Raw genomic sequence first — 531,274 nt, 5'->3', positions numbered from 1 at the left:
AATAATATACCCAGTGATATAAAGCTTTGACTTGGGTACTAAAAAATAAAAATAAAAACACATTTCTTTTAATCCTCCTGTTTTGTTTAATAATAAACTAAGTTTTTCAAGTCTAGCCCAAACCATGAGTCAAAGAAATCATAGAAAAAGACATGTTGTGAGGCAATGCTGTAGTCCAAGTCATTGTAAGTTATTGTCTGTTTTATTCCAAGCACTGTGCTACACACTATTTGCTTTCATATTTGTACTGGTTTCAAACTGCTCTGGACTCTTAGAAGCAACAGACCTATAAAAATAGAATGTATGGCTGTTATTTCTTAAGAATCTTTTGTTGGTGTGCCTTCAGCTGCTAAAAAGAACAAAAGAAAGAAAGAAAATCTATGAAACCAGGAATTCTTTGAGACAGAAATATCTCCATCTTTCTTCCTGACTCAAAGTAGCATAAATCACATTGAAAGAGCTAATATTTTCTAGTTTAAAAAAATGCCAGGTTTTTTCTCTTCATTCCATTTGTCAATTAAAAGAATGCTTCTGACAAAATTTTCGTAGTGAAAAAATACATATCTGAAGATCACAACCTGAATCTGACATTTACCATGGTAATTTGTACACAGAAAAAGCTCAGTGAATGTTTGTGGAATTTGGTCTTGGCTTTGGCCTTGACCTGAATGTAAACTATGGAGTGAGGCACCTCCCTTTCTTCCCCTTCTGTAAAAGGAGTGGGATATTATCATGCATACACTTTTGGAAAGATTGCATGAAAGTCATTACAGTTTTGTAGCTTTTTTAGCTTCTTGGAAGACAAAGGATGGTAAGGATTCTGTTTTTTGAAAGCAAAGGTTGTTTGCATAGCTTCTGAGTGACCCATTGCTTGCACTCTTCAGGTTTATTTACTTTCTGTTTTGTTGCTCTGGAACAGGAGGAAACAGACTGCCGGGTAGAAGTCCCAGCAGCAGGCTGCCGATGCTTTTAATAAGAAAGCTATTTTTATAAACTGAATTTTAGTGACAAAACAATGTGGGGATGCTGTGCCCTGCAGTGTGGTCTGTACTGTTAAAAATCTGTGGATAAATGACTCTCAAACTGGGGAACCTTAGAGGTGTAAAGACCTCAAAATCTTTCTCATCGCCAACGCTGCAGTAGCATTTTGCCAGCTTCAGAGAATGATGCAAATCTGAGCCACTATTAATATTGTTCTTATTCCATCTTGAGCCTCAGTGCTGGGCTCTTGTGAGAGAACTTGCTGGTACACTGGCAATATCATCTCAACACAACCCTGATTGTATTGCTTTAAAAAGTGTGATGAACTGGGAGATTGGGATTGACATATATACACTAATATGTATAAAATGGATAACTAATAAGAACCTGCTGTATAAAAATTAAATTAAATTAAATTTAAAAATTAAAATAAAAATGTCCATTTTCCCACAAAAAAATAAAAATAAAAAGTAAGGTGAGGGGAATTCCCTGGCAGTCCAGTGGTTGGGACTCCGCACTCACACTGCCCAGGGCCCAGGTTCAGTCCCTGGTTGGGGAACTAAGATCTCACAAGCTGTGTGGCACAGCCAAAAAAAAAAAAAAAAACACAAAAATAAAAAGTAAGGTGTCCACCTTGACGGACACTCTAAAGAGCGAATGGTTCAGAGAAGTGAGCCTTCCTCTTCACAAAAAGTATAAAAAGTCTCTTTTTATTTTCCCTAGAGAAGGCAATGAGAGGTAAATTTCCCATTGTTGTTCATGTTTTTTATGGTGGCTTTCTTTAATGTTCCCCTGGCATTCAATGTCATGGCCCCAGGCCAGAAATTTTAATGGTAAAAAGGTCCTATGCAGTCATGGCTGGGAGTAGAAAGAGAGGTGAATTTTCCAGTTTATCACAGGAAAAGCACACACATTCATTTGTAAATGAATTTATTAAAAAAGGTATATCCTTAGACCACCAGCATGAGGATAAAACCGGGGGTAAATAAATGGCACAAGCATTGTGATGCCTAAACCCCTCAACTTTCTTCCCTCTTGCAAAAGTGTGAGTGAACGGAACTTGGGGTTTGGAGGTTTTGACAGTTAATTTTCTGTGTCTACTTGGCTGGGCCACAGTGCCAGATGTTTGGTCAAACATTATTCTGGATGTTTCTGTGAAAGTGTTTTTTGGGATTGGATAAACATTTGAATCGGTGGATTTTGAGTAAAGCAGGTTATCCTCATGGTATCAATGGGCCTCATCTGATCAGTTGATGGCTTTAACAGAGCAAAGGCTGGCCTCCCCTAAGCAAGGGGGAATTCTGCAAGGGACAGCCTTAGACTTGACCTGACATATCTCGGCATCGATGATATGGGCCTGTGGAGTTGCCACGACTGGCCGACGCTTGGCCAAGTATTGATTTAGACTCTTCTGGGGCCACTTAGGGGATGAACCCCTGGGTATGGTGTATGGCCCATCTGATTCCAGTTTTCTGCTCTGGTACTTATTCATGTTATTTTATCATACCACATTATTTTATTATTAATGACTAAAGATAGGTGGATTTTTTTTTAATCCATCATTTTGTTTATCAACTGCCATATTGACGACTATAGTTGAGTCACCATTTCTGATACTTTCGTATTTTACCTAGTACGTTTCAGTTTTGTTTCAGTAAACAGATAGCAGTCTGGCAGTCACTGCAGCGCGCTTCGACCCCACCTTCAAAATGTATTCCATACTCCATCACCTCCTCCCTCCCTAGTCCAAGCCGTCAGGCTCCCCGAGCCTCCAGGTCAGCCAGCTCAGCAGTGACCCCCAAACCAGCCTTCCTGCTTCTCCTCTTGCCCCCAGCCGTCGGGTCCCTACACAGAGGCGCAGAAGAGAGCCCTTGAAGAGTAAATCAAGCCACACCATTCACTGCCCAAAACTCTCCAGTGGTTCCCCACCTGACCCGGGTGAGATCTCACATCCTCTCACAGCCTTTGTGCCTCCTACTTCCGCCTGCCTCTCTGTCCTGCCCACCCTGCTTCCCTCCCTGGCTTCTCCCAGAGCTGGGTCAGCTGTTCCTTGGACAGGCTGAGCGCAGCCCTTTCTTAGGGCCTTTGCCTTCACCCTTCCTCCGCCTGGACTACGGTTGCTCAAGCACTGGCCCACTTGTTTCCTTTATCTCCTCCAGGTTTCTACTTCCTTCTATATTTAAAAACACACCTCCCCCAGAGCCTCTATATCCTGCTTTATTTTCCTTCACAGGACTTACCATCATCCATATCATATTATTTTTAAGAAACTTTATCATCCGTCTCTCCCACTGCAAAAGCAGTGCTGTGGACTGAAAAAAAAATGCACGTGAGAGTTGCAAGTTAAGTTTTATTTGGGGCAAAATGAGGGCTGTAGCCCAGGAGATAGCATCTCAGATAGCTCTGAGGAACTGCTCCAAAGAGGTGGAGGGGAGGTCAGTATTGTTTCTGACTTTAGTGAATAAGGGCACGTGCATCAAGCACACATTTTGGCAGAGGCTTGCTGCTAGTCAGGAGGAACAGATGTCACTGTTAACGATTAGTGCTTTTCTAGATGAGAGGAAATACAAGAATTTGGGCTCATAAAATCTTCTCTTGAAAACATCTAACTATCAGAAGGCCTGTTCTGCCGGTTTTCCCGGAGCACAGAGGGCCTTGTTCCTGATCTCTGCCCTAAACTGTCAGGCTGTGTTGAAGGTCAGCAGCTACAGTGGCCAGTGACCTCATCCTCGTAGAGGCAGATGGCAAGTGCCAATTTTTAGCTGACACCATGAAAGTAGGGACTTTCTCTTAACTATTGCTGTATCCTCCACCCCTAGAACAGAACCTGGCACATAGTAGGTGCTTTGTAAATATCTGTTGAATAAAAGGTGAAAGAAAGACCACAAAGTCTACCTGAATAAGGCTGAAGAAACATGATTTACATAAATTCTAGATTTCACAAAATCTGCACATGTGGATCAAGCAGGGACAGATTCAAGTACAGCACATTTTCTGAACCCCTGAGGGAGAGCAGAGGGTAGTTTTACAGTTGAGGAAGGCTTCTGCAGTGAGCACACAAGAAACCAAGCGACCCCATGCACTTTCCCACTTTACCTTATGAAAAAAACACCTCTGTTTGATCCTTGCTATGGTTCCAAAAAAGGATTTGAAGCCAGAGCTGCAAATGATCTTCCTTTTCTCCTTGAAGCTCCCACACTTCCAAAAGAAAATGTTTAAAGTGTTTTTTGCTCATAAACTTTTTTTTCTTTCAGGTTTGAAGGCAGATAGCAGGCATTATCCAAGACTTATCGCATCAGTTACTTTAATAGTTTGAATACAATGCCACATTATCCTCCAGCACTTGAAGAGAGTGGATCCTTTCAAAATAACCCCTGAGGACTCAAGTATTCAGCAGGCAGGCAAAAATTAGAGCTGCTTTTGGTGTTAGTTCAAGGCTGCCCAGCTAACTTGTTGCACCATTCAGGAACGCAAATCCTAGGTGAAAGACATGCACAGTACCGTCTAGTCTTTAATAACTCTACCTGACCCTAATTAGGGTGCTTGGTTTAATGCAAATGACTCTGAACCACAGTTTAGGCTTAACTTCCTTTTCCTGCTCAGCCTTTCACCAGCTTTATGAGTTTGATGAGTGATGTAACCTTCCAGTGTAAGTTTCCTCATATTAAGGGGGGTGGAGGGGGGAACTAAAGTTTGAATGAGGCCTTCTAAATCTAATATTTTCCATTCCGCCCCCCCCCCCCATTTCTCTCCTCTTCTTATCATCTAGGCTGAGGCATCTAAAGAGCTCTTCTGATCCCCTTCAAATTCCAGCCCCACCCTCCTTAAGGAAAGCATTAACACGATATTCACCTTAACTACTTAGGAGTCCATTAGCGGAAGGAGCGCTAATGCTACTTCAAAGATGAAGCAGTGAATTTCCTTTTGGAAAACAGAGAAAGAGAAATGAAATTCAACCAGGGACTCACTCACAACTTAGAGCCAAGACCCACTCTCATCCTTTCCACCATTTCCCTACCTGGGTACTGAAGGTGATGCTAGTGGCAAACACCTGCACCTTCCAGCCATGGGGAAGCAAGAGTGACTCCATCCCTTTTCTCCTGCCTATAAACCACAATACGCCTCTCTCCCATGGAGGGAGAATTGAAAGGAAATAGCTCATTTCTTTATTCATGTTATGTTTCTTTTCAATCTCAACTTCACATGCAGACCTTTTGCGCCACAGTTGAATTTCTAGAAGTATATTCTAGGAAAACGAGACAATCACACAAATATGTATGTACAAAGATGTTCATCACAGGACCGTACGGGGTCAATTAAACCAGCCAAGGCTCGTGTGTATAATAAAACATAATACAGACATGAAAAATGAGTGTTGTACATTTATATTTGTTGGCATGGAAAGCATTTTAAAAATATCATATATACCACAATCCTGTCTTCGTAAAAACAATACATGTATGTATGCCTAAAGAAGGAATCAGGTACCAAAGTGTTGTGTTCATGGTACCATTTGGAGTACTTTCATTTTCTACTTTATATCTTTCTATATATCATGTAATGTCTATTACAATGTGCATCTATTAATTTATTAATTTAGAAAAATGTTTTTCATGGATAATACTTGCACGAGGTACAAAATTTAAAGGACACAAGAGTAAAACAATCAGAATTAAGGCTCCCTGCCTCTTACAATCCCTTCCAGAAGGCAATTACTGTTTCCTCTTATCTTCTTTAATCTTCTGAGATAGTCTACACTTTTCCATATCTGAAAAACAATAATACTGGTTCCATTTTGAAAAAATAATTTCAGGAAAATTAAAATTAAGTCTTTGAACTTGAAATCAAGGACCCAAAGTAGTAATATAACGACTTGGATTTTCTTCTTTGTTTTGCAATAGAGCAGTGGACAGGAAATATTGAATATATTTCCCAACTCTGGGGTATGGAATAGGCCTTCTTTGTTATGCTGCATTTATTTAAGTATGTGTCTCTCCCTCATAAGACTATACATATACATTTTTTTGAGGACAGAATTGGTGTCATGCAATTTTTGTGTCCTCCACAGCACCTATGTACAATAAAATAAATTAAAATAATATTTATACTACATCAAGATTTTATGTTATAAGGTTTTATTAATACTAGAGATTATCATGACTGCTAAATAATAATTTGTATACAGCAAGCAAGAAATATATCACTCCTTAAGAGCTAAATAAATGCATATGGTCTGAAACAAGATCTGACAGTTTGATCTGGAGTGGCAGTGTTGACAAATACTTCCATGGTACTCACTCTGTGCCAAGTGTCGTTCTAAGCACTTGACAGGTATTAACTCATTTAATCTTCTTAACAATCCTGGGGAAAATTTACCCTATTTTACAAGGATAAGGAAAACAAGGCATAGAAGGAATTAAATAACTCACCCAAGATGGTCACGTGGGCTCTGGGGAGGTGTTGCTTATGTTAGTAAGCCAGTACTTTTCACCTAAGCCTCTTAAAGTATTTTATAGCAGACAAATAGAAATAAAACCGTGCTTCAATACAGCACTTAACGTTGTTGTTTGTTGTAATGCCTAAAATAAACATCTTCATATCACAATGGAGCTGACAGCCCTGAATCTCTGCCTCTTGCTCTACAGCATCTAGACCACACTCCTTCACCTGTAAGAGTAAGAGTTGCCTCATTTACAGGGGACAGACCACAGTCCAAGAAACTGAAAGGAAATAGGACGAAGGCTTGCCATTTAATGAGGTGTTCGTTGAGTATTCAAAGAACATTAACAGGAATCAAGTAGAAAGTTACTGGATAGCGAGGTCATTGTATCAATGCCAGGGTCTGTGGTCTCAAATTTAGGTGAGTTGAATTTAGTCCTTTCCAAGCTTGTGGTTTTTATTAAAACTTAACCACATCCAGCATTTGATGTAAACTGCAGACAGACACTGTAAATAATTAACAGAAAAACCTAAGCTGGACCTTTTTTTTTTTCCAGGATGCTGAGAGCAGTCAAGGTACCGAGTGTCCTAAATTCAACAGACAATTCAAGCAACGTGATGACAGAAACAGGAATCCTTGGGTCATCTAACAAAATATCTTATAAAGAGGAAAGGAAAGGTGTGAATTATCATCATTACCAAAACACGGTCCTTGGGCCAGCATCACTGGCACGGCTTCATAGCTGAGTAGACAGATGCTCAGGGTCCCACCCCCGAAACCTCCTGAATTCAAATCCGCAGTTTATCAAGACCCCCAGATGGTTCAAATGCACCACTACAGTTTGAGACACACTGATCTAGTTTAATTCCATTATTTTTCAGATGAAAAAACTGAGTGCTACCAAGGAGCCAAACTCAAAGGCTCCTGCTCCATAGAGACAAGATTAAAATGCAAATGGGAAAATATAAAGGGACTAATACAAAATAGTTTTACTCACGGAGTTCTAAACTGACCACTGTGCATATTAATATTTTTTGTGGTTATAAGTGGGAATTAGAGGTGATGTTGAAATAGGAGGTAACTTCAGCTTTTCTGTAACCAGTTGAACCCCGTAATCAATATACTCCTAGCCACCCTTATCTCTACAAATGGGATAAAATGTCTTGGGCAAAATGTATTTCCTTAGTGAGGGCAATTTTCCTAGCATCAGTTTTTTTCCCCAGTCTTCAGGTACAACTGCAAAAAAAAAAAATTTTTTTTAAGCTGTTTTCTCCATGATATGATAATTACTGCCATATTTTAAATGTAACCCTCTTCTAAAAATATAAATGTGAAATGCAACATCTTAGCTGTACACTATGATTATCAAACATTTCCCTTGCTCAACTGATTTTCCAAACAGTATCAAATCAGCTAGGTATTTATTAGAATTTTTTTCTCTTTTCCTTTTGGAGGACAGAAGCGTTTATATTTTCATCCATGGGAGAGATAAAGCAATTATAGGTTATTTAAACATGGTTGGTCCCAATTCTAACTTCTTGGGAGGGGTTCATGATTAATTAGTATTTAGGAGCAGATTGAAGATTGAAATAGCTCCCTGAATGCTTAGAGATAAGTAATTAGGTACAACAGTTTATCTGAAAAATGCGACACTTGTTAGTGTTTAACAAAGCTGAACAGAATAATAGTTGTTGACCTGTGTCTTAGTCAATTCAGCCTGTTATAACAAAAATACCACAGACTGGGTGGCTTAAACATTGATTTCTGGACAGTTCTGGAGGCTGGAAGTCCAAGATCAGGGTCTGATGAGGGCCCACTTTGCACCTTCTCACCGTGTCCTTACACCACCCAGCGTGAGAGCAAGCTAATCCCATTCATGAAACTCTACCCTCATGACCGAGTCACTTCCCAAAGGCCCCGTCTACTCCGGGGAGTAGAATTTCAACCTGTGAATTTTGGGGGTGACACAAACATTCAGTTCATAACAACATCCAGCTCTAGTCGCCTGAATTCATACCCACGTTGCGTTAAGAGAATTTGGTTGGGTTTGTCCATATCACGTAATAGATTGTTATCCGTCTCTTTTCTCAGCACGTTTCCTTCTGCATAAAAGATTCACCTGGGATATTTTCAGCTCTTACTGTGTACCCAGCAATGTAGTGGGTGCTTCCACTTACATTATCACACTGACTGTTCAGTCCGTGTTTACCTCTTAAATTGACCATGAGTTTCAAGATTCTAAAAACAATGATCCTCATCTGGGATTTATTCCAAAGAAATTTTTTTTTCCTCACTCAAGTGACTTATTATTTGAGAATTCCTGATGGTCTATGGCTAAAGACTGGTCAGCACTACTGGAAAAAAATGGAAGACCAGAGACACTTCCAGGAACCCACGGTCCCTTCAGACCACCGTATCCCTAGTGGTTCACTATGCATGTATTTTTGCAGAGGATGGTGGATGCCGTGTAGGAAATTACCGTCAGAGCTGGAATTTTCATTCCGGAGCCAACCTCTCAAGGTTGTCTTCAGAAAGAATATTTTGGCTTCAGTTATTTGTCCTTGACAAAATGAAACATGATATTTCGCAAGACTTTGCAAAAGTTGGATGCCTTCTGCACCAAATGGGCTGTGTACTGACCAGAAAAACCAAGCCATTTTTTTGAGGGAGAGTTATCAAGCACAAAGTGAAGTTCCATTTAAACTGAAGTTACATAGACAAACATTCATGGCATGTTCCTCTCTTATCCCCCGAAACCCAAGGCAGGGAGACTAGGAAGCAAAAAGTGATGGAGAGAGGAATTCAACCTACATCCCAGCTCTTCAGGATTACCCAGCTTTTTGGGTCTATAAGGAAGGGTGGAAAGGGTTTTCTGAGTCAAAAATGAAGCATCAATTATGGTATGTCAAGAGGCACGAGGAAAACATGAGTCCTCGAAAGGTTTGGGGGGATTACTAGAAGGCTTACATTTAGGTTATAATTTGACTGATCTATCTCATTTTATTCAGTCTTATGGATGATATTTGATTTAGAGTTTTTACAACATGAATCTTAGTAGTCTTGCTGATGACACGGTGCTTAATTCCCTGAAGGCTTCACCTTTTTAATATATCTTTCATCACTGTATTATAGTCTGCCCGGTGATAGACATCTTTCTGAAGATAATTATATGCCTCTGGTATTTTTTTTATTCTTCAGTAACTTCCCCAGTGTTTGAAATCTACAGTCTTTGCTCTTTTATCTCATATGGCAGAGTATTTTTCCTCATGAAGAATTCTTTCATAAAAAGACCTTAAAGTTCTTTACAGATATTAATTCTCTCACCAGGAATTTACCTATTTTGCCTCCTTGGGAAACTGAGGCAGAAAGCAAAGTGACATATTGAAATCATGTAAAGACTTAGCGCCAGAGCTTGAATGATTATCCAGGGGATAAATTCTCACTGTTGTCTTCAGAAAGAAATTGTATTCCAAACTTGATATAAATAATGGGGATCAAAAAAATCAAATCATGAAGTAGAAGAGACCTGCAAAATTTCACTTCACTGACATGCAAACCTGCAGAGAAACTTATTCTTAATGAAGATTTAGCCGCTAAGGCTTACAGTGAAACTCATATTACCAAGATTTTATTACCGTGCACATACATACACACACCCAGCAGGATTTTTAGTACCCTACTATGAAGTGTTATTTGAAATCATTAAAACTAAACTGCACCTGTCAAAATAAATCAACCAATACATTTAGTGATTCGGAATCCATGACTCTATCTTTTCTATACATTCATTAATTCTTAATATTCTTTCCCATCATTAGAGTTTCATTTTCAAGTACGCCTGTCCTATAAAAATAGTGTGTTAAAACGAAATTGGGTATTTAATGTCCAATTCCGTCTGTGGATTCATCTGGGTTGAGCTTTGTCACACAGTATGTGCTTACCGTGCTGCTATAGGGTTTTCCTCCTATAAAATGTTTTACAGCTTTACACTGTAAAAGTCAATCCAGCTGACAGATCTTGGCTGTTGCCTTTATGTATGTCTGTGTGATTTAACATGTTTCTGATTAACAATGGAGCTTCCTGATGCTGTCAAAATAAGTAAAGTACGAAATGCCTTTCTAGAAATGCCTATTTTTAAAAGAGAGATTAAATAAACAAGCCATTCCTGCTGGTAAAATAATTGATTATGTTGCTGACTATTTAATATTATGTTTAGCCAGAACTCCGTGGGGACAGTTTATTACATCAGCATAAACAAAGGGAGACCTGAAGGGGGCACACAGTACTCCATGAGGGAAGCAAATGAAAGGAGGCCACAGATATTTGTGTTTGAAAAGGACGGAACAAATGCTTTCCTTGCTGAGGTCACCAACAGATTGCATGAAAACACACACACACAGACTCCAGTGCGGCCAGCTCACCAGCACCATACTGAAAAAGGGACCTACGTGTTTTATAAATAACCCTAACAACCTCTAACGATGTATGCAATTAAGAAAATGGTTTGCTTGATAAAGTTTAGAATCCTGACTTTAGCAGGTAGGAACCTGGCTGGTTTCAGTCTTCATTTTGCTTCATTCAAGGCCCAGTTTTGTTTCTACTTTCTGGCTACCCTTGGGAAAAATCTATGAACCTATTTTCCATGGACTCCTTGAGTAGGGGTGTCAGGAAGAGAAACTGATCCAGTCTCCAAGCCTCCCTTGATGAGTTAGGCATCAAATATATTATTAGAAAACACGGAGCTAGCCACTAAATGGTGTCATGATTATATCTGCATGATCTGGGATGGCTCTATAATTTTTTGAGAGTGTGCTTTCATTTTGGGATTAGGAAAGGTTTGTTTCTCCTGCTATGGTGGATTTTGAGAGAAAGAAGGAAGTGTTAAGAATCTACTGTGTCCTCTTTTTCTATTTGTGAAAGCTGGGAGTTTTACAAGCATTCTTTTCTTGAATTTTCCCCCAAACCATGTGAGGTGGTTATGATCTGCTTATTTACAGTGAAAGAAACCGAGACAGAGTGAGGTTTAGAATTCACTCGAGGCCACACAGCTAGTGAAAGGCAATGTCTTTGATGGCAAAGCCCAGGGTGTTTCTTGAGCAGGGAAGGTGCCTCTGTGCCCAATACTGCCTTTCCAGGTCCCTGGGGGAGAAGAAGGTAAGAGAGGAGGCTGAATGTCCCCGAGCCCAACAATGGCCAGAGCCAATCAGCCTGCTGAGCTTTCCTCCTGCCATCAAACCATCCCCTCAACACTCTGTTCAGATTATTATCTAATATTTATTGACAGCACCAACACCATCCCAACTTCTCCCATTTTCAGGGATTAAAGCTGGCTGAATAAAAGTGTCAAGAGACTTGTCTCACTTTAAGGGCCTACGTTTATTAACTTGAAAATGGAAGTATGGGTTTAAAGGTTGGGGGAATAATAATAGTGGGTGTAGAGATGGGTATTATTTGTTTCTCTTTTTCAGATATTCCACGTGTAGCTTTTTAATTTAAGGATAAACGAAAGTCAGACCTTTTTTCCCTATTCCTTATTGCTAGTGTATTTTGGTTCATTACATATTTGCCAATATAGGTGTTTATGTCCTTAAACTATAACTCATAGTAGCTCCCGCCATGCGTGTGATCACATCCATATGACTCCCTTTCTCAGCACCCACCATGGCCCCAAACATACATGAAGAGTTGATTAGGTGGAGACCGTGGGCCAGAATTATCATAGAAGATTCAACTAGTATATCTTGTTATCTGTGCTCCATGGGGCATAGTCTTAAAAGCATGCATTTTGGCATAAGAGAGGCTTGTATTTATAGGTCAACTAAGTAATTACTTTGTCAAACACATGACTTCAAGATTCAGATTCTGGCTTCAAAACTAGCTCTGTTGCCTTGCACTTCATTTTTTTTAACTCTGAGCTTTGGTTTCCTTATCTATAAAATAAGGAGAGTATTTCCCACCTTACTGAGTTGAGAAGGTGTCATCCAGGTCATGATTTCCAGGCTGAGAGAGAGCAGGCAGCAGTGGGACCTGCAGGGCAGCTCCTGGTTAGGAGAGGTAGAGCAGGCGGGCTGGAGTGTGAGACATGAGGAGGGAGGAAGGTAAAATCAGAAGTAGGATTTAGGATGAGGGAAGGCTGGGGTGAAAAATGTGAGAAGAGCTAACTGTAGCTGGGAAGACAACAGCACAGGTCAAATCCACGTGGGTGAGGCATGCTCCAAAAGATGGGCCTAAGTAGAGAAACAAGGATAGACCAGGTATGACATTGCTAGGACTAGTGCAGTAGCTTAAAGGAAGGTAGCAGATGAGGCAGTGGGAGAATTAAATGAGATAATGTGAAGGGTTCTGGCCTGGAGTTTTATAGCAGACTCCTAGTTCTTCCTTCCATTTTTTCCTTCCCCTTTTCCTTCTCTTTCCACTTCCTATGAAAGGGAGAGGCTCAACTGCTCAAAAAACTGCTAAAAACCCACCTGACCTCCTGCAGCACTTTCAAATGATGAGTCATTACTTCAGTGATATTTCTAAAGAGTGGTGCTCTCAATCCAAACACTGCCAGATGTGCCTTCTACTCAAAATGATGATGTTCATTTGTGCACATTTTGAATTTTTTTTAAGTGATCTGATCTATAGTGATTTATTCAGATAGAAATCAAAGTTCAGTTAACTTTTTTGACTCAGAAAGCCTAGCTTTTAAGGAGATGAATATTTAAATGATTTTAAATCCCTACTACATTTTCCAAAGCTCAACTTATATCATGAAAAAACAGAATTAACTCGTATGATCGAAGTTAACCCAAACGGTATTTTTTTTTTGCCTTATTTTGGACTTACATGCAGTCATTGACATTAACATCACGCTAAAGACCTTCTGCCATTAATCCATCCCCTCCTTCCTCTAGCACCATAAACTACCCAAGACTAAAGAGTGTTTCTCTTAGAAGGTCGCACCAAGTTTCTTTAATTTAACCATCAATAAGCATTTCTCATTTGGATGAGCCTCTTCTGTTGCTTCAGGCAACAGGATACCCAGGGGACAGCCTAACCTATCACTGGGAGGGGCTCGGGAATGCCGGTAGAGGTAGGAAATGGCCAGATGTTTATGGCATGGACTCCAATTCCTTCCAAACCCAAACACATACCTCCAAGGCATTGGAGATGGGCAGCCCAAGTTCCAAGGCCACTTCTAAAACATATTAGCAACTTACTTCATTTAGCTAGTTTTCCCATTTTGTAGCATGGGGATAACAATGACAACTATACAGAATTTCGTAAGGATTAATTAAGACAGCACATAAAAGCGCCCGTCACGTAATAGTCACCTAAAAAGTAGTGAGTGCAGACGTAATAGCTATTATTTATGAAGCATTTAATACACTCCAGGCACGGAAATAAGTATTTTATGGGCATTACCCTTTTTGTTCCTCTCAACAACCGTAAGAACTAAGCATTATTATTCTCATTTTATTGGCAAGGAGATGAAAGTATAGAGCATTTACCTGACTTATTCAGGGTCCCGTAGACGGTAAGCGGAGAATGCCAGTTCCTGTTTGTATAAGCCCACTACATTTTAATTAAATACATCAGGAGTTAACCCCCAGGGAACCATGAGATTTGGAAATGATTTAGAGCTTCATAGAGAAAGCTGCCATACGACTATGATTAATGAAAGAGTACGTTAATAAAAGAGTAAAAAAAGAGCGAGGTGACATTAACTTGAATTATAAAAGTCAGTGGGTACAAATGAACTTATTTACAAAACAGAAACAGACTCACAGACGCAGAGAACAAACTTATAGTTACCAAAGGGAAAGGGCGGGGTGGCGGATAAACTAGGAGTTTGGGAATAACAGATACACACCACTATATATAGAATAGATAACAAGGATTTATTATATAGCACAGGGAACTATAGTCAATATCTTGTAATAGCCTATAAGGTAAAAGAATCAAAAAATATATATGTGTATATATATATAACTGAATCATTTGGCTGTACACCTGAAAACTAACTCAATATTGCAAATCAACTATACTTCAATAAAAAAATTTTAAGAGAAAAAAAAAGCCAGAGAGACTTTTCAGCATCTATTTTTTTAGAGTTTATAAATTCCAATTTCAATAAACTTCATTTAAGTATCAAAATAATGATGAGTATAATGGGATCAAACCAGAGGAAGGTCGAGATGGTTTGGAGAGAAGGGACTAGTCCATGGGAGAAATACCAGGACATAATTTGGGGCTTGTAATCTCTATTCGGATTATGACATAACCATTGACGATCATGCAAAAACAGCTATTATTTGCATGCGGTGCTGGATTTCAATCTCCCACTAAATTTTTAGTGGTTGTTGTCAGCTTGTTTCTAGAGAAATTCTGCTTAATGATGAGAGTGACAAGGCAGGTGTTTTGTGTGCATTTTTTGAAGGAGAGATTGTTCAAGCTCATTGAAAGGGTCCTGTGACGATTGCAGACTAAGAGGGAGACATCTTAGCGAATAGAAGAGGGAAAACTTCCTATAAAAATGTGAAGTTTAATGAGTTGAAAGTGGAATAAGTGTGAGGAAAGGCAGCCCAAGCTAAGGAATTAGAGAGAGTGTTTCGCTTGTCTGGGTGTTGGAGGGTGTTGAGTATTATTGTTAATTGCATTCCTGTAATGTCCTGGCTACAGGGGCCTAATGTCCACTTTAAGCCCATTTCGAGCTCCAGCAATTGAAAGATAATAAGAGGAAAATTAGTAATGAATCCTTTTTACTATCTGCTGTAAATGGGCTCCATTGAAACAGTCTGTGTTTAGACTGGTAATAAAAATGAGTGATGAAGGCAGACATTTAACTTGGGAATTGGTTCAAGCAAGCAACATATTTTCTATTTCAAAAAAAAGAAGAAAACACCTCACAAATGATTTAGGTTATGGAGAAATTCCTTGCTTGGAAACTTTCTGCAACGACTGTGCAGTTTTTATAAGGCTTGGCAAGGTGTATGTGGTTTTTTTTTTCTTTCTGTGTCTTGAAACATTGGCAAGGACTATAGCAGTAGCTAAAGAACTTTATTTGTTAATTTGTCAGTATGTAGACCTTTGTTTCTCCACTGGGCAAACACAGGAGCATTAGGAAGGATGACATTCATAAAACACGTGCCACAACTTAGGGACCAAGGACCCTGCTAACATGGAGATCTGTTATTCAAATACTCCAACTAGAGCCTTACCTAGACCCTGAAATCATTAATCCAAAAAAAAAAGTATCATTTCTTCATCTCGTTTACACTCTCCCTAAAAGAAAATAAATCTGATTTATTATTTTCTTACCCATCACAGTGTAAGAGTCTGAAAAATGGAATTGCTCATTTTTGGAGAACTAATGTCCCTAATGCCCTGAACACAGTCCTTACAGCAGCAGCCCAGCAAGGTGGGGACTTTTATCCTCCTCTTAGGGATCAGAAAATTAAGGCTCAGAGAATATGTCCACTAATAAGTAACGGAGCCTGGAATTCAGCGCTAAGTTGGACGAACTCTGGAGGCCCACATTCTTTCCACTGCACTGCTGCCCAAGGTTGGATAATGCATGGCAGTCACTTAACTAGAAAAGACAATGATAATAGAGACCACACCTCTAGGCGTGCGTTGTGTAGCTATCCAAGCAACAGCGTGTGCGCACGTGTGCACACACACACACACACATGCACAGAGCCCTCGGCCTTTTCTTGGCTCTCTCTTCTTTTTATTTAATTTAATTTAATTTTTTTATTAATTTTTAATGGGGTAGAGTTGCTTTACAATGTTGTGTTAGTTTCCGCTGTACTGCAAAGTGAATCAGCTATACATATACATTTATCCCCTCTTGTTTGGATTTCCTTCCCATTTAGGTCACCACAGAGCACTGAGTAGAGTTCCCTGTACTACGCGGTAGGGTCTCACTAGTTACTTATTTTATATATAGTATCAACAATGTATATATGTCAATCCCAATCTCCCAATTCATCCCACCCCCCTGCCCCCCTTGGTATCCTTATGTTTGTTCTCTTGGCCCTCTCTTCTGAAGCAAGTTCCCTGGCTTGCTTTTGCCATGGAAAGCATCCTCAGCAATTTTTGAAGAAAATGTGATTAGGAAGATGGGGAAGAATGAGTAAGATGGGACAAAGATGAAATTAGAACAGAGACTGGGAACAAGAAAGCGTAGGGGCCCACTCTCCTTGGCCCCTTGCCATGAAATGATCCATTAGGTGTTCACCAGTGTAATTTACAAAGCTTTCAGGCCACTGAGTCAAGCTGCACTTCCCCACTGGTCTTTGTCACAGGGAAATAATGGAGGTGATGGCATGGAAGAAAAATGATTCTTTTGCCAGTCTCATGTTAAGATCATGTACAACATCTCCTCAGATCACTTGGGCTTCTGGGAACACTTAGCAACTGCTAGGAGACACAGGATTGCTATAGGGTATTCTGTTCAAGGTTTGCATTATTTCTGAGACTGAAGAAGCAGGTAGTACTTAGTTAAAATGAATAGTTAAAAAAATGGATTCCCACTTCTAAGCAAAAATCAAAACAAGATCAAAAAACCCTCACTGGCCAATGTTTTGTAATAATTGTAAATGGAAAGTAAGTTTTAAAAATTGTATTTAAAAAAAGTACCCACCCAACAGGAAAAAAAAATCCACACTGTTTCAGGCATCTGAGCACTTGGGTGTGTTAGAACCCAAGGGATCCGAAGTCACTCAATTATTTCCTCCAGGCTGAGTATGGCTTTCTTGCACTCTGAAAATGGCACTCGGTCCAGGAATCCCTGTAACGTGTGAAACATGAATATGCCATAAACTGGACAGGAAATGTAACCACATGTGGGGACAATCAAATAGCCCACTTTACCCAAACAGTAAGCCTGCAACGAGCTGATCCAGAAAGATGAGAGTGGGAGTCAGAAGCATCGGTGTAAAACCCAAACACTTGACCTGGTCTTCACCTGGCTCCCTACCAATCAAAAGGAGAGCCCAGGGACACCTCATTCCACCTCATAAGCATAGTCAGCGCCACATTGGGGACCGCCCCACATTCCTGCTGGTTGGAATCAGCACCTTGCTCCAGTAACTTCTGTGATTGTACTACCCATCCAATGCTACTCACGGGTCTCCGGGCCCAGGGGCTGACAGTAGCTCCATCGATCAGATTCTCTAAAAGAAACCTAGCTTTGGTTTTGCACTTGTGTGTTCTGCGTCCCTATTGGACGTCCTTCCCAATGGAGCTTTCCTTGAACTACTCAACTGGTTTGCAGACCAGGGCTGCGCCTGGGTTTAGGTGGTGACCAAGGAGAGGCTGTGGGGAGTGAGAAGGGAAGAGCTGAGGGTACCGAGTGATGGGGAGTCGGAGGTTCACAACTTGTTGCGGGAAATGTAACAAGTCAAAACGGTGAGTATCAGGCTGGAGAGGAGTTGGTGCCTTGATGCACAAGCAGAGGAAGTACTCAGGGCCCAACTGTGCTCTTCTTTTTTTTTTTTTTTTAATTTTTATTTTTTGGCCACACCACATGGCATGTGGGATCTTAGTTCCCCCACCAGGGATTGAACCCACGCCCCCTGCACTGGAAGCACAGAGCATTAACCACTGGACCACCAGGGAAGTCCCCCAACTCTGGCTGTAGACAGCCATGTCTGCTGGGGCACCATCCATACACTAGGCGTGTCCCAAGGCTTCAAAGTTCACCATTCATTTCCCCTGCATAACCCGAGGGAGAATTTAGTATTAAAGTACCCTCTTCAACAAACAGTCAAATGATTCCTAAGTGAGATGTTCAAAGGCCGAGTACCAGTGGGTCGGGCAAACTATTTGCAAGCTTAACAATCCATAGACCCAAGTCCTCAGCTGGCTTGGAGCCTTCAGCTACTTCTACACCACGGTGGTGAAAAGGACAGGTAGAGAACCAGAGTCCTCAATTTGGAGACCTCTCCATCGCAGAAAAAGGATATATTTTTAATGTTTTATAAATGATTATGCACCTTGTAACCCAAGATATAAAATTGTTTTCCTTCCCATCCTTACTTTAAATTCTTATACTCATAATTTGCATTGCATCTCTCTTTTTATCTTCCTTTGAATTCTTATTTTTGTTGTATTTTGTTGTCTTTCCTTGTTCTATTCCTCGATAAAACCTGTCATAACACTGGGCTGGGTTATGGAGATACTCACGTTTCCACAATCGCCAGTGTGTCCTTGCAACTCAATGTCACTTTTTAAGTAGCCAGGAGCCAGGATTTAGACTCTAGATTCTAAAGGTCTGGTCTCCAAAATTTTGTACTGCATCATACCCCTACCTGTAAAAAAACTAAATAAAAAATAACTGGGCCTAAACTCTTTACTAAATGTGTAATTATTAATTTATAGAATATCATCATGCACTAATACAGTACTATTACTAATATAATTCTAATAATATATTACTATCTACTAATATATTAATTAGATACAGTATAAACCACCAAAAAGGGGGGAGAAGAATTTAAAGGATGAGAGGAAAATAAACTTACTTATTTTCCTCTTAAAGGATGAGAGGAAAATAAACTTAGAAGTTCTCAATTTTCTTCCCATGCACTATTCAACTGTCTCCATCACCCCCTTTTTGGGGACCATTGATCTAGTGAAGAGGAAAGATAACTTGATAAAAACACTTGTGATGAAAAAAGTGGCTTTTTTTTTCAACTGTGTTTATTGCAAATAAATAAAGAATGCAAGAAAACAGAACTGCTCCCTAAGAAGCCAGCTGCAACATTTCTATCCTAAAATAGCCCTGCAAGGTGGCTACCAGTTCATTTTTCTTGGGCAGAGGAAACAGGCTTGGTTTACACCAGTTTTGTCCTCAGAGGCTTCTCTGGGATGGGGCTGGACTGTGGTTGCTCTGCCCCCGCCGTTTCTAAGGAGATCCTGCCAGTGCTTGGATACAGACCCCATCCCTCCCTTTTCCCCCATTTGTCTCTGCCTAATTGAACTCCCTTTGGCACAGTCCTGTTTCACCTACTGATGAATAGTCTTTCGCTTTCTAGTTTTAGAGCTAAACGAAGCCCTGGAAGGAACCACTGTTTATCTTAACTATGTCCCCTGTGCAGAGACTAGTGCGCCCGGCGATCGATGTGGTTTCTCAGCAAATTAGCAGAGTTCAGCAGTTATTTGCTGGAACATCAGAAAGCCAGATACTGAAGGGCTTTTGCCCAGAGTCACTGGGGAACCTCATTTGAAGGTGTAAGAAAAAGAACTTAAGCTTTACTCTAGCTTCTTGCTAAAGTTTGGAAGCTCTAAATAATAGCCGGAGTGAACTCATCGGGTAAATACCCCTTCACCTAGATGACTGAGACAAATTTAGCACAAAATAGGTATATACATCTATATATCCATTGGTAACATAGGGAACCAGAAACGTGTTGAATGCATGTCTCTGAGCTTATATATACCCCCAGAAAACGAAGTAGCCAAAGTTTAGAGAGCCAAGATATCCTTCGACAATGAAAACCCAGCCTCAGATTTATAGGAGCAAAGTCTACAAACTGGGTTGGGCCTCTCTGGGGAAGTAAATTAGCATTTGGATTGTTGTACAAAAATAAAAATTTTTTAAAGTATAAATGAAGAATGTGCTCCTTCCATTTATTTTGTGTTGTCCTTTAAAAAAAAAAAATTGTAAAGGGATAAGCAACCTTAGCCATCAGCCAACATTTCACAAATGAAGCCCAGAGAGGAAGAGTCACTTACTTTGGGTTACATGCCAGTTAGTAGCAAAGTGAAGACAACAGAACCCAGAATCCTGATTCTGAGACCAGTGGCCTTTGATTTCTAAAATGCTGTTACAGTTCATGCAAGACAAGAGATCCTTGTTTCTCCTGGAATGACAGCTCAGCCCCCCGCAAAAGGAAAATTTGTTTATTTTTTTTTCAAAACCTTTATGATGGACGAGGAGCTCTGAATTCAGGTCAGCAAAGTTGGTCATTACCTGGCCAACTGAAGAAGGAGATTTGTTAAATCTATCAGCATTTTAACATTATCAATAGATTCTGCAAACTTGCGTATCTCCCACATACTGTCCAAAAAAATCATTGTTTCGAGACTTCCCTGGTGGCGCAGTGGTTAAGAATCCGCCTGCGATTGCAGGGGACATGTGTTCGATCCCTGGTCCAGGAAGATCCCACATGCCGCGGAGCAACTAAGCCCGTGTGCCACAACTACTGAAGCCCGTGAGCCTAGAGCCCATGCTCTGCAACAAGAGAAGCCACCGCAATAAGAAGCCTGCACACCGCAATGAAGAGTAGCCCCTGCTCGCCGCAACTAGAGAAAGCCCACGCGCAGCAACGAAGACACAACACAGCCAAAAATAAATAAATTAAAAATTCATAAAAAAAAAGTCATCGTTTCATGTGTTCATTCATTTGCACATTGCTTCTCCTGTGTGCAAGACTCTGCAATGGACTCTGAGAATATTCGAGAATATGACGTGGTCTATGACACAATATCCATGTAAGTCAGTAATAAGCATTGTTAAATGCCCTATTTCATAGCATAGTGATAACTTCCTTCCTTTATTTTATAAAAATAACTATGGTCCTTGATTTTTAAGAATTCAAATAATAATATGGTTTAAAATGAAAAATAAACCCTTCAGACTCTTAGTCCCACTCCTTAACAATTCCTTGTGTACCTTTTGCATGTTGCCCTGTAGACACACATCCATAGATCTTCTTATTTATATATACAAATGGGAACATATAAATCATATTATTCTATAACTTGATTTTTTACCCTTGGCAATATACCTTGACAATCTTTCTGTATCAGCACACACAGCTCTACTAATTTCCTTCTAGCTACAAAATATTCCACTGAGATGATAAGTTGTAAATTTTGAGCCAGGACCCTACTGTGAATATTAAGGTTATTTTCAGTTTTCCCTCTTGAAAACAATACAGCAATGGTTCCACTTTTGCATATATCCTTATGTGCATTTTTCAGTGTATTTATAGAATAAATTCTTAGAACTGAAATTGTTGGGTCAAAGGATGTATTAATTTTCTAATTTTGTTAGATATCACCAAAAAACACTCGAAGATAACACAAAGCGAACACATCTAAGGATGCTGTGCTAATTTATACCCCGTCCACAGTGTGTATGAGTGCTGGTTTCCCAGACCCTTGCTAGCACCTAATTCTGTCAAGGTGATGAGCAAAAATAGTGTCTCAGTCCAATTTGCAGTTCTTAATTTTCAGTGAGTGTGAGCATATTTTTGGGAGGATACTCTATTTAGGATGATTTTTATGTTAGCTACCTACCTTTTCCATTTTTAAAAAATATATATTTATTTATTTTAAAATCTCAATATTTTTTGAAGTCATCTTTGTCTTATGTGTTGCAAGTATTTCTTTCTGAGTTTGTCATCTCAGTCTTTGGTATATTTTACTACACTGAAGTTGAAGAGATATATAGAATATATGTATACATAGATATATATGTATCTCATATATATGAGAGAGAGAGTAAATCATTTTCCTTCTGACTTGTGAGATCCTGAGGTTTGGATCCTGCTTTTAAAGGACTTTCTCCACTCCAAATTTTAAAATAAATTAGCCTCCATTTTCTTTTAGTGATTTTATGGTTTTACTTTTAAAAATTCAAATGTTTGACCCTGACTTCCACTTCAGGTTAGAATGTAGAAAGACATGAAAGACATTTGTTCACATGGTAACACCAAGAGAAACCCAGACATATAAAAATCATACTCTCCCAAGGGGCTAACAAAGATCGCGGGGGTAGAGGAAAGCTTAATGAAATGGATTTCAGAGAAACGAGCTGCTTCTTGGCAAGGGAGAGTCAGGACAGCCTCTGCTCATAAGGGAGAGCTTCTGGAATAAGTACGGCAGGGCCGTCCTAGAGAGACTTTGCAGGGAGGAGAAGAAATTAGCTGAGATTCAGATGATCGTGGTGGCCAGAGAGGTGAACCAGAATATGAAAGAGTCCCAAGTGCAAAAGCAAATTGGCCCAACTGACTCTCACATTCTGACCCTTACCCTCAAACTTTGACAAGAAACAATCAGTGAAGAAAGAGCTAACATTCAGAGGCAACTCACAAAGACCCTGGCATTCACACAGTGTTTGGATTCCAGGACTCTGCTGAATTGAATCCAAAGTAAATGAAAAATATTTAAAAGGGAAGCCCATTGGCTCAAATATGGAAAACTTCAAAAAGACAGCAGTTGTGTGGGAGCTGAGGGTTGGTCTAAGCATAGGTCATCTCAATCTAATTAAAACTTCAGCCCAGACCCAGTCAATTAGACTCTAGAAGGAATCTAAATAATTAGCCCTTCACCCTGTCAACAGAAGAAAAGGGCTTGCATTCTCTGAGAAATAAAATCAAAATATTATTATACTTCAGTTTTCATTGTCTTTGAATACACATATCTTAGATACAGTAAAAAAAAAATTATGAGGCATGTAAACAAGCAGGAAACACTGACCAGTAACCAAGAGAAAACATAGTCAATATATGCAGACCTGCAGTTAACCCCAGTTATTGGAATTAGTGTCAAGAATTTAAAAACCATTATAAGCATTTTTAAGAATTTACAGAAAAAGGTGAATATAATGGGTAAGAGATAGGGGTATTTCATGAGAGCAAAGAGATTTCTAAAAAAGGACAAAATGGAAATTCTAGGACTCTAAAATGGATGCCTAAGATTAAACATTCACTAGATGACATTAACAGCAGTTTGAAACTTCAAAAGAAAACGTGTGAACTTGAACACAGGTTGATAGAAATTATCCAGGTAAGTCAGAGATTGAAAAGAGATTTTTTAAAAAATGAAGTGTCAACAATAAGAATGATAACTGACTTCTCATTAGAAACAACGCAAGTCAGAAGACAATGAAGTGATAACATTAAAGTGCTAAAAACCAGACAAACAAACAAACAAAAAAACAAAACCACTCTCAAAACCTGGAATTCTATATAAAGTGAAACTATCTTTCAGAGGCAGTAGATGGCAGTAGAGCAAACCAGATTTAGAAGAAACAAAGTCACAAGTGTGGCCATAATAAGTAGAGAGTGACAGATGTCCAGGTCTGAGGACACAAAAAGCTGTCTGGTCCCCAGAGTTCTTGTCACTGATGCTGTTACTGTGTCCTAACTGATAAAAAGCCATTGTTCTTTTTTCCTTTGCATAGTGGCTATCCAGTCATTGATGTAATTTCCTGATTCTTCTTTTTCTTTCCTTTTTAATAAGTCATCATCTGAAGTAAGAGAAAGTCTCTATTCCTTGCAAACTGAAAGAGGAAAATTAACATAATTCCTTGAGACAATATGGTTTCTCATCTAAGTTTTTGGTACATTTCACAAACATTTTATGTGAAAGCAGAGGGAAGAACCCAGCCTGGCAGAGGAAAAGAGCACAGGGCCACTTCCCAGGGCCCCAGATTCTTTCTAGGCAACTGCTTCCTTATCTTTCAATTAAAATTATGTAAATTTTCACAAACTCTCTTTAGAGAGAATGCAAAGAGAATGAAATACTACCCATTGGTTTACAAAAAAAAAAAAAATCAAAGAGAACAGATTGTTGGCTTTGATGAGCCAGTCCAAATTTTTAATGAAGATTGTAAACAAGTATCTGGTGGAAAGTCTGCATATAACTATCAGAAGAGGAACAGGAAAGAATTTTTCACTGGTTTGTGCATTCTAAGCCAAAATGAGTTTATGGGAGTCTTTTCTAAATTACCATAATTATAATAAACCGTCCCCTGGTAGTTATAACTTAGCAGTGTGTTTTATCTACAGCTTGTATGCAACAAATAGCAGTTTAGCTACTATTGGGAATACTTATTGTAGGAAAAATTACCCACCAGTCCCTCCACTGGGGTGGGATGTCACCAGTTATTTTTAGGGCAGTGTTTTTTTTTTGTTTTTTTTTTGTTTTTTTAATGTTTGGATTCCATCCTCTGCCAAGAGCTGGTCCAAAAATGGACATTCTTTCTTTGTCTCTTAAACCTTCATTTTACATACACTTGGAAGGTCTCCTTAGTAGTAACTTAATGAAGGAGTCAGCAGAATTAATAACAGTCGGTATTCACAACCTCCTATCAGCAATTTCTAGAGCTAATCAAAGATTCTAGTTCAGAATCCTTCTAAAAAGCCTGACTGCTCTTTGGGGGCTTGTTAATGCAAAGCTTCCGGAAGGGGGTTTTGTTGTCAGTACATGATCACTCTAGGTGTGTCAATGTATCAGGAAGGTTTTACAACAAATATAGTAATCTGACTCAAATGGCTTAAACGATAAGGACATTTATTATTCCATATAACAAGAAGTCCAAAGCTGTGGTAGCTCACTTCTTTGGATCTGTCTTGGCTCTTCTTCCTCTGTATCAGGCCGGCACCTCTCAAGGTTGCAAGGTAGATAAAGCTTTCCTGGGCAATACATTCTGACACAGCAGCATCCTGAAGAGCCTTTATCACCTGCCTGGACCTAAATTAATCACCAGCAAGGCAAATTGGGCTTATGGCGGCAAACTAGAATCTGCCATCGGGAGCTAGGAATGGACCAGCCTCTCCTAAAATGCTTGGCTGTGTAGGGGAGAGTATATTCCTCAAACAAATTCTAGGCTCTCTTAGGAAAGAGGAAGAATGAATGGATGTTACTCACTTAGGGGATTCTGCACAAGTTATATTTTTCAATTGCTGGTGTTATTGCTCTTCAACCACAGATTACTGTTTCTTCTGTGTCCTTATTATTAATTTAATTTGTTGTGGATTGTTTTGCTAAGCCTCCAATGTGTAGTGATGCATATTTTGATAAACAATGTTTTGGACTAGAGTTTTCCTGTAACTAAACTTAAAGATGTGATTTGGCTACTCAGCCATAAAAAAGAATGAAATAATGCCATTTGTAGCGACATGGATGAACCTAGAGATTATCATACTAAGTGAAGTAAGACAGAGAAAGACAAATATCATATGATATCACTTATATGTGGGATCTAGAATATGACACAAAGGAACTTATTTGCGAAACAGAAACAGAATCACAGACATAGAGAACAAACTTATGGTTACCAAAGGGGAAAGGGGGTGGGGGAGGGATAAATTAGGAGTTTTGGATTAGCAGATACAAACTACTATATATAAAATAGATAAACAACAAGGTCCTACTGTACAGCACAGGGAACTAAATCCAATATTCTGTAATAAACCATATGAAAAAGAATATATATTTATAGTAAAAACTGAATCACTTTGCTGTACACCAGAAACTAATACAACATTGTAAATCAACTATACTTTACTAAAAAAAATAAAATGAAAGATGTGATTTGTGAACCAAGAATAAATTATCCACATCCTATTGCCAAAACAGAGGTAAATCCATCATGCTCACACTGATCCCCCTAACTTGCTTCTCCAATGACCTTTGTTGCCACCAGAGTTTTTCCTATGAAGAAAGAGGGAAAAGTGAGTGATGTGTGCTATGGGCTATGTTATTCTGCCTAAGTGGGCCCTGCTCGGAAAGGTTTGAGGATCTCTGCTTTGGATAGGAATTCCCTGCTAGCTTTTCTCCATGTTTCTTGGTCATAGTGAGGTAAGGAGAGAGAGCCTGTCCCTCAGTATCATATCTGCTTTCCTCAGTCGCAGGGCCTGCGGACTCAACTTCTCCCCAGTCGTCTCCTGCATCTGGAATTGGCAGACACAAAATCATGATATTCAGTTGACTTTCTCTGCTTCTTTTATAAAGTGAAAAGGTCAAGGCTCAGGAACTAAAAACACAACTATTCTGAATGGAGTAATTCCAAGTTAATTGCTACTATCATTAGGCATTAAATTAAAATACTGGCACCTAAACAGTATATGCTGCAAAGCTCAGGCCTTCACCACATCTCACGTAGATGATCCCACCTGCTTCTGACTTGATCTCTCTGACTCTCCCAATTCATCTTGCTCACTGTTCGAGAGGGAGCTTGCAAAAACGCAAATCCAGTCATGTCATCTCCCTGTTTAAAATCCTTAAAATAATTTCTACAAATGTCTTAGTCCATGGAGGCTGCTATAAGAGAATACCATAGATTTGGGAGCTAATCATTATAGACTTTTACTTCTCCTAGTTCTTGAGGCTGGAAGACCAAGATCAAGGCTCCAACAGACTCTGAGTCTGGGGAGAACCCTCTTCCTGGTTCATAGATGGCGTCTTCTCACTGTGTCCTCACCTGGAGGAAGGGGTGAAGGAGCTCTCTCTGTCCTCTTATAAGGACACTAATTCCATCATGAGGGCTCCACCCTCATGACCTCATCACCTCCCAAAAGCCCCACCTCCTGACACCATCACAACGGGGGTTAGAATTTCAACATATGATTTTGACGGCAGAGACACAAACACACAGTCCACTAGAAAAGATAAGTGGGCACATATGACCACTCATGTTCTGGCCTCTGCCTTTCTTCCCAGCCTCCTCTCTTGCCCCATTGCCCAGGCAATCCCTCAGCACTGCAGTTGACAACACCCTTCTCACTGTGTCTGGAACCTACTGTGTGCCTCCAGCCTTTGCACTTGTAGTCCTTCTGCCTGGAAGATCCTTTCTCCCTTGTCTTCTGTTACATGCCCATTTGTTCTCCAATATTCAATCCAAATGCAGCATTCCCTTTAAAATCCTGCCTTCACTCTACTGGAAAAATTAGTTCCCTATCTTTGATGTATGAGCAGTGTTTGTTTAAGACTGTGGACTTCAGAGACAAACTATTAAGGTTCAAATTAAAGTTTCACCTTTTACTGGTTGTGTGGCCTTATCAAGAATTATGTAGAATTTGAGATTTTATTCTATTTACAAGCTATCAAGCTTTCCTGATAGTGTCTCACAGATGCTGGTAGAAGACAGGAGACTCCAGGGTCAGAGGCAAAGGACTTTGTTGTGACAAAAGTCGTAGATTGAGCTTCATGTTAGCTTGTGTTGGTGCCCCTTGACCCCCAAGTCCCATGGTGGTAATGTCAAGGGCCCATTTGGATGCCTGCTGAAATGCCACTCAGTCAATCTCTGGAGAATTTAATGAAGAATGAAACAAATTAATGAAGAATGAAAAAGTTACTGAAGATGTTTAATATGGTTTCCCATATCTGATAGGAAAATCACTCAGTATTTTTTTCTGAAATAAACTGGGCTCTAAATGCATAACTAACTGTTCCTATTATAATGTCAAATTCTTTTAGCTGAGTTTCCTGGAATTACGCTCCTTCGCCGACTGCCTTGTCTGTGTTAACATTGCTGAAAAAAGACTTCCCTGTTGCTTGGCACTGTGCACTGTTTTGTTAGCTAGAAAAATGTAGCCTTTTAATCGGCATGTGGTTTACTGGTCTCTGGTGTGTAATAAATAGCCAAAGCCCCTCTCACCCTAGAAACGTTAGCACTGAGAAAGGCATACAGCTTTGCGGGTGAGGCCAGACTGACTTCAGGGCTGTGCTCTCCTCGTGTTTCTCAATAGGCCCTGTGTTGTTTCTACTGTCACAGCCCATAGGACAGGGATGGAACCCCTGCTGCTGCCAGCATCCCCTCACCTCTGACGACACACACGGGCCTGGCTGCCCCATGGGATGAACACACTTCCTCTCTGAGGGGAGAGCAAGATAATAAAAAGATGGCACGACTGAAAGGGTCAAGTTCAACACACACAGGTGTATGTATATCCAGGGTCATTCAACAAGTACAGAACATTCCAGAGTGGGTGTTCTAGTCCTGGTTCTAACCCCACCTGGCACTGTTCTATATTTACTAGTCAGGGCTCTCCAGGGAAGCAGAACCAATAATATATGAAACAGAACCAATATATATGAAGAGATGTATTATGAAGAATTGACCCACACCATGATGGAGGCTGAGAAGTCCCACCATCTGCGTTCAGCAAGCTGGAGCCCTGGAGAGTCAGTGCTGTAGTACCAGTCTGAGTCCAAAGGCCTGAGATGCAGGGAGCCAAGGATGTAAGCCCCAGTCCAAGGGCAGGAGAAGATCAATGTCCCAGCTCAGCAGGTAGGCAGGAAGCAAAAGGGGCCAATTTTCTTCCTCCACCTTTTTGCTCTATTCAGGCCCTCAGCGGATTGGATGAGGCTCCTCCTGCATAGGGGAGGGTGATCTTCTTTACCCTTTACTGAGTCCACTGATTCAAATGTTAATCTCAATCAGAAACACCCTTCTAGACACACCAGAAATCATGTGTAATCTGGGCGCCCCATGGCCCAGTCAGATGACACATAAAATTAACCATCATAAATGTGAATAGTTTTTTAATGTGTGTGTGTGTGTATATATATACACATATATAATCAATGTAAAAATATAGATTCTTTATATATATATATATTTATATATATATAAACAGCTATTTAGCTTAAACAATCATAGAATATTATAAGTATAAAGGACTTTATTCTTTTTTTTTAATAAATTTATTTATTTAATTTATTTATTTGGCTGCGTTGGATCTTCGTTGCTGCGCAGGGGCTTTCTCTAGTTGCGGTGAGCGGGGGCTACTCTTCGTTGCAGTGCGTGGGCTTCTCACTGTGGTGGCTTCTCTTGTTGCAGAGCACCGGTTCTAGGCACACGGGCTTCAGTAGTTGTGGCACGTGGGCTCAGTAGTTGTGGCTTGCGGGCTCTAGAACGCAGGCTCAGTAACTGTGGCTCACGGGCCTAGTTGCTCCGCAGCACATGGGATCTTCCCGGACCAGGACTCGAACCTGTGTCCCCTGCATTGGCAGGCGGATTCTTAACCACTGAGCCACCAGGGAAGTCCCAGGACATTATTCTTTTTCAGATCAAGAGGCTAATATGTCCAAAGTCACATACCTTGTCCAAAGCAGGTGCAAAATGAGCTCCTGTTCTGTCTTCCAGTCTAAGGCACTGGCCACACTAGACCTCGGTTTCTCTTCTGTGCCTCTAAGTACTATGACATAGAATTATTTGTATCTGAAATAGTCCGTATAAAGAAGTCAGGGTCATTTTCTAAAAAGCGTAGAGCATCCAATAAGCACCAGATATTTAGAGAACTCTCATGGGTTCAGCAAGGAAACAAGACTCACTTTCGAGCCTTGCAAGATGCTCACCAGCTCTGCAGGAAGACGGGGTTTCCAAAATCCTGTACGGTTCAGTGCGGACCACATGGCTGAGTTTGGGAAAATGAATCACATGCAGAAGCGACCTCCTCCCCTGCCAGGCGGGGCCACCAGACATCCTTGCCACCTTCCATGACCTTGCTCTTCCCTGTCTGCTTGCCAGGAGGAAGCGCCACTGAGATGGGGGAACTGCACCGTGGACGCTGCCCAGGAGACCTGCTGATCCTGTAAAGGATGTACATGAGCAAAAAGGGAAATCGCATGGTGTTAAAGCACTGGGATTTTCAAGCCGTCTGCCCCAGAGGTGTCTCAGACCCCGTCACTGTCCCACCCTCACCCCCTGAGTCCACCCAAGAGGTCCCCTGCAGCCTCAGTCTGGAGCATCCATACTCAAGGAGCCAGTCTCTCTCTACCCAAGGGCTTTCTTTGGGCGCAAGCGTTGCTTGTCCTGCATAAAGAACAGGTAAGAAGTGCTAGAGAGTTAATGCCTTGAGAGCAACCCTTAGCCAATAAGGGCTGGAAGTTGATGGATAGAAATCTCAGCCTTCTTGCTTCCTGGGGAGAAAACTGTAATGTACATTCTACCTAGACTCTCAGACGTCTCAGGAGGGCTGAGCCCCAGGTGCCCGCAGTGTAACCTTCTCACTATCGCATCCTTTTTAGTTTTCCTTCCTTTGCATCTTCCTTTCCCACCCCCAGTATAGAAAATTTGGAAAACACAGAAAAGCCTCAAGAGGTAAATGAAATGCCTCCATTATCCCATGGTTGCTTTTAAAATTTAGGTGTACAGACAGAGAAAGATAAATATCGTATGATATTGTTTATATGTAGAATCTTAAAAAAAGGGTACAAATGAACTTATCTACAAAACAGAAATAGAGTCACAGATGTAGAAAACAAAATATGGTTACCAAGGGGGAACTAGGGGTGGGGGATAAGTTGGGAGATGGGGGTTGACATATACACACTACTATATATAAAATAGATAACTAATAAGGACCTACTGTATAGCACAGGGAACTCTACTCAATACTCCATAATGACCTATATGGGAAAAGAATCTAAAAAAGAGTGGATATATGTATATGTATAACTGATTCACTTTTCTGTATAGCAGAAACTAACACAACATTGTAAATCAACTGTACTCAATTAATACAATTAATAAAAATTCATTTAAAAAAACAAAAGGGCTTCCCTGGTGGCGCAGTGGTTGAGAATCTGCCTGCCAATGCAGGGGACACTGGTTCGAGCCCTGGTCCAGGAAGATCCCACATGCCGCAGAGCAACTAAGCCTGTGCGCCACAACTACTGAGCCTGAGCTCTAGAGCCCGCGAGCCACAACTACTGAGCCCGCGAGCCACAACTACTGAAGCCCACGCGCCTAGAGCCCATGCTCCTCAACTAGAGAAGCCACCGCAATGAGAAGCCCGCGCACCGCAACCAAGAGTAGCCCCTGCTCGCCGCAACTAGAGAAAGCTCGCGCGCAGCAGAGAAGACCCAACGCAGCCAAAAATAAATAAATTAATTAAAAACAAAAAATAAAATAAAATAAAATTTGGGCTATAGCCTTTTGGTACTTTCTTCTCTGCAGATACATTTGAACAAAATGGGATCCCATTGTATAAATAGCATTGTAACTTGATCTTCTCATGTACTGAAAACCAGATGTGTAGCCTTCCACGGTACTCCAGGTATATTTTAGGAAGTGGATTAACTCCATCAGTCTGTAGATTCAAACTGTGCCAGTATTGTAATTTAGCCTCTCCCAGGCCCACCTGATATACGAAAGTAAAAATGCCCAAAGATCAGGAAGAATTCAAATTTACTTAGCACACTCCGTGAGATCAGAGATTTTCTTTTTTCCATGTTGTTATCTCTGGAGTCTATAATAATGCCTGGCACAATACACTTTCAATAAAATACCTGCTAAATAAAGAAACGAATAAACAGAGTATCTGACACCACCTTAGTGACTGGATTAGGCCTACTGTACAGTCAGTTATGGAGCAAAAATCAGTGTTTAATAACCAGCGTCTTGAGCAGTTGGTTTCTGGGATGATTGCTTATTGCATTTGATCTACTTTATTCCTTTATTCCTATGTCAGACTCTTCTTGTATCAACACCTGCTTTTCTATAACAACCTAACACACCAGAAGAGGAGTGAGGTTTCCCACGGGCGAGACACCCCTCATTCCTGTTGCGAGAACTTTCCCTTTACTACAATATTGCATCCTTGTAAATCATTCACACGATGCTGCATTTATTGAGAAAATGCTTGAGGGCATTTTACAATCCATAACCTAGATTTTATGTCTGTTGCCAATTTGCGATCTTCAATAATGTGGCTGCATTCCTGCCGTTCAACAGGGGCCACAGACCCATTGTCGAAGAGCTTATGGCCAAAAGTGTCACTGACATTTAATATCCTGAAATCATCAGAGGCCCTGAAAACAGAGCCCCAGGCAGGCTTTTAGTTTTTTCCCTTGAGCCAGATAGGATCTTCATGATTTATAGTAACATTCCTTTTAACGTTCAGCTCGTAGAGTTTTGAGAAGTGTTGCATAGACTTGGAGACCATCTCTAGGTCCAGTTTCATGCTATTGTCACCATTCCAGCTATTGGTGATTTCAGATGTCACCTGGCTGAGTAACACTGAAAACCTTACTCTGAATGGTACTTTTGTTGTAGTGGCAGACTGGTTCCCCAGGTGCTGTATTCCACACCAGCAGTGACTTTCGAACCCTCAACACCCCTCCAGGCTGAGGGAGACACAGACCCATAGGCTGGTTCAACCCCCATGCAAGCCCGCCTGTGTTACAAGGTGTGGTCTCATTTTAGGTGGTATTCGCCTTTTCCTTCCCTGAAAAAAATAGCTTCTTGCCATAGAATGGTGATGACCCCCAGAGAATGACAGAGGGGAATCGTTTAGAAGGACAGTGCATCAGTGGCCTTGTTAGTAACGCCATCCCCATTACATCCAGCTGTCACGGGGCCTTAACGTCATGGACACCCTTTCAACGTGAATTAAATGGAACCAAAGAGAATAAGCCATTGTTGGATGTCTCTTCATGACTGGCTTGCATAGGTGCAGGGGAGAGCGTGGAGGAAGGTGAACAGAGAGAGCTCAGTGGGCTGAGACTCCACCAAACACTGAGCCTTGCTGCGCTCAGTGATGAGTAAGTTCCCTCATTTATGCAGTAAAGTGGCCAGATTAGGTCATTGCTGAAGAATTGCCAAGTTCTACAACTGTTGGAGGCGCCTAAACGCAGAAATATATTTGACATAGACGTTTAAAGATTAGGAAAGATAGGGGAAAGGTCAGTCTTTAATACTGCATTTCATCAAAAAATCCTTACATCACAATTTGGAGTAAATTGCTGACATGGATGAAATGCCAGAAAGATAATGAATGATTTCCAGTATAACAAAAAATGGAATTACATTTTAAAATTAGTTACGGTGTGTTCCTCTACAAAGACTAATGGAGAAAAGTTCTATCTGAACATCTCAGTGAGAGAGTTTTAGGTGGATGTGACTGTGGGTAGTAGCATGTAACATGTAGTATGGGAACACAGAGCAACACGGAAATGCCCTCATACTCTGCCAGGCGTCCCAGCATCCTGGCTAGGTCTCTAAGCTAAGAGTCAGTAGGACCACAGCAGAGTTTTTGTCTTTACAAAGGACTTTAAAAGTGGTAATCAACCTCTTTGCCTAAAACTCGCCGAAGAGAATGAAAAACCAATGTGAAAAGTACACTCTAGGGATTTCCCTGGTGGTCCAGTGGTTAAGGCTCCACGCTTCCACTGCAGGGGGCCCAGGTTCGATCCCTGGTCAGGGAACTAAGATCCCACATGCCGCGCGGCACAGCCAAAAAAAAGTACACTCTAAGTTTTGCAGATCCTGATATAAAAGTAAGAGGATGGTCTGGGAGAGCCGGAGACCTGGATAAATCCCCCAACAAATATTTATTCAGCATCTATTAGGTGCCAGGGACTATAAGAAGCTCTGTGTCAAAGAACTAAGGAAAAGTGTTCACAGTTCAGAGTCTGAGACTGACAAACAACCGAAATGCACCACGTTGCCATAAGTGGGAGAGAGGTCAGCAGGGGCTGCTCTGCTAGATTATGGGTTTGGGGGATTTTCACAGAAATTATTCCGTGGAAAGTGACCACCAGGCTGCAAAGGACAAAGGGGGGGGTGGTGAAGGTAGGGCTAAGTGCTGGCCTTTAGTTTCCAGGTAGAGAGAACTATAAATGAAGAAGCCCAGAGGGGAGGCAGGACATCCCCCAACTCACGTGCAACTTTGGGCAAATTTTACCACACCCCTGGGCCTCAGTTTTCTCACCTGTAAAATGAGTTGAAGAAATAAGATGATCACTTTTAGATGTGAATTTATACAAAATTCTAACACATATTCTGTATGTCCTTCCTTTTAATAACTAATTCATTAGAATGGTTTTGCTCTCATTCAACATATGACCATTTGCAGCGCTTACTTTAAAAATTAAAATTAGAATTGATATAAAGAAAGACTTAGTGGGAGGGATTGGGAATTGAGGACCTACATAAAACAACAAACAAATCTGAAGTTATTTATCAGAGTGTAGCACTTGTTGTTTATATAAGGAAATTACATTTTTAAAACTTTGTTTAACTTTATACAACCAGGGCTTCTTGCCAAATAATCAGCCAAAAAACCTTGGTAAAGCGACTCTGGGGGGAAAAAAAAGCCTTATTCCAAGCACATTCTGATACAAATTAGAAAATGTTATGTAGTGGGTTATCTGTTGGGTGGAGGGTTTTGCACTTCAATCTTTGGAAGATACAACCTTGACTTGGAAAAAAAAAATCTGGGAAATGTATCAAAGAGGCAGTGAAAAGAAGCAAAAACCACCAAAGTGGAAACTTCACTGTGGGACTCAAGACTGGGGGAGTGGGGCAGATTTGTCCCATTTCTTTGGGATGATTCCTCAACGTCTCATTTCCACGTTTTACATCTCTTTTTCCCCCTCCCCCATCACAAGCCTTTCCATAGGATTCAGAAGTAGGCACAGCCCGAGAAGAAGAGTCGAACATGTAGAAATCAGGGATAGAGAGGGTTGATGACAAAAATGGAAGAGTGTAAAGGAGAATTGAGTAGAAAGGGCAATTTGGAAAAAGGAGCAGCAACCCCAGAATACTGAAAACAAGACCACAAATAATGTGGGCTTCATGGTTTTTAAATATGTTTTGTTTTGGTTTTTTTTCCTAAAAATAGAACAGAGGTGTGGATATGAGTGCCAGGGATGGAGTCTAGAGCCATCAACAGAAGAATGGGTAAAGAATATGTGGTGTATATATACAATGAAATATTACTCAGCCATCACAAAGAATGAAATCATGCCATTTGGGACAACATGGATGGACCCAGAGGGTATTATGCTCAGTGAAATAAGTCAGACAGAGAAAGACAAATGCTGTATGATTTCACTTATATGTGGAATCTAAAAACAACAACAACAACAAAAAACCAAATGAACACACGTAACCAAACAGAAACAGAGTTATAGATACAGAGAACAAACAGGTGGTTGCCCGAAGGGAGGGGGGCTGGTGGAGGAAAGAAATAGGTGAGGGAGATGAAAAGGTACAGACTTCCAGTTACAAAATAAATGAGTCAAGGGGATGAAAGGCACAGTGTGGGGAATTTAAAAAAAAATAAAAAGGAAAGAAATAGAGCAGAGCAGAGGTGTGGCTAGGAGTGCCAGGGATGGAATCTAGGCACCAACGTGGCAGGCACACTTCTCCTTGGATCTCACCCCCTGGGCTGGGGGGAATCTGTATTTCCAGAGCGCTGAGTTGTACCAGATGGCATTTTTATTCTTGGGCTTGAAGGGCTTTTATAGGAAGGGTGCAAGTTGATCTTTAGGGTTCAAGAACTGCAAATTTTAAGGTTTCACTCAGTGGGGTCTCTTGGGAAGGTGCACCATCCTTTACTCTTTACTGTATATATAGACATGCGCTTTTATTTCCCCTGAGGTCTCAGGAGAAGAGTGGGAGGAGGGGATTTGCTGGACCCAGAACGTCATGTACACACATGATACCCCTGCTTCCTCAGACCACATTCTGAGGCTTTATCAGAACCTGCCTTCTTTTCGATGGGAATTAAACATCATATCTTGTCCTCACTTACACAGCCTTGTTCAGCAAGGTGTTAAGTCTCAGTTAGTGAATTAAAAACACTTGAAACTCCTGGATATACACCCAGGTGCCCTGTATGCCTTCCTAATCTTTACTTTGAAGGACTTTCCTTGCCTGAAGCTCTTGACCTAATACCTAAGGAAGTAGCAGATAGTATGGATTTGGAGCACATTATTCCCTGGGGGTCAAGTTCTTACCCTTGATCCCCTGCAAAGGAATTTCATACATGTGAATTGTCCTCATCTTATTCCACATGGCGAAAAGTGCTAAAAAAGTGCCTGTCTAGCATGAGAGGTGCGTATATCGTCAATTTCAACTTTCACGTTTCATGACTGGCCATAGTTAGAGTCAGTTTAGGTATTTAAACCGAAATAGTTAAATCCTTTCTTTCTGGGTCTGTTTTCCTTGTGGCCAAATGAGGAAGAACATTTGGGCTTCTTGCTGGTAAAATCCTGTGGTCATTTTTCAGTCCCAGGCCAGTTTCTTGTGAATGAGTTCTTTTCTTTATTTCCAAAGGACCGGGTGATTTCGCAGGCTGCCTGTCCCCTTCCAGAATACCCACCGCTAATGGAGTCATCGTCTGCCCAGCTCAATCCTCTTGTGCTTTGCTCTTTCTAACGAGCTCAGAGCTAAATGCTCAGACCTTATTGTTTTAAACCCCCTCTGCTCATTACTGTAGAGAAAGAGACAAGGGCAGCTGAAGTAACAAACGTGCAGCAGCTACAAAAGCGCCAAAACCTCGAAAATTATTTACATTGGTATTCACAGTTTCAAGAAACAAAACATACTCTTACCTTTCCCGATGAACTTGTTCTATTCGTTATTGCACTTTTCACGAATTCTGGTTGTGAACTGCTGCGTTGATTTCACAGCCCCACTGATGGTTCGAATCCTACAGCTCGAAAGTGTGGTTCTACCAGCTCCTGCTTTCCTAAAATGACACCGGAAGATGTCATGTCCTCCTAATTCCTTGATGCTCAAGGGTTGATGTAGTTACTGCAGCTATCTTCACTGGACCATTGGGCTCTTCCTCTGAGAACACCCCTCTCCAGCTCTAGACTGGAAGAAACTCTTTGGTAGATGAATAGATGGGATACAGGAGGCCACCCAAACATTACCTAGGCTCACGTGGAGTAGATGACATCCCCAAAAGAACAGCATATGATTACATTCTCATGCGGGAGGCCCATTACCCCAAAGATGAAAAGTAATTTCACTGTACTTCATCATACCAACATCGAGAATCTGATTGATACCTGACTGCGGCTGGGGAAAAATCCTGTGGTCATTGAACTGGTGAAGTTATCTGGCCTTCTGGTGCCATGCTCCATCCTAGAGATGTAAGCAGCCCAGAAAAGTGCATAGATAGTGAATGTCCCCAAATCCAACTAATTCACTGCTCAGTACTCTGACTAGACATGTCAGAGTCACCTGCCTGACACTTGCTAAGCAGGCAGGTACATATTAGAGACATTAGTTCAGAATTCAAGGCTGTCAAAGGATTCAAGGATGCATCCGTGAACTGAAAGATTGTCCAGATGGCAATATTCCCCAAATTGATCTTCAGATTCAACTCAGTCTCTATCAAAATATAAGCCACCTTTCTTCTACAGAAATTGACAAACTGATCCTAATACAAGGGGCCCCAAATAACCAAAACAATCTCGAGAAAAGAACAAAGTGGGAGGACTCACACTTCACAATTGCACAACTTGCTACAAAAAACAGTGATCAAGATGGTGTGATGTTGCCATAAGAATGAATATACAGGTCAGTGAGTCCAAAAATAAACCCTTGCATTATCAGGCAGTTGATTTTCAGTAAGTGTGCCAAGACAATTCAATGGGGAAAGAGTAGCCTTTTCAACAAATGGTGCTGGGACAATGGGACATCCACATACAAAGGGATGAATTTGAGCCTCTGCCTCCCACCATACATAAAAATTAATTCAAAAACGATCAAGGACCTAAGTGTAAGGGCTAAAACCATAAAACTCTTAAAAGGATACATAGGCAAACATCTTCCTGACCTGGGATGATGCAATAGTTCCTTCCCCCCAGAAACAGTATGTCTGACCTTAAAAGCTCCTGCTTTGTACAGCTCGGAAGATCTGTTCCACAGTCAGTGAATCGTTACTCTTGTTACAGTTCGAGCTCCAAGTGCCAGCTTTGAAATGCAGCTAACGGTGCAGCTGAATGCTTGCATGCCTGCTTAGATGGTACACGAGCACACGCGCGCACACACATACACACACACACACACACACACAAACGTTGTTCATTGCCACTCACAAAGCCCAGATCAGTCTCTTCCAAGTTTGGGCTCCTAGAAAAAAAAATCCTGTACATGCTTCAGTTTAGGAAGGGGAAGAAGTTCATTACCAGGAAGGGCAATTTCCCAGGGTGAGCCAGGAACAGCATAGTCAGGCTGGTCTTGAAACTGTTTTAAATATAGCCTGGAGGATTTTCTACCTTCATAAACAGAAATGAAACTGGGTTTCAAGAACCACAGAACTACCAAGACCAGATGGCACGAATGTTCTGATCCTCTCTTCAGAGACTCTGAAAGAGAAAGAAGAAAGAGAATCCTTCCCAAGGAAGTATGTGCAGCTGTGGAGGAGCAGTGGGGGGCTTTCCCCGAGCCGCAAAGTCATCACAGCCGTGCAGCATCTGTTGGGGGTGAGGACTGAAAAAGCCCATTTTCTGGATTTTTAAGCAGTTACCATGGTTGCAGTAGCAGCCATCCTAAAACAGCATTAGAGAGCTCTCAACACAATCCTAGCTACAACATTTGCTGGAATGTGCTGCAAAATATTATATGAATGAACTAAAATGTGTGGCGCGTTTGCTGTGTACCAGACACTGTTCCAAGAATGTTACCTGTATTAACTCATGTAAATCCTTACGACCGGGATCCATTTTACCAAAAAATGTAAATTGAGACCCAAAGAAGTTAAGTAATGTACCCAATTCACAGAGTTGCTCACTAGGGTTTGGTTTCCGGCCATCTGACTCCAGAGTCTGGGTGTTTAACCTTCCTTCTCTGTTGCCAAACAGCCCAAATAAAACTGCAAAATGAAATTGTCCACCCCTGGGTGTTTTCGTTTCCTGTACTGTTGTCACAAGTTATCACAAATTCAGTGGCTTAAAACAACACCAATTTATTGTCTTACAGTTTGGGAGGTCAGAAGTCAGAAATGGGTCTTCTGGACCAAAGTAAAAATGTCAGCAGGGCTGCATCCCTTCTGAGGGCTCCAGGGGAGAGTTTTGTCCTAACCTTTTCCAGCTTCTGGAGGCTTCCTGCATTCCTTGGCTTGTGGCCCCTTCCTCCATCTTCAAAATACATCACTCGCTTCAATCTCTGCTTTTGTTGTCACATCTCCTTTCACCCTGTGTCCCCTGCCTTCTCCTTTCAAGGACCCTGGGATTGCATTGAGTCCACTGGATAATCCCTTGCCTTCCTACACCCCCTACACCTCCCACCGCCTCTCCACCACGTCCATCGCTCCCTCCGTGGAAATCGGCATCCTTCTTACTATTTATCACAAACTGTCTCACACGAAGAAATTAATTCTGCATTTGTTTAAGCACTCCTATTGGATAGGAAGAGGCCTGAAGGCAAGCATCTCGGCACCCCAGGACCCCTAATATGCTCCGCCAATGGTTAAGTGAGATGGAATGCCTTTTAAATACTGTAGGCTTCGACTAGGCAGCAAAATATTAAAACCCCAAATCTCAGTTGCAGCCACATCAGAGCAGTGTGTCTTAGGGACACTTTTCAGCCAACACAACCAGGAGCAAGCCGTGCCCTGGCTCCTCTGAGCCTAATGAGCCACGAGCTCTACTGGGTGCTAAAGCGCTACAAGAAAAATAACTGTGGACTCTACCTTCAGAGCAACAGGTTAAAACTCTTGATTTATGACTCTTGGCAGGAACAACTGGCCCTAGGCCCCGGGGATAGCATAGTAGCAGCCGGCCAGCCCGTTGGTGATCCACCAACCCAACCCACCCCCCCGGTGAGGACAAAGCTCTGGGTTCTCCCACTGATCTGGATTTGTATAACGGGAGATGATCAGAAACTCCAGAGGTTAACTGTGAAGATGAGGGGCACCTCTCGGGAATAACTGTGAGTTAAATAAACGCCTTGCTATTTTGCCTTTGAACCTTGACTCCCCCGTCTCCTGCCCAGGGTAGATTCCTGCCAAGTGTCTAGAGCCTTCCTGCTGATCCCAGCTGTTTCTTCCTAGAGGCCGCCTGGCAACCATTCAAATCTTGGATTCTTTTCTTTTAAAGGCCACTAGTCTCCCTCCTTCTCTCGGGGCTTGGAAGGGGACTGGACAGCATATCCTGATACAAGTACCCACGCTAAAGTGTCCGTGGCTAAATGCATTCCCCTCCAAGGGCCACTTGCGTCTTAAATGCTGGCTTCTGGGCACTGTCTTAACACACAGAAGTGAATCTTTAATGGATATTTATTTTCTAGGAAGAATGGGGTGGAAGTGGGGAGCTTTCAGCATCTCTTAAAAATTCACTTCGAGATAAACGTTCTTACAAAGTAAGGTCATTCTTGCTGGCAAACTGAGATTTGTGTTGGGAGAGATATAGGGGGCTGTTACCAAGCTGATCTTCAGGGCATATGAGCAGTTATAGGCTTGGGGGCCAACAGACAAGTGAGGGAGTTGGAGGGAAATGTGTGTTTTTAAACAAGAATATAGTTAGTTTGTAAGAGAAAGGGTCTTGTCCTAACTACTAGAGCATTTAAAAATTCTCCTTCCCTTCTAAAATTGTACATTTTCTTAGTGTTTTTTGGATCACTAACTGTAACAGATATATAAATGTTTAGAAAACTTACCAGAATGGAAATGCAAAATGGTACACTCACTTTTGGACGTTGCAGCTTCTTGTAAAACAACATATTCTTATCATAAGATCCAGCAATCACACTCCTTGGTATTTAGCCAAATGACGTGAAAACTGTGTCCACACAAAAAGCTGCACAGGGTTGTTTATAGCAGCTTTATTTATAATGGCCAAAGCTTGGAAGCAACCAAGATGTCCTTCAACACATGAATGGAGAAATATACTGTGGTGCAACAGACAATGGGCTATTATACTGAGCTAAAAAGAAATGAGTTATAAAGCCATGAAAGGACATGGAGGAAACTTAAATACATATTATTAAGTGAAAGAAGCCAATCTGAAAAGGCTACCTACGCACTGTATGATTCCAAACATATGATGTTCTGGAAAAGGCAAAACTATGGAGATGGTAAAAAGATCAGTGGTTGCCAGGTGGGGTGATGGTGGGAGGGATGAATAAGTGGAGCACAGAGAACTTTTAGGGCAGTAAAACTACCACGTGTGAGACAACAGCAAGTGAACCCTTGGACCTAATGCAAACTATGAACTTTGGGTGATTAGGACTTGTCAATGTAGGTTCATCAATTGTAACGAATGCATCATCTGATAGGGGATGTTGATAATGGGGAGGCTGTGGAGGGGTGCAAAGAGGATATGGAAAATCTCTGTATCTTCCTCTCAATTTTGCTGTGAACCTAGACCTGCTCTTAAAAAAAAAAAAAAGAAATCTTAGAAGAAAAAAAACCTTCCCAGTATTGATATTTTTCCTATAGATTACACATGTTCTTAAATGTTCACTGCCCACATTCCCCAAGTAGAACCGTAGTGAATTTTAGGGCAAAAGGACTCCTTGCCTTGAGATTCTCAGAATATTACCCACCACAATATTGCTGTCTGCCAGGTTATAAAGTAGTCTCCCATTAATATGGGTGATTATCTTTTCATAAGGATTAATTTAGGATCCTAAGCTCTTTTTATTCATTTAAATTTTGTGTGCCCTTACTGTATTTATTTTCTTTATTAAAATGTATATATTTTCCTTAATACTTATATTATACTACTTTATTATAGAAAAGTTAGAAAAGAGAAATCTTAAAAAAGAAAAGTCTTCCATTATTCCACCACCAGGGATTCTTCCAGTAATTTTTTCTATGCACATTTATTTTAAAAAATCAGGATTATACCATATTTAGCACACTCTTTTTTACATTCAGTAGAGTTTGTATGTCTTTTTACATCACTAAATATTCTTCTGTGTAATAGACGTGCCAAGTCCATCTGTAGAGACCCCACCCTCTCCACCCAATTTAGGACTGGAAAAGGTGACCTTAGGGGCCTCATGATCACACGTCATAATACCTCTTCACTCACTCCACGGCCAGTGTCCCCCTACTCCACATCACACACACTCACACGCGCACACACACACACACACACTCCCTCTCTATCTCTGTCTCTCCCCTGATGGGGCCAATCAGATTCTCTCTCCCAGTAATTTGGAATCAGGCTGTGAAAGTCTGGTCTGTTATAATGACCAGGATGGAGGTCTTTGTACTGAATAGTCCTGTGAGTTGGCTGGGACTGGTGAAATCAAGATAAAATGCTACCTGCAAACAGAAGTTATGCAGAGATATCATGAGTAAAGCAAGCGACCTGATCTACAAATAGAAGCAGGGTAACAGCGTGATCCATAGAGAGGCAGGGATGGGAGACCACAGGTATCTATGGGTGAAAAGGTGAGTAGTCTTGATACCTGATTTCTGCTTCCAGCTCCTATGTGACCTGGTGAGTTTATTTCCTTAAGTGTTCATAAGTTTATTTTGACCTTTCAATATTTTACCTTCTTACTTTACTTATTAAGTGAATTTCAACTGAAAGGCATTGACTAAGACAATCTATAATGTCCTTTCTAATAACTGCATAGTTTTCTCTTGTATAAAAAAATCATAATTCAAGTAGTTCCTTGTTGGTTATATATTAATTTGCTTCCTTTTCTTAACTATTCTAAAGATCACTAAAGTAAATATCATTGCAGCTAGATCTTTGCAAATATTTCCTTAGGGTGCATTATTAGATGAGGAATGATGGGTTAAAGGAAATGAATATCATTCCCAGTAGTGGTATGTATGAAAATTCCTGTTTTCTGCATCTTTACCGATACTAAGTTGACAATTGAAAAAAGAAGCCATTCTGCCAATGAAATTAGCTAAAAATACTGTCTCGCAGTATTAATTTCCGTTTCTTTGATGGCTGGAGTTGCACATACTTCCATATATTTATTGCTCAATCACTCTTCTTCCATTATGAAATGCTCATTCATGCCTTTTACTCATTTTCTTTTATTTACTTGTTTATTTGTGTCTTCTTGATTTGTGAGTATTCTCTCTTTTTAAAATTAAGAAGTTAAATTTTGATTCTCACATACTTTAAGGTTACCTTCCCCTCATTAATTATTTGCCTCCTAATATATAAGATATTTTGATATACATTAAAATATATTAGTATAGTCTATACAAATTTGTATGATCTATACTATATTTGTGTAGTAATATTTTCCCTTATGGTTTATTCTTTCAATGTCACAACTAGAAAGGAGTTCACCTACCTAAGATTATGTACTTATATACTTTCATTTTTAACTGGGCACGTTGAAAAAAAAAAAATGAAACACCCTGGCACTTGGAAATCAAATACCTAAATAACATAAAATGGAGACACAAAGCAACATATATATACTGAAAGACAAAATCCATTACTAAACTGTTTTTAAATTTTAGGCTGACTGAAAGTTACCAATTATGAACCCATTCTTTCTCTAGGAAACAAAGCAGGAGTTTCATCTCAGATTAAATTTATTTAAAAATATTTCCAGGGCTTCCCTGGTGGCGCAGTGGTTGAGAATCTGCCTGCCGGTGCAGGGGACACGGGTTCGAGCCCTGGTCTGGGAAGATCCCACATGCCGCGGAGCAACTAGGCCCGTGAGCCACAACTACTGAGCCTGCTCCAGCCTGTGCTCTGCAACGAGAGGCCACGGTGGTGAGAGGCCCGCGCACCGCGATGAAGAGTGGCCCCTGCTTGCCACAACCAGAGAAAGCCCTCGCATAGAAACGAAGACCCAACACAGGCAAAAAAATAAAATAAATAAATAAAATTTTAAAATCCAGCCATTAAAAAAAAAAAAAAAGGACTTTCGTTACTTAAAAAATAGGAAAAAGTAATTAAAAAAAAAAATTTTCCATCCCGGTTACGTTCATCTGCATTATTTAAGTCCTTAAAAATTACTAGGGATAAAATGAGATAAGAAAATATTAAGTAACTCAGGTGGCAAAGACTTCTATCTATTCCTCTCTTTCCCGTGGATAAAACTGCACGGAGGCAATGATGAGAAAATTCACTCTAGACCTCTAAATGCATATCACCCCATCCTTCGTGTGGTGGAATAAGAATAGTTATCATCTGAATGTGAAATGCTGTCATCTAGTGGACTGCAGACTTCATCATCGACCTGGTTCCTATTCAGAAATGTCCCTGGAGAGTCTTAAATTGGTGGCCACAGAAGTCTGCAGCCTATAATTCACATGATTATTTTATTATTATTATTATTTTGGTCTTGTGCCAGAGAAAGAAGTAAAACAATGCATTGGGAGTTACAGTAATGGAGATATAGCAGGGACCAGGGAGGGGAGAGCTGGGGGAGGAGAGTAAAAGGGGAGGTTGAAACCCATACTGTCAAGGGTACATTGCAAACTAGCTGTTGTGAGGTGTTCTGTTCCTGAAGTAGAGATTATTACCCCATTTTACAGATGAGGAAACAGAAGTTCAGAGAGGTCTAGCGACTTCAGGTGGTCACACAGCCAATGAGTGAAGGAGCTAGGATGGTGGAAGTAATAGGAATAAGTGAAGAGGGTCAAAGTCTAGCATCAAGTGGGTGATGGGGACCAGCTTTTTAATTGACGGATGGCCTGTGGGTCTCATATCAGTCATCAGGGGCAGTGTCCAGATGGGCAAAGTTTAGAACTGAGCACTGAATGCTGTCAATTCGAGCATAAAAATACACGTCTTAGTAAGAGTGGCCTATGTATACATAGGCCACCGGCATGTGGGATCTTAGTTCTCCGACCAGGGATCGGATCTGTGCCCCCTGCAGTGGAAGTCCGGAGTCTTAACCTCTGGACCACCAGGGGAGTCCCGCCAGGCCCTATATTAACCCTTTGCTTCAGAGTCAGAAGTGCTTGCTAATTGATTTTGTGTAAGAATTCGGGCAACTGTGTTGCAATTCTGTGCCCTGGTTATGCAATAAGACCCAAACCCAGCCAGGATATTCCCCTACTGAAAACGGAGAGATATGCCTTCTCAATAATGTACATATGCTTTAAAGGAAGGCTGTGCGTCCCTGCCTACATCGTAGAGCTGCATGAAAATGCTGTCTGCAGCCTCAGCTGATTCTATTCAAAGAGTGTGCTCTGCTTTTCTCCTAAATAAAAGCATTTCCAGGAATACGAAGCACATCTCTTTTTTTGGAGACTTCCTCTTGGCAGGACCAGTACGGTTGATTTATAAATTGCACGCAGGTGTGCAAAATAGATCACGGTTCGCTGATAGGAGCCCACTTGCTACACCTCCTGCATGATCAGATGCGCCCTTAATTAGCAGCACATCGCTTCTGCAGACGTTGTTAGTTCCGGCCGCTGGGGCGGCTGCGCTGGATCCAAGGGGCATTAGCCGTCCTCCCCTTGGAAAAGGGGACACGAGCTCCTTAGTTTTGCAGATGCTGTAGTCAAAGCACGACCTCCCTGTTTAATTTTTTACTGATTCATATTTGAAAGAGGTCCCTCTGCCTCTGGGTTAGGCCATTTTCACTGGTGATGTAATTTGCCTTTTTTTTTTTTTGCTCTCAGATGCTATTGGAATAAAATCTTTACAGGAGAGATGAGATGCCTCCTGGACATTCCTCTCCCAGAATCTGATGCTAGAATGCAGCTGAGTGAAATGAGTGTCGCTGCCCCTAACAGACACTGAAAAGGAGAAATTCTTTGGCTTTGCAGACTAATTACTTTGTGTGGACTGGAAGTGTGTGTGTTTGTGTGTGTGTGTGTCCCAATATGTTGAGTACATTATTTGGATCTTTGGATCACACTGACTACATGAAACTTAAAAACCACACTGGCGCTCCGCAGAGGCTCATGGTGTCCCTCCCTCAACTCTCCTGGCGGGGTGCCTCATGACTTCATGAACAACGGAGATGAAGTTTAGGGAAGGAGCAGAGAGGGCAGGAGACTCTGGTACACAGAGCATCGCTCATTGGCTCACTTACCCACGTCTGCCCTATTCTTTTCTTTTTTTAATTTTTATTGGAGTATAGTTGATTTACAATGTTGTGTTAGTTTCAGGTGTTCAGCAAAGTGAATCAGTTATACATATACACATTTCCACTCTGTTTTTAGATCCTTTTCCCGTATAGGCCATCACAGAGTATTGAGTAGAGTTCCCTGTGCTATACAGTAGGTCCTATTATTAGATATCTATTTTATATATAGTACTGTGTATATGTCAATCCCAATCTCCCAATTTATCCCTCCTTCTCATTACCCATCCCCCGTAACCATAACTTTTCTTTTTTACATCTGTGACTCTACTTCTGTTTTGTAAATAAGTTCATTTGTACCATTTTTTTAGATTGCACGTATATCATATGATATTTGTCTTTCTCTGTCTGACTTACTTCATTTAGTATGACAATCTCTAGGTGCAAACTTGTTGCTGCAAAAGGCATTTTTTTTCTTTTTTATGGCTGAGTAATAGTCCATTGTATATATATACCACATCTTCTTTATCCATTCCTCTGTTGATGGACATTTAGGTTGTTTCCATGTATTGGCTATTGTAAATAGAGCTGCAGTGAACATTGGGGTGCATGTATCTTTTTGAATTATGGTTTTCTCTGGATATATGCCCAGGAGTGGGATTGCTGGGTCATATGGTAGCTCTGTTTTTAGTTTTTTAAGGAACCTCCGTACTGTTCTCCATAGTGGTTGTACCAATTTACTTTCCCACCAACAGTTCCCTTTTCTCCCCACCCTGTCCAGCATTTATTGTTTGTAGATTTTTTTGATGATGGCCATTCTGACCGGTGTGAGGTAGTTTTGATTTGTAGTTTTGATTTGCATTTCTCTAATAATTAGTGATGTGCCCTAGTCTTTCCCTCTCGACTCCAACCCACACTGGGATTGTAGACTATTTGTGTTGAAAATCCACGGAATTGGACTGCCTTTCCTCTTTCATGCTCCTGGAAGCAGAACACTGTAGCCCAAGGCCATTATAACTTAACAATAAGAAGTTGTGATGGTTGGTTTTACACATCCACTTGACTGGGTGAAGGGATGCCCAGATTTCTGGGTGTGTCTGTGAGGGTGTTTCCTGAAGAGATTAGCGTTTGAATGGGTGGACTCAGTAAAGAAAACCACCCTCCCCTAGGCGGGGCACATCTAATCCACTGAGGGCCTGAGGAGAACAAAGTGGTGGAAGAAGGTTTGTTCTCTTGCAGGAGCTGCAATATCCATCCTCACCTGCCCTGAGACATGGGTGCTCCTGGTTCTCAGGCCTTCGGACTTGGACTGAACAACACCCCCTCGCTGTCAGGGGTCTCCAGCTCACAGATGGCAGATGGGGGTCATCTCGGTAACTGCGTGAGCAGATTCCTTGCAGTAAATCTCCTCAACTGTATCAATTTCTACAAATCTCAACTATCTATTTCTTTTCTATTTTTCCTAAATTTATTTATTTTTGGCTGCCTTGGGTCTTCTTTGCTGCTCGCAGGCTTTCTCTAGTTGCGGCGAGCGGGGGCTACTCTTTGTTGCGGTTCGCAGGCTTCTCATTGCGGTGGCTTCTCTTGTTGCGGAGCACAGGCTCTAGGCGCGCGGGCTTCAGTAGTTGTGGCTCGTGAGCTCTAGAGCTCAAGCTCTGTAGTTGTGGCGCACGGGCTTAGTTGCTCCGCGGCATGTGGGATCTTCCCCGACCAGGGCTCGAACCTGTGTCCCCTGCATTGGCAGGTGGATTCTTAACCACTGCGCCACCAAGGAAGTCCTCAACTATCTATTTCTATATCTAGCCATATCAGTAGTTATACCTATACTTTTATCTATCTAGATGAGGAGTACATAGATATATATAAATATAGATAAATAATAAATATATAAGTAGATATAAAGGTAGAGCTAGAGCTGTAGACATAGACATAGGTGCCCTATTGGTGCTGTCTCTCTCAGGGACCCTGACTAATACACAGATGAAAGTCAGAAGGCAACCTCAATTGGTTGGACACAGGACCACCCACGATGGTAGGACAGATGAAGTGGATTTTCCGTGGTACCCACAGCTCACGAGGATCAGAGCCTGGGCGAGGCGGCTGGTTTTTGGGCTCCCCTGTCCAGTGATCTCTGTCCAGCACCACCCTGCTCCCTCCACAAGGCTCAGCTTCCCAAGTCCCTTCTCAGAGGACTTTTTGGCAATGTTTGGAGATATTTTTCATTTTCACAGCTTTGGGAGTGCTAGTGGCATCTGGTGGGTGGAGACCAGGGATGCTGCTAACATCCTACAGTGCACGGGACAGCCCCCCAAGAACACAGAATTATCCTGCTCCACACTGTAGGGTAGACGGAAGTAGAAATAAAATGGTGTACACATTAAACTCAATGTTACCTCAACACAAAATAAATCTAAAAACAACTGTAACTGCATCGGTTTGCTCTATGTTATAATGGGCTTACGTCTCTGAAAGTCTACTGGGCAGCTTTTTTGTAGTTTCCATTTCATTAGTACTGCACAGAGAGTGTGTCTTATTTTTTCTTATCACTGTTAGTTTCTTGCCATCTCGCCAGAAACTCACAGCAGAGGAGGAAAAAGAAAACAAAATTCAGTTCTCATACTGAGTGAAGTAAGTCAGACAGAGAAAAACAAACATCATACGATATCGCTTATATGTGGAATCTAAAAAAATGGTACAAATGAGCTTATTTACAAAACAGAAGTAGAGTCACAAATGTAGAAAACAAACTTATGGTTACCAGGGGGGGCTAATGACATAATGACAAGGAGGGTTACACTGGGAGATTGGGATTGACATATACACACTACTATATATAAAATAGATAACTAATAAGGACCTATTGTAGAGCACAGAGAACTCTACTCAATTCTCTGTAATGGCCTATACGGGAAAAGAAGTTTTAAAAGTGTGGATATATGTATATGTATTATATAACTGATTCACTTTGCTGTACAGCAGAAACTACCACAACATTTTAAATCAACTATACTCCAATAAAAGTTTTTTAAAAAAGGAACCAAAACTCAGAAAGCTGAAGATGAAGATGAGTAGATGAAATGGAACTCAGCTACTGCTGACCCCAAATCTGAATTTTAGAGAACACTGCTCTGATATTTTTCCCTCACCATCATCTATCCCTTGAGAGCACTAAGTTAAAAATGAACCAGTCTTACTGTACAGCACAGGGAGCTATATTCAATGTCCTGGGATAAACCATAATGGAAAGGAATATAAAAAAGAATGTATATATGTATAACTGAGTCAATTTGCTGTACAGCAGAAATTAACTTTGTAAATCAACTGTACTTCAATAAAAAGAAAAAAAAAAACCAGTCTGAAATCTGGCTCTTGTTTTGTGTATTTTAAAATATAGAGATACAGACATGTTCTTTCAGAGTTTCAGTCTTTTAACCACAAGGAGAATCCATTTCAGTAAATGTCTGTAAACAGGGCAATTGTGGACCAGAATCTGTTAATGGGCAAAGCCAGATTTTTCCATCCAGTCTCTTCTTTTAACTGATAAATCTCCCCAGAGCGGAAACCAGAGCCACAAAATGTCACAACAGGGAGTAAAACACCGTGGGCACTTAGTGACTCAGAAGTGATTCTGCCTCAGCCCTAGAGCGCAGCAGCTCTGGCTAGAGCCGTGTGGCTGGGAGATTTTCATTAATTGTATGGGGCCCCAGGATGTGTTTTGCAAGGTCTTTGGCAGGGCCTGCCTTCCTGTTTATCTGCCTCAGCGTGCTCTCCCAGAACATACAATTCGAAGCACAAGTGGATGTCTCATACAATTCAAAGTCAGAAAACACCAGAATATTTTAAATTGGGCTGAAAATAAAAAGACAGCAGCTCTGGAAGATGTGTTTCCCCTAGCTCCTTTCCTTTGAAGGCTGCAATGAAGCACGTTTATAGGAGAACTTGTCCTTGCCATCTAAGAAAAGAGGGGATATGAACCCAATTATTTGGTGGTCAACTTCACCCCTAAGGTAAATGAAACTGCAAAGCTGTCTTTTACCAGATGCCCAGGCACTGACAGAAAACTGCACTACCAGAGTTTCGTATCCATTCCCTTGGGGCATGATTTAAACCAAGAAATCTGTCATCAGGAGACAAGTGGGGAACCACTCCAGGGATGGCTCAAAAATGATGGTGAAGGGTTTTTGTCTCCCTCTCAACCCTGTAAAATTAAGTGAAACTGATCTCTGATTGATTATTAAACACTTTGCATTAAATGGCTGGGGGATATTCTGCTCATTAAATCCATGACTCTCAGCAGAGCTATTTCTGCCAGATTTTATCACGGCGGGGGGTGGCGGGGGGCGGGTGTGGCAGATAATGAGAAGGAAGTAATAGTGTCAAGTTGGCAAAACTCCAGAGGAAGTTAAAAAAAACTTCTGTTAGTAACATCACCTGCAAAATGAATGCCATTCTTTTTGAGATTAAGGAACCAGGTGAACAAATGTAAGTCAGCACCTTTCCTATGGAAAGCAGTTACTCACTATGGCGTGTAGAAGAAAAAGTCCAAAGGAATTTTTTCCTTCTTTTTGGAAGAGGCATACATATAGGACAAAATGTCTCATTCACTTCATATGGATTCTTTGACGTATTAATGCTAATTCAGGTTAATGTGTTTCTCTTTATTTTGCTCACCAATTATAATTGTCTCTGGCATCGTTTGTTTGTGCCTTTTTAAAAGATTTTGCACAGCAGTGCCTATACCATGATAGCTAATATAAACGAGGGTTCCTTGGTTTCCTACAGAACACTTGATGGGGCTCAGCAGTGTGGGTATAAGAGTTATTATGATGCCTTTACTTACTAGATGTGTTTTCTTTCCATTCACATGGTTTTTATTTTTTCCCCCACTTTACTTGAAATCACATCGTCCTCTATCTATCTGGGGATAAAAGATGATTACCTTTTTGTTCAGAATCCACTAAACTAATACAGTTATTCTCTTTGTTGCTAAGCAACGGAGCTGGGTTACCCAGAAGAATCTCACTCCACTGTCAGATCCCTGTTCCCTTTTTGATAAGTGACCAAGGAGAGAGTTTGCTGACGGGAAGAAAGAGCTTGTCACCTAGAGATTTGAGGAATCAAAAAAAAATGAACTGTCCCAAGTGTCGCAAAAAAGCTTTTATCTTAGATAAACAAATTATGGTGTATTCATACCGTGGGATACTCTTCAGTAATAACAAGAAAGGGCCACTGATGCACAAAACATGAATGCACGTTACACGCGTCTGAGAGAACGCCAGACACAAGAGTATGTACTATGTGTATTTCATTTTGTGTCTGTGAAACCCTAGAAGAGACGAATCTAATCTAAAGTGACAGAAAGTGGGCAGTGGTTACCTGGAGCTTCAGGTAGGAGTTGTCTGAGATGGAGCACAGGGAACTTTTAGGCATGATGGAAATGCCCCACTATCTGTATCTTGATTGCAGTGGAAGTTGCACAGATGCAAATTGAAATGAAGTTTAAATGGGTGTATTTTATTGTATGTATATGCTACCTCAACAAAGATGCTGTAGCTATTAGCATCCTAGTTATTAAACTTAGATTTAGTTGTGTGATTTTTAAGACTAGGAATATCTTTTTCTATTGAGAGTCATTCTTTTACAAGGGAAAGAAATTCATGTCATGTAAGGAAAGTGCAACTTAATTTTTAAAAAAGAGTTTTTGCTTAATTTTTTTAAAAAAAGAATGTTTACTTGAGAAGTATTGTAATTAATATTTCTCCCCTGGCTTCTTTTTTCCCTTTCCTTTTTGTTTTTTTTAAAGTTATACATGTAAATAATTTAAAGAATCTCCTGCTCCACAGAAACAATGACTTTCAACTGTTTCTCTTGGAATTAATTTTGCATTTCCAGTAAAATGTACTGCTTCTTCTCGATTTCTGTTTTATTGGTTTCTCACTCTAGAAATTTAGTATTTCAGTTATTTTCCCTCTCTCTCTCTCTCACACACACCCACACACCCACACCCACACACACTTCCAGTCTCTCATCTTCCTGATGCGGTTATAGCATAATGTTGTTTAACGTTGGAGTTTAGCTTATTGTGACCATGTGAATGCCATTCATTCCTGAGACAGATGGTAAACTATGATTATTTTTCCTTTCCTGCACACTTTTTTGTTTTCCCTGGAGTACGATGGGGATGGTTTTTTGGCTGGGTTGGTTTGCTCCCGTGAGGATTGGTGACCTCCAGGCTCCCCGCACAGCTGTAATCATGGACCCTCCTCCCTCTGTACCCGGTGTGTCCCCTTCACCCCTCACTGGATCCCCTGTTCTCATGTCTCTGTAATGCTCTTCAAAAGGGTAAGTGACAGGTCTGCTTGACCTGAAACATTTTTAATCTGCCCTCATATACAAATGATTGCTTCTCTGCGCATAAACAACTAGATGGAAATTCATTCCCTTTCTGAAATTTGAAGCTACTTCTCTAATTTCAGTTTCTAGTGTTGTTTTGTGAGGTCCATGCCAGTCTGATCCATGTTGCTATAGGAAACCGTTTTCTTTCTCTGAAAGATTCTCACAAAATCTTCTTTCTATTGTCCCTGGGTTCTGAGACTTCACAGTGAGGGGTGATTGTGTGGGTCCATTTTCACCTATTGTGCTAAGGGCTCAATGGTCCCTTTCAATCTGGCAACTTATTCCCTTATGTTCTGGAAACTCTGAATTGTTCCTCTGATGATTTTTTTCCTTCCTATTAGTTGTGTGTTTGGATACCCCAGACCCATCTTCAATTGTCTTATCTTTTCATTCCTATGTTCTATTGCTTTGTGCATTTTCTCAGTTTTATCTTCCAACATTTCTATGGAGTTGTTTGTTGCAGTCATATTGTGATTTCCAAGGGTTGCTTCCAAAGGTGTGATAGTCTTTTATTCCTCTGCATATATTAATAAATGTTTCTTAAAATTTTGTTCTCCCTATATGGTCACCTTCAAGTTTCTGTTTTCTGCATGTTTTGGTCTCTGTCTTAGTCTGTTAGGGATGCTATAATAAAAATACCATAGACTAGGTGGTTTATAAACAACACACATGTATTTCTCATAGTTCTGGAGGCTAGAAGTCCAAGATCAAGGTGCCAGCAGATTTGGTGTCTGGCATGAACCTCTTCTTGATTCATAGATGACCACCCTCTCACTGAATAGGCTTCATCCTCAAACAGAAGAAGGGGTGAGGGAGCTCTCTGGGGTCCTTCTATAAGGGCACTAATCTTATTCATGGGGGCTCAACCCTCATGACCTCATTACCTCCCAAAGGCCCCACCTCCAAATTCATGGGGGTTAAGTTTCAACATATGAATTTGGGGGGATGATGAGCATTAAGCCTATTGCAGTCTCTCTCTTTTACAATGAAGGCTTCCACAGATGTCTGGTGATCCTTTGTGATCCGCGCATAGTTAAGGCTAGAGCATTAAAAGGCAGATTGGATGCTCTCTGTACGTAGATGGGGTCTGTTATGCACAGCCCTCACTTTCCAGTCTTCTGTCAGGTGGGGAGGAAGAACAGCTCAAGGACCCAACTGCTTCTTGCACGGACTTTCACCTAATCCTCCTGTTTTCAACACCACTTCCAACACTATTCTAAGGGTTATCAATGCAGCAAATTCCTGAGCCTCCCGGGGTCCTGCTTCTTGGCTTCTATTAATGCAGGCTTGGAATTTACCTTTCTTAGATCTGTACTTCTTCCTACCAAAGAGATACCTTCCATTTCCCGCTTGCAAATCTCCGCCCACCCCCATTGCCTCTCCTTTTCTTTTCCTTATCTATGTGAGTTCACATTTCATGATGACTGTTTTTTTGATAGCCTCCTTTGGGTTGCTGTGTGAAGTTTTAGGAGAGAATAAAGATGCATGCGTGAGATTCACCTGCCATCTTTAACTAGAGAAAATAATTTTTAGAAAGGGTTTTAATTTTATATTTTGGATCAGCAATAGAACAAAAGGAGTTAGAAAAATATACTTGTGGAGACAAAGTAGATATGGAAAAATACACAGAGAAAAGGTTGACCAAGCAAGACACACAACAGAGAGGGACAGTGAGATCAATGAAAAGACACAGACAAGTATGAGATAGCAGCTGGTGGGATGCTATTGCTGTTCAAATAATGTCCAAGTTCTGTGACAGAGGACATCAGGGGCAGGGGTTTTTTTTATGTAATCGACTCTAGCCATTGAACAAAGGCCATGGCAGGATGGTTGCCTGTTACATGTAAGGACTCTGGACTTAAGCCTTTAATGCAACTGGGCTTATCTCCTAATAGGTTAACTATTCCCTCTCCCACATCCTTGCACCTTGTAACCAAAAGGAAGAGACCCTGCCGGTTACAGAGAAGGCGAAGTTCTGTGCACACAGGGCACACAAGACCCAAGGTGACCCTGCTATCTTTGGACTGAAGAATCTCTCAGCCACAAGATAGTTTAGTCTAAATATTACTTATAAGAATGAAATCTCCCCCAAACAACTAAAATATCCAACATTGGAGGGACAATTTACAAAATGTTATATTTTTGCACTTCACACATTTATCTCTAAACTTAAAAACAAACCTGCAAGATTGTTACTTGCATCGCCATCTTACAAATGACAAAACTGAGGCTCAAAGAGGTGATGTGATTCGCCCAAAGTCATTTAAATTTAATTCCCAAGCCAAGTACTTATTTCCCTATATCATGCTGCAAGAGAGGCAAGACGTCCTTTTCAGAACTCCTCTTCTAGGACTATGTGTTTTTGTTTCTTGAGCTGATTTAAACTCAGCAGAAATGTCTTAATTATTACAAACCAGGGAAGCAAGAAATTGCAAGTTTCTAAAGCTTCACCAGCCATAGAGAAGCATTTCAAACAGGCGAAGGGGCAGATACTTAGAAAACCATTGAGCTACTGACACTGTCAGAATTTCCAGGGCTGTGAGTTAAAGAGGAAAACAGCACAAATCTATTGGCAGGCGGCCAACGGTTCTGTATGCCCTCACAGCACTAGATTTTCAGAACTCTGTGCCCTTGACTGATGGAAACCCTGCAGAATACCTTCTAAGTATCATTATTTTGAAACTTGAGAGGACCACAGAAAAATTCTGAAGGCTCTTTCTCAAGCAAAGTTTCGAGATACTACAGAAAACATAAGCCCTCAAATGTGGGGATTTTCCATTTAAAAAGTACAGTATGTAGCAACTTGTGGCACTTAAAAAAACCCCAGCAAAACAGCTGTTCCTTTGGCTGTTTCCTAACTGGGGCTCAGTGGAAGAGATTAGTCTTCACAGGCTTACTTTGAAATCAATCTACACATGAACCGAGACCAAAATCAGAGAGACCACGGAAGCCTTGGTCATTATCCTTCCGTGTCTCTGCAGCAATTGTGCTACAGTGTTTTCTGCACACCATGCAAGCAAGTGTTTGAAGGAGAGCCCTCACTTTGCAAAAGATGAAAAGAATCAGCCGTCCTTTGCCAAGTTATCTGCGTTATCGGTGACAAGCCTGAAATGAAGATTTCACAGCTTTATTTCATCACAATTCTAAAAATAATTCACACTGAAATGTAAACTACTGAAAATGCATTAAGATGCCACCCTCTCTTGGGCATTTACTTTTAAACTGCAGGCAAGGGAGGGAACCTTAAGGCAAAGACATAAGCTTGTCCCTGCAGAATTTCAGGTAGGAGGGTAAAGCAGAATCTTGGAGCCAGAAAGGACCTGAGAGATGATCACCCCCCTTTTCCTCATTTATAGAGACCTTGGGCATAAAGACGTAGGTGACTTGCTGGTGTTAGAAGTCGAACTCCCCGACACCCCAGTTCTGGGTTTCATCCACTTTGCCAGTTTCTTACTCTCTGTGGAAGGCAGGGTTGGCTTTGTGACAGAGGGACCCATGGATCCGCAGGATTGGATGGCTGACATCAGATCTGCTCAGGGCAAACTCTCAAATCATCTCGGGTTTTATCATGTCGGTGAGGTAGGGATGGGGTGGTGACAACTCTTAGAGAGAAATCCAACACAGAAACGTTTTCTGAAGACCACAGTCTTCCACCCAATCTTGCCCAAGGTGGTAAATAAGGAAGGTCTTTCTGAAGTAGCGTTTTGGCTGTAAGGACCTTGACCTGTGGGCACAAGAAAACCCTTCTCTGCAGCCTCAGTGCTATTATTCATTTTATTTTCAATCATGATTTCAAATAACCTCTAAATGTTTAGTGTGTAGATCGTTTGAAGTGTGATTAGTGTCGGAAGTGCGCTCTCTACAATAAAGAGGTTTATACACGCCTGTTTTCTTTTTGGAAAAGGCTTAGTTTAATATACAGACGTCTTAACAACAAACCTGCATCTACGCAGATGACCCCACAATTGCCTGTTTCTCTTCTTTGGCTCTCTTTCACTCTCTTTTCTTTTATATTCTTTTTCCTGACTTAGGTATGCATTATTGTTGCTTAGTATAACAAGGACCCACCAAATAATTATGACTAAGTATTCTCTTGGGGGATTCAAAATTTTGAAAAGACAGCCAAAAGAGTTGATTCATTTGCAGAAAGATGGCATTTTAGGGAAGTTATAGAAAAAGTGTCAGCAACCATACTTTGCTCAAAGCTTGAAATTTAAAGCAGGGAAATGTTGTCATGATAGTAATCCAAGTAGAATTAAATTTCTAACAACCAGGGTGGATCCCGGGGAGAGGAAAAGCTGAAAAGTTCACAAACACAATGTACCATAGGAAATACCTTTGTGTACACCTCCTCCTTTTGTTGAGTTGGCATCCCTGGTCCCTTACCTGCGCATTTCAGCAGGTGAAGGACCAGGAACTAGGAGACTGGAGAGAAAGGGCCAGTTTTGCTAACACAACACAGATTCTACCGATTGGGTGGCCCTCAGAGTGAATTTGCACTGAACCAGGAAAGAGATGGAAACCCCAAGAGAAAAAGACTCACTTGGTCTCTTTGCAATATTGCCGTGGGCTCTGCTTACCGTCCAGGTATCAGGGCCTCGGTTAACATTTTAAGAGCAGGTTTCAGTTCTATTTTCCTCTGCTCCTAAGGAGGAGAAAGGGAGACGAAAGAGACAAAAATTCAGGAGCAGGAGGATATGAGCAAATATTCCTGGCATCCCTCCTTCTCGAGTGGGTCCCGGGAGCCAAGGAAAAACACACAGCCTTTCCGGAGTCCTATAATGTTGGATGAGTTGTGTTGTCTCACAAATTGTAGGCCATACCCTTGAGAACAAGGTACATGGAGGCACTTAACATAGGGCTTGGCACTGGTACATGTTCTAGAAGTTTTTGTTAAATTTTGATCCAATCTGAGTGTCTAGAGCCCGCTGTGTGCTCTATTGTGAGAACGGACTTTCATAAGGTACAATTTCTAGGGATAATTAGGGAGTCAGGCACTGTGGGTGGGGCAGGAGGAGGGAGGGGGGATTGAGAATTCAGGAGGCAACACAGCTCTGAAGATAGAATGACAAGGGAGCAAAGACTGCCAGTTATTACCGATACCCATCCATTCTCCCGCCTCAAAGAACAAACCTCTATACATCACATACACAGGCACTGAACATTGCATTTCTTGGCCTCCTTTGCAGTTGAAAGTGGCCGTGTGACTAAGCTGTGGTCAGTAAGATGTAAGTGAAAACATGGAGTGGGAAGTTTTCTTAAAAGGCATAGACTCCTGGGAAGAGTCCTTTTGATGTTTCTGCTATACATCTTTCTCTTTTCTTCTTTGAGGGTGTGATAGCTGGAGCTCCAGCAGCTATTTTGGACCATGAGGTGGCCTTGGAAATGAAAGCCATGCATGCACTGAAAATGTCAGAGTGGAAAGATCAGAGCGTGAGTCCCCAAAGACCACCTTGGCAGCCTGGGACTGCCCATCTGCAGAGTTCTGTGACAGAGGAGCAAACTTCTACCTTGCTGAAACAACTGTTATTTTGTGGTTTCTGTTATGTGCAACCAAACCTAATGTTAACAAACCAGGAAATCTATTTTCTTTCATCCTCCAAGTGACCTCAAATGGATGGGAATGGCTTACCATTAACAGTTACCTACATCAAGTATAGTGACAGTTTTTATATCATTCAATGAGTGAAGATAACTTCGTTTTAGGATTTATTTGATTAAAACAGTCATTTTTTTTTTCACTCATGCCTTTCTAGTTTGCTATCAGATTTCCAAGAAAGGGAAAGAAGTCAACCTGCTCTCTGTGCACAAGAGGTTTCCTGAAACACCACCAGCCAAGAATAATGCAGGATCACAAAAACCCTCTACATTTCTCCCACAGTAGTTCGAGAAATCCCAAGAGGAAGGTCTCACATTTGCTCACAGCGAGGTCCTTTGCCTAATCACACTTTCCCCTTCCTGTTTTCCATCCCCCCGAAACTGCCTGGAAGGAGTGAATTTGCTTCTGACAAGCCTGGGGTCCCAGCCAGCTCCCCCTCTGTCCAGGTCACTGTTTCTCCATGCTCTGATTGGGTCCAAATGTGTCCTTTATATCTTCCCACACATTTGCTCCAACAAGAAGGTCTGGTGCTTTCAATATCTTAAGTAGCTTTATAGCAATTTTATTGAAGGAGTTCTTTCACTATGTACTTGTTTTTTCATCACAGACCCATTTCCCTAGAATCCAGCTGGATTGCAAGGCCCTGTGGGGAGGTTTATATCTTATTATTCTTCACATTCCTCACACCTCTCATAGTGTCTTAGTCTGTGCAGAGCTGCTATAACAAAAATACCATTGACTGGGTGGCTTATAAACAACAAACATTTATTTCTCACAGTTCTGGAGGCTGCAAGTCCAAGATCAAGACACAGGCAGATTCGGAGGGGTGTTTGATGAGGACCTGCTTCTTGGTTCATGGAAGGCGTCTTCTCACTGTGTCCTCACATGGCAGAAGGGGTGAGGGGCTCTCTGGGGCCTCTTTATAAGGACACTAATCCCATCATGGGGGCTCCATCCTCATGACCTCATCACCTCTTAATACCGTCACCTTGGGGGTTAAGATTTCAACATACGAGTTTGAGGGGGTGTAGGTCACAAACATTCAGACCATAGCACATGGTGCTCGATACCTGGAAGGTATTTATTACAGTTTTTGAGTGAATGAGGGCTTCAGTGGCCAATAACACAAATCCATTTATTCTCACTTCTAACCCTAAACAACCATCCTGGAACCAAACTCAGCTCTCGCATGTCCCAGCTCTCGTCCTTAATGGCAAGTTCTTCCCTGGAGACTCTTTTTCACCCCTGAATATCAAAAGGATTTATCTTAGGTTCTCAGGTTGTGACCCTTGCCGCACACAACACTGGATGTCTGGAGGGGCCAGGGGAGAAGAGATAGTCTTTTGCCTCCGTGACCCCGATACGTTCAATGGATCATCCAATGCGTTCCTACTTCTTTAGGTCCTTACTAATGGGCTCAACCTAGCAAATGTAAGGGTCGGCATTTAACTGTGGAAACACGTGCCTAAAGCATCCCAAATCCCCAATGCCCGACTTTTCTCTGCCCCTATACGTCCACATTCCTCTGTGGATAGAAAAAAGGAAGAGGCACAATAAAATGGTAGCATCACGATACCCGCTTGGGACTGGGCAGACAGAGTACGAGAAGACAACTTTGAGGTGCTTGGGCTAGACTCCCTCGTGGGACAACTTTTCGGTGTTGGGGGGGGGTTAGTTAATCCCTTAGAAGCGCACAGCAGGAGAGTACAAGATGGACACAGAACTGAGCTCCTGAATCCAGATGTAGGAAAGAGGACGGGTTACTATCTGTTCACTTCCTGTTGCAGAGCCACTGGGCTGTCCAAGTACAAAGGGCAGAGGCGTTAGCCCATTAGAAATCTACTGCAAGTTCTTCCTGAGGAAGGTGGGAGGTGGGGAGTTGCTGTGTTGCAGAATTCTCCAGAGCGCGGGGTGGGGGACGGCAGTCACGGTGGGGACCCAGGGCCAACAGAACAGGGAAACTGGCTTAGGAAGCGCCTCCAACACCAGCCTCCTTCGGAGTTTCCCTGCATGACAACACTCTCCATCCCGTTAAATCACAATGGGATGGACATCCGTCCTGTTTCCTTATCATATACCCAGCAGAGAACACGTTGTCTGACATGTGTTAGGAACCCAATACAGATTTGTTGAGCAAATAAATGAATACACTCACAATGAAATTGCTGATCGGTGTGGCTTTAAAGCAAATCATTGGGAACATTGCAAGACGTTAATATAGACCAGATGCAGCACAAGAAGCTTTGGTATATAAATGGGCACGTGCTTCTCTCAGGCCTAAGGATTTTGAGAAGCCAAGTAAGAAACCTTACTTATAGTTAATAAGTAAGTGCTATAAGGGCTTATAGCACTGACCTTTATGTCCTGTTCAGCCATAGATTATAAAACTTACAGGGGCTCATGCACAGCCCCAACGATGTTCAGAATCTCTTTTTCTCTCTCTCCTTCCAAGCCGGCACCTTGCTCTAGTGGAGAGACTAGGAGCTGAGACGCCTGACTTCCAGGTGAGGTTCTGACAGCATTTTGTGTGAGTGTGAGTACGTGTGTGCGGTAACCTGGGTCCAGTGACTTTCTCTCTCTACACCTCAGTGATGGGATAAGGGACAGAGTAAGTCCTGCTTGGCTTAACTCACAAGTTTGTGTAGCTATTGAACGGAGGAATTCGTGTGAAAAACACTTTTAAAAACCCAGAGTCTAAGAGGCGATGCATTATTCCCATTTTCTAGCTTTTTCTGTTTTCCTCCCATTTCTCATGTCCTTAACTCACATGCCTTCTTCTACTTTTCCAGTGGTCTTATCTTTTTCGGTTGTGTTTACGCGGGTTTGTCCTCTTCCTAAAAATGCTGGAAAACTCCTTCTGACCTGTGAGCTCCATTTGATTTTGTCTTTTCATAAAACTGAGCAAAGGACTTCTTCCAAAACATAAGCTCAAGAGATTGGATATACTTCCCTGGGCTTTACCCTAAGTAGGACCTTATTGTTTATCCATTCTAAATGTAACAGTTTGTATCTCTTAACCCCAAACTCCCAGTCTATCCCTCTCCCTCCCTCCTCCCCTTTGGAAAAGAATATAAAAAAAAGAATGTATATATGTGTATAACTGAGTCACTTTTCTGTACCGCAGAAATTAGCAAAACACTGTAAGTCGACTATACTTCAATAATAAAACAAACATAAGCTCAAAACACTGGTGGTGCTGAGCAAGACTCTGATTAAATTGGCTGGAGGCCTGTGCTTGGGGCATAAAGCGACAGACAGGCTGTTTGTCTGAACTCAGGGAGCCCAACAAAGTAACAGTATTCTCCAGAGTTCACAGCTTGGACATAATTATGTTCTCAGCTCTATGAGGAAACTCCCCTATGTTTTAAGCAAAGTTCGCTCCCTTGACTTCCCCATTTCTCCAATTTCCTTTCCAAATGATACTTGAGTAAGGACAATTTACTCAGTGGGAACTTCTGTATCCAGAGAAAAGAAGCTAAAGCTCTAGATTCCAAACCGTACCAAAGTAGAACATACACACATTGGGTCGACAGAGTTTTTCTCAGGACCCAGAATTTCATTTTTGGCCAAAAATAGAACAATAGTTTGAATAAGGAGAGGACTTTATCCAGCCAAGCATCTCAGTGCCATGAATGACTCACAGCTCAGAGAAAAGACGAAAGTACTGAGAAAGCCTTTCTCCCCGGTGTTCCCATGTTTGATATTCCCCAGAACAACAAGAAACAATTGCTACACCAAACATTTAGCAAAAAATTACTACATCAAATATTTAGCAAGTCAACCTTCGTTATATCATTTAACCCTCAAAAAAAAAAAAACCCCACAACACAACACATCAATATTATTATTAACATCACTTGACCAAGCAAGAAACTGAAATTCAGAGATTAATAATGTGCAGAGGGTCACCAAATAGAAGCGGCAGAGCTGGAATTTTTTTTTTTTTTTTCCAGAGCTGGAATTTTAACTAGGTTTTCTGGTTTGTTTTATTTTCTTTGCAACTAATTTATACATTTATTTTGGTTTTGAGGACCACAGGAGTAAGAAGTTGATGCTGTTCATACTTCAGTAATATTATCATTTAAATGATATCAATGGATAATGGGATTCCTAAGCATTTTTCCTGCAGAGGCTTTGTGAAGCTACCTTGGATTGTTCACACCAGTGGTTCAAGTCCAATGTCATGAGGTAGCGGATGATTTGAGCGGCTCCAGGTCACTGAGCTAAGCTTGGGGATATCAGGGCTTCCACACATCCTGCCTAGTCTATTAAGTTGATAGTGATGATATGGTCAGAGTGGGTTTAAACATGCTGTTTTCCAATTTTAAATGTAATTTATAGATATTGTAGACATTTCTTAAAAATAATAGAAAGTTCAGAATATAACAGAAAAAAACTCCCTTATAATTGCTACAAAGCATAGTTTATGGAATGTTGGAAGATTTGTGCTCGGTTTCCTTCCAGCCTTCCTTTCTAAGTCCATAATTGGCATCGTGTTTTGTATGCCAGAAAAGTGCCACTTTGTTCATTTAATATCATATTCTTTATCCCCATGTCACTAAAAATTATGTAGAAAATTTTTATGCCTTTCAATGTGTCATGACTTGCCATAATTTGTTGAATGATCCTCCCTGTAATAGGACATTTAGATTATTTCCTTTTTAAAAAAAGTCATAAATAACCGTGGCTTTTTCTGGGTTTTGGTTTTTGGTTGTTTTGATTAGTACACCATCCACAGAGCGGAACGGCGGGGATAGAGGGAGGGAACATTTTAAAGCACTGACAATGCAATACGTTGCCAGCTGTGCAAAAAGGCTGGATCGATTTGCACTCAGTAAGGTGGACACTCTCTTTGTGGGGTCCCAGGTCTCTCAAACATTTGGGGATTCCCCCCTGCAGCCTTCTAGGGGTTCCCACTACCATGTCCATGATATCTTGTTCCTTCACTTCACAGAGCCTGTTCCCTGTCTGAACAAGTGACAGAGCTGCAGAAGGATGTCCCAGATCCCTTTCAGTAATCTGTGTCTGCACACCCTAAGCACAGGCATGGGGCTCTTGGGGCTCAGGGGTCACCCTCACACACCTCCTGGCCCCCATTGTCCCATGCACATGGCGTGTCTGGGCCCTGGGATCTGAGTGGCTCCCTCTCCTGCACACTTGTCTCCCACACACCAGTCTCCCACGCAGGTGGATGGCAGTGGGGGGCATTTTGCAAAACAGCCAACCTCAAAGACCCTCCTCCTGGCTAAGCCCCTCTCTTCACAGCCTTCCCTATGATCCCACCTTGCAGCTGCAACAATGGGGCGCTTTTGGACCGTCTGGGGTCCCCTTACAAGCTCTCCTGCCTGTGGGCACCTCCAGCACCTTGATGTATAAGTAGAGAGTTCTGGTTTACTTCCTTGGGAAACCTGGTACTTTAAACCCAAACACAGAAAAGTGGTCTGAGAGTTTATTCTGAGTCCCACTCAGACTTGGGATGTTTGCAAACATGTTCCCAAGTGGTAGGGAGCTCTTGGTCAGGTTTGCATTAGGATTAGGGAGACGGTGGGATGGCATCAGTGTGGACAGTGTAGGGGGTACTACTTAGCAAGTTTCCTTTGGATCAAACAATGAAGAACGTGTGGATGGTGAGAACCCGCTTGGACTTGCAGGAGTCCAGCAACAGAAGGAGTTAAACCAGAAGCTTCTCCTTGTCAAGGATTTTGAGTTCACCAGCTGGTTTTTGATGTGAACTACAAAGGACCACAGACTCACGGTCTCTGGGTCAGTCCCGATTCGAAGGGGGATGATTTCCTCTTTAGAGAGGAGAGCTTTCCAGTTTGACCAGGATGAATAGATCTGATTACACTTGTTGTTGCGAGTGTTCACATCTCTTGTTCTTAGTCCTGTGATTTTCTAGGTCAATGATATGATGTCCCAAATTGTGAATAAAAGCCAGCTTTTTAAAAAAAAAGGGACTGAATGCCTATGGCTTAATATACACTGTTCTACTGAATTATGATTATTGAGTCCATTTGAGAGGATGAGAAAAGTCGGGAAGTGATTTTTGTTCTTTAGAGGCTGAATATATGGCAAATTATCGATCAGACCTCAGTCAAGTCTTTGCAAGATTAGCTTTGTCTTAATGTCTGAAATGGAAGGAAATGTTATTGATGCAATGATTAGAAGTTAACTCTCATTTCTTCTATTTCTTCGGGGTAGGGGAGAGAAAGCTGGATTCCACGGCCCTGAAAGCAGGGCCTGGTAATGAGGCAAAAGCAAGAGGCTATAAATACTCGGGCTGACAGAGCAGCAGATGGTTGGGTTGTACGCGGATGGTGGGGAGGGAAACGTGCTAAGTGGGATTGGCATATGTTTCCTCAAGTCTTTGACCTGCTTGTTTCTCTGAAGACTTTATTAAAGGCTTGAAAAAATTGATGTGAAAGTTGTGATAGCAAAGGAAAGTTGGAAAAGAAAATGGGAAAAAAAAAAAAAGAGATTCCCTGAGGCATGAGACTCTCTCTCCCCATGTGATTGATTTGTATTATAAGTAATCATTTTATCCATCCTGAAAGATGTCAAAGCACCACCCCCAATTTCCCTTCCCCCTCCGCCTGGCCACTACCCCACTGGCCCTAGACTGCAAAGCAGAAAACCAAGAGAGCAGTTGGGCTGTAGGCCTGAGGGCAGGCGCAGAGCTGGTTTGCACCCATAGGAACTTCCTGTTGGCTCTCATCTTGGGACCATCCACGCGGGTATTCGTTGGGCAGCCCAGCCCCGAGGTGAGAACGGCCCTCCGGTTCTGAGCCCTCTATTCAATGAAGTAATACAGTTCCAAAGCGTGATACCAGTTTTGCTCATCTTAGACCAAGACGGGTTTCTGTTTAGCTCGAATCAGTATTTCCTTTGACTGAGACATTACCCATTGGCCTTATTTATTTTATTTAAAAAAATTTTTATTTTATATTGGCACACAGTAGATTAACAATGTTGTGTTAGTTTCCATTGACCTCATTTATGATTTACCCTTGGTTCATTATATTGTCTACTCCCTGAGGGCAGGACCCTCCTTCTTCCCTGCACTTAGCATCGGGCTTCTAGCTTGAGCAAGAATATGCTCCTTCATCATCCAACTGCGTTGTTTGTGTCTCACTAGATTACAAATTCCCTGATGGTACAAGTCACGTCTTCTCTTGTTTTAATGCTCCAGGGCAGCTGGCAAGGCGTCCTGGGCCTTACATTCCACTAAACGTGGAATCTGATAGTCTGTGGAGGGCAGAAGACATTCACTTCTCTCCACAAGGGAAAAAAGGATGGAAAACGGGTAGCTGTGGGTCCACCTGTACCTGCCAGATATACCAGGACCGGGGTGCAGAGGGTCTGACTGTGCAGCCAGTGTCCATCTAGCTGTAAGGTGTAGATGGAGGAAGCCTAATACTTGTATTCATGATCCTGGTGCCGTATGGAAATAAGAATCCCACATCCTACACTCAGAGTCCTGGGGCCAGTGGGGCAAGTCAGTATCATTGGAGTCCACAGGGGGTCACATTCTGGTATGAGGCAGTGAGGGGAGGGACCCAGAGGTGTGCCAAGGTCCCCATCTTCTTTCTCCAGGCCACTTGCCCACTGCTTGGAGGTGCGGTCCTACCTAGAAGAGCTGTGCTTTGGACTGGCCACTGGTGTATTGCTTCCTAAACTGGGTCTCTGCCGCCCCACTAGCAACATCCCAGGCCTCCTGTTGGTAGCTCTTGGCTGCTAATGGTCTGTGACTCGTTTGCATATTTGTTTGCCATAGAGTCTTAGATTTAGTGGTGATGTAAGGACTTCAGAGAAGGTGAACCAGTTAAACCTGGCAATTAGAGAAATTTATTTGAGCTGCCAAATAGAAACTATAAGTACAAAAATATTTTGAAACAAACAAAAATGAAAATAAACACACTAACATTTACAGGATGCAGCAAAAGCAAGACTGAGGGAATTTAAAGCAATAAATGCCTATATTAAAAAAGAAGAAAGATATCAAATAAACAACCTGACTTTGTACCTCAAGGCAATAGAAAAAGAACAAACCAAGCCCTAAATTAGCAGAAGGAAGTAAATAATAAAGAGTAGAGTTGAAATAAATGAAACAGAGAATTTTAAAAGTTTAAAAAATCAATGAAACTAAGACTTGTGGGGTTTTTTTGGTAAAGATAAACAAGATTGACAAATCTTTAGCTAAACCAACTAAGAAGAAAGGAGAAGATTCAAATAAATAAAAGCATAAAGGAAAGAAGAAACATTACAACTGATATCATAGAAATAAAACAAATCATAAGAGACTAATATGAAAAATTATATGCCAACAAACTAGGTAACTTAGAAGAAATGGATACATTTATAAAAATATATAACCTACCAGGAATGAATTATTAAGAAATAGAAAATCTGAATAGACCAATAAAGAATGAAGAGACTGAATCAGTAATCAAAAACCTCCCAACAAAGAAAAGCCCAGGACCAGATGGCTTCACTGATGAATTCTACCAAATATCTTAAGTAGAATTAATGCCAGTCTTTCTCAAACTCTTCCCCAAAATGAAAGAGAATGGAACATTTCCCAAACTCATTTTATGAGGCCAGCATTACCTTGATATCAAAGCCAGACAAAACACAAGAAAACTACAGACCAATATTCCAGATGAACATAAGTATATAAAGAACTCATACAACTCAGCAAGAAAACAAAGAATATGATTTGAAAAATAAGCAGAGGAACTGAATAGACATTTTTCCAAAGAAGACATACACATGGCCAACAGGTACATGAAAAGGCTCAGCATCATTGATCATTAGGGAAATGGAAAATCAAGGGGTATTTCAATTGCATTGGAGGAATGGCTTCAGTAAGTAAAATTTTTCAAGAAGTCACTGATACATAACTTCTTTCTTTTAAAAAAAAATCCATTGCCCTGAGCCTATGTAACTCAGGAAAAGTGTATTTAACCTCACAAGGGTGGATGGGACACTTGGAAGATTTGTTTTCCTTGCTTGCAAGGAGAATTGGCTCTCTGATCTTTGCTTCGCAGTTACCACCTTCCCTTCCTTCCCTCCACACCACCCCCTCCCTCCCCCCCTTTTCTTCTTGTCCGCATCTGCCATCCAGGTGCAAGCACGCAAGGCTGTAGAAGTCTGAGTGAATAGCATCACTCCTCCGAACCTTCCAAAGAGGCTCGTCTTCCCCTTGCAGTGTTTCTCAAACAATAAAGAGAAGTTTCACTCCTCAGGAAGACCAGCCTGGCTGGAGTTTTATCCTTCCTGAAACTGATGAGGCATATGCTTCTCTGAGCGCATCTACGATCAAACTTTTCCTCTGGAGTCATTATCTGCTTTCTTATAATGTATCGCGGAAGAGGAAGTCTTCGCTCGGCAAGATCCTTCACCACTAAAGAAAGTTTACATGTACACTCATTCCAGATGTATGTCTGGACATACAGTACATGCTTGTCAAACAAGAAAGTACAATATTCATGATTGTTGTAAACTCCTATTGTTTCTGGTTTGGATTTTTTGTTGTTGTTTCCTTTTTGTGTTCATTTTTTGTGAAAGGTGTAAGGTGTGTGTCTAGATTCTTTTTTTTTTTTTTTTTTTTTGCATGTGGGTGTCCAGTTGTTTGACACCGTTTGTTGAAAAGACACTAGTCTTTTCTAGTAAGGTTTTTTTTTTCAATAACGTTTTCTGGACAACTGCTTCTAGGTTGGACAGGAGCCTACCACCAAGCACAGTTGAGGAAATCTGTTTTCTGCAGTTGAGGCTAAATTTATTGGGCAGAGTCCAATTAGATGATCTCTGATATTCTGGGCCAGTCCTGGGATTAAAATCTAGAGCAGTGATTGATTAAAACCTTAGAAATGCTTACGATCATCTGGCACACATTGCTCCGGGCCCTGCCTCCATGTCTCCCTCTTCTCCATGTGTCCAAGTCCTATGCCACCTGCTCGCAGCTCCAGACTTCAGCTACTTCTAGGCTCCTAGCACAATTCTTGTCTTTATGACTCATGTGGTATTGGGCTGTTTCATGATAGGAAAGAACCAAAGACCCGAAGGTATAAACTCCTGAAAAGACCACTCTCTCCCCCTCCTCAACTATGCTTCTTTGTAGCAGGAACAATATCATTAACTCTTTGTATTGCATACAGCTCAGGGTATAGCCCAGAAGCGAATGCATTATTTAATAAATGCTCGTTAGTTATTTGATTGACTGGGAATGTCCTTGTGAAAAAGGAGGAGTAAGTGACTCTCGACCTGTGAAAGAATGTATACAAACCTGATCTTAAAAACCACAAAGGAAACCATGACTTTATCAAAGGTCTTTTACTGGACGATACAGCCCTTTGCAAATGCTGACTGTGCAACTAGAAGGCTGTCAAATAAAAATGCATTTGCTGCAATATATACAGTGTGTGAGTTTGTGTGTGTATTTACACACGTATACATGTATATGTGTGTCTGTGTGTATATACCAGGAAATTATTAATCCTCCTTGCAATTCTTCATGTTTTCCTGTTCTGCGGTCATGACTTATAAATTAGTGCAATTATCAAAGTTAATATGTTAACATTTAAATATTCTCTTACTGGGGACCATTCATTCATTTGTGAATATTTAATAAGTTTGGTAGAGAATAGTGAACAAGACTGGCCTGGACCCCATTCTCAAGACCTATTTAAAGGATGCTGCTAATATAAAAATGTACTTGAAATGATTATCTCTTCAGAAAGCATGTCCAACAATTAAAAGCAAATGGTTTTCCCTCTTCTCCATTGTTGGTTGGGTGTTAAGCATATCCCTGGACTGTTCGATACAATGTCTTGTTTCTTACTGCAGATAAACACACTGCTTTTCAAACATCATGTTGTTGTAGCCTTAGAGATCTCCAGCTTCAACAATGTAAGTTGTTTTTTTTCCCCATGTAGCCAGGAACTGGATCAATAAAGTAAAAGCATAATGACTTTCCCTGCTTTATTTTAGTATGTTATCTGATACTATTTGCTTTCTTAGTCTTAGTCAATATTGTTGTCTCCCAGGAGGTGCAGATGTTATCTCTTCACTCAACCCATTTTTCCACCATCCTAAATAAAAAGCCAGCCTGGACAAAGGATACTGACTGTGCTGGTAATTTCTTAAGTGATTCTCAAGCAAATGATAGTGCAGCCTAATTTCTATCCTCATCATTTCCTTTGCTATGACTGTGAGCCCCAGTGGCCATACCTTTCACCTTGAGCCCCCAGCTGCCTTAATGATGAGGACTCTGTTGTGCGATGGGGCAGCGCTCGGCCACATCGCTCAGCTGAGGCCCTGCACACAGCTCTGACCGCTCAGCGACACATTTCAAAGCTCAGGCACGATAAATGTGCTGCCTTATGCAACAGGAGGAAAGAAAGGCATTCTTCCGCCACAGCCCGGTTTTCTCAGGACGTAGGAAGTTTATGACATTGTGGAGGCACCATACATCCCCCCTCCTTGCTTCTTAAACCTGCTTTTTACTTCTTTTCCTCCCTCCTGAGTGCTTCAAGGGCTCCTTTCAAGTGGTTAAGAGTCTCAAAGACAAATTTTGGAGCTGCCCGGTATGATTGAGAAAATGAGATTCCTCATAGAATAATTACATTCAGATCCCCCTTTTCCTCTGGCTTCTAAGCTTAATTCGATTTATGGGGGCATTTCTCCTTCCATACTGGACTTTCACACCAACTGTGACAATGGTACCCAAGAAAGCTGGTCAGTGACTCCTCATCAACAATGTGAAAAATTGTTTCCCAAGAAGCATCAGCAGTATTTTCCTATAAATTCACCTCATGCTGTGACCGTGGTCCTTGTCTGGGCTCTCATTTTATACACAGGTAAACGGAGGCACAAAAAAATAAAGTTTTTTTAAAAATTTTTATTAAAATATAGATTCCTTTCCATTGTAGGTTATTACAAGTTATTGAGTCTAGTTTCCTGTGCTCTACAGCAGGACCTTGTTGTTTATCTATTTTATATATAGTAGTCTGTATCTGTTAATCTCAAACTCCTAATTTATTCCTCCCCCATTTTCCCCTTTCGTAGCTATAAGTTTGTTTTCTATGTGTGTGAGTCTATTTCTGTTTTGTAAATAAGTTCATTTGTATCATATTTTAGATTCCACATATAAGTGATATCATATGATATTGGTTTTTCTCTTTCTGACTTACTTCACCCTGTATGGCAATCTCTAGGTCTATCCATGTTGCTGCAAACGGCATTATTTCACTCTTTTTTATGGCTGAGTAATATTCCATTGTGTATATGTGCCACATCTTCTTTATCCATTCATCTGTTGATGGATATTTAGGTTGCTTCCATGTCCTGGCTATTGTAAATAGTGCTGCAATGAACACTGGGGTGCATGTATCTTTTCAAATTATAGTTTTCTCTGGATATATGCCCAGGAATGGGATATACCCAGATCATATGGTAGTTGCTGGATCATATGGTAGTTCTATTTTTAGTTTTTTAAGGAACCTCCATACTGTTCTCCATAATGGTTGTACCAATTTACATTCCCACCAACAGTGTAGGAGGACTCGCTTTTTCTCCACACCCTCTCCAGAATTTATTATTTGTAGACCTTTTGATGATGGCCACTCTGACCTGTGTGAGGTTATACCTCACTGAAGTTTTGATTTGCAAGAAATGGAGTTTTTGAAAGCCATAGACTTAGTACCCAGAAGGCACTGTCCCTGGACCGGGTCCAGCATGGCTGTGAAAACAAGACAGAAAGTGGAGGCTTCTCTAGATTCGAATCCCAGCTCTGACGTTGAGTCACTGGGTGACCTTGAGCACATAATTTTGTCTTATTTTCCTCATCGATATAAAGGAAGAGGTTGAATTAGAGGCACAGGACTCTAGGATGATAACATGCCCTGATTTCTGGTTTCATTTCACAGTAGGATGAAAGGCAAATGTTTAAATGTATTTACAATTGGCAACTTAGGTGCACAATGGAATAAAATACTTTTTTCATTACATTATAATTTGCAACAGGGGAAAATATGTAGGCTGAGGAGATTTGTAAGGAGAACTGTGTGGCAGTCACCAATAAACTATAGCTCTTAAAAGCTTTGTAGAGGGACTACACTGGCGGTCCAGCTTTTAAGACTTCGCCTTCCAATGCAGGAGGTGCGGGTTCAATCCCTGGTCGGAGAGCTAAGATCCCACATGCCTCAGGGCCAAAAAACCAAAACATAAAACAGAAGCAGTATTGTAACAAATTCAATAAAGACTTTAGAAAAATGGTCCACATTAAAAAAAAAGCCTTATCTACCAGATCATCATCTTTCCTGCCTTTCCCATTTGAGAAATTTTACACTCCTTTACTTGTCTCGTTGAAGTGAAATAAGGGATGAAGAGGGTCGTTTTCTGAAGTTCCATTTTTTTTTAGAACCAGTGGTTCCTGACTTTCAAGCTGCTTTTTCCAAAACATTAAGCATAAAGTGTTAAATTTGGAGCTGCTTTCTTTTCTCTTCAATGTTTTTGAGATAGACACTCACTCATTCGTTCTGCTTTGAATATCAAATTATTTCATCCACCCAAAGATGAAAATTCTGCACACAGGTCCTAGAATAAATATATTACATTAAATACATTTTGTTTTGCATGAAATCTTACCTCTTCTTATTTGTAGTCAACTCCTGATATATTTTAAACAACAGAACGAAATATAGATTCCTTTGCTGCCTTCTTTCTGGATATTTCTAGATTAGCATTTCTTAACCTGGAGAGCATGGATCCCACCTAAGGAGCTTTCCCTTCTGGATGGTATAAAATGGTTTTGAATCCTCTAAATAGAGTTTAAAAGACTTCAAGTGTCTGTCTATACTTGTAAGCTTTTTTAACCTTGGGGAAAATGTCAAAGTTTTCATCCCGTTTTCAAGGGAAACCATAATTTCAAAAGGGTAAGAATCACTGCTCTAGGTATTAATTTAAAGGATTTGACTTGTTCACAATATCGGACTTTTTTTTTTTTTCCACTTTCTTAGCTGATAGTAGCTAGATTACTTGAGTTAAACTAAGGTCTTCATTTGAACTAGTGAGTGCCTAGGTTTTAAAAAATACTCAAATTTCTGAACTGTCAACTTTGTAGATCAGAACTTCTACCAGTCTGTAGATGTCTATGTACTCCCGTCCTGAGCATCTCTTTGTGACCTGTTCGGTACAAAGTTAACATGCTACATTTCTTGGTCTTAAGAAAATCCTTTTGTAAAATGAATTTATACAAGATTGTGCATATCCTGGAACTGACAATCTTTTTAAAATTGCATGTCTTAGGAATAAAGACGCAGACATAGAGAATGGACTTGAGGACACGGGGAGGGGGAGGGGTAAGATGAGATGAAGTGAGACAGTGGCATGGACATATATACACTACCAAATGTAAAATAGATAGGTAGTGGGAAGCAGCCGCATAGCACAGAGAGATCAGCTCAGTGCTTTGTGTCCACCTAGAGGGGTGGGATAGGGAGGGTGGGAGGGAGACGCAAAAGGGAGGGAGACGCAAAAGGGAGGGAGACGCAAAAGGGAGGGAGACGCAAAAGGGAGGGGATATGGGGATATATGTATATGTAGAGCTGATTCACTTTGTTATACAGCAGAAACTAACACGCCATTGTAAAGCAATTATACTCCAATAAAGATGTTAAAAAAAAATTGCATGTCTTTTGGGAAGATGGTTATAGGTTTTTTCTTTCTCTCTTTACCAAGCAAACAAACAAAAAAATGTTATAAACGCTGTTTTCTAGATCTACAGTTGAGCTACCAAATCAGATCACCTTAGTGCAATTTTACACCCCCTTTTCCTTCCCCCTTCCCCCTTCCTGTCCACCAGTTTTGAATTTTGACTGAGGTTAAGTGTATAAAATGTCTCCTGGAAAAATATTGGCAGAAATTGAGTAAATACAGAGATTGAGTACATCTGACCTGTATAATATAATGCAATTTATAGTATATGCCAGGAAGTTTCCTCTTTTCTCCCCCACTATCTGCAAAATGAATCACGTTAATATAGCTGCAGTAGTCACTTTGAACTGTACCCATTTAAATGGACTCCAAGTGCATACAGCCATCTAAAGTAACAAATCCACAAGAAAAAATCAAGATATTCCTGTAGAAACGATATTGGTAGAAAGTTCAATTCCATTTAATTCGTGTATTTGCTGGTCACCTCCTGAATGACCAACACTGGGGGAAATACCAAGGAAGTAAATGTGAGGGTCTGACCCCATGGAGTGTTCTGTCTCATTAAGCAGGTGGGCTTTGCATCTTTGAAACAGCAAGGAAGCCACATGTGGAATAGAGTCCGGTTTAAAGCACGTGCTCATTCAAATGTATGGATACCAAGGGGTGGGGGGGTGGGAAGAATTACGAGATTGGGATTGACATATATACACTGTTGATACTATGTATAAAATAGATAACTGATGAGAACCTACTGTATAGCACAGGGAACTCTACTCGATGCTCTGTGGTGACCTAAATGGGAAGCAAACCCAAAAAAGAGGGGATATATGTCTACGTATAACTGATTCACTTTGCTGTACAGTAGAAACTAACACACCATTGTAAAGCAACTGTACTCCAATAAATTTTTTTAAAAATCTACAGGAAGTTGGAAGAGGGCTGAGTTGGAGGCACTGAAACAGTCAAAGACAGAATTCTAAAGATATACTTGGATGGAGCCCAGGAGGTGGAGAAAACATTTGAAACTGGGGCAGTAATATAACAAAGGCTCTCCCGTCCCGGAAACAGGGAGAGGATTTACAGGTCGGGCTGAAGTTGGCCCGGAAGAGAGTGGAAAACGCAGGGTGAGGGGATGAACCTGGGGCTGCTGGCGGCAAGGGTTGAGTCTGGGCCTTGCTGATACCCTGGCTGCTGGAGAAAGAAGGGGTGAAGAGGACGGACTCCCAGCAAGAGGGAAGAATCCCCTTAACTTTGGGCACCTCCAGGGTCAGTCAGTACCTATGGCACCAAGGACACACCAAAGGTTTGGACAGATGCAGTAACAGAGAGAGTAAAAGAGAGGATTGGGTAATGAGAAAGGGAAGAGGAAGAGAAAAATGTGAATGGATTCATTTCTCTAGATATCTACCTGTGACCAGGGCTTGATAAGGTCAACCTAAACTGGTGGCATTACTGTTTCATGAAATGCTTTAGTGGGTAAGGTGATATGCCCATGTAATAAACAAAACTCCTCAGAGGTGTTTTGATCCTCCTAAACCAGTTTCTTTCCTGGGATCAAGCATTCCTTGACACAGATGAACAACTTCACTCACCCCTAGTCGTTTAGGAAGTGACCAATAAATACATGAATTAAACCGAACTGAAGTTTCCATCAATATAGTTTATGAAGGATGACCTTGATTTTTTTCCATGCGGATTCCTTAACTTAGATCCCACTATATGCTTGGAACCCATTTAAGATGGGATGGTCCAACCACCTCACACCCATTAGGGTGGCTACTATCAAAAAACCAGAAATTAACGAGAATTGGTAAGGATATGGAGACACTGGAATCCTTGTGCACCATTGGGAAAATGTAAAATGGTTACAGCCATTGTGGAAAATAGTTTGGTGGTTCCTCAAAATATTAAAAATAGAACTACCACGTGATCCTGCAACTCTATTTCTAGATATAAAGCCAAAAGAATTGAAAGCAAGGTCTTTTTCTTTCCTGATACTCATTAATTTTTTTAATTGAAGTACAGTTGATTTACAATGTTGCGTTAATTTCTGCCTTACAGCAAACTGATTCAGTTATACATATACACACATTCTATTTTTATATTCTTTTCCATTATGGTTTATCACAGGATATTGAATATGAAAGCAAGGTCTTGAGCAGATATTTGTGCACATTATTCACAATAGGCAAAAGATGGAAGCAACCCAGACGTCCCTCAACAGATAAATGGATGAACAAAATGTGGTCTATCTATACAATGGAATATTATTCAGCCTTAGAAAGGAAAGAAATTCTGATACATCCTACAACATGGATGAATCTTGAGGACACGATGCTAAGTGAAATAAGACAGCCACAAAAAGACAAAAACAAATGCTGCATGATTCCATTTCTATGCGGTACCTAGCGCAGTCAATTTCAGAGACTGAAAGTAGCATGGTGGTTGCCAGGGGCTGGGGGGAGGGAGGTGGGGAGTTATGTTTTTACAGGGACAGAGTTTCAGTTTTGCAAGATGAAAACATTCTTGAGAAGGATAGTAGTGATGACTGTACATTATGAATGTACTTAATGCCACTGAGCTGTACACCTAAAAAAGGTTAAGATGGTAAATTTCATGTTATGTGTATTTTACACAATAAAAGAAATTGAAAGAAAAAAAAAAAGTCTGGTCTAAAATGACTAATGTTGCCTGAGGCTCCACCCAGTGGAAGGCCCCCCCCCTGCAGCCTCTCAGGGACTGATCCCTGGGCCAGCAGCTCCTAAGATGCCCTATTAAGCAGTTAATTATTTCTCTTTGATACTGGCTTTTTCATCTTTTAATACAGCAGTTTTACTGTCTCTGATAATTATTCTGTCTCGATAACTCTTTTAAATCTAATGAGGCGTGGCCAGCTCTGCTTAACAAGGCCACACGTCATTAGCTTCTTGTCTCTGTGTCATCCTGTCACCCTCAATCACTACATGACCAGCCAGGCACTAACTGGTCACTTGTCATTGGCAAAAGAGTGTGAAGTGACCTGCTGTCAGGTCAGTTAGCAGTGGTGCTGAATAAACTTCCAGGACCACACGCAATCCTGCCTTTTATCCCCCCAGCACAATCCAGGTTGAGGGAACCTGGTTGAGGGATAAATCCGCTTTCCACTAACCCAACAATAAGATCTTTAGGGAGGGTCCTCTGCTTTCTCATCCTCTGCTCCCAGGAATTCTCATGTTTTGTCTCAAAAGCCCCCGAAAGAAGCAGGGAGAAGTAATGCTTGAGCACGGGCTTTAGTCAAAAGACGCTGAGTCAGTCTTGCTGAGCTATTCACCAACTGTGTGGCTTCGGGCCAACCACTTAACCTCTCTGGCCCGAGTTCCTTTCCCGAACAACAGACTTCTGAGGGTTGTCTCAAAAGTTAAAGGAGTTCATTGCTACCTATATTGCCAAGCCACATGAGCCTGGAAGAAAAAGTAAGATAGTTCCCTTCAGTCTACTTTTGAAATGAGTTAGGGTATAAATTCATATGGAGTCAAGATGGCATCAAAAATTTATTTCTTTAGGTTTTCTTTCTCCCCCGTACCGATCTTCTGTTGCATCACTCCCAAATCATTTGGGGGTGGGAGAGTAGGGGTCTATTTATTTATTTGCTTCCAAGTTCATTCTGAGTCTGCTTCTATAAATGAACTTCAGTGGCGAGATCACAGGGAAGGCTTTCCATCTTGTCGGGGTTATTGCTCTGATCTCAAAATGAATCTCAAACACACTTCTTGAATAGAAGGTCGGTTTTCATCTGGGCACACAGATTTCTCTTATTTTCGGAAGACACAAAATCAAGTCATTTGTCACAGGTAGTATCCAGGTTATCATCTTAGGAACTTGATCAGTTTATAATAAACATAACAAACTACGTCTCCATGCTTCCAAGTCTGGAAAGACAATTGCACTGTTATCCCCAAAAATCCCTTCTTAGCCCAAAGCAGAAGACCATGGGGACCAGGTGCCGAGTCAAGGTCGACCACAGTGGCTGTTCACGTGGCCACGGGGACTGCTGGCTCCCAGGATGCTCAGGACCACCCCCCCCCCCCAACCCACAAGACCCTGTTCCCTCACTGTTGCTTAGAGTCCCAGCATTGCCGCCGGGGTGCTTCCTTCTGGTCTGTGCCAACCACCTGGAAGTTTCTTTTTCTCACAAAGGAATAGAGTGAGAGATTTGGGAGACTTGGGTCCCCGTGAGTTAGTGACCCTGTTCTAGGGTAACAGGGCCCCTCTGCTCTGGACCCACAACTTTACATGGAAACTGCAGAGCCTTCACTCGGTTTTTGATTTCCTCGTGATTTTGCCATTTTGTCCCCAGAACACTCACCTGAAAGAGAGCTGGGCTGGCTCAAAGGCAAAGGAGGGGAGCTGGTCCCCGAGAGTCCTGTCTGCCTTAGGCCGTGAGCTCCCTGGGGACAGGGCCACATCTTCCCTAGGCTCCTTATGTCCACGGTGCTCAGCACAGCACCTTGCATGGAATCACACCCAGCAAGTATTCCTTGAGTGAATGAATGAGTAATGAATGGGTGCCTGCCTGGTAGCCCCTCCCCCAACCTTGCAGACTTGGACCCACTTCTACAGCCATCAGGTCCTCCATCAGGGACATTCCTCAGAGTATTGAGTGATGAGTGACCCTCGTTCCTTCACTTCGAGTGAGGTTTCCATTCCTCTAGCAGCTGGTTACGAGGGCAACCTCAACTTACCTAGTCAACTGTCTTCTCAAATTCATACGTTCACTCATTAATCCACTCTTTCTTTCAACATAACTAACTGAGCACCTGCCAAGTGCCAGGCACTGTTCTTTTTTTAAAACATAATATATTTGCACAACTCAAAGTCCAAAATTAGATAAGAAAGATATAAACTAAGTTTCCCCATACAAAAGCACTGTTAATTTTTTTTTTAATTTATAAGCAGGGGATGTATGTATATGTACAGCTGATTCACTTTGTTATAAAGCAGAAACTAACACACCATTGTAAAGCAATTATACTCCAATAAAGATGTTAAAAAATAAAATAAAATTTATAAGCAAATGGAAATATATAAATCTTAGTTCCTGAGTTAAGAAGCACCCTTTAGATACTGTTTTGTACCTGGATCTCTCTATATCTACGCATAGATGTCTTCCCAATATTTTTTGTAGCTGTATAGTATTCCATTACCATAAGTGCCATGGTTTATTCAGCTTGTTTTCTATTGCGGGGCATGGGTTGTTTCTAATCTTCTGTTATTGTAACACAAACACTGTCACAGTGCACTTTTGTGCACGTGTTATTACACAAGTGCATCTGTAGAATAAATGTCCAGAGGTGGGGTTGCTGGATCACAGAGTACATGCGTTTGCATTTTGGGGAGGTCAGATTCCCTTCAAATAGGGGTTTGCCATTCTGCAGCCCCACCAGCAACTGTGGGGTCCAGGCTCTGTCCCGAGGAATGGGGTTGCAGTGGGACGAAGACAGACAGGAGCTCAGCTCTTACGGAGCTTACATTCCAGTGCGAGCAGCCTGCAGACAACCTTCACGTACAAATAACCAAGAGAATTGCAAATTGTGATACAATGCCGTGAGGACAATAAAACAGGGTTCTGAGGTGGAGACTTATGCAGGCTGGTGAGTGAGGGGTGAGCGGTGCTAGATGAGGGGTTCATGGAAGGTCTCCGAGGAGATGACACTTCATCCAAGACCTGAATGAGGAGGCAGCCATGAGATCAGAGGAAGAACATTCCAGAACATCTGAGGGGACAACATGAGAAGGTGTTTAGGCTCCTTCTGGAAAACCGTCCCTGCCCACCTCACCCATAGGTAGACCAACACGCCACAAGGTGAAGTTCAGGGATTCCTGTTACCCACTAATCAAGGGCTGTTGAATTGAGTTGTTTGAAATATTTCCAATCCCAAGAGTGTGTAAAACTAGGTGAGATGGAGAAAAGGCAGGTTCACTTTGCTGCTTAGAATCAGATCTTTCTGTTGTTCACACGTAAGATATTTCTCATGATTTTTCAGTTTCCAGAATCTAGTAGATAATACACTTTTTTTAAATTGTGCTTTAAAAAATATGACAAAATTTACCACTTTAACCATTTTTAAGGGTGCAGTTTGGCGGTGTCAGGTATATTCACATTGTTGTAGGGTCTTAAATTTTTTAACTAAAAAAATAAATAAATAATAAGCCTAGGCTGTGAAAAAGGTTGAAACAAGAGAAAAATCACTAGAATTTGCAGCAGAGTTATATGAGTGCCTGTGATTTCAAAGTTCAAGGGAAACTAAAAGAGGAAACATCACTTATGGATGAGAATGAAATTGAGGGTCTTTGACGTCTGGAAATGTCCTTTCCCTAAAAGATTTTGATCGCAACAATAGCCTCAACTCTTTCTCACAGCCCTCTCCCATCTAGGTTAGAAAATTGCTGCGTTTTTCCAGCTCCCACAAGGCACTGTCATGCTTGGTAATGAATCGCATCTTTTACTCAGCAGTAGAAAATAATTAGTGCCAGGTGGTAAATGACTGGATCAAATCAGTCAGCATCAGGCAGGTCAGAGGTCTCTCAGCGGCTCACCTGCTCACCTTTATACCATGGAGAGAGGATGTACCTATAGATGATCCAAAGAATGTAGCTCTACTTCAAAGAAATGAAATGGGAAATCTATTAATAGTGGAAAAAATACAGCTGTGAGTGTCATCTTCGGCCGTGAGAAAATCCACTGTCCTTTCTTCCTCTTATGCTTAATTCCTTGGACTCAGGATGCCACATGACAATCATCCACTAGATGGCGCCATCCATCTGTTTAATCTGTCAGTGCGCAGCCCTTCCACTGGGTTGAATCCAATTTTGAGACTCGAAAGCTAGAGGGCAAGATTTCCTCAGAAATGACTTATCAATTAAAAAGAAAGTAAACTAAAGACCGCTTTGAATATAAAATGCCTACAAGGGTCCCAGTCTCCTAGCTGCAAGGCTCAGTTTGCCGCAAGGAAGCAACTGACGCGAGGGGGTTTTGTAACAAAGCCTGGGTGATGCCTTTCTGGAGGTGGATAGAAGGCATCAAGGAAAGAAGATAAGATTCCATGGAACACCATTTCTAAGTTTCAACAAATTTTGTGGCTACCTGGAAAATGCATCCTAGACCTGTGTGCTTCATTTCACCTGACTGCCCACCAGGGCAAGAGGGTTTGGGTTCCCTCCTCCCGTGAGCCCGGGCTATCATCTGGAAGTCATCAAGCCACTTTGGGAAACATTTGATGTCACTTCTGTGAATGGCGCTCAAGTTTCCAGGCCCTTCCCTGGGTTTGAGCTCCAAGGGCACATTGGCAAGAGGAAGAGAACATTTCCACACGGGGGTGTCCTGGCAGCTCCAACCACAGGGTGGGCTGGGCCTTCTATCCGGTCCCTGGCCTTGACCTCAGCTGCCCCGGCTCTTTCCACGCTTTTCTTCTGACTCCCTCTGTCCCCTTCCCCTCTTATCAGTCTCTTGTTTTTTTGTGACCTCCGACCAAAACAGTCTGCCACTTTCTTTTCTTTTTTCCTTTTGAAAGTTTCATCACAATTTTTTTTTATTATTATTAAAAACTAGGATCTGATTATTTCAGATTCACAAAGAACTGGACGTGTCCTTGGTGGGCTATGATTTACCACACCCTTCGGTGCCCAGGACCACCCCTCCACCTGGCAGTGGGGGCAGGGGGCAGGGAGGCTGGGGAGGGGTGGTCCTCCCTGTACTAGACCATCAGGCTGATGAGATGCAGGGTGACAGCTCTCCCCAGACCACCCCAGGGTGCGTCCACTTGCATTAACGTCAACATTGGGACGCTGATGCCTCGTAGCTCCTCAGGAAGGCGCCTCAGACGTGCTCCGGGAGGAATTCAGGCAAACAGGCCGCCCACCCCCATTCTGTGTGGCCTCACACACATTGCCGCTCCCTCTGCCCTCTCCTCAGCTCTCCCACTCCACCCCCTCACCTCCATCTATCTGAAGTGCCTTTATGGTAATTGTGACATTCATTGGGCAGACATGGCCTGAGTTTTCTTTTTTTTTTTTTTTTTAAACATCTTTATTGAAGTATAATTGCTTTACAATGGTGTGTTAGTTTCTGCTTTATAACAAAGTGAATCAGTTATACATATACATATGTTCCCATATCTCTTCCCTCTTGCATCTCCCTCCCTCCCACCCTCCCTATCCCACCCCTCTAGGTGGTCACAAAGCACTGAGCTGATCTCCCTGTGCTATGCGGCTGCTTCCCACTAGCTATCTATTTTACATTTGGTAGTGTCTATATGTCCATGACACTCTCTCACCCTGACACATCTCACCCCTCCCCCTCCCCATATCCTCAAGTCCATTCTCTAGTAGGTCTGTGTCTTTATTCCCATCTTGCCACTAGGTTCTTCATGACCTTTTTTTTTTTTTCCCTTAGATTCCATATATATGTGTTAGCATACTGTATTTGTTTTTCTCTTTCTGACTTACTTCACTCTGTATGACAGACTCTAACTCCATCCACCTCATTACAAATACCTCCATTTCATTTCTTTTTATGGCTGAGTAATATTCCATTGTATATATGTGCCACATCTTCTTTATCCATTCATCCGATGATGGACACTTAGGTTGCTTCCATGTCCTGACTATTGTAAATAGAGCTGCAGTGAACATTGTGGTACATGACTCTTTTTGAATTATGGTTTTCTCAGGGTATATGCCCAGTAGTGGGATTGCTGGGTCGTATGGTAGTTCTATTTTTAGTTTTTTAAGGAACCTCCATACTGTTCTCCATAGTGGCTGTATCAATTTACATTCCCACCAACAGTGCAAGACGGTTCCCTTTTCTCCACACCCTCTCCAGCATTTATTGTTTCTAGATTTTTTGATGATGGCCATTCTGACCGGTGTGAGATGATACCTCATTGTAATTTTGATTTGCATTTCTCTAATGATTAATGATGTTGAGCATTCTTTCATGTGTCTGTTGGCAATCTGTATAAGCACTCATCTAGGGTGCTTTCCAAAAGTGATTTTATTTTTTAAGTTGAATAAGGGAGGGTGTGGGGAAGTGAGGGTGAGGTTTCCAGCCTCAGTAGCATCACTGGAAGCGTTCATTGACTGTGTTCATTTTATTTAACCAAAAAGATGAGAGAGAGAGGGATGATTGATAGATTAGATGGATGGATAGATTATGGACACATAGATAGATCTATAGACAGATAGATGATAATGATGATGAAGATAGATAGATAGATATGATGGATGGATAGATAGGTGATAGATAAGTGGAGGATGGATAAATAAACTTTATACTCCACTTTATTTTTCATAGCTACAAAGGTAATCCAAAGAAAAGGCACAGATAATTTATTAGTTAACTTCACAGAGAAATCCTAATAACATATTTTTGGTAAAACGAGCTATAGAGCCTCCTCTGGTTTGCTACAGGGATGTTGCAGTGTTGGGATGGCCGTGAGCTCCGTCCATGGAGAAGGTGGGCAGCTGTTGGGAAGCAGGAGGGCTTTTCTCCGTAGCAACAAAGCAGAGTTAAGAATTCAGAAGCAGAAGAATAAATAGAGCGTTTATCCTGCCTTTGATGGCAGAGGTCCTAGGACGCTTCCAAGGGATGCAGTGTGTGTCTCCACCGCAAAGAGCCCTTGGGGTACGGGCTAATGTCCTCCTGTGAGATCTATTCTTTGACCCAAGCGTGCTCTGTAGGTGGACTCTTGGAAGAAGAGAGGAGACTTTGATGGGAGGGCTTTACTGGTAGAGTTCTGGCCGTTTGGTTCATAAATGAAAGTATTCAACTTGAGGTCACATTAGAAAATGCTCTGGGACTTTCCTGGTTAAGAATCCCCCTGCCAATGCAGGCAACACGGGTTCGAGCCCTGGTCCAGGAAGATCCCACATGCCACGGAGCAGCTAAGCCCATGCGCTACAACTACTGAGCCTGCGCTCTAGAGGCCGCAAGCCACAACTACTGAGCCTGCGTGCTGCAACTGTTGAAGCCCACGCACCTAGAGCCCGTGCGCTGCAACAAGAGAAGCCACCGCAATGAGAAGCCCGTGCACCGCAACCAAGAGTAGCCCCCGCTCGCCGCAACTAGAGAAAAGCTCACGCGCCGCAACGAAGACGCAATGCAGCCATAAATAAATAAATAAATAAAGGTATTATTATTTTTTAAAAGGCTCTTGTCAATTTCTCTAGCGGTCTTAGACACATCCTGGGACTTATGCATCCCTCAAGTCTGCATAAGTGCTCTGAAGAAGCCACTTTAAAAATAACAATGATTAATTAAGACCAGGTCCAGCCAGTCCTTCTGCTTTTTAAAAGGATCCTCCAAACAACAGTTTGTTGTTTTATGGATTGGTGTACATACAATGGGCTCACTTGATTACAATGCCACATGCTTCGAATATTTTTACTGAAACTGATCAGGCCCCAGGGAGATGCTCAGTGATGGGGGAGGTTATGCAAATGCCCCCCCAGGGGAGAAATGGAGATCACTTCAAAGGTTTTGGTCTTGTGATTAATAACAATAAGAAAAAGGACTTCACACAGTTACAGGGTAGGTTCAGGTCTTTGTTCTTTATGTCCTTGTTTACAACTTTTCCTACCTCCGTGAATCTGAAAATATTGTGGTGGAATTCTGATTTTTCTTTTGCCTTCTCTTCTAGTGGAACATTTTAAGGAACCAAAGGAAGAAAGACACGCTTGAGAATCTGGTCAGTTTTGACCACTTTTCATGTGTATCTAAAGAAGATGAAAGTTTCCAGTTTCCAGAGCATTTTCCTCAATGATAACTTGTAATCATATTACTTTTTTCTCCTGGATATTCCAAGCATGACTCATTTGGGGGGTATTTTTTCTTAGTTTATATAATAACCTCTAACACGAAATATGTTGTTATTCCTTTTACCTACCACACATGGAAGTCAAATGAGATAAACCTAATATTTACCAAAAAAGCATAAAATTATCTCAGAAATACATTTGACTTTAACTTCATTTTATTTTTAAAAGGCCTTGGTTGGGTATATGGATGTTTTCCAGATTTTTAGTTTATCCAACTGTCCTACCAATTTGTCTGAGGATGTTTCTTAAACTCTCCATAATTTCCTCATTTTGCAAAAATAAAATGGATGACTTATCATCAGAGTTATTGTGAATGTAAATAAAATATTAATATCATAATTTAATTCTTCCATTGAAGTAATTGGGACAAACATCATAATGTATAAAGAACTGTAATATATTTATATTTGATGCCCATCTCATTCATTTCTAAATGTTTGCCCATATGAATAACGTAGAATCAAATGCATTTGCAAAGGTATGATATAGAACAGTACAGGGTAAACTATAATGGTATAATAAAATGATGAGATTTAAAGAAACCTATTTCTCGGTTCTATGATACCTGAAAGCAAATAATAAGAGCCTTTTTCATGCATGTCACCATCTCCCTATAACATCTTGTAGAACAAGACCCTAATCTCTGTGCGCATACAGAGTTCTCTAAAACGTGCCATTGTCTTTGCAACCATAATTATTGAATCTTGTCTACAAATAAATATGTATAATATATCTAATTGTCACTAATTGCTATACAGCTGAAAATGGGCTCTGGCTAGCAGTTAGCCATGCTGAGGGAATCTAGGATGGATATTCAGTCTGTCTGAGCAAGCACAGCATTTTTTTGGCAAGAAAACCTGATGTCATGTTGATGGGCTCCTCCTTTTTTCTTCCATCCTTATTTCTTTGCCTGATAGCATTTCATATTAAATGAACACGTCTTTGGGAAAACAGCTCAATTCATTTTCACTGGATATGCCGCACTGCATTTTGCCTTTGATCTGTGAAAACGGATTGGTCAGTTTCTTTGAAAATTGTTGGCTAGATGGTGGTTGTAGGAAATGAGACAGGGTAGCATGATAGCACTTGATTTGACAGGTATTGCTTGGTACCTATCACTGCCCACGAGACCCTGTGCTGGGGGTAGGCCGTACAGAAGTTCATTACTTTCTGCCCTTTGCTCGTGGCTTTGTGAGAAACACAGACATCTGGTTCTCCTGCCCTGTTAGACGCTGGGTCCCATCCTTTTCTGTTCGTCCCTAAGTGCAATCAATGACTCAGCCCTCTTCCCTTTTTAAATGCATTCATTCATTCATTTGTTCTTTCGACACATCTCTACCTCATCCCTCCACATGCCAGGCACCGCGCTGGGTACCAGGAATAGAAGGAATTGCAAAAGCAGCCCTGATTCTTGTTCTTGAAGCTCACACCTCATTGGGGGAGAAAGATGTCCGTCAAAGAATCGTCCTGAGCACATGTAACGTTGTAGGGTGGGCAGTGCTGTGAAGGGGAAGGGCAGTGGGTGCTGTGAGTCATGTGAGCATAAGGGTGATAGGGGGGCACTGGGCTGGGATCCGAAGGTGGAGGAGGGACTGAGAAGCGGGTGGTGTGACCAGAGCGGAGAACACAGGATGGGAGAGGAGAGCAGAGTTTGTGCAAGACCAGAGGAGAAAGGGGCCAAACCATGGCCGGGCTGGTAGGAATCATTCTGGATGGGGCGGTGACTCACTCAGGCTTGGATTTTGTAAGGATGTCTCTGGCTGCTGTGCAGTGAACACCCTGATGCACGCCTTGCTGGAGGTTATAACCCCAAAGGATTCGTGATGGATGAGTGATTGTGAAAGGGTTCTCGTGCCTTGGTGCCCAGTGAAAGGCACTGTGTTGTGTGCACTTCCTCACCAATCAAAGGGGTCAGAATTTGCTGGACTGGTCTTTGTAATTCATTTTCCAGAAATAGACAAATAGCCCTGGGAATGAAGTTAGTTCCAGTGGAACAGTAAAAAACAATACGGATTTTATTCATTCTTTTATTCATTATCTGTTCTAAGAACCTGTGAAAACATGGCAGAAGAAAATAATATAGTGGCTTCCTGCACTCCTTATTACCTTGAAAACTATTCTCTCCACAAGGGCAGAGACCAAGTTTCTGTTGCCTGGAAAGAATGGTGCTCATGTTTTATAGCCAAAGAACTGTGGGAAAAGACTGGATCGCGTCAATAAAATGGGATTGCCATACAGAACTGGCCGCCAATATAAAGCCTTAGTATTTTTTTTTTAAGCCAATGAAAGAGAAGCCATGTTTCCCACTGGGGGGACCCGTGTATGGGTCTTTTTTGATGGGCAAAGCCTACGAGTGTGGGTATAGCTTGAATTTTTTTGGATTTACACGTTTAAAAGGAGTTTTCATTAGGAAATAGATGGCCGGGTGATTAAGAACTGTGGCGGTGAAGCCATGTGTCTCTGAGCCCTGGAGTCTCAGCTCTGGTCACATCCCTTAGCCTGGGAGAGCCTGCGTCCTCTCATCTTTAAGGTGCAGATTAGAAAATGTACTTCACTGGATTGTTAGGAGGCTTAAAGGAGAAAACGCCTCACGAAAAGCACGAGGTCTGGCACGCGGTAGGCCCTCCATGGATGCCGGTGAGTCTTACTTTGAATTGGAGAGGATCCACCGGAATTTCTTCAAGTCTTTGTAACTTTCTAGAAGGCCACTTTAACAGCCCGTAAAACCAGTGTGACAAAGAGTGAGTGGGTATCAGTTGAGTTCAGGGAGGCCACCACAAATTAGCCAATCCCCAGTCAGGGATAGAGCTGGAAGTACCGTCTGAAAAGTGCTCCCTTCATGGGGAATAAAATTAAAAATAGATTCATCTCAGTGCAAATCTTATCACAAAGAAGGACCAAGCTGACTTAGGGGGAGTAGTAGGGTGCAAGGCATGCCTTGTGCTGGTATGGACACAGCCGAATTCGTGGAGTCCCAGCTGAAACCGCATGTGGCTTTCCCACAATGACTGCACGGCAGCTCCATGGTGGCCCGTTTCTGTGCTGTGACTTTGGGAGGAGTTCCTGGAAACTCAGCCTAGAGCTTCTTCAATTTCTTCAGTCCCACTGAGGATCCTGGGAGTCACGTAATGCCCGGTAATAAATCCTTCTCTGCTTAAGCTCACCAGAATGGACTGTTCTCTTTGCCAGGGAACCCTGATCAGTGTGGAAACTCCTGAAACTCCTATTGTTAACTGAACACAGGAGTTGCAGGGATCCCACAAAAACCTTCTGTGAGGACCCACACTGCGGGGGAAAAAAGCTGAAGCTTTGAGCAAACAGAAAGTTGACGCCAGTGTCTCTTTCTCTGTTGCAAAGATTAAATCCTCCAGAGCTGGATTGCATCTGTCACTCATTGTACTCTCCAACACCAGTGGGAATAATCCCGACATTCCACTAACCAGGGCACTAATTTCACTCCAGCCCACATGCAGCATTGCATTCCCACAGAAGCACCTAAGACAAAATTCGCTGGGTAATTAAGCAAAGAGGAAAGGAAACAGGAGATGCTAAACCCACACTCGTAGGCTCTCCATGCCAACCTTAGCATTGCTCTCCAATGCCAACTTTCTGCTGTTCTGGGAAGGGCTGTCTTCTCACAGTGGGCACTGAACATTTCTCTCTCCTTCTGGCTTCTGCCATCCTGCCATCTTTCAACGTTCAGCCACATCACCTCCCATGCCTTTCCTGGCTACTCTGGTTCACAATATCCTCTCCCTCCTCTGAACTTTTACTCTCTATATCACTGGCAGAACCCTTCGTATACTTGCTTCTATTATGAGTTGACTTCCTTGTGTGTATGTTTACCTCTCGACTAGATACGAACACTTTGGCATCTCTTACACTGCTGAACACAGAGCAGGCATGCAATAAATGGTTCTTGATTAGATTATACATTCATTACATCATGTAAAATTAGTCTCCATGGGTTACATACCAACATGTAAGAAGAAAGCTGCAGCCCCATGACCTATTTAAAAATCTGACATCTCATTTGAGTGCTGCGTTGTCCTTCGAAAACAAGAAAATAAATGTCAGATTTGTCTTCTTGCTTCTCTGATCTTCCTGCAATCCTGGCTTTGTACTTCTGAAGATGGGAAGAATTGGATGTTTCATGATTGCTTGGAATTAAGCATGAAAAGCACTAGCCATGTAACTCTGGGGTGGTAAAAAAAAGAAAGAAGCTGGGAAGGGTCAGAATTAATGGAATCTGGGGCGGGGGCACTCCTCACTGACTCCCTTTGTGCAGGAGGAGAGCAGATGGCCGGAGGATGGAAGAAATGACTATTTCAACTTGCTCCCAAAACTGGGAGTGGGTGGGAATAAAGTCACTGTCAGGTCAAGTTCATGCTGGTTGGACTTAGGGAAGTCAGTGATGGTGAGCCTTGACATTCATCTGTTTAGAAGGAGTTTAAAAGTCCTTTCAACAAAATCATCCAGCTCTACCTAATGTTACACTTACGAACTTTCACAGGTAATTTCCATTGACTTATTGAGGCTTAGTTTTCTCTACCGATGGGGGGCTATGCATCTTTCTTAATCTGAAAGCCCAATGGGGAGAGAATATGTATTTGTTCTCCTCCCATCTCTTTGCTTAATAACACTGCTCCCAGCTGTCTTCTGTTCTTGGCAGAGGGGGCAGGGCGGAACCACCCTCCTTGGGACTTGGAGGCTATGTCCTGATTAGAAGTGAGAAACAGACCATGGGCCGTGCTTCGCAGGGTGGGCACCCTGGAGGCAAGAAGGAGAAGGACTGGGGGCCTGGGACGAGCTGTAGCCAGAACGAGCTGTACAGGAATGGAACGATCACATCACTTAGCCAAGAGTGGATCATCCAAAATTCAGCCCTTCTTTGTTTAGAATATAATATGCTGCTTTCATGTCAAGTTCCACTTTTCCAGTTATGTTCTACCTGTTTAATTCTACAGTTTCTCTGTATTTGCCTAAAGCACATGTCAATTTGTGGCAGGGAAATTTGCCCTGGAAGCACATTAGTTTCAAGGATGGTGCAAGTTTGTACCAGGTTTCCATTCACAGATAACAGATGTTTTTTTTTCTCCATCCTTAGTTGACAACTAACAACTATGTGATTGATTAAAAGGTGAGAAAATGTTTATTCTAATATGCTAGGCAACCATTTCACTCCCTCCCTATTTTTAAAGCAAAGATTGAGGTTCAAGGAGAAGCCTCATTTTGTTTTTTTGCACTTTTGAGGATAGACGCCTGAGGGCAGAGACAGTTGTTCTCTTAGGAATAAACCCCATGGAGTGTCCTACAACACTGTGCAAATAGAGTATGCATGGGTGGCTGGTGGTGAGCACTCAATAAGATCATGTACAAAGAACAGGATGAAAGTCTGACATAAATTCTCCTCCTTATGTAAGAATAAAACTATATATTATATTCCAATGAAGGATGAACTGAAGCAAGTCATGGGTCTTTTTTCTTTGTTTCCTGTGACTGTCTCTATAGATATGGCCCTTGGGGTAGCAGTCATTCATCATCCAAAGGACATGGAGACTTAATTCCTCCCTAAAATGAGATTGATTCTGAATGTGGCTGGTCCTTTGCCATCATGTTTTAGACACACATCCAGCCGGCCATGGAGGCGGGCGTGGGGGATGCTATCTGTTCTGTTGCCATGACACCAGGCAGTGTTTCCATAACACAGCCTTCCCACTTTCTGGGCAAGCCAACTTGGACCGTTTGCCCTGCATGATGCTCGTCAGGCTGGAAAGGGATCGAGGGCCCTTGGGGATTGCTATTCTGATTTGTGTGTGTGAAAGTTTAACTGCGGCTCGAGCCAGGCATGTACATAGGCACAGGCTCAAGAGCGAAAGGGGGTGATCCCGGAGGAAGACACGGAGTTGCTTGGAAGGTATTAAATGAACACACTGTCTCTGCTTTCCTTTCCTGTGCAGGGCGAGCTGAGTGTCTCAGCTGCAGGGGTTTGCATGTCCGTGAGATCCGGGTAGCTGCAGAGGGCAGAGAAAACAAAAGGTGAGGAGGGGCAGTGAGCTAATGACAAGGGGGACATGCAATGGCGAACTTCTGCAGCTTCAAGATTTTTGTTCTACAAAAGAACAAAAAGGAATTCGGGAATGTAATTTAAACTTGAGTTTAAGGAGAGCTTTTTGTTTCTGGGAGGTGGCAAAACACCCTCCATCTGGGGCTTGTATATGTCACTGAGAGGACGGATCCCCTCCTGTCATAAACGGAGCATGGTGAGTGTGGCTTGGAGTCTACATTGGGCTCAGATCGTACTTAAATAAGCAATTTCATTGGAGTAGCAAGTATCCAGGGAACAAAAGTCACTAACTGCGTTTACTCAGGATCAGAAAAAAGACTTGACTTGGGCCGAGAGGTGTCCTCCTGCTGGTGACTCTGCAAGGGACGTCTATGAAGACGGTCAGGCCGCTGTCACGGGCAGGCATCCCCTTCTCAGCGTGCCAGGGTGACCTTTTCCCCAAGTTGGCCCCATCTCACCATTCCTCCCTCAGTCCTGGTTGACTCCGTCATCCATCCAATGGAGAGGAAATCTGAATATTTTTGTCCAAGCTCTCCCATCTGGTAAAGTATGAAATAATTATATATCTGCTTTTCTTATCTTCCCAATTAGACAGCAAGTTCCTTGAGGACCGACTTCTCTTTTACCCATGTTTGCACTCCTACTAACACGTTTGTATTTACGTAATAAGCACGTGGTAAATATCTGTTTACATCGTGTAAGTCAAATAGCTTAATGCTTTCAGTATCAACTCCTAGGCAATGGTACCATTTCCAAATCCCTTGCCTTACCAGGAATTTTTTGGTGACCATATAGATGATTTTTTCCCCCATAGTACCTGACTCTTCTTATTTTGGGCTGTGTTGGGTCTTCGTTGCTGTGCAAGGGCTTTCTCTAGTTTCAGCGAGCGGGGGCTACTCTTTGTTGCAGTGTGCGGGCTTCTCATTGCGGTGGCTTTTTTAGGCGCACAGGCTTCAGTAGTTGTGGCACGAGGACTCAGTAGTTGTGGCTCGTGGGCTCTAGAGAGCAGGCTCAGTAGTTGTGGCGCACGGGCTTAGTTGCTCCGTGGCATGTGGGATCTTCCCAGACCAGGGCTCGAACCCGTGTCCCCTGCACTGGCAGGCGGATTCTTAACCACTGTGCCACCAGGGAAGTCTCTCTACACGTGTCTTTACATTGGATATTTTATGCACAACAGTGTGGTAAACACATTATTTCACTGAAATCTCCCTGTCTTGGTTCATGCATATAACTCACGCTCCTAGAAACATCTTTTTTTTTTGTAAGAACACACAACATGGGATCTACTCTCAACAGATTTTTAGTGCACAATACAGTTTTGTTAACAGTGTACAGTGTTGTACAGCACAGTCTTAGAAGTTATTCATCTTGTGTACCCATTGGCAACAACCATTCTACTATCTGCTTCTATTTTATTTTTTAAAAATATGGAATGTTTCATGAATTTGCATGTCATCCTTGCACAGGGGCCATGCTAATCTTCTCTGTATCGTTCCAGCTTTAGTATATGTGCTGCCGAAGAGAGCACTATTTTAATTTCCTCATAGAAGTGGGATCATGCAGTAGTTGTCCTTCTGTGACTGGCTTATTTCACTTAGAATAATGTTCTCAAGCTTCATCCGTACTGTCAAAAATTAGAGGATTTTATTTTCTTTTTTTAAGGCTGAGTAATAGTCCATTGTATGTGTACATCACATTTTCTTTATTCATTCATTCATCAGTGGACACTTAGGTTGCTTCCATGTCTTGGCTATTGTGAACAATGCTGCAGTGAACATAGGAGAGCGTATCTCTCTCTGAGATCTGGAATTTAATTCCTGTGGATATGCATCCAGAATTGGAATTCTGGGTCATACGGTAGTTCTAGTTCCAATTTTTTGAGGAACCTCCATACTGTTTTCCATAAAGACTGCACTATATTGCATTCCCACTAGCAGTGTGCAAGGGTTCCAAATTCTCCACATCCTCACCAATACTTGTTGTCTTTCGTTGCAGCTGCTGTTTTGATAATAGTCATCCTAACATGTATGAGGTGATATCTCACTGTGGTTTTAAGTTGCTTTTGACGGTAGTAGATTGGGTTAGTAGTTTGACTCTGGCCACTTATCTGCTCTGATGAGGTCCCCTATATAAAGGGCCTGACATACTGCCCAGTGTACAGGGGATCTGTAAATGCTGATACCTTTCCTTTCCCTGCTATGAAGAACTTAGCAACAAGCGTGGGCAGAAAGTAGAGCCTGGAGCTTTGTGCTGGCTCTGACTCTGCTGCCTTGCTTAGGTGACCATCAGGAAATCATGTGCTAGTTTCCTTCATCTGCTAAGAGGGAGTGATGGCTGGTTTTGCACAGGAATAAGATGCTTTATTTAACACACTTTGTGATCCCAGAAGAAAAGAGTGCTCAAGACCCCACATTACTTCTCTATTGTTAATAACAAAATAAACGTGTGTCTGGTACAGGGACCCACACTTAGCAAATAAGCAGTAAAATGACCAAGTGAATGAACAGACAAAGCACCCAAACTATCAGTGTAGTGACATGTCATTTTTTGGCCATCTGGCTTCTATGGGCAGAAACCCAACTTTTGGCGAATTCGCTTTGAGTGGTGTCTCCCATGGGGAAGTGCCGGAGGGCTTTATTTCTCAGGCCCACATTTCCACAAGCTGAATAGGAACGCTCTGTACTCCCTCTCTCATTTTTCTTTCTCCCCAGGCATCTCCCAAGAGGAGCTTGTTGGGAAGACAGAGTCTTAGGAGAGGATTTAGCCTTGGTCCTTTTTGCTTTTTCAAGTTCAAGTTCTGCAGTCCTGATTTTCAGAGGGAAATAGAAATGGGAGGTAGGGCTGATGGAGAAGGAAGAGGTTTGGACCTCATGACTCACAGTGTGGTCCAAGGACATGGCCTAGGCCTCCCTTGGGGGCTGTTGGAAAACGGAGGATCTCAGGTTCATCCCCCTCCCCACTCAACACCAGGATCTACAGCTCAGCAAGTTCTCCAGGTGATTTGTAAGTGGTTAATGCTGGAGAAGAAAGGTTAGAAAAGCCCACACAGCCATCTTCAGAACTGTGAAAGAAATCTGTATTTGGCCGAGTCAGGAACAGTTTCAGCACCAAGGAAGACAGAGAATTCCAGATATAAGAGAGCAGTTCTACAGCAAACATTCCATCCTAGAAGCTTCTGGGTTCCTTTAGTTGCAAATCTCCAACAGATTAACCATCTATCCGGCCCTGGCAGGGGCAGGGGCATGTGGGCAGGAAAAGAAGAAAAGGAGAAAGATGAAACCATTTTCCCATTAATTTTAAAGTGATGCATATCTATTACAAAATTTTATTTTATTTTATTTTATTTTAGCCGCAAGGCATGTGGAATCTTAGTTCCCTGACCAGGGACCCAACCCGTGCCCCCTGCATTGGAAGCACGGAGTCTTAACGGGACTGCCAGGGAAGTCCCTATTACAAAATTTTAAACACTACCTAAGACCATTAAAGAAATGGACTTTAGAACTGCCTTCTTCCAAGATTGTATTAATCATATAAAATTGGGACTTCCCTGGTGGCACAGTGATTAAGAATCGCCTGCCATTGCAGAGGACATGGGTTAGAGCCCTGGTCCAGGAAGATCCCACATGCCGTGGAGCAACGAAGCCCATGCGCCACAACTACTGAGCCTGCATGCCACAACTACTGAAGCTCGAGTGCCTAGAGCCCGTGCTCCGCAACAAGAGAAACCACAGCAATGAGAAGCCTGCGCACCATAAGGAAGAGTAGCCCCCGCTCGCCACAACTAGAGAGAGCCCGCGCGCAGCAACGAAGACCCAACGTAACCAAAAAAAAAAAATCATATAAAATTGATCAAGAGCACAAACTCTGGAACCAAGCTGCCAGGAACCAGCTCCAGAGCTTACCAGCTGTGTGATCTCCGGCAAATTAATTAACTTGTCTGTGCCTCAGTTTCTGTTGCTGTAAAACAGAGACAATAGCAGAGTTGCTGTGAGGATTCAGTTTTGTTACGTGTAAAGCTCTTCAAACCATGCCTGCACAGAAGTGTTCGTGCTAATGACTTTTCACATTTAAAACTTAGATCCCTTTGGCCTTTTAGTGTAAGGAGTGGGTAAGAAATTAAGGAATTCATTTTTCCCCTAAAGGTTCGCCAGTCATCCAAACATCATTTAGGGAGTGATCTCTCTTTCCACGTGTCTTATGGGTGGAACGGTGTCTCCCAAAAAGAGAGATTGCGGTCCTACTTCCAGTCCCTCAGAATGTGACCTTCTATGGAAATAGGGTCCTTGAAGAAGTAATTAGTTAAAAGGAGGTCATATTGCCCCTTGATTTCAGACTTTTAGCCTCCAGAACTGTGAGACATTAAATTTCTGTTGTTTCAAGTCAAGCATTTACGGTATTTTGTTACAGCAACCCTAGGAAGCAAATACAGTCTTTGGGACCTGTAGTTGTGGAAAGAGAAGTTATGGCAGCTGTGACAGCAGAGTCAGAGCAGGAGGAGGCCTCTTTCCACCCTGGACCCCTCCAGGACTCACGAGCATCTGACAGAAACACCTTTGGGGACTTCCCTGGCGGTCCAGTGGTCAAGCCTCCGCGCTTCCAATGCAGGCGGTGCAGGTTCGATCCCTAGTCGGGGAACTAAGATTCCACATGCCATGCAGTGCAGCCAAAACATAAAAAACAAAACAAAAACAAAAACAAGAACACCTTGAAGACCAGCACAGCTTCCTTTCCAGGCATGTTCTGGCTCCGTGTCCTCGGGACTAGGATTCCAAATAACCTAGATCACTCCCACCACCCCTCAGCCAGCTCCCAACATAAGTAAAAAGAAGAACACAAAAGTTCAAGTGCTTTTATGGATTTCCATGCTTCTTAAATATTTAGTAGGAAATATGTATTAATTTTGCTGTAACTAGCAAAAAAAACTTTGTCTAAAAAAAAAAACAAAGAAGATGAGGTCATATTGGAATAGGGCGGGCCCCTTAATCCAGTATATCTGGTGTCCTTAGAAGAAGATGAAAAGATGGAAACACAGTGAGAAGACAGAAGCAGAGATTGGAGGAATGGTGCCACAAACCAAGGAAACCTGGGCTGCCAGAGGCTGGAAGAGGTGAGGAAGGATGCTCCCCTAGGGCTTTCAGAGAGAGCATGGCCTCTGACACCTTGATCTCAGACTCCAGCCTCCAGAACTGTGAGACAATACATTTCTGCTGTTTGAAGCCACCCAGTTTGTGGTACTTCGTTATGGTGGCCCTGGGAAGGTAAAACAACATATAATGGACACACTTTTGTTCTTTTGACCTGGTGGCTTCTTCCTGTGCCTTCATGAGATGTTTTGATAATCTGCAAATCTCAGAAGAAAGCGATCCTGAACATTTCCATGTTTGCCAATAGTTTTTGAGATAAAATTCGACATCTTGATATCCAAGAGGGCAAATCAGTAACTATTATCGGCCGTCGTGAATATTCTCATACTTTTCTGAAAGTCTGAGCCTCCCTGTCAGCCCCACTGTTCACTTCTGGGCCCCCGACATGGAGATTTCCACTGTGACACCTCAAATAGAGTTTAACGTCTCGGCCACCATGTCTCCTTGTATTAAGTGAGGAAGGTTTACAAAGCTTAGCAGGGTGCTGTTGATGATTCATAAAGTCCATCCACACGTTGCACTAAAGACTGTATTTGTGCAAAATAAATCTTCCTTCCTTGGTTTATGACGATGTTAATTGCTTCTTAAGGACTGTTGGTGGAATTGGAGAGAGAATGCCAATGCCAGGTTCTATTTCACTTAAGTAAAGAAAATCAGATTAAAATAAAGAATGACACTCCAGGAACTATGAGGTTTCCTGGGGGAGCGAATGACTGTCCACAGGGTCTTAGCCTGAGACCCCCTCTGTGGCATAAATAGGGATGCATTTCATAGCAGCTAAGCGTCAGGAAATATGCTTTTAATTATCACTTAAGATGTAACCTGTCAGAGGTCTTAGTATCACTTGTTTTTAATGAGAATTGATTTTCAGATTGCATTACCCAGAAAGCCTAGGATAATGGAAACCCCTGGTTCTTTCCTGAGACCTTTAGTCATCACATGTTTCTTTGTCAATCTCGCCGGCATCGGCAGCCACCAGACATCCGATCTGCCCACATGTGGCCCCGGCAGAGGGGCCGGCTTGTTAGCCTTCAAGTGATTCTGATGAATGAGATTCTACAAAGCTGAGCCTGGCTCATGAGTATCGCTGCAAAGCAGGAGCCCCAGGGAAAACTAAAGAGGGGTTGAATTTTTCACTGTGGTCCACAGGCCGGCCTTGTCGATGCAAGGATGCAGTGCAGAAACAATGTGTTGATAGGAGAAGCATCCATCTGAGCCATGCCCACCTCTGGCTAGACCTTTCACTGGTTTCCTAACCTTTTCTGAAATGGCCAAACAAGTCCTGGAAAGGCACGCCTGGTGCGGATGTGCACAAAGGCAGCGAGAAGAAGGAAAAGATGTCTGGTTGTCCAAGTTTTTCCCAACTTAAGTCATTCCCATACCATATAGCACCTTCCTGTTTTTCTTGCCATAAACTGGTACTGCCTTTACAATGATTTACTTAATATTTTACCTTAAGCTGACTTGGTAAACTTTGTAAGTTTACTTTGCAAAGAACACTAAAATCGGTACTGAAAACACGTTAATCTTACTGGTTTGGAAATAAAATTTTTCAGTTATAGATGGATATTGTTGCCTGCTGTTGGTTTTGCCTGTGGTGGTTGCCTTTGCTAACAAGGTTATTTCTTTGCTAACAAGGATATTTGAGAGGTGTTAAAGGCATAGTAACATGATCTGGGACCTTGTCTTTTTCCTTGTCAGAATCAGAAAGATGGAAAGAGAATTGGACGGGGAATAACTTTCTCACTCTTCGATACCATATAATTGTTTTTTTATGTATAAAACCTAAAAGAATGGTGGTATGTGTCCCTTTATTTGGGAAATGATGATAGAATCCATGCATGATTACGTGCAGACCAGGTTGGAAGGTGATGTAGAGGGAAATTGGAGGAAGACGGAAAGAAAGGAGACAAAGAAGCAAGAGCAAGCAGGCTCTTGCTTCTCTCCACTATGCGAGAAACATAGTTTTGAAAAACAAAAATGATCGGAGTTAAAATCAGCCCTACTCTCAGTCCCTCTATGTTCTTTCGTCCGTTCCGTGTGTATTATTTGCCTCCCGTGTATCAGCCATGAGGACAAGAATCCCTGTCCTCGGGGGGTTGTTTAGTTCCACAGAAAACAGAGAGGTGCGTGGAGAGCTGTAGGGTCTGCTAGGAAGTCGCCTGAGTCAGATTCTGGAGTACCAGCAGCAGCAAAGGGGAGAAAGTGGTTACCACGTCGTCACCCTGATGGAGGAGTCTAAGACCTTGGGAAATGGAAAGTAATGGGAGAAAGTGGTTACCGCGCTGTCACCCTGATGGAAGATTCTAAGACCTTGGGAAATGGAAAGTCATCACAATCAAACCAGCACATTTAGGAAAATAGAACACAGTGTCCCACTGCTTAGGCCCCCTGACTTTCTGGGCCAGGGGACAAGTATTTTTCCCTGCTTCACTATGTTTTGCTGACTATAAAAGAGGAATATCGGCGCTGGACGCCAGGTGGCACTGGTCATTAAAGTTCCAAGGCCCGGAAGTAGAGATGTCTCAGTTAGAAGTTAAGCTTTGAATTCACCAAAAATTTCACTTGTTGGCCTGATGTGATCCCGTGGGTGCCCCCAGGGTGGGTATTAGCCAGTGGTTACCACTGGGTTCATCCTATCCTTCCAGGTGACTCTCCCCAAGCCACGGCCTGGGCTGGGCAGTCCCTCCTGAACTTGCTGACCATGGTGTTTGTGAAGGTGGCCACCAACCATGGGAAGAATTCGGGTGACATTTCTGACAGTTTTGTGGGTTGGTGTTCATGGGAGTGGTGAGGTTTGGAGCCAGGATGACGATTAGATCTGGCCACCTCTTGGCTATTCAAGCACTGATTATAGGGATTCAACCTGCCACTCACGTTTGAGCCATTTCTCTGGTCCTCCAGGGGAACATAAACCAGTCCATTTAATGCATTTTGAAGCAGTTTTGACCAAACACATATTAGGGCAGAAAAGAAACCTCAGTAGAGTTCCCTTGAGCCTGGGAGGATTTTGTAGATTTCATGACTTATCTCTGTGATTTCCATTGCCATGAAAAATTGAGAGTTGCCTCTACTTGATTTCGATTCACTGTCCCCAAAGCATCATTCCTTCCTTTGCCATATATAATTGTGAACTATATGCTTAATGATAATTTTCCTTCACGTTTCCTGACAATGGGGAGAAGTACAAGTTGGCCCCAAGTGTGTGGAAGCTGCCCAAACTGTGTTCACGTCTCTGTGGGAGAAGCCAGGTCACCGTGATGATCATTTCCTATGAGCAAGAAGCTGTTCTTGGCCGAGACATACTTAGAGCTCTGATCGCTGCAGAACGTACCTTCCTCCCCTCTTAACTAATGGGGTCAGACCTTAATAGTGATACTAACTTGTAGGGCTCTTAAAACATTTATTGCCACACTAGTGGTCTCCATCCAAGGTTAAGGAAACCTAGTGGACCCTGTACATAGGACCTGCCTAAAGGTTTTCTAGCTTTGGTGGATAAGACAGGGATCCAAGCCTCCTCATTCCTCCCCGAAGGCTTTCTTCCCATGGTTAGTTGCCTAGACTGCTGTCAGCTCACCTGTTCAATCAATGACATGAATCTAGGAATGTAGAGACTGAGTTATAACCACATGCTATGGACTGAATTGTGTCCGCACAGAATTTACATGTTGAAGCCCTCACCTCCAATGTGACTGAAGTCACATTGAAGTTTTATTTGAAGTAAAGAAGGAATTAAGGTTAAATGAGATCATAAGGGTGGAGCCCTGATTTGATAGGATTAGTGTCCTTATAAGGGGAGGCATCAGAGAGATCGCCTTTTCTCTCCTCCATATGAAGACACAGCAAGAAGGTGGCCATCTGCAAGCCAGGCAGTGGGTCCTCACCAGGGACCACATTGGCTGGCACCTTGATCTTGGACTTCCAGCCTCCATAACTGTGAGAATAAATATCTGTTGGTTAAGCCACCCAGTCTGTGGTATTTTGTTATGGTGGCCAGAGCTGACAAAGACACCATACAACAAAGGAAGTCTCAGCGCTGTGTATGAGAAATAAGTAGGGGTTCACGGAGGCATTAAAACTCCAATTTTAAGAACAAAACCGAGACAGGGGTTCAGTGTCGTCATTTATACAATAGAAAGAGTGCGGTCAGGCGGCCCCAACGGTGCAGGTGGCAGGGGTCCTATCCATTCCACTCTTGTCAATTACAGTACATGTCAGACCGGATTGGTTTCAGCCTTGTAGATTAGTAGACAAAGGGTCAGCTCAGTCCTATCGCTGCATCTTGTTTTTTCCCGCCGGCAGTAGTAGCCTTTGGAACAATGTGTGGGGATAAAGTGTCTGCCACAGAATTCAGGGCAGGAGTGCAGCATTCATTCCCATCCTTGGAGAGGCACCTTCTAACTCTCTCTCTGGCATATAGTCCAGGGAATCACACACTTTTCACTCCCAGCAGAGCAGAGAGATAGAAACAAGATGAGGTTTCCTCCACCCCCACGATTGGCACCTTCCCCCAAATCCCGCGAGTCTCATGGCACCAGGCAGACTCATGGCATCAGATGCCAAGTAAACAGAAAAAGATCACTTGGGAGCGAGCTGGCCACTCCTTGGATAAACCCAAGTCTTTGTTGCCTTATTCAGAAAGGCTAGTTCGGAACTGGTATCCTAATTACCTAGAGGCATGCGTGATGATTCAAGGCAGGTTGCTTAGTAGAGAAGCTCAGTGGCTTGGCTATTTATTGGATACATAACTATCGCTTTTGAATACTTAGTATATGCCAGATACAGCCCCAGATTCTCTCCATGCATCAGCCCCTTGATTCTTCTCAACCACTGGGAGGCAGTCACTAAGATCTTCTGCATTTTACACGGGAGGAAACTGATGCTTTAGAGGCATTCGTGGACCTTTCCAAGGCCACGTGGTCAGTTACAGCGCAGGGAGGACCAGATCCTTTACTGCTCACTGAGTGCTCTTCTCCATTTGTCACTTGTCTTTCTTGAGGGTCAGATAGACATTCATTGGAGAGGGACAGGAGTCCTTCTGCCTTTGTCACAAGCAGAAAATCCAATAATACAGGACTATGGGGAACCAATCTTTTTCTCAATTTTTTCTCAATTTTAAAGATCCTGAATCTCACTTTGGAGAATACATGTTCCTGCTGTTTACTGGCATGGCTTACCTAAACTGTCAGAAGAGGTGTTTTATTCCTTGTAGATAATCTCCTGGAAATAGGTCTCTTTTGAAAACATTTTCCCCCCAAAAGGACCCCAAAAAGATTTTAAAAATCAAAAAGAAATTGATTCTTTGTGGTCTTCTCATTTTCCAAGGTGTTCTTTTTTAACAGTGAATGTGTATTATTTGCAATCAGATAACAATTGTGCTTTGTTTGTCATTGAAAATAGAGGGCTTTCAGCCCAACTGCTAGTGGGAGCACAGAGGGGCATTTTGCACTGTGTTCTCTCAAATCTCTCTTTCTCTCTCTCTCTCTCTCTCCCCCCCACCCCACCCCTCCCCTTGGAGAGCTTGCTTCATGGAATGTTCCTTTCAAAGTTCTTCCAACGAGGAGGCTAATGCAATGTCTTCTAGTGAAAGAACAAAGCACTTTCACACACATTATCTCTTGCCAACTACTCACAAGTGAAGCAAAGTCCTTCTCAACAGTTGGTAGCTTAAAATAATGGACTAGAAAGCTGAATATCTTTGCAATAATTGTAGAAGTAATTTTGGAGTATCTACTACTCAACTCACAGAACCACATCAACCAAGTACCTTCCTCTTTCTTTGAAAAAAATGATGTAAAATTGTTGAAGGAGTGGTCTGAACGGTGGTCCATTTTGATGATTTTGAATTATGACAAATACTAGTCATTTTAAATGGTTTTTGTCTTCCAGGTTTAGCTTCTTGCCATGAGAGAGGTCAAGTGTCCTGGGTTTGTAGATGGGAAAGGGAGGTGACGGACACAGTGTCTGCCTTGGGGCAAAGAAGCCGATCATGTGATCAGTCACGTGATCACCCGAGTGTGTCAATCCCAGCATGCCTTCAGGTCAGAAATTAAATATATGTATATACATATTTAATTTATATATATGCTGTATGGCTTATGTATAAACACTTGGGTGACTTATGAAGAAACATGGGAGCAGATGTAAAGGATTCATATGGAGAATAAGAGGAGAAGAAGGAGGAGGAGGAGGGGGAGGAGAGGCAGTGGGGGAGGTGGAAGGGGGGGAGGAGGAGGACGACGGGGAGGAAAAGAAAAGAGAAGAGAGAGGAGTTACCCTAACCCATCCTACAGAGAAGCAAGGTATTTCTTTTGAAAATTAAAAAAAAAATTTCTGGCTCTGTATTCCATTTGTACTTTTTCTCTTTGCCTCCTGTCTCTCAAGAATCTTTTTGTCGGTACACGACCCTCTTCTTAAGGATCAAGGCCCCCGCTTTGAGGGACCTGGGGTCCCCTCTCACTCGCAGATGTTCACCGCCAATTGGCCAAGCTAAACCATGAGTCACAGACATCCTAGGAGTGTGTGAACCTCTGGGCCCTGCCCCATTGTCACCCAGCTGAGCCGCTGACTGGGAGCCAGAACATCCTGGTGCCTGCCTGGGATTTCCCATGGTCATGGGCTTGGCCTTGATGCCCAGCTGGTCTTCCCACTTCACTTTGGAGCCCCTGAGGGTTTTGTTCTTCAGGTCGGAAAGTAAAGGACTCGGGGGTTTTTAAAAAAATTGTGGTAAAGTACATAGAACATAAAATCTACCACTTTAACCATATTTTGTATGTTATTCTTTTAATGTAGTTAGATTCTCTTAGCCAACGTTGAAGAGTTTTGCATCCATGTTCCTAAAAGTTTTGTCTATAATTTCCTCTCATTAAGCATTTTGTCAGGCTTTTCTATCAATGTTGCACTCACTTTTCTCCCCCACTTTTTTTTACTGCGGCAAAACCCACATAGCACTTTGGGTGACAGTGATTTGTCGGTGAGGGTTCATCGATTGTAACAAACGTCCCACTCCGGCGGAGGATGCTGATGGTGGGCAAGGCGGCGGCGTGGGGGGCAGCGAGTCTGTGGGAAATCTGGGTACCTTCTCTCTACTTTGCTGTGAACCTAAAATGGCTCTAAAACTAGTCTATTTTTAAAAGTACCATGAAATTTACCATCTTAATCACTTTTAAGTGTACAATTCCATGGCACCGAGGACATTCACATTGTTGTGAAGTCGTAACTTTTTCCTCTGGCAAATGGGAAACTGTATCCATTAAACAGCAATCCCCCCCCTCCCCCCCCCTCCCCCAGCGCCCGGTAACCACCATGCTACTTCCTCCTTCTATGATTTTGACCATTTTCCATAGCTCGTATAAGTGGACTCAAACAGTATTTGTCTTTTTGTGGCTGGTTTATTTCACTGAGCATAATGCCCTCCAGGTTCATCCATGTTGTAGCCTGTGTCAGGATGCCCTTTTTAAAGGCTGAATCTTATTCTGCTATATGGATGGACCACATTTTGCTCATCCAGTCATCCACTGATGGACACTTGGGTTGCTTGCATCTCTTGTTTATTGTAAATAATGCTTCAACGTACAAATATCTTTTCTAGTCCCGTTTTGACCATTTTTTAAACACTCTCTCAGCAAATTTCAATTATATGATACAGTGTTATCAGCTATAGGCACCATGTTATACATGAGACCCTCAGACTTTATTCATCTTATAGTTCAAAGTTTGTACCCCTATATCAACCCTTCCATATCCTCCCCCAGCGCGCCTGCCACCGCAGCCCCTGGCAACCACTTTTCTACTTTCTGTTTCTATGAAATCTTTTTTTTTGGTCTTTCTTTGTGTGGCTTATTCCACTTAGCATAATGCCCTCCAGGTTCATCCACGTTGTTGCAACTACAAGATTTCCTTCTTGTTCAAGGCTGAATAGTATTCCTGTGTGTGTGTGTGTGTGTGTGTATGTATGTATGTACCACATTTTCTTTATCCATTCCCCCAAAGACAAACACGTAGGGCCTTTCCATACCTTGGCTCTTGGCTTTTGTGAATAATATGAACATGGGGGGGGGGTGCAGATATCTCTTTGAGATCATAATTTCATTTCCTTCAGATGTATACCCAGAGGTGCGGTTTCTGGATCACATGGTAGTTCAATGTTTGACCACTTTTTAAATGTATAATTCAGTGGCATTAGGTACATTCACACTGTCGTGCACAGAGGCTGAGGTTTTTGGGATCCAGCACACAAGTTTGGGCTCCACCCAGCAGGGAGGCCACCCCAATCTCCAGGAGCCACGGCGTGGTTTTTAGGCGGGCTTCTCACTGTCCTCCGTCCCCAGCCTCTGGTCACCACCACTGCGGTTTCATCGCAGCCCTCCTGGACTCGAGCCCTCCTGCTGCCCCCCTCCCTCTCCCCCTCGCCCCTGCCTGGGGCCCAGCAGCAGGGTCCCTCTGGCCACGCACCTTCCCCTGCAGACCCCATTATGTCAGCAGACCAGTGCTGTCAGCCTGACCTGAGCACAGTCAGACTCTCGCTGACCCCCTGGTGATGCAGAAAGCCCCCTCCCTGGGCTCCCAGCAGACCATCTCCCCCACCCCTCCCCGACCCTTCGCTCTCCACGTGATGCTAAAGTTTCCGGGCCTGGAGGGGAGCAGGCTGGGTGAGGGGAAAGTGCCTCGGGGTTTATCAGGGTTCATCTGACCGTCTAGCAGCAGGCGCCGGGCTGCCAGCATCCCCGACACTTGGATTTCAACCATTTTCTCCACTTGACACCTCTCCGCCCCCTCCCCTCCACACATAATAAGCCCCATTCTTCCCCAGCAGCGGCGCCCGGACCGCCCGTGTTGGGACCGCAGGTTCTGCTGAAGCCACCCGGCTCTTCTCCCCTTTCCCGCCGTCCATTCAGCGGAAACCCTAGCTGCCCAGGCAGAGGGGCGCCCAGGCGCTGGCTTCTGCCAGGGGTGATAACGCAGGCCCGGCTGCCCAGACTGTGTGGTCATCGGCAGGTCACCAGGTCTCAGCTTCCACCGTGACCCCAGAAGCCAGAAAGAGTAGGCTTGCCTCTCCTGAACTTGCAGGGAGGGCTTGGGAACTGCTTTAGTCTAAATGTGAAAGTCCTGCAGAGGGAAGGAATTGAAGAGCTGGTGGGAGAAAACGACGACAACAATTCTAAGTATTGTGCCTAGAATGAGGCTCTGCTCCCTTAAAGGGACAGTCAGTTGGGAGCAGACCAGGGTAATGAGGGTCACTTAAGGACCCATCCTGGGTGAATCAGGCTGAAGTCATAGCACAAGGTACTCAGGCTTGACTGCAGTTTGCCACCTGAATACGGCAGCAAGAGCGCTTCTGCTTTGGAGAGCTTTAGTAAGAAATTAACCTGAGAGCTAGTTTTTTTTTTTTTCATATTTTAGACGTCCTATTTTGTCAGGTGCTCAGAAGTGCCTGTGACGCCAAAGATGTTAAACATAAAGGTGTTGTGATCTAGCAGGGTCATTCTGTACATTCTCTTCTGCAGCTTGGTTTTTCATTTCATGCATGTTACACAGCTCTCTGTATTTCACATTATATAATACATAGCTAGTTTTAATAGCTATAAACTGTGGTATTAATGTGCCCTTAATGACTGTCTTCTGATGACCATTTAGGCCATTTCTTTTTTTTTTTTTCCAAGTTGATTCATTTACTATTATTATTTTTTAAAAATTTTTATTGAAATAGTTGATTTACAATGTTGTATTAGTTTCAGGTGTACAGCAAAGTGATTCAGTTATATATACATATATATAAATATATTTTTTTTTTAGTTTCTCTTTCATTATAGGTTATTACAAGATATTGAGTATAGTTCCCTGTGCTATACAGTAGGTCCTTGTTGGTTATCTGTTTTATATATAGTAGTGTGTACATTTTAATCATTTAAGCCATTTCGTAGTGTCTATGTGTTTGTTTTTATTATTATTAGAAAGTGGCAAGTAACATCCTGTACATGTTGCTTTGTGAATTTATGTGAGTTTATGAAATAAATTCATAAAAGTAAAACAAAAGAAAAAAACCAGAGGTTGTGAACTGTCAAACTACCTTTCGGCTGCCTAATGATTGGGGAGTTGCATCCTTACTTCTCCCGGCCCCTCCCGCATTCACTCTTCCTCCAAACAACAAGACTGCGGTGCCTGGAGCGGAAACGGAGCAAGCAGATCAGAGGTGATAGGACCTAAACTCCCTTGTGGGTCTCAGGCCCTGGGGCTAGGGTACCCCAGACAAACGGCAGGGAAGAAAGAGGGAGCAGGGGGCAGAAAGTGCACCCCCCTGCATGGGTGCAGAAGCCAGGGGTGTGCCAGCAGGACCTCAGTAGAATCTCAGAATCTCACCGGTTCTAAATATGGGCAGGTCGTCCTTCAATTTTGCGTGGCTCATGTGATCTGCGGTGACAAAGGATGTGCACACGAGGTTGGCAGGGACCCAGGAGACCTTCTTTTCAAGTATTTTACCTTCAGGCAGTGGGAGCCCTCCCAGCACCTCCCATCCTCCTGTTCTCCAGCCTCTGGGAACTAAGCCTCCTTGGCCTGTGGACCCTGATCTTGGTCTGTGTCGGCTCTTTGCTTTCTTCCTGCCCGCCAGGTCTGCTTATCGCCTCCGTGGAAACTAGGGCACATCGCCCTAGCACGGCGCTGAGTGCCTGACAGAGAAAAAGGAAAGTTCCTGGTGCCTCCACCTCCTCAGCCTGAGTCTCTCTCTGCCTGGTGCGGCCAGAGGCTCATTAATCACATCAAGAGCTGCATTGCCTGTGCCTCTCCCAAGGAAGACAAGTGACATTTAAAAGCCACCAGATGTGCACGTGAGTTCTGTCTCCATTTCTGTGTATTTAACCGGGTAGGGGGTTGGGACCCCCTTCTCCAGCGGGCTCTCCTCGCCCCAGCTCCCCAGATGTGTTTCTGTGTCCTTTGCACGGAGGGTGATTTGTTTCACGAAGCTACCGACTGGGAGATGTTTCCTAGGATGATGTCGTGAAGGAAGAGGGAGAAAGATGAACTTGCAGCAGTCCTGTGTCTCCAGCCCGCAGAATTCCCTGCCCACTTCGAGCCCAGACCAGTGGCAAAAAGCAGTCCAACATTCAGAGACACGCAAGAGAGCCCCCTTCCCCAGCCTTACTTCTTCGCCCTGTGATGCTCAGCTGATACACACAGGTGGGATCCTGGATCCGGTGTCCAGCAATCATGGCCATCACTGTGGAAGCTGCTCCTATTTTGTCCAAAGCATGCCAGGGTCATGAGAAGAGCAGAGTCCCTGCCTCCAGGCTAAGCCAGATGTCAGCTCTGTGATGAGGGCTGGTCATTCCATCTCCCTGAAATTTTAGTTCTTCTATACAATTTATTTTCCTTTCCTTTATAGTGTTTTTATTACAAATAAATAAGTTATTATATAAAATACTCCTAGACGTTTTCCCCCCTATCCTTACCCGTTCTGTAGGACCCAGATCAAATACCAGTACCTCTTCCAGTCAGGCTGAAAGCAGTCTCTTCCTTTTTAAACCCCTTCCCACCCGCGTTTTTTTTTTAAATTAATTAATTAATTAATTAATTAATTATTGGCTGTGTTGGGTCTTCGTTTCTGTGCGAGGGCTTTCTCTAGTTGTGGCGAGCGGGGGCCACTCTTCATCGCGGTGCGCGGGCCTCTCACCGTCGCGGCCTCTCCTGTTGCGGAGCACAAGCTCCAGACGCGCAGGCTCAGCAGTTGTGGCTCATGGGCCCAGCTGCTCCGCGGCATGTGGGATCTTCCCAGACCAGGGCTCGAACCCGTGTCCCCTGCATTGGCAGGCAGACTCCCAACCACTGTGCCACCAGGGAAGCCCCCACCCACGTTTTTTTTCTGAACTTTTTAAGGGCACACTGCTGTCTCTGTTTATAAGTAATTACACACAACAGTATCTCCAGGATGGGCTAGGGAGGGCCCTCTATCCCCTCCACGTGGTTAGCACCCACTCCCTATTAGTCGAATGAATGAATAAGTGAATGTACTTGTTTTGAAGCATTTTCTCTTCTGGGAAATTTGCATTGAACAATTCAAAATGTTCCTGTCCTTCAATGGTATACAAAGTTTTATCCTATGTTTTCATCACAAGGTCTCAAAGTGTTATTTAGTTTTCCAGGCCGATGAAGAGATCAAAAGGATATGTAGTTGCCTCCAAGTTAGACAGGAGAACTTTTAGTTTCTAGAATACTCCTGGACTCTAGCCTTCTTCAAAAGCAAATACACTTCACGTTGGAGCTGAGCCTTCAGACATACTGTTTCTGCATTCCCCTGGAAAGGTCTGTTTCTTTTGTAACATTCTGTAACACTTAGAGAGCTTATGTTACCTTCATGGAGGAAAGAGCCTAGTGATTGAACAGACTTCCAGTAGGAAACGTCCCAGTGATTGAACAGACTTCCAGTAGGAAACGTCCCAGATGGAATAACAGTGCAGGTCTCCCATATAGACATTCATTCACGCTCAGGTATCTGCAGTATTGTATTTTCTACATCGCCTCTATACATTTCAAATAAAATTTATTCATTTCAAAAAAGCACACTAAAATGTATTTACAATGCATTTCATACTTGTAGTACAATGAAGTGATTTAATTGACACATCAATAAACTTAGGACCTGTGATTTTCTTCTTATATAACCAGAAATTCCCAGTGAGCAGTCAGGACATCAGCCATTCTCTTACACAAACACAGCTGTTGTTTTGAGAAAATAATATGATTAACAGAGAATTTTCAGGAAGAACTCTGTGTCAATAAAAATTAATTTTGAGTTGGCCTAGGAAATGTACCCAACACACACACACACACACACACACACACAATTTCCACCTTTATATGCAACAATAACAATTTTAAAAGATTGTGCTAGAACTTCTTCCTTTCCTCCCAGATCCCAAATCCCTCTAATATAAATACAGAGACTTTGAAGATGGAAAGTTTGCTTTTATTCCCGAGTTTGAGGTGATGCCAGAATAATGGAAGGGAAGTGTCCTCAAGTCCACGCAGAGCCAGATGCTGAGACCGTGAAGTGGGTGAGATTGCGAGGTGGAAGGAGTGGAGAGTATAAAGGACCAGTATGGGGGCTTCCCCGGCAGTCCCATGGTTAGGTCCGCGCTTCCACTGCAGGGGGCATGGGTTCTAACCCTGGTTGGGGAACTAAGATCCTGCAAGCCACGTGGCGTGGCCAAAAAAAAAATTTTTTTAAAAAGGACCAGTATGACCTTGGGGGATGTCCACAGGTTGGTAGGAGGAAAGACATGCAGGAAAGGAGACTAGGAAAAAAAAATTCTAATCTCATAAGAGAAGCAAAGGGATCCAACATTTCAAAAAAGAGGAAGAGGGCTTCCCTGGTGGCGCAGTGGTTGAGAATCTGCCTGTCAATGCAGGGGACACGGGTTCGAGCCCTGGACTGGGAAGATCCCACATGCTGCGGAGCAACTGGGCCCGTGAGCCACAACTACTGAGCCTGCGCGTCTGGAGCCTGTGCTCCGCAACAAGAGAGGCCACGATAGTGAGAGGCCCGCGCACCACGATGAGGAGTGGCCCCCGCTCGCCGCAAGTAGAGAAAGCCCTCGCACAGAAACGAAGACCCAACACAGCCAAAAATAAATTCATAAAAAAAAAAAAAAGAGGACGAGGCCAAAATTGTCATGTAGTAGGGGCTGGAGACACTCATCGCTGGAACTGGATGTCAGAAATGGTAATGTGACATCTGAGACACAGTTTGATGAACGTGGTAAAGACAGAAGATGAATTTGATGACTTAAGCAACTGACTAGGAGGTAAAAAAAAGTGAGGGTTCAAACACCGACCACTAGCACAAGCCTGACACTGAAATAAAAGAGAAGATGGAAGCCCCCAGGGGCCTGGCCAGGGATAAGCACTTCAGCCTGGAGGAGACTTTTGGAAGGGTGTCCGAGTCTATGGACATACCACCCTGAACGCGCGCGATCTCGTCTGGAAGGGTATCCAAAACCAAGAGGGAAGAACCTCTGGGGAGTAAGAGTCTGGAGATTCTAGAAAGGAGTCATTGAGGCAACTGCCCAGATGGAGTGAGAAGGATAGAGCCTGGAAGAAGGTGGACCGTTATACCTCGAAGGCAGCAGGACGAAGATGCTATGAGACAGAGTAAGCGAGGGAGCTCCTTCTGCAGTTTTCTCAGCACAAGAGGAGGCAAGTTGCTGGGGAAAGCTGCGGAGTGAGGTGGTCTAGAAAGCTGAAGCAGGAGGCGGGAGCCATGGAGGCCAATGCACTTCAAGGAAAACAGATTTAAGTTTTGCTAAATGCCAGGAGGAGCCCTGCTGGTTGAATGGACCCATTGTGGCACTCTGTGACTTTCCCAATGCATTCTCCGTACGTGGGGACAAGAGTGAAGGATGCGGGGCTGGAGACAGACCCAGGCAAGGGTCCAGGGAGACAGGAACCTGCAGATTCACTGAGTGTCATCCACTGTGGGTTCTCAGTAACCCCCGAATCTACAGGGCACAGATCAAAACTGATTGAAACTGAATGGAGTAAGACGATGGCTTCAATTCCTAAGCTGTTCCCAGCTGCTTAACCTTACAGAAGAAATATTTCACGTGGGTCCCTCTGTATATGCACTTCTTCCTTGCAGCTGAATACTCTCCATCTTTGGAATGTTTTCCCCACCTCCTTCCTCCCTTCAGCTGGGCCTCTGCAGAGTTCTCTTGCAGGATTTCTCACACTCTGTTCCAATCTTTGCATATCTCCTGCTCTAAACTGTGGACTCCATGGAGGCAGGAACTTTGTTTTCCTCTGAATCCCCGAGCCTTGAACACTGGATCTCAGAATAGACTGGAGTCATTGACTGAATCACTTTGCATTTATTACTTAGGACGTTCAGGACATATCTTCATGTGCAGGCAGAAGATAAAGATCATGGGATCTGAGCACATTACCTTGTCTAGTCCCTTTATTAGAGACGAAGAAGCCAAAGCCTGAAGAGGTGGACTTCATGCCCTTGAGATGAGGAGTTGGCTAGTTTTCTCTTTAACACAACCTCCCAGTGATGTCTCTCTCACTCCTGCTCCAGGTCTGCTTTGGTTCTAATTCAGGATCTAACATCTAAGCAAGATCTGGCCTGACCACAGGAACTGGAGAGAGAGATGCCAGAATCACAATCGAGAGAAATGCCCTGTGCCAACGGAAGAAGTACCGAGCAAGGTGATGGTCAGTGTGGGCAAACAAGTGACCCAAGAAGAAGGTGAGAGAAGCTTTGGGATGCCCGAGTCCCCAGAAAATAAGGGACTGAGGTTTAAGGCACTTCTCTACAAATTTGACAGTTTTATAAAAGGTCAGAAATGGATGCTGTGCATTGGCTGTTCCACACAGTAATGTGTTGGGGTTTTTTTTTTTTTTAGCTTTATTGCTGGCTCTGTCACTTTATTTTTTTTTCAATTAATTTTTATTGGAGTATAGGTGCTTTACAATGTGTTAGTTTCTACTGTACAGCAAAGTGAATCAGCTATACGTATATATATATCCCCCCCCCCTTTTTTTTTTTTGGATTTCCTTCCCATTTAGGTCACCACAAAGCACTGAGTAGAGTTCCCTGAGCCATACAGCAGGTTCCCAGTAATGTGTTGTTTTAACATGATTCTTCCAATATTACTCACTTGCTCCATTTACATATATTTCTATGGAATTCAGAAATTCCTACAAACAAGCAGTGCAGTTAGAATCAACAAGTTTTATGCTCTCTAGCCATTTTCCCTCAAAACAAATATACCAGTGTATTGTTTGTTTTTAGATGTCATTCTCTTACAAATTTTTGTTGAAGGAAAATGTCTGTTGAAGGTGAACTATCTTGTGCCCTACTTATTATTTTAAACTGACTAAGATAAATATTTAAAGTCACAGTTCTAAGTATTTGCTTAGCTGTGTTATTTTATTTGCTGTTTATTTTAGTTGGAACATGTGTGAATGGTTCCAAGAGTCCAGATTTAATAACAACATTGTTTGTATACATTCTGAGTAGCTTGAAGAAAAGAAAAGGAATTTGTATCTTGAATGATTCAGCATCTTAGTCAGCTCAGGCTGCTATATCAAGAATACCACAGACTGTGTGGCTTACACAACAAACATTGATTTCTCACAGTTCTGGAGGCTGGGAAATCCAAGATCAAGGTGCCAGTTGACTTGGTGTCTAATGAGAGCCCACTTCCTGATTTTAGAAGGCATTCTTCTCATGTTCACAGGGTGGAGAATAGAAAAATCATCTCTCTCAGGTCTCTTATAAGGGCACTAATCCCATCACAAGGACTCCACCCTCATGACCGAATTACCTCCCAAAGGCCCCACCTCCTAATGCCATCACCTTGGGAGTTCAGTTTGGGCTTTCAGCATATGAATTCGGGGGGACACAAACATTAATGTCCATAGCATTCAGCACAGCCAACACATACATTTAAAGAAAGGAATCCTGTCCCTAATTCACCTGTGAGGACACATGATTCAATTAAAGACCTAATGTTATGTCACACAGAAACAGAGGTGCTCTCTCCCATTCCCAGAGCCCTGCATCACACTGCCCGGCTGTGAGGGAGGGTCAGGATGGGTTATTCTCCCAACACCCGCTCCCTCCATCCTGAACTAGTAAACCACTGAAAAGGCAAATGGAAGAAGATAAAGCACCTAGCATGAGTGGGTAGAGAACGTTCAGCCCATTTTATTTGGGCAATGTGAAACTTTACATTAGGAGACCCATAAAGACGACCCATTGAGATGCCTCTCTTTTTCGGATGAGGGAGTGGATTAGGGTCCCAGGGGTGGAGACTTGCTGAAGAGCCCAGCCAGTCAACTTGTTAGGACCCATTAACATTAGCGATGATGTAACTTGAGGTTTATCCCCTCTAATTGCAACGTACTTCTCAACCTCATTCGACTGCTCATTTCGTATCCCCGACCCCGCCTTATTTATAAATGCTCAAGGAAAATAAACGACTACCCATACAGTGACATCGTGTCAAAACTAACCAATGAGCTCTGGAGGCTCAGTCTGGCCCTGCTCTAAGTCTTTTATATGATGTGGGGGAAGTCACCCAACTGCACTCTGACTCCGTTTTCCCACCTGAGAAGAGAATCCCTCCTTGCCGCTGCATTTACTTGAAAAGACCTTGCTATTCACAACACGCGAGGCCAATCAAAAATATGACATTTATCAATCAACTTAAAAAAAAAAAACTGAAGTATGACTTTGGGGTGGAGTTTGGAGCCCACAGATCTCACAGCCTTTGGGTAAAACAGAAAATGCCCTGATACATACCTTTTGCAAAAAAATAAAAAATAAAAAAGATATACAATTGAAAAGGAGGAGAAAGAAAAGTAGGATGAGTCTAAAGTAAAAACACTAAAATAAAAGCTCATCCCTAATACTTTTAAAAATGTGCATTTTTTTTTTCTGAATAGGAGAGTAAGGGACGGTCACCCCGTTGGAATATCTGGTCCTGCAGTAACAGCCTCCTGTCTGCAGCTTTGAGGCCTCACCTGGAACACAGATCCCGGCTCCAGGCGCTAACACAGCGGGCTGGCGTCGTGGCTGCAGGGATTTCTGCCCAGCTGGGCCCGAGGTCTATGTAACAGGAAAGTCCCCGCAGATCCTGCCCAGGTCCCGGCCAGCCCAGCTCTGGCTCCTCCTTTCCCTCTGAAATAGGGAAGCAGCTGTCAGCAGCCTGGGCCTGTGCATTCACACTGCTGGCATGAAAACAGGTAGCCGAGTTGAGTCAAAAATAACACAGCTGCCGGCCCTGGTCTGGTGGGTTCCCAAGGTGGAGAGAGACGGAGACTCCGAGACACAACCGGTCCCACCCCCCTACCCCCGCCCCCGATGGCCCTGGCACTAACTTAAACTCCTGCAGCCACCTGGTGCACAAAACCATGTGGATGTCATTTTGCTGCTCGAATGTTTCCCATTCGAACATGGGAAGGGAAGGGCAAAGGCGGTAAACAATTTTCTTAGCTCTGATTTCTCTCCTAGTGCTAAGTCTGCTTCCACATGGCATGAAAGTTCTAGAGTCACTCCCTACTGGAAGAAACGTTCCATGAAGCCAGCACAAAAGCTTTTATTTAATTCGGTCTCACGTCAAAATATTCCATTTCTCTGACCCAAACCTTCCTTTCCCTGCTGTTTGGCTCCAGTGCCCCCCGTGTCCATCTGTGTCCCGACCGCAGTGAGGATCAGCCTTACTGAACCTCCGCGGTCCAGCAAAAAGCCGGGCAGGAGGGGGAGAGAGGAGGTCTCAAGACCACCATCAACCTCCCTTCCCCTTGATAATGTGACGGGCTTCACAGGTTCCACAATGAGGAGGGTGACAGTCATTGACTTTTGACACCACCCCGACCCCTGATTTTAACCTCTCCCTGATGGAATCAGATTTGTCCAAAGCCCCTTGCTCACGCTGACTTCCTGGCCTAGCATGTCTGGGATGAGCGAGGGCTCCTTAGATCTGTAAGCACGTCCGCACTTCCTGCTGAGAACATGCAGTTTGGTTCCTGTAGGTCGGCTCTGTGCTGCCAATGCCTCCCCATCCCAGTTCTGCAAGAGCCTAACTTATCACCTCCTGGGGGACCGAGAGCAAATCAGGTCGGAATCAGGACCAAGGCTGAAGAGCCAAGTGAAAGATTCATCACGCAGCTGGCCGACGCTCCAGCACTGAGACAGGCCAGTGAAATACACCCACGTGGGCTGCCCTGTTTATTAGAAGCGCTTAGCTTTCTGGAATAAATAGGAGAATCTCCAACAGCAAAGTTAAGTGATTTACAAAGCCCGTTAGAAAAATACTGGTATCTGGGATGCGGAGTCTCTATTTTGAGTCAATTTTTAAAAAACGAAAACAAATTTTCAAGGGCAAGACATCACAGTAGAAGAAAATTCTCTCCTAAGAAAAGACCGAATGGTTTACAGTGATCAAATCTATGTGCTATTTGCATGACTCGTGGCCTGGGCCCAAGGAGAGGTTCCCCTGAGGCAGAGGTTGGCCGCACATCCGGAGAACGCAGCGGACGAGGAGGAGAGATGCCGATGCATTAGTATAAGGCAAAAAGCAGAGTGCCCAAACCTGGCCATTTCCACAGAGAAAACAGACTTGATGGCCACCTTCCTTCATCAGAGTCACCTTGTGGTAGGCTGTGAGATGGACAAGCCAGCTGGTATAAGATAGAGACTTGCTTTTAACTGTGACTGGTCCCTTTGGTGCCACCACCTTTCTCTACTGGAAATGGGGGAGGGGGAGGGGGAGGGGGAGGGGGAGGGGAGGAGCAGGAAATCCCACTCTTGCTTCAACATCCTGACCCCACCCTTTGCTCAAGCAGAGGGTAGACCTCCCCGCCACCAGGGGTGAGCCATGGGCGGCGGCTACCTGCCAAGCGACAAGAACCACACCACGGGGTCCCCGAAGACGTTTCCCTGTCACACATTCTTGCCTTACGGCTGCTGGCGTCAGAGTCCCCGGGATGTGCGCAGGCCAAAGGTGGTCTCGGAGTCAAAAGGATGGGCCGCCAGGTAGTCTTTATACCCCCCGTCAATCAGGTTGGCGGCGTTGTTCCGGGCAAACCAGCAGTCTACCTGCTCTTCCCCGTTGTAGATTTTCCTCTGCTTCCACACCACTGGGACCTGGTGTCCTTTTACCTCGAGGACGGCCTCAGACCTCTCGCCTGCCTCGGGGACGGAAGGATGGGCAGGGTTCTTGCCGAGCCCGGTGAGTCTGGCCTCCTGGTTCAGGAATTGACCTGAGAGGACAAAAGAGACATCAGGTCTAGGTCAAGTGCGAGCAACGTGGCTGAACAAAATCTAACTTCAATTCGGGCACCGATGACCAGCAAATGCACGGGTGTGACCCAGAGGAAGGGGGTACATGACATCAGAGCAGTGACTGTGGTCCTCGGCTGGAGTCTCCCAGAGGTGCTCCACCTTTTCCAGTGTCCGGGGAGGGTGTGGAGAGGAGAGACCTGAGTGTATTGGTAGTGGCCCCCACTTCTGGAAGCTACCACGGGAAGGATGCCCAACCCACAAACAGAGATGCCCAGTCTCCTACTGAGGTGGGAAGATGAGATGGGGGCAAATAACGAGGGAAGAAGGGTCCGGTCTTCCCCTCTCTCCTCCCTCTGGAGGACCCCTTCCATATGTGCACTTAGTGGGTGTGCACTGGGCGGAAGGTGTGGAAAGCAGGGTCAGAATCCTCCAGGTCGAGTGAGGGCATCGCCAAGGCCGAAGGGACAGCAGTCTGCGTCTGGGAGAGGAGCTTCCCAGGCAAGCTGCACAGAGACGCGTCCAGCTCAAGTGCCAGGAAATCCTGCTTTCTAAACCGAGCCCTGGCAGTGGCTCCCTCTTTACTTGTGGGAAAAACGCCCACATGAAATTGCACGTGGAGGGAAGCCAGGCAGAGTGGGCTGCCCGAGGCTCCCAGCCACGGAGGTGCCGCCCGGGGAGGGGCCATGCCTCTCCCGCCTGGTGCTGGGCCATGGGATGTGTTTGCATCCTCACCCTGAGAGTAAAGAACCAGACTTGGGGAGAAGGACTCCTCATTTCTTTGCTCCCTTTCCCCAAAGGCCTGTGCGAATTAGTTTATAAAGCCCATTCCTATTCTAGAAAAGTGTCAGGAAGCAAGAAGTATACTTTTCACACTAATTCGAAAAGATATGTGCACCCCAATGTTCACAGCTGCATTGTTTACACTTGCCAAGATACAGAAGCAACCTAAGTGTCCATCAACTGACCAGTGGATAAAGAAGATGTGGTACACAATGGAATATTACTCAGCCATGAAAAAGAATGAAATTTTGCCATTTGCAGCAACACGGATGGACTTGGAGGGCATTATGCTAAGGGAAATAAGTCAAATTATTATGTCAGAGAAATTAGAAGTCAGAGAAAGACAAATACTGTATGATATCACTTATATGTGAAATCTAAAAAATACAACTAGTGAATATAACAAAAAAAAAGCAGAATCACAGACATAGAGAACAAACTAGTGGTTACCAGGGGGGAAGGGGGAAGGGACAAGAGAGGGTTGGGGGGGTGGGAGGCACAAACTATTGGTATAAGACAGGCTCAAGGATGTGTTGTACAACACGGGGAATATGGCCAATATTTTGTAGTAACTGTATATGGAGTGTAACCTTTAAAAATTGTATTAAAAAAAAGCAAAAAGAAAAATTGGCCATGTGCCAAAAAAAAGAAGAAAAAAGAAATAGACTTTTCATGAGCTACATAAAGACCACATTCCTGTGGAAACTCTCAACCAAGTAAAGATACGGGCAGCATCTGCTTCGTTTTGGGAAACCGAATTCTGTGCTGTGAGCCAGCGTGGAGAGCAGCCACCTACCTAACAGGCCATGGCAGTTGCCAGAAAGGCCTTGGCCGTTGGCGACGTAGAAGCCCAGGTGGTTTCGCTGGTAGGCGGCTGGCTTTTTGTAGAGATGGAGGAGGATGACGAAGGCCACGTTGCCCTGGATGGCGACGGTGACCTTGGCATTGGCAGACACCGACACCTCCAGCCCCTGGCTCCCCACGGCCGCGCTCTGGTTGCAGGGGAGGACCAGCCTGTTCCCACCATCCACGATGACTCTGGTGGGCGTGATCTCCAGGTAGGACCTCTCGGGCTTGTTGACGAGGATGGTGATGGTGCGGAAGTAAGTGCGCTGTTTCTTGTGGCCGTTTGGGGGAGCGGGGGCCCCGATCAACTCTCCGTTCACCGTCACGCCTTGAAGGCGGGGGCGGGGAAGAGAGCAGTGGTTAGAAAAACTACCCCCACTTTCACGAGAGGGCTTCTCATCAGAATTTCCTTCCTCTCTTGTACCTCTAGAACAAAGAACCTCCGCTCACATGTAGGGACCACTCAGTGCCCACTGAATGAAGGAAGGAAGGAACGAATGCATGAAGGTATGAGTGATTTTTGACCAATGTCCTGGGTAGGAGAAGCTGATGTAGGTTTGGGTGAAAATATCATAAAAAGGGGGTTGACATATACACGCTACTATATATAAAATAGATAACTAATAAGAACCTGCTGTATAGCACAGGGAACTCTACTCAATACTCTGTAATGACCTATATGGGAAAAGAGTCTAAAAAAAGAGTGGATATATGTATGTGCATAACTGATTCACTTTGCTGTACACCTGAAACCAACACAACATTGTAAATCAACTATATGCCAATAAAAATTTAAAAGTGAAAAAAAATAAGTAAATAAAAAATTTTTAAAAGGGGGTTGACGTGTTTGTCTGCTTTCATTTCAGTGTCTGGTTATAGCTCCCAAAACCCTCGTGTGGCCCCTGACACAGTATTTTCTTACCCATCAGTTTCCACTACTCCTGATTTGGAGACCCTGGGACACCACTGAGCAGTGGGGTAGAATGCGAAGATTAGGATTTTTTTTTTCACTCCCCAAACTCAAGTCCTTTCACTTTCTAGGCAGAACTCACCAGAGTCCGCATGATCGGAGACCAGCCTCAGGATGTGCCCGGGCTGTCCATCGATGTTGAAACAGACTGTGAGGTTGCTAAAAGGGAAATCGACAACAAAATGGGGGTCTCCATCCGCTGCCAGAACAGGATGAGAACGGGAGAGAAAAAGAAAGAAAAGACATTTATTGGGCACCTTCTCTGTGTAAGCACTCTTTTTCTATTTTCTCATGAGTTATTGACTTAACCCTGTCAACAATGGATCCTCCGTGTCTACACGAGGAAGGTGACGTGATGCACCAGTTACGCAGTCAGTTCGTGGAAAGTAAATATTTGAATGCAGGTCCCCTAAATTCAAATATGATGCTCCTGTCACCACACTGCAGTCAAACATAGACAACTGAACTTTAGAGGGAAGCGGGGCATCACCCCACACTCCCCATGACTACTGAGCCCACATTCTTCAATTCCCTGTGTGGCTTCCGCTAATCACTTCCTTCCCCTTTGCCCTCCCCAGTGAAGAGATGTGGATGAGAACTTCCTGTCCTGTGACCAGAGTGCCTTGGCCCTTGAGTCATTCACAGCGCCAGATGGACACAGCCCTTGCATGAGTAGTAATGACCAAGCCCAGTTTAGGGCTGGTGACAAGTAAAGGACACACAGTCAACGGGAGGTCAGGTGGTGCATCCAGCGATGACCGTGGCAATCCCTCCTCTGGGTCCTACTGACTTTACTGCTGTCAAATTTGTGTCCGCAGATAAGACCACAAAGTTTGGCTGGCCCCTTTTCCTTACCCATCCTCCTCATTTTCACCTCTGCTAAAGATGAACAGTCTTCCCTCTTACTGTACAGACAAAATATTTCCCAAGAGTCTATGTCAATTCTCTTTTCTCGTGAGATTGGAGGGTTAGTTTCTCTCTAATTTATACACCAAACACAATGTGTTCCTGAATTCCTCTCTACTTTACGTGTACATGTATGTATACGCATTTGTATATGGTGGGGGGTTATGGACCAGGAGTTCAGTGTTTTCAAGCTACAAGCCAATTAATGTTCTTGGTGGAACTGCTGAAAAACCCTCTCTGTCCCCAGCGTGACTCAGAAGGGCCTTTGGAAGAATCTGGTTCATCTCACTGTAAAGTGCCTCAAGCACCCAGTGAATGGCAACTTAATAAAGAAATACAAGGTACTGGTCTTTTGTAGATGAAAAAATAACACCCATTAAAGATAAAAGTCCATATTTTTGGCACTCTGTGGGTACAAATATAACTACGTGACAGTTCTCTGAGAGTTTCTTGTGCTCACACCATATTATTTCTACTCAAATCTTCCAAATCCCTTTATAAGGAAAGATGCTGCCTGCTCCAAAAAAGAGAGGAGAGGTCTGGAAGTCATTACTCCATGCTGCATCCAAGAGGAAAGTTTTCCTGGATTCCATAAAGCATGTGTGTTCAAAGGAACGACACGTTACCCACTGGAGACCATGTGTTTCCTCTCCCCAGAGCTAATCTCCAGGTTGTCCCGGGCTATGTGAACCTGCACGCCCAGCACATCGGCAGCAAGGCAATAAGAAAAACTTACAAAGGCAGATGTGTACATTTGAAGAATAAAACCCAGCCTTTTGTCCTTATTCCATCCAGATTTTTATTATAATCCCAGGAATATGGCCAAGGGAAATTTTAGGGTATTGTTATCTGTTCTTCCCTTCTAAAGCCAAGGATTATGAAAATAATAAAATAATAATGTTTAAAAACCTTGCATTGTCACAGATATTTGTAACACCAGAAGCTAGAAGCAAGCATACTTCAGATCTCTAAAAACAAACGTCTTTCCAGCTCAGTCATGCTGAATGTGTAGCTCTGTCCATCCACCCTTCTATCAGGGCTCCTGCCAGGCTCCTCAGGACTGTGTTACCCATGGGGTTTATGTGATGGTTTAATGATGATCCTGGTTTTGAGAACTGCCCCACGCTGCCAGTTTGCACTAAATAAATATGGGTCCTCACATCTCGTCCTAGGAGCTCATGTTCTAACTGGCTTCGGGAAATTCCTGGTCAGCCGCTTCCTAAACATTTCAACTCTCAAATCACACACCAGCACATTCTTTCCTTTACCTGAGGTTTTGGAGACTTTAATCCTTGGGTTGTATGGTTTCTTGAGAGCAGGTCCTAGAGAGGAGAAGGAAGAGATCCACCACCATTACTCATTAAAGAGGAGGAAGTGAGAGGTACAGAGGGCTGAGAGGAGTCAAATACAGCTTTCAGATACGTTTGTGACAATTTAAACACATCTCTTTTAAAGGAGGCTCTTGGCCTCGCAACACAAAGTGAAGGTGTAAATGAGGAGGCATAACTATTTTATTCCTCTATAAATTAGATAATATTTTTCTTGTCTGTGATTTCTGTGTATATAATAGGAGAAAATATTCTATCATTCTTAAGGTATAGTTATGGGGGGAGGGGGGAAAGCAAAGTTGTTTAATGGGGACAGAGTTCCAGGTTTGCAAGATGAAAAAGTTCTGGAGATCTGTTTCACAACGATGGGAAGATACTTGACACTACTGAACTACACACTTAAAAATGGTTACGATATAGAGAACAGACTGGTGGTTGCCAAGGGGGAGGGTGTTGGGGGAGGGATGGAGTGGGAGGTTGAGGTTAGCAGATGTAAACTTGTATATATAGAATGGATAAACAACAAAGCCCTACTGTATAGCACAGAGAACTATATTCAGTATTCTCTGATAAACCATAATGGGAAAGAATATTAAAAAAAAGAATATAACTGAATCACTTTTCTGTACAGCAGAAATTAATGCAACACTGTAAAGCAAGTATACTTCAGTTAAAAAAAAAGAATGGAAAAAAGGGTTATGATGGTAAATGTTACGTTATGTGTTTTTTGCAAAATAGCAATTTAGAACAACCAAAAATATACAAGAATGTAAAAGAAAAAGATAATGCGACAATCCAGGTCTATAGCCATGTGCGTAAGTACAATTCACAAAGCAGCAGGCAAAAATAAACACTCAATTAAAGAATAACCTAAAAGTAAATTACTTTCTGTCAATAAAATAAAATTAATATCTTATTTCAAATTGTCTATATTAAGATTATGCTCCTCTTAACTGATTTTTGCCCCCCAGAAAATGAAGATCACAGTATCTCAATGTTTTTTAAGCTCCCCCTTCTCCAACTGGTCCCTGGTCAGCCAGACACAGACAGAATCAGGCCGACCACGACGGAGGGGCAACATATCAGTCTGAATGGCTGCTTTGAGGAGGCTTAAATTGTCACAGACACTCAAAAAAATCATAAAATTAAAACTAAAAAATCATCTTCAGGGAAATCCTATGTCTAACAAGCCTTTTGAGCAATCAGTCAGTTATTCCCTCATCTGTGTTCTTGGCCCTCTGAGTCTCGTGTCATTTGAGTTTGCTCTCTCCTGAAGCTGTTGAGATTTGAGTTGCTGACACTGAATCAAGATGTTACTCAAAAAGCCATCTTCCCTGGATGTGGCACGGATCTTGTAGCGTGACGTAACAACATCATGCAACTTACTTTTCATCCTTTTCATTAGAACGAATATTGTACTAGTTTTGCCAAGACAAGTTCCACTCTTTCTAAAGAGGCAACATATTATTTTTCACCCCTACATCAGGTCTGAACTTTTCAATAAATTTCTAGTTCTACACTCCTCATGGGAAAGGGTATCTCACATGTGTAGAACACTTATTATATACCAAGGCCTCTACACATTTAATCCTTGCAACAACCTTTCAGGGAAGATATTACTATCTACATTTTACAGGTGAGGGAATGGAAGCTCAGAGAGGTTCAGAAACCTGCCCCAAGCCACACAGCTGGCTAGGAGGAGCCGTGAGCTGAAACTCTGTCTGGATCCTAACCGTGTGCTCTCCCTACCATGCCCAGGTGATTCTCAGGGTTGAGAATATGAGCATCAAATGAGGCCCAGGGTTAATGTCAGTTCCCTCACCTTAGGACGTGTGAACCTGACAGGAAGTTAAGAAAAATGTCACACATAAAAAAGTGCTGTTTTCCATAAGCAGATATTACTGAGAATATAACTCTCTGCTTTGGTTGAATTACTTTTCCTGTCCTTTTCCCATTCTTGGTGCTACTAATTTCCCCTGACAAATGGCACTGAGACAGATAATAAAAATTTCTGTTTAAACTCTAGATTCTCTTAAGAATCCAGAACTTAGTTCCTCCTATATAATAATATTTATAATAAAATAAAATTTTATTAATTTTATTTAATTGTAAACAAAATCATTAAAATTTTAAAAATAAAACTTTAATTTATAAAATTATAAGTAAAATTAACAAAATATGAGTAAATAAAATACATAATAAAATTTCATTTTATTTTCTCTATAAAATAAAATAATATTTTATTTTCCCAGGAAAATAAAATCAAGCATATGCATAAAACGACATAATTGAAGTACTTAAAATATAGAAAGGCATTTAAAAATGAGTATTTGTTTACTTGTCTGTTCATTCCTGTGCCTCCAATAATGCCTGGTTCACGGGAGGCACTCAATATTGATGATTTATCGATAGACTGATTTTACTTTCTCGAATTTCTCTCTAGAGATCCATGGTTTATAACAACACAAACACAAGCTAAGCCACTCTCTGAAGGCTAGGAGCTGCAGGTAGAGAACATTGTTTATAGGAATTATAATACGAGAAAGTAAGACAGACGACCTTGGCCTGAGAAGGAGCCAGAAGGGCCATCCTGAGAGTGCCCTTACCTGGATGCAGGTGGGTGCCCCTCAGGCTCTGCATCACCGTTTCCGGCCCCGTGGCCGCAGGCGTGCCGTAGGCGTCCTCCGGGGTCTCTGTCCGCGGTGCTGACTTGAGCGTCATGGAGGTGAATGGAGTGAGGAAGCGATGGTTCACGGCCAGAGCCTGTACCTCCTGCCTCAGCTGCTCTCTCTCCGGCTCCTCAACACTCTGCAGCCAGGAACTCAGCAGCTCCTTCAGGGTCAGGTAGCTCCAGAGACGCTCCAGGTGGTTGGGGTCCTCCTGGCCACCCGCCTTGGGCCTGGGGCTCCCCGGGACGTCGTTCCCCATCCTCCAGGGCTCCACAGGCACGTCATTCTTGAGTACGACAAACTTCTTACTGTTGCTGGCCGTGACCTCCACGTGCAAGCGGTCCATCTCCCTGTCCACCAGCTTCCCCGCGATGATGATCTCCGAGCCATTGAAGTAGTTGGGGAACAGGGTCCTGGTGGCATGCTCTACCAAGCCGGGTGGATAATCCACGCGGATGTCCGAGAGGAGCGGGGTCCTGATCTCATCGTAGAACCTGGAGAGGGGGAACAGAGAGGGAGAATCGGGGCCTGCACTAGCTACAGGCAGGTCACGTCCTAGAGGAAATCACAGGCTGTCTCGGGGGGGCGGATCTGATCTTAGAAGCAACCAAGTCCAACATTCCAACCAGCAGAACATCTCAGACAGGAGGCCGTGCAGCCGTAGCTTGAACACCACTGGTGACGGAGAACTCACTATCTCACAAGCTCCCTCGCCGTTTGCCAGACTTAAATTCTGGTTTCCTCTTCACCCCAGAACATAACACAGTCAGCGACCACTTTCAACTGGCCATTGTGCTTCAACATGAAAACACGATCATTGTAACTAGCACGCAACGTGGCGCTGACGCTACCTATCCCACCTCCCTCTCAGGGTGGAATTAGAGTAAATACAGGCATAAATTGTTTTATTGCACTTCAAAGACCTAGCATTTTTTCGCAATATGAAGGTTTGTGGCAATCCTGCATTGTCAGATGGTAGTTAGCATTTTTTAGCAATAACGTATTTTTCAATTAAGGTATGTACATGACACTATTGCATGCTCAATAGGCTACAGTGTGATGTAAACCTAACTTTTATGTGCACTGTTAAAGCAATCCACCTGTGCGACTCGCTTTATTGCAATGTTTGCTTTATCGCTGTGGTCTGGAACTGACCTGCAGTATCTCTGAGGTGCGTCTTGAGATGAGGAAGTGCTTTGAAGTGTCAGGAAGACAGTTATAACCATAAGAGCTAATGGAACACCTAACCTGTGAAAGCCGTCCTGCCAATACTTCACGTAGGTTTTCTCCTTAAATTCTATCATCTGACCAGAATCCTCATTTTACAGTTGGGGAGACCGAGGCACAGACAGTCTTAAAGCCTCAAGTCACAAGGCAGGACCAGAATGTGAACCCAGATCCACCCAGTTTCAAGGCCCATGGCGATGTCTCCCATGAAAGGAGTGATGATCAGACTTGGGGTCTGTCCTCACGTCCGAGCCTCCCGCTGAGCCTGCCCCCCGCCCCGAGGACACAGACAGACCCACGGACCCGATGAGCTGGGCGCGGGCGTCGTGGTCCTCGTGGACGTGCCGTGTGAGCCCACAGTTCTCCAGGGACAGCTTCTCCAGCAGCCTGAAGTCCACATCGGCCCCGATGCCCACGGTGAAGATGCAGACCCGGCCCCGGGCGGCCTCCCTGGTGTTGTTGAGGATCTTCAGGGTGTGCGTCTCCCCGGCGGTGGGCTTCCCGTCTGTCAGGAAGACGAGCAGGGACACACTGCGGTCCTCGATGTCGTTGTGGGCCACGAAGTCGTTGAGAAGCCTGATGCCCCTCTGCAGGGCCCCGTTAATATCCGTGCCTGCGGGACATAGAACAGGACACCTGAGGAGCCTCGCCACTTCCTTTACCTGGACACACCTTCTCAGGCCCCTCACGGGCACCTGCAGGAGTGACGCGTGGGGAAAGCAGCCACCTGCATTCATGGGGTGACTCCATGTCACAAAGACTGCTAGAAACTTGGCAAATGACTAGGAATGGCAGAGAATTATATAACCTTGTCCTGAAGGTGTCTGATGGCACCTCAGCTTAGGCATCTCCACTCCTTTAGCGTGAACGGTTTCTACCTCCTTTTTGGAGAACCGCTTTGGAAAGGGAAGGAGGGTGTTGGGTGCAGGAATTCAGAGAAAGAAAGCATCCCAGAGGGAAGGGAACGACACAGAATGAGGAGGTGGGGATGTGGAGACCCTCGTGGTGACCTCACTGGTGTCCTGGGGCTGGAGGATGCTGATTAAAGAACTCACTCATTTTTTTTTTATTGCTGTCGTTGTCTTTCCTGCTTCCTGTCCCTTCAGGATCACCCCTGCTTGTTAGGACCCCACCAAGCGAAGGCTTTCAAGTTTACACCTCCTACCCCTGCCGTTTCTCATTCAGACACGCTTGTCATTGCAGCTCTGATTAAAGTCAGGGGACAGTGTCTGTGGAAGGTGCTGGACAGGTATTTTGCTTGGGGGATGGAGAGACGGATGGTTGGTGGAAGTCAAAACTGCCAACTAACGTAAGGTTTCTGGATTAGCTAAGAATTTCATTCAACTCTGCTGCTGCTGTTCTACCATCGCCAAGAAAAACTGAGAGTTCTTACTGCAGCCGTGAATACTTACTTCCTTTTTCTGACTCCACTGGGGTTTTTTTTTAATGGCCTTATTGACATACCAAAAATTTCACGCATTTTGGTCGCTAGGGATTTTCTTCTTTTTTTGCCGAGCTGCATGGGTATGCAGGATCTTAGTTCCCGGACCAGAGATCCATCCCATGCCCCCTGCAGAGGAAGTGCGGATTCTTAACCACTGGACCACCAGGGACGTCCCAAAAATTTCACCCATTGTAAGTACACAATTAATGATTTTTAGTAAATTTATGAAGTTGTGTACCCATCACCACAATCCATCCCCCTTACTGGAGTGATTTTTATCTCCCTGCAAAATGTACCATATTTGAGTGAACCAGATAATTTTCCCCACTGCTTTACATCCTCCAGAATTTCTGGCTAAAGTATATATGACTATGACTGTGCAAACACATTGATAATTCGTTCTAAGAAGTACACATGGCCTGAACGTAAGGGAAAGTTACAGCTGAAACAGTATTTAACATTTCTTTGGGTTCACTCACTTGCCTCTCTGAATACCCAGCCCAGTTTCACGCTGCCTCTGGATATGTGGGCATGAACCAAAAGGCAGGTGTTTTTTTTCTCTTTAACCTAGAACGTAACAATGATGCCGAATCTCTCACTGCATTTTAAACCCCAGGAGAGCCCAGGCAAAGGATGCACTTAGCTTTTCTTACCCGAGACACCAAAGCACAGCACGGCTTGGCATTGAACATCCGTTAAGTTGGGGCATCTCCCACACACTTAACAACGGGGGGGCTTTCTCCCCAGGGAGCTGCCCCAACCATTCCGCCGAGAGCTCCCCCAGGGTCATCAAAGGACCCAAGTGCACCAGCAAGAGGGACCACTTGGGTAAAATGGCCATATCTGACACCTAGAGAGGACTTCCTATGTGCAGCCACTGTTCTAAGTACTTTAAATATTTTAACTCATCTCATCCTAATAACAAGTCCATTATTATCCTTGCTTTACAGATGAGGAAACTGAAGTATAGAGAAGTTAAATGACTCATCGCTGGTAGAGCTGGATTCTGGCTTCAGAATCTATGCTCATCTCCTGAAATGACACTTTTCTGAGAGAAGTAGATTAATTTTCTGTTCACCTGCAGAGGTTGGGACAATGAAGTACCAAGAAAAAATAAAGGAAACCAATAAGGTTTCTATGGTTTAGATTCCAAAATACACACAACTGGTTTCTAAAGCTTTATCTCCACCTCCCACACACAAAGGATTCTCATAGTAAGCAGTACCATTAATATAATTTAAATAATTTTAATGCATATTCTTTGAGTATGCACTGTAGTTCGGGAGCTATGACAGGAAACAGGGGCTAAACAAAGATGAAGGAGAGTTTCTTCCCTCAAAGACTTGACCATCTTGTCAACTTCCTGCTGTAGATTATCACTATAATATTAAATCTAACCTTTCATTTCTCCTATCAACCAGTAAAACAGTAACTAGATCGTGTTGTTGTCGAGACTGGTAGGAAATCCCATTTGTAAATCGAAATTCCATCCAAACAAGATCAAGTTCCAAATGAAGTTCATTTGGAAACCAGAACTTTGCCTTGGATGGAAAATAACAAATATATGAGCGATGAGAAACTCAGAAGGAAGAGGATGGACAGAAATGGGTGTTTTCTATGTTTCCAGGTATCCAAAGCAGAATTATCTGAGACACCCAGGAGATGGTGTCTCTACAGGGGCCTTTAAGAAAGGTGTCAAAGGGTCAGGTTCAGGTCCAATAAACACTCCAGTACTGAGCACCTGCCATGCATCCACTGTCCTAGTGATGGATGTAACAGCAGAAGTCAGCTCTGTGTCCAGGGTCGAAGGAACTCACATCCAGCACGGTTGGTAACACACTCTTCTGACTCTCTAACCTTAGAGTCCTTTACGGCCTTTTCCCGCATCTGTGTACTTACCTCATCACGACCCCCCAGCCAAGTGTGCAAAACCTGAGTCCTCCCCTTTCCACCCAGAGCACCGCCCAGGCCACCTGGGGTCCAAGAGGACTAACGGCTCAGGAGGGCAGCTTCACCTGCTGCTTCCCAAGGTGCTCATATTCAAACACACAAAACACTGAATCATCCATGTGGCTTTCATTCCCCACCCCAAAAAACAATTTACAAAAAGAGCTGCATTGTTTGGGATCCGTGAGATAAACCAGGAAAGGCTCCAAAACCTATCAGGTATTTCCCCCCCACTAACTTACTTGACCATCTTAGTTTGGGGCCTGGAAGAGGAGAAACAAGCTCCTGGGAAAGCTCTCCCCCTGTTATCTCCTTTCCTGTGATCAGCGTCAGCTTTCAAATCCTCATCTCTGGGCAGAAAGTTAGCTACTCACGTATCCCGTCGAGGCGAATGGGCAAAGCAGGATGCGCGTTTACCTCCGGTCGGTGACATGTGGTGAATGTAGACTTTGCCATCTCTGATATTGTTGGGAGTAACTGACACCAAATGGTCCTTCCACACTTTGACCCGGTTGGAAAATCCAATGATATTGAAACGGTCCTGGGGTCGGAGGTCATGCAGAATCGTGAAAAGGGCATCTTTGGTCTAGGCAAACACAAAAGCAAAACCAGTCACGTCTGAGTGCATGAGTCCACGCGTCCCCTGGCTTGGAAACTGCACACCGGGGACAATCCCAGGGTTAAAATTAAGTGCCTGCTACGTAAAGGGACTCGGATAAATGTCAAGGAACTTTGTCACCTAGCTGGAAAAAAAAACAGCATTAATATGTTACAATTTTATATAAGGCATGAATGGGTGTTTCATATATGAACCATCACATCTGCTGGAATCCACGGTGCATCAAGCCTCTGTATCTTTCACCACTGCTATTCTCTAGACCTGGAATGTTCTTCCTTACTGCCTCATGCCTCTGTTTCATCTGACAAGCCCCTCGTCATTCAAAACCCAGCTAACATGCTATATTCTCTATTTGCAACATTTTCTAGCTCCTCTAAAGACAGCGCACATCTTCTCTCCTTTAGGCTAGCACTGTCCTCAACATACTCACATAGAAAAGTGCGTATTACCCGTCATGACTCTAGTCTGCTTCATGCCTCTTTCCCTTCCTCCAGTGTCAGCTCTCTGAAGGCAGGTGCATCTCTTTTCTTATCACCCAGAGCAGAGGAGAACTCCTGACACATAGGAGGCGCTAGAGAGAAGTTCAGAGGATGAACGAATGCATGGACACTTATGAGTTATAGATGAAGGGTACGAATAATAAATACCACTGGAATTTAAAAGAGAATGAAGCACTGCAGGCTGGAGTGATGTGAGAAGGCGTCACAGAGAAGGGGGAATTGAGGATGAGACTCAAAGGAACTGGGTAACTTGAGAGACGAGGGAGGGCATCCCGAAAAGAAGCAAAGGAGGTCAGAGAGACGGCTGGAGGAAAGCAGAGAGGTGACACAGGTGAGTTCCGGAGATGCTGAGCGAATGAAAAGTGTGCAGGTAAGTCAGACGTGACTTGTGGAAAGAGGAAAGAAACCATCGGAAACTGAAAACAGAAAAGCTCCAGGACTGCAAACGAAGCAACCAACAAGGGATTAATCTCCACAATATACAAACAGCTCATGCAGCTCTATATCAAAAAACAAACAACCCAATCAAAAAATGGGCAGAAGATCTAAATAGACATTTCTCCAAAGAAGACATACAAATGGCCAAAAAGCACATGAAAAGATTCTCAACATCACTAATTATCAGAGAAATGCAAATCAAAACTACAATGAGGTATCACCTCACACCAGTCAGAATGGCCATCGTCAAAAAATCTACAAACAATAAATGCTGGAGAGGGTATGGACAAGAGGGAACCCTCTTACACTGTTGGTAGGAATGTAAATTGGTACAAGCACTATGGAGAACAGTACGGAGGTTCCTTAAAAAACTAAAAATAGAGTGAACATGTGATCCTGCAATCCCACTCCCGGGCATATATCTGGAGAAAACCATAATTCGAAAAGATACACACACCCCAATGTTCACTGCAGTGCAATTTACAATAACAAAGACATAGAAGCAACCTAAATGTCCATCAACAGAGGAATGGAGAAAGAAGGTGCGGTACATATATACAATAGACTACTACTCAGCCATAAAAAAGAATGAAATGATGCCATTTGCGGCAACATGGATGGACCTAGAGACTGTCATACTGAGTGAAGTAAGTCAGACAACTATCATATGATATTGCTTATATGTGGAATCTAAAAAAAGGGTACAAATGAACTTACCTACAAAAAAGAAAAGTTACAGATGTAGAAAACAAACTTATGGTTACCAAGGGGGAAAAGGGGGGAAGTGATAAATTAGGAGATTGGGATTAACATATACACACTATTATATATAAAATAGACAACTAATAAGGACCTACTGTATAGCACAGGGAACTCTACTCAATACTCTGTAATAACCTATATGGGAAAAGAATCTGAAAAAGAATAGATACATGTGTACGTATAACTGATTCACTTTGCTGTACACCTAAAACTAACACAACATTGTAAATCAACTATACACCAATAAAAATTTTTTTAAAAAAAGAAAAAAGAAAAGCTCCAGGAGCCTGGACAAGAGTTTCTAAAACAATCAACTCGATATTGTGAGCAAGCACTGCCTTCTCTAAACAGCATTATTGCTAGACATTGAAAGAGATGCGGCATATGAGGTATGAGGTAGGGGATGCTCATTACATAATTGCCATAGCAACGACCTTTGCCACCTTTCACAGGGGTGAAGAGCACTTCACTGTAAGGGCAGGAGGGCTGGGGTTCACCCTGGATCCATCACTTACTACCTGTGTGGCCCTGACAGATAAAGACAAAGAAATACTATATGATATCACTTACACATGGAATCTAAAAACAGAACAAAACCCAACCTCATAGAAAAAGCGATCAGACTTGTGGTTACCAGAGGCACCAGGTGGGGGCTGAGGGAATTGGATAAAGGTGGTCAAAAGGTCCAGACTTCCAGTTACGAGATAAATAAGTCCTAGGGATGTAACGTACAACGTGACGACTACACTTAACACTGCTGTGCGGTATATTTAAAAGTTGTTATGAGAGAAAATCTTAAGAGTTACCATCACAAGGAAAAAAAACCATTTTTGATCTATATGAGATGAGGGATGTTCACTAAACCTATTTTGGTAATCATTTCACAATAAGTCAAACCATTATGCTGTACACCTACACATACACAGTGCTGAATATCAACTGTATCTCAATACAACTGGGGGGAAAAGATTAAATGACAAAAAATTAATGGCCCCACCCTCTGAGATCCTCTCTCAGCACACACATCTATTTTGCACTTATCATACTGCATTATCATTATTTCCTCAAGCCCTTTCCCACCTCAGGACCTCTGCACCTGCTGTTCCCTGTGTCTGGAATGCTCTTCCCTACAGTCTGCATGACCGCTGGCCCCTCCTCATCCTTTAGTTCTGGGTTCACTCGTTTCTCTGTCCTCTCAAGCCCGGCACCCTGTTCTCTGCCTCACAGCGTCGATAGAGAGCATGTCATTACATATTTGTGCATTTACTTGACTGTCCAACTCAGCTCCATGCCTCCGAGTGCAGGAGCTTTCTCTGTTGCATCACTCCTGTGTCATACCCAGCTGCGCCTGGCCACATGGCAGAGTCTTGATACATTTTTCCAGAAAAAAGTGAATGGTGAATAAACTGTCCATCTGTCATGCTAGACTCCACAAAACAGCTGTCCCCTTGCTCCTTCTCACCCTCCCAATACAACAGTTGGCACATTGTGGGCTGTCAGTATGTCAGTAAATATCTGCTGAATGAGTAATTGAGACAGAAGGAAGGAGAGAGAGAGAGAGAGAGGGAATTCTATGGCATGAATACAAAGGAAGTAAGAGAGACACAGCCCCCATCCTTGAAAAGCTAAGACAGGGAACACTGAGAAGGATGATGTGCAGGGAACAGAGCTGAATGATGGATAGCATTAAAGCAAAAATAAATAGATCAGATCATGACAATAAACAGATGTGGGTGTAGTGCCCTGAGCACTGATGCTGACGGAATTCCCGGAAGCTTGCCTCACCTTGACCCCTCATCCTTCCTTCCACTCAGAGCCAACACAACCCCAGCATGAGCAAAGATGGGCTCGGCGTCATTCTCAGTCCAAGAGTCTAGACCTCTGGGAAGTCTGAAGGTCCACAACTGGGAGGTGACAGATGGGACCACAGCAAGCGGTGGCCATCCCTGAGACGACACAGTTTGGAGCCTGACACTAAGGCAGGCACTTGGAAATGTTCCCGCTGCTGGGGCTCAGAGCTGGCTGGGCACCCCAGGGTGCAGGCTGGACCTGGGGAAACTTGTTAGAAGGCTGCCATTTGTTTAGCTGCTGGCATCCTTAGGGAACCTTAAATAGCGTGCTAAAGCCCTCGAGAGGGGCTGGCCTGGCTCCTTTGCTGATTTTTTCCCCATCATGATGGATGCTCTGCTTTAGGAATAGTCCTTCGAGCCTCTCCACCCTCCTCCCCTGAGCTCAGCAACGACGGGTTTCTTATGACCTTGTAAGGCCACAGCTGTAACTTATCCTCATGTGCACCAGGGCAGGCAGACCCATGGGCTCCCAGTGGCTCTATTTCCAATTGCCTTAGAACCTTTGGTCTCCAAGTCCTCATCCCAAGAGACCTGGGCAGAAGCTGCCTGGAGCCACCACCATCCGTTAACCCTTTCCGAGCTCCGACCGTCTCCTTAGATGGCGGGTGGCCTGGGGAGCTCTGCATTCTGTAGAAGGCTGAACAGGCAGGAGGAAGGTAAGGGTCCAGATAGAAGAGTAAATGTGAGAGGGCTTCAGCTGATAATTCTGCACCCTGCGTTTATACGCTGAAGATGAACAGAAACCTGGTCAGACTTTTTCCAAGAGTACAGCCCAGAAAACAGGGTAAGCACATTCCAGAAAAATCAGAGAAAGCCCAGAAAGGCAGAGAATGTACAATCCAAGCTGGTTTGAAGGCCTGAGCTACCCTGAAGGCATCAATTGATCAGATCCACTCCCTGTGGGTCCCAGAGGGCAATCTGCAAAGACCAGTCTGTACATGTAACGAGAAGGGCTCCTTATGACATTCCAGGTTGTGTTTGGACTGAAGAAAGATACAAAAGGTACACAGATACAACGAATAGAGGAAAAACTTCTTATTATTCAGATAGTAAAGAAGCACCTTGGCCTGGAAGGAGCATTTAGACAAGATTCCTTTTAATCTGAGCCACGTAGAATCACAGAGAACAGGGATGAGTCCCTGCTTGAAACTATTCCATGGTGAGGAATCCTTCTTCTTCTTTTTTTTTTCTAAATTTACTTATTTATTTTTTATTTTTGGCTGTGTTGGGTCTTCGTTGCTGTGAGTTGCGGTGAGCAGGGGCTACTCTTTGTTGCAGTGCGCGGGCTTCTCATTGTGGTGGCTTCTCTTGTGCTGGAGCACAGGCTCTAGGCGCGGGGGCATGTGGGATCTTCCAGGACCAGGGCTTGAACCCATGTCCCCTGCACTGGCAGACGGATTCTTAACCACTGCGCCACCAGGGAAGCCCGGAATCCTTCTTCTTATAGGTACTTTCCTTGGGTGGAAAGGAGGGGAAAGAAGTATTTCCTTTGAAAACTGTCTTAGACGTTAATTCCAGTGCTGCCTTTGGTTTATTATTCAGTAAGCCTTTTCGTCTCTGTCCATTTAAATTCTTTCAGGAACAAGGCGCATGTGAATAAATAAAGACAAGCTCTCGGTTTCAGATTCTCTATTCGTTCAACATGGTTGGTGATGGTCCCTCTTGCTCTAGTGGGTCTTCAGGAAGCGGAACTCTGTAGGCTTCCCTGATGGTGTCTGTGGAAAGGCGCAGGGCTGGGCCCCGGGAGGTACAGCCCCCTTTTCACCCCTCACTCACGCTGCCCTTCACAAGGGCTGCTCCCCGGGAAGGGAGTGTCTGCGGGCAGCTCTGTCCTGCGGGCTCTGGGCCCTGTATTAAGCCGTCCTACAGACAAGGGATGGCCCTTCCTTCCCCCTCCCTGCAAAACTGAGCCTGAGCAGCTGGAGGCTCTCGGCACAGCCTTGGGGGGGGGGTGAGCACCCCCTGCGCAAACCACTGTGCCGTGGACAACTCTTAGACCTCCCCCAGGAGACAAGCATCGTGCAATCACGCCCTCAGGCTGACCCATCAGTGGAGCCCATGGAAAACCCAGCTGTCCGCCCATTCCATCGAGGTGCCCGCTGACGCAGCTTTCCTCAGACACTTCTGTGTCCCCGCCAAACCACACTCACCAGCGACTAACTCTGACACAAAAGGCTTCTGTACCACAGACCCTGGGTTGTGACATCATAGAGGAAATCCAAGTTCAAGGGTACTAGATACTAGCCACGCCATGCTTTCAGCAGAACGGCCTTGCTGCGCCCCGAACCAGTCCTATCACTTGCCTTGCTCTAAAATGTCTACCGAGGAGCTGACCTTTTCTCTTTCCTGGGTCCACACACTCCTTCTGGATGAACCCGAGAGAAAAGCATCTATGATTTTTCTCATCGAAAACAAAAGAAATCTAAGACCTTCTAAAAGTCTTGCTTGAGCCATGAACGAGAATCATGATCAGCAGATACATACCCTGAAAACAGCCCTAAGTTTCTGAGAGGTAATATTGGGGAGTGGAGTACACCAAACAGGAACTGGGCACAGGTGGGCCTTCTCCCTTCCCAGGTGGGTGGAGATAAGCGACACGGGTGGGGACCAGAGGGAAGTGTGTGCAACTCATCCTCCTGTGAGCTGCAGTCCCTCCTGATGCCAGCAGGGGGACCCCTCTGTGCCCAGGACTGGCCATGGAGTCCTTCCAATGGAAGGACAGACAGAAACAAAAAATAGTCTGTTATCCCATCAAAGTTTGCAACATTAGGTGCTCCCTGCAACCTCAAACCACCTGTCCAAGCCGGCACTGAGGAGGACAGAGACGCCCACCATCCCGGCCTCTCTCTGTGCCCTCCGCAGGCATCCACCCCACGTCACCCTGGAGTCAAGGTCACGGCTAAGAACAGAGCAGCCGCAACAAGCCAGCTGGATGCTGTCAGTCCCTGGGTAGCAGTTATGCTTCAGCGGCAGTATTCCAAGACCGTGGCATTTCACACGGATTCTGCAAAAGGCAGCACAACCTTACATGGACATGCTACAGCTCTTTCAATGATTTGAAGGGAAGTTTTCCGAAATTGTATCGAGACTGACCCACCAAGTAATTAGGTTTTTTAAAAAAAAATCCCAATTTTAGGAGCAAGGCAATAAATTGAGTGAGAAAGACCATTTCTCCATCATATATTTGTGTCTATATCATTGTTACACTTTCCAAAGAATCTAGCAACAGATTGGTTTCAGAGAAGAACCTGAAATATTAAAAATGTTACCCCACTGATGACAGTATAGGCACAGTTCAAGAGGTTATGTAAATTCATAAAGGAAAACAGTGATAACACAAAGTCTGGTGCCCTCCTGTCTCCTCTCTGCCGTAAATAGCTCCTGAAATGGAACACATTATATAATTTGTATTAAAAATAAAAACTTTAAACTGTAATAAAAGAAACATAAACCATCAAAAGGTGTCTCTGTCCAATATGAGGAATCTTGCTGAAAGAAACTAAAACTATTTTTCTCCTGGCCAAAGTGTTCCTTTTAGAGAAAGAGCAGAAACTCAGAAGCTTTCTTTATATAATTTGAAAATTGGGGATAGAAGTCATCATATTTTCCAATATTTTAAAACAGTTTAGTAAGTGCTAAATATTAACTTGAAATTTCACCTAGAAGTAAATGGAGAAAACCATTTCTTCGGTCTCTACATTGTCTGCACTATTATGAAGAGCATATTTTCAAAATTAAGCAAAATCATAAGGCTCCCGTATTTAAAAATACATTATTTTAAGCTATTTTAATTTCGTTTACTGTTTGAATTCTAATTTCAAATGCTCTTTCAATGCAATACTGTGCTAAATTATGTTATAACTCTGGTTCTTATTACCCAATCTGTGTAAAAATGTTAAATGGTTGTTCCTTCACAGCAAGAGAAAAGCACTGTTGTAGTAAAAGTTCAGATCTAAATTCCAGTATTACTTCAGGACTGGTTCCAAAAGAGAATAGTTGTAAACAACTAAATTCTGGCTAAATAAAAAAAGTCTGAATAGGTTTAGATATTAGAGCATCTTTTGCAATATAAACATAACTATATTTCATGAGTCTTTGTGTTTGGATAACATTATTCTAACTTGAGAAGCAAACTCTCATATGAATGCTCTGGATAACATTACAATCCATCACCTAATGTTTTGACTTTGCTTTGACAAATGTATCAGGTATTTACCTAATAATGTCATGGTACATTTTTCTAAAAAGCTCTTTGCCAATAACATTTCTTTGATTCTTTACGATGTAGTAAGCACATCTATTTCTCGTGCTTGATGTAGAAATAACTCAAGACTCAAAAGAGATAATATTTTTCACTTCTCTTCACATGGAAGGTTAGTAGTTATCACGATTTGCTCACATGGCTGATCCCATCCCTCTTACTCTGGCCAAGAATATAACCTCACCACTTTTATCCAGGTGGTCATAGGCTCCAGGTGTTCATTCACAGGTATGGCTTCCTGCTCAAACAGGAAGTAGATAAGAGGATGCTAACCAAGGAAAGTTCACCTAAGTTTACAGATCTTTGTAAATGGACTCCTTCACCCACGTTCTGACACACCTACTGACTAAGAGGATTGAGTTCTTGGTCCCCAGTGCCAGGTCTAGATTCTAGTTTATATTGCCCAACGGCATGCTTGGATTCTGGAGCCCTACCCGTTTCAGTCTACAGATTTTTGCGGTGTCTGACTCTCTGACCACCCCTTGACCCATCCAACTTTCCCTTCGGTATGAGTTCTCATGATTTCTGTGTCCCTGGCATAGGTCAGGGACACAGAAATGACCTAGGCTACTCGCTTTAAATACCCAGAAATGTGCCCTGACGAACATCAAGAACATAACAGAAGGATGTGGGGAGGCTGTGAAAAAGCCACAGTCAGTGAGAAACAGTGGAACAGTTATGAAAGAAGTATACACAGCACATCAGCACATGAGGATCGTACACACAAGGAAATCGAGGAAGTGGAGTCACCCTCCAGCAGGGTGGGAGAGTGGCGGTGTCCCTCTGTCTGTCACCACTCTGCCCCTTGGTGTCCCTTCCATGCTGAGAATCTGCGGTGTCCTCTGCTTGCTCAGCTGTGCACCTGAGGACTTGTGACAATATCTCTGCCTCTCCAATCAGAATGGTTTTCAAGTTATCTAATCCAAAATATTACCACAACCTTACGGCTATAACTTATTCACTCTTGTCTCGTAGCTTTCTTCATGTTTTTCCCCAACCAAGAATTCACTCCGTCCTTTCCTGCCATCTTCAAGGACTAGCTCCTAGGTCACCTCCATCATTAGTCTTTTGTCAAGTACCTCAAGCCCTTTCCTTTCTACCAAATTCTTTCCACTATCTAGAATACATGGCACGTTGGATTTGATTAACACCTGATTATCTATATTTCTTTTCCCCAGCAGAATTCTAAGGTCTTTCATTAAAGTGACTTAAATAGGATGCTTTTCTTTTTTTTTTTTAATTGAAGTATACTTGATGTATAACATATAAATTACAGATGTACAATAAAGTGATTCACAATTTTTAAAGGTTATACTCCATTTATAGTTATTATAAAATATTGGCTATATTTGTGTTATACAATACATCCTTTTAGCTTATTTTATACCTAACAGTTTGTACCTCTTACTCCCCTACCCCTATCTTGCCCCGCCCCCCTTCCCTTTCCCCACTGGTAACCTCTAGTTTGTTCTCTACCTCTGTGAGTCTGCTTCTTTTTTGCCATGTTCACTAGTCTGTTGTATTTTTCAGATTCCACGTATAAGTGATATCATACAGTGTCTGTCTTCCTCTGGTGCTTTTCCTCTATATACTCTTCCTCTCGCCTCCGTGTTTTTGCACGTTATCTCTCTCTCCCTCTCCCTTCTCATCCCATCCCTGGATTAACTTCTGAAAGACTCAACTATCCCCTCCCCTGGGAAGCATTCATTATCCCCTACTCCACCCCTCAAAAAAACTGATCAGTACCCCCATCGTGCCGTGACTGGACCCTCCATGTACCTCTATCACAGGGAGCACTTGGCATACAATTTTCTACATGACTTTTCTTCTCTGGACCGCTTGGGAGAAAAGGATCTGTCTTATTTATCTTTGTATCCCCATGCCTCGTACCTCTCCCATAGCACATAATCCACATGTATTTCATTCTTGGAGAATCTGAAGTCTGGAGTCAAAGCCAAGACGCCATCCTGAGGGAGAGTGGGGTCCTAAGCAAGAGAACGAGGTGGCTGTGATGCCAGACCTGGGCAGGTCTTAGGAACTGTACCCCCTTTGCAGCTTCCATCAGCCAACCAAGCGGATGTAATCCAGGAATAACAATGCTTTCTGACACTCTGATCATCATTCCACGTTTGCTATCTCATTTAATCCTCTTTGACTTACAGCATTTATCTCGTTGTTACTTGTAGCATAAGTTTCCTATCTAGCCCCTTACAGAGAAGGTCTGCTGATCGCAATCTCCACTGGAAAGACGTAAGTGCAAGGTCAGGATGCCAGGAAGGGGAAGCTAGGCTTTGGGTTATGCAAAGACCATGCTTTCAGATGCTGAGCACAAGGCCCGCACTCTGAACAGATAATGCAAGAGTACTCGAAGCTCTGTATTGTTCATGTTTCCTTCCTACGACAGCCACATAGCACCTTCATTCAGAGATCCTCAAAACTTTTTAAACATGACCTCATTTAGCTCAATCTTAACTGCCTCAACAAACTTTTTAAATGGGTGCCTCCAATTTATTTAAAATTATCTATATGACCTTTGTTGAAGAGCAAGTTTTTTTTTTTGAAACAAAAAAATTCAAGTTTTCATTGGTGGCCCAAGGTAAAAATATTTTGCCCTCTGCCCATCATTTATTTCCTCATATTCTGAGTCTGAACCAAAAGACACCAGTTTCCCCCACTGCCTTCTGTTCACGGCCCTGAGTCCCAGACCTCCATTTTGCAATGTATTTCTGAGTCATGCATCTGTTAGTGGCACTGTCTGGGCAAGGGCAGCTCAGGAGATGAGGATAAATGCCATCAACTGAAATAGTATTCGTAGACACACCAATTAGCCGTCACCCTAGATCAGGGGTCAGCCAACCATGGCCTGGGGGCCGAATCCAGGCTGCTACTTCTTTTTAATAAGTACAGTTTTATGGGAAGATGACAAGCCCATTTCTTTGCACGTTGCAACAGCTGCCTTTGCGCTACAACAGCAGAGTTCAGTCATTACGACAGAGACCATCCAGCCTGTAAAGCTTAAGATATTCACTGGTCTGTTACTTTTAGAAAAAGTTTGCTGACCCCTGTCCTAGAAAACTGGAAAGAGGGAAACTGGACATTGTGTTATTAACTGGAGTCATGCTTTCAGAGGCTAACCACAAGGCCTGCAGCCTGAAAAAGTAAGGCAGGAGGACCCAAACCTTATACTGTCCATTTTTTATTTGCATGACAGCTGCTTGGTGCCAACCTCTGGAGACTCCAAATTTCTTAGACATGACCTCCTTTGTATGCTTGCATCCCTCCTTTCTGAGCTCCTTCACGTGTGCAGGGAGCTCTCTCCTCCAACCAGATCGCCTCCCCGAGGTCCTTCTGGGCTGGGCTGGCCCTGTCCAGCATTCTTCCGGGCTGCTCAGGGAAACTCAGACTACCCTCCTTTGATCCCCACCACTTAAAAGGTACTCTCTCCACATCTTGACGTCTTTCCAGCATCCTCCCTTTCTAACTGTGGCAGATCCACACGCTCTTGAAGAGAACGGCTAAAAGGAATGCACCAGCAGACACCACTGGACCTCATGGTACCCAGAGATTCCCCACTCTGCACCTCTGTGGTCTCCATCCTCATGCTCAGCCGGTCCAATCCAAATCATAAGAGGGAAAGCGGCTGGCATCCCTGCACACGCCCCAGGTGTGCTTAAAGCTAAACAAGGAAACACTAATAGTTAATTATGTGTGTCAGAGCAGCAGTGCCATTCATTTCTCACAACAGCACGCTGCTGGTTGAAGCCTCTCAGGGCAGGTGATCTCTGTGCACTCACCTGAGATGGGCAGCATTCATGTGGTCTCCTCACTTGGCATAAGAATAGGTATTGTATACAAAATAGACAACCAACAGGGACCTCCTGTCTAGCACAGGGAACCATACTCAATATTTTGTAATAACCTATAAGGCAGGGGTTCCCAACCCCTGCCTTATAGGGTGGGGAGTCTCCTGTTAAGAGCCAGGTGGCACAGCAGGAGGTGAGTGGCAGCAGGTGAGCAAGCGAAGCTCCATCTGCCACTCCCCATCGCTCGCATTACCGCCTGAACCATACCCCCCCGACCTGGTCCATGGAAAAACTGTCTTCCACGAAACCAGTCCCTGGTGCCAAAAGGTTGGGAACTGCTGTTATAAGGGAAAATAATCTGAAAAAGAATATCTATATCTGAATCACTTTGCTGTACCTGAAACTAACACAACATTGCACATCAACTATACTTCAATTAAAAAAAAGAAAAAAACAAAACAGGAAAAAAAAAAAGAACAGGTAGAGCTTGAAAGCCTGAGAGCTGGCCTGAAGTTACGCCTCATGATACAGTGAAGAATGTTATGGGGAAGAGCTTCACGGTGGGGTAGACCGGGCTTGACTCCAAACTTTTCTACATATAACTTTGTATATTTCAGTGCACTTACATCCCCTTCCTGTCCCTCACCTTCTCATCTACAAAATAGGGATAACCATGTCTGTTTCGATGGATTGCTGGAAGATGAAATGAACAAATGTATGGAAAACCCTTAGTGTGCTGGGTACCTGCTGGTCACTCAGGGGCTGTAGCTACTATGCCTTTAAAAATGCCAGTTACATTTAATAATTTATGCTCTGGTGGGTTTTTCAGCAAAAATCACTACCCTGCTTCATGCCAGGTACCGTGCTAGGAGCTGGGACTGTGTACTCTAATGATCAAAACCAAGATGGTTCCCAAACCCGTGGAGCTTACAGACCATTTGCCTATAAGGTTACACATAAAATGTCCAAATAGCACATGGAGGCCCAATTTTGCACAGAGAAGAAGAAAGTGAGGTTCTGGAGCATGAAGTAAATAAGCCAGTGAAGGAAGCACGGATGAAATTCAGATGCGAGTTCTCCAATTCACAAGCTCACATTTCCCCTCTTTTTAGTTTGGCAATTACAGATAAGCAACACTGCGCTTGTTCTTTGCCCTCTAAAACTGTTGACTAAATTAAACAGAGAAAGGAAGACAACCTCCCAAAGCCACAGGGAGTCTAGGATTGGCAGAGAATGGCACCGATTATGGAAGCAAGTCTGCAGAACGTTATAGCATGAAAGACATCTGTTAACTCATATATTAGCCACTGTTTGGTCGCCAAAGCGGGTCCCTTAGCCAAGCTCCTTAATATGAGGGCAAAAGTAGTAGATCCAATTATATAGATTAGGGGAAAGAAAGAAGAACATGTAGACCCTTGTCAAAGAAAACTGTATTTAATAGACACCTACTATCCTCAGTGTTCCCACATATGTTTGCTTGTGCCAATCCGTTAAGCAGGTAACCAGACAGAATAAAAAAGGTCTAACCCCCTCAAGGTTTTTGTCCCTCTTCAGATCCCCGTCTCACTAGGAAGTTTCACAAACTCAAGCTGGGAGGCAGGAATCTTGCCTGACCCAACAGCAGAGCCATCTCAATATATTTTTCAGCAAGAGCAGGTGGAGAGAAAACAGAGCTGAGCCCTGAGCCGGCAGCTGCGGGAGATGCTGAAGCTGCCCCCAGGCTGGTTAAGTCCTGGCATCCAGGCTCACATTCCTATCAGGATGTGAGGACCAGAACCAGAAAATGCCAAATGCACACAGTTTTGGGCGCTCCCCAGGTACTGACAGACCCTTGACTAAGAATACATTTTAAGGTGAAATGACCTTTACAATTCCTTATAGATCAATTGTTTTAAGTACTTACTCAATACCAACTATATGCCCAACATTGTGATAAATACAGTGAAGTATCTCGGGCCCTTCAAAGATGCGGGAACTAAGAACATCCAGGATAAGAGTGAATGCATGATTCTTCACAGCATTCGAGTGGACCCGTGACACATGGCTGATGTTGCCACGCCTGCTGACATATCACCAAAGCCCTGTGCTTGGGGTAATCTTCCTCTTCACCAAGGGACACAATACTGTGTACCAGACTCTACAAAGAGCCAGCTAAGCTGTTCACTCAGGGCTGTGGCCTTCAAGAAGCTGAGAGCTGCTAAAACAGTCAGCGATTTTCAAAACCACTCAAGGCAGCCACGGGCTTTAGAAATTGCCTGGAGGCTTCTGACATGTGTTTGGCTGCTCTAGGGTGGTTCTCCTGGAAAGCGGCCACACTGCGGCTCAGAAGCCAGCAGAGTGCATGCCAGACATTCAGTGCCTTGCAAGGAATGGGATTCCCTATCCAGGAATGAAGGAAGAGGGGAGAATAACAAACAGAGTGACATCTATCATTACACTGCACTTGGTAAGGAAATCCCTCCCTCTACATGCAGCCTTCTCAACTGAGTCTTGAAATGTAAAGGCATTGACCTTGTTGCCATCTGCACATCTATCACCGCACATGGGAATGCTGCCTCATCACCCCATTACTTTCACTGAGACCTCACAGCATCTTGGTTTGATTTATGGACTTCAGGGTCAGACCTGGCTTTGAAGCCTGGCCCTGCCATTTACTAGCTGTGTTATCTACCTTTGCAAAGCCTCAGTTTCTCCATCAGTAAAATGGGGATGACAACCAAATCGTTATAAAGATTAAATACTCATTAATTAAATAATTCATGTAATTGCCTTAGCATATTGAAAATGCTTCATGCTCCATTTTTAAGAAGTGCCTGAATTATGTTATCATTAAAGGTAAGTCTAGGAGCCCCTGGTTCAGTTCATTGATTTTGTCTGCACAATTTGGGGCCGGATTTATCTTTCTGGGGGTTATTTGGTATGAAGGTTATTGATAGTCCTCCCATAAGAAGTGGGAGAAGACCCATGTGCACTGGAATGGACTGGGCTTGAGGTTAAATCCTGAAGTGACCCAGGCTCCTGAAGATGTGAGCCTTTCAAGCTGCTGTAGCCTTTGGGTGATGAATGGCCTTCTTGTGACCATGCAGGAGAACTGATCATGCATTTTACCATTTTGGTGTTTCTTAATATTTATTAGGAAATCATTTAAATATTATAATTTTGTTGAGTTCTACAAATGCATACAATAGAAACTGTCATTATAAGTAATTTACATTATGAAGATGAAAATCGTATTTCTTTAAACTTGCATTTCTTTAGTTACTAGTACAATTGACTCTTTTTCATAATCTTATTGAATCTTCTTATTTCTTCTCTGTAAATTGTTTCACATCCTTTGCCCATTTTCTTATACAGGATTAATTTCATTGATCTGGAGTAGCTCTTTATATATTAAAGATAAACTCCTTTCCTCTTCATATAGCACTTTATATATTAAAGATAAACCTCTTTTTGCTGCAAAGTTTTCCCCAGTCTTTTGTTCCCTTTCTATTTCAAATAAAAGTTTGAAATTTTTATATAGCTGAAGTTATTTTCTTCCTTTGTAATTACTTTCATTGCTTTTAAGTTTAGAAAGTCTTTTCTTACTTCAAAAGTAGTTAAATATGCACCTATATTTTCTTACATATTTTGACATGTGGTTCATTGATTACTTTTAACTGCTTAATTTATTTATGATTCTTAGTCTGGTAACAGGTTTAAATGTTATAAATTGGTACAGTCTTTCTGGAAAAATGTTTTTGCAATATGAATCAAAAACCACAAATGGGTTGGTGTTCCTTGCCCTACTTCTAAAAAATGTAACTAAAGAAAATGATCAGGCATACAGCCACCAAGGATTTCTACTGAAGACAGTCATTCCAATGCTGCTTATATTAGCAAAAAATGGAAATAACTTCCAAAAAATGGAAATAACTTCAAAGTCTCTCAGGGTGGTGCACTGTTTAGCTGCACTGTCCAATATGGTAACCACCAGCCACATGTGGTATTTAAATTTAAATGTATTAAAATTAAATAAAATTAAATATTCAGCTCCTCAGTTGCTCAAATGCTCAATAGCCTCATGTGACAAGTGGATACCATACTGCATAGCAGTGGTACCAAACATCCCCATTCTCACAGAAGTTTCTGTTGAATAGTGCTACTATTCACTAGTGGCCATTAAAATCAGGTTTTGAAAGAATATTTAAAACCATTGGATAATTTATAATATGATGGTAAGTAAAAACGTCAAAATATAAAATATTTAATGAATTCAGATTGGTTGCAGCAACTTTAATCATCAATATCTTCATCAAATGATGTTTTCTACAGAGGAAACCCAAAACCTGCCCTCACAAAGCTTGTTGTCTTAAAGAAAAGAGAAAAAAAAAACCCCAGAAAATCTGAAGTGCAATAGATGCATAGGAATTTAATGAGATACACAGGGAAATGTAGCACATGGCACCTACTCTGTAGCTGTTAACTGACTGGAATTCCAAATGGGAATTATTATACTGGATCAGATACAAGGCCTAATTAACACTGTATTCTGTGGCCAACAGTGGTCTCAAAAGAAGCCATGATTATCCTTCTGTCAACATCTATTGATATTATCCACCAAAGGCACAAAAACAACTTAGCAAACAAATGGCATTTAAGAACCTGGAGTACATAAAGCAAGGAACTTTACAGAATACTTAGTAAATATGGAAAGGTTATAAGGCCTCTAAAACATCAATAAATAATCAACCACAACAAAAGAATGCTTCACTTATATGTGAATAAAACTTTGGAAAATGATGCCCATAAGTAAAACCTACACGCAATTTGTACTCAACCTTCCCACTAAGAACAACTGAAAAGTTAAACAAAATGTATATATTTTTAAATCTTGAAAGTATCAAAGAGTTAATAAAATAGTGAGAAAAATATCTGGGAGAAGATGAAAATTTAGAGGTGGACTCAGCATCTGGGATCACTTTCTAGCTTAAGAATCCAAGAGTTGATGTCCAGAGACCACCAAGGATAGAAATAAACCAGTTTTTGAAAGGACTGCAATCCAGCTCTGAGCCATCTGGTCTGCCCAGAAAAATTTCAAGCCCTGAAAATGAACTAAAATGATCCCAGATTGTTATTCCCCCAGGAACCTGATAGAAATAACTCAAAACTCTCTAGAGGAATAGATCCTGATCCTAGGCCTCAAACTATTTCTACAAAACATTTTTAATACAATTTCCATCACACAATTGAAGATAACCAGTCACACTGGAGAAAAGATGAGTGACAATCAAAACAGCTCCTAAGTGGCTCTAGAGTTTGTAATTATCAGATATGGACTTTAAATTGCTATGTGTATTGTGCTTGAGAAAATAAAAAAAAATATTAAAAACTTAGTACATAACATTCTGAAAAGTGAGAGAGCAAATCTGAAAAAGAACCAAATGGAAATTCTAGAACTAAAAAACACAATACCTGAAATAACTCAATGGGTGAGTTTAACAGCAGATCAGACCTGAAGGGAGAATTTGTGAACTGGAAGACAGGTTTGGAATGAAGCATGGAAAGGCAAAATGTGGAATATACAGAAGACATCATGGGAAACACAGAGAATATGGAGAAAAAAATCTAACATTGGAATCCCAGGAGGAAAAGTGAGTTGAAGCAATTTCATGGATGACAGCTGAGGCCTTTCCCATGAATCCCCAAATTCATGAAGCCTTAGGAACTTCAGGGAAAAAAAAATAAGAAGAAATCCACACCTAGAACCATCATTTTAAAACTACAGAGAACTAAAGATGAAGAGGAAAATCTTAAAAACAGTTGACCATAAAAGATTACCTTTAAAGGAACAACAGTTTAAATTATTATTGACTTTTCAACAGCAACAATGGAACCCAGGCGACAATGGAATATACCTTCAATGGGCTGAAAGAAAATCACTGCCAACCTAGAATTGTTATCCCCAGTAATAATATCCTTAAAGAGGGAGAGGGAAATAAATCATTTCAGACAAGCAAAAACTGAGAAGTCTGTACAAGCAGACCCACCATTAAAAAGACACCAGTGAACGTTCTTCAGGCGCAAAAAAAAAAGGAATCCCAGATGGAAGGTCAGAGATGCTGAATGAAGAAAAAGTATTAGAAAGGAAGGAGTCGGCAGGCTGACTGTACAAGAATGTGATGCAGAAGAACCAGGAAGATCTGGCTTACAGGAGAGGTTATCTTCCCCTTATGCAAGTTAGAAATTATATTTGTCTATCCTCCAAAAGAAAAGAGCTAAAACAAATCCTTGTATCACATTTTGGAATATATTTTTCACTATTTTGGGGTGGGGGGAAATCAGACGTCATGGAGAAAAGATCAATATATTATACTGGGAATTCCCTGGCAGTCCAGTGGTTAGGATGCCACACTTCCAATGCCAGGGGCCTGGGTTCAATCCCTGGTCGGGGAACTAAGATCCCACAAGCCGCATGGTGAGGCCTATATATACATATAATACTGCATCTTTTTAAAAATATAAATGGTGAAAGTAACTACAGAGTAATAACAGAAAATGTTTGCAATAATTTATCAGCTAAGATCAGGTTCAATTCTATGTGGAGGGGCACCTAGGGGTGGAAACAGGGGGGACAGAGGGTTCCTAAGAGGTTTCAGATACTATTTTACTCATTAGACCACATATTTATCATTAATTGCTAAAAACAGATAATGAATTAAGAAAGAAACCTAAGAGACCTAATTCTTTGTTGAACGTAGAGATATTCGTTGGTCTGGCAACCAGTACAGAAAAAGTTCTGTTTTCCACTATGTGAGTTGGAAATATATTATAAATGCAAATTTCTGATATTTATGATACAAGAGTAGGATAAGGAATAGCCTTTTCCTACGGTTTGTGAAAAAATGTAAATAGTTGTATTTTGGGGATAATTTAATTTTTCAGCACAGACTACAGGTCCCCTTAATGTCCCCCCATCCCTGGAATTCTAAGATTCATCCTAAATACTGTGAGAATATTAGTCCTGAATTACTGAGATACAAGTCCTTGGTTCTAACCACAGGCCAAGGGGGCTGCCAATGATTTTATTCCATTGTTCTCAAAGGACATCACTACTGAAAGGAATTATTCCATCAACGATGGTGCCGTTGCGTGGCCTTCTCGTTGTACTCCCGTCTCACTCACATTATCTACCCTGCCAGTCCCCTTTATTTCAAGGTGTTTCTACAGCCCTCTGCTCTCCTAAAACCCCCAGGCTGAAATGATCATTTATGTCCATGGCTTAACTGAATCAGTTCAGGAAGGTTCCCCACAGGCAGGAACAGCTGAATGGTAAAGCAGACATTTGTCATCAGTTGAAGTCTATTCACTGAAAACATCACTGTCCCAGGCAAATGTGAGAGAGGAAAAAATGGGCAGGAAGCACTCACTCACCTGCCGCAGTTTGGTTCCCACCATGGAGGCACTGCTGTCAAGCACAAACACCACATTCTTGGGTAAAGGAGGAAGGTCTTTGGGGGCAAAGTAGTGCACAAAATAGCCATTTAGAACCTGGTGGAGGGAAAAGAAAGTAAAAATGGTAGTACCCAGATTAGGTAGGAAAACAAACCAAAATGGACAGTCTATGGGATCTCTAATAAAAGCCAAAGGTAGCATGAAACAGAGTCTAGGGCCAGATTCCGTACCCAGAGCAAAAGTATCCATGGTCCTGATTCCTCCAACTAATTGCAAATTGATTAATTTATTTGTTTGTTTATTTATTTTAGCATCTTTAATGGAGTATAATTGCTTTACAATGGTGTGTTAGTTTCCGCTTTATAACAAAGTGAATCAGCTATACACATACATATATCCCCATATCTCCTCCCTCTTGTATCTCCCTCTCACCCTCCCTATCCCACCCCTCTAGGTGGTCACAAAGCACAGAGCTGATCTCCCTGTGCTATGCAGCTGCTTCCCACTAGCTATCTATTTTACATTTGGTAGTGTATATACGTCCATGCCACTCTCTCACTTCGTCCCAGCTTACCCTTTCCACTCCCTGTGTCCTCAAGTCCATTCTCTACGTCTGCATCTTTATTCCTGTCCTGTCCCTAGGTTCTTCAGAACCTTTTTTTTTTTCTTTTAGATTCCATATATATGTGTTAGCATATGGTATTTGTTTTTCTCTTTCTGACTTACTTCACTCTGTATGACAGACTCTAGGTCCATCCACCTCACTACAAATAACTCAATTTTGTTTCCTTTTATGGCTGAGTAATATTCCATTGTATATATGTGCCACATCTTCTTTATCCATTCATCTGTCGATGGACACTTAGGTTGCTTCCATGTCCTGGCTATTGTAAATAGAGCTGCAATGTGGTACATGACTCTTTTTGAATTATCATTTTCTCAGGGTATATGCCCAGTAGTGGGATTGCTGGGTCTTATGGTAGTTCTATTTTTAGTTTTTTAAGGAAACTCCATACTGTTCTACATAGTGGTTGTATCAATTTACATTCCAACCAACAGTGCAAGAGGGTTCCCTTTTCTCCACACCCTCTCCAGCATTTGTTGTTTGTAGATTTTTTGATGATGGCCATTCTGACTGGTGTGAGGTGATACCTCACTGTAGTTTTGATTTGCATTTCTCTAATGATTAGTGATGTTGAGCATCCTTTCATGTGTTTGTTGGCAATCTGTATATCTTCTTTGGAGAAATGTCTATTTAGGTCTTCTGCCCATTTTTGGATTGGGTTGTTTGTTTTTTTGATATTGAGCTGCATGAGTTGCTTGTAAATTTTGAAGATGAATCCTTTGGTAGTTGCTTCATTTGCAAATATTTTCTCCCATTCTCAGGGTTGTCTTTTTGTCTTGTTTATGGTTTCCTTTGCTGTGCAAAAGCTTTTAAGTTTCATTAGGTCCCATTTGTTTATTTTTGTTTTTATTTCCATTTCTCTAGGAGGTGGGTCAAAAAGGATCTGCTGTGATTTATGTCATAGAGTGTTCTGCCTATGTTTTCCTCTAAGAGTTTTATAGTGTCTGGCCTTACATTTAGGTCTTTAATCCATTTTGTTTATTTTTGTGTATGGTGTTAGGGAGTGTTCCAATTTCATTCTTTTACATGTAGCTGTCCAGTTTTCCCAGCACCACTTATTAAAGAGGTTGTCTTTTCTCTGTTGTATATTCTTGCCTCCTTTATCAAAGATAAGGTGACCATACGTGTGTGGGTTTATCTCTGGGCTTTCTATCCTGTTCCATTGATCTATATTTCTGTTTTTGTGCCAGTACCATACTGTCTTGATTACTGTAGCTTTGTAGTATAGTCTGAAGTCCGGGAGCCTGATTCCTCCAGCTCTGTTTTTCTTTCTCAAGATTGCTTTGGCTATTCGGGGTCTTTTGTGTTTCCATACAAATTGTGCAATTTTTTATTCTAGTTCTGTGAAAAATGCCATTGGTAGTTTTATAGGGATTGCACTGAATCTGTAGATTGCTTTGGGTAGTATAGTCATTTTCACAATGTTGATTCTTCCAATCCAAGAACATGGTACAGCTCTCCATCTGTTTGTATCATCTTTAATTTGTTTCATCAGTGTCTTATAGTTTTCTGCATACAGGTTTTTTGTCTCCTTAGGTAGGTTTATTCCTAGGTATTTTATTCTTTTTGTTGCAATGGTAAATGGGAGTGTTTCCTTAATTTCTCTTTCAGATTTTTCATCATTAGTGTATAGGAATGCAGAAGATTTCTGTGCATTAATTTTGTATCCTGCTACTTGACCAAATTCATGGATTAGCTCTAGTAGTTTTCTGGTAGCATCTTTAGGATTCTCTATGTATAGTATCATGCGATCTGTAAACAGTGACAGCTTTACTTCTTCGTTTCTGATTTGGATTCCTTTTATTTCTTTTTCTTCTCTGATTGCTGTGGCTAAAACTTCCAAAACTATGTTGAATAATAGTGGTGAGAGTGGACAACCTTGTCTTGTTCCTGATCTTAGAGGAAATGGTTTCAGTTTTTCACCATAGAGAACGATGTTGGCTGTGGATTTGTCATATATGGCCTTTATTATGTTGAGGTAAGTTCCCTCTATGCCTACTTTCTGGAGGGTTTTTATCATAAATGGGTATTGAATTTTGTCAAAAGCTTTTTCTGCATCTATTGAGATGATCATATGGTTTTTATCCTTCAGTTGGTTAATATGGTGTATCAGATTGATTGATTTGCGTATATTGAAGAATCCTTGAATTCCTGGGATAAACCCCACTTGATTATGGTGTATGATCCTTTTAATGTGCTGTTGGATTCTGTTTGCTAGTATTCTGTTGAGGATTTTTGCATCTATGTTCATCAGTGATACTGGCCTGTAGTTTTCTTTCTTTGTGATATCTTTGACTAATTGCTAATTTAATCTGTATAAAGATAAAGTCATTCCTTAAAAGTATATCGACTACACTGACTAAATCAATTTAAATTATCCATCCCTTCTTGACCCTTGTCACTTGAGAATCCTGCTCCCTTCATTATCTGGTTTTTCCTAACCACCTTTCATGTTAAGACATAAAGACCATTTACATTCTGGATGCACATTAATACATTTTGATATTCCCGCCCTGTCTTTGGAGCAACATAACCTAAGAAAAATGAGCCATGGGCCAGTCTCTCTAAATTAAAATTAAAGACGAACTAAGTTCTAACTTCATCTAAAACACCGCAGGGAAAATTAGATTATAGGTTTCATTTGCCTCCAGATTATTGAAGCAGGAAACAGATAACCCCAGCCTCCAGCAAGGGAACACTGCTGGTCTTCTTGGAGACATATTTGGGGTTAAAACAGCTTTCCTAAGAATTGGTAGTTCTCTCTCCGTTAGGTAAGTATTGAAATCCCTAGTTCTGGGTGTAACTAAAAGTATCAAGCAACTAACATGAAACAGCAACAACGAACCCATTACCTGGATGTCCCCAATGCTCTGTTCCCTATTAACATCATATCTAATGATGAAATCTCCCAAAATGCCATTCTGGGCAATCTTGGCTTGTTGGACCACAGTAGGTTTAAAAACGACTTTGGCAAAAGTTTCGTTTTGGTTGATAACAGTAGAAGGAGGTGGCCCAGAATCATCTGTAAGCAAGATGTAAAGATAATTAATAACTGAATATATAAATTTTTTCTGAAAAGAAACAAGATCTATTTTGCATGGACACAAAGCGTTAGGCTTTATTTTAGTGCAGGTTTATATTTCATATGAACTCCCAAAACTTTGTACAGATAACATATCACAATGCACCAGGTATGTTAGCATATATTTCACTTCTATGCCTCCTTTTAAATCTTTTCTTATAAGAATTTTTAAAATACGCAAAAGTAGACAGAACAGTAAAATGAACTCCCATGTACCCATCACCTGACTTTAACAATTATCAACCTTTTACCAATCTTTTGCATCTGTTTTTATGTTTGCTAGAATTTTAAAACAAATCTGAGTCATCATACTTCATCCATGAATACTTCAGTATATATCTCTAACTACAAGAACACTTTTAGTGTAACCACAAAACCACTGGCACAAGTAACAAAATTAATGCTCAGTGCTTTATTATCAACGTATACTCAGTTTGTATTTAAATTTTCCTGAGTCTCTAGAACCTATCTTGGAACGGTTGCTTTGTTTGAATCAGGACCATGACAAAGTCCCCACATCACATTTGGTTTATGTTTCTTAAATCTCTTTTAATCTACTAGTGTCCCCCCTCTTCACCTTTTTTCTAATGCTACACATAAGTGTTGTAAAACACTGGTTATTTGTCCTATGGAGTTTCTTACATTCTGTATTTTGTGATTGTTTACTTGTCCTGTCTTTAAACTTGCTCTTCTGCAGCCCTGGTCCCCAACTTTGGATTGAATGTAGCATCTGGGGGAGTAGAAAACATACCAATGACCGGGCCAAGAGCTCATTTAATTGGTCTGGGACACAGCTGAGGCATCAGGATGTTTCAATTCCCCGTGGGAGTCTAATGCTTAGTTAAGGTTGAGAATCACAGCTCAGTCCCCTGTAGTTCCTGTGTTCTGGTGGGTAGAGCTAGAGACAGGCTAGCTCTCAGCTTCAGTGTCATGGACAAGAACACTTCTTGGTGATGCTGAGACATCAGAAAGTACACAATATCTAGTTGCCTACTTTTGGTTGCAGTAAGATTGATGGTGGGTTCTGATCACCCATGATAAAGTTCCTCATCAGTCTTTCCCTTAATAGTTTTGTCAATCACTGATGATGTCTGCCTGTTCACTATTTCATTAGAGTCGCAGAAGGTTGCTTTCTAATTCTATCATTCCTTCCATATGGAATTCTTCAGTAAGGAACACTTTTCCTCCATCAATCATTTGGTCGCCCTAACATACTGTTTGTCCAGAAAACTTATGACTCTTTAAAGAAAACATTTCCCAAAGCTTTCCCCAGCATGAAACTTAGGATATAAATTAGAATTCCAGAAAGAGGATAAATGGATTTTATGTGATTTAAGAAAAATTAGTGATGACAAAGAGCCTCTCGTTTTCCTCCTAACCTTCATTTCCTTCAGTAGGACACACTACAGAGAATTATTTCGTGGACTACCCACCTTTGTAAATCCATACAACACCATGTCTATATACCGAAAAACAGAAATCCAAATTTTTGAGATCTGCATGCATCATGAAGAATATGAAAATAAAATGAGGAATTCGTAAACATCAGTATGTGGACTTTTTATCCAGATACTGAATCAAAGCCTGGATTAAAACTGCTGCACAGCATCTGATTCTCTTTTTAAATCTATTCAAGTTGATACCATGGAGTAAGCTGACCAGCAATTTTCCATCCCTAATTAGCAAAATAAAAAAGGAAATGAGGCATAATTTGCCCATGGTAATTTGTGTTTAAGAATAAACTTCTTTCTGCTAAGGGCTTATTAGACAAAAGTCAAAGGAAGCTTAGACATTTCCTTCAACAGAACTGACAATTATTTTTTAGAGACCATTTAGGTGTAACCTTAATAGGAACCACCGGGCAGAACTGACTCTTGTATTATTTGTACTTATCAAGGGCAGGGATTTCAGGAGTGACCAGAGAGCTAGCAAACAGAAAGTCTGTTCTTACAGAAAGTCAGTTGTATGCAAGAGAACATACTTCCAACAGATCTGCTCATCTGAAGAAGGAGCTGTGAAAATCTCGAGGGCATGCTGACAAGTGCCAGCCTGTGTTCCCTGGAGTCAATCTTTCATTGTCATTACTGGTAAAGCCCCAAGAGTGAGAGGTATGATAATACATTAGCTAAGAACTCAGGATCACAAATGAGTCAGAAGGACCTGCATTTGATACTGGGTCTGCCTCTCATCATCTCTGAGGCTCTGGGCAGGTTATTGAGCCCTGGTTATCTCATCTACAAAATGGATGAATGGTCTACCAAACACACTATTGAAATGGTTGTGATGTGATGTACCTAGCACCATTCTGATTCATGGTGGGCAGTCATGCTAGCTAACATTATCATCAACCATAAAGGGGTACAAAAAATAGAAGAGCCAGTGAATTCTAAAACAACACAACGTGTCAACCTTGGGATACTTCTTGCAACGAAGAGGAAAGAACTACTGCTATTCGCAACACGGTTGAATCAGAGACTCATTTTGAGTGAAAACACAAGATACAAAAGAAAGTATTCACTGTGTTTCCATTTACACAAAGCTCAAGAGCAGGCATAACTCACTCATGGCAATTGAAGGAGCCTAGCGGTTCCCTTGGGGGGTGAATACTGACTGGTAAAGAGGATAAGGGGACCTTTTGGGGTGCTGAAAATACGTCTTGTCCTGAAAGTAACTGGTTGGCTATATACATAGGTAAAAATTCATTAAATTGCACACATAAGATGTATACACTTTATTCTGCACATAGTCCAATTTTTTAAAAAAATTAAACTCATTGAAAGCTGTATAGTCCAATAGATTGAACAAACAATCCCCAGGATGGAACACAGTATTATCTGCCAAATGAACCTCTATTTTAGGGTAAGTCTGTTTGTGTAGGCATTTATATGGGGATTAGGTGTATTCACTGTAGTTCCGGCTGGCCGAATGAGGACCAGGGACAGAGTTACGAGGAAGCACTTTCGTGCAGCATCTCGAAGCTCTAAGAAAGATGTCCTGTTGGCAGAAGCAGCTTTCACAACTCATCTCGCTAGAAGTGTTCCAGCAAACTCTGGATGGGTTCATCCCCTGTAGGGGTGGTGCAGACCAGCTCTACCACGTAGTTTCGGACCAGCAGCATCAGTATCACCTGGGAACTTGCTAGAAACACAAATTCTTGGGTTCATCCCAGAAACTCTGAGTCAGAAACCCTGGAGGTGGGACCCAGGAATCTGTATTTTCACAATCCTTCCAGGTGATTCTGGTTCCTGCACAAAGACAGTGGTCATGTGCCTTTGATATATGTAACTGGGCGCCACTAGAGTCTCTCTAACCTTAAAATTCTACATGAATGAGATTTGACTCACTTTACACTGTCAGGACATACCTACTATTTCATGTTGCAAGTCTCTCTCATTGAAATGGTCTTTACAATTACCCTGAATTAATACCATTCATGGTTGAATGAAAGTACTGAGGATTAAAAAGTATAATTTCTCTCTTCATAATTCATTTGACTAGGCTCTTTGATATAAGCCATGAGACAGGATACTGTATTATTATTTTTGTTTCCTACTGACCTCTGATGTTTGCTAGTGCATGATGAAAATTCATGAGATTCCTCTAAATAGGCTTATTTTATGTGCCCAAAGAGTGGGTTGATTCCCAGTTGGGTTATTCACCAAGAAGCCCAGTTCCTGAGGTTGACCTCCACCCACTAAGTACAAGACAGTCAATGTGACCCAAGGAATTTTCCACTACCTATGAAAAAAAAAAAAAGGTCTGCTGGGAAAAATTCCAGAGTAGTATCTCTAGAAAATAAAATCCTCTTTTTATTAAAGAAGGAAAAAATCTTAATAAAAAATTTATTAGAGAACGAAAAAAATCAATGAGATTAGTATTGGCTGCCCACAGTTACTGACCAAAATCTCAAAGCAGCATAGTACTATTTAGCTTTTCCTGACTGTGAATTGGGGCTCATCCCGGTGACCGCCACAAAATCGTAAGCACAATGAGCTAATTTATTAGCAGGGCCCTCAGCAATCACGGGATGTGTCCTAAACATAATGAAGAGTGCAAGGCAACAGGTTGGGAGCAGACCAAGAGTGAGAATCTGACCTCCTTTTCTAATGAGAAACCACATATTTTTTCCTCCTATTGGTTTGCCCTCCTTCGTGCCCACTTGGTCAGGGGTAGCAGTGAACTTCGGTGATTGCTCTGAATTGAAGGAAACTGTGTCTTCTCATGTCATCCCCCTGTTTTAATCCAAGCATCAGTGGTCTTGTGCAAGATGACCTTCGGGGGCACAAGACTTTCTCTAGAGCATCCTTGAGAAGATTCACCGACTGCTCTTTTCCCACCCACCGTTCCCTGCTTCTCAGGTCACCAGCATCCCCACGATGCCCTCTTCCTGTCTAAAGCCCCATATTTTCGAACAAGAAGATACGTGTTATTTTAGAACCCACATAATACCAAAGGAAGTGGGCTCTAGAGTTTGGGAGACTCAAAACGACAGACTTAATATCTCTGAGCCTCAGTTTCACATCTTTTAAATCCACATCATAGAATCACAGTCAGAATTAAGTGACATCATATATAAAAGCAAGTGAGGATGGTGCCCGGCACATGATAGATGCTCAATACATAATAGCCCCCAGCCTCTCCCCGTTCAGAAGTACCTTCTTATTCTTTTTGTCTAGGATGAAAGGCAACTCCTGAGGGAAAAAAAACTCTTTGGTAACACACAGTTTACATTTTCCCATAACAGGTTTCTCTACACCACTAAGAGCTTAGTAAAAACAAATAATCATTATTTGGAGGAAAAAAGGCACATCATAATGAACATTCTTAACAGGGAATTCAAGAATGTTGATACAGAGAACAATCTTTATAAAGTATAATGGAATTAGTAGCTTCCCAAGAGCTCCCCGAAATTATATACAGAATTTGGCATGAAAAGTGTACATGTAGGGACTTCCCTGGTGGCGCAGTGGTTAAGACTCCGTGCTCCCAATGCAGGGGGCCCAGGTTCGATCCCTAGTCAGGGAACTAGATCTCACATGTGTGCCACAACTAAGAGTTCACATGCCACAACTAAGGAGCCCACCTGTCGCAACTAAGACCCGGCACAACCAAATAAATAAATAAAATAAATATTTTTTTCAAAAAAGAAAGTGTACATGTATATTTTTTTCTGGAGAGATGTCCGTAGCTTTCACCAGATTCTCCAAGGAGCCCCCATAAGGTTAAGAACCATGCATCCAAGTGCCATTAAATATTCCTATTTTTCCCATTGATTCTATCTTGTAATGATAAGGCACATTGTCTATTTTGCATAAAGCATGAAGAGAACAGGGATGTTATTCACAAATAAACATTCCCCTCCTAGACAACCACCTGGGGGAAAAGGGAAGCTGACTGCTATGTACAGTGTCTAAAGGCGAAAAGATTTAGGAGCAAAGAACCACAGTCAAGGTCATCAGCTGAAAGCTACACTTCTTTGGGTCAACTGATGGGGGATTTCCTGGCCTCTGTTTCCTGTGGGCCTTGGGTTGGCCAACTGTCGGAGAAAAGCAGCCAACACCTGGTTATTTTACAAAAGGATTTCCAAACAAACACTGTCTACTCATTTCCCCTTGGAAAAGAGGCTAAACTGTCTATACTTGTTTATGTAACCTTCTCACCTGGGCTCCAGTGGGGAGATTTCTTCAATAAAGGGCAAGTCAAAAACATGTGAATAATTGGCCAACTACCCTTCAATGGTCACGATAAAGACAACATTCAAGCAAACTGGTAGAGTATTAAAAGAAAAAGTGACGGGGATGTAATTATGGCATGGCGACTATGGTTAATAATACCGTGTTGCATATTTAAGAGGTGCTAAGGGAGTTGATCTTAAAAGTTCTCATCACAAGGAAAAAAATTCTGTAACCACGTATGGTGAGGGATGTCCACTAGGTTTATTGTGGTCATCATTTTGCATTATATGCAAATAAATAATTTGTTGTACACCTGAAACTAATATAATGTATGTCAACTGTACCTATATTGGATAGGTCTCAGGGGGAAAAAAAAAGTAGTAAAGTTGAGGCAATGAAGACGGAAAAGAATTTAAATACCATCGTAAGTCCCCTACTACATGTAGTTTTCTCATTGGAAGGGGGCTTTCTCCTCTATATTGATAGTTGGTATTTTAAATCCTTTTGGAAAATAGCATCATATAGATATGACAACATATAGCATAGAATGATAATGCAAATTTACAGCTGAAGGCGTTCAAATTCAACTCCATCACTGTATAGGTAAGCGGTGTTTGCCCAGATTTCTTAGCAAATTAGCTTACTACTTCACTACTTACTCAAAGCTCTTTCTTTCCCCAAAACGATACATTACTGAGTCTCAGTTTTCCGTCTGATTGACTTGCCCAGAGAAACTATGCATGAAAACAAGTACAGCTACCTCATACATTCTAAATGCAGATAACCCCTAAAAACATGAATTACCCCTTCCTGATACCATTTTGTGTCCACTGAAGACCTCCAACATTAGCTGCTCTAAGTGCTTGAAACTGGACCAAATGAAGGCCCAGCAAAAGCAGTGCTAGGGCAGCAAAGGAATATAAGACTAAGAGATTTCTGGTAAATTCCTCTATGTTGTCCTGTGGCACTCAGGCAGAACACGGCCCAATCACTGAGAAAACCTGGGTGGCATTTTAATAGATGCAACCTTACAGAGGGTGTCCTTATACTACTATTCAAAACTGCCAATTCTTCTTACCCATTAGGATGGTTACTACCAAAAAAACCACAAAAAACAAACCAAAAAAAGAAACAAAAAAAAAAAACCCACCAGAAAATAGCAAATGTTGTCAAGGATGTGGAAAAACTGGAACCCTTGTGCACTGTTGGTGGGAAAATAAAATGGTATAACACTGTGGAAAATGGTATGGTGGTTCCTCAAAAAATTAAAAGTAGAACCGCCATATGATCCAGAACTGAAAGCAGGATCTCAAAGACCCTACACGCCATGTTCATAGCAATACTATTCACAATAGCCAAGAAGTGGAAGCAACCCAAGTGTCCTTCTACAGATAAATGGATGAACAAAATGTGGTCTACATGTACAATGGAATACCAGTCAGCCATAAAAAGGAAGGAAACCCTGTCGTGTGCCACAGTATGGAGGAACCCTGAAGACATGATGCTAAGTAAAATAAGCCAGTCACGAAAAGACAAATACTGTATGATTCTACTTATACGAGGTCCCTAGAGTTGTTAAACTCATAGAGACAGAAAGTAGAATGGTGGTTGCCAAGGTCTGGGGCAGTGGGAGAAGGGAGAGTTGTTAAATGGATATAGAGGTGCAGTTTGGGAAGATGAAGACATTCTGGAGATTTTGAATAAACTCAACACTACTGAACTGTACACTTCAGAACAACTAGGATGGTCAATTTAATGTTATATGCTTTTTACCACAATTTAAAACTTTTGTTAATTTTTAAATGAACTTATTTACAAAACAGAAATAGACTCACAGACATAGAAAACAAACTTATGGTTACCAAAGGGGAAAGGCGGGGAGGGATAAATTAGGAGTTTGGGGTTAATATACACACACTACTATATATAAAATAGATAAACAACAAGGACCTACTGTATATCACAGGGAACTATACTCAATATTTTGCAATAACCTATAAGGGAAAAGAATCTGATAAAGAAAATATATATATATTTATGTATAACAATCACTGTGCTGTACACCTGAAACGAACACGACATTGTAAACCAACTACACTTCAATTACAAAAAAGCCCGTATTAATTTTTCAAAACTGCCAACTCTAAGTTCTTCAAGGGCAGTGACAATGCCTTGGACACCTGTAGGTGCCAGGCGTTCAGCACAGGAACGTGGTGAGGACTCAAGGTAAGCTTGAGGAACATTTAACATGGACGCGACTCAGCACATTGGCACATACTTGGGCAGGTGAATGGAAGGGCCCTTCAAGAGGGTCATCTTGAAAGTGTGTTGGTGGGTGTGGCAGATGCTCTAGTTGATACATGTCACCTGCATCCACCTCTGGTTTCAGCCACACTTGTGGTGGACAGTGCCATTCACCCGGACAACATCCCACCTCGCACAGCAAACTAAGACAGCAGGAGAAAGGAAGAAACAGAGTGAGGCCTCCCAGAGACGAGCAGGATGTTCACCAGTACCAAGTGAAAGAGAGAAGCCTACCCTCCCCGGTGTCTCGGAGCCATCCTGCTCAGAGCCAGCGCCGACCCAACTATAGCCAACGTCCAAACAGACAAGTAACATGGGTCCTCCTGTCAGCATTAAAAACAAAACAAAAAAAACAAATCCAACTATGGAGCCAAATGATTCATACCTCAATAATTTCTGCACTGAACAATGCTGGAAACCCTCACATAACAACCAGATTGCTTCCTGGCAAATGTACAGAGGCCAAGAGGGGCCATGCCCTTCCAGCTGCGGACTGGAGACTGGATCCAGCGGAAAGGCACACAGCAGTGGGGAACCGGAGCTGGGGGTGAACCATTAGTCACAATGCAGCCTTTAATAGGGCAGAGCACCAGATTTAGCAAATAAAAAGACAGGATGTCCGGTTACATTTGAATTTCAGATAAACCACGAATGATTTTTTTAGGATAAGTATGTCTCAGATACTGCACAGGATATACTGTTTATCTGAAATTCAACTGTAACGGAGCATCCTGTCTTTTATCTGGCAATTCTAGAAAACGGAGGAATCTAGATTCTTGTAACCAGTCTTCTGGAACCAAATTCTGTCTCCTAATCCCTCCTTCACAACAGAATAAGAGCTACACCCAAGAGCTGACAAAATTGACCAACTTAAACCGGGAACGTATTGAAAATCCAATAGCATCTTCATTGCCGACAGTTATTTTTTCCTAAATTCTTTTAACAAATATTTATTGAGCACCCATTCTATGCCAGGCACCCCACTAGGTGCCTTGATTACAATCCTGAGAGCCTTCACAGCAAAAGGCAGAGTCATGAGGTTAACAGACCAAGCAAAGAAAAAGAGAAATAAGATTTTTAAACAGATTCAACCAACCCCTCATTGGGCATCTACGGATATGCAGGACACAGGCTAGTCTGCAGTCAAAAGTGACTTGATCCTGCAGGACGTGTGGCTGGTCTTTAGTTTATCCTCAAAGACCCCTGCAGTGTCAACAACCTCATCTGTCAACATAAAAGGTAATGAAAGTGTATTTTGAGTGTTTCTCTTCTTCCTAATGAAGCTTCCTTGGTTCTTAGGATTATCTTATGGGAAGCTTACCAGGAGTGATACAATTAAAAAGCAAGCTGTAAGCTGAGCTCCTGAGCAGGTAAAGGATGCAGACGTAACTCCTGGAGAGCACAGCAAACATTGCTTCCAGAGAACCTGGGGGAAGTGGGATTCTAACAACCTAAAATGTAATTTTTTTCCAAAAAAAAAAAGATACAAATGAACTCATATACTAAACAGAAATAGACCCACAGACATGGAAAACAAACTTATGGTTACCAAAGGAGAAAGGTGGGGTAGGGAGAGGGATAAATTAGGAGGTTGGGATTAACATATACACACTACTATACATAAAGTAGACAATCAACAAGGACCTACTGTATAGAACAGGGAACTCTACTCAATATTTTGTAATAACCTATAAGGGAAAAGCATGAAAATATATATGTATGTATAACTAAGTCACTCTGCCGTACACCTGAAACTAACACAATATTGTTATACGTGAAATGAACTATACTTCATTTTTTAAAAAAATGGTTAAAAAATACATAAAATTAATTCATCTTTTTTAAAAAAAGCTGCTTCTGTAGGTCAAGATCCTGACATAGTTAACGTCCCTAAATTCTTCTGGAAAGTCCAAAGTAAAAGTTCCTAACTTTTACCAACCATCAGAATCACCTGGGGTGCTTTTAAAAATGCAGCTGTCTGCAAATAGAGACAGAAGGTAGATTGGTGGTTGCCTGGGGCTGAGGTGGGAAGAGGGAGTGACTGCAAGTAGGCACAAATACCTTTTCGGGGTGATAGGAATGTTCTAAACTTGGATTGTGCTGACAGTTGCGTAACTCTGCAAATGTACTAAAAATCACTGAATTAGAGACTTAAAATGAGAAAATTTTATGCTATGCAAACTAAGCTTCAATAAAAACTGCTTTTTCAAAAAGCAAAGAATATAAACGATAAACAATGAAAGTCATAGAACCATATCTGTTTAGAGGTAGAAAAAATTTTCAACATTTTTCTTTAGCTTTACTAATAAATAAGCATGTTAAAAAGCGCTCATAAAAAATTTCAGTTTCTCATAGAAATTCAAATAATATCAAACCCCAAAAATACAGCTACCCAGGCCTCACCCGGATAAATTCTAATTCACGTGTTTGAGGTAGGACTCAGTCATCTGTATTTTTTTTTTAACCTCTCCGGTGACTGTAGGGTATAGCCAGGTTTGAGCATCACTGATGGTAAAGCAAAAGGGGATAAAAGAAGCAAGGTACCTTATTTCTTATTTTGTTTATCTCATTTTATTTTACTCCTAGCCATCAGGGATCTGATCATAAATGAAAGTTTTAAGCCCCCCTCTAGTTTTTTAAATCATGAAAAGGGCAGTAATTTTGGTGTCATAGGGCCATAAGAAGTTTGAGATTTTAACCTAGAGAGTGAAATAACCAGCTTTAAACCAATCACATAGATGGAATATCTATCCTGGTGTATGACTTGAGAAGATCACACATCCAGGGATGTTCCAGGAAAGTCTTAATTTCAAATACTCTGTTCCATTGAGCCCACAAATCGTAAAAATATTTTAGAGGAGAGTTACTGGAGGAGAAGGGAGCAGGGTGACGGATGAGAGAGGGAGTCTGGTCTTGTACCGAATACCAATTTGTATCCTTTTAGAGTTTGAACCACGCATGTGAGTTAACTATTTTAATAATCCAGAAAGTATAATGTTTTGGCTTCCAAAGTACATCTCACCGAACTGGCTTTCACATTGAGAAAAAGCCCATTCATTTACAATTCAATAGCCATGGGTCCAATCCCCATACATTGGACAAGTAAACTGAGGCAAAGGTAGGTTCCACTGCTTTTAGCCTTTCTCTTTCTCTTTACGTAACTAGGGAGAGACTCGGAATTTGAACTCACACCCTCAGTATTTCACAAAGGCTCCCAGAGAGGGTTGTTCTAGAGGCTGAAGGAGACAATCTTGTGTGCAAGGGCCGAGTCTAGCAGCTAGCACATAGTCATCTTTATCTAGAATTGCTTCTGTAAAGATGTCAATGGGGCTTCCCTGGTGGCGCAGTGGTTGAGAATCTGCCTGCCAATGCAGGGGACACGGGTTCGAGCCCTGGTCTGGGAAGATCCCACATGCCGCGGAGCAACTAGGTCCGTGAGCCACAACTACTGAGCCTGCGCGTCTGGAGCCTGTGCTCCGCAACAAGAGAGGCCGCGACAGTGAGAGGCCCGCGCACCGCGATGAAGAGTGGCCCCCGCTCGCCGCAACTAGAGAAAGCCCTCGCACAGAAACGAAGACCCAACACAGCCAAAAATAAATAAATAAATTAATTAATTAATAAACATACTATTAAAAAAAAAAAAAGATGTCAATGGGTCCAGCGGTCAGAGATTTGCTTAGAGAACACCCAGAGGTCTGACCTCTTAAGGACAGCCAGATCTATCAGAGGCATGTGCTGGCTCTGGCCCACATTCGCACTATCACCGTCCACGTCCTGGTCTAAGTGCTATTCTAGCTGCATCTCTATCCTGGATGCTTTCTGGAAACACGCAATAGCATCCAGACAAAATCACAACATTCTATGCCTCTGGCTCCTGGGGCTGCCGTTTTGCAGGAAGAGGAACAGCTGAGCTCTGGATGGGAACGAGGAGCAAAAAGGGCCCCGGTCCACCGCACCTGGCTTGGGTAATGGCCTGTGAGACCTCTCGCTCTGGAAGGCAAAATATCTACTCTGGTGCAAAGAGCCAGGAAAACAATTTTCTTAAAAATAAACAGATTCCCAAGAGATCAATGGTCTGGAAAAATTCCTCTGAGATTCCCACAGGCCCTGCAGGGAAGCAGTAAGCAACTTTACAACTAACCAACAGGATTCAGACCTGTCCCCTCCAAGCATAACCCACACACCACAACGTGGACACCTCTGAAGAGTCACAGTGGTTCTGAACCTGGCAAGACACACATCCATTTCATTCCTACAACAGGACGACCATACTTCCCACGTGGGAAAATTTCCCACTAAATTGTGATTAGGGAGAAATGAAATTTTAAAATGTTCTTTGTTATTAGATTAGGTGTGTATTTTTCTTTTTCCTTTCTTTTTCTTTTTTTCCTTCCTTTTCTTCTCTACTTTGCAGACACCTAATTAGCTATCTACTCTTTAAAAGGCATCGTGTTTAATACTGTAAGGAGACAAAGGTTAATCAGACAAAGACCTGCTTCAAAATCACTTATGATCTAATAGGGGAGATAAGATTTGCAGAGAAAAAAAGTAAATAGAAGGGGATAATAATAATTATGATTAAGCTCTTACTCGCCACCACATATACACAAATGCTTCCCCATGACCCTAAGAGACAGTTACTATCCCTGTTTACAGATGTGTAAGCTGAGTCTCACGTGGCCCAGGTCAGCTTTTTTCAAGGACATAGTTCATAACTGATTGAAAATCCACTAACCATACACACAGTGACCTAGATGACCTAAGAATGGTGTCATGTATCTCATGCCATTTCTGAATGTCAGGTCCCTTGATGATATCTGTAACTTTTTGATGAGATCTGGATGGACTGCCAGCCCACTGTCTGGAGTCAACTTATAACAGACCTGAATCCACACTCCAGTCTTTGAGGGTGAACGACTTCTCATGTCCAGAGTCACTCACTGAACTGCGTGCTGGGGGCAGAACGCGTATGTTCCATACTGTTTACTCTCCCACATACCAGCTCCGGCTCTTGACTGCTTTTGCATCATGTAAGATAACGACATTCTGTTATTCCTCGTGTCCAGTTACTTCTCTCCTCTCCTTCCAACCTCATCCCTAAATATTCTTGTACAAGAAGCCTTCTTGGGAGACTCTGGACCCTCCTTGCAGTCACAGGGGTTGAATTCAGATTCTGCACATTCCATGATCACTTAGCACTCAGCACTTCCCTGACCTCAGTGTCACAGATATCTGAAATCTTGTCATTCTAACCCCGGTGAATTTTGGGGCACATCTATCTTGTCACCAATTTGACATAAAGCCTTACTGATATATTTAGGATAAGGCACAATGCAAGTGAATATTTAATATACACTATTAGTGGAAATTAATATAATGGTTAAAATTAGATTAGATTGAATTTTTCATTATCATTTCAACAGAGTGCTATTTAAAAAATTAAAATTTGAGAAAAAAGCAAATTGAGCAATCTTACTAATGAAGCAAAATGTCTGTGTCTTAAGTCAAACTGGCAGTACATATTTTTCATTATTTAAATTTAGAAAGATATAGCACATTATTTAGATGTTTACGTTAATGTCAAAAGTTTGTTTTAAAAACAGAGTCAATATTGAATGTCAATATTATGACATAGTATGTGTGTTTCATGTTTGGTAATTGCAATCATTGTTGCTTTTGTTGTGGTCATCCATGTACAATGCTTGGTGTCAGTCTATTTATCTCTTGTAAAAATAAAATACAGTGTGTGTGTGTGAAAAAAACAAAACAAAACAAAAAAACAGAGTATTGAAAAATAAAACAATAAAAAAAAGTATTAGAAAATGACCACATACTCCCTTACCACTAGTATAAAATGATTATTTTATATAACTTCCTGGTTTTTTGTCAGCTTCACAGTTAACATATTTAACATTAAAGTGTATGTACAACTGTGTCTCTTTTTTCTCTATCACGTGCTGAATTGTTTTTGTAACCCTATTTTACTAATCACGTCTGTGTGGTTGAATACTTAGGATGAAGGAATGTTTTTGCTACTACAAATATTATCAAACGGGTTTGTACATGTAACAGTACCGATATTTTAGACGTCTCACCAAGGTTAGATTCCCAAAAGTGATACGACAGTGTCAAATGATTTGAACATTTAAATCTCCTGATAGGGCTTCCCTGGTGGCGCAGTGGTTGAGAATCTGCCTGCCGATGCAGGGGACACGGGTTCGAGCCCTGGTCTGGGAAAATCCCACATGCCGCGGAGCAACTAGGCCCGTGAGCCACAACTACTGAGCCTGCGCGTCTGGAGCCTGTGCTCTGCAACGAGAGGCCGCGACAGTGAGAGGCCCGCGCACCGCGAAGAAGAGTGGCCCCCGCTCGCCACAACTGGAAAAAGCCCTTGCACAGAAATGAAGACCCAATACAGCCAAAAATAAATAAATTTAAAAACAAAAATCTCCTGATAGAGCTTGGCTTAAAAAAAAATGTACAGGGCACTGTCTTTGTTTTGCTGCTGTCCTTCAGATTCCCCCTCCTCTTGGGGCCCGTGCTGCAGGGGTGCCATCTGGTTTAATGCCAGTGCCCAGCTTGGAGTCAGCACAGGACACCTGAGTGCATCCGGCCAGCACCACTCACCTTGTCCCCGCCCGTTGCCCTGGCGACGGCTGTTCTGGAGCCCCAGCACCTCCAGCGCCGCGATGCCCGACCTCTCCAGAACGGTCACCTCCACCGTCAGCCGCCCCGCCAGCTGCTGGGGCCGTACGCTGACCACGTGCTCGTACTTCCCCAGCCGCCGCTGCAGGAGCTCCTCGTAACTCAGGAGGAAGGCAGCCTTGTCCTTGCTGGGAAGCACCACGGAGGCTCTGAAGGTCTCCGTCCCCTTCTCCCTGGAAGGAAGAGAAAAGGGAACAGGGGATCAGAGGAAGCCAGGTTCCCTCGAGTCCCCCAGGGCCCCGGCCAAACTCTCTCAGCGAGAGGCCTTAGCGTGGACCACAATGTTTCCCCATCATCAAGCCACCAGCCACTGCAGCTGCCCCCATGATGCATCCTGAGGGGATTCAGGACGGAGAAAACCAGGAGACTGGCCCTAGATAGTTAAGATGCGTATCTAAGGAATAATTTCAATGAGCCCAGACTCTTGCATCTTCCTATACACAGAAGCACTGAATTCATCAACTCGAGAAGTCTGTTGTTTTTCAGTGTGTGTGATTAGCAGTAATCTTTTGATGTGTGACTACCTTTTTTTTTTTCAGCAAAAACTCCTCTATATCCTGGCTCCTGTTTGGAACACTGCCTCAGAGCTGAGAAGCTGTCTCCCAGGCTATAGTCTTCAGTAATGCCTCCAATAAAACGTAATTCTTGATTTTTAGGTCGTGCATATTTTTTCAGTTGACATTAGAAAGAAAAACCAGAATTTAGTTTTGGGAGGAGTAGCAAAGGCCTGCACTAGAGGAAGGTCACACAGGTTCAAGGAATTCTGAAGAGCAGAGAATTCAAAGACTACTTAACTCTCCGACCTCTCCTTGTGTCAGACCCGAGGGAGCAAAGGGGAGGGGGATTGACACAGGTGACCTCCAGGAAAAACAGATTCCTGCTGTGATCCAACTAAACGGAACTGTGGCTTGCCTGATTCTGAACAATGTATGAAGTGTAAGAAAAGATAATCCTCATAAAGCCCACACCTTTTCCTCTAGATACTAAGATCGTTTTTCTTCAAAGGGAACAGATGACTTTTTTTCAAATGGGCTGGTAGAGAGGGAAATTGATTCTCAGTATACTAGGTGGTTCTCTAGTTAATGTTATTTACGGAGTCATTAAAAGTGAATTGATTTATTGGTTTTCAGTGTTTAGATTCAGTTTATAGACAAAGAATACAAATACCATGACAGATCAGAATTTTAACGGTGATAACTCTGATGATGCAAAAGTAAATGATTAAGTAGGAAGAGATGAGTGCTGGAAATGGAAATGAAAAGGTAGGATGACATGAAGGAGTCAGAATATTATCATTGAAGATAATAGGGCTCGTCTAAGATGGTATAACTCTGCTTAAATTAACTGAAGAAGAAAAAGATAATAATACAAAAAACTGGAATGCAGAGAGAAAGTGGGAGTATTGTAAATATGCTAAATCCTCTTTCTTCACAGCACAGAATCAACAGATAATATCTGATTTTTATCACAAAATTTTTAAAAAGCAAAACTATCATAATATTTAGAGTGAGGGAGGTAACTACCAGAAAACTACAGAAATATCAGAAGTGGATGTTTCTAGAAAGTGAGAACTGGGGAATGGGAGTGATAAAATATTCCTTTTCATCATAAACCCTTAGCTACTATATTGTTAACCAGGTATATATATGTATTTTTTTAAAAAGTTTTTTTTTTGATGTGGACCATTTTCAAAGTCTTTATTGAATTTGTTACAATATTGCTTCTGTTTTATGCTTTGGTGTTTTGGCCCTGAGGCATGTGGGATCTTAGCTCCCTGACCAGGGATCGAACGCGCATCCCCTGCACTGGAAGGTGAAGTCTTAACAGCTGGACCGCCAGGGAAGTCCCTAACCAGGTATATTTAATTATTTATTATGATGATAAAAAATAAAAAGATAAATCTTTGAAGAAAAGCGTGAGAACAAGATGGGTAGGCAGGGTAGAAAATTTGACACTTGGCTGAAGTGGACTTTTAATTCCTTAATTCAATGGTACTTACCCACTGTCTTCTGTGGTTTTATTCCTTTTCTCTTTTACCTTATCACCATTTTTCTTTTCCTTCTCTGTAATTTCTCCCTGATACACCTTGTCTCCAATAAGCCTGAAACACAAGACAGCTGCGTTGCCAGCTTGCCATCCAAGACAAACTCAAACATGGATCTCATAACCATGACAACCCTAGAAAATATTTTTATTTGCCTCTTGGGTGTGCAGAAAGAATGCATTCCAGCCCAGGGCACTCCCTTTGCATCACTCATCTCATTACAGGGCAATTTTCAACAGGTCCAAATGGGAAGATCCAAGCCATGGGGCCTCTGATTCTCCAGGAGGAAATCAGAAGACCTGCTCAAACTTCCAAGAAGATTCACCAACTTGAACCTTGCCCAGACCTAAAATTAAACCCATACACCTATTTTGCATCTCTTCACCTCTTAGTTCAGGAGAAAAGAAGAAAGATATTCTATCTAGTACATCAAAGGTTTCATGGTGTCTCGTCCTTCAGATCTCAGCTTCAACACTGACTCCTCCGAGCCACCTCCCCAACTAAACAAGCCCCCTCAATCCTACTTGCCATCTTTACAGCATTTGCTACTGTCTGAAGTTATCTCATTTATTCATCTGTTTGCTTATTTATTGTTTCTCCCCAGTGGAATTTCTGGAGCAGAGCAACATTGCCTTTTTCATAGAAGTAGACCAATCACCTTGAAGCATGCCTGGCCCAGGGTGGGTACCCATTTGTTGGAGGGAAAGAAAGAGAAAATGAAGGTGGGGGAGGGAGGAAAGAAGAGAGTAATGGGATAAAAGAAGAGGTAATAAAAAGGAGGAAGGGGGAGAGGAAGAGATAGAAGGAAGAAGGGAGAGGAAGGGGGGGGAGGGAATCAACCTTCTTTCCCACGAACTGTTCGCTGGACTGAGAATTTATAAATTCTCACGGCCAAAGACTGTGGTCCTCACAGCACCTCAGGCTCCCCCTGACCCTCCCGCATAGAAATCTTCAACCCAGGGTCTCTGACCAGGGTGTCACCTACATAGTGAAGTTAGTGATGAAAGCTGCGGCTGGAATCTGCATCTGAAACGTGATTTCCTGGTCCTCAGATGCTCTGTTCAGCATCCTGCAGGCAACCGTAGTGAAGGCATAACGGGAAATAATGGTGGACTTCACCGAGAATTCTGTCATCAAGGGTTTGGTTTTCTGTTGGAATCAAAACACACAGTATGCTGTGCATCTGGAACTCTCACAACATTGTAAATCGACCATACTTCAATAAAAATTTAGAAAAACAGTATTTTCAATGGCACATGAAAGCATGATTCAACCATTTGGGGGTAGGTGTGGGTTTTTTTTTTCCGTAAGAGAAATCATCTTCAATTTGGGAGCCTTTGACTTGTGATTGTTTTCTTCTTTCTTTGTCTTGTCCTGATTTTCTGGATTTTCCCCTCAATTGTAAAACAGTCATGGTTGAACAACCAGTACATGACAGAGAAACAAATTATTTAGCTCAGCTTTAAGAAATGAACACAGTAGGGAGGGATAAATTAGGAGGTTGGGATTAACATATGCACACTACTATATATAAAATAGATAATCAACAAGAACCTACTGTATATATAGCACAGGGAACTCTACTCAATACTCTGTTATAATCTATATGGGAAAAGAATCTGAAAAAGAATAAATATATGTATATGTATAACTGAATCACTTTGCTGTACACCTGAAACTAACACAACATTGTAAATCAACTACACTCCAATATAAAATTTTTTTTAAAACTGTAAAAAAAAAAAAAAAAAAGAAATGGACACAGTTAAGATTTTCAATTTAACAGAGAATATACTCCACTTAAAGAATTTAATAAAATATTGGAATTTTAGAAGTATGTGAAGTATATAACACTTTTCTGTTATAAATGTTTAGATCACATTTCTAGACTCACTGAATTGACCACAACATCAGATTACACCTAAAGAAATTCTCATATTTCCAAATTAATTTCAATATCCACTTAGAGAAACTATACTCTGGGGCTTTTCCATTCAGATGACAATCACATTATTGTAAAATAAGAATCAATACTGAGCTCAGGAAAGTATTTGGGGAATTAGAACCCAGAAATAGGAAAGTCTGTGCTAATTAAATTTATCCCCGAAACTTCTGATAAGGGCAGTAGCTAGACAGTGTGAATTTAAAAGCTGGTTAAACTATTCACTGTTCTCTGTGCATCTATAATACATGCATTTGCTTCTACCTCATGGTATTATAACTCCTGCTAAGTGTCTTCTTCACCGCATGAGCCAGGCCAGAGTGTGGGCAGTGGTGGCGGCAGAGTTCCACCAGACTGTTCATCTGGTGGCTGAACTTGAAGCAGAAAAAAATCTAAACGCATCTGAAAGATTTTCCCCTAGAAAGAAAACAAGTTCTCCAATTCGGTCTGAGAAGGAGTTATTTCAAAACAATGGTTCTCGAGATGTGGTCCTTGGACCAGCAGCGTCAGCATCACCTGGGAACTTATTAGAAATGCAAAACCTCAGACCCCATGTGCCAAACCTACAGAGCGACCATCTCAGGGGGTGGGGCTAGAAGCCTATGTTTCAACAAGTCCTCCAGGGGATTCTGAGGGTTGAGAAGCACTCTTTTAAACTAATATAACTAGGTGACACTTCATGTATTTCTGCTAGAATTTTATATCTATAAATTGAGAGAGCTTGAGTAAATCACCTAAATTATGTCTTCTTCTGAGATCCAAGAATCTAAGTCAAAGCCAAAAGTAAGGAATAAAACTTTGGGTTTAGGAAATTATTCCTGAAATCAGAAATAATTGATGATTATATATTTTATATATAAAATATATATCTGATTTTATATATTTTTATATATAAAATATATAATCATATATATATATGATTATATTTTTTATTTAAAAAAATATTCTTTTTTAAAAAATAAATTTATTTATTTATTTTATTTTTGGGTCTTCGTGGCTGCACGCAGGCTGTCTTTAGTTGCGGCGAGCGGGGGCTACTCTTTGTTGCGGTGCGCGGGCTTCTCATTGCGGTGGCTTATCTTGTTGCAGAGCACAGGCTCTAGGCGCACAGGCTTCAGTAGTTGTGGCATGCGGGCTCAGTAGTTGTGGCTCGCAGGCTCTAGAGCGCAGGCTCAGTAGCTGTGGCGCACAGGCTTAGTTGCTCCACGGCATGTGGGATCTTCCCAGACCAGGGCTCGAACCCGTGACCCCTGCATTGGCAGGCGGATTCTTAACCACTGCACCACCAGGGAAGCCCTCTTTTTTTAAAATTGGGGCATAGTTGCTTTACAATGTCATACAAAGTAAGTCAGAAAGAGAAAAACAAATATTGTATATTAACGCATATATGTGGAATCTAGAAAAATGGTACAGATGAACCTACTTGCAGGGCAGGAATAGAGACACAGACGTAGAGAACGGATGTGTGGACACGGCGGGGGGAAGGGGAGGGTGGTATGAATTGGGAGATTGGGACTGACATATATACACTACCATGTGTAAAACAGAGAGCTAGTGGGAACCTGCTGTATAGCCCAAGGAGCCCAGCTCGGTGCTCTGTGGTGACTGAGATGGGTGGGATGGAGCGGGAAGGGTGGGAGGGAGACCCAAGAGGAAAGGGATATATGTATGCATATAGCTGATTCACTTCGTTGTACAGCAGAAACTAACACAACATTGTAAAGCAATGATGACAAAACATTCTTTATGAACATCTAGTCTCTTTAGGACAAAATCTGCTGCTTTAGCCACCGAGTTTGGAGAAGATTTTCATACAGCAACAGAAACTGGACACCTTCCTCGTACACCTTTAGACATTTAGACCTGGACCTTTAGACCTGGACACCTTTAGACATTTGAGTTTACAACCCCACTTTAGTGTGAGTTGCCCTTGAGCTGGATTTAGTCATTTTGTTAATTATTTCGAACTCTATGCTCTTTCTGATCTGTACGTGCTTTATTGGTTTTGTTTTGGGAACTAGACTTCTGCGTATTAGAAACACCCTTGAAATGAAGAAGTTATAGTAAAAGCTATCAAGACAAATATAAAGAAAAAGAAACTCTCAAGTCCAATCCCCTCGCTTTACCAACGTTAAGACCAGGATAGGGTACTTGCCCCTGGTCACACAGGTGGGAGGTAAGAAATCCAGCATGAGAATATGGAGTTGCTGACTGCCAATCCTGCCTCTTCTGTAAAAGGATTCCAGAGGTGGCCTGGCTGATCAAGGCTTTTCCCAGCAGTCACTGTTAGACAGCCAGTAAAATACAGAACTGCCAAAGCATAGTATATGTAATGCTGATTCAATTCAAAAGTTACCTGTAAACCTCAGTTATCCCCCCCATTAAATTGTAAACACTCCAGACAGGGCAGGGAGCTGAATCCATTCTGCACTAGTGCCACATTCTGACATTTTCTAAAAATTTTTTTTCTTTTTTTTCTTTTTTCTTTTTGGTTGCACCATGCAGCTTGCAGGATCTTAGTTCCCTGACCAGGGATTGAACCCGCACCCCCTGCCATGGAAGCGCGGAGTCCTAACCACTGGACCACCAGGGAATTCCCCCCCCCCCAATTTTTTCTTATCAACTTATCACTTCTTTACACAAAAGTCGAGTACTACTAGGGAAAAAATCTTGTTAAGTTTACGTCTTTGATAAACAGAGCATACAGCTCTAGCTGCACGGCATTCCAAACAAAACTGAGCTTCTTCCATAAAGAGTCCTTGCCCTGTACTATTTCTAAAGTATTTAAAGATCTTCTGCACTTGGTACCCTTGAGATTATCTTTGATGTCATGTTTATTTGTTCTCATTTATGAGATAATTATCACTTAAAATATCACAGCAATTAAAATGTGAAAATTAGAAGATGCCTGACAAAATGCTAAGTTTGACTACTATGGTATCTTCTTTTGCCTTAAGATTATGGATGTAGCAGAATTTTCCACAACATTACATCAAGAGGAAGCACAGTTTATGGTTTGTAGCCCCAAGAGACAGGCTGAGAAAAGTTTCAATAAACTATTTTAGTTTTACTGCTTCTGCCCAGTTAGTGTTTTCCCACAAGAGCCCCTGTGTTATTTACATGTATAGCCCTTGCCTTTCCGTGCCGGCGTTGTCCGCTGAAAATCTATTAACATGAATTATGTGCAACTCCATCCCCCATCCCCGAAAGCTACCCATCCCTTCCCCTGCCCCTCCTGGCCTGTAAACACGTGGAAAACAGGGGCCATGACTTGTTCCTTTTTTCTCATCCACAGCTCTCAGCAGAGAATCAAAATCAAAAACATTTGTAAAACTGAATTTTCTGAATCTTGAACAATTAGAGAAAAATATATATCCTCCAAAGGGAAATAGTAATAAAGTAGTATTTCAGAAGCATGACTCTAAATTCTATGATGGATTGGGAAGAAATATTACACACGATCTGTTCTCTCAAGGCGCGGAGGGAAGAAAGTACGAAAAATAGAAACACAGGAAGATATAGGGAGATATATGTATTTACTTTTTTTTATTGGAGTATAGTTGCTTTACAATGTTGTGTTAGTTTCTGCTGCACAGCAAAGTGAATCAGCTATACGTATACATATATCCCCTCTTTTTTGGATTTCCTTCCCATTTAGGTCACCACAGAGGACTGAGTAGAGTTCCCTGTGCTATACAGTAAGTTCTCATTAGTTATCTATTTTATACATAGTAGTGTATATATGTCAATTCCAATGTCCCAATTCATCCCACCCCTCTCCTTTCCCCCTTGGTATCCATATGTTTGTTCTCTACGTCTGTGTGTCTATTTCTGCTTTGCAAATAAGATCATCTATACCATTTTCTAGATTCCACATATATGCGTTAATGTATGGTATTTGTTTTTCTCCTTCTGACTTACTTCACTCTGTATGACAGTCTCTAGGTCCATTCACGTCTCTGCAAATGACACAATTTCATTCCTTTTTATGGCTGAGTAATATTTACTCATTGACTAGAAGACTTTCCAGAGCTCAGAAGGAAGAGAAAACAGTGAAGACCATAAAAGTAAGAAAAGGCTTTTAAAGATATGTAGAATTTATATATGGTGAAAGAAAACAAAAAGAATATTCTAAAAACACAAAAGACATAGAAATGGAAATGAACCATAGCCCATTCCTGGCACAAGAATAGTGCAATTTACAAATCAAAACTACAATGAGATATCATCTCACACCGGTCAGAATGGCCATCAGCAAAAAATCTAGAAACAATAAATGCTGGAGAGGGTGTGGAGAAAAGGGAACCGTCTTGCACTGTTGGTGGGAATGTAAATTGATACAGCCACTATGGAGAACAGTATGGAGGTTCCTTAAAAAACTAAAAATAGAACTACCATACGACCCAGCAATCCCACTACTGGGCATATATCCTGAGAAAACCATAATTCAAAAAGAGTCATGTACCAAAATGTTCATTGCAGCTCTATTTACAATAGCCAGGACATGGAAGCAACCTAAGTGTCCATCATCGGATGAATGGATAAAGAAGATGTGGCACATATATACAATGGAATATTACTCAGCCATAAAAAGAAACGAAATGGAGTTATTTGTAGTGAGATGGATGGAGTTAGAGTCTGTCATACAGAGTGAAGTAAGTCAGAAAGAGAAAAACAAATACAGTATGCTAACACATATATATGGAATCTAAGGAAAAAAAAAAAAAGGTCATGAAGAACCTAGTGGCAAGACGGGAATAAAGACACAGACCTACTAGAGAATGGACTTGAGGATATGGGGAGGGGGAAGGGTAAGATGTGACAAAGAGAGTGGCATGGACATATATACACTACCAAACGTAAAATAGATGGCTAGTGGGAAGCAACCACATAGCACAGGGAGATCAGCTCGGTGCTTTGTGACCACCTAGAGGTGTGGGAGAGGGAGGGTGGGAGGGAGGCAGATGCAAGAGGAAAGAGATATGGGAACATATGTATATGTATAACTGATTCACTTTGTTATAAAGCAGAAACTAACACACCATTGTAAAGCAATTATACTCCAATAAAGATGTTAAAAAAAAAAAGAATAGTGCAATTTAGTTAGAAAGGAGGGCACATGGGGCGAAGAATACTGGCCAGGTACATAAAATCGTGAGGAGATGCACCACCCCAAGGCCAAGCACAGAACCTGGAATGGCAGAGGTTTACGAAAATGTGTCATAAAAGAGAGGATATAAAACCGTGGTCTCGGTTTTTCCCAAAGCACAGTTCTTAAAAATCCAATACACTTTCCATATTTGCATTCAACTCAGTATTTTGTTTAGGGATGTGGGCTGGAAAACAGGGGGCAGAAATCAAGTCTTCCTGTGACATAATAATGTCTTCATTATCTTTCCTGCAAAAGCGAAACAGATGGAAACGCGTTTTTAGGCAGGGAGTGTCTTAATTAGCTGCTTGGGGGACCAGAGGTTTCTGTGTGACTCATGTGAGTCACTTCAGATCAAGCCACCCAGAAGATATCCTGAATCCCCCAAGATGCCATCTGGAACTGTGACCAGGGAGTGTTTGCCACGGCCTTTGCCAGGAGCCAGGTCTCTTCCCAGAAGATTAACCTTCTGCTGTGTTATCCGGTCTACGAGTTCTTTGTCAACCACTAGAAGAAACCAGCCCAAAGGTGGGAGAGAACCTCAGAAACAACCTCAGCAGCCCCTCTCACTTTACGGAGCTTGGCAATGGGCTGACTCCCGTCCAGAGATCTTTACTAAACCTGAATGCTTCTTCCTTTTGAGAAAAACACAGCTCATGCTGTTATTACGTGAAGCAGAGGACCTCAGACCGGGCACCTCCCTGATGACTGTATTCACCACCTTGGGGAAATAATTTTCCCTCTGTAGACACAGGGTGTCATCCGCTCTGAATCGCCTATTTGCAGTAATACATTCTATAGGGCAATATTTCATTATGTTTAGAGAGGAAACACAAAATGCAATTATCATCTTCATGCAGAAAAAAAATTCCATTCTGTATACCCCCTAAAACAGATAAACCATGACGGCTAGAGTTGGGAGCAGGGAGACAGACAAGTACGTAGCTAGCTCTCAGTGAGGTAATGGTGCCCAGCACCACACTACCTGCTGAACTGACTATATTTTCTTATTTTCTATATTCTTGATGCTCTGGCATTTGGGGCTTTGATCTCGGAGAGGCTGCTCCTCCCAGGGCCAGCTGATTCCTAGAGATAGCAAATGACGCCCCTGCGAGCACACCTTCGAGATACAACCAATCAGCACGGAGCCCTCTCCCCAAACCACCTCCTTTACCAAACTCTCACACACCAACCAATATTCCCCCTGCCCCGTATCACCCCAGGACCAGGTACCTGACCACTGGGGACCATCCCTGTAGCCCAGAGACTGCCAAAATTATTCCAACTACCCAACCCTAAGCTTACGCAGCATACCTAACCTGACTCATCAATTCCTTCCTGTAAAAACCCCAATAAAGGCTCTTGGCCGCATTCTCTCTCTGTCCCTGCTGCCCCCTGACTGACCCGGTGCTTCCCCACATAGCACTGCCATGCCTCTCATCCCTCGGGATCTCTGAGTATAAACTTCCTCCTTCGTGACGATCATTTCTGTGTCTGTGTGTCTCACCACATCTGCTCAAAACACATCCCAGCTACAAATTTTAGAATATCTGCTAGGAAGGGGATGCCAAGACACGGCCCCTGCCATCGGGAGGTTAAAGGATGGCAGTGAATTATTTTAGGAAAACAGGCCAGTAGCTGTTAAGCACCATGGAGACTCAGAAAAAAAGATACTCCTGCTTTTCAAAACATACACATTTTTGGTGTCTGTGATACCAGAGAGCTTCATTAAAAGGGTATCTACTTAATTCAGAATAAAATCAAGCAAATCCCCAGGGGTCCATGAGCTGGCAGTGATAGGAGGGTACCAGCTGTGGCCACCACGTCCTCTTCATTAGAGTAGAGAACATTCAGATTAGTGTGGTATGGCTACAACACGAAATACAAGGAGACTCAGGTAAGCGAGGGCTACAGAGGCAGGCAGGAGCCAGATCACAAGGGGCCATAGATGTCCTCAGAGTTAATCCTACAGGTGATACAAAGTCACTGAAGACATTTGCAAAAGAGAGTGATGCACCAGACTTATGCTGGAAAGATCATTCTGGTACTGCTTGGATGGGTAAATAAAGTCCACATTACAAAATTATAATACATGTATCAATAAAAGTGAGGCTTTTAACATTCCTATATTTCTAAGAAAATTTGAGAGACTGTATAAAACAGTCTAAGGCAAAGGGCCAAGGAAATCTTTGTAACCAAGAATGAAACCTTGAAGGGTATAAAGAACAGATAAACTTATTTATTACTCAGGAACTTAAAGCTTTTATATGGCAACTATACTATATACAAAGTTAATAGACAAATAACAGATTTAGGGGAGAACTCTTCCAATTCAGAAGACAGAGTATGTATAGCACACAAAGATCTCCTACATACTGACAATTAGGGGATAAAAAAACACAATAGAAAAATGGGTGCAGAAAAAATTTCACAGAAGAACGACCCTGAATGGCCAATAAATATATGGGGAAAAGTCCAAACTCAGGGAAATGCACATTAAAGGAACAATGAGGTATCACTTTAAATCTAAGAGACTGACAAATCAAAAGGAGTAATTATAGCACTGCTGGCAGAAATGTACATATTCATCACTGCTGATAGAAATGAAATTAAGACAGAAGGTACTAGGTGTATTCAAAAAGTAGTCTGACTACATCTATCAAAATTAAAAGTGTATCTGCACTCTGACTCAGCAATCCTCTTACTGAAAATCTCAGTCATAGAATTAAAAGCACCTACATATTAGAAAAAAATTTTTTTGCAGCAGCATTTATAGGGGCAAAAAAATCGGAAAAATATTGAAAGCTCATCAATAGCAGAATGCTTGATAAACCATCGTGTGCCAACAACCTGTAATATTTTTCACCATCTAAAAGAACGGATAGAGGTAGGCCAGGTGAGGCACTGTTGAGTGAAAATAATAAGAAATAGAAAAATACAATCAGGTGAGAAGGCAGTTGGGTGTATGAGTGACAAGCACAGACTCAGAAGCTAGACTGCTGGCACTCAAAATCCTGGTTCAACCACCTCTTTCGGAAAGTGTAATCTTGGACAAGTGACTCAATCTCTCTGAACCTCCGTTTTCTTATCTGTAAAATGTCTGTATATTTGGTTGAGCTATGACACATGAGGCGCTCAGGACAATGCCTGGCCCATGGTCAGCATGCAGGGAACAGTAGCTGTGGTTACATGGTCCCACTGTCTGAAAGCAAAACGAAAACTCTCATACATGCCAATGTACACGTGGGTCCCCCACCTGCCTCTGCCATGTTGTTTTTCTCATGGCATCTTCTCTATTCCTAACACACTTAACCATTTATTTACTGACTGTGTCTATCTCTGCCCCGCTTTACAATTCAAGCTCTATGAAAGACAGGGTCTTTTGCCTGTTTCGTTCATTGCTGTATTCCCAATGCCTTGAACATTTCTGGGCAGATAGTAAGGATTCAAAAAAATACTTGTTGGGAATTCCCTGGCAGTCCAGTGGTTAGGACTCAGCGCTTTCACTGCAAGCAGCACGGGTTCAATCCCTGGTCAGGGAACTAAGATCCCACAAGCCACGTGGCTTGGCCAAAAACAAAACAAAACAAAAAAAACTTTGTTGAATGAATGAATATTTGTATCTATGTCTTGCTGGGAGACTACTGTCCATGAGTCTGGTATTTCTGCACATTTTCTGAGCAGAGGCACTGGCTACCTCTGTTTTGTACTACATTTTCCAGGATATTTGTATAATCAACAGCTTGGGAAGAGAGAGGTGGGGCTTCCCTTCAGAGCAAAGGGCAGGTTGGCTTAAAGTCCAGAATAATAAAGAGAATGTCTCCCTCCAGGGCAAAGATCAGGCAGGCTTAGCGCTCATTACAAAAGAGTCGGGTTCCCTAAGCTTAGCGTTTCTCTCTTTTTTTTTTTAACTAATATTTATTGGAGTATGGTTGATTCACAATGCTGTGCTAGCTTCTGCTGTACAGCAAAGTGAATCAGTTATACCTATACACATATCCATTCTTTTTTAGATTCTTTTCCCATATAGGTCATCATAGAGTACTGAGTAGAGTTTCCTGTGCTCTACAGTACCTCTCTTGTGATAAAACCAGCCACGTGTGTAGGTGTCGCCTGGCCCTCTCTGTATCACTACGTGAGAACTGAGCTGGAGGAAAGGCACCAATCCTGCCACTCTGACTTATGCTCTTACTGTGAGTAATAAATCATCCTTCATCTCTGGCCCAGGAGTCTCTTGTTTGGTGCCAGCAGCCATGAAACAGCAACAGACTAGCTTATTGGCTTGTAAGTAGGGTAAAAATCTAGACTCTTCACAATTCTTGACCCGTTTATGTTCACATATGTCTGTGTATGATGATGTGAACATGGACAAAAACATGAGACAATGAGGTTAGCAAACCTGGGGTATGGGGAGTCGGATTGGGAGGATAGGAGAAGGGAGGGGAGGAAGAGGCCATGCAGAAAACGATAAGAATACAAAGTCCTGGTCCAAATAAAGATGGTAATGATTGCAACATTGGTCATGGTCGATCCAGCCTTGACTCGACCACCAGCCAGGAGTGGGGAGGCCTTAGGTAAATGGCTCATTCCTGAGGATGTACAGAGGAATCCATAGCCTCAGAGCCTGAAGGCGTGTCCCCACATTTTGATATGTCACGGCACACACAGTGGGAAGGAAGGACTGAGATCATTTCAGATAAATGCTTAGAATCCTGAACATCTATCTGCCCAAGTTCCATCTGGAAACCTCCAGCATGCACTGAGAGCCTGGACCAACTTCCATTACACAAAGCTTTAATCTACAAATGTGAATTCTTTGCTTGCTTTAGCTGTTTACTTCACAACACAGCCTTTATTTCTTGTGTAAGAACATCATAAAAAAGTAAAGATTCACTTAGGTGTTGGGCTTTTTTCTAAGAAGGTCTTTGAAAACTTCACACTTTGTCCTTAGAGTTCTACTGGGATAATCAGGTCTCTTCTCAGAAAAAAAATCCACTTAAAGAAAGCCTTATAAAAGCCTATAAAAGAAAGCCTTATAGAAGCTACACGGTTTCATGTTCGATTTCTTCTACATGCAATTTATAAGCTTTGGAGAAGCTGCAAACATAGTTATTGCCTGGTTCAAAATACATAGAACAGCGAGGGGAACAGATTTTTAAGAGAATATACGTGAATATACGTACCAGCCTTTGCAACAGCCTGACTTGCCTTGGGACCCTGAGTGCAACCTAGAAGAAGAAAAGAGACATGAAATATGATCGTGAGGTCATTCTCATGTGAGTTACATGAGGGGGGTTAAAACCAATTCGAATTCACGCAAAGGGTTATCCATCCTGAAAAGCAGTTTTGACCTGTAACCAGGGAGCATCCAGGCCAGGATTAGAATTCACCCCTCTCAGACCTGGCTGACTGCTGAACCCACGATGTCACACCCCCTCCTTACCTGAGGGTTCTTACATCTGTTAGGGGAAGACAGATGAAATGGCCAGGACAGAGTTCATTAGAATATCTGTTTTCGGTTTCCATTCACTTTTGGCTTGAAAATCGGCTCTTTGCTGTTGTGTCTGTTACAACGAGTAAACCTGTCAGCTCAACTCTGATGGGCTCATTTACTCCACTCAAAACTCCACGAAACTCTGGAAGCAAAACTGAACTTACCTTGAACTTTCTTACTGTGTTTTTTGTGGATGATTTGTTATACTTTCCCACATGCAGAGGAGGGGCATGGGACGGTAATAACATCCTTATTTTTAAAAATCATATAATAATTAACCAGCCCCTCTGGACTAATTTAAAAGTCCTAGCTGGTTGCTGATTATTTCTCATGACACATCACTGTTTAAAGAACAGAAGTGTTAACTACCGCTGCTGTGAGTGATGAATCGGCCTTTCTGGAGGGCAGTTTGACAATGTCGATCACAGGCTTGGAAAATATGCTTAGACTGTATGCATGCCTTTTTCAACAGCTTTATGCGGTATAATTTACAAACAATAGAATTCATTCATTTAAAACAATTCAATGTTTTTTAGTGTATGCACAGAGTTGTGCAATCACCACGACAATCAACTTAGAACATTTTTATTATCCTAACAGAAAGGTTGCACCCCTTACCCACCAGCTCCCAACCCCAGCCTTTGCCCTGGCCCCAGGCAACCACTAATCTACTTTGTCTCTACGGATTTACTCATTCTGGGCATTTCATATACATGGAATCATACCATATGTGGTCATTTATTACTGGCTTTTTTCACTTAGCGTAATCTTGTTGCATTTATCAGCACTTTGTTCTTTTTTACGTCTGAATAATATTCCATTGTGTGGATACACCACATTTTGTTTATCCATTGGCCAGTTGATGGACGTTTAGGTTATTTCTACTTTTTGGCTATTATTTACAATGTGGAACTTGCATGAACATTCACATAGAGTTCTTTGTGTTGGGCATATGTTTTTAGCTTCCTCAGGCAGATACCTACAAGTGGAATTCCTGGATCATATGATAAATTTAACTTTTAAGAAATAGATAAACCAGTTTTCAAAGCAGCTGTAACATTTTACATTTCCACCAGTATGCACGTCTTCTAATTTAGAAATCCTAGTTTCAGAAAAGCATCATATGGGGGAAAAATCAATAGGAAAAAAATGAATGTACAAAAAAATTCTTTGCAATTTTTAAAACAATTGCTAATCATTGGAAATAGCCTAACATATCCTTTAAAAATGGTTTGGTTAAATATATTATGATACATTGATTAATTAGAATACAGCTATTGAAAATAATAGTATGGGCCTCTATTTACTGACATCAATGTTAATTTTACTGGACTTCTGTGCTGTTCATCAAATATTTCTCCAACTCTCTGCCAGAAGGACTGCATTTCCTGGCCCCCTTGTGGGAAGACAGAGCCACGGGACTGGCTCTGGCCAATAAGTTATGAATGTAAGTGGCATCTGTCACTTCTGCGCCAAGGATTTGATCGCAGGTGTGAGGTCCTCCAGAACTGCCTTTTCTCACCGGCATAGTAATTAGCAACGTTTGATATGGTCACTGCTCCATCAAGCCCAAGATCACACTTGCTGCACCGACAATCCAAGATGGACAAGTCATACAAGCAAGAAATAAACGTTTGTCATGTAAGTCACTGAGATTTGGGGGTTGTTACCCCAGTGAGGACAGCCTGGCCATATTTTAAGACATATTTTAAGTGATTAAATCAGGTAGCAAAATGCTAGATTTAACATGATCTCATTTTTATAAGTGTCTACATGTGTAGAATGTGCCCAAAATGCTAATGGCTGTTACCTTTGAGTGATTAAATTCTTTTTCTTTAAACTTTTTTGTACTACCTCAGTTTTGGACAAATTACTGTGTATCATTTCCAAATAGGAAAAAAACAATAAAGATATTTCCATTTTGTTAACTAAAAGTATAACAGAAACTGGTTTAATCACTATCCTCTCCCTGATCCCTCCTGAAAATAGATAATGCTACTGTAAATTACCATTATAAGCCATTATAGAGTCTCCTATTCTACAGAACATGGAATAGAAAGAATCAGTACAGGATTTAGGTTGACATCGGCCCTGGCTCCATATGAGAACCAAACAATGACTAGGAGGACACTGGTTTCTATTCCTAAAATGACATGGGATGATTGGGACCGTCCAAGGAAAGCCAGAATAAGCATCCTGGGCAAGGTCTCCATCGGGTCTGCAGGCTCAGCTCAGGCCTCTCCCTTCCTAAAATTGTGGAATAGGCTGGGGACCACTTAAGATAGCCATGGTCAGAAGGGAAGCTCAGCCCTGCCCAGGTATTATGTTCTCTGGTTGATCTAAAGTATTTCTTTGAAGTCTCCTCCTTTGTAAAATAGGTTTTCCAAGAAAATAAACAAGCATTAAGGAGAACAAGAGAGGTTGGTTTTTCATTTTTGAGATGACTATCTGACCTCTCGGGGGATGACGATGGCTACACTTCAGTCCAAATTTAGACTCAGACTGAACCAGAATCAAAACTTCCTGGTGCCAGCTAGGATTAGAAGTGGAAATGACAGCAATGTCATCTTCATTGTTTTTAGTTAGGAATTCCTGATCCCTTTTATTGTTGGAGAGTTTTCCCATTGCCTGGTAAGAACCTGGGAGTGTGGGTTAAGGACAGGTAAGTAACCGACTCCAGCTTAACGTCAAGGGCTGCCATGAAGAGTAATCTCAGAGCATGGACCCCCAAATAACAGACTTAAGAGATGGCTCAAATAGGATGTTTTGCTCCTACTGAGCTGAGCTTACTTCTCCAGCATCAGAACAGATGTCCAGACCACAGTGTTTATTGAGAAATACGAGCCACGATCTTTGCCATCAAGGACGATACTACCTACTTGAAAGAAATACACTCAGGAAGACTTAGTAGACGAGGTAATTTTTACAAAGGAAATGGAAAAAAGAAGAGTTCACTATGTTCTCAGATGACCATAAGAGGCTTTACGATGGAGGGATGGCTAGAAGTAGTTGTGTAGGATGTTCGTTGGAGTGGAATGAAAGGGGAAGAGAAATTTAAAGAGCATCCAGTTCAATACAGGAACCATGCTGAGAAAAAGCTCATCATCTGCCTCTTTAACTCACATGGACCAAGCAGCACTCCCTACCAGGATGTGCAAGGGTGGCTGAAGACTGCCTTTGCACAAAGAATGTAGCAATAACACCATCAGAGCTGGGGGATTGGAATCCCCCTCTACTCCATCATCGGGTAGTCCAACCAGAGGTAAAAAACAGCAGGCACTGCTTAGTGTTTGTAATTTGGATAACAGAGATGGTATTCTCACCCCAGGATCAATCACAGTGTTGGATCAGGATTGGGAGGGAAGAGAAACACCGTGAAAGCATTCCAGAAAATCCACAGATGGGAAAGAGCACAGGAAAGGAGAAGAGGAGTGAACCCTAATTCCACCCAGGGTGAGGGATGTTGTGAATACGCAGAACAACACATTCCCATTAGGGATGGATGCTTTAATGACCCGGGTCCACTGAAAGTGGGACAGAAAGGCGGGGTTCATGCCCTCAGGCTGTACTTAGGCCAGCTTCAGCCACACACCATCAAAGGGCTGAAGACATGAGTTCCCAGCGGGCTCTGTGCCAGAAATGTATCTACCCGCTGGGCTCCATCTTCTGAGGGCATCTGAAAACCTGAAACCAAGAGCCAGGAGCTCAGGAGTCCGCTGACTCAGAGATCTGATACAGGACCTGACACCAAACCCAGGGCTACAGGGTGGAAAGCACGGGAGATGCCACCCATCACCTGGACCGAGGACAGTTAGTCTGGGAGGATCCCATCTGGGTAATTCTCTGTCACCCGCACAAAAGTTCTCTTCCTTTGGAGAAATGTTGCTGCAGGTTGTCCTGCTATGGATCTCTTGCCATTTGGGGGGCCCATAACCTCAGCAATGGAAGAAGAAACTTCTTTTGGGGGCTGAAATTCCAAACAATTTTCCAGGCAGCTGGAAAAACAAAAACAAAACCCAAACCAACTAACCTTAGGCAAGTCACCTTGTTTCTTTTAACCTGTGAGAAACAAGGGAAATGGATCTGGCTTGTGGGAAGATAATCAGGAGGTTGGGACCACCCCCCAACCCCACAAAGAAAGCTCCGGTCTCCATCCTATGGCCCCATTTTCCTAAACGGACCCTCTGCTCCTTAGATACAGAAAGCTTACAGGACCTCCAGCTGGACCTCTGACAGCACGGTGGGCACAGCTGCTTTATGTTAGCGCATCCAGGACCTTGGGAGAGCGTTAGTTAGGAACACGAAGTCACATACGACTCACCGCCCAGCTCGCAGGACTCTCCCATCCTTCTCCCCACCTCCCCCCAAAGAAACCAGATATAGCTGGTTCTGGTTCAGGAGTGAGTAAACCTCTGGAATCTCTCCCGTAATACCCTTCTTCCCCATCCAGCCTTAGGACTCCATTGCAACGATCACACCCGTGCACATAAAGGAGACATTATCGAGTGGTCTGGAGCTCACAGAATCTTTCCTTGACTTTACTTTTCAAAGCGTTAAAAAAAAACAAAACTGGTCTTGATTTTCTTTGTTTTCCCAAATACAAAGGTTCTGAGTGAGAGACTATAAAACTTAAAACTGCAGAAATGCTCGATTCAGGGAATTAGAAATGTATCACCACTGTGAGTGTGGTACCAGAAGCCTATGCTGAACACAATCTATGTGCCAGGAGCTACAAATTAAAATCGTATTTAAACAAATTACATTACATTGTAAATATGAAAGTGGCGGTCTTTGGAGGAGTCATTGAGAGCCCGGCTTGGCATTCAGCACTCCTGGGTTCTAATCTAGGCTCTGAAATATCACTTGCGTGCATCACTTCCCCTGGGTGGACTTCCATAGTTCTCCTGGAGCATAAGCTCGCTGAGGCCTTCCTTGCAGTGGCAGAGATTCAACCAGGCTGTACATAAATAACCAAAATAGCTAATAGGACCTGAGTGCTTACTAAACGTAAGTGCTGTGCCTGAATCAACTCATTTTATCCTCACAACAAAAAGGAGCAGAAGTGGGTTTGTTATTTTTTATTTAATAGTTTATTATTGTTTAGAAGCTAATAAAAGGTAAGCGTCAGGATCCTTCACTTGCACGGTCCCTTAACAAACGGTGGTATTCGTAGTGTTTGTCAAAATGTGTCATTTGCTGTGATTTATTTATCATTCTAAATAAATGTTTATTTTAGCACTTTTAGCATTTAGCATTTTTCTTTAAGAGGGCTTTGCCCATTAGGTAAACTTGACTCCTCTCTCAAAACTTAGATCCACCCCTACCTATGAGGTAGGAACCATTAACAACGCCATCTTGCAGGTGAGGAAACGGAGACCCAGAGAGGTTAAGTTACTTGCCCAAGTACACACAGCCAGTAAGTGGTGGGATCCAGATTTGAACCCAGGCAGTCTGGTTCCACTTGGGGTGCTCTTAACCATATACTTTATTGCTTCTTATTATTTTTATATAGAGCTCCTAGCAAACTCTCCCTGACACTCAACACTTGGTGCCTACTACTATTCTGTAAATTAAAAACTGCTTTTGTAATAATGGGAACGCAGCTCCATCCTTAGTTAAAGAAACCATATCAGTTTGAGGGACTTCCCTGGTGGTCCAGCGGTTAAGAATCTGCCTTCCAATGCATGGGACGCGGGTTCGATCCCTGGTCAGGGAACCAAGATCCCACATGCCGCTGGGCAACTAAGCCCGCGAGCCCTCATGCCACAACTAGAGAGAAGCCCGCGAGCCACAATGAAGACCCGACACAGCCAAAAATAAATAACTAAATAAATATTAAAAAAAAAAAGAAACCATATCAATTTGAAAGCAGGCTGATTTTATACAAGAGCCTTGCTTTTTAATATTGATTTCCTGAAAAATTCTTTCAAAGCTGAATTAGTCTAAGTGTGGTCCATGCATCACCTGCATCAGGATCATCTGGGTCCCACCCAAACCTAGTGGATGGAAATTGATGGGGGTGGGGCATAGGAATCTGAATGTTTAAAGAGCCCCCGAGTGTCTTTCTGCAGGATGAAGTTTGAAACCCACTGCTGACAGTGGGTTTATTACACTACGGGTAACACTGTTTACAGATGAGGTGGAGAGGGAGGAAGGGACTTGAATCTAGGATACTATTAGTAATATTTTCAATTAAAGGTATATAACAAGCTAATAGGCAAGTTGCAGCACAAGAATTGCCACACAAGCTAATAGGCAAGTTCAGGTACATTAAAACTTACATATTCATTGACATTTAAACATTGTTCACCAAATACCATATGATATCACTTATATGTGGAATTTAAAACTGGACATAAATGAACCTATCTATGAAACAGAAGAGAATCAGGGACATAGAGAATAGACTGGTGGTCGTCAAGGGGGAGGGATGGTGGGAGAGGTTTGGATTGGGAGTTAGGGATTAGTAGATGCCAACTATTATATACAGAAAGGATAAACAACAAGGTCCTACTGTATAGCACAGGGAAGTATATTCAATATCCTGTGATAAACCATAATGGAAAAGAATATGAAAAAGAATGTAAATATAATACGTATAACTGAATCACTTTGCTATACAGCAGAAATTAACACATTGTAATTCAACTATACTTCAATAAAAAATAAATTTTAAAAGTTGTTCACATATAATTTTGAAGACCATAATTATTGACACCAGAGCACTAACTGCATTGCCAGGCACCATTCTAAGTTCTAAGTATATTAACTATTTTAATCTTCAAAAGCCTTTTAATTAAGTAATCTCATCATCCCCATTCTCAAGATGGGTAAATAGGGGCTCTTAGATGTTAATTAACTCCCCAGTAAGTGCAGAGCCAGGATTCAAACCCAGGAAGTCTGGTTCTGGAGCCTGTGCTCTCAAATCCTACATCTTATACACACACACAAATTTTTTTAATAGAGTAGGGATAAAAAGGTAAAATCGCAAAATTTCACAGAACTTTATATTTGGAGTCTTTTCTGATTTAGTCATTTTCCACATGAATAAATAGTGCCGTGAGTTGACGACTGCATGAAGTCACTAAAATGGGCTAAACCTGTGTTCTGCTATTCAGGGAAGTTCAGTGTTAAGCCTACTTGGACTTGCAGATGTCAGAGCTTTAGTCCCTCCTCCTAGTTCATAAACAGAATCTTTGTTTCAGTGCTTCCCACATTCTTCTCCCTCCGCCCCCTAAAAAAAGTTTTAGGATCTTTACCCTAAATTCCTACCCTCGGCATTTCAGCTGCCCAAGCCTAACAGCAGCCACCAACATTAAGTGCTGACACCGTTCCCAGCACCTTAGGGGTATTAACTATCCAATCCTCATCACCCTATTCTCTCCCACTTTTCACAGAATTGGAGATTGAAGCACCCAGGACCTTGCTCAGCGTCACAGAGCTGGTAAGTGCCAGAATCAGGAATCGAGCCCAGGCACCAAGTCTATGCCCTTAACCACTGACCAAAACAGCTACCATTTCTTGAGCACCCACTGTATACCAGGTCCTTCACATAAACTAGCAGCTGGATCCTTACAAGTATGCTCAAGAGGAGGTGTGTTCCGTGCTGTGATGGACAGTAAAGGAAGGCTCAGAGAAGGTAAGCAGCTTGTCCAGGCCACACAGCTGTAAAGGGCAAAGGAGAGACCAGCCTTTCGCTCTGGATCCCAAGCCTGCATGTTTCCCCTTCACCGCACAGCCTCCTGGAATTTTTATGGGTTATTTCTCCTGATAGTCCTACAAGAGAATGACCATTTCTTCCATTTCACAGATAAGCACATCCTTGAGGGAGCGTCAACATGAAAGTAACTACGGGATGTTTAGGTAGATTCTGTTTTCCAGATCTGCTCTTCAAACCAAGGTGCTGGGAAAGGGGACAGAAAGTATACTTGCTTATCTCTTCTTCCCACCCTGTGAAAGCATGCTATCAGCTAAACAATTTAAATACGTGTGTGTAAACAGCACCAGGAGCCTTTAATCAGGACAGAGCCATTTCTCCCTATAAGGTCTGCGCTTTGAAAACTGTTCCAACCTGTTTTATACTCTTCAAAGAGCTTTCCTATCCATGGGGCATTGTACTGAGATTTCATATTTGCAGGTTTCATTCACCTGTGAGGTTAAGCCATTTTAAAAACCCTGGCAGATACACAGAATATTAACCAGGGTAACTGAGACCCTTTGGTTCTTGATCCTCTGCCCACCATCTGGCCACCTTTAAACTGCTAAAGCATTGATAAGAACCTGATGGAAAGTCGTGTTCTCCTTGTTTTCAGATGGGAAAAGCAGAGGCTTCCAGGAGTTTGGAACTTTTCCTAGATGTGCTTTCTCTCTGGAACAACTAGGAACCGACAGCAACAACACACTACCCCACACACGAGTCTTAAAGAATCCTGTAGTTAACCTGGGGCTCTGGCTCAGAAATGAACAACAAAAAACTAGCAGAAACCCGCGCAAGTAACAGGAGCCAAGGAGATTTGGTTCTGCAGGACTTTGAAGTGGCAGGCACAATTCTGCAAGAAACTTCGCCAGCCAGACGCTCTCCTCGAGGGACCAGTAGATGGGGAAGTTCCCGAGCAGACGGCTGGGGACAGAGAGGAGGTGGAGGGACGATGTGACAGGAGATGGGGGTGAACCCTCCTTTCCTCGCGTCCAGGAGCCTGTCCGGCAGCCACGCGCCCGAAGGAGGCGGTGGGAAAGGGCGGCAGCCCGCGTCCCGGGCCCGCCCTGCGGCCCCCCGAACTCCACTTACTTGCTCCGAAGTGTCCCCCCAGCTCTGCGCCTCTTCCAGCGACCCCGCGCAGAACGGCAGGGTCAAGCACAGCCCGAGCAGCGGGAGCATGGTGGGGCCGGGGCGGTGGCACCGGGACGCGGCGGGACGCGCGGGACACAGCGCTGGGTACAGCGCCGGGCTCGCGGCTGCGAACGCGCGCGGCCCCGCCCCCGCGCCCTCTTGCCCCGCCCCCGCAGCCCCGCCCGGGCCCCTCACCACCACAGACCCCGCCCCACCGCGCGCCTCCCGCCCGCGCCCCGCGCACCCCGCCCCGGCCCCGCCCCCGCGCCCTTCGGTCCCGCCCCCTCGCCCCTCCGGCCCTGAACTACCGCGAGCCCCCCGCTTCCGGCCCAGCACTCCCGCGAGCCCCGCCCCCGTCCTGCCCCGCGCCGCTGCACCGACGCCGGGTACCCCCCCCCACGCCGTCCAGAGCGCACAGCTCGCACCCCCTCCCTTGTCCCCTTCCCCACCACCCATAAGCCCCGCCCCTCCCTCGGCTTCTTTGCCTCCCTTCTCCATCCAGCCTGTGGCACCTGCTTCCACCTCCAGGCCCCCGACCCTCTCTTCCTCTCCCGCTTCTTCATGGACTCGCTTCATTCCTGTCGCAGGAGAACACGGTAAGGGCCAGCCTGACCCTCGGTACACAGCCCACCCCTTCACCTGCTATATATACCCCCCTCCCACTGCTAATATATACCACCCCCTCACCTACTGTATGTACCACCACCATTCCCCCACCTGCCAGCCTAAAGGCAACAAGAGACCTGCCTTCTGAGAGAACAGCGCATTCCCCTGGGCATCCAACTCTGACGCTCACAGGCCCAATGAAGGGGTGCTAATTTGTAGTCTAATGCAGAATGGCATTAGCAATGTGGTCCCGTTTTATGTGGCTCTGGCATAAGGGAACAGAAAAGAGGAAGCTAGGATTGGCACCATGTCGTAGTATTTCTGATTTTTTGGTTGTTAATCATGAAAGTGAATGTCATTGTTACCATAGTTACAAACTATCGGTGATGTTTCTGTCCTGTCATAGATAGAATAATTATCTGGCAACCACTCACCCACTGACTGGCCTTTTAGAGTCTGGGCTCCATCTTTGTACCTGGTAGACACACAATGAGCTGGAGCTGTTTGTTTCCTCTTCCAAAAGACAAACACCTCAAAGACATTTTTTATGTCTCTGTAAAAATTGCATCTAAATCAATACACTGAGTAATAGAAGTTGGCATCAATCTCAGTGGCCAAGAACAGGGAAATGGTTAACTCAAATGATGGAACGTCCATCCTGTGGAATATTATGCAGCTATTAAATAATAATCACGAGGTCTATGGAAACAGGGAAAATGTTTACAGCATAATCTAAAGGAAAAAGTCAGATCACATGATGTATCGAGAGTATGAGTGTAATTAGGTAAAAATACATATGCATGGACATCAGAAGCAGGGAAAAATGAAAACAGTGGGTGTGTTAGCTTATGGTGATATCTCTTTTTAAAATATTTTATTTACTCTTGTTGAAATGCTGATTGTTTAAACAAAGACATTAAGAGAGGGGGAAATGTTGCTATGGTAAAATAAATGAAAGGAAAATCATCGTCATTAGCAGTTGAACATTTAATAGCCTAACCACTGACTAATTTTTTAAAATGCCACCAACACGAAGTGACAGTAGCTGGTCCAGCGGTGTTTCTGCAACAAAAACACTGGTAAAGGAGAAGGAAGTCAAAGGATTTTTATTTTTAGTTCTTTACTAACCGTGAGTTACAGATGTATCCCAGGCGCACTTAGAAACTTTGCAGCGTACAAAGCCTGCCTACCCACCTCCTCATTTTAAAACTAAGGAGGAGAGCCCCAAATCTGGAATCAAGGTTTGCCTATTCCCCCCACCACCTCCTCGCCGCCAAAGGGAAATACCTACTGGTGAAATGAAAGTTCAATTTGGACAAAGCCGGGTTATTTGAAAGGAAACAATAACAGCTACTGTTATTTCCATCAATCCTCCAACAGGACTGGGACCCGGTCTTCATCTTTCTACCATCCCTCTCCTACTGGACTCTATTTTTGACCTTATATCTGCTCGTTGTCCCAATTTGTCCCAGCTGGTTTCAGCAGAGGTCAAACAGTCAAGAGTTTTATTTTCTTCATCTGGTAGGACTCTCCAATTCTACTCTAGGCTGTGGTGCTAGTGCGTTGTTACATTGTTTTGTGGCCCCTTTGACCAAATGGATCCCACCTTCCCTGAGGGCAAGCATCTTCCACAACTTGTAACACTGTGCTGAGGGTATAGTTAGCATTGAAGAAGCATTCCATGAATGGAATTAGGAGACTGGAGGCCTGGGGGTGCCCCCCACCCCTGCCGCGGAGCTGGCTGTGCTGGGGCAGAGGAGGCCTGGGCTGTATTCACTTTCTAGCTATGTGACTTGAGAGAGTTTCTAAACTTCCCAGTATTTGCAGACTGTAGTAGCCTAGGCTTCTGTGTGATGTCAGAGCGTCTGCATGACCAGATAGGGATGGTCTTTAAAAACTAGGTAGTGTGATACAAATAAAACCCAGTGAGACTTCCCTGGCGGTCCAGTGTTTAAGACTTTACCTTCCAATGCAGGGGGTGCAGGTTAGATCCCTGGTCGGGGAGCTAAGATCCCACATGCCTCGCTGCCAAAAAAAACCACAAAAAAACCAAATAACCCTGTGAAAGGTTTACAAAACTCTTGATAAGCGTAGATAATTATTTATATTGACCTTATAAATATGGATGAAAAAAATTAACTGTCCTCCCCCAGAAGGGGCTGAGGTATCCCCACGCATGTGTCCTTTGATGCCAGGAGTTGCTGACTTTGCAGTTTGAGACCACAAAGCTTCTAGAACCTCAAAGCCAAAACCCTATCCTGACTTTTGCAAGGAGACACGTCAGGGGCTTACCAGGCCCACGCTCCAGTTAGGCACAAATCTCCAGCCAGGACCCAGGTGCTCATTGACAGAATCTGGGTCTAGGGCTCAGCAGCAAGGGCTTCGTAGTGCAAGAATGAAGAGGAGCTGCCGGTCAGAGAGGCCCCTGTGCCGGCTCTTGCCAGGAAATGGCTCCCCTGTGTAACTGAAGAATGGGCCAGGGATTCCAAAATTTTAGAATCAGACTCATTAGGGTTAGGGGCTTTCCCTTGGTCCCCCACTTGAGACCACCAATTGATGGGCCCAGCTCGCGTAGCCAGGGCAGAGACTGAAGAGGGAAGGCAGGCTGTCCATTTGGTTTCTTTTCTTCTCCCTTGAACTTACCCCCGATGGTCACCCCCTGGTCCCTCTATCCAGCTGCTCTGAGATTCAAGCCCTTCCTCCGGCCCCCACCCTCAGTCCCTCCCTCGCCTGTGCTCCTTTCTGAGTGTTTGCAAGGCCATTGTTCTATTCTGGGCCAGCTCTTTCTCACCTCCTTGGTCTCACCTTTTTATCTACTTACATGGCCTTGTGTTTCTCCTGGACCCCTGACAACTTTGCATAATCCTGACAGTTTCTTACAACTTGCCTTTTTTTTTTTTTTTAATCAAAAAGACTGGGGAGGAAATGGATTCTTTTTGGCTTTGGCTCCACGGTTTCTCAGGAGCCCTTGATATCTTGGGAGTCTAGTTATACCCACTGTTCACCTAGTTTACAGACAGTGAGTTTTACCCAGACAGAAGATTTGTGAAACTGGAAGCAGAGAATACAGTTTTCCAATTTCTTCTGATTGATGATTTGCTGAATTTATCAACTATTCACAAAGTGTAACACATCATATTTTATTTTAATTATCTGCTTACAGATTTGAGACCCTCATTAGACTTGATTTGCTCATGGGCAAGGATTGTCTCATGCTCATTTTTATATTCCCAGTCTGCCTGGAATAGAGTTGACATGCAGTGTGTTTGATGGATGGTTGAAAGAATGTGTTTCTGTCTTTATGATGCCGTGTGCTAGCTGTGTTATAACAGGGGTTTTAGACACGGTCCACAGCCTGGAAGAATTTACCATTTAGATATGAAGGTGGAACTAACAGACAACATAATTTGAGCTCAGTGGTGAGATGCTAAGTGGAGAGGAGGGTGAGATTGTGATTGTGGTCCAGAATAATTAGAAAAGGCTTCGGAGAGGAAGTGGAAATTATTCTTTGCATGAATCAGATTTGATTCCAGGTGGAGAAGACAGGGCATTAAGGAGACAGGGGAAGGAGAAGGTGCAAGAGTGGAAAAGGCTTTGACATCGGGGAAAAGAACACAGAATGCTGGGGGAAAGGTCCAAGTTTGGGGAGTTACCTGTAGAATGTTCCTGAGCTAACAGGTGGGAAAGGAGATCGCAGTTGTCCCCAAGGGCAAACCTGCAGACCAGTGCAGGCTCGTGACAATGTTTTGTCCAGCCCCTTGTAAAAGGAGATAAGTAAATGGAGGCATTATGGTATATTTTTTTCATCAAGCTAATTTTTTTTAAAGAACTGTCCTTGACTTCAAGGTTTTTGTCTCCCCTATTAGTGATAGTGTCTCACTAGGGGTCCTTGGGGTGGGAGGGTGAGAAGAGTATGTCCCCGGGGGTGGTGCGGTGGAGGAGGTGGTGAACCAGAGCCTCAGGAAGACATTGGGGGAAAAACATGCCATTTGGGAAATCTCCCAGATGATTCTGAAATCCCGCCCACACCCTCCGCAAACGGTACCGTATACCTAGGTGTTATAAAAATTATTACTGTTTCAGTGACCCATGCTTGCTGCCATTATTAATACTATAAAGTGAGTAGTTAAATATATTTTTTTTTGCTTTTTCGAATAAACCTTTCACGTTAATGAAACTTTAAAAAATACATTTTTACTTGATAAACATGTGGTCTAACCTTCTCATGTAAGGAAAAAGTACAATTGCAAATCAAATAAACTTGACATTTCAGTACAGCCAAGTAAAAGTGAGCAACCAGTTGTAAATCAAGTAAGTTGTTCTTAGTAAACCATTAAAGTTAAATTAAATGGCTCATTGCCACATGCTGTTTTGATAGGTTATGTTGTTTAGGAATCTGACAGAGACATTTACACAGCCTCCAAAGCTCTCAGTGTAAATTAGGCTCAATAAACATTTCACGTGATGCATTATGCATTTGAAAGAGCACACATACTTTTTTAAAAATTTATTTTATTGAAGTATAGTTGATTTACAATGTGTTAATTTCTACTGTACAGCAAAGTGAGTCAGTTATACATATATATACATTCTTTTTCATATTCTTTTCCATTATGGTTTATCACAGGATATTGAATATAGTTCCCTGTGCTATACAGTAGGACCTTGTTGTTTATCCATTCTGTATGTGATAGTTTGCATCTGCTAATCCCAAACTCCCAATCCACCCCTCCCCCACCCACCCCCTCCTTGGCAACGACAAGTCTTGAGAAGAACACACATGCTTTTTAATGACACCCATGCTGTGGACTCCCCACCTAGGATTCATCTGGGCTAAGTGACTGTGATGCCAGTCTATAGTAACATATATGTAGAACTCTCTATAGATTTACGTGGTAGGCCCGCTAATGAAAAGCCAAAGAAACGTAACCCTCTGGCAGCAATCTCTACCAGATCTGGACATCTGTCTACTCTTTGACCCATCAATCCCACTTTGGGGGATTTATCATACAAATAAACCTGCTCACATATAAAATGGTGTAGGTACAAGGTTATTCATCACAGCATTGTTTGTAATGCCCAGAAATTGGAAAGAATCCAAACGTTCATTAACAGGAGTCTGGTTAAATATAACATGATAGCATGAAGCTGGAAGAAAGGATGAGGCAGCTTTCTCCGTGTTGCTATAGAAAGATACCCAATATATTATAAAATTAAGAAAAAAGAGCAAGTGTAGTGTGTGCCGTCTTTAGTGTTAGAAAGGAAGAAGATAAGAAAGCATATTCATAATCCCTTGTATTTGCATAGATAAATTCTAGGAAACAAACATAGAAGAAGCATGTTTGGGGAAGGCAGAATGGTGAGAGGGTGGGAACAGGTCAGAATCCAGGAGAGGAAGGGAGGAATTTTGTTTTTACACATAATATTTGATTTTTTTACTTTTGAACACTGTGAATATATTACCGGTTCGGGCTTAATTAATCAATTAATTTAAAATTGTAGCTGCAACAAAAACAACAGTAATAATGGAAAAGCTGACTCCTGAGGGTTCTCTCACATCAGACTTGATCTCGCTTGGGCTTGTTGGGTTAATGCTAGCCTCAGTAGCACACGTGGGAGGGACCTGTATGCCCCAAAACACAGACACACATACACACACACACACACACCATACTCAATGACTTCTGGTTTCCTGTACACTCTCTTGTTCTGTCTTTCTTCCTTGCTTTGCATGGATTCATCTCTTTGCTGGAATGCATTCCACTGACTCATCAGGTTGGTGAGTGCTATTTACGCCTCTAGTAGAGACCTCATCTCTTTGTTTACACGTCTTTCTTACTAAATCAAGACCCAGTGGAGGGCAGGCTCTGTGTTCTGTTCATCTTCATATGCTTCGTCAGCCCCCAGCATGTCCTCCAAGCTTGAGAAATATTTCTTGACTCAGTAAGGAAGACTCAGAATGGCCTGCTCTGCACGGTGTGCCTTTCATTGGGAATTTCTACCACACCAGCCTGCATGGCCATAAGACCTTAGACAAAGTGTTTACCTCTCTGGGGGTGAATATTTTCCAAGAAAAAGCAGAATATTGACTTTCAATGGCTGAAAATATTTTTAGCCCACAATTATCTCTCTTTATTATTTATTCATCTTTGTGAGAGTTATAATTAAAAGAACAGGGGAAAGACAACTGAATTTGACCCTCAATATAACATTCTATCCGATGTTTAATCTTCTCTGAGAGGATTAGATCCTGATAGGCTTGAGTTCTCATGGTGAGAGAAGCGAGTTCTAATCTGTCACTTTCCCCACTCCTACCTCTATTTTTCTATGCTGGAGACCCTTGCCCCTTCAAGGATCCCCCCCAAAAATCTGCTCTCAGAAATTGCTATCATCTTTCTCCAAACATACGGACTAAAATCATCGCCTTCCCTTGAAAAATTTTAAGGATTATATGTAGTAATATATTTTTATTATTCCTGAGGTCATCAGAAGGCACAACTAGCATGAATTTGGCCTTATTTTCTGAAATGCACACACACGCAAAAAATCAAAGCCAGTTCCTCACTCTGCGGCATTAGCTGTGGATGGCTGTCTTTACTTTTCTGCATCTGTGTTAAAGAGTAATTCAAAGGCCAGGCAAATCATTCTGAAGAAATATTTGTTCATTGAGCAATGGTTTGTCTCTGTGGAAGTACTCACTAAACACCGAACAAGCTCAGTGCAAAGTTAGGAATTAATCTTATCTTTTGGAAGGATGCCTAGGGCCCCGAGAGGTGTCCTGGTTTTCTGGGATTTAACTGGGGACCACAGAAGACTTGAAATAGCACAGAGGCTTTGCTGATGCTACAGCAGGGACGGAGGATCAGTTCAACCTGCCTCAGTGCCCAACGTGAATGCCCCACCAGGCTTTTTCTTTCTCTCTGAGGCACTGAAGATGGAGAAGCCAGCAAAACTTGGAGTTCATCCACAGAGTGAGTTTTCTCCCTGATGACCTGCTGGATCCTTTCCAGACAGATGTTGGGAGATGTCCAGAGAACTTCACTGAAAGCCACAGGTATGTCTTTGGAAGGGTTTTGACTAAAGCAAAACAGTGTTGGGTTTGTGGTTGATGCCAAGAGATAGATCGCACTCTCTGAAATCAAGACTTAACAACAGAGCTGTCATCGAGTTTTTTCTCCGGTGCTCACAGGCTTGCTGCCTGGCTGGTGAAGGAGAAATTCTCTTGTCTCTGTAACACATGCAGCAGGTTTGAATCTCACGGGTGCAGATTCGCTGAACCAAAATATGTAATCCTTTTTCCCCTGTATCTCAAGGTTTTCTCCATACTGAGTTCCCATCCTCCTGTGTAGAACGAACTTTACTCTTGCCTATTCATGATAAACCATCCATATGTATCTTTTAAAAATCAAATTACTGTTTCTTTAGTCAATTTAGTGTTGTTTGCCTTCCTTCCTCTCCGTTGGATGGGTCCTAAGTTCCATCAAGTCATTAGGGAATGGATTGGGGGTATAAGGAAGGGTCCACTGGTCCTCAGTCATCACCTGTGTTATAGACCCTTATGACCTCATCTCACCTAAAATTCGTATGTTGGAGCCCTAACCCCTAATGTGATGGTATTTGGAGGTGGGGCCTTTGGGAGGTGATTAGGGTGAGATGAGGTCATAAGGGTTGGGTCTCCTCCTTATAAGAAGAGGAGGAGACACCAGAGCTGTCTCTCTCTCCACTCTATGAGGACACAGTGAGAAGGTGGCCATCTTCAAGCCAGAAAGAGAGCTCTCACCAGGAACCAAATCCGCTGGCACCTTGATCTTGGACTTCCAGCCTTCAGAACTTGAGAAATAAATGTCTGTTGTTTAAGCCCCCAGTCTGTGGAACTTTGTTACAGCAGCCTGAGCTGACTAATACACCCATTAATGTTGGCACGTGCATCATCCCATCTGGTTGCCAGGGTCTAGGAATGCAGGGAAGGGCTGAGCGATGGAGGGAATTGGGTGTAACTATAAAGGAGTGACAATTCAAGGGACATCTTTGTGGTGATGAAACTGTCCTGTATCGACTGTGGTGGTCGTTACACACGTCTACATGCGTGATATAATTGTAAAGAACTAACCCCCCTTCACACACACACACAAGTGCATATAAAACTGGTGAAATCTAAGTCTGTGGATCGGACCAATGACAATTTCCCTGATTTTGATCTTGTGCTATAATTATGTGAGATGTTACCAACGGGGAAGTCGAGTTAAGGGTATGTGGGACTCCACTCCCAGGGTACCCGCCTTAGGATACTAGCATATAGAAAGTATTCAGTAAATGTGCCTTGCTCGACTGGCTGATTAGTTTACAGTAAGTAATTATCCATATCTTCTGTTTTCTAAGTACAGCTCCTGAATAAGACTTAGAAGTGAATCTCTCTTGGGTATTCATGAGTTTTATGTGTTGTATGTCAGGATCAATAATTTTTTTTTTTTTTAAGGACACCAATTGTACTTGAACATTTGTTACTTTTTTTTTTTAATTAATTAATTTATTTATTTTTGGCTGTGTTGGGTCTTCGTTTCTGTGCAAGGGCTTTCTCTAGTTGCGGCGAGCGGGGGCTACTCTTCATTGCGGTGTGTGGGCCTTTCACTGTCATGGCCTCTCTTGTTGCGGGGCACAGGCTCCAGACGCGCAGGCTCAGTAGTTGTGGCTCACGGGCCTAGTTGCTCCGCGGCATGTGGGATCTTCCCAGACCAGGGCTCGAACCCGTGTCCCCTGCATTAGCAGACAGATTCTCAACCACTGCGCCACCAGGGAAGCCCAGGATCAATAATTTTAATACGTGACGATGCCAGCGTTTTTGGAGGGAACACTGCATGGTTGACTGGTGATATTAGGCGTGTGCTTATGCAGTGCCACTACAGTAGAGCTCCTATGATTATACTAGAATGACACGGAAGTTCGTTTCCACCCACTGCCTGGTCAGTGCTTTACTGTTCTTGGTCCCTATTTTGCCCAAGGGCCTTTGGATCACCTCAAAATAGGTGAGCACCTTGCGCCATCTAGTGGAGACACATATGAAAACATTTCCGGTTATTTACTGGCTGAGATTTGCAGATCCACACCTTCCAAAAGCCACTTTGGTTAGACTTAGGAATCGCGGTAAAAACAGAAACTTCGAATAAAACTAAAATCTTTTCCCCAGTAAGCAGGAGCTCTAAAAATCATTCTTCCAGACTCTGCCAGACTGTTCTTCCTGATTTCGCACAGCAGCTTCCTACTGAAAACACCCCCTATGTGTCCTAGAAGAGACCACTTTGCTGATCATTTGACCCCAAAGATTTCTTTCCTTCACAGTGTGGTGAAGGGGCTCCTGGCAAAGTCAGCAGTGCTGTTGGGTGCCCAAGGGCGGGCTGCAGGGTGTGATGGGAAGTGCACATTCCTGATTCCTGGTCACCCCTTGTCAGTTACTCACCTTTGCTGATTGAATGTGCTGTTCCATGCTTGATGGGAAGTTCAAGGGCCTCCCCAAATTTCTGCAAATTCTGGGCCTTATTCTTAGGGTAGTATCTACTTTTTATCCTGCTGAAGCCCCAGTCTCAGTTGTAGCTTTCCTCTGCTGGTAGACATTGTTCTATACCAAAACCCAGCTTCCTTCTACTTCCAGGCATAAAGAAAGACTACAGTTCCCTGCCCCACTGAAATTAAGCCTAGCCATGTGCCTTCCTCTGGCCAGTGAACTATGGATGGAAATGATGTGTGTCACTTCCAGATAGAAACATCTAAACAATGTACTCCTCCTCACTTTTTCATTCTCCCTACCATTCCTCTTTCAGCAGGTTGTCTGAGTGAGGCAACAGGGAGCAGAGCCCTCTGCTCACCTGCAATGGACAGGTAGTGAGTGTATCCATGAAGCACACAAGATTTTGTTGCTTTAAGCTACGTTGATTTGGGGCTTGTTTGTTACCAAAACATAGCCTAGCCTATACTGACTAATACACTCCCCGAAGCAATTCTCTCTCTTCTTCTCGCTCTCTTTCTCTCTCTCTCTCCTTCTCTTCTGTACTGATCTATTCATGGAATATGTCTCCCTCTCTTTTTTAAAATTCACCGAAATGCCACTTATTAAAACCTTCCATGAGTATAGGGAACTTTTTTAAATAAAGCATTATATATTCTTGTTATTAAGGATTCTGTGTCCGCTCTGTGGTGACCTAAATTGGAAGGAAATCCAAAAAAGAGGGGAGATATGTATACGTATAGCTGATTCATTTTGCTGTACAGTAGAAACTAACACAACATTGTAAAGCAACTATACTCCAGTAAAAATTAATTTTAAAAAGGGAATCAGGAAAAAATTTTTTAAAAAGATTCTGTGTCCACACTCCCATCACTAGAACCATCCTTCCACCTTTTTCTCTTCTCCCCTCAACTCGTGCTGCACACACAGCACTTCAGCAATTCCTGTGTCTGTCTCCTTCTAAACCAATGGTTCTCAACTCTGGCAGATCCAGTATTCTGTCCTTTATAATAAACATTTTTAACACTCCCTTTATTATCTTGAAATAAAATTCATAGCTAATATAGCTTACCTACACACATGATTTTTAAAATTCAATATAAACTCTACCCTGTAATAGAAGGGAGTAATAATCCATAATAAAATATGATTTTCAGTAAGTTCATGCTCAGAACCAACCACAGGAGAAGATGTGAGGAAGGAGTCAGATGCTTGCACGCATATTGATCAGTGTGACCTTCACACTACGGAGTCAGGCTGATAAAGATACAGATTCCATAAGCACCATTGTCATCGATGATGCTGTTTTCCAAAATGGTGCAAACTTCTTGGTTCAAAGTACAATCATTCATTAATTTGCACAGTAGTTGCATTCCCACAAATTCAATTACATTAAAACATTTTTAAACTATCGCATGAAATAGAATTAGGTTGGAAGGCCAAATAGTTTTAAACATGCTTTTCACTTACATGAATGTCTGGTGGGGCATTCAAATGCCCTTTGGCCCTCACTGTCCTATGCAAAGCGGGACACTTGTTATTCTTGACCTCACCCACCAATTGCTAGCAGCACCTTCCAATCATTAAGACAATCAAAAAGTGCCCCCATAAACTCCCAAAGTAGCCCCTGATGGAGGCCCACTTCATGGTTCTAAAACATTCCAAAGGGGGCCCCATTTCTTACCATAAAGCAAGCTATTGTGTACATGTGTATGTGTGTACGTATTTATTTTTATTTTCATATTTACACACACACACAGGTGGTCCTCACTTTGCAACGTGAGACCATAAACATGACCCTAGATGCTGATACTGTGCAAACCAATCAATAATAAATGGGAAAAATGATGATTATTCCTTGACCTTTAAAATTTTTTTGTCAAAACATTAAAAGCTCTCTTACTGTTGGTTACAAATGCATAGGAAAATTTAAAAAGAGTAAAACTAGTATTTATTGAATACACCATAAGTTCAGACATCAAAAACATTGAGAAAGTGTTTCACTTTTTGGTAAAAACTTACCAATAGTAGTTGAACAGTGCTGGCTTTCTTCTTCCCGCTGTGTAACTTCTGACATTAAGTGAGCATCTTCTCTATGCCTCGGGGAATTGCCCTACCTCTTTCTAAGTTTGTGTTCACTTCCAAAATTTCTTCCTTTGAGCTTTCGGTGCTGTGAAACACCTCCAAGTGTTCCTTTAAGTGTGTTTTTTTGGCGGTGTCACTTTCTCTAAGAGACATCCTTCTTTCCATCACGACTGCTTTCCTCATTTATGCAATAAATTCACCTTCACAGAATTTCTCTGGCTGCCCAGCTAGAGTGTCCACATCCCCCATGTCAGCTTTTCGTTGTGACTGCATTTACGTTCAAATCCAAATTCCACTCCCAGCATGATTGCTTTTCATTTTCTTCCTGCACTTTCATCTTTTGGGCCAATTCTCCCTTTCGATCATCCATGTTTGTAAAATGTCACATGGGTTTATCACCGGGAGACAAGGAGGAAACACAAGTACATGCTTTGCTGTCTGTGTTTGAACCCAATAACAGACGCTTAGCGGCCAATCACAGAAAGACCGTGAAAGAAGTGACGTGATTGATCATTGATTATGATGCACCTGCTGTTTACAGAGTGGAATTCTTTCCCTTGAATCTGGGGAGCCTGGAGACTCTCTTGACCCAGTAAAACGCAGCGGAAGTGTGACTGTGCAACTTCCATGGACGGGCCTTACCCATCTACAGCTCCCACTGTCACACACCAGGAATACTCCTGTGGAGGCCCCGCAGCCATGCAGGGAGAAGTGCAGGTCACGTGGGGAGGCCACAGAGAAGAGAGCCAAAACGCTCTGGTCAGCAGCCCCAGCTGAGCTCCAGCCAGCCGCCAGCGCTGCCTGCCAGCCGTGTGATGAGCTATTGTGGATGTCATAGCCCAGCTGAGCCCCGGTCGACCGCAGCCCCAGCCAACACCGCATGTGGCAGAGTCCGCCCATCAGAACCCCGTCAACCCACAGACTCAGGAGAGAGGTTAAACCCTTGTGCTAAAGCACTGGAACATTCCAGGTTCTGCCCTCTGGGAAGACAGTGATTCATCCATCTCCACAGGGCAGTTAGGTCCAGTTTGCCACCAGCAGAACCTTGTCCTGGCCCAATGAGTCCTGCTGAACGACGCCTCCAGGGAACATGCCCACAGGCACTCAGTGGTCTTGGGGTCAGTTCCAGAATGGCCCAGCTCCATCCACTTGACCCTGCCTCTGCCCACAGCCTCCCTGGGGCAGGGTTGGTCTTGCTTGTTCTCCTGCCCCAGAGATCGGCCACCTGCCCAGCTCCTTCCAGTTTGTGAATTCTTTTCCTGGGTTCTGAATTTTTCTCTCCATCTGGCATGGCGTCTCCGTAGAACAATAGCCCCATGAATGAACCTCCTCTCTGGCCAGCAGGCTTCAAACTTGGCAGCTGTCATATCCATGCCTTCGCCTCATTTTTGAGCAGCTCTTTTCCTAAACGATGTATAACATCAAGCTCTCATATGACACAGTTTTCAAATCTCTAACAATCCTGACTACCCTCCAGTGGTTTACCTTCCAATTTATTAGAATCCCTCATAATATTTCATTCAGAATTGAATGTAATATTCCAGGTAGAGTCTACATTGGTGAATGCACTGAGTCTTCACTGCTTCTGGAATTTATTTTGGCCTATCAAGATGTCTTTGAAGTCTCGATCTGTCCTCCAGAATATTAGGCATTCTTTCCAACAATCTGTCATCTGAAATTTTGTCCAGTGTTTCATTCAAGTCTACTTCAAGTATATTTTATTTGAACAAGTTCTGTGAGTTTTATTTATTTATTTATTTATTTAATTTATTTATTTTTGGCTGCATTGGGTCTTTGTTGCTGCCCACTGGCTTTCTCTAGTTGCTGTGAGTGGGGGCTACTCTTCGTTGCAGTGCGCGGGCTTCTCATTGCGGTGGCTTCTCTTGTTGCAGAGCACGGGCTCTAGGCGCACGGGCTTCAGTAGTTGTGGCACACGGGCTTAGTTGCTCCGAGGCATGTGGGATCTTCCCGGGCCAGGGTTCGAACTTGTGTCCCCTGCATTGGCAGGCGGATTCTTAACCACTGTGCCACCAGGGAAGCCCCTCTGTGAGTTTTAGAATGCTGTTTCTCACCACAAAATCCATTCCTTCAATTTAACATCAATCTATTCATCAAAGCTCTTCTGCTTGGATTTGTTCAAACAACGGGTTCTGTAATTAAGCAGTTGAAAGCTCATTTGTTTTCATTTTCCACCTCATCCATGATAAGCACATTGGAAACCATCTGTGCTTATAAGAAGTCTGGGTCTCTAGTGTAGAAACACTGGGGTAAAAAGAAGTGAAATTAGTTCAGTCAAGCACTGCATAATCACTGATCCTTTAGGCAGGAAATGGCCCTTTGCCATTCACAAGCTCACAAATCAAGGGGAAGAATTAGGCTATGACACACGGTACGGGCATGTTAATGGATTATGTGTGTGTGTTACCAGCCCCTGACTCTGCTGACAAATTAGTTTGCATCTCAGTGCTGGCCTAGGCTTGGGCCCATGCCTTGGGTTTCAACTCCAGCCAACATCAGCACGCACCTGAAGGTGGCTGGTTCCTCCTGCTTCCTGACCCTTGAGAAGGTCTTTACAGTACTCTTGCACCTTCCTGTGGTTTTCAGACTCCCCTTCTGCCTCCTGGGTGCCCACCTCCCAAGACTTCAGAGCCCAGGCTGTCTTCCTCTGCCATCTCTGGTCCATCTACCCCCAGATCTCACATTGATTCCTCCCACTTTATTCCTATCCCATAGAATCTAGCGAGCCTTAGTCACCAAACCCCTTCCGCACACATGACTTTGTCAAAATGCTTCCTTTTCAAGAGTTCTCAAACCCTCTTTTGAATGGTTTCATTCATTCATACTTTTTCTAAAAAAAATAAAGTCAACCTCAAGCTCCCCAGCCTATAGTTTATAGAATCTAAATGGCTTCCTTTTTGGAAACTGAAGGAACCAAATGAGCATCATTTACAAGCTCTTTCTCCAGAACTTCTTTTGGTTCCCTGGCATGTAATTAGTCTTGGGCCGAGACACGATTAATTTCAATTAGTTCAGTGCAGCCTTATTACCGGTACATTCCTCCTGGGTTTTACCCATTGCTCATGCTACACCTTCCAGTTGATGATCCTATTCCAAGGAAAAACCAAGCTAAATAAACTCCCAGTTAACATTACCGCTTCTTTCCCCAGCTGTAGGCCTGGTATTGTTCTTCATTGTCCCCCACACGCTCCAAACACAGTTGTTTTTTTGTTTTTGTTTTTGTTTTTTAACATCTTTTTTGGAGTATAATTGCTTTACAATGGTGTGTCAGTTTCTGCTTTATAACAAAGTGAATCAGCTATACATATACATATATCCCCATATCTCTTCCCTCTTGCATCTCCCTCCCTCCCACCCTCCCTATCCCACCCTCCCTATCCCACCCCTCTAGGTGGTCACAAAGCACCGAGCTGATCTCCCTGTGCTATGCGGCTGCTTCCCACTAGCTATTCCAAACAGTTTTAAAGGTGCATTTTGGTGTTGGTATCTCTCACACATCTATTTATTCTTTTAGACTTCCCAGCGCTGCTCTCACAAGTGTGCTGGTCATCTTGGTAATGACCCCTTCATTCCACCTCTCCTTCCAAGTCCCTTTCACCTTCCATCTCATTAGAAAAGAGGTTGAGAGTTTATCCTGTTGCCCCGACACCAAACTGCAAGAGGTACGTTAGGGATGAGAGTGAGGGAGGCTCATGAGGCCCCTCCTTGATGCAAGGCTAACAGGACAGCCTTTCTCCTTGGCTGTGTTCATTCCGTTTGAAATGCCCTTGAGACACCCTTGAGGAGACAAGAGATGTAACATGAAGTGGAAAAAAAGCACCGAGTACTTACCTGGAGATCAGAATTCCTTGGATTAAATGTGCTTTGATACCACTACTAATCATCGCTGACATTAACTGAGCACTTAATGTGTTGCAGGCACTGTTCTAGGCCCTTTACACATGCTCAGAGATGAGTACTATTTCTTATCCCCATTTTTCAGATGAGAACATGGAGGCACACAGAGAATTGCCCAAAGTCATGAAGACAGCTGGTGAGTTAGCAGGCTAGGGTTGGGGTTGGAAATGAGGAGGAATCAGTCTGCCCAGTTCAGACACCGTTGCCACTACTAGTCTGTCCCCCACCCTACATTACTCCTCTGTCCATGACCAGCTTGTATCACTCTAGCCCCGGGCTTAGCTTCTCAAGCTTCACTTTCATCATCTTTTAAATTAGATTCTCAGCTAGATGACTTTGAGCATCCCTTGTGGCTCAGATACCCACATACTCCTTGCCCTTTTACACCTCAGAGGCAACCACAATAACTCATATGAAGGTGCTTCCCAACCTGGGACAGCAATACCAGCTGTCAGTGTCATGGTGAGAACAGCTTCCAGATGTGGTCCCTTCCCCACCAGAAACACCCAGATTCCCTGGGAGGGATGCAGGAAGCCGCTACACTGGAATTGACCTATAACGGCTGGTCAGTCCCCAGGCACCCACGGACCCAACTGTCTCCCTTCTGGCAATGGGTTTGAATACAAACTTCTGAGACAGGGAACACAGAGCAGAAAATAATGGGAACGACTCAACTGCAAAGCCAAGTTTTCGTGGCTCAAGAATTAACGAGGAATAGAAAACCATAATTTGAAAACATCATATGCACCCCAATGTTCATTGCAGCACTATTTACAATAGCCAAGACATGCAAGCAACCTAAATGTCCATCAACAGATGAATAGATAAAGAAGATGTGGTACATATATACAATGGACTATCACTCAGCCATAAAAAGAGAATGAACTAGGACTTCCCTGGTGGTGCAGTGGTTAAGAATCCGCCTGCCAATGCCTGGGACAAGGGTTTGAGCCCTGGTCTGGGAAGATCTCACATGCCTCGGAGCAACTGAGCCCGTGAGCCACAACTACTGAGCCCACGTGCCACAACTACTGAAGCCCACGTGCCTAAAGCCCGTGCTCTGCAACAAGAGAAGCCACCGCAATGAGAAGCCCGTGCACCGCAACAGAGAGTAGCCCTCGCTCACCGCCAACTAGAGAAAGCCCGCGCACAGCAACAAAGACCCAACGCAGCCAAAAATTTTTTTAAAAAAGAGAGAAAATGAAATAATGCCATTTGCAGCAACATGATGGACCTGGAGATGATCATATGAAGTGAAGTAAGTCAGACAAAGACAAATATCGTATGATATCACTTATATATGGAATCTAAAAAAAAATGATATAAGCAAACTTATTTACAAAACGGAAACAGACTCACAGACTTAGAAAACAAACTTATGGTTACCAAAGGGGAAAGGTGGGGGGGAGAGATAAATTAGGAGTTTGGGATTAACATATACACACTACTATATAGAAAATAGATAATCAACAAGGACCTACTGTATAGCACTGAGAACTCTACTCAATACTCTGTAATAACCTATATGGGAAGAGCATCTGAATCTGTATATATACATATATATGTATATATATATATGACTGAATCACTTTGCTGTACACCTGAAACTAACACAACATTGTAAATCAACTATCCTCCAATATAAAATAAACAATTTTTTAAAAAGAATGAACAAGGAAATCAGCCCCCCACACTCTAACTTTGTGTTTTTGGCTCATGAAACCTCTACCCAATGTCTGACATTTTTCTTCTGAAATCTCTTTGTGTTCTGGTCCCAAATTACAGCAGCCCACACCTACACCTAAGAGAGAGGAAAAATGATGTGACAGAATAATGGAATATCATCTTGAGAAATTAAAACAAATAATCTTTGAAGAACCTAAGACAGAACATCTTAACCTGACTACTAGAAGGAAGGTATGAGAGTTCAAATACGTGTAAACAACAGACCTGCTCCATATCACGCCCCATTTGAACTAGCGAAACAAGCAGGTAATGGTCAGATACAGCTATTTGTACGTTAGCTCACCTTTGACTTTGGACTTTTAAAAATAGACTCTTTCACAATGATAGAACTAGAACTGGATTTTGTAAATGTGCGATAGTTATCGCCGCACCGTTATCTAAGCCACCATGCCTTACACTCAGAGCCACAAATCCCAAGTGTATTGATATTCCCGAGAATTCTCATTGGGCACGAAATGAGTTATTCTTTTATTTAAACATTATGAAGTGTACTGAAATTTTTTTTCTCTTAGATTCCTACTGATTCTCACATCTATGAAAGTGAATATTCTGGCAGCATTTGTGGTAGCGATTTCCATGCTATAAATCGGGAGAATGTAAGTACCAACCGATACTTTCCATTCACCAGTGACAGCCGCCCAGGGCCAAGGCTGGTGGAAGGGCCCCAGGTGCAGGACCCCGTGACCTGAATACACACCTGTTCTGATAGGGAGCCTGGCACTTCTGGACAGCAGGAGAGATCAAACGTGGTGGGTTTTTTCCCAAGACCTTGGAATTTGGAGATAGGCTATCAGCATAAAAAGAGAAGCGTGACCCAGGCTGCCCTTAGCTTGGCTTGTCCTGAGGTCATTCCAAATATCAGATAATAGTCATCAGAGATGAAATGACCAATGGAAGGGGCCAGAATATTGGAAATCATCCTTATATTTGCAAAACATGCCATAAGGTCTTTTTTTTTTATTAGACCAACAAAAATGTTCCACATTATCCTTGCCCACAGCCAACCACCCCCAACACACTAGAAATCTCAGAAAACAGCAAAATGTGCTAAGTAACTTTCTTTTAGACCATGTTAATTTTACTTTCTCAACTTCAGTATCCACAGTATACTATGGAATTTATTTCAACATTAATAACTGTTAAAGATATCCACCGAGAGATTATCTTGGACCTCTTAGTTGAGAAAAAAAAAGTTGTGAATGGTTTTGTTCAAATTTTGGAGATTCTGTTTGGTACTCAACCCATAAGGTCTTAATTGTCTTTATCTCAGCAGAGAATGTAAAGCTGTGACAGGGTTTTTCCATGAGGGCTAGGCTGAGGCACCCACTGGGCTGGGAACTCCCCCAGCCCGTCCTACACAAGGGAGGGGGAGGGGTGGTTTTCCCACTTGCAGTATCCAGAAGATACATTTTTCCAGAAGGTATAGATAGCGCTGTGCAATTTCAAAGGCTGAAGGGAAAACTTAGGCAGAAAAATAGAGACAACTCTCAGTTATATGCCCTTGATTCTGTTTTACATTCCAAGCTGGTTTTCTTTTGCTGTTTAGAACAGTGACAGTAATGATACAAACACAGAACAGCCACTAGATTTGCGCCAGGCACCTATCTCGTTCTTCACTTACTCTTCCTCACAGCCGCCCTATGACGTGGATGGTATAGCCCCATCTTACAAGTGAAGAAACTGATTTACAGAGAGATAAAGTAACCTGCTACAGTCACTAATCTAGTAAGAGGTAGACTCTAGATTTTGAAGATGGTATTGAATATTATGTTCCATTATTGGGAGCTAAATAGCTTGATGTGAACATATTTTGAAAAGGACAATGTATGAAAGGAAAGAATTATTACTCTTGGGCCCAGGTCACCTTCCAACAGTGATTCAAGTCAGTGTTGATACTTAAGGGCCAGTTATGTTCAAAGGCACTGTGGTGAGTACTGTCCGCAGTGCTGGGCACATAGTAGGCTGTCTATAAAGAGTGGGTTTTTTAGTTTATTTTATTGAAGTATAGTTGATTTACAATGTTGTGTTAGTTTCTGATGTACAGCAAAGTGATTCAGTTATACATATATGCATTCTTTTTTAAAATATTCTTTTCCATTATGGCTTATCATAGGATATTGAATATAGTTCCCTGTGCTATACAGTAGCACCTTGTTGTTTATCCATTCTCTATATAATAGTTTGCATCTGCTAATCCCAAACTCTCAATCCTTCTCTCTCCCACCCCCCTCCCCCTTGGCAACCACAAGTATGTTCTCTATGTCTGTGAGTCTGTTTCTGTTTTGTAGATAAGTTCATTTGTGTCATATTTTAGATTCTACACATAAGTGATATCATATGGTATTTGTCTTCCTCTATAAAGAGCGTTGAATGAAGGAGTGTGTGGTCTCTACACTTGAGAAAATGTAGCAAGGCATGGAGGTGTGTGTTGCAATTATGCCCCCAAATGACATGAATGATGAATGTCAGCCAGAGGAATCTGCAAAATGTTGGTGGCGGAAGTCGCAACTAAGACGGGCTTTGAAAGAGGGATGTGGTTTTAATAGACATTGGAGGAAAAGGTTGGAATTCCAGGCAAGGGGAACTGTGTCGGGGAAAGCACTTGGTTGAAAGGTTTGGAGGTGAGCCAATAATCTGGCTTTGTGGTGTGTAGGCTGGAGCTCAGGCTGAAAAGGTAGAGCACTGACCACCATGAAAATCAGTCTTGGCCGGATCCTCTATAGAAAGAGAGTGAAAACTTTGGAGCAGGGAGTAACCGCTTCACAGCTGCACTTGGACGCTGCTTCAGCCGTGGTGTGATGGATTCAGAAACAGCAGCCAAGACGTCTCTGGAAAACATTGCTATTATTCCAGAAAAATTCATGAGAGTAGTGACAGTGGGAATGGAGAGAAAGTGCAATCCGTATCGGTTGGTATGTCCCCAGAAATGCTTACCATGTTCACTCTTAGCTGAGACCAAGCATTTGGGGGGGGGGGGGAAGGGGCGTGTAAATTCACTACCCAAATCATGCAGTACACACTTAACAAAACCAAATCAACGTACATGATCCGAACCCACGTCATCTTCATTCGTAACAAACGCCGCTCTACCTTCAGCTAATAGATTTATTTGTTTAGCTTAGATCTCTATTCTATTTAAACAAAATTAGGTGGAACGTAAAACAAGGGATTTTCTTTATTCCACCAAGTTTACCTTTATTGCTTGCTGAAAATATTTTTAACTGATTTGAAACTGATTTTTATTTGCTCTTTAAATTGTTTTTAAAATGTTTAGTTATGAAGTATTTCAGAGAAAAGTTTAAAAATACACTTGTTTAACAGACGCAGCCTAAGTGTCCATAGCAGGATGAATGGATAAAGAAAATGTGATATATACATATGATAGACTATTATATTTAGCCTTCAATAAAGAAGGAAGTCCTGACAGGCATTAACATGGATCGACCATGAGGACGTTATGCTAAGTGAAATAAGCCAGTCACAAAAGGACAAATACTGGATGATTCCACTTATATGATGTATGTAAAGTAATCATACTCATAGAAAAAGAAAATAGAATGGTGGTTGCCAGGGGCTGGGGGAAGGCAGAACGGGGAATTATTGTTTAATGGGGAAAGGGTTTTAGTTTTGCAAGATGAACAATTTCTAGAGAGGTACTTCACAGCAATGTGCATACAATTAATAATCTTAGATTTAATTCTCTCTTCTGACTTTCTTTTTACTATTATTTGCTATGACATCTATTTTAACCCGATACCAACTTTGTAACCCCCATTTTCAAGTATTTGAAATAAATAAGATAGATTTTAATGCTATCTCAACTTTCAGTCTGTTTTTGTCTCTTGGAGATACAGTGTAATTTTTAGAAACAGCATACAGTTGAACATTTTAAAAAAATCATCAGTAACCCTTCATAATCTTACAGATAAATTTAATCTATTTGCATTTTATATTACATTTGAACCAGCACTTCCAGTTATTTGGGGCATGTGCTTGGATTTAACAAATAAATTTGTAGTTTTTTAAAGATCATTTTGCATATTTTAATATGTCAGTTTATATTTTTTGGCATGGTTTTTGATTTCCTCTTTTCACTTGCATTGTTTTTGAAATAAACTTTAAACCATGTCCCTTTGACCAAAATCAGAGGGCAATCTCAGAGAAGTGACCTATTTGTCCTGGGTTCACTGTAATCCTCAAGATGAGTGTCTGAGATCCACAGAAACTAGCTGAGTCTGGTCGGCACGGATCTGGTGGAAACAGCCCTACATCACCAGGTTTCAAAGGCCATCGCAGACTTCCTGTTTGCATGTGGGTGCAAGTTCCCCTGTGGGAGTGAACTTTGAGAAAGTAGAGGTTTTTTCAGCAGCAAGACCCGGACCAGGTGATGGATCAGGGAACCTCGCGCAGGAAGCCGTAGTTCCATTCTGGCAAAGGAAACTGCCAGAAAAGACATGGGAGCTGGCCAAATTGGGGTCCACAGCATGGCCCTGTTCAAGCAGATGTCTGGAGTAGAGGCTCAAGAAAAAGTTTCATCAAGTACACTGGCCACCCAGCTTGGGAACTACAGGTAATTGTTAGTCTAAATTCACACTGGGAACACTGATCCCAGAGATGGACCCCAGGCTGCCTCTCCTGGGCGTGGTCATGAACAACAAAGGATTCGAGGTCAGGCTGACCTTGAATTAAGTCTCCACGTGCTAACTATGAAATGCGGAATCAGTTATTGATACTTAACCTTACTTTCCTCCATCGTGAATGAAGATAAATGTAGTACACATCTCACATGGCTCTTTTATAGTTGAAAAAAAAAAAAACCGGGTTAAATTTAATGTAAGTAAAAGTGCATGACACCACAAAGGGCTCAATACATCCTAGTTAACATTGTTATTAGGATTCATGACCATGAGCGGGAAGGGATTCCAGGCTGGGCTGTCTCTGGTTCTGGGATGGGGAGAACTGATTTTCCGCTGACCTGAGTGAGGCTGACCAGGGGCAGCGGGAACAGACTCTGTTCTCTTAATCAAAGAGGTTCCTGAAACTTCCTTGCTGAAGGGGTGCCTAACCTCACACACTGCTGCTTGCCCAGTTCTCTTGTGAAACAGGTTCTCGGTTTTCGAAGGGAGAGGGAGGAACACTGCCAGTGAGTGCTTTGCTCAGAAAACCGTGGGGTTTCTTCTCCCACTTTTCCTAAATTCCTCCTGCTTTCACTTAAACCAAAGGATTTTGTTTCCAGAAGCTTTTCACTTTAGCTTTTTCCTCTCTGACTCGATTTCTCAGTCATGTGCCTCACCTGGTCTTTCAAAGAAGATGATGCTGATCTTTAGGTCTCTCTGATTTTAAGACGAACAGAAATCAGCAAAAGGAAAAAAAAAAAAGCACTGCACATCTGCCCGACCCTGCCTTGCTCTCACAGCCCAGGGACTGCCCCCAGCTCTGCTGTTTGAATAACCTCTGGGTGTGTGATCCATCCCCCCACCCCAGCTTAAGTTTGAACTCCAGAACAAATATTTGTCCTGTTTTGGAGCAAAGTTTGAGAGCTCTCTTCTTCTCTTTTCTCTCAATCCTCTTTTTGAAAACCAACTGTACGGCTCTGTTGTCGTTCTGATCGTGGCTCAGGGAGAAGTGGGCTCCTTCCAGACCCGGCGCTGGAGGGCTGGGCAGAGCAGCCTAGCACAATGAAGGGGCTCATGCGCTTTCTTGTCTGCTTCCTCCTTTCTGAGTCACAGGGCTTCGAAATCCCCACCAACGGACTTTCAGAAGTAAGTACTTCCAGAAGACTTCCTTGCTGTCGGCCCCATATGTTAGCTTGGTAAATAACCTGTTACCTGTTGCTATTCAAGGACGGTATTCTGTGTGGAATGGAAATTCATGATAAAATTAATCTGAGTAGACGTGTTCACTATTGTAATTACTGGAACCTGTGTTTACCCTTTTTTTGATTCAATATTTGTATATATTGGAAAATGATCACTACAATGCCTTTAATATCTCTCACCATACATAGTTACAGTGTTTTCCCCTGTGATAAGGATTTTTAACTTTTTATTTTATATGGAGTATAGTTGATTACCAATGTTGTGATAGTTCCAGGTATACATCAAAGTGATTCAATTATACATGTATCTATTCTTTTCCAAATTCTTTTCCCATTTAGGTTGTTGTGTAATATTGAGCAGAGTTCCCTGTGCTATACAGTAGGTCCCTGTTGGTTATCTGTTTTAAATATAGCCGTGTGTACATGTCAGTCCCAAACTCCCTAACTATCCCTTCCCCCCTCCCTTCCCCCCGGTAACCGTAAGTTCTGGAACATATATTTACCCTTTAAAGCATCAACAGGTTTTGCATGAGAACCAAGTTCATAGCCCGGCCCCATAGTGTACCGTTTATGAAGTACAGCTGCCCCCTCCTGATCTAAAAAATTGGGGATAATAATTGATCTAACCCAAAGGGTTGTTATAAGAATTAAGTGACATATGTAAACTACCCAGCACAGTGCAAACCTGAGGAAGAACTTAATAATTATTAGCTCTCATAACTATTATTATGAAATATCATTATCGCTCTTTTACTTAAGAGTATATAGAAAAGTCATTTTCAAAGCACGTTGTTTGTCATACCTAAGTGAAAATGATTTCCAAATTAAGGACACTTAATATTCCTGTTAAAGGGGAAGATTGGGCAAATGGACGGGCAGAGTGTAGGAATTACTCCTGGGGAGCTCAAGGTCTTCACCTCAGACCCTTGATCATCCCCAACGTATTGGAAGTCTTGGACTGAAAGTCATACAAGAGCTTTTTTTTTTTTAAGTAAATTTATTTATTTATTTATTTTTGGCTGTGTTGGGTCTTTGTTGCTGCACGCGGGCTTTCTCTAGTTGCGGGGAGCGGGAGCTACTCTTCGTTGCGCTACATGGGCTTCTCATTGCGGTGGCTTCTCTTGTTGCGGAGCATGGGCTCTAGGCATGTGGGCTTCAGTAGTTGTGGCTCGCGGGCTCTAGAGCACAGGCTCAGTAGTTGTGGCTCATGCGCTTTGTTGCTCCTCGGGGTGGGTGGGGTCTTCCCGGACCAGGGCTCAAACCCGTGTCCCCTGCATTGGCAGGGGGATTCTTAACCACTGCGCCACCAGGGAAGCCCCAAGAGCTATTTTAATGCCAGAAAAGCAGCATGTATTCTGGGAATATCCTAGAAGGCGCAGCGGCTCGTGATACTTACAGAGTGGATTACCTACAAAGATGCCAAAGAACACGATGGCATATTTGCAAGAAAAAAAAAAATCACCCTGTCTGCCTAGAAACTATCATATTTTCTAACACTTTACAAACTACCAGAGTATGTTGGAAATCTCATTGACGAAGCCAGGAGTTGGAGGCAAGATATCCAAATGTGTTTGTGCTTTTTCAGTCACTTACTGGCATTCCTTTCACATCGCCATTTCTAACTCAATGGATAATGGTCCACATTTACCTAGTAAGACACCTCTGATGCCCCCAAGATCTACCCAGTACTTCTGCCAGGCACCTACCTGATCACTGGACTACTGTAACTCCTACTTGGATATCCCATCATCTTCAGGCAAACTCAGAAATGAACTCCTGCCTCCAGCAAATTTGGAGATACTAACTCTCATTTACTCACCTCTGAGACGTAACTAGCAAACAAATATATTAAAGAAATCATTGTAGGGACTTCCCCTGGTGGCGCAGTGGTTAAGAATCCGCCTGCCAATGCAGGGGACACGGGTTCAAGCCCTGGTCCAGGAAGATCCCACATGCCACGGAGCAACTAAACCCGTGCACCACAACTACTGAGCCTGTGCTCTAGAGCCAGCGAGCCACAACTACTGAGCCCGTGTGCCACAGCTACTGAAGCCCGAGTGCTATAGGGCCCGCATGCTTCAACTAGTGAGCCCATGTACTGCAACTACTGAAGCCTGCATGCCTAGAGCCCGTGCTCTGCAACAAGAGAAGCCACTGCAATTAGAAGCCCGCACACTGCAATGAAGGGTAACCCCTGCTCTCCGCAACTAGAGAGAGAGAAAAAAAAAAGAAATCATTGTAACAGACACAGAAAACAAACTTAACAGTTCCAAAGGGAAAAGGGGGGAAGGATAAATTAGGGATTTGGGATTAGCAGATACACACTACTATATATAAAATAGATAAATGGCAAGGACCTACTGTATATATAGCACAGGGAACTCTACTCAATACTCTGTAATAACCTGTATGGGAAAAGATAGTGAAAAAGAATAGATTATATGTATATGTATAGCTGAATCACTTTGCTGTACACCTGAAACATTGTTAATCAACTATACTTCAATTAAAAAAAAAGAAATCATTGTATGAAAAAATGAGATTGCCCAGAGATATAGAAAACAAGACAAAATAATATATTGAATACAGTACCTTATGCCTGTCACCAGCACCCTGTTTTTTGTTGATAGAAATAAACATCCTAAATTCTTTTTTAAGTTTGCAGAATATGGAGACCTTGTGGAACTGGCCCCAGGCAAATTTCAATTTGTGCCAGAGAACCGGAGGTACCAGGTACAGTAAACCTCAGTTCCAAAAGGGAAAATAAGTGGAAGAGATCATGATTGAAGAAATAAGAAAAGGATTGAGGTGATTTTTGCTACATTTTCTCAAGAACATGTTTTTTTAGCAGCAAAGAGTCCGGTGGTTTTACACCCGGGGGAAACACTGTCCAGCTGAAATAAAGGGAAACCTCCACATGGCTGTCTGTTCATCTTCAAACTGTAATGGTCACCTTGGTCCCTTAGAGAATACATGGCTACGTGTTTTCTTCAAAGTTTAAGATTATGGGATAGTTTTACTGCCTTGTATGGAAGAGTTTCCTCTTAGGACACTTCCTATTGGGGCCGCACATGCTCTCCTACCAGTCTGAGTCACTACTGTCTCGGGGAGTTGCTCAGAGAGCACAGGGGACCTGACCATGCTGGCGGTCTCCTCCCGCATGCCAGCAACAGCACAGACAAAATGCTCTAACTCATGGGGTGAGTTCTCCAGGGGGCCAAGAAGGGTTTGGCTTCTCCCATGTAGAGCCCAGGTGCTAAAAAAGGAGGTATTTGTGGAAGCAACTCTAAGCTGACCTATGACATCTTTTGTGCGGGTATGAATTTTTGACCTGCTGCAAGTCCAGGCTTTTTGTAGACCGATAATATTAAAACCCAATAGGCAAGTCCTCACGTCAGGGTCTTCATCTGAAAGGGAAAACATCATCGTTGGGGATTGCATTCAAAAAGTCCAAAAGACCCACAGACATAGAAAACAAACTTAGGATTACCAAAGGGGAAAGGGGGAGAGGGATAAATTAGGAAGTTGATTAACAGATACACACTACTATATATAAAACAGATAACCAGGACATCCCTGGTGGTCCGGTGGTTAGGACTGCACGCTTCCACTGCAGGGGCCACAGGTTCGAACCCTGGTTGGGGAACTAAGATCATGCAAGCCGCGCAGCACAGCCAAAAAATAAATAAAATTAAATAGATAACCAACAAGGACTTACTGTATAGCACAGAGAACTATACTCAGTATTTTGTAATAAACTATAAGGGAAAAGTATCCGAAAAAGAATAGTTATATATGTAGGTATAACCGAATCACTTTGCTGTACACCTGAAACTAACACTAAACTAACACTGCTTCCCTGGTGGCGCAGTGGTTAAGAATCCGCCTGCCAATGCAGGGGACACAGGTTCGAGCCCTGGTCCCAGAAGATCCCACATACCGTGGAGCAGCTAAGCCCATGCGCCACAGCTACTGAGCCTGCGCTCTAGAGCCCATGAGCCACAACTACTGAAACCAGCAAGCCACAATTACTGAAGCCCGTGCGCCTAGAGCCGGTGCTCCGCAACAAGAGAAGCCACCACAATGAGAAGCCTGCGTGCAGCAGCGAAGACCCAATGCAGCCAAAAATGAATAAATAAATAAACTATGCTTCAATTAAAAAAAAGTCTAGAAGAAGGCAGTCGTTGGCCTCGCTATGTCACATAATACCCCCTAAAATTTCAACTTACCCCAAATCAGGCAAGCTAAGCTAATGTCCCACACCATAATTATTACTTTAAAATCCATCTGACATTAAAGGTTCACCCATCACTCTAAAGCCAGTCAGTTTTCCATGCCCACAGGACAGTCATTCATGTGGATACGGTAAGTCCCCTACATACGAATGAGTTCCGTTCTGAGAGCACGTTCGGCAAGTCCAATTTGTTCGTAAGCATGACAAAGTTAGCCTAGCTACCCAACTAACACAATCGGCTATAAACCTACTGTAATAGGTTTATAATACTTCTCACACAAATAATGCATAAAAAACAAACACAATAAAACTTCTAAAATAATTTTTTTAATTTTAATTTTTTAAATTATTATTTATTATTTTTGGCTGCGTTGGGTCTTCATTGTGGTGCGTAGGCTTCTCATTGCCATGACTTCTCTTGTGGAGCACGGGCTCTAGGTGCGTGGACTTCAGTAGTTGTGGCACATGGGCTCAGTAGTTGTGGCTCGTGGGCTCTAGAGCACAGACTCAGTAGTTGTGGCACACGGGCTTAGTTGATCCACGGCATGTGGGATCCTCCCAGACCAGGGCTTGAACCCATGTCCCCTGCACTGGCAGGCGGACTCCCAACCACTGCGCCACCAGGAAGTCCCAAGAAAACATTTTTAATCTTACAGTACAGTACCTTGAAAAGTACAGTAGTACAGTACAACAGCTGGCGTAAAGGGGCTGGCATCGAGTGAACAGGCAAGAAGAGTTACTGCCTGGAGGAGGGAGAGGAGGTGGGAGATGGTAGAGCTGAAGGATCGTCAGAAGTAGGAGACGGAGGGCAAGCTGCAATTTCACTTATGCCTGACGTTGATGGAATGCACGTTCGCATCTTCAAAAGTTCGCAACTTGAAGGTTCGTATGTAGCGGACTTACTGTAATTCTCTAGCATAGCGGTTAGGGTACAGAATTTTCCACCGTGCTTGACTCAGGGGCTACACCAAGGAGGAAACGCATCCAAGTCTCTGCTCCCATGTAGCTTCATCTAGTGGAAGAGACAGACATGCCTTCCCACTGCCTGGCTTTGAAGAAAGACTCTGCTGCTGAGAAAACAATCAATCAGACAAATAGACAGGATAAAGGTGATCTGTGCTACTCAGCTTAAGTTTGGTTGAACATTTTCATTTGAAAACATAGGTTTTAGCATTGTATCAAAGGATGATGGGCATGCAACGAAAAAGTGACTGAGACATTTGTTCACAGAAACACACCAGTGGGAAAATAGCATTCAAGAATATTTGATAATTATGTCTTGGTTCCAGTGAATGAGTTATAGCTCAGCACTGAAGGAAAAAATATCTTTTGAGGAAGTATATTTTGAGAAAACAGTTTTTGCCCTCAAGGTAATAAGCAACACGCTTCTGAAGAATGATTATCCAACTTCCTTTCACAGAGGAGTGTTTCTGGAGAATCTGGAGAAATTATGGTAAGTTTACTTTGATTTTGTTAAAAATTGATGTCTGAATGACTTTTCTGTTACCTATTATCGAGAAATCAATACGGGTGCCTCCTTTGTCTTCATCACTGAGAACGTTTACCTGACTTTCGAAATACCCCCTTGCCCAGTTCTGTTTGGAAGTGTGTCTAAAATTCAGCATGAAAGGGTGCAGTTTGTATGCAGCCGGGAGAGCTGTCCCCAGGAGCTGAAAATGTCCCTTCTCTTTACTTTCGCAAGTTTTGCCAACAGTGTAGGTGTTTCTGGAATAAAAACTGTATATTTATTCCAACAGAACAGTTTTGATTTAAAATAGGACACAACAGCTTTGGAGGGTAAAGCCGTGAGTGTGGAAAAAGCACTCAAACATGAAATGGCCCGATTCCCTGAGATGTTCGGAGTAGAGCTTCCTGTGGCAAGAAAACATCAAGAGGAAGGGGTTCCCTGGGCTTCCTGCTCTGAACTGACAACAACTGTGAGAAGCTCTGGGTTAAGGGGGAAGAAGGACAAACAATGTAGCCTGGGTTTTATCTCAGCTTGAGGTGGGCTGGATGTTAATGTGTTGAAAGGTTTAATCTTGGATGACAAAGTTTAGGGATATGACACCTAGTATTGAAATAAGCAAAACCTTTCGGAGAAAAAAGCAAAACCTAGTGCGTCACATCACTGCCATAATCCTGACAGTTTAGAGTCACCTCCTAAAATATGTGTGTTTGCAGTACTTTGTCTTTGAGCATACGGATACTGGAACTGCCTTAAATCAGTAGAGAAGGATTGGGATTAGGGGTCCAGAGTACTGGACTGCATCAAAACGCCCTCTGCAAGATATTCTGTTCTTTGCTCACATCCATCAGCATTCTCATATTTTGTTTTAATTTGGGAAAGGACAAGAGGACTGCGAGAAGGTGAAATTACAATAGATAAGGTTGAAGAAGGTAGGTGGCAGTGTGGGGCTTTGGGGACCACATGTGTCTTCCACCCCACTGTACCCCTGGAAGTGCCCAGGTCCCCTTCCAACGCTGCAGTCCTGCATCCTTCCTTCCCTCTGGCCCTGCATTCAAAGTTATTTCCTGCACCTTCGTAATCCAATCTTGCTTCCCCACAACCATTTTCTCCTCGTACTCTAACCTTTAAAATCATTTTTAATAGACTCATAGCGCTTGAAAGGCATCTCAAGATATCTCAGGGCTTTGTTATTAAATTTTATTTATTTTAATTTCATTTTTCCTCTGACTTTTAAATTTTTATTGTTGTTGATATTTATTTAATTTATGACTTTGCTTTTTTAATCTTTGATCTGTTTGGTTCTGAAAAGGGCACATTAAAGTTTACTAATGACAAAAAAAAAAAAAAGATATCTCAGGCTTCTGCCTGAGGGATATTCCAAGAAGTTAGGAGAATGCTTAGTAATACCTGAGTTATACGCTTAACGATGCCTTACAATTGTTTGTAATAAAATGGACCAATGTTAGCATTGAATACGTAGTGAAGTTCTGTGTCATTTTTCTCTGAGTACAGTTGTATTTTCTCGCCAATTACAGGAGGATGTTGATCAAGTGACTCTTTATAGCTATAAAGTCCGGTCTACTATCACTTCCCGAATGGCCAACACTGTCATCCAGACCAAAGTGGTGAACCACTCCCCACAGCCTCAGAATGTCGTGTTCGATGTGCAGATTCCCAAAGGAGCCTTCATCTCCAACTTCTCCATGTGAGTAACTCCCGTGCAGAACCAGAAACTGGATATGCTCTGCTCACAGAATCGAACCCCGTCACAGTTAGGATGGACCTTAATGGCCACCTATTCCAGTGGTTCTCGCTTTCAGAGCTGTGGACCCACTGGACATCAAGAGTCATCTTGGGGTGGGTCCCAGTATTTTGCTTCTGTTCAGAGTAACAGAATTTGTGAAGCATTTGCTTTTCTTTTCTAATAAATTAAAGCATCCTTAAGCCTATCTCTGTGGTAACAACCTCCCACTTACTTGGGGAGAGAAAAATATATGGAGTTCCCCTGGGTTACAGGAAACCATATATGAGTGTGTAGGAGGTTGCAGGTCAGCATCATTTATCACATGTTTCTTTATGGGGAAAAAAAAGTGGAGAACCGCTGATTAAATCCAGTCACGTGTCCAGTGCTTGAATTCCTCTGTGTAGCCGCTGACAAGGGAATTATCCAGGCTTGACTTGAATATCTCCTTAATGATAAACTCACTACTTTCCAAGGCAATTCACTCAGTGGTTGGCAGCGCTTAGAATTATTTCTGCCACTTAATTGAAATCCGTTCCATTTCCTACTCAATGACTCTAGTTCTATTCAGAAAAGAATTCTTAAAAAATTCTCTACAAAATGCATACTGAAGTGTTCAGTGATGAGATGGTCAGCTATCTGAGACTGGCTTCAGAATAAATGAGGTGGAAGGAGGGGGTATAGACAATGGAGGTTGGCTGAGTATTGATAATGGTGTAACTCAGTGATGGTTTCATGGAGGTGTCTTACATTATTCTATTTTTTTGTATGCTTAAAGATTGCCATAATAAAAAATTTTTGAACCACCCCAATGTCTTTCAAATAGTGAAGGCCAGTTATTTTGTTCCCACCCTGAGGCTTCATTCATCAAGGGTAAACTTTCCCTGTTCTGCCAATAGAGGAATAAATAAAATAAAAGGTTCAAATACCAAGCACTTTGGCTTCTAAAAATGGCAGAGCCATTTTAATTATATTTTCTAAACAAAACAAAGCTTCTAAACAAAACAAAGGTTAGGGGGAAAAAAGGCAATTTGTGACTTGGAATTGGACTTATTGGAATTGGAATTCATGGATTTTGAATCCTTTGAATTGTCTGAGAAATTTATTTCCGAAAAAAATTTTTTTAGTCAGCCTTTTCTAAAAAGCAAATGTAGAAGGAAAAGCTTTTATGTAGTGGTATTATATGACACTGTCTAAAAAATTATATTAAAACTAGTTTAATAAATTCTTATTTTTAAACTATATGACTAGATATTCCAGGTATCTCATCTTTCCGTTTTCCTTCATTCTTTCAATTCGTCCCCATCTCATTCCTTAGAAGATTTGAGGTGATGAAAGACAGAATTGTGAAATATATGTTTATTTTGGTCTCTCTGTACTCCCGGCTGAATGTATAAGATCAGAGAAGATAGCTCCTTACATCACCACAATTTAACATGAACTGCACAGACCTCCATCTCCAGTCAAAAAACTTCTCCTGCCTATTTATCAAGGTTCCGAATATTCCACCATTAGAGATTATTTCCTTTTGTCATAAAAACTTTTTGGTCTTCGAACCTTAGCATGATTTGATGGAAATAGTGCCGACCTGGGCACACAGGGTCCAGTTCTAGCTCTGCCTCTGAGCAAGTGTGTGACCTCAAGCAAGTCGCTTGTCTCCTTGGCTCTGATTTCTCTCACCTACAGAGGTGAACCAAGCGTGCTCGACAAGCGTGCTGTTGGCATTTGGGACAGGAAACTCCACCTCACGTTGCAGAATGTCTAGCACTCTTGGGGTCGCCCCATAATGCCAGTAGCCCTTCTCAGTCATCAGAACAGCCAAAAACTTCTCCACGCACTTCTAAATACCTCCTTGGGGAGAGATACTGCCCATTTGAAGGCCAGATGTTCCATTTTGCTTCTAAAATTCTGTCATTCGACTGCTCCAACTAATCATTATTGGGACGGATTAGGTGATGGCCAGCTAAAAGACAGAGGTGACATGAGCACACAGAGGTCCCCGAGGGAGATATTGGAGAGATAAACACAAACTTTGCGAAGAGATTGACAAGCACCTTTCTTTATCTTTCTTTGCTCTTTTCCACCCTCACAGGAGAGCGGAATGCCCCCAGGCCACCCCAGATCCTTAACACACGGGAGAATGATCTTATAAACCAAAAGTCAGCCAGATAACTAGTGACTTATCAGTCACCAATCCTAGGCACATTTGTCATTCCAAAGGGATGCACAAGAGAACAACCCTTAATCTGAAGGGTAAAACTGGAAAATGAAGAAACATTTAAAAAATTTTTTTATATTGGAGTATAGTTGATTTACAATGTTGTGTTAATTTCAGGTGTACTGCTAAGTGATTCAGTTGCACATATACATGCACCTATTCTTTTTCAAATTCTTTTCCCATTTAGGTTATTACAGAATATTGAGTAGAGTTCCCTGTGCTATACAGTAGGTGCTTGTTGGTTATCTATTTATATGCAGTAGTGTGTATTTGATAATCCCAGTCTCCTAATGTACCTCTCCCCCTTCCACGTTTCCCCTTTGGTAACCATCAGTTTGTTCTTTAAGTTGGTGAGTTTCTTTCTGTTTTGTAAATAAGTTCATTTGTATCACTTTTTTTAGATTCCACATATGAGCGATATCATATGATATTTGTCTTTCTCTGTTCAACTTACTTCACTTAGTATGATCATCTCTAGGTCCACCCATGTTGCTGCAAATGGCATTATTTTATTCTTTTTTATGCTGAGTAGTATTCCATTGTATATATGTACCGCATCTTGTTGATCCATTCCTCTGTCGATGGACACTTAGGTTGCTTCCATGTCTTGGCCATTGTAAATAGTGCTGCTGTGAACGTTAGGAAGAAACATTTTAAACACTACAATATGCGAGAGGAAGCTTTTAGGACAGAAGCCCACCTCACCTCTCTTAATCACACTATCAGATAAAGGGACTCCTGTGAAATATGCAAACGTCTCCATGTTTCCTGCAGGTTCAGAATGATAATTAAATAATTCATTAAGTCCACCTGGTTGGGTTGTTGGCTTGTTGTTTGTTTGTTGTGCTAAGACTACTATTTGGACCAACTGTAGGCCCTCTGTCATTTTTTAGGACTGTGGATGGCACGACATTTACTAGTTCTGTTAAGGAGAAAACGGTGGGCCGGGCCCTCTACTCGCAGGCCAGAGCAAAAGGCAAAATGGCTGGATTGGTGAGGTAAGGTGGGGGGGTCCTCATCCACTGCTGCCCCCGCTCAACCCCAAAACCAGCCTCCAGGAAGGCACAGAACCTCATCCTCAGGGGGCAGAGTTAGGTATCGCCATTCCTGTTTCCCTAAGGCCTCCTGCAACACATGAGTTTTGGATGATCTCACACGTGTTAGCCTTACATAGCTTGCCTTGCATGTAGATGGCTGTCCTGTCACTAAACACTGATTCCCAGCAGAGTACAGAGAGGAACTACAGAAACATTGGTGATCTTGTTACAGCACTGACCACATACACAGAAAGAAAGGTTTGGCATTTGTCTTAATGATTTTCTTGGCCTATTTTTATGGGGTGGCACCTTTTTCAGCACCAGTTACTTAGTTTAGATTCTGTTTATTTTTTTCCCCTTATGGTCTTAAATAAGACACTGGAAATGCCATGCCACCCTCAAAGAGGCAGCCTCTCCCACCAGAAATGTCAGAGGAATGTTCACTGATCCCACACTGTGTATCTAAGCTGCTCTCAGATCCTGCCGTCTTTTTTTCTTCATCTCCTCCTCCTCCTCCTCCATACGCCCAAATTTCCCTTAGTTGAAGTTCTTTTCATTTCATTCATGTGTTCATTCATTCAAAAAAATGCACTGAATGTTAACACTGTACCCAGCTCTGTCAAAGGTGACAGCAACGCTGCAACAAACACCATCAGGCCAGTGGAGGAGATGGCCACGGAACCAACAGTGTATAGGTGACTATAACATTTAGGTGACCATAACATATATAGCATATAGGTGACTATAATATATATATCATACAGGTGACTGTAATATGTATAATATTTAGGTGACTATGATACATGTAACATACAGGTGACTATAATATATATAACAGATGACTGTAATATATATAACAGATAGGTGACTGTAATATATATAATATATAGGTGACTATAACATATATACCGTATAGGTGACTACAGTATATATATTATATAGGTACGTGTAATATATATAATATATAATGGGGTAATATATAATGGTATAATGCGCTAATGTAGAGATGGTACAAAACCCTATGGGAGTTCCAAGTACCAAGTGAACAGTTCTGCCCGGGGGTCCAGAAGATCATCACAGAAGACTCGATGTTTGAGCTGAGCCCAAAGAGGTTAATAGAATTCAGCCAGGAGAAAGGACAGGAGAAATTCCAAGCCAGGGGAACATCTCCAGCATGCATCCAGGTTAAAAAGTGCTTTAAGTATCATTTTGCCGTCTTTACCCATCACTTTGACCACATCATCCATCCATTTATTATTTCTTCATTCCACAAATATTTCTTTACAGCAGAAACTCCTCCAGGTACTGCGGATACAGCAGAGAACACGGAGCTCGCATTGTAGCCTGCCCCCCCACCACCCAGATACATCAGGCCTCTCACCCCACGCTCTACTCCTAAGCTCTGTACCCGGCCATGCTCGTCTTTTTCTTCAGCTGCCCTGTATCCCAAGCTCACTTCTTCATGGTACTTCCTGATCCCAAACGATCCCATTATGCATGGTCTCACCTTGCTTATTTAGCCGTTTAATTTTTTTTTTTAATCACCCATTGTTTCTCCTAATGCGCAAATCTCCCTCATTTGACAGTCCTGCTGTTTTCTCTTTAAAACCATAAACACCTCAAGATTAATGATCACATTGGACTTGGTGTGTATGGGACTAAATAAGGCATTAGTGCTGGAAATACACATTCAGTTTGATGAAATAATAGATGTCTTCTTTCTGAAGACTTTCAAAATATAAAGAATCTCTAGAACGAGTCTCAAAAGCAGTAGAGGAAAGGCGTGCTGTCTTTGGAATCATCTAAACTTGGGTTTGAGTTCCTACCATACAATTGACTCACCGTGTGGTCTAGAGCGATTACTTACCCTTTGTGAGCCTCACCTGTCATCATTTGATAACAGGGTATTGGGATTCAGCTTGCAGAGCTGCTATAATAGCAATGATATGTGTGTCCAGTTCCTGGCACATAATAGGTGATCAATAACTAGTAGCTCTTTGCAGATGACACTCAAATCTGTAAGAAGCTCTGGAAGAAAAAGATCAGGTAGGAGAGGAGAAGAAAATTCCAGGCTGGTGGAATGAAATTTATCTAGAAGTTGCAGTTACCTCTACTGTACCTACCGTTCATTCTTCCGAACAATGAGCAGGTTGCTAGCCCAGGGAAGCCCGGCTGCCCTCTGCGTAGGTTCTGCCTGTGATGACTCACGTGGGGGGCTCGCACCTTTAGGAGCAGAGCCCTCGATATGGAGAACTTCAAAACCGAAGTGAACATCGCCCCAGGAGCAAAGGTGCAGTTTGAACTTCATTACCAGGAAGTGAAGTGGAGGAAGCTGGGGTCCTACGAGCACAGGCTCCACCTGCAGCCGGGACGACTGGCCAAGCACCTGGAGGTGAGCCCATCCTCCTACGGCTCTGTCCCTCTTCTGTGCTTTCTGCCTGTCCCCATTCCTTGTGGTGTTCCATGCCACTCGACACTGCAGGTCAGGGTGGCGTGCAGAAAGGATTCTGGGTTTGGAGTCAAGCAGGTCACTTCCTTGCGGATTTCAGTGCCAGCTCATCTCCTTATTAGCTGTGTCAGCTTCCTGTGGCCTGCTGTAACAAGTGACCACACACTGGGTGGCTGAGAACAACAGAAACGCCTTCTCACACAGTTCTGGAGGACGGAAGTCTGAAATCAATGTGTTGGCAGGGCTACACGCCTAAAGGCTGCCAGGGAGAGTCTGTCCTTGCTTCTCCTGGTATCTGGAAGCTGCTGGCATTCCTTGACTTGTGGCCACATCACTCTAATCTCTGCCCCCCTGGTCATATCACCAGGGTGTGACCTCTTCTGAGTGTCTTCTGAGTGTCTCAAGTCTCCCTCTGCCTTGCTCTTGTAAGAACACTTGTCGTTGGCTTTAGGGCCCATTGGGTAGTACAGGATGATCTCATCTCAAGATCCTTTATTGCATCTGCAAAGACCCTTTTTCCAAATCAGCTAGTAGTCACAGCTTCCAGGGATTTGATGTAGACATGTCTTTGGGGGGGGCTCCATTTAACCCACTACACTGACCTTCCAACATGGGACAAGTTATCCTGAGCCTCAATTTTCTCACCTGTGAAAAGGGTACTACAACGTTCTTAGATTCCTTGGTTACAAGTGAGATGAGCTTATGGAAGTAGGTGGCAAATAATAGGAGCTCAGTGAAGGTTGAGGTAGTTGTCTTCATCTGCTCCATGTTCCCCACATTGCACCCCAACTCTCTTCACCTCGAGAGCAATGCCTGTGGCAGGGCATTGGCTACCGATTTGAACTCACCTCTGCTGTAATCTTCACCTCTTGCCTTGAGAACTGAGCTGCTCTTGGCTCGAATCTTATTGACATCACATGAACACTTGTGTAAGAGGCAGAGCAGAACTGTAAGAAACCCAGGGAAGTGCACAGTTCAACCTGCTCTGCATTTGACGCATAGGAAGGTGAAGCAGACAGGTTGTAATTTGCCCATTGATGTAGAAGATTCAAGGGGATGAATGAATGGATCATGGTAAAATTCTCATTCCATTCTTGTTTCTAAATAGGGGATTTCCCTGGTGGTCCAACGGTTAAAACTCTGCGCTCCCAATGCAGGGGGCCCGGGTTCGATCCCTGGTCAGGAAACTAGATCCCACATGCGACAACTAAAAGATCCCGCATGCCGCAACTAAGACCTGGCGCAGCCAAATAAATAAATAAATATTTTTTTTAAATAAATAAGAATGGAATGGAATAGAGTAGACGAAGGGGAATTAAATCCCAGAGAAATGAAGCAATAGAAGGGGAATACTAGGTTGCCCAAAAGGTCTTCAGCCTACATGGTGAGATGCATTGTGTCACACAGAATTTAAAGAACTTGCAGAAGTGATGGTGGAGCCATGCTGGGTCATCTTTGGGAAATCCTGAAGATGAGAAGAGCAGCAGAGGACTTAGTAAGTGTACTTCTTGCTCAATCTTGAAAGATATTTTAATGCTTTGAGTAATTTCTTTCCCACCTCTAGGTAGATGTGTGGATTATTGAACCTCAGGGAATGAGATTTCTTCATGTTCTGGACACATTTGATGGGCATTTTGATGGAGTTCCCGTCGTATCTAAAGGACACCAGAAGGTACCACAAGCATTGATGTTACAGAGTCTAAGAGGCCACTGGCTCCTGGGTTCTGCTCTCCTCCTCTGCTCTGGGGGATAGAAAAGCCGTCAGGTGCTGAGCTGAGGGAACTATATGAAGGAACAGTGATCCCTGAGCAAAGTCTAGGGTCTCCCACAGGATATACAGAATAATATTACCAATTGTTTCATTGCATTTTGACCAGAGTCTGTCCCTTTTGGAGGTCCTGTCCCATTTCCCCCAGGTAATTTCACTTGACCAGTAGCTAAAAGACAGTTTTCACAGGGACTTGAAAACCACTGGTCCAGTGGTTAAGACTCTGTGCTTCCACAGCAGGGGGCAAGGGTTCGATCCCTGGTTGGGGAACTAAGATCCTGCATGCTGCGCGGCGCAGCCAAAAAAAGACAGTTTTCACATAATACACAGTGGATTTTCATTAATCACGGCAAGAAATACTCAGCCTAATTCTCTCTGCCTTAATGGCCAATAGTAACCACCTTTGGAGGGATCGAAGTCCTCTAAGAACCTTTCACCAACTCTTTCTAGAGCTGGTAGCTGTTTCTTCCTTGGGGGGAAAGGGAGGAATTCTTTGAATCTCTTATGAAGGACTGAAATCAGGCCAACAGCACCGCAGGCTGTTAGATGCCCCCTCACATGCTTTGGCACCATCCCTTCCATCAACAACGAGACCACCGATGCTGCCCGGATGCAGAATGGCCCTGGACCTCCACCTGTGTGCATGAGCAGGTGCAGCTGTCAACTCCTCACCTGGAATGGGAGGGGGGCCGAGACCGGGCTGTGACACTGCTGTTCTTCCCAGGCACACGTCACCTTCAAGCCCACGGTAGCACAGCAAAGAAAATGCTCCAGCTGCCCTGAGACTGCGGTCGATGGTGAGCTCGTGGTGATGTATGATGTGAACAGAGAGGAGAAAGTCGGTGAGCTTCAGGTGGGTGAAAACAGACTCTGGGAGAATGGCCCCGCCAAAGCCTAAGAACTGTTTTTTGTTGAATAATCCCCCCTCATCCCCCCCCGGAATAAACCTTGCCAACCTCTGGTTAGTTCCCAGCTGCCCAGGCGAGTGTCAAGGCTGCAGACAAGGGACCAAAAGCATATTTCTCGAAGTGTCGCTGAGCATTTTATGTCAAGATAACTGAATAAAGGTCATTGGGTCTCATGCCTTTGTCCCAGGAAGGTACGTCTAGGCCTCGAATGAAGAACCATAGGAAATCACAAAATGGGAATTTTCGATAACCTTCCAAGGCCCTTTGCAATGAGATGATCAAAGAAAGCATAGAGATTATGTTCCTTGTGAGATTTCTTGAGCATTTCCCTTTCCTCTTTTGTCACGTCTTAGATGTGTGTGCATATTTCCCTGTGCTAAAGTAATGAGGCCTTAGTAGCCAAGAGCCTGTGCTTCTCTCCAGGGATGGGGGGGACGGGTCGGGAAGTGTCCACAGCTACACACCTGACAGCTGGACACTGTAATGTCCTGGGGGAAGCAACCAAAGGGCAGTGGAAAGAGAATGAGGTGAGCCAGTCTTTAGCACCTACAAGAGAAGACAGAGGCGGGGATCAGGAATCCAGCTCCTCCCATTAACTTCTAGAACAACCCAGACTCCCCGGGGTGCACATCAAGGTCCTTCATGGTCTGCCCAGTGGGTTCTCTGCCCTAACTCCTTGAATTCATCGTGCTGAACCACTTATAGAGCCCTAAGTGTGCCAAGGGCTGCCCTGTCTGGAAGTCTCTTCCCCGGCCTGGCCCCCACCCCCCAGCTCAGTCCAACCCCGACGCTGGCAGCCTAACTGCAAACTCACGAACCCACGTTCAAGTCCAGCGTAGTTGCCCTTTCCCTGGGGAAGACTCCCTTGTCTGACTTAGATGCACCGCCACTGGGGGTGTTCTCGGAGCCTTTTATTTTTCCTGATCAAGGACTTAACACCCTGTGCTGCAAATTGCCTCTTTATTTGTCTGGGTCCTTCATTGCCCGCGAGCCTCAGGAGAGCAGGGACTCTTCCTGATCACCGTCGGTTAGCAGGGTGCCTGGGACGGAGGCTCTCGATGAAGACTGGGTGGGCTGGAAGGAGTGGAGGGAAGTACCCTAGGAGGTGAACTGCTGAGAAGGCTCAGACCTTCGCAGGGAAAGACAGAGTGGGAGCAGGAAGGAGAAAGGAGAAGCAGGTGGACACCAAGCCTCTGTTCTCTCCTGCTCCCTGTGACCACCCCCTCCTCTCTCAGTCCCCAGACCCTCGTCTTCCTACATTCCGAACATTGGTAATGGTTTGGCTCACAGATGTGTTCTGGTTTCCAGGTGTTTAATGGATATTTTGTCCACTTCTTTGCTCCTGAGAACATGGACCCAATTCCAAAAAACATCCTCTTTGTCATCGACGTTAGTGGCTCAATGTGGGGAATAAAAATGAAACAGGTAAGTACCCCTGGTGGGCAGTGGTACCCGGGGCTCCCTACCTTTTCTCATCCTCTCCTGATGATGCAATTGTTCGAGGCCCCTTCCCCCCAGGTCTTGTCTCAGCTCAGGCTGCTAACAAAGTCACACAGACTGGGTGGCTTCTGAACAGCAGAGATTTATTCAAAACTCACCTTTTTGAAAACTTTCATCTCAGTGTAACCTCTTCTCTGCTTACTCTTCTGCTTCATATTCTTTTCGTTCTTCTGCATATAACCCTTTAATACCTTGCCATTGTTCATAAATAACTTTGACATCACTATATGCATATATTTTCTAATTATGCTGTAATTCCTTGAGGGTGGCCATCCTGTCTCACGTCTTCCAGTTCAGAGTTCAACATAGGCTTATTCAGGATTAATGGTATAGATGCAATTCTAAACAAACGAGGAAATTTCTTATTTGATTCATCAATCCATCCATTCAACCAATTTGAACCACCAGCTAACCATTCATTCATTCAGCAACCATTTCTGACCACCCAAGTGTTCACTACTGTTCTAGGATCCAAAAGACGGAAAAGACATGGCCCTGCCCACTGTGCTTCTACCCCGGTACCCGGGTCTCAGTAGTGGTGTTTTTGACAGTTTGGGCTGGCTGATCCTTTGTTGTGGGGACCACGCTATATGTTGTAGGATGTTTAGCAGCATCCCTGGCCTCTATCCACTAGATGCCTGTGGCACCCACCCTCCCAGTCATGACAATCGAAAATGTCTTCAGACATTGTCAAATATCCCCTGGGGAGAAAATTACCCTCAGTTGAGAACCACTGCTCTAATACAAGAGTTTTTTCACCCCTCCCTCCCCCCCTTCCTTCCTTCCTTCCCTCATGTAACAAGTATTTATTAAGCACCCACTATGTGTCAGGCCCTTAGTTCATCAGCGAAGTCTGAGATGACTATTACACACCCAAGTGAACATGTTAAGCAGGCTGCTGGCTCTACAGATCTAGTGCTCAGAGGTGAGATATTGAGATAGACACTTAGGAGCCACGAGTATGTAGAAGGTATTCACAGCCATGAGCCCAGGTGAGAACATCAAGGAGTAAGTGTAGATAAGAGAAGAAAACCAAGAGTCAAACTTACACTATTCCAGTAATTAGAATAATCTGAGGAGAAGACGAGGAAGCAGCAAAGAAGACTAAGAAAAAGTAGCCAATGAAAGAAGAAGAAAACCAAGAGTGTCCAAGGCTCTGGAAGAAGACGAGGAAGTTATGTTAGGAGAGAGGGGTGACCAGTTGGTCCAAACGCTGCTCAGATTGAGTCTGATGAGGTGAGAATAGTCCACCGGGTTTCACAACAACCTCGACGAGCGACGTTTCAGTGGAGGGATGATGGTGCAAACCTGAATGGAATGTGTTTCAGAAAGAATAGGAAAAGAAGATTTGGAGACAGTATGTTTAGACAGTTCCTTCAAGGAATTTTATTGCAAAGGGAAGTTGAGAAATGGGGCAAGTGGGTACGTTATGAGGTTTTTAAAGGAATGAGAAATGATAGCATGTTACTCTGTTTATGGAAAGGTACCAACAGAGGGAAATTCAAGAGGCAGGAGAGGCAAAGGGCAGTTGCTAGAGCCATGTCCTTCAGTAGACGAGAGAGAATGCAATCTAGGTCACAGGTGGATGGATTTGCATTAAGCGGAAATACAACTACTGGTTCTTCTACATTACCAGGCGGGAAGGAAAAGTTTATGGGTACAAGTACTGGCAGGTGGGATTTTATGGCGGTGGGAGTTGTGGAAATTTTCTTCTGATTGCTTCCATTTCTCAGTGAAGTAGGAATCCAGGTCATCAGCTGAGACAGGAGAGGCGGGTGTTGGTGGTTTGAAGGGGAAGGAGATGGGAAGCAATAATTACGTGGTAGTGGATGAGAAGGCTGAGTAGATGCACTTGAGAAGTACATTTGATTTTCAGGCACCACAGAGGGGACACCTGAAGCTCATAATCCTCAACTTAAAGTCAAGCTAGTGAGACTGGTCATGCATGACAAAATAAGACAGTAAAAGTTTACGTATCAAAATACAGACAATACATGTTCAGAATACAGGAGAGGTAGATCTGTGTTGACTCAAGTGGATTTATATGGTTTTCTGGAAAAATTATAGCTTGAGCCAGTACTTGAAAGATGACTAGGATGAATTATTGGTCTTCCTCATTTCATCTTAGGCTTAGAGCTTATGTATTAAGACCCTTCTCTATTCTCTCTCAAAACAGACAGTGGAAGCAATGAAGACCATATTGGATGATCTACGCACTGAAGACCATTTCTCCATGGTTGATTTCAACCACAATGTTCGAACCTGGAGAAACGATTTAGTCCCAGCTACTAAAACACAGATTGCAGATGCCAAGAATTACATTCACAAAATCCAGCCCAGTGGAGGTGAGTAGGTTTAGCCCACAGCCCAGTGAGAAACTTCCATAGGATTCAAATCTTGGTTCACTTAAGAAATATGATTCCCTACCCCAGTGGTCTTTGCCCAGTCTGCAGTGGTGTGCTTTAAATAATACATTTATTATTAAACAATGAATACTATGGTCGTGGTGAAAGCATAATCCATACCCCATCCCACACACATTTTTAACCATTCCATCCTCAGAAAAGGGTGTCAGTAAGTGATACTAGCCTTCTTATGACTCGCATAGCAAGAGAAAGACAAATACCATATGATATCACTAAGATATGACACAAATGAACTTATCTATGAAACGGAAACAGACTCACAGACATAGAGAACAGGCTTGTGGTTACCAAGGGCGACAGGGACGTGGGGGAGGGATGGGCGAGGAGTTTGGGATTAGCAGATGCAAACTATTATATACAGGATGGATAAACAACAAGGTCCTACTGTATAGCACAGGGAACTATATTCAATATCCTGAGATAAACCATCATGGAAAAGAATATAAAAAAGGAATGTATATATATGTATAACTGAATCACTTTGCTGTAAAGCAGAAATTAACACAACATTGTAAATCAACTAAACTTCAATTAAAAAAAGAGAAAAAAATCACATGTCATAACACATAATTGTTTACAGAACAGTGTCCAAGTATGTCAGCAAGGCTGAATTAGGTAACTTCAGTTTGGTGGTTAACAAAATGACTGGTGCTTTGAAAGGGTTAATTCATCTCTAAGGGAACCATTTACTACAAAGTGAATATTTTATTCCACTGGGGGATCTGGACCAGCCTGGTCAAAATTTGGAAAGCAATCGAATGATTTGGGTACTGAATAAACTATACATGAGTCGTCACCAGACAGATGAACCTGAACCCAAGACGTGATTGTTTCTGTGGAAAGTAAGAGTATGTAACAGAACGGCACATTCTATGGCTTTCACAGGGACGAATATCAACGAAGCACTGCTGCGGGCCATCTTTATTTTGAATGAAGCCAATAACTTGGGACTGTTGGACCCCAATGCAGTCTCGCTGATCATTTTGGTGTCTGACGGCGATCCGACAGTAGGCGAGTATCATTTACATTTTTAGTGATAAATATTTTTACTCTCGTTGCTTGGGAACGTGATTTGCTCAAAATGGGAACTCAGATGGCATTTGCCTGAGTGTCTAAACCATTTTAAAGCCATGCTTCCTAAAAGAAGGATTCTTTTGACCCTGAAGCATTCACTCCACTTAAAGCAGTCCCCAGACGTTTGGGGGCAGGACGCTCTTGAATGCCTCAGTTTCCCCTCCACAATGTGGGGAAACTTGCATTTGAATTTGAGTCATATGCTGTGAGGATTGCTGATACATACTAGTGCAGTGTGTTTATTTCCTCAGCGTAAGGTGTGTGAGGTGGTGTGTGGAGTGTGTGTGTTGAGGATGTATCCTCTGAGTCTGCAGTGACCTGTTCTCCCACTGTTCTCCAAATTTCCCCCATGTACTCACTGCACCTGGGCAGGTTACTTCTCTCTGATGCATCCTGTGTGTTTTCTTATCCACACAATGGCTCGCCATCTCCCTGCTTCTATTACATATAGTGTTATTTTCATTTGCTTCATTTGCGTCTTTACACGGACAAGCATCAGTGAGAGTGAATGCTAGATTGAGCTGTAGTCCGTCTTGTAGACAAGGATGTACCTAACTGCCAGACACAGCTCAGTGGAAGGAGAACCAGTGATGCAATCCTGACAACGTACCAGAGTTCTAGAAAGAGGGAGAGCGAGGCAGAATGGCAGTCGTTGTGTATTTGTTGTAGATTCAGTGCTTGGATCAGATGACTTTTGAAATTCAATTTTAGAATAAAATCCTAAGGAAAAAAAGGAAATAAGCTTAAAAAATTGTCAGTTTCTTACTCCTGACCCTCAACCATCCATTTCCTGTCCCAGGAGACAGTCACTGGTTACCAGTTTCTTGTGTATCTTTATAGAGATATTCTATGTGTATCTGTATACTGTATATACATGTACACACAAATATATGAAAATATATACACACACACATACATACATGTATACAAATGCATCCTGCATACACTGACCTTCACCTTGTTTTTCTCCCCTTTAAAAATGTGCCTTTGAGATCATTCAGTATAAACACATAAAGAGTTGCCATGTTCTTTTTTATAACTGCATAGTATTTCACAGTTTGAATATGCCATAATTTAACCCATCTCCTTTATCGGTGTACATTTAAGTTGTTTCTAATGTGTTGCTATATACCACTGCCCGTCCTTCATTTCAACATATATGAGGGCATCTCTAGGGAAAATTCCTAGAAGTTGAGTGACTGAGTCAAAGCATAGGTGCATTTTGAATTTGGACAAATTTTGCTAAACTGCCCTCCATGGGTTTTCCCAAATCTTGATAGCATTGCCTCCTCACTCCTTTCCTTCCTGTCATCATCTTTAGGGGAATTGAAATTGTCAAAAATTCAGAAAAACGTGAAGCAGAACATACGAGAAAACATCTCCTTGTTCAGTTTGGGGATAGGATTTGATGTTGACTATGATTTTTTGAAGAGACTCTCCAACGAAAACCATGGGATCGCGCAAAGGATTTATGGAAACCAGGACACTTCTGCCCAGCTCAAGGTAACTATTTTTTCTGTGCTTTTTTTTTTTTCTTCACTTGAAATCATTCAACTAGCAATATCTGATGCCTAAAAGAAGATGGCTGAATTTAAGTAAAAATTGTCATCATGTCAGCTATATTAGGTCACAAGAATCGGGGAAGTGTTCTATTCCTTTCTCATGCACCCCACCCCCACTTGTACACCTGCAGTAACAGTGAGATGAGAGGCGGTAAGGTGATGGATACCAAGTTCCCTACTCCCTGGACAGGTCTCGGGAGACACCATCACAGCTTCTTGTGTCTCTCCAGTCCTGCTAAGCCGTCGGTCCTCCTAATCGTCATGGGCACTGTTCTCCCTTTAAAGTACGTTAGCATCTTGGAAATCAACTTTCTATAATGCAACACAAATCAAACTATAGCCTGTACATTTCCTTAAATATAAAAGATATCAATTACTTGTTTCTTTTGACTAAATGGACAAGAAAAAATGAAGGAGAAGAAGAATATACTTTACTCCACCCTCTGTCAGTACCAGGTACCATCTATCAATAGCAGGCACCATATTTAAACCTGGGGACAGGTAAGAGACAGGTTCTAATTTGGGGATATCCACCCAGCTGACTTATTATGAGAGTCCCTGAGCTTTTCATGCTCGTCATAACAGAAAGAAAATATGCTGGGCTCTTAAATCAAGAGTAATATTCTTAACAAAGTCTTGATCGTCTCTGTTTCAGTTCATTGAATAACTATGAGAATTTTCCATAGCTTTCCACAGAGATCCTGGGAGAATAAATTGAGCGATGTCTGCTAAGCACTTGAAGAATCTCAGAGAAAAATGCTTTAGATCTATAAAGTGATATGAAAATAATGATTTCTCTGTTTTTTTCTATGAATTGTAGAAATTCTACAACCAGGTCTCGACTCCCTTGCTCCGGAATGTTCAGTTCAACTATCCCCAAACACCAGTAACAGATGTCACTCAAAACAGTTTCCATAACTATTTTGGAGGCTCAGAGATCGTGGTGGCAGGAAAAGTTGACCCTGATAAATTGGAGCAGTTACAGAGTATTATCACTGCAACTTCGGTACTTCTACTTACCTGCTTATTCTAAAAATACTAATTGTCCCCTTAGTATACAAGAGACATCTTGTATATTAACAGGCTGATACTCTGAATTCCAAGAATCATGTGGGTATGATAAAAGCAAAAAGCGAAAGGGAAGGCCTGAGAATATCTGTGCCATCTTCCCAGCTATTGTGTAAATCCTTACCTTTTTCATCCCAAACTCTAGAGGTTGGCACTTACTTCCTCTTGTGTATTCTTTTGGATTATTTTGCATTCCCCTTCAAGTTGCCTGCTACCCTGATTCACTCACCGTAGATCCTTTGGAAAATGTGAATTGATTAACTACAATTCTGCCCCACTGGTGTCTTTCAACTGAACCTTCCATTGTCCAGGCTAATGCAGAGTTAGTCTTGGAAACCCTGGCCGAGATGGATGGCTTGGAGGATTTTCTATCCAAAGACAAGCATGCAGATCCTGATTTCACCAAGAAATTGTGGGCCTATCTGACCATCAACCAACTTCTGGCTGAACGGTAAGAAGACCGTACACCACAGGGATTTGCGAAAGCAAAAGACTTGCCTTGGATACTTGACATAATAGACAAAAAAAAAAAAAAGAGTTTGGAACCAAGAAAGGCAGCAAATTATTACAGGGTTTGGAGTATTCATTTCCACTGGTTTCAGGCAGTTTTAACTCAAGCTGGGTTCACTCTTTTTTCTTTTTTCTTGACATGTAACATGCATACAATAAAGCATGTGAAGTGCATTCATTTTAAATGTACAGTTTAATGAATTTTTACGCACATCACCCACGTAATCAGCACCCGATCCAGACACGGAACACTTCTTCCATTTCTGAAGTCTCCTTCATTCTCCTTTCCACCCAACACCCACCTCCCACCTCGAGTAGAAGTCACTATTTTGACATCTGTCACTATCAATTAGTTTTGTCTATGATGAAATTTCATATAATGATACAAACTGTATTTTTTGTTTCTGGCTTCTTTCACTCGATGTGATGCCCGTGAGATTCATCCATCTCATTGCTATGGGTATCAGGAATTCATTTGCATTTACTCCTGAAAATAGATTATTGTCCAAAGAGAAATTTACGCTTATGCAATTCTGATATCACATAAGGAAGGGCTTCCTATAGGTACCTGTTTCATCTCTGGCTTCTCAGCTGACTGGTATTTAAATGCTCCAATATAAAAACTATATTTCTAGAGTAATGTATGGTTCTTTGATCACGTGTATCAGAATTACAGGGGGGTGTTTGGATAAGAAAACTACTGTTCCCCAGCCCGCCTCCACCTATTCGATCAGATTCTTAGGAAGAGGGAGCAGGGTGGTGTGAACGGGGCTGGGAAAAATGAAATACGGCTGTATAACTGTGCTCAGAGAGAAAATCCTTAATGTCAGTACGATTATAAAACAGACACAAGATTGTAAGCTGTGGCTTTAGAGTGAGTGAGAACTGTCCCTGCATCTTTACAGAGGCAACTGGGTGTATGTAAAGGTACATAGCAAATTGCTGCAGACGTTAAATATTGATTTTTAAGAAAGAATCCCTGTAAAGTGGATCAGTGTTTGCCATTGAGCAGTGGGTGGAAAGGATGAACAGGCAGAGCACAGGGCATTTCTCAGGGAAGTGAAACTACTCTGTATGACACTATAATGATGGATACCTGCCATTATACATTTGTCCGAACCCATAGCATGTATAACACAAAAGTGAACCCTGGGTGATGGTGATGTGTAGATGTAGATGTATCGATTGTAACAGATGTACCACTTCTACTGGGAGATGTTGATAATGGGGGAGCCTGTCGGGTGGGGAAGGGGCAGGGAGTATACGGAAAAGCTCTACTTTCTGCTCAGTTTTGCTGTGAACCTAAAACTGCTCTCAAAAATAACTTACGTAGACTTGTTTCCAAGGGGGAGGGGGTCGGGGGAGGGGTGGAGTGGGAGGTTGGGGTGAGCAGCTGTGAGCTATTACATCTGCTGAACAACAAGGTCCTACTGTAGAGCACAGGGAACTATATTCAGTATCCTGGGATAAACCATCATGGAAACGAATATGAAAAAGAATGTATATATATGTATAACTGAAGCACTTTGCTGTACAGCAGTAATTAACACACAGAACACTGTAAATCAACTATACTTCAGTTAAAAAATAATAATAATCTGTTGAAAAATTCCTTAGGACTGCATGGATAGACAAAATACTAAGCTTCATGAAGCCAGTTAATTCTGTTTTACCTCGTGGTCCCCAGGGTCCCAGTTGGACCCAGAAGTGGTGGAGTTAAATCTAGTGATGCTGTCCAATGTCTCTGTTTCCTGAGTACAGGAGCCTGGCTCCTACAGCTGCTGTGAAAAGGAAAATTACAAAAACAATCCTGCAGATGTCTCTGGATCACCATATAGTGACCCCCCTCACATCCATGGTGATTGAGAATGACGCCGGGGATGAACGCATGCTGGCAGACTCCCCTCCACAAGACCATTCTTGCTGTTCAGGTGAGTCTGCCTACCTGGTGGAGAAATTTTTCATAAGATGTTACGGAAAGGGCTTCCCTGGTGGCGCAGTGGTTGAGAATCTGCCTGCCAATGCAGGGGACACGGGTTCGAGCCCTGGTCTGGGAAGATCCCACATGCCACGGAGCAGCTGGGCCCGTGAGCCACAATTACTGAGCCTGCGCGTCTGGAGCCTGTGCTCCGCAACAAGAGAAGCCGCGATAGTGAGAGGCCCGCGCACCGCGATGAAGAGTGGCCCGCGCTCGCCGCAACTAGAGAAAGCCCTCGCACAGAAACGAAGACCCAACACAGCCAAAAATAAATAAATAAATTTATTTTTTAAAAAAAGATGTTACGGAAAAACCCAAACGAACTTTTTGGCCAACCCAATATTTTTTTATAAGCCTAAGTCCTGATAAGCCTTGTTGACATAGATAAAAGTAAACAGGAATGGAAAGAACTTGGCTATAGCAGTGGCAGTCACTTATCTGAACTTCTTTGAAGTCATATACAAAACTCATATAGAATCTAGTACTCAAAATATTTTTAATGGTCTATCAGATGGACAGGTCAGGCCCTACTCCAATCCTGTTGAAAGCAAAGAATTGAAAACTGTCTGACTTACAAATAGATTTGTTTCCTAGACATTGGAGTTATTCCATTTTGGGGCACTACACCGATTTTCAAATGGACACTTAGTTCCCGGGAGGTTTTTGGTGAGGCAGGCAGGAAAAAGGTGTGCCTTCCGTTTCTAAACTAGGAGAAAGGGGTTTTCTTGGGAAAAATATATATGGAAGCTAAGAAGCTCAAAATTGCCATAAAAGCTATCCATAATCTCTGTGTCTTGTGGAATGTCCCAAGGTACACCCAAGGGCATGTGTGCCCACATTTAGAAGAGCTTGGTTTACTCATCTTCTTCCTTCCTCCCTTTCTTAGCGACTGGTCCTGTTATAACAATCTTGAGAATGACCAGCATTCACTGGAGGGATCGTTTTCTGCATTTTTAATTCTGTCCAAGTGAGATGCCAACTTTATGACAGTGGTCCAGGCTTCAAGAAACTCTTACTTCTGACTTCCAGTTACAATAGCCTGGAGCCTCACAGCTAAATTTATGCAGGGAGAAACTCATGCTAGATGACCTGGCATTTATAGGTGATTTTATATCCCCTGGTTAAAATGCCTAGGTGAACTGGCATTTTTTCTCAGAGACAAGGAGCTGACTGCATATCAGAAAGCCAAATGAATTTTTTGCAACCAGTAGGAGATATTGGTTGGTTGGGAAACTAAATCGTTCAGATTGTTTTGTTTTGTTTTCTTTTTTATTGAAGTATAGTTGATTTACAATATGGTGTTAGTTTCAGGTGTATGGCAAAATGATTCCATTTATATATATATGTATTTTCAGATTATTTTCCATTATAGGTTATTACAAGATATTGAATATCGTGTTACACAGTAAATCCTTGTTGCTTTCTGATTGTCGTTTGGTGAGTAGATAGGAATAGATCCGAGAAGATGCCGTCCAGAGTCTGGCTGGACCTCATCTCCCCAGTTTATGGTGAAGGCACAAGGTCCTTCCCCAACCTCCGAGGGCTGGTTCCTCCTACTACAGACCCTAGCCCGGGACCCAGACTCTGCAGAGAAGCCTACAGCAGGCCCTCACAGCATGATGACAGAAGGAGCTGGAAGATAGAGAACTCAGGAATAAAAATAATGGGAGAAAACCTTAGCTGAGAACCTCTGGGGTCTGTCTGCATAAAACAGATTCTTGATATTGTAAGCAATGTCCATGGAAAAGTAAACCCAGAAACTAATGGATACAGTTTTTTTCTATGCAGGTGCCCTGTATTATGGCAACAGAGTTGCTCCAAATTCATTCCCACCTTGGGTGAACCCTTCACCGACGCAAATGGTCCCAATGCCCGCGGTTGGCGCTCCAGTGCTTGAGACAACCCCTCCTCCACACGTGATGAGAGGTAAGGGAACTTCCACAATGCTTCCACATCCCAGATCTCAATTGGACCATAATGCCATGGAGCATTTGTATACGTTTAAAAAATCCTGGTAAAACTGGGAGCCTTTTATAGGCATCGTTGCCTTCCATGGAAAGAAGATGGCCCCGTATATTAGTCAGCTTGGGCCACCAAAACAAAATACCATAGACTGGGTGGTTTAAGCAACAGAAGTTTATTTATCCCAGTTCTGGAGGCTGGGAAGTCCAAGATCAAGGTGCCAGCAAGGTACATTTCATTTTCTTCATTTGTAGTCAGCACCTGTCTTCCTGTGTGTTCACATGGCCCCTTTGTGTATGCACTGGAGAGAGAGATAGAGGGCAGGCTCTCCAGTGTCTCTTTTATAAGGGCACAAATCCCATCATAAGGGTCCCACCCTCATGACCTTGTCTAACCTTCATCAGCTCCCAAGGCCCCACCTCTAAACACCATCATGTTGGTGGTTACAGCTTCAACATATGAACTGGGGGGGGACAACGCATTCCATAGCACCCCATTTCCACCTGTACGAGGCAAACCCTCTGGGATGGAAGAGATGCACCTCTCATGTGGGGAGGGCCAATGGGTATCAATGGAAAGGACATCTTCTTTGGAGATTGTTCATGACACTCATTTGAACTTCAGTTACTTAACATTTCTGCAGTTCACTTCCTTCATTTTGAAAACAGGCATCATGATACTTACGTAGCTATAAGTACATAAGTATCATGATGTAAGCTACTTACATAGCTGTCGATTAAATGTGTAACCATCTTTAAAGAGCTGGCATGTTATAGTCACTCAATAAATAGGTGTTTTGTTTGTTTGTTTTTGGCCGCACCATGCAGCATGTGGGATCTTAGTTCCCCCGACCAGGGATCAAACCTGTGCCCCCTCCAGTGAAATCGCAGAGTCTTAACCACTGGGCCACCAGGAAAGTCCCTAAATAGGTGTTATTATCAATTTTATAATAAAAAATACTTGAATGTTGTTTCCTATATAACTGCATTATCATACATTATTTTGTGGGGTTGTTTGTTAATTTGCTTACTTGATTTTAATCAACAGCATATTTGAAAATCCTAGTTTTGCTCAGCATTTAAAAATCTTTCTACCAGTGGTTTCAGTGGCAGGCATGGGTAGCAGATGCAATCGTGTGAAAGCCAGGAAAATGAATTTCCTCGTGAGAGTCCTGGCAGCTGCAGCTGGCTTCCTTGTGCAGATTCTTTCTTTGCCTTCTGGTTGTCAACCTCTGCAGGGTCTTATTTCTCAACCAGAGAGGGGAGCTGCCTGGGGGAAATAGGAAACTATCTTCTCTCCTTTTCCTGGTCTGCGCTATGCCTTTCAGTGAAAGGGATTTCCACTGCCTACCCATTGGCTGGTCCCATGTAGAAAACTTGTGCCCCTTTTCTGCCTTTTACTTAGGAGTAAATTTCAGCATTCAAAGAAGGAGCACATCCCTCTCCCTCTTGGAAGTTCCAAAGTACCAGCTTAACTCAGGTGGTTTGCAGTTTAAATATCAGAGTAGCTTCTGGTGTAGCTTCTTAGAAATGTGCTGCTTTTCTAGACTGCTTGGAATGTAAGACTCTTCTATCCAGAAATCCTCAGAACTGATTTCTCAGGACTGTACACCTACCACTCACCCGACATCGAATTATAACAGAGAGAACACAGCAAGGACTTTGAATCGATATTTATGATATCTTTAAATATCTTTAATAAGTATCTTGATAGAGATATTTTAAAACATCCCGCCTCTACGACTTAGCTCTGAAATTGTTATTTGTGGGCCCAAAGTGATCTTCTTCTTCACGCTTTCATTGGTGGTGATGCTTCAGACAGAGGTCCCTCCACTCCCCTCCCACATCACCTCCAACTATGGAGCTTTGGTGAAGGACTCTGCATGTGACTCTCAGAAGTGACAGCCTCGTAAAGTGGCACATGAGGAGGGAATCTATGTGACCAAGGTTGCTGTGCTTGCACAACGGCCAGTTTTACTATGTGTTTCCAACGAGTGGCTTCTGAGAGCAAGACCTGATTGCAGTGACAAGTTCATGAGTCACTTAAACTGTTCCTTTGCAAAATAAAACTTTCGTAGAAACATGTAGAGCCCGAGCCAATTTATTTTGAAGTGTTCTTCTCAGTAAGAATGCAGTGCTTGACTCCGAGTTTCTTGTCTCTGCTGTATGAGGCAACCAAAAGGACAAGGTCTTGAGAGTCAGACAGTTCTGGGGTCAAACTCTGCCCCCGTGACCTTGGCCTGGACACTGAAACATCTATAGGTCTCAGCCCACCTTCAAAATGGGGATGATAATAACCTGCAAGGTGGTTCTAAAGTGGGTTCCTGGTTCCTAGGAGAAGCTCAGTAAATGCTGGCTAGTCTTACACCCATTAACCCCAGGTCCTCAATCTCCCTCCAACCTGATCAGAATGGAAGGCTGCACAGACTAACTTCAGTATGATCCTTTGTTTCTGGTAGACGTCTATCAACTCATCACGGCAGTACTGATTCGCTGCTGCTCACCAAAAGGTCTGATGGATGGGATTTAGGTTCATCAAAATGGCAAAACCCATCATTATCTTTAATGAAAGCAATTTCCTTCAAGCCAAGTTATCTCAAAACACCCTATTTGTGTAGAGGAAAGAAGAGGCTATCATAATAAAATGATTTTTTTGATTAAAAAAACAAAGAGCTGGGAACCTTTGTTGCGTGTTTTAATGATGCCCTCTCATGCCCAGCTCCTACACGAAATCAATTAACCAAGTATTTATTGACTACAGAGCATGAGCTTGGTGGTGTGAGGGGTGCAAAGAAGTACAAGATTTTGTTCCAGTTCTGGATGAGTTTATCCTCCATTTCGAGTTCCCAAACACACACTTGAAGGGGCATATCAGGATGGTTGGGAGAATGGGCATGTAATCAGACGGCGTGGCTTTGCGTCATAACTCTGCCACTTATTAACTCTGTGATGTGACCTCGGGCAGGTCACCTGTCCTCTGCAGGACTGCGGTGAGAATTAGTTAATATTTGCAAAGAGCTTTGTGATAGCATCTAGAAAACAGCGACCTCTCACTGGGTGGTAGCCTGCTCTTCCAATTTTATTCTGGAAAACACAACCACTGCAGGTCTTAAGTCAAACCTTCCTCTTCAGTTTCTTCAATTCTGAGGCTAGAAGCCTGGAAGTGCTAAATGACTCCTCTCCACTCGGTTACCAGATACTGTGGATTCTACCAGATGACTCTTGAATTTCCCCTCCCTCGCCAAACCCATTCACCCACCATGCTGGTTTTTGCATTTAACATTTCTTGCTTGAATTACTGCTGCCTTAGCTGCTAAATGATCTTCCTATGTCTACTTTCTGATCCTTAATTCATACTGCGACCAGTAATTTTCCTAAAATGAGGGTCAAATCATATCACATTTTTCTCCAAAACCTTCAATAGCTCCCCAACAGAATAAAGGTCCGTTCTGTGGCCTGGTGGTCCACGGTCCCTATGACCTATATTCTTAGTCTTATCTAAGACTTCGCAAAAACCCATCCTCTAGTCATCTTGAGTTACTTTCTTAACAAATCATCAACTTCTCTCCCTCCATGCCTTTCCTCATTCTGTCCCTTCAGAATAAAATATCTCTCTGCTGTGTCTTTTATCTACCTGTGTTTTCCTACCTTCAGGACTTAGTTCAAAAGCCAACCCTTTTATAAAGCCTTTCTCCACTTACCTGGGTGGAATTGATCATCCTTCCATCTTCATTCCCAGAGCAGTGTGCTTGGGCCATTTTTCAATCATATACTTTAGTCCATCTCACATTAGTGGTTGTGTCTGCCTTCATGAAAGAAAAAATGATGTTCTGTTAAAGGGAAAAATTATTCATGACATTTGTTAAAGCACGGTAAGGAACAATTTATTCATGATGGGTGTAGGGACCACTGCATTGGGGTATTGCAGTGCAGGAGGGAGATTAGACTCAACTCTGAACACACCATGGGAAAGTGGGAATTTACAGACAAAAACCAGGCTGGGGTCAGTAAATGGAAGATTACTAAGAGGAAACATCATAGGAAGGGGGGCGTTCTGGTTAAACTAACCTAACAGGATTCTTGCTGAAGGCAGGCCAGGTAATCAGACCTCACTTGAGGATGGTAGGGGGAGGAGGAACCTGAATAGATATCAAGGGTGATCAGATTTGGAGGGCGGGGGATTCTAGCTAAACCTACTTAGGAGGATTTTTGCTAAAATAAGACAATGTAGAGAGGAACGTGGAAGTCCAAAAGTTGAGGTCAAACTTGAAGAGTTCAGGGAAACCTGAGTAGAGTTAGTCCCAGGAGAGAGTCTTTGTCACTCCTTCATTAAATTGCTTCTCTCTTCAAGGTAAAGACCATGACTTATTTATAGCTACACCAAGCATTGCCTAATTCAGAGTTTTGCACATAGTTTGGTTTTTTTTCTTACCAAATATTTGTTGAATGGGTAAACAAACAAACAAAAAGGATCAGCCAGAATAATGGTGTCTAGTAACAAAGGAGTACTTTCTTGGGAATAGCTTGATCCTTCATTGCTCTTGGAATTGATCAATATTAATCTGTATGCCAAAAGGTAATATTGTGTCTTTTTTATTTTTATGCACTGTGTATGACTACTTAAAAATACAGGTATTTTACCTGTTTATACACACAGTCACTGTATATACACATATGTAGTGCATTTGTAGTATATATTATATATATAGTGTGTATGCTTGTGTTTCTGATTCCTTATGTCTTTCTTATTCATTTTTTTCTCTCTAGCCTGGAATATATGTGATAGCTACAAAACGAGTATACACTATATTTGTAAGATAACCTAGAACTCTGATGGCAGCTCCATGAGGAAGGGACAGCGCTTGGACCACTGGGTCCCTGGAGCCTCGAACAGTACCTAGCATATAGTAGGAGCACAATAAACATTTGTTGTTGTGAAATTAAAGATGTTCAGGAATAAAATACTGTTCAAATTAACCTTCCTTTCTATGATTTTGTTTGTTTTCATTTTCTTTGTATATTTTCCAGTTGAAAATGACCCACACTTCATCATCTACCTACCAAAAAGCCAAAAGAATATTTGTTTCAATATTGACTCAGAACCTGGAAAAATCCTCAACCTTGTTTCTGATCCAGAATTAGGTAAAATAAAAAGATATTATATTAGAATTAAACTACTAGATCATGGTCATTCTTCACTGTCACTACCTGGGATTTCTTTCTTTCCTACCTTAATAAAATCTTATATATATATTTCAAACTACTCTTTTCAAACTCTGATAGTGAGAAATGAATTATAAATATATTCCTAACTATTTGAACTATTATAGATAAAATACTCTGAGTATGAACTAGCAGAACTTGTTGTGATATGATTAATTTAAACCATAATAAAATAGTTATAAAATGAGAATTACAGAGGAAAAAAATGTTATGTAAATCCTGAAGCTAAATAAAAAAATCATTTTCCCATACTGTCAAGTTTTATAAATTTGAATTATGGTGCCCATATGTGCAAAAAAAAAAAAGAAAGAAAGAAAATGAGCGCACAAGACAGAAAAAAACATTTTTTTTCCTTGCAGGGATTTTGGTCAATGGACAGCTCATTGGTGCCAAGAAGCCCAAGAATGAAAAACTAAGCACCTATTTTGGGAAACTGGGATTTTATTTCCAACGTGAGGACATGAAAATAGAAATCAGCACCGAGACCATCTCCCTGAGCGGGGGCTCTCGAACATCCGTCTTGTCCTGGTCCGACACGGCCCACGTCCTTAACCAGAGGCAAGTACAGTTACGTCCAAATTAGGGCGTATCTTTGACACGTGACTACATCAACAAATCCAGACATGCGTGACACAAACATAAAACTCAAAATCATTATTTTAAATGTGAAGAAGTCAAGGTTCAGAAAAAATTTTGTTACTTCCTGCCCTGCTCCTGGCAGTAGAGTCTATGTGGTTTGGTCACAGTGTGTCTCAGTGCTAGCCTGGCACCTGGCATACAGTAAGTCCTCAATAAGTACATGTTGGACATGTGAATGAATCCATCAACTGAAATCCAGCCCAGTGTGTCAGAGTGCTCAGAAACACTATGATTTTGTCCCATGAGTAATATCTTCCCATTAGTATCTGTTTATTGTTGATACGGAAATGTATACATTGACAGAATTTCAGCGCTGGGAGATAAATCAACGTTCTGTGGCCAAAATGTTGTAAAGCTCTTAGAAAACTGGGGGGATTGTACGGGGCAGAGTGAAGTCATATTAGGGGTGGGAGAGGAATGACATTCTAAAACGAGTCTGTTCTGGAATCGTTAATTCATTTTTGACTTCCCACCAGGGTGCTTGTCTCGGTGAAGAAAGAGAAAACTGTGACTATCACCCTGGATAAAGAGATGTCCTTCTCTGTTTTACTTCATCGCGTTTGGAAGAAGCATCCGATCAATGTCGACTTTTTGGGGATCTACATCCCCCCCACAAACAAGTTTTCTCCTCATGTACACGGGTTGATAGGTAAAGTGTCCGTGGACCATCTGGCAGGTGTGGGACTGACCACCCTAGGTCTTGAGCAACTTTGGCTCAAGGTTAGAACATTTGGTTAGAATGTGGGAAAGTGACAGGTATGGACTCAAGGGTTCAGGGAGGACCCACACTCTGTGCGCTGGTCTTAATTTATGAAGATGCCTGAGTGGCACACGAAGAGGTCAGTGTCGCTGAGAGTGTAACATTTACCGTTGCTCGCGGTTTCCATAGAAACATGAGACACATCTCACCATGCAGGGCCACGGGGAGGCCAGGTTTGGGTCAGGAACCAGAAGCAGAAGCAAGAGGTAGGCCCAGGCCAGAGCCTTTATTGGGGTTTCTGTGGCAAAGACAGGACAGAGCAGGATAGTTTGGGGTTGGCTAGCTTAATAATTTCAGTGGGCATTGGGCTACAGGGTGGGCTTTCCTTGCCTGGCACCTGGCCCTGGAATGATTCCTTCTGGGGCTCCCAGGCCAGAGACAGGAGGTCCGGCTCTGGCTTGGTTCGTTTGCAGATCCCCGCCATGCTGCCGGCTGAGTCCTTTGCTCTCTTTCAGAATTGGCTTTCCCAGGGAGGCGCAGTCTCTCCCCAGCCAGACGGAGTTTTTAAGATGTCAAAACATCCTAATACACAGAGAATAAAAACATGGTTCCTACAGCCCGACACAGCAGTGCAGGGCGCCTTGTAATGCTATCGCTGGGACTATTTGCTGCTCCAGACAAAGTTTCCCAGGGCTGGGATTTCATCACATACTGGGCAAATTAAAAGAAGGGATGGATACATTGTAAGTTTTATGCTGAAGATTTTTTTCTCACTGAAGAGAAGTGAACTGGTTTAGGAAGTCTGTGATAACAAGCAGGGCGTCCAGGTCAACCTTCCCTACTTTTTAAAGAACGATGGCAATTTAAGCGTACTGTATAGCATCACAAACCAAACGTGTTTCTAGATTTGAGCTGTACTCTCAGGTGCTGACCTTTACCCCCACCATCAGGGTGTTCGATTTTACTTAGGGTCCAGTCGATCAGACTCATATGTCAAATGACCATGGGGTGAGCAGCATGGATTTGCCCTCAGAAAGAACCCATCCCCATCTGCATCCTTTTCCGCTCAGTACATCTGTCTACCCCAGAAAGTCTAGATGGGGGGGCCAAAATGCAGCTTGGATCACATGACCAGGCTGTCCTTCTGTCTTCCCTTGAGTTACATGTAAATAAACGTCTGGACTTTGTTTCATAGGCCAGTTCATGTATGAGCCAAAGATACATATCTTCAATGAGCGACCAGGAAAGAACCCTGAGAAGCCAGAGGCAAACATGGACGTGAAGGGACAAAAGCTGATTGTCACCAGGTATGTCTTGGATGCATACTACGGGAACAAAAAGGGCTCCTGTTAGGATTGGACTCACACGGCCAAATAGAAGAACAAGAAAAGCCATTTCAAGCTTTACCTGTGTCACACTAAACAATTCACCAGGAAGAGACACATACATGGCATTGGCGTAAGGACACTGCAGAGAGTCCATCCAAAATGCAAAAAATGACCAGGTACATAAGTACGTACCATCAAATGCCAAGATTAATTAATCTACTATTCTCACCTTCGTACATTAGAAGCCATATGGCCACAAGCTGGATAATTGAAAAAGCAGATCAAAGGAAGAAATCATAAAAATATCTACGTGCCTTAGTGCTAGCGAAAGAATGTGTAGATTTTTACATAAGCCTAGAGCTTTCTTTTTGAGTATTTATCCACTGAATGCATGTTTGTGTTTGAATCTACTGAATATGTCTTGGTGTAGCTTTTCTTACACAAACCGTATCCCTATGTTTCATTTTGAAGTGAAAACATAGATACCTGTAAAGCATCCTGAGTGTAAAATTTTTATACGTCTTTTTCATTTTTCCCAGTCTTTTACAGTTGTCTCACCCAGGCCTAATTTGGTATCATATTAAAGAATTCGGGGCCTTTTTAGAGTTTTTACAAAGCAGCCAACTTTGCTCGATGAGAAATGACTCTTTTGGCACACGAATGTCATTGGCTTCCATGTACTTCATTAAACCATAAAATTACAACAATTAAGCCATAAAATTACAATAATCATTAAACCATAGAATTACAACAGTAAAATAAAATTACCACAGAAATAGATTTGTGAACTGAAACAACGGGCTTTTAGTACACTACTCAACTAGTATGGGTTTACCAGAGATCAGTGAGTTACCACTGGGCGTCAGTAAGCGTGTTTCATAGAAGCAACGCTGAGCACAGTTGATCACAGTAATAACAAGTTATCTGAGGTTGGTAAACACACATCTACTCTATGCTAATGACCAAAGGTAAAGGCTGGGCCCCATTTTCATCTACTGCCAGCACCTTGTGACGCACAGCGGAAACTAACTCGACCCGTGGGCCACGCGCAAAGATGTATGTTTTAAAGCTCATTAATGGCAATATACCGTATAACTTCTTTACCCTTAAAACGAAAGACATGAATGTCTCAGGAACAGCCGGCGTCGCCCCTAAGTAGAACAGTCACCCCTGCAGTCAAGGTGAGAGGCACCTCAGATTCATCCTGCAGGGAACCTGCGAGCTGGAGCTTCGTTTCCACCTTCTTTCCATTTGAACGTTATTTCCGCCCCGCAGCCTCCCTGCAGTAGCCTCAGCTCCCCAGAGAGCACGATGGCTGGATCCTCTTCCAGCCTCACCAGATAAACACAAGACACCCAGGAAATTGTGAATTTCAGATACTCGGGACATACTTCTGCTGAAACATGAGTGGTGTTTATCTGAAATTCAAATTTAACTGGCATCCTGCGTTGTTATTTGCTAAATCTGGCAGCTTCTTCCTTGCTCTGGGCTAATTTGGAGACTATACCAGCCCTAGGCAACCTTGAGGACACAGCCCCCAGCCAGTTCCCACTGCCCCCTTGTCCCTTTCCCCATGTCCAGAAAGAGGACTGCCTCTGAATACATGGGCCTCCCCTCCGCTAAGGCGGCAGGGAAAAAATGAAAAAGGAAAGTTAATTTGCACTCTTTACCTTCCTGGAAAAGTCCATATCGGTCAATCTCTAGACAGGTTATTTGAATTTCTAAGGACGCACTGCTTATTGTCTGTCTTTCTAAACCAAGCCCCAGACTCTGGTGCTTTGTATGACTTGGGGAAGACTTGGGGAACGGGGATGGGACACGGAGGTGTTAGCAGGTGCGGTGCTAGAAGGGGGCAGAAAACAGAGAGGGAGAGTGTGTCTTCTTTCTGGATACACAGGCTGGCCACGCCCCGGTCTGTCCTAACCACGCCCACCGTTCTCCTTGCAGAGGCCTGCAGAAGGACTACCGGACAGACAGAGTGTTTGGGACCGACGTTCCTTGTTGGTTTGTGCACAACAGTGGGAAAGGCTTCATCGACGGACATTACAAGGATTACTTTGTGCCTCAGCTCTACAGCTTTCTCAAATGGCCTTGAAAAGTTTATAGTTGGGGAAATTCTATGTATAAATATACATTTTTTTCCTGCCACCTTTGTAGTCATTCTTGAGTTTGAATAATTAAAAACTAACCAGATATCATGGTGGTTTATAAAACCTGTTAACACATCTGAAGAAAATAAATACTTTGCAAAGAAGTTTTAGGATGTTGTTGCGTTTTCAGATGGGAAGGTGTGTTAATCGAGGTCGTGCAGAGGAGGGCTGCATTGGTGAGTCAAGCTGCCGTCCAGACGGAGTCCTGGGTTTGGCATTTACAGTAAGGACTTCACTGTTTTTAGTGTCAGGTCCTCAACCTTGCAACTGAATACATTAGTAGGTTGTCAGTTACATGGGAAATTCAATTATGAGGTTATTTGGTGAACTTGGAATAAGAACAGGGGAAGTCACTTGTTTTGTAGTTATATATATATGCATATAAAGCCCTGTCACCCTCTGTAGGGATAACCTTGCCAAGGTACCTATGATGCCCATGATGCTTTGCCAAAATTCCCTCCTTAGTGTTGGCCTCAGAGACCCTTTTTAGTCCAAGAAGCCTGTATTAGGGTTCTCCTGAGAAAGAGAACTAGTAGGATAGCTATATCATATAATACACACATATATAAATGTACACACATACACAGTTGGCCCTTGAACATTGTGGGGCTTAGGGCTGCCAAAATCCCACACAGTCGAAAATCAACAAACTTTTATCTCTGTCTCAAAGACAAAGGAATTGATAGATGACTCACCCAAGGGCAGGAAACTGAAACAGTTTTTTTGTTTGTTTTTTTATAAATTTATTTTTTATTTTTTATTTATTTATTTATTTTTTTTTAAACATCTTTATTGAAGTATAATTGCTTTACAATGGTGTGCTAGCTTCTGCTTTACAACAAAGTGAATCAGTTACACATATACATATGTTGCCATATCTCTTCCCTCTTGCATCTCCCTCCCTCCCACCCTCCCTATCCCACCCCTCTAGGTGGTCACAAAGCACCGAGCTGATCTCCCTGTGCTATGCGGCTGCTTCCCACTAGTTATCTATTTTACATTTGGTAGTGTATATATGTCCATGACACTCTCTCACCCTGTCACATCTCACCCCTCCCCCTCCCCATATCCTCAAGTCCATTCTCTAGTAGGTCTGTGTCTTTATTCCCATCTTGCCACTAGGTTCTTCATGACCTCTTTTTTTTTTTTTTTTTTTTTTTTTCCCTTAGATTCCATATATATGTGTTAGCATACTGTATTTGTTTTTCTCTTTCTGACTTACTTCACTCTGTATGACAGACTCTAACTCCATCCACCTCATTACAAACACCTCCATTTCATTTCTTTTTATGGCTGAGTAATATTCTATTGTATATATGTGCCACATCTTCTTTATCCATTCATCCGATGATGGACACCTAGGTTGCTTCCATGTCCTGGCTATTGTAAACAGAGCTGCAATGAATATTTTGGTACATGACTCTTTCTGAATTATGGTTTTCTCAGGGTATATGCCCAGTAGTGGGATTGCTGTATTTTTTATTTATATTATTTATTTTTGGCCGTGTTGGGTCTTTGTTGCTGCACACGGGCTTTCTCTCGTTGCAGTGAGCAGGGGCTACTCTTCGTTGCGGTGCGCGGACTTCTCATTATGGTGGCTTCTCTTGTTGCAGAGCACAGGCTCTAGGCACGTGGGCTTCAGCAGTTGTGGCACGTGGGCTCAGTAGTTGTGGCTCACAGGCCCTAGAGCGCAGGCTCAGTAGTTGTGGTGCATGGGCTTAGTTGCTCCGTGGCATGTGGGATCTTCCCGGACCAGGGCTCGGACCCGTGTCCCCTGCATTGGCACGTGGATTCTTAACCACTAAACCACCAGGGAAGTCCTCAAACCCTAGTTTTTTGATTCCACATACTGTGATCTCTAATTAAACACAAACTTTTCCCCATACTTAATTTTAAAGATCTGTAAAATGAAACAACAGGTGCTATATTTGTTTTTTAAAAATCCACATACAAGTGGTCCCATGCAGTTCAAACCCATGTTGTTCAGGGGTCAATGGTGTATATATATATATATATATATATATATATATATATATATATATATGAAGAGATCTATTATAAGGAATTGGCTTATGTGATTATGGAGGCTGGTGCAAGTCTGATCCATTATCATTCTGTGCTTTCCTTTGTTTATAACTTTCCTTTAAATCTATTGTGAAAATGGATATATGTTCAAAGGCCAAAGTGATGAAATTGCACTTAAAAAAATTTTTAAGGTACATTTTTATGAAGCTTTCCATAATTTGGTAAAAACCATTTTTCATTTTAGAAAGTAGACAAAACTACCTCTTTTTGGACATACCCAACCAATATTTGAGAAAGCAAGTGATCATCTTTTGACATAATTGTCAAAATATTAAACATGTGATTATTTCTATAATTTCAAGAGAACCTCAGTGCTGAAGAGGTAAATAGCATTGCCTTTTAGTTTCATTCCTCTATAAAAATTGGTCACCTATGGCACCTATGATTTTTTAAAAAATCTATTACATCTTTTCTATCCCTATTTCAAAAATACTAATCTTAAAATGCTAATATTCAACACAAACTTCAAAAGTGGGTTCTTATACTGGTTACTTTGTAAAAAATTTTGACCTTAAAACTGCTACCTTTAGCTATAAAAGGTTAGTTCTATTCCTAGTATTTTACATGTGCTCAGTAGTTTTAAAAATGATGAAAATCTTGGGGTGTAAATTTACATGCAGAGTGCGGAGCAACACAGTCCTAGCAAAAGAAACTAGATTTAAAATCAAACCCATGTTATTCAAATTATCAAAACTTTTATTAATAGCTGGTGTTTTAAAATTCATTTCCTGTAAAAATAACCTTATTAATACTGTTCACGTGTCCCTCTTGAGACCAGAAAATTGCCTTCTCTATATAATTAATTTTGAATTATAAGTGAATAATCAATTTTGAATTTCAAATGAAGAAACCAAATTAATGGGAATCATTGGAAAAGAAGGAACTATTCCACTGTCTACCTCTTGATTAGTTCTGAAAGTATTATGCTCTCAGTGATGAAGAAAAACAAGTTGACAATTATCTATGTTTATTCGTTGAAGCACCTTGGAACCCATTGGTAATTAATCAATATTTAATTTTGTATAAAGCTGGGGTATTACAGGGCTGGTATTTGTCAAATATATTCCTCTTTAGGACAAAAGTAGCCTATCGTCAAAGCTTTTTGTATGTATCAATCTAAACAGTTCCCATTAAACCAATTAGATATGTATGTCTTATTGTCAGAACTGTCAGGAAAATAAGAGCCTTTGAGAAACAAGACTGCATTCAGATCATACTTCTGTCCTAAGTTTGTTTGTTTGTGTTTTTAAATACCTGAAAATTAAACAAGGCTTCTTAAGAGTTGGAAAATTGGCAATCCAAAGAAATAAGTAAAAAAAAGGGAATTAGAGAGTGTCTCTATGTGTAGTAAACATGAACTATGAATCAGCAGTTATTTTAGTACCTAATGGTATGAGGTCTTATGCAAATCATTCTACTTGCTTTAAAGGATCACTTAATACCATAAGGAGGAGCATCTTCTCTTCAGCCTTATCCCAATCGAAAGAGATGTAAGACTCCAAAGACCCAGTAAGATGAAAGTAGAAATTACCTGGCTGCCTAGATACATAAAAATGCTTATATGCTGTAATAATTTAGTAGTCTTATTCCTTTCTTAACACTTTTTCAGGGAATTCCCTGGCAGTCCAGTGGTTAGGGCTCAGCAGCCGTGGTCTGGGTTCGAACCCTGGTCAGGAAAGTAAGATCCCGCAAGCGGCAAGCATGAGGCATGGCCAAACACACAAACAAACAAAACAAAAAAACCCACTTTTTCACACTGGCAAAGTCTACATGGGTGACTTTTTCTGAAATATCCATGTGAGAGACAGAAAAATCAAGGATGCTTCCTGTTAATGGTATAGTGATTCAATTACCCAGTTAACGTTTCTGGGGTCACTTCAGTCAACCTAATGACGAACTTACAACGAAGGCTGAGCCATATTCTAATCCTGTGATCCCATTTCACCAGAGTGGGAACTGAGGTATATACGGGTAACAGTAAAGGTCTCTCACTGCAGTACGTCAAAATCAGGGCGGGTTTTTTTTTTTTTTTTGGCTGCACCAGGTCTTAGTTGCGGCATGTGGGATCTAAATCCCTGACCAGGGATGGAACCCGGGCCCCCTGCATTGGGAGCGCAGAGACTTCACCACTGGACCGCCAGGGAAGTCCCAGGGTGGGTTTTTAAGTAGCTACTCCAAATTAGCTAATTTCTCTTTATCGGCTAATCATTTCATTTGAATATCAATCCACTGAACATTTCAATTCCTACACGACACCCATCTTGGGCCTACACCTGCTTCTCACCCTTTTATCTCCAGCACCTCCTGCAATCGTTTACTTATGGGAGGCGCTTTAGTAAATGTTTGTTGAATAAATTCACTCAAACGTGTCAGCAAAAACTGATAGGCAGTTAGAAGTACACAAGGGGAAAAAGAGCAAATAAGGCAATGGGATCTGATGGCATTCCTAATGAAGAAAACTCAAGGAATTTGGTTTCCTAAGATATCAATGCCAATAATTTGATATGACCTCAAGCAAGCTGGTGAAAAAGAATAGCTTTCCAAAAACTGAGAAGCCACAGACTGAGAGAAAATATTTGCAAAAGACATTATCTAAGACTATCAATCATCCAAAATATACAAAGAACTCTTAAAACTCAACAGTAAGGAAGTGAATGACCCAATTTAAAAATGGCAAAAGACTTGAATAGACACGATATACAGATGGCAAATAAACATATGCAAAGATGCTCAACATCATATGTCATTAGGGATTGCAAATTAAGACAATGAGATACTACTACACACCTATTAGATGCCAAAATCAAGACAATACTAAATGCTGGTGAGGATGTGGAGCAACAGGAACTCTCATGCACTGCTTGCGGGAATACAGAAAAGAACAGCCACTTTGGAAGTCAATCTTACCATTCAATCCAGGAACCACGCTCCTTGGTATTTCCCCAAATGAGCTGAAAACTTATGCCTACACAAAAATCTACACACGTAGGTTTATAGCAGCTTTATTCATAGTTGACAAAACTTGGAAGCAACGAAGATGTCCCTCAGTAGGTGAATGGATAAATACACTGTGGTATATACAGATAAGGTGGTATTATTCAGCACTTTAAAAAAAAAAAGAGCCATCAAGCCACGAGAAGACGCGTGGAGGAAACAAATGCATATTACCAAGTAAAGGAAGCCAGTCTGAAAAGGCTACATACTGTATGAGTCCAACTATCAGACATTCTGGGGAAGGCAAAACTATGTAGACAGTAAAAAGATCAGTGGTTGACGGAGGCAGGCAGGGGAGGGGGGCTGAGCAGGTGGACGTTTAGACTGATGCAGCTATTTTGCATGACACCATAATGGTGAATATATTTCACTATAAATTAGTCCAAGCCCATAGAACGTACAATCCCAAGAGTGAACCCTGACGTCAGCTACGGACGCTGGGTGAGGATGACGTGTCCATGCAGGGTCATCAGTTGTAACGGATGCACCATCTGGTGGGGATGCTGATGGTCGGGAGGCTGTGGCTCGGGGGGCAGGGGGCACGTGGGAAATCTCTACACGTTCTGCTTAATTTTGCTGTGAACTTAAAATTGCTCTAAAAAATAAAGTCTATTTTTTTTTTTTTAAAAAAGAATAGCTTACGATGCTTTAAAAAGAAAAAAAAAAGTCAGGGAATTCCCTGGCGGTCCAGTGGTTAGGCCTCTGCGCTTCTACTGCAGGGGGCCCGGGTTCAATCCCTGGTCGGGCAACTAAGATCCTGCAAGCCGTGTGGCTCGGCCAAAAAAATAAAAATAAAGAAAGAAAAGAAAATAGAGAAAAAAGTCTACATAAGACTTGATTTTAGGTGTCTGCAGTCACTCTGCTTAACATAACCATATTGGCCTCTAAAAACTTACAGGAAAAAAGGTTCTACAGTCTAGCATCATATTTTTGTGCTTCAGACTTTTTTCAATTAAGTTGACCTTCAATAATGCTACTTTATTTTATTCTGCGATAATTTCAGGAAGATGCTGGAGAAAAGAATTAAACGTGGGCGGTAGGGATGAAACATGGTTTTCTAAGAAGAAAACCACTGACTTGATTCCAAACTTACAGATTTGGGGGAGGCCTATGAAATTTGTCATGTTTCATTTCTCCACTATAATCAGGGAGAACCATGCCCCTTATGGAAATTCCTCAGGTCACAAACGCTCGCCCCCATTTACTGACACTACTGCTTACTTCCGTTTATCAAACACCTACTAAGTGCTGGGCTTTACGTCTGACACTCCATATGCATTTTCTGTAGTTCTCACAACAACCCTGCCGGGACACACTACTTTTGACAATTTATACATTAAAAGCATTGAAATTCAAGAACGTTAACTTTCCTGAGATGACTTAGCTAGTGAATAGAACAGCCAAAATTCAACCTAAAGTCTGCCCAACTCCAAAACCCAGCTCCTTTCCCCAGTACGATGCTGTCCAGCTATTTCGGAAACGCTTTAATTCATCCCAGAACATTTTCTGTAAAGCTACTGACATCATCCTATTACTATTTCTTTTGCTGTCTCCTCTGTCTCTGTTCACCAGCAAATATTCTCCCGCCTTCTGATAACAGATTTATCACCCCTCCCCTAAGGGTGGGGTTCAAGAGGGATGGCCCATGGGTTGGAATACAATCCAAGTCTGGCCAGTCGGTAGTATTCCAATCCTTTTACTTGGAATGATCTGTCCCGGTGTGGATCCATAAGACTCAATCCCAGGTTTTTTGCTGGAACTGTGACAGAAGGGTAAGATGTAAACCTGGAGGCTGGAGACACTGGCAGTCATCTTGCTGTTTTGAAAAGTACCTGCGAATGAACCCAACACAGAAGCCAGAGATGACAGGGACCCAGCACTGAATCTGGACTGCTTGCACCCTGAATCTCACTTGAATCGAGGGTCTGCTCCTTCGCAGTTATATGAACTATAAACTTCCTTTTTTTTTTTCTCCATAAGCAACTGTGAGGTGGGTTTCCTGTCTTTTGTATCCCTTCATAATATGCTGCCCTACTTATTTAAAAATGGATAGCTCACCACTGCTGGTGGGATTGTAAAATGGTGTGGCCACTTTGGAACACAGCCTGGCAGCTCTTCAAATGTTAAACATGGTATAACATGAGTAAGTTACCGTATGACTCTGACTCCAATCCTAAGATCTGAAAACGTATGTTCACACAAAATCTTGTACACGAATGTTCACAGCAGCATTATTCATAATTGCCTCAAAGCGGAAACAACCCAAATCCAGCAACTGATGAATAGTTTTTTTAAAAAGTGGTATACCCATATGATGGATAATTGTTCAATGAAAAGGAATGAGATAGTGATCCGTGCTACAACGTGGATAACCCTTGAAAACATGCTGTATGAAAGAAGCTGGTCATAAAAGACCGCATATCGTATGATTCCATTTACATGAAATGTCCAAAACAGACAAATACACAGAGATGGAAAGTAGGTTAGTAGTTGCCAGGGGCTGGGGAGAGAGGGGGAGTTAGGAGTGACTATGGATACAGGGTTACTTTCGGGGGTGATGAAAATGTTTCAAATTAGATCGTGGTGGTGCTTGCACAACTTTGTAAGTATTCTAAAAACCACTGAAATGTCCACTTTCAATGGGTGAAATTGTATGGTGTGTGAATTATATCTCAGTAAAGCTGCTATTCTATTTATAGTTTGACTCTTTAAAATGCAATTATATTTACAGTTCAACTTTACTACTTTACTGATGAAAATAGAAATTTAGAGTATATGAAGGATTTCCTCTAACTATATGATTCTAAATTGTCCTATATAAAACACTTTACAATAATGTTCTTTTAATGAAGATAAAAAATCATCAAGGAAATATTACAAAGGAAAAAAAAATAACAAAGACAAAATTACATAATTTTGATACTTCATGAGATATAATTAGATTTTTCTATAAGTTTAGCTAAACAACTATACAGTAATATTTAAATAAATCCTTTTGTTTCATACAAAAGAAACACCCTAACACAGTAGAGTCTTGTAATGCCTTCGTGAACACCAATTTGATGCTTTAAGATTTTAATGTGCTGTTAACAAGTTTTCAAACTCAGGCAAGTTTAGAAATGTCTTCGTATTGAATTCCTTCAACTCTGCGTCCTTTTAAAGGGCCCTACAAATTAAAATAATTGAAGAAGAGGTTAAGAACACACATGTACTTACAAGACAAGAAAAGGACACACACTTCTGGATCCAAATTTGCCTTTTTCACATCCCTAAGATACCATTAAGGTAGCTAACAGTTCCACACAGCTGTGAATTTTAAAAGTATTCTAAAGTATTCTATGGCATCCTCATCAAGAACTGGCCATATTTTCTTCAGTGCTATGTGGCATGTGTTATCTCTAGACCCTGTGGCAGAGCCTGGCTAGCTGGTCAGTATCTCCTCTGCTTCCTGGATAAAGTCACACTTCCTGGCTCCTCCTGTGGTCAGGTATGGCCGTGAGATGGAGCTCCGGCCCAAGGAAGGGAACAGAAGTGACGCGGGCCACTTCCAGGCCCAGGCCATGCTCCCCTCCACAGGCAACCCGTCACGCTCCCCGCGGCCTGCCTGAAGCACACGGACACGGCAGCTGTCAAAGCCCTGGTTGAAGGTGGTAGAGCCACAAGTCAGAAGGACCCTGGGCTCACAAATCACCCCTAAGAAAAGAGCCATTCCCTGATTCAGAAGACCTGTTCTGGACTTCAAAATGGGAAGTTAATGTCTATCATGTTTGTGCCATTATCAGTTGGGGTTTTTTTTTAAATAACAAATATTATTTTAAGCAATACAAATCCTCATACTCAAACATATTTGTCTAGTTTAGCTGTGACAGGCTGGTCTTATTGCAGAAAATGAGTCTAACCTGAAATATATTTTCTTCTTCCCTTCCTATCCAACAAAAAGGGAAAGGGGAAAGAAAACTGGATTAATGAAAGATGATACCTGTCATAAAAGCTGATACAGCCTGGGAACACAGAGGCTAAGAATATGAGCTCTGGACCCAGACTGCCCAAGTTCAAACCCCACCCTCAGCAGGTGACAAACCACTCAGTGCCCCATTATCCCCTAGTGGGGAACAGTAACAGTACCTACATTACTGGCTTGCTGAGAAATATAAATGAGTTAGCACATATAAAGTGCTCAGAATAACATCTGGAACATAATATGCATATGAGCTCAATAATTCTTAACTCTTATTATTAAATCTTTTGGTTAAAATTTAAAAGTTGGTCCTCTCCACTGCAAAATATAAAATGATGATGATGACTCTAACCCTGGGCTGAGATTTTAACATTTCTTAGATTCCTTTAAAAAATGCTTTTAAAATGTCTTTCTTTTAATGTACTATAATGATTACATATAAAGGAAATAAGTTCCCAGATAAAGCATGACCCAGCTTGACTCTTTCATTATCAAGTTTAAAGATCGAAGGTCAATCACACTTCTGTGATAAGAAGACCAAGCAAGGGATAAAGAAGGGGGCCAGACTTGGGTTAACTAGGTAAGTAGCTAAAAAGCTGGGGCTGGTTTTGAACAATTTGTGAGCTATTTAAAAAATCTGCTTAATAAATGTGTAAATTTCAAATCTTATGATACTGATACTAAAATTTAAGATGCCAGAAATAATAAAAAAAAAGGAGAAACCACTCGAAAAGTTCATGTTTTTCAGGGCATTGACTTGGAGAAAACATGCGGACGTAGAGACAAGCTGACCGACATGCACAAACCAACACAGATATTTTTAATGGAGGCAGGCTACAAAAGAAGAAAAAAACAAAAAATTTGCATGTGGGTTTCCTCTCCCAAGAGTACACGCTGCTCTGCAATCAACCAGAAAGGCTTTCCCTGCGATCACCTCCGAGGTTCTATCTTGGTCCGGCTCTGAGAGCAATGAAAGCATTAGAGGAGGGGAAGATGGAGCTATGGGTTCGCAGCAAGGCCGGGAAGAAAGCAGCTCTCGAAAATCATACAGACTGGAAACCAAAGGTGTGGATGGAACCTAGAATATCCTCAACAGTACTGAGTCGTTCTGTTTCCCTTAGATGAAAACGTGAAGCGAGATCTAAGTTGGATAGTATTAGGAAACTAAAAAGTGGAGGAGATTCAACCTGCCAAGGAAATACGAGAGTTTCCACGATCTTATGCTGATTGAATCAGGAAAAAAAAAAAACTGATTTAAAAAAGAGCTTCAATCTGTTCATGTAGTCAGATTAATAAATTCCCTACTGACAGGTGACATTCCTTGTTCCTTTTTTTCCCCTTAGAGTTTATGTTAGTTGGTGATTAGGTTAGTATTTTCAAGGACAGGGAAAAAATGCTTAATTTACTGAAATGTGATTTCTTTCAAATAAGAACCTAAATGGTTTTTCTAGAAAGCTTTCCTGAGACACATATTCTCAAACCAGTTCATAGGTGGGCTCAGGGGACCTAAGAACTCCTTAAAGGGAACACATAAAATTTGGCAGTTTATGTGCAGTTTCTTGCAGAGAGCCCAAAACTTTCATCAGACTCTTCAGGAAGTTGATTATTCCCCCAAACACTAAAACTTCCTGTACTGGAGATGAAAAAGCCTCTCGTTTAGAGATAAAGATACACGGTGCAGTAGCGCAGGGATCTAAAAAGAATCAGGCAGTTAGGAAAAAACATGTTTCAGACCCTTCCTTCTGAAGACAGCTCAGGTCTCACTCAGCCTCATGCGCAGACCTGTCAGTGGACCATCAGTTCTAAGTCAACGAGCAATTTTACTTAAATGTCAGATTTCTTAAAATTAATTACTTTATTGATCTCTCCTACCTTAAATCCTTTATGAAAGAAAGAAGGACATTAAAAAATATTACTGAACTCTGTGGCTTTTCCCCCATTAACTCTGACTATACATTCCACACTAATCACACTACGGCAGATTGAGTTTTATGTTAGATGTGGGGGAAAAAAACTGGGATACAAAACTATGTGTAATATATACAATTTTATAAAATACAAAGACTGAAAAAACCAGACCAAAATATTAATGGAGGTTATCATTTGCCTGGAGGTTTACGGGCAATTTTAAAAATTATTTATATTAAATTGTATTTTTCAGCTTTTATCCAAGAGAGCTGCTAGAGACTGAATCTTTGTGTCCCTGTCGAAATTCATTCAAAATGTGATGGTATTAGGAGGTGGGGTCTTTGGGAAGTGATTAGGTCATGAGGGCAGAGCCCTTGAGAATGGATTAGTGCCCTTAAAAAGGGACCCCGGAGAGCTCCCTTTCCCCTCCCACCATGTGAGGACACATTAACCAGGACACAGGCCTTCAGCAGACACCGAATCTGCCTGGGCCTTGATCTTGGACTTCCAGCCTCCACAAATGTGAGAAGTAAATTTCTGTTGTTTCTAAAGCCACCCCAGTCTATGGTATTTTGTTATAGCAGCCTGAACAGATTAAGACACATAAGGAATTTCTTTTGTAATCAGAAAATAAAATGCTTTAGTAATGTCAGTCATTAGAGAAAATAAGCTTATAGATTTCCAAATAGGAGAGAAGGCAAACAGAAAACCCAAATTTAAAATACCAATCCAATGAAAAAAAACCATAGCACATTTTATAAGCATTTTGAAATTTCTGTCTTTGTGTAAACTATACTTACGGTTTCAATGACTATAGTAGCTGAAAAAGTCTTCTCATTGATGGATTCTAGGGTACCTTCATTTCCTCTGTAGCCTCCATTTAAAACGAGAATTCTTTTTCCTATAACGGAAAAGGGTTAACACTTAATACAAAGAAAATGGCCACTTTCTTCTATTTTCTTACAGCCAAATGCAATTACACTGAATCAACATAGTAGAAAACAAAACTATTCTCTTAGAAGTTCTTAATCATTTAATACCTGTATGATTCTAAAGTACAGTTTGTAGATACTTTGATTACTATAACATTACAAGACTCCATTTTTTCTACTTATTTGTCAAGGGATGTTTTAATTTTATACCAAGGAGTATAAGGTTCTTGGAGGAGATGCCCAGAGCCCAGAAGTAATCAGAAAAAATTCAGCTTACTTTTAATTTCTCTCTTTTTAAAATCATAAGATGGTTGCTAGTTTCATAAAAGCGTAAATATATGCCTGCTATTTGGTTGAGCCATTCTATCTCTAAGAATTTTCTCAACAGAAATCATATATCCATACAAAGATCTGTATGTGAATGTTCATATAGCAGTTTTGTTTGTAATGGCCAAGAGCTGTAAACAACCCCAATGTCCATCAGTAGGTGACTGGATAAAGAAACTGGAACATCCACATAATGAAATACTTGGCAATAAAAAGGAATAAAGTATAGATGCACACAACAACGTGAATGAATCCAAAATGATGTACTTAGTGAAAGAAGCCAGACAGAAACACAGGACACGTGGTATGATTTTATTTATATAAAATTGTAGAAAAATATGAGCTAATCTATAGTCACAGAAAGCAGATTAGTGGTTGCGTGGGGGACACGGGAGACAAAGCAGGGAGCGAAGGATTATAAAGGAAACGGAGGAAACTTTGGGGGGTGATGGACACATTTGCTAACTTGATTGTAAGGATGGTTTTCACAGGAGTATGCATGTGTTGAAAACATCAAATTATGTACTTTATACAGATGCAGTTTATGTCAATTACATCTTACTAAAGCTGAAAAAAAAGTCCACAATTTCTAATCCATAAAATGAATTTTATTTTAGGGAGAAAGAATACAGGATCTGATAAACAGAAGTTTTAGAGACTAACATTATCACTGTGCCAGCAATGATACCACCATGAAGAGTCTGGGTCAGAGGCAAACAACCTAACTACAGAAGCATTTATACTAGATATGTGTAAGACAATTAAGGAAAAGAAAATGCAAAATAATACTGACTTTTACTCTACCATCTCAAATAGCTAAACAAATATATTAATAATAATCCTAATATGATTGATTTTATCCAGATATGTCTGTGATTTGCTTCTGGAAAGAAAACAAAGATTCTAGAAAGGGAAAATTTATTTATGCCACAAAATAGCTTTCTCAGAGGACTGGTAAACTACCACCACACCAAGTCAAACTGGGATCAGTTATATTGGCAATTACATGTTTCTAAAAAGGAAACTCATACCCAGAACTATCAAGTAACGTCAAAAACTAAGGTTTTAAGAATGGAATCACTTATTTCGATGGTATATTAAATGGTCTGCAAAAAGATTTACCTGGTGCTGGAATTACTGTTTCTAAATGAGTCTGGTCAAGTTTCAGCTTGTCTCCAGAATCAATCATCTTCACGACAGCTGTGTAATTGTCAATTACTTCCTGCCATGTAAAACCAACACTTTTATGACAGAAGAGAGATGTGAACACAAAGTCCAAAGGACAGAAATAAATGTAAACAATGAAATTCTAACCAAAAGGTAACAGTAACTTGTTTTAAGAGTAACTCCTTGTATCAATGGAGTTTATTTTCTAGATGCCATATATGACCTCAGGCTATGGTTCTTAAAGAATTCAATTCAAAGCTTAGTTAAGGTTTTCATCTGGAAAGAAAAGGCTGGTGATCTTAGAATATGACTTTAAGAAATACGATGAGAGGGATAATTCTGTATCATTTCAAGTACAGTAGGAGGGCAACTTATGCACGCACAAGGCTGGGTGTTAGCATGAAACTATACTTAGGAAAAGCAAAAGAAAGAAAAAGACTGGAGCACTGATTTTTAAATTTTAAAATCCTAGAGCAATCAAAAGATAAGCCTCTCAGGCAAACCACAAGGAAGTCCTCCTTGGAACTCTGGGGCACTATTACATTGCCCGTCATTAACAAAGGGAATGTACCTTACTTACTAGCAAGGTGCGCTCACTGAATTTTTTGAAGAGGTGCCGATGGGATTTCATACATACCATTTGCTCTAGTAAGAAAGCGGACCAAAATTAAGTATAAACTATGGTTGGAAATGAAATATTTCTCCAACCATTGTGAAGTCAGCCTTCCTTTCATGGAACCATCAAGAACCTTAGACACACTGCTTCTGTTACTAGGACTTGATTTTTTAGGAATATCAAAATGGCTTTACTCAGCCACACACCAGCTCCTTCCCCAAATTCCATCATAACTTCATGTTCTTACCTTAACAATCCCCTTTTTCTTATGATATTTCTCTCCAAGTTTTTTGGTTATAATTTTCACTACAATTTCCTGGAAAATAAGAAAAAAATAAAGATGGAAGGAATGATATAAATTCTCTTTCCTCTTTTGATCCTTCATTTTAAACATTTTCACCAAAAATCATAGTAAAATGTTAACTGCTTTGCTAAATAAGACATTTTGGAGTTGGAAGCCTTCCCAACGATGGCAGAACATTTCCTTAGTAATCTTTCATTCCTCTGTCTCTTTTTATTCAACACAGTTGGTTACCAAGAGGAAAAAAATGCATATCTCATGGCTGATTTCCATAGTGAAGGTTTCCTGAAATCTAGGACTTTCATCCACCAACCTCAACTCTATTAATCCAGGTCTTTCATAGAGAGCTTCTTTCTTTCTCTCCATTCAAGGAAGAAAAAATGCCAAGGATGTTATATGTTGACGTTCACCGCTGACAAAAAAACTCAGAGAGCAAGAGTCTCACTGGGAACTGCAAGAAACGGAGGCTTCGAGCTAAAGCACAGCACTTTCCACAATGCTCTTTTCTCATGATGTTGCTCTGGATTTTTGATAAGACTGGACTCCTCCAGACCAGCTCCAGCTAAAAGCATCGCTCTTCTGAGCATCTAGTTCTCAACGGGAGAGAAATCTGAGTTTATTTCTTATTAATGCATTCTGAGTTTGCTTCTTTATCATTGTTTTCCTGATTTCGATTAGCTAACGGCTGACGATGAAAATTAAATCACCTGACTTAATTCCAGATTCACTACAGCAATTCTGTATTTGCTACTTCAAGTGGATACAGCAGAAGTACTAGATGGTCACAAGTACTTCAATAAGCCAGGCTAAACATTACATTAACAAAAACCTAGTAAGGACTTTGGGGGAGAATATTTAACAGCAGAAAAATATGTTTAAGAGAAGGCTTGAATGTTCTTATTCTTAAGCCAGTATTCTATTAAGACTTTCTCAATGAAGCCATATAATACCAACAGCTTCTCTGATTTCTGGGCTAAATTTCTCAAAGGCCCTCATGGGTACACACACTTATAATTTAAACGTAATTCATTACTTCATTGTACTATTGACACTTGCTCATAGCACATCTGTCAAAACTTTCTTTTCTGAGTTTAAAAACTAAAGCTCTCCAATCCATCTCTGTGGGCTGCTGGTTATTTTAACACACATACTGCCCATTTCAAAATGAGACACACACTGAGTCATTGGATCCCTGTTGGCTGATCTTCACTTTTAATATAACATTCTCCAAGAGGAACTAGGAAGAAAATCTGAATAATTTACTATACCAGAAGATTATCAAACTGAAAATAAAATTTTATTGAAAGTATTGTCAATGCAGGGACTTCCCTGGCGGTCCAGTGGTTAAAGACTTCGCCTTCCAATGCAGGGGGTGCGGGTTCAATTCCTGGTTGGGGAGGTAAGATCCCACATGCCTTGTGGCCAAAAAACCAGGGCGTAAAACAGAAGCAATACTGTAAGGAGTTCAATGAAGACTTTAAAAATGGTCCACATTAAAAAAAAAAAATCTTAAAAAAAAAAAAAGTATTGTCAATGGGAAGAGAACTTTTGGACTAACTAAAAATGCTTTGCTTTTTTTTTGCTTTTGGTTTGTTTTCTTTTTCCTTTAAACCCATGGTTCTCAACAAAGGTGATTCTAAACATGAGAATCACCTAGGTGGTTAGTGAAAATAGCCATTTCACCCCAGGAGACTGGATAGTGGTAGTATTGAAGCATATATATATCTTAGAAAGAAATGGTCTAAATTTTTTTGAATTGTGCTCTGTTTAAGAACTACTGCTCTAAGCAAAATTCTTGATTACACGTTCATAAACAATATATGAAACTATTAATATCAAATGCTAGCTACTCCGACAGGGAAAGCAAACAAAATAATTCATAGATGGTTGCCTCTCTCTAGGTCCTTCCTTTTCTAATCTTGACCCAAACTTCTACTCAGAGACGGAAGTCAGGGAGACTAATGCATCCCAGGAAGTACTGTTTATCAGGGCAGAGTACAACCTAGTGAATCTGACTGCCAGGGAAATCCTAGCTCACCACTTTCTAAATGACCTTGGGGGAATTACTCAAATAATCTATACCTCAGAGTTTTCTCACCTATAAAAAGGGAATAATAACAGTAATTACCTTGTAGGGCTGATACGAGAATTACCTGAAATAATTCATATGAAGCACTTTTTATTTAATAGTTTTTTTTTTTTAATTGAAGTATAGTTGATTTACAGTGTTGTGTTAGTTTCAGGTGTACACCACAGTGATTCAGTTATATGTATATGTTTATCTATTCTTTTTCAGATTCTTTTCCCTTAAGGTTATTAAAAAATATTGAGTATAGTTCCCTGTGCTATACAGTAGGTCCTTGTTGGTTATCTGTTTTATACGTAATAGTGTGTAACTGATAATCCCAAACTCCTAATTTACCCCCTCCCTACCTCCTTCCTTTCCTCTTTGGTAACCATAAGTTTGTTTTCCATGTCAGTGGGTCTATTTCTGTTTTGTAAAGAAGCTCATTTGTATCTTTTTTTTTTTTTAGATTCCACATATAAGCGATATCATATGATATTTGTCTTTCTCTGGCTGGTTTATGAAGTACTTATTTTCTATTTAATACAGCAAGGATTTTCATTTTACATAACTTATTTCATGATCTTTCATGTGATCACCAGGCAAATGTTTCCCACTGTATAAGGACATAAACTAAGACATGGAAACAAAATTATTTTTAAGCTAGTGAGGGAATAACTATGAAGATTTAAATTAGAACTTTATGCTTTTTGATCTTCCAGATTATTATTAATAATAATAAATCAGAAATCTTCAAATCAGAAATTACCCAAATAATTACTTTTCACTCTCGTGTTATTGATCAAGCCAGCTTCTTTAAGGATAACTAAGATACCCTGAAGGTTTTATGAAAACTTCATATTCCAGTAAGTTCAAAATCGAGCAGCAATAAATAAAAAATATTTAAAGTACTGAAATGTTTAAAAATTATTATGCAATTGTTATCTTAAAAGAACAAGAAATAAAGTGAAATAAGTCAGAGAAAGACAAAAACTATGATATCATTTATATGTGGAATCTAAAAAATACAACAAACTAGTGAATAAAACAAAAAAGAAGCAGACTCACAAATATAGAGAACAAATTAGTGGTTACCAATGGGGAGAGGGAAGTGGAGAGGGGCAATAAAGGGAAGAGGGGAAAAATAGTTATTACAGGCTTACATGAAATCATGTGTGTGAAACTTTTGAAAACTGGAAAGCACTACAGAATATAAAGAATCTTTCCTTCAATAAAAAAAAATTTTTTAAAGACTTTAGTAAATTAGATTAAGAAAAAATGAAAAAAGAAATAAGAAGCAATAATAAAAAACAAATCTTTCCTGGAACTTATATAATTAAAACCTGTTTTTAGAAAAGGGAACCCTCTTGCACTGTTGGTGGGAATGTAAATTGATACAGCCACTATGGAGAACAGTATGGAGGTTCCTTAAAAAAACTAAAAATAGAACTACCATATGACCCAGCAATCCCACTACTGGGCATATACCCTGAGAAAACCATAATTCAAAAAGAGTCATGTACCACAATGTTCACTGCAGCTCTATTTACAATAGCCAGGACATGGAAGCAACCTAAGTGTCCATCGACAGATGAATGGATAAAGAAGATGTGGCACGTATATACAATCGAATATTACTCAGCCATAAAAAGAAACGAAATTGAGTTATTTGCAGTGAGGTGGATGGACCTAGAGTCTGTCATACAGAGTGAAGTAAGTCAGAAAGAGAAAAACAAATACCGTATGCTAACACATATATATGGAATTAAAAAAAAAAAAAAATGGTTATGAAGAACCTAGGGGCAGGAAGGGAATAAAGACACAGACCTACTAGGGAATGGACTTAGGGACACGGGGAGGGGGAAGGGTAAGCTGGGACAAAGTGAGAGAGTGGCATGGACATATATACACTACCAAATGTAAAATCGATAGCTAGTGGGAAGCAGCCGCATGGGACAGGGAGATCAGCTAGGTGCTTTGTGACCACCTAGAGGGGTGGGATAGGGAGGGTGGGAGGGAGGGAGGGAGACGCAAGAGGGAAGAGATATGGGGATATATGTATATGTATAGCTGATTCACTTTGTTATAAAGCAGAAACTAACACACCATTGTAAAGCAATTATACTCCAATAAAGATGTTAAAGAAAAAAAAAAAAAGCTGTTTTTACAACAAAGTACCTAACTGGGTATTCTTATAGCAAAAATTGAAAATAATTCCAGGCTTAAATTCAAGGTGTCCATACACAAATCTGGCATTAAACTCAAGAAACATTACTGGTCCATGAACATGAAGTAACCCTCTAATAACAATACAACCAATACTTACAGAGTACATGCAAAGACAAGTCATTAAAGTTATAAATCTATCTATAGAATTTACAGATATTTAAGAAATTTAGCCATTTATACCAAATGCTATTTAAATCATTCGCTTAAAAGCACATTTAGAAGTAAGAAGCCCCAGCGGGATACGTACAGGCTGGAGCCAGTAATCTGTTCGGGCAGCTCTTTTCTTCTCCTCTTCAATCTAGAGGACGCATGAGACATTCATAAAATTACCTCTTTAAAATCCTCAATTTATTTCAAATAACATTCCATTTAGCAAAAGAACACCATAAAACACACTTCACAGAAGATCGATATAATTTGCAAGCTCTGATAAACACAAACCTTTTTTGCAATTAGTTTTTGATTGAAAAAAAAAGCAACTTGGATTTAAGAAAATAAGTGATAGGCAAGTCAACTGACCAAGAAGATAAACGCAAACAACCTCTATTGGGTCAATACTGCAACGCCACCTGCCAGCATTACTCTGCCCTATCCCTGCTTCCTCCCCTGGACTGTCATGAACTGGAAAACAGGCGATGTTTTCAGGGGGTAAAAACATAACTCTTACAGACCAATTTAGCACAGCATAGTTGGGTATACAGTTTGATGGCAAAGAGGAGCTTCCCTGTTTGATAAGGATAATAAAGCTTGTGAATGGAGGGGAAGAAAAACACAACCAGGAGAGAAGTAAATGAAAGGGTGACCAAAAGGAAAACGTGCTGACCAGCTGACCTGGCTGTATCTCACACCTTTTTCTTTCTCACCTGCTCAGTTAACCCTAAGTACCTACTTTCAAAGGGACTGAACAATGTCGCTCTTTGGTTGATTCAAAACCTCATCTTAATTCCTCCAACTTTCCAATATGAACAAAAAGTATTCTAAACTTGGCATGGTTATATTCTAAGCAGGTAGATCTGGCTTTCCATTTTACTTTGAATTAAATTCAAAATGGCTTATAAGACCTCTGTGGTATTGCCCCTGTTTCTCTCTCCAACCTCAAATGCCACCACTCTTGTGCTTACCATGCTCTAGCCACCTGCATCTTCCCTTTGGATGCTGAACTAGAGACCTCCCCTGCCCTAGCGGGGGAACAAGCTATCTCCCCACTCCCTGCCCTCAGACCTCCTCAGCACATAGCATTTTGTAATTACTTATCCACTGGTTCACTTGGTCGTGGAATGCCTCCTTCACTAGGGTGAAAGCTCCATGACATGCAGGGACTGTGTTTTTCTCCCTACTCTACACATACAGGACCTCACATGATGCCCAGCACATAACAGCAACTCAGTATCTGCTGAATGATGGAATGACTACATCTCACAGCGTACACACGTTACATTATACTTTAAGCTTTTCTAACTGTCCCGCATTGTGTGAGGACTCAGTAACAGGGAAGACCAAACAGTTACCCCCATCCCTTCACAAATGAAGAAAAGGGACGAGGAGACCAGAGGAAATGATGTTACAGGGAAAAATGTTAGCTTCTTGTATCCATTTATTCCTTCTCTTCACCTTTTCTACTTATTTCATAAATTTATTGATAAGGGAAGGTGATGTGTTGGAAGGGAGAAAGGAATATTTAGGAATATATTAAGAACCTTCTGCAGAACGGCTCTAGAATTTCAGGTAAATTTAGAGCAAAAGTATAGCCCTAGATCCAGATAATCATAGGTTTTCAATGATTCATCATATAAACTTGGTCATCAGGTTAAATCAAATTAAAAATATGTCAGAGCTTTCTCTCCCAGCTAGGAGGTGGTAAGTGGAAATCAGAGGCAACAGGAGAGCCCAGGTTGGTGGAGGCATCCATGGAGGATGCCAATTTCATGAAGCCACCAAAGGTGAGCAGAGCTTTCATTTCTGGCTTCAATTACCACTGAGGTTCTCCTAAACTAACTCTATTGACCATAATTTCATGGAGTGTTTTGAAGATAGCACTTGAGGCAAGAAAATAAACCTATCTAAGGAGGTTCCAGCTCCATTCAGATGGAACTACATCTAGGCTCTTTTTTCCTAACCTGGTATGAGCACATTTTTCTCACTTTATATTAATCTCATAATTGGTGAAACTATTTAACTTTCCTTGGTTGGAATCACATCATTCCCCTAACAGCTAGAGTTGACAAGCAGTTCATAAAGCGTACCTCCATGATTTCATCGAGTGCAGATTTCTTCTTCTTCTTTTCTTTTGACTGAGCTGAGCTCTGGGAAGGTTCCTTCCGTTTCACCGATGCTGCGTTCCCTATTGTCTTCAGAGCACTTGGTCCCAAAGAACTGATGGGAAGAGGAACCGTGCTGTTAACAAAAACTGTGCAAAGACGTAGGCTTTATAATGTGCAAAAGGAACAACACAGAAGAAATCTGTTATATGGTTAGTTTCCAACAGATTAGTCAAAACTACGAAGGGTGACTGGGAGCACCATGAGAACATGGAACCCTTCCTGTCCCTCCCACCTTCAGTTAGTGCCACTCTATCAGTGTGGCTGAGTGACGGATGACAGCATTGGCTTCAGGGTTGGGGCCACCAGGGTTTGATCCTACTTCTGCTGGGACCTTGAGCAATTAACTTTTCTAAGCCTCATTTCTTCACATATAAATGGGGATAATAATGTGACCCAACTGTAGCTCGACCGGCAGGATTAAGTGAGATGTTTGTAAAACAGCTGGTAGAAGTCCAGCACATTGTTATCAGTTCTATTTCTTTAAAGCAAAGATCTCAACATTCAATTAAAAAATTTTTTATCGTTCCCAATTGCCTAACGTCATCACTGTACATTCTAAATTTCTGAGTGCCATGATAAAATTGTCACCACAGGCCCCAGAATGCCATCCCTGATTTATTATGTATACTTGTCATTCTGAACAATTTGCTATTGACTGAGCCGTGTCCTGTGCTTCAAGCTTTTGCAAATCTGCACGTGCCTCTTTTATACTTAAAATAGTCTCTCCATTTATCTCCATTTGCTGAACTTCTTTAAGATCCATTCTTCATGAGGCTTCTTGGAATTTGTCGTTTTTGAACCGCCATAGCACTTTGGGGCAGGCATCCCACTCCACCTGGTATATAATCATTTGTATATGTGACTCCTCTCTCACAGTAGGGGAGAGAATATATATAGCCACATATATATATATATATATATTTTTTTTCCCCCCTGTAAAGTAGCAGTAACTATCTTGTGACTCAGATAAAATAGATGCTCCATTAATATTTGCTGACTCACTGAATATTATCAGTCTAATTATTTAATTTGTCATACTTGTAAAATACAAAGAACACATATTTGCACAAAGCTACCATGGAAACAAGAAAAAAAGTATGATTAATAGAAAATACAGTAGAGTTAATATTTTCCACTATTTGGACCTTCTCCTTAAGGCATTTAAAGGCAGCATTAGCTTTATTAGCAGCCAGATGACTGTAAGGACTCCCAGTGGAGCCTGCAGTCAACTGAAATCCCTGCTTCTTATATGGGGAGGCTGCAGGTCAGGACTCCCCCACCCTGTCTTCATGGAAGCCATTCTCTCTTTATCTAACTGGAAGGCTTTAAATTTACCCTTGCAACATTTCACTTACTAGGTTTTGTCCCATAATTCAATCCTCTGACATACTTTTAAGTTCTAAGGTTTGTGACAACTGTAAATAATATACATTGGTTGTGAACAGATTAAGTCCAAGTAAAGATAAACTCTTCACTGTGCTACTCAAAATAAATATTCTTTAGATTTAAATGTACTTTGAGCTAGGAATCCACTGAATTTAGCAATAATTCCAGTTCATAAACAACCGCAATATGTCTATATAAATAGGCACTAATAATCCCAGCAGAAGGGCAGTTAGGATTATGTGGCTATTTTGGGGTCTAGTAATTACTTCTTCCTTACATGTTCACAAACCACCTATTTCCTACTATAATCACTAGGAAAACGAAATGTGTCTATATATACAGTGGGGTATTATTATTCAGATTAAAAAGGAACGAAATTCTGATCCATGCCACAACATGGATAAACCCTGAAGAGCTTATGCTAAGTGAAAGAAGCCAGACACAAAAGGACAAACACTGTATGATTCCACTCAAATGAGGTAGTCAAATTCATAAAGACAGAAGAGTAGAACAGAGGTAACCAGGGGCTAAGGGGAAGTGTAGTGGGGAGTTATTTTTTAGTGGGTTCAGAGTTTCAGTTTTGGATGATGAAAAGATTTGGAGATGGATACCGGCGATGGGTGCACAACAATGTGAGTCTACTTAATGCCACTGAATTGTATACTTAAAAATGGTTAAAATGGACCATCTTATGTTATGTATATTTCACCACACAAAAAAATTAAACTGAATAGGAAAAATAAAGTTTTCTATTTAGAAAATGTATTCAGCATTACTAAATGATTAAAATGTGAGAATCATTGGAAATAAAAAGATTAACAGAATAGCCCATCAGGATCTCATGATGTAGTGGGAGAACAGATACAGAGGGCATTCCGGGAGAGAGAGCAGTAGATGCAAGCGAGGGTGAGACCACAGAGTGCTTAGGAGACAAATGGCTTAGCGGAGCTGCGGTGCAGATGGCAGGTGGCACACCTGCAAACATAACTAGAGGTTATCATATAGACGATGGCTTAAATTGCTGAAGGTCTTTAACAAGAGAAAGACATGGTAAGATTTGACGTTCAGAAAGATCCTTTCTGCTTGTGATATCAAGAATCTCTTAGAGGGACTTCCCTGTTAGCACAGTGGTTAAGAATCTGCCTGCCAACATAGGGAACACGGGTTTGATCCCTGGTCCGGGAAGATCCCACGTGCTGCGCAACAACTAAGCCCATGCGCCACAACTACTGAGCTGGCATGCCACAACTACGGAAGCCTGTGCACCTAGAGCCCGTGCTACACAACAAGAGAAGCCACCACAATGAGAAGCCCACGCACCACAACGAAGAGTAGCCCCTGCGCGCAGCAATGAAGATCCAACACAGCCAAAAATAAATAAATAAATAAATAAATTTTAAAAAAGAATCTCTTAGAGCTAAAATGAACAAATGAAAAATATAAAGAATGTTGATGAGACATGATGAAGGACAGTATTCTAAAAGATTAATAAAACATAATAAATTTGAATACCTAGTTGAAAAGAATATTCTAGAAAAACAAAAATTATACAAATGATCAAAATTGACACAAGATTAAATTGAAAAACTGAATAAACTAATGACCAAAAAGAAACTGAATCAGTAAAAACTATTCCTTCACCTGCAAAAGAAACCAGCAAAATATCTTACAGAAAAATTTTACCTTTCAAGAAGTGATGATCCCGTCTTAAAAACACTATTTAGAGTAGTCAAAAGAGAATATGTATACAAATCATTTTAAGAGTTTACTATCACCAGGAGCACAGAAAAGAAAATTAAACATCAATCTCACTTCTGAACATGAAATTAAAATGCAAAAGAAAATAGCCAATTTGTTTCCAGCTTTGCTTTGTATGATATTTAATCTTACACCAGCTGCTGTAACAATAATGCCCCTCCTCCCCAAAAAAAGATTCTAGTAGAAAGGTGAGAGATTGAGACAGGGTCAAATGAGGTTAAAATCAAGGCAGGAAATGAACAGTAACAGACTGGAAATGGAACGGAAGGCTTCTAGAACAGCCCTAGGATTCTGCTTTCAGCAACTGGAGTGGGCATTTGTGCAATTAAGAGACAGGGAAGCCACATCGAAGTGGAGTTACTGAGCTGATGAGCTGTGGCCCAGGCAGTGTTATTCATGTGTATGAACACAGCTGGAATCTTCATCAGTTACCTGTCAGACCGGGCCCAGTGCCAAGCCTTCCTGGAGACACGGAGGTGTGTGAAGGCCAGGCTGTGCCTGGAGATGGAAAACCAACGACAGCGTGTGGCTGACAGGGTCTTGATGTTCCGGTTGGGTGTCAGGTCTGAGCCTCTGAGGTAGGAGAGCCAAGTTCAGGACTTTGGTCCACTAGAGACCTCCCGGCCCCACGTAATATCTATAGTCAAGAGCTATCCCAGAGAACTCTGTCTCAACGCTAAGACCCAGCTCAACTCAACGACCAGCAAGCTCCAGTGCTGGACACGCCATGCCAAACAACTAGAAAGACAGGAACACAACCCCACCCATTAGCAGAGAGGCTGCCTAAAATCATACTAAGTACACAGACACCTCAAAACACACCACCGGATACAGTCCTGCCCACCAAAAGACAAGATCCAGCCTCATCCACCACTACACAGGCACCAGTCGCCTCCACCAGGAAGCCTACACAAGCCACTGAGCCAACCTTACCCACTGTGGGCAGACACCAAAAACAACGAGAACTACGAATCTGCAGCCTGTGAAAAGGACACCCCAAACACAGTAAGTTAAGCAAAATGAGAAGACAGAGAAATATACAGCAGATGAAAGAGCAAAGTAAAAAACCACCAGATGAAACAAATGAATAGGAAATAGGCAGTCTACCTGAAAAAGAGTTCAGACTACTGATAGTAAAGATGATCCAAAATCTTGGAAATAGAATGGAGAAAATGCAAGAAACGTTTAACAAGGACCTAGAAGAACTAAAGAGCAAACAAACAATGATGAACAACACAATAAATGAAATTTAAAATTCTCTAGAAGGAATCAATAGCACAATAACTGAGGCAGAAGAATGGATAACTGACCTGGAAGATAAAATAGTGGAAATAACTACTGCAGAGCAGAATAAAGAAAAAAGAATGAAACGAATTGAGGACAGTCTCAGAGACCTCTGGGACAATATTAAACACACCAACATTCGAATTATAGGGGTCCCAGAAGAAGAAGAGAAAAAGAAAGGGACTGAGAAAATATCAGACGAGATTATAGTTGAAAACTTCCCTAATACGGGAAATAGTCAATCAAGTCCAGGAAGTGCAGAGTCCCATACAGGATAAGTCCAAGGAGAAACATGCCAAGACACATATTAATCAAACTATCAAAAATTAAATACAAAGAAAAAATATTAAAAGCAGCAAGGGAAAAGCAACAAATAACATACAAGGGAATCCCCATAAGGTTAACAGCTGATTTTTCAGCAGAAACTCTGCAAGCCAGAAGGGAGTGGCAGGACAAATTTAAAGTGATGAAAGGGAAAAACCTACAACCAAGATTACTCTACCCAGCAAGGATCTGATTTAGATTTGACAGAGAAATTAAAACCTTTACAGACAAGCAAAAGCTAAGAGAATTCAGCACCAACAAACCAGCTTTACAACAAATGTTAAAGGAACTTCTTTAGGCAGGAAACACAAGAGAAGGAAAAGACCTACAAAACAAACCCAAAACAATTAAGAAAATGGTAACAGGAACATACATATTGATAACTACCTTAAATGTAAATGGATTAAATGCTCCCACCAAAAGACACAGACTGGCTGAATGGATACAAAAACAAGACCTATATATATGCTGTCTACAAGAGACCCACTTCAGACCTACGGATACATACAGACTGAAAGTGAGGGGAGAGAAAAAGATATTCCATGCAAATGGAAATCAAAAGAAAGCTGGAGTAGCATTCTCATATCAGACAAAATAGACTTTAAAATAAAGACTATTACAAGAGACAAAGAAGGACACTACATAATGATCAAGGGATCAATCCAAGAAGAACATATAACAACTGTAAATATTTATGCACCCAACATAGGAGCACCTCAATACATAAGGCAAATGCTAACAGCCATAAAAGGGGAAATCGACAGTAACACAATCATAGTAGGGGACTTTAACACCCCACTTTCACCAATGGACAGATCATCCAAAATGAAAATAAAAAAGGAAACACAAGCTTTAAATGACACATTAAACAAGATGGACTTAACTGACATTTATAGGACATTCTATCCAAAAACAAAAGAATACACTTTCTTCTCAAGTGCTCATGGAACATTCTCCAGGATAGATCATATCTTGGGTCACAAATCAAACCTTGGTAAATTTAAGAAAACTGAAACCATATCAAGTATCTTTTCAAAGCACAATACTATGAGACTAGATATCAATAACAGGAAAAAACCTGTAAAAAACACAAACACGAGGAGGCTAAACAATACACTATTAAATAACCAAGAGATCACTGAAGAAATCAAAGAGGAAATCAAAAAATACCTAGAAACAAATGACAATGAAAACACGACATCCCAAAACCATGGGATGCAGCAAAAGCAGTTCTAAGAGGGAAGTTTACAGCAATACAATCCTACCTTAAGAAACAAGAAACATCGCAAATAAACAACCTAACCTTACACCTAAAGCAATTAGAGAAAGAAAAACAAAAAACCCCCAAAGTTAGCAGAAGGAAAGAAATCATAAAGATCAGATCAGAAATAAATGAAAAAGAAATGAAGGAAACAATAGCAAAGATCAAAAAAACTAAAAGCTGGTTCTTTGAGAAGATACACAAAATTGATAAACCATTAGCCAGACTCATCAAGAAAAAAAGGGAGAAGACTCAAATCAACAGAATTAGAAATGAAAAAGGAGAAGTAACAACTGACACTGCAGAAATGCAAAGGATCATGAGAGCTTACTGCAAGCAACTACATGCCAATAAAATGGACAACCTGGAAGAAATGGACAAATTCTTAGAAAAGCACAACCTTCTGAGACTGAACCAGGAATAAATAGAAAATATAAACAGAACAATCACAAGCACTGAAATTGAAACTGTGATTTAAAATCTTCCAAAAGACAAAAGCCCAGGACCAGATGGCTTCATAGGCAAATTCTATCAAAGGTTTAGAGAAGAGCTAACACCTATCCTTCTCAGACTCTTCCAAAATACAGCAGAGGGAGGAACACTGCCAAACTCATTCTATGAGGCCACCATCACCCTGATACCAAAACCAAAGATGTCACAAAGAAAGAAAACTACAGGCCAATATCACTGATGAATACAGATGCAAAAATCCTCAACAAAATACTAGCCAACAGAATCCAACAGCACATTGAAAGGATCATACAGCATGATCAAGTGGGGTTTATCCCAGGAATGCAAGGATTCTTCAATACACGCAAATGAATCAATGTGATAAACCATATTAACAAACTGAAGGAGAAAAACCATATGATCATCTCAATAGATGCAGAAAAAGCTTTTGACAAAATTCAATACCCATTTATGATAAAAACTCTCCAGAAAGCAGGCACAGAGGGAACTTACCTCAACATAATAAAGGCCATATATGACAAACCCATAGCCAACATCATTCTCAATGGTGAAAAATTGAAACCATTTCCTCTAAGATCAGAAACAAGACAAGTTTGCCCACTCTCATCACTATTATTCAACATAGTTTTGGAAGTTTTAGCCACAGCAATCAAAGAAGAAAAAGAAATAAAAGGAATCCAAATCAGAAAAGAAGAAGTAAAACTGTCACTGTTTGCAGATGACATGATACTATACACAGAGAATCCTAAAGATGCTACCAGAAAACTATTAGAGCTAATCAATGAATTTGGTAAAGGAGCAGGATACAAAATTAATGCACAGAAATCTCTTGCATTCCTATACACTAATGATGAAAAATCTGAAAGACAAATTAAGGAAACACTCCCATTTACCACTGCAACAAAAAGAATAAAATACCTAGGAATAAACCTACCTAAGGAGACAAAAGACCTGTATGCAGAAAACTGTAAGACACTGATGAAAGAAATTAAAGATGATACAAACAGATGGAGAGATATACCATGTTCTTGGATTGGAAGAGTCAACATTGTGAAAGTGACTATACGACCCAAAACAATCTACAGATTCAATGCAATCCCTATCAAACTACCAATGGCATTTTTCACAGAACTAGAACAAAAATTTTCACAATTTGAATGGAAACACAAAAGACCCCGAATAGCCAAAGCAATCTTGAGAAAGAAAAACAGAGCTGGAGGAATCAGGCTCCCGGACTTCGGACTATACTACAAAGCTACAGTAATCAAGACAGTATGGTACTGGCACAAAAGCAGAAATATAGATCAATGGAACAGGATAGAAAGCCCAGAGATAAACCCATGTACGTATGGTCACCTTATCTTTGATAAAGGAGGCAAGAATATACAATAGAGAAAAGACAGCCTCTTTAATAAATGGTGCTGGGAAAACTGGACAGCTACATGTAAAAGAATGAAATTAGAACACTCCCTAACACCATACACAAAAATAAACTCAAAATGGATTAAAGGCCTAAATGTAAGGCCAGACACTATAAAACTCTTAGAGGAAAACACTCTTATGACATAAATCACAGCAAGATCCTTTTTGACCCACCTCCTAGAGAAATGGAAATAAAAACAAAAATAAACAAATGGGACCTAATGAAACTTAAAAGCTTTTGCACAGCAAAGGAAACCATAAACAAGAAGTAAAGACAACATTCAGAATGGGAGAAAATATTTGCAAGCGAAGCAACTGACAAAGGATTAATCTCCAAAATATACAAGCAGCTCATGCAGCTCAATATCAAAAAAACAAACAACCCAATCCAAAAATGGGCAGAAGACCTAAATAGACATTTCTCCAAAGAAGATATACAGATTGCCAATGAACACATGAAAGGATGTTCAACATCATTAATCATTAGAGAAATGCAAATCAAAACTACAATGAGGTATCACCTCACACAGGACAGAATGGCCATCATCAAAAAATCTATAAACAATAAATGCTGGAGAGGGTGTGGAGAAAAGGGAACCCTCTTGCACTGTTGGTGGGAATGTAAATTGACACAGCCACTATGGAGAACAGTATGGACGTTCCTTAGAAAACTAAAAATAGAACTACCATATGATCCAGCAATCCCACTACTGGGCATATACCCTGAGAAAACCATAATTCAAAAAGAGTCATGTACCACAAGTTCATTGCAGCACTATTTACAATAGCCAGGATATGGAAGCATGCTAAGTGTCCATCGACAGATGAATGGATAAAGAAGATGTGGCACATATATAGCATGGCATATTACTCAGCCATAAAAAGAAACGAAATTGAGATATTTGTAGTGAGGTGGATGGACCTAGAGTCTGTCCTACAGAGTGAAGTAGATCAGAAAGAGAAAAAGAAACACCGTATGCTAACACATATATATGGAATCTAAAAAAAAAAATGGTTCTGAAAAACCTAGGGGCAGGACAGGAATAAAGACGGAGACATAGAGAATGGACTTGAGGACACAGGGAGGGGCAAAGGTAAGCTGGGACAAAGTGAGAGAGTAGCATGGACATTTATACACTACCAAATGTAAAATAGATAGCTAGTGGGAAGCAGCCACATAGCACAGGGAGATCAGCTCGGTGCTTTGTGACCACCTAGAGGGGTGGGATAGGGAGGGTGGGAGGGAGATGCAAGAGGGAGGGGATATGGGGATATATGTATACATACAGCTGATTCACTTCGTTATACAGCAGAAACTAATACAACATTGTAAAGCAATTATACTCCAATAAAGATGTTAAAAAAAAAAAAAAAAAGAGACAGGGAAGCCCAAAGGAAAAACAGAAGTGAGAACTGAGTAATCTTTGTTCCAGCAATGGGGAAGCAGGGCTTATCTTTGTGCCTCACACAGCCTAAATTATCCATTTTTGATATCTAGATCACTTAGTTAATTCTGGGATTTAAATATATAAGAGATATAAATCAACAGGAAAATAAATCCCAACCTCTAAAAAAATACACCATAATTTCAGAAAAAGAAAACTTAGATAGTCTCTCCATTGTATTATCTGTGACACTATTTTCACATTATTATAGACAGTTGAGACTGAAGTCACAGAACTTGGTCAAATAAAACTAATGTTTTTACTAATAAAATCACAGTTTGGCATAGGGATGTAATAGGCTGAATAGCAGACCCCCAAAGCTATCAGGTCCTCATCCTTGGAACCTACAAATGTTACCTTATTTGGAAAAGGGTCTTTGCAAATGGGATTAAGTTAAAGATTTTAAAATGAGATTATTCTGGATTATCTGGGTGGGCTCTAACTGCAACCACATGCATCCTTTAAGAAGGAAGCAGTGACTTCCCTGGTGGCGCAGTGGTTAAGAATCCGCCTGCCAATGCAGGGGACACGGGTTCGATCCCTGGTCCAGGAAGATCCCACATGCCGTGGAGCAAATAAGCCCGTGTGCCACAACTACTGAGCCTGCGGTCTAGAGCCTACGAGCCACAACTACGGAAGCCCTCGCGCCTAAAGCCGAGCTTCGCAACAAGAGAAACCACTGCAATGAGAAGCCCGCGCACCGCAACAAATAGTAGCCCCCACTCGATGCAACTAGAGAAAGCCCACGTGCAGCAACGAAGACCCAAAGCAACCAAATAAATAAATAAAAATAAAATTTAAAAAAAAAGAGGGAAGCAGAGGGGGATGACACACAGAGGGGAAGGTGATGTGAAGACGGAGCAGAGATAAATCTGAAGGGATGCAACCAAAAGCCCAGGAATGCCTGCAGCCACCAGAAGCCGGAAGAGGTGAGGAACAGATTCTCCCCAGAGACTCTGGGGGGGAGCACAGGCCTGCAGACACCTTGATTTTGGCTCAAGGATACTGATTTCAGAACTCTGGCCTCCAGAGACAGAATCAATTTCTGTTGTTTCAAGCCACCTAGTTTGTGGTAACTTGTTACAGCAGCCATAGAAAACTAACATAAGGGCGATCAATTTGGGGCCCAGTGGGACCAATCTCAACATTCATCTACACTTAGGAATAACAAATAATAAAGGAAAATAGAAACACATAAGGGTCCAAAACTATATGGCATGTGCTAAGATATACTCCAGCCTGTCTTCCAGGTCATATCACAGCAATATTTTGAAAAGAAATTTTCTTTTCAAATGTATCATATATAGAACCCAATTAACCAATTTCTTCATGATATCTAATATAGATGTTACTACTGAAACACTTTGATCAAAGTTAAGACAGTTGGCAAGTCATCCTGAAGCAGTTAGGCATTGCTGACTCAGACTGCCCGTTTCCTTCAATTCTCCTAGACACTTATTTAGTCGTGCAAATAACCACTAGCCTGTAAAGTAACCAAAAAAAAAAAAAAAAACTCCCACAAACAAAAAACTGAGTTAGGTTAAATAAGCACCATGTAGAATATTAAGTAAAACAGCAAATCACCCAGCTTAAAACTAAATTGCAGTAGATACTGAATATACAGTGCCCTCCTGAATACCCTGTCTGATTTATCTTTTCACCACCATAACCAAACTGAATGCACTGCACATCACAAGTACTGCACAGATATTTGGTGAAAGAATATATGAGAACTGCAAGAGAAGAGAACATGAAAAGTAGATATAAATACCTGACTACGTGCCATACCAGGGCTTGAAAAATTTCAGTTGAGGGCCAGATCCAGTCTGCTGCTTGTTTTTATAAATAAGATTTTATTGGAACACAGTCAAGCTCATTCACTTATGTATCATCTATGGCTGCATCCTCGCTCTGAGAGCAGAGTTAAGTGATGACAAAGACACATGGCCAACAAGGTCTAAAATATTTACTACGTGGCTCTTTATAGAAAAGGCTGGTCAAGTCTTGCTCAGTACCACACCATCTAGAAGGGAAGGCAATTATTACTGAGTGTCTACTAATGCACTTATATTCTACCAGGTGCTAAGGAGATAGTTGAATAAGTTAGTCTCTGTTCTCAGAAAATCATAATAGAGCAGGTAAAACAACAAGTGTGTACTCCAGCTAACAAACTTGATAGTGGGCTATGACAGAAAACTGAATAGTATTGCCATAGCACAGAAAGAACCTTTAAGTGGAGAAGCTTTCAGGGAGAAGCAAATGTTTACCATGTGAAGCATTTAATCAAAATGAGCTTTTCCTTAAAAGAGTCAGCTCATCATAGGCAAATAAGAAAAAAACCAGTTCCTAAGAAAATAAAACAAAACAATCATTAAACAAAAAAGAAAAAGAGATGAAAATAACCAGAAAAAAATAATTCACAGTACTGCATCTTTTAAAATGTAGTAATCAACATTTCATCAAAATTTTCAGGTTCTAAGATACCTGTTCACATAGCTCACCTTGATTTGGAAGATGCTCCTCCTGAACTACATGCTCCTTTATTCAAATTAAATGTAACTGGAAGAAAAGAATTGGTATTCCATATATATTTCAGGAAAATTATAATAAAACATCAGATATAATAAAACAAAATTATGATAAAAATTATAATAAATATCACAATGCAGCTACATAGAAATTCATGGACATTTTGAATACATGAGAGCTGGAATGCTCCTACCCAGAGATCATAAACTCCTGTAAAATATACTGGACTGATGTTTAACAGAGCTGGGAAAGACCATCATATGATGTAGCAGACAGCCTTGGCCACTTCCCCACTCCACTGCCCCTCTCCCCTTGGTAACAGGAATCCAATTTTGTTTGGGTGTCCATACCCCTCACGTATGGCTTGGAGGATGCTATGGTCTGAAGGTTTGTGTCCCCTCCCAAATCCAAATGCTGAAAACCTAATGCCCAAGGTGATGGGACTAGGGAGTGGGACCTATGGGAGGTGATTAGTAAGGCTCTTTGGTCTAAACCAATCAAAATAATTCCACTCCCTTTCCAAGTGACTGTTTTTGAGGTGGACATGTGATACAGTCTGGTCAATGACATTCAAAAGGAAGTCTGCTGGTGGGAAGAAGGTCTTCTAGGAAAAGTTTCCTTGCTCACAGGGGACTCCAAAGGAGGGAGATGCTCTCTGTCTTCTTCTGGACAATGCTGGGTCTGCATATGACGGCTGGACTGCTGGCAGCCACCTTGTGTCCAGCTGCTGATAGTGTGGCATCTGGAACCACCCTACCTCTGGGACTCTTGGTATGGCAAGGTATTTCCTTATTGTTTAGGCTCATTTTACTCAGTCTGGTTACTTGTTGCTGTCGGCATTCCATCCAATTCATTGTTATCACCTTTTCATTTTACTGATGAGAATAATCCAGACAGATAACACTCTTGCTCCCAAACATGTTGCTAGTTTCTGGCAGAGCCAATACAAAAGCATCCATATTGAAAAAGGAAGAAAGAAAAGTAAAACTACCTTTTTCTTCATCATTTTCTCTGCTTAATTCCGTAAAAACAGGGACTTCCTTTAAAAAAAAAAGTTTGAAGGTTTGGTTCACAACTGCATTTACCATCAATATTCAATAGTCCTTAATTATGACTTGCTACCTAAAATGGTTTAAGATACTAATTAAGAAATTATGTGTATTGCAAATATTCTCCAATAAAGAATTACTCTACGGGGGGAAAAAAGTAGCTTTTCTGTACCAAACTGCAGAAGTTTACCTACATTTTTATTTCTATTACAATTTAAGCAGGAAACAACAACATAAAGCAATAAACTCTAGGAATCTTAGCTAGAGGATTACTTTAAACAGCAAAACCTTTCTCTTTTGTAGTACGCTTTAGTGTAATGATCAAGGGTCTAAGACTAACTCAAAGAAGACTGTGTATAAAATCCACCTCTGCCACCTATGAGCCTTGCCATCTCGGTCAATCTCATCGTCTCCCTGAAGGCTCAATCATTACATCTTTAAAGTAGGGATAACCTACATATTTAGAGTTATGATAAGGGTTAATTAGGATAATATAAATAAAACACTTAGCATAGTGCCTGCTGTAGTGTTTGATAAATGTTAATTGTTGTTACTACTGATAAATAAGAAGGATGACCTTGAGATCTAGCTAAAATATTTTGTTAGGTAATGTCCATATACGATTTCACAAAGGAACAAAAAAGAACATGATCTTACTTTGAAAAAATTGATATGTTTAAATGTAGAATGAGGAAGCACTGATCAACAGAATTTCCCCTGCTTTTTTGGGTAAAGATACTGTTTACACCTGAAAAGTACAATTAACTTGAAGGTTTTAGCAATATTAAGCTAAAATGTTACAGAGCAATAATGTTATTCCAAAAAGTAAACCTCTTTCCTCAGTACAAGATGTGAATCCTTTGCAATTTCCACGATAGGAAGTTATAATTTTTTCTCTATTGAAAATGAAGATTTAAATTTTTAAAAAGCAAGAGAATAAAAAGCTTTCAGTCTTAAGGAGTTTAAATTTCACATTTACAGCAATTTAAGCACTGTTCCTGTTTTAACTGAATGTAGAAAACTCCTAAAAGATTGTGTGACAATATGCATGTTAATGTAAGTAACGTAACACACACTCTCTCACTTATCAAGAAGTTCAATCAACATGGTACAAAAGTTGATTCACAAAGTGATCCTCACTGATGTCTTATTCTCATCGCCTGCTACTTCCTGCATCACTTTGTACTCAACGGCTTATACAACATGTGCTCACCAATGATCAGAGCAGCTGTACTCATAATAGCTAAAAACTGGAAACGAGCCACATGCTTCTCAACAAGAGAATGGATAAATAAATTGTATTATATTCGTAAAATGAAATACATCAATCAAAAAAAAGAGTGAAGCACTGATAGGAAAGGATGTAGACGAACTACACATACAGGACATTACGGTGAGCTAAGGAAGCCAGACACAGAGAGAACAAACTGGATGATTCCATTCCTACGAAGTTCAAGGGCAGACTAAACTAACCAACAATCAATAGTATATCAGAATAGTGCTTCCTTCTTGGAGGACAAGGAATATTAATTGGGAATGGACATGAGGGAACCTTCTAGGATACTAGAAATGTTCCATATCTTGATCTGAGTGGTGGCCACAGGGACTACCTATCTATTGATCCATCCACCCATCCATCTAAAGACACATACATATGTGAAAGTTCATCGAGCTGTAATCTTAAGATTAATGCACATCATCCACTTTACTTCATGTGTGCTACACCACAATAAAAAGTTTTTAAAAATACTAAATGGCTAGTAGTTTCACATACACACTAGGCTGTATTTTCCTGCTCACACACAACTTCTAGTATGTAAGCTCCTTGAGGGTCAGGGATTTTTATCTTTTGTCCACTGGCTGTATCCCCAGTGCCTAGAAGAACGCCTGGCACATAGGAGGTGACCAATAAATGTCTGTTGAAATAAATGCCTTGATGTAGTTATTCTAACACTGAACCAACTTTATCATGCTTTCCCTCCCCCATTTACCTGGATTTTACCCATTAATTCCTCAAGACTCCTCAGCCTAGGGGATGTATCTACCTCCAAATATTCTAGGTCCTCCCCAGGCTGGAGCAAGTGCCAGCCCTCTGTGTTCTCACACACTGTGTTCATCCCTAGCACTGCATTAATTATAATCAGTTGAAACGCTCTGTTTATGTCTTTGCCACTAGCTACTGACTCTATTTTAGAGATGAGGAAACTGAGGTTTAGAAGATTCCATAATTACACAAACTTGTGAAGTAAGTCAGGAATGGACCCCGGTTTGTCTCAACTCCACAGCCTGGACTTTTATACCTGGCTATGCTCTTTATCCTACAAAACTCGTTCAAGGCTTAAACAAACAAGCGATTTTGCTTCTTCACACCTTTGTCTATTGCCTCTCTGGATGATGCCCACCTGCTCTCTCCCCTCCAGACCTCTTCTCACTTGTTCTTGAATAAATTTGGCAGTTTTTTCTTCATCATCAAGGTCCTGCTTCTTCTTCTTCTCTAGTTCCAGCTGCCGGCGGATCGTCTCAGGGTCCCTATCTATATACTGAATATACCAGCCTTTTGGTGTTTCATCCACTTTGCACAAACCTTAAAAAAAGTAACGGACACTATAATTTTGAATACAATCAAAGCTGACAGTACATATAAATGTGGTCTCTCTCTGCAGTATTTACTCATTCATTCAAATACACTCAGTCAAACACATTCAAATACACAAATTCATACAGCACGTGAATTTTCCATATTTACAGTTAGTGACATTTAGACTTTAATTGGAATATTTTATCTCTTTAAAGAGAAAAGAAATATTATTTTGATTTTTGACTAGGTTGAGGCAACACATTTAAACAAGGGAAACATAAAAAAAGCATTATCTTGCTTAGTAATTATTCAACTGTCTCTAAGTACTTAACATCCACTGAGTACAGGATATTCTGCTAACTTAACTAAGCAGAAATCTTCCCCCAAATGGAATAAAGAAACACACTGAATAACTAATACCTTGATACAAAATTTCTTTCTCTGTTCTTTTCCTGAACTTTCCATCCTGTTAGAAATGGGAAAAGAGGCAGCAAATTTAAAAACTGCCTTAAGAAGGGGTAACAAAAGTTTCCAAAAGTGCAACGAAGGTAGGGGGAAAAGTGGAAGAGGACGGGTACTGATCCTTAACCTAAGGAGTGGATGCTTCAGTGATACATCTTTGCACTGTTGACAGAATCAGTCCAGACGCTCTTACACACCTGCAGCGCACAAATCCAATCCTGGAAGACTATGCTCCTCTCCACCAGTTTCTAACTGCCCTACTCATCCTCTTTTTCATAAATTTACACGGAAAATATGATCATTCTCTCCCTGCCTGCAGCGCAGCCATATAACAGCTGTTCACATCATGTCTTGTTCTTACCTTCTCTGCCCAGCCACTTGGTAAAATCTGTCAGCGTCTCCCACTGAGTGGCGTTCATGTGGATGTGCTCTCGGTGGCTGATGTACTCATTGTAAACGATGTTGTTGTGAACCCTCTTGGTTCCTGAGAAGAAATTACAACACTGCTGACCCTGAGCAGATTATGAGATTATAAAGTCATTATGTGCACAAGACTTAAGATACTTACCGAAGCGTCTCCTGAGAAGTTCTAGGAAGTCACTTCGGAATTCCCTAATAAAGTAGGGAGGGAGAGCATTAAGGTAATTTCTACAAATACATAGCATCACCTTCCTGAAATTTAAGCCATCATATAGTTTGCATGAGCACATGATATATAAAACATCTACGTGAATATCTGTTCCGAACCTTTAAAAACTGAACAAGGGAAGAATCCTGAAAGATTACAGCTTTCAAGAATTAAAGTTAAAAGTCAAGTTGGAGTTGGAACTTTTTGTCTTGGTAAATGAGGCACAGCAAAAGTGCCCACACATCTTTGGAGCGGATTCTTCATGGAGTCTCAGTGCTACTGAATGTGGCATAATCATCCCATTCTATTGGTAATACAACGTGAAGTTGGCACTTAATGTGTCCCTCTGAGCTGAGCACACTGTGTTAAGTGACAGATAAACATAGGTGAATAAGATATACATTCTGACCAAGACGTTTACAGGTGAAGAGAAAGAGAAGGCTGTTCCCATCTGGCACAGAGACATGCAAGCATCACTTGATATTTGAGAAATGACACACATATAGACAATAGTTATTTCAAATTAAGTATTCAGTAGATATTTTCTCAAAAATAAACAAAGTGAGCCTGTCATGTCAAGAAAAACAACTGACGGTATTTGTTGCCAATGATAAAATTTGAGCTTTCAAACAAAAAATGTGAATTCTGGTAAACTAGTATCCGCCACCATGAGTCTGACATACTTCCCAATACTTAAAGATGTTTCTGACAGCACTGAGTTGACATTACTGAATATGATTTTATGATATTGCATAATAAAATGTATCACCGTTCAGAATTTCAGAATACCTGTGTAACTCAATGAAGCAATATTTTCCAAATGACTGATGTGTGATGTTACAAAACCATGCACGGGGACAAGATCCACTTAAAGTAAAAGATCACATGGATTTTAATGTCATAGAGTACAAAAGGTTTGCTATATGGTCTCTGATTCCACATTGCAACTAATCTTTAAGAAACTACCACGTCATTGTGTTTCAATGTAGTATCACAGAAAAATAGCCAAAATTATGTGAAAAGGCTACTAAAATACTCTCCCCGCTTCCAACTACACATCTGTGTAAAAGCTGGCCTTTCTCTGTGTATTTCAACCAAGCAACATTTCAGAAGAGAATGAATGTAGAAGCAGATGTGAGAATACAACTGTGTTCTGTGAAGATAGACACTGAAGAGATTTGCAAAAATGTAAAACAACTCCACTCTAATTTTTTTGTGTGCTTTTTGTGTGTTGGAAAATATAGTTAATTTTCATGTAACAATGTTATTTTAACTGTAATAGGCTTATATTGTGATTTTAAATGAATAAATTTTTTTAATGTCTCAGTTTTAATCCCTAATTTACAAGCTATAACCCACATAAACAAAAGTTTTTGGGGTTTAAGACCAAAAGGTCTAAAACCCTGGAAAGAAAGAAAGGGATGGAGGCAAGACTAAATATTAATTGTAATAATAATAATTAACAGCTAATATTAATCGAGTACTGACCACTCTTCTAAACACTTTCAAAGTATTAACTCATTTAATCTTCGCATAAACCCTATGAAGGAAAGACAATACTTGAAAGGTACAAAACCTACAGATGAGGGGACTAAAGCACAGAGAAACTGAATAAGTTCACCCAAAGTCACACAGCTCCTGAGTGGAGAATCCCGGGTTTAAAGGACTTAAAGACAAGCAGTCTGACTCCAGACCTGTGCTCTTAGCCACAATTGTTTTAGACTGAGAGATGGTTTTTCATATGTTTGAAGTGAATGGAAGAAAGACTGATTTGTGAGACATACTTTTCTAACAATTCCACACAATGGTAAACTGTCAAAAGAAAACAAAAACTGAGCACAAAGATAATACAGCTATCACATTAATATGTAAGGAATAAACAGAGCTTCCAATATATTAAATATTAAACATCTATTAAACGTCCAACTGAATAAAGCTTATGATATAAGGATGGCTTTGAGTTACTTACTCTGAAAAATAATCCATAAACTGCTGAGGATTTTCTGAAGCCAGCAATAGTTGTCTCTGATGAGATTCGGACATACAATGACACTTAAAGCCATTCTACAAAAATGTAAAGGTAGTGGTTAAATCTTGATTTAGCTCATTATAATGGGCCCTAAATATAAGTATTTAATTAAATCCTAAAAAGCTGCTCTTTGATGATAAATTGTAAAAAATAATCAAGTCACTGGCTGTAAGCACCCTATCGTTTAAAAAAATTTTTTTTATAAAGTTGAGTTTTGCAACCCTGCTAATCAAAGAATCCCAGAAGATGAAAGAGACAGAAAAATACTGCTTTGGAAAACAGACATTAGTAAGAAACATTACAGGGCACAGTAAGAGAAGAGCAATTTTATTTTTTGACTCAATTTAACAAATTCCTATTGGGCACCTACTTCATACAAAGTGTTATGCAAGCGTTTCGAGGACTATAACAAAGTAAAATGGGTCATTAGTGAATTTCCGTTAAGAAAACTATTTTCACTCACTTTCCTATACTTTAGCTCATTACCCAAAATACACTTGCAATTTTATACATAAACCTTATTTTATCATACTAAATCTGTATCTTCTTCAGATGATTGTAAAAAACATGCAAGTTTTGACTTTGTGTCTATTCTGCTTAACATTTGAACCTGATTCTCCACTAGTAAGAGAAATGAAAAATGTGCCTCTCCTCTGTCTCCCCCATCTTGGTGAACAGCACTGTCCTGTACCATCACCCAGGCCAGGACCGAGGACAGCATCCCAGAGTCCTCCACCTCCACTCAGCACTACGTCTACTCCGCCGTCCTAATAACTTACCCAGTCCCTCGGCTCAATCCCATTGCCACTGCCCTGATTTCAACACTCAATCTTGCTTAGAGCAGTTTCCTAATCTTCAGTCATCCACAGATGCCTACACAATTCTTGCCTCTTCTGTGCCCTACCTATGCATTACTCTTCCTTAACTGCGTCTTAAAAGGAAACTTGATATCAGTCTCATAAACGAAAAACCAGCACCACTTTCCATAAATTATAAATAAATCAGTAAGGTGAAAGCAAAATAATGTTATTAAATTCTAGAAACTCAAGGGAGTGGATGGGCAGGAGGGGAATACTCCGGATCTGACCTTCCTCCCCCTCAATCTTCCGGTACTAGAGACAGAGACAGGGGAGGGGGCTTGTAGGGGTCAGCTTCTCCTCCCCCAGGCAGGGAAGGGCAATGAACAGATGTGAGGGCAAACAGGTCAGAATCACCCCAAGTGTCTTACTCTGAAAAGTAGTAATTAAAAGAGAGAATCAAACGTGTCTTCTCTTTCCCTGAGGAATTCTATTTTAGGATAACATTTGAGGATAACCAAATAACCCTAGTTAACGAGAAAAAGCTCATTTTTACAAAAGAATGGTGGTCAACAATACATGTAAAAACAACTAGAAAAATAACCACTTTGCAACTTCTAATGAAATAAGTGACTCAAGCAAAGATGTTAAAACATGAGTAAAAGGCTGATGGGAAATTGGAGCTATGGGCACGATTCCACACTCCACTAGTATTTGTTACTCATTCCCCCATAGTTACTTGCTCTTGCAAAGGGGAAAATATTACTTTCCAACATTACTTTACAGGCTGTCAACTGTACCCAATTTTCTTAGCACTACCAGACATCATGGGCTTCCTTATTTGATGCAATGTGATATACACAGGGTCACCTATCAAGGATTCTGCTCCCAAATATTTAACCTGAACCTAATCAAGCCTTCAGACCTAAGTTCCAGTTTACAAAAACTGCAAGAGTTAGAGAAAGAAGACGAACGACAACCACAAGAAAACTTAATTGTTAAAGGGGGAATCCTCTAGGATCATTACTGGCCTAGCCTCTTCAAGTCCATGTCAAGAAAAACAACTGAGGGGAAGGGAGGGAATTCTATTTTAAATTTAAAATTGAGAGAGAATTAAAAGTCCTAACACCTGACACCACAGAGATTTTTAGGGCAGTGAAACTATTCTGTATGATACTATAATGGTGGATATTTGTCATCATACATTTGTCCAAACACACAGAATGTTCAACACCAAGAGTGAACCTTAATACAAACTATGGACTTTGGTGCTAATGATGTGCCAATGTAGCGTTATTGATTGTAACAAAAGTACCATTCTGTTGCACCAGGTTGATGGTCTGGGAGGCTGTACATATTGAGGGCACAGTGGGTACGAGAAATCTCTGTACCTTCTGATCATTTTTGCTGTGAACCTGAAACTGCTCTAAAAAATAGTCTATTTTTTAAAAAGTTCAAACAACCAAATCCAACTATAGCTTTTGACTGGATCTGGGTTTTTTTGTTTGTTTGTTTTTGTTTTTACTTTATTTTATTCAAGTATAGTTGATTTACAATGTTGTGTTAATTCCTGCTGTACAGCAAAGGAATTCCGTTTTTTATACATATATATACATACATACATATATAATTCTTTTTCATATTCTTTTCCATTATGGTTTATCACAGGATATTGAATATAGTTCCCCGTGCTAAAAAAACTGTTTTAAAAAGCATTCATGGGAACAATTGAGAAAATGTGACTATGGAGTATGCACCAGATGATATGAAGAAATATTTATTAATTTTGTTACGTGTGATGACATATATTGTGGCTATATAGAAAAATATCCTAATATTTTAGAGGAGCGTATTTAAATATTTATAGGTGAAATATCCTGATGCTTGTAATTTACTTTACATATTTCAGAGAAAAGGAAACATGGCAAAGTACTTAAAATGTTAAGTGAAACTTAAAGCGTTAAATCTGGGTAGTGGATATATGGATGTTCCCTGTACTAGTCTCTAGTTTTCTGTGTGAGAATTTTACCTTGACTAGTAGTAAAGAGAACTAAAGAGAAATGAAAGAGAATAACTGTATCAATGTTATTCAACGTGAGGCCCACCTAAAGTATCTCATCCCTCACTTGCAGAAACACTGGATTAGATTATTCCAAGTGCCCAGCGTTCTTCCTTTCCTACCCAATTCAATCTCCAGAGAAAAACGTGATCCTGTCACTAGCCTGCTCTCAATTTTTCCAGGTGCTTCATCATCCATCTAAATAAGGGGGAAAAGTGTAAACTCCACAGCACAGCATACAAAGTTTTTTCAAGATCTGCTCAAAGACCCCTTGAGCCACTTTATACATAATTGACTCATTTAAAACTCACAACAATCTTACAAGTAGGGACACTTACTATTCTCACTTTTCAGATAAGTAAACAGGCAGAGAGAATGTGACTTGTAAGTGGCCACAGCTTGGCTTCCTAACTCTGATTCTGACTCCAGAGGCCACATCTCACTCGCAATAACATCCTGGTCCTGGCACATGGCAGGTGCTCGATAAATGCTTGTTAGGTGACTAGTGTGCAAGAGCTTAGTTCTCCTTTTTCATCTAATCCCGAAAAGAGGTGTACACCCTGATCATGTCTTAAGAGCCACGTCAATTCAGAGACGTCTGTTACTGTCACTCCCGGGAGTCCGGCTCGGCACTGTTCACCCCGCGTTTCTTGACGACTTGAGTGGGGTCACTTCTCCGAGGGCTGCAAAACCTTTTCTTACTTCATTTCTTTTTTGGGGTTAGACTGGGGAACAAGGAGGTGTCAAAGGCCACTGGCTCCCCGCAAGGACGGGGCTGAAGGGAAGGACGGCCCTACTGAGTTGAGTCCTTGACTCACCCTGCGCAGCCCCCACGACTAGGGACGGGAAACCCAGGCCCTCACCCCGGCGTCGGGGACCTCAGCCTGCATCTCCAGCGGGGTCCCTCCGGGGAGAGGAGGGGGTGGGCAGGGGACCGCCTCGGGCCCGCTTACCTCGTCCCGGCACTGCTTCTGGCACATCTGGCAATACCAGCGCAGCTTCTGAAGCCCCTTGGACTTGATCCTGTTGGCGATGGCCTTAGGGGTAAGAAAATCTGATTTCCCCATCGCGCCCTCCGCAGCAACAACTTTCGGGAGCCCAGCGCCGGGTTGACCGGAAGCGGAACAGGGCTGGCGGGGGTGGGCAGGACAAATAACCTCCTCGAAAGGAGGTGGGGCTTCGGAAGCCTGGGCCCCTCCCCAACGCTCGCGAGGCTTCGTTCCATCCTGCCGGAAGAAGCGAGACTGAATGAGACCACGGGGTGGGCGGGGCGCGTGGGGCAGCTTCCGCGCAGGCGCGGTGAGGCCTGTCTGGCCGACCTTCAGCAGAGCCGGTATCACCATGTTTTCTCCGGCGGGCCTTGCAGGGCTCTCGGCCTGGGCCGTGCATCCGCAATGGTATGGCAGCTCGCGGTGGGAACGGGAGGGTTGCGACGGATGGAGGGGCTCAGGCAGGGGGCAGGGGAAGCGGGTGGAGGCGAGTGGGACGGAACCGGGGTCGCAGGGCCGGCCAGGCCCGGGTCCCTCAGAGGCCCCGGAGCCCGGGCTGCAGGAAGCGCTCGGAACCGGGAAGGGCGCGCCACGTCTCCGGAGGCGGGCTGGGGCGGGGTGAGGGCCACGAGGAGTGCTCATCTGGGACCTCGAGAGTGGGGCCTTGGGCCCAGTTAATTTCAGGGCAGTCGTGGATCCCCTCAGCTACTAAATAAATGCTTAGGGAGCCTCTGCTGCGCGCCAGGCGGCGAGCCTCTGGGAGGCCTTACCCGGGCCCTCAAAGTGGGGGAGGGGAGGGGAGGGCCCCAGGGAAGGTCCAGCGGAAGGTTAAGGTGTGCTTTTTGTCCTTGGCGCCTTTTGAAACTCTCCGGTGCAGAGCGCAGTAACCCCCAACGCGAACTAAGCAACGACCTTGCAGCAGGCGCTTTGCTGGGCCCAAGTGAATAAAATAAGTGCCCTCGTGGGTTGCAAAGGGGACTTTAAATATCTGTTGGCGAGGAAGGGGAAGACACCTTGCACTATCTCGAAACCGTTGTGCTGAATCAGTAACCCTGCAAGGTCATGACATCGTCCCAAGGCCCCGAGGAGGAGGAGAGAGATGGACTTTCATGCGTCATCTGTTCACTGCCATGCAAGTTTTAGGGATTTTAAACGTTGGTTTCCCCCCACCCCCAGAAAAAGCATCTTAGAAGGCCTAGGAATAGGCAGACAAACGTTGGTTTGTATGGTACCCTATAATAGCATGAGATGTGTTGAAGCTAGACAGAGTCTGGAAGAATTTCAGATACAGTGCTAAAGGGTTAGCTATAGACTGTAGCACTTCTCCGGTTTTACAGTAAAGGAGAATTCTAAGGAGCCACCCCACTAAACTAGATTTTTGTATCCTAATTTATGAGAAGGGACTATAAAGCATTAATTAAAATAGGTATGTGTTCATTAAGCAAAAAATTTATAACAATAAAAGATTTTCAGTTTAATGAAGTAACTAAATCTGATGTGAAAAACCTACATACAAATGTTAGTGGATTTGCCTTGGAATTCAGAGTTTCTTTCCCCTAATATTGAAAGAGTATTCATGGGAAGTAAGAAGTCACCTTAGTTGGATTCTCACTGGTATAGGTTGTCCCATTTCTTAATCACTCAGCGCACATTTGTTGGGTGCTTGCCCTGCGCCAAGTTGGCACTGTGGAAAGTGCTAAAATGTGGTGAACAAATTGACATGGTCCTGGTGAGCTTTGTGGGACAGTTCCTCACATGCAGTGGTGCTCTGCAAACATCAGCTCTCCTTCCTTCCCATCTTCCTGTGCATTAATGTTATCTGGAAGTATTTTTAGAACTTTAAGTTACCCAAGTTGATATTTAAAAATGGACAGTTTCTGAAGTGAGGACAAAATATATTACATAAAATTGTAAAAATAACTTTTAAAAAACCTGTAAGATCTTTTGAAGAGCTTTAGTAAAGAAGCATTTAAGCGCTCTCTGGGTCTGAGACAACTACTATATAGGGTGGGGCTTAAACTGGAACCTCAGTCAGCAAATAAATGTCGAAGTCCTGACCTTATTCCCTTTGGAGTGTTGGTTTTAAATTGTTAGGTTATGAATATTCATCAAACATCAGTTTCCACCTTGGAAAGCATACTCTGTCCTCTTCCTTTTCATATGTTCCATCACTCTGGGTGCCTGCTGTCTTTCCTGCCTCTTCTGCCTTTTCCCTTCCACTCCCTATAATTGCCTTTTAAATTCAGAAACTAAAGCCATCTTAATGTTTCACACGCCACAGAATTAATTTGGAAGGGAAATATATTATACTTTTGTCTTTGCAGAACCAGAAAGAGGCATTTCCTTGGTTGTGTTTTGGTTATTGAAAGCTTTTTAAAATGCAATTTGTTGTTATAGTTTTGGTTTCAAGGAGGTTAGCATACCAACATTAACTAAACATTAGGCTTAATTAAACTTATAGTCAAGTTGTTTTAATTGTTCAGAGTGTCAGTAAAATACCCTAAATTTTTGGAAATTAAACTTTTTTTTAAAAGTAGTATTTAAGAAAATGGAAATAAGAAATTTGGGGGGGAAAAGAGTGATTTTTCTATCTCAGATCAGGGGGAAATACATTTCTATTTCCTAGTGTTCCACAGTGTCTAAAATGGAACTATTTTATAATAGGAAACCAGTAGGCCGTAAGTTGAACTATGGACACTGAAAAGGGAGAGAGATGGCATTTCAGGGGAGAGAAGAGAGGCCGTCATCTGAGGCTGAGATAGCAGATATTTACTTTTAAACTTGAGGCAGCAGCCTGTAGTGTACCCGATGGAGTGGTGCCAAACTGCCCGGCTTTGAATCCTGACCACCGCTCACCTGGCAGTGTGGCCTTGGGCAAGTTACTCAGTGTCTCTGTACCATTTCCTCATCTGTTAAATGGGGGTAATGCTAGTACCCCATTCATTGGATTAGTGTGAGGATTAAGTGAGTCAGTATTTGTAAAGAACCGAGGACCGTGGGAAAAATGCTTGTGAGGATCCAGATGTATCAGTTGAAAAATGAAAACGAATTTATACGTACATGTTCTACATAAAATGTAATGTGAGAAGGTTAGAAGCCTAACAAGACTGGATTGTGGGTCATGGTTGGTGATAAAGTTCTGGGGAGTCACTTGGTGGAGAGGCTGGGGTCGGACTTTCACCCAGGCATTCAGTGTTAGAATTAGACATACTTCATAATTTTCTTTTCCTTAGGAATTAGTGGATGCTGCTTCTTCCTTAATTTTTATATTATTCAGCATTATACACTCCTTAAAATTCATTCAAGCTGTCTGTAATTTCTTTGAATGATACATAGTTCACCCACGAACCTGCTGTGTGATCATAGTAGATCATGGTAATCCGCCATCTATCTGTGCGATTTGCCCTCTGCTGTATTTGACGTGTTTCTAGTTTCTCAGATAATCTCCCGAGAATTTTTCAGGACATGATGCAATTTTCCAGAACACAAAACTGACTCAGAACTTCCTTTATCTTCTCATTTGCAAAAACTGTATATTCAGTAGAGCAATCTGTCGCTAGAGAGAGTTCAGATCAGCTCGTGGTTATTTTGCACTCAAATTGTACTTAAAAAATAACTTTGTAACACAGATAGACATGTTTAGAATTAAGTGAAGTCTAAACATGAGAGTGCTTCAAAATTGGGGAAATTAGGGTGTGTGCACAGCAGAAAGAATCACAAAAGATCCTATATCTTCCTGCATACCTCTCACTTGGGATACGTGTGGAGACCCGAACATTCTGTGTTCATCCAGATATGGCATGCAGTTCAGATTTTGTTCCACATGATGTGCTCTGACTAGAAACCTGTGTCAGTTAAATTGGAGTGCATGCATAAGACCATACTGTCCCAGTGTCACTCTTTATAGTCTCTAAATTTAGAATGTCTGGGCAAAAAAGTTGTTATTCCAAAAAAAGAAAATCATCCCCAAAATATTACTTTTCAAGTGCCATGATGAAAAGATGTTCATGGGATGGTCATTATGTCGATAAGTCTGCCCTCTGAACTAGCAGAGCTTGTCAGTGTTTCACAGCTTTTATCTTTGCCTTTGGGGGATCCACTCTTAAAACCAAACCTAGTATTTTCCACGTAGTCTCCTTCCTCTTATTTTCTTTATTTTTCTTTGTCCGTGGCTGAGTAATACCAGTAGTAAGATACGTAAGTCAAGAGATTTTTAAAAAATAACTGTTCTGGTTATGAACTTTCAGACTTTTGTGCACATAAACACATAGAATCACAAAAATGGCATCATATCTTATTTCGTAGCCTGCATTTTTAAGTTATTATAGACTTTTTTTAGTCTATTTTTTAGTACAGTTTTATAGAAAAATTGAGTAGCACAGAGAGTTGCATATACCCACACCCCACTCTGGACATTTTCCCCAGTCATCAACATCTTGCATTAGTGTGGAGTGTATACTACAATTAATGAACCCGTGTTAATGCATTATTAACTAAGGTGCATAGTTTCATTAAGGACACTCATTTTGTTGTATACTTCTGTGGGTTTTGACAAATGCATAGTGACCTGTGTCTTCCATTACAGTATCATGCAGAATAGTTTCACTGCCCTAAAAATATCTCCCTAAAATCCTGGCAGCCACTGATATTTTTATTGTTGCTATAGTTTTGTCAGTTCTGGAATGTCTTATAATTGGAATCATACAGTATGTAGCCTTTTCAGATTGGTTTCTTTCACTTAGCGTTATGCAATTAAGGTTCCTCCATGTCTTTTTGTGGCTTGATGGCTCATTTATTTTTATTGCTGAATACTGCTCCAGCTGTATGGATGCACCTGTCTGTTCATCCATTCATTCATGTATTGAAGGACATCTTGATTCCTTCCAGTTTTTGGCAATCATGAATAAAGCTGCTATAGGCATGTGAATGCAGGTTGTCATGTAGATATAAGTTTTCAGCTCAATTGGGTAGGTATTTAGGGGTATGATTAGGGGTATGATTGCTGAATCATATGTTCAAACTATGTTTAGATTTGTAAGAAGCTGCCAAACCATCTTCCAAAGTAGCCATACCATTTTGTATAACCACTGGTGATCAGTGAGAGTCCCTGTTACCCCACATCCTTGCCGTCATTGGTATTGTCAGTTTTTGTTTTAATTTTAGCCACTCTTTGGGATTTTCTATGTAGTTGATCATGTCATCTATGAACAAAGACAGCTTTATTTCTTCCCTCCCAACCTGTATACATGTTGTTTCCCTTTTTGTCTTATTGCATTAATTAGGACTTCAGTACAATGTTGAGTAGGGGTGGTGAGACAGGACATCCTTTTCTTGTTCCCAGTCTTAGGCGGAAAGCTCCTAGTTTCTAACCATTAAACCTTAGGGGTTTTTTTGTGGATGTTCTTTATCAGGTTGAGGAAGTTCTCCTCTATTCCTAATTTGCTGAGAGGTTTTTAATCATGAATGGGCATTTGATCTTGTCAGATCCTTTTTCTGCATCTATTGATGATATAATTTTTCTTCTTTAGTGTGTTGATGTGATGGATTATATATTTGAATTTCGAATGATGAACCAGCCTCACATACCTGGAATAAATCCCACTTGGTCGTAGTGTATAATTGTTTTTAATACATGGTTGGATTGCATTTGCTAATATTTTGTTGAGGATTTTTGCATCTATGTTCATGAGAGATATTGTTCTCTAAATTTCATTTCTTATATAATGTCTTTATTTGGTTTTAGTATTAGGGTTATGCTGGCCTTATAGAATTAGGACATATTCCCCCTGCTTCTCGTTCTAATTCTCCTTTTTTTTTTTTCTTTAATTTTATTTTTTTTTTGGCACCAACTACTATGTCTACTGATAGGTACAAATCTGTCTCAAAATTCATTATCTCCAGGGAGATCTCCCCCACCCAGTTTTTCTCTCTTGGTTAAATGACAACACTGTTCATTTTAGGTCATTAAATTAGAAACCTTTGGGTCAGCTTGCTCTCACATCTGGTCTCCTGTTGCTTTGCCAACCTCTCAGTCCAGGTGCTTGCCTTCTCTTGTCTGGAAGCCCCTTGTTTGGCCTCCATGTCATCAACATTTGGTATCATTTTATGCTTTTCACTGCCATCCGAGATACCTTACTGAAAAACTAAACTGATTTATGGGCTTAGAAACATTCATCAATTCCCCAGTACCTATAAAATAATATTTAAACTTATTAACCCAAGCTATGTCTCCAGCTTCAAAACTACATCCAGTTCCTAGGAATGCCCTCCTTAGGCCCTCCTTCTTTATGCACAAATTTATCGATTCTTCATTTCTCCCATGGAGCTTTCCAGGCCAACACAGGTACTTTATGGACTTAAGAGCTAAAAGATAATGTATATTCGATAACATATCTTCACCAGTAAGAGGAGGATCCTCTCGTAATTTATCTTTCACCAGCATTACTTTTAAGTCAAGTCATTTTGACTTTAATGCATTAGCACTTTAAAGACTGTAGAAAATATTTAATGTAAATTTCATGTAAATCTAAATTTGCATAAATCTTGTTTATGAGATAATAGTATGCTTCTTGTGGTCAGAGACCATGTCCTGGAGCAGAGTAGCTGCTTAGTAAAAATCTTACTGATTTGAGTTGAAAAAGTTAAGAATCAGTTTAAATAAACTACTTTGACACATGTGGTCATGTTAGAATGTGTAGTTGACCCTAAATGTTATTTGAAAAGGTTTCAGTGAACTGAGGAAGTCAGGAACAATATAGGCAAAGACGTAGGGGTGGGAATAGAGCATGTGTGAATGCCATTGTGACTTCAGTGGAAGCTTTGTGTTAGATCAAATAGAATGAGACCTTTGATGGTATAGGGTTTGGTATCAGTATTGAGGAATTTATGTATATATACACACACACATACACACACACACACACACACACACACATTCAGAGTCTTATAGATCATTTCTTTATGGGACACTTTTTAAATTAGTTTATCAACTTTGAAAGTTTTTCTTTGAGCTATTTTTCAAAAAACTAAAATGTTTTTTACCACCTTTATTCTCAGGATCCAAGTTCGAAATATGGCAACCTTGAAAGATAGTAAGTACTTTATCACAATATGTGAATTAAGAAGAACTAAATTTTGACAAATAAAAATGTGCTGCTTTAGCCCATTTACGTATTTGGTCAAAATGGACACAGTGATGGACACACATGGACACACATCTGTGTGCAGCATTGAACTTGCTTTGGAAAAGACCCATGTGAGGTGACACATGGCTGTTGATTCTGTTGTCTGTAGAATGATAATGATATAACTAGAAAAAACTGTGTGTGTATAAAATGTTATGGAATATGTGGCTAAAGGCCATTTTCAGTACCATTTAGTGTTTTAAATACATAATTTATTGATACTATTATGTTGCCGTTTTGCTTGTCCTGTCCAGGTAGCGCAAGGTCTGAGTTATTGGTACTCTGACATTAAGCCTAGCTTAGCAGCTGCTGTTAATTGAAGGTCTAACTGCTAATTATTCTACCTTGCAGTTCAGGAAAATATTTCGATAAATTCACAAATGAAATCGTAACTCCTTTATCTTAACACAGCACTTCTATTTTTCAGTTACCAGGCGACTAAAATCAATCAAAAACATCCAGAAAATTACCAAGTCTATGAAAATGGTAGCAGCAGCAAAATATTCCCGAGCCGAGAGGGAACTGAAACCAGCCCGAGTGTATGGAATAGGATCCTTGGGTAAGAGGAGAGTACAGTCACAAATTACGAAGTACCGTTTAACCTAGAGATCACTGCTCGTGACTCATCTGTCCTGAGTACTTCCCGGCCCCCATCTATCACAGCAGCCCTGTGCGGGTGGGGACCGTCAGAGCTCCCGCTTTGCAGATAAGAAAAACTGAAGCCCAGTGCAGTCATAACTACACCTCTGTGACTTGGCATCTGAGCTTCTCTATTTGTTAACCACTGTATGTGATCATGTTCACTTTTAAGATATTCTGAAATTTTTCTTAGATTATTAAATATACCATCAAAAGAACTTGGAAATTTAGTGCATCAGACTCAAATGCTTGATTTCTTCCTCTTACACTGTGATGTGATCTTTTAGGACTTCAGGGTGGGGAGAGGGTGCCCTGCAGTGGAAGGTGACTGAGTAGTCATGGATGTGACTCTGAGTACATGAGCAGAATATTTAAACATCAACTGTAAAGAGGGAGAAATTTGCTTATTTCCAAATTGAAGAAAAGATGTATCTGTATCATCTGTGTGTTAGTACATCTATGTATTACATATAAATTACCTTGTACAATAGTTTTCTTGTGCTCTTCATATTTTTTAAGCATGCATTTATAGCATGCTTTTTTTAATCAGTGTTTTTTTTTTGGCTGCATTGGGTCTTCGTTGCTGCGCGTGGGCTTTCTTTAGTTGCTGTGAGCGGGGCTACTCTTCCTTGCTGTGCGCGGGCTTCTAATTGCGGTGGCTTCTCTTGTTGGGGAGCACGGGCTCTAAGCACGCAGGCTTCAGTAGTTGTGGCTCGCGGGCTCTAGAGCACAGGCTCAGTAGTTGTGGCACACGGGCTTAGTTGCTCCGTGGCATGTGGGATCTTCCTGGACCAGGGCTCGAATCCGTGTCCCCCTGCATTGGCAGACAGATTCTTAACCACTGCGCTACCAGGGAAGTCCAGTCAGTTTTTTTACATATAAATTTATTTATTTTATTTATTTTAATTTTTGGCTGCGTTGGGTCTTTGTTGCTGCGTGGAGGCTTTCTCTAGTTGCGGCGAGCAGGGTCTACTCTTTGTTGCGGTGCGCGGGCTTCTCATCGCGGTGGCTTCTCTTGTTGTGGAGCACGGGCTCTAGGCGCGCGGGCTTCAGTAGTTGTGGCTTGCGGGCTCTAGAGCACAGGCTCAGTAGTTGTGGCGCTCGGGCTTAGTTGCTCCGCAGCATGTGGGATCTTCCCGAACCAGGGCTCAAACCCATGTCCCCTGCATTGGCAGGCAGATTCTTAACCGCTGCGCCACCAGGGAAGTCCTAGCATGCTTTTTTAAGCATGCTCTAAAGAAACTTTTGTATGAGAAAACGATAGGGCACTAGGCTTCAGTGGAAATGGCTCCTTGCTTTAAAAATGCCTTATTTAGGGAATTCCCTGGCAGTCCAGTGGTTAGGACTTGGCACTCTGACTGCCAGGGCTCGGGTTAGATCCCTGGTTGGGGAACTAAGATCCTGCAGGCTTCGTGGTGCAGCCAAAAAAAAAAACAGCCATATTCAGCTTTTCCTAGGAGGCGTAATGGAGACTTGCTAGGTTAGGGTTAGCAATCATTAACAGCCCCGGCCGTTTGCTCTCCCGAGTCCTGTTCTCTAACCAGCATAATACGGAGCACCTAGTTAGCGGCCCAGTAGAGGTTGATAAATTACTCTAGCCTATTTCTATGAAAAGGGGAAAGTCATTCACTGTTCACCTTTCATGCTGAAACGAGTAAGTGTAATAAATTTGTTTCCCTTCAAAACTCTATAACCACAAAACTATCGAATAAGGAAATTGACTCAGATATCTAATTATAATATTTGTGGTGTAATATTAAAAATTCAAGTTAAGGCTGCCATTCAGCTTCTAAGTCCTTCAAACTAAAAAAATACTAACTGCTAGATATTAAATGGCTAATCATTTAAAATATTTAAGAACTTTAAATAGACATTTTATGCTGTACAATATAAAACATAAAAAGAGACTGAAAAGGAATATTTTCTCCACTTCCCCAAACTTTAGAGTTGAGTATTTACTTCTCTCTGCTTTTTATGGAGGGTCCTCAGGTATTGAAATTTGAGAATCACTGCTCTATACTGAAAAAGGCAATAGCAGGAATTTTGTTGAAGTGGGGGAATGTGGCAGCCATGAAGATGCACTTTGTAACTAGAGTGAGCACAGCTGCTGAATCGTCCTGTGTTTTTGCACCTAAGCCATGCTTCCCACGGGCTGCTCCTGGCCAGCACCTGAGCACAGGTGGGATACTCAGGTAGGCGTGTTCTTGTGAGACTTGGGGCTCCCTGGCAGCCTTGCTGAACTTTCCCTCAACTGTACAGCGGTCCAGGAAGCTGCCACCCCACCTTTCTTCCCACTGGTCAGACTGGCATCCTGGTGTGATGGCTATTCTGACCTCCTTCCTATTTTCTCTCACAGGCATTTCCCCAGTAAAATCCATGTATATTTTATCCTATTTAAACACCTCTTGCCTTCTGCTTCTTGGAAGACCAACAAAGTGAGGTTGTTAGTAATATCAAAAATAGGGACTTCCCTGGCGGTCCAGTGGTTAGGACTCCGTGCTTCCACTGCACGGGGCACGGGTTTGATCCCTGGTCCCGCAAGCCACGCAGCCCAGCAAAAAAAATTAAATAAAAAATAAAATGGCATCCATCATTTTAATGTCAACAGTTTTCATAAAAGCTTGCTATGTAGATTATATGAGCATTTCAGTAAATATTTTCTGCTTTTTTGGTTGTACACTGAAGATTTGTCTTCTTTAGAAATTTGGCAAGTCTAGAGAAGTTGGTACTTCTATAAGTCTGGCCTTTTTACAAGTTCTTTAATTGTGCTAGCGATTTCTTTTAGTCAGTATTTAAGATAATTTGGCCCTTAGGAACCTTTGTCTTAATAGAGATTTAAACCTTTATGGTTTTCAGCCTGATCGTAAATGAAATACGTGCACAGACACTTGATTACATTGAAGCATCATTTTGTAAATTAGGGATTATTGCTGTATTTAGTGTAATTACACATACTTTTTTTTTTAGCTCTATATGAAAAGGCTGATATTAAGGTGCCTGAAGACAAGAAGAAACATCTCCTTATTGGTGTGTCCTCAGACCGAGGGCTTTGTGGTGCTATTCATTCCTCGATTGCTAAACACTTAAAGAGGGAGGTGGCCAATCTCACAGCAGCTGGGAAAGAAGTTAAGATTGTTGGAGTAGGTGATAAACTCAGGAGTATACTTCACAGGTAATTTAAGTATATATTGTTTATATTTAAAAGGCTGCAAGAATGAATAAAGGGAAGTTTCTTTGATAGTTTATTTAAGCAAGGTGTCTTTTTTTTGGGTACCATTTTATACACAGAGGTTTTGTTTTGTTTTGAATTTTTTTCCAGAATATAGTAGAATGGATAGATTTCCTCTGTTTTCTATTTATCTTTTGTTTTTCCTTCTTCCAGACCATAAATGGAATACAATAGGAATATCAGAAGCTATGGGTTTTTGTTTTGGGGGGTGTTTTTTTGTTTTTTTTTTTAATGAGGACCCTAAGGAGCTCTCACAGCCTGGAAATGCCAGAAATGAATGACAGTTGATTAGGACTGGAAGGAGAGAAGTAAAGGCAGAGAGAAATGTAAGACAAGAAAGACCTGATGTTAGTCCTTAGTTCTTGGCAGGTGCTGAAGGAAAGGGACAATCATGGTAATGTAGGGACACCTTAATTCAGTGAACACCCCCCAGCCCCCTCAAAAAAGCTTGATCTGTAGTGAGAGTGTTTTTTCCTTGTTCTCTGTTCTTTCAGCAGAAGTATTCTGTTAAACTATTTTATGTGACCTCTTCATTTTCATGTAGGACTCATTCTAACCAGTTTCTGGTGACATTCAAAGAAGTGGGGAGAAGGCCCCCTACCTTTGGGGATGCGTCGGTCATTGCCCTTGAACTGTTAAATTCTGGATATGAATTTGATGAAGGGTCTATCATCTTTAACCGATTCAGGCAAGAAAAATGTTGAAATCCGAGCTTTTTTATGTTTATGTTCAGATTTTTCAATTAAGTAAGTGTCTACTTAACAGTTTAAAATTATACTTTTGGAATTTACATTTGCTTTTGCCATTTCTAGGTCTGTCATCTCCTACGTGACAGAAGAAAAGCCCGTCTTTTCCCTTGGTACCATTGCAAGTGCTGGTAAGTAGGTTTTGTATGACGAGTATTTTTCCTATAGAAAGGAGAGATTTGTACATGTAGGAAAACAGTGATTGTCAGGGTGGCTTTTTTTCAGCAGTAACAAAAATAACGTTGGGCTGTTTCTATCACAGTCTATTAGTGGCTTCCATGAAATCATAAACATTTATTGTTTGACAACTCTTACTCCATTCTTTCATTAATAGAATAAATAAATAAATATCCATTGAAGGCCATCATTAGATATGATTTCTGTCCTTGGAGATTGAAGAACTTAGCTAGAATGATCTATTGGCTTTGCAATCTGTGTGTGGGAGCCCTCCCTAACCACAAAACAGATGCTCTAGAATAGAGATTTGAACACTATTCACAACTAATATACGTTGAACAACTCAGTTCTCTTGTTTTGCTGTTTAAACAAAGTGATCATTGCTCAGTGATGCATCCTGGAAATAATACTCAGGAACTGATTTTATTTTCCCTTTTTGTATATTAGATTTCTCCTGTTCTAGGTGTATAACTTTGACATTTTTAAAAATAAATTATTTATTTTTTGGCTGCATTGGGTCTTCATTGCTGCGAGTAGGCTTTCTCTAGTTGAAGCAGGCGGCAGCTACACTTCATTGCAGTGTGCAGGCTTCTCATTGCAGTGGCTTCTCTTGTTGCGGAGCACAGGCTCTAGGCGCATGGGCTTCAGTAGTTGTGGCGCATGGGCTCAATAGCTGTGGCTCATGGGCTCTAGAGCGCAGGCTCAGTAGTTGTGGCACACGGGCTTAGTTGCTCCGCGGCATGTGGGATCTTCCCGGACCAGGGCTCGAACCTGTGTCCCCTGCCTTGGCAGGTGGATTCTTAACCACTGCGCCACCAGGGAAGTCCCTATAACTTTTACATTTTAACGTCTTAGAAATTGGAATGCTTCTACCAGTCGATGGCATGTCATTTTTAATTGGCTATGTTATTTTCTTTCTTCATGGTACATAAAATAGGAGTTATAATCCACCGCATCTTAAGTTTGATGAAATCTAGTACTGTCTCAGCACTTTACACTAATGAATGAATTTTGAAGTCTGCTGCTACGTTTCCACTGCCTAATTACTAAAACGCACAGCAGCCTCTTAACTCTTCCTCTCTTCCACATTCTCAGAAAAGCTTTCCCTCCCTTATTTTCCTGACACTTTCAGATTTCCCCAATAATCAAATGGCTGAAATGGGATTTTTATATTACACTATACGAGTCTCAGTTCTTTCCTTAATTTTCTTTATTGAAAAAACACAGTCACTGACTGTTGGGTGGCTTCGTGCCCAGCACGCTGCTAGAGACTGTCCAAAGGATTTGTATCCGTGAAATGTGCTGTTACTTTAAATGTGGACTTCTTAAGTTTTATGAAGTTAAGCATTTGAAGTAGAATATCAAATGCTTTGTTTACACATCATATTTTGCTGAAAATCTGCTATTATCTGTAGTACGGAAATAGATGAAGCTTTTAGAACTGAATCCTTTAGCCAATCTTACATTGACTTCTCTGTGATTATAAAGAGTTTTTATACTAGGAAGCTGTCTTGATTAAATCAGTCTTTGTGCTGTATCGCTTTAGAGAAATCCATGGCTTGTTTTAACAGAGAGCATGAGTATCTATGATGATATTGATGCTGACGTGCTGCAGAATTACCAAGAATACAACCTGGCCAACATCATCTACTATTCTCTGAAGGAATCCACCACGAGTGAGCAGAGTGCCAGGATGACGGCCATGGACAACGCCAGCAAGAATGCTTGTAAGCACTGAGCATGTTCCTGAGGGAATTCCCTTGCGGAAGGCAGCATGAAGACCCTCACGTCAAAAGGCATTAGCGATTCTGGAAGTGGACCAGGAAGCAGGAGAGCTGGGGTCTAGTCCTGGGCTCTGCCACCGATTCTGTGAGGATAGAAAAATTATATTCTCTGCCTTAAAGGAAGTAATATCTTACTTGGTACGCAGTAAGTGTGCAGGTACTTTGAAAAGGTATCTCGTGGCAGAAACAAAAATACCTTCATAAAATTTTTTGAGTGGCCAGTTTGGGTATTCAAAAGGAAACAATCTTATTTTTGAATTAAGCAACACATGTCTATAAATGAGTTAGTGAAAAAGGTATTCTTTTCTAGTTTCAGCTCTTGTTGTCTAATCTTTTGTTTTGTTTTGTTTTGTTTGTAGCTGAGATGATTGACAAATTGACTTTGACGTTCAATCGCACCCGCCAAGCTGTCATCACCAAGGAGCTGATTGAAATCATCTCCGGTGCTGCGGCTCTGTAAGTAACCATGCGTCGCCCTCAGACTCCTTGTCTCATCTGTGCCTGCTAGTTTAACCTTTGCATGTTTAAGTTTTCCATTTTGTTTTGTCTGTTAAAGATGAAATGATCCATTGCTTAATCTTGTTTCCTTAATCGTAGAACATAAAGTTTGATGTAAATGAGATCTCTGGTGTATTTTGATTGTTTCAGCTGAAGTATTCAGGCTTAGTTTCTTCTTTTTAGAAATTAGTGTATTGCTAGCTTTGACTTTCTTCAAGTTTTAGGAATAAGGATGTGAATAATTCAGTATCATTTATAAAATCTGTCTTTGAAACTTAAAATATTATAAATCAAGCTTTCTGAGTTACAGGACTGGTTTGGGGTTTGGTTTTATATAAATCTGCAGATCATTGAATGGTGGTAGGGTCCTGGAATTTTTAAATTAAGTTTTCTGTATCAGTACTGTCTTACAGTAGTTCTTAAAATACCGCTTTCCTCAAGAAAATGTCTTGGTTGTCTAGCTAGATATATTAACGTTTGTGAAACCAGGGTTACGATAATGGGAATTCTGTTTTAAAAATTATTAAGTTGAACACCCATTATATGCCTCATACAGTGCTAGGCACGGTGTTAAAGGATGTGATCCTTTCTTCCAAGGCATTTACGTGCTAATAGGATAAGAAAAAAATGCAGATAATTGTGCTGAAAGATAAAATGTGTCGTAAGTTATCTTTGACTCATTCTCTCTCACCTCCTGCTAACTGGTCACCAAGTTCTGTATATTTTACCTTCGAACTATCCCTTGACCCTTTCCCCTTTATGCCCTCTTCACGCAGATCCTTATCATTTCTCTCCCAAATTAAAAAATATATTTTTTGAGTGGCACATGTTTTTTTCCCTGAAATGCCATCCTTCCCCTGCACCCTTGATTCTACATCTGACTCTGTTTATCTTTCCTAACGGAGCTGGGGTAATCCTTTCTTCCAGAAATCCCCCCTTCCTGGTTTGAGTGGGGCAGCCTCCTGTGCTTCCCTTCATCATAGCGCTTACACGGTTTTACTAGGAGTTGCCCTTTTGTTTGTCTGTGTCCTCCTGCGGCTTGGGACAGGGAGTGTCTCATTCAGTCTTGTAGCCCCATCACCTGGCACATACTTCCTCAGTAAATATTTGTAGCGTGAATGAATGACGTGCCATGAATATATATATATATATATTTTTTTTAATTAATTAATTTATTTGTTTTTATTTTTGGCTGTGTTGGGTCTTTGTTGCTGTGCGCGGGCTTTCTTTAGTTGCGGTGAGCGGGGGCTACTCTTCTTTGCAGTGCATGGGCTTCTCATTGTCGTGGCTTCACTTGTTGCAGAACTTGGGCTCTAGAGCGCAGGCTCAGTAGTTGTGCCACACGGGCTTAGTTGCTCCGCGGCATGTGGGATCTTCCCGATCCAAGGATCGAACCCCTGTCCGCTGCATTGGCAGGCGGATTCTTAACCACTGCGCCACCAGGGAAGCCCGCCATGAATATATTAAGACCTGGAAGTTCAGCAGAGAGAGAAGTAACATTTTATTGGGGATGTGAAAACGTGAATCCAGGTTTAAGGATCAGGGAAAGGTTTATCACTACGATGACATTTAAGTTGGTCCTTTTGTCTCTGGAGGATAGAAATGGGCAGAATGCCAGAGACACAAATAAACTGGTTGAGACTGTTCTGTAAGTGTTGGTTGGATCCAGCAGGCTTCCTTCTCTTATTTTGCTTTCAAGCGTGAGTTTAAGACTAATCCATCTCTCAGCCTGGTCACTACTGCTCTGTTAACATCAGAGTCCAGTGCAGTGATGAGCGGCCCTGCCATTTACCAGCTTGATAGACGTGGTTAAGATACTCTCCCTGCAACGCAGTTGTTTTCTATGACATGGGGGTTAATACAGGGATTAAATAAGTGTATTATTCACGTCCTCCTTGCTGTACTTCGTACTGCTGGAGCCACGCCGACTTCTTCTCGGGTGGCGTGCATGCAGAGGCCTGGGGGACAGTTTTGACTGCGCTCTGAAGGTCCGGGAGCTGTGAGATGTGGAGAGCCAGGGAAAGAGGAATGAATGCTCAGAATAGACGGAGGCTACAGCCTCTGCAGAATTGAGGACCAGGCTGTTTCTTGATTAGGAATGCGGGGACTTGGCTGAAAAGTAGCAAAACCAGAGAAATGAGGAGAGGGAGATTGGGACATGAAGACCAAGAATTTTAAAAAGGACTCAAATAACTGGAAATTGACTAGTTTTCACTTTCTAGAAAGGCAATCTAAATCCTTTATTGCAAGTTAGCTGTGCAGCCCCACGGTGGATTATTTATATGAATGGACCTGCATGCTCTGTAACCTGTCAGCTCTTCTGCTTAAAGGCTTGAATACAAACACATTTGGCTCTTTGGTAATAATATAAAAGGCAATAAACCATAATTGAGGTACCAAATATTTAGTTGCTAGCCTAGAATTTTTTAATATATTGTATGCTATTTATAGAAAAGTTGTGGTTTAAAGTATGCTTTCATAGTCCTGCCTACTTGCATGAACATGGTTTTATTGCTTCTAACCAGATTCAAGTCTATGACCTTTTATAACAATCATTGAATCTGTTTTAAGGGAATATTTTGGTAAGTATTTATGTGATATACTCAAGGTAGTGAGTGAGGAAGTGGGCTTTTTTAGTCAGAAATTGTATGATTAACCAGCATGGATTGTTTCTTGACCTGCTTGTTTTGTGTTTGTCTTTTTCTTCTAATATAATAACCCAGGAACTAATGAAAATCGAGTTTCATCCTCAGACAAGAGGTAAAGTGGTAATATTTCACACACTCTCCCCTACCCCGTCAGAAAAGAAACCCAGTCAGGTAGAATTGAAGGTAATTCAGCAGCAGTGAAACTGATTCCCTGAGAGATGAGATGGCCAGGCCATTAGAGCAGCAGCCAGCTTGTGGGAGTATGTGGGTGATGCTAGTGGGCTTTTTTTTCCTTCTTAGATATACTAAATAAACTGTAAGGATAAAGAATTAGCATTCTTAGGACCTCTCTGGTGGTCCAGTGGTTGGGACGCCACGCTTCCACTGCAGGGGACACGGGTTCGATCCCTGGTCAGGGAACTAGGATCCCACATGGCTCATGGTGCGGCCACAAAGAAAAAAGAATTAGCATTCTTTTGAGTTATTAAATACAGGCTGGTGAGGAGCAGTGGTTCTCAAACTTCCTGGTCTCAGAACGCTTTGATATCTGACTTCACAGAGGATAGCTCAGTTCTCTCCATTTCTGTATTCATTCTGTTCTGATATTACATGTCACGTAGGCTCTGGAAAACTCCACCGTGTGCACCTGAGAATGAGAATAAAATAGGCAAATAACATTGTTATAAAAATAGTTTCGCCCTCACGGACCCCATGAAAGGGTCCCCAGACCAAAATTTGAGAACCACTGGTGTAGAGTAGTAGCATTTTATTATGTAGAGTCAGTTCTTTAAGTCCCACTGAAATATGTATTACCTCTTGACATCTTTATTTTTCAAAAAACATTGTTTTTTATTTGTTCTGTACTTTTATCTTTCAGGTAAAGAAGATTCAGCCAGCTGATTTTGTTTTTAGCTTACTGCTGTCCTTGTCAGAAGAAATTGTTGGTCCATTGTTTAAATTAGTAAAGACAGCGAGATATTTGTAAATTATCTTACAATAAATGACTCACCATAAGAAAATCACTGTCTTTTCTTATTACATAAGAACAGCAGTTTTCCAAATGAGATCTTAAAACACTTAAAAATATTAACATGCTACTATTAAGAAGATAGTTGAACAGGCTCCTCTGATTTTCTGGTTGCCTAACAGCCGTGGAAAGCCTGGCCTCCGTGGGGTCAGAGTGGAAGGAGGAGGCACCAGGCCACAACCCCAGCCCAGGCACCCGAGCGCCACACCTTCATAGAACAGCCAGCACAGGGAAGCAAACGCGCTGTCCAGGTCATCTGCTGTTTCTCATGTGCACGGTGTAGAATTTCAGGCATATACTAAATCTAAATAAATTTTTAAATCTTTTCCAAGGACTGAGAAACATTTCAGTAGGATATTTACTCCATATTCGCATTTAGATAACCATTAAGATTGGGCGCGTGAGCTAATTCCACACAGCGAGTTGGCCATGCCAAAGTGTCAGGGTTTTTTCCTATTTATTTAAAAGAGGGCTTAGGGGTTTTTATTGCAAAAGTAGTATAGGAATTACAAAAGACTGTAGAACTATAAAAAAATACAAAGCCCATTCTCACTTAACACTTTATATTACTCTTTTAAAAAACATTAAATAAATACATGCATATGCTATTATTTTACCAATAACTATTCATAAAAATGAACAATAAGTAATATAAAAATGGATTAGCAACCACAAACCTGTAAAGAGCAGTGTTGCCACTTTAAGAAGAAGGCTGCCAGGGAAAGATAAACTGAACAGAATCTCAGGGTCATTTTCTAGCTTCCCTGAAATGTTACAAGAGGCATTTTGATTTCCGAGCCTTGGTGACATTTGTTTTTCTCTGAAAGCTCATAGGTCTTTACCTGTGTTGCTCTGAAATGTCACAAGGATAATTGTTAATAAGCATCCTTGGGGAAGTCTTTGCACACTTGGACGAGTACTTCTGTGTTCTTAATTTTTGGAAGTGGAATCGATGACTCAGACTATGTACATTTTTTAATTTAATGGACACTGCCAAATGGCTCTCAAAAAGATTGTAAACTTGTGCTAACAGTGTATAAAATTGATTTCCTCTACTCGCTGAGACTTTGTCTATCTTTTAATCTTTAATGATCTGATGGGTGAAAAGATAATAGACTACTCACTCATTGCCCATTTTTTTAAGTGAGTTTTTCTCTTTTTCTCATTGAAACATAAGAGTTCTTTGCATATGAGTGACATCAGCTCTTTTGTGTTGCAAATTAATTTGTGTTAGAAAGTTTGCACTTCCACTACTTTCTTGCAGATGCAGCATGGGGTCTTGAGAAATAAAACTAAGCAAGGATTTAACACGAGTGTTCGATGCATAGAGCAGTGGTTAAGAGCATAAACTTGGGGCAAACTGGGTTGGAATCCCAGTTCAGCCCTTACCAGCTGTGTGACATTGGACAAGTTACTTAATCTTTCAGTTTTATCATCCGTAAAATGACGATTAAAATAGTACTTACCTCATAGTGTTATGAGGACTAAATGAATCAATATTTGCAAAATACTTAGAAACTGATGTGGGACGAATGCTGTGTCTGTGATTAAATGTTGCCTGATCTACGTAAGTGACCATCGGTTCAATATCATGTTTCTGATGTTCTGTGTATTAGCACTCTTAAATTCTGGAGCTACGATGATAATAATTATACTTCCCTATAGGAGCTTACAGTCTGGAGCAAAGACAAGCAAATAATGAAAAAAAAAAACGTGGTAAGGTTTTTTGGTAAACTGTTATTGAAGTATAGTGTATGTACAAAAGAAGGCATAATTCATAAGTTTATGGCTCAGGAAAATTTGCAAAGTGTAAACACTCATGTATCTACAATCTAGATCAAGATCTAAAAGGTCCTATCGTTACAGAAGCCTCCCTTGTGTCCCTGCCCTTTTTGTTATCTGCACAAAAGTACCCACAGTCATGACTTCTGTCACCATAGATGTGTTTTGATTGTTTTTGAAATTTAAGTAAACAGAATCATACAGATGAAGCCTTTGGGGTCTGCTTTTTCTTAAAATTCAACATTATGTCTGGGAGATTTCATTCACATTTGTAGAGCAGTTTTTTTCATTGTTTTATGTTACCACACGCGATAAATATCTTAGAGTTTAGTAATTCTGTTGATGGACGTTTAGGTTATTTCCAGCTTGGAACAATTATAAATGCTTCTCTAAATCTTTTGTGCACCTCTCTTGGTTTAAATTTGAAAGAATTTCTGTTGTGTACATACCTAGCAGCGGGATTGCTTGGCCATAGGTTCTGTAAATGTTCTGCTGCTTTGGCACTGCCAAACACTTTCACAGAGTGGATGTATTGATACCAATTTATACTCTCTGGCAGTTGTCTACATCCTCATCAACACTAGGTATTGTCACCCTTTTTCATTTTGCCATCTTGGTAGGAGTGTAGTGTTATATAATAATACCTTTAACTTGCATTTCTTTGATGGCCAGTGAGTGGGGTTAATCATGCATATTGGTTGTTTGGAACTTAGATATTCTCTTTCCAAAAGTTTCTGAGCACTGTGTGTGTGTGTGTGATTTTTGCTTCTTTTCTAATTGAACATTCTATTGAGAGAATTGTAGATTCACATGCAGTTGTATGAAATAATACAGAGCGATCCCTTGTACAGTTGCCTCAACTCCCCTCAATGGGGGCTTCCCTGGCGGTCCAGTGGTTAAGACTCTGCGCTTCCACTGCAGGTGGAGCGGCCAAAAAAATAAATAAGTAAAAATAAATTCCCCCAATGGTAATATTTTACAAAACTATAACATATCACAACCAGGATGTTGACTTGATACAATCCAAAAATCTTTCAGATGTCCCCAGTTTTACTTATAGTTGAGAATCTGAACTCATAAGGACAACACTTATTTAGATAACCTAGGAAAATGGGAGGGGGGAGAATAGTAGCTTAAAATGTTGGGTTGGATTCCCTGAATTTGCTTTTTTTTTTTTTTTTAATTTATTTTATTTTTATTTTTGGCTGCGTTGGGTCTTCGTTGCTGCACGTGGGCTTTCTCTAGTTGCAGTGAGCGGGGGCTGCTCTTTGTTGTGGTGCGCGGGCTTCTCGTTGCAGTGGCTTCTCTTGTTGTGGAGCACGGGCTCTAGGTGCGCGGGCTTCAGTAGTTGTGGCTCGTGGACTCTAGAGCGTAGGCTCAGTAGTTGTGGCGCACGGGCTTAGATGCTCCGCGGCATGTGGGATCTTCCCGGACCAGGGCTCGAACCCGTGTCCCCTGCATTGGCAGGCGGATTCCTAACCACTGCGCCACCAGGGAAGCCCCTGAATTTGCTTTTTAAAAAAAGAAAAAAGCCCTAGAATGGCTAAGATAAAGAGATGATTATATCAAATATGGACTGAAGTCCCATACATATACATGCTGAGAGTTTAAATCAGGATAAACACCTTGAAAAACTGGTCGGCAGTATCTACTAAAGTTGAACATTTGTATACCAAATGATCAACGATCTAAAATATATACTCATCAGAAATGCATGCAGTCACATGTACAAGATATTCATAGCAGCACTGTTCTTAGTTCAGATAACCATGCTTTAAAAAAGGGGAAAGAAAGGTTTATTTAAGATGTCATGGTAATTAAGATAGTGTGGTGGTGTTTCAAGGATAGAAAAATAGACTAATGGAACACAATAGACTAGAAACAAATACGTATACAGCCACCTGATTTATGAGTCACTGTAATTCAATGTGGAAAAGAATATTTCCAGTAAATGCTGCTGGATCCGCTGGGTATCTCTATAGGAAAAATCCCTGATCCTTATCTCATACCATACACAATTTTAATTTGAGATAGATCATAGATATAAAAGTAATAATATAGCTTTTTGAAGAAAATAGGAGAAAGGCTTCGTGATATTGGGAATAGCAAAGATTTTTTAAACATGACTCAAAAAGAACTAATCATTTAGGGAATTCCCTGGCGGTCCAGTGGTTAGGACTCAGCGCTTTCACCACCATGGGGCGGGTTTAATCCCTGGTCGGGGAACTAAGATCCCACAAGCCACACAGTGCGGGCCAAAAAAAAAAAAAAACTAATCATTTGAAAAACATTGATAATTGGCTTTATTAAAATTAAATTTAATTATCAAACGACTGAGGGAAGATATTTACAATACAAATAAAGCTTGTATATAGTGTTTTTTTAAACACCCACAAATCAGTAAGAAGACAGAAAATCCAATTTTAAAAAATGAGCTTGGGACTTCCCTGGTGGTGCAGTGGTTAAGAATCCGCCTGCCAATGCAGGGGACACAGGTTGAGTCCTGGTCCAGGAAGATCCCACATGCCGCGGAGCAACTAAGCCCGTGCGCCACAACTACTAAGCCTGCACTCCAGAGCCCGTGAGCTGCAACTACTGAGCCCCCGTGCCACAACTACTGAGCCCTCGTGCCTAGAGCCCGTGCTCCGCAACAACGGAAGCCACCGCAATGAGAAGCCCGCGCACCACGACAAAGAGTAGCCCCTGCTCGCCACGACTAGAGAAGGCCTGCATGCACCAACACAGCCAAAAATAAATAAACAAATTTTAAAAATGAGTTTGAACTATTAATAGACACAGTAACAAATGAATTTCCAGGGAATTATGCTGAAAAAAAAAATTCTGAAAGATTATATACTATAGGACTCCATGTATATAATGTTTTTTGTGTGACAAAATTTTAGAAATGGAGAACAGATTAGTGGTTGCCTGGGATTACAGACTGGGGTAGGGGAGTAATAGGAAAGCTGGTATGGTTATGAAAGGGCAATGGGCACAGATCAAACTGCTCAGGATCGTGAATGTGGTGGTAGATTCTTTTTTTTAATCTATATAGGTAAAAAGTCACACAAATATACACACATAAATGAGTATAAGTAAAGCTGGGGACATCTGAATGAGATGTGTGGAAGGTTATAATTGGTGAGCACATAGCCCAGTTTGGGGGAAGATGAGCCCAGTTTGGGGTTAGATGACCAGACTGAAAAGGCATCCTAGCCTGAAGGAGGTGAGGTTTAAACTAACTCACCAACAGAAGGGAGCAATAACCAACAGAAATTAAACTACTGGGGTGAGATAAATCTGGAAAGGTGATCTGAGGCAAGACTATGAGCACCCCATGCTATGCAGTTTAGACCCATAGAAAGGAGTCTTACAAAGCAAGCTTGAAAGTGCCCCCCAGGTCACACCCCCTCCTTGTTTGCTAAGCATCAGATCAGTGCAATAACAATGACAAATGTTTGCATTAGTAAGGTTTACTACATAACTTATTTCTGAGACCTGTCTAGAGAGTATCTGAAGTGCTAGAAATGTTAATTTTAATATTCCAAGATTGAGTTTCCATTGTTACAATTCCTTTTTTCTAATAATTTGTCCTTTAATGAACATTTGTTTCTCTTACTATTTAATATGGGATATTTGCAACTTTCAGAAACATTATTATTATTATTGTTATCACTGGAAACTCTTAAGTTTGAAAACTGCAGTTCTGAGCCCCTGCCAACACCAGCTGAATACAAAGTGATGCCACTGCTGCACTGGGGCCCACAGTCCTCAGCTAGAAGACCCATTCTCTGCACTGAGACTGAAACCAGAAAATGAGTCATTGTGGGCCCCCAGTTAGAGTGGGGTCACAGGAGGCCAACTAACAAATGGAGCCTTGGCCCAGGTCCGGCTCACACTGGGTTCCCCGGGTTGATGGACCCACTCAGGGTCAATTCCCTGATTGTTGAATGTGTAAGTAGAACACACATATGGGGAAGTTGGTACAATCCCCACGCTGGTTCCTTGGCCTCTGGGGTAAGAACTATGGCAGTGGGAAGGCTGAGCACAAACTTTTGAGATTGGCCCTCCAGCTTGGGGAGGGCGCAGGGGGGAGGGGGAGGCAGAAATCAGGGCACCCTTAAAGACCTAAAGAATGCAGGGGTTGGGGGAGGGGCAAGACAGGGAAAAGGGATTCAGAGGTACAAACTACTAGGTATAAAATAAGATACAAGGATGTAACATACAGCACAGAGAATATAGCCAATATTTTATAAATAATAACTGATGCCCAATGTGACAGTGTTATAAGGTGGGGCCTTTGGGAAGCAATCAGGTAATGAGGGTGAAGCCCTTATTAATGGGATTAATGCTTTAAATAAAAGAGATCCGGGATTCCCTGGTGGCGCAGTGGTTGACAGTCTGCCTGCTAATGCAGGGGACGCGGGTTCGAGCCCTGGTCTGGGAGGATCCCACATGCCGCGGAGCAACTGGGCCCGTGAGCCACAACTACTGAGCCTGCGCGTCTGGAGCCTGTGCTCCGCAACAAGAGAGGCTGCGATAGTGAGAGGCCCACGCACCGCGATGAAGAGTGGTCCCCGCTTGCCACAACTGGAGAAAGCCCTCGCACAGAAACGAAGACCCAACACAGCCAAAAATAAATAAATTAATTAATTAATTTAAAAAAATAGTGAAAAAAATTAAAAAATAATTTTAAAAAAGCTGTAGTGATTTAAAAAAAAAAAAGAGATCCCACAGAGCTCCCTAGCCCCTCCCACCTTGTGAGGATACAACCTGAGAAATCTGTGCCCCAGGAGAGGGCCCTCACATGACCATGCTGCACCCTGATCTCAGACTTCCAGCCTCCAGAACTGTGAGAAATAAATGTCTGTTGATAAGTTACCCTGTCTGAGTTATGGCAGCCAGAAGGAACTAAGACAGTACGGACTACCATAACGCACTGCTCAGGATTAAAGGCTTCAGTGTTCTGTGGAATTGCCCCAGCTGCACTCAGCTCCTTTGCCCGAGATCACACACCCTTTCCAGGGAAGCCCTCAGGCAATGACTTACCAACAAGGGAATATAAAGGTCCAGACCCCTTGTCCCAACTCAGGACAGAGGTGATAGGCCATCCCCAAGTTAGAGCTCCCTATGGGATTGCCTGAGGCCCTCCTTGAAAATGCAGTACGACCCCTTTCCCTTGCACAGGTGTGGATCCCAGCAGCACTCAGTAAACCTGCAGGTTGATCTCCACCTCAGAACTGGAGAACTGAATCTGCGACACATGGTTATGTAGGGGAATGTCCTTGTCTGGGGATATACACGCTGAATTGTTTCCGGGTTAAATGTCACGAAGTTTGCAACTTATTTTCAAACTGTTCTGAAAAAAAAAAAAACGGTTTGTGTGTGTGTGTGTGTGTGTGTGTGTGTGTGTACATAGTAAATGTGGCAAAATAGTCAATATTAACAATTGGTGAATCTAGGTGAAGTGTGTACCTGTGTTTATACTTGTTTCAACTTTTCTGTAGGTTTGAAATTTTCCAAAATAAAAGATTAAGGGGTAAAACACACACACAGAGGCAATATAAGAGATGTAAAAGGAGCCTGCAGAAGTATTGGAACAGAAGAGAGCAGGGTGTTGTAAGATCCAAGGTACTAGAGTTTCAAAATTAAGGTAGTGTTCAACATTCTCAAATGGCTACAAAATGGTCAAGCAAGTCTAGGACTGAAAAGTGTCCCCCAGATTTAGCATCTAGAAGGTCCCTGATAATCTTGGGGACAGAAGTGTCAGTGGAGAAAATATTATAGGCACCCTGCCACCTAGCATCTTGCTCCTTGTCTACAGACTGTCATTTAGCGGAAGAATCATATTTTCCATTCTACTGGGTTTCTGGGACTTCAAAAAAAATTGAATATTATGTTCAAAGTTCTGGAATGGTCCCTATAAGGAAAACGTAGAGCCATGCAGCAACTCACAGTTTATTGGAGAGGCATGTAAACTCAAATACTAAATGCACTGTGATAGGTGCAAGAAGAGGGGAACACAGGAGGGAGAGGAGGGGAAGGGAGGAACACTCCAGAAGCTTTTAGAAGAAAAAAGCACAAAAGGATAAACAGACTGAGTAGGTGAGCCACTGCAACCTGGCTACCCATAGGCTGAATCTGGCTTAACCGTGGGATTAGTTTGGCTTGCAAATTAAAACTTTAAAAATGTATTTCCAATAGTTAAAAATATTGATCGAGCTATTGATCACAAAATCTCGGTGTCCCGCATCTGGTTAAGATCTGGCAACACTTGGCTGGAGCGAGGAGAAGACTGGGGCAGGCAACAGTTCTCCATACACAGACTGCTTCGCTGAGTTAAGGACTTTCCGCAGGCAACTGAGTCCTTTCTTCCTTTGACAGGTCCCAGAGGCTGGTGAAGGGCACATCGGCAAACTCTTGCCCACAAGCATGCCACCCGTTTTTGTAAATAAAGTTTTATTGAAACCAGGGCTGGGATTAGAAAGAAGTGAGTGAGGCCGGAATTCGGGGGCAGTGGTTGGATTTTTTTTAAATTGTATTAAAATATTAGTGATCTTGATTACGTTTTCTGCTGCCCCCGTAAATTTTGCCCGGAGGTCAGTGCCACGCTGGCCACACCCTGCACCCTGCCCTATTGTGAAGGGTTTTCAATGGCATGCTTAACAGCTTGGACCTGATTTAATCTATACAATGGTAAACAGCTTTTTTTTTTTAGCGGAGGCAAGCAGAGGATTAGATCCAAGTCTGGGAGAGTCCTGAAGTGACCACGCCCCAAATCCCACCCCTGCACTCACAGCCTCTCAGATTCCCACTCTTCTCTAACACCCGCATTTCAGTTTCATATCCCGGCTCGCTCTTCGGCCCCTGAACCACTGACGTTCCCTCCTCCTTCATCTCCGAGCGAGCACCCCGGGAAGGCCCCAAGCACCTGCCTCCTCGGGCGCATCCTCCACCGGCGCTCTGAGCTGCCGTTTCCTGCATCCTTCCAGGCCCGAGAGTCGATACCGGGACCATCGCTCTGCTCCAACGGGGCGGAGCTTCCTCATCGGCGCGCTCCGCACTCGGCTAGTGCTGCCTCCCCCCGGCGACCATCCAGCGGGAGGCGGAGCGAGTCCAAAATGGCGGCTCTCAGGCTGGCGCGCTCCGTGCTGCTGAGGCTTTGAGGTGGTCGCCGGGGGTCGGGGGGGACGATTTCCCCGCCGCGGGGGCCCTAGAGGATGAATCAGGGGCTCTTCTAAGGTTAGGCGGCGGGGGTGGAGAGAAGTGGCAGCAAGGACTGCGGTGGAGTCCACGGAGCGGGATGTGCGAGAGTTACTCCAGGTCGTTGTTGAGGGTCTCGGTGGCGCAGATCTGCCAGGCGCTGGGCTGGGACTCGGTGCAACTGAGCGCCTGCCACCTCCTCACGGACGTGCTGCAGCGCTACCTGCAGCAGCTGGGACGGGGCTGCCACCGGTACTCTGAGCTGTGTGAGTACCGGGCTGGGTGCGGGAGGGCTGCCTCTGGCCAGTCACGGGTGACACCTCCGCGTTCCCCTTCGCTCTCCCGGCGTCCAGGAGGTGTTGGTCCTTCACCCCCACCGCGCGATTGGGTGTCTTCTCGGCCCCTGACGCCCCTCCGCTTCCACTGTCCCTGGAAACTCGAGTTATCCCTTTGGTCCCTCTTCGTCAGCCGCTAACTTATCCCGCCCGTAGCCCGTAGCCCGAGCCCTGTCCCCGCTCCCAGCTCCACAGCCTCTGCCCTCCTCTGTGATCTGATCATCGGTGTTAATCATCGTCTACTTTTGGCTGCGTGTAGAACCACCTCCAGAATGTCTTACAGCCTCTGTTACTTTGGTCCTTTTCCTCCCTTGCCCGCAAACTACTACAACTAGTTGTCACAGGCGCTCCGTCTACCGGCCGTTTCTTACAAGCCTGGCCATTCTTCAGCTCCTGACAACACATACTCGTTGACAGCTCCGCTCCGTTAGGGACACTGCCTCTTCTTTCTGTATGTGTTCGTTTCATAGACAGCATCTCTGCTTACTCCTTCCCAAGGCCGACTTGATCGGTTTCACTTAGATTAACTGTGGCTTACGTCTCAGCCACCCATTGATTTCCTCCTCTTCTATATTTTTGTGTCAGTGGTTATCAAAGTGTGGTAGAGGGATCTTCGGCAATTTACAAGGCTCCCCAGGTAATCTGGGCTACAGTACATGGTTTTTAAGCGAATGTCTGGTAGTATCTATAGCTGGTGGCATTTACTAAGTTGGAATATTTAGTAGAAGCAACACATCATCTCATTGATGGGAAGTCTCTGTGTGTGGAGGGGGAACTACCCCTCATTTAAGTTTCGGGGCATTATTTTTCAGGTGTTAAGCTGGAAAACTGGGTGAAGTGTTTCATAGGATGTTTTTTGTTAAAGAGGTTGCTCCACTGAAAAGTTGAGACCCATGAATACACTTTACTTCTTAGGCCCCAAATTCCATTCCAGCGCCATAGTGCTGCCAGAATAATCTGTTAATCTCTCCATCATGCAAATCTGGTTGTGTCATTCTTAAAAATATTTCAATTGGTTACAGGCTGAAAAATCTAAGCTCTCAAGCAGCACACACTTCCCTTTGTGAGCTAGCATTTTTCTTATCTTCTGCCATTCTGTCATCCTAAATCTGCAACCATGCTGAGGTACCTGCCTTTTCCGAAACACTTTAAGCCATCCATTCCTGCATGCATGCTGTTTCCTAGCGTGTCCTTCGCTCCCTGGTCCACCAGTAGTACGACTTCTAGTTTGAGATTCACTTATCACTTGCTTTAGCAAACTCGTGATATCTGTTCTCATAATTCTGTGCATATTTCTGCTGTGTTATTGAACACCTTGTTTTGTAATCATCTGTGTATATCTCTCACCCTCCCCTCTCCCCTCCCCAGGAGACAAATTTATTATATTTGTATTCTGTAACCTAGTACAGTGCCATAATAGAATAGGCACCCAGGAAATATTTGTTGAATAAATAAGTAAACTGATAATCCACCACCATAATAACTATTCAGTCATTTCACCTTTTGAGTTTTAAAAGGTGTATTTTTAGACAGCTTGATTTTATGGATACTTCTAATCTGAATTTGGAACTGCTGAGTAGCTCTCATTCATCTTGATCTTAAAAGTACACCACCAGCACACCGCTCTCTGCTTTTGCTTCTCTTCCCTCCCTCCTCCCTTCTGGTGCTTGAGTATACTGTTACAGCATGCGTAGTCCAGGTTATATTTTTGCTACCAAGTTCCCTAAATGAGGACAGATGTTCTGTGCCTTTAGGTAATCAGAATAACCCTGAATACATAGTTACTGTTCCTGCCTTATACATGGAACCAGACAGGTGCTGGCACTCCGAGCAACCAGGTATTCTAGAGTCATCGGGTGATCCCTGTTTTGTGTTAATGTGAACCTCAATAATTACCCAATTTCTGTAATGATTTTCTTGCTTTTAGTGAGAGTACGATGATCGGGTTCATTATTCTCCATTGTGGTTTGGTGACTTTTTGAAAATGCTAATTCCTGGTGTACTTATTAGTCATAGACTTTTTTTTTTTTTTAACATCTTTATTGGAGCACAATTGCTCCACAATGGTGTGCTAGCTTCTGCTTCACAACAAAGTGAATCAGTTATACGCATACGCATGTTCCCATATCTCCTCCCTCCCGCATCTCCCTCCCTCCCTCCCACCCTCCCCATCCCACCCCTCCAGGTGGTCACAAAACACAGAGCTGATCTCCCTGTGCTATGCGGTTGCCTCCCACCAGCTATCCATTTTACGTTTGGCAGTGTATATATGTCCATGCCACTCTCTCACTTTGTCACATCTCACCCTTCCCCCTCCCCATATCCTCAAGTCCGTTCTCCAGTAGGTCTGCGTCTTTACTCCCGTCCCGCCACTAGGTTCTTCATGACCTTTTTTTTTTTTTCCTTTTTAGTCATAGACTTTTAAATATACTTTTCTCTACACTATTCTTATTTTAAACCGGAATTCTGTAACATCAGATCACCACTATGCAATCTTGTATTCTGTTTCTTTATTTCCTTTGTCTTTCTGACACACGTTTATTGAGCACCACTTATGATCTGAGTTCTGTGCTACATGTCGGAGACATAGGATTACTTAGGCACAATCCCTGCCCGTAAGGTGTGTAAAAGGGTGTCGAAATGTCAGTAAAAACAAACTGATGGTATTTGTTCCTTTTTAAAAACACCCTCTAAAGTTAAAGCAAGTATCAGAAGTTACTATCAATTCAACAAATAATGCATTTGAAAAATTCCCTAAGGTAACGATTTGCCAAAGCATTCAGGGGCAGAAGTTTCTGTATGCATTGTATTATACATTAAATAATGTGTGTGTACACTGAAAGCAGTGCACGGTATAGGTATAGGCAGTAAATGCAAAAAGAATACAGTGAAGGAGAGACACATGCACACTCTGGGTTCCAGGGCAGGGTTCACTGGAAAGATGAGATTTGAGTTGAGCCGTGAAGCAAGGTTGTAAAATGTAGGGAGCATGCCAGGTAGAGAAAAGCATAACCTGAGATAACCAAGTGGGAGTAAGTGAGGCGGCCAGCTTGGCATATGTAACCAGTTCATTTGGAAGGTGCTAGAGGAAAATGTTAAATGGAGCGAAATCAGATTAGGGAGGGACTTAACAGAGAAATTACAACGTGGTAGGAAACACTGCATACTCTTATGGAGGGGGATTGCGTGATGAAAGTGATGCTTCAAGACAATCGTGCTGTCGGTTAAGTGCAAGAGAGGCGCAAGTGGGGAGACCTGAAACTAGGCTGAGACAGTGAGAGGAGGAAGAGAGAGAAAGGAAAAATTCTGAAAGCCGGGACCCAAAAGGGTGCCGGGGGAGCACCGGAAGGTCTTGGGTTGAAATTGCAAAAATGTGGAAGAATTCAAGAGGACCACGTTTTTAAGATTGAGAAAAGAATATTGCTTTTAATAAGAATCAGAGAGTTGAAATGCCTGTCTGTCATTAAGGGAAAGAATGAGTATTCATTTTATTTATCCTCTCTTTTTTCTACGTCAAAGAAGTAACCCATACTTGTATAAAAATTCAGACTACAAAATCTTTGAAGTTAGAAATGAGTCTCCTGCTTCAACTCTGCCCTTCCCCTGTTCTGCAGCTTTCAGCCCCATAAACTGTTACAGTTGGATGTATATCCTTCCAGAAGTTTCCTTGTGTGGGTGTGAGCAAACATGTGTCTGATTTTTATGAACTTTGGATTATTCTTTTCCATTTTACATCATGATTTAATTTCAGACAAACTGAGTTTGGCGTGATCATAGGAGATTATAGTTTAAAAAAAATAAGCTATTTATTGCAAATCTGGAACTGGAATTTTCATAGAAGTTTTAAAAGATGTAGAGACCTTAAGTTCTGCTAAGGGCAGGCAGAGGAGAAACTTCCTTTTGTAAAGAGAATCTCACTATATCTAATGTTTTATCATTTTATCTCTACCCATTTTATACGGTGTCTTCTAAATACATTTAAAATTTATATGTAAATTACCTTTATGGTCTAAGCTCTTTCAGCAAATTTTCTTGGATTTAAAAAATTGATTCAGTGGTATAATTCATTCAACAAATGTTTATGGAATGCCAACTATATGCCAACCACTGTTGTAGTTTCCAGAGTTGTATCACTGAGCAGTAGAGAAAATGGAATGGACATTTACCTAGCTCAGCATTCTATCAATACTTATTTGATAAAATATAATAATAGTAATATTTATCGGGCATTTACTTTGTGTCAGCCACTGTTCCAGGTGCTGTTGACCATCTATAAGTTACTTTTGACATTAGTTCTGTACTGGCTGATTGTTAGTATGAATTGTCTGTGGTGTTCTGGTTGGTTGTCAGATCATATTTAAAATTGACTTTCAGAGTCATCGTTCTAATATTTAAACAATATGATGTTCTATTCAAAATCTATTCAATTTTTTCCAGTAACTGGGTCTTAAGTATATAGTATATTTGATTCTGAGCTGCATATTTACCTAATACTTTTTTCTTCATATTCTAAAAAATATTCATGGAATTTGCTTAAAATAATTTGCTTTGCTTTTGACTTTGTTTCAGATGGCCGGACAGACCCAATTTTGGATGATGTTGGTGAAGCTTTCCAACTCATGGGGGTTAGTCTTCATGAACTAGAAGACTATATCCACAACATTGAACCTGTCACTTTCCCACATCAAATTCCTTCATTTCCTGTTAGCAAGAACAACGTACTTCAGTTTCCTCAACCCGGAAGTAAAGATGCAGAGGAAAGAAAAGAATACATCCCTGATTACATGCCACCCATTGTGTCTTCTCAAGAAGGTTTGTGGGGTTTTTTGTTTGTTTCTCGCTCATATATTTGTAACTATTTTAACGGGTTTTTAATCTTCTTAGGTTTCCTAACAGAATTACATAAAAAGTTATGCTAACATATAAATTCTAGAAATGCAGTAAAAATATTGTAATACTACTTACAAATTATTCTAACCTTTAAGCCAACAAACTTGCAGCGGGCCTCACCAGGCAGACCCATGGAATCAAGGGTATGTCTGATGAGGCTTTGATTTCCTTTGTAAATTTTAAGTAGGGGAGAACAGAATGTGACCACAGAGAGAAGTCTGTCAAAGATGTATTACATGAGAATGGGATATTAAGTAAATGAGAAAGCCTTTGAAACATAAAGAAAATTGGGGTAGCTCTTCCCCTTCCCCCCTTATTATAAATGTGAGTTGGATAATACTGGAAACAGTGAGTGAGTGAACATTCACTAATATTATGCAGATTTATCTATTTATCTGTTTTGTTTTGTTTTGTTTTGTTTTGGCTGCGCTGTGTGGCTTGTGGGATCTTAGTTCCCCGACCAAGGATTGAACCTGGGCCATCAGCAGTGAGAGTGTCCTATCTGCATTTTTATGATGAGTAGAAATGTTTATGTTTGGTCATATAGAATTTTTATTGTAAAATAATACCTAATCAGGCACAGTAGTCAATCCATGTAGAGTTCCTTTTTTCCTGCATGATTTTACATGTTAATCATTTAGGTTCACTAAGATTCTAAAGAGATACATAGTAATTTGTGGTCCTTAACACAGGTACAGAATATTTTTTCTTGTTAAAAAATGGAAAAGCTGAAATTTCTTTCTTTTTTAAGATCCTAAAGCCATAGATGTGCTTCAGGATAATGCCAATGATAGCAGAAATAACTTTCTAACCTTTTTATTGATGTACAGTTCAGTGGTATTAAGTACATTCACATTGTTATGCTACCAACACCACTGTTCATCTCCAGAACTTTTTAACCTCCAACTCTGTAACCATTAAACAATAACTCCTCATCCCCTTAGCCCCTGGCAGCCACCATTCTATTTTCTGTCTATGAATTTGACGACTCTAAGTACTTCATATAAGTGGAATCTTACTTATCTTGTGTCTGGCTTACTTCACTCAGCATAATGTCTTCAAGATTCATCTATGTTGTAGCAGGTGTCAGAATTTCTCTCCTTTTTAAGGCGGAATGATACCTCATTGTACGTATTAAACCACATTTTGTTTATCTATTCACTTGTTGGTGGATACTTGGGTTGTTTCTACCTTTTGGGTGTTGCAAATAATACTGCTGTGAACGTTGCAAATACCTGATTCCCTGCTTTTCAGTTCTTTGGGGTCTATACTCAGAAGAGGAATTGCTGTATCATATGGTAATTCTATATTTAATTGTTTGAGGAACAGCTATACTGTTTCCACAGTGGCTGCACCTTTTTTCCTTCCCACCAGCAATTCCCGAGGGTCCCAGTTTCTTGTGGTTCATTTCTTCTAATCTCCAATTGCACTTTAATAACATTTTGAAGTGTTACTTACTTGTTTCAGAGACTAGCTTTAGACATGAAATAAGTTGTTTTACAGTCTGTGTGTCAGCGTTTCCTCATCTGAAAAACTGGATGAAAACTGGCCCTAAGTTGTAGAGATTTATCCTGGGTTGGTGCGTGGCCATCAGACACTCTGGGTCTCGGGGCAGCGGGCTCTGCTGAACAGTGCTGGTGCTGTAATCAAATGTGCTGAGGTGAAGTGCTGTGTTCGTGCTTGGTGATAGGCACCATGGGTGTGGAAAGAACTCGCTGTAACCTTTTGGAAAGTTGTCATAGCTTTCTGATTTGAGTCCCTTAGAAAAAGACTCTGCTTGACAGCTTAGCACTTTTCTGCTTAAAGTTCTTAGAGATTTAATCCTGACTGAAGGCAGCAATCAGTTTCACCAGTAAATGTGATACAAAGGGTGCCTTCAGTAAATGTTCTTGAACTCAATTCAAGTAAACGTTGTTTATAGGATCTTGCCTGTAGAGGTTCCTTGTTTCTCCTTTTCTGGCCTAATGGTACATGAACAGCAGGACTTGGAAATCTTCACATGCATCTCGGTCATCCCCAGCTTTCCTTAGTAGCTGCTAAAAATCTGTCTCCTCCCCGGCTTTGAATTTATTTGTATGTGTAGCCTTTATTACCTTGGAGGAAATCTTACTGTTTGTAGCTCCCTATGTAAAGTCATTCTCTTTAAACCCCTCAGTCCCCAATGTCAGTGTTTTTGATCATAGAAACTTATATTTGTTACAGCATCTCTAAGCATATGTTTATTTACTTTAAAAATATAACAGATACGTTTCAATATTAAAACTATCAAAGGAGGGTTTCTTGGGCAGAGGCCTGGTAGTAGCTGTATTGAAAAGAACTCCGTTTTCTCGTATAAACAGGCCGTGACTGTCAAGTAGGCCTGGAATGTCCTTCTTTGCTGTTGTCATGGGATGTGATTTATTCAGCATCCTGGACCTCTTCATGAAAGTAGTGCTAAGTCAGTCCGTGATGTGTCCTCTTGTACTTTAAGAATAACCTTTGTATGGCTCTGAAATTTTTAGCTGAAAGGCCACTTAGAAGTACACAAAATTTGGGATTGTGCTAAGAAAACATGAATGGTAATCAAATGCTGGGGGGAAACTGAAGGCGTTACGTAGGAGGAAACTAAAGGAAAGGCACTGTATATAACTGACACATCAGTGATCTCAGAAGGATATGAGTTTTATGTCAGTGGGTTAGACAGTGGTAATGTGTAACGGCCAAGACTTATGTTCATTATCAGCTGGCGTGTGATTCAGTCGGAACCACTATCTTCCCCATGTAGAAAGTTTTAGTCCATTTTCTCGGTGCGCTTTGGAGCTTTCTAAATCTGTATTGTAGTTTTCATTTCATTCTGTCTCTTGTTACACCTCCTGTCTAATAGTTATATTGTTTAATTTTTTTCTAGTCTTTTTGAAAATTTGAATTCATATTTGATTAATCTCAGTTCCTGGTTCACGCACAGGTTCATCTCTGGTCCATGCATGGCCTGCATTTATTCATTTAGAGAGTTATTTAATTATTTTTAATAATGTAATAAGCCCTAATGAGCTCATTACTCAAAACCAAGGCTAGGACTTTGATTATAATCTACGCTTAACCCTTTTGTTTCATTTTTATGGCACAGTGAAATTCTCTCCAAGTGATACGGTTATCATGTTTAAATACTGCCAAGGAAATGTAACTGAGATAGTAGATTTATGCTGGTTAGTGAAGGAAGTATGAAAAACAGTTCAGTGATTTTAGCTAGTGACTTCTGTCTGAAATTACAGTAGTAAATTTTTCAGTTTCTCTTCTGGATTATTTGAAGCAAAAGAAGAATCTTATTTCAAGTTTTCTTCAATAAAAATTATAAACATTTTAAGAGGAGAATAACGTAAGCCTTGACCACTTCTCTTTTCAGCTAACACTTAGGGGTTTTCTGAGGAGCAGAGATATTGCTGATTCATACGATATGCATATGGTTCATAAGGATGTAGTAATGATAGGCAGTACAATAAGATGCTTATCAAAAACTTTTCCCTTTATTCGTGGAAAAGGACATAAAATACAGTCCTGTGGTTACCATTTTTTACTATAGCCACACAAGTCAACTTAATAAATCATTTACAACCTGATGTCTTTTTTTCCACAGGCACAGCATGTTAGAAAGTATCTAGTGTTCCGGTCAGTGGTGCACAGTGTGGTACAGACGTGAACAGCTTTGATAATAACACCTGTTCACCAAGCTTTTTGTTTTGTTTTTATTTTCCTAAGAGCCATGGACATGGTCAGACTTTGGTCATAACATTTTGTTCGCAAAGTACTGTCATGGGACTACCCTCTTATCAATCCTTTGACTTGGTTCTCATCAAAAAAGCGTGTGAAAGTCTTCTCCACACACACAGCAGTCTAAGTCATCTGGTGGGGGTGGAAGCCTAGAAGGCCTGAAGGAGCAGCGGGCTGTAGTAGAAGAAGCTTGGGCTTCGTGGAGCTGTTCAGACGTGACTCAACTAGTTACTGAGTTTACAGTCTCACCAAGTCACTTTACTTTTCCGAACGTCATATCCATCATCCATAGGATAGGTATAATAATAACCTGCCACGTGAGTGATGGTGAGGACTAAGTGAGAGATTTTTGTAAGACATTTATATAGACTAGTACGGTGCTGAACGCATAGGACATGTAACAATGAATGTCCCATCTCTCTTCCTCTTTTTTTTTTTTTTTAATAAATTTATTTATTTATTTATTTTGGGCTGTGTTGGGTCTTTGTTGCTATGCACAGGCTTTCTGTAGTTGCAGTGAGCGGGAGCTACTCTTCGTTGCAGTGTGCGGGCTTCTCATTGCAGTGGCTTCTCTTGTTGCAGAGCACGGGCTCTAGGCATGTGGGCTTCAGTAGGTAGGTGTGGCACGGGGGCTCAGTAGTGTGGCGCATGGGCTTAGTTGCTCCGCGGCATGTGGGATCTTCCCGAACCAGGGCTCGAACCTGTGTCCCCTGCATTGGCAGGCGGATTCTTAACCACTGTGCTGCCAGGGAGGTCCTGCTTCCTCACTCTTGAGGAATTTCCTTTTCACTTGAAAGACAATCTACATTTGTGAAGTGACTTGACAATAAGAATAAATCTAAAACAACGTTAATCACATGCTTAGGGGCTGAGGGAACACAAACTTAACAGCTGGGCTAGGGTGCATGCTTGATGGAGGAGCTCTCTGATTGTCAGCCCTGTGAAGATGGTGTGGGAGGAGATGAAGTAGAAGGCATTCCTGCCCGTTGTATCTGATTAAATGTTTACAAGTGAGACCTGTTTGAAGTATTTTATAAATGCACGTCTTGCGTAGACTATTACAGTTCTGATGGCCGGTACCCAGTGTGTTTTACCAAGAACATTCTCCCGCCAGCCTGCCATACGTATTTTCAGATTCACAACAGTAACAAATTTTTCTTCCCTGTTTTGTTGTGCTGAGGAATGCGTGAAAAATAGCATTCTCTGCCAAAGTCATTGTTTGGTTCTCAGAGTGTGTTCAGTAGTGTTCAGGTGGTCTGTTGATCTGTCCATAATATTTGAGAAAGAAAAAATAAATAGAAACCATTTACTCTGCTTTATTTATTGCAGAAACTTACCAACGTCAACCTAGCAAACTTGGTAAAGATACTGTGATGTTGCTACTTTTAGGGTTTTTATTTCTAAAATATTTTAAATTAACTTTATTTTTTAGAATCGTTTTAGGTTTACAGAAAAATTGAGAATATAGTACAGAGGGTCCCCTTATATCCTATACCCAGTTTCTCGTAGTGTTAGTATGTTATATTTAGTATGGGATGTTTGTTGTAGTTAATGAACCAATGTCAATACATTATTATTAACTAAAGCCCATTATTTTTAGTTTTTACTTAATATCCTTTTTCTGTTCCAGGATCCCATCCAGGATACTCATTACTTTAGTTGTCCTGTCTTAGGCTCCTGTTGGCTGTGACAGTTTCTCAGACTTTCCCTGTTTCTGATGACCTTGACAGTTTTGAGAAGTATTGGTCAGATATATTATAGATGCCCTTCTGTTGGAATTTGTCTGAGGCTTTTCTCATGATCGGACTGGAGTTATGAGTTTTGGGGGAGGAAGACCACAGAAGTAAAGTTCCATTTTCATCACATCATATTAGGGGAACATCCTATCAACGTGATTGATCAGTATTGATGTTGACCTTGGTCACCTGGCCGAGGTAGTGTTTCTCAGGTTTCTCCACTGTAAAGATACCCTCTTTCCTGCTTCCCACACTGTCATCTTTGGAAAGAATTCCTTACACGTAGCCCACAGTTAAGGAGCAGGGAGTTACACGCCCCCTCTTTGAAGGTGGAGTATTTCCACCTTCAAATTAAACTCTTCTCCAGAAACTATTTGAAATTCTTCTCAATTTGTCTCTTCTCCCCCAGGGCTTATGTTATGAAGCTCTTTTATTTATTTGTTTGTTTGTTTGTTTGTTTGTTTATTAAATATTGTTTTGTGTGTAGTTTTTTAAAAAAATATTTATTTTTTATTATTTTGTTTCGCTGCGTTGGGTCTTCGTTGCTGCGCGCGGGTTTTCTCTAGTTGCAGCGAGTGGGGCTACTCTTCATTGCGGAGCTCTAGGCACGTGGGCTTCAGTAGTTGTGACATGGGGGCTCAGTAGTTGTGGCTCACGGGCCCTAGAGCGCAGGCTCAGTAGCTGTGGTGCACGGGCTTAGTTGCTCTGCAGCATGTGGGATCTTCTGGGCCGGGGATCGAACCCGTGTCGCCTGCATTGGCAGGCAGATTCTTAACCACTGCGCCACCAGGGAAGTTCTATTTATTTATTTATTTGACTGCGCTGGATCTTACTTGCAGCACGCAGGACTTTTGTGGCCGCGTGCGGGATCTTAGTTTCGGCATGCGGTATCTAGTTCCCTGACCAGTGCTTGAACCGGGTCCCCTGCATTGGGAGCACGGAGTCTTAACCACTGAACCACGAGGGAAGTCACTATGAAGCTCTTTTAAAAGATAAACATTTACAGGTTCAAAATAATTAACAAAAGTAACACAAGCGTGTTGAAAAAAAAAAAATATTGCCTAAGTATATTCAGTATAAAATGAAAGGTCCTCCTTATTTTCCTCATACTCCCGTTCACCATGAATAACCTTGTTTAAAGTATGAATCCTTCTAGATATTTTAATAGGAAGTGTTTTGACTCCTTAGACTCAAGGATATGTGTCTATTTCAATCCCTACCATTTATTTCTCAAGCTACTGCCATCTGACTTCTCCCTCCATCCTTTTTTGAAGCAACTCTCACTGAGATCCCAAGTACTGCCTAATTGGTTGACTTAAAGGAAATTTTTATCCATACTGATCTGTTTTTTTCTGGGGGTGTGGGTATAGCTTAGTGAATTATTATAAAGAAAATACCTTTTAACCATCTCCCAGTTCAATACATAAAACTTTACCAACCACCCCAGAGTCCTCCACATGGCCAGCCCCTCTTCCCTCCCTCCACTGTCCTCACTTTATAGCACATACTGCTTTGCTTTTCTTTATAGTTCTGTCAGTCAAACATGTATCTCTAGATACTTTAATTTCTTTTCATAGCCCCTCTTTTTACTTCACATGTCTTTTAAAGTTTCTTTTAATCTACAGGTCCTCCCTGTAATTCCCTGCCCCCACCAAATCCCTTTTTTTCCTTACAATGTATTCGTTGAGGAACCTGGGTGGTTGGACTTATAGGATTTCCCAGTCTGGATTTTGCTGACTGTGTACTCATGGTGCAGCACAATGTGTGTCTTGGAAATTGGCAGCAAGAATCTGAGGACTTTTTTTTTTTTTTTTTTAATAGTGTGAGTCCTACAACTTTTTTTCTTTTTTCTTTTTTTTTTTACTGTTTTTTTAAATTTATTTATTTATGGCTGTGTTGGGTCTTCGTTTCTGTGCGAGGGCTTTCTCTAGTTGCGGCAAGCGGGGGCCACTCTTCATCGCGGTGCGTGGGCCTTTCAGTATCGCGGCCTTTCTTGTTGCGGAGCACAGGCTCCAGACGTGCAGGCTCAGTAGTTGTGGCTCACGGGCCCAGTTGCTCCGCGGCATGTGGGATCCTCCCAGACCAGGGCTCGAACCCGTGTCCCCTGCATTGGCAGGCAGACTCTCAACCACTGCGCCACCATGGAAGCCCGAATCTGAGGATTGATCAGTACCTCTGGCAAGATAGATGCAGGGTCATGTTCCTTCATCAGGAGGCAAGTAATGTCTGGTTTTCACTCTTTTTTTTCTTTGGCTGTGTTGGGTCTTCGTTGCTGCACACAGGCTTTCTCTAGTTGCAGCGAGCGGGGGCTACTCTTTGTTGTGGAGCTCGGGCTTCTCATTGCGGTGGCTTCTCTTGTTGCAGAGCATGGGCTCTAGGCACGCGGGCTTCAGCAGTTGTGGCACGTGGGCTCAGTAGCTGTGGCTCACGGGCTCTAGAGCGCAGGCTCAGTAGTTGTGGCGCAGGGGCTTAGTTGCTCTGCGGCATGTGGGATCTTTCTGGACCAGGGATCGAACCTGTGTGCCCTGCATTGGCAGGTGGATTCTTTCTTATTTTTAACATCTTTATTGGAGTATAATTGCTTTACAATGTTGTGTTAGTTTCTGCTGTATAACAAAGTGACTCAGCTATACATATACATATATCCCCATATCCCCTCCCTCTTGTGTCTCCCTCCCACCCTCCCTATCCCACCCCTCTAGGTGGTTACCACCTAGAGGGGTGGGATTGGCAGGCGGATTCTTAACCACTGTGCCACCAGGGAAGTCCCTGGTTTTCACTTTTTTTCATACTAGGAGTTTCAGTGCTCAGTGCCTAGATCTGTTCATTCGTTGGGGTCACAAGGTACTGATATTCTATCATTTTGTTTTTATCTCATTCTTTAATTGGAATAATTTTATAAAGAAATCCTTTCCCTCATCCACTGTTTAGTTACTTAGTTCATACAGCAAAAGCAGGATAAATGCTTGGTTCTTTCATTTTATCTCCCTAGTCTTTAAGATAATGAATTGGTTCCTTGTCATTCATAGGTGACTAATTATTTTTTTTTTAAATATATCATTATGAACTCATAGATTTAAAGATATTTGTTAGGTTTCTTTCATTATAATTCTTACCCTTATTGCAAACCAGATGTTCCCATCTTTTGGCCAGTGGAGGCTCCTTCTGTCTGGCTTCCGAATCCTTTTGACATGATGCTAGTGGTCTCTGACAGTGCCCTTGCTACCTGGTGTCTTACAGTGTCCTAGCTCATCTTGTATATTCTTGTGCCACACTCGGAATCAGTCACTTTTCCAAGAAAGCCTTGGCTTCTTGGGAAATGGCATTTCCATTTCACAGTCTGGGCAGTTGGGGTACTTACTACAACTGGGTTGTCATTGTTTCTAGGCAATAACTAAATAAATATCTATATCATGTATGTACATACAGATGTGTGTGAATACATAGACAGTTAGACAGAAAGATAATAGATAGGTGACCTCAGGAGTTTATACAGATATTTCCAATTCAAATTTATGACTCTAGGTGTTTTGCTTTTCATGTTACATCAGTAAATACTTTTGTGTCTAACAAGAATTCTGGTTCCCAGGGATAAAAAGAAGATGATAGAATTAGAACATTCCATAATTACTCATTTGCCATATCCTAGATTACACATACAGTGTTAAAACTGTCATTTATGATTCATGAAACAGGTAAAATTTTTTTTTTTTGCTTATGCTATCCTATTACTCCTCACCCCCAGTTTTCTATGATTGTACCTTGTCAGACCATATAGCTACTTTCTTGAGTTCTGTTACGTCTTTTGAGTTTTCCTAATTTTGATTTATGCTCTTTCATGTCTTCTAGACCATCTTCAAATAGAACATTACAGTTTTCATCTGTTTTCTGAGTATGTGTTTCTCGTGTACTTTCATTGTCTGTAGGGATGTTATTTTGGTATTTCATCTCCGTTTTCTTATAGAAATTGTGCAGGTGAGTGTAGGTTTTCTGAACGTCTGGAAGGAGGTTGAGGGTGGTTTTTCTAGCTTTACGTGCTCCCTCTTCTGCTGTTGCTGTGTAATGTGCAGACATAGCTTGCTTTCTGAGATTTTCTGTCTCATTTTCTTCCAACACTTGTATCTGGATCCTCTCTTTCCTTCTTGCCAGCTTGCTTTTCCTTTTCTGCTCGGCTATGACTCCAGGCCCAGCAAGTTTCTTCTCAGTGGGCTCTGTCCTGGGCAGAGGAGCCAAGGGTCAGGTTTGAAAGCTCAGGGGGCTTGACCCTTCCGCCCTCTACATCAATCCCCCCCACCCCCGCTTCCCCTGGCCCCTGGAAGTGGTCAGACCTTCCCAGCCTCAGCCCCTCCTCTCGTGTGGCCTGCCTGGCTGGCAGTCAGGACCTGCTGGGGTTTTAAGGCTCTCCTTTTTCAGGAGAATCTTCTTTCCGTCTCCCCGTTGCTTCTCACCGTTTGCCCTGGCAGATGGGTAGTACTCAGGGCTCGTGGCTCTTGGTGATTGGTCCTCACCCTCTGTGTTTTGGTGTCGAGGGGTGTACTTTGTCACCTCATTATAGTAGTTGCTCTATTTTTATGTGGCAATTTGGGAAGATCCCCAAACTGCACTGCCACTGCAGCCACTTTCTTCTAGGATTCCCTTTATTGGGCCTTCTTGCTGCATTGGTCACTGTTGGGCACCCCTTGAAAGTCCTTTTCTTCAGTGACATCGTCCTCTCTTAGTTCTTTTTATGTGACTAGTTCACTCTCTGTGCTTCCCATGGGCTCATCTCCCGTGGCTCTTCTACCTCCAGGATGTTGATGCTCCCCAAAATTGTATCCTTGACCTGCTGCTTCCCACACTGTACAGCGTTTCAGTGTGTGATCTTCTCTCTCTACTCTCCTGGTCTCACCTGTCATCTGGATACTGATGAGTCCCCAAATTGTCCCCTCATACCACACCTTTGAGATTCTATATCCAGGCGTCAGGCGGCCATTTCCGCATTTCCCATAGGTACCTCACATTGGCACGTCAAGGGCTACACACAGTATCTCACCCTTGATGACCTGTGTTATCTGTTTCTGTTGGTGGCACCATCTGATACCCAGCCGCTCAAGCTAGACGCGTGAGCGTTGTCTTTGGCCCCTCCGCTCACTCTGCTCCTTCAGTCCCATAACCAATTCTGCTCATTTTCTTTCCTAAAAATTTCTAAAACACTACCCCCAAATTCCCTTTGTTTAAACCTTTGTCTCTCTCCTGAACTATCCTTACCTTCCACGATAAGCTGCTAAATAAAAGTTAAGTCTATCCCATAGTGTAAAACACCTTATTGGCTCTCCACTGCTTACAGGTACAGTGCGTGCTCCTTGTTTCTCAAGGAAAACTAAAAATGTCTGTGGAGAGCAAGTTCTTTTTTTCATTCAAGATAATTACAGCTTAAAAAAACTTTTTTTTATGTAAATGTAATTTGATTTCCACTTGGGCCTCTTTTTTTTAAATTAAAAAAAATTATTGTATTTAATTGAACATTTCCACTTTTTTTTTTTTAATGATTGCTTTTATTTATTATTTATTTATTTTTGGCTGCATTGGGTCTTCGTTGCTGCGCACGGGCTTTCTCTAATTGCGGCGAGCAGGGGCTACTCTTCGTTGCAGCGTGCGGGCTTCTCATTGCAGTGGCTTCTCTTGTTGCGGAGCACAGGCTCTAGGCGCGCAGGCTTCAGTAGTTGTAGCACACGGGCTCAGTAGTTGTGTCTCGCAGGCTCTAGAGCGCAGGCTCAGTAGTTGTGACACACGGGCTTAGCTGCTCCGTGGCATATGGGATCTTCCCGGACCAGGGCTCGAACCCATGTCCCCTGCATTAGCAGGCGGATTCTTAACCACTGTGTCACCAGGGAAGTCCCTAATTTTTAAAAAAAATTTTTTTTTGTTTTAAATTTTGGCTGCACTGGGTCAAGATAAATGTAGCTTTAATCATTCTAAAGAAAAGATGTTTATTCTTCCAACTTAGATTACTTACTGACTGAATAGAAGAGCGCTAATGAGGAAATTTGCACTGCTTTTAAGTCACTAAAATATCAATATTTGTTTATTTGAAAGTAGAGATATAAAAGCTTGGCATCACACGGCAAATTTATAAATATTATTTCATTTAATCTTGAAACAACCCTAAGGGCAGATGCTATTATCACTCCCACTTTACAGAAGGAGAAATGAAAGTTCAAAAAAAATGTTTCAGTTACCTTGCCTTGCGTTACATGGTGCATTGGGAGCAGGGCTGGATTCGGGTTTTGGTGATTCCGTTCAGTGCTGCGTGCATGGATGCCCACAGTGTCGAGTCCTACACGGGGAGGTGGGATTGACAGTAGAGAGGAGAATGAGGCATCCCCTCTCCCCACTCTTGGCCTTTCCTTCTGTGGTTGTTGGAAATCTCAGCCTGGGCAGGCCTTCCTGAGTGGAGCAGTACTGTCATCAAGCCCGTCTTCTCAGCGGACAGGCTTGCGGAAGGCGTCCTGGCCCCGAGTCCAGCCCAGTGGCCAGCCCTTCCCTGGACCCTCTCAGGGTCTCCCCTCCTGACGTCCCAGGGCTGGGGCGCGAAGGTCTGGGCAAAGTTTATTCTGTGTATCCTAGGTGGTTACCTGGAGGCATCGTGTTGTTTTTCTTAATCCTACAGCATCTGAGCCTAAAGGTTACATCTGAAGTGATATGAAGGGTTGATATGTGGTGACTTGTCTACGATGTTAAGGACAAATTTCTGAGCATGAACCTATAGGGCCCTCATGATGAGACTTCTGTTTGCGTTTTCATATTAGTTTCCTGCCCCTCATTGCTTCAGGCCTTAATCTCCAGAATCATTAACTTGCTTATGTTTCCCCAAATGAACCATGCACCTCCATATCTTTGCTCAGGTTCATCTGGAGTCCCCTCCTCAGTCGGGCTCCTTTAGGCGCCATGTAATGTGTGTCTCCATCATCACCCTCAGTATGTCTTGTTCTAATGATTGGTTTTGTCTCCAGAACTTACACTGGTCTTGCTTCCTCTGCACTCTCTCTCCACTCTTCCTTTTGTACAAAACCTAAAGCCCTTTTACTCTACCTGAGCGGTCAGTTCGAGACACACAGAAAGGTACTGACCGCTGTCCTTAGGGCAGTTTGTTCAGAACGCTGGGGAAGCTGTCTCAGGAAGTAGCTTGTCCAGAGTGATACAGCTGCTGAGTGACAGAGCTGGCCCTCGAGGCCCAGAATTGGTCTTAGCCCAGTGTCCTTTGCATCACTCATCACCCTGCTGTTATTCTCCAAGTCCAGGTGTGAAACAGAGCAGGGTTTATCCTTGGGCTCTTCCAGTGTTCTTCTTTTCCTTTCAGATTGACTCCTTCAGTGCAGTTACTTAAAAAAAAGAAAAAAGAAATCACGTTTGGTAACATCTTATTTGATTCTTTCACTTGTGTGAGTTTCTGCTTATTATTATTGTCCTTTGAAATGGATTTTTACCTATAGCATAAGTTTTTAAATTAGGTTTTTTAAAAATATGTGTATCTCTTGCTTTGCATTCAGACTAGCAGAATCAGCCCTTAAGTAGAGGTGTATACATTTCACAATGGACAGTAAAAGTACCAGCACATGCTGATATGATAGACCACAGTTTATAGTGGACCAGGCCAAAATTCTCTTCCTTGTTGAAATTTTTTCCCTTTAATTTGTCTGGATTTATAAAAATAAGAGCACACTTCCAGTGTTATAATAAAATAGTTTGTATGTTTCTAAATCAACAAAGTAATATCAAATGCCTTAGAAAAGTTAAGCATTTTGATATTTTACATACTACAACCACCGAATTTGTCTGTTTCTCCCTTCCAGGCATCCATGACAGAAAAAAATATTTTGTCAGTTTTTTATCAAATTTTAAAAATTTCAGAAGTTTAACATTTCTAATATCCACAGTTAGATGTCTTGGATTAAATTTCCCGTGTGTGTGTGCGTGCGTGTGCGTGTAGGGAGGGAGGTTGAGGGGAGTAGGGAGATAGTTGTTACACAGCTGACTTGGGTTAAGACCCCAACGTTAAGTGTTTTTGTCGTAGTTAGGATTTATTCTATCTTGCTTTGCTGAATTTGAATCTTATCTGGGACAGTGCAGTAATTGCATTTTATTTAATTATCTGCTATGGCTACATAGAGCTTTTCTGTTTCAGAGAGAATAATATCAAGTTATTTGCTTCAATTTAAAGCGGCTATATATTTATCCTGTGCCATTGGTGCTAAAGGCAAATTCAGAATCATTTTTTCATTTATTTATCAAATAGCTATGGAGAGCCTACTGTCAGCCAGGCATGCTGCTTATTTATGGAGATACAGGGGTGAACGAAAAAGAAAGCGCCGACTTTGCCTTCCTAGAGCTTCTAATCTATAGGAAAGAAGAAAGATTAGACTAATATTTATAGATGATTTTAAATTATTATTTGAGATATTTACCTAGTGTGCTGTAAGGATGAGGGACTCGATGGCTGTTAAGTGGCCAGGATAAGCTGATTCCATGAGTAAATTCTCATGGTGAGGAGGAGGATGGCCTCGAGAGAGAAGACCTTGAAAAGATCCTGGGTGGAGCTTAGTGTGGTCATGCAAGGGGGAGGTGATGGGGCCTGAATTCCGACTGTGGTGAAGCGATCAGAGGAAGGACCAGATTGGAGAGGTGCTGAGTGGACAGGATTGGGTGGTAGATAAATTATAGAGAGTGTGTTAGAGAGAGGAGCGGGGCTTCATGCTGGGGAGGCTGGGTGGTAATCTCAACGTCTAGGTGTCCTGATCTTAAACAGATTGGCCTGATCTGGAGATTAACCTTAGAATGGACTTTCTATCCCTCAGGCAATGCTCTAGCATAACCTTGTATTTATTTTTTAAAAAGAGGAATCAGGTAGAGTTCAAGATTAAATAATCCGGCATGAACCTGGGACTCGAGCAGACTATGTTGCTTGTTAAGGGCAACAGATGCACTTGCTTTAAAAAAAGGCTGGGTTTGTGTATTGTTATCATTGTCATTTTTACTAGTTTAATTTTAGGGCACCTGCTTTGTGCCAGGCCCTGTGCTCCATGTTGGGGGTGCAAAGGCTCTCCTTTCATTGACCTCATGGTGTAGTGAGGATTTTTGAAGATGACCCTGTTTGTCATTGTAGGATACTGAATTAATATTCTTTGAGATTTTAGAACAGAAGCTGTTCAAAAACACCTCATGTTAGTTTTGTTACAAAAGATTAAACATTAACCTTCAGTTTATTAGTTTAGGGCTTAAAGTTATAGATAACGCTCGTGCTGTGATGCCTAATGGTTGCTGTAATCATGTGGTGTTTGACTGCCAAAAATTGTAGCTTGGTATTTCATTGGGGTTTGATGATTTAAAGCCTTTCTTTTTTTTTTTTGCTTTCTCCCCAATATTGTTATGTCTACTCTTTCCTCTCCTAAGCTCCAGTTTCCACATTTGTAGAATGGAAATAGTAGCCTCCATAGGGTTGTTATTATAAGTGAATGAGGGAATTCCCCGGTGGTCCAGTGGTTAGGACTCTATGCTTTCACTGCCATGGGCCCGGATTCAATCCCTGGTCGGGGAACTAAAATCCCACAAGCCACGTGGCGTGGCTGGAGAAAAAAAAAAAGTGAATGAGATTAATATCCTCTATTATTTTAAGTCTTCAACTTGGTCTTTGAGAGCAGGACCACATTTACAATTTGTTCCTGAAAATCTCAGCACCAAGTATGATGGTTGTCATACCATTATATCCTGAAGAAACACTTACAGTACCATAAATGTACACGTTGGTAATAACACCCAGTCTAATTCTTTCTGATGTGAAAATTCTGACGGTGTGTGAAGTGCTCGGCCCAGAGTAGGTTCTCATCTGCTGGGGTATTTTACTGCCTTCTGGTTGACGGACTGTCCTGCCTTTCCTGTGTGAGCTGCACTGCCAGCCAGCTCAGGTCCACAGACTCACACCTGAAGACCATAGCGTCACTCAGAATGTTACCTCGCTGGTTGGCTTTGAGAGAAATAAATTGAAGATGTGTATGAATGTGCAAGTTGTTTGGGCCAGATCTTTGCAGCTATCTTTTATATTTCTGCATGTCTCTTTCATTGTTTTTTGGTGATAGACTTTAATTTTACTGATCCACTTTCAACAACTTGTAATCAACTTTTTCTAACCCTTAGACATATTTAAGAATTTTATTTTACATAATACTTAAAGGTAGCTATTTGCATCTAATTTTACCACAGAAAAGAAGCAATACTTTCTCTCTTTCTCTTTTTCTTTGTTGTGAGCCTTGTGATGTTACATTACAGTGTTGATTAATTGTTGATGTTTTGTGCTAATACACTGCCATGTGCACAATTAACGCATTGATTGATTGTTTTTCCTGCATGTAATCAGACTTGGTTTAAAGTTATTATTCATTTTTATCAGGCATTATGTAGTAAAAATGTAATGTTTAAAATACGCTGCTAGCTCATAATGTTTAATTATCCACTTTATTCTTGCTGGAGACTTCAAATTCTGCAGTCTAAATAGGAATATTGATTTCTTTTTTACTTTGGAAGGGATTACAGTTCAGTAGGTGGCACTCTTTCCTTTTCTGTTAGTGTTAATATCCAATCAAATGCCAAAAAAAGTTTTTAAAGTCTTAAGAAAAAGCATACAACTTAACCATAGATGGCTTGTTTTAGAAAGAAAAACAGCAACATTGTTAATAATTTAGTGTCTCTGGAACTTTGCTAGAGCAGTTACATAGGAATATATTTAAAATTTATTTTCCTTAAGGAAACTTTTGCATCTAGACAAGAATTTGCTTTATCATTTAGCAAAGGCCTGTTATCCTTTCTGAAACTCTAGATTTTCTTCTCAAAAATTTGAAATTATTATCCATGAGTATCTACTTTTCCCTCCATGTTTTGGTTTTTAAACATTATCTTCAAAGTCCCATTAGAAAATACTTTAAAAATGAACACATTTTCCCCACTCTAACATAACAGTCTTCCTTATTTTTCAGCGTGCCCATCCCTTTTTCATTTATGAAGAGAATTTTTGGTTAATTGACATAGTTAATACAATTTTTAAACCCTTTTTAATTCAACAGTATTTATATTCTGCTTTTTTAAAAATAAATTTATTTATTTATTCATTTATTTAATTTTTGTCTGCGTTGGGTCTTCACTGCTGCATGTGGGCTTTCTCTAGTTGCAGCAAGCGGGAGCTACTCTTCGTTGCGGTGCGTGGGCTTCTCATTGCCGTGGCTTCTCTTGTTGTGGAGCACGGGCTCTAGGCGCGCGGGCTTCAGTAGTTGTGGCACACAGGCTTCAGTAGTTGTGGCTCGCGGGCTCTAGAGCGGAGGCTCAGTAGTTGTGGCGCATGGGCTTAGTTGCATGTGGGATCTTCCCGGACCAGGGCTCGAACCCATGTCCCGTGCATTGGCAGGCGGATTCTTAACCACTGCACCACCAGGGAAGCCCCTATATTCTGCTTTTTTAACTTAACATTTTTGTCATCTCTTTTCCGTGTTCCTGTGTATTTTATATTTACTCTTTTTTTAAAGAATGTACCATAATTTACTTAGCCATTGTCTTATTTTTAGAGACTTCTAATGTTTTTCAGTATTACAGTGTTGAATCGAGTATCTTTGTGCACATTTTTCTTTTATATTATTTCTTTATGATAAATTCCCAGGGTAGGAGTTTTTAGGTCAAAGGTATAAACACATGTATGGTTTTTGACATGTATTACACATTGCTTTCCAAAAGAATTGTATCATTTTGCGATGCTGTAATAAATTTGTGATTATACCAATATCCTAGAAGTCTCACTGGAATTGAATTTCAAAGTATATATTTACAAACTTAGATTAAATACATTTGAGGGGGCATTTTGTTTTAAATTTTTTAGGTAAAGATTGGGAACTAAAAACAAAAATCTCCCACTGGAACATAACCACTATTATTACAGCGATGTAGTCCTCAAAGTAAGTGTGTGTGTGCGCCCTGTTAGTCGTGATAGGGTGTGTGTAAACAACAATGTGTTTGGAGTAGGGTGGGGGTATGGAAGGGCTGCAAGTGTGTTAAAGATTTTGATTTGCGGTACTTACTTAGTGAATATCTATGAGTATATGCCTCATAGCAGTTAGCTGTTCAGCTACAGAATGATGGTTGAGAGGTCTCATCTGAAATAAAAGATGAAGAATATTATTCCATGTTCCTAGATAGTCTTAAAACCATCATTTTATTTTATTTTATTTTTTGGCCACGCCACTCAGCTTGTGGGATTTTCAGTTCCCGATCAGGGATCGAACCTGGGCCTCGGCAGTGACAGCTCAAAGTCCTAAGCACTGGGCTGCCGGGGAAGTCCCTATAACCATCATTTTAAATGACTGTATGATAGGCCATCCCTTAGTCTTGAAGATTTAGGCCTCTTCTAAGTTCTAACTTATATGAATACCACTGCAATATATGCTTTCATTCATGCAGTTTTCTCAATATTTCAGATTATTTCTTATGATTGAATTTTGAAAGTTTAATTACTGAGTTAAAGACTATGGAAGTTAAAAAAATTTTAATGAAATTTCTCTTAAAATATTATATTAGTTTACAGTACTGCTAGTAATACAGAATACCCATTTTATTCCATCTTTCATTTAAAACAGTGTTTCTAATTTAATAGATGATTTTATTTACATTTAAAATTTTTTCATTTTTCTGGTATTAACATTTAACATAATTTGAGAAAAAGTATTCTTAACCTTTGGTGTATTGTTAGAGTTGATTGGCTCTAATTTTGTTTTTGAGTTTTGAGCAGTTCTTACTGTCTGAAAGGATTGGCATTTCATGATTTTTATTCTTTCTTAGATGCTGTCAAAGCACAAAGAGAAAATTTATTTAATTTTTTTAATTGAATAAAACTCGTTCTGCCTTGCCATTACCATATGGGTCCATTGTACCCTTTTATAAATCTAAGTTACATTATGGGATCTTATGGATCATATTTTCCTGTATCTTGAAACATCTTGCTATTTTATCATCATAGGTATTATTTTATTATGACTCATCATTACTCATCAGTTATTCCCAAATATGCTTTAAAAAAAAAGACTAATAAAACGGAAAAAGGATGAAATCACCTAGATAAGGATGATCCAATAGTGAAATAAATTGTCACCCTTCATTTTTCTAATTTTGGGACTATTTTCTAATTCTATATTCTGTTTCAAGAATGTATGTAAGAAGACGGGAAACATCATTGTTCTAGCCTACTTTTAGGGTTAATTGAACATAGTTGAAAATGCAGAATTTTTCGTTTTCCCCTTGTAATGGAAAAGAGAAAAAACTGACATTTCATAATTATTAGACAAATCACAAATAAATGCAGAGATAGCAACATTTCTAGCCTTGTTTTCACTATCCTTTTATTCATATTTCTGTAAATTATATATAAAAATAGCTTAAAAATATGAAGGTTCCATTGAGCCCAGATGTCAAATGGTAATAGCTATTTTTCCTGATATACTGAGGGTGAAAGTAAAAATTATTTGTTGGATTTAATGGCACTATTACATTTTAACACTTCCTTTTTAGTGTGTAACCCTAATTATGTCTGACAGACACAATTGGGAATAGTTAGAAGGAAACAGTAGTTCTGGACCAATCAGCAATGGAATGGAAAACTCAGGAAGTCCCAGTGCCATGGTAAAGGAGAAAAACTCACTTTTCATTTCCTTTCATGTATGGTGTGTTCAGATTAACTTTAAAGGAGACTGAGGTATAGGTTGGAAGATTTTGTCTGCAATTTTGTGTTACCTGTGTGTGGAGCCCATCTCAGCAGGCATCTCGTCGTCAACTCACAAACCTTGCCAAGTCCCCTGATAGTGGCTGGGTATCCTATTGCAAGTTAAATATGAAACAGGGATACACTTAGTTTTGCATTTAAAGGGTTTCTTAAAGTTCAACTTCAAGTGAAGCTGGTAGTGCATTCATTTTTATTAAAGCTGGCTTTGTTGGGAAGGAAAGGATTGCCAGAACTGTCCTCTGTAGTATTACCAAAAATGCTTTGGGAAAAATTTTTAAAAATGGCATAGAATTCTGTACCTTTACATATCTGTACAGTAGACATTGTAAGTCTTCTTACAATACTGTGCAATTGTCGAACCTGCCAAAGTGGTATTTAACCCACTGTGGCAGTGGAGCCTATCAGTAAACTCGTGTTTATAGTTTAACAGATATTAAATGTTTCAACAAATGTGTCATGGCAGGGGTTTTTTTGTTTTTTTTTGAGACTTTATTTTTTCAACCTTCCTAAACTTTAATAGCAAAAAGGTGTAATGCATGGTGAGTTTATATCACACCTTGAGGGACAAGAGACTAAATGCTGGATTTGATGAAACTTCGTGAAAACCAGCAGCACTTAGATGCCCTGACTTAGGTGCCACACACTCTTCTGAGGGCTTTACACATACTAACTCATTTAGTCCTCATCATAACCCTATGAATTAAGTGCTGTTATTGTCCTTATTCTGTAGACGAGCAAACTGAGGTGTAGGGATGGTAAACTTTTAAGATTACACACTAGTAATTGGGGATCCAGGATTTGAATCCAGACAGTCTGACTCCAGAGGACTAGTTTGTTTTTTTTTAAGTTACTTGAGCTTTGTTGTGCTTAAATTGTATAAATGTGATATTTCCATTTATAAGGTTCAAAGATCCATAATGAAGATTTTCGATACTTTATGCCACTGGTTTCATCCTGTAGATCTTGGACTTCTGGGAAGACTTGAGGTTATTGCCTGGGTCGTGTGAACTTATATTGCGTAAAGCATTGTATGTAGGCTGAGTAAAAGCACTTATGTGAACATACATGTAACTATATTTTAAATGAGTATAACAGTTGTGGTTAATAACATACAGTTTCATTTAGTTCATAGCCGTTTGTTATTATGTATTTCCCTAATTAACGTACACTAAAATTACAGCTATATTGTTGTGGGCGTTCATGATATCTTTTGATGTTAAAAAAGGGGGCATTATTTAGTAGAAACGATTGGGAACCATCAAGTGAAAGATTTCAGGATCCCCATGTCCTGATGAATCCTCTGTCTGGGCCAGGGTGAATTGCTCAGCCAACAACAACAACAAAACCCGGTGTTATTTTCTATTCTCAGTGATGTAACTATAGATTAAATGTTTATGGTGTTTTAGTTAAGAAGCACACTTGACGGTTACTACTCTTTTCATCGATTTCATTCATTTCATTTTGGAATTGTAGGGCAACTCTTGCTGTCAATTTGGGGAAGTCACGTGCAGGCAAAATCCATACCATACCTAAATTTAAAGTTAAAAATGGATATTATTTAAAATATTGGCCTTGTAATACATATTCATTTATAGAATTCATTCAGCACATACTTACTGATCTCTGGTTATGTGTGCCAAGCTCTATTATGAACACAGAAAATACATGTGGGCAGAATGGACAATAGTCTTCGTCCTTGTGGATTTTACACTTTAGTGGTTAGAATAGACAGGAAATAAAAATAACAAAAATAAGTAAATTATATAGTATTCGTGGAAGGGGATAAGTACTATGAGAAAAAATAGAGCATTATGAGGGGTAATGAAAACGCTAGAGTTGGGGAAGAAAGTTGCAATTAAAAATGTGGTAGTCAGGTAGATATCATTGAGAAAGGGACATCTGAGCAAAGACGTAAAGGAAGGAAGGGAGTTAGCCATGCAAGACATCTGGGGAAAGAGCCTTCAGCAGAGAAATCTAGTGCAAATCCCCCAGAAGGTCATGTGTCTGGTGTGTTTGACCTGGGGATGAGCATGACTGGTACAGAGTGATTATAGAGGGCGGAGTGCTAAGAAAGGAGGTTGGGGTGGGGAACACCAGAAGGGATCATCCTGGGAGGCCTTGTGGTTGGAGTCTGCCTTTTAGTTTTGGTAAGATGAATAGCTATTGAAGTATTTCAATATTTAAACATTTTTTATTATAGAAAAATTTCAAACACACAAAAGTAAACAGACTCCAATAATTAAATTCCATGTATCCATTACCCAGCTTCAATATCTACTCATGACCTGTCTTATTTTATCTATACTCCGATTCATTTCTCCCCCTTCCATATTATTTTTATTTTTAACATCTTTATTGGAGTGTAATTGCTTTACAGTGTTATGTTAGTTTCTGCTGTATAACAAAGTGAATCAGCTATATGTATACATATATCCCCATATCCTCTCCCTCTTGAGCCTCCCTCCCACCCTCCCTATCCCACCCCTCTAGGTGGTCACAAAACACCTACCTGATCTCCCTGTGCTATGCAGCTGCTTCCCACTAGCTATTTTACATTTGATAGTGTATATATGTCAATGCTACTCTCTCACTTCGTCCCAGCTTACCCTTCCCTCTCCCCATGTTCTCAAGTCCATTCTCTACGTCTGCGTTTTTATTCCTGTCCTGCCCCTAGGTTCATGAGAACCATTTTTCTTTTAGATTCCATATATATGTGTTAGTATACGGTATTTGTTTTTCTCTTTCTGACTTACTTCACTCTGTATGATAGACTCTAGGTCCATCCACCTCACTACAAATAACTCAGTCTTCCGTATTATTTTGAAGAATATCCTTGACATCCTATTAATTTGCCCATAAATGTTTCAGGATATATCTCTAAAAGATAAGAACTATTTTAAAGCATAACTACAATAGTATTATCACACCCTCAGAAGTAATAATAATTCTGTAATATCAAATAACCAGTCTTTTTTCAAATGTTTGTCTCATAAATGTCATAAATGTTTATTAGATTATTATTTAATTTTTTTTTTGAATCAGGATCCAAATAACACATTGTCATTTGTTGATGTCTCTCTCTCCCTCCCTTTCTTTTATCTTTCTTTCCCTTTCACACTTGTATATTTGTTGAAGAAACTGGGTTGTTTGTCTTATAGAGTTTTTCAGTCTGAATTTTGCTTATAGCATCCTAATGGTTTTGTTTTACATGGTCCTCTCTATATCATATAAATTGGTAGTTGGATCTAAAAGCTGGATCATTGTCAGGTTTGATTGTTTTGGCAACATATTTCATAGTTGGGATGTCTAATTCCATCTGGGGACATGTCATTTGTGTGTGTATGTGTGTTTGTGTGTGCGTGTGTGTGTGATTTAGCAAATATTGAACCTTTAAATCAATAGAAGTTGCAAAATGGTGACAAATTCTATCCCTCTTTCTTCTTTTGTTAGCTGAAGTACTTCTATAAGAAAAACTTCTGTTCATCTATTATTTGTGTACCTAGTGGTACAGTTTATATAGGATAGGCTAAATAAGTGTTTGATCTCTTTTCTTCATTCATCAGTTTTCAAAATAATGACTTGGTTCCCTGGCTTCTTCCAACGGTCACCAACTAGTTGTGCCTGTGTTTTCCTAAGTTCATTGTGAACTTATTGTGAGCTCATGGGTTTAAACAAATGTGATGGGTGTCAGCCCGTGGCAGCTGTCATCCTTACTTGTATTCAGATTGTCCAGTCTTTGGCACATAGGGCCAGTGGTAGGCTGGAGCTGGCTCATGCCCACCTGCAAGAGCCGATTGTTAAATATTCGGGAAACTTGTGGGTTGGTTGTTTAACATAGCCTTTATTAAAAATAAAATCCTATACACTTACAATTACCTAAATTTTATTAAATGCAAAGGTACTCAAAATTTACCACATCCTGGTGACTTTACTCTCAAGGTTAAGTTTCTTGTATCTGTAGAGTGGAACACTGTATGATTGTGTGCTACTGTATACGTCCTCCCAGCTGCACATCCACAAACCTCATATTGGTAGTTTGAAATCAGCCATGGCAAGGGTAGTTACATCAAAGTGGTGGTGAAAAGTGTTGGAAATATAAATTCACTTCAAAATGTATACTGCCTGTAACCGTTCCACTGAATGGTACCAAAAAATGAAAACGTATTCTTCCAGTGTTCTAAAACGAGTCTATATGAATTACCTAAGAAGTTGCTCACATAGTTGACAAACAAGTGAAGTTCTGACGTAAGCCCCAAGCCCCACTGACATACTTAGAGCTCCCAACTGTCTTTTTAGCTCCACTCTTAAACATGACCAGATCACCAAGGATTCCCAGACAGTGGAGAAAGCTCCTAATGTGAAAGAGAACAAAACAAACAACAGAGCAATCTGGAGAACACAGAATTATGCAAGGGGAAAAGCTGGAAGTTGTTCTGTACTGATATCTTAAGAGAGTTAAAAGAACCTATTGTAATGGTGAAGCAGGAACAGAATACTTTGAAGGAGGAGATGGAGGAGAAGTAGAAGCAGCAGAAGCAGCATTCATTCTGAGACTGAAAGAGCGCTTGGAAATTTAAAATCATGGTGTCAGGGAAAAAAAGAAAAAAAAACTCAGTAGAGAATTAGAAGATAAAGGTGAGGTAATCCTATAGAAAACAGAACAAAAAAAGATTTTAAAAGAGAAAAGTTTTTTTTACAAATTACAGGACCAGTCCAGGAGGTCCAATATCCAAATGACAAAAGTTCCAGAAAAGAGGCCATGAAGCCACAACCAGCCCAGTAACATTGAGCACCACTAGAGCCAGATTGTTGTCTTGAATTTACTTCTCTCTGAAAGCCAAGGGCTCCTCCGAAAAATGGTTGTTTCCCAGTCTGGGGTCTTAGTTGCAGTACACAGGATGTTCCGTTGCGGCACGCGGGCTTCTCTCTAGTTGTGGTGCTCAGGCTCCAGAGTGTGTGGGCTCAGTAGTTGCGGAGCATGGACTTAGTTGCCCTGCAGCATGTGGGATCTTAGTTCCCAGACCAGGGATCGAACCCACGCCCCCTGCATTGGAAGGCAGATTCTTAACCACTGGACCACCAGAGAAGTCCCAAGCATTTATGACTTTTGTTTTTATATACTTTAATCAATTGCAAGCTTATAGGATCTGATTTTAATTAAATTAATTTAATTTTCTCCCTTTTTGTAATAGATGTGTATATCTGAAAAAAATGATGTCACTCAAATTTTTAAAAATAGAATTTAAAATAAAGCCAAAATGCTCCCTACTTAAAGGATACTTGCCCCTAATCCTTTATAAAGTGATGAATCCTTCTGAAAAGCAAGTAGTGATCTCACTTTCAGATTAGCTCTTTGCGGAACATCTATCTATATATATAATTAAGACCCTAAAAACCAAGAGAACTCTCTTAAACTTTTAGCTCCCTGGAAGGAAGATAGATGGTGCTTTGTCTTTAGAATATTATGATAACGATATTACAGTTCCATCACAAAAGACTATGAGGACTAGAAATCCCCCCGTTAATGTTCTAAAACTTCTTTTGAATTTACTTTTTAATGGAATCGAATCCGCTTCTCTTTTTGTTTGAGTAACGATCAGTGCAAGTAAGCACTTTGTTTCTAAGGCGATATTATTTGGGTGGTCATGCTGGTGCCTAAAATAAATAAATGTGAAAGAAAGTAAGGAATATAAAGGAAAAAACAAGGGTTAATTAAAATGCAGGATCTTCAGCAAGCCACACGAACTCCTTTCTGATGGTGTCTCTCCTATCACAGGTACATCATTTCATCCCATTAGCAAGTTAGAACTATTTCTCACCACTGCTCTCATAGGCGATCTGTGTAGGGGAAGGTTCTTTGGAATTGGAGGAGAAGCTGGCAGGATGCCTGTGGAACAGCAATGGGTACTCCCAGAGAGTCAGGGACTTGGTGCCGGAAAGTCTTTGGAACATTAAAGTAGACACTGGATAGTGTATTATTTGGGAAACTGTCACAGGACTCTACTCAGACTTGCTCTAAAGTTTTAAAAGGCATTTTGATTTTATGTTGCTTGAATTCTTCATCCTATTTGTGAGTTATTTCATGAAAGGGTAATTGTATTTTGATTTGAGGGAATAATGACTTTTTTCTTTCACACGGGTATAAATATCATCCAAGGAAAGCTCTTAGCTTTCTCGTAGCTTTTTTACATGATTGTTTACCTCAGCATCTTAAGCGACGTTTTGTTAAGGTTAAGAAAGAAAATGTAGGAGAAAATTAGAGAAGTTATGAAACTACTATTAGCTTTCTAAATTCATTAGGGGAATACTCTGATTTTCCACCGTACCACACCCCAGGGTCCTTTTCAACGTTTCTGAAACATGTTTTTTTTCCTGCCAACCTTAGGGATTTCTCAGAAACTTTATCTACCTGTCAGCTGAATTATTTGGGAGGAGGTGGGAGTAAGGACGAGTGGAATTTGAGGATTTATGGGGTTGACAGATTACGAATAGGTTTAAATGGCCTCAGTAGCATATTAACTGTTGAGCTCTGTTTTATTACAAATGGGGACGTGAGATCATATAACTCTCCCTTATAGCCTATCCCCTCGTAGAAGAACTACTCTTTGAAAATAGTAACTGACCTGGCTGTTAAAAACGGTCTTTCCCAAGGAATTTTAATGGTAGAATAGTAAGCTTTTCATCTTTATTCTAAAGCCACTAGTTTAAAAATCATCAAAGAAATGAGTGTTATTACAAGGGATTTCCAGTAATTTTGTATAATTTGGACTTGGATTCTAGTTCCTTCCCTGAATTTTATATTTAGTTTTTTTTTCCTGGCACTTGGTGCTTTAGAACCTCCTATATGATGTAATCATTTATGTCAGTGTCAACTGAAAAAAATACACAACCTGAAAGTTGAGAATTATGTTTTATTCGGCAAATTTTCTGAGGACTTAAGCCCGGAAGACAGCTTCTCAGGTCGCTCTGAGGACTGCTCCTAAGAGGCCAGGGAGGGGCCAGGATATACAGGAGTTTGGGGAAAAAAACCAGGGAGTGGGAACATCAAAAGATTACTATTAATTAAAGAAAACCAGACATCTCAAGTTAAGGAATTTAGCACTTTTCTGTGTATGGGAAGATGCAAGAGCCTGTGTCTGGGCTCATGAAATCGTTCCTTTGATAGGCATCTGAACTGTCTGGGGCCAGTCTCCTGCTTTTCTCCAGCCGGAAGGACCCCCTCAGGGTGCACAGGGTGACTGCAGTGGCTGCTGGCCTGCTGGCTGCAGCATCCTTTGCTTTACTGATACGGCAGGTGGCGTTTTTCATCCACATCAGCCAAGCTACCATGAATATCATTAACAAAGTTGATTTATTCTTGGATACATACTTAACCGGTTTTTCACGAGTTCTGGTCATTCCTGACTAGTTAGGAAGACTCCAGGCTTTCTTACTCGAGTGTGGTGCAGACTGGAACACAGAACTGGGAGTCAGAAAGCTCTAGCATTGACTCCTCAATTCCTAGCTGTGTTATGTTGAACAAGTCTGAGGTTGTTAACTGAGTTCTGTCTTTTTGTTTGTTTTGACCCTCAAAGATATATCTGTTGTTAACTAGAAGTTACTGTAGGGTTGTTGTGAGTTTAATGCATATGACACACTTAGAACAGTGCCTGGAACTAGTCAAGCACCCAGGTCATTAATTGTTTTAATGTCAGTATCATCACCATCATCATCAGATCTGCTGGTATATTACAGGTTTTCTTTTTCACTTTTGTTTGTTTGCTTGTTTAGATCATCCAAGGTACTACCTTACTTCGTTACTTGCAGGACAAAAAAGTGAGAAAGTGTGTGCAGAGTTGCGCCCCTGGCTCTGCTGCCTGTCTGGAACCTGTTCTCTTCAGGGTGGAGAGAGGTGGAGAACTGGGTGTCCTCAAATAGGAAGGGCTGAGCCCTAAGCAGCCTCTTCCCCTGACTTCCCAGACAATGAAAACAGGCTGCTGTTACTGACTTTACAGAGAAACATTCTACCCCCTGCCTTCCTTGTGGCTTCTGTTGATAATACTGTCTGACCAAAAATGGCCAAGCCCTTCTAGCCCACTTGGTACGAGAAATATGACAGCAAAATGCCAGCATTCGCACAAACTTTACTTAGTCGCTTATGGGTTGTTGTAATAAGACTTTGACCTGCTGTGCCTTCAGCTAGCACTTGATCTTGAAGGCTTGGTCTATCAGATTTCAGACCAAGGCAGCATCACCCTGTTGCTGCAGCACTTGTGGCATCTGCTTTGTCAGTGGAGCCGGAAGTGGAGTTTCTGTGTCGACAGTTAGGAACTAGCCAACTTATTCTGAGCATCCACCGTCTGTGCTCATTGCCTCAAATACATCATCTGTTTAATCCTCGTAGCCACACTGTGAGGTAGGTCTTTAATCCTCATTTTAGATGAAAAACTGAGTCCCAGAGAAGTTACATAATTTCTAAGATGGCAGAGCCAAGTTTGTAGGACTCTCCATGTATCTGTTTTTAATTGTTTCTTAATTAATCTTTTGTCAAACAAGTGTGAATGATAATTGGGGATGCATAGGGATTCTGAAAGTTATGTTCTTTCTCTCCTGTTTAACTTCAGTGACCTGAGGCTTGTCGGTGGGGATGATGCCAGAGCCTTTGCTGTATGTGTGTATATATATGTTCTGTTTTTGTTTTTGTTTTGTCCACGCAGCGCAGCATGTGGGATCTTAGTTCTTTAACCAGGGATCGAACCTGCGCCTCCTGCAGTGGAAGCACGGAGTCTTAACCACTGGACCACCAGGGAACTCCTTATGTGTGTATATGTGTGTATGTGAGTATGTGTGTGTGTGTGTATGTGAGTGTGTGTGTATGTGACTGTGTGTCCTACTTTACTCCTCGCATCCTTACCTTCTTCAGGTCTTTAGTCACATGTGATGTTATTCTTGAGACCTTTCTGGAGCACCTTGTTGAAAATTGGAATCCTCTTCTATACGTATACATCCTGTCTTCAGATCTTACTGTGTGGTTTCTGGGTTCCAGGAGGGCAGCCGTGATTTCTGAAACACCTGACATGGACTTTTCCTGCAGCCCATTCCAGATTGGGCTGCGAGAATAATGGGGACCCGTACTCCAGCTTCCCCACTTCCTGACACCACGTCCAGGGAGAGACTGTCTGCTGTTTACTGGCCTGGTCTCACCTCATTCATTCCTTCTCCCATGTCTTTGCCCTTGATAGAGACAAGAATTTGAGACCATCCTCAGCTGAGAATGAGGTAAGGAAACAGAAAGGGAGTCACTTGTGTTTTGCTCCATTTTTTTTTTCCTGTGGTGCGTTATGGCTGCACTTTACATATTTTACCCATTTAGTTTGTCTGTCTGCCTCTACTAGAATGTAATCCGTAAGAAGGTGTTTTTGTCCCTTGTGTTCACTGTTCCATTCCTAGCGTAGCCCCTGGTTTGTTGAACAAATGGCTGTTTCCTAGAGAATTTATTTCATGACAATTATTGTGTATATTGCCCTAGCATTGTGGTTTTGTGTCTCCCCATCCATCTTATACTAAATATGGTTGATAATGGCAGATACTTAGTCTAAAGTCACCCTTTGAAATTTTATTTCAAGAAATGAATTCTTAAGTGTTTGAAGTTTGTTGTTTGAAAAACTGATTTTTAAACATGGTTGGTGCAGTAGGGAGATATCCATGATGCAATAAAATACTGCTTTTTAAAAAATTAAATTGATTTATTACCTTTAAAAGTGTATATTAATTCCTATAACTAATTGATAATTAGTAAGAGCAAGTACACAGTGGACTAGCCATACTGTTGGTAGCTCTATGCTGAGGCACCCTGGGGCCACACAGTGAGCTCACAGGGGTGTGAGGGGTGCCATAGGGTATTTTAAAGTTTCAAGGGGAAAACAAAGATACTTAATACCTGTGGGACACTTGCAAACTACTAGCTCAAGGTAGTTTATAGTTTTAACATTAGATGACGCTAAATTCTTCTTAATGATGTCATGTATTTACAAAACTAGATTTTTAGTGGTTGCTGTAATTAAAAAGCAAGAACTGTATGAAAACCACTGTAAAACAGATGAGGGTGGCTGGGTCCAGTCTGCAAGGTTAGAGAAGTTGTGCAGGACTGACAGGCACACAGCCAGTTAGGAGTGACTGGGTTATTTAAGACTAAAAAACAAGTTCTAAAAGAATGTATGTTATTTGATTTAAATAGCTACTAGGTTGTTAGGATGTAAATACTAACTATTGGTACTTAACAAATGGAGTGGTTCTGAACTTCTCTTGGCTCTGGTGGACCGTGAAAAAATTACTGAGACTTGCTAAGGGCACTGTGAACTGAAAAAGTTTGGATACCTCTGGACTAGTCTGGGAAGAGGTAGTGATGCCATCAGCAAGTTTTTTTTGGTTGTTGCTTTTTGTTTTTGTTTTGTGGGGGAAGCAATGGAGAGATTGTATAAGAAGCTTGAAGAATTTAAACAATGGATTAGATTTAACCAGAGGTCCCTATCAACCTTAGTTTCTGTAATTCTATGAACATTTCATATATATATATGAATTTATATATAAATAATATGTTTATATTATATATTATAGTTATATTATTGTATTTTAATAATTTGTATTATATATTTTATTTTAAATACATTTAAATATTTACATTATAATATAATATGTGTAATAAATTTATGCATATGAATTTATTAAGCTTTGGTTTAAATCTTAAGTAAATCTTTGGTTTAGTGAACTTGTTCCAAGGAGTTTTACTTTAAAACTGTTCTAGAATCATTTGTAGTTAGCAAACATATGGAAGCCATGTAGATCTTTAGGTCACTATTGGATTCCTTCAGCCAGGTTTGTGTTTTTGTCTTTTGGAAAGGTTTTGCTCTGATCAAGCACTCAAATTTCCGTATCCCAGATAAGGCATTGCTAGTGCTGATGTTTTTAAATGGAAAGCTTCTATCTACCTATTTTGAAAGTAGTCTTAGAGGTTTAGAACTGAGAAATTGAAATGACCTGTTAGGTTATTTTGCCCCTTACCAATCACAACCTCTTTCTCCTTCCAAAGTAATCTCTACATTGATTTTTGATTACACATTGGAATTATTTTATAAGGAGACACTTCCTCTCATACTATTTGGTTACCCAATGGGATAGTATAAAATATAAAATAAAAGTCAGGATAAATGCTTGCTTTTTTTTTTTTTAATATACTCTGTTTTCAAGTTGACAGAGTGATTCATTGTTACCTATGAGGTACCAATTACATTTTATATTATTGTGAGCTCATTGATTTAACCATATATAATGGATTTTAATCCATTCCAGTTCTTATCCTTACTGGAGCCCAGTAGCCCAATCTTTTGCTAGCAGAAGGCTCTTTATATTTGCTACTTATTCCTTCTGACTTATCCTAGTGATTTTTGATAGGTTCCTTGCTGTCTGATATGTTAAAATGTTACAGGCTCTTAGGGTAGGTCTCAATTGACTGCCACTTCTCTTGAGTATGGATCAGATTTTCCTGTTTTTCATACGTCTAATAATTTTTTATTATTTTCTTGACCTTGTTAATGATCCTTTGTAGAGTATGGATTCTGTTATCCTTTGAAGAGCGTTGATTTTTTTGTTTCAGCAGGAAGTTAACTTGGTTCAACTCAAACTCCAAACTGTGTCTCTCATATGTTGGGCAACAGCTGAAATCTGTTTAGTGTTTGATTTTTTTTTCCTCTGGATTATTGTCTTAACTTTTTTTCCAGCTTAATTGAGGTATAATTGATGTGCACTAAGCTCCACAAGTTTAAAGTATACATTTTGATAAGTTTTGACCTATGTGTATACTTGTGAAATCACTGTCAAAGTCAAAATAATGAACATGTCCATCTCCTCCAAAAGTTGCCTTAAGCGCTTTGTTAAACCATCTCTCTTCTGTCCTCCCTAACTCCCTCCCCAGGCAACCAGTGATCTGCTTTCTGTCACTGTAGGGTAACTTTGCATTTTCAAGAATTTTATGTAAGTAAAATCATAGTATATACTATTTTTCTGACTTTTTTCACTCAGCATAATTATTTTGAGATTCACCTATTTTTTGGCAAATATTCATAATTTACTCCTCCTTATTGCTGAGTAGTATTCTATTATGTGGACATATCACAGTTTGTTTACCCATTCACCTATTCATGGACATTTGGGTTGTTTCCTGTTTTGGACTATTTTAAATAAAGTTGCCAGGAGCATTTATGCTTTCGTTTTTCTTGGTTAAATACCAGGAGTGGAATGGCTGTGAGTAATAAACTGTTCTTCATCTCTGAGCCAGGAGTCTGGTGTCATCTACCAAAATCCGTGAAACTGTGGCAGACTAACTTTTTAGGCTGAAAGTAGAGTAGCATTTCAGATGCTTTATAGTACTTGAAACTAGATTCTTTACAATTCCATATAAAAGTTAGGACCAGCCTATAAATTTCTACATGAATGACTGTTGGAATTTATATTGGGACTGCATCCCATCTACAGACCAATTTGGAGAGAATTGAAACCTTAACACTATTGAGTCTTCTGATCAATGGACATGGGATAACTCTCCATTTATTTAGACCTTCTATGATTTTTCTCAGCAATGTTTTATAGTTTTCAGTGTACAGCTCTTATACATATTTCGTAAACTTGTATTTACAAAAATAAATGAGTATTTCACATATTTGATGCTGTTTTAGAATACATGGGATTCAAAAAAAGACTTTATTTTTTAAAATAGTTTTAGGTTCATAGCAAAATTGAGTGGAAAATACAGAGTTCCCAGTTGTTATCTGGGGAAGGCTTGTCTGACATGTGCTGTTCTGCCATTACTGGACGTTGAACTCCAATCACCAATTTTTCTCTTGGGAAATGGTATTTCAGAACCACAGTCTAGGCTCTGGAATGTTCCTTGCTATTGGGTTAGCCTGTCACTAATGGTCTTTTCCTTTTTAAAATCATTTGTTCTTTTTACTTATATGCTCAAAGGATTTTTTTCTTTTTCCTAAGAAGTCTACAGATTTTATCAAAATATCTTGGCATTGGTTTTTCTGGTTGATGTTCTCAGGTACATTGTGTCCTCTTTCAATATGTAGTTAAAATCTTCAGGAAAATTTTCTTGAAGTATTGCCTTTGTGTTTGCTCTATTCCTTTAGTTTGATTTTCTTTTTCAGGACTTACCGTTAGCTATATGTTGGGGCTTTTTTGCCTTTCACCAATATTTGTCTTTTCTTTTTAATTCTTTCTAATCTTTTAATTTTGATTTATAGAATTTTCCTTTTCGCGTTCTGTTTCTCTTCAGGCATCACTGGGTTTATTTGCTCTTTTGCTTTTTCTAGTTTGGTCTTTGTTTCTAAAATGTTTTTTAAAATTTCTAATTTTTTTTGCTTCTATCACCTCATTTCTGAATTTTTCTAATTCTCATTTATGCATTTTTCATAGCTTATATAATTTTCCAAATGTTCCTTAGCTTGTTTTTAAATAGTATGTTTCAGTGCTGAGCAATTTATGTTTTTGCCATGTGTTTTTCAGTTTTGCTTTCATTTTTGATGGAGTGTTAATCTGTTTCTCCTTTTTTCACATAGTAACTTAGTTTGGGTTTTGACCTTGATAGTTCTCTGATGCCCTTTTTTTTTTTTCTTAACATCTTCATTGGAGTATAATTGCTTTACAATGGTGTGTTAGTTTCTGCTGTATAACAAAGTGAATCAGCTATACATATGCACATATACCCATTTCTCCTCCCTCTTGCATCTCCCTCCGACCCTCCCTATCCCACCCCTCTAGGTGGTCACAAAGCAGCGAGCTGATCTCCCTGTGCTATGCGGCTGCTTCCCACTAGCTATCTATTTTACATTTGATAGTGTATATATGTCCATGCCACTCTCTCACTTCGTCCCAGCTTACCCTTCCCCCTCCCCATGACCTCAAGTCCATTCTCTACATCTGCATCTTTATTCCTGTCCTGCCCCTAGGTTTTTCAGAACCTTTTTTTTTTTTTTTTTTAGATTCCATATATATGTGTTAGCATACGATATTTGTTTTTCTCTTTCTGACTTACTTCACTCTGTATGACAGACTCTAGGTCCATCTACCTCACTACAGATAAGTCAGTTTCGTTTCTTTTTATGGCTGAGTAATATTCCATGGTATATATGTGCCACATCTTCTTTATCCATTCATCTGTCGATGGACACTTAGGTCACTTCCACGTCCTGGCTATTGTAAATAGTGCTGCAATGAACATTGTGGTACATGACTCTTTCTGAATTATGGTTTTCTCAGGGTATATGCCCAGTAGTGGGATTGCTGGGTCATATAGTAGTTCTATTTTTAGGAACCTCCATACTGTTCTCCATAGTGGCTGTATCAATTTACATTCCCACCAACAGTGCAAGAGGGTTCCCTTTTCTCCACACCCTCTCCAGCATTTATTGTTTGTAGATTTTTTGATGATGGCCATTCTGACCAGCATGAGGTAGATACCTCACTGTAGTTTTGATTTGCGTTTCTCTAATGATTAATGATATTGAGCATCCTTTCATGTGTTTGTTGGTAATCCATATGTCTTCTTTGGAGAAATGTCTATTTAGGTCTTCTGCCCATTTTTGGATTGGGTTGTTTGTTTTTTTGATATTGAGCTGCATGAGCTGCTTGTATGTTTTGGAGATTAATCCTTTGTCAGTTGCTTCATTTGCAAATATTTTCTCCCATTCTGAGGGTTGTCTTTTCGTCTTGTTCATGGTTTCCTTTGCTGTGCAAAAGCTTTTAAGTTTCATTAGGTCCCATTTGTTTATTTTTGTTTTTATTTCCATTTCTCTAGGAGGTGGGTCAAAAAGGATCTTGCTGTGATGTATGTCACAGAGTGTTCTGCCGATGTTTTCCTCTAAGAGTTTTATAGTGTCTGGCCTTACATTTAGGTCTTTAATCCATTCTGAGTTTATTTTTGTGTATGGTGTTAGGGAGTGTTCTAATTTCATTCTTTTACATGTAGCTGTCCAGTTTTCCCAGCACCACTTATTAAAGAGGCTGTCTTTTCTCTATTGTATATTCTTGCCTCCTTTATCAAAGACAAGGTGACCATACATGCATGGGTTTATCTCTGGGCTTTCTATCCTGTTCCATTGATGTATATTTCTGTTTTTGTGCCAGTACCATACTGTCTTGATTACTGTAGCTTTGTAATATAGTCCGAAGTCCGGGAGCCTGATTCCTCCAGCTCTGTTTTTCTTTCTCAAGATTGCTTTGGCTATTCGGGGTCTTTTGTGTTTCCATACAAATTGTGCAGTTTTTTGTTCTAGTTCTGTGAAAAATGCCATTGGTAGTTTGATAGGGATTGCATTGAATCTGTAGATTGTTTTGGGTCGTATAGTCACTTTCACAATGTTGACTCTTCCAATCCAAGAGCATGGTATTTCTCTCCATCTGTTTGTATCATCTTTAATTTCTTTCATCAGTGTCTTACAGTTTTCTGCATACAGGTCTTTTGTCTCCTTAGGTAGGTTTATTTCTAGGTATTTTATTCTTTTTGTTGCAATGGTAAATGGGAGTGTTTCCTTAATTTCTCTTTCAGAATTTTTATTGTTAGTGTATAGGAATGCAAGAGATTTCTGTGCATTAATTTTGTATCCTGCTCCTTTACCAAATTCATTGATTAGCTCTAGTAGTTTTCTGGTAGCATCTTTAGGATTCTCTATGTATACTATCATGTGTTCTGCAAACAGTGACAGTTTTACTTCTTCTTTTCCCATTTGGATTCCTTTTATTTCTTTTTCTTCTCTGATTGCTGTGGCTAAAACTTCCAAAACTATGTTGAATAATAGCGGTGAGAGTGGGCAGCCTTGTCTCGTTCCTGATCTTAGAGGAAATGGTTTCAGGTTTTCACCATTGAGAACGATGTTGGCTGTGGGTTTGTCATATATGGCCTTTATTATGTTGAGGTAAGTTCCCTCTATACCTACTTTCTGGAGGGTTTTTATCATAAATAGGTGTTGAATTTTGTCAAAAGCATTTTCTGCATCTGTTAAGATTATCATATGGTTTTTCTCCTTCAGTTTGTTAATATGGTTTATCACATTGATCGATTTGCATATATTGAAGAATCCTTGCATTCCTGGGATAAACCCCACTTGATCATGCTGTATGATCCTTTCAATGTGCTGTTGGATTCTGTTTGCTAGTATTTTGTTGAGGATATTTGCATCTATGTTCATCAGTGATATTGGCCTGGAGTGTTCTTTTTTTGCGATATCTTTGTCTGGTTTTGGTATCAGCATGATGGTGGCCTTGTAGAATGAGTTTGGGAGTGTTCCTCCCTCTGCTATATTTTGGAGGAGTTTGAGAAGGATAGGTGTTAGCTCTTCTCTAAATGTTTGATAGAATTTGCCTGTTAAACCATCTGGTCCTGGGCTTTTGTTTGTTGGAAGATTTTTAATCACAGTTTCAGTTTCAGTGCTTGTGATTGGTCTGTTCATATTTTCTGTTTCTTCCTGCTTCAGTCTCGGAAGGTTGTGCTTTTCTAACAATTTGCCCATTTCTTCCAGGTTGTCCATTTTATTGGCATATAGTTGCTTGTAGTAATCTCTCATGATCCTTTGTATTTCTGCAGTGTCAGTTGTTATTTCTTTTTCATTTCTAATTCTGTTGATTTGAGTCTTTTCCCTGTTTTTCTTGATGAGTCTGGCTAATGGTTTATCAACTCAAAGAACCAGCTTTTAGTTTTATTAATCTTTGCTATTGTTTCCTTCATTTCTTTTTCATTTATTTCTGATCTGATCTTTATGATTTCTTCCCTTCTGCTAACTTCGGCGTTTTTTTGTTCTTTCTCTAATTGCTTTAGGTGTAAGGTTAGGTTGTTTATTTGCGACGTTTCTTGTTTCTTGAGGTAGGATTGTATTGCTGTAAACTTCCCTGTTAGAACTGCTTTTCTGATGCTCATTTTTGTTGAGGTTAGTTTTCTGGAACTTTTAGGAGAGGGCTTGGTTCGGATAGCTTTTCTATCTTCCCAGAGCTCCCTCTTTTGGTCTCTGCATGTAGTGTTAAAATATACTGCAGCTTGATTTCTGAGGTCATCTGCCTGCTTCTCCTTGTGCACTTTGTATGACTTCATCCTTCTTTCATCCCTGTTGTCCCTGTTCTGTTCCAGTTCTGGTACCCGTCCCAGGGTTTTCTCCTGGTTATGGGGCCCTGTTGTGGGAGGGTGCCCTGGCCTTCATCAGCCCCTTCAGACTTCACCCAGGGACTCATCTGGTTTGGAGCGGCCAGAACCTCTGCAGTTTTAGCCACTGTTCTCAACATGGCCCCTGCACTTTCCTGTGAATGTCTGTTGGTTATTATTAAGGTTCTTCTGTTGTCAGGTTAAGTCCACAGCTCTGTTGCTTTCTTCTACTTTTTTCATAATATCCTGATGATAGACAGGTCTTGTGTCTCTTGTTTTTTTGGTCCACATCTGCTTGTATATTGGACTTGTTGGGGATACCTTATCCCTTAGTTTTGTTGTAAATATTATCCATAGGTTTCTGATTTTGTATCTCATTGTTCTGCTGTTATCATATGGAGATTCAGAGAGATCCAAAAATTATGCTGCTACTGCTTACCACCATTTTCCCAGAATTTTCAAGATAATTTTTTAAAAATGTGAATCATCGCAGTAAGTTTCTTGTGCCCCTTTGTAATCAATTTCCTCCCGTCCCTCCACACTCCACCTTTGCACCCCCTCCCCCACAATCGCTGCTCTGTTTTCTATCCCTGTGATTTTTCCTTTCCTAGAGCATCATAAATGGAATAGTTCACTATGTAACTTTTTGAGTCTTCTGTTAGTTAGCATAATGCTGTTGAGATTCACTCATTATATATGTACCAGTAGTCATTACTTTTTATTGCTGAGTTGTAGTCCATATTATGAATATGCCACAAGTTTTTTATCCATCACCAGTTGATGGACCCTTTAAAAAAAGTTTTCGGCAATTACGAATAGAGCTGTTACATACATTAACGTGTAGGTTTTTGTGTAGGCATGTGTGTTCATCTCTCCTGAGTAAGTGTCTAGGAGTAGAATGTCGGGGTAACATGGCTTATTTGTCTTTTTATTATTGAGTTCTTTATATTTTCTGATCACCAGTCCTTTATCATATATGCATTTTTTTTTTGGCAAATATTTTCTCTCAGCCTCTGTTTTGTCTTTTCATTTTATTAACAATATCAAGGAGCAGACATTTTAAATTTTGATGAAGTCCATTTTATCTTTTTTTTTTAAAACACTTTTTGTACTTTTTGTATCTTGTGAAATCCTTGCCTATCCCAAGATCACAAAGATTTTCTCATATGTTTCCTTCTAGAAGTTTTATAGTTTTAGGTTTTACTTTTAGATTTATGATCTATTTTGAGTTAATTTTTGAGTATAGAGTGAGAATAGGTTTGGGTGGTTTTGATTTTTTTTGTTTAGTTTCTTTGTGGGGTTGTTTTTTGTGTGTGTGTGCATGTGGGTGTCCTGCTGTTCCTGCACCATTTGTTGAAAAGTAACCCATTCTTTATTGAATTGCCTTGAGTCCTTTGTTGAAAATCAGTTGACCATATGTGTGTGGAGAGATGGTCATTGATAAGACATTTCTCCACTGTTATGGGAGAATCCTGTAGAAATGCAGAGAGATTCCTAGATTTGGTGAGGGGCTGGGAGGGAGTTCCCAGTTGTTGGCTTCTGAGTGAAGCGTGATTCAGGGTGATGAGCGGAGAGTGGTGAGTCAGGAGTGAGTGTCGGAAGGTTGAGGAGAGTGGAGACGGTAGGAACAGTGGTTCAGAGAGAAGGAAAGCAGGCCGACCAGAAGGGCGCAGTGCGATTGTTGAGCTGGGTTGAGGGCCTGCTTTGAGGCTGGCAGTAGTAACAGGCCTGCCTGTGTTGTTTCACTTTTGCTGTCTAGCAGTTTGGTTGCAGGCCCATGGAAAGTGGCAACTGGGCTCATCTAGACTGAGGGGTTTTCACAGGCAAGAGTGAAAGAGAAATAGAAAGGTTAGTAAAGGTGTTTGTCTTGAATAGGTGATACTTTCACTTAGCTCAAAAATCAAAACAACATAAAGTACACACTGAGGTTTCTCCCCTGGCTTTCCCTCTCCATTTCATTCCCTTCTGTTCCCTGTAGAGCACTTTTATGTTTCTCTTTGCAGTGTTTATTTATGCAGATAAAAGCAACCTTGACTTTTGTTTTATCCTCCCCCCATCATTTCCTACACAAAGTGCTGCATTCAGGGTACACCGTCCTGCGCCCTGCTTTGCGCTTTGCTTAACAGTATAGCCTCTTGCTCTTTCCTGATTGGTAGTTAAGAACTCTTGAGTCATCTTCGTGATGGATATGCCAAAATATTAATAGCAGTTTTGTTTGGAATGTAAAATAATTAAAAAAATTTTTTTTGTATTTTCTAAGTTCCTTCAGTGTGCATATGTCACCTTTATGATTAGTAAACTTGGAAAACTAAATTTAGCTCTGTCAACAGATGTCTCCTTCGTGCCATCACCTTTCTGAGCACTGAGGATGTGGCAGCAAATAGAATAGGCAGAGGGTCCTGCTTCCTGGCGCTTGGGTTCTATCTCGTGTGGCCTAATAGTCACCAAAGAAGAAAAGAGGAAATGATGGCCCGTGTTATGTGTGTAGAGATTTAAAAGAAGGGGTGTGACTGTGACCCGCCCTGGGATGTCAGGGAAGGCCTCCTTCAAGAGGGGAGCATTTAGGCTGATGTCTCGGTGACCACAAGGAGGTCGTAATCGGGGAAGAAGAGGGTACGAGGCAAGAGCGAGCCGGTGCCAGAGCGTGAAAGTAAGATTGGGATTGTTTTCCAGACCCAGAAACGAGACCAGTGCCTCTGAGAGGTAGAGGGGTAGAAGATGCAGCAGGGGTCAGTCCTGACCTGGTACTCAGGGAGAAGAAGCAGGATTTTATTTTAAGTGCAACGGGAAACCCTTGAGGAGTTTTAAGAAAGAAAACAGAGCTATAGAAAAGGCTGCAGTTGACAGATGAGTCAGAGGAGAACCTGGAAAGCCCAGTTGGAAACAACTTGGAAGAAAACCCTGTGGTGTTCAAGGCATCAGGCGGATGCCGAGGTGGAGGGCTGCAAAGAGTTTATTCATTGTTTTTCTGGTGTGCTCTAAAATGTAATCTACCCAAAATGGTAACTCCAGATCTAAGAGATAAATTCAATTTTAGATCAATATACAGTTTAAATTCTAAAGTGAGGAATGCTCTTTTTAAAGATGTGATTTCAAGTATGCATTTAAAAGCTATTTTATATTTTAGAGTAGGGAACTAGTACTTAGTTACTTACTTCTTTGAGAATTATTATGCTGATACTGAGGGTGAAATGCAGTGTTTAAATTGGAGCTCAAAAACAAATATTTCCTGACTCATTAAAAAAAAAAATCGCTCTGCCTCCAAATTAGCCAGGAAATTTGTGTTTTACTGTTACTAGAACCACAGTGTACAAGAATATATAGAGAGATTCTGAAGAAGGTACATGCTCATTCCATATGGAGGAGATAGGATGGCTACTAGAAATTTAAAGGAAAGGGATATAGTCTTGCACTGCTCTGAATAGGAAGGAAGATTGGTGTATTTGTTAGTCAAAATGAAGAGTTAGATTTTTATTTTATTGTTTGACAAGTGAAATATTCTAAAATAAAATAATAGAAAATCATGGTCCAATAGTAGTAGGAAGAACAACAGTAGCACAGTTAGAGTGACCACTGAGGGACGGAGGCAGTAACACAGTGCTTAAACCCTAAACTTTGTAGGCACACAAGTCTTGGGTTCAAATTCTGGAGTAGCTCTTCGTAGCTGTTTTATTGGATGAGTTGCTTAAACGTTCCAAGTCTCATTTCCTCAGTTGTGAAATATACATCACAAATATACATACCCTACCTCATGGGGTAATGGAGAAGATGAAATGGTAGTCTGGGTAAAGATCTTAGCACCCTGTCTTCTGGCCCCTAGAAAGTGCTGAGTAATCAACAATAATATAATTAATAATCACTATAATTTTGTTATCTGTTTACTCATAACCCATAAGGAAAGTATTAATACCCTTATTTTTCTGATGAAAAACCCACTTTGAGAACTTTAAGAAATTTTCCTAAGGTCACACACCTGGGAAATGCAGAGGTAGGATTTAAACTTAAGAAGATCTGACTTCAGAATTCATGCTTTTAATCATAACTCCATATTATCTTCTAAAAAGATCCTTTTAAGATTAGAATTCAGATCATTGGATTCAGAGTTGAGAGTATAAACCAACACATCATAGAATGATTCCCCTATCTTGTTTGTTAATCTGAAGATTTCATACTATATTCTCATGTCCTACTTCTATGTTAAAAATAAAAGCTTTATTATATAAGAAAGATATTAATTAAAAAAAAATTTTTAAATCCATATAAGAAAAGGAAGACATCACTTACAATCACACTGCATAATGGGATCCATCCTGATTTCTCCCCCGGGTGTGTGTATGTAGGTATAGTTCTTATTGGTTCCTTTTTTCCAAAATAAGAATACACCATGCATACTATGTTCTGATTTGGTTTCCTTCCCACTCTCTTATTTTATTATAAATGTCTTTCCATGTCTGTAACCTTATCCTAGTGGCAGCTTACATTATTACATTGTTGCATTATATAGGTGTGCCGGAATTCATTTACTTAACTCCTTGTTGTAATCTTTAGGTTGTTTAGAATTTTTCACCATCTTAACAGTGCTTTCATGAACACCTTTGTCCACATATCTATTTGCACTTTCTAATAATTTCCTTAAGAGAAATTGCTAGTAATAGCATCGCTGGATTGATTAAAGGGTTGCCACATTTTAAAAAAATAAATTTATTTATTTTATTTATTTATTTTTGGCTGTGTTGGGTCTTCGTTGCGGTGCGCGGGCTTCTCATCGCGGTGGCTTCTCTTGCTGTGGACCACGGGCTCTAGGCGCGCAGGCTTCAGTAGTTCTGGCTCGCGGGCTCCAGAGCACAGGCTCAGCAGTCGTGGCACACGGGCTTAGTTGCTCCGCGGCATGTAGGATCTTCCCGGACCAGGGCTCCCTGCATTGGCAGGTGGACTCCCAACCACTGCACCACCAGGAAAGCCTGGGTTGCCACATTTTTAAGGATACATGTTCCAAATTGCCCTCCAGAAAGGTCACACCAGTGTGCTCTCCTGTGGCAGCATGAGACTGCTTCTTCCCCGACACTCACCTCTATCCTGGGGCTTATTTTTGATCTTTGGCAGCCTGCTGAAAAAGGGCTATATCTTATGCCTTTGATTACCAGTAGATGTGTTTATGAACTATTTGTTTTCTTTTCATTGTAAATTGCCTCTTTTTATCCTTTGTCCATTTTATCATGCCTGACTTCTGAGTTTTGATTGGTCCAAAGAAACAATTTTCAGGAGTTTAAATTCTTGGGTGGACTGTATTTGATTTCACTTTACAAATATTTAAATTTAGGGATTTCAGGTGCACATCCTTTTTTTTTTTTTAAAGATCATGAGGAGAAATGACAGATGGTCTATAGTAAGTAATGTATGTATCAGAAAAGGCCAAACAACTTGCTCTAAGGATTTGTCTTCTTCCCTCCTACATCTTAAACAGAGACAAAGCTTTGAACTCATTCTTATGAGTAGGAACTTTAAAAACTCTGATCCCAAGAATGATCCATTGGATCCTTTCCTTTTTGTAATCCATAACTCCCTCTTTAATTTTGAAGATCTTCACAGTCATCATTGTACTGTTGTGTTTTAAAGTACATACCAATTCTGACTCTTTCAGAAAAAAATCCTCAGATCCGTCAGGGTATACTCACTCCATTTTTGCGTCTAATGTAATTCTCTGCTGCTTACATAATTATTTCTGTTTCTTCTCTTCCAGTGGTCAGTTTGAATATAGTTTCTTTCCTAATTGAAGATATTTTCTGGTGGTTCACTATAAAAGCAGTGTTCATAATGTAAATTGTATTTTTCTGTTGACATCCATTATAAAATTGAAAATTAACTGCTACTGAGAAATGGGGGTCTTTTGTTGAAGAAGAGTCCAGCGGTAACTGGTTAAACCATCAGCTGAACTCTTCTCACTTGAAAGTTTTAGCCCTTGCCCAGCAGCACAACTGGAGACATTTCTGCCTCTTCCTCTTTTTCTCAAAGTCTGTTCCTTGGACCTCTCAACAACCCTCCCCCTGCCCCCACCAGAGACTTTACCCTCTTGCCTGACACCTTCCTGCTTGTGGCTTCCTTGTTCTCTATCCCTTCCTCTACCCCGTTCTCCCTCCCACCTGGATTTAAGTTGCTGAAAGACTGTATTCTGGGCATCACCTTTCTTGAGTTTCATGTTATATAAAACAAATTGGTTTCCTACACAGTTATGAAGTTCTTGTACTGCTTTTTAAATTACAGTTTCTGTAACTTAGATTGTATGTATCTGTGATAGAAATAAACTGTTTATAAGGAAAAACAACAGGAGAGTTTCTTCAGCTCTAGATATAAGGAATAGTTTATTTTTGCTAGATTAAAAATCGTAATACATTGAGGTCAGTTGATGTACTTGTTCTTAAGCTCTATTTTTTAAAGTTTTCTATCTTACAATGTAAGATTCAAAGATTTTAAAGTACATGTAACTTTAAGTCTCATACTGTGATTTCTTGTAAATCAGATTTCACGTGTGGTCAAGTTTTTACTTCAAATACCAGAACTATAATAGTAACGATGGTTGTTTTGTTATTGAGATCCATATGCTAAAAGTAAGCATAGATTGTTAATGGTTGCTGAAACCAAGGGTATTCTTACAGAAACACTTACTAGTTTAAGAAATACTAGCTGGTTAAAAGAAATAAGTACGAGAAATAAATTTTCTCTGAATCTAAGTTGATTACAAATAACTATTGTTATCTTGATATTATGACATTTTATGCATGATGGACAGAATTAGGTAAAAATTCATACAGTTTAATGAGTGAAAATTTAGTTTCTTGTACTAAATATGCAAATTTTAGATTAAGAAATATTATTTACAAATTATCTAAATATTTCTAATATTTATCATTAAAAAAAAAATTGTCTTTTACCCAGATGGTATAGTTGTAAGCCGCATTTCTTAAATTTAGTTATTTCAAAACTCTAAATTTCATTAAGAAGCTTTTCAAATATAAAGTTAAATATTGATTTGGGTTTAAAGTGACACAAGTTGAATTTGATTATTTATATTAAAAGAAGGCAGCAAAATTTTCAGTAATTAAAGTTCTCTCCGGCTTTAGTTTCTGACTAAAATGTTGTTTTTCTCTGCAAAGTTTGACACTTACCAGTAGAGGGCACTGTTGTAACACGGTAGATGTGTTTTATTGCTTCACTAACTCCCCCATCTGCTTTTGCAGTTTGGAAAGTGTTTTTAAAAGCAGTGTTCTCTGTGTAATTAAAATCAGTTCCCTATATAATTAGCAATGGAGCCTTATTCTTTGTGGCAGAGTTTGTGGATGGTGGTTTTTTTTTTAGCCTGTACTCTTATATAGCCAATGCCAAAAACTGTCACCTATTAAAATACAGAAAGTTATATTGTGGTTTATCAGCACTATATTGTAGATAGAAATATATAAAATCACAGTATGTTTTATTTAGGTGCTCTGAGCACATTATTTGATAGGAAACGTTTAAAATTCCTGGTTCTATCTTGAGAAATAGCAGAGTTAATGTGCCATAGTAATAATATCTTGTGTTCAGGTGCCCTGAATAATAATAGAGGACAAGGAATTCTTGCAGGGTTTTAAAAAATGTATCAGCATTAGTGTGCTGCTTTAAGAAACCACTGATCTACTTAGCAAATTCTCTATGTAATTTCTTTTTCGTGCCTTTTTAAAATCAAACTACTGATGTAGATATTTAGCTACTGAAATAGTGAATATTAAAGCACAATTAAAGTTAAACCTCTCTTTCTGAAAGGAACATAAATGTTACATAAAATGACAGTAAATGTGCATTCACTGCCTGGCTGCCTTGGGAAATGTGGGGTGGGGGGGGCAGGGAGGTTAGAGAAAATCCAAGCCTGAATTTGAAGTTGTCAGGGCTGTGATTCATAAAGTCATAATTTATCCATAAATCCCAAAGTAGCTTAAAACACACAGGAATCTTATTTGAAATCAAATTATAGATTACTAGTGGTATAATTTTCAGGAACTTAAAAAATAAAGTAATAATTTAATGTGTTTGAAATTAATTTCATTCTATGCTTTAATATTTGTAAAAGAAAAGTATTTGAGAATTAAGAATCTTAATGGTTTAGTTTATTTTTAAATCTTTAATTGGCAGCCATGTGAAATTCTGGAATTAACTAGCATTTTCTTCAAGTTTTGGTGTTTTTTTTAAACTTTATGTAATACTCTAGTTAAGGGTCTAATCGACTGTTGAAATTGTGTTTATCTCAAAGCAGGCCTTTATTTTAAAAGGTGAAGAAGGACTTGCATTGGCCTACTTTATGTATCACAGACTTTGAAAAGCTGAATAGGTGATTTAATGTTGATTTAGCCATTCACTCTGACAATAAAAATGCAGGGTAAAACTTGAGAGAGGAATAAGATGGTTGAGGGGAGCTACCAATGTAATTATTTTAAAAAAAGCATTTAGAAATATCTTTTATGCATTTTATGGTCACTATATGTATATTTTTAGAATATTTTAGAGGAATTGGAACAAAGCGTGAGCTGAAGATTGGAATGCGCCTTAAGAAAGCTCTGTCATTTCCCCCTAAATTCCCCTGACGTTACAGATGTCAGAAGACCTTCTAGTTTTCTCCCCTTCCTCCCATCAGTCCCACACTCTCTGTGCTTTAGGTGCGTCATGAGACAGATGAGACCAGGTGTTTTGAAGAAGCAGCCACATGACAGAGGATATATAGAAACTGTACTAGATTCTTGTTAGGCAACTAAAATATGTTAGGTCGATTAAATAAAGTAACTTAATGCTATTTATCCATAGATATAAAGCTATTGTCTTCTCATTGCTTATGACCACAGTGAGAGGAAAACAAGTTTTCATTTTGTGGAAGCCTTTGTATCGAGTGCTTACTGTTCCTGTATCATCTTGGTAATGATTATTGCTGTGTTTTCCCCCTGGAGAGGCCATCACAGGTTTTAGTTGAGGCTGTTTGTATTCAGCAAGGTCAAGATAAGTTTTATCTCTCCAGATAAGTCAAGTGCATTAGGATCGATAAGTAATTGTAAAATGCACTGAAAATATTATTGCCACGCTCTTAACGAATTTGTAAAGCTGTAAGCTTGTCATATAAAATATACCTCTTACTGTTTTTATTTATTTGTATGGAGCTCATGAGTGCAATTAATTTTACAAGCATTTTAAAGAAGAGAAAAACTGAGGAACAGATTAATGTTTTTAGAAGTCCTTAATTGCTCTAGATTTAAACCTGTACTGCCGAAGTTTTAGAGGCTAATTTTTTTAAAGAAATGCAAAAGAATAAATATTACAAGGCATTTATAAATTACACATATTAATCGAGTTTACTTGTTAAGATAATCGTTTTTATGAAGTTATATATACCTTTACCTCTGGACTTTCCTGCAGAAATCAGATTTCTGCTTCCTTGGTTGGGGGATGGTGGTAGGAAAAAAGAGACCTTATACTTATCAAGAGATGATGGTGAGTATTGCATTATTTTGGCACTTCTTTTCTAACCCAAAGATATAAATAAGCTCTACATGTTTAAAGACAAAAAGGATTTTTTGTTGTTTTTTGTTTTCTTTCTTACTCAGAGGAATACTTTTATGACATATGTTCATGAATATATTAGAAAACGTAGGCTCTAAAATGTTACGTTTCATCTTAATATTTTTTTCAGTTAATTTTCTGTGGGAAACAGGACCACGATGTTAGGAGAAATGTCAGTTGAAGTAATTTTCCCTCAAGGTGCAGATTACTTGGAAGAATTTTCCCCAGATTACTTGCTTACAAATATCACATAACTATCGAGAACACGTATACTAAAGAAGCTATATACTGAACTCGAGTTCCTTTTCCTCTTCAGTAGTCTTATTAAAAAGAAAGCCTTTCTGAACTTCGTGGGTTTATAGTTTGGAATCATGCTGCCCCTGCTTACGTTCATATTTCTTAATTCTCCAAAATGCACTGTTTTTCCTTTAGCACTCAATTAAAGGTACCAGTTTGTAAGTTTTCCTTGTTTTAAATGAAGCTTGCTTATCTGAGCCATTAATTGAAATAAGGACTGAAAGCAGCCTTCATGTTGATTTTAGGTATTATTTATCCGTCGGTATTTATATGGTAGTAAATAAAAAACGCTATTGCTGTCATAATTGTCCCTTCTTACTTTTTCCCCCTCTCTCCATACTTCACACATTGTTTATTTATTTAACCATTTAAATTGAAGGTAATGTAAACATCTGGCACTGTTTCTGGAAATTGTAACCGTTTTCTTTGAAAGTTCCTATAAATGATGGTCTCTGAGCCTCACATTTATTAATCTTTCTAATATGGGCCTACATTTCTACCTACTTAGCCATTTCTCTTTCTGGCTGAAGAATGACACTTTTCCCTCAACGTTAGGTCGATTTGTTTTATTGCTGGATTGGCTAGATTGTGTCATAACAAAGAGAAAATCCAGAGGTGTGGAGGAAGGTATGGCCAACGCCACTGAGAGCAGACAGGCTGTATTGTAGGGTGAGTGGGACCAGGACAGCGGCGGGCCTCGAGGGGAAAAGCAGTTTGAAATAGAAGTTGACTGTTTCTTCAAAAGTTATCTTTGTATGGTGGTCCTAATGCAATATTAAGAAAATTAGAGCCTTAAAAATAGAACAATGGTCCTTTTTAAATATATCTAATTTAGTAAGTTTGCCCCCCATCTCTGGTGTCTGATTACTCCAAACAGAAGAGAAAAAGGAGAAATCCTATCTACCGACAGAAAAGTGCGTTGCAAAAGGTGGCACGTTTTTACTTCTTTTCATGGAGAGCATTTAAATTGTACTTTAATCAAGAGGGCAATAAAAGCAAACTTGGTTTCAAAAGCAAATAAATTTTTTTCCCCTCATAGAACTGTTTTACTGACAGAATATAGTCAAACTCCAAAGAAGTGATAGTAATCTCATATTACTCTTAAACTTTAAAATTTATATTTACAAAAAAAAAAAGTTTTTTTTTTCCTTCCTTCTTCCTTACGGTTTGTCTCTTCTGTATAATGAAGGGAGACACCTAATGACCAAAAGGTAAATGTTACATGTGTATAAATTAGTTGGTGAAGTGATTGGTATTTTTCTTTTCTTTGTTCTTGAATAGTCAAAACAGAGAAAATTTCAACAAGGGAAAGATGAGACTGTTGCTTAGGGTTAATTTCCTAAAATAGTGTAAAGTGCTTTTTTTCCTTTTTTTTTTAATTTAAAAGGATGTGGTACTAGAAAACAGTGCTTTACCCGCAATGTTCAGGAATCTCCGTATTCCTGATTGTGGGCCTTGTCATCTCTAAATTTAATCATGAGCAGTCATCTAGAGGTATTTTATTTTGAATGAAATGGGCCATGTGCAGGTATTTTAAAGTGCAGATTGCTTTCGAAAAGTTTTCCTGTTGGTCGTGTAAGAATTAAGTTTGAAGGAACGACTTATTTATTGTCACAGTAGCTACTGAAATGCTGCTGTCGGAAATGCGTTTATCGTACACGTGGGAGGGAGAAGCCAGTGAGAGCCTCACATGTTCATGAATGTGGGAGCTGTGCACAAGGTCATGGGTATTAATTGTTATGTCATGTTTTGTGCCTTTAGTTTTAATTAGCTTATTTGAAAATATAAATGTATTGTCCTAAAAGTTGTAAAAGCTCTTTGGTTACTTTCTTTACCTTTGGAGTATAGCCAAAATCAGTTATTTTACTGAAATCTTTATCTACACTTTAACTTTTCTGCCACCTATTAAAACTATTTTTTCACCTCCCCCAACAGATTGGTTGAACGCTGAAAGTGCATGATTCTTCCTCCAGACTTTTTCCTTGTACTGGAAATAGGACGGTGCTAAACCCATCACTTTTACTTTGATTTGCTTCCTTTATCTTTAGCAAATCTAAATAAAACTGTCATCCTGATTTTCAGATCTCTCTTTGAACTTCCTTTACCCAAATTGCTCACTTTCCTATCAGCTCACTACTTTTTTTTAAAAATGGAGATTCCACATCCGATGTTTATTTTTTCCTGTTACTATCCTTTTTTTTTTGATTTTTAAAAATACTTTTACTTTATAACTTACTACTTGTTACTCCCTTTTTGTAACTACAAACTTCGTTGAGAATCTTTCAGAAAAATGAGAAAATTATCAGCCTCTGAGTCTTTAGGAGTAATTAATACTGACTTTATAAATGTTTTAACGATACCTGAATTTGTAGCCTTAGAATTCATTGGTGGGGACTGAGGAGGTGGTAAGGGTGTGGATACCTAGTAGGGTTTTTTTCCCCCACATTTGAATGTTTTTTACGTGATTAATTTCTCGATATTTTAAAAACTTTCAGTAAAGTAGGTATACGCACTTATTAGCCCAGAATAGTCAACAAAAGTTTTTTTTTTTTAAGTTGGAATTTCTTGCTCAGTTCTTAAGGCACACAGAAAAAAATTAAACTACCTGTTTACTTAGTTCCTAAATATTCAGAATATGAATGAGAATATAATGAGAATATAGCATAATATATTATCAGAATTTTCAAATACTCTTTTAATAAAAAATAAAAATACTTTTCTTTTATCATTATTATCTTACAGTAAGAGAGTCTAAGAATCATAGAACTGGAGAGACATCTGAGATTACAACCCTTCAAGGTAAAAAATAAGGTGGTTCAGGCTCATAGTGATAAAGTGACCTGACTAAAGTCTTAAAAGCTAGTTAGTGACAGATGGAGATAGAATGAGGTTTCTTGGTTCTTACTCCACTTTGTAAAACTGCATGATAAATTCAGCGTCCCTCTTTCCCCTTCAAATGCCCCTTATACACCACGTATGTTGTTTTGAGAAGGGCCTGGCTAGAGAGGTAGTTCCCATAGTGTGATGACAATTCAAATGTGAAAAACATTTGAGCTAATGTTTCTGTCGTCTTACCTGTCACGGTTTCCTTTCAATGACTTTTACTGTACTTTCCAATTTGGCATTTATTCAGTAGACATTTATGAGTACATACCATGTGCCACTTTACTGCAAAATGATAGGTCACAGATAGTGTGCCTCTGACCTTACCAGGCTATTCATTGTTCTAAAACATGCCTTTAAAAAGAATACAAGACTGTCCTATGGATATACCCAGGAGCAGATCTTGGTTTTGTGAGGCTTAAAGCTTATACAACTCCGGGAGCCTTCTTTAAGAAAGTAATATAAAATAACAAATACAAAAAAGCAGATTCAAATTCCTATTGATGGTGGAATATATATATATACATATATATACAGTGTGGAATATTATATGGCAATGAAAAATGATCTCCAACTACAGAAAATATAGAAAAATCTCTCAAACATAGAGTCAGTGAAAGAAGCCAGACCAAACATAGCACTGCTTCTGCTCTTAAAAGAGCATGTGATGGTGACCTTGTGGAGGGTAGGAGGGACTGGAAGCCTAGGCTGCTGGTCATGCCCTTCTCTTGATCTGAGCGAAAGTTCATCAAGCCGTATGCTGTAATATACGTACTTTTCGTATACTTATTATATTTTAATAAGAAATTTTTAAAAATTAGATATACAGCCTTAGGGGAATCCAAAGGCTATTAGCTTCATGGTAAACCCCCCTCTAGATGCATTGTAATACATTCAACCAGTTTACTTTTTTCAGACATTTAGGCTGCTTCCAATACAGATATCCTTGTGAAGTTAAAAGATTAAACATTTATAATTTTATGAAATGTTAAATATGGCCATGTTTGGGTTTTTTGTTTAAGTACTGTTTCCAAATAGCAGAATAACAAGGAACTTTTATTTCCTTTCTCCATTTTCATCCTTTTTATTTTAAGAAGTTATACCTTTGGCATAAAATTACCTTGACCAATTTTAAACATTAAAATGTACAGTAGATAACTACTTGCAAACCTGTCTATGAAAGATTTTTGGAATTATATGCTATTAATGAAATGCAACCTTGCATTTCGCTTGGTTACGTACTAATACATATTTGATTATATATATTTATCTTGTATAGTTTGGAGTCAGAACTACTTTCAGTTTATATTAAATGAAATGATGATGCTCACCCTCATCTTTGTCACAAGATTAAGATGAACAACAACAAGGAACTGTTTTATTTGGAAAATGGCACAGTTATTATTTTAGATGATATTTAGAAATTTATTGTAGTAACGAGTCACCAAATGGACTCCTAAAAGAAATACAGCATGTAACCACAGGCTTTTAAAAAGTAAAATAATTCAGACAGCATTTGAAATAATGGGAGATGTTTTCAGGATATTTACTTTTCTACCTCTACCTGTTAGGTAACTTGCTTTGTCCATCTAATGGACCATAGTTATTTACCTTTCTGGCTTTATGTGTGGCTTTTCAACTATTGTTTTAATTCTGGTTTTGTTTCTTAGTTTTAGTCTTATCAAGGTGTATCATTACAGATAAAGAGGCATGTAAAGAAAAATACATACTTGGATTTTAAAAATTTATTCCTTCTACTTTTGGGGAAAATAAAACCTCAGTTTCGGATAGTGCTTTCATTTGAAACATTTTTACACATCTGAAAACAAAAAATATTTTCTAGTTAGTGTGATCATCTGTATATAAGGTCCGGTGAGGATCTGGGGGGAATTAGTGGATGTGAGAAATCAAAAATATACAGTTATTCCAACCAATACCCCTAGCACTATAAAACAATGCTTAAGAGAACTTAAGATAAGTAAACAGTTGAGTAACAGAAGCTATGTCAGAATTTTCCTATATTGCCCCCCCATCTTGGATTGTATGATAGGTATCATCTTGCTGCCATTAGTTTCCTTTGAGAGCAATTTCTTATAAATGCATTCATGTTTCTAGAACAAGCTATTCTACACAGAACAAATTGTTTCTTCCTGTGCTTTAAGTCCCTCTTCTGTGTGCATTTTCTGAATGGTTTCTATTCCTGCTAGCAAGGTTACCAGAAGCAACTCCTTACTACTCATCACTGAGCTATTTACATTGTAATTTGGCAAACATCATTGTTGATGGTGAGTAATACAGAATGTCTAACATTTCAACTGTATAACCCATTCATATTAACTTATCTACATTTCTGCAAATCCAGCATATCAGTGTTCAGAGGGACAAAGAGATAAATTAGGGCGAAATTATTCACCTCACCAAAGGATTCCCTTAAAAAGTTAGGTCTTTGAAGATACGATTTTCCCACCATGTATTGCAATACTGTGGCGTACCTTAAAAATCTTCAGTTATATTTTAATACCCTGGGTCCCTAACCTTTAAGAGTTGCCTTTAATTAGTACTTCTGTGTCAGCAGTATATAAAAATTCCAGAATTCCCTTTTAAAGAACCATATGTTTTATAAAACAGGGTGATCTAATAATTAAATTAGGAAGGAGATAAACAAAAGACTCTTGTCTCTCAAAGATATAAAAGGGACAGAAAAAAAAAAAAGAATAAAATGGATGGTGGGTATAATGCAAAATTTAGCAATGAAGCATGAACTTTATAATTTGTTTTTTATATCAAATATGTTTATATATGTTTTACAAATAAAGAGAGCAAGACACATGCCATTTCTAGAGAGGTCGTCAAAACGTGATAGAGTAACAATTGTGTGTTTAAATGTAATGAAAAAATTATCCTCAAGGAAGCATTCCAGGATCAAGTTGGCAGAGTGATAGGATACAGTAGAAAGAGCTCTGACCAGGAGTGGAGGGGAGTGGGGGGGGTGGTTAGGCTTGAGTTCTAGTTCCAGCTTTAAATCTAATTCACTGTGTAACTCTGGATGAGTTACTTACCTCCTCTGCCCTAGTGGACTTTTTTTTTTTTAATTACAGAACTGCATTTTGTGATTCTTAAGCAGAGATACTATCACTAGGGACTGTTTATATTAGATGTTGATCGGCTTCCATAGGAGTTGTTCCTGTAACTTCACAGGTGTGTCATAGGATGAATAATGGAAAGAAATAGTAAAGTCAGTTAAACAGCTATCGATTGGGTACTTACAGTGGGTTCAAAACTATAAATCAAGCAGGTTTGATTTAACCACAAGTCTTCACAAAAACAGCTATTTCCTAAAGTGGTGGGTGCATTATATATTTTACTGGATTGCAGGGAAACAAAAATTTATTCAGATTTTGGAAAATTAGATATAGCGTGTGGCATTGCGCAGAGATCCGCTTACTGGAGAATATCAAAGAAACATTGGTCTTAGCATGTTGGATTTGGAGGTTTGGTGAGTCCAACACGTGCATTCAGATATACCATGTGTCAGTGGCAGGCATACAGATACTCCACAGTCCTTGCCTCTGAGAAATTCACAGTCTTGTGCTAGGATCTGAGAGGCCATCAAGTCCACCTACTTCATTTTATAGTGGAGGAAATAATACTATTAAGAGGCTGAGAAAAGAAATCTTCAAAAGCAAGAAAATGAGAGCAAGAAGTTTGGTCTCGGAAAAAAAAGAACATGTTACCATTAAACCTAAAGTTGGTAGAAAGCCTTTAAAAGGATTTAGGGAAATAAGACTGTAACCACAGGAAAAGGCACATAGGTTTGATAGGTGAAAAATACACAGGGCATAGATTGAGACTCAGTATAAGGAAGAACTGTCTAACAGTTACAGCTGTCTGAAGATGCAGTGGTTCATATCGGAAGGGGGTCGAAGGAGTGAGCAAGTCACCGGTGGGCTTCAGGAACTGCCCAAGAGAGCACCTGAGGTTCTTGCAAAAATATTAAGCAATAGCTGGTTTAATACACTGGATGATTTTGTTTTACTTTCTACTTGGAGATAATCTCGGACTTACAGAAAAATTGTAAGACTAGCACAAAGAATCCCCCATATATTCTTTATTTGTATTCCCTAAACATTAACATCTTACTTCATTTGCTCTGTCATTCTATTTCTGTATATATATATATATATATATATATATATATATATATATATATATACACACATACATGCTTTCTTTTGTCTTTTCCTGAACCGTTTGAAAGTTGCCGACAAGATGCCCTTTTACCCTTAAATATTTCAGTGTGTATTTTCTAAAAACAAGAAATTTCTCATATGTAACCCCAATACAGTCATCAGAATCAGGAAATTAACATTGATATAATGGCATTATCTAATTTACAGACCATATTCAAATTACATCAGTTGTCCCAATAATATCCTCTACAACAAAAGAAAACAAAAATGTTTCTGGTCCAGCATCCAATTAGGAATCACATGTTGCCTTTAGTTGTCACGTCTCTTTCATTTCTTTAATTTAGAACAGTTCCTCAGTCTGTTTTTGCCTTTCAGTGACCTTGCTGTTTTTGAAGAGAATAAGCTACTTATTTTGTAAAATGTCCCTCGATTTGGGTTTGTCAGATATTTCCTCATGAGATTCAAGTTATGTGTTTTTGTCCGGAATCCCATAGAATAGTGGTGGTGTGTTCTTCTCGTGGGCCATGTGAAGAGCCCAGTGGTGTTGATTTCACGTTGACTTTCCTTGGTTAAGGCAGTGTCTGCCAGGCTTCTCCACTGTCAGGTTATTATTTTTCTCTTTGTCATGGCTAACTTTCTTGTGGGGAGATGCTTTAAGGTGATGTAAACATTCTGTTTTTCACCCGGTTTTATCCACCACTTTTAGCATCCACTGATGATTTTCACCTGGACCAGTTATTACCATTATAGTTGCTGGATGGTAAATTTCTAATTCTGTCCTTCCTTCTACATTTATTAGTTGGCATTCTACTCTAAGGGAGCTTTTTCCTTCTTTCTCACTTATTTATTCATGTATTTATATCAGTGTACACTTGTGGATTTTTTTTTTACAGCTGTGTTTTATTTTATTTATTTATTTATTTATTATTATTATTATTTGGCTACATTGGGTCTTTGTTGTGTTGCACGGGCTTCTCATTGCAGTGGCTTCTCTTATTGCGGAGCACAGGCTCTAGGCGTGCGGGCTTCGGTAGTTGCGGCGCGTGGGCTCAGTAGTTGTGGCACATGGGCTCTAGGGCGCGCGGGCTTCAGTAGTTGTGGCTTGCGGGCTCTAGAGTTCAGGCTCAGTAGTTGTGGCTCACAGGCTTAGTTGCTCCATGGCATGTGGGATCTTCCCGGACCAGGGATCGAACCCATGTCCCCTGCATTGGCAGGCAGATTCTTAACCACTGTGCCACCAGGGAAGTCCCCACTTGTGGATTTTTATTTTAGTCAGTGGTTATACTCCATGATTGTCATCATTTATTTTGGTACTTAAATTGTCCCTGATTTGGCCCACGCAAGCCCCTCAAGTTGCCTTGGTGTTCTTTGACATGTTTCCATCGTTCTAGGAGCACTTCGTTACTCTGTGGCCCAACAAGATGATCCATCTCTTCTTGTACTTCCCAACTCTAGCCCAGGAGCCAGTGATTTCTCCAGCGCCCTGGCTCCTTTTTTGGAAGAATGGAATTTAGAACCCAGGATCTGGGCACTAGGACTGACCACTGCTGCTACCGTGTCCTTGCTATTAGGTGCTCTTAGCAGACAGAGCTAGGAAATACATTCATGTGCGCGCACAGACATCTGTATCTGTTTCCATAATTCTCTCTTCAGAGTAGTAAGAGCAGGAGTTTATACTGCCAGCTCCAAATTGGATCCAAAAGCACAGAGTTTATTCTCTTATTTGCTTAACTCTAGAGTATGCGGAAAGGAGCTTCAGAATTGCTAACCCATAGCAGTGTGGGAAACAATCCTACTAACTAGATTTCAGTTTTTGTTCACAGTTATTTTATTTTTTTAATCTTTAGTTTGAAGGTATGTAGTCAAAATTTTGTGTTAAAAGTTACTGGAAGGGCTGGAGGGTTATTGCTTATTTACCAGCTCTAAAGTTTCTGTTTGGGGTGATGGAAAAGTTTTGGAAATAGATAGTGGTAGTGGCTGCACAGCATTGTAAATGTAATTCATGCCACTGAACTGTACACTTAAAAATAGTGCAAGTGGACTTCCTTGCTGACGCAGTGGTTAAGAATCTGCCTGCCAATGCAGGGGACATGGGTTCGAGCCCTGGTCCGGGAAGATCCCACATGGCACGGAGCAACTAAGCCCGTGCGCCACAACTACTGAGCCTGCACTCTAGAGCCCGTGAGCCACAACTACTGAGCCCACGTGCCACCACTACTGAAGCCCGTGCGCCTAGAGCCCGTGCTCCACAACAAGAGAAGCCACCACAATGAGAAGCCCGCGCACCGCAACAAAGAGTAGCCCCCGCTTGCCACAACTAGAGAAAAGCCCACGCGCAGCAACAAAGACCCAACACAGCCAAAAATTAATTAATTAAAAAAATAAAGTACCTCATATAAGTGGAATCATACTTTAAAAAAAAAATAGTGCAAGTGGCAAATTTTATGTTATATATATTTTACCACACACACACACACGTCGCTTGGATTGGTCCCCTTTTCTCCTGTCGACAGTATAGGTATGTGTGTTATTCATTGGAAATAGAGTTAGGTTCATTTGTTTCTATTTATATTCCTTTTTAGGCTTTTCCCCCATCCTTGAGGTTTTTTCCTTATGTAAAATATTAACATGGCTCCAACAAATTGGAAGTGTCCTCAGAGAAGTGTCGCTCCCTCATTTTATCTGCCCCACTGCCCCACCCCCCCATCCTTTCCTCTTGTTGCCACCACCCCGTAGGTGACACTGGTCACTCATCCCGTTGGTGACCATTCTCATGAGCTTCTGGCTTACCCTTCATGTCTCCCGTATATTCACTTTCTCCTTTGTGTCTCTTATTTGATTACAAGCGTTTTTAATTCAAATACCTCGAGGTGCCTTTGCTCTTGTTCCTCCCGGTGCTGTATCCACTCTCCCCCAGATGACCAACCTTTCCTCCCCACGAGGACGAGCACACCTGTGTTCTCTCCCATCAGCAGGCGCCCCACCTTCATAACACCTTTTCTCCACGGGGAGCCTGTTTGAGCTGAGCGCTCTCATGGGCACTGCCCCAGTGATGATTTCTGATCACCTGTCCTCGGATTTTAAGTTTGAAGAACCCCGTCTAGGCCAGATCTTCCCTGTGTTGATGCTTTTGGACAAATCGGCCACATTCAACGTGACCAGCCGCCCCTCCCCTCCTGCCGCTGCCCCCTCCCTCCCCAAGTGCTGGCATCACCTGGAGCTCCGGTCCCTCTTCTGTTTCTCAAGCAGTTTCTTTGCTTTCTCCTGCCTCTTTCCTTTATTACTGTCCTTCCATATAAACCTTTTAATTTTTTTCTCCTGAATATGTAACTATTCCTGTTTTCTTTCCTCACCATATATAATAACCAAAGAAAAGTGTGGGCTTTGCACTCCTAGACCTGGCCGAGAATTCTGGCCTGGCCCCTCAATAGCTGTATGGTTCTCTGAGCCCCTGTGAACTCAAGCTTCCTTATCAGCAAAATGAGGATAATCATATCTCACAGAGTTGTCGTAAAAGTTAAATGAGATAACGTATACATCTTAGCACATAGCAGACATCCAATAAGTGTTCATCTCCTTCCCAGTTCCCCATCTTAACACTAATATTCACTTTACTTGCAACACTTATAACCTGATCTCTGCTCTCGAGTAACTTCTGTCAGTCTTATTTAGGAAGTGAAACTTAACACTCATGACATGAATAGGAAAATAATATAGACCGGAGTAATCACATATTGAAATTATTTTAAATATGTTCTTTAAGAGTATCTTTAAATTTTGTTTGAAATGTTCTCTTTTATGTAAGGGATACAAGCTGGTGGAGGAAATGATTAGGGAAACAGAATCTAAAGCAGTTTCTGGATGGATACCATTGTTAAAGGGGTGCTAAGGAAAGTGAAGTTACACCGGGACTTGCCGTCTTATGTAAAATAGTGTAGCTCTGAGGCTGGCATGAAATGCTGCTTACAAAATTGTTGCGAGTGTGGAGAGAACTTTTTGTGATCGCACAGTCAAGAAAGGCTTTATCCTCACAGTGAAAAGACTCCGTGTGTAGCTCTTCTCTCTTCTCCTCTCTCTCTTTCTCTTCTTTTTTCTTTCCCCACTTCTGTTGCTTATAGGGAGAGGAAGCAGGAGATCAGAGAGCAGAGTAGATGAAAATGCAACGTAAGACTTTTCCCGGTGATAACTGTGAACTATTTAGGAAGATGAATTGACTGCCTGGGACTGAAACAGATAAGAACCCCAGGAGTGTTTTGATGCTGAATCATCTGAAGTCTGAGAACAAACCTCAAGAAAGGCTTTTCAGTCCACGCTAGAATTGGGGGTGATAAAGACAAAGTTAAGGATTAGAGAAGAAGATACCTGATTGTACCCTTAGGTTATTAAAATTCTTTATAATTTTAATTGGCCATTTAAAACGGAACGCCAGAGGAAATTATAGAGTTGAAAAGTGAAGCATTTAAGTCTTAGATACCAAATCCTCCACGTGAGCTCTTGGTCAGTGGTTCCAGCTCCATTCCACAGAGCAGTAATAGAGTAACTTGGGAGGCCTTTTTATTTTTTATTTTTATTTATTCATTGAATTTTTAATTAATTAATTAATTAATTATCTTTTGGCTGCATTTGGATCTTCGTTGCTGCGCGCGGGCCTTCTCTAGTTGTGGTGAGCCGGGGCTTCTCTTGTTGCGGAGCATGGGCTCTAGGCTCTCGGGCTTCAGTAGTTGTGGTGCACGGGCTTGGTTGCTCTGCGACACGTGGGATCTTCTCGGACCAGGGCTCAAACCCGTGTCCCCTGCATTGGCAGGCGGATTCTTAACCCCTGCACCACCAGGGAAGTCCCTATTCATTGAATTTTAAAATTCAACATCTGTTATGGAAAATTGTTATGAAAAGCTAAATAGACTTAACCACATTTCGAAATCAGATTCATCTCATACATCTCAGTACTAGACAGGCCTGTAAACTTTCAACCTTTAAATTTGTGCTAGTTTGGGGGACTTTTTTAAATAGAGATTTCTAGGCCCTCGAATCCACCTTTTAGAATGCCGCTGCCGTTGTGGTGAACTGACTCACCTGGCCAGCGTCGGGTCCATTGCTCTGCATCCTATCACCTCTCGTTTCCAACTCTTTCTTTCCATCCCCCCTTCCCCAGCCTGCAGACACGCTCAGATCTCTCCCATCTTAAGAAAAACGTTTGAAGCCCTTCTTCAGCTGTCTTCCTCTAGGCTGAGAGCCATGCCCCTTCCCTCTGGGTCTCCCCCATGTCCATGCTTGTTCAAGGGCCCCCATCATCCATCTCATTCCCATGGTAGAAGCCCGTGGGGTCCTCTGATATCTTCTCTTTCACACTCTTCTAATCAGCTCTCTCTCGAATTCTTGTCAATTCTACCTCCTAGACATGAAATCCATATTCTTTTCCGACCCCAAGGGCCCAGTTCTAATTTCACAGCTACCCTTCCTCCCTTCTCTGTCCACCATACTGGGCTAGAGCAGTATTTCTGAAATAGAGATCTGGTTACTGCTCTACATGAAGTTCTTCAAATTATTCTGCCTTCCTGATAAAAATCAAAGCCTTGGCCATGGCAGGTAGGATGAGCCTCATCTTCCATCACCCCCCTTTGCCCTTTACTCACAAGCCTGCAATGCACCGCCCGCCTTTGTTTTCTCTGCTTCAGAGACCACTTCTTCTTATCTGCCTGCTGAACTTCTATATCCTTTTTAGGATTTAACCCCTTTCAAGTTCTCTTTGACCTCTCCTTGCTAGCCAGACCTGGCTGGGTGCTCCGAGCATCCTGTTCCTGTGCCTGTGCTGGTGCCTTATCACTCATGAGTGAGCTCCTGCATCTGTGCTCCAGGTCCCAGCTGAGTCCATAGAAGCTCTTATCAGACCTCAGCTGGTCAGTTCATCACAGAAAAGAAGTTAAAGCGGAGAATTGTTTAAAGAAAAGATTCATATATGAAAACCATAACACTCGATACTCAGTTGAGACATATAAATGTCCCTCCACCTGGCTCTCTCAATGGGGTCAAGGCTCAGTGAGTGTTGGTTGTCTGGTTGGAATTTAACATGACTTTTCTTGCATCAGACACCCTCTGGTACATCATCTGTGATCTCCAGTTTTACTTTCTTTAAATTGAAGTTAGAACTTTAAAACCTTGCAAAGTAATCAGTGCAGAATCCTTCTAGATTTTAACTTCTAATGCTTCTAGTTTGTTTTTTAAATCCTTGCCCACACTTATATCAACAGACATTTTCCCCCCAGTGATGGGTCTATATTGAGTCTTCCTGAAGCGTTCAATTTAGTTTTTGTAAGAAACAAGACACTTTTTGCACTCATATCTCCTTGGTTAATATTCAGTTAAGCAACATAGCTGCAGTAACAAGTACAACTGGCAAGAACTAGTTTGAGAACAGCACAGCTGATTTTTGGTAAACACATAGCTCAACTAGTGGAGGCCAATATTTATGGGACTGATGGAGAGTTGCTCCAGGCTTTATTAGCTGCCTGCTTTCTGCAGACTGGGAGTGTCAGCAGATATGTTTTAGAGGAAAATTGAAGAGCATTAGTTAATCTAGTGAGTCACTTAAATGAAGGTTGCAGGCTTTTGATATAGATGAAGTTATCTTTCTTTGGTTGGTTGCTGGTCATAATTTGTTTTTTTAGCTGCTTTTATGGTTTTACCCATTTTGATACGTGGGAGTAATTTTGTGAATGAGCTTTAATCTTTCATCTTTTATTTATTTATTATTTGTACCACTAATTACTTTCAGCAAAGACTTGAACATGCTTATTGTAAAAGACACAGATACAAATTACATTTTGTACATGCAACTGTTTAAAAAAAAAGCCCAGCAAATTATATCAGTTTCAAAAAACTTAATATAAATTTAGTTATTTCTGATTTATTTGTGTACTAACTGGTAATGCTGTGAACTAACCAGTAATGTATTGAAAGGCATGGTTGATTCTTATGGTGTACTACTTACAGAAGAAGTTACAAAAACATGTTTTTTTCCCTAAAAATATCAGTAAGCTTAAAAAAATATTTTCTTTCCTCTCTTTTTTCTCTTTACCCTCTTCTCTATATTCTTGTTAAAAAGTTTTTTCCTTAAGATATTTGATTATGGTATAAGGCAGCTAATTTAAGCATCTGTTTATCACTGCCTGGCTAGACTGAATGTAAAATTTCAATTGAATTACCTCCCAAGAGGGCTTTGAGCTCTTAGGGTAAAACACATCATTTTCTCTTTTCTCTCCCGGGATTGTCAGCAGAAAGAATTCATCTAAATAGTTTACATGCATTTTGAAAATGTTGTATCTACTGGACTTAGCTCTGTTGTTTGCGGAACATTGCCAACATAAATGGAATAGCTACTTTGCTTGTTAACTCAAGCACAATGGTGTTATGTGGTCTTAACAATATGCGTATAAATTGTAGCAGTGAATGACTTTTGCTGATAGTTAACTTATAGCCAGTTTTCATATTAACAAAGAAGAGATTTTCCTCTTTTAACAATTTGTTTTCAAAACCCGGATGTTTTGAAAGATCAGTCATTCATTCAGTCATTAAATATTTATTGAGCAATTTCCATGTATACAACTTTATATATTACAAAATTCAGATATACATTGTAAATGCTTATTTTGCCACTTTTCTCTGAAAGTTTTGGGTTTTCTGTGCACTTTCATCTGTTTCGTAAGGGCTTGGTTAAGAACTAATTGATTGAACTGAACTAAACATTTATCAATAAACAAATTCAGTGTATTCTGTCTGTCAGCAACTATAGCACAGACAGGTGTGTCAGCTCCTGAGCGTTCAACTTGGAGGACTCTTCATTCCTTTTTTCAGATACTACTTTCATAAGAAAGCACCGTAATTTTCTTCTCTTTATTCTACTTGATTGCAAAAATTTTGCAAATATAAAAAAAGCAGATGAAAACTCGATTGCTCCAGTTTTTCTTCTTTTACAATAAAAATGATTATTTTAAAAAGCAGCACATAATATTTCAAAAATTTAAAAACTGTGTTAAAATATTAAATCTTAACATGGTAAAATAGACTATATTGTCAGATTAGTAAAACAAAAATATTTGTTATCCCTAATCATTAGTTCTGCTATAAAGTTTAGGTTGGTTTTTGAAACACATTGGGTTTTTTTTGTTTGTTTGTTTGTTTGTTTTTACAAAATTCCAACAGCATATGTATCTGTTGGTTGATCCTTCAGTTGGTCAGTTATCCATCTTTGAAATGTCAAAGAATCTAAAATGGAAATCATTCTTTATTACATTATTTCAATATATTAAAATTTATTTTATAAGTAGGCTTTAAAATACACTCTTGAGTATTTGAGATGTATATTGAGAAAGTTGCTAATTATTTTGTGAACTCTCTATCTTTTAAGAGAATAATGTCAAGGCCTAAATTACTGAAAGAAAGCTTTGTTATTTAACAATGAATTAATATAGGCCTTACAGGAAGGAATGTTTTGTCTTTGGTTTTGAATTTATCATTTGAAATGTATGTGCCCTTTAAGATGAGATAAACATGTAAGAAGTACGGAGGAGCCATTCAGTGTGTAAGTTTCTGCAAGTTGTCCTGTGAGGTGACCCAGCAGAATCCCTACAGAGCCAGGAGTTCGTTTTACTGGACCAAACTTTCATCTTCTCAGGTGTTTTCCTCTGTGCTTTGTGTATCTCATCTGGCTTTTGTGCCTTAGGTGCTTGCTTCCCTTCATATCGTTGATTGTCTTTGTCACTTCTTTTCACTCCTGTCGCCGGATCTTTCCTGGTCGTCTTCTGCTCTGACTGCTTCCCCTTCCTTCTCATTGATCGCCTTGCTGTCAGCACTGTCTAGCCTATCTGATGTGAGTTTACCACAGTTACCTCCTTCTGCCCGTCCAGCGTCAGCTGCTTACCTCTCTTTTGCCCATATCAACCTTTTATCAGATATTCTCAATCCTTATTTGGAGCTTTCTTATATAAATTCATCCTCATAATTAAAATACCACCTCTTTTAATATTTCTGTATACCCCATGTCTATTTAATCATCCTTCTCAAAAGAACTCTTGAAGAAAAACAGAAAGAAACAGGGTCAGTTGTCTTCTATCTTTAACTGAATGTTTTGCCCAGCAGAGTAGGTACAAAGGTCAAAATACATTTCTTCTTTCCTACTGTAATCGTCTGCCCTATATCACCAAAGGAATCGCACATTTTATTTTATTTTTATTAGGGCTAAATCCTTACCCTTTTCCATTTTTATGTTGTCTTGAAGTAAGCTCTCAGTTGACAATTAGCTGTTCTAATGGAAGCAATGGAATGTAATCCAAAGTTGTAGTTACAACTATATTTGCCTTGGGAATGTTGCACATTTTAAAAACTTTCCCTTTCCCTAACCAGTACACACTGTTCAATGTCATAAATACTGTCCCTACTGTCAGCAGGGGGTCTTAGCCTTCAAGGTTCATAAGAGCAAATAAGAAGAAAATGACCATATAAGGTAGAAAATAGTAAGAGAGAAAAACAAAAACAACCAGGTAATTGTTGCCGGCCTCACATCTCAATGTTGTCTGGTTTCAAATGTAGGAGAGGAGGTATCTGGTCATCCTGGCAAGTGCGGTGTGGTGTGTGAGTGAGCTCCTTGGTTCCTGTTTGGCGAATGTACATTGCACTGTTGAAAGTGGAAACATGATTTTCTGTTGGTCAGTGTTTTAAATTGGAGTTCATTTCCTGGAAACCTCTTTTCTATTCATTTATTCAGTCACTTAATGTTTATTGAGCACTTACTATAAAAATGTCAAAATCATCTATGAACATTTTATATATGTTTATTGAATGTATAAAATCAAATATTTAATATGGAACTATTTTAGTGTATTTTTCTCTTAGAGAATTTTTCTTGATGGGCTGGGATATAAGCTAAGACTATTTAAATATGAGCCTGATGATGTTTTGATCAAAAATACCTTCCTCTTTTGCTCTATATAGGAAGCCTTCATTGCTCCAGTAACCTTCAAACCGTATTCAAAGTAAGGTCTTTTGCTCTTGAAACATTTCATTTTTTCTTTGATGTGCTTTTAAGCTCCTACCTTTCTTCACATGGTAAATCCTAAACAAGGGGCGGCTTCCTTGGTGACTGCTTCAGTGAGCCCTTGCTCCCTGTTCTATCGGCCCATTAGATATCTGCCGAGAATATTTGTGTCTTCCTTTTCAGCTATGTCAGCTGTTTTGGAAAGTTCTTGATATATCTGTAATGGCTTCAGTTTCCCTCTAAAGTTAGAGTTTGTGACAATTATTTCTCTCCTGAAGCTAGCAGACAATTCTTACTTGTTTCTTAGACATTTCACAGCTCTGCCTTAAGCATTTTGAAGAGATGCTTAAGACAGATACTTTTCTTAAAATCAGTGCATCACATTTCTTATTGATCATTGACCTGTCAGCAGTCATTACTTTAGGAGTCTTATTTACAATAAAAAGGAAAAGAGGATAAAAGCAGAGGGTTCCTGGTTGAGTCTTGGTAAATTGGGCCATGATTCTAATAGGGGAAAAAAAACAAATGGGCTTTGGAGTGAGATTTTCCAGTGCATACATTCTTTCACTAATTGTGTGGCCTGCACATTGTATAGGACCTGTGCTTTCTCATCTACAGGATGAGGATGACAATACCTCCTTCATAGGGTTGAGGTGAAGATGAAATGAGATGATTCGCACAGGTTTCCTGGCATATGGTGGACATTCACGGCGTTGGTGCTGCAGTCACAAGACAGGGACCGACAGTGCCTTCAGTGAGTGTGAGGCTGACTGTGTGAAGGTGGGAATATCCAGTTGGGCTAGTGACTGGACCAGTAAAGGAGTCGAGACTTGACTTGGGCGTAGCGGGCATGGAAAGCAGAACAGGAGCGTCGGGGCAAGAAAAGAAGAGGCGTGAGGTTGCTGATGGCAGCTGAAAGCAGGTCCCAACTGTTGCTGCTGACTGGTCCTCGTGCTCAGTTTACCCACCCCTGGAACCCAGTATGGAACCTTGCTCTGTTCCATTATGTTATAATATAAAGCTGTAAAGCTAGGTAAAAAGCAAGTCTGTTTCAACCTTCCGACTCTCTAAGAAAGTAATAACCCTTCTCTCTATTGTTTCTCCCAGATCTTTTAATGTTGTGCTTTGGTGAATGGGGGTGGGGGTGAAGATCAAAGCCAATTCTTGCTGAACCCAGCCTCATCCTGGGTATGGGGCTAAGCTCTCATGCCATCCTGTGACTGTTCCCAAGGAGGGGCTCCTAATACCAGGGCGCAGGCAAAGACGGGGCTCATACAACATTGCATCTTAGACAGTTTCTCTTCATTTCTCACAGTTTCTGTAGGTCAGAAGTCAGCTGGGTTTTCTCCTCAAGGTCTTACAAGGCCAAAGTCAAGATGTCAGCCAGCCTGAGCTTGGGGCCCCTTTTCCAGTTTTTCTGGGCTGGCAGATTTCTGTTCCTTGCAGCTGTAGGACTGGGGTCCCAGTTCCTAGCTGGCTGTACTGGAGGCTGCCCACGTTCCGTGTTCCCTCCCCTCCATCCTCCGGCCAGCAAGGGCCCATCAGATCCTTCTGATGCTTTGAATCCCTGGCTTTCTTTTCTGCTACCAGCCAGAGAAAGCTCTTCTTTTAAAGGATTCGTGTCATTGGATTAGGCCTACCTGGCTCCTCTCAGTTTTGCATAATCGTAAGAGAGGAGATCTCCTCATACTCCCGGTTTCACTCACACTCAAAGGGGAGGGCATTGTACACAAGCGAGAGTCACTTTCAGAATTCCGCTTACCACAGGTCGTTTGGTTGAATAAAAAGTTCTAAACTGGTATTTATTTTCCTATAGAATTTTGGACAAATGACTCCATTATCTTAGCGTTTAAAAATATAGTCGAGAAATCCTGTACCATTGGGAATCCCAGTCATGCATATCCTGTCAGTATTCTCTCTAGCAAATTTAGATTTTAGAATTTCACTCGCATTTTGCCTCCGTGGGGCTCTCTTTTTTTACTTTCATTGTACTGCTGGGCACTTGGTGGACTCTTTTAACCCCGTTCTCTGATGAGAAACCTCACGTCTTCTGCCAGAGTGAAGAAGGAGTAGGTGCCTGGACGCTTACATTGGGAAGGCCATCTGGGGGCTGACTTGTAACCCATTCAACCAGCCCCCCTCTGGTAGCCCCCTGCCCGTCCTCCAAGGGGCCTGGTGCCTCTGATTCCCCAGCTTTTCCCTGTCTGTCCTGGGAAGCAGTGTGTTTACTCATTTGCATTTGCAAGTACTTGAAATATCAGCTTGTCCTTTCCCTTCACCCAGCCACCCCTTCTCCATTTGCTGAAAACAGCGACATCTCCACCTGTTATTTTCTCTTCTCCTGCTTGCTTTAGCATTGTAGGTTTAACACCGTTTTAAGTTTCTTTAATAACTTTTTTGGGGGGAGGGCAGGAGAATTGGATAAGAACAGAAATGAATCCCTCTTTCATTCTACCATCTTGCTTCAGAAATTCTGCCTTTGATTGTTTAATCATGATTATTTATCTTGCTTTCACTATAAAATTCAGTTTTGTGACACAGAGGACCAGGTTACAACATAGTTCTTTTTAAAGTCAACATGTAAATGTATATTCCGTGTGCAACAGCATGCTAATAAATGTTGGGAAACCAGCCAAGAAAGGCAGTCTGTGGTCTCAGGACGCTTCCAGTCCTGTTGATGATGAAGAACACAAAGGAACACAGAGGAAAAAAAATGGAGGGAAAACCTAAATGCCCAGCAGTGGGAACATGCTCTGGACTATAATGTTAAGTGAAAATGGGATATAAACTGTTAGTATGATTTCATTTATACATGAAAAAAATAGAAATGTGTGTAGAAAAAATTAAGAGAAAATGAAAACCCTAATTATATTAACAGTGATTTTTATCCTCCTAGATTGTGGGATTTGGGTAATTTTAAAAGAAAAGTACCTATAATTAGGATTCCCTTTTCGCCTCATTTTCTTCAATTGCCATATTAACTAGCATCTACTTATGTTAATGCTTCTTTGTTTGCCTCCCCATTAATTGTCTACTAGAATATTTTGGAGAGGAGTAGGTATTTGTATGATGGTGTAAAACTTAGGCCAGAGTAAAATCCACTGACTGGATAACTTGCCTAATTATCCCTGCACTCTTGCCTTTACCTAAGGGTTTCAACACCAGAAATTTAGCCACTGCTTCCCATTTTCCCCGTTATTTCTTATTGCCAAAGTAAGTCTTCTATTCTTTAAAAAAGCCAAGAAATGATGAAGAGTACAATAGTCTTATATACATGTTGATGAACTACACTTTTAATAGAGGCATTTGTCTCAAAATCATGTTAATGGACAAATAACTAGAATACTGTATCATTTCTTGGGATTTTCATTGATTTGGGGAGCTAGAATGTTGCTGATAAAATGCATGACTATTTTATATGTGACTACTTGGAAGGCTGAACGGGGAGCCAGTGAGCCAGCTACTATTGTGTAACTCTGCCAGGAACGAGGAAACAAGCACGAACATTGTGTAACGCTGGTGTCACTGAAAACGTGTGCCAGCCATGTGGACTGTGAGATCCAGTCTTGGAAAACAGAGTAGAAAGTTAGGAAATGGTTCAGATTCTTTGAATTACTACAGCAGGAAAACTTTTTATAGAAATTGTCACACATAGGATGTATTTAAGAAGCAATTTCCCGATTTTCAGAGAGATTTCATAAGGAAGGTGTTACACAAGGGAGGCACACCTACTTATAGGGTCTTGTTTGTTTTTAACTTATTCTGATTTACAGAATATTTTTCTCTTTAGGATTCATATTAACAAAGATTTTGATTGGGAGCATGTGAATTTTATCCTAAGTTAGCAAGAAATCATAATTTTTAAAATCATAGCAAATTCATCACAAAATAATTCACATTTAGGATGCCATATTAATCTTTAAAATTATTTCTTAAAGTCGTGCTTCATAAAGTAGTAGTGTATATAAATATTTATAATTTCTTTCAGCAGGCTTATGGAAACTTTCCACATGTTCAGTTTTGTTTTTTTTAAACCCAGACCAATCATCCCAAAACAAATTTTTAGCTTGCACATTTAAAGTTACTAAGATCCATTGCATTTGATTATAATTTACTTAAGAATGCTTCATATTATAAAACCTATTTTCTTTATGAGGATTTACTTAGGCATATACTGTCAGTGATATTATTAAAGGTATTTGTAATGGAGTTTAAATACTATAACACTTAATGTACATCCTTAAGGTAAAGAAAAAAAAATACTAGAAGAAGCAAAATTTTAAAACAAATAAAAACATTCTTGGAGTGTTTCCAAACCTAAGCATAGTCCACGCCACAAAAGTAAGAAGTCTTTTTGAATGAAGTTAATTACCCACAGGGTGCATGTTGGTCACTCTTTAAAATTCTTATAAAAACAAAGAAATTAATTATCCAGTATAAAAACGAGTCATACTCTTTCTGGCAAACATTCAATTAACTTTTTAGTGCTTGCTACTTAATGTTGTTTTTGACCAACCAACCATTGAAAACTACTTTCCTTTGAAATTGGGCTTGAGTGGAAAACAGTGTTGCATGTAGCTGTTTAGATGGCCGGTTCCATTGGATCGTCGGCTTCTTTCCCATGATCTGTGAATTCAGTGGGTCGTTATATTTTAGACTCACTGTGAGACTTGCATGGAGCCCAGTTATTTTGTGTGTTTAGTGTTTAACAGAGTTAACCTCTATAATCTATTGGGAATAATCAGGAAAATTCCTAAATTAGTATTTCATATTAGAACATTCCAAAAATGTCATAGCATTAAAAAATTTTCCATCTGATCAACTAAAGCTGGTAACAGTTACATTTAATTTTTTTTCCAGATAATAAGTGCTTGCATTGCTTTTCTTTTTGATATTTTGACTGATAAATACCTTTTGTTTTTAAAAGCTATATTGCAAATTTGATAATTTTAACAATTTGCCACATTGGCTTTTTTCTTTGAACACACAGACAGGTACGTGTGCACACATACACATACAAACACATACACACTCACACACACACACACACACACACACACACACACACACACAGCCAGGCTTTATTTTCTGAACCATTTGAGAGTGATTGCAGATATTATGACACTCATCCCCTGTATATTGATACTTCAGCATGTTTTTCCTAAGAACAAAGACATTTCTCCTACATAACCACAAATTAACACACTTAGGAATTTAACATTGATGCAATATTTTTGTCCAATATTCTGTTTTCCCCCAATAATGTTATTTGTAGCTATCTTTTTTACCCCTCAATTCAGGATCCAGTCAGAGATCACACACTGTATTTAAGTTCTATCTTTTTAGTCTCTAACAATCTTTTAGCCTTTTTTCCTCTTAAATCTTTTACTGTAGTGATATTATTGAAGAGTCCAGGCCAGTGTGGATTGTTTCCTCATGATTAAATTCAGATGGAAACATTTTGGCAAGGATACTTCATAGGTGATGTTGATTCCTTTTCAGTGTGTTACATCAGAAGATGTATAATGTCTGTTTATCCAGTTTGGGGTTTTTTGGTAATGATGCCGGATGCTCTTCATTGTAAAGGTAACTTTCCCCTGATGAGTGTTAGGGGGAAGAGTCTAAGACTGTGTGAATATTCTGTTCCTTAGCATTCATTTAGCATTCAGTGATGATTATTGCTTAATCAGTTATTATAATAGTGGTTGTAAGGGTTGATTTTCTGTTGTTTTCATTTCTTCTGCATTGGAATTCTGTCCCTCTCCCACTTTTATCCCCCTTTAAGTTATTAGGCAGGACACAGGATTCTTTTTTTATTCGATGTGTAATAATCTGTTCCTGTCATTATAGCTCTACGCAGTCGGCCCTCCGTATCTGTGGGATCTACATGCAGGGATCCAACCAACCAAAGATTGAAAATACTTGGGGAAAATTTTTTTAGAAAGTCCCAAAAAAACAAAATTTGAATTAGCTGTACACTGGCATCTATTTACATAGCATTTACATCATGCTAGGTAATGTAAGTAATCAGAGATGTTGTAAAGCATAGGAGGAGGTAGATTATGTGCAAGTACTGTGCCCTTTTATATAAGGGACTTGAGCATCTGCAGATTTTGGAGATGGGGGACGGGAGGTGGTTCTGGAACCAGTTCCCCTCAGATACCAAGAGATGACTGTATATCTTCTTCCCCTGTGAGCGTTAGAGTTTGAGGCCCCTGAGGTAGACAGTCCAGAGCTGACACCTGTCAGGTGAGGTGATAGTCGGGAAGAGGAAACGGTGACAAGTGCGCCTTCAGAGAAGTGGGAGGGTCGAGAGAAGCGTGTGGTTTGGGGGGAGCCAGTGATTTTGGTAGAGTTTTTCGTAATTTTAACTCAAAGCATTGATTATTTTCTCTCTTTTAGACAGAATCTGTTTATCTTCATATACAATGAAAATATAAGTATCCCTTACGGTCCAAATTCATTCACATTTTGAATTTTGTTAGAAAGAGTTCATATAGCTAGAGATGCTTGTGTTGCAGTCTATTTTTGAATGTTTTTATGAAGTTTACAACTCAAGGGGTAAAAATATTGCAAGGCAATAACATTACTTTAGAAACTTAAAATTACGCAAAGATTCTGCCTTATAGAGTTTGTACTTTTAAAAATTGTGGTAAATGCTCCAATTTTAGGCAGAAAGTTATATTCCAAAAGATGTTTGGCAACCGCTAATCAGGCAAAAGGAAATTTAATAGGATGGCGTTTAGTGAACTACATCACAGGTCATTAAAGATGCTCCCAGGATAGGAGCTGATGCTCTGAAGAGACTCTTCTTTGGCTGCTTGAGTACTTTAGAGTATATATATTATGCTTCTTCTCTTGTTGTCTAATTCTTTTCCCCCAGCTCTCCTTTAATTTTTCCTACTGAAGTTATTGTTTCATGGTGTCTTGTCTTTAATTTGAATATCAGATGGTAACATTCCTCTCCACTGCTGGCACATAACCAAGAAGCAGAAAAAAGCAAGATACCTGATAATGCCCGTGGTTAAATAGAGCAGGGTTGGATTAGTCGGTACCCCTTCTGACAGAACCAGCAGAGACAGGTGGTAACCACAGCTACACGATTCTTATTCAAAGGAGAAACCTTATGTTTGCCGATTAAGATTACCATTCTGAAGTTCTCTTCTCCTTTCAGAGGTAAACTTTGAAAAAAACCAGTAAAATTTGGAAGGATTTAGGAAGGTGGCTGTTTTGGGAAAACTTAAAGATTTCTGCTGAGTTGCTTTTAATTTGCCCTATGGAACCAGGATGGCACCAACAAAAACATGGTATTCTTTTGTGGCTCTCTTATAGCTGTTGACACCCCTAACCTAATAGCATCTTTCGTATCTGACACTGCACACGTGAAGTCTAGCCTTTCTGACACTCTGGACTTTCTCCCTTGCATCTTGGGCTGGAATTTAGGTGACTGTCCTTGGGCAAACAGTGTTCATTGGGCCAACTGGCTTGGCCTTCTGTAGACTCAAATAGCTTGAATAACTGTTAGCAATCTTTGTGCTCTGAACCCCAGGCTCTGGCACATGCAGGGCACCACCAGTGCACACGGAAGCTCTGGGGTTAAAGCCGAGGTACATCCACATCTCCGGTCGGTCGTTGTGTTGTTGCCTTAGCACTCGGAGTACCAGGAGACCCAGCGGTCCTTCAGGAGGTCTGGCACTGAGACCTGACTTAGAGCACAGAATTATCATGCTCGTGAGATTGTCTAAATCCAGTGTTTCCCAAAGTGTGAGGTGCACATCCCTGCTGGCAAACAAGGTGATGTTAGGTGACAAATTAGCGTTTAAGTTTATTTTTTGTATTTTAACATATACTACAAAAACATAATTAACACAAGGATCTGGTGATTTCACAGGTATTATTGTTTAGAACAAGGGTAAAGTGGGATATAAGTTAAAAATTAGCTGAATTTTAAGAGAAATAAAGGAATAATAATCCACACTTTATGCCAATATTGCAAAAAAATGGTAAAGGTAATATACAAATGCCAGAAGTTTGGGAAATACTGCCTCTGTTGAACCACAGAAAGAAAAATGAAAAGTGAAATGTCTTTCCCAAAGTTAGGTGGATGATTTGTAGTATAGCCTTGTAGTGTCTTATCTTTTGTATTGCCTTTTATTTGCTAATTATACCTCAGGAGAAAAAATACAGTACGTTACTAGTACTGCCTGTTTTTTCAGAGTGCTGCTGTTTCAGACGGCCTGTCAGGTTTCTGTCTGTCTCTCTTCATAAAAGGAATACTAGTTTTCTGTTCCCCACACTTTATACATGTTGTTGTGTTCTGCTTGCTGTACTGTTTAAATTAGAAAATGGATTGCAATCAGCCTGACCCCTGGTTGAATATCTTCTTAATACCAACTCCTTTTCTTTTTCCAGAATATTCAGCATGTTAATTATTTTTTGTTAGTTTGGGTATATGGGTGGTTGTTTTAGTTTTTTGTTACTTTGGGGAGAATAGGATTTTCTTAGAACTTAGTACGTTTAGTTTATCACTGGCTTGCTTTCTAAAAGGGTTGTAAGTCTACATTAGAAAAAAAATGTAACGCACAAATCAAACTGTATTAATTAAAGATAAGGTTAAGCTGCAGTCATAAAAAGACCAAATAAACAGTGGCTTCAATAAGACAGGAGTTCAGTCCTGCAGCTACCAATGTGGCTGGTCTAGGCTTGCAAGACAGCTGTCTTCCCCGAAGTCCTTCAGGGACTTGGGTTTTGCCATCGCGTTGCTGAGCTGTCCCCTAGGAGAATTGTCCCAGTCTACTTGGGGGAAGCAGAGTTACTGCCAGCTGGGTGTCCCCGAATCCAACGAGGCTGTTTTGACTTGGAGATGACCCACAGTAACATGCTGCCATTCGTACCCACTCGGCTCTCCTCTGGCACACGCCATACCTGGGTTCGAGGGAGGCTGCGAAATGGCATCTCTAGCTGGACCACCCGGGAAGAAGGTGAGAACTAAATTGTAAGGGACAGTTAGAGCAGTTTCCATGTTCATCTTTTTAATACATTTATCTCCCAGGTAAGCTTTTTCATTAAAGAGGAGGTTCTGTGTCTTAGTTTGAAAGCTGCTATTATAATAATGTGGAACCGTGAAAGATTTTTGGCAAGAAGGCAGAATGATTAGATTTGTATTTTAGAAAGAACATTCTTAAGGCAGTGTGGAGGTTGGACTGAAGCTGGAAAAGACTGCAGGGAGGGAACTAGCGCAGTGAGTTCTGCAATAATCAGCAAAAGTTGGTGGAGACTTAAACTAAGTCAGTGGCAACAGGAATAGACAGAAGGCGATCAGTTCAAGAGATGCTTAGGAGTTAGAAATACTAATGATTCACAGTCATCTCTAGGATTTGCCCTGTGCCCACACGTGTTGATGATTCCCCTTCAAAGCCTTTATTCCCGTTTCCAACCTGGCTTTAATTCCATTGTTCCCTTTCTTCCCCGTCCCCATCGCCTCTGTATATAAATAGACATATACTTTTTTTTTTTTCAAAGCAGGTGCCACAAATTCATGCCTTCCAGTACCAGGAATTAATGAAAATGATGAAAGAGCCTGGGGGTCGGGGCGGAACCTTTGAACTGGAGGGCACCTTTCCTGTCGCAAGTGGGTGGCCTGGGCGGCTGCTGCTTATTAGCCCAGCTGATTATCCTCGGGCAGGAATGCAAGCTCTACGTTGCCAGGTTTTTCAGTTTTAAAAGCAGAAACCTGAAATGTCCTGATTTTTAAATGTTGGTAACTTTAAATACTCTAAATTCTAACAATAGCTATTTCATGGGGTGGCCACAGAGATGAAATGGGTTCATAAATAAAAAGATCTTAGAATAGTACCGAACACCTTGTAAGTGTCACCTGGACATCATCATTGTCTGCATCCCCACCTTCACGTCCACCTTCTCTCCTACTTCTGCGTTGCTGAGAGCTGCTAAAAAAAAGTAACAGTAAAGCATCCAGGCTACTCCATGCTTCCAGAGTCACAAAGCACATAATGAGACAGAAGGGACTATCAGACATTTTTCAAGCCTCGGAACCCTTTCTTCGACAAATGCTCACATGGAAACCTGGTATGTAAGAAGGATTAATTTGGATGTATTCTGTTTGAAGTGTTTATGGGGAACTGAATAGAGCAGTGGTTCTTCTACTTTAGTTTAGGTCAGAATCACTTAGAAGGCTTATTAAAGCACAGATTTCTGGGCCCTAACCCCAGAGTTTCTGAGCCGGCGGGTCTGGGATGGGCCCAAGAATGTTCTCTTCTAACAAGTTCCCAAGAGACGGTGCTGTTACTCGTGGTGTTGGAGGGGGACCACACTGAGAACTACGCTTAGAGGGTGCGTGCTGTACCTCAAGAGACTTGCTTTGAAAGGAAAAGAATCTGAGGAGGCGTGTTACTTCTCAGCCAGGGCTGCGGCCGTCCCCTCTTCCTTGGATGCCTGTTGTCCAGAATGTGTTCAGTGGTCTTGACAAAGCCTGGTCCACTGGCCAGCAGCATCAGCATCACCTGGAGCTTTTTAGAAATTCAAGTTCAAGGGCCCCATGCCAGACCTGCTGAACCAGAATCTCTTGGGAGCCCAGGATCTGTGTTTTTTAAAAGCTTTCTGGTTGATTCTTTTACATGCCAAAGTTTGAGAACTGCTGGCCCTACTCAGGAGTGGGGAACAGCTTACAAAACGCCCGTGGGTAGAACTCTGTTCACCACTTCCACGACTTGGCCTCCACCACTGTCTACCCCTCAGAGCAGCGCTTGTGTTAAATGAATGGCCCTGACTCCCCCAGGAGCTTCCGTGGCCTTCACTGTTCTGGTGTCATTGGCTAAACTGCTGCATCGGTTCACAACTTAATTTCAAAAAATGATTCAAATTGTAGGAAATGAGATGGGATGACAAGCCAGTTATGTAGAAAGGGTGATGAATTAAATTTTAGAAATATTATTTGTGGTTGATGGCTGCAAATTTAGGGCAAAAGGAAACTAACATCGTTTATTAGTCTAACATATGCCAGATGCTTTACTAGGCCCCATTTAATTCTCATAACAGCGAAGAGAATTACCACTGCAAAGCAGGTAAGGGTATCTTCATTTGCAAGAAGAGGAATCAACTAGGAATTGGCAGAGGCAGGATTTGAACCCGGGTATTTATGGCGCTAAAACCTATGCTGTCGGCACTCTGAGCTCCCAGAGCCCTTAATCTCCTCCTTATGCTGAGCACTTACAATTTGTAACCACAGAATTTTTCCTGCTTTAGTTGGCAGGACCTATCTAATAAAAATCTAATGTATAGTACGATGTGTTGCAAATAGGCAGCACTAACTACTGCAGCAAAAACATTCCTAAATATCAGGCCTTTTGAAATTACTTCTATATTTTATAAATTTTAAACATGTTTCTGAGTACAATAATTCAGTTAAAATTACTTTTCAGGAACATTAACCTAACCGCCAACCAAAAGCTAGGAATAATTTGGTGGATTCTGACCTGAATTTAAATATCTGTTTGTATATGGACTCATGAGCCGGGCCAGAATTTTAAGAATATATAGCAATAAGTTCAAACCAGGAATAATGCATACTTTCTTATGTGGGACAGAATTTTCATTCATCCTGCAGATATGTGTTGTTGGACTTACACAGTGTACTTAAAATCTTTCCTTTTGTTGCCAACATTTTTAATTTGGATAAGTTTTCCACACCAAGTAACTGGTTTTTAGATCTTTCCTTAAAATTTGGAAGATTTGGGAACACTGAGCTTCCGTCCCTAATGGCCACAATGACCTGGAGCAGAGACTCCCCTCTCTAGTATGCTCTGTGGTGCCTTCATGTGGTATATCCAGCTTGCTTTACTTGTAGACCACACTTTCCTGGCCCCTCAAACATCTGGGTTTGGGACCCCTACTTTAAACAATGCCTAAGCTATTACAAGGAATCACATTCACTCTAATAATTTTGTCATCCAGAATTCTGAAATCAGAATTATTAGTGATTTACGTATTCTTTTTATGTACATTTGTTTCGGGAGCGTTTCCTTATATGTAATAGGAAAGATATTGTGCTCATTACCTCATCATTCAGGAAACGTGTGTCTTTGAGGAATTGAAATGGAAAAATAAAGAGCCCGTAGATGCAATAAAATTTGAACTTGAGTTTATCTATGAGAACCAAGTACAATTAGGAGAAAAATTCTTAAATGGTAATTTTTATGAGTAAGAAACAACATGGTGTAGTGGAAGAAAGGAACAACAATTTGGGATACTTTTGTTCTGGGACTAATTAGTTTTATAAGTTCAGTAACTTGAGTAGATCTTGATTTCATCTGTAAATTAAGACTGAATGACCTAACCCTTCCAGGTATGGAAGTTACGGTTTTCTTAAATTTGGAAATACATGGTCATTTTGAGGGAAAAATCTACCTTCAGCTATCTTCGGGTATTAGCAGGTGCACCAGTCAGAAACTTGAGCAGACAGTGGAGTTAATAAAAGTAGATGAGCTAACATTTTCCCCCCAGTCCAAATCCCATCCAGCAGTTACTTGCCAGTGGCTTGATCTGTCAGCCCAGGTCCTCTGACCTGAACAAATACTCATTGGGGAGTGAACTGCATCCAGGTGCTTTTCTGTTTCTTTCTGAATTGGACCTCAGGATGCCCTCTGCTAGTTACTTTGACCTATTGGGTTTTTAGACAGAAATGAAATAAGAGTAAATAAGGGGTTTCTTTTAAATGCGGGTTAAAGGTGAGAATGTCACACAGCACTACTTAAGCTATTTGTCCCTGCTGCTCCAGGCAATACCTGGCATCCTTTTTCTACCTCTTTCTCTCAGAAATAATAGAAAGAGAGAAATCAGAAGCACTTCCCCACTTCTAAAAGGTTGCCAACCCAGTTATGCCATAGGTTTTAAGATTAGTGTTTAAAATCCTTTTCAGTGAGGAACTCACCACCCAATTTACAAACCTATGTGTATAAATGCATCTTCTCCATCTTCATCTTCCAAAGAGTCTTCCTTGCCTCTTACTTTCAATTCCTCAACAACACACGGTTAACCCTATGCCAGGGACACTCTTCCTCCCTCTCTTCAAATCATCCCAGTGATGAATTGTGACAATACTAAAAGTGGGACAACCAGACATATGTGCCTCTAGTGTGACGCAACAGGAAGCACACTGCATCACCCATGAAGGGCTCTTGCCAAGCAAATTGAACTTGAATGTAATTAAGGCTTTAGATCCAGCTACATGCTTATAGGAAAAACAGAGGGTAGAGGAACAAGTGAAACAGTACCATGAGGAGGGAAGCAGCTGAGTCCAGAGTGGGACATTCTGCCAAACAAACGACCCAGCAAATGAACAGCATGAAAAGGAGAGGCAGGCGAACTGTTATTGCTCAAAAGAGACTTACGGGTCATAGCAGCTAATTGCAATGCATGGTCCTGTTTTAGATGCTGATCAAAGAAACCAACTACAAAAACACATGTTTGCAATTTTTGAGGAAATTTGAATATGAACCATGCATTTAAATTCTTATTAATTTTGCTGGGTGTGATAATGGCAGTGTGGTTATACATACTTTTTAAATGTCTTTTCTATTAAAGATAACATATGGAAGTATCAATATTTACTGGTGAAATAACATAATGTCCGAGATTTGCATTAAAATACACAGGGGAGAAGGGAGGTAAAATACACTGGTCAGTTCCTCGTCCTTTAGGTCTTGACTTAACATTACCTCCTTGGGCATCCTTGGCCAGAGCGGGTGTTTGCCCCATCCCATTATTTTTGATCATATTGTTATTTCACAGCATTTATCATAAGCGGTAATTAAGAGTTTGTGTTTATTTACTTATTGTCCTTCTTGCCCCCAGACTATAGACTCCAGAAGGACAGGGACCATCTCTGGTTCACCACTGTATACCCAGAAACTAGCACACTGTGTGGCACTTGGTAGGCAGTCAGTGAGTATATATCAAAAGAATAAATGAAAGAAAATCTGATTTCATACAATGTTTGCATTTGAGTGTTTCCAAATTTGGACTTGCACTGTAGTTTGTTATAGTCTATTGTAAATGTCTAAAGCCTCTTTGCTTACCTTTTTTTGGTGAGGGTGGGGAGAGACAGTAAGTGCTGCCTAAGCTTTTGTACTTAAGAACTCAAATATGAGATAAATATGGACATTTTAAGTAGAGTCTCTTTAATAGTGGGCACCTTGTCGTTAGCATTGAAGGTGGAGCAAAAACTTTATTGTTAAATCATTGACCCATTAGTCCTTTCCATATATATGATAAACATGTCTTTGCAACACGTACGTATCATAGCTGTGTATCTCACGCTTTCCCCACTTCTCGGAGCTTTCATGAGAACCCTGTTGCTCTTCCCTTTGCTCTCACTTTCCTACAGGAGGGTGAATTCCTGTTAGAGTTTAGGAAGAGGGCTTTTTAGGCTCCTAAGGAACTATGTCATCCTAAGTTTAACGCGGTGTAGCTTTTAAAGCCCCAGTCTCGTTAAGAGTCTAAACGGTCTGCTGTATCTGTTGTATCTAAATGAGTGACCAGTTTGTAAATTGTTTCAGTGTAGTTCTTTCACTTAACCCCAAAAAGTGTTTAGTTTGGATGCTACCCAGTAGTTACTTGTTAAAGTACTACACAGAATAGAAACCTTGTTTTCAGCCAGGTAGCTAGTTTCCTTTGTTAATGGATTATTACATTATGTCTTTGTCTTCAGGTAATTAATGTAGGTATTCCAATTTTGACCGTGTTTTTAAGTTGCATATACACAGAAACTAAGTGTGGAATATTCAAAAAAATTTTAAAGGTTTTTTGTTATGGAAAATTTCAACCGTATACAAAAGTAGAATAGTGTAATTAATTAATTTCACGTAACCATCACTCAGCTTCAACTCCCATCAGCTTCATATGTGGATCTTAGCTATAAAATGTGATAACTATAAAAAGTTAATTAATTTTAAGAATATAAGAACTGGATTAATTCTAAAAATGTCAGTGTATCTGTTGTTAATATCTACACGTATCTCAATTTTAGTAGAGTTTGTTTTAATAACGAACACCACATCTATTACGTAATTTTCTATTTAACATAACCTCCCAGCTAGCTGAGCTTGTAAAAGGCATGTCTTTCCTATCAGGTGAGATTTTAAAGTATGCAGATTTAATCTGTAAGTCCCAGTTTAACTGCAATTAAAGGAATCTTTTAAAAACTCAGTTTTATTTTTGTGTTTATAAATTTGAACTGTCATGTATCTTGTTGCTTTAAACCAACCCAAGAGTGTATATAGTTCTCTTTTTTTCAATACTGGTGCCTTATCTATTTTGTTTACTATTTGAGGTATATCCTTTATCTTAAAGCATAATGAATAATTTTGAAGTAAGTTAATGGACTGACAAAAAGTAACAATTGGGCTTATACTTATTTATCTAATTTTCTTGAGAAATATAGGCAGTATGTTATATCTTATTAATTTATTTATTTATTTTATTTTTTTGGCTGTGTTGGGTCTTCGTTTCTGTGCGAGGGCTTTCTCTAGTTGCGGCGAGCGGGGGCCACTCTTCATCGCGGTGCGCGGGCCTCTCACTGTCACGGCCTCTCTTGTTGCGGAGCACAAGCTCCAGACGCGCAGGCTCAGTAGTTGTGGCTCACGGGCCCAGTTGCTCCGCGGCATGTGGGATCTTCCCAGACCAGGGCTCGAACCCGTGTCCCCGGAATCGGCAGGCAGATTCTCAACCACTGCGCCACCAGGGAAGCCCCAGTATGTTGTATCTTAGAAAGAACTTAGGCTTCAGAATGATAGGGACCTGGGTTTGAAGCCTCTCCGCTACTTACTAAGTTCATTCATTCAACAGATATTCATTGCATACCTCCTATGTGCTCTACACACATAAGCTCATTTTTTGACATGGGAAGTATATACATCAATATATATACATCAGTGCACAAAACAAACAGGGTAAATCCTCTAGTTGTGCCCGCATTTTAGTTGGGGAGACAGACAATATAAAAATAACTAAATAAACATTAGACAAAATTTCAGATAGTAGTAAGTACTGTGGAAAAAATAAAGCAAGGAAGGAAAGAGAGTGAGGATGGGGAATCAGGAGAGGCGGTACTTTGGATGGAGCAGTCAGGGTGGCATCAGAGCAAACCTGATAAAAAAAAAATCCAGGTGAATGTTCCCCCCACCAACCTTGTGTATATTTTAGGTAAAACTATTTCAAGCAGAGGGTGCAGCAAGTACACATGTTCTCACACAGAAGCAGGCTTCACATTTTCTAGGAATAACAAGGTAGTCTGTGGCAGCACAGGGCCTGGAGTAGATGGTAGGAAATGAGCGTGGAGAGGTACGGGGATTTGAGAGGCTGGTAGGCCTTGGTATAGAAGAGTTTGGATTTGTTCTAATCTAAAGGCAGTTTTTATCAAGGGAGGGGCATGATCTAATCTGTGCTTTGACAAGCTCCCTGTGGCTGCTCTTTGGAAGACTAGCAGGTAGGGGTCGGGCTAGGAGCCTGTTACCAGGCAGTGGGAGAGTTGGTTTGCATTACAGAGGTGGCGCTGGAGGCGCTGGCACAGGGACTCGATAATGGATGGGGTGTGGGGTGTGGGGAGAGGAGAAGGCGCAGATGCCAGTGAGGAAAAAGGCAGTTAAGAAGGAAATACTTTTGAGAAGTTACATAAGATGAAAACTGAAAATGGCCCAGTGGATTTGGCAGGATAGAGGCCGTTGTTGGCCTCGACGAGAGCAGTTTTGGGGGAGGGTTGGGGATGAAAGTCTGACTGGAGGGGGTTGCAGAGCAGACGGGAGGTGAGCAGTGGAGACAGCGAGCAGGGCAGTGTCAAAGTGTGTAGACAGGACAGAGCAGACTCGTGGGAGAGTGGCGGGGCTAAGGAAGGGTCTTGGGTTAGTCTAGTTTTGCTTTTCAGATTGGAGATGGCATGGTGTCTGCTACTAGGAAGGATCCGCTTGAGAGGAGTCAGCTGACGGGTACAAGGGAGCCTCAGTGGAGGAGCGGAGTCCCTGAGTAAACCGGCCGGTAGAGGAGCAGCAGGCAGTGCCGGTTGCTTCCACTGGAGACACAAGCAAAGTAAGAGGCCGTTAAGGGCCGAGAGGGAGAGAGGGAGAAGGGGGACGTTGACAATTTGATTAGAGAGGAGAAGGCATGAAACAGTCTCCAAGAAAGAGAGGAGAGAGAATTATCTAGAGAAGTGTAGGATTGCCAGGCAGTGCTCTGGGCCCATTTGAAATGAATGTTTCTGTGTTCAGAGAGAGTCCAGATTTAGCCAGTTGGGTAGAGACTTAGGGTAAGTGAAGAGCTGGATTTCACCAGGACTGGGATTTGGCCAGGTCCGTACCATGATGGGAGAGAGGGGCAAGATTGCCGAGAGACTGCAGCGTGATTCAGGTTTGGTCTGAGGTGTGCAGCCTGGGGAAAGAGGGGGCTGAGAGCACGGGGGGTGTTGGGTGCCGAATCTGTAGTGGGTCAGACTCTGTGATTGTCCTCCTACTACAGACAAGGCTCCGGTGGTCAGGCAACATGCCCGCCAGGAAGGGGTGCACGGAGTTCAGCTCTTGGCTTTCAGCCTTTGAAACCACTACACTGATATTGTTTGGGTCACTTGGGTAGAGGTGGAGAGAACAGGAAACTGGGGCCTAGAATCTTCCAAAAACGAAGAGGAGTAACTCCTTGGGCCAAAGATGAGCACTACAAGGAGAGTGGTAGCGATGGTACCTGATGGTGTGCGCGTCACAGGGAGCGTGGCAGAGGGGGAGGATGGTCGAGAAGCAAAATGAGGAGCAAAAAGGGACTAACGCCACCTCGGGACAGCTTGGCATGTGGTACATGGGAGAGAAAATGGCGCCAGTGGAGGGGCTGTCATGGAAGTAGTATCCTCAGAGGTTTCACAGAAGGTGAAAGGAAGCCTTTGCAGAAGACCCTGGACGCACAGGTTGTGAGTTTCGGAGGCAGAGTCTGGGCAGATGGGGCTGGAGAGCCATGCGGGAGTGAGGAGCCTGGTGATGATGGATGGGCAGCCTGGGAGGCTTAGCTTCTGCGATGAGAGGAGACTGGAGTAATCGGGGATGTCCAGTGAGGTATCAGCCTTGCTTTCCTCTGAGCAGTCATGTCTGCTCTGTGATAGGCCCCTCCTGGGGTTTGCCTTTTCTGCACCTTGCGGCAGCGAGGTAGACAGTATTGAGCCTGGGAGGGGCGGCCCTACCAAGAACTCAGGGGTCCTTGCTTCCCTCTCGCAGAGTGCGCGGTCCTGCGGTTACATGGATTAATTGTACACATGAGCAAGTCATATGGCCTTCCCAAGCCTCAGTGTTGTCACCTGTAAAACGGAGATATGTCCAGGCTTGCAGGTATTTAAGATTTAGAGATAATGTATATGTAGAACCCCAGTAGGGTCTGGGGATATAGCAGATGCTTCATGACATTTCCCCCCAATATGTACATAGAAAGGTATATATATATAAAATGCTTGGGTCATTTGTTGGGTTTTCTCCCCCACTAGATGAATGCTGTGGGAATTGTGTGATCCCAATCTCTGTTTATAATGTTGAGGTTTTCTTGCTGTCCATTTTGTTCTGAGATATAAATGATAAAATGTATTTCTAGCGGTCTTATCCGCAGTAAAGTCATATTGATTTTTATGTAGCATATAATGAAATAGAAAATAATCTCCTGGTGTCTATTCTGTATTATTCATAGAAACAATTTCTAAAGAACAAGTCTGCATTTGTACAATATAAATGCCTTATCTTGTTTACTTGACATAAACTGGCATTTTTGAATTCAGAACAGAGGTAAAAAATCGCAGTTAATTGTTGTCCTTCTTTAACATAATATGGCTCAACCTGAAAAGCTTTTTGATTTGCAGGTAAAACATTTCTGAAATAAAGCTTATATTTTTGCCAAATACTTTAAGGAAACTTGGTAGCACTGAAATAGAGTGAAACTGTTTTTGTCAGTTTAGAAAGTTAATAATTTTGTTAACAGTGATTTATACTGTAGCTAAAAAGCTCTTGGTAGTTTCCCAAATCTTAAAGCTAACTGACCTTGCATTTGAACCCAGCTGTAATGTAAACATTTTCTTGAGATGGTGAGGGCTAGGGCCAGACAATCTGGAGGATATTAGTGGTATTCTGTTTGAGGGAAGTTGGAATCCCCAGATAATTCTCAGGAGCCCTTTTTTAGGTCAGAAGCTGTCTTAGACATTATATATTTCTTAATTCTTTCTTGGTCTTGTTAATAATGCATACTGTTCCTCTTGGAAATCTAATTAGTAAAAGACATACCTTACGTTGAAGTAGGACGGTAAATGTAGTTTTATTTGGTAGTTTTTCTATCCTTTCCACATTATTTAGTTGCTAAAAAAATATAGTATTCAGGCTACCGAGCTTGAGGTTACTGCCCTACTACCTTTAAAAATTCTTCTTAGTATTCAGTTACTTATCCAAAATATTTTGTTCAAAACTAAAACCTACATCAACTCCCTTTGACAGCTGCCCCCCTTTTATATAAAAAAAAAAGATTTCCAGGATGTACTGAGCAGTGTTTTTCCAACTTCAGGTCATGACTCATTAATGATTGTTAAATCAGGTTAGTGGGCTGAAAACAGCATTAAAGTTTTTTTAAATAGAATTCGTCACTCATAGAGAGGTTAGGTATTGTCTCATGACACTTTTGTTGTACTTACACATAGATGTGTATGTCTATGTAGAAGTATGAAAATGCAAAGTATGTTTTACTGTGGGCCGCTGTCAAAGTCTGGAAACATACTACAGAGAATATTTCAGGTAAAGGTTTTATAGTCTTTCTATGCAAGTTTACATTTTAAAATCTTTAGTTTTCAGCTAAATGGTCGATACTGTTGTTAGTTGAATATTTTAGAAGTTTAAAAGACAGCAAAGTTTTCTATTTTTTAAAAGTGATTTTTATTTTCTAATTCTGACATTATCATATGATCAGAAGCTGAAATTCCAGAGCTAAGCAAAAACCATGCTTCTCTTAATTCAAGAAACATTTAAGGATCTCATGCCAGGTAATAGACATATTTGAACTATATAAGGTACAGTTTTCCATCTCCAAGAAATCACAATCAAATTTTTGTCAAGCCTATGTTGAAATATATATGTGTTCATATTTGTTTTATTTTTTCTCTTTAAAAATGGTGACCTCTTAATAAATTCAACTCTTCAGCATTCAAACTCAAAGGAATTTTTAAAAGGACTGTTTGCCCCTGGAACCTTGTCAGATTTCTCGAGGCTCTAATTGAGTACTTCTTCCTGCTTGAATTTTTTTCTGCTTATTAAATAAACTATCATTGAACTAATGTTAATTGTTAAATGGTTTGGACTAGGTTTGTATTGGGGTCCTAATATGGTGGATATCTTTATTGCTTTTTCTGGAATCAGGGGAGGACCGATTTGTGAGTTTTAAACTTGTGCGATTTTTCCATTGTGATATTTGTACTATCTAATCTCATCCCTTAATTTCTCCAGACGTCTCTTTCCTCTTCAGTAGACTGTAAATGATAATCAAGTTGTACTCCAAATATCAAGCAGATGCCTCAATATCTAATTTAAAATAATCTAATACTCAAATCCCCAAGACATTACAAATGACAGTGTGCTGATTAGTAAGAGGGGGGCTTGGTGTTTTTATGTCAAGTACCTTTTGGATAAAAGTACAACATAACTGAGATAATAACTGAGCCAGGCAATTAAGACTTGATTGTTGACTCAAAACAATTGTACTCTGTCCTCAAATAATCGCTTTTTAAAGCAGATGGCTAGCAATCCCTTGATCATGGTTTATTACTTAGTTATTCATGTTTCAATGTGTATTTTGACTACTTACTGCCAGTTTTATGTACTGGAACTTATAAAAGGTATTCTGTTTTAAAGCAGTGTTACAGAATAATAATGCTACTCCTTGAAACATTAAGAAACCACTAGGAGTTCATTTTATCTCAGCCATATGTCACTTTAGAGAAAACAAAAGCAGATTACAGTTCCTAATTGGAGCACTGTATTGGTCTGCCATAAATAATAGGTTTATTAGAAAACTTGTGTCTCCTGGCTTATACATTTAAACCACTTAGTAACATTAGGTTCTTTTAATATGTATAATCTTCTATATAAGATTTCTGGTCAGCCTACCAAACAGTTAATTTCCCCATACTATCTTTATTAAAAGTTTTTTCTTTCTATGTGAGTAAACCCAAATCATTAAAATGAGCAGCTATGTTTAAATCCTATTATGATTATGACAGAAATCTCCAATAGCAAAAGAGTTCAAGTCGAAGGCTGACATTTTATATCCGTGATTCATGGTGTGTGAACAAAAATAGAGAGTCACAGGAGCAGAGTATCAGATATAATTGAAAATTGCTTTGTGTCACATCTTAAGTAATAATATATGGTTTATATGTCTGTTTATTAACCTTTTTGTCATGGGTTTTGTGTGTATATGTCATGAAAACGGACCCCTGTGTACTTTGGAGGAGGGCTTTGTTTATTATCTGTAATCTGTAATGTTACTTGCATGAAAACTAATGCTAATTTTAATTTTTCCAGTGTTTACCACATCTTTATGTTGAAAGCAGTCAAAAGGAGCTTAATTATTTTCTTCTGACTTTATTTTTGAAGTTAATAATTACTGTGTTTGCTGTATAGTAAAAACAAGTCTTTTCTTTTTTTCCTTCCACCTCTAGTTGTCACATTAGTCCCCAGTTGTCTTGATGTTCATCCTGAATTAAATACCGTAGTTGATGCACGGTGACACTTTTTTTTTTCTTTTTAGTGAAAGGGCTACTTGATTGATTGATTAACTGATTTTTAATTTATTAATTAATTTATTTATTTTTGGCTGCGTCGTTGCTGTGTGCAGGCTTTCTCTAGTTGCGGCAAGCGGGGGCTACTCTTCGTTGCAGTGCGCAGGCTTCTCATTGCAGTGGTTTCTCTTGTTGCGGAGCACGGGTTCTAGGTGTGTGGGCTTAAGCAGTTGTGGCTCACGGGCTCTAGAGCACAGGCTCAGTAGTTACGGCGCACGAACTTAGTTGCTCCGCAGCATGTGGGATCTTCCCGGACCAGGGCTCGAACCCGTGTCCCTTGCACTGGCAGGCGGATTCTTAACCACTGCGCCACCGGGGAAGTCCGATACATATTTTTTAAGGAGTACCTTCCTGCTTTAAATATAAACAAAACATGGACTCTGTTCCCCAGTTTTTTGGAGTCACTGTACAAATACTGCTGTAGTTGACAGTCCATTGAATTTGAATAAATGGGAAAAGAATTAAATTTTTGCACACATGATTGACTCTTTATACAAAAACCAAGGTTAGATATCTTGAAGAAGAAATTTATAGAGCTAACATTTGAAGTGAAGTAATAGCGAAACTTTATTTTCATTTTGAAAATAAAGGACCATTCCAAGGTATAAAGTATATTTCATACTTGAATTTTATGAAATTTGATAGAAACATTAAGACTAGGACAGTTGAACTATGCAGTTCACAATATTTAGGCTATAATTTTATTTAAAAAATTCTTTTTGAGCAGCCTCATACCATTAAAAAGAGAACGTTCAGCCCTTTCCCTATCAACATGAATAAGTATGAGTATCTCATCCTTAGACAGTGTTTATTACTTACAGTTTTGTACCTGGTGCTAGGATGTTTGAGAGGCAAGGAGAAATGGAGAGCCAAAGCTGATTTTTTTTGTACACGAAGTTTGTTTCATTTTGTGCTGACTTGATGAGAAAATATATTGGTATAAAAACATTGAAGACAGTGACAGTTCTCTGCTAGTGTGTTCTGATTTTAAAGTACATCTGAGCAGTCTGAGCGTTTTGTCCTGTCAGGAAGCCGGTGTGACTTAGTGTCTGTGCTTCGTTTATCATTGAGGAGTTTGAAATTTCCTGCCTATCAAACCATAACAAACACAGAAGTCAAGCATGTAGGTCATTCACACGGCTTCATGGGACTACATCTTCCCTTTTCTCTTTAACCTTTCTCAACACCAAACTTGTTTCTTTTGGTGGAAGTTAAGAGTTCACTCTCTTGGTGGTGACCTTATAAGTGACCAAGTGTTCTTTAAAAATCTATTCAGGTTTTTTTTTTTTTTCTTTTTAAATATGCACAACATTAAAGAAAAATTGGAAAGTAGAAAAGAAAAACACCCATAACCTCATTACCCCAGTGCAACTATCTATGCTTTTGGTGGGGCAAGGGGGGCAGAGGAGGGAAATCACTTTTAAAACTTTGAGGAAAAGTCCTAGTTCTCTAGTTGTCACATTAGTTTCCTTCTATCAAAGGACACAAATATGTCCAAATCTCACTTAAAAGATATGTTACTCAGAAATCATAGGTTGCTAAATAGTCTGCTTTTTGAGTAATCATGTCAGTTTACTTTCCTGATACTTTATCTTACTACTGTTTCACTCAAACTATATAAATAATTTTTTCAAAATTCGTTTGTTTGAATGTGTAGGGCATCCAGTTTTACCCCGAGGAGACCACCGAGGTATTAACTAATACTGGCAAACTAGCAGGCTTCCTGTGAACCTTGGGGTAAAGCACCTCTTATTTTTGATTCATTTTAAACTTCATAAATGTATAATTAATTGCCTAGAGTTGTAGTTCTTTATTGATCTTTGGACGAATTGTGTTCCTTATACGTTTGCTCTTATAAGGTTGAACAGGAAGGTCTGTGTTTGCTCACGTGTGTGACCCTGTGGGTTGCAGGCCAGGAGAGCCGCCACATGTGTCCTCGGCTTCTTCACCGTTGTGTCCCCAACACCTAGAACAACAGTGCCCGGTATGCAGGAAGCGCTCAAGTGGTTGTCGAATGAGCTAATTAAAATAGTTACACTACAACAGAATTACCCTTGCCCTACATCTTTAGGTAACTGGGGGAGTTCCATAAATGGATTTTCTATGAAATTTTACCTTTTGAGTCAAAAATGCCATTTTAATGCATTATGGACATTTTCAAATTGTATCATCAATTTTATTAATTTCTTAACTGGATTACTCCAAACATACTTCATCTACTGACATCTACAAGGATGTCATTATGAATAATAATTGCTGTAATTCCTATGTGGGCAAGTGAAGCTTGTGGGACTGCCTTTGTGTTAATAACCGTGAGCTATTGTGCTGGTGATTTAGAACAGATAAAAACTAATATTCTAATGGCTTTTATAGTCCTGCCTACCTACAGTTATCTAGGTAATAGCCTAAGACTGGCTCCCTTTCTCTTATCAAGAAATGCAAATGATCTTTTTGGCAGATAGTTATTATTTAGTAGCTTTTGTTTTCAGGTTCAGAGAACTGTCTGGAAAATCTAGAATATCAAGATTTTTTTTGATGCCTGACCTCTAGAGAAGTAGGCATATTATAAACTAGGTTACACCATGTAGTTGAGGGCATGTGCTTATGATAAAATTCTCATCTTCAAAGCAGAATTGTTTTTTAGTGTTTCCCATTTGTTTGCACTGTTTGAAATGGTTAGTTATCATAAACAATCTTTAGTTACCATAAGCAAAATTCTCATAAACTTGAATTTAATATAATAACAATATTTGTTCTGCAATGCATAGTTGTGTTTTAAGGGAGGTTTTTTGCCTTTCAGATTGTTCTCTTTCTGCATTTTATTCCACTCAGAAGGATTTAATTTCTAAACGTTAGAAAATGTTTTATACAGAGACAGGTCTTCCTAAAACTAGAACTACAAGAATCTCTTCATTTTCATTAATTGAGAGATGTAAATTTTTTCTCTGTTTTTGATAGCAGTCTTCCACAGTCTCTATTACTGTCGTCAATTCAGTGCTTTCCAGTTAAGGACGATTGTGCAGATTCAGATGAGGACAAGGAAGCGTCTCCTCCGGGATCCGGGTTACGTGTGGCGTCTTGTTTTGCTTTGTTTTGTTGTGATGTTCCACATTGCTTCTCTGTGTTCTCTACTTTTTAAAAATAATAACCCTGTATTATTTAAACAGCATTACCAATAAATAAGAAGAGTGTAGAATACTATTTATGTTCATTTAAGAGTTGGGCTTTACTCCAGTTTTATAGTGGTTCTGAAGTAGTAAGATGCAAAAACAAAAACAAAAACCAGAAATGACAAGAAAAGGGAAAAATAAGTCAGAGTGATAAACCCAAGTAAGAAATTAAATTTCTGTGTAAATATAAAGGACACAGCTTAAGAGAGATCCTAACAGGCAAGATAGATTTTTAAGTAGGAGGTGGGTAGGTAGAAAAGGAGAAGACAGGCAAATATATACTTATCTGAAGAGATACTTAAGGTAAGTATTTTATTATCAAATATATTTTTAATACATTTGCTCTAATTAGACTTCATTGGCATATTTATAAGCTCACCTCTGGTAGTTCAGGGATTTTTTTCAGCTGAAAATTATAATACTTTTTTTCCCAGCCAGAAACATTTTTAAATGTACTTATGTATTTGTATGATACTGCTTCATGTAGGTAACAGTACCGTAAGACGTTCTTGTTGATGCGCCTATGAAACCATAAGCTTTGCCTTTCTTTAGTTAAACCAAGCTCCAGAGAAAGCTTTAGGGAATCTAACCAAATCCTAGGTCATCACCGACTGAGAAGATCCTGGGGTAGGTCTGTTTCAGACTTTCCAGTGAGGGTTGCAGACACAGATCCCGAGAGGAGCTGGGGGACATGGTGACAGTGAAGTGGCCCCCCCCTCTTGTGGCCAGCCTCCCTCTGCCCCAGTGGGTTATGGCCTCGTGGGAAGGTGGCTGTGGAATTTTAGATCTTCTGATGTTTTTTAGTAAAGGCAGAAATTTTAGATTTTTATTTTTTGACATTTCTGGATTCTTAAATCCTGGCAGTTAACTAAAAATGTTGAAAAACATTATGCACCACCTCCTGTCTACTGTCCCCCTCAAAAGACACTTCTAAGCCTTGGGTCGCCAGTTGGAATCTTCTGCTCTTAACAGGAATTTGACCACCTCTCATGGTCTCCCCTGCCTGGTCCAGGCCCCAGACACCTCTCACCTGGGCCACTGCAGTCGCCTCCCATCTTCTCTCTGTGCCCCTGTTTGCTCCCCGAAAGTCTGTTCTCAACCCGGCAGATCTTGGGATTCTGCTGAGATCACATGTAAGTCAGGTCTTATCCTTCCTTTTTGCCCCACAAGCCTGCTGAGCCTGCACTCAGGCTCTGGGCCACGGCTTTTGCAGGCTCAGATGTCAGGCTCACCTCTTGCTTCTTCTTCTGGATCGTGCTCCTACAGTGCAGGCTTCCTGGTGGCTCTCTGATGCCTTCAGAGAGATGGAGAGAGCCAGAGAGGCGAGGCGGGAGGTGGAGGAGGCAGGGAGCCAGTGCTCAGGTCTTCTCGTCATTGTCTGCACGGGCTCACCTGCAGCAGCCTCCGCAGCCCGTGCCCGAAGCAGGCCTCCTCCCTCGGGTCCAGTTGTGGTCCAAGGTCACTTCCAGAGCCTAGAGACTTCCTAAAGGGGAGAAAAACTGGAAGGAATGTATATAAGAAACATCCAAATAAAATGTTGACTAGACGGAAGGTATGATAATGAAGGTAAAGAAAAGGTGGAGAGAATTCAAATGTCCTCCCTCAAAAAAAAGGAGAGAAAGAAAGACTGAAAAGAGTCCCAGGATGAAAACCCTTAAATGCGAAAACTGTATTGCCACACACAGAAGCTGCCACTTAATGGCCCTTCTAGAGTGTCTAAATGAACCATCTTGAAGGTATCGCTTACTCAGCAAGTAAGGCCTCCCTGACGACTTAACATTTATTGCCTGCCTAGAAATACAGAAAAGACACTTCCCCGCCTGTGGGCCTGCCATGTGACACAGGCAGCTGGAAGGAGGAGAAGGCAATAAAGTTGGCTGAAAATTGATGGACTACTTTGCTTTCTCCTATTTCTTTCTCTCCCTCTCTCTCCCTCTCTCCTGCTCTCTCTCTCTTTTCTTTTCCTCTCTCTCTTTTTCTCTCTTTCTCTCTCTCTCTGTCTCAGCTGAATTCCCTACTCTACTGTTTAGCCACAGCAGTATTCAGAATATAAAATCCATATGGTAATGATTTTAAAAATATTTATAATCAAAAGTATTTATGATAAAATGACAGGAAGACAGATATTTTAAAAATAATTCTCTTTAGTGCACCACGTTAGGTCTTACAATGAAGGATAAACTCTAGGAGAATTCTGTTAGCACAGGGTGTCTGGATTCCCATTCTGCATTACTATCTAATTATTAAAACACCTGAATACAGGTGTCCGAGACATACACATGGTCTCTGCTGTACGTGGATGAAAGCACCCTTGTCACCTCTTCCCCATTTACAGCACCACGCCTCATCACTCTGTCCCTTTATCCTGCCTTTTTAAAAAAATACCATGTATATTTGAGTTTTTTGCTTTCTATCCCAGTGAAGGCAGGAACTCTTTCCCAGTGCCAAGAGGAGTGCCAGGCATACAGTAGGCATTCACATGGTTGTTGAGTAAATGATTGTTGTCATGTAATAATTTTATTGAGAGGTAATTCACACATCAGGCAATTCACCCATTTCAAGTGTACACAATTCACTGGTTTTTAATATATTCATAGAGCTGTGCAACCATCACCACAATCAATTTTAGAACATTTTCACCTTCCCCCCAAATAAACCCCATTCCCATTAACAGCCACTCCCCATTTCCCCCCAGCTCCTGCCAGTCCTAGGCAACTGGTAATCTACTTTCTGTCTCTCTAGATTTGCCTATTCTGGACATTTCATATAAATGGAATCATATAATATGTGATCTTTTGTGACCGTCTTCTTTCGCTTAGCATAATGTTCAAGGTTCATCCATATTGTAGGATATATCAGAACTTCATTCCTTTTTGTTGCTGAATAATATTCCATTGTATGGACATACCACATTTTATTTATCCAAGAATGAATGAATTTTTAGTAGCAGGTATAGCATTCCAAGTTGATGTCTCCTACTACAGAGCATATTTCTGACCAGTGCAACCCCCCCCCAATTGCCATATAGTGAAATCTCAGCAAAGACAAGTAATTTTCATATTCATCTGGAATAAACATTATTATACTTTGCACATCCTGGAAAAGTGTGATTCATTTTAATTCAACAAAGATTTGTTGAACCTGATGCCTGTCATGTCTCAGGTACTGTAATCCCATTATGTGGCTCACATTTTATTTCTATTGGATGGTGCTGCTCTTACTATTTGTTTCTGAGAGCCTTAGCACTCTGCCCTTTTTTTTTTTTTTTTTTTTTTGGCAGTGCCGTGCCCGGCTTGTGGGATATTAGCTCCCTGACCAGGGATCGAACCCAGGCCCCCAGCAGTGAAAGTGCAGAGTCTTAACCACTGGACTGCCAGGGAATTCCATCTGCTTATTTTTTATTATTGCAAACTACCTCATTTTTTTAAATAAATTTATTTATTTTTGGCTGCGTTGGGTCTTTGTTGCTGTGCGCGGGCTTTCTCCAGTTGTGGCGAACAGGGGCTACTCTTCATTGCGGTGTGCAGGCTTCTCACTGCAGTAGCTTCTCTTGTTGTGGAGCACGGGCTTTAAGCGCGCGGGCTTCAGTAGTTGTGGCACGTGGGCTCAGTAGTTGTGGCTCGCGGGCTCTAGAGCACAGGCTCAGTAGTTGTGGCGCACGAACTTAGTTGCTCCGCAGCATGTGGGATCTTCCCGGACCAGGGCTCGAACCCGTGTCCCCTGCATTGGCAGGTGGATTCTTAACCACTGCGCCACCAGGGAAGCCCCAAACTACCTCATTTTAAGTGATACATGTGTTTCTCAATTGGTAACTTTCCCATAGGTGAGCATTTTGAGGGTCTTTTACTTACTTGAGTCCTTAGCTCCTGGTGCCCAGCACATAGTAGGTGCACAACAAACACTGTTGAATGGAAGCCCCCCTTTTGTCGACCTTCTCCACGTAGCTTCCAAGCCTTACTCTAATCTTCAGTGTCCCTGCCAACACCCTGCTCGCTGCCGGGGGTGTCTGTGAGCCACCAAAATTAGACACTGCCAGACTCAAGCTTAATATGGCCACGAAGATTAAATACTTCCCAGTTTTCTCTGAGGTCAAAGCTTGCAGATGGTAGGTGCTCAGTAAATATTAAACGCACGATTTGTGCCTCTTGGTTTTTTTTTTTCTGGTGCCAGCTAGAGTTCTAGAAGGAGCTAAAGTAAGCAAAAATTAGCTCTGTGGGTTTTCAGCTTTCTTTCTTTAGGATGCATTCCAAAGCAATTTCTAGTGAATTTGGAATCACTGTCTCTGTCATTTCCATTTATTAGCAAGGGAAGTCAAGAATTGAGGTAACTGGTTTGCCTTACTTGGAGGATAAGCAATTAAAAAAGAAAACACATTCCCCCTTTGTAGACTGTGTTTGAGCAGCTGACTGTCCTAGGGTCCTTTGTACTTTGAAAATGGGATGGGTTTTCTTGTTTTGTCTGCAACTGATATTAAGGGGAGAACACAAAACTATGGATCCATTCATGAAATGTGCTTTTAAAATTATTCATTCCTTTTTTTTTTTTTATGTTGGGGGTGTGTGTGTGTGTGTGTGAGAGAGAGAGAGAGAGAGAAGACAGAGAGGTAAAGAGAGAAACTAACTTATTTAGGCATGATTGTTAATTTTCTTTTATTTTCTGTCTACTTATTGCTTTGGATAAACATACTGGAATACTGCCAAAAATTCAGGTGGCTGAATACTAATTTTGCTGAAATTGGCAGGAATCCCCTGCCAATTTTCTGTCTAAATTATGCAGAAATCTGACTCTTGCAAGACGTAAGTCTGGTCAAAAATAGAGTCCTAATTTTCTAGTTAGTCAGTAAGACCTTCAACTGACTAATTCTTCTTGTTTCAGCTTTTACTTTTCAGGTAGGAAAAGAAATCCCAGAAAAAATGAAATGCAGTGAAAGTTACTGGCCATTTTTCTCATGTGACCCAAATGTAGATTTACAGTGTTAAAGAACATGACATTCACAACTTGTCGGGTGGAAAGCAGGTGTGAGCCTCAGAAAACAATTAGTGCATCTTTCAGATGTACGGTAGTTATTGAATAATTACTCAAATAATGGTCAGTAATGGAATACAAAGGGTTATCTCTTAGCTAATCCTCAAGTAATGGAATTGGTGTATCTCTGATTTTTCTGTTAGCCTTCCAAGGTTTAGAAGAATGAGACAAAAGTGATTGTGGGAACTAGTGGAGCCACTGGAGGCCAGCAACGAAAAGGAGACCTTATCTTAAGCAATTAATCAAGAAACTCATATTGTGGGACAATCATTCAGAGCTAATTCTAAAAGAGCTTTAGAGCCCCAGGTCTTCAGATATTTTTTCCAGAATTTTGTCAAGGTCATTTCGAGCATGGGGACAATCCTACATTAGAATAAAGGTTTGGTTAAAAGTATGTATACTCTGTACCTAGAAGTCTGTGCAATGTAAAAATCAATCAACTTAAATGTAGTTGTAGTTTTTTACTTTATTTTTATTTTTGTGGTAGCAAACTGCGCAGAATAGAATAAAGTATTATCCCAAAGACAAATGTCCTATCTTGATCCACTTTAAGTGCGTTGCCCTCTGGCACGTGTCTGCTTCACTGTGTAAAAGTGGGAGAGCAGTGCCGATATGCATGCTCAGTGACTTTTTATATGTGTGTAATTTCATATAATAATTGATTTCCTATTGGTGTGGTTGTGTTAAATGCAGCCAGTCCTTTTATTTCTTTCCCCATGAGTAGACTAAAGAAATGTTATTTTCTGGTTCTTTTGTTCGCCTTACCTAATAGCTGGTCTTGTTCATCCGTCTGCACAGTGAGCATTTTGAGACCTCTCTGTAGCGATCTTTCCTATACCTTCCTCCGTCATTTCCACTCTTCTGATCACTGATCTTCCCGTTGAGCTCAGACACACTCCTCCACGCGCTTCGCCTCCAGCCAGCCTGCCTTTCCTCCTGTTCCCACGGCATGGCCTCGCCCTTGCCCTCTCTTCCCTGAGATGCTTGTTCACAAGATCACCCCATGCCTCTAGCTTTCTCACAAACCTGGTCTCAGCTGAAACATCACTTCCTCAGTGAACATTCTATCTAAATTAATAGCCCTTTCCCTCCCCAGACACGTGATCTTGTTTTATTATCTTCCTAGCACTTAATCACTATTAATTATCTTTTGTATATATCTGTTGCCTGTCCGCCCTACCAGCGTGTAAAGTCCATGAGAAGGGAAACCTTGTTTTTTGTTTACTTAATCTGTATGGCCTGTTGTATATAGATCGTAATAAATATTTGGTGGGTGAATGGATGGATGGATGGATGGATGGATGGATGGATGAATGAATGAATGAATGAGGCGGTCTTTACTTCGTGATGCTTTCCTTACCCTAACGCCTTCCAGCTTTTGCTTCCACCACTACTAAAGCTGTTTACTCAGCTCACCAATAACCTGACTAGTATTCTTTACACAGCTGCTGGAATAATCTTTTTCAAGACAGATCAAACTATTTTAAAACTATCACTGACATCCGTCCCATCAACCTTTCAGTAAAGCCCTGTCTGCCTCTCCAGCCCATCCCATTCCGTCTTCCCCTCCCTGACTCACTCTCACCACACAGGCTTCCCGCAGAGACCCCAGCACGAAACCACAGCACGAAACCACGGCTGCTCCGCGGGCTGTTCCCTGCGCCCAGAGTGCTTTCCCCCGGCCTGCTTCTGACTGGCTGTGCTAACTATTCACACCTCTGTTTAATTAATCAGTGTTTAGATAGTTTCTCCATTCCGTCTAAGGAGGCAGCATTGTACCTTACACTACCTCCCTGGTTGCTATTTTCTATTACTTTATCCTATTTAATTATTTCATAGCTCTTGTCATGGATCATAGTAATACTTTTCTTTTGGCTTATTTGATACTTTTCTGATCTTTGGCACAATTGAATACTCCCTACTTGTTAAAAATTCTTATACTTGCTTATACATTCTCCTCTTCCGACTTATTGGCTAATTCCATCCCATTCTCCTTCTGCCACTACTTTACATTTTGCTGTGTCTCAAAATGTCAGTTCTCTGCTCTTCTCAGTCTGTGTGTCTCCCCATCGGCCTTTCTTAAACCCATGGCCTCAGCCACCACCGCAGGCAGGATAGCGTGCTCATTAAGAGCTTTTGCTCAGCAAACATTAAGGGCCTCCTCTGGGTTAGCTGCTGTTTTAGACACTGGGAATATAGTCCAGAAGATACAGTTCCTGCCCTCAGAAAGCTTACATTTTAGTGGGTGAGACAAAAAAATAGCTAAGCAAATAAATAAGACAATGTTAGGTAGGACTGAGTGCAGTGGAGCTAAAGCAGGGCGTGGGAGTGTTGGGGGACAGGCAGGCCGCCGGGGGCTGGGATCAGAGCAGACCTCCCTGCCAAGGGGACATTGGAGGTGTGAGTAAACTGAGAAGAGAAGCAGAGAGTAGACCTGGAGGAGGAACATTCCAGGGAATCAGCTTGGCAAGTTTGAGGAACACTGAAAGACCAGTGTGGTTTGAGAAGAGGAGTGGTGAGTGAGGGCAGGGGGAGATGGTGTGAGACCTGATGGGCCACAGCGAGGGTGGGATTTTACTCTAATTGTGATGGGACAGGACACCATCGGAGGCCCTCGAGCAAGGGAGGCTCTGGTTTAGCATTTGGAGTTGGAGAGAGTCAGTTCCAGCCTCATCCGACCCGTGGCCTTGATAGAACAGACAGCTGTCATATTTAGCCTTTTCTTAGTCAAAACTATTTCTTTGCAAAGTCACACAAGTGCAGTATTGTAATGACATTCATCCCTGAGGCGTTGGGACTTCCTGACACGCCTTTTAACAAAGAAAATTTAAATGAAGTTCCAAGTCATTTCAGTGTTAAAAATCAGTACCTTTTGCTTTTGCTTTTTAAGAATTTTTTAATCCGTATCTCACGTGTGTGGTAACTTTCTCTTACTCATAGACTGGTTAACCTCCGTGCTCCTCCCCCTCCTCCCTATCCATGCCAGGAAAGTGTTGATTGTAATTTCATAGCATTTTCTAGTAATTTTTATGCCGTTGTGAATTGCTTGTTTTGTGGCTTGTATGAGGATGGATTCTTAGGGTGTTTTTTTGTTTATTTTGAGTCACCAAAGTTTGAGAGGCCAGCAGCAGATTTTACAGGCTGTCTTGTAAATACGAGGATCTTTGGAGTTAACAGAGTGAGGCAAGGATAGACACGTAAAAATCCGAAGCTTAAATACTGAATTTCTTTCCCCCTATTAAATTTACCATTTGGTACTGAACTAATGTTTCTCTTACCATTTCAAACGAGAGTCATCCGAAATTTGGTATTCTTTCTAATCTTGCTTTGATAACAGCCATTGTGTAATTATACCGAGCTTTCTTTTGAAATGATTTTGCTAAGATCTCTAGGATTATACGTGCGTAGTTGGGGGAAGCTCACTGCTGGAGCAGCTCCTCTGGGGGACGGGCTCGGTGGCCGGGGTGGGCGGGGCTGCTGGTTGGGTGGAGGACAGTGGCAACGGAGGGTCTCGGCTGCTGCTGCCGCCTCTGACACCAACTTCTGTCTGAACAGTTTTCAAAATGATTTCACGTTGAGCTCGTGCTGACTGCGCACGATAACCCTGGGGAGTAGGTAGGGCTGGCATTATTTTGTGTGTGTGCGGATAAAGAATCTTGTGCTCATCGTCGCAAAGGAACGTGGAACCAGGGTCGTCTTGCAGTCCATTGCTGTTCACGCTGTAATGAAACGCTGCCTTAGTAATAACGTGTGGCTTGGAGTAGAGCCTGCTCCTAAACACTGTCCCCAACGCAGAGGTCACGGGGCAAGTTAGTCTCATAGAAAGGACTGTGTGCACGATCTAGTTGATGGGGGGGAGGTCTTATGTAAGTGGGCACAAGAAGGGGAGGAAAATGGAGAGCCCTGGGCGACAGCCAAGCTACCACTTACCTGAGCCATTCCCTCTGAGTCGCAGTTTGCAAGTTCTCGTGGGTCTTCGTGGACCCTTGGATTTCAGGTGTGTCCAGTTTAATGTTACTTTAATAACTAAAACAATTTCTCTGTATTATATAGTAAGGAGCATAGTAAACATTTAATAATAATTTGGAACGGCTATCATATTTCACTGATCTTAAGACACCATCAATCATAAGAAGCACCATTCTTTTATGTACCACTAGGGGGAAAAAAAAAACATGCTGCCAATTAGTCTTATCATACAGATGTTTCTTTTTAACTGCATAGAACTGAAGAAGAATATTTCTTCTTCAAATTTTTAAATTGTTTGTTGACTGAAACACTGGTGTCCAGTCAGTCATGCTACCAGGAATGACGGTCAGGTTCACCCATGGGCAGGCAGTGACTTCTCCATCACTACTGTCCCTCATCCAATAGAGACAAGAAGATGCTACTGATTATTCTAAAAATAGCAATTCAGAGATATATACTTCTTCATATTTTGACAACTTAGAATCAGAAAAAATATGGTAAAATAGTTTTTCTTACTTTTCTAATAGTAATGCTGCTGAAGGAAATATTGATTATTAGCCATGGATGATTGCTTTGCAGCCCAGGGAAAACATGGTTAGTGAAGCTTAGTTGGGAAAATAGATTTTAAAAATGCACTAACAATCAAGCAGTTACAAATTGCAACTCATTTTGGAGATAAGGCATGACCAGGGGATACTTCTTTGAGAAGTGCTTAAGCTTAAGACTTAAAGGGTGAGAGACCAGCATGGAAGTAACAAAGGGAAGAGAGTTGCTAGTGGAGAGGAGCGGAATATGTGGGTAGAAAGACTCTGAGAAGGGAAGGAACTGGGTATGTTCCAGAAAGTCGAAGAATGATCATGTGGCTTGAGCAGAATGTCCTGCACATAGCTTGCTTCTTTGAATTTAAACTAACATACGTCCCAGTTTGGATTTGGGAAACTGTCTTGCCAGGTATAATCACAGTGTTATAGTTCATAAGGCACTTTTCATCTTCTTATTAAATACCTTCTGAGGACTGGAATTACTTTTCAAGTAAAATCTTTTCTTTTAAATCAGTTGTTCATAAAAATATTTGACGTTGACGGGTTTGTGTCCATTTAATTATATGTAGCCGACCCTCATTATGCGCTGATTCTGTGTTTGTGATTCCGCCTGCTGGCTGGAATGTACTTGTAACCCCCAGATCAGCGCACACACGGTGCTCCCACAGTCATTCACGGACAGGCGCAGGGGGGCAGGAAATTTGAGTTGTGCACATTTCTAGCTGAGTCTAAACAAAGTGACACCCTGCCTTCTTATTTCAGCTCAGACTGTCGACAGGTGTATTTTCAGTCTATTTGTTGCCATGCTTTTTGCATTTTTTGCTTTTTTGGGTGATTCTGCTATCTAAAGTGCCCCCCAAGCGTGACGCTGGCTGGTGTTCCCAGGTGCGAGAGAGCTTGATGTGCCTTAATGGAAAGAATAGAGCAGCTCCGTGCAGTACTGTTGGCCGTGAGTTCACTGTGAATGAATCAACAGTATATATTAAATGAGATGTCTTTAAACAGAAACACACATAAAACAAGATTCTGTATTGATCTGCTGACGAAAATGTTGTAACCAAAGCCTCATAGGAACCTAACCTTGTATTTCCTTTGGGAGCAGCGGTTTTCACTGACTGAGTGTTTGCAGCCCCTTTATAGAACATAATCACCCCAAATAACATGAATCCACTGTACCGGTACATGTGAACACATGGTTAACATGTTGCTGTGTAGCAAGCCACCCCAAAGATTAGTAGCTTAAAACAGCAACTGTTTACTGGCTCATAATCCTGGGAGTTGGCAATTGGGGTTGGCTCAGCAGTGCAGTCCTTTTGCTGGGTCTGGCTGGGCTCGGTTGGACATTTGCCATCAGCTAGTAATCAATGGCGTCACTCATATGTCTGACGGTTTGACTGGGGCTCTGAGCCACGCATTTCTCATCACCCAGGAGGCTAACCCGGGCACTGGGGTGGTTGCAAGTCTCCCATGAGCAGCAGGAGGGCAAGCCCCAGTCTGCACGTGGTTTTCCATCCTGTGCTTGTGTCGCATTTGCCAACTCTGACCCATCAGCCAAAGCAAGTTACCCGGCCACCCAAATCAAGTAGGCTCCACCTCTTGCCGAGATCTGGTGGAAAGGGCATCGATGCAGGGAGGAAAAGGATTCCTCTTACTGTTACTCAAAAGCCAGAGAGGTAGTACTAGCTGTTAACCCGAATGGGCATAAAAGGAAAGGAAAGTTCAGAAAGATTAAGCAACCACACAGCCAGTAATTGGCAAAGGCGGGTCACACATGTCTGCATGATGGCAAAGTTTTTATTCTTTCTCTACTGCTTTGCCTTCTGATAGACGAATGGCTAATTTGCCTAGTTTGTCTAGTTCTGGGGAGGAAAAAACAGCAGTAAGATTAGTCTCATCAATACAAGAGAGAAACAACTGTCATTGTCTGTCTTGGAAAAGAAACCGTATCCTATGTGCAGTCTTACTGCTGTGGTGAGTTTAAGAACATCATGGTGGTCGTGATTTGTGAATGTGTGGGGCTCGATCATGAATTTGATTTGCACAAAGGGCTTACATCCTGGATATGGAATCTTAGTTGTAATAGAATTTATTCTGAAAGACTTAAAGGAAGATGATTAAAATATTAGAGATATTGACATTGTCTGAAGAGATCTCCTTGTATTTATTTCTTTTAAAAAATCCACAATATTACCATAGCCAGACCCTATTATGCTATTGTAATCATAGTTGAACTAAGAAGGGTGATTAACGATAGCAATTTATTGTATCTGAGGAGGAGAGAAAATAGGAGATGTTGTTGTTATCATAAATCATATCGTAAATAACCAAAAAGAAGCACTCAGAATGCTCGTGTAGTGTCAGCAGCCAGCCCTTTCAGGCACGCCAGCCCAGGATGTAGCCATAGAAACCCCAAAGTCATACTGTTATCTTAGCCTTGCTGCAGTTATGTGATACAACAGTATTAACATATAGATTAGGCCATTTATAATACTAGGTGTCATTTCAGGTTGGCTTGCTTATATAGCATTTTAGTTTTTTATTGTGCAGAATGTTAGTGAAATAGTGTTTTTCTGCAGGTCAGTGTATATATATAGGTATTTATAACACATCAGCTTCACTCTGCTATTAATTTATTGTGTTATTGATTGGTTGTACTGTATGAATTGTCATTGCCTAATTGTCTTGTCTTTGCTAGTCATTTCATTTTTTTAAGTAAATAGGTTTGTTTAGAAAATACCTACCCACTTATACATGTTGAGTTGTGTTTCAAGGGTCTAATTTCAGTCCCATTATAGACAGGACAATTTTTAAAATATTTTATGAGGGCATGTAGATGGGATTTGAAAAAAATTTTTGGCCTCATTTGGAACTAAGAGATAAAATGTTGGAATGGGTTGTTTTAATATTGCTGCTCTTCCTGCATTTCCCAGGCATCCAGTGTCTGCCTGTCATCCTCCAACTGCCCTAGACACGCCCCCCCAACAGCAGCAGCCCACCAGAGACTCCCCCTCTTGGCAGCACCCTGGGTTCCAGACCCTCTCCATCCTCAGCATTCTGTCAAATTACTTCACTGAAGTACCATTTACTCAGAGTCTCCTTACCTCAAAAAGTAGGATAGAATCATTCATGTGTCAGCTTTACAGTCTTAAAAATACTTTGGCAGCAACATCTTAAAGATACTGCCCTTATCCAAGACATAAATCAAGTGGTCGGAATGCCAAGCACTGTAGCATGTGGTCAGTGAGATATTTAGGGGCAGAAAGAACTCTGTCCTGCCCTTTAGATCATCGCCCTGCATGTGGAGATGGCCCTAATATTAGAGACCTTCAATTCTTCGAAGCAGGAGTCAGATGTCAATACTTGTGTGTGTGTGTGTGTGTGTGTGTGTGTGTGTGTTATTTTTTTTTTACTTTTATTTTTAAATTTTTTATTGGAGTATAGTTGATTTACAATGTTGTGTTAGTTTCAGGTGTACAGCAAAGTGATTCAGTTATACATATACATATATCTACTCATTTTTTTGTTTTTTAGATTCTTTTCCCATATAGGCCATTACAGAGTATTGAGTAGAGTTCCCTGCACTATACAGCAGGGTCTTATCAGTTATTTATTTTCTATATAGTAGTGTGTATATGTCAGTCCCAATCTCCCAGTTTGTCCCTTCCCACCCCCCCACCCCCCAGTACTTCTATTTTGCAGATGGGAAAACTTAGGTCTGAGAGAGTAAATGGGCTGTGCTAGGTCGAACTGTGGCTCTGGTAACAGACCCCAGATATAGTTTCCATCCACTTCCTCTCTAGTTGACCTTGGGATTTCTGTCCTCGTATCCCTGGATGTGGCTACGTATGTACCTTGTACTGATCCTTGCCACAGCACTTGAACTGATGGCCACAAAATGTAGTTGATTCTTCAGGATAGGAAGTCATGTCTTATTTGACTGTACGTTCCTAGGATCTAACATGGTGCTCCCTGCACTGGTGTTCACAAGGCACTCGGTAGGTGAGCGAATGATTGAATGATGAGTAAGGAGTGAATGAATGAATGTAAGTAGTATGGATTCACTTCAAGTAACTGGTTGTAATAAACATACCTAATATAGAAAGATGTTTTTTGAAAAATGTGCATTTTAAATGAATCCTTTCATCTCTGTTATAAAAACATCAGTGTGCATAAACTAATAAGACAGTAGGAAAGTTCATGTCATCGTTGCTAGAAATTAATTTCTGCATGTGTATTTCCAAAAAATTACAGGAAATCTAGTTTTAAATACATTTAATTTTTGGTGAAATATATGCAGATAGCATTTTATTGTCCCTACAGAGTTCAGTAGCGCAAGTATATTTTCTGCTTAAGATCATGAATCTGTGTAGTTAATGAGATAAAAAGCTTTCATGCCTTTACAATTTCCTTTTTTTCCTAATGTCCATGAGCTTTTTAGATTATAGTGTTTCTTTAAAGGCATTTATTATTCTAGTTAAAAAGATTTTTTTGAAAGATATTTTATTCTAAGTCAATATTTATAGTAGCTTAGAACTAACCCCTAAAAATCCTTTTGGTGTGTTCAGACCATATTGCCTTGTTTCGGTTTTGTTCGATAAGTTTGGTAAAGAAGTGCGTTTTGCTCATTACTCCTCCGGGAAATGTAGGGAGTGTGGATTATTTATTTGTGTCATTAATGAAGGAAAATTGGAATGGGGTTTGTATTGTCTCCCCCCACTCCTCTCAGTATTTGTGAAGTTTTAAAAAAAGATGGACCTGGGACTTCCCTGGCGGTGCAGTGGTTAAGACTTTACCTTCCAGTGCAGTGGGGGGAGGTTCAGTCCCTGGTCGGGGAGCTAAGATCCCACATGCCTCGCGGCCAAAACACCAAAACATAAACCAGAAGCAATATTGTAACAAATTCAATAAAAACTTTAAAATTGGTACACATCAAAAAAAAAATCTTTAAAAAAATAAACATATTTAAACAGTAGAAAATAAGTTCTTAGTTCTCTGGAAATAAAAAAATCTTTAAAATACTCCTCATATCGTAACATCACTCTTTTGACTTTCAAGCACAGCTTTTATTCTTGTGTCTATATTTGTGTTAAATTAGAAAGAGCTTGTGACTCAAAAAAATTTTTATACTATTTTTTTACACCTTTATATAATAACATGTCAAAAGATCAAGTATCTTGTAATATTAAACTTCTGTTAACCAAATTATATGCTATTTTATAGTAAAACTGTTTTCATGGATAAGTATAGGAAAATGCTAAAAACCATTTTTAGGATATTTTACAGATTTTTGGTGAATCATGCTCATTATACACATACACACAAGGAATACTTCATTGCTGTTCACCTGTAATCAAACTGAGATTAACCTTCAGGTGGGGGTTTGGGTGATGGTAAAGAATAAACCATTCAGTAGCCATCACATATTTATCTTACTCCAAACTCTTAGAACACAGAATTAAAATAACTCATGTAATAGAAAGCCAGACACTCGTTATGCAAAATCACCAATTAAGTCTGTGTTTGAGCAAGCATAAGCTAGATCAGTTGTATTCATTTGTTTGCATTTTGTAATATTTTAAAAATAAAATATATTCACTCAAGTGGAAAACTTTAATACTGCGGAGAATGGATTAATAAGCGTGGTACATTTTTACAACAGTGAAAATGAATGCACTACAGCTACCTGAATGGACATAGGTGATGCTCAGAAACATAATGTTAGGGGCAAAAAAGCTGAAGAACATTATAGTATGATACCACGTATATAAAGTTCAAAAACAAGTCACTACATACAAATGTGGTAAAACTGTACAGGAAACAAAGAAAGGACAGATATAAAAAGATGAGTAGTTACCTGGGGATGGGGGTGGGAGTGGAGAGAGGAGAGGATGAATCAGAAAGGAACCAAGGGGAGTTGTGATGATGATGTTAATGCTGTCTTCCGGAAGTCGACAATTGTTTTACAGGCATGCATTCATTATTATGCTTTATGCCTTACATGCACATCACTTATACGCTCTGCAATGTACCAGATAATTTCTAATTCAGAAAATTGTTTTAAATATTTTCACACTTTAAACATTTCACACCTGTTCTTATTAAAGCTTAAGGCTTTCTCTTCCAGCAAAATTCCCTTTTCATTTTGATTAATTTTGATGCTGCAATTGAAGCTTTCTTATAAAATCTTTAAGCGTAAGAAAATTGTAAATTAAAAATAAACATTTGTATATTTAAGTATTCCTAAAATCAGCTCTTGTAATAGTTTATTTTTATAATTCATTTATATTCCTCTAAACCACATAAAGCTTCTAGAGGCATACAAGTTAACAGCAGGGACTTGAAATAAACAAACAAACAAAAAGAAACCATAAAAATAAAATAACAGAAATGGAGTAATCCCTCCTAGCTTGTGGAGACCTCTTTGAATTAAGCTTTATGTTAAATTTTTCTCACTTAAATGTAAGCAACAACCATTAATTTTTAAAATATTTTTCTGAGGTACTTGAGCTCCAAATTCTAAATGAACCAGTCTGTTTTCTAAAGTATTTGCTGGAAAAACAGTCCAGTTTTCCATAGCCCAGTGTGACACACATCCTGCAGTTCAAATGCCTATGTGGTAGTCATCTTGCCAGTTCCAATTTGATAGAATTACACACTGGCAAAGTAGTACAGTCTTTAACACGATGCGTAGAAACCCAGTGCTGAGTTGAGCTAACAGTAGCGATGGGGAAAACACATGAAAGGAAACAGAGTAGAAAACAGTTCACAATTCTGATCTGGAGAAAGAGGGGAAAGTACAATGGCAGCCTGGAGTGATGTTTCTCACTTGGGTGACTGGATGGATGACAGTATTATTCTCGAGTAATGGTAGCAATAATTGTGTCTCCAGTTTGTCTTGTTCTCTGTAGTTTACAAAGCACTTTCACGAACATTACGTCTTCCCCCCTTAGTGCTCCTGTTGGAGGGACTTCCGCTGTGAGCCTTTGTTCTCGCTGCCCTCGTAAGCGTTTGACTTTGTTCTTGAGTCCTCCCCTTGAAAACTGTTACCCTCTTGATCTCTTTGACATCTCCTGATTTCTCTAGTGCCTCCTCTTCTCTTTATCCTTAGAATATCTAAACCTGACTACCCTGATTGCTCCCTTGCTGACATTATCCATTATTGTGATTTCATTGAGCGCAGCAAAGATTTCTGTAACACCCTGTCCGGTTTTCTGAACTTTAGTGTATCTCAAGGATTGAGCTAATTCATAATCATCTTCCTTCTCTATTTCTTTACTTCCTGTTTATATGAATGACTGCATTTCTCACTCACCAGGGCTCAAAGCCTCAAACCTGTGTTTGAATCCTTCCTCCACTCTTATACCTAATCACTTATCAGATTCTGTTCATTCTGTCTTCAGAATATCATCTGCCTCTTACTCGATACCGCTCTTCTAGTTCAGACCCTTCTTGTCACTTCCCTACATCATTTCATAACCCCTAACCTGTCACCTCTCCATTAGGATCCATTACCTCCCATCCATCATGTATGTTCCTGCCAGAGTAATTTTGCTAACATACACTCCAGTCATTTTTCTCCCTTGTCTAAAAATCTTTACAAGGTCTAAACTACCACTAGAATAAAGATCATGTTTGTTTTTCTGGAATTCAAAACTTCTAGGATCTGGATGTAAGCTTGCTAAACTTACTTTCTCCTATTTCCCATCTTGCACCCTACCTTCCAGACAAATTATTCCCTGGTTCTTATACAACTTCCTATGTGCACCCCTCCATCTCTGTGTCACCTGTTCCTACATCCTGTACTTCACCACTATCAGTCTCCACATATCCAAAATGCTACCTGAGTAGTCAAGTCTGTCCCAGATCTTTGACATTGAGGTATTCTGTTTCTCCTTTGAACTGCTATGGCACTTTATCTCTCTTATGGTACTAATCACTTTCCATGTGCTAGACACCTACATGGCGACTCCTGCTGAACTGTAAGCTCTTTTAGGTCGTGGTTTATTTCTGACTTATTTTGTAGCTCTTTCAGCCTTTATCATTGTGCATTACGCATGGTAGATGCTTAGTTAATATGTGTGGAGAGAAATAATCTGACCCCACAGCAACTCAGTCAAGTGGGCAGGGCAAGTAACGTTAGCCCCTTTTGAGAGGTCAGAAGACAGCCTCAAGGAGGTTAAGAGATTGCCTTAGGCCTGTTGCTTTGTGATGCCTGAACGCCTGCTGAAACACCGTCTTTCTAATGCCAAGCCGATGTGTCCTTCATGTCACCACACTGCTTCTCAAAGTGGCTGTCCTCAAGCCAGCGGAATAGAAGACATAAATAGCATATGAATTGTGTCCAGGTTGGAGATTTACACTTTCCAAACTCCAAGAATTAAAATATGTTACGAAGATTCTTTTAAAAAGTGTTCTTTTCTGTCATTTCTGAGGAAGGTAGTCATATAATAACCCATCTCTTGATTCTTTAAAATACTTATTTTTTAAATTTATTTATTTATTTTCCTTATTTTTTTGGCTGCGTCAGGTCTTGCGGCACACGGGATCTTTGTTGAGGCATGCAGGATCTTTCATTACGGCGTGTGGTCTCTTTGTTGCAGCACACGGGCGTCTCTCTGGTTGTGGCGTGAGGGTTTTCTCTCTCTAGTTGAGGAGTGTGGGCTCCAGCGCGCATGGGCTCTGTAGTTTGCAGCACGCGGGCTCTCTCATCGAGACACGCGAGCTCAGTAATAGTGGCGTGTGGGCTTAGTTGCTGTGCGGCGTGTGGGATCTTAGTTCCCTGACCAGGGATCGAACCCGCATCCCCTGCATTGGAAGGTGGATTCTATACCACTAGACCACCAGGGAAGTCCCCCATCTCTTGGTTTTTAGAGGTAGGTGTGGGTGTGTGTGTGTGTGTGTACACACGTGTACGTAAGAGGAGGGGGAAAACAGAAAGGCAGTATTTAGTCAAGTTAGGAAAAGAATTAATTAAAGAAGCAGAGGACAAACAGGAAATCCTTAGCAAACTCCAGATCCTGCATTTAGGGCCACACCACTAGAAAGGAAAACGGTTTGTATATCTCCTGTCACTGGTTGCCACTCTTCAAAGCACGACAACATGCAAGTTTGGAAGGTTCTAGAAAACTTACCACTTTACTCTCTAACAACTGTCAATAATTTCCTTTCTTTCTTAGAAATCATGTTTGAAGCATTGTTTTTATTTCTTAGGTTTTATATATATGTATATTCTAATAACACTTCATTTTTCTGCCTTTACCAGAAGAAGAAGAAGAGCAGGTGCCCACCGATGGGGGCACATCAGCAGAAGCCATGCAGGTTCCCTTGGAAGAAGATGATGAACTGGAAGAGGAGGAAATTATCAATGATGAGAACTTCTTGGGTAAGAGACCGCTGGACAGTCCGGAAGCTGAAGAAATGCCCACGATGAAGCGGCCACGCCTGCTAAGCACTAAAGGGGACGCCCTGGACGTGGTGTTGCTGGAGGCTCGAGAGCCACTCAGCTCAATAAACCCCCAGAAGATCCCACCAATGCTGTCCCCCGTCCACGTCCAGGACAGCACGGACCTAGCTCCTCCGTCACCAGAGCCGCCAATGTTAGCTCCGGTGGCAAAATCACAGCTGCCAACCGCAAAACCGTTGGAAGCAAGGTCGTTTACACCTAAAACAAAGACTAAAACCAGTTCTCCAGGGCAGAAGACTAAATCACCCAAAATGACTCCGTCACCAGCAATGGTCGGAAGTCCTATTCGGTCTCCAAAAACCATATCCAAAGAAAAGAAGTCTCCTGGACGTTCGAAGAGCCCCAAAAGCCCCAAGAGTCCCAAGGTCATCACTCATATTCCCCAAGTACCCATCAGACCCGACACCCCTAACAGGACTCCTTCAGCTACAATAAGTGAAAAAATTAGTAAAGAGACCGTTCAGGTGAAACAAATACAAACAGCCCCCGATGCTGGGAAACTGAACCATGAGAATCAGCCGAAAAAGGCCGTCGTGACTGATAAGACCATCGACGACTCTATTGATGCCGTGATTGCACGGGCTTGTGCCGAACGGGAGCCAGACCCTTTCGAGTTTTCTTCTGGATCCGAGTCAGAAGGAGACATTTTTACCAGTCCTAAGAGGATTTCAGGTTCAGAATGTGCTACCCCAAAAGCTTCCACTTCCTCCAGCAACTTCCCCAAGTCCGGGTCCACCCCTCTCCCTCTTTCAGGCGGAACTTCAAGTTCTGACAATTCCTGGACGATGGACGCATCCATCGACGAGGTGGTCCGGAAAGCCAAGATGGGGACCCCTCCCAGCGTACCCCCCAGCTTCCCTTACATCTCCTCCCCTTCAGTCTCTCCTCCCACCCCTGAGCCGCTGCACAAGGTATATGAGGAGAAACCCAAAGCGCCGGCCTCCACGGACGTCAAAAAGAAGCTGAAAAAGGAAATGAAGACGAAGATGAAAAAGAAAGAGAAGCAGAGAGATAAGGAGAGGGACAGGGACAAAAGCAAGGAGAGAAACAAAGAGAAGGAGAAAGGGAAGGAGACCAGCAGGGAAGCCAAGTATCCCTGGAAGGACTTTCTCAAAGACGGAGAGGCAGATCCCTACAAGTTTAAGATAAAAGAGTTTGAAGATGTGGATCCAAAAGCAAGATTGAAAGATGGAATGGTGAGAAAGGAAAAGGAGAAGCACAAAGACAAGAAGAAAGATAGAGAAAAAGGCAAAAAGGATAAAGAGAAGCGGGACAAAGAGAAAGCGAAAGAGAAAGGCCGAGAAGAGAAGCTGAAGGCTGCCCCAGCCCCCCTGGTCCTGCCCCCCAAGGACGTGGCGCTGCCCCTGTTCAGCCCCGCGGCAGCCGTGAGGATCCCAGCCATGCTGCCCTCCTTGACACCCATGCTTCCCGAGAAGCTGTTCGAAGAGAAAGAGAAGCCCAAGGAGAAAGAAAGGAAAAAGGACAAAAAGGAGAAGAAGAAAAAGAAAGAGAGAGAGAAGGAGAAGGAGAAGAAGGAGAAGGAGAGGGAGAAGGAGAAGCGAGAGAGAGAGAAGAGGGAGAAAGAGAAGGAGAAACACAAGCATGAGAAAGTAAGCACTTTATCCTTGGGGGCCCTGTCTGATCCAAGTTCTGTTGAAAGTGCAGGTGAACAAAGCCAGCAATTGTCTGTCTTTTTCGGATGTAAATCACCCACAGCTTAACTGGAAACACATCTGTAGTGCGTTTACAAAATTTAATTTTAATTCTCAAACCCATAAACTTGCCATCAACCCCCCGATACACTGGAAAACGTTAAAAATTCATAGGCCAAGAGCAATCTAATCACAGACCATCAACTCTCTGTTAACCACACTAATCTCTGGCAGTTTGAAAAGATCTGTAATCTTCAACTGTGAATAATATTTTTGTAATTATCAAGTCTGCAGCATACTAATTTGTACCCAAATATTAGATACCCGGAAAAGGCAGCACCCAGTTTTCTAAGAGCAGGTAAAACCATGGCGCTGTCCTAAGAGGACCGCAAGGCCTCTGGAGTCCTTGCTCACTGACTCAGTTTTTGTTTGGTGAGCCATTTTTGCAAGTATTTAAGGTTATGCGGGTCTTCTACTTTCTGTAGCATCTCTTATCCCTCTATTTTCTGCTTTTTTTTTTTTTTACAGGATTTTTAAAAATTAATTAATTTATGTATTTATTTTATTTGTGCCTGCATGCGGGCTTTCTCTAGTTGCTGCAAGCGGGGGCTACTCTTCGTTGCAGTGTGCGGGCTTCTCATTGCAGTGGCTTCTCTTGTTGCGGAGCACGGGGTCTAGGCGTGCAGGCTTCAGTAGTTGTGGCACGCGGGCTCAGGAGTTGTGGTGCGCAGGCTCTAGAGCGCAGGCTCAGTAGTTGTGGTGCACAGGCTTATTTGCTCCGCGGCATGTGGGATCTTCCCGGACCAGGGATCAAACCCGTGTCCCCTACGTTGGCAGGCAGATTCTTAACCACTGCACCACCAGGGAAGTCCCTCTTTTCTGCTTTAATAAGATTAGGACATGTCTCTGAGTATCTAGCTCATCTGGCAGCCTGGTTGGTGGGTAGAAACTAATTCTAAGTATTTTCCCACGTAAGTAAATCAGGCTTCCATAGAATATAGCCAAAGAAACTGCTGTGCATCATGCACTTTGTAGCAGCCAGGACCTCGATCCTTTGGGCACAAGATGCGACCTCTGCTTTTATAGCTTTGCTCTCTGTCCACAGTTCTTTGGGTTATAGTGGTTGACTTGTTGATGGAGAAATTTCTTTTAAACTCTCTTAAAAAGTGTCTAAGTGTCTGGTGCCATACGTACAGATCCTCAGGTAGCCTTTCCCTGCCCTCTGGAAGCATTCCTCTTTGAGGGTGGCTACAAAATCATACCTAGTAATTTTTTCCACATGATAAAATATGCTGTATTTGACCTACAGCAGCTCCATTATCCATACTTTTGCAGTGTTTTCCATTTCAGACTTAACTGGGAAGATTAGTTTAGCTGATGAGCTAACTAACCTCTCACATTTTTCTGCCTAACTTTTTTCTTTCTCTGTCCCCCTTGGCTATTATTCTAAAATGTAAGGCAGTAGAATGGAAATTCTGATATTAATAACTGAACATCAGCAAGTTAACAAGACACAGAAATCCAACTCTTTTTTCCATTTTTGAAATCACTTTATCATTGTGTTATTTTTCCGTGGTACCTGGAAGATTTTAAAGCACTTCCACGTACCTTAGTTTCTCCCCCGACACACCCGTGACACAGGTCCAGCAGGTATTATTATCAACCTTTATGGATGAGAAACAGCCTGAGTGACTTGTCCAAGATCAAGCTCACGCAACCAGCAAGAGCCAGGTCATTTACACACAGACTTACTTCCCGTTTTGAAATGTTTATGGCTGGTGATCCTGCCCGGCAGCGAATAGCCGCTTACCCATCGGGTACCTAGTAACTTGCCAAATGAGCCCTCAGCACATCAGAGTACTGTTGCTTTCATCACCGTCTCACCTCTGGAAAGTCAGTAGAGGTGTTTCAGAGGCCACTGTGAGCTTCAGTAAAGCCCATCAGGTTAGCTGGTAACAGCGGCCCATGCTTTTTCTCAGCACCTACCTGACTTTGGGAAGGACATGTCTCTCAGACCATCTTGGCTAGAGGCAAAGGGTCAGTTACGAGTCACACAGATTTCACCTAACAGAGGAATACAAGTCCTTGTATCAGTTTTGATGGTTATGGATCAGTTTTTAAAGATTAAAACTTACAAAAGTCAGCCATCAGGGCTTTAAAAATAATAAACATTATTGTCTCTGGAGTTAAACCTGAGTTCCCATCCTGACTTTTTCAGCCCTGTGAACTTGGGCAAGTGGCTTAGGTGAGGATTAAATGAGATAACATCTGAGACCTGCTTAGTACCATTTCTGGCACATAAGTAAATGCTGAATAAGTGGAGAAGGCGGTGATGGTGATGGCGAGTGTTATTATTCCATTTTGAATCAACCACTAAAACACAGAAACCTGAATAGAGGCGGCTGCTTCATTGGACCCTGGTGACTGACCTGTGTGTGACAGGGTGAGTCAGCTGTGGTTCCAGTGTTGAAAAATTATGTCTGCTTCCTGGGCATTCTTTTAAATTTTAGCCCTTTGCACAGCTAGGAAAGGGTAAATCTAGTGTAACCCGTGGGATGCCATTGACAAGGAGTAGAAATTGAGATATTAACTTAAACATTAGGACTTCTCTTTTTTCAACCCCACTTAATCCCCCTAAGTATCAAGCCATATGAGTAAATAAAAATAGACCTGAAATTGGGTTGCCTATGATCTAAGAATTTTCTTACATACGCACAGAAGACAACAAGAGTAAATCAAAACAAAAGTCCGCAGTCAGAAGGCCGAGGGCTGTAGTTTCCTTCCTCCTGCTCCTCCTCACCAGCTCACAGAAGCAGCGGTCATGGACATTGACCTGGATCAGCAAGCAAGGGCATTGTTTTCTTGTTGTTTTTTTTTTTTTTAATTTATTTTATTTTTGGCTGTGTTGGGTCTTTGTTTCTGTGCGAGGGCTTTCTCTAGTTGCGGCAAGCGGGGGCCACTCTTCATCGCGGTGCGCGGGTCTCTCACTGTCGCGGCCTCTCTTGTTGCGGAGCACAGGCTCCAGACGTGCAGGCTCAGTAGTTGTGGCTCACGGGCCTAGTTGCTCCGCGGCATGTGGGATCTTCCCAGATCAGGGCTCGAACCCGTGTCCCCTGCACTGGCAGGCAGATTCTCAACCACTGCGCCACCAGGGAAGCCCCATTGTTTTTTAATTAAAAGAAAAACCTCCCCATATTTACTTTACCTGCCTATAAAGTTTTTACCAGTCATACCCACTTTTATCAATACAAGAACCGATAAAGATCCCATTAATTAAACGGGAATCTGCATGGTAGATAGAAGGAGCCTTGGACTTTGGAATCAGGCAGATCTGAGGCAGGTGTTTTAGTTCCTTAATCCGTAGGCATTTCATCTTTATTTTTCATTTTATTTTATTTTATCTTTTTGGCCGCACCGTGCGGCATGCGCGATGTGCCCCGACCAGGGATCGAACCCGCACCCCCTGCAGAGGAAGCATGGAGTCTTAACCACTGGACCGCCAAGGAATTTCCCGGCATTTCGTCTTTAAAGTGGGATATGATAATAACACTTTTTTAAAAACTGCAGACAGTAATAGTTAACATTTATTGAGTATTTACTGTATGCTAAACACCATATGTAAGTTTAGTTCCTTATCACAACTCTGTCAGGTAGATACTGTAATTATTGTCACTTTAAGATAAGAATCTGAGGCTTAGAGAGATGAATAAACTTGCCCAGGATCACACACCCAATAAGTGGTTGAACGGGAACCGCAATTTCAACCCAGGCCATCAGTTGCTATAACTAATGTTCTTAACCACACTCCTTGCCTACATTTAAATTAAAAATGGATTAAGTGAAATAATTTATGGCACCTGGTTTGGTGATGCACCCTCAGAAGGAAAAATCGTTTTTCTAGTAGTGGTAATAATCCAGAGTGTGGCGATTTATGCACAGTCTTCTAATTCCCCTTTATGGGCAGTAATATGCATCAGTCAGGGTTAGGAGTCTGGTCTTTCATCTGTTTCAAGTAGAACCCAAGTAACTTTTTATGGAAAACATACTAAGAGCAACGTGTTAAACGGTCACAAAGTTGACCATAATAGCTTTAGCTGTGATAAACCTAATAGAAAATTTCAGAGCAGTTTAAATTTTTATTATAATTTTGTGTTTGTGTCAGTGTATGTATTACATGACTTTATTTCAAACCATGGCTGTTTTTACTTGTGGTATTTTCAGTAAAAATATAAATAAGAAAATGTCTCGTTTATGTTAGTGGAATTGAAGGTTCATATAACCTTGTATAGAAGACAAGCCAAAATCCATCTGTCGAACTTGGAAATATGTCTTTATGCTCTTATTGGAGTATGATCTGAGAAGACCTGGTAGAGTTTCACCCCAAAATTATGACGTCACAGACTGTAGATAAAAAGGCCCAATACTGGGCCTTGAAGAGCCTGGGCTTTGGCAGTCAGACTGACCTGGTTTTTGGTCTCAGCTCTGCCGCTTCTTAGTTACTCACCAGCCTCTCCTAACCTCTGACCCTCTGCTTCCTTCCCTCTCTCCCTCCTCCCATTCGACACCGGGAAGAGACCGCATCATTATAAAGTATGCTTTCCCTGTGTTTAAAAACAATAGTTTTATACGTGCTCTAAGAATATTTTGGCTTAAAAGGCTTTCTCTTCTGCCTTCTCATAGGAAACACTGAGTGAAGACTAGTTTGTGTCATTTAAGATACATGGACTCGGACAATCCAGTTTCTTTACAATAACCAATAATGCTGATAATCAACCCAGAGATAATTGGGATCTGTTTATAATGGAAAGCTCATACTTCTATAATGGAGTGCCCCACCCCACCCCCATTTTTCTCCTGTTGGCTGATGAATTGTTTTATTTGAGCTAACATTGGCGATTGAGTGAACTAACCCAGATGGTAAATGACATCAGCACACACTTGGTATTTAATGAGTGAGTACGCTTGGTCCTTGCCAGGCCTGGCCGACAGCTCTGAGCGGGGGAGACCGTTGCTCCTGTTCCTCAGTTGAGAAAACTGCACAGGGAGGTACGGTGACTTGTGGACAAGCTGTGACATGACCCAGGCCTGTCTGCTTAAAGCCCGTGGGCTTCTCAGGCCCACGATGGAAGCTGGTGAGGGGGATGAGAATGGCTCACAGTCTAGAGTAAAGGGCCATCGTGATTTTTAGAAAACTTTAGTCCCTGATCAGCCCATAGTGAGCTCCCGTTCAGCTGCCATATTTTAAAGGACAGGCAGTGGCGGTCCTCAAAGCTTGAATGATTTCAGTCATCAGAGCAATTAAAATGTCTCATGTGTCTCCAGTCTATCCCCAAATCCCTTAGCATCTGCCCCGAAATAATCTTTTATTGAACTTAAACAGTTTGTTTTTTAGAGAATGAGAAGTGGTCTTCCCGGTTTGTGCCTTTGACAGAAGGTCTCCATCGTCTTTCCTTTCTATGTAAAGTACTGTTGACTCGTTTCCAGCCTTTTCTCATAAGCTTTCATGATTAACTAGTGAAATGAAGGGTTTTCAGTAAATAAAATAACCCCAGTAAGAAGGGGGAGATATTCCCTCCTGTTTCTTATAACTATTTGTTCCAAGGGGAAGCCAGTAACTTAATGTTTAAGTGAGTATGTTTGAATTTATCGAAGTTTCCTGAAGTCCATCCCCAAGGCTTCAGAGGAATGAACTGGACACTTACTGAAAGCCCGAGTCCTGTTTCATTGTCCTCGCGGGATCCCACTTGTTTTACTTCACCACAACCGTAGATCTTCTGTCTGTTGAATATTTTAAACAGTCTATCAGTGTTAGACTATGTTTCTGAATGGAAATAATGTACAGACCTTCATCATTAAGAAAGACAACAGGATGGTTACCATTTGTCATAGTTCAGCATCTAAAATATTCGGTTTTTAAATTCAGCTTTTCACCAGTAGTATTTCTGGGTGTTTTTCTGACATATTAGCATAGATAGACATCTGAACTAGTGCTGGCTGAACTTGCTGCCACCCTACCTAGCACACATACATAGGTTTTTTGTTTTGTTTTGTTTTTAATGAAAGAAGTTTAACATTTAAAAAAATAGAAAGTAAAACTTGGCCAGATTATATTGACAAAGCTGCCCATTACCTTTGCAGAAAGTCCCTGTCAGAAGATAAACTTTAAAGCTGGAATGCATGAAAGAGTTCCAAGATAGAATTTAAATTTAAACTGATTCCTTATAGATAAGCTTTTTAAAAATCCACCTCTTTGCTTCAAGTCAGGATTTTAAAAATAAATTTCCCCTTTAAATCTCTTGAGCGATTTTCATTTTTTGCAAGGCCGCACTGCTGGTGTCCCGGAAAAATGGAGAGTTAGAGCTTTATCAGTTGGTGCCCTGAGGTATGTGGCAAAGAAGCTAAATCCTTGAAGATTAGCAAAAAAAATGCAGCACATGGCAATAAGGGGCTTATATGACTACTAGTATTAGTTCAGGTGAAAGAAGTATTGCTTATACATAAAACTGGACAAATCCACTGACAATGTATTTTTAGTTAGCTACAAAGGAGTCTTATATTACTGGACTTTGCCTCTTTGGTGAATTGGGAAGCTTAGTAATCCACTGTAAATGCTGTTCTGCGTGCCCCAATTCTCAGCATCGCTCTAAAGTACTGTTCTTTTATTTTAACCCTTACAAGCTCGTGTTTCCCCCAGATTTTCGCTTCATGCCATTAAAAGATGGCGGTAAGTAATTGAAGTCATTGTCATCTAGTTTGTTGATTGCTGGGATGGACACATGAGAAATTATTTCATGATTGTAGGAAACATCCCTGTGTTTTTATTTGGGTGGGCATTCAGATAAAGTTAACAAACAAAAGTCTGGTGAGAAATTTTTGTTTAGAAACTGTACTTTCTGTATCTACGTTGTTAGCATCCTTATTAGTCTTTTTCCGTGCTTGCTTGAATTTTATCTTTAAGTTAAATCTGCTTTAACTTCTTTAAGAATGAAATTTAACTATTAAATTTAACTATTTAAATTTAACTATTAAGTATTTAACTATTTTTAGGTAGGGTTGCAATATGTCCTGGTTTGCCTGGGACAGTCCAGTTTACACCTGTTACATGGTGTAAATAACATAGAGAAAAGAATATATTTTACAGTGTACCCTAGACATCTCACAAGTATATGTCATTCATCATAAAAGACATTGACAAAGAAACGAAATAGCTCCATGCAAGACATCAGCATTACCAGAAAAAAGGACTCAGAAATGTCTGGCAAAGAGTCACGAGTCGTATGGTAGAACAGAGGATGAATTTGGTGCCAGGAGAACTGGATTTCAGTCATTTACTTACTAACTTTGTAACTGGCCAAACCACTTAATCTTTCTGAGCCCTTAGTACATGTGAGTAATAATAGTTTCCACACCTGCCTTATAGAGTTGTGAAGATCAAATTGGATTATGTATATGGGACACACTTTGTGAAGTGCTATGCAGGTAAGTTATAGTTATTGTGTAGTGTGGTAATAGCAATGGACCAAAATACAATGTGAAGCATAATAATAGTGAAGAAGATTTTTTGAAAGGTAGGGCAAACAGCTTTATTTTTTAATAGAGCTTAAGAAAGTGTTATTTAAGTGCTTCAGTAATAGTATTGTGGGTTGAAGGAACATGGAATATTACTCCCAATACTCAGGTCAATTAGGAGTGTGTGACCCTAAAATTTTTTAGAATTGAAGAAATATAGGAACTTTATATAATTTTTTATTCTCTGAATAAAAAAAATTGTATTCAGTCCTAGTTTTGCTATTTTTGTGACCTTAAAACAGAAAAGGAAAAAGAAACAGGAAAGAAAGGAAAAATGGTTGCTTCATGTATGATCAGTTTCTCTGTAAAATGGAAACCATACCCCAACCGGTTTGTTAAAGAACCTAAATGAGAACACCTGGAAAAGAACCAAACACAATGCCTGGCAAACGTTAAGTGTTTTATAAATGTTTGTTTTGTATATATTTGTTTATTTTCCCACAGATAACAGAATGGTGAGAAAAATATAGAAGTCTTAGTAGTTTACAAAATAGGCTAGACCACTGGTTTTCAGATTTGTTTAGATATGGAACCCTGTGTTCAAAAAAAAAAAAGGAGAAAGTGAACACAAAAATTTTCCATGGGTCTTGCTCTGCCCTCTCCCCAGTGACCCTTGACCCACGAGGCCTTGAGGAAAACCACTGGACTAAGAACTGGGCAAATAAAAGAGACATCTGCCAAAAGTGAGACCATTTAGAGGAGCAGGTTTTCATGGGGCCGTTAATAAGTTAAGATTTAGATGTAATGAGATGAAATCCTTATAGGATATTTAGCTGAAAATGTTCAGTGGGCAGCATTATGTTTTGGTCTTTGTTCCAATCAGTGCTGGTCTAGAGAGGGAGATTTTGAAGACATGCCATATTGAAAACTTAGGATTGAGGGAATTCCCTGGCGGTCCAGTTGTTAGGACTCGGTGCTGTCACTGCAGGGGGCCGGGTTCGATCCCTGGTGGGGGAACTAAGATCCCGCAAGCCACGTGGCATGGCCAAAAAAAAAAAAAAGTTAAAAAAAAAAAAAACAACAACTCAGGGCTTCCCTGGTGGCGCAGTAGTTGGGAGTCCACCTGCCAATGCAGGGGACGCGGGTTCGGGCCCTGGTCTGGGAGGATCCCACATGCCGTGGAGCGGCTGGGCCCGTGAGCCGCAATTACTGAGCCTGCGCGTCTGGAGCCTGTGCTCCGCAACGGGAGAGGCCGCGATAGTGAGAGGCCCGCGCACCGCGATGAAGAGTGGCCCCCGCTTGCCACAACTAGAGAAAGCCCTCGCACAGAAACGAAGACCCAACACAGCCATAAAAATAAATTAATTAATTAATTTAAAAAAAAAAAAACAACTTAGGATTGAAACCGTGGACATGGATGAGGTCAGTGGAGAAAGCATGGGATAACGAGAGGAGAGGACTTTGCTAGGGACAGGGAAGGAGCGTGATGAAGACCTCAGTGAAGAAACAGACGGGGCATTTAGAAAGATTGTCTAGAAGGAGTGGTTTAGTGGTGTGGTTGGGCCAGAAAGTAGAGTGGAGTTGGGTGAGGAATGAAGGAGAAATGGAGAAATGCAGACGATGAAGTGAAGACTAGAAAGTGTGAGAGGTCGTCAGCGAGAGGTTGAAGGGGAGGTAAGTTTTTTAAAGGATAGAGTTGAGCGCATTTGAAAGCTAGATGAAAATAATGAGTGGAACTGAGAAGTTGAAGATGCTACAAATGAGGAAGTCTTTTGAAGACTGGAGGAGATGGACTCTAGTGTAATTGTGAGTGCAGAGAAGTTTGTAGGGAATTGAAAGAATTCTGCTTAGTGGCCTCAGTATTTTTTCCTGTGGGGTTTGAAGGGCGAAAGAGGAAGGAAATCATGGGATGGGTCTTAAAAGCTGTAAATAATCGCTTCCGATTAATTTTTAAAATATATCTTAAGCACTTATGTGTCAGACCCTACGATAGGATCTGGGAAATAGCAATAAACAGAACAGGCATGGTCTCTGCTCTTAACTAGTTTAGCTGGGAATCCAAATAAGCAGATAGTATTAAAGGCACAGATGAAATTGGAGTTTTGATGGCAGAAGTTTGTACAGTTTTAAATATTTTCTTTGGAATTACTCAGTGCCCTAGAGAATGATTTTAGATTGGTCCTGGATGAATGGTGAAATGACCAAGAGGCAAGGGAGTTGAGGGTGCTTGCAGGATAAGTGGTTCATTCAACAGACATTGGTTGAGTACCTCCTGCGTACCATGCACTGTTCAAGAGAATGATCGAAGTCATAGATCTTGATGTGACGGGATTAAAAAAAAAAAAAAACTCAAGAAGGGGACAGGTAAAAACATGAAAAAAATGATAGATTTGATCAATGTGCAATATATTGATTGTATGATATACTATACTGAGCACTACGTTATAAATTCCTTCCCCTTTAGAACCACTGCACTGTTGTGTTATGATTTAACTCTTGAGCTTGAAATACATAAGTCAGTGGTTTGCACTAGTTGTCACAGTGACTAGCAGTGTCCTACTGGCATGTAGTTGTACCCGAGCCAGGGATGTTAAACATCTGGCCGTGCCTGGGACCACCAAGGAACCGTCCCACCAAAAATGCTGGAAAACTCTGATGTAGATAATAATTTGAACTGCACATCTCTTGTTCATTTTGTTCATTCAAAATGTCAATTGTTCTATATAGGATCTTCAAGCCAGGAATTGTGGAGAATCCCTTTAACACCATACTTAATTTGTGTATTCCCTTTCTGATTATTAGCTCAGATATTTGTGAGATCTTCAACTTATTCAGCAGTTATTGCCTTCACCATAAATCCTTTCTAAATAAATATGCTTTGTCTCGTACAATATTTTAGATCATTTTTCTACTAGCCAAAAAATGGAAGAGTTCAGTGTTGTAATTACACTTGGTGTGTCGGTTTTCTTTTATGACATTGTAAACATAAGATGAGTTTAATGTTTTTCAAGACCCATAAATAGATGCATTTTATCTTGTAGTGAAGCTATCACTGCATTTTTTTCTGTTTTTGTTAAGTCTGGCAGTTACTTAAACGTTCCACTGAATGACCCAGGTAACAGTTTCTGTTTAAAAATTCTAACAATAAAATCCAAGAAATTAGTCAAAACTAAGAAAATGCAGAAATAACTCCCATATTTACTAAAGTGTTTAAAGTTTATGGAATTTCCCATGTTGCCTGGTAGCCTTCAGTTGGGAAACGAAAACAAAATAGCCCAGTTTATCTTTACATCTAGCATTTTAGACACATTTGAAACTTAAAGGCTTATCAAGTTTGTGGAGATGAGGAAGTAGGAGAAAAGGGAGGAGGTACTTTTGTTGAAAAAAATGTATTTGACTCTAACGTAATATCTTCAACAGATAAAAGTGGAGCCAGTGGTCCCAGCCCCAAGCCCCGTGATCCCCAGATTGACTCTCAGAGTTGGAGCTGGCCAAGACAAAATGTAAGTACAGACGTTTCCGGTTAGAGTGCAATAGATGGAACTTAACCTTCACTGCTCCTTCCTAGTGGATTTGATTCTATAGACCTTTTCCCAGTGTGAATATGTAGTAGGGTCAAGCTGTATTTTGAGAAGTCTTCATTTTCAAATTTTTATTGGTTTCTTCCTCAGAGTTAATGCTTATTGCTTTATTCAACATATAGGATCCTTTGTTTTTTTGGGGTTTTTTTCTGGCACTTTTTCTCTTTTATAAAGACTAGCACAGGACATTGTTTCTGCATAGTTTGTAAGGCTCTGGTTATCTGAAAAATAAGAAACTATGTATTGAATGGACTGACTACCATGTTACACCCAGGTGGATGTAATGTTAAACCTTTTCAAGTGTGTGTTCTCTGTCACCAGGACAAAGAATGAAGATTCTCTTCTTGCTCAGATGGCACATGGTTTTATTCTGTGCATATAAAACAAGGATACTGCCAAAGGCTTGGTGAAACAGTATATAATAGTAACAACTGAAGTCTGAATTGTCTGCTCTTTTTTTTTTTTTTTTTAAGAGAGAACTGGAAATGTAAACCCCATGTTTACTGTTTATTTTCTTAATTTTCACGGAATCATCACATCCACCCACCATGCTTCAAAGTAAATTAGTTGGCTGTTTCTTTTATTCATTTTGAGGGAATGAATTAAGGCCTACAGTGCTATTATATGATCCTAATAGGGTAATGAAGCATTGATTTTTTTTTTTGTAAATCATGTTGAAAATCATTCTTCTAAAAATCATATTATACATCATTTAAATGAATTTTACGAGCTCAAAGTACAAGTTTACAACCTTATTTTTTACCAGTAAGCCTGAAAATGGATTAGTTTACATTGCAAACAATCAAATATTATGTAGAAAATAGGCTTACAAGGCATTTAACTTTCATTCAATTTTTAGCCATAAAAATGAAAGTAGTAGCCATGAACTTATTTATTTAGTAGGTAGAGTAGACAACAGGAAATTTGCTTTGCATTCTCATGGTTCGTTCCATCTTAAAGTTTGTGTGTAGCATGTATTTTATGCAGCCGCTGCTTCTGTTAGTTCTAAGTGTAATACAACAAAAAATCCCAGCATCATTCTGATGAATGGTGGTGTAGGGCAAACGTGGCCTTCTAGGAGAGTGTATATTCTTCTGAAAGAAGAAAATCCGAATAGTTTGTGCTTTTCTTACCTAAATTATCTGTGTAATTTCCACGTTACTCGTTTTGGTTGTGCCAGTAGAGACCTAGACAGTAGGTGTTAGTATTGCTGACAAGCTTAGAAAACGTAACAAAAATACTGTAGATTGAGCTCTTTTTAAACCAAATATTGGTGCTGGTGCCCTCTATCTTACCTACAAAAATTTTAGTAACATCCTTCTCCCTCAACCATCAGAGGACAGAGGGCTAGTTAACAAAGAGACCCAACCAAAATAACTGTACCTACCATCTCCTTGGAAATCCTGTACTTGGGTTCACTACTCTAAAGGGAAGATGTTCTTATTTATCATTGGACAACTACTTTTCTCCTACCCGTTCATATTTATTCCAGTTTTCTCATAACTCACCATTACTTCATCTTTCCTTTCACACAGAAGTTTGGCTTGCTTATTCCTTTAGAGAAATAAGGTTTGTAAAAAGGCACTGATAATAATATTCATCTCATCTACCCTTAAGCGTCTTTCAGTTATTCTGTTGAGTAATTTCTTTTCCTCTCGATAAATCACTCATATACCTAAGATATTGGAAGCTGTGAGAAATAGATCCTATGACTCTGGAACAAAATGTTCAGTATTATGGAAATTATAGTACCCAGACATTCTAGACAAATTGTCCTTGAAAGTATAACTTTATGTAACATGTAAACTTTCTGACATTTAGGTAAATAACTCCCCTATCATATGAATAATTAATCACTTGACCAAAGTCAGACACAAGGAAATACTTATAATGAACAAAGGAATAACTTAAGTGAAATATATTACATTTTAAACTTAAAAAGAGAGAGAAGAAGAGGGAGGCCCAAGTCACATAGCAATAGGATTTTATATAAAATATAAGTTAATGAGTAACGGTTTTTTTTTTTAACTTATTTGTTTTCTGTTTTTTTGTTTTAAATCTAAATCAGGGGTCAGCAAACTATGGCCATGGGCCAGTCCATCCCACTCTCTGTTTTTTATGACTCACAAGCCAAGAATGGTTGAAAAAAAATTAAAAGAAGGATAACATTTTATGAACATGAAAATTATATGAAATTAAAAGTAATCTTTTATTGTCATAGCATAAGGATACGTGACTTATTCCTTGGCAGTAATAATGGAAAAGAGATGGTAGATTCATATAAATGTGCCTTTACTTAGTTTGTATACAGCCAGGGGGTGTAATGATGCTCTTTTGAAGTGGAATTAATGAGCAGACTAGCATTCAAATGGGAGAGTTTGAATAGTCTAGGAGGAGGGGTTTACTGCTAAAGAACAGGCAGAGAATAGAGTCTTTTGAAACTACAGGAAAAAGAAAAAGCTTTACAGGGTTCAAATTATACACTCTCTCTGGAAGATCTTTAAGACAATATTTAGTTTCTAAATCTTATAAAGAAATTATGCCTTTGACCCGTGATCCAGGAAGGTACTTTGAGGTTAGATTATTTCCTCTATTCTCTATTATTGTCCCTTGAAGCCAGACAGAGGGCCCTTGTTTTCCCCTTAATTTAACGTGCCTGGAAACTGGATTCTAAAGGGTCTGTGGTCAGTCCAGTGCCTCCTTCTGATAGTGTTAAAATTCAGGGTGACTTTACAAGGACCTCAAATTCCTTTAATAGGTCTCCCAGTAATGGGGACCCAGAGTTCCTATTAGTCTGTATTGAAGATGAAACTAAAATACTAACCCTGAAGTTACAATCTCAACATCCATAGTTTGTGGGGGTGATATGAATGGGGAGAAACAGCACATTCAAATAAATCATTAAGTAACTGAGTCTGGGCCAACAGTCAAGTTTTGCCTCGATGCCGAGAAAGCAGGTAGGTTTCAGCTTGCCCAGGAGCAGCACCTGGAGCCATATTGATCAGGATTTTGAAGGTCCCACTGGACTTGGTGACAGAGAGTACAGTGCGTGTGATGTCCACTATGGGATGGGCAAGTGGCAGCACAGTCGCCATGTTATTTGTTATCCCAGTCTTACCATCCCTTTATTTTGAGCAAGTGTAGGGAAATTGGGCTAACTTTAGGCATTCGTTCATTTATTCATTTCTATGAAGGATATAAATAGAGCAGAGTAACGTGAGGAAGGGAGTACCTTAGGGGTGGGACTGTTTAGATAGGATTGTTGGGAAAGACATGGCAGAACATTAAATGTGTGGTTATATTTATAAAGCTCAAAATTCTGTTAAAGGAGCTTCTCATTAAAAATGATAACTTTAGGTATTGGTAAAGTATTAAGAAAAAAGGTCAAGGTTTGTAAAGATTTGGGGGTGAATAATGGTGGTGCTTAGGGGGTTAAGCGTTCTTTCCCCCTCACATTTCTCAAATGTATCTTGAATGCTGTCGTCTCCCTGGTACTGGGGAGGCAGCTCTGTCCTTTTCTCCGTCTGTTCCTTGGCTCTTCCGAGGGCGGAGTGGCTCTCCCGCCAGGGAGCTTTGGTCTGGTCGGTAGGGTTACTGTACTGCAGAAGTTGGGAGCTGGTTCTGCTCTCAGGACATTGCTGCCCTTATTCAATGAGCTCACCAGGGAGGGGGTAATGAATTGGGCCCCGCCAAAAATCCAGTAAGGCTCAGTTATTGTTCCAGTTAGATACTGTATTTGATCAAGTGACACAGAATCATTTATGATACCTTTCATGAAAACAATATCATTATCATTAATAATCCTAAATTTTCTTTTGGCTGAGAGGTCACAATAAGTATTCTCTTTTTCACAAGTTTAATCCTTTTCCCAAAATATGCAAATTATGCTGAGATATTTTTCAATGACCACTTTACTGCTGGAAATTACAGTTTTCTTTCTGCTAACATTTTATCACCACAGCTATGAGTATTATAATACTCATGATATTATGTATTTCTTATAATTCAGGAAATTCTTTCATTAATCAGACCTCTCTTAGCAGAGGTGCTGAAAATTGGACGCTTTTTTTTTTCATGTAAGTAATTCAGTTTTTTTATTGCAGTTTATAGAGTTTAGTTTATGCCTGGGAGGGGGCTTCTTAATACTTGTAATTGCTAAATTATTTATATATGCTATAAAAATGAGAGCTAAAACTTTGCTCATTAATCTTGAAAAATAATGTTCAACCTTTAAAAATGTAAAATATGTACAGATATTTGTTGTCTTTTTTTTTTTTTTCTTTAATTTATTTTATTTATTTATTTTTGGCCGTGTTGGGTCTTCGTTGTTGCGCACAGGCTTCCTGTAGTTGCGGAGCGGTGGCTTCTTTTGTTGCAGAGCACGGGCTCTAGGCGAGCGGGCTCAGTAGTTGTGGCTCGCGGGCTCTAGAGCTCAGGCTCAGTAGTTGTGGTGCACGGGCTTAGTTGCTCCGCGGCATGTGGGATCTTCCCAGACCAGGGATGGAACCCATGTCCCCTGCTTTGGCAGGCGGATTCCTAACCACTGTGCCACCAGGGAAGCCCTGTTGTCTTTTTTGTGGTCCAAACTTTTCTGATTAACTATTTTTGATAGGACAGCCAGAAATAGAGGATAACCATGGGCAATTACAAAAATAACCATTTAAAATATTTTTAAAGAAAGTAAGCATTTTATATTTTTATGTAGCCAGATTTCACTGAAAGACATATAATAGGTGAAACGTGTATAGTGGTGTTTTAGTGACAAGTTCTTTAGAAAAATAATAGCAAATGATTTTTATCTCACTTTCTACATTTTTTCCTACACTTAAAATGTCATTTATTTATATGTAGATTTTTTTCCAGTCTAAAATTTAAGGGTGACTTAAAGAGAGAACATAAAGATACTAGAAAATACTAGGAAACCAAGGCCAAGGAGAGGAATAAGAAGCAAATGACTGCACATCAAATATGATTATGGCTTCCTAGCAATAAGTGCAGAGTGAAATGCAGTTTTAAAAAGGAAGGTACCTCCTAGTTTCTCAGGAGAGACAAAGTTTTTGAAGACACTAAATTTGAAATTTTATTTCCATAAGGAACCAGATGGCAAGAACACCTTTTTTTTATTTGACTGTTTCTTACACCAACCCCTGATCCAAGGATGTAACATAGATGCACACTCAGTGAAGGTGCCTCTGTAAGGAGTCTTCCTTTCCCTAGTTGAAACACTCACTTTCTCTTTGTATTAGTCAGGACTATTGGTTGCAAGTAGGAGAAACCCTAATCAAACTAGCTCAAAGAAACTGGCTTTAGGCAAAGTGGTAACAAGGGTTCAAAAACTGTCATTAAGACTCTGTTCACTTTCTTTTTCTCCGTCTAACCTCTGTGTGGTGGCAAAGATGGTGCAAGTTGCTCTTGGCTGGTGTGGTTCTTAGTGCTCACAGGCTGAACTGCCCGCCCCCCCTTTCACAGCATCTGCTGTGGGTTCCCATCCAGGAACCAGCCCCAGTGGGAGGGGGGAGAGCCCTGTTAGAAGGGGAAATGTTAGGTTCCAGAAGGAAAGAAGGACTCTCCTACCAGAATAAGGGATGAGGGGCAGGCAAAAACAATTGATATGTTTTTATTTTATTTAGGGAAAGGCAATCAGATTCATATTTTTATAAAAGTATACTGAGGAGGCAGAGCAAGGAAGCTTATTGGTTAAAAAAAAAAGATCCTTTAGAAATAAAGTTTAAGAACATTTCAGACCATCATCCTGTCAGATTTGGAAGGCGTTTTGTTCTTCTATTTTTAATTTGTTTCCCTTCCGATAAAACTGTCTGCTTTGATTTAAAAAAAAAAAAAAAAGAGAGAGAGAGATTGAAAAGTGTTGATAGTTTTCTTTGTTTTGCCCTGGTTAACTTGCCACTGATACTGAAACATTTCATAGGTTATTTTGCCTATATTAGAAGCTAACTAACAAGAACAGTGACCCACCCCCCCCCAAAAAAAATAAATAAGAATAAAAATCTTGAGTGACTGTATTTAAAATTTATGGCAAATGACTTATTTTTAATGCTAGTGAAAGATGGTAACATTACAAATGAAACTTCCTAGCAGCTGAACAAAGAGAACACAAATTGTGGGTGGTATACATTATTCTTGCTACCTTTTATACTTATAAATTCAGCAGACCCAAACCCATATATCTCAGTTATAATTCCAAGAGGAAGCAGGTGGTTAAAATTTTTCTTACTCGGGTCTTCAGCCCTTTTCTGATTTTTCCAGACTAGGATATCTTAACCTCCGTATATCACTCTCTCATTTTTACTGAGCTAAAGTTATGATGGAATCCCCAAGTTTAATTTCTTCCTCTGGCACATGATAGTTTGTTGATTAACACCAAAGATGCAGTGTATTCAAGAGAAGAAAATAGTATGCTGTCAGAAAAACTGGCTTTAGGTTTTGGGAAATGTTTTTACTACCCAGTAAAACAACTGGAAAGATTATAATCAAAGCATTTCCATCTTACTTGTAAACAATTACAGCAGTCCTTACACGGATGCCACATTACAAGACCAGGGAAAATTTACTGGATTCCATTCTAATGCAATTAGAGCTAATTTTGTTCTTTAAATGAATAAAAGGTCAGCTAGTAAATCTAGCTTATCTTGAGTCCAGACTTCAATAAATTGTTTTATTTAATTTGTTGTAAAAGATCTTATCCTTAATGGGTCTAGGTCTTATTAGTTCACTTAGGTTTTAAAATATTTATGACCACCTTTTTAGATATGATTTGAATGATAGTTGGAAAGTTTCTCCCTGCGGTGTTATCAAGGCCCAAGATCACTAATTGAGTGAATATAGGAAGGTACTTAAGATTTGTTATCTAGACAAAGCTGATGCAGACTTCCAGAATTTAAATGTTCTTCAACCTGTGACATGCAGAGGTAATTTAGCTATATCATGGTAACCTTTTGGATACTATCTGACTATAATTTCCCCTGAAGATCAAACTACTCACACTTCTAGTGTTTAAAGAGAATCTGTACCTACTGATGAGAACACTCTTACTATTACTGACAGCAACATAGAAAATTTAAATTCTTTGCATTCTGTTGTTCCCTGTCTTTTTAGGGGCTATGACATTAAAATACTTACATAGAGACTTTAGAGGCGTAGTGTGATGCTTCTTCCTTCCTGTTCCCACTCCAGCCTTCGTAGCTCGTGAGATGGAAATTTGTGTCACTGCCCGACCTCTGTGATTTAGAACAGCGGTCCCCAGCCCCCAGGCCACGGACCGGTACCAGGCCATGGCCTGTTAGGAAATGGGCCGCACAGCAGGAGGTGAGCGGCAGGCGAGCGAGTGAAGCTCCATCTGCCGCCCCCCATCGCTTGAACCAACCCCCCCACCTGCCCCCCACCCCCCGGTCTGTGGAAAAATTGTCTTCCACGAAACCAGTCCCTGGTGCCAAAAAGGCTGGGAACCGCTCATTTAGAATATTGCAGCCTTTTTTAAATGTGGCTGCCGTAGTCTCAAAACATGGGTTGGGTTGAGGGACACGTCACCGTGGGGACTGACTAGACACGTTACCCCGTTTGGATTTACTCTTCTGGGTTCCAGAACTGCATCTGTCCTCACGGCTTGTCCTCCAGGGTCCAGCAAGGAGCCCAGCATCCCTCCTGATCTTCAGGACCAGCTCCTTCTCCATCCCCGCTTTTCCTGACCCCGCCCTCCCCCCCCCACCCCCGAAGTTCTTTCCCTTCGTTATCTCTTCTCCTCTGTATCTTTCTCTCCTTCCTCTGGTATCTTCCCTTCAGCCTTGGGTTCTACCATCCTAAACCTTCCCACCTTCACCAGCCTCCCCCTCTAGATGAGGGAAAGGCCATGTAACTTCCTCTTCTCATTCTCGCTTCTCAAAGCATATTCCTTGTATGTACTTTCTTCCAATTTTTTTTTCCAGTTTTATTCCTAAACTCCCTACGCTCTGGTTTCTGCCCTGGAAACTTTTCTGAAGCTTCTCATTAAGATGATTAAATGCATCCCAAGGTGGTGCTGCAGGCCTGTGACTTCATCCTTCCTGCTTTTCAGATACGGTTGTTCCCACCAAGCCCTTTATGAAACTCTCTATTCCTTGTTTTTCTTGGTACTACGTGCATCTGATTCTCTTTCTCCATCGTTGCTTCTATCTTTCTTTGATCACTTTTTCTTTCTCTTCTTGCCCTTGGCCTACTACTCTGTTCTTTCTCCCTAAAGTTTCTTTTTCACTCTTTTCAAAATTAGGCGATGATGATTCCCAAATCTTTACTTCCAGCTCAGATTTCTCCCCAAAATGCAGACTAGTCTGCCCAGTTACCTGCTAGAAAGTCTGGAAAGACCAGAGGCACCTCAAACACGGCCTTTCCAAATTGAATACACCATTATTTCCCCAACCTTGTACTCCTTATGCTTTTTATTTGTTGATGATGAGATCAGAGCCTCCATTTTCAAGCTGTCTTAGTTTCTAGAGTAACTTGAAATTAGACAAACACACTCTGACTGGGAGAATTGGGAGATTTTATTTATGTCATATCACCAGACGGGACATCTGAAAATTAAGACGTGAATGTCTCCCAGCTCCAAAAGTGTTGTTTTGAACAAAACTTAAGGAAAGAGAAAGACCCTTTCCTGTGAGGTCTCCTTTGAATGTCACCTGAACTCTTGTACCTCCCAGTCACCATCTTCAAATTTGGGTCTTTCTTCCTTGTCTAGACACAAGTAGTCATCAGCACCAGAGGAGTAAAGATGTTGATGCCTACTCACAGGCCTCTGGAACTGCGCCCCCCCCCGCCCCGCCCAAGCAAAGATGCCTTCGGGTCGGAAACACAAATGCCCTTAGCTACCGGAGCTATTTTGCATCCTTGAGAGAATAACAGATTTTTCAGTTTTCCACTTTTCAAATCAAGTACCCAGCATCGATCACCCTACACCCATCTGAGCTCTAAGCTCTACCCTCTAACTGTAAAAGCTCCAGCATCACAGAAACCCAAGGCAGGGGGATACCTCCCCCCCTTACTCCCAACCCCTCACCCGCCCGACAGCCAACCAGTCCCCAGCCCCTCCCCGCCTGACCGACAATATTTGTCAATTCCTTACCCTCTTCTCCTTTCCTGCTGCCTCTCAGAACTGTTCTCCATACTTAGTCCCTCCAGAGCAGTCTGTCTAGAACGCTTATGCTTTATATGTTGTGACGCTTCCAAACTGCTTGCGGTTTCCCATGCAGAACAGGATGCTTTGCATCTTTATTCCTTTTCTCAGGTTGTCCCATCTGCCTCAAATGCCTCCACCCCCCTGCCTCTTCATCAGAGTCACTCGTATTCACCTTTTAAAACTGTCACTTGTCATTAGGGAAAGTGATCACAACCCACCTTCCCACCCCTACCCCAGGCTAGCCATCCTTCTGCCAAGTGCCCAGAATACACTGTTTTCATCCAAATTATTCCTCTTCGTATGCTTTATCGATCTACCCTTATGTGACTGTCTTCCCCCCAGCCGTTTCTTGGAAATTGAGGGTGTGCCCCATTCACCTTGAACCCAGCCACCCAAGGGTAGGAGACGTAGTAGACGGGCGATAAATATTTGTTGAGATGGATTCACGGACTGAAACAGTCTCTCATCTGTTGAACCATAGCACTGATTTTCACTCTGAACAAGCTTTCATAGATTTGAAGTGGTATCAAAATAAAGTTTAATTGAGTTACTTTTCCAGAATGGCTGTAACATTAGTAGTTGGTTTTATCAAGTAAAAACCCCTTAAGTAAGAGGGCTGAAGGGGATAGAGGAAGCTTACTCTTAGCCCTGGAGTACAATGGGAAGGCTACGTTTGGTCTTGAAATCTTCTGTCAGAGATTGCTTTTCCTTCCTAAACTGTGACTCCTGGTATTCTGCCTAACTTTAGAGGTCCTTTGAATAATAAGAGGATGCTGAAAATAAGTTGCTTAAAGGAATTGGAAGATCCTACAGGTGGAGTGACTAAGTTTCCAAATGTGTTTTATTAAATAATGTAAAGTCGGTCATTCTATAGTCTATGTAAAAGGGAAATGTGGGTTTTTTAAAAGACTTGCATTATCTATCTAGTAACAGATGCACCTCTCATATACTCTGGATAGATGAAAAATGACACCCCTCAATTTGAATCTGCTTTTTTTTGAATCTGGGAGTAGCTTTTCTCCCAGAGCACACTCACTGATTGCCCGTCTTTGGCTCTCTATGCCGCATGTACTTTGGATTTTAATCAATTACTTCTGCTTCTTTAGTCCACAAAGGTGAAAAAACATATATGTGTGTGTATACATCTCTATATATATCACATGCTATAAATATATATATATGATATTTTTTCCATGCTATTTACTGAGGAAGATAAAAATTCATGTAAAGCATGGTGATTTTTGGTGAAGACACAGCCGCTATTATCAAATTTTAATATATTTTAAAGTAGTGTTGGGTTTTCCAAGCATGACTTCAGTAATAACTGAATATTATAACACTATAGTGAGATACAAATCTTAATCACAATCCTGTTCATTTTTCAGGTTCACTGAATATCATCTTACTGCTTTTAATGTTTTCAAATAACTGGGATGTTATTTAATCCTAAAATGAATGAATGAATGAGTGAAGGTTTATCTTTTATGGTTAACTTGCAACTTTAGCATATGTTCATGTAAAAGCATCTCATCCTCCTCTGTAGACTCCAGGCTCAGAGAGTATTAAAAGTGAAGTTTCATCAATGTTGAATGTTCAGTGTCATTTGGTTTTGCTTTTTCTTACTAAATGTACCCTTTCTTTGCTGGAGAGAAAAAGAAGCTTTTCTAAAATCACAAAATCTTTTAGAAGTTCTGACTCCAGGGAATTTGGTTTTTGAAAAGAACCCTGACAGTGCCCTAGACAACACCCTCATGGTTTTACATTTTTTAAAAATTGTTTTGCATTTGAAAAATACTAATTTTGATTATATACATAGTAAAACTGTGTCGAAGGAGATACACTTGTGCAAATGGTAAATTTGAATCAGATGTTGGTTCTTCTCTCAGGAATGTAGATGTAAACAATCATAATAGAGGTAGAAAGTGTTAAAGTCTATAAGAGATACATCTCAAATGATACAGAAGTTCAAGGTGATTGCTTCCAGCAAGGAAGGATCAGAAAAGACTTGGGTGGAGCAGAATCTGAGGAGGGTCCAAAGTGCTGACCTCCTGCAGTCACCTGAAATAATTCTGTGTGTGTGGTTGTGTCACCAACAAGATATGCACTGAGGTGCATTCCTTTCCGTTTATTTTTGACTTGTAGGCAATTTTATAAATTTAATTTTCTGAATATGTAAGACATTTACTTGCCCCCAAAGTTGAAACTATGTAATATGTTCAGAGATGTCTTGCTTTCCGCCCTTTCCCTCTACCTTTATCCTCCTCGACCTATAGGTTACCATCTTTATTTCTTTTTTTAAATTATCCTTTTGTATATCTGTTTGCAAATATGAGGAAATATGCATTATTTATTATTTATCTAAGTATTCATGCCCTTTTAGGGTATTTTACAGATTTTGAACATTTGACAATAGAAGTCTAATCATTTGGGTATCTTCTTTGGAAATGAAGATTCTACAGTGGCTATGTTTTCCTCTAATTACTTCATGCAATCTGTTTCATTTTTCAAATAGGTCATGCCTGAATTAAAAGACAAAATGTTTGCTACTTGGTATGTACTTGGGCTATGACAAGATAAGATGGTGTAAATATTCAGGAGGCAAGCCATGAGCTTGAGGAATTAAATCCATTTACAGTTATGTGCTAATTATATGAATGCTAAAAGTCGAGCTGTGAGGATCAAGAAGAATAAGGATAATGATTGATTTGAAGAATCAACATAGCACTGATTCTCATAATTGTCTTTTGTTATTTGTTCCTTTTGATCACATGTGAAATATGGAAATGACTGTGTTACACTTTGGCATTTTAAGTACCGATGCTCTAAAATATAATTTCTCCTAAATTCTGAATATTTGTTTATGTACCTAAATGCGATAAATTAAATACTTGGTATATTAATTTCCTATTCCCACATATAACAAATGACCCCAAAACTTAGCAGCTAAAGCAATAAATGTGTTACTTCCTAGTTTCCCGTGGGTCAGGAATTCGGGTGGTTCTAACTCCAGTCTCCGTCAAGCTGCTGCCCAGGGCTTCAGTCACTGGAAGACCTCACCAGGGATGGAGAATGCACTGCGGGCTCACACAGGCTGTTAGCAGGAGGCCTCAGTTACTGGTCACATGGGCCTCGTCCTAAGGCAGCTTCAGCGTCCTCATGACTTAGCCTCTGGCTTCCGCAGAGCAACTGATCCAAAAGAGAGCAAGGCAGAAGCTGCAGTGTCTCTTATGACCTACCTCGGATGTCACACACAGTTGTTTTCACGATATCCTGTTAGCTGTCTAAGTCAGAGCCCACCCAGGCTGCGAGAACACTCCACCAGGGTGGGAGGGAGCTGCCTGCCACGCTTGGGCTTAGTATTTCCAGGACTTTTACAAGAAAAGTAAGAGAGCAAAACTGTGATGTTTTAGATAACCACAGACACAGTGATCTGGTTTTATAGTAATATATAGTGAAATCTTAGTTTACAATGCAACATGGGAATCTGTTTCATGTGTATCTCAAAAGGTGCATGGTATTTCTGAGATTGATCAAAGTTCTAAATCTGAAGAAGAAAATCAAGTTGTGGCTTGAATATGTGTGTGTGTGTATGTATATATATATTTTTTAATCAAAGTGGGTTTTCTCCCAGACATCAAAGAACTTCCCTGTTGGGAAGTCTATATAACATTCATGGAGGTGCTTACAGTAGTCTTTACTATGGCATCATTTTGTCACCATTTAAAAATGGCTCTTGGCTTTTGAGGCAAGTAAGTGAGCCATGTGAGGGAACTTTTGAACTTTGTGCAGTTCAGTAGCCAGTCATACGGACTTTGATAACTTTGATGGCCGGCTTCACAGTGTTTGCACACAATCGCTGACTAATGAAGATCATTAAACTCCCCATGTAGACGTATCCAAATGGTGTTTGCCTCTAACCTCCGAGCCTCTGTGTGGCTGGAGAGGTGAGGACGGGCCCTTTGTTGACTTGTCAAGCTGTTGAGTTTGCATTACAGGCCAGGCAGCGCATGACCCACTCTATTTATTTCACTGTTTTGTGCTGGGGAAACAGGTAAAGAAATCCTGCCAAAACTCCTCCTTCTGCATGTTTTTATGAATAACACCAGTGTTTATAGCAGCTAGAGCCCTCTGATCAAATCCTCCAAAAGATGTAATGTTAGCAGCGTGGAGCCATTGTGGGACCCAGCTGTGGGCGGTGTTGGTTACTCTGAAGACATTGCTTATTCAACAGAGAGCTCTGGAGGAGAGCTTACTATGCAGTTAAAGAGGAGGGAAAGTGCCACTAAAGGGAAGAAGTATAGAGAAAGTGCAGGAAACAATAAAGATCGGCGGTGGAGGCCAATAGGAATCCAAAATTATTTTTACAGTGATCATATTAGGTTGAGTAATGATAGTTTATCTCACAAGTGATGAGAAATTATATCATGTGATACTGTTTATGTATTTTTTCTGTAATGTTCTGTAAATTAAAGAGATAATAAAAGAATTGTTCTCAAAACTGTGCCTCCAGTTACCACAAAAGTAACTGAGCAGCTAGAATCAAAAATAACTTTCAAACTCTGTGAATTTTCTGGTGAAATTCAAAAGAGTTGGGAAAAACAAGTCACTTTAGAGCCTATATAATACCAGTCTAATCTCTTGGAAGCAGAATATTAGGACGTGTTTTGTCTCATCAACACTGAGTATCCACTTTTATTTTTTTTCCTTTTGCTACTCAGAAAATTTGAATGAGAAATATAAATATATATATATGAATACATACCAAATTTAAAGGGGAAATTTAATTGAACTGGAGGAATATTTGGCATTTTGGAAGGATTATCTTTATTATGAGTTATTTTCATTAAAAGACCATTTCTCTGAATTGAAAAATAAAATTTGTACAAGTAGGTATTTCTGAGATTTCAGGTACTGCCCCATAAATTGATCAACAGTCTGTTTACGTCCATTGGCTGCACTGCTATTGCTAAACCATTCTCATGGGCACCATTCACAGGCCTTGTAGGAAAGGGAGAAATCTAAGAAAAATAGAAAGAGATGAAAGGGGATTGAGAAAGAGTCAGGCAAGGCAAATAATATTCATTACGGGTTTGGTATAGCTTAAAACAATTTAAAAGCATTTCAGATAAAAGAATGAAACCTTCATGATGTGTTTGTACCTTGCATTGGTGTCGTGATCATTCTTGGTCTAAGAATGAGTAGAAAGATGAGGAATTAGAATCCATGTTGGCACATAGAAATCTCAGTGGTCTTGGGACTCATTAAGTAGTGTGGAAGGAAGGTAGGCAGGAAGGAAAGAATAGAGGAAACTGGCCTATTTTTAAATATTTTAAACAGGCAAAAAATATTCAAAAGTAAAATAGTTATTCTATAGGAGCATTCTCCCTGTAATATTAGGCATTAAACATATTAAAGTTGATGAATATGTATCAAGACACTGTGTTTAATACTGCAGATAATTCAAAGACAAATAAGATAGTACATACCTTACTCCTAAGGAATATACCACTTAATGTGAGTGATAAAGACAGATATGCACACAATTAGGATACAAAGCAACCATGGATGTTGCTGTTGTTGTTGTTGTTTTTAATTAATTTATTTATTTATTTTTGGCTGTGTTGGGTCTTCGTTTCTGTGCGAGGGCTTTCTGTAGTTGCGGCAAGCGCGGGCCACTCTTCATCGCGGTGCGCGGGCCTCTCACTATCGCGGCCTCTCCCGTTGCGGAGCACAGGCTCCAGACGCGCAGGCTCAGTAGTTGTGGCTCACGGGCCTAGTAGCTCCGCGGTATGTGGGATCTTCCCAGACCAGGGCTCGAACCCGTGTCCCCTGCACTGGCAGGCAGATTCTCAACCACTGCGCCACCAGGGAATCCCGGATGTTGTATTTTTTTTTTGAGAAGGCCCAAGACTGTTATTTCAAAGAAAATACCTGAGAGCATTTGTTATAGATGATAAAATTCAAGTTTTTACGTGAAAGTTAGAATTTTGGAAAACATATCATTACAAATTGACAGCTCCTCAACAATTTAAGAAATTTTTGATGAGATGGATGGTAACACCAACAAATATGTTTTTTTTAAATATTATATAATGTATAAATATTTGAAAGATCCGCATAATTCAGTGAACCAATATTCCAGATCACCAGTGCATGATGTTATAAAATCATGCATTGGTAAAATATCTATTCAAAGTGCCAGACAGGTCAATGGACTTTAATATAACAGAATATGAAAAGCTTATTGATATGGTTTTAGATTGCACATTGCAACTAACTTGTAGGAAACTGCCACTTGCTTTTCATTAAAAAAATGCTACCTGTTAACGTGTAACGGGTTTGTTATTGTTATCTTTAAACGAACTCTCTATTTTTAAATTTCTCAGTTTCAATTTTTAATATGGTACGTATTGGCAGATATAATGCATATAAACAAAAGTTCTTTATGTTTCTCACTAATTTTAAGATTGTAAAGGGATCCTAGGACCAAAAAATTGGGGAATTGCTACTTTAGAATTTCTTTTAGTAAGGGTCCACTGGTGGCAAATTCTCAGATTTTGCTTGCCAGAAAATGTCTTTATTTCATCCTATTCTTGAAAGATGTTTTTGAAGACAAAATTTATTTGCCTTTAGCATATTGAAGATGTTATTCCACTGTCTTCTAGATTTTAGCATTGCTGTTGAGAAGTCAGCTGTCACCTGATTTTTCTTTGAAAGTAGTTGTCCTTTTTTCCTTTGGGCTCTTTTCAGACTTTTCTCTTTGCCTGTGGTATTTTATCTTTTCACTCTGATGTGTGTATGTATAGATTTCTTTTTATTTATCTTGCCTGGGATTTGTTGGGCTTCTTAAGTCTGTAGATTAGTATCTTTCATCAGTTCTGTGAAAGTCAGATATTCTTTGTTAACATTTTACCTCTGTTTCATTCTCTTTCTAGAATTTAGATTAAACAGTACTAATTAGACCTTTTTATTGTATTTTCTTTGCCTCTCCTGGCTACATTCTACATAATTTCTTCTGTTCTATTCAGTTTATAGTTCTCCCATCCACTGAGTTTTAAATTTCAGTTACTGTACTTTCCATTTCTATAAGGTCTGTTTGGATCTTTTCAAATCTGCTAGATAACTCTGTGTAACCTCCTATTACCTGCAGATAATTTCCAGTTTTGCCTTTTATTTTTTTAAACACTGTAAGCAGAGTTGTATTGTAGTTGATAATTGCAGTATCTGTGGTCTTTATGGGTCTCTTTATACTGTCTGTTATTTCTTCTGGTTCTCCCTGTTGCAGCCTTGCTTCCTTATATGTTTATCTTTGATTCTGTGCTGCTTTTTTCCTTAAATAATTGTCTGTATTAATAATATGAAGCCTAGATTTTAAGTTACTTCCTTTCAAGATGAGTAGTGCTGGGTACCTAGGTGCATTGCAAGTGCAAATTACTTTAAATGTGTTGTCCTGGACCACCAGAGTTGAGAATTTGTGAAATCTGATTCATTCTTACCTAATTGGTATAGCCTGTTGGGAGTCCTTAATGTGGGGAGGGAGTTCTATTAGACTTTCCACTTTGACAGGCCCTGGGCTTTGAAACCTGTCCCCTGTATCAAAACCAAAGATCAGATTCACCTTATACACAAATGCCCTCAGAGTGAAACATCTGTGTTCTACTTACCTCTCTGGGTTCCTGCTTTTCCTTTAGTTTTGGTTCCAGCACCCTTATTTTATTTTATTTTATTTTATTTTTAATATCTTTATTGGAGTATAATTGCTTTACAATGTTACGTTAGTTTCTGTTGTACAACAAAGTGAATCAGCTATAAGTATACATATATCCCCATATCCACTCCCTCTTGAGCTTCCCTCCCATCCTCCCTATCCCACCCCTCTAGGTGGTCACAAAGCATTGAGCTGATTTCCCTGTGCTATGCAGCAGCTTCCCACTAGCCATCCATTTTACATTTGGTAGTGTATATATGTCAGTGCTACTCTCTCACTTCGTCCCAGCTTCCCCTTCCCTGCCTGTGTCCTCAAGTCCATTCTATACATCTGCATCTTTATTCCTTCCCTGCCACTAGGTTCATCAGTACCATTTTTTCAGATTCCATATATGTGCATTAGCATACGCCAGCACCCATATTTTAAACCATTATGGGAAACTGCCTCCCAGAACAGTGTTTTTAAATTTTAGTCTAACCATAAGAATAAGGAGTGCTTGCCCTATGGATATAAATTCCATAGTAATAACTTGGACCTCTCATCTTACATGTAAGGCAAACCTCACTCAGTAAGCACTGAGAGACAGCAGAGTGTAGTTGTTAAGATCACGGGTTCTGAAATCAGGCTGCCTGGGTTTAAATCCTGGCTCTGCCACATAGTAGTCTGTGAACTTGCATAAGGTACTTAATCTCTGTGCCTTGGTTTCTTCCTCTACAAAAGGAGGATAATATCAGCACTTGTTACCTCATTTGGTTGTTATGAGGGTTGAGATAGGCAAGTAAACATTCAGCAGGTGCCGGCATGCACTTGGCTTTCCAGCACTCACAACAGCTGGGAACTTGGTTAGTGCTGGCTAAATATTCACTATGAATTACATTAAGCAGCTATTGAGTGTCTCCTGGACAAACAGCCCATGTTAAATTCTCTTGGTCTTTGGCTGCATTCGAGTTAGGAAGGTGATCACACTCACGTGAAACAAGTGGAGAGCAAGTAACAGCACTGTTTATTTGCTTGTATAATGATGGAGTTTTTGAAATACTGTTTTATAGTCTTCTGACCAGAATAGCAAAGAATCAGTGCTTTGTAGGGGAGGTGTTTTTCTAAACAAGGACTTTGAGAAAGAGGCCCTGTGTGGATTGGTCATGACAATGCTGGGGATGACATGAGCAATGGCCATGACACTTCACATTTGTACATAGTTCTTGACAGGTTCCTCCCTATTCAGGTTCTCACCATAGCCCTCACAGGCAGCTATCTTTATTTATACTTTGTTGATCAGAAAAGCAAGGTCTAGGAAGGTCAGTGCGGGATCGTAGGAAGAGGTAGGTCAGTGCAGCCTATTTTAGAGAGCAGCTCCGGATTCCTAACAAAGGTGAAACTTTATGTCTAGGAATATAGCCCAGGGAGATTCATCACCATATTTACAAGTTAACATGTAACATTTACAAGGTAATACGTTGTACAGTCAGTAGGACAATGGGCAAAAACCCTTTGACTTATTCATACTATGGAATACTATATAGCAATTAAAATAAGTAATATATATCGATAAATCAAGAGCATAAAACTAAGCGGGCAACTAGGAAACAAATAAGTTCTAGGGATCTGATACACAGCATGGAGATTATAGTCAACAATACTGTATTACAAATGTCAAGGTTGCAAGAGACTAGATCCAAACAATTCCCTTCAAAAAAAGAAATGATAATTACGTGGTGTGATAAAGGTATTAGCTAAGGCCACTGCAGTAATCATTTTGCAGTTTACAAATGTGTCAAGCCGACACACTGTGCAAACTTACACAATGTTGATTATATCTCAGTTACAAAAAAAAACTAGGTGAGGAAAGCTAGTTGCAAACGATAAATATAGTGTGAATTGTTTATATACTTGAAACACATAAAACAGCGGTACGGTATGCATTGTTTATGGGTATCTGCAAAGGCAGAAAAAGTTCAAAGAACAAAAATTTAGAAACACACCTCTCGGCTGGAGGACAGTGGTTCCTTCTGGAGGAGGGGGGAGGGAGACCAGAAGCAAATATGTTTTCTCTAAACTTGAGATGATATACTTTTTTCCCCTCAAATAAAGGCACTTTGTAAAAAGAAAAGAAGAAAGAGTTTTAGAATCAAATAGACCTCGGTTCTAAGCCTGCCACCCATTTACCCAAATTCCTTTCTCTCTCTAATCCTGTTTCCTCATCTATAAAACGGTGTCACTATAACTTCTTTGAAGTTGTTGTGAGGGCTAGATGAGGTAATGTATGGAAAGCACCTAGTATAACACCAGCTGCTTAGAGGCGCACAGTAACTAGTACTTTTATTGTTTTATTTTTTATTTTTGTTAACATCTTTATTGGAGTATAATTGCTTTACAATGGTATGTTAGTTTCTGCTTTATAACAAAGTGAATCAGCTATACATATACATATATCTCTTCCCTCTTGCGTCTCTCTGCCTCCCACCCTCCCTATCCCATCCCTCTAGGTGGTCACAAAGCACTGAGCTGATCTCCCTGTGCTATGCAGCTGCTTCCCACTAGCTATCTATTTTACATTGATAGTGTATATATGTCCATGCCACTCTCTCACTTCGTCCCAGCTTACCCTTCCCCCTCCCCGTATCCTCAAGTCCGTTCTCCAGTAGGCCTGCATCTTTATTCCCGTATTGCCCCTAGGTTCTTCATGACCTTTTTTTTTTTTTTTTTTTTAGATTCCATATATATGTGTCAGCATACAGTATTTGTTTTTCTCTTTCTGACTTACTTCACTCTGCATGACAGACTCTAGGTCCATCCACCTCACTACAAATAACTCAATTTCATTTCTTTTTATGGCTGAGTAATATTCCATTGTATATATGAGCCACATCTTCTTTATCCATTCATCTGTTGATGGGCACTTAGGTTGGTTGCATGTCCTGGCTATTGTAAATAGAGCTGCAATGAACATTGTGGTACATGACTCTTTGAATTATGGTTTTCTCAGGGTATATGTCCAGTAGTGGGATCACTGGGTTGTATGGTAGTTCTATTTTTAGTTTTTTAAGGAACCTCCATACTGTTCTCCATAGTGGCTGTATCAATTTACATTCCCACCAACAGTGCAAGAGGGTTCCCTTTTCTCCACACCCTCTCCAGCATTTATTGTTTGTAGATTTTTTGATGATGGCCATTCTGACTGGTGTGAGATGATATCTCAATGTAGTTTTGATTTGCATTTCTCTAATGATTAATGATGTTGAGCAATCTTTCATGTGTTTGTTGGCAATCTGTATATCTTCTTTGGAGAAATGTCTATTTAGGTCTTCTGCCCATTTTTGGATTGGGTTGTTTGTTTTTTTGATATTTGAGCTGCATGAGCTGCTTGTAAATTTTGGAGATTAATCCTTTGTCAGTTGCTTCATTTGCAAATATTTTCTCCCATTCTGAGGGTGTCTTTTCGTCTTGTTTATGGTTTCCTTTGCTGTGCAAAAGCTTTTAAGTTTCATTAGGTCCCGTTTGTTTATTTTTGTTTTTATTTCCATTTCTCTAGGAGGTGGGTAAAAAAGGATCTTGCTGTGATTTATGTCAGAGAGTGTCCTGCCTATGTTGTCCTCTAAGAGTGTGATAGTGTCTGGCCTTACATTAAGGTCTTTAATCCATTTGGAGTTTATTTTTGTGTATGGTGTTAGGGAGTGCTCTAATTTCATTCTTTTACATGTAGCTGTCCAGTTTTCCCAGCACCACTTATTGAAGAGGCTGTCTTTTCTCCATTGTATATTCTTGCCTCCTTTAACTTTTACTTTTAAACGACTTACCCCAGGTCACGTGCCGGCCTGTGGAAGACGAAGGGTTTGAACTCAGATATCCTGGCTCTGAGCCTAGTTCTTCTTTCCCGGCATGGGTTCTGTGGGTAAGACAGTGTTAATGAAGAGAGAGACCTACTAGAGAATGGACTTGAGGATATGGGGAGGGGGAAGGGTAAGCTGTGACAAAGTGAGAGAGTGGCATGGACATATATACACTACCAAGCGTAAAATAGATAGCTAGTGGGAAGCAGCCGCATAGCACAGGGAGATCAGCTCGGTGCTTTGTGACCACCTAGAGGGGTGGGATAGGGAGGGTGGGAGGGAGGGAGATGCAAGAGGGAAGAGATATGGGAACATATGTATATGTGTAACTGATTCACTTTGTTATAAAGCAGAAACTAACATACCATTGTAAAGCAATTATACTCCAATAAAGTTGTTAAAAAAAAAAAAAAGAGCAGCACGCAGCTCTAATCAGGACTTGGGGACATCACCAGGGAAGGAGCTGGAGCCTCACGCCCGCTGCCTGACATTTCGGCCAGCCGTGACCGAGTGAGAGGAGAAGTAGGTTGGGGAAGGGCCTTTAACCCTGAGCTCCGTCGCTCTCTGGACTCTCCAAAAAGTCTTTTGCTGCTAGAAGAACCAAGTGATTGTGCGATCATGTTTTTAGCTACCTGGCTTGACTCAACTATGTGTTTTGACTTTTCCTTTTCTCTCTTTTGTTGACAGTGTCATCAGCAAAGTGGTCCCAGCCCCCGAGGCTAAGCCAGCGCCTTCTCTGAACAGACCCAAGACACCGCCGCCCACGCCGGCCCCCGCCCCTGTCCCCGTGCACGTCACCCCTGCTCCCGTGCCTTTGCCCCTTCTCGCCCCGGCCAGCGCGCCCCTCACCGGGATGCCCGCTCCGGCCCCTGCCGCCTCGGGAGCTGCCAGTTCCAAAGCCCCCGTCCGGAGTGTGGTCACGGAGACGGTCAGCACTTACGTGGTGCGCTACTTTCTATTTTTGGAGTATTTAAGAAACAGCCACTTAAGAGCTCACTCTTTCCTCATGAAAATGTTTTCAATTAAAAATGCAGTGTCAGATGAATCATTATTGAATTTCAGAGGCAATTCTTTATGACTGGAAAGGCATTTTCATTGCACTTTCAAGCTTTCAGCTGAAAAGTATTGTTAGGATGTTTGCATATTTAGTCTCCATAAATAATGTCAGAGCATTGTTTTTCTTTATTCGGCATTGTTTTGGAAGATGACTATATACCTATACACAGCACAATCAGTGTATAAATATAGAGGTGAATAGTGATAGTTAAACCCCTCATTGACTTTCTTGATCAAGCAGTGATTCACTTAAGAGTATAATTTGTGTGATATACACACGTCTGATGGGCCAGCTGCTCTTTCTGAGCCGCAGCACTAATTATAGTAACTCACTGGCTAAGGTGCAGAACATACCAGGGCCTGCAGAGTGAACGGAAATGAACTTCCAGACACAGAGCTTCCTGAGTCCAAGCTGGTCTTCAGGTGGAAAAACTCACCTTGATGAATAAGTTCGCATGGTTGTCATGGAACCGTTTTTACGTGTTCTCCCCATACTTAATAGTATCAGATCTTACTCAAGCCCTGAATTCAATCAAGTAATAAAGCACTTACATAAATATGTCCTTTGAGCTCTGTAGAGTGACACATAAACAGACGACAAAAAGATATCAGGCACATGGAGGTCCTAGCTGAGCTGACACAGCCGAGATCACCAAGTACGTAGACTGAGATCTGTCAGCCTAGTGGTGGTTCGGGTCTTTCTGAATAGATGGGGCTGGAGGGTGGCAGGGTCAAACTCCTGCTGTTGTTGTTATAAATCGTGCAAGTATTACATCTCTATAAAGGCATTTGGGAAGGAAATTTCAATGAATCATTAAGTATTTGAGGCACTATAATGATACGAAGGATAAGAAAATCTCAAAAATCTTCAGAGAGGATATAAAGACATGAAATATTAACAGGAAGAAAGAAATTGGCCATTCAAGACAAAAATAGAAGACATGATACAAAAATCTGTGATCATCAAATCAGTCCATTCAAGGACCAGTTGCTACAGGTGTTTAACTGAGGCCACATCACCCCAAGATGGGTTAATTGGGGAGGATTTTACACTTAATCTCCTCGGCCTCCATTTCTTCAGGTGTAATTAGGGGGTTGATGGACTAGGTGGTCGCTGATTTCTGATTCTCCAGTGGATTTTTGAGTTAACTCCCTGGAGATGGATCAGATTTGCATAGACAACATGGATGAAAGCCTTCTGTCTCCTCAGAGACACTTTGTAGACAGAAGACAAAATGTGTGAATTGAAGGAAGGACACAGGCTGTACAGCAAAAAGGCTGATTTTGTAACTGCCCAATCTGTGACATTGGAACTGTCACTGACATTCCCTTAGCTCCAGTCTCCCCATTTCTAACCTATCCAAGCATTGTTTTAGGATGATGAAACCAAGTAAGACATTTGAAAGAACTTAGTAAACCGTGAAGGGCTGGGCATTAGTTATTATGGGTGCTGTGGCAGATTTCTCATGTCACAGGGTCACGGCCTCCTAATTTCAAGAAAGGTCAGCCAGCAGCAGGACTGGCCATGCATGGCAGCTTCAGGGCCCAGGGCGCTGGGCCAGCCTTCGCCCCAGACAGCTGGCACGTGCTAACTGGTGGTCTCTCCCCTTGAAACTAGAGAGGACCGAGTCAGGGATGTAACTGCCCACAGATTTGTTTAGGAAGCCTTCACATCAGCATCCTCTGCCTCTGTAGAGACTGTTTTGAGAATGGTCAGCCTTAAAATAGCACATCAGTGGAATGAAACATCTCTGCCCCCTGTACACCCATCACACACAGAGAAAGCCATTTCTCTCCTGCACATCTAGTCAGTGTTGTATTTTAAAGTACCAGAAGAGACTATAGCTTGCAAAATAAACTGAATGAAATTATATGCTGTGTAATTGGAAAAACTTTAGAAAATTATCATTCCTGGTTTTGAATGCCCGTCATAGAATTGTTTCTTCCAAATCGGTCTTGTTCATGTGGAATTTGAGGAAGTTGTTCAGTTAGGGATGCTTCTTATTTGGAACTGCTAAGTCAAGTAAAGCAAAGTTCAGAGCACAGCATTATTTGTTGCAAAATAACATGAAAATGTGTGGCTCTTTGGCCTCCTGCGTCCCTTATTACATTTGCCCTTTAGTTGATTGTACTTTACTGAAAATGTCATAAAGGGAATGGAAAGTTACTTAGTAACAACTCTTTTATATCCTTGATCTTATCAGCTAGTTCAGGAGAAGGGTTTGGCTAATAAGTAATAAGGCAATACATGCACATTGGCCGTATTTATTAATTCCAGGCCTGTGAATGTGATGGAGGAAACAACATAGAGTTAAGCTCAATAGCTTTCAAAAATATTCATCGTTACTTCCATGAAAACCCTAGTCATTCAGGATGTGTGTGTTTGCAGGATTTCTTTAGATAAAAGTGGCTGTAGGTCATATTGCTCACAGAAATGATTATAAAATGCTTTGTTTTTATGACTTACAAAAGAGAGTTTAAAATATTCATTAGAAATGTCTTGGGAGTTCCCTGGTGGCCTAGTGGTTAGGATTCTGGGCCTTCACTGCTGGGCCCTGGGTTCAATCCCTGGTCGGGAACTGAGATCCTGCAAGCCGAGGGCCAAAAAACAGAAAAAGAAATGTCTTATCATTGAACACTTAGTAGCCATTTGCTTTTTCAGGTGATCCCAGGATAGCGGTGACCATGATCACAGCTTTACTTAATTGTTAACTACTGGGTTTTTTGTTTAATCTGTCGGTGTATTAGCTTCTCAGTGTGAAGTAATGATCCTTATTGTGCCCTTTTTTGGGTTCTTCTTCCTCAAAGCATCTCTGTTTTGCTCCCTCCCCTGCAACCCCAGATCCGAGACGAATGGGGGAACCAGATCTGGATCTGTCCCGGCTGCAACAAGCCCGATGACGGGAGCCCCATGATTGGCTGTGACGATTGTGACGACTGGTACCACTGGTGAGTCCCCATCGTGGCCCTGGGGGGAGGGGCTCTGCACACAGGGTGTGGGGGTGCCTCTGGCCCGTCCTGGCTTTTCTCCCAGGGCAGTTCCTCTCCAGAGAGCGGTGTACGGAGCAGAATCACTGCCAAGAGAAAGGCGTTCATGTGCGTTGCAAAAATCACGAGTCTTTGGACTATCATTATTCAGCCTAAATTCCAAATGTGTTGCTTGGCTTATGTATCCTCCTGCTTTAACAAAGGAAAAGGAGCTAGAGGGGGTTCCCTTTCCTTTCTTGCCAGTCGTTTTCTGTAGCAGCTGCAGTGCTTGACGGCAACGCTAAGGGAACCCCCCGTAAACGTGTCACAAAGTGCAGAAGTGAAGGGACAGCTTGTGTGGTTTCTGCACCTCTTCAGCGCCCCCCCAAAACCGAAGAAACACCATCAAAATGCATGCAGTCTTCCCGTTTTATCTTGAAAATATCAGATATAAAAAGATAGGCGTCCACTTCGTCACGTGCTATATGATATCTCTGAGATAAAAACAAAGCCATGGCTCAGAAGCATTAGACTATTTCTGGCTGAAAGGATGAATGAGCTAATTAATTTCTCCAGCGGGGCCTGGAGAGGGGCTTTGTGTAAGGTGATCACCCACACGCCCAGCAGTAGCGCAGCATCCGTCAGAGCTATGTGACTTGGATTTCTGGTAAATACATCACAGACTTAGGACATTATTTAATGACTTGAAATTCTTTAAAAACACAGGAAAAGAATGTGTGGATAAATAAAGCTTGTTTGTCTGAAGCCTTTTCTTCCTTGGTAACCATGCAGGCCCTGCGTCGGGATAATGGCCGCGCCCCCGGAAGAGATGCAGTGGTTCTGTCCCAAGTGTGCCAACAAAAAGAAGGATAAAAAGCACAAAAAGAGGAAGCACCGGGCGCACTGACGCCCCGGGGGCCCCTGTCCTGATGCCTCGGGGGAGGTGCCGTGACCCCGCCTCCGTGTCACCTCCCACCATGTTCCTGCAGGTTATGAACCTCGCAAGACTGAGGACAGAAACACACCACCTGCAGGGATTTTCCTTCCGGAACACCCCGGCCCGGGGCCACGTGGTCGTGACCGAAGGAAAACTCACGTGGAGGCGGGGCACCGGGGCCACCTCGCCTCCGTTTTCTATTACCAGTGACAAGTATTGCTAATAAAAAGACCATAATCTTCCCTTTCGATTTTCTTGATTCTCTCCAGGGCCTTTTCCTTAAGGTGTTAGATGAGGAGATGGCGTGTGGCCTGCCTTGACCGTGACTGAGGGTGACGTTGGTAGTCTGTCTGCACCTCCAGCCTCCTTCCCTCTGTAGTGAGATAATCATAATCACATAAAAGAAAACTCCAGGTGGAGTGTCGGTAAATATTTTTGTGATGAAAAATATATGAAGCTTCCCCTCCCTCCCTGTTTTTAGTACTAACATGTAAAATGTTCAGGCTTTTTGTGAAATACCTTATATTTTTTAAGAAAAAGGTTTCTATCATGTCCTGTTGGCTTTTGTGCAAATTATTTTTGTTGACTCTCACCTATTTTCTGTCTCTGTTGCCTCCCGACTTTGCCCATTTCTCTAAACTGCTGGTGTTCTTCTCACAGCTTATCCATTTCATCAACTTGTATAAAAACTCTTCAGACCAGGAGATCTCCCCTAATGTAAATAATAAATATTTATGAAGTAGTTATTTTTAAAAATTTTTTATCCTGTTTAAATCTGGCTTTCTCTGAAATCTGCTGTGATTTCAACCATGTCTATAATTACTGCTGTACATAAGCAAAGAAGGCTAGAAAAAAAGAGCCATGCGTAGTTCAAAGTTATCTACCTTGAGCTGAACCCATGCAGTACCCAAAACACTGGGGGAAAGGACCCGAGCAGTTGGAAGGAAAACAAGGCAATTTAAATCTATGGTTTATGATTTGAAATTGTTTTGTTATCTCGTTTCTGTAAATTTCTTTGACTTCCTTTTGTTTCAAAGGACATGTAGATTCCCTGAAAGTTAAAAAAAAAAAAAGGAAATATATATATATATATACTGTAGCATTTTGTGTTTATATTGTTTTATTTCTGCAAATCTGTTCATTGATATTGTGGTTTAAGGCTGAAATGAAGTATATTATGAAATTTTTTTTTTAAAGAAAACTCATCAAATTTCAGGGTATCACAAAACTTTATTATATTACTATACTGCCCACTATTTATTATATGTTATAGATGTCTGAGAGATAAACCAAATATTTTATTTTTAATGTAAAACATCAAATTTAATTTTATTAGCATATTTTAGCAACTTTGGAATAAATATGGACTTTTACTTGATTTTGAAGTAATCCCAACTTGGGCCAGTGTAATGGATATCTTGAATACTAGAATATGGGCTTTGAACCTAATACAAATATATTAATAGAAATTGTGATTTTTTTAAATGCCAAGTAAATTGATACTAGTGTATGAATCATATTTTAAAACATATTATGTGGTTAGAGAAATGAGGCTTTCTGCCATGGATGTTAAATTGCAAATCAGTGGAAATGGAGTCACCCTTTCAAGATTGCAGTATTTCATTGCCCTCCTTGTTCTAGAAGTCAAAGTTTTTCTATCCCTACAAAGAAACAAAGCATCTATGTTGAGACACGTGTTTTTTGTTCTATTAATTTGAGATCATCCTAAATACTTTATACAATATTTTCACATGCACAAATCTACCCATTAGTGCTTTTTGGAGAGGGATGGGGGTGGGGAAGTGCAAAATAAAGATTATTGGCTATTTCATAGTTTGCTTTTCCATTTTCTTTATTTAGGATTTAGTTCCTCGAGGCATGGTCAGTGTATCTGACGTTGCCATGTCTAAGTGACCTGGTCATGCCACTGAAATAAGAATGGAGGTGCCAATATATAACCTTCCCCCAATCCTACTGTCTGAGAGACTTCAGCCCAAATGACATTGAAGGAATTTCAATCAGTTTGTTGTCCCTTGCTATTTCATGGTTGCTTTCCTAAATCCAGTTCATGATTTTATAAATGGCCTTTGCAATAATAAAACCAAAGAATCATTTTCAGGGGGCTGGAGAGCTCAAGGGATTAGTAATGGAATACAGAGCCTTTCACCTCTAGGTCAGTGAGTTGAATCCAGTTCAGGTCACCAGAGACCCAAAGTTGTTACCATCTTCTGCCTGTTCAGTGGCCTGTGTGAAACGGGCTGGTGGTCTCAGTCTCTACTGGATGCCTGTCCGTACACCAACCAAAGGAAATCCGAGAAACTGCAAAAGGAAATGTGGATTAGAAAACGAAACCCTGGTGTTCCAAAGCAGAGTTAGGAAGTTGGGCAGAATCATCCTGCATAAAGTCACACTGAAGAAAAAGAGAGTAATCACAAATGCCACAGACGCCACAAAGAGACTGGAGATTAATTCACTTGCCCTAATGAAGTTGAACTAAACAGGGAAAGGAAAAACCTGTATTGGACCAGAGGGGAGAGGGTTACATTGGGAGAGATGACAGTTTAATTGGGAGAAAACCTTGAGGGGACCCACGCAAGAAGAAGAAAGTGGGTTTTGACTTTTGAGGGAGAAGGAAATCATAGAGCAGCAGACATTTGAGGAACTACCGGAACTGAGAAAATTCGATGCAAAGGCACCAGGAGAGGATTTCCCTAGGGAGCATGAGAAGTCTCCCAGGGGTCGGGAAGCTGGTGGACCGTCATCATTTATGCCAGCACTACCATCTGACCTCAGCACTGATGATGCTTCGTGAAGAGAAGTAGTCTGGAAAAAAATTGGCCAGGCTAGTGATTTAATTGGAGGGGTTGGTATTTAAGAGAGAGAGAGAGAGAGACCCCTCCCTCCCAGGAACCCCATTCCTCAGGTGAGCTGATCTGCCCGCGGAGCCCTCAGGAGCTGGCCAAGCGCGATTTCTGTGACTGGCACACGTTTGTCTTCTAAAGGTGTCTGCACTGAAGCACAGTGAGGAGCTCTATCCTCCAGCTGATTTGTGGCTCCAAATATCCTGCAGAAAATCAGAGGGCATCAGAGCATTCTGGCTCTGTCGGGCTTTTTGCAAAGATAAAATATAGTGCCTTACCCTACTGTATCACCTAAACCTCCTTTGTTCTCCTTTGAATAGGACGATTCAACAAAGACCTGGTAACCAAACTAAAGTATAAAATGAACACAGATATGGAAACCTGGCCAGTGAGAATGCTAATGAATTAAGTTCACTAAAGGCACACGGGCTAAGTTTTCAATACAAACAGTTTTATGGCCAATCTCTTCAGATCATAGCAGTTTTCTTTAGAAGTTCAAGTCTAGAAGTAGATAGTCGTCCCCCAACTGAAGAATGAAACAGATAATGTTCTGAATAACGTTCTCTCCACAATAGTATCAGTCATTCTCTTAGGAAACCGTTTCTTTGAGAATCTTGCATTCGTTGTGGCCTAAAAAGTCTAAAGTAACTATTAATCCCCGCGTGCCGGCCAGTGGTGACACTGGAAATGAGATATTTAGGTGGACAGCTGAACGTTTTCTTCTTCCTATCAGGGAAACATAACATTTAGTTTATGTGTGAAGTATTAAAACAACTGCTGGTTACCTTTTTCATCCCGGACAACTCAGCTTTTAGTTTAGTTTATAGAAGGACAGTTTTAAACACTTTGGTTCGTTCATTCAACGTTGGCTAGACACACTTCATGAAAATGGCAAAAGTGCATTAGCTCCACGTTGAGTTTTCCTGCAGTCTGGCCTCCACCATTTTGTACTTGTTTCCACCACATTCTGGTATTAATGTGCATTTCATCAAATCCTAAGCCCCTTCCTTACTAGTTTTTTCTCCACATCATCTTTCTATCCACCTTCGACTGCAGTGGTTTTTAATGTGGATATAGCTTTATATAGTTGAAGGGTTTATATTTACAACAAAATATTGAAAAGCTTAGCAAACGGTTACATTAACTATCCTGGGAACTAGCAGAGTTGACAATATATGAAAAAATGCATTTATACGTAAACAGAAGGATGCCACGAGATGTAAATGTGCTGGGCTTTCAGAACAGAAGTATATTGGGACTTCCCTGGTGGCCCAATGGTTAAGACTCCGTGCTTCCACTGCAGGGGGCACAGGTTCGATCTCTGGTCAGGGAGCTAAGATCCCACATCCTGCATGCCGCGCGGCATGGCCACAAAAAACAAAAAACAAAAAAAACAGAAGCATATTTTAGGTACTCTGCCCTAAGCAATCATCTCCTACTGTATCCTTGGAACCTAGTCAGGATTTTGTTAACCTTCTGAAGTTTTGTGGGAGTTTTTTTTTCTTTGTGGTTTTTTTTGGCTTGGTCTTGTATTTGATTAGTGAAACGCTTAGGATGGGATCATCTTAAGCAAAACAACACAAAACTGAAGATTGTCATTGTTACTGTTCTTCATGAGTTAACTATTGCCCAGTTCAGTGGTTTGAAGCAAATGTCTGTGCTGCTTCTAGGATCTCATTTAAACCTCTAATAAAAGTAGTCATCACAGGGAGTTCAAATCATCCAAAAATACCATCAGGTTATATTCTGATTATTTCTTTTCTTATACTGTTTGGAATGTTGACTAAGCTTTTTTGACTGGCTTTTAGAAAGTGAATTCTCTAGAAGGTTTCTAAATGACCAATTCCTCTTCTCTCCTTCATTCTATTACTTTTTGACGTGGCTATTTACAACATTCACAAAAACAAAGAAGAGGCCCAGAATGTTCTGCACTTAACCACATCCACGTGCTTCCCAAAAAAACCATTAGGCATCTTCCCAGGCTACGGGGATGCAAAGATGACCTGAGACACGTGTCCCCAGTGTCACAGAGAGATGACAGAATGACATGAGAGACGTGGTCCACATTTCAAAAATGGATCCAAGCCAGAGTGCATGGAAAGATGATCAGTTCTGACTCCTGTCTGACCAGTTTTCAATTTTAGGTCCATGAGACCAAGGGACAGCTTACCACAAAACGCTGTAAACCAATCCAGACATCAGAATATATGTAGTTTGAGTCCTTGTATATAAAGTCCCAAAAGGGCAAAACTACACCGCGTGTTTCAGGGTGCACACAAAGGTGGGAAAGCAAGGAGGGACCCTCATAAAAGTAAGGATGGCGGCTTCCTCTGTGGGGAGAGAGGGGAGTGTGGATGTGGAAGAGGCGGCATAAGCAGGCTCGGGCTGCTTCCAGGTACAGGCAAAGTCTGATTTCCTGACCTGGGAGGTGGTTATACAAACACCACTTTATAGCCATTTGTTTAAACTGTATATATAAGTTTTAGCTATTTTTGTGCTTGTTCTTTTCTACAATTAAAAAAATCTTAATTGAAAAAAAAAAAAAAACCAGCAGTAAGTTGACAAAATTATAACATTCCCAGGAAGAAAGATTGGATCTGAAACTGAATAAAATCAAAAAATTGAGCCTTTCTAGAAAGATCAATCTACTGAAATAAATGTATTCCTGATGCAATAGGTGTAAATCAAATTTTTGTTAATCCTGTCATGTTAAATGCCAGAGGAGAGTTTTGCTTAAAGGAAAAATATGGTGAATTCTCACTAAGGAAGTAAGGTAAGAGGGGAAAAAGCATTTATAAACGCCTGTATGTTTTTTTAAAAAGTATGAGGAAAAAATTTATTTTACTCTGAAGGCTCAGTGAGGCCATCAGAGCTTCCCAGGAAGGCTGCTGTGGAATGCAACCTTCTAGAAGCTCAGCTGACACCCTCTCAAATGTCATTTTCCACAAAGACCCCACATGGAAATAGGCCTGTGGGTGAGGTTGCTTTGTTGTTTGGTTTCATTTTGGGGAGAGCACAGCACAGGGCTGTAGAAATTTTGAATCTGAAAACCTTTAGGCAGACCACACGGTGGCCTTCCTTGTGGCACGGGTGGGTTACCCGCCTGACTCCTAGGGTTGCGGTGCCCAGGAATCACACCCACTTCCAGTAAGTGCGCGTCAAGCCAAATATTGTTTGAAGTGTGATAAAAATATTTTTGGCTTACCATATTTTCACCAATTTTTAAAAAATTGAATTGGCCAGACCTAGGCCCCCATTAAAGTGCATACAGGCTGTTTGATGAGCTTCATGCATTAAATTGATATTTTCTGCTTTATAGGTCTTCTTTTCACATTGCATTTAGATCTTTAACTAAATTTTAAGGAATCTAGACAGCAAGATAGGAGCCAAGAGCACACTTTTTTCTTAGAACCTGGATCTGAATCCTGACTGTGTTGCTCAACTGCTGAATGAACTTCAATAAAGAATTTAATTTCTCGGGGCTTCCCTGGTGGCGCAGTGGTTGAGAGTCTGCCTGCCAATGCAGGGGACACGGGTTCGAGCCCTGGTCCGGGAAGATCCCACATGCCGCGGAGCAACTAGGCCCGTGAGCCACAACTACTGAGCCTGCGCGTCTGGAGCCTGTGCTCCGCAACAAGAGAGGCCGCGATAGTGAGAGGTCCGCTCACCGCGATGAAGAGTGGCCCCCGCTCGCCGCAACTAGAGAAAGCCCTCGCACAGAAACAAAGACCCAACACAGCCAAAAATAAATAAATTAATTAAAAAAAAAATTTAATTTCTCTAAATCTCAGCTTCCTTCTCTGTAAAAGGAGAATAGGACTGTCTTCTTTGGGTAATTGTAAAAATTGAATAAGATCATATGTAAAGCATTTAACACATGGTAGGAGCTCAACAAATGGGAGCTATAGTATCTATTGTGGGTTTTGTTTTGTTTTTTAGTTTAATTTGTTAATAGGTACTATCTTGCTCTTCCAGTAATTTTTCAGTGCTCTATAAATTCTGAATTTTCTATGAGACTCAGATTCTGGATTTCGACACCCCATCAAAACAGCGATCTTGGCCAGCAATCCCACTCCTGGGTATATATCCTAAAAAGTTGAAGGCTCTCATTCAAAAAGATACATGCACCCCAGTGTTCATAGCAGCACAATTTACAATAGCCAAGACATGGAAGCAACCTAAATGTCCACTGACAGATGAATAGATGAAGAAGATGTATATATACAATGGAATACTACTCAGCCATAAAAAAGGAATGAAATAATGCCATTTGCAGCAACATAGATGGACCTAGAGATTATCATACTATATGAAGTAAGTCAGAGAAAGATAAATATATGATATCACTTATATGTGGAATCTAAAAAATAGTACAAATGAACTTGTTTACAAAACAGAAACAGACAAACATAGAAAATAAATTTATGGTTACCAAAGGAGAGGGGAGGGGAGGACTAAAATAGGAATTTGGGAGTAACATATACACACTACTATATATAAAATAAACAACAAGGACCTACTGTATAGCACAGGGAGCTCTACTCAATATCTTGTAATAAACTACAATGGAAAGAATTGAAAAAAAGAATCTAGATAGATACATGTATATGTATAACTGAATCACTTTGCTGTACACCTGAAACTAACACGATATTGTAAATCAACTATACTTCACTTAAAAAATTTTTTTTTCGTTTAAAAAAGAGCAATGCTCTTTTGATGCTACAGTCGAGGCTGGAAAGGTGGACAAGACATTAGCCAGGCGATTTTATTATCAAGCTATTTGATTACTGGACACAGAAGGCCACCAGGAGAAAGACTTCCTCCCAGTGCCCATTTTCTCCAGCTCAATTTTACACCCATCTGTATGGTACCCAGTGGTGGAGAGCGGAGGGAGAGGTATGCCGCTGTCAGCAGGCCTGGATGACCGATGTTAATATGCAGCAAGTCAAAGTGCAATGGATTTGGCATTGGCACTTTCTGATTCTTATGCTGAACAATCTCAGAACTAGACGAAACAGTAAATCATGGAGGACAAGCCCTTGCTGGGCTTCACCCACATTCAGCAGGCACATGGTTGCCTGTCCATTCCTGAACAACCTCAGGCCTCAGTGCAGGAAAGGGATCAGATAAAGGAAGGAAACCTAACTTACACTTAAAACAAGGAGGAATTTCTCAAAGCCTTCTGAATGTAGTCCGGCTGGAGGGATGCACTGGAGTCTAGAGCACCCCCTAGTGGAGGAGCTGCCACTGCACCCCCCCCCCCGCCCCCCCACTTCCCTATGTGCTTAGGAATCCCTTCCACGCACAAGCATTTGTGTTCTGGAGTCACTGCATTCATCTCTGGACTCAGACCATGAGGATGGAAATGTCCCGTCACTTCTGCTCCGGCCAATACCGGGGCCACGGCCACATGGACTATGGAGCACTTGAGATGCGGCTACTGCAGCTAAGAAGCTGAATTTTTAATTTTGTTTAATTTTAACTAATTGAAAAAAATTTTTAAATAGTAATTTAAACTAATTGAAAATTTTAAAAATGATAATTTTAACTAATTGAAATGTAAATATCCACAGGTGGCTAATAGCTAGCACATCATTGCAGTTCTAGGACAGACACAACCGTGGATGTTCTTTGCTCCTTCGCTGTAGCTCTGACCAGGAAGCACTGACATCACAGCCTCACCTCCTAACTGTCTGCCCAACTCTCCCAAGGGCCTCAGCCCCTCCATTTTGAAACAAAGAGGTCCCATGAGATCTACATGCTCCTTGTAGCTCTCACATTCTGTGCTCGAGACTTCAAACGTTATAAATAAATTAGTTCCGTTTCAGAGGTAGCGAAACGTCAAATCTATCCGATGCCTGTTAGGATGTCAGGTCCATAGGTGAAGGGATATGTGTGTGTCGTGTGAAAGGAACCCACTCAGAAATGACTCACCCTCAACATTTTTAAAGTGTGGATTTCATTGAAAATAACGATAAAAAATAGGCTTAAAGTTAAAAAACTGAAATAAAATCAGGATACGAAAAGTAGGCACATCCTTTTCCGGTTGTTTACCTCTTGTAAGAGCACATTTTTAGGAAGAACAGCAGAAAGGCATCTCTCCACCAGGTACAATGGCTGTAGCAGTGGTGGGGTGGCCGAGAGCTGCTGACGGGGTGGATACATTCCCTAACATTTCCTGCATGGGAGGGTATCTTTAACAGCATAGAGTTATTTATATTGCCTTATTGTCAACAGATGGAAGAAGGCAAGAAAACACAGAGTTTAATGTTTTCAACTTACTAACAGTTTTTCATTAAGTCCACATTTTGTATATCCAGGAGTCTGCCCCTATCAGTTATCAGTGGTTTGTATGAGATTGTAGTGAAATTTTTCTACTGCACTGATTCAACCATTAATAGGAACACACGATGTACTTGTTCATATACATACACTGAATCTATGGACTTGTGAACCATTTCCATGCCCTTTCTAGCATCTTGGATATAATATAAACCCTTTCAACATCTGCTTCATTTCTTGGATGGTTAGTTATTTGTTCAAATGTTTTTATGGACAAATCATTGTCACTGAACTTTGTTTCAAATCACTAAAAACAACAGAGAAGCTCTGCTTATTGATTACAAAATACCAAGCCCTTACTGGAGGGCTTCAAATTACCAGACCGCCCAAACTAAGCTAGCCCACGTTTCAGTTTGTAGTCACAGACAATACAGCAATTTAATGCAGCAGAAATCCTGACCGAATTCAAAAGATGGTATTTCTGCCATAAGAAGTGTATTTACCTCCTTTCCCAAGCAACTGGTTAACGCTGACATTTGACAGTGGCCCACTTTGTCTCTGAGAAGTTTGTGGACACAGATTCAGCTGAAGGATGTTTATATAAAAATACATGGTGTAATTAAGACCTACAGCTCACAGCATTCCCTAAGTATATGTTCATGTATAATTTTTACAATTATGCAGTTTACAGACACAAAAGTCACATCACATGGCTATCATTTCTAATATGTATCATGCACTTAGAAACAAGAATCTGGCTTCATTTAAGCTGTTAATCATGTTTCATTGGTGCTCAAAGATCAGAAGGAAAACAGAAGGTTTGGAGAAATCGTAAAGAAGGGCCCAGGTGAGCTGCCTCTGCCCCAGTCACTGCTCAGGTGTGATGACAGCCCACGTCGCTAAGACAAACAAACCTCAACCCTGCCTCGATGGTCTTGGCTGGCATTGTCTGAATTTTTTTTTTTTCCCCACAAGAAAAGCTGGTCTTTCATATTAAGTGGAGTCATGTCAGAAATTGGACAAACAGTATATTCAGAGCTCAAGTGGAGACAGTGCCCTTTATGTAAAGAAGCGGCGCAAGGTTTAAAAAGTGTGCTAGGGTTTCAGTAACTTGATTGTTTAGACTCAGGTGAGGGCACCAACGCCTTGAGCCAAAAAAAAAAAAAAAAAAAAAAGGAAAGAAAGAAAGATTAATCACGATGTACCTAAGCCAATCCACTAATCACGAATACAAAATATGGTGCTAAGATATGAAGGCGCTACAGACATGCCACCAAAAGCTGGATGTGAAAGTAAACATTCCAAATTCCCTACCCCCCTCTCACAGCTAATCTGATGGAGCCACCCAATGGCTTTCCACCAGGGTAAAGGGAGCCGGCTGACTCTGAGTCTAGGCAGGCTTTGAAATGGCCTTCTATTAGAAACCCGGTAGAAGCATCTCCTGGGATTGCTGCGGTGCTCCGTTGCTGCCTGTCAGGGCGCCGCAGCCACCCGGCAGCAAACCCCATGGAAATGGAAAGCACCACGTGACTGCCCAGGTCCACCTCGTCTCTGTTTTCAAGGTCTTTCCTGAAAGTTGGCCACACAGATAACCTGGTTTCCATGCTATTTATTGCCCAGGAAGGAGGAAGGGTTGAGCCCAACCCCTTGGGGATGTGAACTTGCGGTTCCAGGGAGTCTAGGGGATCAAATCTGATGCTTTCAGGACTGAGCTGCCCCAGAGAGTGAATCCAACCGCAGCTTTCTCTTAGAACCAAAAGGGGAACCGAATTACAATAGCTCTTTCTTATTTGTGACACATGGTGGGGGGGGGGGGTGGGGAGAAAAGAAAAGAAAAGAAAGCTTTCGCTAGTACTTTAGGACATATGTAACCTGTGGCTTTTGCAAATAGTCGTTTTTCTACATTGAGAATGAATTCCCCTTAATATTCTTTTTATTAACTGAAATACCATTTTACCCGAGATCCCCATTTACTGGTGGCAAATCTGGGTCACTTTAGAGACCCAGGATCACTTCTCCCATCAAAATTACTTAGTCTGCAAGTTAGGGAAGATTCTATGCTTGGGTCAAACTCCTGCCCTCCTTCTTAGCGTTTTAGCAAAGATAAAATTCAGATGGTGTTTTTAGTAAAAAATGATTGCCTTCTTGTAAAAGATTGCACTAAAGACAACAGCGGAATGATCATTTTTTTTTCCAGCAGCACACAAATTTGGTCTTTGGAACTGGATTTATGAAACAGCTGCCTTTGATGTACTTTGAGGCTTTCGTTTTGGGTGAGTTCTGGACATAGCCTGACTTGGGGACCCATCTAGGTAAAGGATGATGTATCTCACCAGGCAAGACATCGTTAAAGACAGTGAAAAACTAACCTCCTCAGCTTTGAAAAATAAATGTTTATTCAGCCATCAGTTTTGGATAAGACTCTGCAACTTCCAACATGTTGACGGGTTGGTCATCTCTGGCCACCATATTCCTCACAAGTATTGAAAAGCACATTTTTACCTGTTTGTAGCTGCTCAAAAGATGTTTGTGTTGATTTCCCAAGGTTCTGTCACTCTTTTGAAGACTAGATTTCACTCTGTAAAATCCAGTTCCTCAGACCTGCTCGGCTTTTGTGTGGTTGGAACAGCACACCCTGAAAAAGTATCAAGGGTCAACTTGGTTCAGAGGTCCGGCTGACGGTTTAAAGTTATTAAGAGAAAATCGGGCGCTGATATATTATGACATAGATGTACTCACACACAGAAAATACCTCCTCCTCATTCAAAGGAGCTAAAAATGTAGGTCCCATTTCTGGCTCGTTAAATAAAGTTCCCTGTTGCAGGATTATTTATCATGGTTAGCGGTTGCCATCAGTCATGAAAAGTTAACGAAGACCTATTGGGTTTATCTATAGGCAGCTAAACAAACATATCTTGCTCTTCTGTTATCTTCTTGTTAACAAAGCCCTATCAGGGTGTTCTCAACATCAGCATTTACTGCACAGGGGCCCTTTATCTGGGATGATATATAGGGAGACCATCAATTAGTGTGAGAGTTTGTAGATACCTGCCATATATTCATGAGGGCGAGCGGCTTCCCTGTCTCTTGCTGTCACAGACACGGTGCAGCGTGGTTTTCTAGGTGGTGTCACTGCTTACCTTCTGGGCTTTGGCTGATTTCTGTCACGGCCATGAAACTGTCAGAGTGCCTTTGGTCCAGGCAGAGCTGTGACTGCAGCAGAGCCAGCGACCAGGGCTGCTGTTCTCAACACACACAAGCCCAGAGGACCAAGGTCCCACGCAACGATAGTGAGAAAACACACAGAGAAACAGGAGCCTTGGTGTAAGTGTTGCTTTCGCCTAAGCATTTTTAAAAAAATTGTTATTACCCAGTCGCTTTACACAGTTTGGAAGTATTGAAGCAGACACTTTAGTTGTGGGTGTGTAGCTGAGGGAAAAGGGGAGACTGGTCACCGGAATGGCATCTAGAATCTCCAACTTCACTCATTCTGACCCCGCTGCTCGTCTGCATAAAGACCATCGCTGGTTCCCCAGTGCCCACAGGACAAGGCCACGTAGCTTGACTCCGTGACACTTCACTGCCCTGTGTCCCTACCTCTCCCACTCCTCCCCTGCTCGGGGAACTGCCTGTCTCATCCTTTATCGAACTCTCCGGACCCTTTCCCCACCCCAGTGCCATCGAACCTGCCTGTTCACTTCTGGAATACCTCTTGCCCCCTGCACCACTCTGTGAGCTCATAAGCATCCGGAGAGTCAGATCAACTTCACAATCTGGTAAACATTCGAAGACACTCCCAAGCATTCTGTCCTCTGGGCTCACACAGCAGGCATTTCACAGACTGTTTATTGCATCTCGAATGATTTACTTGTTTGTCCTTCTCCCCACTCTACCTGTACACAGAGACAGCTTCCTGCTTTGTGGTCTCAGAGCTTAGCAGGGTGCCCATTATGGGGGCACAGTGTTAAAGGAAGGAAGGAGGGATGAATGAAGAAATAGAAAGGCCGGTAACCCCACTGATAATCCGCAGCGCACACTGAGGTCTCCTGGAAGGAAAGAAGTCCCAGGAGCATGGATGAGGGCTGGTCACGGCCAGACAGGATGCGTCACCTGTAAAACAGGGATAAACCTATCTTACAGGGTGTTCTGAGTTTAATGAGCATTACCCTGTAACTGATATATTTTATGATGGATGCAGTCACTGTTATAATATAACCAGGTTGTTATTGTTATGGCCTTTGGTGTAAGTGCCCCAGCTTCCTGTAACCTGGACGGCCCTTTCCTTAGAACAGAGTTTCAGCAGTTTGGTTTCCCCAAGATAACTCAGCTGCCTGATGAGTTGTGTGACACGTGGTGCCCTACAACACACGGATGGCAGATTGTCACACCTAAAGCTGACCCTCAGCAGAGACTCCCAGGGCCACTGAGTGTGCTAGCACTATTGTCACCTCCACTTCCCAGCCCGACTGCACACGGGAGCAGGCCCCTGAGGCCCGCTGCGGCCTTTCTCCTCCCATTCCTCAGATGCCCCGAAACCACACTCAGCCCCCCACCCCGAGCCAGGCGTGTTCCCAAGGCGGCAGGCCGTGTCACCTCCGTGGCTGAGCAAAGCACACCTCGCTCTGGGGGCAGGAAGGAGCTGGGGTCACCCGTGCAAACGGCATCCCCTCTGGCCTTCAGTATCGCCGGTGGGGTCGTGACAGGCCGTGGGCAATTCCGGGCTCGGGGAGGGAAGTTGACCCCTCGCAGCCCCCTGGAGCACCTACACCTGCTGACCTAAGAGCCCCCGACCTTTGCCCCGCCGCTGCACGGCTCTGCGTCCCCGCTGGCGTCTTCAGAGCAGCGAGCCATCTCCAAGGCCCGGTCCTGATGGGAGGGGGGCGGAAGGGGGGGCCGCGACAGGCCGCAGTGGGGGTGACCCTGGCTGTGGGTGAGGCAAGCACCCTGGACCCCAGGGTGCGCGGGTGCAGGGGCGGCGAAGGCAGTGCCTGGGGCCTGGGGCTGGTGGAGGCCAGGTATTCCCGGGTCAAGGTCACAGAGACCGCTCTGGAGCCCAAGACTCACTCCTTGAGGCCCCAGTGGGTCCTCCCGTGAAAAACAAAGACTGGGAGGGGCGAAAGGGAAGAAAAAGTCAGGAAGGAAGGGAGGGAGGAAGGGAGGGAGGGAGGAACTGGGAGAAGATGGGAAATAGAGGCCGTGCCGTCCTAGGCCCTCACCACCGCCCTTTGGCTTTGGAGGCCTTGCAGGCTGGGAAGACAGATGTTTGCAGTGCTTGCTTTAACGGAGACCGTTCTCGGGGGTCGTGTTCTTCACTGACCGCCCCAGACGGTCCGGTTCTTCCACTCCCCACCTGCCAGCCCCAGCCCCAGGCCGCCGCAGCCGGAAGCCTGGGGACCAAATACATCCATCTCCGAGCCTGCGCCCCCCTCTGGCCCTTTTCCTGGCCAAACTGGGAACAGAAACCTAAGACCCGTGCGCTCCTGGCAGGTGGCTTCTCGGGAGCCAGGGCGGCCAGCGCGCCCGGAGGGGCCAGCGGTCGCAGGTCCCCAGGAGGGGAGGAGAAAAGGGGTGTCGCCGAGGGAACACTCCGAGAGAGGGGACAGCGGGTGACTATACATAGGAGGGTAGACAACGAAGGGGCCTGGAAAGCCGGTTCCCGTCTGCACTTAGATGCTGCCCCCTCTTCTTATCCCCGATGTCCCAGAGGTAGTGTCACAGAAGACCTCAAAGGGCAGATGGGGAAGTGGGGGGACCTCTGGCCCCCGCGCGACGGTGGCGGGTGAGGAGTGTCCGCGTGGGGCCCACGCACCTGAGAGCAGTTAGTGCCAACACGGAGCAGGCCAACGATCCCCCCCCCCCCCGTACAAGTGCAAACTAGTTTCTGTGTTGGGGGAAAAAAGAGAATAAAAGTTTAATAAACGTGTGCTGTGTTGTGAACGACTTTGTGACGACCTCTGTTGCCAATGGCCTATGCACGCGGAATAATGGTCTCCTTGCAGAGAGGGAAATAGCTTAGCGCTATCATCGTTGCCTCGGTAACCATCAGAGTCCCCATCTAGCAAGAGAGAAATGAGTTATGAAAAGGCTTGAGTGAAGAAGGGATTAACACATGATCCCAGGGACAGTATGTCAATCAAAATCAACTGAGAAATTACACTGCTCTATTTGAGAATTTCTCCGGAACCCGAACGGTAGTGGAGTTGGGTGCGTATTTTCTCTCTCTCTCTCTTTTTTTTAATTTGAGAAAGAAGGGGGAAAGTAGCATCGTGATTAGTCTTCTTGACTATCGCTGAGAATTACACTGAGGAGAGGGAAAAACTCACCAAAAGGAGGGTTAAATAGACCCCCCCCCCCGGCCCACCCGGCACGTCCGGGCACCTCGCTCTTGTGTTCTGGCCCCCGCGCTCTTCCTGTCCGCGGCACTCACCCCCCACTCCGCAGGCTAGAAGCCCGGGGGCCAGGCGCTCGGCCTCGGACGGACCCCGAGCTGCGCCCGAGGAGGCGGAGGTGGGGAGCGGGGCACTGGGAGGGGCAGGGCAGGAAAGACAGTGCGGACCTGGCTCACGGTCCTGGAGCCTGAGCGGCAGCCTCCGAAGCAACCTCTTGCCGGCTGCCGACTGGCTCGACTTGATTTTCGACTCAGCGTTCGGCGAAATGAATCGTCGAGTCTGGTGCACACATACACACCCCCCCACCGACCCGCCCGGTAGCCGCCAGCCCTCAGCTCCCACCCCCAACCCCCCAGCTCCTGAGGCTGGCGGCTGAGACGCCCACGCACGCAGATCAGCGCGCGTGCAAACACAACCCCCCACCTTGCTTGCGCACAGAGACCTGGGTCTCAAAAATTAAAAAAAAAACGACACTGTGAAGTCCTAAGGAGCGACCTTGGGTTAATCGATATCTAACCCCGCGCGCGATGCGCCCGCAGCTCCGCTTTGCGCCCAAAGGCTGAGTCCGCTTGGGCTTCCGCTCTGGCTCTGGAGTCGGGAATTTTGAAGGAAACCTCAATCCGCACCCCCTCCCCTCCCAAAAAGAGGATGCTCTCTTTGGGAAACACTTGAGAGGCACAAGACTGCGGGAGAGAGAGCGCCTAAAGAGTCTGGGTGGGCTGGAGCAGGGCACGCGGGACTTCCCTAGACGGCGACCCCCAGAATAATCGAGAATAACCGCCGTTGCTCCTGGAGGCGGAGCCCAGGGCGGGGCAGGGGTGCGGGCGGGGAGAACCCTGCAGGCTGGACTGGGGGAGTTTGAAGCTCTCGCTGCTGGAAGTCTGGCCAGCGCCTGTGGCCGAGACGCGGGGGGGGGGGGTCCCCAGGGCGCATGGGGGCTGCAGACCTGGTCACCTCGGGGACGCCCCCCTCCTGATTAACCGCTCTGGGCCTGCAGCCTGCTTTTTCCGCACGAAGAAGGGACCTTGGCCATCCTCTGGTCCTACCCCCTCAATTAGCAGGTGGGGAAACTGAAGCCTTGAGGCAATACAATGACAAAAGGTACCCGTTGAAGCGCTGGAGAAGCGCCCAATTTCTTAACTTCGCTTTAGAAAATTGGCCTCATTATATAAAAATAAAAGTTTTAAGGAACTTTCCTCCAACTGAGAGCCTTGCTTTGCCCTGCGGGGGCGAGGAGGTGCGTGGAGGCGCTCTCAGCTCACGTGTGTCTGGGTGTTCATTCCTCATTCATTCATTCACGCATCATTCATTCACTGGCCTTCCCTCCGCCCGCCTTACTCCCCCGCGAGTCCCACACAAGTTTCAAGTCCCGAGCGCCCTGCGCGGTTAACTAAATCGCCTTGACCCCGGCGCTATTTGATATTTGCCTCCTTGACACTCATTTAGGGGCTTGGAGCAGCGACGCAGACATTGGACAACTCCAGCCTGAAACCGAAGCCTTACGGAAGGGGGGGACGGGGAGAACCTGATAGCTGGAAACTCGTTTTCTCCAAAGGCTTTCGGGACATTTTAGCCCGGCTCCAGGTCCTCGGAGCGCCAGGGCGCCGCCAGTGCGGGTGTAAACGTTAAATGTTAGCTATTTGTTCCGATGATTGGCATGGAAATCGACTCTTTCTTGTCTTCTTTTTTTCCTCCTTCTGCCTCTTTCCTTTCCTTTCTCTCTCTCCCCTCCGGATTCCCACAAATACTAATTCAACCAGTGGCTCCTCTAATCCGCCTTCCCTCCCGGCCCCGCCGCCACCCAAGTCAGAAGACTCCCGATTTGGGGAAAACTAACACAACAATAACAACCCAGGCGAGGCAAGGGGCCACTTTTCTGGTTTCGCTCCACTTCTGGAGGCGACACTGTTCAGTGCGACGGACTCCTCGGTTCCTTTTTCTTAGTCCCTTGTATCTTTTTTCTTTTCCTTTTTAAAAAAAATTTTTTTTGGCCTTTCATTTCTTTTAAACAGCGTTGGAGGGAATAAAGTGTTGGTGGCATATTAGAAATTCAGGAGGGCTGTGGTCTCTATTAACAGAGACAAACAGATGACCAGATAAGGGAGTCGCCTGGTTTCAAAACTTGCAGTTTCTGCTTGAAGGGAGCAACCCAACAGAGCATCTTACCCGGACCCCGACCCGGCAATGACCGGCTGCCCAGAAAGGGAGGAAGGGCCACACAGTTAAGGCTGGGTGCCAACGGCACTCCCCCAGCCCATCCACGTTCCAGATCTCAGCCCAATCCCCCCTACCCCACTCCCTAATTCTCTAAATAAACCCATTCATTCCAGACTCTCCATTTCCGAAGGCTCGTCCTACCCCTCCCACCCCCTCCCCATCATAATTCTCCATTTCTCTCATTTGTTCTGTCACTACCTATACCTTCTGCCATCATAACCTTTTCAAACTCTGATTAGTGAGGCTTTATTCGCCTCACTCACCCTTTCCCCCGCACCCCTCTCTCCCCTTCTCCCTCCTTCTTAAAAGATTTTGGAGCTGAGAAGATATGCAATCCTCTATCGGGAATCCTGTAATATTAAAGATCAAACGTGGCATCAATGGAAGACCAAATGCAGAGAGAAACAAAAGGGGGAGGCTAGGAGATGCTCATCAGCTAATTACAGCTGCAAATATTATGCAAATTTATCTTGGCACAGAAATGGAGAAAGCGAGTTTAAGTGTGGAGATAATGCCGGAAAATTGAATGTTCATCTGGGCATGGGAATTGGCCCAGCAGGCTCCATTGGTCTGTTTCATCTAGGGAAGCACCGTTTTTATACTCCTATCAGATCATCTGCTCTTCACCGGTTGGGGCTGAGAAATTAATATTACTTATAATTGATACTTGAAATTCTTGGAGTGATGTGTCCTGAAGAGCAGGGAAAAGAGAGGAAAAGGGAGAGGGGGAAGGGATGAAAAGGGGGCGGGAAGGGAAAGAGAGGGGAAGGAGAGGCAAGTCCTGCAATATTGGACCCAGAATTGGAACTAGATGTCTTTTAAGTCCACTGAACTAAGGCCAAAGTGAACAGAAAGAGAAAATATCCCAGAAAATCAGGTCTCTCTCTCTCAACCACCCCCTAAAACCTGAAATAGCTTTATAATCAAGATTCAAGCTTTTAAAATCTATAATGATTTGGCTGCCTACTTGGCTTGAGAGAGTGGGGGCAGGATCAGGAGTGGAGACTTGAACTCCAGATAGCTGGGAACCTACGGTGGTCTCAGCAGAGGCTGCAAGATGGGTAGAAGTGACCAAGTGGGACTCTTTGCAGATCTAAGCAGAGGGAGGAGAGTAGATCTGGCTCTATAGACCCTCACCCTTGCTCCCGCCACAACTGTTCCTCCATTTCCTCCATCTTTACCGGCCTGTATTCAACTTTCTTCAACTTACTCAAAAACTGCCTGGGAAATTATATTCCCAGGAAACAAACTCCATATCCTTACACGTCATAAGTTAATATTCTTAAGCGTAGGGGAGGAAGGGAGATAATAGAAACTACAGTGAACAGAAAAGAATTCTTAAAAAAAGGATCAAGTCCTCCTTCCGCCTCCCAGTACAAAGTCTACTACAACCTAGAGCAAACGTAGAGAATGTCAGATGAGCATTATTCGGGAGCAAGCCATCCAATTACCAAGAAATTATGATCTGACGTCAGGAGGGACAATTGGAGAGCGAATATGTATGAATCGCCTTTCACTGGTTTGCATATTTGCAACGATTGTTTAATCCAAGCAACAAGAAAGTAATCAACAGGCACAAAAAGCTTAAAGAGCAAATTACTAGTGACTCCTGCCCCTTCTACTTCCTGAAGCCAGGAGGTGGCTAGTGTTGTCAGGGGTAGGGAGGGGACTACAGGTGTAGCCTTGGATTCTGAAATCCATCCTGAAAGAGGCAGAGAGGAAAGCCTGTTGCGTTTAGATGACTTTTGTTCCATGGGCGTTAGGGCAAAAGACAAAAGAAACAAAAATGCCAATTATTGTAACTAATTAACCATTAAATGAGATGTGTGTCCTCTTCTCTCTAACTCTAAAGGAGGGAAGATGATGAGGGTAGGTGGGTGGGGGGGCTCTGGGAGAACAGGCGGATCCACCCACCACTCTGCTCTGGGGGAGGGAAACCTGTACAGTTCTGCATGTGTTAATAGACAAAGCCAGAGGAGCTGAATATATATAAAAGTATATACACTTTAAAAAAGAGAGCAATGAATACCAAAGAGGAACCTGGAATTGATTTTGTTTTTTTCTTGTGTACTTGGAATGGGGCTGGAGTGGGCAGCGGGCAGGGTGGGAGCTGTGTTGGGGCAGGAGATGGTGAGGAGAGAAGAAATCTCAGAAAAATTAACATTATTGGTATCTTTCTATATAAAGATGCAAATGGCATTTTATCTCAACTTGGCTCTGTGCTTTCGTCAGTGTTTATGATTAATTATCTCTTTTTTCATAAAAATAAATCATGTTAAAAATTGGGATCTTGGTGCTGGGGAGAAACTAAGCGCTGGTTTCAGGTCGATCTTGTTAATTTCAGCCTGAAATTGACACACTAATTAAAGAGCAGAGCGGTAAAGCACGAGCAGGCAAGATTATAACCAGCTTTTTTTTTTTTTTTTTATCAGATCTACCTTATATTTTCCCAATTAAAAACTGCAAAAAGCAGTTTCATTGCCCCGGGATAAAAAATAAGGGCCCCCTTTCACAACGTTGGCCATCACTTTCTACCATCAGATTCATTGTGATGTATTAGATGCAATAAATTATCCCATGTAACAAAACATTGGGAGCTGAAAGGCAGATAATCTGGAAAGCGGAGATAAGGATTCATTATTCCAAATCATTATGAATCCAACGTTGCCTCTGACTTCTTTCTTAATCAGCTCCTCTGATCCTGGATATGTGAGCAGTACAGATAAGGAAAGAGTCGTTTATAATTCTCCACCTCGTCTAACATTTTAAAATAAAGTCAGAGGCAAGAAAACGCCATAAAACACTGGTGAGCAGGCAAGCGCCGAATGAAAAATCACTTCCATGTTATTATATCCACAGTAAGATTTAATTAAAATTCTCCACGTCCACGTGCTTTATTTTCAGATAGGATTTTTTCCCATCACGTAATAATTGATAGGAATTTGCAAACGGGGCTACTTATTTAGGGCGCCTGGGTGGAATAGGTCTGATTTTTTTTTTTTTTTATTTCCAGTCATTGCTTTGTGAAACTTTCATTTGAGACATCCATGGTTCCACACCACCCAGCGCCCGCCCCCCCGCCCCGCAGTTTTGGTTAGAGAAACACAGGCAAAGTGCCAGACCAGAAACTTGAGTTTAATAAAAATGTTCTGTTAAAAAGAAAAAAAAAGAAAAGAAAAATGAAAGAACTAGTGAACGACCCTAGAGGGCCGTTTACGCCCTCTCAACACCCCACCCACCCTACACATTTATAATAAAATAAATCTCAGTGAGTGTGCTTGAAAGATTGGAACTTTTAAACCAAGGCTAATCTGAGTGTGTGTTTTCGTCTGGCAGAGAGTGAACTTAGACGAACTAAGCCAATCTGAGGGTATATAAAGGACGGTAGAAAAATGGACAAGAGGAATGACGCTGTAGACCGATGCACAGGAGAAAAAAATATTACCTGTGTTTTACGGAAAACAAACGGGATGTGGGAAACCCGGAAGAATAAATATGTGGTCCCCCCCCCCCCGCCCAGCCCTGCTTAGAACAACTCTAAGTGGCGGCACATTCTTAGTAAGATTGGAGATTCTGCCAGCGATTATTTCTTCCTACGGGGTCTCCTTTTTCTTTATCCAACAGGTGAAGTTCCTATCTGCGCGGCCATCGCAGAGATCCAGGGACACAGTGTTTCTATTATTATCTGTTAGTCATTTACTGATCCATCTTCTACCTCACATGCCCAGCGACTTCCCTTTACAGTTAAAATCCAATCAAACGCCTTAGCTTGTGGGACTGCGGTCCGACGCACCACGGGATTGAAAGCAGTCGATGCTGGTGCCAATTAGGATGGCGTGATTGCCTCCAGGAAGAACCCAAACCCAGCTCAGTCCCCAGGCCCTGGAGCCTCAGAACAGTTCTCTCCGTGGTTCAGCCTCTGAATCCAACCCGGGGAAGGAGGATCGCCTGCCCAGGGTTAAGGGATTAAAAGGCCGGTGGTTGGTGCTGGGGGCGGGGATGGGGAGAGTCAGGGGTGCAGGAACAGGTGAGCCGCACCTGAGTGTCCTCTGTATGTGGTGGGGAGCTGGGTCCCTGCCTTCTGGCACTGGCGCTCCAGGCGCTTACCAAGCAAGGATTCCTCAATGAAAAAGCTCACTGGAGAGTCCTGAAACCTTGGGGGTGAAGTCACCCTCTCCCCCTCGGACTTGTTAGGACGGGGCAGCTCTGAGCACCCTGGAATCCGTGGCCCCTCAGCGTTTAACATAGTCGCCCCCGAATAAGAGAGGGTCTTTTTTTGCTGTCTCACGCGCAAGTACACACACGCACACACACGCGCAGAGACCTGAACCACGAATCAGCGAGCCAGGGTGGTAGCTTTTAAAACTCAGAAAGCGACTTGTAGCTTCATAAAAGCAACGTCTTTACCGTGTGCATGGGCCGGTGTCCGCGAATCTCGAATAAGTCTTTGGCCCGTCTGGCTAAGCGACCAGCGTCTTTCCTTCACTTTGTTTACTTCTCAGGATAAATTCTCTCCTTTCTTCACCCCCCTTCCCACCCACCGCCCCCCATCAAATCTCCCCCAACCCTCCTGGAATAATTCGCTCCTGGACCCTAATTAGCAGCACTTTCCACCGCTAAGTCCATCAAGATAACAAGAAATGCCCAGCTGGCATTTCTTCTCTGAATCTTGCCCCTGTCTGGCCATTAAATTCAAAATCAGTTATATTTTAATTAAGTCCTTTGGATTTTTTTTTTAAGCCCGAGTGTCTTTGGCAGTCGAATTTCCTTAAACTAAGCCTTCCTTTACGGAAGGTAGAATTGGGCGATGGGGGAGCGGTGTGCACGCGATCAGATTTCTCAGTCCCTTAACCAAAGAGTCACTTTAGACCCAGAGACAAGCAAGTGCCCGCGTCAGCAGAAAAGGAACGGGGACAGGGGCCGCCAGACCGGCCGGAACCGGGCGGAGGGTCGTGGGCGCGCGCTGGGGACAGAGTGGCGAGGGTGGGGGTGGGAGGGGTGGCGGAGAGGGAGCCGGCTTGGGGTTCCAGGGGGTGCAGGGCAGGATCCTGATTCTACGGGTAAAGGGCTTTCAGGTTGGAGGTGACTGTGGTGGGGGAGGGAGGAGGGGGGAGGGGGGAGGGGGGAGGGATGGGAATCTCCAAAGGGCCCAGAAGCCGGAGGGCAGCTGGAGAAAGAGGCAAATGGCCCCACGGGCCTGGTGGACCGCGAGGCGGGGGTACTGCTAATATCCAGTTTAAGGAGACAGCTACCGCCATCTGGGTGATGGATGACCCCTCCTGGGCCCCGGGGTCCTACTCTCCACGAGGCAGCGAGCGAGGAGGAGCGAGGTGGCCTAGGGACCCCGAAGGGCCCGGAATCCCCGCGGCCCAACCCTTGGCGGTCCTCCCGGCACAGCCCACAGCTCCCCGAGATGCGCCAGGGCAACAGGTTGGGGGAAGACTGTCAAAAGAGTGACCTTCTCCCCAGCGATCTCGAAACGCGCGGCCCTGCGGACTCTGCGCCCTGGCGCCGAAGAACTTGGCTCTGCCACTTGGTGGCGGAAGGCGGGGGCAGAGGGCAGCAGGGCAGAGGAGGGGCTGAGTCGGGACGCGAGGTGGACTTTGGGGCTTCCTCAGGGGCAGGGAGACCCCCTTTCCTCTCCTGGCCAGGTCGGCAAACGATATAAGCCCCTTTCTCCAGCGGCTCTCGGCTTAAACCTGGACCCGGAGGATGCTGAGCGGGGCGCAAAGCCGTCGGTGCTGCTGAGTTCAGGGGCCTTGAGCGGCTGCAGGCAGGCGGGACTCCAGGGCGGGGGCAGCAGCCCATCCCCGATCTGGATGCCCGCCACCTGGGCAGCGCTGGGTACCTGCTCTCCTCGACCCTCCCCCACTTCCCTCCGCGTCGCCGCCCCACCTCTGCCCACTCACTCTGACCCTGCTGACCAATGGCCTCGTCCTCCCCCCAAGGGACAACCACCCCTGAAATTGGGCCACTCCTTCCTACCGAACTGGTTCCAGCACAAGAAACTTGTTGACTTCCTGGCCCAGCGTTGGACACATTTTATTTCTCCCCGAAGATTAATTTATTTTTAAAGTCAGTCTCCATATTCTTATTGTATAAATATTGTGAAGGGAAAACTCTACCTGTCAAAACAAATGGATGCTGACCTTTCTACCCCAATGTTTATGGAGTTTCATTTTACTCTTGCCAAATTTATTCATGGCAGAGTCCCTCCTTGAATTATTTTGACCTCCCACCAGCAGAAGTAGGGATGGTACAGGAGAGGGGGGTTTCGAAGGGGAGGGCTGGAGTTTGTTGGGTCCAGTGGGTAGACTAATAGGATCATTTTCTTTCTGACATTTTATCTTCAGAGTGACCTCTGATTCTTGCTCCCTTATCTCGCTCTCCTAGAAGGTTAATTTCCCCTAGAAGTCTTCTTGAAAGAGCTTGGGAACCCTAGAGAGCCCATCCCCAAACCTCTACTTAGTGGGTGCACAGGTATCGCTACCTCCAAATGTTTTTATGGTGACCATGAGGAGAGCCAAAGAGTAGCAAGCAAGCCCAGAGCTATCACTGGCCACCCTACTTTTCCTAACTTTCACTGGCCAGCTGAGGCTGCAAGTACCGGAAGGTAGCGTGTACTCATTTTTGAAGCGTCAGCATATACAGAAACGGGTGGAACAGTCAGATGGGGGGGAGGACCTGAGGGGCAGAGACCCTGCTAATGGTGGCCGAGAGTTTTACTTCTAGATGCTCCCACTGGGTCCCCACTTCCTTCCAAAATGGGAGGGAAACTCTGCAAAAGCTTTTATATCTATGGTAGCTAATGACCCAGTCAACATTACTGGTGACATTTATAGTGTTAATTCCAGCCCTGCTAGAGACAGTGGACTTTGTAGGTGCCACGGGCTTGGTCACATTTCAGGCAGTCTTTCCCCATCCCTCAACTCTGCCACTGCCACACACTCCTGATGTGCGGTTTGCCTGTTTGCAAAAAGGGGTGAAATTCATTCCTCCCTCAGTCTTCCTCCCTCCCTCCCTCCCTCCCTTTCCCTCTTCGCAACCCGGAAGAGCTCCGCTCTCTACAGTGAGCAGAAGGCGGGGGAGGGTGTTCCTAGGAAGGATGCACATCACCCAGGTTTTACTTCTCGCTGGAGGCCCGCGTGAGATGCCGTAAGCAGCTGGGGCGGTGAGGACCGCAGCGGCGACAACAGTGACGAAGTCTGCCTGTCATTTCTGCCTTCAGACCTCCAGCAAGTCAGGAAAAAATAAAAAACAGCTGGCCGCCGAGAGCAGGCTACCCAGGTCAGTGAATATCACTATCTTCTGTCTCTAACTCTGCAATGGCTTTCCCTGCTCCACGTGGAGAGAATTAAGAGGAGGTCTCTACTCCAGAGAGACAGCTGCCCCTGGAAGAAAGTGAACTAGACCCCAGTTCTTATTGTTCTTTCTGGTCCCTGGAAATCTTTGGCTTTCTGCAATGACCTTGGGCGCGCATGGTGTGTGCATGTGTGTATGTCCTTGTTTGGAGGAAAGAGCCAGTAGAACTAGGCATGCGAAGAAAAACTAAACAGAAAAATAAGAGATGGTGGGAATGCTTGGGAAGGGCTGGACATACATTTTCCACTTCAGGGAGGGCAGAGGGTTGGGGAATAGAACCAGCTTGAAGGAGCATCTCAGCCTTCTCCCCAAGGTGGCTGCAGGGTCCAGTGTCAATTTCATGTTTTTTTCCCTCTGCCTACAAGTGACTGTTTAGGCTCATTGTCTCTGCATATAATTAAAGAAACAGCTGTGCACTGTGGGTTGAAAGTTGGAGCCCAGATGTGTGGGCATCTGGCATCCCTTGGGGAGCTGGTGGCTGGCAGGCACCTTCGCTTCCAGAAGCACCCTGAGGTGGGTGAGAAAACCGCAGCCTGGGAGGGAGGGTGTCCAGGGTCCTGGGGAGTGGGAGGGGGAGAGGAAACAAGAACTCTACTTTCTCCCGGGACATTGGACCAACAGACCTCCAAGAAGTCACTCAATCAGAAGCAGTTCCCAACAAAGACAGATAACGTTAAAATGCAAGGGAAGTTGAGTGACTCTGAGTAGGAGAGTTGTTTTTATTCACCTTTCCTTCCTCTCAGACACCGCAGGGTGCTTTGAGGAAGTGGACACGGGTGAGTCTGTCCAGGGCAGGGGATGCAAAGGAGTCTAACCCGGAGGATCTCTCCTCTGCTTGGTTCCCAGTTTACCTGTGCTTTTCTCTTCCTCTGTCACCCACATTCACCAGGGCACTGGGGTTGTGGGTGGAGGATGAAGTTTAAAGGGACAGATAATAATAAAGTAACATTTGCAGCCCTCCCATCCCTTAGCGGTTGTGGTAGAAAAGGGGTGTGTGTGTGGCGGGGGCTATTGGTTGTGTGACAGGCTTGGGGCAGGGGGTCCCAGTCAGGCTGGTAGAGTCAATCGAGATGGAGTCCTGGATAGGAGATGCTTGCAGGGCCCCAGTGGCTGGTTGTGAGGAGGGGGCTTACCATTAAACCTTTAAAATGTGTGATTCTGAGGGAAGGACTTGCTGCCCATTTGAATCTGGGGTGGGATACGGCATCCAGGTCAGACAAACCAAGACCCAGGTGGGTGCAGACCCAGGGTCTTAGGGGCTCCCATATCGACTTTGCCTGGGACCGGGCAGGAGGCCCAGCTCCCAGCAGTAGCCCTGCCAGGCCTAAAGTTCCTGGCTGGAGAAGGCAGCTGGGGTCTGAGGAGCCGGGTGAGTGGTGCACCCTACACAAGCCCCGCACCCCACGGGACCCCTCCCTTCTACACAGAATCTCCACCCACCCTGCCCTCCCCCCTACCCCCACAAATCAGGATCGGGGTTGGTCTTCCCTGCCAAAAGCCCGGAGACAGAGGAAGCTGCATTTTGCTTTATTTGTTATGTTCATCCTGCCTTTTTGCCAAGGATACAGGAGGTGGGGGTGAGTCGGGGGATGCAGTGAAGGGGTGGGAGTGGGCGCCCCTGGGTGGACGCCCAGCAGCGCAGGGCCACCCTGAGAGGCCTGGGAAAAGGGCAGGTACGCGGGAGCCGGGTGGCTGAGGACCCCTCTTCTGGAGGTTAAGGCAGTTTGTGCCAGGAACCGCGGGAGGTAGCAGGGAATTAGAGATGCAGATGAGGTAGTGGGGGCAGAGTCCGAAGGCCCAGTGCTCTCTGGCAGCCGGTTATTCTAACCATTTCGGCTGCGCTCAGGTGTGGTCTCCTTCTCGGTGTTCCAGCCCTTTCGCACAGAAAAGTGCATTCCTTTTGTGGTGTGTCTTTGTGTGCGGACCAAATATTTCCGATCACCTCTTTTTCTTAATGGTGGGAGTAACCGAGCGAGCGGGCCAAGGAAGACCCGGATCTGGAGTCCGAACCCCGCTTTTTGTTCCTGGCCGCTGGGCAGCCGGGACTAGAGGTGGTGAGGGGGTGCGGCGGTTGGAAGGAGGAGAAAGAAACGTGGCCCAGGGCGCTCGAGCGGAGCTCTCCCTGGGTGTCCGTCGCTGCGGGTGTGCAGACACAAGTGTGTGGTTGTTGTTTGGTTTTATGTAACAAATTGCTCGGGGTCCGCGAGGTGGCAGGCGGCGGAGAGCCGAGCGCGAGCCGGGGCCGCTGGGGAGAGGCGGCGGCCGGGCGCAGTCCTGGAGGGAGGTAAGGGCGGAGGGTGGGCGCCTCGGAGCCGGGCAGATCTACAGATTTTACCACGCTCTCCGGCGTGTCCAGAGGAAGACACGAACACTTCGCGCCTCTGCTGTCTGCTGGTCGGAACGGAATTACCTCCCCCCATTTCCCTCTCCCGGTCGTGAAGTCCCCTGCCCTCGAAGCTGTCATTGTCCAGCAATCGACACCCCAGTTTTTCAGGCTAATCTAGAGAAATAAAAACACAGTAGCCCCAAGAGAAAGCCCTCCTTCTCCTGAAATGCTAAAATGAAGTGGCCGGCGGAGAGTCGGCCGCGGCGAGCGCTGGGGCTCGGGGCTGGCCAGGGGCCTCTAGAGATGTGCGGCGGTGAGGCGGCGGGCGACAAACCGGGGGCGCTGGGAGGCTAGGGGAGAGTGGAGCCGGTGCCCCACGTGCACCCCTCCTGCCCCCAAAACGCGAGGGCCTGTTGTTCACGTGGGTGAATCCCGCACTGCTGACTCCTTTCCTGGCTGCGGTGGCCGCTCCCTTCCCTGGGCGTCCCGGAGGCTTCAGCGGTGTGGCCTGAGGCCCCCCCCCCCCCCACCCAGGACGAGAGCCTGGGGTGAGGCGCCGCTAGCCGCTTCCTACGACAGTGGTGCCGCTGGGGCGGGACAGACGGCCTGTGGCCGCGGAGACGCAGCGGGGACCCGCTGGAGCACCTCCATCCCTTCCCTTCTCTCGCGGCTCCACCTGTCCCCCAGGCCCCCAAAGCCAGGAGGGAGGGAGAGCTCGGAGGGGCCCCCTTCCTCCAGGGTGACTCGCATTCCTTTCAACTGGCCCTCAAGGGGAAATCTTTCTCCCCTATCCAACCCCGGGGCTCCCCCCATGGCCAACTCTCTTGACATGTGCATTGTTAAACTAGAAAACAGAAATCCCCTGTCGTCTCCCTCCCCCTCCCCCTTTCCGCTACACCCTTACCTACCCAATTTTTATCTCGCTACCATCAGGGTTTTTCTCTACGGGGAAGAAAAGGGTAGCGGCAGAGGGAGGGCCAGGATCCCTTGAAGCTGGAGGGCCCGGCCGGGCGGTAGGGGCGGACTGGGAGGGGGTAATCTCCGAGGGCATCTCCTCTCCGACATCTCTCGCCGCTCCTCCTGGCCCGAGCGGGTTTCCTTCCGAGTTTTAACCGGTGATAGATGAATAAGCGAAAAAAAAAAAAAAAAAAAGAAAAGTAAATTAAACCACATACCACCCCCAAAGTGCTGGCTCATTTTCCAGGGCAGGTAGACCCTGGGCCTGGGCGGGTGGGCGTGGGAGCCGGGAGGGTCTGGGCGCGTGCCGAGAGCGCTTTTCGCCCGAGTTCCCGCGGGTTTCCCCCTTGCCGTCTCCACCTATAGCATCTTCCCTTTGCCTGTGAATTTTGGGGTCCCCTTTATTCTGCGTCCCCCCCCCCCAAGTTCCCTGCTCGCTGTATTTCCTTTGAACAGAACAGTCAGCACTGCCCACTGGCTGCTTCTCTCTCCTCAGCTTGTGATTCCGCTCTCCACTTTCTGCATTTCAGCTCATGCGGGAAAGAGAAAGGGGGCTTGGGTGGGAACTGCAGAGATATAGTAGAATATGTGTGTAGCCTGCGCTGTCCCGGGACGCCGCGCCCGAGCGGGCTCCCCCGCCGTTTCGCTCGCGCAGCCGGGGCCTGGCGGTGGCGCCTCCGGCCGTGTCCCCGGCGTAACCCTCTCGCCCGGCTGCCGGCGAGCTGTTTATACAGCTTTACCTGTGCTATTCTCGTATCCAGTAAAAATCCTCGCCCGGCCACGGTAACATAATCCGAGGGCCGAGGCAGAGGAGGGGGTAGCGAGGCTGGCTCGGTGGAGAGGGAGGTGTGTACGCGCCAGAAGGGGGTTCTCTCCTTTGCCCCTCCTCCCCCAATGGGAAAGGAAATTGGGACGGTTCGGGTGATCGAGGTGGGGGACCCAGGGCTAAGGAGGAAGGAGGCCGGTTTCCACGTCCCTGTCCTCTCTGCTTTTCTCCCTCTAACAGGCACTGGGGACCCGCGCGGTGGCCGCAGCTCGGACGCGTGCTGCCTGCAGGCGCGGCGGTTCCGGGGCCGCCCCGCAGGGCTAGCGAGGCCCAGGACGGGTTTCCCCCCGTCCAGGACCAGGACCAGGACCAGGACCTGGTTGCTCTCATCCCGCTTTCAGCTTGCCTCTTGAGAACTCCCACACCTACGACAAAACCGGCAAGGCAGGGATCCGACACTTAACCAGGTCTTCCCTCCCGGGCCAGCCACTTCTTCCAGAGCGCCCTAGTCCCGGCCGCAGCCGGCGCATGGAATCGAATTAAACGCCTCTTGGCGCTTATTGTCTCTCGCTAATTGCTCCAACAATGGCCACTATAAAAATGGAGACATCCAATTAAAGGCCCCGCCGGGCCGCGCTCGGCTCCCGGCGACGAACTGGCTGCCGGCCTGAGGTTTGCAGACCGCCCGCGCGCGAACCGGGCTGGTGCGGGGCGCCGGCCTCGGCACCTCTGGCCTCCACTTCCTCCCCAGACACACAGCGACCGCGATCGGTTCACACCATTTTTATTGACCGATCGTAGCCAAGGAAGATTGATCGGGCTGGAATGGGAAGGGACTTCTCCTCCTCCAGCCCCAGCTCGCCAGAGCCTCGGGGCCGCGCTCCAATTTCTGGCCTTTGCTGTGGCTCTGCGCCCTCCCTGCCCCCAGCCCCGCAGGTCCCTGGCTTCACTTCTGTCTTTAACTGCGCGGCCGGGTCCGCCCAGGCCGGCGCCGCGGCTCCCGTGGGAGGGACGCGGCGGCGCGGCCCGGCTCCGCTTCTTTCTCCCGCCTGCAAATATTTGCTGCCTCGCTGGAAATCCGACTATTTCGCGCGCGCTCCGCTTGCAAAGTCCCTAAGTAAACACGCTCAAATGACCGCCCCAGGCGGCCCGAGGCACGCTCTCTCCCCCTGCGCGGGATTAGTAACTTTATGACTTCGACCCCGAGGCTCGGCTTTTCTGGTTACCCTCGGCGGGCAGCGCGCGGGCGCCCGGGGCCGCTCTCCCGGCACCTCGGCCCCGCGGAGCTCGCCTGGACGCGCCTGTCGCCAGGCTCGGGTGGGTGACGCTGGCCGCGTGGATCTCCGCTCTCTGGGTCCTGAGACCCCAGGGGTGAGCCTGGGGGTACGCTCCTCCCCTCTGCACCGCGGGCTCCGGTTCCTTTGCGGGACTGGGTTCCCCACTTGCATCCGAAGAGAGCTTCTGAGCTCCGGGGAGGGAGGGTGGGAGGGACCTGAACAGGGGGGCATGTGTTTGGGGTGTGTGTGTGTGGGTCCCAGCTTACCCCAACCCAGGAGAGAAAGTAAGGCTCCATTTCTTACCCTTTCCCCAAGAGGGCACACACACCCCGCTCAACTTGACGCCTGAAGCAGCCGCCTCGAGGCCTGGCGTTTCAGATAGGCCAACCCGCTCCCGCCGCCCCACGCACAGCCCAGGTACCAGCTCCGGGCGGCGGGGGATGGGCGGTGGCTGCGCTGTCGCCTGCTCGGCTCCGGGATGCTTGCCCCCAGGGTCCCAGGCATCCAGACCTCGGCCAGCCGCTTACCCTGCTGAGGGAGGCCTCGCGCTCTGCAGGAGCCCGGGGCCCTGCAGCGGTGGTGGCGGCGGCGGCGGCAGCATCCTCCCAGGTCTCCACCTCTCTTCCTCCACCGGAGCTCCGCCGGCCGCTCCCGGGGAGAAGAGGGGACTCGCTAGACCAGGCCCGGCCCGGGGTCCTGGCTAGGGGTGCCTTCAGGTCTGTAGGAGGGCGCTGAGGCGTCTGCGCAGGAGGCCAGGATTAGCTTTGCGAGCTAAGGCTGAGGGGGGCTCAGGACCACCTTTCCCCCCTTTCGCCGGGCCTCGAGCCCCCTCCCCTCCCCCGCCCTCCCTCGGAGGAGGAAGCCCGGCCTGCATTCGCCGGCGAGGCGGGTCAGGCCGGCGCCGGGCCTGGCCCAGACCCCCGCAGCCAGGCTCTCCGCCTCAGGCCACGCGCCGCAGCCTCTCTCCGGCCTGGCTCCCTTCCCCCTTCCTTCCCCCTGGGTCCCGGGGCCGACCTCGGCCCTCCCTCCCCGGTATCCCCCTCCTCTCCTTTTCCCTGCCCCCCTGCTCTGTGCTCCTGGCTCTGGGGCTGGGCCCGTGACGTCAAACCCAGTGTGGCGTCGGCGAGACTGGCCGGCGCGGGCCATCAAAAGAGCAACGTCCTCTTTCCCAATTACCCACTGTCAGTCCGGGAACAGGGGCGGACCGGCTGGGAATTAAATGTTAAATACCCCCTACAGGCTGGCTCTATTACACGGGGCATCCAGCCACAGCCCCCCACCCTTCCCTGCCAGTTCCAAACCACCCAGACCAAGAGGGGCTTCAAGATCTTTTATTTTTCCAAGGGTTGGGGGTGAATCTTGAGCCTACTGCAGCCCGACTCGGCGCTTGCGATTTAATTAAAATGAATAATGCCCCCCCCCCAAAAAGTTTTGTCTGTTATCAGAGAGGCGCCGCTACACCGGAAGGCCTCCTTCTCATAGATATTTTTCTCTTTGTCTTTTAAAATCGGTCTTAGCCTCGGGAGTTAACATTTTCAAGTCCTGGCGTCAGTAGTTTCTCTCTCCGAGGATGGGTCCCTTTTATTTCCCGGGCTTTCAGTTCTCGGCGTAGAGGACCAAAGAGCTACGTTTGGGATTTTCCGCGTGGCTTTGAACTGGGGTCCGCCTAGTGTTGCCTGGTCTTAGACCGACGCGCAAAGATGCTCTTTTCATTTTTTTCGCCTCTGCTGCCATCCTTAATCTTAATCTCGGGGATTTTAGCAAAAATGTGTATGCGTTCGTCTGTCCTTGTTTATGGAGCGGTTTCCGGTGAATGTTAGAAACTAAATAAATAAAAGGTTTGCAGAGCGCCGTGAGCAGGAGGAGAGGCTGGCAGCTTGACTGGCCCTAGAGAGACGTGGTCGGAATGAAGGAAAATCGATGCTCTTTTACTGGGCCGCCCTAATAAACAAGGACTAAATGGGCTCAGGAGAAACATGGGGGAGGGGGGTTAATTTAGGTATTTTCTTCCTGTTCCGTATCTAGAAACTCAACCCTGGTTTCTAACGAACATCAGATTTAAGAAGACGGAGACTCAAGAGAAGCTCCAATTCCAAGTTGGGAGAACCCACGTTTCCACCATTTCTTCCAAATAAAATTTACTAGTCTTTCTACGAGGATTGTATATTAAAGCAGGACACACACCCCACACCAAGTAAGGCTGAGTATTGATGTTTTTCCTTCACCGCACGAAAAGAATCCTCCAGAACTTACTTTTAGGAACGGTCTCTTCTATGTCGACTTTTTTGTGTGTGTATTTGTAGGGAACTTTTATGGGGCAGAGAAGCGAAGAGGGAATAATGCCTTCAAATAAAACCTCAAATCAAGCTCTTAGTACCGTCCGTGGGAAAGCCTGCGGGAGAACCCACACTCTGTCCTCGCACACATTGCCCTGGGGTGAGCCACGGGTGGAACCTGAGTCTTCGCTTCCCGCCTGTCTCTTGCACACCCGGGCCGCGTTCTGGGGTCGGGCGGCTGCAGGAGCCTGAGCGCCGCTAGGGGATGCAGTGGCTCAAAGCACCGAGAGAGGCCGGGGAGGTTGGAGCCCGCGGGGCCGACCAATCGCGGCCCGGCCGCAGCCTCGCGCGCTGATTGGCCCCTTCCCGGCCACGCCCCGTGCGCCCCGCCCCCCCTCGCGGGGCCGTGTCTGAGACCCGCTCCCTCCGCTCTGGGCTGCGGGGTCTGACCCGGCGAGTCCCGCGTTCTGCGGGGCCCGGGGGAGGCCGCCGCTGTCCTGCCCGGCGGCCGGGGTGGGGGTCGGAGGAGGGGGCTGGGGAAAAACGCCGGGAGCGGGAGTAAGTAGGGCCCTGGGCGGGGAGAAGGGAAAAAGTTGGGTAACCGGAGTGAAGACCCGAGCGCTTTTCTCCCCACCCGCTCTCTCTGTGCTGGGGGAGACAGAGCCTCTCGCCCCCTCTCCTTTTCATCCATCACTATTGTCACTCAAGTCAAAAAGCACACATTGATTACAAATATTAGGTCTGGAAAGGACAGCTGCAACAGCTGAAACATTCGAGAGGCTTGTTAACGCAAGAGGCTGGGAGAAAGTTGACCACGACCACCAAAGTATCACCGACATTTCAATCAAAGACAGATTTTTTTTTTTTTTTTTTGCCCAATTTCTCAATCCCTTAGGTAAGAGAGGCACATCTCCAAGTACTATGACATTACATTTTTTTTTCCTGATCACTTTTACTTGCACAGAGACCCCACGTCAATAAACTACCCCATACCCTGGATTGAATGCAAAAAATGTTTGCTCATTTAAAAAGTCTGAAAAAGAAAGGCCGCCTGTAGAAATAAACTTTATGAATGGGGCAGGCCGGTTTCCTCGGCACGGAATAACCTACCGAGCCGGAATGAATTGGCAGGAGCTGGAGCCACATTTAAAGGGCCAGAGCGCGAATTCCCTCCGGCCCGCCCCCTCCGCCCCGAACCCGGGTGCGCCTCGCCCACCCGCCCCGCCGCCCCTCCGCCCTGGCCGCCCTCCGCGGCGCCCCTTTCCGGTCAGTGGAGGGGCGGGAGGAGAGGCGGGGGTGGGGGGGGGCGGTGAAGTCCTGAGCGGGTTTGGGTTGCAGTTTCCTTGTGCTGGTGATCCTGTCCCCTCCTCGCCAGAGCCAGGCTCCTCCCCCGTCGGCGCGGATGACACTAGAACCTCCTTAAGTTCCGTCGCGCCACAGCTGTCTGCGAACACTGAGCTGCCTGGCGCCGTCCTGATACTTTCAGAAAGAATGCATTCCCCGTAAAAAAAAAAAAAAAAAAAAAAAAAAAAAAAATACTGAGAGAGGGAGAGAGAGAGAGAGAGGAAAAGAGAGAGAAACGGAGAGAGCGCGAGACAGAGCGAGCCACGCAATCTGACCGGGCAGTTTCTGCTCTCCCAGGTCACACGCCTCCTCCTCCTCCTCTCTGCTCCTCGCTACCCAGGTTGGTACTGGCGACTTTTTTTTTTTTTAAGTTTGATTTGTTTTCTCTCTCCATTTGGGAGGACTTTAAAACATTGAAAACTCAACCCTCCTCTTTTGGAGAGTTTCTGGAGGCTGGAAAGTAGGTCCTGGGACCTGGGTCCCTGGAGGGAGGGAGTTGTCGTCCAAGTTGGAACCGCTCAGTCAGTCCCGGGTTCCCGGGAGAGCCGGGCTGCTGGGGATGTATTTGGGAGTCATTCAGTCCCCCGCTGCCTCCCGGTTTTCCGACCTCCGGAGGGGGCGTGCGCGTGTGCGCGCGTGTGTGCGTCGTGTGTGCGTGTCCCGGGGGCGCGGGCGCGGGGCCGGGCGGCTCGGGGGGAGGTGGTGCCACTTCATAAACTCAGGTGCTAAGTACTTAGGACCTCATCCAGGTCTCCCCTTCTCTCCTTTGCAGGTGACCCGGGAGAGACTCAGTCTTGGAGCCGCCGAGTAGCCCCCGGTGCAGAGGAGCCTCACTTGCAGAATTCCAGCCAGTCTTCGCCCCCCTTTTACAATTTGGTCCCCCTTTATACTCCCACACGTAATTTTTGGAATTTCTTTTTTCTTTCTCTTCTTTTCGCTAAACTACCCCGCAAAGATTAAAAAAAAAAAAAATCTCATTTGCTCACCTTTCCTTCCTAGCTTTCCCATTTCCCAACTGAAAACAAATCTTTAAACGACCCCCACTCCTCCGACGGCAGGAGCACCTGCAGGGCCTCGTAGCCCCCGACCTCCCAGCCCGACCGCCCTCCCTCTCAGCGCGCGGGTTCCGGGCCCGGCGAGAGGGCGAGAGCGCAGCCGGGGCCATGGAGGTGACGGCGGACCAGCCGCGCTGGGTGAGCCACCACCACCCCGCGGTCCTCAACGGGCAGCATCCGGACACGCACCACCCGGGCCTCGGCCACTCCTACATGGACCCGGCGCAGTACCCCCTGCCGGAGGAGGTGGATGTACTTTTTAACATCGACGGTCAAGGCAACCACGTCCCGTCCTACTACGGAAACTCGGTGAGGGCCACCGTGCAGAGGTACCCTCCGACCCACCACGGTGAGTCCGCCCCGGGTGCGGGGACCTCCGTCCAGCTGTCCCGGCTCTCTCGGGTCGGAGAGGCAGGGAGGGACCAGGGGGTGGGGATACCCGGCCAAAGCCCCCAAGTGCCGTTGCTGCTTCATTTAAAAAAAAAAACAACAACAAAAAAACTGGGGCCCGGAAATGGGCGAGGAAGGCGTCTCGATCGTCGCGAGAGTCTGTTTTTCAAAACAGTCGCAGCAGGCGCCTCTGCGCGGCTGCGGTCCCCGGGGCCTGGCGCTCACCTGGCGGGCGCCGCGCTGCAGCCCTCTCTCCCCGCGCGGCCGCTGGTTCGGGGGCCTCGGAGATCCCGGGCGCCGGGAGCCGAGCCTCTGCCTCCACCGGCCACCGCTCCCCCGACCGGGCATCCGGTGCCGGCCAAACCTGGCTGGGGCTGGGTTCTTTCTAGGGGCTTCGCTCCCCCGGTTATCCCGTGGTTCTTCCTCTGGGGCTTCTGCCGGCGTGCCTCGGTATGTTTCTCCGGCACATTTCCAGAAAGGCCCGAGAAACGTATTTATTCCCACCGCTGTGTTTCGGCCTTTCCCCAAAGCTAGTGCATTTGGTTTTTAGGCACATCTCCTACCTCTAGGCTCTGAGGAAGGGAAATCTGGTGCTTGACCGGGTTTTGGTGGAAAGACTCCCGTCTTAAGTTTGAGACATTTGGGGTTTCCTAGATTCCCGGCTGCACGGAATTTTCCTCCGTCTACACTTTTTGGTTGCCTCATTGCCTGCTCCCTGCAACTCTTGCCTTGCTCTCTCCTTCGGCCCTACAACAGACCCATTAGGCTCCCAGAGAAGATTTGGGATCCATCAGGGTTTCCTTTTATGGAGGAGCGATTCCAGTTGCCTTTTCTTTTCTTTCTTTCTTTTTTTCTTTCTCTTTCACCTTGAGGAGTTCAGGAGAGTTCTGAAATGGTAGAGAGAAACCCAGCCCTATGTAGTTGGGGAGAAAAAGCTCTTAAGGCTTTCCATCTGTAAGCGTGTTCCCAAAGAAGAAATTGCAACATTTCAGGCGGAGGAACTGTGAGGCGATCTCAGTTGAGGTCTGCCCTGGTTCCCCGACTTAGATCCCGGGGTTGGGGCCGATGACAGAGCCCCTAGGGCAGGAGGCGTTCTCCTCCCTGCTGTCACCAGGTTTCAAACAATTGTTTCTGCGGATGGGGCGCTCTTTGCCCTTGTTCTGTGCAGATCAGCAGTTAAGTGGAAATGCGGTAGATGCAGCCTTAATATTATTTACTATACTACTTCCTGCATAATGTGAAGCTTGACCCTTGGTGTTCGGAGAGCTCTCCTTCCCCCTCGACTCCCCTCCCCTTCCTTTCTCTTAAGATTTTAGTTTCGGTATTGTTCTTAATGGTTAAATAGAATGTCAAACGCTGAGACAGGTACTGGATTAAAAGATCAATAAGTGTGTGGATTTGTACTTGCCGTTTAAACTTACCCCTCTCAGAGCCTCTTCTGGTCTGAGTTACAGCTGCCTTAAAACTCTGCATTTCAAACGACAGCTCTATTTACTCTGTGTGTGACTGAAATAGACACAGAAACTGGAATTTTGTGTCTCAGGGGCTCAGGTGAAAATTCACATATTGCACTGGTGGAATCATAACTCTGGGGGCATATGGACCTGTTTTATTTTTTTCCAGTAGGATTTGGGAGGGTGAGAACGGCAGATAAAAGTGCCATCCCAGAGTCCAGCCTTGGAAACTTTCTCCGACAGCCTGAGCAGTTCACTTCCCTGCAAATCCCATTCCAGGCCTGGCCAATTACGAGCAAGCAGTGAAGTGGGGTTACGTGCAAGTAACCCTAAAATGCTCCCTCTCCTCTCTTCCAAGCCCTCTCCCTGCTCTGGGCGTGGGGAGCTGGCTCTGCAGCTGGGCCTCTCTTAGGGTCCGTGTGTTCTTCTGGTTTTGAGCGGTTGTATGGCTGGGCTCACCCCTTCAGGCCTCATCCTTCCCAGCCCACCCTCTTATCAGGCTGCCTGGGATTAGGTCTGGGCTGGGGGCCGCTGGGCCATTGAAGGAAACCAATAAATCAAGTCAGGTTCCAGAGAGGGACCTCAGGGCTGTGATTCAGAAAGTGTATCTGGAGAGACCAAGGAAGCCAGGGCCCTTCTCGCTCCATGACAGCACCTCTTGGGTGTCAGACACAGGCCCTTAATTCCCTGGATTTGATGGGACATTGGTGGGGAGATAGGGGTGAAGGGGGTGTGCTGGCCCAGGTACTGCTGGGGCCCCCAGGATCAGGGAGTGTGAGGTCCGGTCTGTGTGGGGATTGTCTTGCCAGGGAGGCTGGGGTGGAGGGGAGGATGCCCAGGTGCCTGAAGGCCTTTAGGGGCTACTCTCACTCGCCTGTCTCTCTCCCGGGCCTTCCCCTTTACCCATGCAGGGAGCCAGGTGTGCCGGCCGCCTCTGCTGCACGGATCCCTGCCCTGGCTGGACGGCGGCAAGGCGCTGGGCAGCCACCACACCGCTTCGCCCTGGAACCTCAGCCCCTTCTCCAAGACGTCCATCCACCACGGCTCCCCGGGGCCCCTGTCGGTGTACCCCCCAGCCTCGTCCTCGTCCCTGTCGGCGGGCCACTCCAGCCCGCACCTCTTCACCTTTCCGCCCACCCCGCCGAAGGACGTCTCCCCGGACCCGTCCCTGTCCACCCCGGGCTCAGCCGGCTCGGGCCGCCAGGACGAGAAGGAGTGCATCAAGTACCAGGTGCCTCTGCCCGACAGCATGAAGCTCGAGTCGGCGCATCCCCGCAGCAGCATGACCACCCTGGGAGGGGCGGCGGCCTCAGCCCACCACCCCATCACCACCTACCCACCCTACGTTCCCGAGTACAGCTCCGGACTCTTCCCGCCCAGCAGCCTGCTCGGGGGCTCCCCCACCGGCTTCGGATGCAAGTCGAGGCCCAAGGCCAGATCCAGCACAGGTAGGAACCTTCTCTCCCCTCGAGACCTTTCCCCTCGTCCCCCTCCCTGCTCCAAAATCCGGGACAGGGACTAGAGCGTGCCCTCCGGCCCCTCCCGGGAGCTGGGTGGCCGTTCAGACCCTTCGAGATTTAATATCTTCCCATTCTTCCAGCGGGGAAAGAATGAGGTGTGTCCTATCTCATTCCTGTCTTCAGAGCAGAGGGCAAGTGAGATCTGATTGAAAAGCCACCCCCAAGAGCTGGGGAAGGAAAAACACAAACAAAAACAGACCCCCATCTCCTGCCTGTCCTGCCAAGGAACTTCTGGGTGCTGGCAGTAACCTTTAGTCAGTTTCCAAGCGCAAATGGAAAGGGAGGGAATAAATCTTTAGTGTTTAATGCTAAAACGAAACCTCCTGAAACCCAAACAAACACAGGTCCCTCCTCTGACCCCCCTGGCCTCTATGTCCTGACCGTTCTCCTCCGCTCAGCTCAGAGGGGGTCATACAGTCACCAGAGGACAGCCCTTTACACAGACATGTACAAATAAAGCGTGTGTATATTTTTCGCCGGGGGCGGGACGGTGGCAAAGACAGGACACACATTCTCTGCGTGGAAAAGAAGTCTCCCATCCTGACTTCTGGGTAGAGAGGTGGGCTCTGCCCTGGGGAGGCAGTTCAATGGAAGTCAGAAGGGCTAGTTACCTGCAGTATCTTCTAGTGCTGGGAGCTCAGGCAGGGGAAGGAAGGCATCTTACGACCTACTTCCCGACTGGTCTGAAGCTAGAGGGGTTAGGAAGGATGGAAAAGGATTCCCCAGGTGTGTCTCTGCTTCCTCTGCCCATCCTCTCTCAGAAAAGCACACCCCAGCTAAAAGCGAGCAGCATTTTTGTTCTCTTGGTGTAGAGGCTGGCATGAAAAGAAAAAGTAAAGCCCACACAAAGTATTTATGCTTTAAAAATAAAATAATCCACCACCAATGTCGAAGCAGCTGAATCAGAGTCGGGGAGTCTCTGAGATGAGATTTCACTGTATTTTTTGAGATGGTTTGGGGAAGATTGTCATGTCTCCTTGGGGATGTCCATTTCAGGGTGGGCGTCTCCGTCCTGGTCTGTCCCAACTGGCTACCCTCTGCCCTCTCTCTGTAGAGACTCTGTATACACAGAAGTGGTGGAAATCACTTGTCTTTGCTGGATGAGACAACCAGTCTTGAAACAGAGCCTGCAAAACTCGGGTTTAGAAAACTTCCGAGGGAGGGCTCTGGGTGCCCAGTGACCATGAGATCAGTTTCCAGGGTTTTTTTCCAGGGTGACATTCACTCCGACTGCCTGGGCAGGACTGTCTCTATTTAGTTGATATGTTTTAGCTAATCCAATTATTTTCAGACTGCTGCACGCGACAGTTGCATTGTTTATCCCGAGCCAGGAACTTTAATAGAGCCCGGATGCGGTTAGGCTGACAGAAAACTCAGACCTGCGTGTTCAGTACATGAAAGTCGGCAGAGGGAGAGGGAGGTAGGCTCGCTGGTGGAGCCGAAGAGGAAGCAAGGGGAAGGGAGAGCAGGGCAGGAAAGTGGCCTGGCTGCCTCGGCGAGCGGAGGGTCCCCGGGAAGCGGGGTACAGATCTGCTCACAAAAGCGGGGGCGGGGTGCAGGGGGCTCGATCCAGGCTCCGAGGCTGATGGCAGTAAGAGAACAACCTGTCCATTTTGAAGTCGGGGTGGGATTTTTTTTGGGAAGTTCTCTTTTCTGGTAGGGCTGAAAAGTTGGGGGCCAGATTGTGGTCTCTGAGGCTGGGGTGGTGGTTTGTGTAGGGAGGGGACAGAGTGACTTTTCCAAATGCCTCTCGTCCTCTGCCCTCATTTCCGCATTTGATCTCTCCCCCTCCGTCCACACCTTCTGCCTTCGGGTTTGCCTGGCTTTTCTGTCTCTTCCCTGGAGACTGGGACATTTGGGGAGGGGTGAGGGCGAGGGCTGCGGTTTCCCTAAACCAGAACCAGGGGTACCTATATACCTATTTTCTTTTATTTTTTTGGAGAGGAGAGGAGCCAGTTTAAATTTGGGTCTTGACTTCCTCCTCCTTATTCCTTTCTCACAGTCAAAAAAACCCAGAGCCGCACACCTGGGCGGCGAGGGAGCTGGGGCTTTCGGGAACGTGGAGCGAGCAGGGCAAGTGTCGAGGCTCCGTGAAGAGGGTGGAAGGAGTGGGAATTCCTGAGAAGGGGATTCTCTTGGTTTTAGTGGTTGCTTTTCTTTTTTTTTTTCTTTAACCTCTTCTTTGCTATCGTCTGAAGGAGGAGCCCAGAGAAGGGAGGGTTGTCGCATTTTGGAGAAACGGTTGAGCTGTGGTTTAGAGCACCTATTGCTTTTCTAACGCCCGGGCTGTCCGGGCTGAGATGTGTCTTTGCAAACAAGACACCAAGCCTTTTGTGTGTGTGGGGGGGGGGCGGGGGACCATTTCTTAGCTCCCCCCTCCCTCCGCGGTGGGCATCCAGCTCCCCCTTTTTCTCTGCAGCCTCCCTACTCCTTCAGTCCAGCCTCAGTTTCAGGATTTCAGTCGGAGGCCAAGGGGTGTTTGAAAATGGCTGTTGAGGGTTAGGAGGCCTCCCGGCGCTGTGGTTGTCACCTAAGAGCGAGGTGTCTGTCTGAGCAGCTCACAGCAGGCGGTGAGCGAGGAGAAAGAAAGCAGGAGACAGTCAGGGCCTCCATTAGGAAAACTGGTTGTTTGCTGAAGTCATAGATGAGAGGCAACAAGGAGAGAAAAAAAATAAAATAAAATAAGAAAAAGCCACGCAAGGCAATCGCAAACTTGCCGAGTGAATCAAGACAGAAAATTGCTCTAATGTGCAATTGCTGGAGAGGCAACTGTTGCTGGCTTTCAAGGTCCCTCGGAAAAGGAAGCTGTTATCCTCCCCACTGGCTGACAAAGGAAAGGAAATCAGACTAATCGTGTCAGGCAGGGAGATCCCCCGGCCCAGGTGCCCAGGAGCGGGGCGGTCCAGCCCGAGCTGCTGGGGATGGAGGGGACTTGGAGCCCGAGAAACCCCCCAGAGGTCTGGGACAAAACGGCTGGGTGCCCGAGGCCCCTGTCTGTGCAGGATGGGGAGCGTGCCAGGCCAGGCCAGTGTCCCCAGAAGAGGCTGACGCAGCGCCCACCGGGGGTACAAGGACTGCAGGGCCCTGGCTATGCCTGCGGCCACACCTCCTCACCCACTCACCCTCTCCTCCTCCCCGTGCCTCTCCCACCTTCAGCAGCCCCATCCCGAAGGCTTTTGACCCCAAAGGAGAGGAATCTGGATGTGATTCAGCCCAGAGCCTACTCAGAGCTGCTGGGTGCCTAGCAAATGCTCCTGGCCCATGAGGGCCACGTTTCTGTGGATAATCTCAGGGGTTCTTGGAAGGCTCTCTGTAGACCCCGGGTTAAGAACCTTTTGGAATTTGGAGCAAGAAATTGAAATCTCTCAACTTCTTAACTTTTTTTTTTTTTTTTTGAGAGCCTGTCCCTGGAGAAAAGCCCAGGCTCAGGGGTGTAAATTCCCTGCCACCCTCATACTTGGTCTGGGGGTTTCCTAAATCTGAGCAGGTCCCCGGGCCCTGGGCTGGCCTTGCCCTCCTCGTGGGGAGTCAAGATTCCCAAGCGTCCTGCCTGCGGGTTCCCTTCCTCCACCCCGTCTTCCTGGTAGTTTGGGGTCAGCTGATTAACCTCTTAAAACAACTGGTAGGGGCTCATCTTTCTCTCCTACCATCCCCAAGGCCCTTCCCAGCACCCTAAAGACCCTTTCCTGACTCCTCTTCTTGGGGGCACCAGCTCTGGTGAAGCCACTGGCCCTGCAGGGTCGGGGGCTCCTCCTGGGTCCCTCTCGGTTGGCAGTGAAGCTGGTGCGTCCTCGCCAGGAGAACGAGGCCCCCCCCAGGAGCGGGGCAAGTTCTCCCAGCAACCGTCCTGCTCTTCTTCCTCCCGAGGAAGTTGAGAAGAACTCTGTGAGTGAACTCCCCTCCTCCTAAAATGGTATCTGGAGGGATTCTCTCCCAGGGCTTTCCCTCTGGAGGTGGGTCCCGTCATTCTCCAGCCCCTGGAGTGAGTGCTGTTTCAACCCGGCCTGGCCGGTTTTTTGTTGATTTTGTTTGTTTGTTTTTTTTGGAAAAAGAGCAACTGCAGGCAAGTCTTGGTTAATGAGCCAACCCAAGGGCCTCCCCACTGCCCTCCCCCCATAAACCGGCCTCTTCTCCTCATCTTCTCCTCCCTCTGCCCCTCCCAACACGCCCCCTCGCTGTTTCCCTCCCTCCCCATCTCCAGCTTCCTTGCCTTCAGGATTGCTCTGCGTTTCCCTCCAACCTTCAGACTGGGGTCTCAGTGGCTGGAAAACCACAGAAAACCTTGGTTTTTTCTAGAGAGTAAAAAAGATGATGGGGGAATGAATGAGTGGACCCTGCTGGGTCTTCATCTATTCCTTGCCCGCCAGGGACATTTACAGTTTTATTGGAAGTAAAATCTAAGGCCCTTGGTGCTAAAATCAATCAGCCGATTGATCCACCTGTTCATCTGTTGATTATCTGTTTCTCTATCTAGCTATCGATGAATCTCTCCTTTGGCCCCATCCTAATCTTCATTATTTAATCAATCCGCATAGACAGACCTGGTGACGATAATGGATCATCTTTGTTTTCCTCTGAGGGAAGCGAATGGAATGTTGTGCTTTCGCCATCGTCTGGGGCTCAGGGTTTTCTCAGGGAACTGTTTCAAGTTGAAATTCGCCTTCCTGCTTGGCTCTGCCTGACCTTCCCCATCAAGTCAGGCAGGCCCAGGACGAGGTTCTGCTGCTACTGATTCCTATGCTGTTTCTTGGGCTGGGAGCCGTGTGTGTGTGTGTGTGTGTGTGTGTGTGTGTGTGTATGTGTGTGTGTGTGTGTGCACGGGGAATGGTTAGGCCATGAAAGGGTCACACAGTAACTCTTTTCAACTCAGGAGCCACCTTCAAGGGAGCTGGGAAAGTTCCCCAAAAGAGGAAAAAGAGATAGAGAAAAAGTTCTCCATTTAACTTTCATTCCCTAATTCTGCTGGCAGCTTTTCTGTGTGTTTTCCTTCCATAAGTGACTTATGTGTGATCTTGTTTCCAGAAGGCAGGGAGTGTGTGAACTGTGGAGCAACGTCTACCCCACTGTGGCGTCGAGATGGAACAGGGCATTACCTGTGCAATGCCTGTGGGCTCTACCACAAGATGAACGGACAGAACCGGCCCCTCATCAAACCCAAGCGCAGGCTGGTGAGTTGTCCTTGGGAAGCACTGGGCCAACACTCTCCATTTTGTGTCTTTAACTTCCTCTCTTCAGGAGGAAGAGCTTTCTGCTGGAAATTGGCAGGATGGCTCAAAATCAGCTTGCTTGGGATAGTTTTTTTTCTTCTTCTTTGTTTTCTTTTTTTCAAATTAGATATACAGAAAGGTCCACCCCCCCCTCCGCCTTTCTCCCCCTCCATGGTTCTTAAGTCACTTATCACATTTTTAAGGATGCTGACTTCTGGGTTATCAAATCTTAAATGTCTTCACGGATAGAATGATTGCTTTAACAGGACCAGGGTGACTGATTTAAGATGCATTGATAGTCGCGGTTTCACAGAAGAATTTAGTACGGGGATGGAGTGTCCCAGGTGCCACCCAGAACTTGTTTCTGAAGTCATGCAAGTGGGCTCCTAAGAAGTAATTACAGTCTCAGGGTTGCCTTAGTGCCACGGATGAGATCTCATGTGCCAGGGCTAATTAACTGAATTTCACAAACAGCAGCCATTGGACTTAGTGGAGTTTTTCTTCTTCCTTGGTCTGAAGAACTGAGGAATTGCCACAGGTAATTCCTGTGGGGAAAACTGTATGATTCCTGTCCTGCTTCTTGGTCTCCCCTAGTGTCTGGTCTTATTTTCTCTTTGAACTCCTGCCGGTCGGGTGATAGTTTCCTCTCTCCCCCCTCTTTGTCCCCTTCTTAAACCTCTTGACCCCTAGGAATACTTGAGAAAACCTGGCACTGGCAAGCATTTATAAGGAAAACTAGCCTGAGAGGTTCATTTGCAAACTTGTCTTTGGAATCTCAGGCCAGATTGAATAGCAAGTGTATGTAACAGACAAATAAAAGCAGGCTTGGCAAATGATAACTGTAACCACAGTCAAGAGATCAAAATGCTTTTTGTGGTGATTCACCAAGTAGAGAGGGGAGGAGGGGAATTTCCCCATGCAAATTAATGGATGAAGCAGCATCCCTCAGATTCTAAGGTGGACCCTTCCCAAATCCTCTGCATTCTTTTTAAAGAATTATTTGTCTTCTCCATCAGATTTTAGTGCAAATCAACACCTTTCACATCCTCTTCAGAAGAAGGAAAATCTTTCTAGGGATGGCAGTGCCCACGTGACTTTAATTTTTGGCAATCCTAGGTCTCTAGGCTTTATTCTTTCTCATCTTTGCCCCCTTCTCCAGCTCTCTCAACCTTCCCCCGACTTGTCCCCATGCTCTTTGGTACTTTTTTTTTTTTCCTTTCTCTCATGTGCAAAGCTAACTTCCTAGGAAAAAGCTGCCGGATATCTGAGCTCTGGAGATAACTCATAAACAACAACTCAGCTTCCCCAACCTAAACATCAAGATGTTTGAACGTATCAGAACAAGACGTGTTTGAAAAAAAAAAATGGCTGGAGGTGTTAGCACAGAATGAATATGATTGCACCACAAAAGAATGTTCTGAATCACTCAAAACCTGGTCTTAGGAAAAAAAAAAAAGAGAAAAAAAGAAAAGAAAAGAAAAACAAAAGAAAGAAAACTAACAACAAAAAACTTCTTGTTAAAATAAGTCATGGTACCATTATAATTGGACTATTTTTTTTTTTTTTTTTTTTAAGGTAAAAGTAAAGAAGGACAAAGAGAGCAGTAAAGTGTCAGACCCCGTAGTTGTCTGGTTGATGAGCAAGAATACATTTGACATTTTCTTGGGGTTTCTTCTGTCTGGGTAGATTGTACAGGAGGGCTGGACTTGCATTTTACATAATTTTGTCTTCATTCACCTTTCATAAGAAATCTCTAGAACTCTGAGTAATAATTACTTTTAATTCTAGAGTTCCTTTGCTGTCACATGTGAAGCTGCCTTCTCTTTCTTACTCATCTCTTCTGGGTGTTTTTTTATTTTTAGTTCCATAGAATTCACATGCTCCAGAGAAACGCTCGGGGCCCATTCAGGATATATATACGTATATTTTTAGCCCTTAGATGTGTTTGACTTCTGAATACCTAGAACTTTCTTTTTGTTCTTTCCTATATTTCCTGTCCCTCCTTCCCTGCTCTGTCTCTCCAGTTTGCTGCTTTTGCTCTGCACGTTTGCAGACTTGCTGAAGACCACCCTGCCCGCCCCCCCCCCGTGTAGTTAGCTCTTCTATAGATGCATATCTAACAAACACTGAATAAACTCGTGCAGGAAATAGAAGGGAAGACCCATAGAATTTTTTTCCTAGTGTTGCACGATTTTCATGAGTCTCACATCTAGCTTGCTTTATTAATATACTTTGTCTTCTGCTAGTGACCCAAACAGTGTGACTTTTAGAGGTTCTGTATAAATTCTCATAAAGTCTAAGCCTGTTTGGATTCATGATACCTTCAATACACTGCAAAAGGCTGCACCATGAGCGTGGTTATTTGGAACTCTTATTTTATCAGTTGGTATTGTGCACGTGTACCATCCCTTCCCAGTTGTTGGGCTGGGAAATCCGGTACTCGAGTAGATATTAGTCTGTTATATCCAAGTATTTCTTTTAAAGGGGGAAAACCAGTCCAGGACTATAATAATAATCACATGATAATGTAGTTGTCAAAATCCTTAAGCACCGATTTCATATATCATTTTCCTCCCAAGAGTACACAAGAGCAACGGTTAAGTCTTAAATTATCATGTTTCATAAAGGCAGGCGGACCAGAGGCATATGGGATAAGAGACAGCACTCTTGGACTGCGGTGAATTATTTTCCAAATGGACAACTCAAAAGTAGAACCTTCTCAGTTATGAGGGAGAAGGGCTGTTTTTCCTTTCTAGTTCCTCAGAACACAGAAACTAAGAATTACTAAAAACAAACAAACAAACGGAAAAAGCCACAGCTCTGCTATTTAAACCTGTGGGAAGGGGCAGCATCTCTGTGGAACAATTGAGTAGCTTTGAAAGGAAAGGAATCAGCTTGGTTCGTTCAGAATTGCCACTGGGTTTTCAATATCTGACCTCTTCGGGTGTTTGGCCCAACTTCTTGCTGGATAAAATACTGATGGAAAAGCACGCCCTGATCCCTGTTCTTTTGTTCCGTGCTTTCATAACCATGCCAGAATTTTCTTTTTTCTTTTTTTAATTTTTATTTATTTATTTATTTATTTATTTATTTATTTATTTTGGCTGTGTTGGGTCTTCGTTGCTGTGCAAGGGCTTTCTCCAGTTGCGACGAGCGGGGGCCACTCTTCATCGCGGTGTGCGGGCCTCTCATTATCGCGCGCGGCCTCTCTTGTTGCAGAGCACAGGCTCCAGACGCGCAGGCTCAGTAGTTGTGGCTCACGGGCCCAGTTGCTCCGCAGCATGTGGGATCTTCCCAGACCAGGGCCCGAACCCGTGTCCCCTGCATTGGCAGGCAGACTCTCAACCACTGCGCCACCAGGGAAACCCCAGAATTTTCTTGATCACAGATAAAGACCAGCTGAATTCTTACTCCTTCTCTTGCCTTTGATAATATTTTTAAGTCCCAGGGACCGAAATAATTTTGCAGTTGAAATTTTCTTTTTATGTTGCAGGGGGGTGTGAGGAGATGAGAGATATATGGTTACAAGTGACCCAACCTCATTTCCTTTCAAAAGTTTTTGAGCTGAAGTTTTCTTTTTTAACATATGGACATAGGAAACAGTCCCCTTATACATTTAAGTGTGTCAAAAAGCGAAAGAAAAATCTCCCTTTTAAAGGAAATGAAGGCAATGACACAATCAAATAATGAAAATTCAGCTTGGGGCTGACATCTGACCTGTAACCATTTTGCTCTGTGAACAGCAGATAGGAAGCACCTACTTTCAAGAGGGTGAAATGAAATGAAGTTAGGAGCGGGGCCAGTGTTCCCGGTGGATTGCAAAATTCCTTGTTCCTCTCAGTTCGTCTCACTAACTGAAAGCCACCTAAAGGGGATGAAGATGGCTGTCCCCACGAGTGACCAAATCTGAAAACGTGGGCCGTGCACATTTAGGATGCCTGCAGATTGGCTGGGGTCTTGTTTCCTTAGGATGTCTGGCTTGGTGCTTTCTCCATGGCCCATCCCGTGTGTGCCAGCCACACATGCGCAGACGTTCTCTCATTCTGTCAGCACTCTGCCCTCCTTATCATCCAGCGTTTCTTTATTTGGGATCTAGAAAGCGCTTTTGATGCTTGGGTTTGTTCTTCCTTGGCTGTTGGTCTATTGTGATGACCAGTATCCTTGTTGAGAACTGCTTTTCTGGGCAGTTGCTCTTGAAAAAGACCTCCTGTAGGCCTGGCGAAGGAAGCCACTGAGAGCCTGGTACCCAGACTAGTCTGGTTAATTCAAAATTGCTACCCATAAAAATGAAACATCTGGCAAACTTTGTGGGGGAAGGAGGGGGGCTCGTTATGTCGGTGAGGTGGTGTCGGCTTTCTCATCCTCCCGAATCCTTCCCCAGGGGACAGCGGGCTCTGTGCTGACCACCGGACTATGGTCTGACCTGCTCCTATGCCAGTGGATTGGCTGTATTTTTCTTCTTGATGCAGCTTTTGGGGATCTTTATTACTTTCATGTGGGCCACTTGCTAGTTTTGATTTCAATGATAATTTTTTTTAAGTCGGTCTCTGTAGTTCTGCAAACCCATTTAACATTTGTTTTGATTTTTATCCTCCCCTCTCTTCCCGCTCCCCAGTCAGCAGCAAGAAGGGCAGGTACGTCCTGTGCAAACTGTCAAACCACAACTACGACTCTCTGGAGAAGAAATGCCAATGGAGACCCTGTCTGCAATGCCTGCGGGCTGTACTACAAGCTGCACAATGTAAGTGTCCTGGGCACCACCGCGCCCCCCCTGACCCCGAATGGCCCCCTTCCCTGGTCCCCTTTCTGATATTTTTTAAAAAAATTTTATTGGAGTATAGTTGATTTACAATGTTGTGTTAGTTTCAGGTGTACAGCAAAAGTTCAGTTATACATATATTATATCTATTCTTTTTCAGATTCTTTATCCATCTAGGTTATTACAGAATACTGAGTAGAGTTCCCTGTGCTCTACAGTAGGTCCTTGTTGGTTATCCATTTGAATCGCCCAATGACAAGGCTCAGAAAAGGCATTGCAATAGGACCCAGTGTAGGAAAGGACTCGGCACAGCGTAGCCTTGCTGAGATTGAAGGCTTTAAAGCAGATGACTCAGCTCCTTAGTTTGAATTGGAAACAGTATGCATGGTGGGCCTGGTCTGGGTTTTTAAGGGGAGAAAAATCTTTCTCTTGGAAAAACCAAAGTCACCAGTCATATTTTGATGTTTCCTTGAGTTTTAAACGCTTTGCCAAAAAAAAAAAAAAAAAAGAGAGAGAATGAGCCAGAAAGTGAAGAGAAAGGTAAATAGGATTGTAATGCACGGCGCAGGAGTTCAGGGCGATTCAGTTACTGAGGGGTAAAGAGGCTTGGTGAATTTTAAACGAATTCTCTGAATAAAAGACACGAGATGAAATGGCTGAGAGATTTCATCTGCTGACTTTGTCCTCACCAGGCGAACCCTTGCAAAGCAGCCGACGGAGGTTATCCTTACCAGGGAAAAGAATGCTTTTCTCCTTCTAGATCACATTAGCAGAATGATAATTGTCAGTCAGTCACATGGGTTTGGCTGTGTCAGTTTTAATCTTTCAATTTGGGGGTCCTCCCATTTTGCAATATGTTTACCTTTAAAAAAAAATTTCAGCTACTTTTTTTTTTTTTCCCTGCAGCAACTCTGGCTGACAGGCCATGACCCTTATGAGGCCAGAAGTTTATGTTGATCCCAGAGAAAGAATTTTCTCTCTCTCTGTCTGTCTTTCCCTGTCTCTCTCACATCATCTCTCTGGCTCTGTCTGGTTCTCCTGAAGTCTCTTGACCAGTCTGATTTTGGTAATGTCTGGGAGTGAATGGGGAAAGGCGGAGGGCTTTGCTCAGAACCATTCTGGCAGTCAACGCATCTTACCCAGAAACACCTGGGAATTGGGGAGGAAGCTTTTTTGGTTAGAGTTTTTGAATCACAGGAGAACTTCCCAGGGTGACCCCAGCAATCTAGTCCTTTTGTTCTTCTTGGGAATGAGTTGATTTGGTTCCTGGGGACCCCCGTAACACTCACCTCCCTGCCCGTGTGCCGTCCGCTCTCGAGAGGAGGGGCCCGGCGCTGACGGAACTGGGGTCTTACTACAATCCATCGCTTCTCTCCCACACATCCTCAGACTGTGGTCTGTGTACATTTATCAGCAATGAAACCCCAGGCCCGTTTTCACTTTGGGGAATTTCCTTGCTCACTGCCGTGGAGAGAAGCAGATTTGTGATTAAAATCTGGAAGATTTGGGGCCTTAGGGTTTATGAGCTACCCAGTGGTTGGTACAGCCGATAAAATGATTTTGGGGTTGTAATGTATGGTTTTGCAAAGAACTTTCATGTTACTTGATTACATTTGAGCCTCAAAGAGTCCCATGATGTAGACAGGGCAGAAATTATTTTGATTTCCCTTTTACTTGAAGAAATGATGACTCAGAGAAGTAAGGAACATGGCTGATGAAGGAGAAGGGCCAGGATGGATTTCTGAATTGCGAAAGGCCTTGCAGGGAGATCAATAACCTCAGGAATAATAAGGAGGAGAGGAGAGTAAGCACCTTCTCATTTTAGAATATACCAAAGTTCTGTTCAAAGTAATGAATTGCGTGTGTATATATACTTCTTTCCTATTTCCACAGAAGTATAGGAATTATGAGAAATGAACCAGCTGTAAATTTCTTTGACTACTCAGCCACAGTGAGATAGGCTCTCAATTGTGTCCAATCTAAAAAAATATCTATTTCTGAAGAATACGAATTTCTCATTAAATCAAAGACAGGTCAAGGAACCTTCTTCACTCCTCACTCCCACCCTATTCTTTTTTTTTTTTTTTTTTTTTTTATTTTTGGCTGTGCTGGGTCTTCGTTTCTGTGTGAGGGCTTTCTCTAGTTGCGGCAAGCAGGGGCCAGTCTTCATCGCGGTGCGCGGGCCTCTCACTATCGCGGCCTCTCTTGTTGCGGAGCACAGGCTCCAGACGCGCAGGCTCAGTAATTGTGGCTCACGGGGCCTAGTTGCTCTGCGGCATGTGGGATCTTCCCAGACCAGGGCTCGAACCCGTGTCCGCTGCATTGGCAGGCAGATCCTCAACCACTGCGCCACCAGGGAAGCCCCCACCCTATTCTTAATTAGCTCCCGACTTCACGGTCGGGCCCCAGTGGCTGGGAGGTAGAAGCGTGCTCATCCGCCAGAGTGGTTCTTCTGCCTTCTCTGGTTTAGTAAGAATTCACAGAAGGAGGCGGATTTGTTGTGTATTTAACAATAAGAGATAATAATCTATTAACATTCTTCTCTTGCTGTGCTTTGTTCTGCCCATCGAGATACCATGCACGACCTAAGTTAGTTCCTGTCTTCTTATCTAGGTGTGTAGATAACTACCTATCTCAGTATCAGTGTTGGGACTAGTTATCTGGCTTTGTGTGGCTATCTGTGTAACTAGATATTATATTTAGATACCTGGCTCTGTATATCTAGATATCAGCGTAAAGAGCCGTGTGTCTAGGCAGTATCTTGGGGGAGATTCGATGTGACAGTAGATTCCTATCGCCTCTGTAGGCTGCATCTTTATCTTGATTATGACTTTGAGGAAGGAACCCTGAGATGTTCTTTGGGCAACGACCTTTTAGGTCCTCTATCGTCACTCACGTGGCCTTCCTGCACAAGGGGGAAAGCAGGTGTCAGTCCCACGGAGTGGTTCTGTACCCGTCTCCAGGTGACCAGCTCAGGCCCAGGAAGCTGTGGGTTTGCTGCTCCCAGTAGCATTGTCGGAGCCTGGCCTTCTTGGCTGCTAGATTCTCTCTTCCTTAACTATCTCTGTCTAGCTTTTGGAGCAAACAGGCAGATCCTAGAGCTGTGAAATCTCCTGTTCCTCCACCATTGAGGACCCTGGAGGAAGTTGTTTGTTCCCCAAGGAGTCAGGAGTGACTGAGACCCTGACCTTCCCTCTTTGAGTCCCTTTGCCCATTTCCCCAGAAACATGGCCAGATGTGCCGTTGGTTTGCTCTGCGGGGCAGATGGCCGCTATTGAGGTCAATCTGATTCTGACTCCTCGTGGGGAATGATCTCAGTTTGCTTTGTCAAGTCCCCTCTCTTGATTCTTCTCCCCACCCCCCTAAAACAAATGTGTATTCAAAACAAAACACATGAGGCTTATCAGAAAGAGAGCGATGGTCTGCTGCCCCGGAGACGGAAGACTAGCGCTTGCCTCTGTCTCTTTACTCAACTTCAGGCCTGGTCTTTGATTTTTAGGAGGAGAGTACTTTCAGGCTAGCACAGGGCTTTGTACCCCATAAGTGGATATTAAATTCTTGTGGATTAGTTGTTTCGCTGTTTGTCTAGTAAAAAGTGGATAGTCAGGACCAGGTAGAAATTGCAACTTTCAATCATCACAGTTGCTGTGGCCTGGGCAGGAGCTTATGTTTTGGAAAGACACTTTGTATTAAATTATGACCCCAGAACTTACACATTTCAGGGGAAGATTTTACAGCACCTTTTGTTTCGAAAAGTTCGTTAGAAGAGAGACAACCAGACATTACTTTGAAGAGGGAAGCAGTCATAGCTTCTCAAGGCAGAGACAAACACTTAAGATCGATTGCCTTGCAGTACTTGCAAAGTCCTAACACAGATTTTGGACCAGTAGACAAGATATTATTTCCCCCTTGAAAATCCCTCTGTTGCCTCCATGCTCATGAAATAGTCTAAGGTCATTCTAATGGAAGAAGACAAGTTATTATATTTTATTTTATTTTTTAAATTTATTTATTTATTTATTTATTTTTGGCTGTGTTGGGTCTTCGTTTCTGTGCGAGGGCTTTCTCTAGTTGTGGCAAGCGGGGGCCACTCTTCATCGCGGTGCGCGGGCCTCTCACTATCGCGGCCTCTCTTGTTGCGGAGCACATGCTCCAGACGCGCAGGCTCAGTAGTTGTGGCTCACGGGCCTAGTTGCTCCGCGGCATGTGGGATCTTCCCAGACCAGGGCTCGAACCCGTGTCCCCTGCATTAGCAGGCAGATTCTCAACCATTGCGCCACCAGGGAAGCCCAAGTTATTATATTTTAGTTAGCAGAGAAATACAACCATCTTGGGTGGGTCTCTAGAATATGGTCCTTGGAGACAGAAAGTTCCCTGACGCAAACTTTCCCCCAAATGATTGGTGCAGATGAACATAATGAATAAGCCCTGCTTGGAACACCTTACCTGTGGCCTCTTGGTTTCTGAAATTGATAGAGGCTGACAGACCCCCACCGCAGAACCCTAGCCTGCAGGACCCTGGGTCCCTGGGAAGGAGGCAGGAAGGTGGGGAGGAAGGGGCCCCCTGAAAGCAGATCCCTGATCTGGGGCAGTCAGAGGAACCCGGGTTGGGGTGTGAAAGTCTGCACTATTTCAGAGCCAACCAAATAAAGTAAAAAAAAAAAAAAAAAAAATTGATCTCTGTTTAGATTAACAGACCCCTGACTATGAAGAAGGAAGGCATCCAGACCAGAAACCGAAAAATGTCTAGCAAATCCAAAAAGTGCAAAAAGGTGCACGACACGCTGGAGGACTTCCCCAAGAGCAGCTCGTTCAACCCCGCCGCCCTCTCCAGACACATGTCTTCCCTCAGTCACATCTCACCCTTCAGCCACTCCAGCCACATGCTGACCACACCCACGCCGATGCACCCGCCCTCCAGCCTCTCCTTCGGACCTCACCACCCTTCCAGTATGGTCACCGCCATGGGCTAGGGTCCCTGCTCGATGCTCAAAGATCTCCAGGCGAGAGTCCCTCCAGCCCCCTCTATGTGCATTTTCGCAGGAGCAGTATCATGAAACCGAAACCCGATGGATCTATATGTTTTTGCAGGCAGAAAGCAACACGATGTTTGCCACTTGGACAGAGGAACCCACTGTGGTGTCTGTGTTCTCACTCCCTGAATCTGGATACCATTTGTGAATAAGCCATTCAGACTCATATTCCCTATTGAACAGGGTCTCTCTAGTGCTGTGAAAAAAAAAAAAAATCGCTAAACATTGCATATAACTTATATTGTAAGAAATACTGTACATTGGAAGAAGAAGACTTTATTGCCTCTGTCAGGAAGGCACGAAGGACGCCATGCATTTTAAGGACGATGGGAGAAAATAAAGTGTGGAAATTAAGAAGAAACTAGTTCTGATATCCAAATGGACAAACTGCCAGTTTTGTTTCCTTTTCCTGGTCACAGTTTGATGCATTAAAAGAAAAAAAAAAAAAAAAAAAAGGAAAAAAAAAAAAGAAAAATGTTGTAGGCGAATCATTCGTTCAAAGCTGTGGGCCTCTGCGTAGGAAATTCTATCACTCCGGGCAACGCGTTACACTCCCAGATTGCCATGGAGGGTTCAGTTAGACTTTCCTAGGCCTCCATGCTTTGTGAACAAGTCCCTGTAATTGTCGTTTGTATGTATAATTCAAAGCACCAAAATAAGAGATGTTGTAGATTTATTTCATCATATTATACAGACTGAATTGTTGTACAAATTTATTTCCTGCTAGTGTTAAGAACTGCTTTTTTTTTTTGTTTCCTTCTCTCTCAATTTTTGGTTGAATAAACTAGATGACGTTCAGTTGACCTAAGGCGGTTGTGCTCCACAGGGCTGATTTTGTTTTTCCTTTTTGTTTCTCAATGATATTTATTAAATAGCTTCTAAGGGTACAAGAGCATCTGTCCTTTGTCACTTCTCCTGCAGCCTGTGCTATGAGGGTAGCAGTGTATGAGCTACCCGCGTGCATGTCAGCGGCTCAGGCCCGCCAGCCCGGGTTCTGAGAGCAACCTGGCTGAATGTTAGCACCTGTTGTGTTCTGTGTTAGTGATCACTGCCTTTCATGCAGTCTGTTGGAATAATAATATAAAAAGATAATAAAAGATTTAAAAACAACCACATAACATGGTATCAAGAGTGGTGGCCAAGCTCTTCTAAAATCTGGTAGCTCTAGCTAATTGAAGCAAAAGGAGTTTAAACAAAACAAAACAAAATAACAAAGCCCAAACTTGTTCAGTTACTCACTAGGAGATACGGCAAACCCCAGATAGTCAACATCAATTCATTTGGGAAACGGGATCTTTGGGGCTCATGGGATGCAGCCCAGAGGAAGGCATCCCCAGGCTGGAGTAGGTTCTGTGGTCCTCTCTGAGCTGCCGTTCCCTCCTCGTCTAGCCTCAAGGAGACGATCTTCTAGCAGGAGAAACAGGAAGATTTCCTCGTTGGGATTCTCGGGTATATTTGCAGTTGATGGATCTCTGCAAGATGGAAAGGAGCTGGGCTTCACGTCTGTTTTACTTTTCTACTGTTGAATTGAATAACACCACGGTGAAGGGTTGATTGGAATGTTTGCGAAACATGAAATAACCATTTTGTAACCTACGCTGTATAGTTTCCTTTTACTCTGTTGACAGAATGTGTAACGCTGGCACACATTTGAAAAATCTCTGTTAATCGCCTCTCTGCTTTCTTAGCAAATATTTCAAGCCTAAAGCTCAATGTTGAAATAAAGAAGTAGAGGATTACTGAGATGCAAATGAAGATCTGACTGGCTCCTAATTCGGATGTGGTTTCCGGTTACTCGTGAAACACCCAAGGCAGTGGTCGTCTGTTGCCATCTTAAACTTGGGCGCTGTCATTGGAGAGTTCCAATGTTTCAGGATTTGCCACTTTTTTCCTTCATACAGATTTGAGCGAATGCCCTTTCACCTTAAGAACAGGAGTTCAAATTCTTGACATTCTTGGGGGTAGGAGAAGGGCGGGCAGGGGTGGGGGGCACATGTAGCAAAATCCCAAACTCAACACTCCAGCTACATTTTGTTTTAGGTGCTATAGCGATAGTGGCACATTTGATCCTATTCCTGCCTCAGACAAATGTCATTTTATCATTCTGTACATGGATTTTACATTCTAAGATATTTTTGGAGGATGATGCAAAAGATTTTTAAAAAACTATGTAACTATTCTCCAGTTTATCCTTTCGAATGTTACGTGTTTTCATGGCTTCAATAGTTTTGTTCTTTCTTTTTTTCTTCACTTAAAAAAGACACACTAGGACAGCGACACGAGAGAGGGTTTCCTCTGGAAAAACAGAACAAGATTGTAGATCTAAAATGCTGCTCCAATAATCTTGAGTAAATTGTACTCCTAATTAATTTTCCATCTCTTCTGCCTCGCTTTTGAAATAGCTGCATTTAGCACATCCACGGGAATATATGTGAAGATTTGGATTATTTCTTATAAACATTTTAAAAGCCAACATAATAGAAAAAAAAAAAAACTACATAGTTGTTGAACAGTTTTGCCATTTATGAACTCCTCTTATATCTAACAGTGGATGTTCATGATGTAAAAATTCTGAATGAAAACACTTCTTTCATTGATTGGACAAATACCTGTTGAGGATCTAGGTTGAAGTCCATTTAAAAACTTTTTTTTTTTTAATTAAAAAAAAGCAGATTAGGAAATAGAGAAACCAAGGTTCCAGTGTCTCAGTCTGGTGACATTTACAGGTTATTCCCCTTTGAAAAGAACGACGTGAACTTTGGAGAGGTTGGGCCCCTGGGTTGGTCTCCATGCAGGCAGAAGGTGTGACACAAGTGGGGACACTCAGAACCTGCCTTCTGAGAGCAATGTCTATTTTCTAAACCTTTTTAAGCATTTAGAATTATTTTTAAAGCTGACTCCTCATCACAGGACATCATTTTAGTATTTCCTAAATCTAGAAACTGTGTGAAAGGAGCAAATTCTTCCCAGGTAATGCATGTCGGATCCGAATTCAGTAAAACACCTCTTCACAAAATTCAAACTCAGAAACTCAAATGCCATCCATTTCCCACATCTGATATGTTCCTCACAATGGTGAATTATCCCCCCGACCTTTCAAAGATTTAGAAGCATTATGATTCCACGTTCTCCTGTGTACTATCCCCTGTCCTCAACCCCAAATCCACCCCAGATCCTAAAACCATTTTTGTGATCCTTCCTGGACAGCAGGCATTACTGACTCCTCTGTAGAGAAATTCCCTTCCATTTCCAAGGTAAGCAGAGATTAAAGAATTTTTTTAAATTAAAAATTTAAAAATCACAAAAAGGTGCAAAGAAAACATTTGAACGATAGCATTTTATCATTTTATCCACAGAGCATAAATTTTAACCATGATCCAAAATAGCTGAGTAATACACCAACCCCTTTAGGCACTTTCAAATGAAATGAACTTCTGAAAAACATTTTCATTTTCGCTTATTCCATCTTGCTCATATTGGTGTGAACATACCCTCAGACTGGGACTTGTCTGCACTTCTTTGCAAAAACCCAATAAAGGGAAAACCCCAGAATTCAGAGAAATTCACTGATCATCTGAAATGTCTGACCACCACTGTCTTAGGAGTCTGGGAACTTGGGTTTTTATTCCTGGCTGTGCCACTAACAAACAGGGTTATCTGAGGATTTTTGTTTGATTTCTCTGGGGGTGGGCTCTTTACATCATTAGAAGACATGCTGTCTAAGACCCATGTGAGAAGAAAAATGCCATGATTCCACTGGATTTTTAAACTTTTTTTGGAGAACATCCTTTATTAGGAAAGACGTCCTCACACCCCTGGTTAGAATCTTGAGCAGGCTGTAATAAGATTCCGGATGGGCTGGGGTCGTTCCACTCTCATCTGCCCTTAGTACTATCTTGCAAAACACAAATTAACTTGTATTTTGTGACTGTCACCCTGGGACAGGAGTTAGTGTCCCAGCCTGCAGATTCCCTGCTCTTTCCGAAATGTGTCCAGGCCCCTCTTGAGCAGAACACACAGGACTTGCTTGTCCTGCTGATGTTGGCAGTGTGATTCATATTTCACTCATCCATTGTGTAAAGAAAGTCTGCCTGAATTGCTTATAGCCTATTCTAGGGAGGCAGCCAGCGTCCAGCCTTTCTTTTTCCTTGTGCTCTTTCTCTCTCTCAGGAGAAGAGGATCAGCAGAGGAAATAGATCAATGCTCCCCCAAAGCTGTTCCTTTTGGGGTGCTCTGTCCGGATTCTGGTTTCTCTGGGCTGTTCCTCCATCACCCTTGACCTTCTTTGCAGGGGATCCTGGTACATTAGACACATTGTTTGCGGTGCGTTTTTACAATCCCCTGTCATGTCTGTGTGCACAGTTTGGAGTGCGGATTTGGAGAGCGGGCCCCCTCCCCGTCCACCCCCCTACCCACCCAGTCTGAGGCTAAACAAAAGACGTGCAGTACAAAGCACTCCGCCATGCTGCCAGGGCCCAGCAGCAGTCCCAAGGCCTGCAAACACCTGGAGGGGAGCTGCTGATTCCTAGGGAAGCAGCTGTGGGCCCAGCCTTGTGCAAATGAGGGATGTAGTATGGCGACAGGGCAACCAGCCCCTGGCACCGGCTCCTAATTCAGTGCATTGACCTGATGGGGACCCCACTGCAGAAGGATCCGGATGGGGTCGGCTCGATGCCCAGACTACCAGGTAGTTGACCAAGACATCAGCCAATCTGGTCTAACTTTTTTGGAGGAGAGGCCAGTGGACATTTCCAGAAAATGAAAGTTTTGCTTTTTTCTTTGGTTTTTTGTTTGTTTGTTTGCTTTTTTCTGATTATAGAATTAGTTAATACTTCTTAACCAAACTTGTAAAATACCCCTCAAATTTTTAAAGTTAAATTTTACTTTTTTCCCATTTTTTTTTTTTTTTTTTTAAAGAAGCAGAAGAAACAAGATTTGGGGGGATGCTGTTGAATGGGCCATGTGTGGTCCGGGCTTTTGAATAGTTGGTCTGGAATTGTTTTTTGAATCTGGCGGCCCCAGGTGCGGGGCTGGTGGGGCGGGGGCTTGGGTATAGCATGTACTTTTTGAGGGTCCTTACAACTCCATCTTATGGATTGGGAGGGGTCGTTAAGTAAAATCCACCCGGTAAATGCGGCCACCCTCTCCTTCTTGGTACTGGGAGGTGTTCTCCCCCCTTTATCGGGCTGGCCTCTCACAGCCGGACAGGACAGCCGCTGGGCGTCTTGTAAAACAGGCGTCTCTGAACACAGCTGCCTCCTCGGCCGCAGCCCCGTCCACGGTCACTGCCGACTCTGAGCTGAAGTTGCCTGGACCCCCTTGTTGACAGCCTGTGACACTGAGTCAGAAATCCTGCCGAGTTCTCCACGGCAGGCCCAGAGCGGACCTGTCTTCTGTGAACTTGAGAGCTGAGTGCACGAAGCCCCCTGTCCTTCACCTGGAACTTTTCGGGGCTCCCTGGCGGCCTTAAGCTCAGCCTCCTTCAGAGAATTCCCAACTTCCCAGCGGTCAACCCATTGCGTTCACTCTTCTGAAGACCCGAGGACCACTGACAATGGCCTGGAACCATGGGGGCCTCCCAGAAGGACAGGGGGCTGGTCATTTGTTCTGTCTGGCCCTGGGGACTCACGTGGACTGGACAATGGAAGGAATGAGGGTGAGAACGTGGCCTGGAGGCTATAGCGCACATTGGCTCCCCACCAAGGCCCAGGGCCCATCAAACCACAGAGAAATGAGAGCTGCCTTTGTGTTGCACACACGCTGTATGGAAGGCACGGTGCTCAGTGCTTCCAAAGCCCGGTTCCCAGAAAAGCCATGTCCAGCGAGAAGAGTATCCCCCTCATTTTATGGAGGAGAAAAAGGTAGGGTGGAGAGGCTGAGGAACGCCCAAGGTCACACGTCTGGTGAGGGGCTTTGCTGAGACGGAACCCCCTGGGTGCACAGCTGGCCCCTGGATGGGGGCTTAGCCCCGTGAGGGGCAGTCAACCCCTTGTGCTCAGCTCGGTGCCGGGCACGTAAGACACAAGCAGCACATTTCGTTTGATTCACAAACGACTGTGCAATGCTGCTTTGAACCTAGATCGGTCCCTTTCTCAGAGGAGAAATTGAAATCCCTCATTGGACTCAGTGGCCTCCAATCTGACCGAGTTCTGGGTGGGGAGCAGGGGTTGCGGGTGTTTGAGGCCGACAGGATGCGTTTGAAGTTCCTCCAAGGCCTGGTAACAGGTCCACAGCAACAGCGACACAGCTTTGTCTCCCAGGCAAATTCTTGGGGAACCTCAGGTCCGGTGCCTCTAGGAAGCCAACATCTGTATCATTTTCTTCCTGCTGCTGTAACAAACTACCACAGGCTTGCTGGTTTACGACTCACTTCTGGAGGTCAGAAGTCTGAAGTCAGTTTCACCGGCTTAAGTTACAGGATCACCGGGTCACGGGGTCACGGGGTGGGCTTCTTGTTGGGGCTCTAGGGGAGGATCTGTTCTCTTGCCTTTTTGAGCTTCAAGACGCCTCCTGCCTTCCTTGGCTCATGGCCCCTTCCTTGTTTCACTCCAACCCCTTGTTTTCATCATCACGTCTCCTTCTCCTCTTTTGTCAAAAAATAGTAGCTGTCTGTCCCCCTGGAGAAGGATACGGCTTGGAGGGGGGGAAGGGTCCCGTCCCCTCCCTCTCCAGGGTTAGCCGTGCTATGTGAAACTGGGGTCTCTGATCTTGTCTTTATCGGCATCAGGCCTTAATCGACTGCGTTTGGCCTCACTGGCTGCCGCGCACTCT

At 42.1% G+C, this 531,274-nt stretch overlaps 7 protein-coding genes, 1 long non-coding RNA gene and 1 other non-coding gene across 20 annotated transcripts; 4 read left to right on the top strand and 5 right to left on the bottom strand.

Annotated features, from left to right (window-relative positions):
• Positions 1 to 90,915: 90,915 nt before the first annotated feature.
• Positions 90,916 to 91,022, bottom strand: LOC133086503 (U6 spliceosomal RNA). Its single transcript, XR_009700257.1, has one exon. It is a non-coding gene; the product is annotated as a U6 spliceosomal RNA (small nuclear RNA).
• A 21,698-nt stretch (positions 91,023 to 112,720) lies between these two features.
• ITIH5 (inter-alpha-trypsin inhibitor heavy chain 5) lies at positions 112,721 to 188,155 on the bottom strand. Its single transcript, XM_061181649.1, has 14 exons — positions 188,014 to 188,155; positions 178,915 to 178,959; positions 167,626 to 167,789; positions 166,596 to 166,697; positions 164,519 to 164,769; positions 149,683 to 149,852; positions 146,185 to 146,301; positions 126,959 to 127,127; positions 123,454 to 123,763; positions 121,861 to 122,417; positions 119,195 to 119,248; positions 117,103 to 117,219; positions 116,001 to 116,378; positions 112,721 to 114,402 (listed from the first exon to the last, which is right to left on the bottom strand). Exons 1-14 carry the CDS (start codon positions 188,101 to 188,103, stop codon positions 114,113 to 114,115), a joined length of 2,814 nt encoding a protein of 937 aa, XP_061037632.1. The 5' UTR covers positions 188,104 to 188,155; the 3' UTR covers positions 112,721 to 114,112.
• A 23,429-nt stretch (positions 188,156 to 211,584) lies between these two features.
• ITIH2 (inter-alpha-trypsin inhibitor heavy chain 2) lies at positions 211,585 to 249,611 on the top strand. Its single transcript, XM_061181648.1, has 21 exons — positions 211,585 to 211,668; positions 214,383 to 214,457; positions 217,379 to 217,411; positions 218,962 to 219,131; positions 222,279 to 222,383; positions 224,652 to 224,814; positions 226,436 to 226,543; positions 227,364 to 227,492; positions 228,856 to 228,972; positions 231,224 to 231,392; positions 232,359 to 232,484; positions 233,869 to 234,050; positions 234,930 to 235,115; positions 235,489 to 235,628; positions 237,449 to 237,618; positions 239,454 to 239,591; positions 244,655 to 244,768; positions 245,209 to 245,407; positions 245,965 to 246,137; positions 247,384 to 247,495; positions 249,464 to 249,611. Exons 1-21 carry the CDS (start codon positions 211,585 to 211,587, stop codon positions 249,609 to 249,611), a joined length of 2,841 nt encoding a protein of 946 aa, XP_061037631.1.
• An 8,048-nt stretch (positions 249,612 to 257,659) lies between these two features.
• On the bottom strand, positions 257,660 to 293,160 carry KIN (Kin17 DNA and RNA binding protein). The gene is made up of 13 exons (XM_061181647.1): positions 293,005 to 293,160; positions 289,136 to 289,230; positions 287,107 to 287,150; positions 286,900 to 287,022; positions 285,901 to 286,082; positions 283,441 to 283,489; positions 282,422 to 282,479; positions 270,492 to 270,621; positions 268,496 to 268,546; positions 263,901 to 263,969; positions 262,993 to 263,092; positions 261,412 to 261,512; positions 257,660 to 257,911 (listed from the first exon to the last, which is right to left on the bottom strand). Exons 1-13 carry the CDS (start codon positions 293,116 to 293,118, stop codon positions 257,849 to 257,851), a joined length of 1,179 nt encoding a protein of 392 aa, XP_061037630.1. The 5' UTR covers positions 293,119 to 293,160; the 3' UTR covers positions 257,660 to 257,848.
• Positions 293,161 to 293,336: 176 nt separating this feature from the next.
• On the top strand, positions 293,337 to 310,964 carry ATP5F1C (ATP synthase F1 subunit gamma). Of its 3 annotated transcripts, XM_061179509.1 has the most exons (10): positions 293,337 to 293,448; positions 300,097 to 300,131; positions 300,652 to 300,783; positions 303,831 to 304,035; positions 304,637 to 304,780; positions 304,905 to 304,969; positions 306,587 to 306,742; positions 307,159 to 307,255; positions 310,021 to 310,057; positions 310,823 to 310,964. In XM_061179509.1, the coding sequence occupies exons 1-9, from the start codon at positions 293,393 to 293,395 to the stop codon at positions 310,025 to 310,027; spliced, it is 897 nt and encodes a 298-aa protein (XP_061035492.1). In that variant the 5' UTR covers positions 293,337 to 293,392; the 3' UTR covers positions 310,028 to 310,057; positions 310,823 to 310,964. The 3 variants fall into 3 exon arrangements, with proteins under 3 accessions (XP_061035492.1, XP_061035501.1, XP_061035512.1); XM_061179518.1 differs by lacking the exon at positions 310,021 to 310,057; XM_061179529.1 differs by lacking the exons at positions 310,021 to 310,057; positions 310,823 to 310,964 and having other exon boundaries at positions 307,159 to 307,259.
• Positions 308,492 to 319,729, bottom strand: LOC133082744 (uncharacterized). Its single transcript, XR_009698988.1, has 3 exons — positions 319,686 to 319,729; positions 310,292 to 310,591; positions 308,492 to 308,767 (listed from the first exon to the last, which is right to left on the bottom strand). It is a non-coding gene; the product is annotated as an uncharacterized LOC133082744 (long non-coding RNA).
• A 161-nt stretch (positions 319,730 to 319,890) lies between these two features.
• On the top strand, positions 319,891 to 472,124 carry TAF3 (TATA-box binding protein associated factor 3). Of its 3 annotated transcripts, none has more exons than XM_061181645.1 (7): positions 319,891 to 320,223; positions 324,862 to 325,104; positions 432,419 to 434,229; positions 445,201 to 445,283; positions 466,753 to 467,008; positions 469,964 to 470,070; positions 470,881 to 472,124. In XM_061181645.1, the coding sequence occupies exons 1-7, from the start codon at positions 320,058 to 320,060 to the stop codon at positions 470,993 to 470,995; spliced, it is 2,781 nt and encodes a 926-aa protein (XP_061037628.1). In that variant the 5' UTR covers positions 319,891 to 320,057; the 3' UTR covers positions 470,996 to 472,124. The 3 variants fall into 3 exon arrangements, with proteins under 3 accessions (XP_061037628.1, XP_061037627.1, XP_061037626.1); XM_061181644.1 differs by having other exon boundaries at positions 319,971 to 320,223; positions 432,422 to 434,229; XM_061181643.1 differs by lacking the exons at positions 319,891 to 320,223; positions 324,862 to 325,104 and adding an exon at positions 404,937 to 404,956.
• A 23,713-nt stretch (positions 472,125 to 495,837) lies between these two features.
• On the top strand, positions 495,838 to 525,621 carry GATA3 (GATA binding protein 3). Of its 6 annotated transcripts, none has more exons than XM_061179555.1 (6): positions 495,838 to 496,064; positions 505,858 to 506,489; positions 508,896 to 509,432; positions 514,527 to 514,672; positions 519,327 to 519,452; positions 524,159 to 525,621. In XM_061179555.1, the coding sequence occupies exons 2-6, from the start codon at positions 506,249 to 506,251 to the stop codon at positions 524,441 to 524,443; spliced, it is 1,335 nt and encodes a 444-aa protein (XP_061035538.1). In that variant the 5' UTR covers positions 495,838 to 496,064; positions 505,858 to 506,248; the 3' UTR covers positions 524,444 to 525,621. The 6 variants fall into 6 exon arrangements, with proteins under 6 accessions (XP_061035538.1, XP_061035539.1, XP_061035540.1 ...); XM_061179556.1 differs by lacking the exon at positions 495,838 to 496,064 and adding an exon at positions 497,635 to 497,716; XM_061179557.1 differs by lacking the exon at positions 495,838 to 496,064 and adding an exon at positions 503,451 to 503,659.
• LOC133082810 (basic proline-rich protein-like) lies at positions 497,671 to 502,331 on the bottom strand. Of its 3 annotated transcripts, none has more exons than XM_061179561.1 (4): positions 501,993 to 502,331; positions 501,415 to 501,680; positions 499,374 to 499,563; positions 497,671 to 498,413 (listed from the first exon to the last, which is right to left on the bottom strand). In XM_061179561.1, the coding sequence occupies exons 1-4, from the start codon at positions 502,064 to 502,066 to the stop codon at positions 498,317 to 498,319; spliced, it is 627 nt and encodes a 208-aa protein (XP_061035544.1). In that variant the 5' UTR covers positions 502,067 to 502,331; the 3' UTR covers positions 497,671 to 498,316. The 3 variants fall into 3 exon arrangements, 2 of the variants coding, with proteins under 2 accessions (XP_061035544.1, XP_061035545.1); XM_061179562.1 differs by having other exon boundaries at positions 498,342 to 498,639; XR_009699051.1 differs by lacking the exons at positions 497,671 to 498,413; positions 501,415 to 501,680 and having other exon boundaries at positions 499,481 to 499,563; positions 501,769 to 502,331.
• Positions 525,622 to 531,274: the final 5,653 nt, after the last annotated feature.

The sequence above is a fragment of the Eubalaena glacialis genome, chromosome 2 (assembly GCF_028564815.1).
Source record: "Eubalaena glacialis isolate mEubGla1 chromosome 2, mEubGla1.1.hap2.+ XY, whole genome shotgun sequence".
Lineage (NCBI taxonomy): Eukaryota > Metazoa > Chordata > Mammalia > Artiodactyla > Balaenidae > Eubalaena > Eubalaena glacialis.
Note: the sequence above shows the minus strand (reverse complement) of the source record. Positions and strands in the feature narration are given on the sequence as shown.

Bases quoted from the DNA above. Each gene is read 5' to 3' on its own strand.
- ITIH5 (XM_061181649.1), bottom strand. From the start codon at position 188,103: ATGCTCCCGCTGCTCGGGCTGTGCTTGACCCTGCCGTTCTGCGCGGGG. The intron at 146,302-149,682 runs GTAATGGGTTCG...TCCCTCCACCAG, and splicing joins AGAGCATTGGGGACATCCAG to GTTCTAAATGGCTATTTTGT. The intron at 123,764-126,958 runs GTAAACGCGCAT...TATGTCCCGCAG, and splicing joins CCACATGTCACCGACCGGAG to GCACGGATATTAACGGGGCC.
- ITIH2 (XM_061181648.1), top strand. From the start codon at position 211,585: ATGAAGGGGCTCATGCGCTTTCTTGTCTGCTTCCTCCTTTCTGAGTCA. The intron at 219,132-222,278 runs GTGAGTAACTCC...GTCATTTTTTAG, and splicing joins TTCATCTCCAACTTCTCCAT to GACTGTGGATGGCACGACAT. The intron at 235,116-235,488 runs GTACTTCTACTT...TCCATTGTCCAG, and splicing joins GTATTATCACTGCAACTTCG to GCTAATGCAGAGTTAGTCTT.
- KIN (XM_061181647.1), bottom strand. From the start codon at position 293,118: ATGGGGAAATCAGATTTTCTTACCCCTAAGGCCATCGCCAACAGGATC. The intron at 287,151-289,135 runs GTAAGTAACTCA...CTACTTTATTAG, and splicing joins TTTATGGATTATTTTTCAGA to GGAATTCCGAAGTGACTTCC. The intron at 257,912-261,411 runs GTAAGTATAGTT...TTTAATTTGTAG, and splicing joins CTACTATAGTCATTGAAACC to GGCCCTTTAAAAGGACGCAG.
- ATP5F1C (XM_061179509.1), top strand. From the start codon at position 293,393: ATGTTTTCTCCGGCGGGCCTTGCAGGGCTCTCGGCCTGGGCCGTGCAT. The intron at 300,132-300,651 runs GTAAGTACTTTA...TCTATTTTTCAG, and splicing joins TATGGCAACCTTGAAAGATA to TTACCAGGCGACTAAAATCA. The intron at 300,784-303,830 runs GTAAGAGGAGAG...TTTTTTTTTTAG, and splicing joins GTATGGAATAGGATCCTTGG to CTCTATATGAAAAGGCTGAT.
- TAF3 (XM_061181645.1), top strand. From the start codon at position 320,058: ATGTGCGAGAGTTACTCCAGGTCGTTGTTGAGGGTCTCGGTGGCGCAG. The intron at 434,230-445,200 runs GTAAGCACTTTA...TATCTTCAACAG, and splicing joins AGAAACACAAGCATGAGAAA to ATAAAAGTGGAGCCAGTGGT. The intron at 445,284-466,752 runs GTAAGTACAGAC...TTTTGTTGACAG, and splicing joins GGAGCTGGCCAAGACAAAAT to TGTCATCAGCAAAGTGGTCC.
- LOC133082810 (XM_061179561.1), bottom strand. From the start codon at position 502,066: ATGCTGCCGCCGCCGCCGCCACCACCGCTGCAGGGCCCCGGGCTCCTG. The intron at 499,564-501,414 runs GTAACCAGAAAA...AAAACTCGGAAG, and splicing joins CCGCGCGCTGCCCGCCGAGG to GAAACCCGCTCGGGCCAGGA. The intron at 498,414-499,373 runs GTAGGTAAGGGT...ACCTCCCTCCAG, and splicing joins GGTAGCGAGATAAAAATTGG to GACTGCGCCCGGCCGCCGCC.
- GATA3 (XM_061179555.1), top strand. From the start codon at position 506,249: ATGGAGGTGACGGCGGACCAGCCGCGCTGGGTGAGCCACCACCACCCC. The intron at 506,490-508,895 runs GTGAGTCCGCCC...TTACCCATGCAG, and splicing joins GTACCCTCCGACCCACCACG to GGAGCCAGGTGTGCCGGCCG. The intron at 519,453-524,158 runs GTAAGTGTCCTG...ATCTCTGTTTAG, and splicing joins TGTACTACAAGCTGCACAAT to ATTAACAGACCCCTGACTAT.